Source organism: Amblyomma maculatum, chromosome 6 (assembly GCF_055883805.1).
Source record: "Amblyomma maculatum isolate TAMU_Amacu chromosome 6, ASM5588380v1, whole genome shotgun sequence".
Lineage (NCBI taxonomy): Eukaryota > Metazoa > Arthropoda > Arachnida > Ixodida > Ixodidae > Amblyomma > Amblyomma maculatum.
In genome coordinates, this window is record NC_139349.1 from 28,115,268 (window position 1) to 28,643,693 (window position 528,426).

Sequence of the window (528,426 nt, forward strand, 5' to 3'; positions counted from 1 at the left end):
AACTTAATTTTATTTGGGCGTTTATTTTCACTTCGACAAAACAAAAACAGCGTATGCCTATCACCGTGACATCGTTACTTCTCATTTCAGGCGCGCTAATTATCCGGGGAAGCAGCGGAAAAAATCTTTTTTTACTTTCTCCAGCCTATATTTAGCTAGACCATGCTGCTGGTTCTCCTCTTCATTCTTTCCATTTAGAAGACGGTGTACCCTTAAGTTTCAACATAAGAATATACATAGACGCGATAGCACTTTTAAAACCCCCCTTGTATAAAAGAGTTTTTCTTTTGCTTTCATTTTCAGGAAGGAGGGGGCAGAGCAAGAGGTAATAACTAATATCTGTCTCACTTCTTCATAAATACCTACACTTAAACATAACGGCATACAATTCACGGTATATACTTCACCGGATCGAAAAGCTGTTACAAACTAGCCTCTAAGTTGACTATCATACAAATGGCGAACGAACAATAATTGCGTCACAATTACTAAATGACGTGCGTATTTTCTCTTGAAGCCCAACATGGCCGTCCACGGTCAGCTCTCGAACGAACGAGCTGTATGCGCTATCGAGTAAAGAAGTGCTTGTAATTAGTCTTTTGAGTGGTTGCACAACTTGTCCGGTCCAAAAGGTGTTGCCCTTGCTATCACTATTGTCATAACCCTAATTGAGGGTAACCTGGCGGAAAAACTGCGGACATAATTAGTGGGAGGCTTAGCGCGGAACAGACAAGGACAAGATGAGGCACACAGGACGAGCGCTCGCACTGTGTGCCTCTCTTGTCCTTTTCTGTTCCGCGCTGAGCCTCCCAGTAATCATATCTTACCAACTAGCCCAGAACTCTAACTTGCTCAAGCTCATGCGGACATAATTTCGTACCCCATTTGGGAGGCGTTCAGGGTATTCTGTATAAGCGTGATGGCACCGTACCATCTCGCTTTCCATTTCGCATCCATCTGTTAGTCACATTGTAGGCTACGTTGAAATAGTTATTCGTACCGACGACTTAAGTAATCGCTAAACGTATGCCTTCCACATGAACTATAGGTGCACATAAAAAATTGATATGCAAATGGGAGCGGTGCCTTTGGGTAAGACTGAACGTCCGACCGCACGAGAGAGCTTTGAAGCGACATTGTCGGACAGTAAAGATTTCTATATGGAGTAAAGCGACAAACGAAGCAAAAATTTTGGCTATGGGATTACAGGTTATCAAAGGAAGAGGAAACGCTGTTTGGTTCGTGTTTGCGAAATTCGCAGCCTAGTCTCTCCAAGTGCAAAAAGCCACATCCTCTCTACACAGAGTACCGAGCGAATGACAAGATTACTGTGCTGAAACGTGTTCTCCAAAAACCTCTTGCACTAGCTCAGGCGGTTGGCAGGTATCGATATTCCTCATGGGATAGGCACGCACGCTGCATGTGGAGGTGGCAAACATATAGCTGAGTTTCAGGAAAATACAGGAGAGCAAAAAAGGTACGCGGATATAGGAAGGAAGCATGGGGACCTAGGGCGATTTGCTTTATATATCCGTGTACCATTTCAGTATCTTCCTGAATATCGACCAACACACTGCCTACAAGTTTGTCTAACTTAACTTTTAAACACACTAGCGAGTAGGTTACTGAAGTCCGGAGTTGTCATCGCGTGCATAGCAAGCCATTTTTTTTCCCACACGCGCTCAACATTCAAAAGCGCATTCATGCCTCAAACATCCACGTGACAAGAAGCCTCAATTAACTTAATTTTTACATGTGCTAATGCAGATCCAACCATTTGCCCTGTGGTTAACGGCACAGTGAGAGTTCTCCAGAGTAAGTTCCCTGATGCAAAAGGTTTTTTTCTTACTGTGAGCTTCAAGCGTGATGCTTCGACCGTTGGAAAATGGGGAACTCGGGGTGTGCATCCAATGACAAGCTTGACTTCGCTCATACTGCCTCTGCCTACCTCGCGTATTTTCCTTAGCCTTAATGATTTCAATCTAAGCCACCAGCTCACGTCTGATGAACTCATTTCGCAGATGAATAAAACATTCATAAGGATACAAAATGAGCTGTATGCTTCAAACGACGACAATCTCATAGAGCGCGGCAGGAATGTGCGACTGAAGATTCCTTTGGAGAATAGCTTGCTATGCTATACCTGCGTCGCTTTTCGCTGCGTCATCGCATTAGAATGCAATTTTTGGTGCGAGAAAACGATGGAGCCAGATTAGGAGTGCAGCGCAACTCCAGGATACCCTCTTTTTTTTTTTTTACCAAAATTCGCTATTTGGAATGTGCAACTAAGGACCACCTTTATTGATTGTAATATTAGAACTCATTACCCACCATCTACTGAACACAGTGCTGCAAGAGAATGACCGCAATGTGTCGATACGGATGCCATTCACAATGAGGGTAACGCACGGCCTTAAGGAATGCATTTTACCGAGCGTATAACAGCCATTCATCTACGTAGGAAACGTGCGCTCTACCTGGAAGCAGATTTGTCTCCACAATCTTCCACATGCTGCGGTCGACCTGCGCCAGTCCCGAACGAAGGTCGCTGTTTGATTTTAATTGAAACCACCTTGCGTGCCAGATGGTATCGGCTAGACTAAATTACGCACCTGGCGCTTAATCGCACATTGGTATTCTAAGTTGCGGGAGCACTGCTCTGTCAGTTGATGACTCGATACGTCCTCAAGCTCACGGCCTCCGTTACAATCAAAGACGAATAAAGGAGCGCCGCTCATACAAAGAAATATCGCCGCCTTAAACCAGCTTATAAAATGTAAACTGCAAAAAGGAACCGTTCCACCAATACCGCTCCTAGCCTTTAGTTTAGTTTTTTTTTTTTTTTTACAATACCTCCCGTGTATCCTTTGGTACTACGATAAACCTAAAGGTCAAAACAAAGTTATTGAATAATCATTTATTACCAGATTTTGAAAGCAAGCTTGACTCCGCGGGCTGCAATACATGAGTTCACCTGGTGTAGCAAATGAATTAGAGCTCTTCACGAGGTCCCACCACGAATTCCCGTTAAGCCTCTGAGTGGAAATAAGATCAGTTTCATGGCCTAGAAAGGTTAAGCTAGGACTTTGTAGTTTTGGCGGTTATTTAGCTAGTCGCATGCAGTGCATTTACACTAAAAACGTCGCATGAACGGATTTGAACTGGAGTACTCCTGTTCAAGCTGAGTGTCTCAACCGCAAGGCCAATGCCGCGGCTGCTCTTGAGCTTTATGGCCACTTTTCGGTCTGCTTAAGCCTACAATATTTTTTTACTTAAAACCAAAAGCGGCCTACCGTGTAAGCGTTCCACCGTAGAGCTCTACCAAGCTGGTTACTATAATCGAGGATGGATTACCATATATTCAACATAAACAAGAGACATTCATTGTCGCAGACATGTCCGATGCCTTTCGTAAATACGCGGTCTGTGGCGCATCAAATTAATTTTATGACAATGATTTTTCTAATGTATATAATGAATATTGCAAGTAGTAATGAATAATAACAACACTAATAATATTAGTTAACGAGAAGGAAGATGCTGTGAAAATAAATATTATTGGGCACATTATTCGTTTACCCAGCGCAGGAATGAAATAGGTAGCGAAAGAATAAATGGTCTAAGTTTAGCCTTACGTAAATCTGGCTATAATGAGCGAAAGCACTATTTAGGTGTTCAGCAGCCTTTGTAGCATGGTCGCATTTCAGATGCTTAGCGTGAGGTGCTTCACGACGCCCGACATCCGCTGAGTAGCTGGAGGAGGTGTGTCGCCTCCAACACTCGCTTATGTGCAATAGAAGTCTCAACGACGTTCTGGCGCACTCTTCTTCCCTGGCTAATCAGAAAGCAACCCCACAAACACCCGAGGTTTTATACATGCATCTCTTCAAGTGATATCAAGTTATCGACCTTCGTTGTAGGCCATTTTGTCATCATTGCGTTAGTTACAAGATAATGTTGAAGGTCAGCTCAAGGTGGTGGTACGATGAAGTAGCTATAAATGACATGCATTGCTGGTCTTGGACTGCGCTTGGTTTCACTTCATCTGGTTGTAAAGTCCTTGAGTCAGAGCCACGCGAAACTCTTGGTTGTACGTGGGCAAGTAGAGCTTCCTCCCTAGAAATGAAAAGAGAATCCAAAGGGGCAACTTTGTCTTAATTCCGGTCAGCGGGTCTTCCTTAAGTCTACTGATATAAGATACAAAACGGAAATTGTATTTCATTTCGCTGCGAGCAAAAGCACAGAGACCCAGTTCTGATTTTGTTGCCTCATGATAAGATGTTACCGTAAACAGATTGCTAGGGGGAACGCAGAAATAAGTTAAGAGCTTAAGCTACCAGTGCGAGACGACAGCTGCCACATATGCATTATTTTGTTTTCCTCATGAGACACACCTTCAACACAGCAAATCAGCCCTTCACCTCGCCCTCTTAGTTTCCACTTCAATATAAGTAGTTCCGAGTCTGAGTTTCAAAATCTATTTAGGTCGATCCAGGCCGCAATAGCTCACATTAGTTTGCTACGTGTCTGATGCATCGTATGCTTATACTTACTATTTTCATAACGTGTTTTGTGCTGCAGTGATCTCCATTTATACCAGCAACATTCGTAAACAAATGAATATTACTCGTACAATTTTTTCCAGCAGAACTTAGGAACCTAGATAAGTTTCGCGCCCCTTGAGCAAACCAGCTATATAAATCTTCTTATTCAGCTATTTACTGTTCGGAATCTACCGAGCCTATTAAAGAAGCCGTAAATGAGGGCTCCGGGAATTTCGACCACCTGGGGTTACTTAACGTGCTGTTACGACCAAGCATCCGCATTTGCGCGCTCTATTGTTCGCCTGTGGGCATGGAAAAGTTTTGTGAATATGTGGTGATGGTCCATTGGCTCTAAGTGAGCCTGTTTCCAGGAATCCTGTTTTGTAAGCATGTTTTGCTTTGTGGACAACCTGCAAATGCCAAATTGGCCCTGTCAAGAGAACGTCTGGAAAAACACAAAGAAACGTCCCCCTGCGGGAAATAGCAGGAAGTGCTTTCTTTTGTTCACCCTTCCAGTCGAGAAGTGCTATCCTCCAGTGATGAATGCCTCCTATCCAAAGGAGACGACAGAGTGACATGTCCGCTGACGTGCAGGACAAGAGAAGAGCATGACTCATACGGCCATTAAGTGATTTCCCGGGAATGCAGGAAAGATTTGCAATTGTCGAAAAGGGACCATGTTGGGAGCCCTATGCGGCGCCACGTGCACTCGGGTTTCTGAGAAGTAAAACCCCCAGAACCAGCCTGTGGTTTCTTTGCTGAAGAATAGAAATGTACCTCCTCTCCTCGCCGTTCCCAAGCTTTCCCGCCAACAAGTGATCACGCCCAACGAATGAATGCCGGACCAGTCAGTGCTTCAGACCATCAGTGCAGTGATGTGTTCGATTGGATGCCGATACCTGAGGGGCGTGCCCTGGATTTGGTTGGTCAGCATCTTCAGAGAGGGGCTGGACATAGGGGGTTTTTAAGGACGCTGCAGAGCACGAAATGTCGCTCTGGGCCCTGGGTAAACGGCTCATCCAGTCGCTTCTCGCTATGAACTCTTAACGCTTGTCATTTTGCTGATGTACCCTTCTTCATCGTGTAAATATTGTAAATAAGTTTTCTCAAAGTGCCAGTAAACCTGCTTGTACATATTTTACCAACTTCGAAGATTCAGTCCTTCTTCAACCCGGAGTCTCTGCACGCTACCAAGTGAAGGCCGGGTCGCCATAGCCCCAGCGTCACGACAACTGGTGACCAGCGGTGGGATCTGAATCTACAAGCCACAACATCTGGTGATTGGAGGTGGATCTGAAGCTACAAGCCACAACACCTTGTGATCGGAGGTGGCATCTCAAGCAACAAGCAGGAGCAACAATCGGCCAACAAGAGGGCAGCTCGGAACATCGATCGCATGTGTGGGTGAGTGCTTGGCTTTTCTTCTGATGTGGACCAGGTTCTAGAACAGGGTTAGATTTTAGAACTGGTAAAGAGAGTGTGGAAACGCCTTTAGGTTTGGTAGTTTGCACTGTTGTTTTGGAAGTAGCCGACACTCGGAGCGATCATGGACCTACAAAAGCTGCAGAAACCGGAACTGTTGCAATTGTGTGAGGAATTGGGAATTGATACAAGTGGTTTGGCACGAAAACCTTTGATTATAAAGGCAATCACAGATTTGGGAGCCGATGATGAGGAGCTCAGTGAAGCATGGAACCTCATCGGTCAAAAAAAGGAACAGCTCAGACAGCAGAAGGAGCGGGAAAAAGAGCAGAAAGAGCGGGAAAAAGAGGAAAAGAGGCGTGAGCGTGAACTTGAGAGGGAAAAAGAGGAAAGGGAGCGCGAACGTGAGTGGGAAAAAGAGGAAAAGAAGCGTGAAAGAGAAGCAAAAAAGCTGGACCAAGAAATTGAGCTCCGGAAATTAGAACTAGAGTTGAGCAAGAGGTCGGGCAATTGTCCCCAGCTAGCGGTACCTCTTCTCAACAAGGAGGCAGATTTCAAGATGTCAAAGTACATGCAGCCATATGTGATATCAGGGGATATCGGTCTGTATCTGGCTAACTTTGAGCGAACCTGCGAAAAACTGTCCTTCCAGCGAGACACTTGGTCTCAGAGATTATTGACGGTTCTGCCCTGCGAGGCAGCGGAGGTTGTCGCGCGGCTAAGCAAGGAGGACGCGGACAACTACGAGAAGGTCAAAGCTTGCCTTCTGAGAAAGTATAGGCTTAGCGCCGAGGCGTTCAGACAACGTTTTCGGAAAGCTACTAAGTCCAGGGACGAGAGTTACCCTGAATTCCTGTACAATTTAAGAGTTAATTTGGGCGAGTGGCTAAAGAGCACAGATTCCTACAGTGATAGGGACGCTGTAGTCGAGCAAATTCTTTTGGAGCAGTTTTATAACTGCCTCCCAGAAAAAGAAAGAAATTGGTTACAGGACCGAGGCGAAATTAAGTCGGCAACTGAAGCTGCCGAACTTATTGAGGAGTATGCTTCGCGCCGACAATTCAGCAACCCAGCAGTGGATAGGCCCCGCAATCCCAAGTTCAGTATGAAAAACCGTCAGGAAAGGCACTTTGCTAGAGTTGGAAACGAAGAAATGAAGGTTTCTTCAGGCAAATTCCCTAGAAAGGACGGCAGTGAGAAAAGTGGGGAAGTGACCAACGTGCAGAACACAAAGAATAAGCTTGAGGCTAGGAAGCCGCTCACATGCTTTAGGTGTAATGAGCAGGGTCACATTGCCGTCAACTGCCGGAAAGAAAAGATTGCTTTCTCGTATGTCAGGGACTGCGATGAAAATATGCAGCTTTTAGAACCCTACCTGCATGACCTAGTAGTCAACGGGAAGCCTTGCAAGGTACTGCGCGATTCGGCCGCAACGATGGATGTTGTCCATCCGGCGTATGTATCGCCTTCCGACTATACAGGACAGTGTGCATGGATCCGACAGGTAGTTGAGGAACAGAGTGTGTGCTTGCCGATCGCGAACGTGGTCATCGAGGGCCCTTTCGGCGAATTAACAACCGAGGCTGCCGTTTCAGGAAAGCTTCCTAAGTGCTATCCGTATTTGTTCTCCAACAAATCGGACATGCTGCTGCGAAAGAGGGGCATCCTTTTCGGAGACAGAGTTGTGCAAGCCTTAACACGTTCAAAGGCGCGAGAACTAGCTACACTGCTCATTCCAGAAAAATCCACAGCGGAGGAAACGGCAGTTAAAACAATGGTAAATGCGGAAGATAGCAGGTCAGAAAACTTTGAGAGCGAGGCATCTCAGATAAGTCAACTTGAAAGTGAGCTTGATGAGACGCGGAATGAGGACGTTCTTGAGAGTAACCTCTTGCCGCCAGTGTCTAGTAATCTCACGAGACTTTTAAGTGGAACCCGAGAGGACTTAGCTATAGAGCAAGCCAATGATCCCAATATACAGGAGATAAGGGAGCGCCACCGCGCCACTAAGACAGCAAACAATATTTCTTTCGAGATGAGAAAGGGAGTGCTGTATCGCTTATTCAAGGATAAGCGCGGAGTAGAGCGGGACCAATTAGTCGTTCCCCAAAAGTACCGCGGAGACTTACTGCGACTTTCCCATGGCAGCTCGTGGTCATGTCACCTTGGAATAAAGAAAACAAAGCAGAGGCTGTTGCAAGAATACTATTGGCCTGGATGTTTTAAGGACACGGAAAATTTTGTACGGTCATGCGACACGTGCCAGCGGGTTGGAAAGGCGCAAGATAAGTGGAAAGCTCCGATGGTGTTAGTACCAATCATTACCGAGCCGTTTCACCGGTTAGTAATAGATATAGTTGGGCCACTTCCTGTGACCGAGTCAGGGTACCGTTATATCCTCACTATGTTATGCCCAGCCACAAAGTTTCCAGAGGCTGTTCCGCTGCGCGAGGTGACGTCCGAGAGTGTAGTGGATTCGCTGCTGTCAGTGTTTGCACGAGTTGGATTCCCTTCCGAGGTACAAAGTGATCAGGGTAGCGTTTTCACGAGTGTCCTCACCACCTCATTTCTCGAGCGATGCGGCATTAAGGTAGTGCATAGCTCGATCCATCATCCGCAGAGCAACAGCGTAGAAAGATGGCACTCTGTTCTCAAACGAGTCCTGAGGGGACTGTGCTATGAAAACAAGCGCGAATGGGATACCTGCCTGCCTGCAGCGCTTTTCGCTTTGCGGTCAGTGCCGCACGAATCCACTGGATTTAGCCCAGCCGAGTTGGTGTACGGAAGGTCACTGCGCTCACCTTTGCGAATGGTGCGCGAAGCCTGGAAGGGGCGCGGAGAAGACCCAACAGTAGTAGAATTCATTCTGAACCTCTTGAATCGCTTACATAACACTAAGGAACTCGTTGAGGCCAGCATGAAGTCAGCCCAGGCTCGTTCCAAGGTGTACTATGATAAGTCAGCCCGTCAAAGGACGTTTTGTATCGGGGACCAGGTGATGTTGCTGAGAAGTTCAAGGCAGAATAAGCTCGAAGTACAGTGGGAAGGACCGGCTGAAGTCGTTGCAAAGCTTTCTAACACTAACTACGCAGTGAAAATTCCCGGTAGGCGTAAAGAAGTGCGCATTTATCATTGCAATCTTATGAAGCCTTATGTGCAGAGGGAAGCCGTGGTAAATCTAACGTTAAACCTTCCCGAGGAGATGGGGGACAACTTGATTTGCCTCAGCGGAAAAGGAAGCAACGCTCAGGAGCTTCTCAAAAAGACGGAGCAGAGAGGAGAACTAAAGAAATCCCAGCTGTCCGATCTGGGCGAGATAATAACAGAGTTTGAGGCCTGCTTCGTGGACAGGCCAGGCAGAACTGATTTGACTGAGCACGATATTGAGCTGACTTCAGACGTGCCAGTGCGATCAAGGTGCTACCGATTTTCTCCAAGGCAAAGAGAAATTCTGGATAGGGAAGTAACTCGCATGCTGGAATTGGGAGTAATAAAACCCTCGGAAAGCGATTATGCTTCGCCTATGATCTTAGTAGAAGCTCCAGGTAAAGACCCTAGGCCTGTGGTAGACTACCGAAAGCTAAATTCTCTCACCAGGGATCAAGTGTATCCTATTCCGAATATTGAGGAGAGAGTAGAACAGGTCAGTAGAGCGGCATATGTGACTACGCTGGACCTTACTCGAGGATACTGGCAAGTACCGCTCACTGAACGCGCCAGCAGATACGCGGCTTTCGTCACTCCGACGGGCAGCTACCAGCCAACAATGATGAGTTTCGGGCTCAAAAATGCTCCATTTTGTTTTTCCCGACTCATGGATAGGGTTTTAAAGGGGTGTGAAACATTCGCGGTGCCTTATTTAGACGACATTGCGGTTTTTTCCGACTCATGGGCGGACCATATGGTACATCTAAGAGCTGTACTGAGCCTTTTGCGTCAAGCTGGACTAACCGTAAAGGCCGAGAAATGTTGCCTGGCAAGGGCGACCGTGGACTACTTGGGTCACAATGTAGGTCAAGGTTTCAGGAAACCCAGCGAGATTAAGATTTCTGCGGTAGCAGACTACCCGCGGCCGAGCACGAAGACGGAAATTCGAGCATTCCTGGGTCTGACTGGGTACTACAATCACTACATCCCTAACTATTCAGCTTTGGCTAGCCCTCTGACCGACGCTCTCCGCAAGACAGAACCGACAAATGTAGTCTGGGACGAACAAAAGGAAGCCTCCTTCGTAAACCTGAAGGCTGTGCTGATTAGCCGTCCGGTATTGCGAGCTCCAGACTATGGCCGAGAATTCACGGTCCAGTGTGATGCCAGTGATCGAGGGTTAGGTGCTGTTCTCTGCCAGAGAGATGACGACGGTAATGAGCACCCCGTGCTCTACTTGAGCAGAAAACTGAGTTCTAGAGAGAGGGCTTATTGCGCGTCAGAGAAGGAATGCGCTTGCATTGTATGGGCCATTCAAAAATTGCAGTGCTATCTTGGAGGGGCCAAATTCACCGTAGAGACGGACCATTGTCCCCTGGCTTGGCTGCAAACTGCGACATCGAAGAACAGTCGCCTTCTTAGGTGGAGCTTGATTTTACAGCAGTACAATTTTGAAATAAGATACAAAAAGGGGAAGTTAAATGGGAATGCGGACGCGCTTAGCCGCTCTTTCTAAGCGGTCCGAGATGTTCCTCACCATGTATCCAAATTGATAATCAGGTTTTTTTTTTTTTTTTCGTGCGCTTGAATATAGATGACTATGTAAAGCAGCACGTTTGGTTTTCGAGGCATACGTGGGTCCTGAACGTCTTGAGAGTGGGCTTTTCTCGAACAACAATGGCAGTTTTCTTTTGACCTGGTCTCTTCAGACGGGAGCCGAGTGCTTGCTTCGACATGTGGTTGAGTTTCAGATAGCTCAAGCAATTTGGCCTACAACAATCAAGACAACGCGACATGCAACAGCGAGCTTCAAGCGTTCACGTGCAGGCCATTAAGTCGTCTCTTCATGCAGCAGCTGCGGCTGCTGCCCTCCGAGTCTCTTCTGGCGGGGGAGGAGGCTGTTACGACCAAGCATCCGCATTTGCGCGCTCTATTGTTCGCCTGTGGGCATGGAAAAGTTTTGTGAATATGTGGTGATGGTCCATTGGCTCTAAGTGAGCCTGTTTCCAGGAATCCTGTTTTGTAAGCATGTTTTGCTTTGTGGACAACCTGCAAATGCCAAATTGGCCCTGTCAAGAGAACGTCTGGAAAAACACAAAGAAACGTCCCCCTGCGGGAAATAGCAGGAAGTGCTTTCTTTTGTTCACCCTTCCAGTCGAGAAGTGCTATCCTCCAGTGATGAATGCCTCCTATCCAAAGGAGACGACAGAGTGACATGTCCGCTGACGTGCAGGACAAGAGAAGAGCATGACTCATACGGCCATTAAGTGATTTCCCGGGAATGCAGGAAAGATTTGCAATTGTCGAAAAGGGACCATGTTGGGAGCCCTATGCGGCGCCACGTGCACTCGGGTTTCTGAGAAGTAAAACCCCCAGAACCAGCCTGTGGTTTCTTTGCTGAAGAATAGAAATGTACCTCCTCTCCTCGCCGTTCCCAAGCTTTCCCGCCAACAAGTGATCACGCCCAACGAATGAATGCCGGACCAGTCAGTGCTTCAGACCATCAGTGCAGTGATGTGTTCGATTGGATGCCGATACCTGAGGGGCGTGCCCTGGATTTGGTTGGTCAGCATCTTCAGAGAGGGGCTGGACATAGGGGGTTTTTAAGGACGCTGCAGAGCACGAAATGTCGCTCTGGGCCCTGGGTAAACGGCTCATCCAGTCGCTTCTCGCTATGAACTCTTAACGCTTGTCATTTTGCTGATGTACCCTTCTTCATCGTGTAAATATTGTAAATAAGTTTTCTCAAAGTGCCAGTAAACCTGCTTGTACATATTTTACCAACTTCGAAGATTCAGTCCTTCTTCAACCCGGAGTCTCTGCACGCTACCAAGTGAAGGCCGGGTCGCCATAGCCCCAGCGTCACGACAGTGCACAACATTGCACAGCACATGGTCACCTTGCTTTTTGCCTTCATCGAAAAGAGGCCACCCAGGCCAGAATTCTTTGGGCATCGCAATCGAGCGTCCTACCCCTGCGCAAATATTGCGGTGTGCCGAGAAATAGTAAGGCCAAAGGCTTTATAGCCTCATCAGTTTTAGCAGGATTTATGCATTCCTGACATGTGCCAGCCAGATTCCGCGGGATATTGGCGGTGTTCTGTTTACCCTTTTAGAAAAAAAAAACCATTTCGAGAGTGCACTTTGGACCACTGAAGTGTAGGGTGCCTCGATGAACATCTCCGTTGTAAGGTGGAGACACCACGGCCATGTTGGATCACATCGTACGTAGTCCCTTCCTATGCTCTTTTTTGGCTCGGACGCGGCCTGCGGACGCGGTCTGCGGACAAAAATCTGTGATCATAGCCTAGTACTGCTTCCGCATTAATAAAAAGAAACCCTTAATACTGCCTTGCATTCCAAGCGGACGCTTCCATGTACTCAGTGAAACTGCCGCGAAGAGTAAGCATTTTACATGAGCGTCCGAAGTAATTTACAGGACATTGTCAACACTTCGTAGATTGCGGAGCTGTCAAAAGCGTTCCATCGATCACGCTTTACTTGCGCCTCCCATTTCTTTCTAAATGAATTTCTAAATGAATTTCAAACTCCGCTGATGCCTACTGTAGTAACGCCTCCTAGACAGCTGGGTCTCCTTCTGTTTCTGGGACAGCTAGGTCACCGCCGCTTGCGGCTGGGACTAGCCTGCCAGCGAATTTTTTCTGTTGTAAGCCGTCACTGCAGCCGCCACTGCTTCAGTGATGGACGACGGCTGTTGTTGCGGCGCACGTCTTTCTTTGCCTCTTGTTTTTCTTTCTTCTCTATTTTCTCTTCTGTCCGCACGAGGCAGCGGAGTTGGCTCAGCCACGGAGCCAGTAGCAGGCCCGAGCATTTTCTTTTCCTTCCTCCTACAGCCACAACAACAACAGTAAGTCACCGGCATTCTACAAATCGTTTACAGGAAAGAAAAGGCGCCGTATCTGTCATTCACGGAATCCGCTATCATAATCACGGTTGACAAGGGAAATTATGCAGAGTGTTTCATAGCCTTGTGTGTCTTTTTTCGTGTTTTGATTGGCGTTTCCTTTCGCGTTATGTCGTATACCAAAGCCAAGCAATAAAGCAAAAAGAATCCGGGGCTTGGCGTAGTTGGTAAGGTGCTGCTCTGGTGATTCAAGGGATGGAGGTTCGGCTCCCGGTGGAGACAAGGTTTATTAATTTATTTTTACTCTCGCTTTCGAAAGCGTGACACCTCTTCCGACAGTCTTCGTTTTGGATTAGATTGGTACTGAGGCTTCCCTTTTTTACCAGGTGGACAAGAAAGGTCCTAGCCAAGTCAATTCCCTACTGTGACGAAGTCTGTCCCGCCATGGCGCAACGCCACCAACACTATTTATCTAGTATGCCTTATCCAGTTCTCAAGGTGTCGTTTGGTTGTCTCCACAGCCACAGCCCTCTCATCCCGCTGTTTCGCATCACTGTCCACCGCAGCGTCTCCTTGCGGCTGTCCAGACGTGAACCCCATCACCTGCGGCAAAGTTGGCCCGCTAGTCTTCTGCTGACTACCTACTGTCGACAACGATGAGGCATTAAAGGATTTTGACCTAAAAACCATCTTCCACTGGGAACCGAATCCCTTGCCTTCCGATCACCAGCCAAACGCGTTAACATGCCTGTCACGCGAGAAACATATCTTGGGTCTCCTTAAATATCATTTCTGCCGCCTCCATGGCAAAGTAGGAGTGCGACGACGGCGCTTTCAATCCGGTCTCCATGGGCGTGTGTGGCGCCATCTGCCGCTAGCTACGAACGCCAAGCGCCGCAACGAGCATGCGCTATCTCTGCCGAGTGAAACTGCTCACTTGACACGGAAGAAGTACTGCGTGATTGGCGGGGTTCTGTCAAATAAATACTACCGTAGAATAAGACCCAAAGTCTTCCACCTTATCGCTTTTAAGGGATCTTAAGGGCCTCAAGAATGTTTATGTCACCTAAGAGAGACTTTCAGATTCTTCTCTAACGCCAGCGGTATAGCTTGGTCGCAGCGGGTTTTTGACAGTTCAGAATCCACGTCTTATACAATACAGCGCTGTATTTTTACCAACAAAGTACAATCCGCGTTCTTATACTTTGTCGGGCATACTTGAGTTCCGATGTCTTCCGCGCCGCGTAAGCTATACATTGGGTGCACCTGCAAGCTTTACTAAGACTACTCCACCGCACGTTACACATGACGAATAGCTGATCGAAGTTTCGACTCGAACCATAAGCGGCAAGTGCTACACCACGTCAGCGAGAACTGCTATCATTCTCCAATCGTCTACCGCTCGTTGAAAAGCAATTTTGTAATTGTACAGTAATTTAGCCGCACCAGCCTCTTTTCTTTGGTATTTGTTCCGTTGCATATCATTTTGCAATATGAACTCAAGTGCGCCGATTCCGAGGTTTCACTGACTGCAATTTCTGCAGAATGCGGTAGCCCAGTCACGACAGCTGTGTTTCTGCCGCATAACAGTCCATTTTTGCCTCAAACTCTCCAAGGAAAAGTGGCGGCGGCGCAACCGTTGCAAGAGCACTAAGGAAAGAAAAATAGGTTTTGTTTTTTTTTTTTTAAACGAAGGAGGAATTCGAGAACAATATGCTAGGCACAGTTGAGAGTTAAGGAATCGCACATTCTTGTGAAGCGTGAAGACACTATCAAACTTCGTTCTTGGTGATTTTTTGGGGAAAAGGCGCCGTTTTCGACAAGAAGGCGTCTGAAAAGCACCGCAGCGCGCATCTCAATTCGATGAGAATAACTCTCAATTCGATGAGATGCAGGGAACCAAAACTTGCTTTCTCGCTATTCACGCCACAATTGAGGCTCTTAGGATTGTTTTCTCCTCACAATATTTTCTTGCGCAGTCAGTGCAAAGAACGAAAGCGACAGCAACGCCAGGAAACTTTGAGAGATTCTTTGCTGCTACTGTTGCAACATCCAAACATTTAGAGCGGCCCTCTTATACGGGAAAGCTTTGTCATGTTAATCTTTCCGAGTAACAGCCCTCTATTCCGCAAGTTCGAAGTAAGTTTGCATACGTAAAGGAACACACACACACACACACACACACACACACACACACACACACACACACACACACACACACACACACACACACACACACACACACACACACACACACACACACACACACACACACACACACACACACACACACACACACACACACACACACACACACACACACACACACACACACACACACACACACACACACACACACACACACACACACACACACACACACACACACACACACACACACACACACACACACACACACACACACACACACACACACACACACACACACACACACACACACACACACACACACACACACACACACACACACACACACACACACACACACACACACACACACACACACACACACACACACACACACACACACACACACACACACACACACACACACACACACACACACACACACACACACACACACACACACACACACACACACACACACACACACACACACACACACACACACACACACACACACACACACACACACACACACACACACACACACACACACACACACACACACACACACACACACACACACACACACACACACACACACACACACACACACACACACACACACACACACACACACACACACACACACACACACACACACACACACACACACACACACACACACACACACACACACACACACGCACGCACGCACGCACGCACGCACGCACGCACGCACGCACGCGCGCGCGCGCGGGGGGAAATATATATACACGACGGCATTCGTTGACAACCATCTGCTATTTCATTTCAGTAAATGCAAAGTATTAAATCATCCCAACTTGCCATCGATTTCATGAATATGTACATAGTCTACATTTTTGAAAAGCTATACGATTACCCTGATGTTATTTTTGCTTAACAAACCTGGTTTTGCTAGTGCAAACCATTCAGCAGGAGTAAAACAAATGCAAGGTTCTGAAGAGGTTTTGAAACTTAACCATCAAAATCCGCTAGGTCATGTAGCCTTGACCCACGACTGAATAAAATAAGGCGTAATGTGACGTTACCAAATGCTGCCGCGGTCTGTCTGCGCTGAAGTAGCGCTTAGCGCTGCTAACTGGACACTTGTGTGGCGAATTTCAAGACAATTTTACACATTAAAATCAATATTTGGGGATTCTGTAGGGTTTATTTGGTCGATATCCGAAATTTAGGCTAAGAATTTTAGCCAATATCTTACATAGATATGGCGCTAGTTTGTTGCTGTCGTCGTATGAACTAGTGAACTGACATTGCTAGGCGCATGACGTGACATTCCTGAAGCTAATACGCAGAATTCGCGTTGCTGCCGCGAAGAGGAAGAAGTGTTGAGTCTTTTGACAGCTAAGCCTTTATTTCAACCTTTTATACGACCGCGTCATTGACGTTTCGCTTAACAATAGTACTTTTGTGCAGTGTTCCCGCATATATCAAGTAATCATAAACATATTCCATTAAAATGCGACTATATTATTGCAGTCTTCGATTTGTATTCGACATGTATTCGATTCAGTACAATAGTCATACTACACGCATTCAATGTCGCTCCGAAAAATATTATCCGAACTGTACTATTGACTATGATTGAATGTATAGGTTTAGGTTAAAAGTAAAGTGGAAAGAATTAAGCGCGATTTATTTGATATATAGTGCTTATGAGGTCATTATAGATAATTATTTATTTCGTTACAAATCTTGGCCTATGTTTTATCGCTCTTGTCGATAACTCCGGGTCATCATCTTTGTCGTTCAAGCACGCACTTATAACAAACATTTGAATTCCAGATTTCATAATAAATCATTTTGTCAACACAACACTCAACGCGAAAGAACGAAAATTCAGCAGTATAATTACGAATCTGACCCTGTTCTAATATAGTAAAATTATTTCATTCATTGGGCAAGTTATGTAATCAATCCAAATGATAACGATAAATTTTCTGAAACGTCCTCTTGAAATGATTTCATTATCTAAAAATATTGGACATTTGTGTGCGTAGTTATTCAACCAGCACATTAATTTTAATCCGGCCTGCTCTGAACCGTCAATAGCACTAAATAGCACGGGAAGAATGTGTTCCAAATGTTACATTTAAATTTACTTAGCCAAGCTTTGTGGAAGAAAAAGGAGAAATAGAAGAGTAAAAGCTTTCTGTGAAAAAAACAAAAAGAAAACAGTGCTCATGCGAAGCGTGCTCTTACAACTTAAATAGCCACATTTCTTTCCCACTGCTGATTCCGAACATAGTTTCATTGTAAACCTAAGTCGGAAAAGAACACCGTGTGTGCAGCCATTTAAAATATAAAACAAACAATTTGGAAGGAAACTTAGAATTGCAGTGTTAATGGTCACGAAGGACCGGTATTCCTTAAAGACTGAAACTATTTATTCAGATACCGTGTACACAAACCTTCTCATCAAACCAGAAGCAAATAGGGGTGATTGCAAACCTTGGAAAGGGAGATGAAAATGAGAAGATCGTAGATTTCCATCCGTGCTGGAGTTGGTCTATATACGCGAAGATTACAAGGAGCACGACTGCACAGATAATTCCCGCATAATTGCGAACACTCGTGTGCTCGTGTTTGATTCTCATTATACGTTTGACCTGACAGAAAAAGCTTATAGTGTTCAACATGCTAAACTTGAAAGTTCTTAGACTCCTCGCTCCAACAGTTCACAAGCCCGGCTCTTTATACATTTGAGTACTTGATGCGATTCGAACCTCTGGCGGCGAATTTAACTTGGTAATTGTGCGACGTGTTTCTTATGCGACAATTCTGATTGTTGTGGCTATAAGGTTGGTGATGAACTTGTTTGTTGATAAACTGGTTGCGCAGAAGTATACATTGACGGAACAAACATCTTGCCCCCAAAAGTCAGTCTGCTCGTTTGTAGGCATTATGTCACAAGAGACATAGAGAGAAAACTCTTAATATAGATCACAATTTCTTGAGCTAGTTGGTCGACGCCGCTAGTCCAGACCTCCGCTGGCGGCAGCTAGCTTGCGGACAAGCTGAGCAGTGCACTAGAGCGTTGTTAAAGCTTCTCCTAGTGGGCACTTTTCGGTAGGGTGCCTGAAGCGCAATTCTTCATTGAGGTACACATATTGTGAGATCTAGAGCTTAAACGTAAAGAACAACTGATGCCAGTCCGCATCAACACATTTCCGCTTTCTAAAGGCAAAGACTATCTTCATCGAAAGTGGAACTGTTTGAAGTTCAAAAACGTCCCAGATGTCACCATATGCGGACTTTTTCACGAGCTAAACAAACGCGTGTTTCTCGTTCCTATTCCTAAGGCTAGGCAAGTAGCGTCAATTGCTTTTAAACAAAGACCACGGAAATAGTTCTCGCACGTGATGCCATAAAGTTTAACGTAATGACTGCAACATCGTCACGTCAAACCCTTCGTGTGGAACTGCTCAACCCTGGCTCCTTTGAGAAATTAAAAATAAATAATCGGTAAGGATCCATCCTTTCAGCACGTACAAAACGTTGCACTCTATGTCCCAGTCAGTGTTGGTGGTAATACTACAGTGTTGGTGGTAACTGTACAATTTCGGAACTGTAACGACTAACGTACTTACGTTGAGATATTTTATAAAGTTTAAGTGTCCCGTTAACATTACAGTTCATTTTTATTCGGTTTGTTTCCCCCCTCCGTCGCCATCTTCATAATAAAAAGAGCTCAGAGCATTTAAAGTGATGTTGCCAATAATCAATGTACCCTCATTGCGATGACTCTCTTTACGGCTCGCATGCATGCGATAAAACACCTGCCCTCGACGACGCACCCACTAAAAACAAAATCGACAGAATACCCATAGAACACGAAACATGTGCCCAACAAACATTCGCGCAATTGTCTGTTTCAAACATTCAACACTAAGATGCAGCTATTAGAAAGTTGTCGCTGCAATACTCTAGCGCTGTTGATCAACTCTGCCTTAAAAATAAATTATACTTCTTCCTATTTGCAATTGCGGCTAAGTTTCTGGCTGCTGAATTCATGAAGGAGATAGGCTGACTTTGAACACATTCACATAAATAATCGCATTTTTGCATTATTAATAAAGGTTCAGGCAAATAAAAAATGTTTATGTGAACAAATATAATTTTGCGTAACTCTGCCATTTAAGTATTTCGTCACTGTTACACAATTTGCGCATTATCGTTTTAGTAAAAGCACAATGAACATTTTGGGACATCATATTTTCATAAGTACTGTAATATGTTGAGAGGTAAGCGGTCCCGGCCACGGCGGCCGCGTTTCGATGGAGGCGATGAGTAAGGCGCCATGTGCTGTGCGATGTCATTGCACGTTAAAGAAATCCAGGTGTTCGACAAATTCCGGATTCCTCCATTACGGTGTTCCTTATGGCCTCAATTCCCTTGGGACGTTAAAACTCATAATCTAAAATAAACTCAGCGGTGTTTTCTTTGTGGAGTTAGAATTAATAATGAAGTGTAATTCTGTATTAAATGTCACAATCAAAAATGCCTCCACCATGAGCCACATAGTTGGAAGCCATCACACGTAACTCTACAGGTGACTTTAGGCAACTACAACATATTGCCAAGCTGCTGCAGATTTGTGCGAATTATTCTTGTTAGATCAGGATTTTAGGTCAAATTGTTCTTCGGATTATAAGTGTTATGTAAGCGATGAGCATCATAAAATCTACGAAAATGGAGTAAAGGCAAAGCAACGTTCGAGACCTACTTTTGATAACGTAACGCGTTACTATTTTTGTAATTAACCTAAAGCGTTAAAGAGTTCCTTTTCGTTTTCCGTAACAAGTAACAAATTTAGTTACCTTATTTCAGTAAGCTAACAACGCTGATTTTAGTAACCTGGAAAATGATAGCTGTATCAAATGGAAAATCAGCCGTGGCGTGAGAATGTTCCGGAGCAAGGGAACCGGTGCCACGACGTCTGGAAGCTCGCAGCATGTTGGGACGCCTCAATTGCCCGTGTTTCCTTGCAATGCGCTTCTGTCAGGCTGCGCAGCACTGGACCTTGTCAAAAGGCGTTAGCGAGAGAATTTTGACGTCCAGTTGAATTGGAATTCGGGCACGATGAAAACTAACGGCCAACGAAACCAATTTGCTTTCTTTTTCCTTAATTTCTGATGTTAATCAATGGAAGATTAGTTGTGTAATCTTTTCATAGCTGAAGAAGATCAGCTATTTTAATATGGCAGAAAACAGAACATGTAATTAAGCATAGTTAGTGCAAATTCAAATTAGCTGCAGCACTAAGGTGCGGCAATTAGAGCACTTATGTGCTGACTGCGGTTTACGTTTGGAGCTCGAATTTAACGTCAATAAGGGTTTAGACAAAACAAACACGAAAAAAAAAACAGTGAAAGGTAGTCTCAGCGGTAGATAAGTTTCGGGCTGCTTAAGGTATCCTATGAGGGCATGTGACAGTGGCGTGTCCTCATTGAATACGAAAGCAAGTTGGGGACGACGACAGCGTGTTATAACCACAGCTCGAGGAACTGGAATTTAAAACACGGGGTGTTCGGCTGTGCCGATGGCTTAGGGGTCGATTGAAGTGAAATGTGTTCGCGTCCCAGTGGTTTTGAAACGCATTCGTGGCTTAAAGTTCTCACTTTTCTTGTTTTAGGCTCACTTACGACCTGTGAGCTACCCTTTCTTCTTATCTTCACTTTCAGGAGTATTTACTTTGCGCGTAGCGTCCATCATGAGCGTGTTCACTAATACTAGCTCCACCAACGCAGTGGATACAGCTTGTCCTGTAATACCGCTAGCTCCACTCGTAACGTTATCGACCGACGAGGGCGACAGCTCTACGAGGGTTCTTACGTACGAGCTGCATTCAGTAGATAAAGCTGGAGGAAAGCGCTATCACAAGCGAGACTGTGAGAGCCTCTACTGAAGAGAACAGCCATAAATGTGCGATCGCCTCTCATCGGCACGAGCTCAAGAGTTCCTAATTACAACACCTGCCCCTGTACAGAATAGCATTTACATACGCCTTGGCGAAAGCGCGAGTCAGGTGAACTGAACCGGCACTCATTTGTGTCATGTGATTAGATGTATTCAGACCAAAAACACTCATATAGATTCAATTTTGAAAGTTATAAAGACCTCAATGGCGCGTCCACTGCAGACGACAGGTCTCGTAACGGTTTGCAGAGCTAGGTTTGTTCCTTTTATTCAGGACGTCACGTTAGCATATAAGGTTAAGCATGAACAAAACACAGTTCTAGGTAAGCGACAATTGTATCACCACACTCTAAGGACGACACAGTAAGTTGGGTATATGTTCCGGGAATCTCACACTCTACCTGACTAGAAACTAGAACAAAGAATTCTCTTCGGGGTAGACCTATAGCATTCAGGTAATCGAGTTTTGTGAGGACGTCATAATTTAATAGTTATGCACCTGACAACGTATAGAGCATATTAGCCCGACGCTGTCTACGTTTCGCAAAGAGTTTTCCTGAGTCTGAGCGAGTTTTGATGAGACGGCACTACGCATGCCAAGTGCATAGTAATGCAAGATAGCAAGTGGAACGCATTATTATTATTATTTGCAAACCCGCTAGTGTTTTTAAGACTACAGTAAACAAACTAATCTTTAGAAACACATCCTCAGTAAATAACCGCATAATATGGACACAAAGGGTACAGCAACGAACCGAGTCCAGCTACTGCGGGAACCCCTCCCTGATTGTTAACTAAACCGCTCCGAAATCTCTCTCGCGTCACCAACCCTTAGGAAAGAAGCGATGAGTGGCGGAATATTATTTTGCGTGCAAGTCACGGCGCTTCTCAGTCACCAGAACGAAAGAAAATAATACAGAAGGCACACATACATGAAGAATAGTCAGCTCAGAAGGGCGAATGAGAATGGGGCGTGGTCGAGATTTATTGTTCGCCTTTGATTGGATGGTTTTCATGTAAGAGGCACTTTCATATTTCTTCAGCGCCCGTGTACTTTGGTGATATTTTGCAGTCTCCTAACTGAACTTTAGCTTTACTTTCTTTTTCGCCTGCGTCCAAGTGCTTTTTGAGCATTTTCATTGCCATGCCTAGGCAGCGAGTTGTTGTATTTCGTGATGAGTTTACATAGTTATCGAAATACTTAGCGCGTTACGGCTTCTTATTTTGACAGCCCTGGCATTTCTTTTCACGCGTATTGCTTTTCCTTACTTTTATTTTTTCTAGCCGCATTTCTTTCAAGCAAAGGAAGGGATTGTTGCATTGCTGGATATTTTTCGCTTAACCCAGTTGCCGCGGAGTTCCTGTTTATTGCAGCGACGAATGCCAGGCTTGTCATGTTTGCGAAGCGTCGTCATAAGTCTTGCCCGTTCCTCGCCGCTAAGCATGGCATCCGTATACGACCAAATAATACGCGCCAGCTTCCTTGCGGCGAGAAATAATTTTCTTCTTTTCTTATCGCTCCTTCCTCCACTTAGCTGCCACTTCTCATTCAGAACTTTATTCAATTCCTTTTATGTTCCACAACCCTTGTAAATACATAGTATAAGATTACACTTGTGCACTACTTAATTTGTCCTATAGCCCGGAGTGCGACGGCACAAGTTAACATGAAGTCATGAAAGCCACCTAAAGAAAAAGCTTGAGTCTGTGTAGACGGCTGCTCCTAATAGTGCTTCAATTTTATCTCAGTCTTATGTGTCACTACAATCTTTTAAAAATATGACGTTTGAATATCGTACGACATGGTTACCCTGATCTGCTGCATTTTCGCCTCCCCCCCCCCCCCCCCCTTCACAAAAACACGAGAAAATTTCTAGCTATAACTACTCCGGGAGCATGCTGTGGGTTCCAACTTTATTGGCTTCATTTTCAGCTACGCTTTTCTAATGTTTATATTTTGAACTGCGAAGTTAAGCTTGTTTTCGAAGAAATTGTTCCTGTTATTTACATGTCGGAGCAACTTATTAAGCGCAGAATCTAGTTACGGCTTCCATTTTTGGTGAAAGCTATATGAAGAATTGCGTTACCAACTAGAGGTAGGATAACGACCTAAAAGTCATATACAAATTTATTGAAAGGGACGGTGCAGCATGCTGGATACAAATCATGTTGAAAGTGGCGCATAAGGGCCGACGATGCGAAATGCAGTGTACCCACATACCATTACCGAGGTACAGGGTAAACATATTTCATTATACATTCCTTCCAAAGACAAATCATGGCTGGAACAATATACTAGAATAGACTGTCACCGCACTATCGCACTTTACCTCACTAGCCAGCACCATTTCATACCAGCTATTAATTATTCGTAGTACCTAATGTGTTGTTCTGCTGCGAAGACGTTTGACGCAGCTCGGCCTTATGTTTCTTCTTTTTGTGTTTTGATGTGTTGTCTGATGTAATGTTAGGAGCAAATGTTGGAGACTTCCGCGAGCTTGTGCCGGGATGATGCCGAAAAGCACGCGGATGCTACACAGTGTTCAGTGTAAAGGACATGCAATAAGAAAGACACTGAAGCTCCGGCTTTATGGGTATGACGTGACTACGTTATTGAGTCCCATATGCGGCTCCCCTTGCTGATCTTCGTTCGCGCGTATTTACTTTGCTGCTCGCTTAATTACTATTCCATCAATTTGTTTTGGAATTATTTCAACCATACCAAAAATTATATTAGGTTTAGTTATAATAACTCGCTTTAACAAAGTCACATGAACTATTTGTGTAGCAGAGGAGTAGCGTGTCCTACTCGGCATCCAAGACTCTTGGAGGGTTTGATTCAACCTCAAAGAACCTAGCAGAGATGCAGCTCAAGTCACGTCATTCACGTTGTGTGGTCTTGTGATGCTATACATGCGGCGACCAGTCACTCATTGCCCAGACTCTGCGCTTAATAGATGATGATGATGATGATGGATTTTAATGGCGCAAGGGCGACTCAGGCCAAAGAGCGCCAAACTCAAGGTTAATGGTGCACTCAAGTTTATATGATGGAATAGTTGTGATTTTCATGAAGGGATAAAAAACTGGTGTATAGGGCCTAAAATTCATTTGTGATATATAATGGATGCGCAATGTATAAGTAGATGTATTAAAAGATCTCATCCGTCCTCTCAAGGAGGAGCGGGCTGAGACCCACGTCGATAAGAAATTTCATGTAAAAAGCCTACTTGTGATAAAAATTTACGCACCTGTTTTAAAGGAAACATTGGGTTGTCGCCAATAAAAATGGATGGGTGTGGAGGTATTTGATGAGTGAACAAGGAGGGAAAATGACGTCTTCTTTCTGGTTCCAGTTGTGCACATATGATTAAAACATGTATGACAGTGAGTCGATCACCACATCTCGAGCAGTGTGGTGCAGGAGAGTTGGTTAAAAGATAAGTATGGGTTATGTATGTATGGCCAATTCTCAGCCTGCACAGGGCTACTTCTTTAAATCTGTCTTGTTTTTCTGTGGTGTACCTGCCTATTTTTGCCTTTATTGTGTGTATTTTATTTTCTGATGCTGCGTCCCATTCCCCTTGCCATTGTTGTCGAATTATGTTTTTTATGTGTGGCTTGAGGTCATGATAAGTTATCTTATCAATGTCTGTGTCATTTCGAAGGGCAGCTGAAGCAGCTAGCCTATCAGCTGCTTCATTACCAGGTATACAGCGGTGGCCTGGCACCCAACACAGTGTAATTTTAATTTCTTGTTCATGGGCAAACATAAGGGTGTTATAAAGAGAGTTCAGTACTGGGTTCTTATTTTGCCATTTCCAAAAGGACCCGTAACCACTGTGCCACCTCGAGGGGTTGCGCTTAATAGATTGCGCTTAAGACTAGATTCTGCGCTTAATAAGTTGCTCCGCATGTAAATAACAGGAACAATTTCTTTGAAAACAAGCTTAACTTCGCAGTTCAAAATATAAACATTAGAAAAGCGTAGCTGAAAATGAAGCCAATAAAGTTGGAACCCACAGCATGCTTCCGGAGTATATTATAGCTAGAAATTTTCTTGTCTTTTTGTAAAGGTGGGGGGAGGCGAAAATGCAGCAGATCAGAGTAACCATGTCGTACGATATTCAAACGTCATATTTTTAAAAGATTGTAGTGACACATAAGACTGAGATAAAATTGAAGCACTATTAGGAGCAGCCGTCTACACAGAGTCAAGCTTTTTCTTAAGGTGGCTTTCATGACTTCATGTTAACTTGTGCCGTCGCACTCCGGGCTATAGGACCTATGAACTACAACCTGCCAGAGGCACGCTCGAAATTTTAAAACGAAGCTCTATACTAGCATTCTTCTAGGTCACGTTATTTTGAGATTTGACATTCAGCAATAAATCTCATAGCAACAGCGAATGTCACGTGACCTTCGCTGTAACGAATTGTGCGCCAGCTGTCATGGAGAGCAGAGCGTCCATAGGGTGGCTGAATCCTAGCCCTGATGGGTCTTGGACAGGTAGGTCACCGCCGCTTGCGGCGGGGGCTAGCTTGCCACCGATGTTTACCTGTTGTAGGCCGTCATTGCACCCGCCACTGCTTCGGTGGTGGACGACGGCTATTGTTGCGGCGCGTGTCTTTCTTTCCCGCTTCTTTTATTGCGAAAGCAGTACAATCAGTTTACTCGCACTTTCAAGCCTTCGCGTGACCCGGCCGCAGTTACATCTTACCCACGTGACGCTGTGTCGTCACATCACACGTGACACACCGGCTGGCAGGAGCTGCCAACTTGGGTCTCTCGTTTCACATGGGATGGTTATGTCAGAATCAGCCTGCTAGGACCCTGGCATTCACGTTACCCCTATAAGCCACTGAGGCACATTAATATGGGTTGGTTAAAGCGGGGCTTTATATGTGGCATTGAGGAAGAAGAAAAAGAACGCTCGGTCACCCGCAGCTAATGCTTTCGCTCAATATTTGGTTCAACAGCGTTGAACCCTTGCAATTTTTTTCTTTCTTCTCTATTTTATCTTCTCTCCGCACAAGGCAGAGGAGGTGGCTCAGCGACAGAACCAGTAGCAGGCTCGTGCATTTTCTTTTCGTTCTTCCTACAGCCACAACAACAACATGAGCACTGTACTTAGTGTGTTGAAAAGGAGAAGCGCGGTATTTGTTATACTTTTTTCTGTGGATACCTAGACCGCGCCGTAAAGGAAAGGGTGGCAGGAGATACTGAAAGAATATGATAGAGACAAAGTGCAGGCACGATGGAGGGCTCCACAATAATTTCGACTAACTGGGGATCTTTCACCTACACTGAGATCACATCTTCAGCAACCGCGTTCGAACCATGCAGGGTCGACGCTTTGCCAGCGTCACGACGCTTTAACCCGTCGTTTGCCGGCTCCTTAATAAAGTTATATATATATATATATATATATATATATATATATATATATATATATATATATATATATATATCTATATATATATATATATATATATATATATATATATATATATTCCTGCCAGAGAGTAGACCGTCCTCCCTCTATCCCTTCACTTCTCAAATCGTTCGTCTTCACGTCACTGTCATTTAAAGTTACGTGCAGTGCACCCTCTGTATTTTCCAACCTAATTCCATCTTTTAGGCCCGTACCTGAAATTACACTCTTCTATTCTGCGGAACTCTCGGAAATGTTTGCTTAAAAACGAGTCTATACGCACTGAAAAAGGAAAAAAGTAAAAAGTTAAAAGACTGTCATTGTTTCTGTATATTTAAAATACCTTGAAGTACTTATGTACTTCCGGCTTTACATAAATACCGAAATGGATCTTATGAAAGCTTAGAACTGTTGAATACTAATGCACATAATTAAACAGTCTCCGGTTGTCAGTATTTTCAAAACCATTCGATGTTCAGCGCCCAAGGAAAGGAGCACATTAATTCGAAAGAAGGAACTTATTCTGAATACCGACGTCCTACGGCCGCCCCCAGAATAACGGCGTGCATATTAAGGAAGCAAAAGAGTCAGATTAATTGTCTTCGATAGGATTGAACTAGTGTGTTGTAATGAAGTTTGGTCAGATTAACTACGAGCTCCAAGGAGGATAACGGATGGCATGGCGTAATTCCACTATGAAATAAAACGCTAACATAACAAAATTGGAGTGAACTCTGTAAACAGCTCCATTTATTACAGGGATACATGGCACATTATTGTTCTAAAAGATGTTTACAGATAACTTCTTCATTTTCTTTAGGCACAAGTTCGATTAAGGTGGCAGACAAAAAGAATGATTAATCACGGTGACCTACACCCGAGCCAAGCTTTGTAGAGGAAGACTAAGCAAAGCGAGTTCCACGCGCCCTGCCGGAACAATCTGGTGAAAAATTAATAAATGGGTCCACAGGGAATTTGTTGTGTAAAACGAAGCGCACTGCTCATAAAGATTTCATTCGCGCATATAATTTGAAACGAGGAGGCTAAGTTTTCGCTCTTTCCCTTTCATCGGCTTCAAATGAGTTGAGGAGACAATAACACTAATTCACTGTGTTTTATTCAGAACAGCCTATTATGCATAGTGTTCTATGCATTATGTACACACATTGATTGCACTTTTGTACCGTTTACCTGCAGCTGTTATACGCCGCGCGGTGATTACTTACCCGCACGTAAACTTGGGTTAACAAGACATCTATTATCGGTGTTTCTAAAACGCAATTCTCCTGCAAGTTTCCCCGAAAAGCATTCTGGATCTGTCGATGTTGCAAACCGAAAGTAACCAGCTGGGAATCTCACGAAGTTCCGTCCACGAGCCTAACGGCGTTAATCTTCAGTATGCGAATCACTTTTAGGCGAAGAGTAAGACTCTTTGTATTAAAGATTGCACCAGCAATAATTTCTAATGCTTGATGTCTTTTGTACATGCCTCCGTTATATGCGTAGTCGATTGCACGCTCCTTGCGTTTGACAACAATGGCTGGCTGGGTCAGTTTTTAAAGAAGGTAAAATACAATAACGCTAAAACACAGCCAACAGGCAAGGGAAAGGTAATGGGGAAGACGTATTGCTAATGCCTGCCTTGTGTATTGCGCAATTGTTGCGAATTTTAGTTTCTATGATGACTGCCCGTTACTTTCAAGGGGTTCATCACTACACTACAGCGCATTCTACTCAAACGAACTGCTGGATAGAAAAATGCATCTTCTATTCCTCCGATGTATATCTCGATAAACCCTCAGAAATTCCGTAGAGAGCCTAGAAGTCGCACACACTAGCTCCGCTTTGCAACACAAGCTCAGCGGCACCAATGATGCATAATACGCAGTTCTGAATAAAATACAGTAAATTCGTGCTATTTTCTCCCCAATTCATTTGAAGCCAATGCAAGGTTTATTACTATAACAATCTGCAATGCATATATCTTTACCTTCCCCAAGTTATACGCCTGCCTTTTCTGAAAGAACTGGCCGCAACCTAACGCAACTCCTGTCTCGGACGGTTAGGTAATAACACGCAAACTACATGAAGAGCTACCCATGAACGCGGTTCCCCTGCTTGTTCTTGACTCGTGTCCGATCACACGCCTTCGGAACCCAGGCACGACCACAGACACAATCTATGCCCTGCTGTGCCATCGTCGTTGCCGGCAGACCGCTTCTGCGGTGCTATCTCGAATACTCGGCGTTCCGGGTGGAGCACCGATTGCCACCTTTGGCTTTAGGGCCTCAGACCAAGGCCAGAAAGCAACACTTGCTCTGAGCTTACATTTTTTGAAAGCGACAGGTTTCGCGTGTGGTTAGCGAAGAAATAACTGTTCAGGCGGCCGACTGACACGTTGAGCCCAACTTAACCCGTCTTTTAGATGCGTTTGCTGCAAGACTGCATCCTGTTTTCGCTGCCGCACTCCATGTGGTAGCTCTATAGCTGTGCATAACCTCTAACGAGGGAAACAGACGTACACGGTGGCCACGACTGAAGATAAAATGGGAATCAACATGGACATCAGCTTTCAGAAGCGCAGTGTTCCAACTATTGCGTTTTGCATTAAGAATACAGCTCAGTATTCTCGGAAATTTTGAAATCATGATCAGGTGCGTTCAGAAGAAACTGTCCTCTCAAGGGAAATCTCAGTCACGTTTCAGAAAGAAACTTTCACTGTACATAAAATGAACTTTGTATATCAAGTTTGTATATTTAAAGGGGTAAACTTCCACTTAGGGTTCACATCGGAAAGAAACAAGAACAACAAATAAATATGTAAAATGTGCGAGGACGTCCTATACGAACTTAATATGGCTATAGCGCCGGGCAAGTGATGTTACAAGGATTTTTGTTTTATCAACAGTTATAGAGAAATTTTGATGTATAACATAAGGGGTCAGCGCGCAGTGTTCAGACAGCTGAAACTCACGCTCGACCGCTAGTCAGATACAATGTTTCCCAAGTAGCCCTTGTATACAAAGCCCATATATATTAGGGAACATGCGTGAAGAAACTCTAATTTTTCTTGTAGTTATCCTGGTAGAAATGGGAATGTGTGCACCATATGTCTGACAAACCTCTCATTATGGCCCTTGTTTTCTCTTCTATGACGGGGGAAATGTTCGGAAATTTCTTTATTCATTTTTATGAATGCGGTTATTCAGGATTGTAAGAAAAATCGCCACGCAACGACGCACCTTAGAGCCCATACTGAGGTGTAGCCTGCACCCACTGAGCACGCCTCTTTCTCGCCCTCAGACAATGTGGAGCGTCAGCTAATGCCGGTAGCGGAAACGATGAGGGTTGGCACAATGTTTACGTCAGCATAAATAGAACCTCCAGGGATGTAAATCCGAAGAGGACGCAGATGGCTCAGCCGCGTAATTCATAGGGGATGCTTGTGGAAGAACTGAATAGGGACCTCGGGGAACCAAGAAGGCTGCCTTGGCGAAAGACCGCGAGTGGTCAGATAAACCGAGAGTCACACGAAGAAAGATGTATGTGAGGCCGAGATGTCGCGCTGGTTTTTGCTGCCACTGGTGGTGTGTGCTAAACGAGCGTGCCAGCTGACGGCATTCTTCGGCATACGTGGCGGCTTTATTGAGTTCGAGGGGCTCATAAATGCCGCTGAGGTAGCAAACAAGAGTATTCATCGCGCAGGCTCGCTTGCGCCCGCATACGGGAAAGACCAGCGGGTGTCCAAAGGCAGTTCGCGTTTCGTAATCATTTGCGCAGGACACAACGAAATGGACATCATATTGATTTGAGGGATTGGTGCTCATGAATGTGGCCAGCATTTCATTGCGAATTAGAGTAAAGCGCTTTGCCGTGACAAGTTTCTTAGGCTGGTGCTAAGTCAGAGTAGGTAAATAAGCTCGCACTGCTGCGCTAAATGGCTCTTGTGATGTCATTAAAGAAAACAGAATAATAGCCCAGCCACCGAATGGTGTTCAGAGGGGTCCAGTTTCTTATTCAAAGCGTGGGCATCGTGAGCCCCTACGTGCTGCTGGGGAAGAAGCACGTCATATTTTAAGCATTTTCGAATAAGGATGTTGCATTGCTTACAAGAATGCCCTCGTTGAGAACGTTTTGAACCAAGTACTTGAAGATGTTTTCTGGGGACAGTAATATAGAAAAGGGGGTGAGTTTAAGCGTGCGCCATTAAAATCACTAAACGAGCTGCTTCACTTTGCTTACCTATTTCGGTTCCGTTTGTTTCCGTCGGCAGTAGCTGGTATGATTTAGTTGTTAGATAGCAAGTGCAACGTTTTCTCCCGCCTGTATTAGTTTTAATGCAGTGATATCGAACGCCATTTATACAGAAAATCTGACCTCTACGTTGTTAGTGTTGGCATTGTGAGTGAAGAATTTCGCGTATGGCTTAGGCAGATGATTCCGGGTAGGTAATATGAGCACACGCTGACTGGTAGTTGGGTAGAGTGACGTCACGAGACCACTTGATATGTCGGAATAAGAAGGCGCTACCAACTAGGGCATTGCCTTTCAGATGGGAGGGCGAGATCGAAATCCATCTTACCAAGACCCTTAGGTTCTGAGTTAGACACGCTGCAGCCACGCACACACGTTCGCATGGCTTGGCTATGGCGGGGAGTTATATCTGTGTCGAATTTTCTTTCGAATACCGGCGTATTTTACGACTACATGCTAATGTTGTTTGTGGGCTGGAAGAGGCACAAATAAAAGGTTAGTAATTAGGCGAGCAGCGGAGTGAACTAAACCGAAAAGTATCCGCAGTGTCAGTCTGGAAGCAGAATTACAAACGCTGTCGCGTCCTACCTCCTTTCCTCCCCTCGCCCTCTTTTCCGAATAATTTTTGTTTTAAATGTACCCCTACCACGTTGCCTTTCATATAACTCTGTCACCTACGTTGCACGTAAGAGTGTGATATGAATAACTGTTTCGCACCAAATATATCACTGCACAAAGACATGCACAAATTACTTCTTCCGGAATTTTTACTTCAGATTTTGGATTACCCTGCTCACTACGACCTGGTAAGTGTTCCTACTGTGCCTCTTAAATCGTGGTTTGACTTTAACAGACTGGTGTACGCACTGAAGTTTTGCGTTGCCACTATTTGTTACATGTTTACAGGTAATTAACACTTACATGGCACTGCCTATTGTCCTTTTATTTAGAACTAACCTATATGGCTGAAACCCGTAGCATCCAAATTCCCTTCCTATCTCACTGCACGCACCAAACATTTTGTTTAGCAAAATACGATCCTGATTCAGCAGCAAAAAAAAAAAAAAAAAAAAATCTGAAGTGCACGACTCCGTGCGAACAAGGCTAGATTTTAATGCTGGAACGATCAAGGATAGAATACAAAATATAAATGCACAAACACCCGGACAAGTGCAAGGCAATACCTGATTTTCTTATGTGTATGTCTCGTTTGATTTTACTGTCTTATTGCGGCTCAGTGCAGTATGCTGCGACTTACGATAAGAAGCATCCTTCCCTTTCAAAACAAACTGCGCGCAGGGAATCTCGAGACTAATGGCCATGCCGTATTGTCCTTCTCATGTTAACATTATTCGTGCTTCTCGTGAGGTCGACAACCAGTGGTTATGAAAGGCCTACAAGGAAAAAGAGATGAGTATGATGAGCAAGGCTTAAAACCGGGCTTTCATTTCAACCGTAGTGCACAGTATATTTACACAACAAAAATCACAGGAAAAACGTCCGATTAAATTCAACAATTAAGGGTAAGAAAATATCACCGCAGAATCAAACGACAGGGGCTGCGCTCAAAATAATATGGAAAGAAAACATTTACATACCGCAATAGCTCATGTGCTGCCCTTTTTCTGAAATAGATATCCCATTATCCTTGTATATATAAGAGGTCGCCGCCGTGTATGAATGTGAATGGTACAACAATATGTACCCGTGCTTCCCTGCCCTCCGCTACCCTTAATGTCAGGTGGAATGGATACCCTGAGCTGTCTTAAGGAGGTTTAGCTAGCGTTATTACATTCTACAAAAAAGCGAATGGTTTGTATGTAGTTTAATCTATATCTACAGCGCAAGCTTTCGAACTGCAACCATTGAAGAGGCTCCGAAAGTCGTCTCGAGGTGATTAAATATTACTGGAAGCAGCTATGGAACACGTTATAGCGATCCTGAGTGCTTCGCTAAGCTCTGTGCACATAATAGAATTGTGAATGATGCGTTCATTTATTGCAGCCGTAAAGAACCGCGTGCACTGTTAAAACTGCAGCCGTAAAGAACCGCGTGCTATGTTAAAGCAACTCACTGTGGGCGCCTTTTTTGAGTCGCGCACTTGCATAAATGGAATGTTTCTCTCACAGGCGGCTCTTTTACAAACACCAGCAACTCTTAAGGATTCAGCCAAGTCACATTTCAATGCGAACCATCTTGAAGCGCGCTTCAAACGGTGCGACTCCCTCTCTTAACGCATGGGGCCATTAAATGCGTTGGTAGTGGCAATTCCAGATCCTTTAGCAAGAAAGAATTTGTGTGGGCTTGACTACATTTCGCTTACATCAAAAAGCATCATTAGCGAGCGGTACTGAACCCGCCACCACAGGATCGGTAGCCGAGTGCCCTAACTACTGAATCCCCATGACACTGCACAATGTACGGGCGCTTTTCTTTTCGGCCGCCGCTATTAGGATTCGATCCCGCATCCTCTGGCGCAGAAGTCGAGCGTCCTCGCTACGTCATCGCAACAGCGAAGTTTTAATATAATTTTCTCCGTATATTTTGGAAGCCATGCAGTCATTAATTTATGCAAAGCAATCCAAACAGTCTTAGAGAAAAGATATCGGCCACTCTCGATATTAGTCCTATCTGCTACCTTCACTGCTACGCCGCGGCCGTTCCTCGCGCAGGCAGTCTGCACCAAGGAGGTTATACAAAGCCTGCTGGAGTGAAGGGAGCGCTCGTTGAGTGAAATATCTACCACGAGATCATTTCGAGGGGGGGCAGAAAGCGAGTCAGTTGCCGCAGAGCGCGCCGGCTGAGCGCACGGAGAAATGGAAGTTGTGCAATTGCGCGATATGCAATGCAACCAAGACTAAAATTGTTGGTTCATGCGTGGCGTACGATGGTACGCACATTGTGAAAATGACGTCTGGAGTCATATTTCGTAAGTTGAGCTCGTTAAAACGCATCCCGCACTGGCCATGCTCATTGCATTGCGGCGCGTATGTGTGGGCCTGTAGCAGTTGCTTCTGTTCAACTAGGTTTCCAAAGGATCTTGAGGCTTTGGGATCGAGTTGTTCATAGCAATGACTCGCAAGCAAAAGCCGGAGACCGCTTGTGTTCGGTTCATTTTACTCTAGAATTGTTTGAGTGCACTGGACAGTATACACAGTTGCGCATACGCTCCGTGTCGGCACTGTTACTCCCAGAGTGGCTATAGTCACTGATAATAATTATAAAGACTCAACACAATTTCTTCTCTGTATTAAAGTATACAGGGTGTGTCAACAAAGACTACACAATGTTTAAAAACATAGAGATTACAATTTTGAGCCGATTTTTTTGTAACTGTTGTATTATGCGTTGAGAAAAGACAGGAGTTCTAAAGGGTGCCCATAAACTTAATATCTACAAATAGTAGGCAATTCACTCTTTATTTATTTAAGGTAAGGACGTACTTTGAAACTGCAAATATGAGCTGCCGGGGAGGGTATGCCAAATAGGAGTTTAAAGGACAAGAAAATGACATTTCTCAACCACTGCGACACTGGAAAGAAAAACAAAAAAGCGGCGAATTCCTGAAAGTGGGCAAAAAAGTCCCAGACTTTGAGATTGCAGCTTTACTACAGCGTACTATTGCGTACGCAGCCTTTATGAATTTCTCCATCCAGTTTCGAAATCCAACGAGCTTGCCATAAGGAAGCCGCTCCACTAATGGAAGGTCTGACAGCCGTATTTTCTACTCTATTCATTTTAATATTTTTTTCTAACACAGCTTCTCCAAGAGGTTATCAAAGAGAGGCACCCAAGAGCACGACGAGAAACGCCGTTAAACTCATGCAGATGCCGGAAGCCAGGAGACTTCACGTCTTCATTAATGTGCCTCGATTCCCGTTTTACGTGCGAGCTTCTAAATATATGGGCAGAATTGAGACGGCTCGTTGACGGCACTCACCGATGCATTTCCTGACCGAAATGCGGTTTATGACAGCTAACACGTTTAATGCTAGCGTCTCGGGGCCACATCCCCAGTGGCTCAACACTCGAAAACTTCTCGTTAAGACGTTAAAGTATATTCGATATTGAAGTAGACAGCGTGACATACTAAAAATTCTAAGTGGGGGCGGGAGTGGGACGGAGAGCACACTGTTAATAATATGCTGTCAATCAAGTATGTCTGCAATAGATATATTTGAATGGAGATAAATAAATATAACTACCATTTGATTCAGAAAACATAACTCACTGTCGAAAAAGACTACAAAACCATATAAAACTAGGACCAAATATTTTGCAGCTCTGGAGTAACATCAGACTTTTCTGGAGAACGTTTTGCATATCTGCTGTTTTTCCGCCGCCCATTTCTCTAGTCTCTGACTTTGGAGTACTTTTGGTGCAACTACACAATATTCTGAAGGTATTAGAGAAATGTTGGTTGTCAAAACAGATTCACTGCATAAAAAGAACAAGCATAAATTTGGTTGTGACAAACGATGTTTCATAATTGTTTGTGCTTTTGTGTGAATGGGTTGTAATTTACTCGCGCATTAGCTGCCGCAGTAGCTACCATGCGCTAAACACGTGGACCAGTAGGTTTACGGTCATGTAAAAGGACTGGACAGATTTAACTATGTTGTTTGCTTCAAACATTCGCTCACCCAGAAATTTAGCAACTCTTAGAAAATAAACAAATGAGATCTCAGCTGATCGCAACATCGTGTGAAGACGAATAAGTTCATTGTAAAAAAAGAACGAAAAAGTGAATACTTTTGGGCAGAATTCTAATATTGTGCAGAAGCAGTGCTGCAGGCATTTTCTGCGGCTACAGGCCCAGTGAGCTGCGGTTTAAGTTGCACATGCGAAGCCATCTGGGAGCCGCTGTGTCATGTCGGAGGTTTAATCATGGTTTCCGTGATTAGCTCCGGTACAAATGCGTGTTTATTCGCGGAGGCCACGAATGTAACCCTACTTGTGGTGCAATATCTGAGAGCTAGCGTGTCAAATAGCGGCGGTTAAACACTATACCTAAACGTGGTCATAACAAGTGAACGCACCCGCCTTGGTGGCTCAGTGGTTAACACGTCTGAATGCCAAGTCCAAATACCGAGGATCAAAACCACTGGGTTCAAAGCACTTTCGACTGCTTTTTGTGTGCGAAAGCACTACAAGAGGTCATGTTCTGTCTGTTCCATTACTCCCTCTACTGGGAGGCGAACTTGAAACCCCCGTGAGGCAGTCTCGCGTGTTGGAGCCCCTATACTGGACTCGGTTTGAATTACCCGCGCGATGGCACGTGCTTATGACCTCACGAAACGCTTATGAAATCAGAGCAGGAAAACTGATCAGCCTGGCGGCCGAGGCTGTGACCGACCAACGCTACCGTTCCCGGCCCGGTAGCCGAACCCCCTTCGCCTCGGCTTAGGCTTAGGCCCACGGGGGAGAAAGCTAGCACCCTTTGGCTAAATAACGTTGACCGACCGATCGACCGACCGAGCGACCGATTGACTAACTGATTTACTGAAATCAGAGCGATGACAAAAGCGTTAGGCAATTTCATTAAGGCCCGACGTTTTGGTTTAGTTTTTTTCGTAATAAAAGCAAAATGCTTTATCATTAGTTGTTTTATCTGGTTGTATTATTAGGGCCGCTCCAGGGTTAAATCTGGCGTAGGCGTCGTCGCGACCGGGAATCTTGATTGGCCGAGTTACGTCTTTGGAATTCTTCGATAAATATTGCATAACTTACCATTATCAAGTGATAATAAATAAAGCATCATTATAAAGCTTAATTAAGCGGAGGAAATATAGGTGCTTGAAAGAAAATTGGGTTTTCAAGCAGTAGAATTCCACCCTTGACCTTTGGGCTCTGGTGAGATGCGCTAGTGTTTTCCTACTGGAGCCCATCAGTTTTACCGAATTATGAAGCAGTGTGTCATAGCAACCAGTGTGCTGATTCCGGCTGAATAATGGGAAAAGTGCCGCTAAGAGACTGCTATGACCCTTTAACGCTATCACGTAGTACTCTTAGGGGAAATTTGTATGTCCCGCAAATTTCCCGATCAGCAAAACTTGCGTTCGGCGCAAGTGGTGGGGTTTATTATGCCAGATGTCGATGTCAAATCAGGAACTAAAAGAGGACATCGCTTACAAACAAACAGCTAATTTAAAAGGCCGTGTAGTGACGAAAACAACTTAGCAGAAGCCTTGGGGGTCTATTGATAAACGAGGATGAAGATGCAGGGAGTGTGTGGCTTTTGCGATAGCGCATTAGGTACCCTGGCCATCGAGACCTGAAAATACGTCCTGTCAGGCAGCCGCACGTCAGTGCTCACTTCCAAATGTGTACCTTTGCATGCCACTGACACCAGACTGAGCTGTTTCGTCTATTTTGATTGGCCCCCACGATGCCCCCTCTCTCTCTCTCTCTCTCTCTCTCTCTCTCTCTCTCTCTCTCTCTCTCTCTCTCTCACACAGACACACACACACACACACACACACACGCACACGCACACGCACACACACACGCACACGCACACGCACACGCACACGCACACACACACGCACACGCGCACACACACACACACACACACACACACACACACACACACACACACACACACACACACACACACACACACAAATTGTACAAGGGAAAACACAAACAGGATCTCTGACCAACAACGCAGGTCCCCTCCTGCAGGAGAAGTTTTACATCGAAAGCTTTACTATTCCTTTTCGTAGCTTTGTCAAAAACAGTGTTCGCTTGGTCTTGACGAGGTGGAGCTTCAAAGTCACAGTCACATGAATTCTACTTCACTCTGTCGCACCTGTGCCGGAGTGTGCTCCACCGTTGCTGCGCTTACAGCCACCTTGCCAGGTCTGTCACGGATCTGTCACGGATCTGTCAAATGTTTGCCTTATGGGCTATTCAACATTTAGGAAAAAGATAGTCCTCCACCTGGAATCAAAATCACACCCCCTCTGTTTACCACCAGAACGTGCTAGCCACCTACGTCCGCCGGGCACGTGACAAACATCTTAATTCTCCTTGTCTTGTGTTCCTGCCGTTCCTATGGCGAAGTAAGGAGCGTGGCGACGACTGCTTTACTCGCGTCTACCCGCCATCTGCCGCCAGCGCTCTGAAGACGAAGCGCCGCCGAAGGGGGCTACTGACCTCGAATCGTACACCGAAGAAGCCGCTCTCCCGCCTTGTGTAAACGGCGGAATTCTGTCAAAACTACAGTAGATATACCATAACTCAAAATTCCGTGTCGCGCAAAATCGGATTTTACCAATCCTACATTACCCAGTATAAATATCATGCCATAATAACCAGGCCAGTATGAAGTTTAAACTAAAGGTGCTAATACCAGACCCCCCCCCCCCCCCCCTTTTCGGTATGCACCTGAAACCAGGCAAGCCGGTCCGGTATTGATCCGAAACAGCGGTCTCTTACGTAGCTTATATATTCGGTAGATAATCTCTGGCTTAACTGACACCAAACGAAACCGTTATTTATGGAATCTTTGCCGGACAGAGTATTTCCACTCCTTTCCTTAAGCCCGACCTAGCGTTAAAACTCAACCAGAATGACTATGCCGGAGCAGTAATCGCACAAAGTAAGTGTGAAAACACACTCTATGTACGTTATAATTTTTCTGCATATGTAGTGTACGCGTTTCATTTCACAAGTACATTGAAGATATGAAGCCATCGAAGTGTAAGCTAGCAAGTACATGCGCGCACCACATGGCTTTTGCGCCTGCTCCCATTATTGATGAGTTGTCTTTGCCATCGTTTTAGTGGAGGTGTGTTAAGACAAGTTTCAGTTTCTTGGTTTCGTGTTGTATATTTCAATTGTATTGTTCGGCCACAAACTGATTACTTTGTAAATAATTTATATATAACAGTTTCCTGCATTTAACAGGTGTAATTAATATCACGAAAAAAGAAAGTGTGACCTAAAAAAACATGACGCTGAAAGATACAGGGGTGCCCGTGATAGATCTGGTAAGGATCGTGCTTGCACTGAAAAAATCCTACACGGCAAGCTCTACTTTATGAAACCATTCGCGGTACTGCGAAGCTGATACCGGAAATGATGTCTGATGGCACGCTTGTAACAAAAACGCTTGATAGGATCCCTGTTTTTAGGCTATTACATATCACTGTTCAGTGACGCTCCTGCTATTCATAATTCGGACCTACTAGCTAACCTCACAGCTCTTATAGCACCGTTATCAGATGATGACTGATGTTATCAATGGCCCTGTCACGTTTGAAGAAAGAAGACAACCAATTGACCAGTTATTTTCCACCAAAGCACCTGAGACTGATAGCATGCTATGCGAGTTTTACAAAGCAATTAAATATATGTTGAGCCCTGTCATACCTCACATTTTCATTTTAAGTTTAGATTTAGGGGTCTTTTCACAGTCGTTTTTTTGGATATCACACAGCCTTATTTCCAAAGAGCACGGATAAAGAAAAATTGCACTTAGTCGATGGCCACAGGCGGATTATGTTGGCCAATATGGACTACAGAATTTTTCGCAAATATTCTATCTAATCGTTTACAACAAGCGATGTCGGCTCTCATTGGCCCGAATCAGACATGTGGGTTGAGGCGCCGCTTCATAGAAAGTAACATATATATTGCACGTACAATTCCCGAATCTCGCTCTGTCTTTTATGGGAAGCTTTCTCTAATCCAGATTAACCTTTCCAAGGCATTTGATTGTGTCCGCCGCTATTCGGTTCTGATTTGTTTTTTCGAGCATATCAATGCAACTGTTCCACTCGCTTAATTGTTGGCGCTCACCTCTCCATGCTGAGTAAATTTTGTCTTTCACGAAGCAAGGCAGTCCTATGTCACAACAAGTCTTTGCCCACTACCTAGAGCCAATTTGTGTATGTGTACTGGGAAAGAACACTATCCGTGGTTTTGTTGTCTTTAGCGATGAAGCCAAAGTGATTGCGTACGCCGATGATTTGGCGTTTTTCTGCATTTTTAAACCCAGTATTGGTAAAACTAAAACCACTACTGAGCAACTTGGCATTGTCTCTGGCACTACTATGAATAACTCTAAACGTTGGGGTCCGTGGTTTGGTTCATGGCGATCAATGCCGACCTATTATGCTGGAATTGAATGGTATCGTGTCTCTTTTAAATACCTTGGAGTTCCTCTTCATGCATTCAACTCTAGTGGGCGTTACTGGAGAGAGCGGATCCCGGACCTTCAAAACTGTTCTCATAGTTTTGTTCGTAGCTTCCTATCAATTTTTGTCGAGCGCAGCCCTTCATCATGTTTTTTGCGATAAAACTTTATTATGCTTTACAGGTACTCCATTGGACGAGCCACTACATCAAAAACTTTGACCGAATGTTTGCGAGGTTCATATGGTCCTCCAGTTTTATCCGATGCGGCGCCATGACCTTTTCAGGCTGTTTATGCTGGCGGACTAGGTTTGACACATGTTTATATTAAAGATTTAGTTGCGCGTTTCTACTTTTTTTTTTTTCAGTAATAGCTCCAATCCAATTACCACAGCATCCCTTCTAACTTGCTTTGTGCACCTTCTTCCCAATTTAGCGGTCTCTTCTAATTTTACCGATTGCCCCTTATAATTTAGGTTTATGAAATAAGCTTATGATTCAGTGTGTTTTCTGGCAGTTCACTTTTCTTATGAGTATTTATTCTCTGCTTCACGTAAACAAATTATATACAGAATTCATATCTATGCCGTTAACCTTTACTGTAAATGTATGGGGCATGACGGGTTAGGGCGATTAAGTAAAATGCCAATCGTTCTTGTACTAAACCATTTTTCTTTATTTCATGCCGAAGTTGTACCTGTTAAAGTGCGGCTTCACTAAAAATATTTATATTTTTGTTCCCTCTGACAATTGTCGGCTATGTGTTACATCTGAAATCATCGAACACTGTTTTATTGCCTGCAAAGGTGGGGTATAACTTTGGAAGTTCTATGAAGAACCCTGAACAAGGACTACGCTTTGAGTTCTGAAAGTGTGTGTTACTTAAGCGCCGCCCAACATGACCATGACACTTTGATGATTTTCCTCTTTGGACTGCACAGCCTGTGGAAAATACGCACGTTACAACGGAATGCTGAGTTTCCTGTTTACCCCAGTTCTCATTTCCGCCGGATGGTGCACCAGCTGTGAAACAAGAAGGCAGTGACTATCAACCGGACTGGCTCCCTTTGGCGCCACCGTTTATGGGACTGTATTAAGACGTGCTTTAGTTTTGTAGTATTTTATATTTCAGTTGAGCTTGTTCGGCTACAGGTTGATTGGTTTGTATATAATGTATATGGTCACGTATTTCTAAAAGAAAGTTATGCAATCTTCGAAGAAAAAAGGTGGAATACCTGGATTCAGGCAAGCACAGTCAGCAAGCGCAGCCGCAGAACGCTAGCACGAGTCCGACGTCATCATCTTTTTGGAGAGCCGTGCGCCACCTGGCAACGCTAAGTGGCAATATATATAGGTCTTTTCTGCATTTCAACGCAAGTAATCGATACCAAGGTTTAAAAAACACCCGTCCTGGAGTAGCGGGTAGGGCACACAGGATTGTGGTGCGTGAGGACAAAAGATCACCTGCTGGCTCGTGCTCTCAATTTGTTTCTCAGTTGTCATTTTGTTTTCCTTTTTTTCAAAAGTACTCGCGTTATTTTATTGTTCTGCATATATTTTTCAAGCCTGGCGCTGCTTTTTTATCCAGCGAAGGACAGCGACTATAAAGTAAACTCCTGAATCGGAGCTCGCCCGGTTTTCATTCGGGTCAGCCTGTAGAATAAACCGATATACCAAATCCGGTATGAAATTTATACAGTAGTTTTCAATAGGGTTACTTTCGGCTTGCGGTTCATCACTATTAAGGGGTCTTAAGTACTTCCTGTAATATTTTTTGGGACGCGTTCTGTGGTCCACACTTCTACCTGGGATAACAATGATACCTTTCGGGCATGACGATAGCGAACACTCATGAGAGCACTTAGAGCCTTTTTTTTGACAGAGCGACTTCGTGCCGCGGGAAACACAGACTTCTCCTTATCGTGTCCATGTATGTGACAAAGCCCACCCGTGGAGATAATTAGGACATGCCTCTGAATAGTTCTCAGAGCGCGGGAACCACAAGCTTCCCTGTTCTTCTTCCCTGTTGGCATAACGTCGGTGGGGCCTTATCATTTCCCTGTTGTTGCTGACAAATGACGAGCATGGTTGACGCGCATCAGGGTTAATAGTTTACCCACCAAAGTCAGTTTTTAGCCAAATTCTGCTCGGCTTATGTTACAGTATCAATAAAAAGTTGTGCAGATCTCAAGCTCAGCTTTGTACAATCTCATTCGTTTTACGTTCATTCGCTTTTGGTTCGTGTGTTTTTCGCTCAACAAAGAAGAATGAGGGAGACCAGCGAGGCATTTTACAAGTCTCAAGAGCGTATCGCAGCTGCTTACGTCCACGGGGTCTAAATAAGCGCCGGCCGTGCGATCAATGGTCGAAGCACGGTCCCCGTAAAAAGGCAAAAATGGGTGCGGCTGCGGCTGCAGTATAGGGCGGCAACCGGCTGTTCCATGTTCTCCGCAACGGATACCTCCTCTTCCTCCCGACTGAGGCTACGGAGCAGACGTTACGAGTACGGAGGAATTGTTCAACAGCGCAAAGCTTGCTTTTCGGAAACATTGGGACAGGAAATGTTATTGGGTGCAGTTAGTCGGCTTTATCGTTTAGAGCCTTTCCGCCCTGTTTACACGTTTCAACCAGAGTGGCTAACGGCGGTCTATGCTTGCCCCGCCTTTGGAGAGCAAGTATGTGACGATTCAAAAACAAGCCTTATCATTGTCAAACAACTGCGATTACCTATGAGTCAGTGAAATTTTTCAAAAAGAGCGAGATTCAGCTAGTCGAAGTGGTACTTTGTACCGTTGTAGAAAGTATATTTTCAGAAGAAAATAACTATTAAACAAACCGAGGATTGCGCTCCACGGTCTCGTCTACAACTGGCAAAGATGTGGACGGAAGCGTGACAAAAAACTGCAGTTGAAGTTAGTCTCGAGTGATGGGACACGAATGGCGGCCAGAGTTCTATAATATCGGCATTTAGGGACGCGTTTATTTATTACCGCTTTTCGCTGCCCTCTTCGGATTTGCGAAGAACGAAGAATGCACAACCATTCGATGACTTGGTCAAAAGGAATTCCATTACCGAATAGTTTGTCGAGACTATGGCCCAGCAGCGCGCACAAGAAAGCCATTAGTACAGGCGGCGTAAACTCTTCCAAGTGTACGCCCCAACTGTGTACTGGGGATTTCGAACCTTCAAATCGCTCTCGAACTTCTACACTTCTTCTTTACCAACTTCGTTTCTTCGTACCCGATGGAGGGTTTGTTTCGTGACAGAGTTACATTTCAGGTCACTGGAAAGATGTGATTCCAGCACGCTTAGAATGAAAGACGCCTAGAATTTATTCGTCAGTTCCTCGCAGACTACTGCCCTTAACTTGTGAGGTGTTTGGCGGTCAGGGGTAAATTACGGCGCACAGTGATATAATCAAATCTGGTCTTGATAACCTTCAAATAATGTTTTTTTTGTGTGTGGGGTTCTTCGAGATATTAATAAAAGGTGCTGAATCAACGTTCTGATCATTACCATTCGAATTAACATTGCGCAAAGGGGAAATAGGCATCATACGGAAAGCTAGTGTTGAGCTAAACAAGTCAACGAGAAATGAGACAAGTGAAAAAGCCAAAGGAGCGAAGGAGAAGCCTTTCACCGCATGGTTTATTTGAACACTGAGCCGATGCAACGGCATTATGATGGAAATTAAAAGATATCTCCTCTTATGGATATAGAGATTTATACCATCCAAAATTGCGATCTTATAATTTGAAATTTGGGCGCTGAAAGTTACATCAAAACGCATGTCAGATGTCGCGTCTTGCGGCGAAACGCTGTAATTATGACTGTAGTAAATCCCGTGACCCTATATAAGGAATATATTGCTGGTTTTCGTAGGTGCAGTGTTCTCTATTCGTTAAAGAGTGATCGCGTTGTTTTATTATATTTTTCGTACTTCCCGCTGCGCCCGTCAGCAAAAACCAGCCTCCTTGCGCATCGCCTATAGTGTGCTTATATCTTTTGTCAGTAGATGGAGCCACAGTGCTTTAAATTTTTTTTTTTTTAATGAAGTAGTGAGGATAGTCTACTAAAGCTTCTGCCGATGATGCGTAAATTTCATCGCTGTAACATCCTTGGTGTATGAGCTAAATATGACGCTACTGTTTCTATAAAGTGTCCGATTACTGTCTTGCGGGTGAAATTCTATTATTTTTCAGTACATCACTTTTGCCGACGCGCAATGTGCATCTGGTCGCTACTCATGGTTTCCAGCATCGGACTACATAAAAACTGGTGCATGCACTGATCGAAAAATGCTAGGTAAATTTTTTCTACCGCTTATCTGGCAAAACCGCTACGAAATCGGCCACTCAAGAAGATTTACATTTTTGTCCCCAAAATGACTAATTGGGATATAATCACATGGTCCGCGCGCTTACAGAAACGAGGTTGGCATGAGCGCGGACTCGAATTCGTAGTGTGAACAAAAGTTTGATCTTCGCGCTTTGCTACCTGCAAACGTAGCAATGCACCAGAACTGGTCCTATCCCATTTATACAAAGAAACCTTTCAGCATTCTCTCTCTGTTCTCTATAATGGTTTGCACAGGATAGTGTAGAAGCGAACCTGACAAACAGTAGATCTCCAAACAGTCCAGAACAAATACACAGCGAGCAGTCTGTCTGCCTTCGGAGGTAGATCGAACTCTCGTCAAAGCCAGTGCAGCTAGAAAGATTGCAGCACGTTAACGTGTCGTATAGTGAGTGCGATGAAGTTGAGTAGAGACAGACAGCTACCAAGCTTTCACTACTATCATGTACTTTTTTCCTATCTGAGCATTCAATTCCTGAATTTAAAATAGGCTTGTTGCCGACAAACAGGAAACGATGAAATTAATAATAAGGTGTCCTGTCATGTGCAATGTTATTTTGCGCCTCACTTCAAACGAATAAAAGCTTCTCAGGCCCCCTATAGATCAATTGCGATCAAGGAAAAAGCAAATGATAGACTGGTTTAAGGTACAAAGCTGTATTCATTCTCATATTATCATATATCACTGACCCAACGACGCAGGCCGACGAGCAGTAGTGACCCTTCCAGTGGGTGTAATGGTCGGTTGCGCTAAGGCAGAAAGACCCCTAGTAAGACGTTCCAGAAAATACTCAGCCAGTCGGGCAGGCCTGCCCTCTGATTACCTCCACGTACGCTAGCACTCCTGGCCGTCTTTGATCATTTCGGTTATGGTAGCCGAGTTGGAATCACCGAGTTATTTTTCAGTGTCCGATGGATTCGGGCAAACTTTATATAGCATCCTGTGAACTGCGTCACATCATCCCGAGACAACGTGGCGCTGTATAAACGCTGCTGCCTCGGGTCATTGTAAAACCCGCAACTATTGGAAACAGCTGCACTCTTAGCACAGACCGCCACTCCGGCCTTCACTCTAAAGCTTTAAGCGGATAACGGTTTGCTCAGGGCTAGTAATCCAATTAGACAGGTAAGGGCCTTGCATAGCACGCTGTTTGTAGAGCAAACACGCACTCACTCTGCTGAATTCCTGGAAACCGACAGCTGCTGGCCATGCAAGTAAACGAGCGGAGCCTTAAACTGGCAGCCCTTCTTAGTGCTTTCTCATGCGAAGAAGGGTGTTTCTTCTCCGGACTTGGATAATTAGGCGCGGGCGCCGGTGCGCAGCACGTTTTTCAATCGTACGAAATTGTTAGACCCACGCGGCATGTGGGTCTAACAGAACGACGTACCTACGTAATCCAAGTTTAGAGTTTAGACATGGTAATTAGGAGTATTGGATTCGTATACCTAACGTGAGATAGGTGTTTCACTGCAATTGCGTAGAACCTCAATTTTTAAGAATAGCTGCCTTCCAGCTAGCTCCTTAGTAGCGAAGCGCTTCCAGGGGGTAGACTAGACTGACGCAAGGAAGGAATAGATGGACGGAGAAGGAGTGTCGTGGAGAGAAGCAGCAGCAAGGGTTTACTCCCAGCTCGGCTAGGAAAGAAGGGGCAATTCAGAGATAGTAAGGGAAGAAATAGGGCGTAATTTATTGTGCAGGTACTGCAAAAAGATTACGAAGCATGCTCCTGGCATTTAAACCTTTCTATCAAGTTTGGTAGAGCAGATATCACGGTTAATTTGGTCCTTACGCGAGCATACCAGTGACATGTACTGACTTGTATATAAGATCGTTCCTAATATTCACTTGTTTACGCATGACAAAGTTTTTATGTCGGAGGTCTGCTTCGTATTGTTATGGCCGGGACTGTACATTGGTGATTAGAACCAAACATGTCCTAAATGCACTTAAACTGCTCTGGAGCCGACTTAGCGACTGGACATTAAATTGCATCGTCAGTGAATCATTTTCAAACCCTATGTATGGAAATGATATCAACCCAGACTGGCATTACAAAAACGGTTTGTATAAAGCAACCACGAAATGGGATTGTAGGTAAGGTGACTAGAGCTATCTATTCAGAATCACGGTTATTAATGGCTATGGAGCAGAATGTGTTAAGAGGTTTACGCAAAGGCTGGTACAACAACTGGTTGCCTAGTATTTAGTGTGTCATAGGCAAGCCGCTCAAGACCTGATCTGTGACTAAGCGATGGTAAATGTTGCCAGTGTTATTTCTGCTATTTTTAATTTTGTTTTATCTCATATTTTCCGCGTAACCTCTGGCGCAGTAGCCCTGTGTAGGTTGAAAGAGACCCTGGGGGCATACGCTTCCAGGCCAGTCAAGAGTTAAAAGGGTGATCAAAGGTACCATCCATGAGACAACCGTAAAAGCATATTTTTCTTTGGGCAAATCTCAATGCACAGTGATATATATTTATTTATTTCATTTATTTAATAATACTATAAACCCTCGTGCGAGGGTCCTTACAGAGAGGGCATGAAAATATCATAGAAAAACGGCATTATTCACAATCACTGAATACATCAGCATGAAACGGTACATTCAGTCAAGCATCAAAGGGCACTTTCAATCAGACGGTTGTCCAGAGCTTGTTGGAATTCATGCAGATTACTCTATTCCACAACACACGTTGGCAAATCTTTCCGCATTACAATTACATGGGGGAAGAAGGAATGTCTGAAAGCTTCACCCTGGGCGCAGTATGGCTCAATTATCCGAGTATGATTTGTTCCAGAACTAACTTTGTCTGGGGCTTCTATGTGTGTTTCATTCTGGATATTTATCTGTCCTTGGAACATCTGGAATAATTGGTTCAGCCGAGTTTTTTTTTCTTAGTGTCTCTAATAAATCCAGGTTGCAGGGAGAGAGAATATCTGCAACTGAGTTTCTCCTTTGATATCGGCCGCAAATGCAGTGTACTGCGTACTTCATAACTCTTTCTAATTGTTCTTTTAAATAATTCTGATTAGGACTTAGCTCCCCGAACATGTTATAAAGGACCAGGCCTAGCAGTCTGTTCGCACGTGCTGAGTGGAAGGTGGTGGGCGGCCTTGCATATTCTTGGTCGACCATTCAAAGATCTAAGGCATTTGTGGATAGCTACATGTGCAGAGTAGTGTAAAGCACACGGTTGAGGGTAAGCGCATGAATGTGATTGTGAGGGTCGCTGTAATTATGCCCAAAAGCTATTTATTTATTTGTTATTTATTATAGATACTGCAATCGACAAAACTGCGGATGAGGTGCGATATCGAGCTTGTAACGGGCTGGAGTTTCGTGAGGGCGGTGATGTTCCTACCGTCCGCATAGATGAGCAAGCCCAGTACTCGAGGGTTTCAATTTGCGGTAGTGGGCCCTATTCGGTTAAATGATAATGGAAGAGCATCCGCTATTGGGGCGGATGAAGGGCACTTCAAATTCTCTGGGATTAGGACCGCCTGATACAATAATAATAATAATTGGTTCACAAGAAGGGAAAAGCGCAGTAGCTGTCACAATTGTTTCTGTGGACACCACAACCCGGCTGAATAGAAATGAATAAAGGCTGGAGTGAAAGCGGAAAAAGAGATAAAGAGGAGCCGTTGTGTAGGGCTACGGTTGTTGTTCCGACTGAAGAAAGAAGGAAAAGAAAACGCACGGGCCTGCTACTGGCTCTCAAGCTGAGCCACCTCTGCTGTCTCGTGCGTACAGAGATAAAATAGAGAAGACACGCGTCGCAACAGACGTCGTCCACCACCGAAACAGTAGCGGGTGCAATGACGGCCCACTACAGATAAACATATGGTGACAGGCTATCCCCTGCCGCAAGCGGTAGTAACCTACCAGTCCCAGGAACGTAGAGCCAGGATCAACCACCGACTCTCCTACCCCGACGTGCCGGGCTATGGTGTAATTTCGACCACCTAGGGATCTTGAGCATGCGCTTACATCGCACAGCACATGGACGCCTCTTGGTTTCGCCTCCATCGAAACGCAGCCGCCGGCGGTCGGGCTCGAAGCCGGGTACTCCGGCACAGAAGTCGTGCGTCTTACCAATGCACCACCACGGCAGGGCACAATACGTAATTTTGGTTAGTTGGTTTGTGGCGTTTAACTTCCGAAAGTGACTCAGGCTATGAGGGACGCCGTAGTCTAGAGATCCGCAAATTCCAACCACCTGAGGTTCATTAGCGTGCCGCCGAGGCCGGGATTCAATCCTGCAACCTTGGGCCCCGAAATCGACAGCCCGAACCACTGCACCACCCCGGCGGAGCAGTAATTTTGGGTTAGGGTGGCTGTACCTATGAGATGTCTTCTATATTTAATGTCACTGACGAGGGTGGTCCATGCACAGTAATCATTATATTGGGTGTGCTTGAGATTGCGGACATTTGAGTGATAAGATTTGGGACTTAATGAAGACGACTCTTTATGCGCCATGCGTGTTTCGGTGTCACCACTCAGAAACACATGCTTTGCAGCAAATGTTGCCTTTATCAAGATTCAAATCTTCTTCTTGCCTCCGTACATATGACACGTATCCACAGTGGGGCGTGCCTCAGTTCAAGGTCAAATATTTGGGGCCATATGACAGAGGTGGCACGGGAGAGGTACAGCTTCCGCTCCGAAGCCAAATCAGATGAGTATTTAAAAGGACCTCAGATTATCGATATTATTCCGCAGTCCTCCGCCACAGCACCTCTTTTTTTCTACTTTCACTCCCGCCTTCCACCCTTTTCTTCCGTGAGGTTAAGGTGTCAAAAAAAAAAAAAAAATTAATGATAACTGCTGATTTTCTTTCCTATAAAAATTTACATTTTGTTTGCTAAGAACAATTCACACCTTGCGAAACTCTGGGTGATTTTCTCAATGCCGAAATTTTACTGAATGAAGGTGGTAATAAAAGCGTTACCGCGCCTACTCCTAAGGTGAAGCTCGAGGGTCCCCATAATTTCTTCGTCATTCTTAGTGATTTTCGATGACCGCCGCTTTCGTTTTCCGTTCAATAATCTCACCTTCCCTCTTCTCAAATTAAAACAGAAATTACATGCAATAGAGAACGCCTTGGGGAATATTGGTGGCCCTCGCTTAGCGGAAAACAGCGCACAAAAATACAGCGACATGACATAACACTGAGTAATGTGCTTCCTTTTACAGCAGGAACATGTTTTGGTGGTTTCACCCACGATGGCTTTCGTGTCCCATCATAACCACATTAGAACATGCGAGAAGGAAAGGAGGGTCGTACTGTGCCGCACACCTCTGCACGAGGCCCCTATAACCGCCACGGATGCGCGCGTCCTGTCCCCGCCATGTTGATAACAAGCCCATATACCATCGACAACGAGACCTGAAAACACCTTTGCACTTTTGTAGCTGCCCCCTTTGTGTAATTAACTCATAAAAGCTTTATGCGCACACTAGTCAGCCGACGTCGGCTCGGTGAAGGTGCGGTATCTTTCCATTTGCGTTTCCGTCGTAACCTATTCCTTGCCTCCAGAAATGTTTCATTTGCTCAGGTATTCGCTTCGGGGCACGCACCCTTTTTTCCTTGCCCGCCTCACCTGTAAGTGCTACTTAGCGACGACAGGGCAAGCTCGGCAAGCTGGTGAGAATAACGTTCGCTGGTCTGCAGCAACTATTCTCCCATTAGCGGTTAACTTTCCACGGCTAGATTCATAGAGCACAACGAAGTTCAGGGCTCTTCACCTTTTTGATTTCGTTGTTCATTTTGACTTGTCAGATGACAAGTGCAGTATAGGTACAAGAAAGAAGCTCGATGACACACCGAGAACAGAGAGACTGCGCTTTACATAATATTATAAGAATATGTAAAACAAGTAACGAAGGCTTCACCTAAAAAAATATTTTAACTAAACTTACCCCAACCGCTTGAGCTCACTCGCTCTTCGCTTGTTACTACTTCACTAAAAGCCGAGGCCTACTTACTTTCTCAAAGGAAGCCTGGCCCCTCATTTAGAGCAGGGCATTCTCTGATTTATTTATAGGAAGGGAAAGGCGCGGTAACTGTCTCACTTGTTTTCTGTGGACACCGCAACCGCGCCGTAAGGGAAGGGAGGAAGATGAGAGTGAAAGTGGAAAGAGAGAAAGAGGAGCCGTAGTGGAGGGCTAAAAAGTAATTTAGACCACCTGGGGATCTTTAACGTGCGCTGGCATCGCACAGGTTAAAGATCCCCAGGTGGTCGAAATTACTCCGTAGCCCTCCACTACGGCTCCCCTTTCTCTCTTTCCACTTTCACTCCCACCTTCCTCCCTTCCCTTACGGCGCGGTTGAGGTGTCCACAGAAAACAAGTGAGACAGTTACCGCGCCTTTCCCTTCCTATAAATAAATCAGAGAATGCCCTGCTCTAAATGAGGGGTCTTAGTCAGGCTTCCTTTGAGAAAGTAAGTAGGCCTCGGCTTTTAGTGAAGTAGTAACTCTCAAACAGCCTCCCTCCAATAAGAAAGAGAGAGAAACAGAAGAACGGAAAGGCAAGGGAAAAAACAGTGTTTTCTTCTCTAACGGCGGGGAGCAACGAGAGAAAAAAGGAAAGAAAGAACAGCAACAAAATTAGTTTTTCACGTGTTCACAAACCAGTATAAAAAGGAGACAGAGGGCACGCATTTAAAGTTTATAGTCGGGGACCCAACTTCGACGCCTCTAAGAACTTCAGGAGCGCCTTCGCTGCTTTCCTTTGTGATGAAAGTTGGAAAGTTCCAGGAATTAACGGAGCGTATACGGACAGAGTTTAGCAATCGCCGCTCGTGCGATTGTGTGTCTTTTCGATTTGTGTCCAGTCAGCCTTCCGCGCTCTGCTCTCTTGAAGATCGGAAGGAGAAAAGAGTACCAGGATCGTCCGCAGCTGTGCAGGAGAGAGCGATCGTGGCTCTTGGAGTCTATCCCAGAACCTATTTCTCTCATCTCGTAAGAACTCATCCAGCCATTCTACCGTAAGGAAGATAATTGTCAACAACCTTCTGCCTCAGCCTAATTTCCTTAGCAACAGTGTTTTCCTGGCTTGCCCTACTGGCATTCAGGGGAAAGAAAAAAACTGTCAGTGGATTAGAAAGGAGCAACTATTCGCCGGAAACTAGTGCGCCATTTTTTGCCCTCAATAAATAGAAAACATACACAAAAACCATCAGAAATATTTTGACGGAAGTATACAAAATTATATTAATATAAGGATTTTAATGTTTGAATGTGCGCGAGCCAATTGCTGAATCCACAAGTTTGATAATTTCACAAAATTTTGCAGCGGCTTCCTTAAAGTATGCTCTTACTGATTGTGCGTCAGTGATCAGCGTGATGCACCGCCATCCTATTTCTTTATATACTATGCATTCCCGGTGTCAAAGAAATGTCAAGAATAAGATTCTCGTTTTCAATTGGGAGATACGTGATTCCGTGAAGGGTAAAAAGAAAATCCTTGTTAAGTATCCTTTTGAGGACGTTGCAGAGCAAACCTGTTCCCAGGAGTTCATGAAATCATAAAATGGCTTAATGCTTTCTGCACAGTCGCCCGGTTTTGAAAAAAAAAAAAATATTTTGGCTGTAGTGAAACACGAGGGGTAATCGCCATGGTGATAGCAAAAAAAAAAAAAAATAAACAGGTCGAACTAACCAGTTTTTTAGCTATCACCACAACCGATTTTTCGCGTACTCAGCTGCAATGCACTCTTGAACTAGCATTGCACGTCTCCTTCAGGTAGTGCTCAAAAAGTATGGTGCATCTATAGCCAGTTAAAGTACGTAGAACCCTACCATTTTTCTTTCCTGGCGACGAGCACGCCGACAAAGCCATGTGATAACCGAATCGGGCTTTCAGTGAAAACGGCCAATCTCGAGGGAAGCGCGCTTAGGAAAGACTGCGATCACCCGGAGACTGTGTGCCCTAAGCAGGGCTGCCAAGGAGAATGTGGGTGAGAAGAGTGGCTGCAGCAGCGATAACGTCACGTTGAGCACAGCTTTTCCCTGAATTGTTCTTGTTTGGCTAACCAGTTACCTAATATTTCTACTCCTTTTGCCATTTTCGCCTTTTACGTCGTTAGTAGCTGATAATAAATAAATTTTCAATGCCTTGGAAACATTCTTTATTGTACGCCCTTCGATGCACTTTGCTCTTGGCGGTTTTGTCAGAGCGTTGAAAGAAACGGTGCGGCAATGCTTGGAATTTTATGACAGTATATATACAGTGCAATATAAAAGTATACAATTCGCAGCCAAATGTGCCCTGGTAACTAGTGCCGGTACGGATCTTACCTTATACAGGTTTAAGGATCAGAGTGCACTTGCTGCGTGCTAGTCGTATCTCGCACGCTAGTGAGCAGCTAATAAATAGTGTTGTCACAGAAAAAAAAGAAGCTTCTGCTTTAATAAATTTGTATCTCGCCGTAGGGCAAAATCTTCGTCAAAGAAGAATAAAACACCATATGAAAAAAGGCGCAATCTGTACGCTAGTACCTGCCTTTCTTCTTTCTATGACTTCCTTTTTTATTGGTATAGGTGCATTTGAGCGTTCTTACGCAACTTGGCAAAAGCCAGAATTGCTACTAGGGCGGGGCTTTAGAGGAGAACCCAGGTGTGCTCTGGAATTGAAACGCCGCCTATGGGAAAATATAATGGTGCCCGGTGCGCTCAGGATAAGCAACTTTAAGACGGAGGAAGAGAAAAAGAAGGGAGTGCTACATTAAGTATATCAGCTATATCGAAGGCATTTGATGTTACACGGGGTTCCAATATCCCCTTCCGAGAAGCTCTACAACTGCTTAGAGCAGCGTGCATGGGTAGGTGCTGCTTTTCCAAGCGTCATAAAAAGTTTTAGAAGAAAAACAGTTACACCAAACATGAAAAACTGGGTGCACTGTTTGTTCATCTTGGTAGATCGTATTCTACACCTTCGCTATACTATTAAACTTCGCCGATTCTTCTTTTCGGTTTACACACCACCCGGGGCATCATCTATCTGGTATACAGCCATAGAAAAGTTTAAACAAGAGAAAAGCAGACCAAATTCGTTCAAGAAACTGCTTCAAGACAAGGGCGTTTAAGATTTTTCTTGGCATAAAATGATGAGTGAGTATCGTTTTAGCGTGGCGTTTTCAGTCTCCGGTTTCAAATTACGTCCGTAAAAATCACTGCGTCCTGTTTACCTTTGTGCCCCTCAAAGCTAATTCGATTCGGCCTACTATGAAAATAAAAAAAAAAAACCATAGCGAGTAAAACTAAAAAAAAAATGGCACAATTAAGATATTTACTTTATCTAGTGAACACACGACTGCTCTAAAGGGGGCCAAGTAACCTAAATTGCGTGAATATTGATACGAATGACAACAAATAAGAAGGAGAGTTTATATTAGACTCGAAAGCAAGTAAACATGGTGGGACTTTACGAAATAATAAAGCATGCAGAGGACCAACAAAAACCATAAAAAAATTCCACGACCCGCTGTTGTTGACACACAAAAAAAAAAGCTTTTTTTATTTTTCCTTCACTACTTATTGCCTTTTCCATCGCTCAACATTTTCGGCATTGGCTGGAAACACCACTTATAAGGCTCAAAATGTAAAAGGCCTTCAGAGACCTCTTTATAAATTGTTTTTTATGCTATCTGGGTCGCGTGGCCCTTTTTTGTTTCTTATCGAAGGAAAGACCGCGAAATGCGAAAACAAAAACGTGACGGAGCTCTTCTGAATGGCTCTTGTGCGGCTCTGAAGCGTGCGATGAGGGAACAAGGTGGGCTTTAGCATGACGCTGGCCACGAAGATAGCGGTGGGGTGTTATGCTCGTTGTATGTACGCATATAGGCCTGAGGTTTTCGCCGCATAACTCACAAGTGCACGCCGCTCGTCAAGCGCGTCTTCTAAAAGTGGAATGAAAATGCGGTTAGGGTCTTTTTCTTTTTTAGCAATCTAGCGCAACAGTAACATAAATGCCAGTACAGTGTCTTGTCTGTTTGTCGCGCCTTAAATCTATTTAATTATAAACCGAAACCAACTAGCCCAGCAGCAAGTGCGTAGAAGATGGAGTGGTACACATAAGCTCCGACTTTGATTTTAAGACGCGATAGCGTTAAATAGCTCCCGCTTGCCGCCCCCCCCCCCCCCCCCCCTTTTATTTTTCTTGTGTACGCGCGTTTCGCAATATTCTTAAGCAAACGTGTCTCCATTTACACATTGATTATCTCTCAATAAAATCCCGGCATGTTTCCACCAACCATTCGACGCTTTATTAGTCGTTGTTTTCAACAGCCACCAGCACGCGGCCTTATCCCTGCGATTGTAAAGCATGGAACAACGTTCTTCAGCCCAATGTCGCGAGACAAGACCTTATCATTTTGTATGTAGAGCGAGATACACCAAGGTTATTTCCCAGTAATCGCAGTGAAGCACAACTGCTTTCGTATCGTTCGAGACGTTTCCAGATTTCTTTGACCGGTTATCAAGATGGTGTTTTGTTCACCTTAAATTGAGCGCTCACGAATGCAACGAGCATTCCGAGTTCAACGACAAGCGAGCACGATTGCTGGTATCGCTGCCACCGAGTTGCTTATTTCTTACGCCGGCACCAATCAGTCCGATAAAACGTTTATGCCAGTGCTACTACGCCTGTATTATTCTTTTTGCCTACGGGATTGTCCCTACCACTTAAGAGTATAATTATATACGCTCGGCATAAAATCATCATATAATCCCGGCATATATAGTAACGACGTATAATCCCGTACCTTACACTTGTAAGCTACAGAATTATACGCAACTTCACCAAATACATACTAAATCTCGCTTCTCGAGCCATACGAAAGTGCCTGCATGGTCTAGGGCCTGCATATCTAATTCAAAACGCAAGTGTCTTCGAATTAGGCCGCCTTACGATTATACCTCCCATATCAAAGGCGAAGTTCTATTTCCAACTCTCGAAAAATCGGTGATGTCACGTGGTCGCGTGCCGTCGCACGATGCTGCGACTGATCACTTTTTCGCCCTGTTAGCTTACCAGCTACCACCTACCAGACCCGCGCTCTTGAGTTTTAACCCGCAACGCCGGCGCCTAATTTTCTGGACAACCTGGTGTTTAACACTTTTGCTATAAACCACGCAAAGCGCACGTAACCGTCAAAATTAGACAAAATTTCGGCCGTCCCTTCAGTAAGGAACTTCCGATTGTAAACTGTCACGAAAACTGTGTTGTCAGGACAGGACTTTGAATCTGTTAGGACGTGTGGAAAGGAAACTACGAAAGCAAAGATACGCAATTATCGGTACCTCTTGGCGTTATGCCAGAAGGAAGGTTTAATTGGGAAGACCGCACTCCTGACACCGCTGCACACCGGTTCCCTCGAGTGCCATGCTCCATTTGAAATGATGCAGCCATGTACTCAGAAAATGAAGTCCATATGGTGGGGCAGGACAGGTGGGAAGTTTCCGCGGATATTAAGTCTTTCGATCGTGCCTTGGAAATGAAACGGCTCTTTGCTCTCCGGTAATTGCGAAGCAGCGGAAGCAAACTTCGTGCCCTGGGGTGCACGTTTTCTGCATGTGAAAATGAAAGCCAACTCTCGACTCACTTTTCGTTTCCGCACTCTTTACAGCTGCTCTGCGCTGGCAGGTATTCGCCTGCTGCATTTAGCCTCGAGCGCCGTTCTTCACTTCGCGCTCAGCCTCTTCAACGAGAACTTGCAACTTTCAGCCTGAAAGTAGAGGAAGCGGTGTGCAATAAAACAATTAGGCCTATGCGTCTTCTTTTAAACTGCGCGAACATGGGCTAGCGGTACGTGGTTTAAACAAACTCTCCGCAATAAGAAAACGAACAAATGTGCGATGTAAAACGGAGCTCGTTTTTGAATTAGAACTCTTGGTGTGCATATGAACGAGTGGGTGCATGCGGTGGCCACGGGTCTCCTTCTCTAAACCAGCGCTTAAATGCTGAGTGTGGCAACATTTTTTTGAAAGAGGCATACTTTTGTTTCTTTTGCATCTGTGGAATAAACTGCAAATTTTGTAAGCCAAATGTTCTGGGAAAAGATAGGGTCCCTCAGACGAAGTTCGAGTTCTGTCACATTGTTCGGCTACATTAGAACTAACCTCCATTACGTCCAAGAATATTTTTGGGGTGACACCTTCACTGCACCATGTTTCATAAAGGTCACCGATGGGGATAATTTGACTTTTTTCAACCTGGGTTCTTTGAATGTATGTTATGATGTCACACCATAGATGCCGCCGCCGCGGGCCACCGCCTCTCTAGCTGTGGCCTCTTGATCAACCACGTGACACGCCATTCTCCGAAGTAAGGAGACGAAGTTCGCAGTTTTGCAATGAAAGAAAGCTTCGCGGTGCCGTCTACACGGCCTACATGGAAGAGACAAACTTGTGCAATTTTTTCAAACTGAAATTCAGGACTTTCATCCTTTCATTAACTGTGTGTGAGAGGTCACAGTACTCGAAAGACCACACATCGGTTCCCTTTCACCAATCGCTTCCTGCTTGCTTGCTCTTCTTAATTCGCCCGCTCCCAAGGCCCTCTTCTATCGACGATGTCCTTCGCTTCCTGGTAATATCTTGGTGAGCAGTAATCCCATCAGCATTATACATTAGATCCGCTAACCGATCATTGGGATTCCGTAATGTACGTTAAGCTTCTCGCGTATAAATCACTTATCAGACCACAGCTAGAATATGCATCTGTTATCTGGAGTCCGTCTCAAGCGTATCTCATCACCACACTTGAATCAGTTCAAAATCGCGCCAAGTGGTTTATTTATTCCGCTTATTCATACGACATAAGTGTATCGCCACCTAAAGCACAATCAGGTCTAACAATTCTCTTGCTCATCGTCATCGCTTTGCCATTCTTTGTGCGTTTCACAAGTTTATTTACTGTTCACTTTGCCGCCACCCTACATCACCTCCCCAACCGCATATTTCAGTGCAGCGGCCATTCGCTCCAAGTATTTCGTCAGCTGGCCCGTACCGTCACCTGTTCCGCATTATTTGTTCTTCGCAATACAACTGACTGGAACGGCCTTTCCCGAAACGTAGCTGCCATCACCTGCCCATCAAGCTTCTAAACAATTTATGTAACCATATCAGTGATATCAGGTGAAAACTAAAACCAATCATTTTTGATTTCCCACCCCTTATAGAATACCCCCCCCCCCCCCCCCATGCGGTCTTTAAGGTAATAAAATGAAGTGAAGGACAGGAAGGCAGTCGTTAGGTAACTACCATGGACAATAGAAAGGGCACAAGACCTATTAACAATACAACAATTAGCTACCGCTCAAAACGGGCGTCCAAGGTGTTCCAGCCTAAAGAGCGAGCGTGAGAAATTGGCCACGTGAAAAAGGACCTTAACTGAACTTGATGGATATCAACAAGAGATACTGCGAATACAGCAGCCACAAGCTGGAGTGCCTAAAACGGAAGCCAATGAAAAAGAAACACTATCTGCCGTCCCCTATGTTTGTGCAACGATGAAACATTGTTAAGTATACTGATCATACCTAGGATTATTTAAAAAGCCCGTACTCCTTCTAGCAAAACTAAACAATCGCTTTGAATGGTGAACGGCTCAAAGGAGCTCGACAGGTGCTCTGACGTCACAGATTTCCTGCAACCACTTTAATGCAGCAAATATTGTTTGTTTGTTCATTTGTTTCTTTGTTTTATGAGGTTTAGCTTCCCAAAGCGACTCAGGCTATGAGAGACGCCGTAGAGGAGGACTTCGGGAATTTTGACCACCTGGGTTTCTTTAACGTGCACTGAAATCACACAGCACACGAGTGCCTTGCTTTTCGCTCCAATTGAAAAGCTGCCACCGAAGCCGGTATTCGATCCCGCACCCTTGGGAACAGTATTCGAGAGCCGCGACCACTGCGACACCTCGGCGGGGGCAGCAGAAATTGGTGAGAGGGTAGAGTTGGTTGGTTGGTTGGTTGGTTCATAGGAAGGGAAAGGCGCAGTACCTGTCACACTTGCGCGGTGGACACCTGAACCGCGCCGTAAGGGAAGGGATGAGGGTGGGAGTGAAAGTGGATAGAGAGAAAGGGGGGCCATAGTGGAGGGCTACGGAGTAATTTCGACCACCTGGGGATCTTTAACGTGCGCTGACATCGCACAGCACACGGACGCCACTTCGTTTCGCCTCCATCGAAACGCAGCCGCCGAGGCCGGGATTCGATCCCGGGAACTCCGGCACAGTAGTCGGGCGTCTTACCACTGCACCACCCCGGCGGGGCGAGGGTAGAGTTTGAAAATAAGATTCAGAGAAGGACTTGAAGAGAGCTATTGTAGTTTTCAGCCGTTGTTTCAGGTCATGGGCTATAACATGACTGCGACACTGCGCGAAGTTTATTTATTTTCCTCATTAGAAAAATGTTTTCCAAACGCCTGCTGGTGTAATCCCTCCACATACAAGCGACCATCGCAGAGGTAAATTATTCGTGCAGGAATCTGTCCCAGTGGTACATATGCCCGTGCGCCCCTTTTTCTTTCGTGAGCAGCGGATCAGTCATTTTTACTCTCTCTGTAAACCGGGTACCCGCAACGACTTTGAAAAGATAATTCAACTTATTTCTCTTCGACATTTGCGGAAAGTTGTTCTTTCTAGCCATGATATAGTTATACGTCTCCAGACGGTTGCTAATTAATGCAAATTAATAATAATAAATCATATTAAATTGTATTCTAACAGGCGCGAAGGTACATTTAAGGGCAGTTTTAAACCAAGCAAGATTTTTCCTCTACCTTCCTTTGCGTTTCAGCGAGTGGCTTTACTGAATAAGGGCGCTTCACGAAAGAGCTTGTAACTCCCTTCTGTACTGAGAAATCTATGTACTCTAATCAGTATCGTTTAGCTAAGATGAACCAAAAAGCATTCAAAATATTATCCCATCACATATATTAGAATGATCTACACTGCAGCGTTAAAGCGACTCGGTTTCCTTCGTGTCTGAATCTCCTCTAATGGCTCCTGTTCCCTTCTGTATTGCAAACAGCTTGGCGGAAATCAGCATGCGAACACATCAATATAAGGAACGAAATGCAAGTGCCGCGCGAGCACGCAGTTTTAGTGAAGCAGCGAATAAGTATTATCTTACATGCTCACACTTATTTCGGCTGAAAAAAAAAAAAAAACGGGAAAATATCGACAGTTTAAATTATGTTGTGCCCCCGACCTCCTACTCCTTTCGAAATACTCGTGATGTCCGAGTGCATCTCTCACCGCCACCTTTCTTAAAGCTGCTCCTGGTCCCTTGGTACCGCCGCGTCTTCGTCTAGCCCTGCGCTATAAAAAAATAAAAATGGTTTCCGGCGCCAAATTGGCTTTTTGAGTGTCCTTCCTGTCATCCTCCATTACAGTATATTTACTAACGAGACGCGCTATTGAACACGGCTCTTCGTAGTGAACGGCAATATCTGGATTTGCAGGATACACGGGGTTTCAGAACCATCAAAGCAAACAGCGTTGCCGCTCTTCCTGCAGTGATTAAAGGGACACGGTTGGCCGGCTTTCGCCCTTCCGGGTGTGCTTTCGGCATTGCACAAGTATTAGGAAGGTTATCGAAAGGACGTGACTGCGAGGAAAGCAGGGGTGAAAAGAGCTCTGTGCTCTCTGAACACGCCACGGAGACGCAGTGAAAGGGAAGAGTTCATAAAAAAGATAGTTAAGCTACGAGGGATGCTCTAGACGCGTGCAGTATTATGGCTGAAAATTTGTTATCAAAATAAGTTACCTGTTCTTCAGCTCTTTAACGTGCGCTGACAACGCCAGCACAGAGGCGTCCGTGTGCTGTGCGTTGTCAGCGCACGTTAAAGATCCCCAGGTGGTCGAAATTACTCCGTAGCCCTCCACTACGGCTCCTCTTTCTCTCTATCCACTTTCACTCCCATCTTCCTCCCTTCCCTTACGGCGCGGTTCAGGTGCCCACAGAAACAAGTGTGACAGATACTGCGCCTTTCCGTCCCTGTGAACCAACCAATCAATCATTCTTCAGCTGCGGAAACCGACTAACAGGAAAGAAGGTCAAGCTGTACAGAATAAGCTCACGTTGTCTAGTGAACAAACGGCGAGAAAAAATAGTAACAAGCCTGTTATTTATACATAACCGAACAAGTCGAAACCAACGTTAGAGTCTTCTCAAACACCTGGTCTCACAAGAGGCGTGCTTAAATCTCGCCTTCGAAAGAAATTCGAAAAATGTTTAGATGAAGCAACGTTTTTATTGTGTTGTCTTAGTAGGTGCCTGTTCGCCTAGTTTTGATAATCCGATGCACCGTCTCCAAGAGCGTATACCCGCCAGAGATATCTCGCGAACCATTAGTTAGCTACCGTAAAGTCCGGCTTCCGATGTTAGATGGCAACAAGCTGTTTTAGTCGTGCCTCTTTGCACAGACAGTTTGGCTCCCATGAAACACTGCCCATTAAGGGCATCTTGCAAAGCTTCAACACACTGTCACGGTGTCCAGTAAACTTCATTGTCTGAAGTTGCAACTGGAAACAATTTCGTGGTGTGCACTGAACACCATCGTCTTCATAAAGTTTCATATGCTCCGCTCCTTCATTTAACCTAGGTAAATACGCAATACACGTAAGCCATCTCGCTCAAGTTAGTAGAACGAAAAAGCGTGCACCGTTTTTCATGTACGCGCCTGTACGTGAGCAACTCAGGAGCGATAAGCACCTTTACAAGTTGATTGAAAAGAGGTTGGGAAACAAATATCTTTGTATAAATGCCCCCTAGCTATGCTGTAGTTTTGCTTAAACACACTTGCACATATAAAAAATACAAAGCAATAGTCCACAGAGGTAGCAGTGTAGACAGACTTCAATACCACCCACGGAAGCCCCGAGAACACCTACGCCAATACAAAAGTAAAGATCAGGTTTTTTCTCCATCGTGTTTTCTGCCGGGAGGGCTAGCGCACAATGCATGTTGCAGTATGAATGAAGCACTCTGGGGTACTCCATCGAGCGGATCCAATTGCCCGAAAGACGTGGATTGTATTTCCCCGTTTCTTTATGGAAACGGCCCTTTCATGCTCAGGGAAGCGAGGATAGAGATGCTTTCCGACGGAGACGAGGACGAAGTTTTGTGTACGAGCTCTTTGGCGTGCCTTACACCAATACTCCCATCCTTTTTCTCCCTATTCTGCAGGATGGAAGCGCCCGAGGATCGGTTGTGGCGGAACACGATATCCTCTCGTTCAGCAAAACAGTCGCCTTCAAAAACGGCTGCCCACAGAACATACCCGCGATCTCTTTTTGATTCGCTCTTCGGAACGCGCAGAGAAAAAACCCTGGTTTCTTCTCCACTGATATGCGTTTCCGCTTCCTTGGACAGAAGGTACGGTTTTTTTCTAGAACACGTTCTCGAGCAAACGCTTGCATCTAGCAGGAATGATCGTAACGCGCTACGAGGGGCTGACTGTGCGCATTCTATGCCCTTTAGTTTGCTTCTGCGTACACAAAAAGAAAAGATATATGCCCTATTTTGTTTGGAGTTATCTTTTTTTATGTTTTGATATACTGGAATAATTAATACCACGGCCGCTTACTACCTAGAAGTACCGAAGGTGACAAGATGTGGACAACTTCAAAAGTGTTCAGAGAGCGTGCATGCTTACTCACACTGCGCTCGTTACGGCGAAATAACTTTGTTATGAGTGCTCCTAATGGCTCCTGTAACCTTGAATGATGCTGCGTCATATCGCAAATAATATTGGTCAGAAATAATTTCTCTTTCCCTCTTTCTTCTAGTTTAACTCTGACCCTTTTTTAGCTGGTGCCGAGCCAGTTTATCAGCGGCGCCTTAGAGTGCCATGATGGCTCAGCCCCAGCAGTTGAACCCGTAATGACGTAGTCAACAAAGTGGCGATGTTGCAGAAATAGAGCGTCGGCGCTAGCGAGCAATGAGATCGTTGGTTCCTGAGTGCAGGAATACGCTAATCAAGCCAGCTACGAACAGGCTCGACCACTCATCTCAGTTTCAATCCAGTACCTGCAGCCTTTAGGTCTACCCTCCAAAACCAAAGGTTAATGCGCTAATCTTTTCCCCTCCATCTAACAGGCTTTGCGCCCTGGATGCTAGAGACTGGAGAAAACTACAGACAGACACCTTCCCCAACTTGTATAAATACAACACCATTTCCTCGCAACGCTCAAGCGCCGCACTCACGTGGCTCAACGATAGACTCAGAGCATACTATGCAATGGGGAGGTGCAGCTTCAAAAAACTGGAGCACCTTAGAACACATAATATAAAGGAGCGGTGGCAGAGTAGTCACTCCAACCTGAGCCAAACGATCCAGCGGTACATGGTGTCGCAGGCCTGGAGATAGGAAAAAGAGTTCTACAAAAAGGACACCACCAGCTGCAGACGGCTTAGCTACCAGCTTTATTTTTCAATAAATGTGTCTTACTATAGCGACCATCTCATCTGCCAGTGGCTGCAAGATCTTATAAAATGAAGCAATTAACATTATCCTGTTAAAAAAAGCAAGGGTTGACGAACATAAACAAAGCTTGAAGGGCTCTTTCATCCCAGTAATGACTCCGAGAGCTGCCGCAAACCATAAAACGCGCATCCAATGCATGCCAAATGCAATACTATCATCACTAGAACAGGAGCTGGTTTGGTTTCTTTTTCTTTATAGGACTGGACGTCTCAGTGACTTGGGCCATGACGGACGCCGTAGAAGTGGTGAGAGGCGAGGGGGGAAGAGGTCTGTAAACTTAGTGTAGTGCGAGAGCATGGGCTTTTTTCTCTTAAGTTATTTAACCCGGTGTAATTATTGCTTTTTACAAGATACTTCCTTCATTTTTGAACATTTCCACAACATACCTGACCAACCGGCTAATCATTATGGCTTTTGTGATGACGTCACTTAACGTTGCAATTGTTTTTACCAAACAGCGTGAGTGAAAGCATTTCTGCGGCTATGAGCCTAGTGTGTCCTGCAGTTTCATTTATACATGTGGCGTTATCAGGCAGCAGCCACGTCCTCTGGCACATAATTAACCATACTTAAACTTAACGAGCAAAAGCCCCCGCTGCAGCGGCTCACTGGCTACTGGTTACAATCCTCTCCCATGACTTTACCATTGTTTCTGTTCCTTGGCGAACTTGGAAGATTCTCGTGGAGGCTCGAGCGTTAGAGATGCTATATTGGAGTTAGAATTATCCGCGTGAAGTTACGTACTTGTGACCTCTGAAACAGCCAACACAATCACAGCGATGGCACAAGCGAAGTTGGACATGACTCGTGGTCGCTGGTGGTGAGCGTCTGAACGCTTTCGCGCTAAATGTTTGTTGTTTTCTCTGAAACAAAAAAACCCCACCAAAAATAGCAAAGCACAATAGCAAAACATTAAGATTTTTGACCTGTATTGTCCCGTCCTAAGGCACTACGGTTTTCCACGTTGCATACGGAGGTACCACATTTTTCAGATGAGCTTTGCGCCGTCCTCTGCTCCACTGCAGCACCCTTCGAGGAGAGGACGGAAATATACGTACACGACACATCGCCGCTTTGTCTCCTAAGTAGAACAGAATGGTAAAAAAACAGCTTTATATCAAAAGTTGTGTAGCATAAATTGCTTACATTAGTGTCACGCATTCACCGTTCATCCTGAGTACAGACAACAGCTTTCTATATGCGAGAAATTTTGGTCATGGTAATGCTGTCACTGCGGTAAAATGAGCCTAACTGTAGTGCAGAAGAGCGCACAGTGCGGGCACTAATAATGAGCGTTCTTCGAAACTTCCTCGAATAATTATTGAGTGCAATGCAAGCAGACTAACGCACAAAAATGCGTTCGTTCATTTGAGCAGCCTTGCTCCTGCAAGCGCCAAGTTGAGAACACTGGTCAAACTATGAACGACACGAAATATGAGTTGAAAGAAAGTTGAACAAAACGAACTATATGCGTGCCCTCACAACTTCGCTTTCTAATAATCTGTATATTAATTTTGTTTCAACCCAATCCATAGCGGTTCCATATGAGAACATTATTAGTTATCCTCGCTTTAACTTTCTGCGAAAAAAAAAAAAGAAAACAATTCTCCAGACCAGGCGCTCTGTAATGCGCACACTTTGTCCTGGCATAAAACACGACACAAGCCGGACTCCGCCTAACACGTTTGGGGACACCCCAACTGTGAAATATTTCATAACAAAGACCTTGGGAAATGCTAATGAGTGTTAATGATGCAAGATAAGCATGTACAACCTCGTGCGGCTACATTTATTCTCAATTACATATACGACAGTTTCCTGGAGTCGTTTTCTGAGAACTTGCGACATTCTTCTCCTCTATTATTTATACTTAGACGTGCAATATTCTTTCGGGTCTAGTTCTCATTTTATCGCCTCTCTGTGAACACAGCTGCACAATTTCGTATTTAGAAAGACCGAAAACACGCACGCGATGTTTTTGGTTAACAATGAATTATTGAATGATTCAAAGCGCCGATTTTGCAAGGAGCATACAAGAGGCCGACGATTCCGCGTATTCAGAGAATAGTTTTTCATGCGGGGATTACGTCAGTGTTGCATTGCATTGTGTTCTTCATTGTTAGAAGTCAGGGTGAACAGAATATGACGAAAGCAGAATTCATGCAGGAAATGGTAACGAATGCGCACCCGAAAGAAAGGGTAATAGCGTCCTTGTCTGTGCTAAACTATCTGTAGAAGCCACTACCGCTAACACAGTTCAGCGCCCTGTTGTATTATATTTCCTTCTAATATACTTCTACCTCTTGAACTGGATTTTACTACTTTTATACAAAACAGATTTAGATGAAAAACGATATACTTGATTGGGCAAAAAAGAGATGACCAGAAAATACAGAAATGAGGAAATTATGAAAAATCCCCAATTTGCGTTCCGCCGCGACAGTTCACGTTGTAATAACAAACATTGACGAGAAAACATTCTCTCACTTTTTTTGTCGTCTGCTCTCAAGCAGTCTCTTCTGATGTTTAAAATTTTATTTTTAATAATCTAAAATAGTTTCAGTCACATCAAAGCGTGGTGTGAGAATGCGCCGCTGAGCGTTCACGCCTCCTCCACTTGGCTTTGTTCGCAGGGAAAGGTTGAAGGCTTTGTGACGGCTAGTAAATTTCGCACAATCAATAGAAGGCCATGACTAAGCATTTACATAAATGAATTTGTGTGCACTGGCTGTCATAGCTACGTTTAGAAGCGCTGGACTATGCGCTGTGTTTCCGCAATTCATTTATGATAATATTACCAATAGATTGCATCAGTTATGGTCAAGTTTCCTTCTAACCTGATCCTTAGTATTAAACGTAGTCTAGAAGCCTTCATGCCCCGTTTGCTTCCTTGCCCCGTTTATGCCCCGTTTGCTTCCTTGTTTTATTTCCACCATGAAGACAATAGCAGAGCTGAGTTGTGAGAAATGAAGATATACGAATGCGCGAGATGCAGAGGTTGCCGTTGTTTATACAATATTTAATAATCCAAACAAACAAACAAATACGATTGCGCAAAAAAACATTACTACATGCAAACAAATGTCCACTGTGCACAATTCGAGCTAACGCATTGAGAGAAATATCGGTATCGAAACCAGATACAATTTCACTGGGCAAACTCCTTCTTATCCTTTAGATGTTTGAGAAAGAAATTTGCGGGTGAGACCTCGCAAAGCATACTACTACGCCCGCTTTAATGTAATAGCGACGCGATCTAAAACAAAATGTGTTTCACTAAACTCATTATGTGAAGTATAAATATAAAGTGACATTCGAAATAAGATTACAGGAGACACCTCTGGGCAATAGTCAGTTTTCGTTATTGTTACAAAAGCAACATGAACGCTGTTACTGAAAAAAAAGCGAACAGAGCTGCGGCAAATAGGTTAAAGCGTTGTTAAGTAGAAAGCCTTTCTGCACTCACGGTGAAAATCTCGGGTAAGCGAGATGTGTCAGCGGGATTCCACCAGTGACAGATACAGCGCTTTCCCCTTCCTACAATCCAATTTTAGGACGCCTGAGAACTTTGATGCGTTCAGCAGAAACGCTGGTTATGTTCTACAAGGGACGCGCGATGTACCGTGTGCACCAGCGACGCCCCGACTCTCGCATTTCTCCACTGTAGATTTTGCAGTGCACTCAGAAATGTTTTGATGGCTAGAGTCCAAGGCTGTCATATAATACTGAAATTGAGGAAAAAAACCCCACTTTTATGAAGCACTAATTTTGGGACCGTCATCCATTGCCACATAGCTGTTCTATAGATTGTGCCTCCAAATTATTGTCATCATGATCATCTCTATTGGCCTATAAACTCTAGCAACAGACAGTGAGCAATCTCAGTGAGGTGTCGATCTAATACCACTCAAGCCATGGCCTCTGCTTCACCCTGAAAATTCGACAAATGCCGCATTTCATTTATTCTTCCATATGGCAGCGCTGTGCTTCACTAATATTCCACGCTGGCAGTCAATCTCCATGGGACACCTGGCGCATGTACCAGATTTTTACCTGTTAACTGGTTCCGTAAGGCATTAAGTGTGAAGGTCATAGAAAATTCTTAGCTAAGTTGACATTTGTATATTGTGTATCTGGAGTATGTACTAGATTTTTACCTCTTAGCCATTCCCATGGGGCTTGAAAAGTGAACCTCACAGAAAGTTCATATCTAAGTTGATATTTGCATATGGTCTAAAGTGCATTAATTGTGATTTGGATACGGAACTGGGGGAGGTCTTCTAGGAAGGTTTTCATTTCTTCAAAATTCCACTTCATTGACGGCTCAGCTTACGCAGTCTTCGCCGGATGGAAAGTTTATCTACACCAATTCATTGAAAAGCTCCTAAACAGCTCAGTCAGGCCAGTGCACTTCGTATACGGTAACCACTTACATCGTGTGTTGTAAAACGCACCACACCAACCTGCCTATCACCCCATTGGCCGATTTCAGACTTCGGCATCGTTCCTCAGGGTATAAATGTGTACCACTTACACCACCTATTTAACCAATGCACACAATGTAATTTATAGCATACTAACGCATGCACACAACCAATAATATGCAGCAGATCAGTGATGACTATAGCTAAACTGGACGTACCAAGAATCGGAGCCTAAAGGTTAGCATTCTAGGGACCGAAGTAATAAAAGTATGTAGTTATTATTCATCTTTTCTTATTTCAATGTTTTTCTTTCCCACTTAATAAACCCTAAACTGAAGCTGGTACGTTAATTATGCACGATAGAGCTTCATATCAGCGCCAGCATTTGTAAGCAACATAACGTGTTCTCAAAATTCACAACAGTATCATCTAGAAACCTGTTGAATGATGAAGCAGTTTTCATTATAAGAATCATTATGGTCCAGTGTTGAGTGACAAAAATACATGCGGAAAGAAAAATCACCTTTCTTAAAGGCTAGCTACTCTACTCTTGACATGATCAAGAAGAAAAAAAAAACAGCCATTGACAGCTGGACCAGACTGTCGCTAATACCATAAAGAAGTGCGGCGTTGAATGCATAACAAGGAATGCTTAAGTGCTCAGCACACTCTATCGGGATAGGATTCGGCTCCTGCTTCCCCCAAAACACTCCCGTGCTCAGAAGAATTACCTGCTCCTTGCAACTGTCTTCTTATGCCATTTTACGCAAATCGTATCCGCCCTCCTTCAAGGCGTGGTGAGCCGGTCATTCAAACAGTAGGCCCTAAATAAGCTGCTAGGCATATTTGCCACCTAGTGCTTCTCACCCTACACGAAACAGCATAATTCATGCATCGTGCATCTAGGTACATTCGTCCAAATAGAGTCAGCGAATGTTGCAAGAGTGCATTGTTCGTATAGAATGCCACTTAATGAGGGCGCTGAAAAACCTGTTACGTTCTCGCGAAATTTCATTTCAGTCGTTGTAAAGAAAATGCCTGTTCAGAAAATATTGCCTTACTGCGTGGCCTACAGGTAAAAGAACCTGCTGACGAACTTATATATGGGCGGGAAGCAAGGTAAACAACACAGAGGGATGACGAGTGTATAAAACGTTTAGGGCGAAGGAGAGCTGTTTCTTTTCTGTCAGTAAAGTCGCAAGGAAGAAATTATTAAACGTCTTCTACTTGGACGCCGATCTTGAAATGACCTCGTTATTGCGTTTTCTTTACATATATGCATGCGTTTTCGTTGCATAAAGAAACAACAAAACATCACAGGACACAATAATTCGGCCTTTACTGAGCTACGGTAAAGCACATTGGAATTAGTAGTAGTGGCTAGCCGTACGACATGGGAGCAAATAAATTATGCGCCAAATCTCCGCTGCGCACGTCGCCTAGCTTTGCTTAGAACGTAAGCTTTTCACAGCCAGAGATGATGTCTGCGACCTGGAATTACGTTTCTGTAAATTAGTTGCGCTAATCCCAGCCGCGGAGACTATGCAAGGAATGGGCCTCCTACTACTAACCAAGGTTTCGCGCTTAGTAAAGACTAGTTTTTTGCGCAGTGGACACCGGTGACGTTCATTTGCTAGTAGTTAGGGGAGAAGAGACGGTGCGTTTGCAAGTTAGAAAAGGCTTAACAAAAATTTTAATTTGAGTATACTCACAGAGCTGCCAGATCAGAAGCTTCGAGATTTATTTGTGTCGACTGTGAAATTTCTTGAACATCTTTTCAAATGTGCTTCCCATGCTCGGCATAAGCACAAGCCCTGAGTCCGCTGAGTGTGTAGGCATGCTTTTTGGAGAAATAAGAATGCAAAGAAGAAGTATTATTCAGTACACACGAATATATTTAGTCAGCGAGGCATAAACCAGCAAACAAAGCCTTTGCATGTTACCAGCTAGAAATGACTCAGAACAACGCAACTCCCTTCATCTTCTCTACCACCGCACTGCCAGCGTATCCACAATAAAGTGTAATCTTAACCTGTTAACTCTCGCAACTCGTCGAAAGCTCTCACGTATATGCCTCTTAAGATATTTTATCATGATGACGTACATGATAAATTGCTCATTCTACCTTTTTATATATCATCTCGCCTAGACCACATTCAACTAGTGGGAATTATTCATGTGATAACTCATTCAAGTTTTTCTGACTCATTCATACCCCACACAGCGAAATACTGGAATCACCTATCCACGCCTCTTGCAACCACCACCAATTTTTCATATTCCAGTTTGCCGCGAGCAATCTACACCATGCAACTTTTTGGTAGTACTGTATAAGTTTTGCTTTACTTTTTCTGTCTTCACCTCATACTATCATATATCTAAAACATTTCCGCGAAAATAGTGCTTACGTACTGTTTAATGACACATTGTAATACATTTTTTTGGTCAGAAATAATACTTGTCCAATATTACGCATTTCCTAACTATATTCACCTCTTTTATTGCTTACATATTGCTTGTATGCTTTTTAATGCTGTGCATATTTTGTATTCTTGTACTTCACCCCCTCCCCTCTAAGGTTTCTACCCTGATGGTAACAATAAATCAATAAAAAAAAATAAAAAAGAACGTTTTTGCAAATATGCATTTTTGAAAAGTGAAAGACTAAGTTCAATGCTTACTGCATCCTCCCCACTTTTATTGCTTTTCGCCACTACCACTACAAAAGCTTTCCCCCATTTTATTACCATAAAATTTTATGCAAGATCGGTCTTCAAAACGTCACTCGTTCTCGTGCTCTCAACAGATTATGTTTATAACAAAAATGGCACATTTCAACTTTGTATACTAATACCACAAAAACGGTGATAAATGTTTCTGCATTGAATAATATGGTTGAAGCTAGGCAGTTAAATCAGAAACAATTATTCAATACTCGAAAATAAATATAATGCAAATTTTCGAGGCTATAACTATACACTAATGAATCGTGTTCTTGTTCTCCGTCAAAATTATAATTATGATATTCCGTTAGTAATCTTAATTCGATTATTAGGACAGAGGCAGTACTCTGTAAGAAGAGAAGGGTAGATAAACGAGGTTATCATCATTTTATTATGTTGAAGCAAATAGTCTCCGAAGTGACGGAAATCACAAGAAAATGTTTACTCTGCATGATATTGCCACGAAACCTTCAAAACAGTATTTGTTGTTTTTTAACAGCCGCTGGCATACAGGCTTATTACTCTGATTCTGGACCGCGTATCAGTTCTGTAATCTTTGTTAATGCTCGATGTTGCGAGTCACACCTTTATCAGTTTTGTTGTAGCGCAAGATGCACCGAGATCTGTCTCGAAGGTTGCGGCCACTCGGGTGTCTTTCCACAATGTTCCAGCCCGTATTGGTAGCTGTTTGCGACGTTATCTAGATTGTTTGTGCAGCCTTTAAATTGAGCGTTGCCGAGTGTGACGGGCATTCTTTTCCGACGACCGATGAGCACGTTTGTTGCTATCGCCGCCGCCCAGTTTCTTAGTTCTTTTGCGGGCGCAAGTCAGCCCAATAAAAAGTTTCTTCAGTGCAATCATCGACCCTTCATTTGTGTCGTCGACCTTGTCACCCCTACGTGACAATATAGACTATAAACATATACATACGTTCACACTCATAATGATTAAAATATTCGTTGCCATTCATCATCACAGCAAGAATCATTCTCTTATGCTTTGCTAGGTTTTAGAGAATGTAGTTTTGTTCATGCGTGTAGCATAAATGAGCTTCTCATTTCTTTACTTTTGTTTCCTCAGTATCTTAAATAGGTCCTTTCAGACTTAACATCACTAGTACTATAAAACAGTTCTCGCACAGCTCCAGCCCTGCTGGTGCGATCACACTCCACGCCAAATTATTGGTAATACAAGACCTACTACTTACGTGTGCGATTAAAAAGGAGGGTGACACTGGTGAACACTCCGAAGGTAGCCTACACACAACATGAATACCTCTGAAATTAGCCTACACTGAACATGAATACCTTCTATATTCACCGACACACAACTGGGTTACTAATGAATTTCTTAATTTGGCCTACACGCAAAACGAATACCCCTGAGGTAACTCAGTTGATAAAGCACAGTGGTACAAATTAGGATTTACTGGGTTTCGATTTATTAAATAACTGTATTTTCTACTTTCTAACAAACTGTCATTAGTGCATAAAACTAATAAACTACTTATTTGCCATTCATACAACGCATTCAAAAAAGGAATATTCTCATTTACTTTCCTACGTTTCTGTGACTATTGGTCAGTGTTTTTTTTTCCTTATTGAAGATAAATTAGAGCCTAAAAACACGGCTCATAGCAAAACATACAGTAAAACTCGGTACGATAGCATGTTCCGCAAACATTTTGTTATAGTACGCAATCTCGAATACGGCGAAGATGTACTGCAGTAGTGAAGAATGACGATGCTGATGCTAGGTTCTGTTTGTCTTGGTGAGTGTGTCCCTGACAACGAACTGCTGCAGTGACAGACAGCTTGGTGCTAGCACTATGCTGTCCGACGCAACTCCCTTAACAGCAGCACAGACTCGTGATCCGGACATCTTTTGCGGCACCAATGATGTCGACATCTAAGATAGTTAGCTATGTACGAGGGCGTCAGTAAACATAAAAGATGTAGGGCGACTTTGGTGCTTCCGAACTTCATTTTCTACCTTCCTGGTACGGTGCACGCCTGGTTTCTCTCTGGCTCCCGTCTGGAAAACTGATTAATGCGGCTTCCAGATTTGACGCTGCATTGACGACCTGGTCTGACAATCCTCTGCTGACCCTCGCTAATTGCCGCAACCTTCTAGTTATCTGCGTGTATGGTGCTCTGCTATCGCCCTCGTTAACACTGGTGCCCAATGTTTCGTCCTCAGCTCTTCGTTTCGTGGCCGTCTGAAAACAGTTGCCCTACACACCGCAGCATCAGCCGTTCGTGTCGTCGATAAAAGCATCGCTGCCGACTGTGCACTGCGCTCGTGGGCATTTGCATGCGCACTGCACCGCGATATTTACTGTCATCGACCACTGCCATCACGTTGTGATCCTTGGCATCAACTTTTTAACGGCCCATTCTACCCTGATTGCTCAACTGGCCTTCTTCTCTTTGACCTAGCTTTCTGTCCTGAACATACAGATATCAAGCCCCGCTTCCGATCCATCGAGTTTGTTCATCTACCGTCCTAAGCTCCGTCTATGTTATTTTGGCCCCATTGCCTGTCATTCCTGACGGTACATACCTCACTTGCCCAATCACTGACGCTGTTCTCCACTATGAAGTCATCGCACCTCACACCGTCGTGACCGTCACGGGTAACCGCACCTATCTTCCCGTCCTTACCTTTAGCCACTCCATCCAAGTTTTATCCCATGGCACTCACTGGACGCGATCACCTGTCTCCCGTGTCTGACTGCGAAGTTTCTGCCTTCACACCTGTGCTTCTGTCTTGCTTGTGCTGCGTGGTTTGTGTACCGCCAAGAAAAATATTAGGAAAAAACGGACACGCCAGATACTATAAAGGAGGTGTTAAGGTTTGGCTAGGTTGGGTTAACATACTGTTGAAGAAAAAAACATTACTTGGTGGTATTAGAGATCTGGAAATTACAGAAGCAGTGAGCTAACAGTCCATCTGTCGCCTCCATCTATTCTGCGTCTTCGGGCAAATTTTTCTTTTTTGCCTAGTCGATATATGCGTCTCAGCCAATATGAAGGAGTCTGTCTTGAAGAAAGTACTTTACAATGAGGTAAGAGAATGTCCACTGCACTACACTAAAACGCACCGCAGATGTTACACAAGAGTTCTGAGCATGATGAATCTCGGTAAAACAAATTCACCGCAGCAGTCTGAGAAACTGGCGGTAGGTGGCATGCAAATAGAAATTACTAAAACATGGCAAAGGGACAGTGTGCGCAGAGCAGCCAGTCGTTCTCGCAAACTTAGAAGAACGAAGTGAGGGCCCAAAAAAGCAGCCCAGCAAGTTGCAGCAGCGGCCTGCAATAGCGGCAAAAGCGGCAGGAGAGAAAAACACAGCATAAAGAAGAGGCTTTCTTGTATGATTGATATTCACGTCATTAACAACAAGACAAGTGTTAATGGTCGATGTTCCTGGTTCATGACATGTGTGTAACATTCATTTCATGTCTTGCAGCACTGGTTTTCTTCTGCGCAAAGCGTCAACCTTTTCAAGCTTTCAATTTTCCAACAGAAAGGCGGCACTGCTTCAGGAAAGTTGAAGCTGTCGTCAGCGCGTGCCTCCAAGTTAGCGGAGTGAGTCGCAAATATACGAGTAAGAGCACCTAGTGCGAGACATGCAGTTGGGTGCAAGTCCCCTGTAGTGCTAACTATTTGGCGCTGACAGCTCCGTGAATTCATCCTTTATCAGCTGATTCAGGTACAGTCATTGTGAGACAAATAATAAAGCACCAATTACCTAAAAGCAACAGAAAATCTCTACGTCCGAAGTAGGAAAGCGCTCAGTATTACCTGTTTTAACAGGAGCAAAAATAAATGTCAGCATTTATTGAAGCAACGAACATACGGAGCGCTAAACAATTTCAGCTGCGCCAGGGAACCGCGAATGCCGTAGCGAGGTTTCCCTGATCATAACGCACTTGTGGTGACATTTGTACGAAATGAAGTTCGCTCATGGCGGGCTTGTCTATACTAAACAACCCCTGCTGAACATGCCGAACGCCCGGAATTTCATTTATTCAAAATCTATTAAAATAGCAGCAGCTGATGCTCCCAGAAGGAAGCAAGCGGTGCGCCACGCGCATTATACATGCGGACCTTCCAAACTTTGAGCCCTTTATCATCGGTTCAGTTCAGTTCACTTCAGTCGTTCAGTCGTGTCCGACTCTTCGTGACCCTATTGACCATGTCACGCCACGCTTTCCGGTCTCTCACTATCTTCCTAACATCACATAACTTCATCTGCAGTGCCTCGAGGATGCCATCTAACCATCGCGTTCGCTGCTTACCCCTTCTCCGGCAACCCTCAACCTTTCCCAACATCAAATCTTTCTGCAGCGACTCCTCTCTTCTCATCAGATGACCAAAGTAGCTGAGCTTTAACTTTAGAATTTGACCCTCCAATGAGCAGTCAGGGTTTATGGTCGACAATATTGACTGATTTGATCTTCTGGCAGTCCAAGGAACTCTCAAGAGTCTTCGCCAGCACCACAATTCAAACGCGTCAATTCTTCGGCGGTCAGCCTTTTTCACAGACCAACTCTCGCATCCATACATCTCAACTGGAAAGACCATAGCACGAGTTATACGGATCTTGGTTGGCAGACTAATGTCTCTGCTCTTTACTAGGCGGTCAAGGCTAACCATTTCTCTCTTTCCCAGAAGCAGGCGTCTCCTAATTTCATGGCTGCTGTCTCCGTCCGAGGTAATCTTGGAGCCCAAGAAGAGAAAATCTGTCACAGCTTCCACTTCTTGTCCCTTGATGCTCCAGGACTTGATAGGGCAAGACGCCATGATCTTTGTCTTTTTAATGTTCAGTTTAAGCCCAAACTTCTCACTCTCTTCTTGTACGCGCATCAGAAGTCTCTTGAGTTCCGCTTCACTTTCTGCAGTTAAAGTGGTATCATCCGCATATCTAAGGTTGTTGATACGTTTTCCAGCAATCTTCACTCCAGCTGAAGACTCGTCCAGACCGGCCTTCCTCATGATGCACTCTGCATATAGGTTAAATAGGCAGGGCGACAGTATGCAGCCTTGCCTCACTCCTTTCTCAATCGGAAACCAATCAGTAAGACCATGCCCAGTTCTGACTGTGGCCTCTTGCCCTTCATACAGGTTCCTGAGGAGACAGATGAGGTGAATTGGAACTCCCCTCTCTTGGAGAGCTTGCCACAATCTGCTGTGATCTACGCAGTCAAACGCTTTCGCGTAATCAATAAAGCAGAAGTAGATGAGTTTCTGGAACTCTTTTGCTTTTTCCATGATCCAGCGAAGGTTGGCAACTTGGTCTCTAGTTCCTCTGCCCTTGCGAAACAAAGCTTGCACGTCCGGAAGCTCCCGATCCACATACTGCTGCAGCCTACCTTGGAGGATTTTCAACATCACCTTGCTAGCATGCGAAATAAGCGGGATCGTGCGGTAGTTGGAACAATCCTTGGCACTGCCTTTCTTTGGAATGGGGATGTAAACTGACCTCCTCTAATTCTGTGGCCAGCGCAGGGTTGTACAAATCTTCTGACATAATGTATGCAGAATGTTAACAGTGTCATGGTTGAGGTTTTGAAGCAACTCAGCTGGAATGCTATCAATTCCGCTAGCTTTGTTCTTAGCAAGGCTGGCTAAGGCCCATTCAACTTCACTCTTCAGGATGCCCGGCTCGAGATCAGTGATCACAACCGTCTTATGTTGGGTTTGCACATTCGGGTCCTTCTTGTGCAGTTCTTCTGTGTATTCCTGCCACCTCTTCTTTATCTCTGCGGCTTCAGTGAGGTCCTTGCCTCGTTTGTCCTTTATCATGCCCATCTTAGCACAGAAGCTTCCTTTGATGTCTTTGATTGTCTTATACAGAGCTCTTGTGTTCCTTAATTGGCTGTTGTCCTCAACTGCTTAGCACTGTATGTTCAGGAAGGCATTCTTATCTCTCCTTGCTATTTTCTGAAAATCCGTATTGAGAACCTTGTATCTTTCTCTTTCCCCCATAACTTTTGCCATCCTCCTTTCCTCAGCTATTTGCAAAGCCTCTTCAGATAACGAGTTTGCTTTCTTGCATTTCTTTTGCTTTGGAACTACCTTAGTAGCAACTTCTTGTATTATATCACGAACATCAGACCACATCTCTTCGGGCTCTTTGTCTTCTAGATCTAATTTTTGAAATCGATTCCTCACTTCCACAGCATATTCTAATGGCACTTGATTCAGATTATACCTGAAATGCCTTCTAGCTTTCTGCGTTTTCCTCAATCGAAGCTTAATCTTGGCAACAAGAAGCTGATGATCGGTGCCACAATCGGCCCCAGGCCTTGTTTTTACTGCTTGTATAGCGCTTCTCCATCTCTGCCGGCAAATAATATAATCGATCTGATTCCTGTACAGACCGTCCGGTGAAGTCCATGTGTACAGGCGCCTCTTGTGCTGTTGAAAATGAGTATTCGCTATGGTCAGGTTGTTTTTTTGACAAAACTCTACTAGCCTCTGCCCAGCTTCATTTGGCTCACCAAGACCGAACTTGCCTGTAATTCCAGATATTTCTTCACTCCCTACCTTAGCATTCCAATCTCCTATGAGAAAAACGACGTCTGATGATGGGGTGCGGTCTAAAAGGCATTGTAGGTCCGCATAAAATCTCTCAACGTCAGCTTCTTCAGCAGTAGTGGTCGGTGCATAGACTTGGATAACTGTTATGTTGAAAGGGTGACCTTGGATCCGAAGTGAAATCATTCGGTCGTTTTTGGGGTTGTACCCTAGCACTGCTTTGCCCATTCTTCTGTTTACTATGAGAACGACCCCATTCCTTCTCATTGCTTTATAGTCAAACACTGATAATAAAGCCGATCAAATGAATACTTACCGAGTGGTCAAGTCTTTCGTAATTCGCTGCCCTCAGATGCATCAATTGTCTGCTCTTAGGATAGCGTAACTACGCAACAGTGTGTTATTGAGTCCTCTCTGGAAAAAAAGTTTCTTTTTGGTAACACGGTTCTTTTCTCAGCATTTTCGTTTTGGGGGCTCGGAAGACTCTTCATTGGTTGTCTTTCCACACTGGCGCAAACAGCGTACTAACTTATTTCCGATGAAAACCAGCCTACGACAGCGGACTAACCGAGTGATCAAGTCTATCGTAATGCACGCTATCCTCACATGCATCAAGTGCGACCTCCTAGGATGGCTTAACTGCGCAACAGTGTGTCTCTCCATGTCTCCTCAAAAGGAGCTTCCTCTTAGTAAGCGCGCTTTTATCCTCTGCATTTTTGCTTTGGTGGCTCGGAAGACACTTCATCGGTTGCCTTTCCTCACTTGTGCAAACAGCCTGAAAACGTATTTCGGATGGAAACCAGCCTACGGCACCGGCCGGTGCTGACAAGATTCCCTGATAGCAGGCATCACGTGACGTCTACACTGCTCATAATGGGACCATTTCTCTTGGACGTTATCCTGCGCCCACTCAATAGAGCGCTTCTATTTTTTCCTGTGCGTGCTCTCGTCCTTAGTTGCACCTACAGACGCTCCTTGAGGAGCTCTGCAGATTTACTGATAACGTTACGCAAATCGATTGAATCTTGTGCAAGCGCTGCTGGGAGCTTAAATAGGCAATGGGAAAGTAGGCTTGTGTGCGTCTTCTTTCTGCGTTTTTATTTTCGTAATAACTATAACTAAGGCTCCCCCCGAGAAATTACGACACTAACAACAAAACTGCGCCAATAAGAACATGCGTTAATTAGAAAGATTTGCACCAAAAAGACGAAGCTGCAGAGCGACCTGGTTGCTGTTTTCGCAGCGCCAAGCTCCTAACGCACCTCCATCAAATACTGCCATTTTTTCCATGTCTGATACTGTTTCGCCTCTTCCGGGCTGTACCACTATGCGGTCAACCCTTAGACCACGAACATCCACTTTAGAAAAGAAGCTGAAACACGTGTAACAACATCCCTTAAGGGTATTCGCAAATATGCAAAATTTCTAACCACGCTCCAAATGCATGTCATATTAATGTGGCGCAATTCTCAATTATATAAGGCTCACCTTAGGTACTAGCAGTATTAGATTAAGCACTTATATGTGGTTTTAACTTAGGCTATATTCTCGGTAACAACAAGAACTTGCTATGTTTGTATGGTAATGGGCTTTTGTTGCCGACCATGAATATTCAGTATATTCTCTGGTGAAAATATAAACCGGGGTTTGGAAAAACTATCACCTACGATGGGGTGCTCTAGAGGATATGGTACTTCCTTTTTACTCCCTTACTAGATAACGTGAGCTTACAGTTGAAGGTTGGTTACCCCGCATGGAAGGGGCATTGCGAAAGTTTTATGAGTAGCCGGTGGGTGGATGCCAGATACCAGAAAAGTGGTCATTGTGGAAAAAGTACACTTTGGCATTATAGCGAGAATCCCCGGTCGTTTAAAGGTTGCAATAGGAACACCTGCAGTGTGGTTACATGCGAAGGCAAAGTTGTCATTTTCATTGAAGGCGCCTCTGTATTAAATTGAATTCAGGGTATTTTGGAAACGTAAAAGTCCAGCCTTGAGGTCTGGGTCAGGAAGAAAGAGAAACTCACACATGTGAGAAAAGTGGCGTCTCAACTACGAACAACGTCGTAGTTGAGACGAACAACGCTAAAAGTACGAACAACGCTAAAATGCAAGTGAGGACGGATGACTTTTGGGTCGTCCGCGTAAAAAGTACGAAACGAGGGCTTCGAACTCAATGAAGAATGAACTTGCGAGCATGATATGAATACCTTCGAACATGCACAAGCTCTAAAAAACAGCCTTCCTGCATATTCTGTTTTTCTGTTTATCTTTTACTGCTTGGCCTTACGATTTTGTTTTCTTTTTGTGTTTTCAGTGTTATCTCTATTCCTTCCACAAACAAGTCTGAAGGTCAATAGATGGGGGCGTTGTTGCCTTGAACTGTCCTGCCCTGCAGCCAACATCGTCGTCTTCCTTGTAGCACCCAGACATAATAGCACTATGTTATTGCAGCAGCCTGTCACGCTTCAAATATATCTGCAACGCACTCTCGTGCTGTGCAGTAAACATCGTCGTTTTCACGAAGTTCCATCTGCGAAGCTCCTTCGTTTAACCTAGATAAACTCGCCATAACGCCATCTCGCTAAAGGCACAGACCGCAGCCGTGACAGACAGGCTTGAGACACCGTCGAACAATGAGAAGCGATGTTATCCCGTTGCGAGACTCTTACCAAGTACAGGAGCGAGCCGAGACTGAAGCGGCTGCAGCGACTGTGGTTGCGGGTAATGGCTAACACTCGTGAAGTTTGGTTTAAGGACAGCTGAACCTCTACAGTTCTCTTACAATCGTTCAGCGGTTGCGCACGCGAGTTCTTTTCACACTGTAAAGACGATTTCCGTAGTCGTTTCATACAGTTACTATTGAAGGGCCTATTTTCTCGAATTTTCTTGTCCCGTCTTTACACTACGTTAATGGGCATTCAGTGGTCATCAAGTCCTAAATGAGAACTAAAATAATTCAGCCAGAATCTTTCTATCCTGGGCGGCGCTATAAATATTGTAATATTGATTTCTGTGTAAAACGTACTTTCTTTCATGAGCAAAGGTTTATACAACACGCAGTCGGTAGCAGAACTCGGGAAAACTGTATCTAAACGCAATCTCGAGACATGGACAGCAACAGTTACACATGCCTGTCGATAAAATGCAGCACCGTCATGACTATCTAGATCTCAGGTAGCTTTTGCAAGATGGCGTTGAAATGCAGATTTCCCGAGCTGTGCCACCGGATGCGTGTTGTGTACTTTTGCTCGCGTACTGTATGCGTCCCAGTCATGTCATAGTAAAGGGCCAAGCAATTCGCACCTCTGGTGTCGGTTGTACTTTGTCTGATACGTGTACATAATCTCCCCTAAAACACACTGTTTATGTATTTTTAATACCCAGATTAATACATCTTCTCATTAAATTTGGGCCAGCATGTTTTAGATTATTGCCACTAGAATGCCAAGCCATGCGGGAGGTTATTTGGGGACTCACAGTTGTCGGACATTCTCGACAGCACATGCAGTCTTGCTGGGCAGCCTGGATAACACTCCCAGCAACCAGTAGATAGACGCAGGTGTCTGTTGTTACGAAATTATTTACGAAATACTACCGTCCGAAATTCCTTTGCGCAACATACACCCCTCCCGAGATACTGCTGTCTGGCCTAGGTTTAATAACAAACGCGAACATAGTACCACTCTCCACACATTAATTCTCATTATCGCGACGATACAAGTAAATTTTTAAGTGCCAGTAACTTGGCGCACGATGTGTTAGTCCCCGCCTGTTGAATTCGTAAGTTATGTGCGGATATACTTGCCATAAATATTTTTCCGCGAAAGTTCTGCTCGAAGAGCGTTCTCGTCGCGCAAACCTCTATTTGCTCGTTAGCCAAGGCTGATGGCAGCCCTGTTAGCTCAGTGCGGTATATACAAGTATACATAGCGTATGGCCCTCATGCGCTATAGTGCGGGTAGTTCACAAAGCCCTAATTAAGATAAATGGATCGCCACGATGAAACTGGAGAGAGAGATGTAGGGAGGTTCAAAATGAAGATGCGCACATACGAACTTCTTAAAGAAGCGAGCTCCTTTCATTGAAGCAAAGCAGCAAACAAAAGGAGAGATTCATAGCGAGAAGCAGGTAAGAAGAAAGATCGCACTCCTGGTTCTTGGGGCACAACAAAACGCGCACGAGGACTATCATTGCTACCGCCTGCGGTCTACACTTGGCATTGACGCCATCACGAGGAACAAATATTCAAACTATAACAGATTGTCTTTGCTACTCCGTTTAAAAGAGACCAGCGCTGAAACTCAGAAAATCAGAGAATATGCAGAAAAAGGATGTAATCATTTCGACGCTAGGTCTGCATCAAATTGTGTTATAGGACCTCAATATTGGGCTATTAAATGTTTACTCCCCCCCCCCTCCTAGGAAACAGACGAAAATTCAAAAAGGAATTAACTTTTTGGTCAAACCTAGCCTGAGTGAATCTTAGGAGAGTACCTTTAAGTACCGCTTAATTGGATGCTGGAAGGACACACCAACACGCAATGCGGGGGTTGGACCGTGTAAGCTGGTCCGCCAGCTGCGCATGCGCAACAGAGCGGAGTGGAGGCAAGGTGGTTGCATGAAAGAGGCGCTTGGAGGTGCACCATTTGCCTCTACGTGGGTGGCCGCCAACTGTCATGGAGCAGGGAGGTGCGCTACCTGAGTCTGCGGATCGACGGCCCCTAACCTGGCGGCCGGCTGTCCGCCACTTCCTGGCTAAAGCTGTCAGGATCGAGTGGGCTATCCGGGCCCTCCTGGCAAGAGGACGGGGCATCACCGCCAGACTGGTCCTATGGCTCCCCCATTGCATGGCGGTGTCCAGTTTCTCTACACCTTTCCCCTGCTTCACTTCACATTGGCCCAGCTGCTTGCTATTGAGAGGCGTCAGCGTGCAGCCGACAGGCTCTGCCTGGGGCTGCCCCTGAGTACCGCGGTTGCGGCCAACTGGCCGAGGCCAGGTGCTGGCCGATGGAGCTCATTGCCACGAGGACAGGCAGAGAGGACAGCTGTGGATAGGACCAGGCAGGCCAATGCTGCGGCGTGCCTTCGGCAGGAGATAGCCTGCCCCCTGGAGGAAGACCTCGCTGCGGCGGGCCAATACTTCACCAACTGCTTGGTTTTTTCCTGGGCCCTGTCCGTCGGCGGCGGCTGCCTGCACCATCCCAGCCCTCAACATCTCCACGTAATTAAGCCAGGCTCTCGTCCGTGGCCTCCTCCACAAACCGCCGAACTGGCTGCCTTCCACTTGGCGGCGGACATCATGCCGGAGCGGGCGGACATCCGGAAGGCGGCCATTCTCACTGATTCTCGCTCCGACCTTCAGCTCCTGCAGAAACCGGGCGGTTCCCGCCCTATGGTGCGCGTCTGGCGTCGCCGCTAACCGCCATCGGAAAGGGGGCACTGTCCTCATCCTCTGCAGGGTGTCACACCATACTGGTGTGGCCAGCAACGAGGCAAACGACTGTCTGGCTAGGGCTGCCCATGACTCTGCCACCCCAATCAGCACCACGGTGGGACCTCTAGACGTGGCAAGGGACCTCATCCGCAGCCACCTGCTCCTGGACCACCCGGACTCGAGAGTGGCAAGCTGGTGTCCTCCCCCCCCCCCCCCCCCCCCCCCACCCGCTTCCCACCAAGGGTTTTTTTCTGGCCGGACCTTTTTCCTTCGACTCCGAGTCGGCTCCGCTCAGACGGCCTCCCGACTCTACCGGTTCGGCCTCATCCCCTCACCGACATACCTGCAGTGCGAACACCAAGATGAGACGCTCAAACATCTAGTTTGTGAGTGCCCATCGTAGCGCCGCAGCATGCCACCCTTTCCTCTGGCTATCGCTCCCTCTGCCTTCCCTCTTCCACCTTGGAAGAGTTTCTCTTCCCTCGGGGCCCCGTCTTCTAAAAGACTTTCGACCTACTACTTGCCGCTCTGGAGGACAACAGCCTGGCCGACCTCACGTAGATGCTCTGAGGGGCACGGCACCTCGACATCGGTGTAGCGCATGCGACCTTCTCCCTAATCTTTCCTCCCTTTCTTTTTTTCCAACTATACGCATGCTGGCAGTGGCAGTGTCGGCTCAGCCGGCAGTTAAACAGCCCGTGCACTCTCCCTCCTCCTTTCTTAGACAACCACAAGAAGAAGAGCCCCGGCTAGAAATGAACGAGTCGGCTCGACAGAAAAAAAGCCAGAGACCGCCGTTGTAATGAAGCCATGCGGCGGCGACGCGTAGAAGAGACTGAAAAAGAACGTGCCAAGGGCCCTGAGAATCGTCGCAGGGACGACTCAGCTAGACGAGGCGCTAGACGGGACAGCGACTCGACTATGGCAGGTGGAGATACCGAGTCGAGTTCTGCATCTTTGAAGGAAGCCAGTCTCATCAGGTGGAACGAAACAAAGAATGAAATACGTGCTGAAGAAAAGGAGCAACAACGTGTAGAACGGCTCGAAAAGAGATGGAAGAGCGATGCAGCTAGAAAGACACGCTTAGCCACCGACGCTGAGGTACCCGAAGAAGACACGGGTCGAAGCTATCGTTTTTACCAGTTTTAACCATGCTAAACCATTAGCCAATTTTTTTCTGAAGTGTGTTCTTGCAAACATCTCCCGCAACCATTTTCCGCTGCCGATAATCCAAGAAAGATTTTGGCATTGAAAAAAAAAAAAAAACCTCAGCAAGACTCCGTGGTTGTCGCCGCAAAACGTGTCGACGCCATTTTTACTTCTTTTTTTCGTTTCTGTTGGTAGCCGCGCCAAATGGATAAATATTACAGTGCGAAAGTCTCTGTCGTTTGCGCGTCCAGAGAGATTCCATGGATTTTATCGAGGAGATAAAAGTACAAGTTGCGCAAACGTTGTGGCAAGAGTGCATGGCGGTATACATCCGAGGCGGCCATCGGCGGCGCAGAGCACGAGCAGTGTAATTTATAGCAGCTGTTACGGCTGTCTTTCCTAAGCGATATTTTTATGAGGCTTTTGCCGCAGCAGCGGACGTTAGGCAATCCATTTCACCCCATTTATGCGCTATAAGACGCGCTATTATTGGCTTTTATCCTCGAATATATACACTGTTACGCCAAAGAGTTTCTGAGAGCCTGCCGCATCCGACATGAGAACAAGAACAGGCCTTCAAGCTACTCCGGCCATTATAGAGATTCTGGCAGGGAATGAATCTGAAGGGAAGAGTAAAATTTACAACACCGTTTTGCAATAAACACATTCGCTTACACCGATTTCATGCGCTGATGAACACAGTAAGAATGGTTGGTTGGTTGGTTGGTTGGTTGGTTTGTGGGGTTTAACGTCCCAAAGCGACTCAGGCTATGAGAGACGCCGTAGTGGAGGACCCCGGAAATTTCGACCACCTGGGGTTCTTTAACGTGCACTGACATCGCACAGCACACGGACGCCTTGCTTTTCGCCTCCACCGAAAAGCGGCCGCCGAGGCCGGGATTCGATCCCGCATCCTTGGGCGCAGTAGTCGAGCGCCGTAACCACTGCGCCACCCCGGCGGGGTTCAGTAAGAATAATAAGAAGTGCTTGATATAAATGAAATCTAGGAAACAAAGTTTTCTGCGTTGAAATATTTGACGATAGGCTAGCGTGCACCTCGTAGCGGTCTTAAATTTGTCTTGACTAACTCAAGAAATCCCGAAAAAATTTTATATCACACACTTCTTAGCACGATGTGCTTACTGCAACTTCATAATCATTCGTTTCGTGAGCTGGGCCTCCGTGGCGGTCACGAAGAGAGGGGGAGGCAGGACTTTTCTTTCAGAAGCCTTTGCACAGCTTCCCGAACGGAGCAAACAGAAAACATTTTTCGCAGGCCATTTTTTCCTACGACAAAAAGACCTTTGAAACAGCACACTGGCGGAACCAGCCAGGTCAGTATTGAGCGTTGTTCGTAGTATACGGTATTCCAATATTACCATGCCAATTGTGTCAGCTTAGTGTTCTGTGGTATTTTCTGGTTCCAGATGGCCGTAGAACGCGAAGGACCGTAGTGGAACTCATTTCTTCGGTCGATCTCTAGGAGGGCAGAGATAGGTGTGAAGCACTAGTATTTATGTACACTTAGCAGCTCAAACAATATCTTTCTCAACGTAGCAAGGTGAAAAATTGTTTGATTACAAACAACTGTCCAACATCAAAGCGAAAAAAAAAAAAAGGCGGGAACAAGGAAGGAAGGACGACGTGGTGTCAACACAGACTGACTGACATTAACGCAAGTACATAATAAAGAGAACGCGAAGGATACTTGCAACATGAGATGGTTAATATTCAAAGCATAAGCTATGGCGAAATACCCTCGTCGTTGGCATCTATTTATTGACAGCAAAGGGCTCGAAAATTTCTGTACAAAGAAAGTTAACCAATAAGTCATTGTTTCTCTTAATTCTTTCTTTTTCATAAGAAACACTGCCGTGCTCCGAGAACTAATTCGCAAGACCGCCACTGTCATCATTGCGAGGAGAAAGTTATGAGAGTCAGTCTCCTTGTTGTAGACGCGCTCCCACCAGCGTAGCAAGAAAACGAACAACAGCAAGAAAACGAACAACAAACTGTTCTGAGTGGCACCATGGCTTGGAAACATTTGTCTTTCTCAATCGAACGCAGTAGCTATGAAATTGCGTAATTGTTTTATGAACGTAAAGAAGGATACTGTTTCCAGGTATTTCACGGACATTTTGTGTTGCTGCTGTGACATTCTCAAATGTAAACTTAAAGCAGGCGCCGTCATACACCTGAGTTTCTGAAAGACCATTTCATTTACTATGGTAAATCCGGGAAGCGAAGGGCTTAAATTATGTACGGATAGTAGGAAAACCTATTATCCAAGCTTTATACGTCAGCGAGATGCGGCGTCCTTTAATTCACACCACATGTTAAGTTTTAACCACTTTCGATTCATGGGTGGTGACGTTTAGCAATAGTGTAATTGGGTGTTTGAAATTCTCACGCGAGATCATGTGGCTGCGACGTCATTAGGTTTTCAGTGCCGCTTTTTCCTAGATGCCGAAGACGGCTTTCGTAGCGTACGTGAATCTTAGAAATGCTTTTGCATTTTTTATTCTCTCTCAATCGTGCCGTGAGGCAAGACCCAGAAGACAAAGTGCAGCGCCATTTTGCCAACGCTCTTCTCTTAGTAGTGTAATAGAAATAGAAACGACTAAACATGTTCATCATCGCTACAGAATTAGTCTCAGAACGTTAATAACGTGCGTCTCAATTACAGCAGAGCAGCTTCAATAACATGTCCGTACACCAGATCTATCATTGTCATAGGTGAGAAGCAGATTCGACTGTTGGTACAGCAAAGCTGCAGTGTCAGGTTTCATTAGACAAGGCTCATACAGCGGCATGCAGGCACTTCCGACCGGCACTTGCCCCACGTAGCAGCCTCGCACGTGAGTGTTTAAGAGTGTAAGATGAGAGCGTGGTAGAAAACGCAGCTGTGTAAACTTCGTGGACGCAACTAAAGCTACGATAATTCCTGTCACATGAATGTTTCATACCGTGCCAGAACAGATACCAAGAGTATTGCGCGCATGTGTTTAGGTGGGTGCGTGTGCGTGAGCTTACTCGAACTTGTGCTGGTGAGCCGAAAGTTTTGGGCAAACTATAGGAAGGCGCAAGGTACAAATTCCAGCTTTCGAATGAGAGAGTGTGAAAATAAGTTTGCTTTCTTTGTGCCATGTATGTACAGTGGGATTAGCAAGAGCTCGACATAGTTATAGGGGCGCAGAACGGTTGCGAGTGTACCTGAAGTGTCTACTGGTGAGCGGAGCATGACACGCCAGAGTGTTCGCTCAACGAGCGTTCGCAAGAACAAAAGCCTAATTAGATGCGCAGCCCCTGATTAAGCTGCTTAACTATGGAAGGTTTAGCTGAAGCATTTGTTGTCTTTGTCTTCTTTTGGATGTGGATACCAACTAAGCTAACGATGTTTACACGGGTTTGGGATCAACATGGTGAGTTTGAGCGTCGCGAATTAATACAGAACGAGAAAGCATGAGCCACCAAGGCGAAGCGAAACACTGGGGAAATCACACACGGCCGCCGCAAACTATACATCTCATTACCACAACTCGTATGGATTAAAAACACGAAGCACAAAGACTCTGGTTTCATGCTATCTAGTTAGTTCTCGAAGACAGAATATTGTGAGAAACGAGGATATCTTGTGCTCACTTTGAATATATAGCCATCTGACACACAATCCTCAAAAAAAATTTGCACAACAAGCATTCATTGCAAAATAAAGAACAAATAAAGAAATGTTAGTTGATCATACAAAATAGTGCGGAAAATTTTGCGCCAGCAGGGACGTTTCATCTTGTTTTATTTTTTAAACGCGCATGAGGGAAATATTGGCTTTTTGCCTCTTCTCGTTACTGATGTTCAGGGGATTATAGCGCCGGCCGTTAAAATGCCAAACGATAGAAAGGTCGAGATTGATGAATATTGCGTTCAGTGAATGACGCGAATAGTTTTTAGCCCTCGTACAACATATGAGACTTCGGGACGAATCGGACGAGCTATAACTAATTTTTCGAAACGTGCTTCCTTAGAAACGTAAGCCGATTATTAGGCAGATAGTGTCTGTTATCCCAGGGGTTTTAAACGATATACATCAAGATTTCGGCGATATCATGGTACGCGAGAGGCCTACAAATACAGCGATTTGCTAAAGCTACGGCCGCTATGATTTACAGGCATATTTCTGATAGCGACGACAGTTATTAGTGAATAACATAACTATTTGGTCAAAGCAACCCTAAATTTGAAGAGTTTTGTTTTTGTACCACAATAAATCTTTTCGTGATCGGAATGTAACGACGTTCAGAAAGTTATGTGCGCTCTTTACCTCAACTCACTCTAAATGCCTCGATTTCTTAGGAACCATAAAGTAGCAATTATTTGTAAAGTTTTAAAATCTAAGCAAAACTGATCATGTCGATACTGGAGGTATGTTTTCTATAATTGAGCTTAGCCCCCAGTGTTTGTGCGAGAAAGCAGATTCTCTGCCTGTTCCCATGCACTTCGCCTGGTCACTCCTTTGTAGCTAGGCTAAAGGTTATATCTTTAACGGCGGTAGAAAGGGCAGTTCTCACGGCGATACTGTTCACATAAAACATCGTATCATCCCGAGTGCGAAGAGCGAACTTTGTTTTACCGCTTCGGGCGCAATTCCCATACTACACTCTTTTCAAGCAAAGTTGGGCATTAGCTAAAAACTTAGAAGGCTATTTGGCTCATTGAAAAAAAAAAGAATTAAGTGAGCAACAAGGAAGAAATTTTTTTTTTTCGTTTACGAAGTCAAGAATCCCATTGAAGGAAGGATTAAACAGAGAAGTATGTCGATATCAGCTGATAAACAATGCCCTTCTTCGGACGAAAGACTGGTTTTCGTTTGCTGCGCAGAATAGTTTTCTCATTCATTTTCATCTCTGCGAGGCCGGCACTGTACTTCAGTTATCAAGTGGTATAGCAGTCAAAACACATAGCAAAAAATTCAAATAAGCAGGCCTAAAACTTTTGTGCAAGCTACGCGGTTAAACGCTGTGGAGAGACAATGACGAGCGTGATTCATGGTGGTCTTCAAGAAAAGTGTCGCGCATGGAATAGCTAGAAGCACACATGAAAAAAAAAAAAAAAAAAAAAGGAGTGGTTTCAAAACTGCGCAACGCTTCGCATTGACCTGCTCTCAAAATGGATAGCGAGGGTGACGAGATATTAATTTCTTCTTTCTCAAGTTAACGCCATAAGGAGCCAGCAGTTTGCCCAAAATGTTCGTCAAGTTACTTTCTTCGTGCTTGCAGAAAAGCGTCATAAAAAGCAATGCTTTGAGGTTTCAGTTATCCTCAGTGCCGAGCCTCAATCTCCAGGCTCGTCCGTCATTCAATTTTGTTTTTTTTTTTTTGTTTTTTTTTTTTTTTTGCTTAAGAAGTTGTGATTAAGAAAACACAAATTTAGACTCTTCCGTGAGGATTTATGCACGTGCAGCCTCTCTGCGATGATGACGGGTAGTGATTTATTTTTTTTTTAACAAAAGTGCTTAATTAAAGCAGCCTTGGTGCTTTGCATTTCACGTCGGACAGAGGCTGAAAGCGAATCAGAACAGAGGGTTAAGAGGTTGGCAGATGAGTTTGGAAGAATAAGGAAAGCTAAGGTGCACGTTTATTGGCCCAAATATTACTTATAAAATACTGTGTAGGGCAGTTTCTCCGGCAGCAAAAGTTTGAAGGCAAGTGATGTTTTAAGTTTACCAGGTTAGTGGTGTAGGGCCATGCTCTGCCTCAAACCTCATCCGCTGTTCAAGGCATCGGGACTCAGTTCAGTTCAGGCGTTCAGTCGTGTCCGACTCTTCGTGACCCTATGGACCACGTCACGCCACGCTTTCCGGTCTCTCACTATCTTCTTCGGGCATCGGGACTAAACGGCAGCAAATTGGCGAAAGAATCCAAGAATGGTGGCACTGATATTAAGAAAAGAAAGAAACGGTTCGAGAAGCCCAGTTTACCGCATATTTAGAGCATAAGGAACATTCACTGTTTCTATTGCGTCTAGACGCCGCGTCCTCAGATATTTATTATTTATTTCGTCAGGCAAAATTCGACTAGTTGGCAACAATGACTCCATGTAGCTGAAAATAGCTTCAAAGCAATGCTCCAATCGCTGATAAAACAGAAAGTTTAGAGTAATTTACGGGCTGTCCGATTAACGGGCATTTGCTCAATGCAGCCCCAGTGGGCTCGGCTAGCGTCAGCTGCCGCCACTTTAACTACTACTGAGAAGAAGAAAGAAAGGGAAAATAAGCAGGGAAAAAAATTTCCTGATGAAGAAAAGTTCTGCACGATTAGAACAAGTAACTTGAGTTTGATGTCGCCGCCAGCCAACCGAGCGCTCCTGGCAATTAGCGCCAGACATAGGTAGCTCTATTCGTCGTCAAACTTCGTTTTTGAGCTGCGCCAATAAAGGAAGTTGATCATGCTCAGCTTGTGGTTTTTCTTAATTCGGCTCCAAACTAACCATGGTGATATTTGCTTCCTTTTCACTATTAAGTTACATCCCGCCAACTCCGGCGACTAATTAAGCCCTTTCAGATTATCGGCTTCACGATGACTTTGACGGATTATTTGAGCTTATTGCTTGGCGTGTGCTTATTCCGTGGCGTGCCGCTGATCTACCCTTGCCCCTTCACCCACGTCTTATAACTTTTGGCAGGGTTCACGTGTAAATTAATAAATAAGCTTTCATAAGTGTTTTGGCGTTTATGGTGTCATGTTCGAGCCAAGAGCGACATGCTTGTATTATCGCAAAGCATTTTTTTATGTCCCAGACAATGCCTACCACGAATTTCGAGAAGGAATTGAGCAATGTTAAACTCCATTTTCACATTTTGATCATTTTCGTGGGACACAAACCACAGAGTGTACTCCACTGATACCAATTTCTTTCAGAATGCTGTCTTTTTCTGAACTAATTTCCTGCAGTTTTAGGCGAAGATACATTTCTAGTCATGTGACCGCCCTAGGAATTTCTTTGACAACTTCACAACTTAACCCTGTTTAAAATTTGGAAAGTATAGATTTTTTCAACCCCGAAGTATCTCCAGAGAAAATAAAATCATCGTTATTCGTTATCAAAGAGCAATAAACTGCCGACATGCACTAATGCAAAGTTAACAATTCCTTGGGGGGCGCACATTCATCGCACTTGGCACTGCACAAGTCATATTCTAGCATTCAGTGCCACACAGGACGTGCTATTACCAGCCAGAGCCGCACTGTTCGTTCCAGTCCGCTCTTCTGACAATCGTTGGGCATTTCATATTTGCTGGTTGAACCAGACTTTCCAAACGCCGCGAAGAAGAATGTTTTGATGCAAATGGCTCTTGTTGCAGCAGCTGAGGGTTATGCAGTTATCTTCACAAACCGTATCCATCTCTTAGTCTGTGAAACAGTGTGTCCGTTGTCACCACTTCTGTTTGCACTCTACTTAGAACTGCTATGTATGAGAATCCTGCAGGGTAGTGCCACTCAGAGTTTCCACATCCTAGAGAGTGAGCTCAAAGTACTGGCTTATGTAGATGATCTAGCTTCTTTCTGCGCAGACAAGCTTAGCGTGGAAGAAGTTGTTCATTTAACTCAGAAGTTTGTAACATCTTCAGGAGCCGAGAATAACGTTTTCTAAAAGTTGCAGTTATTGATTTGGGATGTGGAGATCTACACCATCAGAATATATCTGGGCGTGGCGTGTACGTGTGCATCTCCTAAGTACCTCGGCGGGCCATCAAACGCGTAGAGGTGCAATGACACCTATTAGAAATATCGGGTATCGCCTGTACAGCTCTATGCTCAGACGTTTGTCCCACAAGGTCTATGAATATTCAACAATGCTTCCTCATTAACGTGTTTTTAGCGGCAAAAAGTTATTTGTTTTGCGGATTATTCGTTGTGCCAGGACGTTTATCCAGCGCTTTCATAACAGTTTGACAACTTTTGTTTGGGGCTCTTCCATGGAACCCATACGACCTGATTACCCTTTTCGACTTGACAGCACTGGAGGGCTATAGGTTTAGTCCATCTTTATGTGCAGCAGGCTATGGCCTGCTTTAAGTTTTATATCCCACCCAATGCTTCGAACTTTTCTGCAGACAAATTAATTATTGATGTACCCACATTTATTGTGCCCCTAATTTCACAGGCTAGTCTTGTTTATGGGGGTTAATTCAAGACGTATACTTTCCTGTACGTTATCTGACAGTCCCTTTTTTCAATAAAGCTCTAATTTCAGTGTCACGAAAACGCTCGTACAAAGGATTGTTTTCGATGCTTTTCTCTCATCTTCTTTACTACTAAATGTATAGCGAATTCCTAGGAAATGACGTTCTTACGCTGGTTTTTCACCTTGCACTAAGATTCTCTTCTGTGTACAAGTTACACGCGAAAACATTGTCCGTGAGCACTTGGCTTGAAAAAAAAAGAATATTTGTATGTTTATCTGTGAACTGTCGCCTGTGTGCTATTTCTGAAATAATCTAATATTGTGGTATCAGTTGTAAAGATCCAATTTTGTTCTGGGATGTCCTGCAACGAAGCTTGAAAAAGCGAATTTATTTATTTTGCTATTCCATTCGATACCTTTCCGCAACGGAATATGTAGGTGCACCTCTTGATATGTTTTTTTTTAATTGAACTACATAGGATATGGAAAACTAGAATGATGGGTCGGCACTGTGAGTCAGTTGTTTCGACATAATCTCATTTCTGTCAAATGATAGTTCAAGTTAAGGGAGTGCATGAAGAGACCAACTTTGAACCGCAGTGGCACTCTCTCTTGGTGAAATGCTCCGCCTTGCCTCCAATCTAGGCCTTTGTTGTCCTGTATTTTGAGGTGCCTTTTTTTGGCGTTTCATAAAATCTGCGTACATAGTTTGTGTAAATATAGCACAATTTCAGCGTAAAATATATCACGTTTAAGAAAGAATTCCTAGTTTGCATATATGGAAACCTGACTTACTGACGTCCTATGGGCCACAGGCTCTATTCCTTTATAATTACCGCAATTTCCTTCCCTGTTCAAAGATTAACATTCTTATATACTAAGTGCTTTAACTGCTGACTGGGTGTTACTTTAAACCCTCTGAGAGGTAAGTCAGTTGGTCAATACAGGCGGATTACACGCCAAGGTGGACACTATGTACTGGTTACCGCTACATAATAAAAGATATAATGCATCTAAAATTGACTATTGCACGTTTTATTTTTGGTTTTATGGGTCAATGATTTTATGTTAAGAAAATTAAGACCGTCAACATAAAAACTCAGTCCAGTTGTTAATTCTCCTTTGTGGGAAATGTGGTTCGATACTTATACCGTCAAAAATAAACATTTCCTATCTACGAATGCTGGCTTCCCGCAATGCGCATTGCCAAATGCTGACGCTTCGTTTATTTTATACCGTATAAGAAGTGAGCGTGACTTCCGCCACTATACCACGCCCAGCGACATCGTTTTAAAAATGTCCAGCGCGGGAAGCCAGCCAGACGAGTGGTCGTCTCCCAAGAACAGAATATATGGATTGGTAGGTATTTCAGTTGAAATGGTGCGGTACCTACGACGTACGCGTGCGGGGCCAATACGTGTTTGTGTTTTTAGGGTAGCCGCCCTATACCTGACAGCGGCTGAGTGTCGCAGACAAGAAAGAGAGGATAGAAGCGAGGAGTGTATTTAGGCGCATGCGTCGAATAATGCTAGTTGCGTGGCGGCGAGAGATTTGTCCGGAACAGGAAGTGCATAAATAACTTCTGTAATGCTGTCATGGTGGAGGTTTATTCCTCGTTTGCTGTTGAGATCGGTACTTATGTCGATGACTCGGGCCAAAGAATTCCCGGCACCCGATGCACAATTAGCGATTAGTCATGAACCACCCCATTGCCTGAATTTCAAGTGCAACCGCGAATCCACATCAGTGTGACAGACTGGGAGCGTATTTTGGTTGTAGCCTCTTGCAGACTATTCTACGTAGGCCTGTAGGAATCTGGCCCGTATGTATTTCGCGGATAGCCTGAATTAACTTGGTGTATGTTGGCCCATAGTCATGAGGACATTGCGCCACTGATGAAGGAGACGAAGAGCCTTCCGAAGGAGTTCTTTACTTGGCTGCCTTGTACCCAGAAAAAAACCGTGCAGCACGAAACGTGTTGGCGCTCGTCGAACTACAAACTACAAGTAGCGTTCAATTTAAATGCCATAAGGAAACAGCGAGATAAATCGCCGTTTTACCTAAAACTGTATGGTATGATGTATAGCATATTTTGCGTGTAATACATCATTAGAGATAAATTTGGGCGCATCTTGCGCTGCAAGAGATCTCAAGGCAAAGTTTCGTGGCGTCACTGTATATCCTTACGGGGCAAGGACATCCTGGGAGAGGTCCTGGATACTAGGGATTATTCAGGTCTCTAGGGCTAATGTAATAGAGAGATGTCTGTAAGAACCGAGAGTGTGCGTCACAATCTATTTCCGATTCGCAAGGGACTTAGCAGCTTCTCCGGCCTGATTGTCTGATGCAACTGTGCAGAGGATGGTAAAGTTAGTATAGGAAGAATACGATTAATAACGCGAGTAGAACGTCCGCCTTGGTTGGTAAAATCAGGATAAATGCTGCAGATTCCACTTTGTATGCTTCGCCCAGCTCACGACATTTTTATGTGGTGATGAGGGAATACTATCCACTTTCTGAGTTTAGGGTCGGAATCGTTTGCATGAAACGCTCCGCACGAAACCCCTTGGCAGGGCTTCGAGCAGCCTAGCTTTAGTCTTCGCCGTCTCACTTTCTTGAATGATAAAACGCTGCTCTGAATTAAACTGAAAACATAATAGAGTTCCTTTCTAGCTCGGTGGTTTCGCGCGTAATACACATTGTTCCTCAACTTCGAGCAAAGCAGGAGTGAAAGGGCCAAGGCTTCATGAAGTGGTGACGGACAAGCTTGGGCACATTCTTGAAAGTGTTCGAGAGATTTCTGAGATAAAGCTGTGCCCATTGGCCACACGAATAGCCAAAGATCTATTACGTGTCTTCAATAACTCATTCTTTCGATAGTATTTTATCGTATGGACCGACAGCAGCTAAGTAGCGTGGCTGTGTGTAGTGACGCTCAGGAAAGGAATTCTAAACCATTCAGGGAGGCCGCGTCACATGTTTTCGTTTGACCCCTGCAAGTTTACGAAACGTTCTCGCGTATTCTATTTGTATATATAGTTCGTACTTTGTGTCATATACCCTCAGGCTCTTAAATCTAAACGGGCTTTATTCGTGAACATTGGAAAGGCCAGAATGGGGAGCGCTTCTGAAGTCTTCCTAACTTCCTCTCAGCAGCATAGTTTCCCCCGTCTCTTTGTGCATCCCAAAACTTATCTTCGAAAGCATTCAAAAACGTACAACACTAACGTACCTGCTTTCATCTCCAGCTCACGACGAATCTATCCTGTTCTCTTCTTCCAGCACACCGATGTGAAGCTCGCCAGCCGCGGATTTCCAATCATCGTTCCGTTCAAAAAAGCGGCGGTGCCTTTGTGAAGAGCCCGTTGTAGAAACCTTTCAGAGGGCGTACAGTGAAGATAGACGTCAACAACAGAGCTTCGCCCCCCCCCCCCCCTTTTTCTTTCCCCACCACTTCTCCAACCAACTTCCGTTCTGTTTGCTTTTTGTATTGAAATTCTTTGCCCCCTTTTTCAAGAAAGCCAATCCTCGCATTCCTTCAGGTCAGTGCTGCTGTGCGCTTCATGCACCTGTTTTGAACTTGTCGTGATATCGTGGGGGAGCGCTTAGGTATGTGCACACACACGCTCTCATGCTGCACACCTGGAGCCCAATCACAAATGGCTCACACTCGCATTACACTCACAATGCCGACGCTCCTATCGGCCCACGTTAAGATGACGATAGTAGTGTTTTCTGCGTCAGCAACTGCTTCGTTTTACGCCGTGAACGCGCTTCAATGGACGACGTCTGCCGCCTAATTATGGAATTGCGTTTGTTCTCTCGCTGATCGAGTAACAATGTCATCTGAAGTTTTCGTGATTCCCAACCTGCGAGGTGCGTGTAAGTCCACAAAAGGCGAATACCTGTGCGGAACTGCCCAATAACGAACACGAGCGTTGCGCGATTGAAATCTACTGGCAATGCAATCGCGTGTAATAATGACATCACGAATGTGACTCGACTATAACCTGCTGTACCGGTATTTTTTTTCTCTCCCTCCTTTTCCGAATCCTTGCTCCGAGCCCGCTCTTCAGCTAATCAAGCCGAGCCTGCAGCATGAAAGTTATTCGCAGAAAAAAAAAAGAGAGAAAATAGCGCTCCAAGAGGGCTAGTCTTAGCCTAACCCATTACAAAGTAAATAGAAGGATCGCTGTCTATGTTCTCATCTGTGTGCGTTTCATTTGGAATGGGTGTTTAGTAAAAGAATGTTTAGAACTGTAAGCGAGTGCAGACAACTGAAGGCAACGGAGTGATTTAATTGTGCGGGGTTCTTCCTGCCGCTATCTGTGTGTATAATAGGACATTCGCCTATTCAAACACGCCCGGAAAGGTGCTCAAAACTTCACTTTACACATTCTTTTTAAAGAGTAGAAAGAAAAGTGCATAAAAGTCGTTTTTGTAAATTGTTTACGCGACTAGGAGGGTAGAAAGGGTGAAAAAAAGATAGTTCAATGATACAGAGAGAATAACTAAAATTCATAACGTACCGTTTAATACATTGCAGTTAACATGGATATGTATTGAAAAATTGCACACAGTGGAATAAAGACTATTTCATAATATACAGTTTTACTAACACGTCAGTGTCCTGAGAAATCAACGTGCAAACTCAGAGATGCACACGCGAGATCGTGACACTGGACATGAAGCTTGTCTTTAATTTGGCGCACCTTTGGCATATAGCACTTCACATTACAAGGAGTTGAAGGTACAAGAGATGCTGGTAACAATTCGTTCTTGATCCGTGGAGCAAGATAATCACCGAGAGGACGACTGCGCGGAGCTGTTTCTTCAATAAATGGGTCACCTGGTAGGAAACGAAAAGTCATCCCCGTAGCCCGTGATGCCCTTCATGTCGGGAGAAGCACCAAATTCAACAACTGCTTCGCACCAGACTGGAGCTCCTTGCCATGAAAAATTAAAAGTGGATACCTCAGGATACGGAAGAATTACTAAAAGTGCACAAAGGAGAAAAAGTATTTAAGTGCCACTTTAAGTGCTTTTCATTATCGTCGTGTATGCTACTGAAAGAATAAACATTTAAAGGTTAATTAATAAACGAGTTTCCGGTAATTTGCTTCACAGCTTGCATCTGCTGAGTCAAATAACCCATTAACAAAGATGAATTTTTCTGCAAGCCCGTTATTATTTTTTGTGAAAATCTAATAAAATAAATATTTTATACCCTTTTGGGAGAATCAGGAGGAAAGCATCTATGCGTCGGTTTGAAGCAAACGCTGTACTTAATTTTTTTATTTGATACATGGTTTTTATGGTAACTAAACTCTGAATTTCTCATTCAATTCAAGCTTTAGCATTCATCTTGGGCAAGGGTCGATAGAAGCACAGAAGTACTCAATAGTATATTTCACTTTGCCTACAACCGGCCGTTGAAGAAAAATCATGCCTAAATGAAATTGCGACCCATAAAACTCATTTCTTCAGTCTGCTAAAACGCCGTTATCTGTTATATATAAGCAGTAAGGATGAGCGAGAAAATTATCACTAATGGGGGAGATGTAAGGAGCACCGCACTCTACTTGTAAAATCGACCAGTGGTAACGTCACTTATATTCAGTTCGTCGAAGCTTATGTCATAAAATTCCTTTTTCACGTCCGCGTCGTTAGACTGTGGTAATTTCTCGTATAACACCTGCTTAAGTTTCTCTCCAGTATTCGTTAAATACCTTTATTTCATTAAAGTAAACGTTAACAGTTTAAGGACTTCCTTGTTTTCGTTTTTTATGCGAGATGAATATACCACACCGTTTTTATTAAATTCTTGTAGCACCTTTGCGAAATATATAACAGCTCATGGTGCCGTTCCGGTAAAATGATTACTGCGCAAACACATAGATTGCGCAATATTTCATTGTCTTTCCTATCGGTGCTAAGCATGCAATAAATAAAAAGGTGAATCCATTATATTCAAAATGGCCCGCACGAGTTTAATAGCGAAGCGTAACTAAATTGCTGCAGATTCACAGTTCTTGACACAAATATATTAGAGAAACCCGTCGTTCGCGTTTAGCAAAATGACATGTAAATAATTGTAAAGCCGATAAAACACCAAACTTTTTGCTTCATTCTACAGTGGAAATTTTCAAAAGTGCTGTTTTAAAAGAAACTGCGTTGTCTAATGAATGCGATTTTTGTTCGGGGTAAAAAAAAATGTTTATATGGATATTTTGGGCTAGATTGATTGTATGATACCTGACATAATTATTGGTGGGAGACGGAATTTTAAACATTTCGCCGCGATATATTTCAAATTCATGGCATTTATAACAAACCTGATTCTATCATTGCTGCTTTGAGATGAGTGACCTCGGAGACTAGCCTCAAGGATGAGAGAAAGTATTGGCAAGCACCAATGGGAGGAGATATGACGCACACCGATATTTACTTATGAAATCTGCTGGTTGTGACATGATATATATGTCACTTCAGCGCAACATGCAGTTCATAAAATTTCTTTTTCAGGTAATCAGTGCCTGGGGCGTTAGAGGGGAGTAATCTTTCGGATAATAGTTGTTTCTGTTTTTCTCTAATATATGCTAAATAACACTATTTCATTAAAGTTGAGGTTAACACTTGAATGACTTTCTACTGTGTTGGTTTTGTTTTGTGCGAGGTGTATACTTGACACAGTTTCTGAACGAATTCTAGTAGCACATTTCAGATGGATGCAGCCGCTCATTGTGCCTGTCCGGCACGCAGTACCTACCATGGCAACACCTAGATAGTGATTTATTTCATTGCTTTTCATTCGGTTTCAAGCATTAAAGAATGACACGTTGAAACCTTTAAATCCTTCGTGTCCTAAACGTTTCAGTTGTAGAGGTCGCTCTCAAATACAAAGACACAAATATTGTGAACTCCTCCCTGGTACCGGATAGAAATGAAATGGTCAAACTGAGTGAAATTCGGGGCCGTCGGAGAGAGGGGCAGGCGCGGTGCGTTGGATCGCAGGTCTGTCACGATCAAAGAGCTGTTGCCCAGATTTGATGGCAAGCGTTAAGATGAGACTCACAAAGCGGCGAGGCGAGAATGCAATCTGTTTGCTGTCATCAGCTCCCGCCACCACCGCCCGCCGATTCTCTATCCTCCGGTTAACGGACGTGGAATGTATGTACGGGCTTTTGTGTGTGCGATGCGCGAGATCTAGACTGTTCGCTTAGAACGCCACCTCGTCCCCCGCAAAAGAGAGTGGAGTGATTCTGGCGAGTCAGCATCGCCCCCTCACACTCCCCTCAGGGGAGCTTAATCCAGTTTTCGCCTCCTTCGACTCTTTTTCTTCACTCGCGTCCACGTAGGCACCACGGCTGCGGGTCGAGCCTCGCCGCACAGCTATTTCCGAAGACTGGATCGCGCCTCTCTCGATCCACTCGACGAGGTTCGCTAACGTAATAAGGAGTAGCGCGCCGATGGGAATGATTCTTTTGCGACGCCGCAGCAGCTTCGCAGCCTCTGCGGACAGTGCTCCATTTCCGAGAAGGCATTCCATGCGGAGCCTTGTCACTGTGGCTACCATCGGACCGCCGCCTCAGCGCCCGTCTCAAGATGTCTCCATGAAGTGTTAAAGATACCCGGCGGAAAATACTGGATCCCATACTTGGCCTGACATTCCTTCGCTCATGAGCGAGTATATAGTGTGTAATACTTCTGATTTCAATCTGCTCGCTTGATTTATTGTCCTTCTAATGGTTCAGCGCTTTATCCTAGGGGAAAACTAAGAGTGCCAAATAGACTTTTTAGCGCAAAAGAGATGTGCTGGGGCAGAGCATATATATTAACCATGCGCATGCTGCAGTGCGCATGGGCTATCGGATCAAGTTTTACGCACACCAGCCTATTTTACATCGTCAAATAGGGGTCGATTGCTCCTCAGTTTTCCTTTTCTCCCGCGTTCTTGGTTTTGTAGTCTGGTTTAAATATAATTTTGTCTTGCCGCCTCTTCAAGTGATACCATTACACACTCTTTTTCTCGTCAATGCCTTTCCTTCTCCAATTATTTTACTCTCAGCTTCTTATCTCAGCACAGGTTATCCCTTTCGGCAGGTCAGCAATAGTACCAAACGGATGCTTTTAGGCGATCTTATTTTGAGTTGCCCTGAAATTATAGAATTTTCTTCGAGAGTGGACAAGGAGAAAACTAGAGAAAACAGTCAAGAGTTATGTTTTTCTCCAGGAAAGAAAACACTCTTAAGCTCACCGGATGAGCTTCGGTAAACATAGCTTTTAGCTCCGCTTCACTGCTCTCCGTCTACAGCGTCCTTCTACCTCCTACGTCAGTTTCGACTTTGGCTGGCGAGTCGACGCACTCGGTCGAAGTACAAATACATGGCTGTGTTTTAATAACGCCGCTCCTTTTTTTTTTTGCGTTGTTGTCGATGCTGCCTCTAAGAATGGCAATCTGCGGCAGTTGACGAGAATTTTGTCTCCCTTTGTTATCGCCATCTCCATGGTAACGGCGAATGACCACGACCGCGACATGGTTGCGAATAATGGTTTCCATAGCCTAAACAAAGCACTCGTAGGCGTTTGCGACATACATGCTGGGGCATGGAGAAGAAAATATTTGTTCACGCTATCTGTAAAAGCAGCAATGTACAACAGGCTTTACGCCTCTAAATTCTGCAGCTAGGGAACCACGCCATAACTTGCTCTTGCGCGGAGCTCTAGACGAGATTTGAGAGCAACGTCGAAACGCCCACTTAAATCTTGGCGTCCAGTGGTTACTGCTTTGTCCCACGCTGGGTTCAAGCAAGAACTTGATTCCCAGGGGCAATTATGGGAGAGAGAAGCGCCCAAAGCGCGTATGAGCAGCCAGACGTTATCCCTGTTTTCACTCACTTATTTCTTTTTTCCGTACGCTATTATGTATCGATGCTCCATGCGGACTTGCCAAAGAACAAGGGTTTCACATTAGCGGATTCATTACTGCACTCTTGTGTCCGCATTTACGTGCTTGAATCGGTAGTGCGTAGGTGTGTGCGTGCGTGAGTACTAAATACAACGCATATCCTGACCACCGCCCAACTGATGATGGCTATCCCATTATTGTAACGAGAACAGTGAGCCCGGTGAGAGGGATAGGAGAAAGTATAGCAGACTTGAACGAAGCCATAAAATTAATAACGAAATTTATTGTTAAAGGCTCCTGCCATACAAATTAAGGTACACAAGTGCAAACATATGCTGTAATCGTGCAAGCTGCTAATGGGCTCCCATCGCTGTCTCCTCCGGAGAGGTATAAAGATGGTATAGACGAATAGAAGAAATAGAGGAAGTATAGAAGAAACTTTGGCATCTGAGGTGTGCCCTGGAATGGGGAAATAATGTCGAAGCAAATGAGCTTTTAATGTTTCCCACCAAACAGCTTCGTAGTGTCACTTAATTTTGTTGTGAGACCTTTCTTCTTGTTTTTTCTTGTTTTTGCTTTGGTGCGTGCAAAATGGGGATTTATTTTTCGTATTTTGTTTTCATTCTTACCTCGTATTCTGCGTTGCATTGAGTGGCACGAGCTTCTGCTTGTCAAAATCTAATCTCTTCGTTATGTTCTGTTACGTTATTCTGTATGTTTATCACGTTCTCGATTACTTCGTCTCACCACTTTCACCTTGGTTCTAACGGAATTACCTAAACGAAGCTGCACTTTTTCTTGGTGTGACTGCGCTTGTGATGATATGAGCACATGAAAAGCTTACTTTATTTTTCTTAGTACCTTTATTATGCAAAATGTTTTTCATAATAGGTTGTGATTTTTGCAAGTCGTATTGGGAAGTATGTAGAGTCGCGAGCAAAAGGGGTATACAACACTTAGCCGCTGGTAAAGCTCGGCAAAACGGCATCTAAACGCGATCTAGCGGGAGCCATAAGTACAGCGACAACAACATATGCATGCCAATAAAATGAAGCACTGCCATGATTGTCTCGATCTCAGGTAGCTATTGATAGATGGCGTTCCAATGCAGTTTTCCTAAGCTCCGCCATCAGCTAAGTGTTGTATACCACTTTTGCTCATGACTGTACCTAATATGCTAAAACGTAACTGAGCCAAGAGGAACTGTCAACACACGAATGAGGTGATTGTGCACTGAGGGGGAAACTTGGTTACATATTTCACTTCTCTCACGCAGTTTATCACTTTACCTGTAGGGTAATCAATGAATCATGTACATGCCTGCCGTTTTTTCTCATTTACGAGCAGAGATGCTGTACACTGCTTAGCATTTTTCCTAAATGTTTCCTAAAAGGAAAGAAAGCACTTGTTTCTCGTCATTTTCCCTTCCGTACGTCCCCTCGATCAGTCTTCATTGATACGCCGCCGTGCTTACGGAAAGCCAGCATGTATCTGCTCTCAGTTCTTGACGTTTATTTATTGGCTGTGTTTGTGCTCCCTCTTTGATCTCTGTGTTGAGATTATCGGCGTCGGTTCCCTCACTGCTCTGCTTGCTGTCGCCCGTTCACTGACTCTTTGGAGCGCTTCCTCGAGACGGATGAGATTGCAGAAATGAAGCTAAGTGTAACAAAGGACTAAGTGGAACTGCGGCACTTCTTCATTTTAATGCAATAGCGTTAAGGACCCCGTGTCGCAGAAAAGTCGGTGTCGGCATTGTGGTTGTAAGCGAAAATTAGGAGGAAGCAAAGAAGTGATAATTATTTTGCGGAAACCTGGGGAGTGGGACACGGTTCCTTCGCAGAGCGAGGAGAGCTCGAACCACTCTACCACAAAACAGCATTGCTTCTCTCCGAATACAGCTGGAAGTAATGTATACATCGCCTCATGATTATTGTCAGCTAATGTTTAGCTGCTTCATTAGAAAAAAACTAATTGCGTAAGTGAGAGCTAGTTCAGTTCAGTTCAGTCGTTCAGTCGTGTCCGACTCTTCGTGACCCTATGGACCATATCACGCCACGCTTTCCGGTCTCTCACTATCTTCCTAACATCACATAACTTCATCTGCAGCGCCTCGAGGATGCCATCTAACCATCGCGTTCGCTGCCTACCCCTTCTCCGGCGACCCTCAACCTTTCCCAACATCAAATCTTTCTCCAGCGACTCCTCTCTTCTCATCAGATGACCAAAGTAGCTGAGCTTTAAATTTAGAATTTGACCCTCCTAGTGAGTAAGGACAGCGGAGAGAAAGAAAAATGACCACTGACTTAAAGCGGGAACAAATAACCAACCGGTGTTTTCTGAATGGCGGTTAAAATCAAGGTAGGAGTAAAATTTCACCCTGAACTAAATACAAAAAAAAAAGGAGCGATGTGTCATGAGAAGTATGTCTCTGTGGGGCTGAAGTGCATGAGAAGGCGATGTGAACTTGGCCCGATAACGCTATCGCATTGAACTCTTAAAGGCGAAGGTAAAACGTCCTTCAACTTTTTGCAAGCGTTGAAGCAACTCGACTTCTGCGAGAATATTTCTTTAGAAACACACTTGCCTAAGTAAGGTGCAGTTATTTCGTAGACTTTATTTTGTGTTTCGCTTGTAGGGGAGAAGCAGCCGGAGGGATGCTTTTTGACGCTAACCTGATTGTGGCGCCTACGAATATACGAAATCCCCATTTAACGTTCGTAGAGTTAGGGACCACCGTCTTATACAGAAAATGACAAAACATATTCAATAGTAAAGTAAATCATTTTATAGGAGCGTGAATTTACAAATCTCTCCGCTCCGTTGCTGCCTTTTATAATGGTATCATTCTTGTGTTGGCAGGTTCGCCGTTTTGCGATCACCGTCAGCGGGATAACTGTGATCTCAAACAGCGGGCACATTATTGATGCCGGCCTAGTTCCCTTTTAGCAACTCACGTTCTTCATCGTTTATGTTTGGTCTTAAAGAACACTATATTTTTGTACTCAACACACTAGTGTAACGCACAGCAGTGGAATGATACTGAAAGAACTGCGTTCCAGTTGTACTAGCTGCTACTTTTTACCCCTCAATTTCAAAATTTTCTTTCTGTTAAAATTACCGGGAAATGAGTCCCGCAATTAACCAAATGTTTCAGCTTTGTTCCTTCTTGAGACTGCATTTACAATATAACATGAGAGGCATCTGCACGTAAAACAGCCTCACATTGATTTCGGCTTTCATTGCACAGCGATGATACAATCTTCGTAGCTAGCGGGCTGATACTTGTTTACGGCGTAGAACTACCTACAAAGCTAGCGAAATGCTCAGGGACAAGACACCGCTGAAATGATGTTCCCTGTACAAGGCTTGCGGTTGTTGTGGTGCCGACACTTAAAAGGACGCACAGCTCATGTGTACGCCTGCTGTCGGCGAAGAAGGAGCACGCGCACGACAGTGCTCCAGCGTTGCGGGCAGCACGTTTCTGTCGTGTCCGTATTCTGCGCCTTAAAACCAGGACTAGCATGCGGCCGCTACTGGTCGGGCAGAGGGGCGTGGCAGCGTTCCCTTGGACGGGCCTTTATGCCTGGGCAGCCCGAGTGCGTGTGCGTGCACGTGAGTACCACGCTAGACAATGGTGGGCAAAGGATCATCTGTGCCGAGGCGTATGCCCTTGCGGTAGGTGTTTCAAGTGACGCATTTACGTTAGGCTTTCTGCGAGATAGCTTAGCCGTCGCCTTCTGTTGTGTGTTGAAACAAGAGGTCCTGCACTATCGTTCGCTAATTAAAGCGAAGTATATACATTCAGATCTGGCTCACGCAGTCTGTGCTGTGAAGGCTTTCAAGCATGATACGATGATGGAGGAGAAGGATATACAACGAGAAATTATTTGCCACCCCAGAAAGAGAGCAAATACAGGAGCGATTTTTCGGTGAGACATAAACGCAACTTTTCATTCTACGAATTTGTGTCGTTTACTTGCAACGGGTTGTAATTTCCATAATGTATTCACAATGAATGCGACTGTGTTTATCAGAAGTGGGCACCAGAAAAAGCTAAAGCTTCGCTGTCAGTCAGTCGGTTTCAATGCCCCTGATCTGGCTTTCCCTTGCCGAAAGCGTTTTGCTAACAGGGCGATGACAAGGCAGCAAAAGCTCGTGGATAGCAGGATATTCTGCACACAATTTGTTTCCAGTTTTTGGAACCATATTTTAGACGACATGATAACCGGGTCGCAACGGATGTCAATACTGTTAACGTCGCAGACCCGTGTCCGTGCAGGCTCTCAGTGGCTTTATAGCCAGGTTAGTGCGAATAAATATGTAAATGATGTAGGCTAATGAATGCCGAGTTCTCATCCGCTGGAGTACGATATCCAGGTTTAGTAAATGAAGAAGAAAATTAATTTCAAAGTTTAACACTTGAAACCAAAAGGCTATCTTTTCGGCACCCTTAAAATCTTAGTTTAAGAAAGATTCCGGACTTTATGACGAAGGAATAAAAAGGTTGGTCTGCTTGGGAAAACCTAGGCTCGGCGGAGGGCGTCAAGGCTTCGTCATTTTAAAACGATAACTACTTTCGGTTCGCATCTTTTTTTTTTGCTATATTTTGTTACCTATTAAGATAATTTTGTGATCTCAGTGCAATAACTACATAATACATTAAGGTAAGATAATGTAATGTCAGGGACCAATACAGGTAGAAACTAGGTTTACTAACGATGAGGTCGAAGTGTTGCGTAGGAATGCAACGCTATGGGGTATTATGCAGAATATAGAAAGGGTTCTGAGCTTGTTTCCACCAGCTGTCGTTACTTAGCTTTCCTCCTCGACCCGAGCATTCTGACGCATTCACATGTTCCCTTCGCTGAAGTATAACCTCCACGAGTGGAATATAGCAAAGGACATTTATTTTAGCAGCCGAGTGCTATAGCCTCTTAGTCAGTTAGGAAAGTAACCTGTACTTAGCTATATACGGGCGCACAAGCATTTTGTTCAGCTTCGGGAAAAAATTCTGGTTTCTAGTCACAGCAGCAAGGGGGCACAAAGACAAAACTGACAAGGTCCCCCTAAGCAGGAGATTGTTTCGGATATTCACCAGCCAAAACCCACATAGCGGAGTTAGACAAAGCTGGTCGCCGCTTATGTTTTCTCGATCACGAGCGACTTCAAACAAGAGCTTATTAACGACAAGCTCCACATGAGAGGTAACCAATCCCAGGAATACCCACCGAGAGAGCTTGCACGTTAGTTCAATTTCCGTTGGCGCTACGATTGCCGGCGTCCTGACTGGTTGCCAAGAAAAAAAGAATCTCCTTTTCTAATATTTCCCACGTCGCATTGCCGTTCCCTGTCTGCACCGATTAACCCGGCCCGAGAAACGTGACCTCAAGGACTAGGCCCACACTGAAATAAAACGAATGGATAAAACTAACCTCAGAATCGTAGCCAAATACGTCCTCAACTCTGCCCTTTGCTCGTGTTTTCCCCTCTGCAAAACTGATGGTTAGGTTTGATCGGACACCCTTATTCGGATCTACGTTAACCTGCGGCATGGCTTGGGTGATAGTCGAGATCGCGTGTGATCCTGTTCTCTTTTCCAGAGAGGTTCTTCTGCAGATGTAGAGTTCGACTGCCGTGTACGTGGAGGAACGTTCGATTTCCTGCATCAGCAAACCACACACTAGAGTACTGTAAGCGTATAAAGAGGCCATCTACTCTTGTTTCTCTGCACGCTGAGCAACTGTCGACCATTGATGTCCTTGAACTCAATGTTACCGCTTGACGTTTTCTTGACGCGTTTTTGTAATACGTCCCGGCATGTAAAATATTAAATCCCTTAAACTTTCTTTGATGTGGTTTTACTTGCGCTATGCTTTCGGTTCTAATATTTTTTTCTTTTTATGTAAGTATAGAGGCTAAAGTTTTGAGAAACAATATATCCAACTTTGAGATGGCTGGTTCATTAGTCCTCGAAGATAAGTTTTGTACACGAAATAAACAAAACACGTAGCCCTAACTTGTTCTTCAGGTCTGCCATAATGCTGTGCTGCATTTGGAAACCATCTTGTGGGTGAGGTGTGATTTACATCGCTTTTCCGTTGCACACAATGCCACGCGTCGATAAAATAAACGTGCTGGAGCTTTTCTTCTGCTTTTGCGCATGCACGAGTGCTAGAGTCTGCGTCGACATACACATACAATGGTTCATGCTTCGTACATTGCTACATTCGTATGTCCACCTATATGAGTGCTTACTTACCTTTGAGCATGTTTAGTAGGACAGAAAGCTGGTCTAGTTGGAGGTGTTTGTTTATGATAAAGAAGTGTGGGAGCAAACTCAACAGCCATAGAGAAAGAGGCGTACACACGCCGTTCTCACGACTGGTTCATTTGAAACTGAGTCTTTGCTTAGATATGAGCAACACTGACACAACAAGTAAAAAAAAAAGCGTGTTAGCCATTAATTCCAGAGCACAGTCGAGAAAAAAATTAAGATCTCTAGTAATATCCTATTTCATTTGTGGTGGCTATATCGATGGCTTGCTGATGTAATGACCACATGACGCGGTGTGAAACGCTTCTGTCACCTCTCTGGCATGTTGATGTTGGTGACGAAGCAGGACTTGGGCTTCTTTACACAGAGGCCGGCCATTTCTGCTTATTCTGCCGTGCTGAGTCAATTCAGATGAAGTCTCATTTCTTTGCTTTCTAAGGCGTTTGTGAAGACAACGCCCAGTCTAGCCTATGTATACGAGTCTGTACAAGAAGGTATAGTTTTGTACACAACATCCAACTCACATTCACTTTAATCTATATTTGATTCACAGGACCAGAAATCACATTTAACATTTTTTTTAATGAGGAAGCGTAATCTTCTGAATGTCAACGTGGGCTGCCAGAGCTAGAGCAACATCACATCTTCTTGCAACGTACTTTATTCTATGGAGGAAGATGAGGAGGATAATCACTAGATATACGGGATACGTGGATATTTTTTAGTGTTATCCTTGTAGGGAGATTGATGTCTTTTATTTAATTCAATTTTTTTAATGAAATAAGCGAAAGGTCATTCACCTGTCACCAAGATCTTTAAGGGATCCATGAACACACGTTTTGGAGAGCATTGAAACCGTCATCTGTGGTAGCTCAGCAAGGCTGCGGTTGCGGAAATTGCCAACTTTGCTTTGAGCAAAGCCAAGTCCTATTTTGTCACATACGTCAACACACCAGAGAGCTAGAATAGCAGCTTGGGCATGTTGGTTATGCATCTTGAGGTACTAGCGCGGAACGTTGACGGGAGCACAAGATTAGAAGACGACACAACGAGCGTTGAATACAACAGTGCTCGTTGTGTCGTCTTCTAATCTTGTGCTCCCGTCCACGTTCCGCGCTGGTACCTCAAGACACCAGAGAGGTGGCGGAAGCGTTTCTCATCACCTATTGAGATAGTTGCATCAGTACTTCATCATTATCGCTATCAAAATAAAAATAACTGCCTATATTCGCATATGCTTTGCACTGGAGTAGATTACTAAGATATTTTTTGTGCGCGCCTCCGCTGGTTCGTATTTAAACTATACCCTTTTCAATAAGCCAGATGTGAGAACGACACGTGTTCTTTGACCTCCTCCCTGCGCATGTAAGTTTTCTGCGCACAAATTTTCATTATATGAGTATGCTCTCAATGCCGAACACTGGTGGTTGCAAAAATTATTCCCATGAAGTATTATAAATTAAGAATTATTTCCACTTGTTGATTATTTGCACCAATAAAAGATGGGAAATGTTCAAAACTGATGTCTGTGTCTTGCTGGATGATCAGTTGTTCTATTACAAAAGTCCACTTGTTGCAGGTGTAAAATATTGCATAGAGAACAAGAGGGATACTGCATCTCGTTAAAACACTGCTACTCGTTCAATAAATAGTGCCCCAATGGCTTCTTATAGTCTATAGCCCTGACTTAGTTATCTTGGCCACATGTATCAGGTGTGGCCAAGCGACGATGCAGTATCACTCATGGCTTTCAGTAACCTTTCGGCTTCGGTACCGCGTAAACTAACATGAATCGAGAATGCGGTCACATAGAGCGTAGCTATCATACCCGTACACGTCCAGTACTTACGCCCTTCCTTGCCTTCCTGAATTTGTCCGCTTTCTGCTCACCTATGTTGCGCCGAACTCAGACTCTGCAGTTAAAGGAAATTGCCATTTATTATAGCTGTTTTTGTGAAGGTAAGTGCCCTATGAAGTCGCTGTCGCTAAACGAACAAGAAACTTGGCCGAATTTCTTGTTCTCCGGATAGCTGGTGTAAACTAATGCCTGGTGGTCACTGAATGTCACAGTACAGAAACTTGTTAATCTGGGGGCTGCTCTCAACTATCTGAATGAAAATATTCGCATGTACACCATATGCGAAATTATAGCAATGGCGGAAACCTCACACTACTATAAAATATATGGGAATCAATATACTTCTCATGTCTCTTCCCAATGGCTTCCATATTTTTACACAGTTTCCGGATGACATCTGCACGATTTAAATGGCGTCATAAAGAGTTAGTATGAATTTGGACTCCTGCTGTAAAAAGTTTGTATGGTGAACATGCATGTCCATGTAGGCAAAACAAAATGTTTCAATGTAAGCCGTTAATCGTATCAAATATTTCATTTCAAAGACACTTCGAGTCCTAGATTTCTAATTGAACTTTCGTCAATATTTTCGGCACTTGTTCGGGCCCTTGACGGATACCTCGCCTCGACGGAAGCTTGGTTTTCATGCCTTGCTCAATGGCAGGATAGAGGTTCGAGTTATATGCAACTGCTTCGCGTACATCCTATGGGCCTCTTTATTATTTCTGCTAGGTAATTTATGAAGTACCAAATGAAGCAGATCAGTTAATGGAAAGGTATGTCGTGACCGACTGTGTAATGATTTACCACGCGGCCGTGCAACGCACAGCGTTTCGTCAAAAGACCCGAGGCTACAAAGTGCCCATCTAAGCAGAGTAGTCCAACATTTTCGAGCCGCCCGAAACACAAACTATTTGTAGACAACAGTTATTAGTCTTTCTTGTGAGCCCACTGATCGATCTACTGGCATTGCAGGTGTCAATATACAGGAAAATATAAATGAATTTTCGGTCAACCGTATACATATTTCTTAAAACCTGACGTTATCGTGAGCACATGGATGCAACGTGTGCACAGGTGAAAGCTGATGTAGCCACCTTTTAACCTAATCTCTCATTTACTACCTCTATTGGATTCATTCGACACGCTGCCTATGTAAAAAGCATGTTTCACTCAGTTAATTGCAATCCTAATTTCTGTTCATTCAGTATATGCTCAATATTTCACTTCAAATAATTAAACCTCCGAAACGATAGAATATGCTGCCTTAAGCAGTGATTATCGATATAAATAATTACGGCTCACTCTAATGGCCGTTCATTTTTCTAATTTTGGCCTTCTATTGTCGCTAGTTGCTTTTTTTTTCCATAGCTTGGTCAGAATATTTAAATAAAACCTTATATAAGACATGCGTACCTGTTAAGGTGTGAGCGGAAGCGATGTTGAAAATAGAGAAAATCGGTGCGGCTCGGGTTGGGCCAGGTTTTTGTGCAGGACGGCCATGCTAAGTACTTCAAACTTGGTAAAGATTACCTTTGACAAAGTACTCTCGGACTTGAGGCTGCTACAAACTCTTAGGTCGTGCCTGAAAGCCTTCCAGACAAGACATTGCTGGCGCCATTGTATTTCGATGCAGTTTCCCTTCAACGTATTGAAATGAACCACGAGTGCCGACACATGAAATATGAATAAAAAAGCCTATATTTGTACAAAAACAACGCATTTATTAGAAGAAAGTATAAACACTTTGCCGGCCGTGGCGTTCGCTAAAGATGGAGGCGAAAAGCAAGGCGCCCGTGTGCTGTGCAATATCAGAGCTCGTTCAAGAACTCCAGGTGGTCGAAATTTCTGGAGCCCTCCACTACGCATCTCTCATAGCCTGAGTCGCATTCGGACATTAAACGCCACAAAAAAAACCCACAACAACATATAAACACTTTGCCAATATCGTTTTCAAAGAACGCTTATTACATTTCATAGGCGAAAATTGACCACGAGCAAATATTTCTTTTCCTTGAACGCGCAGTTATTATTTTACTGCTGCGTATATTGATTTCCCTGTACCTTATTAATGTTTCGCTGATAGTACAGGTGCGTATATGAGCGAATGAAATATGGTATTTTGTTTTAAGGGCCTTCACATCCTACATTTCGGAAATGAAGGAACGTCGCTTTTTCATGAAGAGGTGCCCGTCATTTGGCGTTTTGATCGCATGCACACACACAAGACAAGAAAATGTTTGTGAGTAAAGAAACGTCAAAAAATGTAATATGGCCAAAAATATTTTCTCTCACAATGCAGCTAATGCCCAATCAATAGCCTACAAACTCCTGGCTATGCAGTAATCAGATATTTGTATTTCACTCACCGCTGTTCTGAGTGAAGCGTTTTATGTGAGGACATCCTGACAAAGGCAAGAACCGACGCTATTCTTGGTGCAAAATTGTTAAGTGATGGTGCAAAGGCCTCATTTAGCAAAACATCTGGTTTGGTATTTGTCGGCGTTGGCAGCTTTGATGGCGAAACTCTTGAGAGCGTGCCAATGTCAGGTAGTTGTTGTAAGGTGCAATGGTCGAGGAATGATTGTTCATCCGGCTGTATGATGTCACGAGATCTAAATACGTGGCTGTGTAGGTAGGAGCTGCGAGCTCTGCAATTTCTTTTAGATGGGAGGTTGAGATGAGAAGCCAACCATACAAAAACCTTAGATCCACACATGCCCGATCGTATGTGGCTGGGTTAAGATGCGTCTTATCTACGTGCGTTGCCTGGTCTTCCAGGTAATGTAGTATTTTAAAACTGCATGCTATAGAGTTTGTGTAGGGTAAAGAGACGCCAATAAAGGGCTTCGTGATGCGATTATGCCAGTGCAGTCTCAATCAGGAGCCCTTAAATCTATTGCGCCATGCATTAAACGGAGGAAATTAGGGTCCCTGAAGTTTTTCGTTAGGTTATAAGTCCGTAACGAGGGCCAGACACTGGCGAAATAGGCTTCAACTTCATGCAAGAGTTAGTAGAGAACATGTTACGTTTCAGCCGCGCGCTGGGCAAGCTACCTCTGCGCAGTGAAGGAGCTTTTGTTACGTGATGACAGAAGGAGGCACTTCACCTCCCTCAGTAATATTAGCATAGGCAAAGATGAGTGAGTCGGCCTCAATAAAAGAAACATGCCGCACCAAAGTCCCAAGAGGACATGTACACTGCGAGATGATTTTAGACAAATAAAGAACCTAAAGTCGAGTCGCTCCGCCTTATTCACAACATACTACACGCGTGTAAATTATGGGGTTAGTACAGGCCAACGGCAGAGAAACTTAGAGGCCCATTACAAAAACGTTCGAAACATATGCTATATGTGATCGCAATTTCTCTTTGAAGTGACTCGCCTTGGTGTCTTACTGGTTAGGGCACTCATGCTTAACTCAAACATGCGGGAATAAATCTCGGCTTTGGTGGCCGCTTTCCAACGGAGACGAAACTGAAGAAGCCATTGCACTGTGTTTTTCAGTGCACGGTAATAAATCTCAGGTGTCTAAAATTCCCTGTGCCCTCCACTACAGCGTCTCTAATAAATAGAGTCCCTTTGGGAAGTTAAACCTTCTAAATCAAAACGAAGAACCAAGGGGCAATGATCGGGCTATCTGTATGCCGGTGCAGCAAAGGCGTCCTAAATGGCCTCGTAATTTTGCTGGGCTATCTTTAATTACAGCAATAGATTTGTCGAAAATGGTTGCTATGAAGTACCTACTTTTTAATCCTTCGTTTCGGACCTCTATTAGGTGCCTTCTTCGCCCATGCACGATCAATAGGACTCATATGCGAATAGCCCTTTTTCTTGTCGTGTGAATAAATGGCCACCCGACACAGTAACATTGTGAGGATAGCCCCATTCGCGTAGATTTAGGTGTATAGGCACAGAAAGCTTTCGCCATGTATATCAAGCTTGTGTAGTCGGTGCATATTACTGTGCTGTCCAGGGTACAGCGCGGGAAATGAGTGTGTTGTTTTCTTCTCTCAAGAAAACAGGAGTCCCACACTGTTCATTTCGGGACATTGTCTACCCGTGCGGAAACCAGACTTATAGAAAGTTTCATGCCTTCTTTAACTTTCCGGCAGGACTCGGATCTAGAATCCAGATGGTGACATAATGTAGCGACTATTATCTGTTACGTGGAATTATGTTAATTACTTGTGAACACTATTCCTTATCTAAGTGGAGCTACGGTGGAGCAACTGCCCCACCTGTAGTTAGCAACAAACTCAACGTCAATCTCTCTAGGAAGGCTTTCTGCTTTCTGCCCTCCCCTTCGTTCTGACGTCGTTCGCACGATTGGTTGATTCGTGACACCGTATTACCATACAAATAGCTGCTTTGACTGAGATCCTCTGAGTATTATTATTTAGGTACAGGCACAGTTGAAAATTCCAGTGGCCTGTAATATTAATATTGAAGAACGCCGGAAATGAGATAGTATTGCACCCCTGGGCTTCACACTAACAGTGCACAACAGCCTGTGCCTTATATTCTCTGTCTAAACAGCGTGCTTCCAGCATTATTCTTACTTTTTGTTATTTTAAGCTGCCAGGTCACCTAACATGCATCCCTCGACATGCTACGGATACATGTTCCCGAGTGCACGTGCTCGGCGCCTGCTTGGGATTTGCCGCCGACACTCCCTCTTCACCGCAATAACGCTCGGTATGAGGAAAAGCATGCAGCCTAGCGTAGGACGTGCAGCAGCACACAGTACGCTTTTTAAGCTGACAGGGGCCCACCCAACTGAAAAAAAAAAAAAGCAACGACAAGACAAAGGATAATTGAAAGTGTCTGGATTAAGCATGGGGTAAACAGTGCTTACAACGCTGCTACAAAGCAGTAAAGAAAAAAAGATTAGCCCCAAAAATTAAACATGGCGCTGCAGCACTCAGTAAATTCATAGCGCTGCTCCAAGCATCGGAACGAAAAGAAAAGCAAGATTGTCTGAGAGAGTGCATAAAGAAACAAACAGGAGCAGAAGAGGTTTAATTATCAACTTACTGCAGGGCGTGGGTGTTTCCATTACGACATGTTTTAATTGCCCTTTTTCTTGTTTTCGCCGTGTCTATCATTACGGTAACTATAACGTCCCCACCCACACAGGAAACATGAAAACTGTGATGTCAGGCATGTGTCTGGAACTCAGGTGCACTGCCATGTTGACGTTAAACGACGAAAGAAAAAAAAGTGCGGTTAATTATTAGGATGGACGCGTCGAGGTGTAGCCGAGGTCATATGAGTGGCTGCCCCTATGCCACAGCTGCGTGCATGCAATTAATGTTAAGGAATCGGGCGCATGAAAGGCAGCGAATAACACTAATTGTGTAGTGGTATTTTCTACTGCTCACGAAAGGGCTGGTAAATAGATAATCTTTTCTTGCTGCCTTTATTTTCAATGCTTAACTTATTATTGGAGCGTTTGAACCGGGAAGAGAGCATTAATAACTTTCACTATGATCACTATTCATTGTATTTAGTGCGTTCGTTCCGTGCGGAAGGTGATACAGCAGGTGCGTAAGCGTGCTCGGTTTGCGCTAGCATTGCGAAGTGCCTGCAAGACCAGGAAGCCTTTAATAGTGGGCTTGACGTCAAAACGCTGCATCAGAATGGTTTCTACAGCTATTTTGTGCTGCCCCAAGGACTGCAAGAATGTGGCAAGACGTAGGGAGGCCGAAGGGAACCGGCAGGACGCCGCATGAAAATGTAGCTGTATGATATCTCTGTGACACCTATTTAAAGAATGCGGCACGCACAATGCTTTATATGTGTCAAGGAAAGTTTTGCAAAAAGAAATTAGGTTTAAACACGCTATAGCTGCAAGATACGCCGCGTATGGGTTTCGCTGTATTTTGTTCTTCATTTTTGCTACAGCTTTAGCCGAAAGCGATAGGTTCTCTCCGTTATTACGGAGTTACTTCAGTTTGGTCTTAGTGAAGTTAGTCTCACATCTCTCCACTTAGGCCTTGCCTGACCTGTGGGAGTCCTGCAAAACGAGGGCGTACAGAGGCATTTATGCTGGTCACAATCTATGAAAGAAGACAAAGAAACAAGCCTGACGTGCGCGGAGGAATACAGGGTGGAGCTCCCTGGAAGTTAGACGGTGCATTTAGTTTACATTCCAGCTGCGGGAGTCAGTTGTAAATGCCTTTCGCACAAAGTTCGCAGAAAACTTATTCGTAAAAGTTAGCTTCAAGATCTGACTGCCGAGAGCAGGTTGGCAATGAGTGTCCTCATCTTGAACACTTGCAGAGAACGCAACATTTTGGTGTCATGTGTGTGTGGATGTGTGCCGTATTGTGATTTCTCTTTTTCTATAGCTGGATAGCCAAAGTTTTCTCGTTTTCTTCAGCGTGTATACTGACAAAAGTTTATACCGGTGACAGAGGTGAGTAAGAAAGAGCTCTCTGGAGACATAGGTATGTCTGTAATTGGGGCAGCAAAAAACAGAGTTCCGCGATTTCTGCAGAGCATATGGTGGACCGTATGTCCGACATGATCTCGAAAATGTTAAAGTGAAATTCTTCCTAAAGGCGGAGTCACACTGCGGAAACACAACAGCGACATCAACCGAACAAGTTCGCCAAACAAGCCGCCAACAAGTTTCCGAACCAACTTGTTGCCCAACAGCTTGTCACACCGCAGAAACAGCAGGGAAGCCGAACAAGTTGCTGCATTGTTGCCTCGGTGTGACAGTGTTCAACCAAACAAGTTTGCCAAACAAGCCGTCAACAAGTTTCCGAACCAACTTGTTCCCCAACAGCATGTCACACCGCACGAACAGTCGGGAAGCCAAACAGGTTGCTGCAGTGTTACCTCGGTGTGACAGTGTTTGGCAACCAAAACAAGCAGGAAACAGTGTCCGTCAACGGTGTTCGGCCTGTTCGCTGGCCGGGCGAATTTCCGGACGACAACAGACCAACCAAAGTACTCATATTTGAGCTGATTGACTCATTCCTGCGAATTTGCTACTTGCAGGTACGGTTTTCTTTTTTTGCAGAGTTTCCATGCAAACCATTTCCCCCGTTGTGGCGTCTTGCAGGCAGCGCATTCACCCGTTGGCAAGGGCGCGGAGCTTCGGCAACGGCGCCTCCCGCGGGTGGCGATGATATGCGCTGCTGCCTGCCAGCCGTAACGTCGCCGGCTGACTTATTGCGCCGGGAATTCCCGCCTTGGCGGCGGCTGTGTGAACCTTGAACCAAACGTGAGCGTCCCGTGTGTGTGCCTGGGAACATGTAAACTGACAACCCTCATCTGCAGCGTCCCTCCGACGATTCGGCGCCGCGGTGGCTGGCGCCGTGCCATTCGTGTTTACCTTGTTTTGGTAGTGGTGTTTTCTTTTTGGAATGGGCTTAGTGCGCAGCAAATACAGCGTCCATGCCTTGATGCGAGAGAGTGCGATCACGGGACACCGAGCAGCAATGCGTGGTGCGTCGACAATGAGAGCGGGCACGTGAAGAAATGGGCGAAGGAGTGAGTGGTGCGTCAGCACGGAGAACGGATGTCTGAAAACTGTGTGCGAACGTGCGTGTGTGAAACGAAGAAGTGTATTTGTAATCGAGTGGTTAATTATTGATAAGGCGTATCACGTGATCGGATCAGCGAAGCTCGCGTGGGCGAGCTGTATGGTTGTGCGGTCAGAACGCCGACTCGACGTCCGGACGAGGAATTCCACTCGTGTTGTGTTGCAAGCCAAGGTGGTGGTCTGTCGGATTCGCGTTCTCACGGTCGAGGCTTCACAAATGCCTCTCATATGGCTTCCCTGTACTCCTGTAAGTATGTAGATAAATCACGGCAGAGATGCCGTAAGCCTCTGCCCATTCCTCCAAACTGCTCATAATTTCTCAGGACGGGACCTGAGGAGATCGACCACAGTGAGAGCCGAACCGAGGGTCCCACAATAACAGTGCCCTCGTTCATCATTAAAGCAAGCTCAGAGTAATTGGGACAGCCTCTTTGTCTATTGAAGTTTTCACAGGCACGTGTATAGCGCATGAATTTGGGCGAAATAGTAGCAAAATGGGCGGCTCCTGACATCAGCGCCTCAACGAGCAGCAAGTTTCCGCGGTGTGACACGGTGTCGCCCAACTGTCGGAGAACAAGTTCGCGGCAGCTGTTTCCGACATGTTTCCCAATAGTTTGTGTTGGCGCGATGTGACAGGGCCGCCAACACTGCGCCAACACGCTGTTGACGGACAGAGTTGACCAACTGTTTTGACCAGTTGACCAACTGGACTACGATATATATGTGGGACAAAAATCACACTAAAGGAACATGTTGAAACCTACATATCTGCGCTTGCGTGTTAATTAATTCTATTAATAATTGGTTGCATTATGAACAAAGCATAAAACTGAAATTAGCAGTATCTGTAGCCCCATTGTGTCGCACGAGGATGACTATTGATCCAACAGTACCAGGACTGTCTCCCACCACACCGACTTCGCTCAACGAGGCTGTCCGAGCTGGGAACTCGATCCAACTCAGTGATACCAGGTAGCTTTTGGAGGGGATTTTCCACTAGCCCGCGTTAGGCCAAGGACATCGGGCATGATCATTTGACCTCAGGTGCGGCGTGAGGAGTCCGCACCGCCGGCTTCATCTTATTGGCGACTGCGATGCGCAAAACAGGCGGCGCTCGCTTCTTGTTTTGCTTTTTCTTCTTCTTCACAAACCTTTCAAACATTATTTGTACCGCTAGGTTTCTCCAACGTGAATATACAACATGACCTGACACAACGCCACACAGCCTTCCGGTCCCCTGCCTACCCTTTCTCTCCATCGACTCCGCTGCCCCTCTGACGCATCTCCTAGGAGCTCTCCCTCAAAAATACATTCGACACTTACGTGTCGTCTAGGCCTGGTTCTGGCGTCTTTGTGGTTCTCAGACTGCAATGGAGGAGTCACGCGCTGGAAATAATATTTTGGCGTTCTTTCCCTGACGTTCACAGACAGCCATAGGGGAGCTAAACACCAGAATACCGTATCTGACGATGCTTATTCAAGCTTGCTTCATCTGAACTAGGTTCAAGCGGGAAGACGAGAAACACATTTTTTTCGCCCTAGTGCAAATCATGTCACCTGCCAAATGCCACCTGCCAGAAATGTACTCGTGTTTTTTACCCCTCAAAACCACAAAGGCGTTATATCTCCCAGGCGGCGTACACTACAGAGAGGGATTTTTGATGCTGATGTTTCAGAAACTCCCTGAATGCTCAAGAGACTGATCCCAAAAGAGGGCTACGTAACATAGCCGAGCAGAGATTGGTCGTTGGGTTGGGTGACGTCACGGGATCAAGCGACATATGGCCGAGTCCGCACATGCGCTTGCAGGTGGAAGTTGACAGATGGCTGGCCGGGCTGGGATTGTTTTCTGGTTGTTTGGCGTCATGAGAAAACGTGACAGGTCCGCGTTATTAAATATGTTTTCAACTGGCGGTTGCTGTTAACTGTAAGCAAATGTTTAAATATAGATCCGCATTTTTTGTTTGATATTGAGCCGCAATTAACGCTTCGTGTGTTTTCCGTAACAGTAAATCTCCGCGAGCTGAAAATGCCGCCAAGAACGTATTTCTCTGGAGCTGGAATACATAGGGTAGCACAGACTCAGTCTATGCGCCCAGTAGCAATAATCTAGGAATCGGAGCAGGCTCAACTATCTTGACTTTGAAGCTATTCTCAGCGCGTCACGGAATTAGATGTCTCCAAGATTTTTTAACATGGGGGCGTTAAAGCGCCCCTGATGGTGTCCGCCTTGTCATCGATAACAGTTATGCGAGCCAAAAAAACACATTTATATTTCTGGAAGGTGGTAATTGGCAGGTGATATGACTGGGAAGTTCGCAGGGGTCAAGTGGATGCAGCTAGCACAGAACCGGGTTAAGTGGAGAAATATATGGGAGAGGCCTTCGCCCTGCAGTGTACCCACTGAGTTAGGATGATGATGATGATGACGACGACGACGACGATGATGATGATGATGATGATGATGATGATGATGACCTGTAATTCATTGGTGCTTGCTTTCTGTCACTCACGAGACAACATGCCACGGCGGACTGACATCTCGAGTTCCCCTTCCAGATCAGAATCGAAGCCGAAGGCGCGCTTGGACTTCGAGTAGGACAGGCTACGTTTAGGCACGCAAGCATATTAGTACGGTTAGTTTAAAGCAGGTCTTATGTCTATGCTGGGTGGCATTTCACATAATGCGTTATCTCACAGCTGTATGCTAATTAGTATGTACAAGATAACGGACACACAAATTAAGAGATTAACGATTTCGCGCGGAGCTAAGCGCACCGAAGGGAAAGGGATCCGCACCCGCAAATGGAGCCGCTAGCGTAAGCGCTGTCACGCTTTACCCTTAGACCTTAAATGCACCCCCCTCCCCCTCTTCGCCGATGTTATTGTTTGAAACTAGGAAATGATCGAAGAAGCATCGTCTACAAACGATTAATGTTGTCTGAATTGTGGTTATTTATTACGTTGTTATTAGATTATTTTAAGGTTTCACGTGAAGGGCCATGGAACAACTGCCTGCAGCTCAGAATACTACGCCGCACTGTGTACGGGCTTCTTTAGTAACAATTTACTCCACGGTGCATTTGATAGAAGGATGATTACATATAGTATACAGTCAAGGAACGAGCTTTACACAACGGCTACTACGTCACCATGCACTAACAGCTGTCTGATATTCACCTGGATAGATAAAGTTTCAGCGACAATAGTATTAACCTGCGCAAGCGAAAACAAACGTTGATAGAGGTTCCGTACGCTGATCGGAGCGGGCAATAGGGTCAATGCCGTCTCAGTCGAAGTTTATGCAGGGGACATGACTAGGTATAGTATTCCATGCTGGTGGCTCGCTAGGTGGGCGAGGGCGTGAGCAGACATGCAGGCCGAAAGTGAAGTGCTTTATAAGCTTTTAGCGCGGAAGTCCAGTGCTGCCGCAAAGAAAACGAATAGAAGTAAGGAAGAGAGAGACAGAGAGAGAGGGGGGTAATAGCGAATGCGAGGAAGAGGCTTGAGGCCCACATGCGGCTTTTAGAGGCTAATATATATGGCTGCCTCGTAACAGGGCATTCCAGAGTCATTGGCGATGTGGCCGCACTTATCTTTTTTTTTTTTTTTTATTCTGGCCCTTCGCGATACCATTCTCAGTGAGGGATATTTATGCTTGGTAGACAGGCCTCCATTAGCTTGGAGCGCCCAAGTGACCGTATTTCGAAAAGGGGCTCTTTGAGGAAAGCGAAATAGAGATATTGCAAAGTGTAGGAATATTGCACGCGCAAAAACAGATAATAGCAGCGAGCGCTGGGTGTGAGAGCACGAGGCGAGCTAATTACCAACCAGTCCTTAAACTCGGAAATCACTATGTGGGTGCTGCCGGGATGATGCGTTCAGTTGTGGGATATGAATGTTTTTCGGATTTATTTTCGAAAGAGGCACTGTTACCACGGGCCTACTCGGCTATACACGAACTCCGCCTGACGTCAGGCGACAAGCTCAGCACCCACATGCACTTACTGTGCCCCGACTGGAGAGATAGATTATGCGTGGTTTCCACAATCTGGCGTATTACGCACGCAGCAGATTGCCTTTCACTACGGTGCTAATAAGCTTGATCTACATTTTGTTTTCACCAAAATGTTGCGCACCCTGTACAGCTTTCTGCGCTATTCTCGGATATGTGCAACGGTCTTGTTTAAAAATCAGGACACGCAGACAAAATTGTTTTAGAGTGTTAGGTCTACTGCGCTCATTGCCGAGTTTCCCTTTATTACGGCCCACAGTACTCATGAGTTGCACAGTTTAATCCAAGTACTCATGCGTCGCATGATGATGATGATGATGTTGTCAGTCACAATGGCACATACCTACGGCGGGGGATTGGCCAGGGTGCGATGCATGTTGTTTTATCTCCCTCTGTGCAGTGAAAATCGTCGTACCTGGGCTCGAGAGCACTAGGCTACCGCCGTAGCCCTTCACGTCTCTTTTAAAATTGCAACAAATTCTTACGCTGCGCGTAAAACACCATCGTCTTTAACAAGTTCCAAGTGCAGAACACTCGTACTGTGCTTGAAGTTCTATGTGCGCTGCTCCTCCATTTGAAAAAGCCAAATACGTCAAGCACATACACCCTTCCGCAAGACACAGAGACCGTGGACGTGCCAGATTGACTGTCGAGACAATCGAACAAAGAAAAGCGATACTAGCCCGTTGACGAGTAGCTTACCAAGCGTGAAAGCGAGTCAAAAGCAAAGCAGCAGCAGTGGCTATGGCCTCGGCCGATTGCTAACGCTGGTAAAACTTGATCCTGCAAGGATAGTTAAACCTCAGCAAGTTTCTTAAGTAGTTGACGCTTTCAAGAGTATCACCGGGGGAACAGTACCAGAAGAGATTCTATGTAGAATTTAATAGCGCATCCAGTGCAAGCAAAAGCTTTCCATCCACCTCGAGCGTCCCCTACAGCGCATTTTAATTTATTGCTTCGGGCCGGCTGCAGGTTACTGGGAATGTTGCCCACCCCCTCGATTAACCTTCCCCACCCTTTGGCATTGAAGGCCTCAAAAATAATAGGAGTGCTGAAGTACTTGTAGCAACATTGATGTTACATGTTTTTCTCACTGCAATCCGCCTTGCTCGTTGTCGTTTTGGTTCTGCCGGTGCTCATACTAGGGCGATATTAGGGCGAAAGCCTTTATAGGTTCATGAGTGCCCGTCCATGCATGTATGCGTGCGCCCGTGAAAAGTGCCACACTTCGCGACACTTCGCAGGGCTCTTTACCTTTTGTCAGAGAATTTTAGTAGTAGATAGTGACTAAAAATGACATTTAGTAGCAGCTGGTGATAGTGACAGTGATGATGACAGTCATAGTTCCTGATGTTGAGAGTGGCAGTTGATGATGACAGCGATAGCGACGTCAGTACTCATGACAGGCTGTGACGTCTCACCTTATGAAATCATCGGCTATGACTGGAGTGACCGGATGTGATGTCATCATGACGTCGCATCAGTCATGTGTAATAACCGGATCTGACGCCATCATCACCGATGGCTTCACGAGCCAGCGGATTCACGCCTATAAGAAGCGGACTCCGCTGGGCATCCGGTCCAGGCGTGCGTGCTGTGCATTTCATTCGGCACTTCCTCGAATGCCACACCACACAGTACACAGAAGTAGAGGCAGTAAAGGAGGAATCAGCGGTGTTTCAAATTAGTTTACAGGAAAGAATTGGCGCTGTATCTATCATAATTCTCCGCGGACACCTGAACCGCTATCTTGAAAGAAAAAAAAAATGCACACCTGAACCGTGCGTAATGAAATAGAGGATGGTGGGAGTGAAAGAAAAGAGAAAGAGGTACCGTAGTGGGAAGCTTCGGACCACCGCACTATAAATGTTTTCGCCTAGTGCTATGTTGAACCGAGCAATTACACGTGACCGCCCTATAAAATGCCGCATTGCAGTAAAACGAATATCGTCAGCTAAAACTAATGACGGAATAGCAATTTATATAGACGGATCCCTAAAGACAACGTGCTAGAAACAGCCGAGATTTGCCCAGAGTAGCCGTCTTTCAACGGTTCTCGCACTCGTCACGTCCCCTGGGTTACTCCAACCGACGGTGAGCTTCTGGAGCTCTGTAATTCGCTAAAATACCTCCAGTTGAAGAACCCTATATTAGCCATGGGTCAAACCTCATTCCGAATCAGGCTCATCACAGACTGCCTTGCCGCGACACTTGAAAAAAATGAACCGGCTACTACCATCGTAATCGCGACCATGTTTCATCACACAGTATCCATGTTCGAAGAGCGTGGCCATTGCATTCGTGTCGTATGGAATCTAGGCCACACTTTTGTTGGCACACGAAATCAGTCTGTTCATTAAGCGGCCATCGAACGTCTACTCACTTCTAATCCTACACAGGGCCGTATTGATGAATACATCATGTGCATGACTCCCGAAGTTCTATGCGATCAGATGAACATTGCCATTCACTATTTTCAATTGAACCACCTCAAGAACGCAAGTCGCTGTCGGCTTCATGACATCACCCCTGAGGGTTTTCTCGCGGACACCTGCAACCTCTGTGGGGCTGAAGAAGTTTTCATTATTAAGAGTTGTGCTAATGCTGCCTAACTCCTTACATTTTTCACAAATGGCTAGCACCGCATCGCCCGCGATTCCTACTGCTGATTTCGCAAGACCGCAGCTTACTGAAATGCCCATACTACCACTTTAATTGCAAGCCAGACCTATTTCATCTAATATGACACTGTCCCTTCTTTGATTGTGCCATGGACCTTTTGGTTACCAAACATGGCATACCCGCAGATGCTCTCGCCTTCAATCAACTTCCTTCTCTCGACCCTCACAGCATTAAGAAGGACCTTGCTGTCTACGGTAGACGAAGTTAGGCTTCTTACTACGCTTAGTAGCTTTCTCTGAACTTCACTGCGACTTTTATCCTTATGTCTTCGAGTTGAATTATTACCTAGCAGACGTTTTTTCTCTTTTTCCTCATCCCCTAACTACTACCTCAGCCCTTCCTCCACTAATAAAAGTTCGTTCATGCACTTATTAAGGTTGCTTTAGGGGTCCAAAGTGCCCCTTAGAATTTTTCTTGGATTTTCTAGTCACTCAGGAGCAGGCAGCGCTGACTCTTAAAGACGTAGGTAATGGCAGATGCGGATATAAGGGTTCTTTAGTATTGTGTAGATGTGTGCCAAGCGCAGCTGCCTTACGCGCGTTCACTATCAACGGCGAGCAATTTCGCACTCATTTTGGCTTCTCTGTGTCCGCGAACATGTTGTAGACTACATAATTATTTACACAATGTGTACTCTCTCCGCAGACATTTCTAACGGATGTATTGACACCTACTTAAGCACAAACTCTGTAGATATTGTATGGAGACATTGTACCGTGTTTTCAGACAGCACTTTAGAAAATTGCTGGATCTATTAAGAAAAAAATCGAAAAAATATTTACAGGAACAAACGCTCTTTCTTGGTTAACAAGATATGCTGGAATTGTTTTCTAATTATCAAGCTAATAGCCTAAAAACAACTAGCAGACTTTTTAATTATCGAATTTGGGGGTAAGTCCCAATGGAGCTTTACAGCGCGATAAATTCTGACGCTCGCTCCTGTTCGAAACATAAACTGAGCACAAAAGACGTGCAGGAAAATCGGTACAGGCGCGACGTCCGGTGATGAGGTGCGCAGGGACTACGGCTCTGAATTAAAACTTCAACTGTATGGTGGCGCGGAATTTAGTACATTTTGCTTCGCGCCTTGATGCAAGGGAAAGGCAACTTACTGCCACCTGTTTTTTATTTATTTTTCACAATGACGGTTCGAAATAAAGTTCATGACACGCCATTGCAGAGCAGCTAGTTCGAGTTTGGTGCCCTAGCCACAGCGTCATGTAATCACCGGACGTCATGTCTGTACCGAGCTCCCTACGCGTCTCTGGCGCTCAGTTGCGGTTTCGTAGTGAAAAATCATCGAATTATCTCGGTTTGTAGGGCTTTTTACAAAATGGCTTTTTCTTCGCTTCACATACTGATAAGGCATCAGCTTGCTGACGACTTCGAGCTCTCCTTTGCGACTAACCACAAAAATGCGGCAACAAGTTACTTAACTGCTGTTTAGGTATTTAGTTATTTAATTAGAGAATTTTGCAGAACATTGTGTACGCACGCCTTTATATGCTCACACCATCGATCGACGAATGGGTGCTCGTCCATGTCGCCTGCCAGCTAACACTAGAGATGGGCAAAGCGGCTCACTTTAGTGCGCCGCTCAGAACAGCTCAGCTCACTGAAGTGAGCCGGCTCATTTGAACGGCTCACCGGCACACTTGAATCTGGGTCGCTCAGGAGCGAGCAGTGGTCCTATTGGAGAGAGAGAGGGAAAGCCGGCACTGTCTCACTACTCTCGTTCACTGATCCGCGCCCGTCCGACCTCCAGAATCTCAACGAAAATGGGGAAATAATTGTGTCTCCGTTTTATCTCCCTTTATGGTGACTACAAAATCCTAGTACAGTGAAACTTCACTTGAACGAATCGAACTTCACGGGACCTTGTGAAAATGTTTTTTGAAGTGAAAGTTCGCTGAACTGAAATAAGTGCGCGGAAGCTTATTCCCATTAGCTCCAAGAAACATGCGGTGTCTGCATCATATCTCGACCCAATTTCAATTTGTCCCTACACTCATTTGCTAGCGAAGAATGCAGTAACCTTTAAAAGAGTGAAATGTTGTACTTGTTCAAGTCTGACATCATGAGTATAATATTTAGCGTAAAACCGAGACGAGAGAAATACAGGACGAACAGCGCTCGTGTTCGCCCTGTATTTCTGTCGTCCTGCCGTTTTGAAATAAATATTATACTCGTAATGCAGTAACCTTTTGCACCACTTTTGAACTTAGGTCTGAAGTTGTCTTCACCTCAGTCACTGTGTGCAAGCTCCCGCGTAAACCTCGTCCGGCACAGCGGTCTGCTGGGCAGCAGAGGCATTCATTTCCTCCAGGCAGATCATTCCTTCAGCAGACCACGATTAACCAGCATGCATACGTACGCCTTTCTTGGAGCTAAGAGGCTTTGCAGGGCTGAAGTATGGGTGACCATGACTGTGGATGTCTGTGACTATGACTGTGGAGCATGTAAAGCTAGCTAGCGATTCCACTGGCTACAAGCTTGTTTATACAGCGAGTTAAGCTTAATGTGTTTCTCAACGTCCAAATAGTCAGCAAAAAGTGCATGTTTTTCTCGTTGAAATGCTCAGTATGAGGTAGGAGACACAGGATGGCGCTATAGAAAATGTTCGTAGGACTGAAATGAGGAACAATTGAATTTCGTTAAAATGAAGGGCGTTTGCCTAGCGTTCAATTGAGCTTCAGCGGGGGGATTTAAAAAAGTTCGTACAACTGAATACTTCGTCTAAATGAAGTTCGTTCAAGTGGTATTTTGCTGTAAACAGCAATATCCGTTTTTTTAATAAACGATTCTTTTTATTTAAATATATGTTTACTGCAGGTGCACTCATTCCCCAAGAAAGGAATTCGTTAATTTCTTGTTCTATCGTTTAAAAATTATCTGAAAAACATTGACCATCATGCAGAATTATCCCTAACAAATACTTGATGCCACCAATCAGACTGTTATATATTGTAAATTATAAATATAAAGAAAGCAGATTAACCGATTCGAGGTCCCTCCTATATTCCCGAAGACCATGAATTCAGGAGAAGCCTGAAGTATTTTTGTTAAGTTTTTTTTTTTTAATGCAGTAAGCTTTGTAGTTCGAGTCCGTGTTAGCCCTTTCTCTTTTCCAAATTGCGCTTTTTGGCCATTCCCCACCTTTTTTTGCTCTCTCTGATTAGTCTTTTTGTATATTCTTAGAAACCATTTGTTCACATTTGTGGCTGTTCTCAAGGCTCACGGCTCTCAGCCCCCCGGTTTCACCCGTTGTTTCCTTACTACCTGGCGACAGGTTTCTTCTCCGGTCCCCTAATTCAAACTTGTTCAACCTTTTTGCTTTCACCGCTACATACACACACCGACCGTAATTGATTGATTGATTGATTGATTGATTGATTGATTGATTGATTGATTGATTGATTGATTGATTGATTCATTCATTCATTCATTCATTCATTCATTCATTCATTCATTTAATTATTTTGTGTCTACTTCAAGCCGCATCGCTCGTCATTCATGCTGTGAGGTGGTGGTTTTAATTTTTCAAGGCATCTGTTTACCGTTTAGAGCACACAACTCGCTGTAGTCGGCTCTGTTCCTACGTGGCCAAACCAGATTCTTTTTCTGCTGGGCTGGCTGAGGAAGGTGCTATGCATTCGACCTTCGCCTTGTTGTAATGCAGCTTGAGAAAACTACGCAAAGCACGCTTGGAAAGCAATACAAAATACGCACAAAACCGGCGGCGATCACCCGGAGCATACATTCAGCATTGTGGTTGCCATATCGCCGGTGCAAAGCCTATAGACACGGCGGCGAAGCAGCCGGCCGCGCCCCAACCGACGGCAGCCGATGACGTACGGAGGATCGTGCAGACGGCCGACTTTTTTCTTTTCTTTGTATGCCGGCTCGATCCACCCCTGCCTTCCCACTGGAGTTGCTTTCGCGCACTCCGAATAAATGGCGCTGAAGTCGCACCAAGCAGAAAACCCGACTCTGACGGAACGGTTCCTGATGGCTCACTGAACGAGATGCTAGAAAGAGAACACCGCTTACAGTTCCTGACGGCTCACTGAACGGGCGGCTCTCCACAGTAACCGTTTTTGACGGCTCACTGACTACGTCACCGCTCATTCCTGCCCTTTAGAAAAAAACGTCTCAAAAGACAGTCGAAGGCGAGGGGATGCGAGCGATGTTTGCGACTCTTGTAAGCATGGGCGGGAGGCATGGCCTCCGAGATCACCGCAGCGCGTGTTTCCTTCAAGCGCGCGGGGGTTATCTTGGAGGCTATGCAGGAGGGCAGTTGCTTTCTCGCAGCGCTAATAGATGGTACCGATGTCACACCAAAAAGAAGATTCAGCCATGATTCGGCCCCCAAGAAACCACTTTGCCCGAATCGGATCACTGAAAGAGAAAGCCGGCTGGTGAAAAAAAAAACACTACTCACTTTTAGTGAGCCGCCGCTCACCCGCTCTTTTGAAAGAGCCTCTCCGAAGATCCGGCTTGATCTTGAGTGACCCATCTCTAGCTAACACTTGCCAAAGCAATTCCCTTGACATGCCACACACATGCCAGGGAGTTACTTTTGCTGTGTGGAGCTACCGGCCTGAAGTAAAAATGACAATAAGAACTTCGCAGAGGAAGATTTTAGGCACATCTCAGCTGATTCATTAAAGGCATGGCACGAGAGAGGAGGCTCCTGTACAAGTTCCTTTCTCTTTGCGGATCTTCTTTCCTACTATTGTCAACCAAATATCACTTGATCTGCAGCCCTTTAATCACGCACAAACTCACTGGGAGAAAATCGTAGGCCTTCAAACTCTACGAAAAGCCACCTGAAAAAGATATCAAGCTCGCTTGCAACAAACCGTAAGCCGTAAAGCAGAGGATAGCTCCTCTCAAAAGAGCTGTCCGAGTTGGAAGCTCTTTCCAACTCGGGAATGCCATGTAGTGCGTGGCACCAGAAAAAATTAAAAACCTACCACGCCTGTTCTCAAAGGCCGCCATCCAGCTGCAGACTCGTGATTTTCCACTCCCATTGCCGATGGATATAACGACAGAATTTCTGGAGAACTTGGGTTTAAAGGTATCGCGTTAAAGTGAATTCTAGTTAGCGTTGATAGAAACGGTATGCGAATATGTTTAGATTAGGAATGGAAGTAGAATTCAAGTGAGTGGACAAGATAAAGTAACTGAATCAAAATTGTAGTTGAGTAGCCTGTCAATAAAAAATGCTGTTACATTTAAACCGCAGCAATACAGTTTACGGCGCCCGCATTTTTTGCAGGCTCATGAGTCGAAAAAGAAGGCAGTTAACATCGTATCCAGCACGCCTCTATAAATATACCGTGCAGTGATAAATGCGTCTTTACAACGGGCGCCAAATGTCATAACAAAACTATATAAGCAATTAGTAGCAGCTTCCCCAAGCAAATTCCCCGCCGTGAGCATTAGCAAAGAATTTTCCTTCGTTACATGCGGGAGCCTGTTTTTCGTTGTTCTAATCTGATTGCCCGAGAGCAGTCGGAGAGCGTCTTGTTGTCTCTAATTCTTCCTAACCGCCACAAATATTTATTATAGGCTTCTTTTATAGTAAAAACAATTTACTCTAATTCTCCTTTGCCTGAAATCTGTACTTCATATGAAAGAGATCCTGGAGAAGTATAGGTTAGGCCGATGGTTAGCCAGACTTACCCTCGCTTGTCTGCCTACAGCTCGGAAAGGAGCTTCAGAATTTGATAAATGGTTATAACGCGGAATGAGGACCCATCTAACCCATCACCACAACAATTGCAAGACACTAGACAACAAGCGCCTGAAAAAGAAATTTCGTCGCATGTCGCGACAGTCTATTAGTAGAACCCTAGTGAGGTTAAGTCAGGAAAGCGCACTGAAATTTATTTTCGGGTCCGCAAACTCCGCCTGAGATATTGAAAGCAAACGACTAAAGAGGTTAATGCGGCGCAAGCGGAACACTTATTATCACGCTGTTCTACAGACCGTGTAACGTATCTTACTGCAAAGAAAATTAAGCGGCTGGCTGGCTAGCTTCGCCTAAAACAGCGATGTCCGCAGAGATGTGAAGGGTATAAAGAGAAAAGTCTGGGTGGTCGCTCTAAAGACCTCTTAAGAGCGATAAGGCAAAAACCTTTGAGGCTTGCTCTACTGCAGTGTTTATTTCTCAGAACTCTTTTTTTAGACTTAACTTGAACAATTCAGTCGTCTTGCCGTTGTTAGGTAGAAAAAGAACTTGGCACCCAAACGTTGCGCGTCCCAAGGTCAAACATAACCCATCAATCTAACTAGGCTTCCTTCCTCTCCGAGGTGAGCAGGAGGGAGGAAAGTGGGGGGGGGGGGGGGGGGGGGGTGCTAGACAACTTTTAGAGCTCATGGATAGTTTTTATCGTGTTGGATGTGCTTTAAGACTTTGTAATTACTATCAAGTAGGATTATAAAAGTAGTTTTCAAGTTTTCTAGCGAGGCGACGATTTGTGGCATCTGATTACACGTGCCATGATTGCTTGAATTTTTAAATTAACTTCCTTTGAATGGCGCATCCAAAAATGGCCCGTGCGCTTTTCTGTTTATTTGTTTTATATTGCATGCAAAAAATGTTATAAATTTATTCAATATTAATCTTCTCGCTTTGTTCTGGAATTCCCTGCTAGACTTTTTTGGGAAAAATATTGGTTCGCCTTGCTTTCAAATGCAGCTAATGACACCCCAGTTATATGGCAGGATGATGTGCTTATATAAGAGCTGCAGGATGTTGACACCTGCGTAGTATAAAAATTTTTTAATAGCGCCACGTTTGGCTGATGGCTCGGTGGAGATTGCGTCATATGTGGTTTTTCCTCCTCGACATATGATTGTGATCCAAGCGCGCGGTGTTCAATTTATTCGGTGTTCAATTTGAAACAGTCGTCCGTTTCAAAGTTTCAGGGAATTCGTAATGCAAGCGACGCCCTTCTAACGTTTTTTTTTTTTCTTTTTTTCTCTCGAAATAAGTACGGCGTACATTGACTCGCGGGGTGTGAATACTCTGCTGCCAAGCGCACGAATAAGAACGCCGGGCAAGCAACCTATTTTGTGACAGACTAAACAGCTGTTAAGTCTGGTCTTTCTTTTGGCTTAGCCGTTTTCTTTACGAGGCGAATGCTACATGTCGTAAGAGTTCTCACGTCATCGACGTAGCCCTTGCATTACTAAAGAGCATATCCAAAGCATAGTTAGGGAGAAAAAAGAGGCCGTAAAAACTTTGGGTTTGTATGCTTTTGCGTGACGCTTTCTACAGACAAGAAAGTAATATAAGCCCTTTTTTACTGCAGCACTCAGCTCAGTGCGTGCTTGATGGGGCACATTCAGTGAAGGGATACCTTTCAGCTTAGTCGTCTTCCCATGATTCAGCCGCAGGTATATATCCCATATGAACTGAGGTGACAGTTGAGACCAGTGTAATTAATAGTTTTACTGAAGTAATACAACAAAAGAGCTAATGCGTTAGATTTTAAAGCGTGCATGCTTGTTAGGCTTAAAAGACGAAAGAAACATGGGCGTGTTCAAGCAGACAGCATCACAGACTAAAGGGAACGGCCTATAAAGGGGATAGACGGCAGCTCCTCCGTAGTCTGCTCCGCCTGTAGGTAACTAGCTGATGCAAAATCTGTGGAGAAACGCAAATCTTTAGCTACAACAAATTGGAGGGACACGGCTTAGTATCTCGGAAAGTGTCATGCGCATGTATCCAAAGGCTGCCAAAGTTGTACCGGTGATAGTAGTGTTACGCTATACGTAACAATATGAAAACAATATCGCCCGGTATTTTATTTCGTGCAGTTGGGTTTCTTTCGATTCATGTTTCGATCGCAAGCGCGGTAATAATTTTGCTGACCATTGTTTCAGTAAGTATAAGATCCTAAGTGTCTAACTTTTGAACAATGTCTGCTGTGTCCTGGCTGAATGAAGGGAAATCTGTCGCGCTAAAGAAGCGGCTCCGATTCTGATTTCTAGCGACTCCACGTCAACGAAAACGCAAAAGAGTAACTTAGCTTAGCTTAGTTTAGTTTAGGGAACAGCGCTTACCTTGTCTTGCCTTTTTGTTTTGCGTGTGTTTGTAGTTCTCTTGACGCTGCCAAAACATGAGCCGACTGCGAAAATATACTGAAGAAGCGAAACAGGAATTCATGGAATGACACGCTGGATATCCGATAGCACGTAATGTGCTGAGTCGCTCAGCTCGTTGTTGACTCAGCATAGAAAGGCCGGATAAGGAGTATCGAAACCTGCGCCATACTCAGATATGACCTCGGTTTCGATGCAAATGCAGGGTCACGCGCCGACTTTCAAAGGGTGGGGAGTTTGCGAAAAGCTGCGCGATAGACGCACACCGATGAATGCAAAGCAGAGCTCTCAGTAGAGAAAACGAGACGACCGGGTCCCAGGCTGCGAAAATCTCACGTGAGGAGAACATCCACGTGAAATACGTCTTGAAAGCTTTGCCGAGTCAGGCAGCTCCGTTCCCCGGAATGCATTCAATTGTGATGAGCGATTCTCTGAGAGCAGCCTTTCTACGGAATTTGAGCTTCGCAGGATCGAACTCTTGCCAAAGAGAGGGAACGGAATATATATTTTAACGATAACAAGGAATGTATGCCTGGTGGTAAGGCTTTTTTCGCCAAGCGCCTTGCTCCTTGAAAGAGGCAGTCTGTTAACGCCGTGTATAGCCCTTTTGGGTATAAATACAAAGCACAGAAGCAGAGCCGAATGCGAGCTGTGCAGTGGGGAGAGTGTTTGGAGCAACTTTCGAGCGTTGATTGTACAACGTAAGGTCTCAAAACCTTGTGAGATTGACTTGAGCACATTAGTGCCTGAAAACCTTGCGAATAATGCTTAGACAAAAACAGTAACCAAATGTGATTAGAATCTGATTCAGTGTAATGTAAACAAGCTTCTCTGCTAGACGTTTTGTGACAAAAACAATTGTAACACTCGACTACTGGGACATATTGTTTCATAAGACTACGACAGTGGTCGTAAGCATTAATTAGATCACTAGTTAGATATATAAGCATTAGTAATAAAGCAAATGATGGGACCTAAGCGTCTATATATAGGAAAACGAATTCAGCAGAGAAACTTATGACCCTCTACATGCAAAAACGCGAAAGCTGGCAGCGCGATAGGCTGCCGCGACGGCTGCTCCCTACGTTTCCTCCTGTGGCTCGCACCACCATGTGACCAGCTGCGCAATGCTCTCTGTACTATTTCAGTTTCTCTAAAGTCACTTCCTCCACTATTCCTCATCCTCTTACTGCGCCCGCTTCGCTGGGGCACGTGGTAGATTGAAATGATTTATGATTCATTGGTGGAATATATGTCCTTGGTGTAGCGTTATGCGAAGAACAGTTACGTTTTAATTTTGATATAAAAAAAGGAAGAATCTGGCTCTATGTGGCAATTCGTTAGTGATGCCGTTGTCACTTATCCATGTTTCCCTGAGTTTGTTAAAAACGCCTTCAAGAGCTACACAAACACCCGACTAATTTTGGCGTAATGCGCCAGCCCATAAGGTGTGGGCCTTAAATCTCGTGTTTCTGGAGGTGGTACATACAGATGTGCGGATCATATAAAATGTGGCGGATACTTCAGCTCCGTTTTTAAGGGTATGGCGCGGCTGCATTAATGCCTTTCGTCTGCGGCTCCCATTCCGGGTCATCATTAGATTCCGTGCATTTTGCTGCTTGCTTAATCAATGATCCAATGATTTCTGTCCCTATAATATTTCTGACATTGTCATTAGCGTACGGTCATCAGCTATTTAATCATGAGAAATACCACCAGACACGCATAAAGTCCGGCTTTAACTAACGCGTACGAATGCTCCTCTTCGGCCTGTGAGTATCGTATCTGACAAGGTATATCTAAGGATCCCGGTGGTTTGAGTTTTCACTGTTTTTCAAAGGAGCGGCCCTAGGTGGCTGTTCCTGTCATACCGACCATGTCATGTGCTTTCGTGACGTCACACAACCCGCCTACAAATCAGTGTCCTGCCCTGTAACCTGCTATCTTCCGCCTGCCACAGGTAAGCTTGTGATATTTCACTGATAAAGCCATGCTGACGACGTCCACGAAGGATTTTCCGTAGAACGACGCCTTTAACGCCCTCGCGTTAAAACTTGTAATTCTAGAGGGGCACTTTCTTCCTTAAATTGTTAAATTGTTATGTCATAATAGTTTTTTTAAGATTATTTTAAGAATTGAGAACAGAGTCCCCTCCCAGCTCATCACTGCTTCACGGCAATCCTCCCATGTTTTCTGCATGCAGGTTGTTGATTCACGTATCTGGTTTTCAATCTCTGGTAACCCTCAGCTACAGCTGGAAGTTTTTACGATTACACCTCTCGTATATGATCTCAGTGTCTCAGAAAAGTTCAACTGTCATTCAGTGCTTATTTTGGCGGAGCTTTAGTTAATGCGCTTGCATTACGGTCAACATGAACAGAGATCGGAGTAAGCAAGTTCCCTGAACTTTCGTCCGACTGATGACGTCACAAATTCAATCAGCATCGTAGAGTACAGAGATGCAACCGGGGTGTGTAATGCCACAAGACAGCCTGACATGGCCGAGTTGACACATGCTCTTACAGATGCAAATTAGCAGCTGAAATGGTCGAGATTCGATTCCTGTTCGGGCTTTGGGACATCAGACAAGTTGACAGGTCTAAGTTTGATTTAGCTCTGGCAGGTCGCAAATACGCTGGTCAGATAAAGTAACCGAGAAAAATGGTGGTGAATTGGATCCGCAACGTGCTCTGAATGCAAAAATAGAGCAAAATTTCAAACTGCTACACCGAAGCTATCGCGCCGCTATGAAAACTGTAGCTCTAGTATTGCTTACAATGCCACCGCATTCCATTGTTAAAAGTCTGCATCGTCAAACCGCTTAAAAAGACAACAGACGAGGAAGAAACCAACCAATCTTGTTGGTTTCTTCCTCGTACCTTGTTTTCAGATACTTGTCAGCGACAAGCCCACTTCTCACTATTCTTCATTGTTAAGGTAACTAAAGCGTCCCTGTAATATTTAGCGAGCTGACACATCCAGCAGTATCGGGATAGCTTTCACCGTTCTGAGCGTAGCTATAATATCAAGTAACTAATAGAGGCAAAGCCTCGATATTATTTTATACAGCAGAATATCACACTCGGCCCGATATTTACGTAATAGAGCGGTTCTGTACCATCACAGAAGCAGTTGAAGTAATTATCGCCTTTAGGGTAACCCTACTAATTTCACAAAACATATTCACTGGCACAGAAGCAAAATTTCATACCCTCTTTGAAGGGATAATTACTCCGCTGGCAGCGGGTAGCTCCGATAACGCCAAGCATATACCGTAAATCTAATATCCACTTTGGCTGCCTGGCCATCAACGCGCTGCCCGAAAGCATACACATGTTTACGACCACGCTCGGTCACACTGAAATTAAACGTTTCGGTGGTAGTTTTACTTTTTGGGCCATTAAATTCTATATCCATTGACGGATTTAGACAGATGGGGAATACTAATATCTACGGTTAGACCCTGCAGATAGAGCCTGGCTCTTGTTCTATTGTTTCTATGGATATAATAGTTTTATTCGCAAATGATAGCCTAGCATGATGGGAGAAAACAATGAAAACAGCACTCGGGAATTGACACCGATCCTTATAACCGCGCAATTTCATTCTTTTTTTGTCTTTTATTCCTCTTACCAGGGAGGCATGAACTTGCCGTGGAGTATCTCTTGCAGAGCTTGCATATTAGGACCCATACCCCACGCGATATTGTTTGCACGTCGGCAAACACTAAAGAAAGAATAAAGTACCCCGCCAAGCTGCTGCGCAAGCAGGTTCGATCAGACACGCCTCGCTGAAATATGCTGGTGATGCACTATGCAAAGCAAAAACGTCTTTTTCGGCACTTTTTGCGTTTCTCGTACCAACGAGATTTTTTTTTTTAATTTCAGGTTTTCGTCCATTTCTACACGCGTGCAATCTCATGGAATTTAAATGCAGGGTCTCGAGTTATGGGATTCGACGCTGCCGACTACGAACTTCGTGGATTATCTGCCGGAAAGGGAATGTTTCGATAAGTAGTTTCTCACAGTGCTGTTGGAACAGCAGCTCAAAGGGATGTTCTGAATGCTAATTCATGGAAAAAAAAATAGCAGATCCTTTTTCTGGGCTCTGATCAGCTGCGTTTTAATACTGGACCATGCTTATCATCAGTTCAGCTCATAATCTGCAGATATGGGTTCCCCGATTTAGACCTACTCATAGAGCGAATACATTATTAACAAAAAATAAGCTGCCCTTCTTTGCCCTTTTATCTCTCTAGCATTACTCTTATAACAGTGCCAACATGGGAAAACTTGGTATGTGTTCCATAGAACAAGCCTGTCTGTTTTACATGAGTTCACAATAAGAACATCAGCTTGTATACAGACTGGTGAAGAAGGAAAATAATATCCAGTGTTATCATTGCGCATTAGCCTAAGGTCGCCTACTGTATTTTCATTTACAATAAAGGCTTTGCCAAGAACCTTGTAACAGCAAAAATGTTGGAAAGTTGCTTAAACCGTCAGCATAGAGCTCTAAAATTATGTCTAACATACATAACTATTTATTCAATAACGTTTCATAGCATGACAACCTTTCTCAAATGTAACAAATTAATAATATTGCATATTGCTTTGTGCCTTTACAGATATTTACAGCAGACCAGAAACCGACAAACCAGCGAACAAGGGACCACAGTTTCTCGTCTTGAGCGAGGGCTGGTAGAGATTTAGTTCTTGTCTCGTGACAATGTATGGGAGTCTCAGAAAACACGTTCACATATTCTAGAAATTGAAAGCTCGAACTGCTTATATTATGGTGAGGCTGTCCAAAAGTAATAAAAAATGCCTCTGGCCGTGCGCCTAAGTATACCGAATATATTTTAAGGAAAACATTCTTTGTGCGGCCGATATAATGTGCAGGTATTTCGAGAAGTATCCTAATTATGTAGACAAATACATACGGCCTACTAATTAGTTTTCTAATTTTCACAGTCGGATGGTTGCAGCAATTGGCCAGTTTGCTGCCGTGGGCATTAAAATTTCAGAAACCACGAAAATATTTATTTCATAAAGCTCAGCAGGGCGAGTAGATTGCATAATTTTTCAGCACAGAAAGCGAAACTGAGCTTATTACACGCACCAGGAGTTCGATGAAAACTCAACATCCGCTCATGACATGTGGCATAAGAGCATGGCGCCGTATTCAAACAGGATGAGGTATTGTGCCATATAATGCACGTTATTTTGTCTCGCCGCTTGCTGAAAGGAAAATAACAGTCATTAGCAAATGTATTTCCTATATTTGAAGCAAGGAAAATAGAAACTGCATAACAGTAGGGCAAACAGTTCGTGTTTGGCGCCATATTCATGACAACACGTCACCAGCGGAAGGTTCATTTGCAACGACCTCTCTGGGTTAGGAACGCACTTTTTTCGGCTTTCTGTGCTTGAAAGGCCGGGATTTCTGACACTGAAAGGCTTGCAAAATCAGATTCGTTTTTTCCCAACAAGGACAAAGATCATTTTCTGAGCAATATAAACTCCAACTGGCAAGAAGACACCCTCTCGGCATATTGAAAACAATCCTTTATATTCCTATTATGAGAATCAGGAAAAAAAGATCCGCGCTTCACAACTCCTGCCCAGTTTTTCTACTCCGTGCCCGGTAAATACCATGAAATGGATCACCATAAGTCGGCTTGAGGCCCATCTTGAGTCTATGGATGTCTTTCCCTCTCAACAATTATACTTCCAGAAAGGTTCATTTACACCGGGTTTCTTTTCCCTCCTCACACAAGAATGCGACCGTCCCCTCTCTATCCAGATCAACACCCGTACTTCATTTGATATGCTTAAGCCTTTTGATAGCCTTGGCCAAGCTCCCCTCCTAAATATCCGTGCCTCCAACGGTTGGGATCCGGAGATGTACGGCTGCCTCATTGCATTTATACGCGACTGCATGGCCAAGTTTCGTCTTCCTGACTCTGTCCCCGATATTTTTGCGCTCATGCGTGGTACTGCCCAGGGCTCTATTCTATCATTCATTCCTTCCTGCCTCGTAATGGCTCCCTATCTCGTCTACCATCTACCTGAAACATAAATCATACGTTCTATGCAGGCGGCTTTACTCTTTGGACCCCTGGGTCTCCACGGACAATGTAGGACACCTTAAAGCGAGATGTCGGTGCTGTCACTAGCTATTTTGGCAAAGTAGGCCTACCTCCCGCTCCGGAAAATTCTGATTTTCTATTCATTGGAAAAATTCACTATCAACGCCAACACAACATTTTAATTATTCTCATAATGGTGGGTCGCCCCATTCCTCGCGTATCCTCCTGCCGGACATATGGACTTCACATCCACGAATCAACTGGGTTCGGTAAGGCAGGTAATAGACATATTAATACTCAGGAAAATTTCCACAATCCTTGCTCCAACCTGTCCATAAAAATCCCGACACTGCTCGAGGTTGTGCTTCGTGCACTGAAGTATCCTTTACATACGTACACTGAACACTTATGCTCTCCGCGACTGTTTTCCTCGGCTGGGAAATTTTTCCCTGTACTTTTATTGCGAGAGCAATACTGCTAGCACTTCGAGCCTTTGGCGTGTCGTGGCGCCTCCATACATGACTTTCACGTCACCGTGTGACGTCCCACCAGACCGAAAGAAGGGGCCCCAGCTCGCGCCATCGGATGGGGGCGGCGAGTCCCTACACGGCGCTGTGTCGCAGCCGAGAGAGGGCGCTCGCTGTTTGTGACGTCGGAGCAGAGATCGGCTGGCGCTTGGCAGGCAGGGCTGTAGCTTTTATAGGGGGTCCGCGAGGACTCCATGCACAGAGGTAGTTAGAAGTGAAGCAGAAGAAAGTGTAATAATGGAGGCTGAGCCCCCAAAAATGGCAAAGAGTAGGTCGAGAAAGAAAAGTACAAAAAGAAATTTAACACTAGGATCAGCTACATAAATGCAAGGAGGTAGAAAAAGAGCGAAATGGCTAGAGATAGAACAGCAGCTGAAGGATGACAAAATAGGTGTGTACGCTCTTTGCGAGACTCATGTCAGGGATCTAGAAGATCCGCCGTTTATAGAAGGCTACGTCTGGGATGGGTGCAACAGAACGAGAACGGAAAGAAAGGGTGGAGGGGTAGGTATGTTGATACACCAGGGAACAAATTGGCAAAGAATTAAATCATCTTGTAAAGAATATATCTGGGTTTCAGGAACCATTGCCCGCATAAGGTCATGGTAGGGGTAGTTTATTTAGGAACAGGACATCAATGCAGGCAAGAAAACAGGGATCGTGTTGAATGTCTCAGTGACGATATAAGCCAGTTTGGAAACGGGGCCAATATTATTCTGCTGGGGGACATGAACGGCCACATCGACGATCTGGATGAATACACGGATTGTAACTTGAAGCTAATGCTAGATTTCTGCGAGCGACACGATCTAGTTATAGTAAATAGAGAAACAAAATGTGAAGGCCAAATCACGTGGGAATTCCGCAACAGGCAGACGACCATTGACTATTGTCTAATGTCGCAGGAAACTTATAGCAAGGTCACAAAAATGGAAATAGACGAAGAAGGGGAGTGTAGTCTGGGAAGTGATCATAAACGTATTAGTCTGCAGATGGGGCCCTTGATGAAAAGAGAAATGGAACTTAGACAAAACGTAAACGCAAAATTAAACGACGATCAAATAGCGCAGATAGCAGCAGACATAGAGGAAGCAATAGGGAAAAGCCCCATGGAAGACTGGGATTATGAACAGGTAGAACTACTCTTAGGAGTAAAATTCAGGAGGTTAAAGTAGCAAACCGCTGGAATGGAAAGAGGAAGCCACGGAGCTGGTGGATTAACGAAATCAGGGAAGCTATTGAACAACGACGGGTTGCTTCAAGGGAACACCGAATGGCAAAGAAAGCACAGGCTTCTCAGGAGGAAATCGACCAAAAATGGGAATCATATCGACAAAAGAAACTTCAAGTGCAGGCCCTCGTCCAAAATAAAATAAGACAGTCCACCGATCGCTGGATGGCTGATATGCACGATGCCTCTAGAGGCGGAGCAAGAAAATTCTGGAACCATATAAGCTGGCTAGGGAAGAAGAATCAAAGAAAGCAAGATCGGATTCAAGATAACGAAGGAAATTGTTTAAAGGGAGACAACGCAGTGAACTACATTACATCAGTTATAGCCGAGTCATTTAAGAGCGACGATAGGGTAATCTCCGCAAATCAGGAAGCAACACAAGGTAGCATAATACAAAGCACCTTAGAACTGACCAATCTAAACTGGAAAAAGGCAGAAAAAAATACTCCTAAAAACACATCTACAGGAATAGATGAAATTCCGATCAAGCTGATTAATGAACTCGGTCCAAAAAGTAAGGAAACGTTGTTAAAAGCTTTGGAAACAGTCATAACGAATAAGCAAATTCCGGACAGCTGGCGGCAGAGTAAAATTAATTTGATTTATAAAGGGAAAGGAGAAAGGATGCACATAAAATCCTACAGGCCGATTACCATAACATCTGTAATGTACAGGTTAGCCATGCAGGCGGTGAAATTAAAGGTGTAAGCATGGGTTGAAAGTAACAAGATACTCGGAGAACTTCAGAACGGCTTTAGAAATGGTAGGCGCTTAGATGATAGCCTGTTCGTGCTTACCCAATGCATCGAAATATCTAGAGTGGAAAATAGACCTATGTATTTGGCCTTCCTGGACATAAACGGGGCGTACGACAACGTAAGCAGGGAACTCCTGTGGAACATATTAAAAGAAGAAGGTATCTGTTATGAGATAATAGAGTTCCTACAGGAAATATACCGGGATAACAAAGTAGAAATTACTGGGGAGGGGTAAGAAGTACGGAGGATGTCAAAGTATGCAAAGGATTAAGACAAGGCTGTCCTCTATCACCGGTGCTGTTCATGCTTTATATGATAAACCTGGAACGGAGGATACAAGACAGTAACCTAGGTTTTCACCTGTTATATAGATTAGGTGGAAAGGCGGTAGAGCAGCGCCTCCCCGGTTTGATGTATGCAGACGATATTGTGCTGCTAGCTGAGAGTCTGGAAGAATTGCAAACTCTAGTTAAGTATTGCGGAGACGAAGGGGACGCTCTAGGCTTCAGTTTCAGCGCAGTTAAGTCGGGTTTGATGATTTTCAACGGCTCAACTGATCAGGGTCTTAAAATACAAGACCTTGAAATACTTAGAGTAGAAGAATATAAATATCTGGGGGTATGGGTAAACGAAGGATTGGTATACATTGGAAAGCATGAGCAATCACTTAAGGCCAAAGGGCGAAGGAATGCCGGGATAATGAAGCATAAGGCATTGTGGGGATACAATAGGTATGAGGTATTGAGGGGTATTTGGAAAGGAATTATGGTGCCCGGACTTACTTTCGGAAATGCGGTTTTCTGCCTAAAATCAGAGGTACAGTCGACATTAGAAACAAATCAGAGATCCGTTGGACGATTAGCACTAAGTGCCCACGGCAAAACTACAAATGAGGCGGTACAGGGAGATATGGGCTGGGCATCTTTCGAAGTACGGGAAGCTCAGAGTAAAATATTATATGAGGAACGCCTGAGGAAGTTGGACAGTAACAGATGGGCAGCTAAGGTAATTAAATACCTGTACCTAAAAATCATTGACTCACAATGGAGGAAACGAACTAGGAAACTAACTAGTAAGTATGCTAGTAACAAGGACGCAGAAATAAAGAGCATTAAGCAACAGGTGAAAAACACAGAAGGTAAAAATTGGATAAATTCGATGGAAAAAAAAAAAAAAGCAGAGTGTGGAATTATATCGAAAGTGGAAAATGCAGATCAGGAAGGAAAATTTCTTTGATAACTCAAGGGGCAGTGCCCTACTTTTTGAAGCTAGATCAGGGTGCCTTAGAACACGCAGCTACAAAAAGAAGTTTAACAATGGAGATGACGCATGTGCTGTATGTGGAAACTTCAGTGAAACAATTGACCATATTATACTAGAATGCAATGGTATCCATCCGGAAGTTGATGCAGGTGCAATCACTGTTCCTGAGGCTCTGGGGTTTGGAGATAACAGTGGCCGGGTGAATAAACCGGCGGTGGAAACTAGCAAAAAACGGCTGGAAGATTGGTGGCTTAAAAGCAGAGAAGTGACAATGTTAGTAATGTAGGAGCAAAATTTAATAAATAGAATGATGGTTTAGTTAACCATTCTAAATCAATATTTAAGATATATGAAGAAAAATGAGCATGATAGCTACTGCTACCACCCCGTTTCAAAGGGGACGCTCCTATATTCCATCCATCCATTCCATCCATCCATCGTCACGCTAGGAGGATAAATTGTGGTGTGGCTCGGCTCCTCGCAGTAGCCGGGGCGCAGTCTTAAGGTATGTAGGATGATGCGTATAAGGTGAAGCTTAAACGATCTGCTGCAGCCAAGCGGCGGCGCCGTGCTGAAGAAACAGAAGAACCACCTGGCTATGCTTGGCTCTACTAGGCGTAGCCTGAATGTTTAGCTTAACTGGTTGGTCTATGTATAAGCAGGACCAACTGCTTTCGCAATTCCCCGGGCTTAACCAAGTTGAGCTACAGCAATCTTGTTTATTTAAAACTGCCTATTTTAGGAAGTTTTTAAAGTTCGCTGCAATTCGCAGCATATACGACCTCGCCACGGTGGTGGTGCTGTTAGGGCGCTCAACTACTGCGCCCAAGAATGCGGGATCAAATCCTGGCCGCGGCGACCGATGAAGACGAAAGACGAGGCGCCCATGTGCTGTGTGTTTTCAGTGGACGTTAAGCAACTCCAGCCGGTTGAAATTTCCAGAGCCCTCCACTTCGGTGTTTCTCATAGCTTGAGTCGCTCTGACAGGTTACACCCAATAAATCAAACCAAACCCAGCATATTGTATGAGCTTTAGTATATTTGCTTCATTTCTCACCGATGCACTTTGATTTTCTGACATTTCAGCCGAGACATTTCAGCCGATAATATAGACCATTAACTCTACAGAAAGAGCTGTCTCTTGGGCAGCTCGGCCAGATGCACAACCGATGCTCGTACTAAATTTGTGATGCCCTCAGCGGGCACAGCGTACACTTTCACCGCCGACACTGCGTACATTGTGTCTGCCTGCCTCAAATTTTTACACGAGTTGAGGCCTCCACCGCGTATCACGTGATGCGTTCATGTATAATGAAATTTGGTTTTAACGAAAAGGAAATGGGCGTAACTTTCTCCCTTCTTGGTCGACTTGACGAGATTGAATAAATTTGAAAGGAAAAAGAGAAACTGGCGTGCTATTCGAAGGCTCCGGATAACTTTCGACACCCTGGAGACCATCGACATTCGCGGATCTCCTCAGTGGATGAATTTCTCTTGCAGTTCGCCTCCGTGAATACAATGCCGCATTGGCCTGGACTTTGTGTCCTCTACTCTTCAGTCTCAGCAGCCTAACGCAGCGACCGCTGACCCACTGCGACGCCAGGGTTACGAGCTGTTACGCGCAATGCTTCACGCTGGTTAAAATGAGGATAAAAAGTAACCTACCATCAGGAAAGGCACTTGTATATGCCACGTTTTTCAAGCGGAGCACGTCGTGGGCAAAATGTAGCGCGCTAACTATTACCAAAGGGATTACAGTCCAGTCGTTACATCACGGAGAGGAAAAGTGAGGAGCCAGACAAGAAAGATAGCTCCAACCACACGTCGTTGCTCAGAATATTATGGATGACGAAAGCGATATATTTAGTAATGTAAATATGATTGCAAGCTCCAGGCGGCTAGGACTGATTTTGAATATTTACGCAGCATACCCTGAACGCGATGTTATTTCAAGCACTAATGTGCTCTAGCAGTGCGGGCGTTGCGTTGGCGATAGTGCAAAGTACCAGCATCACAAACTAGGTGTACAACGCTACAGGCCGGACCATTGAGAAAATACCTGAAAGTTAATGGGGTGTCCTACGGGCAGTGTGTGTGTATATATATATATAAATATCCATCACACATTCATCGAAAATATGTATACGTTGACAACAAAAAACCCTAAAAGCCAACCTCTATTAACCCAGTCAGTCCACGAAGGGAGCAGAAAGCATTTCTTCCAAACTGAATTATGTACCAATAACTAATGTCAAGGGTTCTATAATTCCTTTCACCTCCCTTTCCGTGAAGACATGCCGCCTGTTTTTGTAAAATGTCTTGCTTTCCCAGGTGGCGCAGAACTTCCTGGGCAGGCATATTTAATGGTTGTTTGGTTAAATATACACATTCACTACGCATCATAAAGGATACGTTATGTAAAATGTGTATAGCAATGATCATCATCGAAGCAAGCGTGAAAGCCGATTAACAGTAATTAACCCTTACAAAAGCTTAAATGAGTAAAAGCCACGAAGGACATATGCCCGAAGACCCTTCTTCGGGGCATTTTCAGGCATGTGCGTTACTCTAACAAATGAATTTTTGGCTACAAAGATGCCTTCCTGGCTTCCGACGAAATACCTGCTTCGGTCGTCAGATTACTTCGTGAGACAATAAATTTCGTCCCCGCGGCCGCCAGCACAAAACGAGCAAAAGAAATCAGTAGGAAATGCTGGCGGCCACAAATGGAAACATTCCCGACAATTTTTATTATATGCGCACGGCATTGCGACTTCTTTTCTCCAATTTTACCGCGTTTTATTGTAAACGGGTGGAAGCGTGTGGCTTTGCTGCAGCTGAAAATAGGTCGCCCTGAATGTTGAAAAAACGATTCATCATTTTGCGTGCATAGGTCTATGAATGGCGAAGGGATTTTTCTAACAGAAGAGCGAGCTTCTGGAAAAATGATGTACGAAACGTTATATAATTTAACACAACCAACTCCGATTCACTTCGGTAATATTGTGCGGCATCACCTAGTCTTGGTAGAACATGAACATTTCGGAATTCTCCGCAGCAGCGGCCGCTTAATCGTGCAAACCACCCAACACCGCAATGCGCTCAATGCAGCGGAATGGGAGAGTAGGACCCAACATGCCGCCGGAAAGAGCAACGTCTCCAATCTGAAAGTGGCGTTGGCCATCGATGCACCCGATTACTAAAGGTAGCCACATCAAGTATACATCAACGCCTCCTTCAAGTCTCACTGCCTATCTCAATAGTGTGGATAACGAACTCATTTTAGTGGGCTGACGGCAACTGCCGTCGCAAAGCATAAACTTCCCTTTATTCGACCCAACATCTGTTTTCAGTCCTATTCCTATCTGCCCAACTGTTACGCAGACTACGGTTTTTCATTACTTCTTGTCTTTTTTTTTTTTTTTTAAGCTGCACTTTCATGAAAAATGTACTTCGCTCGTCCGTGCTCCTCTATAAATCAAGCTCTGGCTTTTAAACTTTTCTTGCACACCGTACTTTAGTTTCATTCCTAGCATCGTTTTCACCAAATACCACGAAGCTCCATATGTTATGGAAGCATTACACTCGCGAATGCATGAATAGAAGGGAAGGGTCAATTCCATCGTTCTCTAGCTACTTTACGCGAGAGCATATATAAAGCTCATTCGGTGGAAAAAAAAAACCGTGGCTGTTGCTGTCGCTTTTACCATAACCGAGATTTGAGAAAACCTTGTTTGCCCCGCCGGGGTGGTACAGTGGTAAGACGCCCGACTACTGGTCGCAGTTCCCGGGTTCGAACCCGACCCCGGCGGCTACGTTTCGATGGAGGCGAAACGAAGTGTCATCTGTCTGCTGTGCGATGTCAGCGCACGTTAAAGATCCCCAGGTGGTCGAAATTACCCCGTAGACCTGCACTAAGGCTCCCCTTTCTCTCTCGCCACTTTCACTCCCACCTTCCTCTCTTCCCTTACGGCACGGTTCAGGTGTCCACACAGCAAGTGTGACAGATACTGCGCCTTTCCCTTCCTGTGATCCAGTTAAACAAACAAAAAAAAAACTTTCGAGAAAAAATTCGCGCATAATTTCGCACCAGGATTGTGATGCAACCGTTTTCTGGGCGACGTTGAAAGTGGTATCGTACCATTTCGTATTTCTTAAAGCACCAAACTCCTAGTTAAGCGCTAACTTGCGATACAAAAAGCCGACGAGAGACGTGTCTCCACATGTATGCTGTTCATTGTAGGTGTTGGCGTGCACGCGGATCGATACAGATACTGCGCCTTCCTTTTTTCAAGAAATGAACCATATAACGATGTTGAAGACGCCCGTGTGCCTTCAACATCGTTATATGGTTCATTTCTTGGGAAAAAGCATTCGTGTGCTGTGCGATGTCAGTACACGTTAAAGATCCCCAGGTGGTCGAAATTACTAGGTAGCCCTCCACTACGACTCCTCTTTCTATCTTTACGCTTACACCCCCACCTTCCCCCTCTCTCTTACGACGCGGCTGAGGTGTCCACAGAACAAATGTGACAGATACTGTGCTTTCCCTTTTCTGTGGACCAATAAAAAAAATCGATGTTGAATACTTAGCTATTGATTGTTCCAGTATTATAATTCGTGGTATGAAACACACGCTGGTAAAAGCGCTATAGTGTCTACTCTTAAGAAGAAGCTTAAGCAGCCTCTTTATTTTTGATTGTCTGCTAAAGGGACCAGTGTACGTTGAGAGTCGTCATTTTAGTAAGCTACTTTTCTACAGAATTCTCAAAAATGGGCTGTTTCCCATTGGTCCAAACTTGCCCTAAAATGGCTCCAATGGGCCTTGAGCCATGGCGACCGCATCCAAATTCTAGCGGAGTTATGACACCTGCACCACCAGGCATTACAAGAGGGTCACGAAATAATTTACTAGTGGATACCAGGCCATAGTGGAATTATTAGCAACAACTTTGCTGACGATGACACTCTATCGACTCATGATACAACCACCCCGCCGGGGTGGCACAGTGGTTACGGCGCTCGACTACTGTTCCCAAGAACGCGGGATCGAATCTCGGCCTCGGCGGCAGCTTTTCGATGGAGGCGAAAAACAAGGCGCCCGCGTACTGTTCGTTGTCAGTGCACGTTAAAGAACCCCAGGTGGTCGAAATTTCCGGAGTCCTCCACTACGGCGCCTCTCATAGCCTGAGTTGCTTTGGGACGTTAAACCCCACAAACCAAACCATACCATCATGATACAACCAACATTGGAGAGGGAGGTGGTGAAGGGTGGCAGTTCCTGGCCCTACGGGGCTGGGGCGGTAGGTAAACGCCGCTTGCGGCGTTGGCTAGCCAGCCACCGAATTTTATCTGTTGTAGGCCGTTATTGCACCCGCCACTGCTTCCGTGGTGGACTACGGTTGTTGTTGCGGAGCGCGTCTTTCTCTCCCTCTTCTTTTCTCCTTTCTTCTCTATTTTCTCTTCTGTCCGCACGAAGCAGCGACTTTCACTCCCACCTTCTCCCTTCCCTTAGAAAACAAGTGAGAACAAGTGAGACAGTTACCGCGCGCCCCGCTGGGGTAGTGCAGTGGTAAGACGCCCGACTACTGTGCCGCAGTACCCGAGTTCGAACCCGACCTCGGCGGCTGCGTTTCGATGGAGACGAAACGAAGAGGCGTCGTGTGCTGTGCGATGTCAGCGCACGTTAAAGATCCCCAGGTGGTCGAAATTACTCCGTAGCCCTCCACTACGGCTCCTCTTTCTCCCTTTCCACTTTCACTACCATCCTCCTCCCTTCCCTTACGGCGCGGTTGCGGTGTCCACAGAAATCAAGTGAGACAGTTACCGTGCCTTTCCCTTCCTATAAATAAATCAGGCAGTTACCGCGCCTTTTTCTTCCTACAAATCAATCGGCGGAGGTGGCTCAGCTACAGAGTCAGTTGCAGGCCCGTGCATTTTCTTTTCCTTCTTCCTACAGCCACAGCAACAACAACCAACATTGTCGAGATACCCGACTACTGTGACGGAGTACCCGGGTTCGAACCCAACCTCGGCGGCTGCGTTTCGATGGAGGCGAAACGAAGAGGCGTCCGTGTGCTGTGCGATGTCAGCGCACGTTAGAGGTCCTCAGGTGGTCGAAATTACTCCGTAGTCCGCCACTACGGCTCCTCTTTCTCTCTTTCCACTTTCACTCCCATCTTCCTCCCTTCCCTTACGGCGCGGTTGCGGCGTCCACAGAAAACAAGTGAGACAGTTACCGCGCCTTTCTCTTCCTATAAATAAATCAGTTTTAAATCAGTTGTCGAGATACTGACAAGAGCCGCCGTAGCAAGGCGCCTTCCACTGATCGCCCTAAACGTGACTTGACAATCATGGCCTACGCATGGAGGCTGGACGTGCCGCTCGCACCACTATAACCACTAACTTCCACTCCAGGTGCCATTCGGCCTCCCTCGCTGTGATGCTGCAATGTTGTGTCGCCTATGGCTAGGAGTGGCGTTTACAAACGTCTATTTCCATCTCATCGGTATTGCAGGCTCTCAAACGGGTGAGCAGTGCGGGTGGGTTGAAACTATTGCGTACGTACTTTGTGACTGCCCTCAGTTTGAGCATGTGTGCCTCCCTGGTTGCTCCGCCACTTGGACAGCTCGCGCTCTTACTGAAGCTAAGATTCTGGGACATTCGATGACTCCTTCATGTCAAAGGAAATCAGTGAAGGCGCATCTTAAGTTTTTAAAGGACTCAGGACTGAGTTCAAGACTTTAAGTGTAGGCTCTTTAACCTCTTTCACTATAATTCTCCTGGCATGTTATAGAAACCTTTCCTTGGCGCTTTTTTTTTTCTTTTTTGCCCTTTGTTCCCCTCCCTACGTGTAGGGTAGCCTACTGGGTAGCACTTGGTTAACCTCCCCGCCTTTCTATTCCATTTTTTTTTTCTCTATTTACACCTCGTCGTAGCTTTAGCGCGTAATACAACTGAATGAAAATTAGGACAAGTTCTTATTGCATCTCGGCGATTGGTATTTGGAACAAGGTTGGAGAGGTTTTTTTTTGTTGTTGTTGTTGCGGAGAGGTATTCCTTCATTATTGTTTTCGTATAAAGCTAAAATGTCGCCTGCCGTCAAAGCACTACAAGGATCGACCCGGCAATCCGTTTGACAGGCGGGATATCCGGTGCGATTCAACGCTGACGCCGTGCGCTGAGAAAAATTGTTCACTCATTTCCTATTCGGAAAGGGGCAGGCAGGTCGAAGCAGCACAAAAACGCATTGATTTCTGAGAACGAGGGCAAGCTTGATAGCGCGCTACACGAAAACGCCATTAGAGCACGCCATATGCCATAGCCTTTCGCTTTTTCTTATTTTTGTGATTGATTTTGTAGTTCTTCCGCACCAGTCGCTGTTTCGATGAGAATGATGCTAGATCGAGAAAGTTCCGACGAAGGCTTCCCACGTCGAGTATTTTCCTTTTTTAATGCAGGCTGACGTACTAATGAGCTACGTTTGTGCGTTTAAACTATTCACGAAGAATTGCTCTCTAGCGCTGCTGAAACGTAACCATTAAAAAGGGGCAGAATGTGACAAGGGTTAGAGTAAAATAGCTGAATGTCCGAAATCCCATGTTTAAAAAGAGCTCGTACATCGAAAGCAGTACTGGCATCTCTGCCGCCGGCTTATCCGAGGTGCTCGCACAAAAACCTGTCTCATTTCTGCCTCCCAGATGCTTATGCTTGTGTCGCGCCTAGTCCGCAACAATGTGATAGCAGCCGCATTTAAGCTAGATGCAGAAATAAATGCCTGCTTCAAATGCAGCTGTCCTCAACTGTCTTTTATTCCAGCTTATATTTTTTTCTCAACTGTTCTTATCACGCTGGAGCACGACCGCTTTTTGCGCAGCTGTGGTTACAGCCTAATTTGTCATATCATCTGTTCTCGTTTCTTCTCATCGTCTACGACCCTCTTTCTGTTGATTTCTTGTTAGCAATCACCGTCTGCGCTTCTGTAAGCATAACGTTAACAAAGAGACTTGCGCTCCCTATTAGGAGACCACGCTAAATATGCCCCATCGTCAATTGTTGGCGCCACATTCTTTCATAGCGCCGTCCATAGACGTGTAGCCTCTTTGTTCTCACTTGTAAACCTTGTGCACTATGCCCGTAAGAGGAGCTTACGAGAGAAAACATAACTATAACACGGATCTTTCAACAAACAAACAGCCATAAAAGGCCGCGAATAGATGGCATACAATACGAGCAGAAACCCAGCGCCATTAATTTAAACACGCCTGTCGGGCCAACAATGACAGCTTCCTACCACAAGAGCTGGATCGAAGGCTTTGTGTGAGACCGATTGTTAAGCCAAGCAGGCTGGAGGAATAATTGGCTGGCCAGCCCGAAAACATGATGTTATGTTAAGCCTGATAGAATTCGCTGACGCGTGGCTTGTGGAATGGGGCCAATTTGGGTATAGGCCCTGAGAGAGAGAGATTTGCAAGTAAGATGAGCTCGAAACATGAATGGTGCCTGCTCAGAAAATGGTGTGGCTCGGTGCTAGCGCGTTAAGTTACAGTATGCCTCGATATTTGGCCTCTATTATAGCGCCCAGAACTGGTACGTAAACAGTCGGTTGGGCTCCAACACACTATAGAGAGTAATCTCAAGTGGTTAAATCCGGCCAGCCTAATGCATGCTCAGAGAAGGGCCATTTGCGTATTTGTCTGACAATCTCGTTTTTTTTTTTATTTTGTTTAGTGCTTTGCATAGACGTAAAGTTTTCAACAGAATTCGAAGTACTTTTTATAGCAGTTTTTTCTAAAATGGTGGCTTCCCTTTTCCCGGTTTCATGTTCTGTCCTTATACGAGCAACGTCTTTCGGCCTACGCGGCGCAATAGCAATGCATAGCAAAACGGTAATTAAGGGAGAGATTCCAAGAGTGGGATCGCAAACAGTTACAACAAGCGACGCACCACCTGCTTTGGGCAACACATTAGTACAGATCAGCATATCTTTATCTCTACTAGAATGCGATTGGTGATAACTCTTGTACTTTTTATATATTTTATAGTATCGCCTCGCCCCTTGATCTCATGGCACTTGCGTCTTCACGCTCTCCTGGCCCACGCATCAACAGTCGTTGTTAAAAAATAAATACCTGCATCATCGCGTCTCCATGTGTTGCATGTGGCTCAACCACTGGTATTTGGCGTCCCGTTTCTATCAGTAAGCGAAGTTGCAGCTTATCAAGAGACGCCAGAATTTAAATAAAGCTGTTCTGCTCCAGGACATAAGCAACGTGCGGAGGCGGAGCTATCTACAGAGAGAGGGAATCAGCTGGACTTATGGGCTTTAATAATGTTTGTAAACAAACTTAAAAAAAAATATCGCAGATCATGCTTATGTAAAACAACCACGCGTAAAAGTCATGCTACCAGAGAAGATTCCTGCAGCTAATGAACTATTCCATACACCCCTTTTTGTCAAGGAAGCTGGCCACAAATTTCGACAAAACCGGATCTTTGAGGCATGAACACTGCTTCAGTGGCACCACGATTATTGACGAGAACACCAATGCGGTCGAAATTTTTAAAATGATAAGAATCATTGGTCACGGCCGGCTACAATTTCCCAATTGAAAGCAAGTGCCTAAGTCTAATTGGTAAAAAGTTAACTATGGGAAATTAGTTAACTAGCTCAGAAAATTAGTCGCCGGCTTCCTTGAGCATCTGGTATGCTCCAGAGGAAGAGTCCGGAGGTCAGCAGTGGATGTAATAGGTACAACCTTGATATCGTTTCCAGGAGCTGTATTTTTACCTAATGATTTAGGACGGGAAATTATGTTATTTTCACCGCATGCAGCCAGGAAGAGTGAGTTGAGCGTACCAAAGTTACATATTTACCAAGCCCATCTTTTCTTCCAAACTGCCGTGACGTAACCGCTCAGTCTACAAAATAAAAATTTTAAATTTACCGGCCTAACAAGCATGAAGCATGCATATACTCAACACGATTAATTCCATGAACAATGAAACCATTTGGCTTAATTTTTCACGGGCATCTAAAGTAATTTCATGCGTTGGAAAGATCACTCGAAATCGCTTCGAACTTTTGCGTGCAGTACTGTAACCGTGCTTTCTTCGGGTCAGAATTCATCTTGTTACTGATTTGCTCGCAATCGACTGATCCGGGTACTTTGAATTGAAATTTGTTCGAATATGTCTATGCTGGGGCTCTATTCGCTTAAATAAAATTACTTGGTTATCCAGGATTCTCGCGACTTGTAACCGGCTCGATTTAAATTATCAAACCTTTTCTTTACCTTGCTTATGAATATATAATAGGAGTTACAATAATAGACTCTTTTATCTTTCTCACGAATATAGTATATGATCATAATGCATTGCAGCGTGTCCCAGTTTGTCGTTCCTGACGAAGCGATAAGCGTAGCTATTTCAGAAAAGTGATACGTTGCGTTCAGACGCAGTGGGATGAAGATGAAGAGGTCGAAGAGCGGAAGCACGCGGGTTGATTAGCTGACCGTACGCTGACCGTTCTTCGATGTTCGCATACTGTGTAAATAAATCAGTTTTACCAATCCCTACTTCGTAAAACTTGGTAAAGGTTCTGGGTGTAGATCCTGAACCCATCATTTATTCGAAAAAGCCTACGTTTAGCCGTGCTTTTGCCATTGTTGCCTACTATGAGCACCTCGGAATGAAACGATCAGCCTGCGGTGACGTATTGGACGAATCAACAACATCCTCGGGACTGCCCTGAGCAGGTAAGGTACTGGCCACATCAACGCGAGATGCAACGTTTTCTGGAGCTTCGGACAGAGATGTACAGTGACTCACACATAAACAACCAGTGAGCAAGAATAACTTCTGGGATACGACCATGCAGTGGAGAATGTGGTTTTCTTTCTTGTAGGTAGTGCACTCTTCTGGTTCGAGAACCACGAAGATGCTCTTACTCTGGACAGTTTCATGGAGTAAGTTGAAAAGTGTTTCGGGGAAACCATGTCGCGCAAGAAGTGCTTAAGCTTCGCAGCACTGTCTACCGTGCCTTTTTGAATCAGCCCCTTTCTGGGCCGGATCAAGCTACAATTATCCGCGACTTAGTACCGGTACCGGTCTTGTAGCTGGTCCCCTTAAGGTCGCGTTTACAAACCGTTCCGTAGAAGACAAAGTACCTGGTCACGAAGCCACTACCACCCTTCGAAAGACTTCACCGTTTCTACACCTCACCGTTACTACCATCCCAACAATGACTTTCCCGGCCGCGCAATTGATGGTGCGTCTCCGTTGTGTTACCTTTGCGGTCGCCGTGGGAACATTTCCCAGTACTCTATGTACAAGCGTCGAAAGAAACATGACCAACATGCCCGTTCGTAAGCAAATCCCTCTAGTCCACTTTCGGTGGCAGCCCGTGGCTACTAGCCATGGAAGCAACCTATGTCTTCCTTTTTAATTCTTTCTTTTTTCTTATCTTTGCAGATGATAAGATACAACAGGATGAAATGGTTAGCAACTTAAGATACTAGAATTGACACATCCTTAATATGACTATTTACAAGAATTTCTAGCAAGGTCTCTCGTTTGTGGTGTTATCCTGCTAGGTGCCTTAATAACTTTGGAACAACCGAAGTATTCAATCGAGTCATAAAGCCTATGCATGCAGTGCTCCATGGTAATAATTCAGTTCTGAGGCGGCCAATGAAGCCAATAGGTATGTTTAAAAATTATGAATGCTCAAAAAAATTACAAACATTCTTAAAGAATTCATTAAACTCTGCAAAAGGAGGAGGATAACAGGTGGCGGTTTGTGTACCAACACAAGCCCCTGCTAGACCAAACTAATGGTAATGGTCGCATATAGCAGGAAAGTTCATGGATACTTCCCAATGATGTTCTCTAAAGAGAAGTCTCAAATCTTTTCGAATTTTATTGTAATCCTCTTCTGCTCTATAACCCGAGACCTTAAAGTCGTCTATTTATTCTTAAACCTATATCATAGTGAAAGCCAAGATGTCAAAGTAATGGCTCAAGGTAGTTCGTGATAGCTCAGTCTCGCTCCATGTTATCTTGAAGCTCATGACGTTAACATAAAATAGCAACATATGCCTACTTTCGTGCGAACAGCGGAACAACAATTTGCTAGAGCACTGCAAAATGTGCAGTGAAGAAATGCCAGTGTCTGAGCATCGCTGCTGCACACGGTACATTGCGCGTCCTGTCGGGGGCGAAAAAAAAGAAGAAAGGCCAGAACCAAAGGGCGTGTCAGGATACGGCGCTTTCGTCCCCCTGATCGCTGCCCGAGTGGCCAGTCGAAGGTGTGTGTGTTTGTGCGCACACCCTGTGTGTGCGGGCGTGTGTGTACGCACCGCAGTCCTCTTCAATGGCTTGTGTAGGGTTTTGTTTTCTTGTAAACGGAAATGGCATGACTGGTTCATACTACTGCCGGCCGGCCGAACAGCGCCTTGCTACAGCGGCGCCGTTGAAGACGCAACCAGTGCCATAACTCACGACACTCGGCGGGCCTGGTCGCCACATGTCGGCAAAGGAAGTTCTTGGAAACTCAACGGGCACAACGATGTGCTGAGGCACGTTCGGGTGATAGAGGGTTTCAGGCCTGAACATGTATATGCACCGGCAGTCTAACCACCACGCGGACGCCCGACTACTCAGACATGCGAGCCACAAGGGGGCCGCGAGCCGGCACCGAGGAGGCGTGGAGGATTCCTGTTACCGACACTACCGAGCCATATTGGCGCCGCGAATGCCAGGTTCCAAGAGCCCACGCAATCGGGTGGCCTCCCTAGTACGCGGGAGGCAAAAAGAAAAAGGAAACAAGTAAAGGCCTGGAGAGGCGAACACAGCGGACTATCAGCGTTGACAGTGGCTTGCAAGATGCTGAACGAAAAGGTCATCGGTATTATTCGCCGCAATCCGCCTTTTGCGGGAGGATGTGGTGCCATCATGCGGGAGCGGGCGAGAAACGCATTGGACGGCAGGGTAGCAGACGACGCGAAAGCGCACCATACGAAAAGGCCACGCAAACGCAGGTAGAAAGCGAAAGCTTCCCCCCTTTCTTGGCTTCGGGGCAGAAAGTAGTGACAGTGATTGAAGTATATCATGTTCACGCAGTATGGGGGAAGGTACAGAGTTTTCACAATCCACTCATAACGCACGCATATACTATCTGTGTTTTGTAAGAGCGTGTGCGCGGGCCGTGATCGACGTGACAGAATGAGACTGTGCGCGGGCCGTGATCGACGTGACAGAATGAGACGCTCTCAGCGTGCAGGTTTTCGGCAGGCAGGAGAGCGCGGAGGCAGAGAGACAGGGAGGGGGATCTCAAAGGGCAAAGCAGTCAGGGGTTTTTTGATGCTGCAGAGCTAGGTGGACTCGTCTCCTGTGACTTGGAGCGGCGCATATGCGGGGTGTCTTGAGTTACCGAGCACAATGCGGTCACCGCGGCGCTGGCATGGTGCAATGGGCTTCGCTTCCTCCTCGCGTCATCTACAATCGTGCAGCTATAGAATTTCATCTACGAAGCTCGGCAGAGAGGTACTTATACACACCCCCTGAAAAGGGCATTGTCCCGGCCGGAATGCACACCTGCAGGAAACGTGCGGCATTTTTCTGGCAACGGATGATTCAGCGTTGTAGCCGGATTCTGCCCTCAGGAGTCAGAATGGATATGGTCGCAGTGGTGGAAAGGTTCTCAGTGCACAGCGAATGATCATTCTGTTGTGATAGGAAGGATCCACAACCTTTCTGCCTCCGCCGCGATTTCTGCGGAATCAACGACTTGGTGACAGATGTGCATCTCCTACATATCGGATGCGCATCTCGGTCAGGAACCAACCCTGTTCTACGTCCAGAGCGATCCACTCTGCAAGTGAAAGAGAATGAACCCTCAAGGAGACTTATTTGTGCTGGGCGGTTTCCTTGCCATTGCAAACGGTTGGACAAAGTCGACAATAGCTTCCTAACGAAGTGCATCTGATTGCGTACACGCAAGGAGCAAAATCCGAATGCTTCGGCGTGCACGAAGGCGAGCCTTTAAGGTAAAAAAAAAAAAATACTGTGCGTCGTGCAACAGTGTCGAGTGCATCATATGCTCCGAGCGGCAGAAACACAGATACTACAGGTATATGTATGCATCTAAAGGAAATACACATGATGAAAAGTACCTACTAGAGTTTGCACCCAGCCTGTAACGCACCAGTGATAGCTGCAATGCGGATTTCTTCGGTGCGTGATTGCTTTAGTTGCGCGCGGGGCCTGAAGGCGATGTATTCTGTCGTTTTTTTATGTGGGAAAGGGCTAGGTAGCTTAGATATAACAGGCGGCTGTGTGCGCTAGGCCGTAATATTCAGCATGTTTTATCGTGACTGCCACCTGACTAACAAGAAAAAAAAATACGGCGTTTTAATGCACTGCCGTTCGCGAGCCTCATGACCAGCTCAACCTCTCGGCTCGCTAACGGCGGTGCATCACAACAAACACCCTTTTTTTCTTCTTTTTAGTCAGGCGGCAGTCGCGATAAAACGTGCTAAATATTACGATGTAGCGCACACAGCCACCTGTGATATCTGCGCTACCCGGCCCCTTCGCACATAAAGAAAACAAACGACAAAACCATGAGACGCGCCGAACAAATGCTCATTGCGGCTATCACTGGTGGGTTACAGGCTTGGTGCAAACTCCGGTAGATACTTTTCATCATGCACATTTCCTTTAGATGCATACATACCTGTAACGAAGTGTTTTTCGCACAGTCAAGCGTACACAGTCGGTTGCTAAGGTCGGCCATTCACATCTTGACGCTTGGTGGCCCTGATTCATGCTTCACGTCGTTGTTGGTCGCGGCTCGCCGAAAGAAACCTGAAAAACCGCGTCTTGCATCTCGGCACGCTTTGAGAGTGGCAACCGTACGCGGCGGATATGGTTGGCATCGCTTTGCAAGCCTGTGACGGTCACCATGCCGCCCGGCGCCGCCAGCCCCCGTGCACTGACGGCGCCGAGAAACGCCGTCGACGCCGTCCAATGTGTTTCCATCGGTCACCGCTACGCCTTCGCGCATGCGCATAAAACGCGCAAAAGGCGGATTCCTTTATATTGAGTAGGCATTACACGAGTTAAGCTTTACTGAAGTTTTCTTCTGTGGCCAAAATATCCCAACCCATAAACAACAACGATAAAACACCCCTCACCGACATTGTATAATTTCTTGGAAGAAGGCAGCAGAGCAGGGAACAACACAAAGCATAGGAAGCACACACAAATACAAGGACAACGTTGCAGTGACAACTATATTGACAAGAAACCGCACATCTTCTCTCTTCACTTCACGTCTACAGCCAACTTCTTCCTTGTCTAACATCCTGCCGGTTCGCGCAGAAATTCTAATTCCTTCTTCAATAAACCCACTGAACGCATACTGACACATTAGTCTCCCGAGTCACAGATTTCATATGCTTCATAAATTTTCCTTGCTAACTTATCCTTCATCCTTTTCCTAACCTTAACATTGTGAAGGTCAGCCGGACATTTTTGGTCTCTACAACCAACGCAATCTTTGCAGTGCACCACTTGTCGAAACGTTGGCTCATCTGCGAACTTAGGCGTACCCCATTTACCCTTGTTCAGTTCTTCTTCACACTGATGTGCCGTGTGGCACAAAACTTCTCCACTTCTCCCAGCTCGATTTCATTTCGAGCCACCCCGCCCTGCCGACCCAATGGTCGTCCAAAAGCATTCAGACGCGAATCGAATTCTGGGACAAAAGGAAAATGCTCCGCCACCCATGGTCCACTGCGACGGTTCTATTTCTTTTTAAGATATCGTTGGCGTGTGTGCCGCTCGGGAAATTCAATATTTCAAATGCAGCGCGGAAATGGTAGGAAGAGAAGCAGCCGCCTCATCTACGATCGGCTCGTCCCGTTGACGGTGTCTATTTCCGGAGAGCCATATGAAGTCGTCCACTTTTTTCCGCGCCGCGCACACCCCATTAATCTTCAGATTCCAGTCGGCGACAAGCAGATCATGGTTGCCTTTTTATTTTTAAATTCCGTAGAATTCAAGCCCTCTCTACTTGAAAGTTTCAACATATGCAGCGAGCTTTCGATTTACATATTTATTTCCTCTTCTCTACGGCTGTTTACCCGAGCAGTTTTGTTGCAAACGTGCACCATTTAAAAGTTTTTCCTGTTCTCTCACTGCCTATATAAATAGTTTTCTTATTTCGCTGAGCAGCTACTCCGTTTACAAAAACGCTCGTTCGGAACAGCGACAGGTGGTCGTGCCCTGCTGGCACCAGGTGTCACACCGCATTAAGAAGGTCAACGACAAGTGCAGCATCTGTATTGTATTTGCAGCCCCGGAAAAACTGGGACGCATGTGTGGCGTGGTAAATGATGTCAAGAAGAGACCTATGCGCAAACTTAGGTCTACTAAATCCTCTCATTAAATCTGAAGTTGGAGTGATGTACAGGATCCCCCTCGTCTGTTGCATCGGACAGATGGGGTGGCGTCGGACAGCGCATTGGTCAACTGGCGGAGGTTACCTTGCTGACCACATTAGCCGTTGCTCACACAAGCCAGCATGCAAGGAGCTTTTAAAAACAACACGTGTGATGCTCACGTTTAACTCTAGACTCGAAAGAGCCGAAAAATTTCTGAAGCATTTAGTATATTTATTCAAAACGAGACCTGCGTCAGCGGTGCTTTTGGGACGCTAAGCACAAAAGAAACAGGATGCCTCAAGGCAAACACATTGGTTCAGCCAGGCAGGTGACAGAAGGTGCGCCGATGTAATAAAAGTGATTGGCATGATACTCGTGTCGTCTGTGTGTATTTCTGATATTGTTATTTGCTTGTCGAATAATTGTATGTCCGTGCGCCCCCTTTGCACACAAATGCTTGTTTGCGCTATAAACCTCAGTTGAATTCTGTGTGTTCGTGGTGTTTTCTCTACTTTCGACCATGTGTGTTTTTTTGTGTGTGTATGTATGCGCTGGATTGAAGTCTCAAAATAGTTATCGTTTGCGCTTGCGCCTGCTTGCTGTGTTTTTTCTGTGTGTGACTATTCCTTCATGCTTGGTTGGCTCTCGGCATGCATGAAATATCAATAAGTATGTATGAGCCAGCCCCACAGGATCTTCCCTGCTTGCGTTCGTCGCACCTACATCATGTAGAAATGGTGACATAACGGACCAGTAAACTAACTAAAAACATTTACTGCCTGTATCAAAATGCCAGTAACAGGCGACCATTCTATGTCAAGCAGTCATAAACTAAAGTTCACATAATGCGCATTTGTGAAAAAAAAAAGTGTATGCGTAATCACGTGAAGCAGGTCAGTAAAATACAGATTATCTTTTTAACTGTTTATAGATTGCTGTTTTAAACTATCTGAGAGATATGTAAGTGCGGTCTGTACAGGTGAATCTTACAGCAAGGCGGACAGTATGTGCGTGATAGGGGCCAGTGTGAAATAGATTTTTTAACTTAGATTAGATAATCAACCTTTTATTTTCATTTTTTTTTTCATTTCAAGGCCTGACATAATATTAAGAAACCGATAATTGTGAAAACAAAAGTTAAGAAATCAAAGCGCGCACCCACACACACCCACACACACACACACACACACACACACACACACACACACACACACACACACACACACACACACACACACACACACACACACACACACACACACACACACACACACACACACACACACACACACACACACACACACACACACACACACACACACACACACACACACACACACACACACACACACACACACACACACACACACACACACACACACACACACACACACACACACACACACACACACACACACACACACACACACACACACACACACACACACACACACACACACACACACACACACACACACACACACACACACACACACACACACACACACACACACACACACACACACACACACACACACACACACACACACACACACACACACACGCACGCACGCACGCACGCACGCGCACACACACACACACACACGCACACACACGCACACACGTCCGTCTTCATGTAATTATGATTCAGTAAAAAAATTGTACCGCATGATCAAATTTAAACGCATAGAATAGTTATTTCGGATCAAAAATAGCCTAAACATCTCCAAACTTGTCGCATACCCTGCAAATAAGGCAGAGACGAAATAAATATTGTTACGGGTGGAAATAGAAGAACAGCAACAGTCCCTTCGGCAGCCTCCGATCACTAGCGCACCTCTGCCTCTTCGCCATCCCGCGAGGGAAGACCACACCAGTTCCAAAATACATGGGACATTACGAACATGGCGATCATATCGGTGAGTGTTTTAACGCGGTAGCGTTAAGGAGCTCGTGTCCCAGAAAAGCCGGTGTCGGCGGCGGCGTTGGCCGTGAGCGATAAATCCCGGCATGCAATTCATAAATAAAGGGCAACTTCCAAGATGGGCTGGGTGGGAATCGAACCAGGGTCTCCGGAGTGTGAGACGGAGACGCTACCACTCAGCCACGAGTTTTTTTTTTTCTTTATTGCCTGACTTCAGCACAATACACAAAACCACTTACAGGGCACAACGAGCATTCATTAATACAACAATCATCCAGGTGGTTTGTGGCGTCGTCGTGCTAAAATTCTCTCAGGGTCACTAATGGCTCCAATCTTCCTAGCCACTCGGGAGCTTCAGGAGCAAGTTTCTGAATTTCAATATATCTATTCATGGCTTCCCGAAAATAGATCCGTGCTGGCCGTGCGTCAGGATCGCAATGGTATCCTGCCATTCTCGAGCGCCAAATACAGTGGAGGGCCATTAGCATAATAAGGTCAAATGGCACCCCATCCTCATTCTCTACTGGCAAGTACCTAATACCATGCGAGTCTAATGGAAATTCCTTTTTTAAAGTCCTTTGTAAAATATCCCAAAAGTACACCCCTTCCCAACAATGCAGGAAAACGTGGTCTATAGTTTCTGGCTGTTTACAAATTAAGCAATGCGAACCCCAAGGTAAAAATAAATTCTTCCTTTCCAAGAACTTCTTTACTGGCAGTGTTTCCGTGTGTAACTTAAAGAAAAACGTTTTTGCATTTGACGGGACCTGCATCGCCTTCACCCGCTTAAGTACGTCGCGTCCTGGTCCTCCACTGTATAAGGCCCTGTACATTGGTATGGATAGAACTACGTCGCACAAATCCTTGTACAGCTTCTTCCTGCTAACACAAGATAAATATTCATAAGAAAATCGAACAGACAGGAATCGCACACTAGCGACAACTTATCTAAAATAACCAAAAATGCGTCCCGATACACTTTCGGTCGAGACAACAAAGTCCGGCAGTGCATTTCCGAGCCTTAATTGGCACACAGTAGGCAAAAATGGATCTTTTACATCGCGAAAAAAAAAATTTGCTGACAATCTGTCGTAGAAACAAATGCCCCAAAGCCAGTCCACCGTCCTTCACCCGCCTAAACAAACTTGTACGGCGACATCGTTCCCATTCTGCTGCCCACACAAAAATGGCAAATATCCGATGCAGTCTCTGTACGTTCATCCTTGCACAATGCAACACTTGCATCACGTACCACAGCTTCGACATAAAAAACATATTGCACACTGTGGCCCTGGCGAAAACTGACAATTGTTGCCCTTTCCACCCCGCCACCTTTTCCCGCATGGCTTGAGACTGTGCCCTCAAGTACGATTCGCTATCGCGATAACTATCTAGTGGGACTCCCAAGTACTTTACTGGTGTTGTCACCCAGGACATGTTTGCGAACTTCTCGGGCGTCGTTGGCCATTCTCCGTGCCAAAGCCCCAGGGACTTTCACCAATTTACTTTACTGCCGGAAACCTTTGTGAATTCTTTTACAGACGACACGGCCTCGATTACCCCTTCGCGATTCGCTGCGAATACAGCCACATCGTCCGCATATGCCAGCAGCTTAACCTCTGCAGCTTGCAATTGGAAGTCACGAATTTTGTCGTTTTCTATGATATTTAAACACAGTGTCTCGATGTAAATGCAGAATAGCAGAGGGCTGAGGGGACAACCCTGGCGCACCGATCGCTGCACGTTTGTGGGGGCCCCCAAACTCTTATTTACAATCAATGTTGTTGTGCAGCTTCGGTTCGCCATGGCCACTCCCTCGCGAATGACGGACCCTACATTCACATGGTCGAGTATGCAGAACAGGATTTCATGTGAGACATAATCAAATGCTTTCTCCAGATCAAACTGAAGGATGGCTACACGACTGTTTGTGTGATCACAGCACTCAAGCACACTCCTCACTTTATGCACATTGGAAACAATGGATCTACCTTTGATCCCACACGTCTGGTGTGGTCCAACTAACTGTTGAATTACTGACTGTAGTCTACGGGCTAGAATTTTCATAAACACTTTGTAGTTTACATTCGTGAGTGCGATAGGGCGATATGCTGTAACCTGTTGTAAGTTATCTGCTTCATTATAACTCAGCCACGAGTTCGATGCTTGAAAGCGGTACGAAAGCGCTTCTAGTGAATGCGGTGTTGCCTTAGAAACGTGCCGTAGAACGTTATACTGCGGTGTATATCGGTAATTATGAGCATGTTACTTACAGAAGTCGCAGTTACACGAGTAGCGATGTACGTTTCCGCTACATTTCTTCTGCGCTCTGCGCACATGCAGAGCCATCTTGCGGCAAACACAGAAGAACCCCTCCTCGCAATGTGCGGCGCTGCCCCGACGCGTGCCCGGACACGTGGCGCGCCACTCGCCCCTGACGCTATCGCGTTCCACTCTTAAGGCGAAGCTTAAGCGTCCTCCAAATTTTTTTTCAGGTGTTCCTTCAGTCAGTTTGTCTATGGGGATAGGCGGTACTTCTGCGGTGAGCTGTACAACTGAGCCGCATTAATAATAATAATAATAATAATAATAATAATAATAATAATAATAATAATAATAATAATAATAATAATAATAATAATAATAATTATTATTTATTATTATTATTATTATTATTATTATTATTATTATTATCATTATTATTATTATTATTATTATTATTATTATTATTATTATTATTATTATTATTATTATTATTATTATTATTATTATTATTATTATTATTATTATAAATTTGTTCACAGGAAGGGAAAGGCGCAGTATCTGTTACACTAGCTCTGTTGACACCTGAACCGCGCCGTAAGGGGAGGGATGAAGGTGGGAGTGAAAGTGGAATGAGAGAGAAGGGAGCCGTTGTGGAGGGCTACGGAGTAATTTCGACCACCTGGGTATCCTTAACGTTCGCTGACATCGCACAGCACACTGACGCCAGTTCGTTCCGCCTCCATCGAAGCGAAGCCGCCGTGGTCGGGTTTGAAGCCGGGAACTCCGGCACAGTAGTCGGGCGTCTTACCACTGCACCACCCCGGCGGGGCGATCCGCATTACTTCCTGCAAGTATTAAATGTGGTTCCGTGGCCTGTAATAAGAACAACTGGAGTGTCGTGGCAAAGCGTAATGTTTCAGCGAAAAACTGAGCGTCTTCCGCAGCAGCACCACAGTGGGGGGCTTTTGTCTCGCAATAACGTGATAAATAATCGGTGCCAACAGCAATCCATCTGTGGCCCTGAGATGCCTTAGGAAACAGCTCTAATAAGTAAATACTGATTTGATGAAACGGAGATTTTGGCAGAGGAACAGGTTCGAGCAAGCCGGCAGGCTCAGAGCTGACATTTACGACAAGATCTCACATACTGTCTCACTGTGGTCGCAAGTTTGGGCCAGTAATACTTCTGGCGTATTCGTACCAATGTACGATTGAAGCCAAAATCGTGGCAGACACACACAATTTCAGCGCGAAAATCAACAGGAACGACTAATAGGCACATGGGCTGAAAGGCTGTGAACGTTCGTTTGTACAAGATTTTGTTGCGTAGCGAGAACGAGGCCAGCGCTCGCGAGAAACGGCGAGGTGGTAGCGGCATGCGGCCTTTAAGGTAATCAATGAACGGACAAAGCTCAACGTCTTCACGATGCATTTGAGCAGCGGTTGACGTTGTGACTACTCCAAGCAAGGTCTCATCGTCCAAATCAGCGTCAGCCATGTCGAGCGCTAGTGGTTTGCACAAGAGACAGTCTGCGTCAGTGTGCTTTTGGCCACACTTTTTTTATTACACTAGCTCGCCATGTAGAAAGCCACGTAAATTATTTTCCGCACGAAACCGGAGAAGGCTCCTGCTCTTTTCGCCGTCTTTGAGCCATTTGGATAAGTTCTCTTCCCTAGTTACGGTTAGTCCCACTTCCTGCAGAATCTGTGTCCTTGATGCCCTTGTCCCTGCAAGTGTTCAGAGGACGTGGCGAACATCCACTTCTGCAGCTGGTGTGGAACACTTCGGGCATGTGGTGGGTTCGATGTCTTCTTGAGATTCTCATTGGCATGTTGCCGACGGGGTAAGGGCCTCCCCAGCTCTTATCTTTCTAAGGGAAGCCTCCTCGAATCTCGTTAAGTTCTGAGGGAGGGAAAAGTACACGGGGAAATGAGGGCACGTGTACTTTTCCCGAAAGAGGATGCTAAGATGGGAACAGCGGAGCGGGCATCAAAAGGAAGCCTAGTGAAGGATTGTATTAGTGTTTGAAACTTCATGTGTGAGGTGGTGAACTTTTCTCAGCTCAGCGTTCTCAGCATCGTCTTGTGTCCAATGTATCTGCATGAGCATCTTTGTTGTATTTTATTGAGTGCGTGGATTTGCTGAGTTACGCATAGTCTCTTTTTCACTGTCCAGTTGTTTTATTGCTGCTAAGGAGTCTGTATAGATGTGGGCTTCCGTTATGGAATCTATTTTATTTGTGGCCTCCCTAGCATCGCGGACTGCATAAAATTCCATCACAAGCGCGTCCGAATATTCTGATACATATTCATTATACACTTTTAGTTCACTGTGTGTTGCGCTAGTAGCTGCTGTTCTACCGCCATTTTCTATAATCGATGCGTCCGTATATGCAATACAGATACCTGGAAGTACATCACCCAGAGGTCCAAATGCCAGCTATTCTCTGCGACGAAGCCGAGTGGTCTTGTTTGTCGTAATAGTCGTGAATTCCCACGGAGGGGGGTCAGCCATTGGTGGTGTCTGAACTGCCACTTCGTTGTACAAGGATGCTATGGTTATAACGTACTTTGGCTTCGTATCCCTTGTTGCCTCTCGTTGTTTAATTAATTCTGTCAACGTATTCAGCTGTGCAAATTCTTGGAGAATAGGGATAAGGGTAAATTTTGATGAGGCAGTGATTTTGCGCATTCGTTTCTATTTATTGTTTCCCATTGCACCCACTACCGCCTCGTGAGTCTTTGAAAGTGGGCCTGGTATAGTATCCACCGCTGTAACACCGATTGTACAAGACGTCTTGCCATGTCGGGTCGAGCTCCTGCTCCTTTAGACGAAATGCGTTTTATCAAGTTTATGAAGTCGCAGCTACCTTTTTCACCTTATGGAGCCATTGTGTTTTGCCGGGTTGGTGAATTTCTAGGTCAAGAACTCTCAACTCGTCCACCACTTGCAATGCCCGATTTCCAATCTTTGGAGTGACTCTTTACGTTGCTAATTGTTTTCTTCCATTCTTGTTTCATTCTTGTTTGCAACAAGAATGTAGCAGACTTGCATCTTGGACGTACTCATCTATAGTATTTAAAGCCTCTTGCAGATGCAGATTCTGCCTCTCAAGTTGTTTATGAGCAGACCAAATCGGGACATCATCTGCGTGTGTCATGATGTTTCAGCTACTTTCCATGTCAATGGTACCAGTGAGATATGAAATATCAAATGTGCTAACACTGACCCTTGGGGCACGCCTCCGTTTGAGGTGTAATTGCCAATTTGTTTTCCGTTTATCCGGATATAAAACGCTCGCTCCTTAAGCCGATTATGTACCGCCTTTATGACCTGAATGGGAATGCCCATACATTCCATGTTGCTAAGAATCTTGGCATGTAAAACGTCGTCGTATGCCTTCGCCACGTTGGTAGCCACTACAGTGCGCACAAGGTGGGTATAAGGCAACACGTGCATGACCTTTTCAACCAGCATAGCTAGTCCATTTTCTGTGCCAAGATTTCTTCGGAACCCAATTTGTCGAACATTGTATTTTTGATTATTTTCCAACCACCATGACAGGCGGGTGGCTATCCTCTTTTCATAAGTCTTGCAAATTGTGGGTGTTAGCGAGACAGGCCGCAAATATTCTAGGCTTGTGGGAGGTTTCCCAGCCTTTGGTATTGGGACCACCACCGTGTGTTTCCAGCCGAGTGGAATCTCTCCTCCTTGCCTCTCTCATTGACCACATCCAGCAAGTTGTTAACTGCGGTTCCTGCTAAATTCTTGAAAACTTTATGAGGTAAATCGTCATGTCAAGGCGCAGTTTTACCATTCGCTTTTTCTACAGCAGCCAATCGCCCCAGTTTGGTAAATGGTGATGTTAATCCTGTTTTATCAACCGCATCCACTGTCGGTGAAGGCGCCGGATACTGGGCAAGGTTCAGGAAGAAAAGGGCAGCAGCCTGATCTGCTAACACTTCTAGTGTCAGCTGTAATGCGAGTCTAGTACGTTCCGCATGATCGTTGACCTACCGCCTCTTTTTCATGCCACGAAAGTCCTCCAGAGGGCCTTGTTGGTCGTCCGTGAGCCCAAACGATGGCACCAGTCATCCCATGTCCTATGAGCCAGCTGATTTTCATATCGGCGTGCTTGTGCCGTCACTCTGTTCGCCCCAATTTTTTTTTTTTTTGCATGACTTCAGGATGCTGACCAGCCTGTATCTCGGCCCGTTTTCGGTGTTCCCAAAGGTTTAATATAGGTGAAGGCCGGGAGTGGGCTGATTTTTGTTCACTGCAGTGGTAATTGTATTATCCTTGAGTACCGTTTGAAGGATGGTAACGAGAGTATTCGGGCTCACTGAATGAGTTCGAGTATCCTGCCGTACACCATCCCAATGTGCTCCAGAAGCTTTCTTTCGAATTTTACTCAGATGTCCCAAATTAAGACAAATACTGACGGGGACATGGTAACTACCCCACGCATCTGATTCCGCCTGCCATTGTGGTGCACCAGGGCCCTTCCACAACGTCAAGTCTGGTAAATGTGTTAGTGTTGCAGGTAATGTTGCGACTGCTGGATAATCAAACAACGTAAATTCCATTTTTGTGAAGGCAGCGTGAACATGATCACCCCTTCCCAATCATAATCATTTCTCCATACAGTGTGGTGAGCGTAAAATTTCAACCGACATTTTGGGACTGTATGCATACTACCGGTGCCTTATAGCCGATTTTTCTAAAATCGCAGAGCTCACAGCTCGCCTCACCAAGGATGCCGTTTCTTTTGTCAGGGGTCACGAACAGCAAGCTGTATTCGGCGACCTTCAAAAGAGTCTCCAGTCATACGTTACCGATCTTAGGAAAATTGGGCGAGGACGCCGCCACGGAAGTCCACACAGACGGGAGCGATGTTCTACTTGACGCCGTACTCGTGCGCTGACAGGGCGGCAATGAGCGCGCCATCGCCTACGCTAGCCGCGCACGCTCTCGTTCCGAAAAACACTATACGACAACAAAAAACGAATGTCTTGTGTTTGTGCGGGCGCTCGCTAAATTCATAACGTACCTTAACGGTCGACCGTTCAGGATAGTCAGTGACCATCATTCCCTGTACTGGTTGGAAAACCTGAAGAACCCGTTTAGGCGGCTTGCCCGATGGAGTTTGCGGCTCCAAGTGTTCGATGTTACTGTGATATAAGTGTGGCCAAAATTCCATGATTTGTGAAATCCTGCTAGCATCAAATAACTCAGAAGTATGTTTTCATTAATAGCACATCAGTTCGAATTCAGCAGATTACGCCGCTATCGGCTGAACTGCCTCTGTATAGCATGCATCAGCACACAATGCTCGGGTTAAAAGCAACAGTTGTTAAATCACGTTGCCAGTTTTGAAAATTCGCATGGTGAACTCAATTTTGCAGAAAGCCCGCCTCTTAAAATAGCGAAGCTTTTGACTGGTCAAGCTCCACTAAGGCCAGGAGCCAACAACATACCTAGCTGTGTGGTAAAACGAAAGATTTGCCGAAAGATACATTACTGGACAACATGCCTCGTAATAAACGTAAGCTCTCTAGTCTCTCAACGCGAGCTATAAATGCTACTATGATGCATTACTGTGCCTTTTATGCAACTCTATGACATCCATGTTCGCTTAGAGTGACGAGGCAATCCAATAAGATTTCTTATATACCTCAATCTACGCCAGGGATTTCCCCTTGAGTTATGCGTTCGTGTTCGAGCAGACTACACAAGAGCGACGGCCAGCCCGAACAGCATGTCCGTTTTGTGTGCACCGTGGGCGTCTTTCATTTGAGCATCGCATGGCTTTCGTAGAACGGAACGACTCGCTCTGACCTGAAATAGCGGAGTACACTTCGGACACTCGATCGCCATTCTTATCTTTTTTTCACTCAGAACCTAAGCCAGGAAAGCGGGCGCGCAAGATTAGAATTTGCGGAAACAAGAGTTCCGTAATATATTTGCATGCGATGCGGACGCGATGTCTTAAAATCCACATCTCACTGGCGGCAGCGCTTCGATTGTCGGGTCTCAGAACGAATGGTTTGCTGTCGAATGTCCTCGACAGACGTACAAAGCATTTTTACTGCACGTAGGAAGAATGCAGGCTATAAACAAAGACTGATTTGAATTGTGTAATAAAGAATGAAAGATGCTACACAAAGGTTCCAAGATCTTTCAACAAATCATTTTATTCACGCTTTTATAGCCTAAGCGCATAGAGAACCAATATTGCTGGGTGTATTTGTGTATGCTTATTTCTTTGTTGACTAATCAAGTAACAAAACTTTTACATTTCTTGTAGAATGCTTCTCCTCACACGCAGGACTGCGACCAAATTCGATGCTTTGAAGCTAAAATAATCCTACTGTATCTACTACACAGTTTAGTCCGGCTGCATGGCTGATAGAAAGGGAGATAAAAATATGACAATATATGGGTCCCTAAATACAAGACCTCATCTTCCAGAAGTAAGCGCGGATTTACCCATAATATCTCCATAGAGTTCGTTTTAGTCTAAATGCTTCTCAGGATCACTTGCCTTTCTCTCTTTTTCGCCGTTAGGAAGAGAAGCACACAAAATTACAGACCTTTGCGGCTTTGAGATGAGGAATTTGCCTTTACTGATTCGCCTCGGTACACGGTTCTAGCGTTTGCATTCTTCATGTTCTTCTGGAACAGCAGTCGTTGCGACATTTCCATTTTCCGTTTTCCGCGAGCCACTCGCACTGTACGGCACGCACGGATCATGAAAGGCGTGGCCATCCTCAAGTTCATCGGTGCGACTAAAAGGGCAACTGACAGCCCTGACAGCTTTGAGACAAAAACAAAAGAAAAAAAGACGCAATCCTGAGATTCTTCAAAATTAGACTTTACGATAGGAGTTTCACTACAGCTCAGTAGTGTCGCGTGCAGTCTAGAAGAATTTTTTTATGCCGTGGCTTATCATGCAACGAGCTCAGTCGAACGAGCATGACGTCGGAAGAGCTCTCCACTAATGAAATGCCTGACTGCCTTACCTTCTAATCTCTTAACGTTATTTTTTGCGGAACACCGTCAGCCCTTAGAAAGAGTAATCGAAGCGTGAGAGGCTCAGGAACACGATAGGAAGTGCCCTTGGAAAAACGTTTGGGGATTTTCATCGACGTCCTCGCTTGCAGACACTGGAAGACCGGTCACTTCACCTGTTCATTAACATGCTTCGATTCTTCTTGTGTGTACGACAGTTCTTAGAAAGTTGGGAAGAGTTAAGATGGCTCGTTAAGGGCGCTCACGATGCATTTCCCGATTGAAATGCCGTTAAAAATGATCAACAACATTCTTGCTGGCACCTCGAGGCCACGAACTCAGTGACCTCAACATTTCAAAGCGTCTCGTTATACATACGCTCTTTTCTCCACTACATTATACAGCGTGGCATATAAGAAGAGACTGGAGGGGTCGAAGATAAGGTGTTTAATAATACGCTGCGAATTCATTACTTACAAAGTGTAGCTTATTTTATAATTATCAAATTAAATATGCACTAACGCTTTGTTCAGCAAAGGTGGCCATATTTACTTATATCATGCATAAGGTGCTGCAGCTACCGTGCGCCAAACACCTGGGTTAATAGCCTCATTTTTACGTACTGGATCGGAACGCATTCAAATCTATAGTTTCATTTTTAAACATTCGCTTAGGCAAGAAATATAGAAACTCTTAAAAAATTAACCAGAGATTCCTCACCTGGCGGCCACATTTAGTGAAAGGGATGTGTTTATTGTAAAACAGAGTAAAATTGTTAAGAGGTTAGTACATAACGTGGATCTTATTTAATTTGAAAGAAATGAAAGTTGCTAAGGCGCATCAGATGCTGGGTTCTTTCTCGCTCACCTGCTTCTTTTTCGGCTCTCTCGTGTAGATCCAAAGCACAAGACACTTCTTCCCTTCCTTGGCATACGAAGCCCTAAGAGGAAGTTAAGCAGCATGTCGAGGGTGGAACCTTTTTAGCCGCGCGACCTTCACCAACTCACTCTTGCTCGAGTACCAGCCAAGCCAATGTGGTGTGATGTTACACAGCAAACAAGCGAAAGCTTCACTATAGTAGATAGATCGAGCTGTCGGGAATGCACGCTTTTCACCTTCAGGGAGATTTAGAGGCCAACCTTCTGTATTAAGCCTGGTGGCCACCATGCGACTTTGGGGCACAGTCACGTAGCCACCAAGTAGCCCGGGACCTATGTCAAGGTCAAGGTCACGGGAACTAGTGGTCGCCATGCTACTTGCCCAAGTTACTCGCCATTTTACTCGTGGCACTCCTCAGTCGCCTTCGAGGCGAAACCTTGCATGATTTTTCCCGCCTGGTCGCCCTGTCTGACCTCGGAGCTTATCCCCTGCCCTACCGTGGGCGAACATTCGCCCTCCGCCCTGCTGATGATTCAGACCACCTAGATTCATTAGCAAGTTTTATTGCTAGCTGACGTCGTTAGCGCAGCAATAAATGCCTGTTTGTTGCCAGCATGTGCTCCTTTGTACCCAAGAGCACGGTCCGCAGTGGTAGGCGTGCGTTCGGTAGCGTTAGCGATCATTGGGTGGGGTCGGCAGTTTGTACTGTCAGTCGCGACTATGTGAAGGAAACGAATTTATCCCCCTACTAAAACCCCACATCTGGCACCCAACGTGGAGCTCGAACCCACGACCCTGTGATTAAGACTCTCATGCTCTACCGACTGAGCTAGCCGAGCCTTCTTGCACAGTGACCGCGATCATTGCCGCTCGAGCTTCGTGGTAGGTGTTTGTTTTTCCGCTTACCTTTGCTGACACTGATGTGAGCAGATCGTAGTATGCATAATTATTTGCATTCTCGGTCATTTCAAATTACTGCTCAAGTTGCCTAAGGCAAGCGACAACGCGTACCGTTGCGCGTGGCAGCAGAAATCTTTACTTTCAGACATGGATGCCTTCAGTGAGAAACCATTCGACACCTTCCCACTTTCGGATGAACATTCCTTGCTCTGGGTAGGTAAAGCAAGTTGTTGGGCGAGTAAGGGTCGATCTTCAATAGTTAAAGCGCGAAAGACGGGACAAGAAAGGAGGGCACAATACATAGCGCTGCTTTCCATTTTTTAAACCTCGTCGCGTTTGTCAAACACAGCGATGACATCATCGGAACCTTTCGATACATATTCATCTTTGTCCAAGACAACAAAACGTCCATGTTTATCAACAAGAAGCAAAGATAACGAGTTATCTTTGAGCTAATGAACAGTCCTCTGAAGGGAAACTTCCTCCCTGAAAGTCTTTACCTCGTTAGTAAATCTACACCGCCAGATACGCACCGTCCCGCCTCAGTTTTGCGGCTCTTTTGGAAACATGTTTCACTATGGTCGGTACTCGGTACCGGCGAAGAAGCTAACATATTTTCTATTTCGCCAGCTATCAGGCTTCGTTAGCTTCACAAGGGATAAGCGAGTTCAAGAACATGAGCTTTAATTTGCTCCATTCCTTCGGCTGCAACTCACGGAACTCTCCAACTCCACACAGATGATATCTTGCTCGATACAACAATGCCCACTCGCTTCTTTTCAGTTTGGCAACCCGTTAAACCAACTGCTTCCTTGAGCAAATTTTTCGGCTAGAAATGAAAGCGTGCGCCGGGTTCCGTTGAGTATACAGAGCAGTAACAGACCATGTCAAAAGCTCAAATAAACTAAAGAAACACACGCGATGACGCAAGATGAAAGTGTGTAATAATGGCACGTGTCAGAAAACAAAGCGGCAGTAAAAACCATGACTTTTAGCTTGTGAAACGCACAAGATCAATCCAGCGTCCTGCTTCAGCAGCAGTAAGCGGAGTCACGCAATCCTACTTGCTCCCCTACGCCGACACTATCCGCCCACTCCAGTGGTGGAGGAGCTCGCGCCCAATACTCGACAAAGATACTATCCTTCTCTGCCTTGCAAATGCAGTAGGGAGTTATGCGCCTCTATCTCGGTTACCAAGAAACGCAATAGTTATTACCTCCAATAATTCGGCTTTTTCATATACTTTTTCTCCATCCTATTTGTATGTGCCAAGCAGAGCGACTAATAGCGCTCTCGGCTTGTACTGCCCTTGAGGATCTTAAAGAAAGCCTACAACAACCTTGGTTGGTTTGGTTTGTGGGGTTTAACGTCCCAAAGCAACTCAGGCTATGCGTTGCTGTAGTGGAGGACTCAGGAAATTTCGACCACCTGGGGTTCTTTAACGTGCACTGACATCGCACAGCACACGGGCGCCTTGCTTTTCGCCTCCATCGAAAAGCTGCCGCCGAGGCCGGGATTCGATCCCGCGTCTTTGGGAATAGTAGTCGAGCGCCGTAACCACTGCGCCACCCCGGCGGGATCAACAACCTTGGTTCGCTGTAAAGTAACCGCGTTTTGATAAGCCACTGGAATTCAACAATACCAACAAGGTTCAGCAAGTCAAAGTAACATCTTTTTCCATTATCAAAAGGATATTATTAAAAACAAGTTAGTAAGCAACTCGGAAATTGCTCTCTACCGTCTCGTTTACAATTGTCAAATGTGTGGCACTCGAGTTCCTACTACAAACAACGAAGATTGACACAAAAGTGCTGCTGAAGTACGCATTGCGACCTCGGATACGCATAGCAACCAGAGTTCGAAATATAGACTTAATAGTCCGACTTTATAAACGCTATAAACGCTTTCCGCTGCCCTCATCGGGTTTTCCAAGGACGAAGAATGCCCAGCTATTCTATGACTCGGTCAAAAGGAATGCCATTACAGAATAGTTGGCTCTGCAGCGCACCGCAGAAAGCCATTAGGACAGACGGCCCAAACTGTCACGAACACACGGCCTGTCTATGCATTGATGTTTTCGGCCCTTTCCGCCACGTTAGATCTTAATTGTGTATGTCATTACCAAGTCCATTTCTTTGTACCCCGAGATAGGGTTTTCTTCGTGATAAACGGAAACGTCAGGCGACTGGAAAGCTTTGCTTCGAGAACACTTAGCACACAAAGCGCCTAGAATTCTTTTGAAGCTGGCTCGCGATTGCTTTTCCCAACTTATAAAATGTATTAGCCGTAAAGGATCGATTACAGTGTGCATCATCATCATCATCATCATCATCAGCCTGATTATACCCACTGCAGGGCGAAGGCCTCTCCCATATTTCTCCACTTAACCCGGTTCTGTGCTAGCTGCATCCACGTGACCCCTGCGAACTCCTTAATCTCATCCGCCCACCTAACTTTCTGCCGGCCCCTGCTGCGCTTTCCTTCCCCTGGAATCCAGTTTGTTACCCTCAGCGACCACCGGTTATCCTCTCTTCGCACTACATGTCCTGCCCATGTCCATTTCTTCTTCTTAATTTCCACTAGAATGTCGGTAACTTGAGTTATTTCTCTGACCCACTCCGCACGCTTTCTATCTCTTAATGTTACCCCTACCATTTTTCGTTCCATAGCCCTCTGGGTTGTCCTCAACTTAAGTAGAACTCTCTTGGTTAGCCTCCCCGTTTCAGCCCCATAGGTGAGTACAGGCATTTACAGTGTGCAGGCTATCCCCAAATCTGCGCCTCGAAAACTGCAAGTAATGGTAGCTTTGAAGGGGTTGTCTTGATTACAAGAAGGAAGGAGCCGAGGCGGTGTGCAGGTAGTTATGATTCGAACTGGCATTGGGCAGATGGGAGATAGCCGTCATTTGGCTGTACTGCAATAATAATAATAGTTTCTGTGATGCACAAAATCAAGGAAGAGTGCGACAGGTGAAAATGCAAAGGAAGCGAATGCGAAGCTTTTGTCGCTTAAAGGAACTAGGATGTCAGCCCACATGCTGCGTCGCTTACTAAACGAGCTGGGTATGAGCCCAAACACTAATCCAGAGTAGGATAGAAGCTTGATCTCAGCACTCCGCTCATGCTATGTGCCAACATCAGCTTTGGCGTCAAAATGATCTTGTCACATTTCATTAACAAATCTTTTCGCAATTCGCTATTGGTTCGCACAGCATATCATAGCTGCGCAATTGGCTTGACGTTTATTTGCTAGCAGCCCACAACAAACACATACGGAGCAGTTTCTATGCATGCCGAGGTTGATCAAGCAGGCGCATTGACAGCGTAGCTAGAGAGATTACAACATATTAACGTGTTGTAGAGTGCGCTGAAGTTGGGCAGCGACGAAGGACACGAGGTATTACTGTTACCTCATCCCGGACCTCATATTCCTCATATTCTCTTAGCCAGAAATCATCAAGCCTAAGAAGGCCACTTGCCGGTAGCTGCAAACCAGACTCATGAAGTAGCAACTAGAAACGTAATCTGTCATTTGTCGCGTCAGAGTATGCACAATTTAAAACGAAGAAAACCGTCTACAGTTACTTAATATTTTATGACTAAGTCAACGTAAAAGAAAAGAGTAAACTTAAACACTGAATAATTAATGGTACAGCATGATTCTATTCGCAATATATTATACGTCACATGCCGGTTGATGAAGCCTCCTTTGTAATAGTGACACCCACCCTCCCGCAAGTACGTTGAATGGTGGTTCCGCAAAAAAAAAAAAAGAAAGACACCGGGTGAAACCATTCCGAGCAGACAAAGAGAGTATGCCGGACACGCTTTCTGTCCAAGTAGCCCTAACACCGATACCCTCCTCTCGTCCGGCCCACTTACCTAGTATTCTATTCTACATCATGAAGAAGTAGGGGAGGCGCGCACCGATGTTGAAGAAAATACGTTGGCTTAAAAAAATAATTCCTTAATGTTCGCTTCCCAGACCACCTCGAAATTTCGTAACACTTCTCTGAAAGTTGCATCTTGGATAAACTCCTGCATCCAATTTTAATGAGAATCGTAGTAATACGTTATGCACTGTCAGTCTCACTGACAATGGTTTATTTAATACATTTGAGTTATTCGGCCGCACCTGATGGAATCCTGACAACTTAAAATGGCATAGCGTGCATATCGTCACATCATCCCAAGGATGTGCTGCGCTATAAAAAAAATTTGTCTTGATTGATTATGCGAGCAAGGACTGCAAGAAACAATAAGCTGTGCTATAGCCATAGAGCACCACTCCAGCTATCTGTCTATAGCACTTTAAACGGGTAGCAATGACCTCGGGCTAGGAATATAATTAGGCAGGTAAGTGTCTTGCATAACGCAGTCGTTCTGAGGACGTTCTGGAAACCGACAGCTTTTTAGCACGCGAGTAAACGAATGCAGCCCCAACATGGCTACCCTATATTCAGTGCCATCTCGCGCGAAGGAGGGCGCTTGTGATGACTCTCATGCTCCGGACTTCGAAAATTGAGTGGGAGCGTCACTGTGCAGCGCATTTCCGAATCGTATGAAACGGCAGGTGGAAGTTACCCAAGCGGCACTTTGGTTTGCACAGAATTAATGCTCATTAACAGTACTGAATATGCAAACTTAGCGTGAGATAATAGGCGCCTCACTACAGCTGCCGCATGGAACCTGAAAGCTTCAGGAAATAATTAAAATCCCCAGAAGTGGAAAGGTGCGATGGCGCTTATGCCTAGCTGCCGTGGCACCAAACGCCGCTGTAACGAACCGATTTGAAGAGGTTGGCTAGCATGACTCAGAAAGGCAACACCAGCACAGAAAAGGAATGTCCTAGAGAGAAAGAGCAAAGTTTTATTCCTTCCTCGTTGACGAAATAAAGGGATAATAACAGACAGCTGGTGAAAACAGCGTAATTGGTTGTGCACTAAAGATAGTTGGTTTGGTTTTGTTTTGTGGGGTGTAATGTCTCAAAGCGACTCAGGCTATGCGAGACGTCGTAGGGGAGGGCTCTAGAATTTCGACCACCTGGGATTCTTTAACGTGCACTGATATCGCACAGCACATCAAAGCCTTGCTTTCCGCCCCCACGAAAAACGGCCGGCGTGACCGGGATTTCACCCCCATCTTTAGGCGCTGTATTCCAGCCCCGCCGGGGTGGTGCAGTGGTAAGACGCCCGACTACTGTCCGGAGTTCCCGGGTTCGAACCCGACCTCGGCGGCTGCGTTTCGATGGAGGCGAAACGAAGTGGCGTCCGTGTGCTGTGCGATGTCAGTTCACGTTAAAGAACCCCAGGTGGTCGAAATTTCCGGAGTCCTCCACTACGGCGTCTCTCATAGCCTGAGTCGCTTTGGGACGTTAAACCCCACAAACCAACCAACCAACCAGCGCCGTAACCACTGCATCAGCACGGCGAGGTATACACTAATGATTAGAGTCAAAGATGTCGCAGACGCTGAACAGGAGGAGAAGAAGAAATGCAGGGAGGTTAACCGGTAGACGAAACCGACTTGCTACCCTACACTGAGGGAATGGGGTGAGTGGATACATAAATGATGGGTAAGAGAGTAATGGGTGAAGTGAGTATATTCACATCACAGCGAAATCACAGCCTATCGATCAGTCCCGCGGTTTTCATGAAACGGAGCAGTGGCTGGGAGGCCTTTACCGTCGACGATCGCCGCGGCCAGTGACTTAGAATCTTGATTTCAGTTAGTGGGCGTCCAACACACGGCAGAGACACTGTCTTTCCGCACTGTACATGGGGCACTCAGAACGAATGTGACCTATAGGCTTGTCGCACCCGCCGATGACACATGCAGGGCTATTTGCCATACCTATCACAAACGAATAAGTGTTTGTGAACGCTACACCACCCCATAGGAGGCACAGCAAAATTGCTTCACGTCGGGGTAGACCGGGCGGAAGCCGGAGCTTCAGGTCAGGGTCCAGGGTTCTTAAGCGGGAGTTCGCAGACTGGACAGAATTCCACAAGGCGAGCGTGAGTTGCAAGGGCCCGAAGCCTTCCCGCTGCGTCTGCTCTGGAAAAGGGGATCAACACACAATCGTCATCGTCGTGGTGGGCGGTTCGCGCCACCTCGTCCGCACGAATATTGCTAGCTGTGCTGCTGTGTCCTGGATGCCATTGGTAGATGATGTCATGTCCTTTATTTATGGCATAATGATGAATTTCTCGCATTTCCGCGACGAGTTGCTCATGGGCCCCACGGCGAAGAGCCGCTTGTAATGCAGCAGGGTTTATTTGGAAGTCAAAATAGACCACTGCTGGGGGCTGTGCTAACTGATATGCCTAATTGCGACACGAAGAACTGTTAGCACTGCGGCTGTCGATTAAGTCCGGTGAATTGTCCTAGATTTTATTTTTGCAGTCCTTGCGGGTATGACGATGGAGCCTGAAGAACTCACGGCATTCACTGAGCCTTCGGTGTACACGTTCAAACGGTTTGCATGGTGCTCATGGAAGTATTTGAAAGTGACTTGTTTTAGTTCTGTTGACGATAGCCAGTCTTCCTATTACCAGGCATAGAGATCGTTGATGCATATTTCGCTATTCTGCCGTTCCAGTTTAGACCCGCCTCTAGACCGTCCTCTCCACTATGGAGCCTTTACAACCCCTTGTGCTTCTTTCTATACCCGGCCTCGGGAAGGAGGCCGTGCATATTTGTTCAAGAGCCGGCTTTGAGACATTACATTGAAATTTAATCATCAATTCGTCGTTCTCTATCCTAAGTAGGAGCAACCTAGACCGTCACTGCAAAGCAATTTCACTTCAAGGTACCATGAAATGCGACTAATGGGACGAAATAGATAACGATCTTCCTTGAAGGCTAACGTCCATGAACGATCACGGCGTACTATGGGTTCAGTTCAGTTCAGTCGTTCAGTCGTGTCCGACTCTTCGTGGCCCTATAGACCATGTCACGCCATGCTTTCCGGCCTCTCACTATCTTCCTAACATCACATAACTTCATCTGCAGTAATTCGAGGATGCCATCTAACCATCGCGTTCGCTGCCTACCCCTTCTCCGGCGACCCTCAACCTTTCCCAACATCAAATCTTTCTCCAGCGACTCCTCTCTTCTCATCAGATGACCAAAGTAGCTGAGCTTTAACTTTAGAATTTGAGCCTCCAATGAGCAGTCAGGGTTTATGGTCGACAATATCGACTGATTTGATCTTCTGGCAGTCCAAAGAACTCTCAAGAGTCTTCGCCAGCACCACAATTCAAACGCGTCAATTCTTCGGCGGTCAGCCTTTTTCACAGTCCAACTCTCGCATCCATACATCACAACTCGAAAGACCATAGCACGAGTTATACGGTTGGCAGACTAATGTCTCTGCTCTTTACCAGGCGGTCAAGGCTAACCATTCCTCTTTCCAAGAAGCAGGCGTCTCCTAATTTCATGGCTGCAGTCTCCTTCCGAGGTAATCTTGGAGCCCAAGAAGAGAAAATCTGTCACAGCTTCCACTTCTTGTCCATTGATTCTCCAGGACTTGATAGGGCAAGACGCCATTATCTTCGTCTTTTTAATGTTCAGTTTAAGCCCAAACTTCTCACTCTCTTCTTGTACGCGCATCAAAAGTCTCTTGAGTTCCACTTCACTTTCTACCATTAAAGTGGTATCATCCGCATATCTAAGGTTGTTGATACGTTTTCCAGCAATATTCACTCCAGCTGAAGACTCGTCCAGACCGGCCTTCCTCATGATGCACTCTGCATATAGGTTAAATAGGCAGGGCGACAGTATGCAGCCTTGCCTCACTCCTTTCTCAATCGGAAACCAATCAGTAAGACCATGCCCAGTTCTGACTGTGGCCTCTTGCCCTTCATACAGGTTCCTGAGGAGACAGATGAGGTGAATTGGAACTCCCATCTCTTGGAGAGCTTGCCACAATCTGCTGTGATCTACACAGTCAAACGCTTTCGCATAAGTATGGGTGAGGAGGGGCTTATATCCTAACTAGCCGGAATGCATCGCACGCGTCAGAGCCAAGGAGCTCATGAAGTCGTCTATGAAAAAGCGGCAGGAAATATTGCCTTTGTTATTACTGTTCTTTTTTACATTTCGTTATTTCATCACATTCTTCGTCTAGCTTCTGACGCAGCAGACGTGTATATTTCTAATGGCACCATATGGACCTATGTTTACTGGTCAATGGATAATTCCTCTATCTTCCTCTCCGACGCATAAATTACAAACCGCTTTCTGTAGTTTAGGCACTGCCAAAAGCAGATAGGTATTGCATGTCATTGACTTCAACTTTCAAAATCTTGAACAGCGTTGGAACAGACAAATGGCACAGAGTACTTGGGTACGAACCCGGGTGCGGCGACCGCGTTCTGATTACACACATGGGCCAAGTATCCAAGTGTACCATATGCTGCGCGATTTCTATGCCTAGGTCCCCTGGTAATCGAAATTATTTTTCAGCCTTCCACCAGGCCAGCTCTTTCTCTCGTGTTGCCTCGCGTAAGTTTCTCTTATGTTCTCTTTTGAGAAACCTACGGGAAACAAATTACACACGTTTGCGATTTCACAACATACTTAGAGAATGACCAAAGAGAGATCTTTTTGAAACATTCCAACAATATAGGCTTTTAGGGCCCGCAATGTCTTCCTTATGCACTCGCTGTTGCTATAAGAAACGTTCTTCACGGCCGAAGGGATATGTTTCCATATTTTCATGTCTTAGTTTCGGGCTATCCGCCCTTACGGCCTTCACGCCAGAGCCGAAACAGCGACTTCGGAAAGAGAAGGTAGACTTTGCAAGATTTGGGAAGAGCATCCTGCGTTACCCTTCAGCTGCTACTGGCCTATCATCGGCCTTGCTGACATCGTTCAGCCCGTCTTCAAAGAAGACATTTATCTCCTTTTTTTCTAAGTTCATGTCGGTTTGGCAGAGGACAAGTTGTAGATCAGATGTCGAAGCGCGATGAGACATGAACAACAGAGGAATTGTACGTTACGTATCATTAACAATAATATTTACAAGTAAGTTTCACCGCCACAAAATCTAAGGTACGCTTACTGCGCAGTTACTTAAAAGCTAGCGCGCTGCATATCGATCGAACTCTCCGCTCGCTTCTCATGACTTCTGCAAAATCCGAGACCTGCCTACTTTCAGAAAGGAAGCATGACCAAGTACGCTCGCCTAAATAGCCATCCTCGAAAGTTCCAGGAAGGAATCTGTGCCCGCTTGCCGCCTCGTAAACGATGTAAGGAGAGTGCAGAGCCAGGATCGTGAGCTTAGATGAGGACAAGGACAATTATGAATTTCCGTCTTTTGAAAACCCTTTTCTTGTTTTAGTTCTGAAGAACTCACACAGCCATCTTACCAAGAGACCCAGGGAAAAGCAAAGCTGAAACGATGAAGAATTCCTTGGTTTAAATTCACTGCGTAAGGGAGTACGTAACGTGTCATCTGGCACCACATTTGTCATTGCTCTCAAAACATACGCGCGATAATCGGCGATCGTAATAGCTGTCCCGCTTTATACGCTGTTATCGCCGCAGCCCTTTACACCGCACGTTTAAGTTCAAAACACTCCCACGCTCTGCACTGCACGTCCTCGTCAGGATCAATTATAAGAACTCCCGAGCTCCTGCTCGGTTTAACTACTTAAAAAACCTATCATTTCTCGGTTCCGGTGGCGGGCGCAACAAAAATACCACGTGCCAACTGAAGTGGTCTTACGGTGGAGTTCATAGAACAAACGCCATTCTAGAGAGAAACGCGCTTAGGAAAGACTGCACTACACTGGAGACTGGCCGCGCAAGAATCTGCTGCCCATGATGGTGTAGTGAAAACAAGGGAGCGGTTGCAGCATTGAAAACGCCACCACTTAGACGACTATTACTCAAATGTTTTGTATTAGATTACTGCTTAACTAATATATTATATCTATCGCTTTTGCCATTTTGTCTTTTGGTCTGTTAGTAGCAGATCCCAATTTAATTTTAAGCGACTTGCAGGAACGTATCTCACCTTAAACTGATATAAGTATCCCAGTGCACTTGCTTAATGCGAGTGGCAGCTCACATGAAATTGATCCGTTAAAGAGATTATCTCAGAAAAAAGGCGCTGCTTTCACAATCCTGTTTTCCGCCAAAAGGAAAAAATTCGTGCGTGAAGAAAAAAGGGCTAAACAGCGTCCTATAGGTACCTTGGCCTGTTTCCTTGTCTCTGGGTTTTATTCTTTATGGACCAACGGCATTTGACCTTCTTCCGCATCTTGACAATAGCGAGCTTTGACACCACTTCGGGGCTTTAAAAGACAAGCCAGATGCGATCGCGCGCTTAAACGCAGCTTGCGGCAAAACGGAAAAGTGGCCCGCGGCCTTTAGGATAAGCAGCTTTCACACAGCGCGACGAAAAATGCAGCAAACAGTGTTAAAGTTCATATCACAGCTAGACCCAAGGGGCTTTATAATACTCAGAGCTCCAATCGTCTTTCTCGAGAACCATCACAACCGCTTAGAACAAGTTGAATGGGCAGGTGGGGCTTTCCTAAGCGTCCAAAAATGTTTACAAAAAATATGTTTGGTACAGACAGTATAAAAATGAACCATTACTGTTTTGTTTCAGTTCCAAGATCGCATTATACGTCTTCGCAATAAAATCACAATTTGCGGTTTCTGCTTTTTTTTTCCTTGCGCACCGTCACGAATACTCTAACAAGCGTACTGGTATAAAGGAATTCAAACCATATAATTTAGTACCGCATCCAAAAGAAAAACGAAAAATGAAATTGGTTTCACATCTAGTGTTGAATAAAGAATCCCATTTAGGATTTCTTTTTGCCTTGTATTTGTTAGTATGCATCGTATTACCATAGTTGTTCAGTCCCCAGCTTTATAAAACTTCAGTTAAAACTACTGCGTCCGATAACCTCTGCGATTCTCCCATTTCACTTCGGTACGAATGCGGAAAGCGCACACGCACATAAAATTGGCACTACTGCGCTATTCAAGGACTGCAGTTACACAACACATGATTGCTCAAAATTAGACGAAGAAACGTAATGGGGTTCAGGGAAAAAACGAATGGCATTTTAAGAAAATAGAAAACGTTCCAAAAGTGTAAACAGCTTGACTGATCAGTAGACGTTAAAGGAGGCAACAACTACTTGTTTTTGTTTTTCCTAAAACAATCCTTTGAATATTATTTTTAATACAGAACTAATTGCAGCAGTCGGTTGGTAGTGCTTGCGAATCTTTTAACCAAGTAAAATCGCAGACATCAGCGGGGAGGAAGGCCGTAATCATCGGCATTTGTTTTCTTTTATAAGCCATCCTGTGCTGATCGCCGTCCGGACTTTTAATTGTGATCCACTCACATATGTCTACGGGGGTCATTTTCTTAAGGTCACAGTTTGGTAGTATTTTTTGCAGAATCGGTTCAGCGATTCCACAATGTAGATGTAAAACATAGGTGGTCTCAGACACCAGACTCATACACGACACCATTTAAACAGACGGCGAGAGGCACTCATCAGATGCTCAATCATCTCTTTGCCAAGGTATTCTACATCGTGACGATGTCCCAAGTGGCTCTTCGGGCCAACACGCTGCACATTATATCGAAATCTGGAGTACCGAAACCACCCATTTTTGTTAGCAAGCCGACTAGAGCCCCCAAAACACTCTCAGTCTTCTCGTTTCAAAGGAACACCCCACAAGCAGTAGCTAACCGCTGCAGAACTGTGCAAGGAGGACGGGCCACTCTGGCTGCGTAAAAAAGTGGGCGCCACAATACTGCTCTTGATCAGGTATGCGCACTCAGAAAAAGTAGGTGGAATGCACTGGCTACATCGGTTTGTTTCACAGCTTTGTGTTTTATTTCTTTCCAGGTGGTGCGCGCGACCTCACCAGACGCCAGGAATGTTACACCCAGTACTTTCACACCATCCAGCCAGGCTACGCCATCAGGAAAGTCTTCGTTGAAAGCTCCGAAACGCAGTGGTTTACGTTTTGTTGAATTGAGGCGTGCACATGGCAAGCAGCTATATGTGTGAAAAAGAAGCAATGTGCCCTATAACTGTCAATGTTTCTTATGAACAGAGAAATGTCATCAGTATATGCTGAGACTTTCACCTCACCCTGGTCCGGGAGAAGGAAACCCCGTATAGATCGACCTACAGTTTTAGATCTGCTGCTATAAACGCTCTATGCAAAATACAAAGAAGATAGATGAGAGTCCCCAGATCATTTGGTCTAATACCATAAACGTTTAGTAAAAATTATTTACCGATTAAAGAATAGCAAACTCTGCCGAAATTTGTGTTTTCTGCTCTTCAAAGGTATTGTGTTCGAGGATAACTTGAGCAATCAAAACTTTGATCTTTTAATTATTTTGTAGATTAAACATAATGAACTGCACATCAGGGGGGCAGCTGACGTGGCCCGCGCGGACGTGTGTATTGTTTGTAATAAGCATGCCCTTATAAAGAGCTGTTAGTATGCGTTTCAAAACAACAGATTTATGAAACTTCCAAAAAGAGTACAATTAGCAAATTATGAGATAAACCCTTTTCTGTAGGCACATTTATAGATTCTACTGAGGAATTGTATCATCATCTTTATCATCATCAGCCTGACTATACCCACTGCAGGGCGAAGGCCCCTCCCATATTTCTCCAATTAACCCGGTTCAGTGCTAGCTGGATCCACTTGACCCCTGTGAACTTCTTAGTCTCATCCGCCCACCTAACTTTCTACCACCCCCTGCTACGCTTTTCTTCCCTTGGAATCCAGTTTGTTACCCTAAGCTACCATCGGTTATCCTCTCTTCGCACTACATGTCCTGTCCATGCCCATGTCTTCTTCATTTCCAGTAGAATGTCAATAACTTGAGTTATTTTTCTGACCCTCTCTGCACGCTTCCTATCTCTTAATGCCTATGTCGCTTAATGCCGCTTCCTATATCTTAACTTTATCATATCTATGATAAAATTCATATTGCGCATAACCATCTTAAAAATATGGTGATCTACACGGTTGACCTTAATGTGACTTAAGGGCTCTTTCGCGTAATGTGCTTAATTATTTGTCTATTTTGCTCTAAATTTGTTTTCCTTTTGCTTATGCTGCTCCCGTTTCAAATCCGTGTTTATATACATGCACTTCGCTTGTCTCTTAGTGACTAATTCCTTAATATATGCCGGTGCAACCTTATACATCATCATTAGCATGCAGTCCCGACATACCGCTTTTTTTTAAGAATACCTAAACCGGCATATAACTCCGCCCTAACTAAGTAGGAGGATCATGCCTCTGTTGCCATTAAAATATATATCTCTCTCTCATGCCTCTGTAGCTTGGAGGTAGCCTTTATGACTTAGGATCCAAATGTTCAGTGTTTGAATCCCATCTCACAGAGATTACCCAAGATGACAGCTCCAGCTTACTTCATTTAAATGGTCTTGAGGCATCACACGATCTAAAGGGCAATCAATCCCTAGCTATATCACCTGCCAAAAGCTTATTGCCAGATGATTGACCGTCGTACATAACCGCTTTTACGCCACATTACCCCTCCTGTAATATTCCCCCTGGGAACCGTTGAGGTTGTAATAAAATAAATAAATAAACAATATAAATGGATACAATTAGTTATCACGCACAACAATATTAGGTCGCAACGCTGTACTCACCTACGGGGCTTCAACGTGGAGGCTAACGAAAAGGGTTTATTCTTAAGCTAAGGAATATGCAGAGGGCTATGGAGAGCAAAATAGTAGGTTTAACGTTAAAAATAAAAGAGCGCAGAGTGGTTCAGGGAAATAACTCGAGTTAATAAAATTCTAGTGCCAATGAAGAAGAAATGGGAATGAACAGGATATGTAGTACGTAGAAAGGACAACGAATGGTTACTTAGGGTAACAAATTGAATTCCAAGGGAAGGCGTTGCAGATTCTCACGTAAATCAGCAAGCAGAACGAGGAGGGTGAAGAAGAGGTTTTGGAAGCGGAAGCGCTCGGGATAGAGACAGAGCGCCATGTTGGCACATCGATAGCCAGGAACAGCCGGGAATTAAATGCTGTGTAGAGTCGTCCTGGTGTCTGCCATCCTTCTATATTTTTGGAGCAGAAACCCGGGAACGTATTGTGAGCTCCTCCATCGATACTTCCTGCAGGTTCGAATAAATCCAACGACCCTCCAGGACGATACCACGATCTCCGCCATCGAACTCAATCGGAGAGAGACGAAGAGGGCTTCATCGATACATTATGAACAGCATCCAAAAGAAGCGCGTCATTTAACGAGCGTTTCATACACGGCTCTGCCATGAGGCAAGTAAATTACTGAAATCAAACGACAGGACTATCCTTGACTTAAAGCTCATTCATGCCAGACTGAAAACCTGTAATGACAGTTTACGCGTATTAAATGAGAACATCCAGGATTTTAGACTCTGTCACGTCTGTGCAGAAGACATAACAGCTGTACAAGAGTATGAGGAAAGTGCCACACGAATGATAGGACGCTCCTCCACCAACACATCGAGAGCCTTCAGGCGTCTCCTGCTGTCGATAGCCGTCGTTTTTTGAAGACAGCAGTTGATCAATGAATGACGGCAACAGTAACAGAGTAAAAACATTCCGAAGGGATGTTCCCCGAAGGAAGAGATGCCAGCGGAGCAATAAGTCAGACAGCGCGGAAGGGACAGAGCGCCATGTTGCCGCATTGACAGCTGTTGGGAACAGCGGGGTATTAAACGCAGTGTTGAAGCGTTATGTTGTCTTTCCTTCCATATTTGACTCTTACAAAGAACTTATTCAGCTGTGTAGCAATTTGTGTAATATCAGTGGTTATCCTTCAATGGATTTTGGAACGCTCGTACGAAAGTTCTGTTGACGGATACGAACTGGTTTTGGACAAGAACGACTCCACACTGTTTTTCTTTTGAACACGTGAATGACGTGCTAATAACTTTGAGATGGAGTGCGTGGTTGTGTTATGTCAGTGTGTGTGAGTTTTGTCACAGTGATGACGTCAACGCTGTGCGTCTAGAATCTCGAGATGCAACTGTAACCTTCCAGCGTTTACTCGCCAGTTTATGCAAATGAACAAGATCAACAAAAGAACCAAGCAGCTGAGTAAACCCTTTTCTCTCAACGTATCTCGTCACCTGGAAGCAGAGCGAGTGGTGTCAAAGCCGATACCTGGAGAGATGGTGCTGCGGTCCTCGCCCAAAAGAGCCGGACCCTGTGTACATCATTCAACATTGATGAGGACCCATGGCGGCGATCATGCTTAAGCAGATAAGCGATAAAATTTGAACAGTTACAACCACCAGGTGGACCATGACGCGAAACTGAAGTAGATGCTCGATGAGAGCCAGCAATGATCCCGATGTATACAACTAAATGACGCCATCTTCGACGCCATTGTTCAGTCGTGGGTTGTCATCATAAAAACGCCACAGTCTGGAAGAAAACTACTCAAGTGGTGGCACAGTAGATGACTCCTACACGAACCATGGGTTTGATTTTGAGTTGTGTACTGTGGCCACTGAGCCGACGAATCAGTGCGGCCTGTTGCTGTGAGTACAGCAGAAGAATGCTCAAAAGAACTTGGACAGAGTGTGGGCTACAGTGTGTGATTCGAGTCTATCCTGCCACTCCCCTGCGGATCCAACACTGCTCAACACTGTTGGTGGTCTTCGAGCTACTTCTGACCTCAGGGCACGGAGCGTGTTGGATATTCCCGCGGGAATCAGCGAGCAGAACGAGGAGGGCGAAGAAGAGGTATGGAAGCGGGAGCGCGCGCGGTAGAGACAGAGCGCCATGTTCGCACATCGATAGCCAGGAACAGCCGGGGATTAAATGCAGTATAGAGGCGTCCTGTTGTCCGCCCTCCTCCTTCTACAGAAGGAAAGCGCAGCACGGGCGGAAGAAGGTTGGAGAGGCGGAAAATGTTAAGGAGTTCGCAGGGGTCAAGTGGATGCAGCTAGCACAGGACCGGGTCAATTGGGGAATATAGGCCTTCACCCTGCAGTGGGTATAGTCCAGATGATGATGATGATGCTATTCGCTAGCTTCAGCTGATCTAAATGAAAAGCTACACAGTTATGTTGGTTTTAAACTGAAACTTTTGTACCGCTTAAAAGTAGATCATTTCGGGCGTGCAAAAAGGTATTATCTCGGCCAATTATTCCTATACTACAATATTAGCTGACATAACATGACAAGTTGAATTTCATTCATTTGTGGATAATACCAGTAATCTGCAGCGTCTTCTATAGTCAACGACGCTATTGCAGAGAAAAACGACGTTTTAGGAGCGTTTTCATCTGTTTTCAAGCCTGAATCGTCACGAAAATATTATATTCCTAAAAAGCGAGGAAGCAGTACTCTTGCATAAGTGCAACATTATGGTTAGCCGATTAAGGCTGCACCACCAGTTCCAACCATCGCTAAGAAACATTTCTATATGACGAAAACTGTTTGATATGCTGCTACAATAGCTTATTGACTGCACAAATCATGATATGGAAATTAAAAACATAAAGGCTTCGCATTTGATTTCCCCGTTTGACAGCTAACTATCTTCTTTGTACACTATTGTTAGGGATGGCATTTATGTATCGTTATTTAGCATATGTAAAATTGAATGTGTATATCTCTATACGTTTTGAGTTTAATTATGCTGTAGTGAATACACGATGAAGTTATCCCCATCTTGGCACGCTGTTCTACCGGACTATCAATGGCGCCTGAAGCCGTGTTCTAAAGCTTTCCAATTGGTCGTCTTTCAACTTTGTAGTGAGAAAAGAATGCATGACTTGAGACTGATTTTCATTTACGTAAAGATGCCGGCCTAAGTGCTAACGGATGTAGAACGGAAACAAATACGCTTTGTTTGAAACACGTGAGTATATAGGCGGCATAAATATATATCATATATGCCTCAGTATTCTCCGTGATGTGCACAGACAACATCCACTTGTCCGCGAGAAAGTTAGGGCATGCTAAGGCTGTCATGGCAGTAAAAGGCGCTGAATACCCTAGTGAAACACATATGAGTCACAATAACCTCATACAGATTTCTCATACTAAATTTATACAAATCTCATTAATTCTCATATACTTCTCCTATGATGAATGAGTTTAGTATGAGATCATATGAGATTATATGAGACTTGTATGAGATTAGTATGAGTTTTGTATGAGAATTTGTATGAGGTTATTGTGACTCATAGGGTTTCTCACTAGGGTAGTTCAGGTAACTATACTGTAAAAGAACGCACAGTGTGGTTAGTAAGAAAAACATTCTTTGAAACTCTCCCAAGTTAATATTTTTAGCAGTGCGGCCAGAATATTGTACAAATATGTGTTCATAAATTTTAGCAGCTCTACTCCTGCAAGCGCGTCGTTAAAAACACTGTCCAAAGTTTGAACGGAACCAAATATGAAGTCAAGCTATATACGTGCGCTGAAACTTCGCTTTCGAACAATCTTTACATTAATGTCGTTAGCGATGCAATGCATACCGATCCCACAGGGGAACATCATTAGTTATCCTTACATGACCTTTCGCAACGGAAAGAAGTAAATATCGAGAGAGAACGCCCTGTCATGTACGCGCTTTGTGCTGTCACGAAACACGACACAGGACTGACGCTGTATGACATCTTTGAACACCCCCCCCCCCCCCTCCACCCTGCAATTGACAGGCCTTCCTTTACCGGACGTTAATGAGTGTTAATGATGTAATTTAAGCATGTAAAACCGGATGCGGTTCTAATAAATATTAATTACCTTCGCGAAAGTGTGCTGGAGTCGATTTATTTATCCTTTATTTATCTTACTTTTTCTCGCGCTTCGTCAGTTACTGTCGAGCTAGTTATTACATTCTCGGCTCTCTGTGATCACAGACGTGTATGTCAGGCATTGCAACGGTAGCATTTCATTAATGCACATGTGACATGTTTCGTTAACGGCGCGTCCTATATAATGATTGAAGTAGGTTATTAGAACAGGAGCCCACTAAAAGTCGATGCTTCCGCGGACTAGGGTAGAGCTTTGCACGTGAGAACTGTACAGACGTGTATGTGAGAACTTTGAGAACAAAAACTGTGCGGGTGCCTATGCAACGACTCATAGTTGCCAGAAATTTCTGACAGCCCCTAATGAACAAAATGCGATTTAGTGTGGTCAAGCGAAATTGACATTGCTGCGTTGGTACCTAGATGTTCACTTCAGTTCTAGTTCGAGGCTCGGTTTCCAAAGTCAAGAAGGCTTCAGACAAAGGCCTGCGAAATCGGTGAGTGGAAGCCTCTGTGGTAGCGCAATATATAATTTCTGGGACGCTTAAGTCATCTTAAGAGAGCAATGTGATTGCGGTGTTTTTTTGGTGCCCGAATAGAAATTGATGCATACGACGACATAAGAAACTAATCTGTTCGTGCATCTACGGAAATGAAGCCCACAAGCTGCTAGAAAGTGCCATATTTTAGTTCACTTGAGCTAAAGTATACTACCTGCCTACTGCCATCTTCTAGAGGCCGAAAACCGCTAAAACATCGGCAAAATTGGCGAAATGTGGTCTAGCAAACGCACTAAATATTTAACAGATGCCTCTTTCATTGATTTCAGCAGGCAAGCGATGTGATCTTTTTGTTTCTGCGCTCTGGATTCGTTTGCGTATTTTTAATTACATCGTCAAACACAACTAAAGCATCTCTGTCGAAATCAGTTAACTCTTATAGTAGTCACTTTGGCTTCATTCTATCAAAATCACAAGGATCGTTTGAATTTCCTATAATAGATAACACAATAAATATTCTTAAAGGGGCTCTGTCAACACGTTAAAAACAAACAAAAACTGAATTTTTTATTCCTATTCAACAATAGATAGATGCTTCACATTGATTTCTTTCACAACTGGTGCATAGTTAACACTGTTGCAATAGAAATTCCCGATTGCTGACACTTCCAGTAAGCCGTGGGCATTACACTGAGACAGAAAAAAGTGTGCATATACGTCTCTGTTCCCGCTGATATAACTGTTGTTCTTGTTCGCGAGAATGCTGCCCGAATCGATCGCCACCGACAAGCTCTGTGAGTGTTCACTGTAATGCATCTTGGCGCAACCAACTTTGTCAAAAATAAACAGAGCTTAAAGTTATTGCGCATTCCGACTGTCAAAAACTATTCTCAGTTTCGAAGGAAATCACTTCCAATGTGACACGTATCAGCCCCAAGGCGAGCCTACACAATAGAGAACTCAGCTACTTAGTAGTCGCCCCCTATCAGCTACACTGTAGAGCTAGAACGCGGAGTTATAAAGTAAATAGATCCAACTATGGTACATGCCCCCGGTTTAAGTGGAAACCTGCGGCGAAGTTCGATGTACCGCTAACTGAAGAAAAGCCCTTGCGAGCAGTGAGCTATACTAGCGACCGGCAAGGTAGATGGAATTCACTAGAAGCGCATCAGGTAGAGGCATAGGGTATATATTATTCATTCTTATCGCTATCTATTTTTTTTTAGTTCTACTTTATTCCTTGCTGAAGCGAGTTTTTATTTCGTTGTATGTAAAACCGACTAATATTTGTCAAAATTATGAACACTCAGCAGTCTCAAAGAGTGGCTAGTACGAAAGCATAACATCCCATTTGCTTCTCTTGAGAATGAATTGTGATTTCAGCTCTCTTTGATCATGCGTCGCTTCAATAATAAAGACAAACTACAAGAAAATAAATTACTGGCACTGAATATACTATATCTGTCAACTTGCTGAATGCGCACAATTTAAAAATGGCTGAACGTCGCAAACCTTTCTCGACCAAAATTCCCATCTGAACGTTGAGATTGATTATATTAAACTTACTGTGTAAAAACTCCATTTTTTTATTTCTTGATTTTAACGATGGTCGCTCTTGAGCGACATGCCGGGTTGAGCAGCTGAAGGATAAGATAGTTTGTAGAAGTGCATAGTCATAATAACTAAAAGGTTACATAGTAAGCGACTAGTTTTAGTACAGAGCTAGAGCTCAAAAGCATGGCAGTCCATTTTGACACCTTGCCGCAAAATTCGCTAGCTTAGTTCAGATCTAGGTTATAATTTCGCAGTATTCATTTAGAGCAATTTCCTTTTGTCATGTCGTTTATTCGTCAAGAGCTAAAAATTTTCATTTTTAGCCCATCGCATGTGCTTCTACCAGAAAACTTACAATAAAAATATTCCAACATCATAGCTCCACGCCAAGTTTTGAGGAACACCCTTCTGAAGTTTAGAATCGCACCTGCTGTAACTAGGAACGCGCCTACCATACCAAAATGTATAGCACGAAACTAGCCGCTTTAGTAAGAAAGGTATCAGAAAATAATACATCTTTAAAATCAAAACTCAAGAAAAAAGCTTGTGATTGCGCCGAAACTCAAAAGTATAAGGAGAAATTGCCCAAATTCCAGAAGTAAGCAGCGACTACGTTTTTGTGGCGCAAAATACTATATGCTCAAAAAGGATTCGCGCGGACAAAAACATTGAAAATGATGAAATTAAATGCAATGATAGACTCGAAGTATTGCCCAATGAACATCCTAAGACATTAAGAAAACAAAAGCTATCGACGACTGAGTAAACATGTTTGATGAGCGTTCAAATGAAAATATGTAATTGTGAATTGTAATGCTTTGTACCTCGTGCGTCGTGGAGAACTGCACAAAATATGCTTTCAACTATTATCGTATAGTCGGCAAACAAGCGAGTTCTGGTATTGAGTTTTCATTCCCCGACCGTGCAATCTTTTCTCACGGTGTTTATTGGTCGTTTCCGCTTATTTCGTTTGCGCGAAAAAAAGGCAAGATTTATGCTTTGTCTGCTGAAACATGGCAAATGGCATGGAGCACACGTAATAAATTGTTTGCGGTGCCAATCTATCTTATAACCTGATTTGAACACGGCAGGGAAAATCAACTTGACGCTAAGGAAAATGGCATTGTGTAGTGCTCCATAATACACTAAAACAGACTTTTCGAGGAAAGTTACCATTACATTGTTAAGATGGATGCCGTCTTTGTGTCAGCAAAATAACGAACTTTTTATTTGAAGGATTCTATTTTGCTTTTTGTTCCCAACCCTATTTCCACCTATTTGTGCTGTATAATAATTAATATTTTATGGGATTTTTCAGGCACACTAAGATGGCTTGCTATTGTGTGTTTTCACAGTGAGTTAAATGGTATAATGAGTTATAAGTTCTTGAATCTTAGCTCCTCTTGGAAAGCTAAACTATCCTGATATAACTACATTGACGCTCCTGCTTAACCATGCACGTGAACTAGAAGTGTAGCATGGAAATTTTATGCCAGAATGTACATAAATGCTGCAGTCCTTTCGCTCCCTAATTACCTTGCAATGGTTTAGCAGACGAGGTTGAGTAAATATCGATATCAATTACACAGCAACGCATACGCCTGTATTTAAAGCTCCCTATATAAGGGCGGGGCATAAAGCGGTGCAACTATGCCTGCTATTTTCTTCCATTACTGACAACCTGGGCTTCCCTCACAAGAAGGTAAATGTGATACAACAGTGTCCTTATTCCTATCTCCACCATTTAAATGTGGCCACCCTTCCCGATGAAACCTACAAAAAAGTGCTTAATTCGAGATAATAAGACCCCAAAATGTTATCGCGTCAAAGAGAACGCGGTAGATACCTTTTACTTATTCTTCGCATTATTCTCAGTCCTTATAATAGACTGAACTATAAGCGTTAAGCATTTTTGTCACTTTGATTCTCATCGTTCTCGAAAGTAACGGCAATGGCACTTTTGCCTACATTGGCCTTAAGAACGGGCATACGTGCACATTGCTATATAATATTAGGTAAACCATTATACCATTATATATCTACGTTTGATGCAGGCTTGTAATATTATTCAACCACTTTAGCGGTCTCCGTTTACGCTCCCGTGAGTTTAATGCAAGTTTAACCTGAGCAGGTTGGAACATGTTCGGAGGGCGTCAGCAAGGGAGACAAAGAAGCCCAAACGTAATGCAGCAGGACGGTGACATTATCAACAGGTTTAATGGCAAGGCACAAAACAAGAACCGCAAAACATTCGATGCTCAACTGTTGCCAAGACAGGTTGGTATGCGCACCGTGGTCTACACCCTGACACCTCCATCATTTCGCAAATCTAGATTTTCCGGTAAACAAAAACGCAGCATTCCACTCCTATGTCTGTGTCCCGCTCTCAGACACTATCAAACCGGGAGAGAATGGTAGTGGTGTTTTCTAAGTTCAAAACTCTGTACTAGCGCGAGGCTGAAGCTGATAAAACTTTATTGTGATTAAGGGTGGAGTGAGGGAAGTTTAGCTAGCATGCCACAGGCCGATGAAAAGCAAGAGGCACATCCGAAACTACTCCGGTCACAACACAAGGATAAATGGCGGGCGCATGCAGTTGAGCATGAATCCGGTAAGCGCTCTTAGGGGTATCTTACCTTTGCTCACAAAATAGTACGAGTCTTCACGACTGAGAAGGCAGCAGTTCTTGAGTTCTTTGGTCACGTACTGGCATTAAAACGTTAATACACGCGAGCATGTATGAGTGACTCAGTATATCAATCGATAAAGGAATCAGTTCACTAAACAATAAGTCGTTTCTTTTATTTTCTCCTAAGTTCAACTATTTTAGTTTACTGAATTTTGGTTTCTGCAAGAGGCCGAAAAGCTCGTAAGGCATCGACAGAGGTGGTGCGGAGTTAGCTTCGACACGTCAGCGAAACTGCGTATACTGCTGCGCTCAAACCAAGTCTGTTTGGGAAATACCGAACACTCTAAAACGGAAACTTGTATACTATGAGCAACGATATTGTTCATTTGTTTTGTCTCTATGCTGTCTGCATGCTTAGATTTCCCTGTTTGGGCCTTTACAAAAGAGGACTGGAGTATCACGCGTGACGACAGTGTAGTTTCAGCTTTGGTATTTCTTGTTTTTTTATATAGTTTGCAGTTGCCGAAATTATGCAAGTATAAGCAATCCACGAGTAGTAGGTTCGAAAAAAGAACTACCTGTTTTTATTTATGACCTCTTCCGAACTAGATCTCTGCTTGAAAACACAGTCTCTCGCAATTGAACGCATTGGCAGTAACAATACGTGTTCGTTTGCTGCGCCTGGAAAACGGATATGCGTCTAACACATTTCTCGGACACATTTCTTTGTTGCAGTAACCGTCTCAGTAATAATAACAAAAAAAAAAGTCCTCCATGGTTCGGCGCTGCCGAACGTGAATATCGAGCGCGTTGTTACTTAGCAATGCAGGATGACGAGTGGGTTGCATGGTTGCGTAAATTGAATAATAATTAAGATTTTTACACATAATGTGGCGCCTTTTTTAATGCAAATCAACCGAGGCCAAAATTGTGGATGGACCGGGCCAAATCTGCAGGTCACCACCATGCTCTCTGATAGGGGAATACTGGACATCGATTTTTGCGCAAATCAGCCAAAGTCAAATTTTGGGGGTGTCCAAGGCCAAGCTTGGAGGTCATCATCATGTTAGCCATCGGGTTGGAGCTGGGGCGTAGTGGTAAAACATCCGCCTCAAAATTATCAAAGCATACGCCAGCGCCAGTGTTTCTGAACACGTGTTTCTTCGGAAAGGCAAGTATCCAATTTATCTAAACTTTGGCCAACTGCCTCGAATTAAGAGCGCACAGCTAGTACCACTTATTTATAATGCGTTAAACGCCAAGTAACCATATCGATGACGATGTTGGAGGTTTCTTTTTCTTACGTAACCTTAGCCCATCTGTACTTTTGCGCCGAGGCACATAGGCACTTTGTTCTCATATATTGCACTTATCTTGCCATTCTTTTGTGAGCAGGGATACAAAATGACAGTAGAAAGTAACCCTTCATGCCTATCGCGCCTCCTTTGAAACACACTCACACACAAACATAGTATATATATATACATTCAAGAATGACGTTGAGGGAAGGCTTGCGCAGAGAGGTGTGTCGATATCTTCCGCTGGGTTGATAAATGGTGCCCATCGTCGGAAGAAAGAGTGTGCCTCATTTCATCCACCGAATAGTTCTATCATTCTTTAGCATTTATGCTTTGCCCGCAGCCTACTTCAGGTATTCACCAGTACAGAGGAAAGATACGAAATCATAAACAAAACAAATAAATGAAGGAGACTTAAAATGTCTGCGAAAGGCACGCGTTTTCTGGCTGCCTAGAGATAATGACGTGCGTGATTTATGGTCCTCGACAAAGGAATCACGTATGACAAGTTGGAAAGGTATCTGAAGAAGCCATAATTTCAGAGAATTATTACAAACCTCTGCGTAACACTTCAAAACTGGCCGGTTCTCAAAATGAATATGGGAGGTTGACGAGATATTAATTTGTTCCTTGACACGGTATTGCCACAAAAAGCCAACAGTTTGGCGAAAGTGGCCGTCCGATTACTCCCTGCATGCATAGAGCAAATCTTTGCATCAAGTGAAGCTTTGACGTATAATTACATTATGTGCAAAGTCTTCAGCATTCGGCCTCATCTGTCACCAGCATTTTGTTTTTCGCTTATGAAGCTGCAGTAGTAGGAAATCCCAAAATTAGACTCTCTGAAGAGGGGATCAGTGTGGAGCCTGTTGGCGATGGCGACGGGCAATGTTTTGCCTTTTTTTTTAACAAGAACTTTTAACTAAAACAGTGTTTGTGTTTTGCATTTCACGTAGCGGAGACGCTGAAAGCGAGCACGAATAGAGGATTCTTTAGGAGATGGACACTTGATGCTACGCGAATAATAAAAATAAAGGTGCACATTTGTGAGCCCAGATAGCATTTAGGAAAAATAATGTGCAGCACAGCTACAATACCAGCACAAATTTGAAGGAAAGTGACGCTTTAAACCTAGTGCGTTAGCAGATGACGGCCATGCTACGTTTCAAACGTCAGCGTCTGTGCTGAGCATCGGGACTAAACGACTACATATTGGCGAAAGAAAGAAACGACGGAAGTGATATGAGAAGGATGACGCCATGCGAAAGGCCCAGTTCGCGAAATTTTTACAGCATACGGCTGTTTCTGTTTCTGATGCGTCTCAGTGCTGCATCCTCAGCTAGTTTTAAAATTCTGAAAGTACAGCTTAAGCAGTTAGCATCAATGACTTCACGTAGCCGAGACGTCTCTCATAGCCTCAGTAGGTTTTTGACGTTAAACCCCACAAACCAAACCAAATCATCCTGGTAGCTGAGAATGACTTCACAGAAATGCTCCGATCACTAACAAAATAAAAATAAATCGAGAGTCATTTGACAGCGGACCGAATCGCGGTCAAGTAAGCATGTTAAGGAAAGACTCCGCTGCTCATTGCAGCCCAGTTGACTCAGCGTCAGCTGTCGTCACAAGAACTGCAGCGCTACAGACGAGAGCATTGAGACAAAGGAAGGAAAGAAAACTAGGCAGACAAAATGTGCCCCGTAATGAAACGCTTGTGCATGCTTGGAACAACCGACTAGACTGACATCGGCGTCAACCAACTGAGCGCTTCCAGCAAGTTGCGCCAGGCATAGACAGCTCTATCCATGGCTTTCACTTCGTTGTTGAGCGGCGCCACTTAGCGACGTTGATGGAACTTGACTCGTAACATTTTTAAGCTCACATCCAAAAACAACTTTTGTTTCTTTTACTACTGGCACGTCCCGCCAGCTCCTGTAACTAATTAAACCCTTTCAGGTTTTTAGGCTTCGCGGCTCCCGTGGACTCCCATGACGAATTATTTTAGGTTCCTGCTTGGCGTATGGTTAGCGCAAGACGTGTCGCTTCTCTGCCCTTTTCCCCTCCCCCCCCCCCCCTCTTGTTATAACTCTTGCTAGAGCGTACATGTCAAACTCTCATAAATGCTCTTGGCTGTCATGTTGCTACATGTTCAAGCGTAGAACGACATGGTTATTGTGCCGAGAGGACCCTTAATATTTTATTTTCTAACCGATCATGTCTCCTACGAATTCCGGGAAGGGATAGAACGATTATTGGCGCCATTTCCTCACTTTGTTCATTTTCATTAAATGCGATCCATAGTTTGTGCTGCGCACTTGCCAGTGTCTTCCAGAAAGTTGTCTTTTTCTAAAGTAACATCCCGCACTCAAGGGAAAAACGAATTTCCAGTCATGTGACAGCCCTTTGATTTTCTCACAGAAGTTCCCAATATATATCTATTAAATATTTCCCAAATATATATATATATATATATATATATATATATATATATATATATATATATATATATATATATATATATATATATCAAGGGGAAATGAGGGTGCTCGTTATAATACATGAAGGAAAGAAGCCAACAGTCGGCGAGGCCAAGGAAAGCGTTGGGGATGGTAATTTATGTCTTTTTTTTAATGTTTACTTGGATAATCACAGAAATTAGTAATGTAATCTGTTAGGAGAAAGATAATTAGAAATAAAGTAGAAGAAAAAACAACGTGCCGATGGTGGGATCCGAACCCACGACCTCCGAATAACGCGTCCGGTGCTCTTCCAACTGAGCTACATCGGCCGCTGTCCCCCCTGCTACTTTCTTGGGTATTTATGTTGTCTGTATACGAACCTTGAGAGTGTTCACCAGCGCCACCCTCAGCCATAGCGGCGGACGTGGGACGTCCTTTGTTACCGCCAGCGTCACGTAGAACGTGATCAAGAGCGAGGGCGAAAGCTGTGCTAGAACCCTCTTACGCTACCTATGGCTTCAAGACTGCCAGAACCGAGACCCCCGTAAGCTACAAGCTGATCAATCAAGGGGAAATGAGGGTGCTCGTTATAATACATGAAGGAAAGAAGCCAACAGTCGGCGAGGCCAAGGAAAGCGTTGGGGATGGTAATTTATGTCTTTTTTTTAATGTTTACTTGGATAATCACAGAAATTAGTAATGTAATCTGTTAGGAGAAAGATAATTAGAAATAAAGTAGAAGAAAAAACAACGTGCCGATGGTGGGATCCGAACCCACGACCTCCGAATAACGCGTCCGGTGCTCTTCCAACTGAGCTACATCTCTTGATCACGTTCTACGTGACGCTGGCGGTAACAAAGGACGTCCCACGTCCGCCGCTATGGCTGAGGGTGGCGCTGGTGAACACTCTCAAGGTTCGTATACAGACAACATAAATACCCAAGAAAGTAGCAGGGGGGACAGCGGCCGATGTAGCTCAGTTGGAAGAGCACCGGACGCGTTATTCGGAGGTCGTGGGTTCGGATCCCACCATCGGCACGTTGTTTTTTCTTCTACTTTATTTCTAATTATCTTTCTCCTAACAGATTACATTACTAATTTCTGTGATTATCCAAGTAAACATTAAAAAAAAGACATAAATTACCATCCCCAACGCTTTCCTTGGCCTCGCCTACTGTTGGCTTCTTTCCTTCATGTATTATAACGAGCACCCTCATTTCCCCTTGATTGATCTGCTTGTAGCTTACGGGGGTCTCGGTTCTGGCAGTCTTGAAGCCATAGGTAGCGTAAGAGGGTTCTAGCACAGCTTTCGCCCTCGCTCTTGATCACGTTCTACGTGACGCTGGCGGTAACAAAGGACGTCCCACGTCCGCCGCTATGGCTGAGGGTGGCGCTGGTGAACACTCTCAAGGTTCGTATACAGACAACATAAATACCCAAGAAAGTAGCAGGGGGGACAGCGGCCGATGTAGCTCAGTTGGAAGAGCACCGGACGCGTTATTCGGAGGTCGTGGGTTCGGATCCCACCATCGGCACGTTGTTTTTTCTTCTACTTTATTTCTAATTATCTTTCTCCTAACAGATTACATTACCAATTTCTGTGATTATCCAAGTAAACATTAAAAAAAGACATAAATTACCATCCCCAACGCTTTCCTTGGCCTCGCCGACTGTTGGCTTCTTTCCTTCATATATATATATATATATATATATATATATATATATATATATATATATATATATATATATATATATATATATATATATATATATATAGATATATATATATATATATATATATACACAGACCACATGCTTTTGTCGTTCACACACGTGGCCGTTTTCTGCCGTCTGGCATGCCGCCGCTCGGCCGTTACTTTGTTCACTGCGACACTGCAGAATCTACGCGACCGCGTCTGTAAGGTGGTCGTGTTCGGGCGCTAAAAAATACTCCCAAAGATTTTTCCACCACACGGTTGGGTAGCGGCAAGTTTACTTGCGTGGTTAGAGTTAATAATGAGGTTTAATTTGACATTCACGTTAATTTTGTTGGTATTCAGCTCACAGTTGTGGTATATAGTCAAGAAACTTTTTTAAACGGTTATCATAATTACTCGTATATGTACGGATCACACAGACTTCCAATTCTAATGCCTTCTTTATTCCGCCGGCCAATGATGAAGTAAAATACCGAGCTAAGGTTCACATGAGAGATCATTCCTAAAACCGTGTTGTGAATGATGAAACAAGTTATTAGAGTAAAAAAACCTCGTGGTATTTGTGTAAATGTCACTTTCCATGAGTTTTCAGGACACGCTTATAAGGAAACCGGGACTGTATTTATATGGCTAATCTCTTTTGCCCGAAGACTGGAACCACCTTACCACATTTCCAGTAGTCTCGTAGTCGCCCTGATGACAGTACCTCCAAAAACGTAAGCTTAAAAATTGCGCAAAAATATCCCTGGTATTCTTCAGAAGGTTCCAAATAATATTATGAACATCGGATGAAGAAATACTCAGTTTGTAATAGGGACAAAATACCTGATAACAAGAATACGACAGGTGTCATATCGCCATCTGTTTGTGACTGTACGGGAGAAAGCGGCCTTAAAATTCTCGTTACTAAAGACAGACGCAAAACCAGCACTAAATTGCTGGCACACTTTGAATCAGTGTTGGCGACTCTTGAGTCGTTGGTGAGGGTTATTTCAGTTTCATGATACGGGTTTATAACTTGCCAAACGTTTTTCCGAATACTTCTTAGAAAATTAGGCAATTGGAAACACGTATGCTTGGCTTTACAATTAGCTGAGAGATATAATTTTTCGGCTTCGTGCTATTCTACCTGTGCGCAATGCGTACCGTGGTCTTGGCTGAACGGTAAAGGCACTACTTTTCGTTTCCGAAACTCATAAATGTTTTAGTAAGTGACGGCTTATGGGAATTTTCTTGGAAGTTGATGCTAGAGTGAAATGACTGGTATGTATTTCTAATTTATTCTTGAGTAATATTCAATTTTTTCAGATAGTTTTGAAATTAAATATTGACTCAAAGAGTGGAACAAACACATTAACTTCATCATTATTGAGTTTATGTCAGCATATTGGTTTAAGGACAATGTTACCGTGAATAGCTAAGTGGTACCTAATTTCAAGTAGATATGTAATGTGTTGAAGGCTGTCTGGGCTATTTGTTAATAAGGGATCTAAGATATTTGGGCAATTATCTCCCACGCTTCTCGATTCCAGTAGAACTAGAGTGAGGGCCGTGTTGTTACAGAAATCTAGGAATTCTCTTACTGCGCCATTGTTAGCTAAGGATGCGAATGGTTATGCCAATCGATATTCGCAAAATAAAATCTCCACCAAGAAAGACATTTCAGTTAGGGTGCTTTGTGATCAGTTTGCTTAGTGTGTTATTAATTTGATGCGGAAAAGCAGGGATGCTGTGTGGTGGCCTGTAACAAACGCTCTGTAGGACGTTGTAAGGATCTGCGTGCCAATTTAGCCATAACATTGCGGGTTCACAAGAGTCATGCATGGGTGAACATACAAGATATTGGCTGAGCTATAAGCACGCTCCCTCCTTACCCTTCTCTGCGCTCTTTTCGAAAAATCAGAAACCTTGGCAAGTCAGCCAGCACTCTAATATCTGTGACATCGTCGTTCAGCAAGTTTCGGGTAATATTAGAACATTACTACTTGTTGATCAAACAGGATTAGAAACATGTTCTCGCTTAGAAAGAAAACTGCGGATATTACTGCGTATAACAGAGAACGAGACGCTAGATGCGGGAATGTTCGTGAAATGGTTTGTCGAGGGTGCATCACGGGATGATTGCTAATCTGACTGAGAATGGGCGGCAGCTAATTATTGCACAGGTTCTGAGGATTCATCAAACATGTAGCGCCTGGGACCAATTTGCAAGCCTTTGTAAGTCAACACTAATTTTGCTGACTGTTTTGTTAGCAAACGCGACTAGCTGCCTTTACGCATGTCGAAAATTCAAAAACAAATTTACCGCCGCTGAAGTCAGTTTCTTTGAATCTGTGGCCATTCGAAAGTAAGGTGTCTAACTTTGTGTGAATTGAACTTGACAGTGATTGGTCGAGTGGGGTTAGGTACGTAACGCCCAAGGCTATGAGCGAGTTAAATGTTCTCTGGGCCGATAGTTAAGCTCGTGCTCTTAAAGCAGTGCCGCATTACTATTTCTTCGAAGTCTCAATTTTCGGACAGGTAACTGTAAGGAATACCATAAAGTATGATTTTATTACGATGCAAGCCATTTTCAACGTTGTCGATTCGTGCCTTGAGATGGCCGATTTGGCGGGTCACTGCCGCGTTTTCAGATTTTATCATTTCCAGTTCTCCCTGAAGCCTTGAAAAAGCTTGTATATAGCCCTGCAGATCGGCTATGCGCATATGAGGCCAGCTATGGAATTATGCGTTGAAACAAATTGAAACTGAAGATTCTATATTTTCAAAATTGCCTTAATCTGACCAGCGGATGGATTCTTTAATTCGTCAAGCACAGCTTCAGAGGTGTTAGGACCTAAATTGGTGTTAGTGTTGCCTGTTAAAAGCAAAAAGGCGTGCACGACACTGCTGCCTTCAACAGTAGGGGAAGCGCAACACTGTGGCCCAGCAGCTTATAAAGAAGTAGGCATTAGATTTTTTTATAAGCAAGAAATGCATCTATCTGCATCATGAATGCGAATGTGTTAATAACCCGCGCGGAAGCGTAGCCACTGAGCCTACATTGTATATTGCTTTATATATGCAAGGTGGACTCAGTTTGGGCAGCAAGGTGGGCAGCAATTTGTATACTGCTGGCGGTTGTCAGATGCCGTCGCCTCGAAACAATACCGAGACCTTGGTCCGCGACCAACGAGCTGAAACACACTCCTTGCCCCTACATTCGGGAGCACAGCGCCGCCGCAAAAGAGGCTGCTACTTCGCATAAGGCGACGAAGTACACAAAAGACGCCACTTGCCACACCTATGCAAGGAGAAGACGGCTTCGTATGATGCTCGAAGCTTCGACGTGTCAGCGCAGGTGAGTTTTGTGTGTATCGTTGGACCGTCGTGCATGAAGTATCTAAAGATGTGTTTTTGCCAGCCATACTGTTATTGTATCTTGCACCCGGCAGAACAACCTTACCGGTTGGGAACTCAATCAAAGCGGGGACCACGACAGGGACAAGGCGAGTATGAAAGTCAGTACAGGGGCGTGATAATGTGCTTGTGAGAAGCCAAGAGGAGCTTTCCACTCCAGACCTGTCTTGCACTAAAGAACACCAGCTTTTGCTTGTTAATGCGCTTACCTAGTGATCTCAGCTCAGCCATCTTTTTAATTCAATTCATTTTAATCCGTGACGTCACGCATGAGTTGTTTCTTCGACACGCTGACACAGCCCGAACGACGCCGGGTTTTCCACTCAACAAAAGCCTTGGCACTGTCGCCTAAAATAAAACATTTGGACTCCGCTTTCCCTCGGGATCTAAGAAGTAGCCACTGTTGTCTTGCCATCCTCACCCACGAGCCCTATCTTCAAAGCACAGTTCGCTCTGAGACCGTCATGAACAAACCCCCTCCCTCATGCGGTACATCTGCGTAGTTACGGCATGCTATAAATATAAGAGCGTTTACTGCCATTGGTCTCCCATGCTCGAAGTATTTTTGAAGGTTTGTAGGACGCAATGGAGTCTCTCGAACACAAATAAGGTCTCCGTACCTCGATGAAACAGGAGGCAGACAGATGAAATAAAATTACCAACCAGCAAGAAAGCAACAGCGGGTGGCCTTGTGCAGGCGCTTTCTTCCGAACAAATAGACACAATGAGCATTATTAGACACAAACTCGTGAAGGCTACCGACGCGGCGAGCTAACAGGGTAGTGACAGTCAGACAGGTGAGTGCTCCCAGTGAACCATTCTGTCATGTCTTCGAAAGAAAGCTTTGTTTTGTGGATAACAAAGGCCGAACGAACGAAAAGGCTGCGCTAGGTTGCCATTTATAACGTGACAAAACCGTCGCAAGTATTGTCGCTGATAGACGGCAGCGTGGACATGGACATGAAAAGACAATGGCGTTATATTTCCTGCTGGAAAATATCTGAAGAGAAAAAAAAGATGAGGTTTCGGGCGAAAAAAACATTCTATGTTAACCAGCTGTCTTGCTTAGCAACTGAAAACCATGAAATGCTCTTAACTATGACACATATACGTCAAGAACCGTGCACATTTCTCGCAATTTCGTTTCACAGCTCATTACTGGCAGTTACAAATTTCGTTGGGTGCGACGTGGGCACTCTTTGTGAAAAAGAGAACAGTGTGCCTGTCTTGCACACGTTGGACATATGTCACGTGAGAAAACTTCTATTTAATCTTTTGTCCTAAGCCTTCACTGGACGTGGTACTCAATCCTCAAGAAATGTACAACAAAAGATACAAAAGCGACAAAGAATAAAAGAAGGAAAAAAGATGACACGAAGAAAATTTCTTTTTCGTCCTGTTTGCCGCTTTGACCGCCATTCTGCAATGTTTCTGAGAAGGACTTCATCAAAGAGGGACAATGTGTAATTTTTCAGCTCTGTTCATTGACCGTAATGCATCGAACAGTATATATCCATTATATAAGCACATCTTCCTTTTAATCCTAATATATCCTAGTCTACAAAACTATAGAATCCTGACAGATATGTGCGAGTATTATTCAGCTGCGTCATAGCGCCACAGACATTTCGGTTCTTTTGCAGCTCTTTCTTGTAGTTCTGTATTAATTTTTTGTTGTCTGTAAGCCCAGTGCTTTTCTGTTATATCTACCCAACAGTCCCACGTTATCACAGAATTTCCGTCACAACCAAATTTTCGCTCGAAAAATACACACAGAAATTTTCTTGTGTCAGAAGAAAATTTTATGTTATGTTTTTTCGACAGGGTTGTCATTGGCACTAGGCTGGCCCTTTTCTTTTTTCATTCTTGGATACCTGATCGATTGGAAGAAAATCTGTCGCATTTTTCGTGTTCGTAACTTTTGTCGGCTACATGCTCTCGATATCATAGTGCAGAGCAGTATTGTTGTATACAGCAGCGACACTTTTGTGGATACCGTAGCAAAATTCGCTAGATAGCATTTCCTGTCTTTCAGCTGATCTCCTGGTGTAAACATGCAGTCTAGTAAGTAATACGCTACACAGTATTTTAGCGCAGCAGATTCCATGGAGTCAGCTGGTTCTAACCGCTGCGTTTGAGGAAAGAAGTTTTGTTTCAATTTTCAATGTATCTGAACCATCTTAACTTAAAACGTCTTTTAACCAACGCGTATTCTTCCATGGCAGCTGCTGAGGACGTCAAATGGAAGCTAAAATATTATGCCCAAGTAGGAGATCACATGCGTGTGGGTATTAGTTTGATACAATGCTAAGGGGCTAGCGGCTAAAATACAACGCACTGGAAAAAAAACTATCGGACTGATATGTGCTTATAGTTGACGAAACGTTATAATTGTTCGTTCCACTACGGCCGCTAATATGATGAATTGAAAAAAAAAAAAGAAAGATTGTAAAATGCAGGCAATCAGAAAAAGTGTTGAGTAAATTATGAGCCCAAATAAAGCATTCGGTGCCACAAATACGCCTCTGTAGACGGCCTTTTCGCTGCCCGCGAAAGCTCGAAAAGTGCCTTGCCGTACAGCACGAGCATACTAGTAGCAGCCAGAATAGGAGACGTGTAATGGAAGCGAGATCATGTAATCATGCATATATGGCGGCGCTCATGATTCCGTACTATAAGCCTCCAGTCTTTTAAGCGGCTTCTGTCGGCCCGCTAGAGTGGCTGCATTGACCTAATGGACTTTTTCCCAGGCAAAGAAAGAGTTGTGCTTACACGCAATACAGGTGCGAATATGTCTTAGAAACGTGTCAACAAAGCCAGCTGACCGGCCACCTGATCCCATGCAGATCAAGCCTGACGCGTTTGGGGAAAAAGAATGTGAAATATGAGAGGACTGAATGGCAAAGGGCCATGATAAAAACTGTGTACTGTTGTAGCATATTGTTCGGGATAAGGGGGGCACGCAGGCAGATAGAGACCGAAAAATTGATCGATTAACCGTGGTTTTAGTCGCGCCTCAAGCCCATGAGTTGGGGCATATATAGCGCAACACGTGGTTGATATGGGTAATAATCTGGGGGGCACGTAAATCAACGGAGGGCATCAGGCGATGCCTAGCTTTTCCAGAACTGGATAAGTGAGCTGGTACTAGCGTGTTTTGCAGGTTGTGTAGTAACTGTAATGTATTCATGCATGTAGAATAGGTGCCCGTGTTGTCAGAGTAGCCACCACTTAACTCACAGCGTTGGAGTGCTGAATGTTGCACATAAATGAGATCAGGAGCAAAGAGTGTATATCGAAGCACGCATCGAAACTACGTAGTTGCTTGTAGACTAGACGTTCGTTCGGAAGAGGAAGAGCGCGAATAATACCTGTAATGATTTCAAATGAAGCTTTGGAGGGTACTATTCAAAGTCGATGGATAAGGCCAAGAAATTAGAGGCACCCGGTACAGAATGTCCTTAGCGAGGTCTTACGTCACCTCACTGCCTGGGTTTCAAGTGTAAGCCGGCACCCACCCCCAGTGTGACATACCGGAGATGTAGTATGTTAGCCATATTGGTTCGACGCAGTTGGTGCTGTGAAATATTTGATGGAGACAATTAATTATTCCTTCGGTTCCATAACGAAAACTTCCTTTAGCTTGCTTCTAATGTCCCCATTGCCCCTTTGCAGATTGGTCAAGACTGCAACATAAAACCATTGTAATACATTTTAGGAAATAAATGATAGAAAACTACAAGCATCACAGTACATCATCTTCATACACACAGATGTGTGCGCGCGTGCGCGTTTGTGTGTGTGCGCGTGTGTTTGTGTTTGTGTGTGTGCGCGTGTGTTTGTGTTTGTGTGTGTGCGCGTGTGTTTGTGTTTGTGTGTGTGCGCGCGTGTTTGTGTTTGTGTGTGTGCGCGCGTGTTTGTGTTTGTGTGTGTGCGCGCGTGTGCGCGCGCGTGTGCGCGCGCGTGTGCGCGCGCGTGTGCGCGTGCGCGTGCGCGTGCGCGTGCGCGTGCGCGCGTGCGCGTGCGCGTGCGCGCGTGCGCGTGCGCGCGTGCGCGTGCGCGCGTGCGCGTGCGCGCGTGCGTGCGCGTGCGCGCGTGCGCGTGCGCGCGTGCGTGCGCGTGCGCGCGCGCGCGTGTGTGTGTGTGTGTGTGTGTGTGTGTGTGTGTGTGTGTGTGTGTGTGTGTGTGTGTGTGTGTGTGTGTGTGTGTGTGTGTGTGTGTGTGTGTGTGTGTGTGTGTGTGTGTGTGTGTGTGTGTAAAAGCGAATGCTTAGCCTCCATCCTCCTTTGTATTGGGAAACAGACTCATGGGTGTTCGGGATGAAAATTATGGAAAATGGATTACATTTCTTACGAAAGTTAGCGTATGTATTGAATGAATTTGTTTTGTATGCCAATTTTGTTTAGCGTAAAGAAAAATGTCTAACTTTCAGTAGAAATTAAAACCCTTCACCTTTTATTCACCAGCCAGGCACGCTACCAACAAAAGCACCAAGGCATACGTGTACAGCTTAGATACAAGCCGGGTTTCAGTGCATTGGGAGGTCTTTCGCTTGATGTGGTATCTTACGAATGTATAGTTATGACTATGTCTATCATTAAGAGTTGCAACAGCAGAAGTAGTGATAAAGCAAGAATCAAAGTGCATGTTGGCTATTTTTTCCTCCATTCCTCCAACATGATATAGCCATTCCCATGTTGTTTTCTATCATCTAAGTTTACGTCGTATAGAGGTGCCGGCATAAAAAAAAAAAAAATAACGTTTGTAGCTTCAGCATTCTCTGTTCGAACCTGCTTTCTCAGTACAAATTGTGCTGCTACGTTTGATTTCTCATTATCGAAGACCACACAAACCACAAGCCGCTAACCCGTCGCTTTCTACTGTTAAGACAAGTATAAAATATTGACATATTTATATAGATCTCACCACTTGGCGCCAATAGCTAGGAAGCCACCAATTTGTAATTAAAGTTGGTCATGGCTGTCAGGTCTGAGCAGATAGTGATGTCATGCTGTGTTCGCTCGTTGAGACTCTCTTTCGGCAGATGAGGTTGGCGCGACGCGCCTACTCTTCCAGTTAAATGCTGAGTCAATCTGCGCTGTCCTCATATACATAATAACGGTGGCGCCGCACATTCTACATAAGATGTCGCTTATCCATGGGCTCGGAGCGTGTTCTCCGGGGCATGGCTAAACGTCTTGCTTAAGTTGGCATTGGTACAATCGGGAGCAAACAATATTAGCGCGAACAACTGGCGGCCAGGGCTGTGATATCTCACCACGCGGCGCTGTGATTCGTAGGCAATTCTAGTGGACCGTTCTGACTTTTGCAGCACAAAGGACCGGGGGTGGAGGCTGCTGCAAGAAACCCGTAATAAGCGTGCCACCCGTATAGGGCCGCGCATGTGGTGACATTTCGTTTTATCTCAGTCGGCATGAATAATGATGTCTTGTTGTTTTTTTTTTATGTCAGCAAAACTAAATTTTACTGAACCCCACACATACCGTTCGTTGCGCTCCCCTAATACAGAAGAATGAGGACGGCCTTGTACTCTCGTTATCAGCCACTTTGTCAACCGCTGCTCCACACGTTGTCATTCCAGTGATCCGGTGATCCATGACGTATGCTAATATATTTTACTCGCTACTCTACAACTATATATTCTACCTAGGGGGGGCAAGCGCGGGCATCGGGACAACTATTTCACTCTTCATTCTGGCGTCAAAATCCCTCGCAGCGCTCTGATAGGAAGGTGCCTAAAAGCGTCTCATCCATAGTTCTTCACACGTTCTTTTTCTCTGGTCATCGTCTCCTCTGCTTCTGTCGTTATACAGTTTATATTATAAGTGTTTTATTATGAGTTACGCTAACCGAAGTATGACCCGCACCCTGGTTACCCCTATCTTCGATAGAAAGGTCCTCGCTATCTCTCACGGCATACAAGCACCCGTAATCTTTCGCATAATTTTGTGCATGTTTGAAACGATATCCTTTCTCCTGATAACAGAAAGGGCAATGTAAACACTTTGGGCTGCATGGAAGACAAAGTGTTTCCTTCTTGCTATCTGGAATCGGAACTTCTGCTGAAAATTAAATAGTGCACTCTTCATTCAGAAGCATTCGTTTTATTAACAACAATAAATTTATCGCTCCCCTGGAAGTAGGGCAAGAATGAAGCGCGGGCACCAGCAATTTATACAACGAGTTTCTCCCCTTCCTATAGCTGATTTTAAATCACTGAATCGCAAGTCCAGCTTTCTAGCAAGTTAGTTTTAATTTTTATTCAACTTTAGAATGTTGCAAGTTATTGCTATGCTAATTAACTGGAGTCATCTAACATGCGGCGGTGGCGTAGCGGCAGAACATCCGCCTCGCATGCAAGTGGACCGGGGTTCAAATCCCGGTGCCGCGCAATTCTCCACCGGATGAACAAAAAAAAAAAAAAATCCGAGTGTCGATGGAATTGCATAAACAGGTTTGGAGTGCGACCTGATGTCGGTGAACACCTCCGGCAACGCACTCCCTCACCAGAACAGGAGTTGGCCACCCTGGTGCAGTAATTGGCCACAACCTCCTATGATAAGCTCCATAAAACCCCGGCCCTCAGTCACCAGCGGCTGCGGAACAACTGACCACGGCGGCGGTCAGACCTGTGACGCAGCAGGGGGTGCTAAGAAAGCCTGGCTCCGCTGGACAGGCCGCCATTGGAAACTGACCCTGGCAACGTTTAATGCTAGAACCCTAGCTAGTGAAGCTAGTTTAGCAGTGCTGTTAGAGGAACTAGAGGGCATGAAATGGGATGTCATAGCGCTTAGTGAGGTTAGGAGGCCGAATGAGGCATATACTGTACTGAAGGATGGGCATGTAATGTGTTATCGAGGTTTACCAGAGAGGCGACAACTAGGAGTAGGTTTCCTTGTCAATAAGTATATAGCGGGTAATATAGATGAATTCTATAGTATTAATGAGAGGGTTGCAGGCATCGTAATTAGGCTTAATAAGCGGTATAAACTGAAGGTTGTACAGGCCTATGCACCTACAAGTAGCTATGATGACCAGGCAGTTGAAAGCTTCTATGAAGATGTAGAATCGGCAATGCGAAAAGTAAAGACGCAGTATACTGTACTAATGGGCGACTTCAATGCCAAGGTAGGGAAAAAACAGGCAGGAGACAAGGCAGTAGGTGACTATGGCGTTGGTTCTAGAAATAGCAGGGGGGAGTTACTAGTTGAGTTTGCAGAGCGCAGTAACTTACGAATCATGAATACCTTCTTCAGCAAACGGAAGAACCGGAAATGGACATGGAAAAGTCCTAACGGAGAGACTAAAAATGAAATCGACTTCATAATGTGTTCAACCCCCGCCATTGTGCAGGATGTAGAGGTAATCGGGAAAGTGCGATGCAGTGACCACAGGATGGTGAGGTCCCGAATTAGCCTAAATCTGAAGAAGGAACGCAACAGATTAGTAAGAAAGAAACCCATCAACGAATTAGCGGTGAGGGGGAGGGCAGAAGAGTTCAGGATCTCGCTACAGAATAGGTATTCAGCTCTAACTGAGGATGGCGACATTACCCTAGAGGCAAGGAACAATAATTTCAGAGATATCATTACTGAGTGCGCGGTAGAAGTAGGCGGTAGGATAGTTAGAGAGGATACCGGTAAGCTGTCTAAGGAGACGAAAGATTTGATTAAGAAACGCCAGAGTATGAAAGCTTCCAATCCAACAGACCAGATCGAATTGGCCGAGATATCAAAGCTAATCAATAAGCGCAAGGTGGCCGATATAAGGAAGTATAACATGGAGAAAATTGAGCATGCTGTAAAGAACGGGGGAAGCCTTAAAGCGGTAAAGAAGAAATTGGGCATAGGCAAAAACCAGATGTATGCGATAAGGGACAAGGCGGGCAACGTCATCACTAATATGGACAAGATAGTCAAAGTAGCCGAGGAGTTCTATACAGATCTCTACAGCAGCCAAAGTAGTCAGGACCGTAATGAGATTGGCGGTAGGGAAAAACAGTCAGACGTTCCACCAGTGACGAAAGACGAGGTCAAGAAAGCATTAGAAACTATGAAAAGGGGGAAATCAGCTGGAGAGGATCAGATAACTACAGATTTGCTGAAGGACGGGGGGGATATCGTGCTAGAAAAACTGGCCACCCTGTATACGCAGTGCCTGGTGTCATCGACGGTACCGGAACCATGGAAGAATGCAAACATTATCCTCATTCACAAGAAAGGGGACTCTAAGGACCTTAAAAATTACAGACCAATCAGCTTACTGTCTGTTACGTATAAGGTATTTACTAAGGTAATCGCTAATAGAATCAGAACAACCTTAGACTGCAATCAATCAAAGGATCAAGCAGGGTTTCGGAAACGGTACTCTACTATCGATCATATCCATACCATCAACCAGGTGATAGAAAAATGCTCGGAATATAACCAGCCCTTATACATAGCATTCATTGATTACGAAAAAGCATTTGACTCAGTTGAAACCTCGGCGGTGATGCAGGCATTGCGAAATCAGGGGGTAGACGAGCCGTACGTGAAAGTGCTGGAAGATATATATAGTGGCTGCACAGCAACCATAGTTCTGCATAAAAAAAGTAACAAAATTCCCATAAAGAAAGGTGTTAGGCAAGGAGACACAATCTCCCCAGTACTATTCACAGCTTGTTTAGAGGAAGTATTCAGAGACTTGGAATGGGAGCAGTTAGGGATAAGGGTAGATGGAGAATACCTCAGTAATCTGCGATTTGCTGATGACATTGCCTTGCTAAGCAACTCGGGGGATGAACTGCAAATAATGATTGATGACCTAGACAGAAAAAGTAGAAAGGTAGGCTTGAAAATCAATATGCAGAAGACTAAGGTAATGTTCAACAGCCTCGGGAAGGAACAGCAGTTTACATTAGGTAGCGAAATACTGGAAGTAGTAGGCGAATATGTCTACCTAGGACAGGTAGTAACCGCAGATCCGGACCATGAAAAGGAAATAACAAGAAGAATAAGATTGGGATGGTGCGCATTTGGCAAGCACTCGCAGATTATGACTAGCAGCTTACCGGTATCGCTCAAGAGGAAAGTATACAACAGTTGCATCTTGCCTGTACTCACCTATGGGGCTGAAACGTGGAGGCTAACCAAGAGAGTTCTACTTAAGTTGAGGACAACCCAGAGGGCTATGGAACGAAAAATGGTAGGGGTAACATTAAGAGATAGAAAGCGTGCAGAGTGGGTCAGAGAAATAACTCAAGTTACCGACATTCTAGTGGAAATTAAGAAGAAGAAATGGACATGGGCAGGACATGTAGGGCGAAGAGAGGATAACCGATGGTCGCTGAGGGTAACAAACTGGATTCCAAGGGAAGGAAAGCGTAGCAGGGGGCGGCAGAAAGTTAGGTGGGCGGATGAGATTAAGAAGTTCGCAGGGGTCAAGTGGATGCAGCTAGCACAGAACCGGGTTAGATGGAGAAATATGGGAGAGGCCTTCGCCCTGCAGTGGGTATAATCAGGCTGATGATGATGATGATGATGATGATCTAACATTCCGATGCGCGGCGAAATTTGGCTTTAAAGATTACGAGAGGTTACGACTGCCGCTTAAAACCAAAGGGGTCCGTGTTTCACGATGGAACAAATACTACAAGTGTCCCGAGTGATACTCTGTGGATATATCTGTTGTCATGGGCAATCTTACGACACTCCAAACCAATACACTCAAAAACAACACCTCTAATAAAAAATAAACGCGCTCATCACGGCTGTGTGATTGTATTGAGAAAAAAAAACGTCAGGATGTTCGCTTTTGAATTTGACCCGAAAATGCACCCTCCCCATTCAAAATAATACCGCGGTGTTCGAGTTGTAAAAAGTGCACCAGAGATATCTATCGCTAGATAAAGAGATCCCACTGCACCGCTCCCAGTACAATGGTAGTTTAAAAATAACAATTCCGCTTCTATGTACTTGGAAAGCCCTTTCCCATCCGCATAAAAAGAAAAATAAATTTGTAAAACGTCTACACGCTCTCCGGCTGCTTTCGGAGCAAGAAAAGCAAAAGGACGCGGATGCCTGCCAATAAGACAACTTGCCCTCCTCCCCTCCCCTCGCCCATCATCGCCTCTTTTGCTGCAGCTGACTCGTATTCCGAAACTATATGCCTAAAGGTCCAGAATACAACGCGGCAGCATGTATTGCAGAAGTGTTCGTGTTTGGTGAGCTCCGCTTGTAATCTCTCAAGTGGCACTTTCGAGATATCCGAGCTTTCTGTTGATAAGCAACGCCCTGCGACGACGGAAGCCGACCCATAGATTCAGCTCTTAACCAAAAAATTACAACAGCTGCTTCCAGATTGTAACAGACTGTGTTTAGTTTGAAGTGAGGTGTGCACCGAGAAGCATGAGCTTCGCGAGTTCTTCTGAAAGAAGAGAGAACAACCACCCAGTGCTACCCGTTTCAGGTTCCCACAGGGAAGAAGAAAAAGAGCCACTAGGTGAGACTTTCTCTCTTCTTCCGGTGCGCCAGTTCATTCGCGGTTTTTTACTTGGTTATCTATCATGATTATCATGACCTTTCATGAGTGCGTTGTTCTGCATTGTGAGCAAAACAACGCATTCCTAAAAGCATAAGCTTTCTTTGCTAGCCGAAAAGCCTAGATTGCAGAACTTCTCTGGATAATTTGAAACATAATTCTCCTTTACGCTAAGAATCACATTTCTCTGGGGCACACACTATGGCAGTAAATCTCTTAAAAATGATTGAAAGGTTCATCATGAATTATGATGAATAAGTGGGCGCAAACGCAAATAAACCAGTTGTGAAATGGCGCCTATCCTTTTGTCTCATTTTTTGTGTCTACGTTCTGTTTGCACCCACTTATCATCTTGAACAGCCTTCAACTAGCCCAACTATCTTTCTGCTGTTTGTCGTGAACGTTGAGGTATGCAGTAAGCGCCCGTTACTCATCATTTGCTTAATATCAATATTTGTCTATATAGGAAATTGTGTGCAGCAGGTTCATTTCATCATGTCGGTGGTCTATTTTACTTCTTAATTGCAATTATAAACTGAGAACGCAGACGCATCATTATTGCTAATATTTTACATATGGTTCTCAGTGTTTAGACTTCGCAAGAAAAATGGTGGAAAGTGTTAGGACAGGAGAAATTCGTGTTTACCAAGTCGGCGTTTTTGTCTAAGCTTGGATCACCTATTTGTTGTCGAACTTCCCACTTCGGTCTTGGTGCGGATCTCATTTTTCGTTTAATGCAAAGGATATATCAAATATTATATTTGAATCTTAACAAATCTGTCTCGCTGGTAAAATATTGATTGACTGATTGAGTGAAACATGTCTTTTGTTTTAAGCCTGACGTACGGTTCACTTTGCGCTAGGCATCTATGCAAGCATTTGGCCTTGCCACTGTCATGGTGGTCAAGACGGGTGCTAGTTCATTTGGTGCTGACTGCAGTAAAGCTTGGTTTTGTTGGGCCTGCATCTTCAAAATATCCGACCTTCACCCATACCATGGCGATCACCTTTCTTTCGTGAGACACTGCAAGGACTCAATCGATGTAGTTGGTGAAAGAAAATGATGAAATATATCTAGATTTCCAGAAAGCCTTCGATACTGTACCTCGTAATTTGGCGATTCAAAAAAGGTATGCTTATAATATTAATTTTCAAGTAATATGCTGGGTTAGAGAATACTTAGGGCTAAGAACCCAGTTTGTTGTTGTGAACTGTGCACAATCTAAGGCAGCGGAGGTCACATCCGGTGTCATACAAATATCCATAATGGGGCCACAACTATTTTTGCTTTACGCCAATGACATCACTGCTGGAATTTAATCCCTTATGAGGATGTTTGTACAGGATTGTGTGCTCTACAAGATAATCGATTCTGAAAATGACACCCATACAATACAATGTATTTGGACAAAATACTGTCATGATGCATAATATGGCGTATGAAACTAAATCAGAACAAAACAGCATATCTGGTCTAAACAAAAAAAAAAAAAGACACTTTCAGTTTCGATTCTACACCTTAAATAATTATTTGTTGTGCCGTGTATTTGAGTATAAGTATCTAGGTGTGTATTTTACCCAAGAGTTAAAATGGCATCGCGATGTCGACTATACAGTAGTCAAAGCGGGTCGCGCATTGGGCCTTCTTCGCCGCAAAGCACGAAAGTTCAACTGTGAGACCCATCCTAGAATATGCATGCACTGTTTGAGACTCGCCAACTTTACAAAATAAACAAAAATTAGAGCGTACACAGAACTTGTCTGCACGCTTTATCACTGGAAATACGAGCGGTAGTAGGAATTGGATTGAGAGCTTCTGGACGCTGGACGACGAACATTACGGTTAAAATTATTTCATAGTATATACCATTCATTTGGTAAATATAGAAAGAGATAAGTATATTAAGCGCGTTTGCTATGTCTTCGAATGTACGAACCACCATATAAAAGTTCGAGAAATCCTTTGCGTGTAAACTTATTTCAGGCGTCATTTTTCCCAAAAACGGTTTCAGAGTGGAACCGGTTACCTCGTGATGTTGTCAGCAATATATCAAATGATGTTTTCTTTTCAGTGTTGAGTTGAGCGTTGCCTGTTGCTCTAAGTATTCCTTTTTTTCCAGGGTCATTGTTTTTTTGGGCGTTGTGTGTGTATAATGGGCATTTCATTTGCCTATAACGCTCACGTGTTCTTGGTCTGCTTTTAACTTTGTATAGCCTTTACTCCCTACTGTAATGCCTATGGGCGCTGTGGTTACTTAATAAATAAATTTTTGCGAGCGCCATTGTTCGAAGGTCACAATATTCAAGGCATCCCGACACGAGGTCGGTAGTGGTCACTGGGCTTCCAAAGCGAAACTACATCCCTTCGTCGGAGACGCTGTTGAATAACTTGCATCCTTTACCAGCGTGCTTAGTACACTGATGGTTGTGAGGCAGTGGCATAACACCCTCGCTAGCTCCTCCGGCTCAAGACAAATGGGGCGTGTCTGTTCCTCTGCACGTTTCCTTTTGTTCTTGCGGGGATGCTTAAGAGCATTGCGGCATCTCTTGCTCGCGATTTCTTTGAAGGCTGAGTGTTCGAACAGCAGATTACAGCACCCGCAGAGATGGAAACTGCGTTCGGACTGGTTGATGTTTTGCATACAGCTGCCCGTGCGTCGCTGCTTCCTTACTCGTGTTCGCTTCGATGCAGAAAATCTTCGCTGTGATATTTAACTTGAAACATCCTCTGGTAGGCTGTACAAAATCACCCGAGGCACAATATGCTGCACGTGGTATGGGCATGAACAGAATAAACTTTACAATTGAAGTCTTTGTGATTTGCTAAATACTGCAAGATGCCGTCTGGTCTAGTCACTAGTCGCGGGCGATGAATATGGTTGGTTGGTGATAGCTAAAATATCAGGGGAGTTTGCTAAATACTGCAAGATGCCGTCTGGTATAGTCACCAGTCGCGGCCGATAAATATGGTTGGTGGGTGATAGCTACAATATCAGCGGAGTGTAAAAGTTGCAGCTCGAGCTTCTTGCAGTAAGATTGCAGTGGAGCCGTTCCCACCGGATAACAGAGCAGAAACTCTTCCTTTTTGCTCGGAAAAGAACGGCAGTCCCACTGGACGATCCACATGGCTTCTGTTTGCGGGTTGGACAGTTGGCGGCAGCCCGCCTAGCTGTCTGACGGATAACCATCACACGAGCCATTTAATATGTCCACCCTGTCTACGACTCCCTCACTAGGTCCTCTTTCGCGCGCATGAACTTAATTGCTTTAATTTAGCCCCGGTTATCTCGCACAAAAACTTCAGCATACACTCATGGGCTGCCAAATTATGTCAGAGACCACAATATTTTTGCCTGAATTTCATCTTTAAGCTGAATGAACATGTCTGCGTGGCTTATGGTTAGCATGTCTGACTTTGGATTCGTGATAGCCAGATTCGATTTTCATCTCAACGCTGATACCTGAGTGGCAGTTCCCGCCGTCTCAGCCAGGTTATGTGAGTTCGTGACGTCTCCCAACCTCCACCAGACCAGTATCCGACTATGTCAGTTGCAAACTACTGTCGAACCAGACGCTTGCTCTTGATTATTCTCACAAGGGCGACAATGCTGATGTCAGATATGTGTATAACGGGACCTTCAACGCTATTATGTGGAAAAAGAAATTCTATTCTGGTCACATTAACGCCAATAACACCAACCAACCTTAGTCCCATAGCGGCAATACTAAATCAGGCACTAAATCTCCCAGAAATCTCTCTCATAAATCTGAACCTGGATCCATGACGGAACGCTGCTGTTACAATCGCTAAGAGTTATTGGTCACAATTTGCGACACACAAATTTCAAGTAAAACTACCCAAAGGGGTGCGCTTGTGGTTGAAGCGATAACCGTAGAAAACAAAATTGATGTTGCAGTGTTTTAGAAATTAAAAACAGCATGAGACAGATAAAATTTCAAGTTTAACTGTACTTTCCACAACACTAAACACTGCTCAAATATTCTTTTCAAAATTAAAGCTTAAAAATGTAGTGGTAAGGAAGAGAACGTATAAGATGTTCAGCGACACGTTCATTTCGTAATTTTATTCATGCTCCCACGTACAGGCAGTGCGTGCATTAAATAAAGCCGTAAGACATAACTCGAGTACGTTGCAAACACGTGTTCCGTACTACCTTCTGGCATCTCATGCTGCATCTCTACTAGTTAGCTTTAATGCAACCAATTACAAGGGTTCAACGCTGCTGAACCAATTATTGAGCGAAAGCATTAGCTGCGGGTGACCGAGCGTTCTTCTTCATCTCCTTTTCTTCTTCCTCAACCCACATATAAAGCTCCGCTTAACCAAGCCGTATGAACGTGCCTTAGTGGCCTATAGGAGTAACGTGAATTTGAGGGTCCTAGCAAGCTGATTCTGACATAACCGTCCCATGTGAAAAGAGAGACCCAAGCTGGCAGCTCCTGCCAACCTACATATGAAGCCCCGCTTTATAAAAGCCGTGTGACCGTGCCTGATGTCACGTATCACGTGAGCACCAGCTGCGCCTCTACCATGCCACGCCAACCGCTTTTGTGTCACGTGGGGTGTAAAGTCACGTGCTGCGCCCTGGCTGCGACCACGCTACGCCGACCGCTTGAGTTGGTAGCCCAGCTCTCACCCTAGTGTCACGTGTGGTGTGACGTCACAGCGTCACGTGGGTGCGGACGCGCCATGCTGAAGGCTCGAAACCTAGAGTAGTATTGCTTTCGCAATAAAACAAATCGGTCATATGTATTCGTTTCAGGTGAAACACCGGCTGATAGCAGCATTGAGTCATCCCATGCTCCTGTTGCACCCATCGAGCTTCATTTGCACGATTTCTGGGCCCAGTTGGCTCACGATCTCGTAGAGAGACAGGCATGGAGGGTAGAGGCCTTCGACGACAGCTGCACTCGTGGCCTGGATGATTTCTCCCACGATGTACGCCATTACCCGATTCTGGTGAGCCTCACAAAGCGCTGATGCTTGTTTTGCTTTGAGTTGCTCCATGAGATAAAGATACTATGTTGAAATGCATGAATGAGGGGTGACTTTATGCGTGTAGGAGCTGTGTCATGCTTGATTTTGATGCACAATTAACCTCATGAGTCCCCGCTCTTTCAAATCTCTGAGAGCTATGGAAATATATGCCGCCATTTGTTGTCGAAAAGGATTCTTTCTCTTCAACATGCCTTCGCGTTTTCTCTGCCGATATTTTAACAGCACAGAAATTTGTGTCGTCCTTCAGGCGCGAGCTGCAACTTTTGCGTAACTCATCACGTAGCTGCTAGCTGCTCACATGAGCAACACCAAAAGTATATGACTGGCTTTGGCCGGCGGCTACTTTTCGGGGCCTAACTTTTATGGTTCGAAAAATCAATCGACTGGCAGCAAGCTACCAACTCGGAAAAGAACATTCTCATGAACCTTGGCATACTAGCGAGCAAGGTCTCATGCAAAGGCGTGGTATACCGCCTGGATGGTCCCATACGTTCCTATACCCAATTCTAAACCAGCAATATGCATACTCTGCTTTAACACGGCCGCCGGCAGGCGTGAACTAAATACATATAGAAATCGTACGGGGTCTACTACGTAGGCTTAGTAATGTCATAGGCCCAGTATATACATGTCGGTTGCGATCCTTCAAAAGCAGCTAGGTCAGTTGATGTCTTTACCGTCTGCGAGGACACTTTAGAAACGGCGGAGGAGAGGCCATTGCTTTGGCAGCCACGCATTCCATGCCCCTATTACTCACAGATTCCATTATTGTCTGCCATAACTTTATAGAGGACAAAAATCATGGTCACTTACACACAGAAATTCCTTATCTGGAAAACGGGACAGCAAGGTGTGGAAGTGAGCAAATGCGCCCATGGCGCTGCCCGAACTCTCCAAACCCACGATTCGATCCATCATCTCTCACCCCAACCTACAGCAGCCCCATGACAATGAACATTACCAGTCTAAATCTAATCATTACGTCTACTAATGTAATTACTACCTACGCAGTGAAAGCATTTCGCACAAGACAACTGTGCAGTAATTATTCATTAGTGGATATCATGATCGTTATCCGAGCCTCCTCATAACAAATTTTTGAACACGCACGGCGGATGGATTAGAAAACGCACGACGAACATATCAGGATTAGAAAAATGTGGATCGGACTGTGGAATAGTGAACCTCAGCCCGCTTATCTGAGGGCAAAGTGCAAAAGTCGAAGACACCAAGCATGGCTTGCTCGCAAAGAAAAAATAGCTGAGGTCCTAATGTTGCTTTGTCAAGTATACCGGGCAAATTGGCTCGTTTGTGAAGTTCACTTTGTAGACGGCCCATGCAGATGATGTAGCGGCTGCTTTTTCGCCCGCTGGTGTCCACACTGCTTGGCTCGGAGTATCTCAGCCTTTGGAAACTGCAGCGAAGGACTAGAAATAACGTTTAATTTGGAAGCAGAGTGATGTCATCTGGCTTATTACGAGAGTTTATGCGCCCAGATCACATGACACACAAGTCGCTGCTGATTTCACACACGCACGTTTATGTATACGAACAGAAAGGAAAGTAACTGTAAGACAAATGACGTTATGAAGAAATTTTCCAATCAATGTCCAGCCATGAAACCTACAAACGGAATCACGCTACTGCGGAGGACAACGATGTTGCTGACCATGCTTCTATGCGTGACATAAATATAAAGTCCAGTTAACCATGCCGAAAGAACCTGCCTACTAAACCTCTGTTTTCACTGTGCATCCGAAGGTTCTGGACGACCCCATTCCCAACTCGCCCTCCAAACTTGAAACCTAGTTGGCAGCGACTACCAATTCAGTCATGACTACAGTGAACTAGAATATTGGGTAGTGTTCTCACAGGCACCGCTCGAGGTGTCCCCGTTGGTATCGACAGGGATCGAGTGGCAGCGCGCGGCGGCGCGCGGTGGCGCTGCGCGCGTCTCCAGTAAAATATTATATGAGGAACGCCTGAGGAAATTGGACAGTAACAGATGGGCAGCTAAAGTATTTAAATACCTGTACCTAAAAAGCGTTGACTCACAATGGAGGAAAAGAACTAGGAAACTAACTAGTAAGTATGCTAGTAACAAGGACGGAGAAAAAAAAAAAGCATTAAGCAACAGGTGAAAAACACAGAAGGTAAAAATTGGATAAAATCGATGGAAAAGAAACAGAGTGTGGAATTATACCGAAAGTGGAAAATGCAGATCAGGAAGGAAGATTTTTTGATAACTCAAGAGGCAGTGCCCTACTTTTTGAAGCTAGATCAGGGTGCCTTAGAACACGCAGCTACAAAAAGAAATTTAACAGTGGAGATGACGCATGTGCTGTATGTAGAAACTCCAGTGAAACAATTCACCATATTATACTCGAATGTAATGGTATCCATCCGGAAGTTGGTGCAGGCGCAATCACTGTTCCTGAAGCTCTGGGCTTTAGAGATAACAGTGGCCGGGTGAATAAACCGGCGGTGGAAACTAGCAAAAAACGACTGGAAGATTGGTGGCTTAAAAGCAGAGAAGTGACATAATGTTAGTAATGTAGGAACAAAATTTAATAAATAGAATGGTGGTTTGGTTAACCATTCTAAATCAATAATTAAGATATATGGAGAAAATGAGCATGATAGCTACTGCTACCACCCCGTTTCAAAGGGGACGCTTCTATATCCATCCATCCATCCATCCATCCGTCCGGTAGGTGCCTCGAAGCGCGCGCGCTCCGCGGGTAAAAGCCAGTGCCGTGCTCGGCCGGCGTCGCAGTAGCCGCGCCGACAAATTGAAATATTACCACGACATTTGCGTGGGCTTTGGGGAAATGGCTAGGCGGACCTTGAATTGACCTTTACATTAGCGCTGTGTACATGTTCAAACAACATTAATCAATGCACTTGGCTCGTTGGGACGTTCACGTAGTGTATGTCACTCGTGCTTGCATTGTTTCCCTGGAAAGAAATTACAGTGCACTACATATCCGGGGATTATACAGCTCTTTCCATAAAGGCTTAAAGTCAATAGTAATAGCATGGGATTCATGCCAGGGACAAACGAGGAATGAAGGAGTGTCGGTCGCAACAACTGTTTATTCACAAGCACCCAAGCGGCAGCACACAAAAACAATAGGGGCATGGAGATGACAGGTAGAATGAATGCATGTAATTCTGACAAAGTAAAAGGAAAGATGCATTATTTACATTTCCCGTTTTTCACAGAACAAGGGGCGCACCCCAAGGTTTTCAAACAGCATTACCAGCTACTGCACACTTATTTGGAGAGACATAAGGACACTGCTTTATGAAACATATGAACATATTTGTCACCGCGGCATATATTTATATTCACGCATTTTGCCGCTTATTTCGTTCACTTGCTCCAGCACTTCACAGCAGCGTTAGCAACGGCTAAGTGTGAGGTGTTTCGCCCGTTCTCGTTTTTCTGCCTTTTTTGAATTAACCCCTTTCACATAGAAAGTGCAGTCTGGTGACTAAATAAAACCTTATTACTTCTTCAGATCGGCCTTCTGCGTGAACGGGGCAACCAACTTCTTTATGCAGTCTATTTCTAACCACTTCCAAAATATCAAAAATACTTTCAGAATCAGTTCATCTGGGGCCGATCCCTACTCTTCTGTTGTTACGTGTATATCGGGCAGACTTGAAAATTTTGTTTTCGAGGGCCCATGAGTTTCAACACCAGTGGGTTTTCTCTTTCTTTGTTGTCATTCTTTCGGTATCTTTTTTGAAAGATAGGCCGGCAGATTCGGCACTAGCGTCGGTACGGCATCGGGGGATAATGCTGGCTTCCCACGAGGGATGCGGACTTCTTCCCCGTTCACAATATGAACATAGTCCCGTAGAACGAAACGAGGTTCAAAATGACGCTCACAAACAGCACAGCTCTCATCCAGCCACTTGTCCGAGTGACGGAGGTTGACCTCCCTCTGCTTTCTTAGAGCGTCATCTTTGGGAATGCCGAACAGGGATATTTTTGGGCCACCTTTAGCATGCACATAGCCAGTCTTGCATCTGCGCGTAGCAATGGTTTTGACGACGGGCAGGCATATATTGGTTTGGGCGTATCTGCAGTGACGCGGTAAGTCTGTTGTGTGGTGTCCCGGAAGGGTCTGTTTTATCGCCTTTGTTGTTCAACTTATATGTGAATGATATATGTGACCACGTTAAAGCATCCACCATATTCCTTTACGCCGATGACACTTTACTAGTATCAAGCAATTTTGAGTTTTCATGTGCCCTGACTAACCTTCAGAAGAACGCTATTAAAGTTAGTGATTGGTTTGTCTCAACCTAATTACAAATAAATAGCACCAAGTCCCGACTTGTCTGTTTTCGTAACCCGCATAAACATGTACCAAATGTAGGTTCCATATATTTACACCCCTCGTATTGCTCTCTGTGTTCTTGTCAACCTATAGCTAGCGTCCCGTCGGAATTAAGTATCTTGGTGTGCACGTAGACAGTGATCTGACATGAAATACTCAGTTGACCCACATTTGTAAGAAACTCAGAAGTGTTGCATGTTTGTTGTTTAATTTTAAAACCATGATACCTTTTCCTATCAGAAAACTAATCGCCCATGCTCTGGGGTATAGTGTTTTAAGATACGGTATATGTGTTGTTTTTTTAACGGCTATTTCATATGGAAATGTCGAGTTAATAGGATTTTGAAAAACATCTCTACAAGTGTCCTCTACATGCCACAGGAAAATTTGCCCAGCAGTGTCTTCAGAACAGCCGGTTTGCCTTCTTTTGACAATCTTTTTAAACAAATTGTAGTACTAAAATATTTTTGGAGCAGTGCATACAGGCACATAAACACGAAACCGGTACCGTTGAGACATGTTCCTCGTTATCTTAAACCGAGAGTGCGCACTCATTACGGTAAAGCAACAAGATGCTATTATGTTCCAGCCATCTACAACAAACTACCGGACGATGTATTTTCTTTGACCACCCGCAAAACATTGAGAGTTGCTGTTCAAGGTTTAAAGAACCTATAGTATGTACTGATGTTACCAGTGCATTTTTGATAGTGTGTTGTGCCAAATGTCTTTTTTTGTGCCTCTGACGGAGCTCTGATGTGGCGCGAAGATTGCCGCGGCTGCCGGTTGTCACCGCACAAGCCCACTTGTGGCTTCGGCGCTTCCGTATGTGTATGTTGTTTTAACTATACTAAATAAAGATTGTTATTATGATCATTATTATTAGCAGTCTGTACCAGTGAAACAACCGGTTAGTACAGGCCACATGTCCGCTTACGCCATCATGCGCGAAAGAAAAGAACGAAGAGTTCTCATCTCCAGGCAGAACATGCATACACCGACGCATGTGGTTTAGTCAACACTCACTTTCGACGGGAGCTTAAACAAGAGCCTGAACTGGCCTTTACTAAACAAACGCTTGAAGTGACCTCCGATAAGCGCTAAAAAAACATGCACATAACAGAGCAACAACGAACCCACAAATGCACGCAACGCAGTGACAAATTGAACCGGCTGACAGCGACAGGCGGCGCGAAATCCTACCGTGAAGTCTACCGTGGCGCCACCTGGTGCCGGCGCCGCGATGCAGACGCCTGTCGACGTACGCGGGGCCTCCGCTCCCCGTCAAGCCTCCGCGGAGTGAGCACACTACCCAATATTCTAGTTCACTGTAGTCATGACATTCGACTGCATGACTTCACAGAAAGCGCCAAAATTACCTTGCCATGCTTGTAAGCTCTCAACTTCCACCTGCCGGAGACATCGTCAAAGGTAATATGCTGAGTTCAAAGGTTAAAGCTTCAGTCATACCTCGCATTTTCTGATTTACTCCGAGAAGTAGTGCTTTCGCACTAAAAGCTCGCGTGATATACTGCTTTGCAAAGTTAGAAAAGGTAATGTTAGAAAAGGTAAGAAAAGGCATATGGCTATTAAGGCAGAATTATGTGCTTATATTTCATACGTAACACTTACAATGATCCGGTTCTAGACTAGCGCACACTTTTATCATTGCAAAGTCAGGTAGCAGGCATAATTATGGGAACTTTGTCAGATTCGTTGTTTTTTGTACGCTGCGCGATATTCTTTGTCGCAAATAAGGAGGAAATATACGCTATCGCAACAGCTAAAAGAAAAAGATAGAAAAGTTATGGTATGGTTTCCATACATTTAAAACGATTAGGACGTGCTACATATTTTGCGCACGGGCAAACGTTGATGTATACGATGATATGCAATGCACAGCTCGAGTGCGTCCTGCCGTTTAATCTGCGGGACGATCGGCTGCGGCAAAGTACGTCATCTACATGTCGTTGCCGTTGTAGCTGTCGCGAGTTCGGTGCGTGATGTCTAAACAGAAAGTTTTTCGTTCACTGCAGAAGTATATAGGGTCCAAAGCAAACCCACTCAGTGAGTGAGCATTCTTGACTACTTGGCACGCCTAAGAATTTCCTAACATAAACATGTTTTCTTGTGTGACACTGATTCATTGGTCATAATGATCTGTATTAGTGGGAAAGTGCACATACGCCACCGGCCAGGAATCTCGTTTGATCTTTCTATGTTTAATTGTGCCGTTGTTTTTGCACTAGAAAAGAAAGACTAGTAATAATTTGAACCGGTCGGGTTCAAACCCGCGTACTCGTACCGAGCGTCTTAAACTCTGAGCCACCGCGCCTAATGTTTTCGATCGTTAAAAGCAGCTGTAATTAGGGTTAAGCCTCTGCAATTTTTGTCATGTTTTCTATGGAAGCAATACGGGGAGAAAATCAGCATTAGCAGTGACGTTCCCTACTCGCTTCCCACTAGGAGTTGTAAGGTTCGAATGAATGCGTTTTGACGCTTTTTCGCGTGAGCTTCGAATATGCAAGCAACAACATTGTTCGTTGGGCTTAAAATGTTTAGTAATGCTATCACAATAAATTCATCCAGTGTTTAACCCGTTTAGATCTATGGTAACTCGTAAAAGTATTGGTAGTATTGGCCCGTGCCAGGGCCTGTGAACTGTGACATCACGATATGGCGGGCCTGTCAGGAACCAGGCAGAATCAAGAAGGCTGCTCGAGCCTGATGATCGTATGAGTAACTGCGTAATACAGAAAGGTTCTTGCTATGCTGACTTAAATCGAGTGGCTGTAATCATATATCTCAGTTAAATTATCCAGCATAATTTCGTTATGTTAAACTTCTTGTTAAATGTTTCGTCCGAGATAACGCACAGACTTTTCTTTTTTTTTTTTCCAGGAAGAAAGAATTTTCATGAAAGCACGCAGGGAGGCTTGCTTGAAGCTCAGAGCTAGTCCTGGGCGCTGGTCGCGGCTTGTCTTGGCCGGCCTGAGGGAAATAGCCACAAATGAACCTGGACCCGCGACAGCCACGCTGAGCCGCTCTGGCGTGCTGACTACATTCCGCGACTTCGCCACGCATACTCATTGCTTCCAGGTACGTGGGTGCTGCGCATATGGGAGGGCTTACGTGCATTGTTTATTCTTACATGAGAACGTGTGAGGCATGTACCGAATTCACACAATGATCACATAGGCTCTTTATGAACCAAACTGATATATACGTTTTTCATGAAAACAGCAGGACGAAATTTCGTCTCAGGGCACTCGACCTGGACAGAAACGAAAACACCTAAACCCGCCTCCTACCGTCTCTTTGCAAATTGTCAATTCAAGCAATCGTTTTAATTTCTTCATTTTCTTGCAGTAATTTGTTCTGCTGTCATCTGTAAGGAGGATTTCTTTCTGCCAATGGCTGTTTGCTGTGATAATTGCACCTGTTAGTTGTAGGATTGTGTCTGTTTTGCTCCACAGGCATGAACATTGTTTGTGCGTCTACGCTTAGCTGTACGTGTGTGCAACATTCCAGATTCACTCTGTAACGTCTTTACTCTTACCACTCATCAATATTTTCAGTCGGTCTATTCCCACTGAAGACCAAAAGGCCTCTTAAATATATCTCCATTTGGCTGTGCCCTTTGCCAGATGCGGCTACATTACTCCTGCTAAATTGCCGATCTTTTCTGCCCATCACAGTTCTACAGAGTCACTATGCAACGTTTTTCTCCTATTGGAATCCAGGTCGTAGGGCGCAACGAGAACCGGTTATTTCGCCTCCGCATAGTATACCCTACTTTCGCCGATTTCATCGTAATTTCAACTGCAGTTATATCGAGTTTCTACCCTGACTCATACTTCTTTCTTCCTGTTTCATTGTTTGCTATGTGACCTCGATTTATGCTAAGCTTTTTTTTAGCCTGATAGGATAGTGACTGCCCGTGAGATAGAGCTATTCTATATTTATCTCTCTGGGGAAATAATACAAGCCCATTCCTGATCTGAGAGTATCTAGCAAATCCGGTCCATGTCTTATTCTTGTACTTCGAGATATTCCAGGCTAGTGTTGCGTATCTGTGGTCGATACTTGCCCTATATAGAAGTAATCACTATATCCGGCCAGTATCTCGAAAGATTTATTGAGCTTAATTTGCATTCCAAGTTTCTTGAGCTTACTGTAGATTTTTATTTATCCTATTATCCTGATCTGCCTGTTCAAAACTGCTGAAAAAATTTCTTACGCTTGTTCAGCTGAAAACCCGTCACAGTAAACCAATATTGAGACATATCCCAGAAACGTGTCGATGGAAAACATGCTTAACTAAACTAAATTTGTCGCGTTTAAAGTTAAGGCGTGAATCTATGCACTCTGCACGACAGGCCAAGAAGGATTTTCTGTACATTTTTATTGTATATTTTGAGTGCAATAAAAAAAAGCTTAGTCCACGCGTGCCACGCGTGATATACAGAAATCTAATATTACCAAGACATGCTAGTAAGTCATATGCACCACACCACATTCCCTAGATTTCTGTCTATCACTCGTGGCACGCGTGATACAGAAATCTAGGGTATGTGTTGTGGTGTATATGACTTACTAGCATGTCTTGGTAATGTACTGATGCTATAGTGATAATAAATTTGAGAACTGAAATAGTACATTAAATCAGACAAAATTTAAAGTTATTTTAATGTAAAGAGCGGTATTAAGGCCGCTATTGTGTCTGCTCTTAAGGCTAAGCTTGGACGTGTTCCGAACTTTTGAGGTCGTGCTTTGTAGTTCTTCCCTCGAAATAGCATCTGCGAATCGCATACTGCTAGCTATTCTCCGTTAATTATTAAACCGAAATGGTCATGAAGAAAACTTGCGGTGACCTAATCATAACAGGACCATCTCACATTCTGAAGTTGTCTGAAGCCAGGTAATCGCTGGTGTTATATTAGATATGATGTTTCCCCTGGTCTGGGGCGTTGCTGTTTTGTGGTTAAATGCTTGTGAAAAAGTGTCTCGAACCAAACTGTTGTTCTGACCGGTCAGTTATTGGTTCCGCCACAAAACAAAAAGTTGAATCCGCCTCGTGCGATAAAGCACAAATGGGGCAACCTTTCAAAACTGTAGTTTTAGCAAAGTAACATCATTCATAACTTAATAATTCAACAGCGCTGTCTTCGTCATATTTTTGTAACACTCCATAGCGGACGAATAAGAATTTATCAAGGAACACGACGAGGCGTGGGAACTGTCTAGAATGCGCCACAGTCATTCAGTCATTAGTTTGGCACTGTCCAAAGGAGAACAGGATGCGGTCGAGTTTCCGAGACGGTCTACAGCGTGGGTATGCGAATACACATCACATTTAGTAATGTGTATTCATCGTTTTGTGTCCCTCAGCTGCAGAACTTCGCGAATGAACAAGCCCGCGCCAGTGCCGTGATGGGTCATGTTCCTGCGGCCTTTTTACACACAGGAAGAGGTCGATATTTTCCTCTCCTAGGTGACTGAGTTCCAATCAAATAAGAGTTAAGATTGTTCAAGTGTACTTTTAGGTGCAAATTTCAGCGAAATTAAACGTCATGCTGGTTTTTCATTCGTAGTATCTAAACCTAGATTAGAGACGCGAAACGAACTCAATGAGCCAGCATACCATAACCTCCAGAAAACGCTTTTGTTCGATCGGCTACTTTTAAAGAGTAAAAATAACTGCGCAAAAGTATACAAATTAGGGGACATACGAAAGGTTCTTTGTGCCCGATATTCGTGGATACGTACTTTTTCCTAAATAAAGACGGGCACGTTTCTAGAAATTCGCACAGAGTTGCCGTTTAACGCGACATACAGCATGCTGCTTCTCCATTCTTGAATAGGAAAAAGTTATGGCCATTTAACGAAGCACTGCATTTTTAAATCAGGGACACGTTATGGCATGCGTTTCTCTTCAAGATTCCTAAATCGCAAACGACTTAGTCACTTCAACAAGCGGCACTGTTTGGCAGACGGCAACACATGTTGAAACAAATTTCTCACTAGTTGTATGTTGTTCTAAAACTCTTTGCAACTTGCAGCACAAATTCCTCATTGATGAAGGGCGTTCTTTGGAGGGTATCTTTACTATATTCATACTTTGTACACGTATGCCCGCCATCGTTGTTTGCTAGACGCGATAGCAATGCGATGGCGTAAAGTGCTGGACTGTTATCTTATCTTTCAGATGACACGTGGCATCATGGAGTCGACGGGAGTGACTGTACACATTACAGGTAACGGGTCTTCTTCCGTCCACGACGTGGACAAAGTCGACCCAGTGATGCTCGCTGGGTACGCCGAACGGTGGGAAGACCTCCGTGATACCGCATTGTGGCACGCCTGCCTCGAATCTCATTTCGCCATCAACACACATCACCAGCAGAATGAACTATGGCACTCTGACGAAGATGAAACCAAGTACGTTCAACACTTCTGAGCCATTCGTAGGCATCTGTGTTAGTTTAGAGCAAGCCCCAACCGCTTACTTCAGGCCCTGAAGGCATGTAAATAAAAACGGTGTCGATTACATAGCGGTTACTTCAGTATACCTACAGAAAGCTATTTTTATACAAGGTATATTTGTGCGCTACGATGCAGCTACGAAGTACATTATCCAGTAAAACAGCTACCACGGCGAGGTCCGGCTCTAGTTATAGTCGCTAGTTTACTTTTAAGCCTACCTTTATGAGCTACGTGTACTGGTGAAGGCTAATGAAACCCTACGCTAAGCATCGCCGTGCATTCAGGCAAATAATAGGTGCTGCGTCTGTGTGCTAGCTTCTGGCTGTGGCCTTCAGAGATGAACTGCATGCTTTTTTTTTTCTTCATCTCCCCTCGCCTTAGGGAACGGGAGTGCTCGCGAGCCCTACCGGAGCTGCTGTGCGACAAGGTATCACGAAAGTTGCAGAAAGAGCTTGGCGGCGTGGTTTCCACAGATATGTGGTTCACCGAGCAGCAGTACTATCTGGGGATGCCTGACAAGTGGTTCGACCGTGCCACCAAGCTGGCGGCCACTCTCGCAGAAGCGGAGCGTAGCCAGAGATAATGCGTCTCAGTAATCCCTCAAAGATTCTAGGTTTATTTCGGTTTATGACAAACCTCTCACTGCGACTGCCTCTTGCAGTGGGATGTGCAAAGGTTCAATGATGATAGCATTCAGAAGATGTGACACTGGTGACTGCAGCCTGGCTTCATGAACTTCAGCAAATGCTTCTGAACTATAACCCATTTTCTAGACTGAAGTAGCAGTTGCAATGACTATTTTTTTGGAATGAGCACGTCACAGTAACCCAACAGCGACACCAGAATGACTGAATTCTTTATTCGGTCTTGCAAATAAATCGTTCGCATGAGTAGTAGCTTAAGGTAGTGATCAGTCATACTAAATATACCTTAGAAAATCTTTCGTACCTTTGGAATCGTAGCAAGGGGCCGGCATCACGACTAAATGCCCTTTTTCTTATGTGCACATGCTCGACAAAACCCCCTTAGTCCGTTACAGTATTTCTTGAGTCACTTTGAGATCTTTATTGGTGCTTTAGCCATGTGACTTTTTTATGGTGCCTTAGAAAATGTACCTTCTTTAGCATCTTGCAATAAACGTCTCTGATCAAAATTATTGGCCCTGTGCAGAATTTATTTCCAAGTCACTATTCCGTAATACTTTTTCATTAAATATTTACTAAGCCTCCCATTAGGCACAGCTTCACAGAGCCTGCTGTACAAAGATTATTCTCTTCGATGCCTCCAACGCAACATATAGCGCCGTCCACTCTTATGCTGCACGCGTGGAGGAGGTTATCACTCGCTTTGAAGCACCGTAGTGTCTGGCACGGCCGCACATCGAAGCAAACTGGAGTAGATACATATAGACCTGGAAATGTCACTCGCATGGGCTGTCATTTTGCTTTCTTTCGCAGTCGAGTCCCGCACGCTGAAACTCAGAAGAGAACGGCCACGCGCTCGCGTGTTCAAGGTAAGAGGGGACCACACTGTACATATGCAGTACGCGAATGACAAATGTAATAACTCCTGATAGCTGTGGAACAGCGCTGAATGCGCACGACACATGGTTCAGCGAAAATTTTGATCTACAAATGTATGGCTGATAAGCGTTCTGGAATTTAACATGCCGCCACAGTGGGTCACGGTTCAATGGTTAAGGCGCTAGGCCGCTGATGCCGAGACCTTGGCGACAGTGGTCGCGTTTCGATGGAGGCAAGAAGCCCATGTACAGTGCGATATGCCAGTGTACGATAAATAAACCCAGGTGGTCGAAATTACCGTAACTTCGCGTCCACTACGGCCTTCCTCATAGCCGATGTCGCTTTAGTGCTTTAAACCCTACAAACATAATGAAACTAAGCCCACATTTATGATATTTATGCAATAATTCACCACTGAAGACAGTGTCTCAGCGGGCTGCGTACACGCCGCTACTCAACTTCAGCGGAGGGAGGTAAAACTTCATGTTTATTAGCTATTTATTATGGAAGCGGAACAAGCTTACTAGGGCTAATAGATCACCCACAATAATAGCTGAAAACGCATGCTCCTAAGCCATCCCGAGCCAAATGAACACATCTAAACCAACAGCTAGTTCACCTAGTCCGCGCTTGTTTGTTCTAAGAGATATAGTGACAGCAAAATGACAAGAAAAATGAGATGAAAACAACGTTCCGCAATCAGCAAATACATATTGCTTCAGAAATAATCGTCCTGTTTCAAGAAAGGGGAACATAAAATAAACACAGCTATATTATCTTAAGTGTAACAGAAGCAGTTCGACCAATGCCAAAAAAAGCATACGTGGAACTTTGCGTGCATGAACCAAGCCCGAGTCTCCATTTCCTTTTTTTCATCGATGTATATCCTGAGTAGTAACCACAGCAGGAAGTTGCGCTAATGCGCTCCATTTCTTGCTGCTTTTCTCGAAGAAACACAGGAGCCATCGCGGAAGGCAGGAAGCTAAAGTTGAAGTGCAATGGCCGATCGATTTCCGCTGTCATCACCACATTGATGGCGAATGCGAGAGTGCGCAACGAAGAAAGCAGACGTAAACATCTGGACAAAAAGGAGAGACTATGATCAGAACAACAATGCGCAAACATAATGGCATTATATGCGTAGTAAGAAGTCAGATGCATTTTGTTTTTGTTTTTGTTTTATTATTATTTTTGCTATGCCCGTACTGCGGGGATAACATATGTTAGTGCATCTGCACGACTAGCCGAATGAACTTTGGGTAAGTGGTTTCGCGATGCTGCCGATATATGTACCCACTCGAGATGCTTGTGAGAGGTTTCTTTATTCCATGCCACTAGTGCAGCCGAAGCTCAAGCTGAAGGAATAAGATGATTCATAACCAGCCACGCTAATTATGCTTAAGCCGTTCAGTGACTTAAGCCGTCTCATTTGGCAACAACTTTGGTCGACTTTCACCCTTTGCAATTTGGAGGCAGCTGATATTTCGTTGTACTGGATGTCTTCCGAAACAGTGGCATTTTTCAACTAAATTCTTTCATTTCGTGCACAAGCCTTTGAAAGTGAAAAGATGCCTCAATCTCATCGGCTGTGTCAAATGCCTATAGTTTACCATTAGCACCCCAGTTTCCTTCCTTCCCGACATGCAAACTCATGTTGTCGCGCCAATCGTTATCACCAAACGTCCAATAAAGCATTAAATGGCTATTGCTTAACTTCGCAACACTTTGAAAGTGCGTTTACAAGCGGTAGTCAATACCGGCCTCACTCACCAGCCCTTCAGTAACCTCTATGCCGAGAACACCTCCTAATACTTTCTGCAACCGAGAAGAAGGCTCAGAAGGCAAACAGCGAATTTCTTAGAAAAGGAGACTTTTATTGCATCTCTGCCTCTATGCGAAGGAGATATTACTGCTCTGTGAGAACTTAGCTGAAGTGCTGACCAGGTGTACTGTAGGTTGGCGTACTAGCTCACATTCGGCATGAGTTCCTACTTATATGGAATAGTGGCGAGGATGCTGCATCATCCTCCAGGCCTAGAAACTACAGAATAAACAAACAGATTCTACAAAATATTGTCAGCTGGAAAAGAGGCGGATATCTTTGCGGAGCAATCAGTAAAGTGCATGGACACTTCGTAGAAACTTGTGATGTATGAAAGTACGACCTTCTGATCAGTCAATAGTCCAGCTAGTCCAGCCTTCACACCAGGTCGTCCATTGTAGAAGTTTGTTCACAACCCGGCCGTTCGGGTCCAAGAGTCCTTATTTCTGATGTTAGGAGGTGGATTGGTGAGCGCACAAATTACAAGAATAAAACAGCCCAATTTAGGCATGGCATGTGATGATTTAAAACAGATTTACGATAATGTCTAAGAAAGCGAATATTGCAGACAGGAGTCTCGTCGAGTCAGCAGTCGTGAGAAGGCATCGCGGTAGTGGTATCAAAAGAACGTCACCAGTTTACTATCATAGAGGTAAAAAGGAAGACGGTGAGAGATACTCACTGAGGAGGATGAAAAGCGTTCGTAACATGACGAACAACAAGCTCTAAAGACTAGGACGAAGAGCAAGAAGCAAACAGGACGGCCGCTGACTCTCAACTGAAGCCGCACTAAACCACACATTAACCAAGATGACCCAGCAGGCCAGCACACATACCACGTTCAAGAAACCCAACCTCATTATCTATTAAAGCGATTGACAGTTCATAAACACATTTTTCACTTGATCAGATGATATGTATGGGCTCAATGATTTCTCGGTAAATCTGTGCCGGATGGCCATCCAAAATATCTGTCTATGTTAGAAAAGGATGGCAGCCTTCGAACCCCTTACAAATCATTCAGGAAATTATAAAAAAAAGAACTTTTAAAACGGCTCGCTTCAAAAATTTATAAAAAGAAAAAAAAGATATATAAGAAAACATATGCGGAAAAAAATAACAAAGTCTCTAAGACGCCCCACCTCCGCTAAAAAAAAAAAATTTCCGGAGGCTCTACCCATATGAATTCAAATACAATAAATTTTACAGGATTATAGCGGTGAAATAGATGACATATTGACGCATTTTCTAAAATAATTAATTACAGTTTGAATTTCACGCTATTCTGAGGCTTGTACACCCATGCAAAAGTTTCATAAATGCACACGTTTTATTGTTAAACGAAACTTGTAAAATGCATCTCCCGGTTGTCTAGATTACATGCTCGTGCGGCAGGTATTTATTAGCCCATTTTTAATAAAGCATGTTATGATGAAGTACTTACTTTATTCAATAGCAATTAACTTAAATGTATCATCTTCTGTGGCTAAAGACAATTCAAGCAGCACACGCAGCAGTGGTTTTCATTTCACCTCATTTCATTTAAATGAATGAGCACTCTAACGTTGAAGTGGTGTTGAATTACATTCAGTGTAGCTAATATTTTTTAGGAGGAGGGGAGGGGAGAAAAAAAAGGGGGGGAGGAGGGCAGGGAGGGGAGCAGATGGCCGAAGGAAGTATTGAAGTTTGTGACATGGGAGGCCTTTTCTCTCAGCAGATGGTGCGGGATTTCAACCATTTCGCAATGAATCTGGACAGTGGTATTGTATTAGAGGAAATCGATCATTAAATGTCACCTCATGCGCTGATTACAGCACAAATAGAGAAGCGGTGTAGCGGAGAGAAGAATTTTACATGCTGTATATAGGGAGTGAGACAGAAGATAAACACTTATCACCAACCAAATTATTTATTAGAACCCGACGTTTCGGGACCAACTCGGTCCCTTCCTCAGGGGCCTCTAAAGTTCGAGGCCCGCAGTAACTGGCAGCGGGCTACGCTCCCCCTTTCTCCACATGTGGCGAAGGCCATCTGTGTACGCGGAGGGTAGTGTCCCGCTGACAGCTGCAGCAATGAACAGGAAACCGGGGGCACTACCCTCCGCGTACACAGATGGACTTCGCCACGTGTCGAGAAAGTGAAAGCGTAGGCCGCTGCCAGCTACTGCGGGCCTCGAACTTTAGTCGCCCCTGAGGAAGGGACCGAGTTGGTCCCGAAACGTCGGAAATAAAGTTTTCACTACCACCACCACCACGAGTTCTAATAAATAATTTGGTTAATGATAAGTGTTTCTCTTTTGTTTCCAGTACCCAACCATGAGGAGTTCCGCCGAAGATGTTCTCGTTCGAGTTATAAAGCGATTCCACTAGTTTTCTTATTAACAGCTCGAAACAGAACATGTAGTACGAGATTAACAGATACCACGCTATTTCGCTCCTTCTTGCCATTGTGAGATACAAAGAAGACTTGACGCCTGGAAGTGTCCTCCTTCAATCATCATTCAATCGCCTTCACTAGCTATCTTTATATGTTCTGGCTGCGAGTAACGGTACGCGACAGGTTCCCCATTTCTACGCGGGTTTCACTCTTTTTCCTTCTTCCTGTCGTTCTTGAGTGCTTCCAATAACAGTGCGCCACCTCGTGCGGTCGTGACTAACTGCAATCAGCGAGGCCATAGCGCTGCGAGACCAAGTAGCGCCGCAGCGTGACAATCCGAGAAAATACCAAACGGCGCTCGAGGCTTGAAAGAGACAGTGATAGAGCGCTATAAATTTCCTCGAAGAATAACGAACCAAAGTAGCTAAAGTTCCTGTAAAATTGAAGCTAATTTAATATATTCGACAGCTTTTGCAGTAGATATTGTTGCGCCACTTGTATCAGAGGTCCACAATCAATTGGCTAGAAGGAATCAGGAACATGGCATTATAACTACATCCCAGTACGGTTTCCAAATGAACCGGTCTACAGAATTGTCACTACTGGATAAAAAGGTGTATATTTTGTACAATTACGAGATAAAACAATTCGTTGTAGTTATATTGGTTAACTTCATCCAGGGATTTGATTATATTTATCATGACATTATCTTCGAAAAATTAGAGCGTTATGGCATCCGTGGGCTTTCACTTACTTTGTTGAAAAGCTATCTGTCACATAGGTATCAGTTTGTTTTTGTCGACGTTTTGATATCGAGCAAGGAAACCATACCCGGCGTCCCACAAGGTAGCATTTTGGGCAATTTGCTTTTCATTCTGTATATAAATGACACCAGTATATTTGCTGCCTCCCAAATGTCAATGACGCAATTGTAAAAGCAAATGATATCTTTCGAGCTTTAGTTATCTGGATGAGAAATAACCCCCTAAACATAATTGCGACAAAAACAAAGCAATAATATTTAAACCTAGAGGTAAACAGCTCGCCATGACTACACACCTAGTATTTCAATCTCCAAAGAACGAAATCATGCAGTGCATTAAAATTCTCGGAGTACATTTTTCCGAACACCTGCAGTGGGATGACCATGTAGATTTTGTGTTGACAGACTGAGCAATACGATAGGGATAGCAACAGATGTCTTTTAGCTGATAGCGTGAGGTTAATCATATAGAAACCTCTGTTCGCATCCTACCTAAATAATTCATTTCTAGTATGGGCACAACAGATGGTCATCTAAACAGGTTACTAGTAGCATAAAAGAATTTTCTACGCATTATCGCTAACGTACCATACCTGCAATCTACCTCCCAGCTTTTTAAACAGTTCTATATACTTGGAGTTAGTGAGCTATATAGATTAGGGTATCACGAGACTATTATATTGTCACGTCCTGACACACAGGAATACGACGGAAGCAGAGACCTCGGGTCAACAGGGCAAAGTAACGCAGAAATCTGGGCGAGTTGGTGAACGTTCATGATGTAAAAAATAGTGCGAAGAACACAAGGACAGAAAGGGCGACGCAGATAAGCGCTAACTCGCAACTAAGGTTTATTGCTGATTACACGCAATATATACATAGCACACAGAAAAACACAAATCAAAACAGGCTCCCTCGGGAACTAGTCATGGGTAAAAAACCAACGCAGCAACACGTGCATTATTGACAAATGTTTTCTTCCCGGGCTTTTTTTTTTTTTTTTTTTTGACGAGAGACACGTGTTGCTGCGTTGGTTTTTGCCCATGACTAGTTCTCGGGGAACCCTGTTTTGATTTGTTTTTTCCGTGTGCCATGTATGTATTGCGTGTAGTCAGCACGCCGTTCATAATGCTATACCCAGTCTTCTATGTCATCCAGGCCATCGCCACGGAAAGGGGAGACAGTCCTTGGTGTTACAAGCACGTAGACTATCCGTGTCGCAGTCACACTGTCAGGCTGTTGCGACTGGGAGACCATGGTGACGTTAGCCCGAGACATGTTCGGCTCGATGAGGAGTCCAAATTCCGGCGCTTTGCCTTGCTGACGTCGGCTAGCGCGGATCTCAGGTGCAGCTGCGGACTCCAAGAAAATCCGGCGGCTAGGACTTAAATGTGGGCTCTAATTTCGTGTTGAGGTGTACTGCATAAGAATCCTTAATCATCATCACCACCAATGTCACATCCTGAAACACAGGGAAACGACGGCAGCAGAGACCTCGGGTCAGCAGCACAACTTTACAGGGCAGCACAACAGCCGTGAAACAAGTACGCACGCGAGTCACCGCAGCAGCGTCGTCTTTGTGGAAGCGATCGCGCCTCTTCTTCTTCGGACGCTACCATATTAGTCACAAGCGCGGAGCCAATACCTTACCGACATTCCCAGACTGCCTAGCCGATTCAGTATACACTACCAGGTCTGCCCCATTTTGGAAAATATCTACATGCCGGACTAATTACGGTCGACAAATGCTGCATGATATGTTATCATGGATGTTAAATGACTACATAAATCAAGGTATCGACATTTCTTAACTCCAACTTTCTGATCTTCTTGCACGTTTGACGTCAAAGTTTATTTTACGTGGAACACAATACACCTCCAGCGCGCTCCAACACAGCTGCTAGGAGGTGACTGCTTTGCCAATAGATAGTTTCATCTGCCTTACGCAGCGTTCACCGCAGGCTGCAGGGTAATTCTTAATGCAACGTTCTTATTTTATTACGTAACCTTCCTATGTTTAGATGGCATCCTCGAGGCGCTGCAGATGAACTTATGTGATGTTTTGAAGATAGTGAGAGACCAGAAAGCGTGGCGTGATGTGGTCCACAGGGTCACGAAAAGTCGGACACGACTGAACGACTGAACTGAACTGAACTGAACTGAACCTTCATATGTGCTCCTAATGGCGTGGTACCATCCTTGTCAATTTTGAACGACGGTGGCGGCTCATATGAAATATTTACAACGCGCTTTTATGAACAACTAGCTCATATCTCAGTGATTTAACGTTTCTGCCTCACTCATGACGATGCTCTGTTTGTTTGGTCTGTAGGGTTTAACGTCCCAAGGGCCCGGCGTGGCTAAGTCAGGACGATGCAACCAACCCATCAGCATGCGATATACAATTAAATATTATTCCTAAACTAACATTTTCATGTCACTTTCTGCCATAGATTTTTATGCGCCTATTATTGAAATGTAAGGATATACCGTCAGTGTCCAGAACTCACCTTTGCAATGGCACATGTCGACATTGGCTAGCAGAGGAATAGAAGGCTATGGTCTCGGGATGCGATTATATAGCAGCTCTATCGCTACGGTTGGCGCAGCTGTACTAGTGTATGCTAGAAACCTACATTTAATGTGGAAAGAGCATTTTCAACAGCTGTCCGTGCAAGCAAAAGTGCACAAGTGTGTCAACTGGGCAGGCTACTTTCAACGATCCAGTGTGCCGTGATTGGTAGGCGATGTCGTTCAACGGTCGGTTGGCTTTGGCAACGGGTGGCGCCAGCAGCATCGGCGAGGCCGTCTGCCACATCTTAGCTGCCGAAGGCGCCAGCGTGGTCGTCGCGGACAAAAATTTTGGAGCCGCCCAGAAAGTGGGAGAGTCTCTTCCAGGTCAGAATTTATAAACCCCTCTTATTCAACATACGTTTGTAAGGAATGCCTAAAATGTCAAAGTGCTTTTTTACCATTCATTTTTTTTTTTTTTTCAGAACGTTAGCACTACTCCTCTCATGCACAAACCTCAAGCTCAATGGAAGGTGCAGTTGCGAGTACAGTGAATCTAGTTGCGACTGCGGTGACTACAGTGAAAGCGTTGATAGATTCTAAGGTGTAATTTATGTCAGCTTTAATATCGGCGTCAAAGCAACCGGCTCAGTGGCCTATTTCGTGGGTGCAAAACAATTACGTTTGCTTGCAGATCCTACTAAACGAGATTCCTACAAGTCATGTGCCTATGCAGCATACACACGACGCTACTGAGCACGGACTCCGGACTTTCAGCTGATGAGCTGTGGTACTGGCAAAGTGGATGCCATTTCACCAGCACTCCACGCATTTGAATCTGCTCTCGGGCGGATAACGCTTTTACTGGAACCTTTATTCCGCTAATGATTAACAAAACGTGTCAATACTAAGCGCCGGTGCGAATTTTTTTCATTAATACAGCCTTTTGACGTGCACACATTCTGGCGGCTATCAGAGTGTGCCTGCAGTGAACACGACGGAGCACCGCCATGCACCGCCGCCATTTTGTGACAGCAGCGGCTTCGCGCCAGCCCGGTCAGTGAGCCCACTGCACCAATTCTAATCCAATATATTGTGACCTTGACCTCTAGCGCAGTGCAGCAAGCATCATCGTCTTCTTCGTCGTGCCCAGGCGCAAGACCATCATGCTATCGCCGCAGCTGATTATGGTTATGCCCCTTGCAAAACTGAAATACGCTCTCGCGCTGTACTGAACACTTCCTTGTAAAGTTTCATCTTCGGCACCCCTACACTTATCCGAAGTAAGAAGCCATATTTACGCCACCTCGCTAAAGGAAGATACCGCATCCATGCCAGACAGGCTCCCAAGGACATTAAACAACAAAAGCCAGACCAGCTGACTGCCGAGAAGCTTACCAATAGCGGAAGCGAGCCAAGATTGAAGCGGCAACAGCCATGCGATTGCCAACGACGAGTAACGCTGGTGAAACTTGATTCAAGGATAGTTTAACATCTGCAATTCTTTTTTGTCCCCTGCGAATTCGTTACATGAGCAATGTGAGCAAGCGGTTTCAATTGTCTCTCTTACCGTACACGATTCCTTCATTTATAAAGCATCTCTCCCTTTAGTCATTTTTAGCATTTTTAAGCTTGAGGCGTTGAAGCTGAAAACTAAATTGCTCAAAAGCCAACGAGAAACAATAACACAGGGCGAATACGAGACCACATTGTCCTTAACAACATGGTTCCTGGGCAGTGCCCGTTCAGAAATAGTTCTTTTTTTTCTCGCAAAGCAAATATATTTTTTCACGTAGCAAATCGGTTAGGTACGCCGATTCGCAACAGCATTAGGCAATTAAAGAAGAGAGAGGGCGTGGCACGTATCCTGTTGGTTTCAACAGCAATACACAAAACGTTCACAAGAGGTCAGAAAAAAAAGGCGGAAGTCACAAGGTCCACCACACAGCCTCTTGAATTGTTGTCCTGCACAAGAGGCTTTCGCGTTAATATACCATATTCGTTAAAATGGTTTAGGTATCAGCGCTGCATTTTGCAACCACATTAGACTGCTCAGTGTTTTGTCGCTTTCTATATACATATATTGTTCTCATCTAGCGTTGCATTGATGTTTGCTTACTAAACTAGTACTGTCCTGCTGCCTTGTCTCTCCACATTTGGAGCGAAACCTTTATCAGAAGTGTCCTGAAAGAACGTTAACTTAACAGTGTGGTGCGTAGCAGTTACGCGTCTTTTTTAATAATTTTGCCGCGCTAGGCAGCAGTAAGACGAAAAAAAGCGCACGCTCTTTGCACACATGTTTTTCACCTACCAAATTGGTTGTTACTCGTTCTCCCACCCAAACGGTTCAAGCGTTTTGCGGCCGAAAACCACAGCATGTGTATCGAAAAAAAGTAAAACTGTGGATAAGTAAAACAAAATATAGTTGAAAACGAAAGAGCCAGTGTAAGTGAAGCTTCCTTTGACATGGTTTGGAAACTGACACACACCTGGAAAAATTACGAGTTGTGGAATCAAGGAGAGTATCGACTCATGCACACGTAGAGCGCAAGTCATGTGACTGTGGACGTTGCTAGCTAGCGTGTCGATCGTCCATGAGTGATATATCGACTTCAGTTATCCCCTTGGCGAAGCGCGGCAGTTCTGCAACGGGCGAGGGTCAGGTGCTACCGAAACACTGCGCGGAAACGGACCGTTATACGCACTCACTTTTCCTATCTCTTATTTTGGTATTTGTTAAGTCATATGTTTGCACACCGCCTCTAACAAACCTCCAGCCGCAAGGACCCCTTTTCCTTGGATTCAAAGTCTAAGAGCGCCTGTATCATTCGTAATGACAGATCAGGAAAAGACGCATAAAGCGGCCACTATTACTGTGCATTCATTATTTTGTCTCCCTTTATGTCAACGTGCTTTAAATCTTCTCTTCATCCCCGCCCGCACGACATACGGTGCACTTTTGAGAAAGACCGTGATAGCTTCTTCACAATTTCAATAACGAAACTTTAGTTCTGAAGCTTAGCCTAAATGGAAGTTAAATTGTTTCCTCTGAAAAGGAGATGGGCCTATAAACTCTCGCGCGCTTGAACCTCGAGCTGCCTTGGTCGCACGACCCGATATCGTGCTTCGCAACACAATCGCCTTACGCTACCGGTCGCCGTCTCAATTCCTTCTAGCAACCCAATAAAGCCCTCTTCATTTACATTATGCTGCAACTTACAAACATGTTTAGCCACACTGGTGCTTTGCACGGCATCATGCGCGAAGCAATGAACGCGTTAAATTCATGATAGGATGTAGGCACTACCGAGACCTGCGGACTGACGGACGAAGTGGAATGGAACGAATGCAAGGACTGAAGAAGAGATTGAATAGAGTCAAAGAATAGATACACGGACAAACAGGCGGACGAATAATGGGAGCGTGGGTGATGGCATCTGCCACCATGACCTTTATTTTTCATTTATTTTACATGGAACTCAAATAGTGTGCCAGACGTTGAAGCTCTATATCTAACTTGCCAGGTTTTCATCTCCTTCGAAATAACCGCAAAAGAACTCGAGGTACAGGTTCTTATTGTACCATGACATGTTGTGCTATTGTGATTAACACTCCGACTAGTCTTGAACTGCTATGGTTGGTTCATCATGCCACCCTTGTAACACTTAATTGATGTTTGTTATCCTGCGCGCGACAATAGGCCCAACCTTTCCGATAGCCTTAATGATGTTTTAAACCAACAAACTAGAAAATATCCGCATACCAAATTCTTCTGATTGGACAGATCGACTACACTGGGAGCAACCAAGCTAAACCGACCATCCGACGTGAGGAACTTCGCGCGTTTATAGATTTTTTTTAACTTCAACGTAACTCAGCTTTTAACCCAGCCCACGTGCGTCTAGAAAGAATATACAAATATTCTTGATCTCATCTTACGTTTACATTCTGAGCATTTATTTTCGATTTCATACCTAAAGAAAGTCAGTGAACATAAAATCATCCTTACCGTTTTCAGGTCCAAGCTATTAGTATAGAACACTCAAATGAAAATCGTTACTCTTTATGATAACAACAGTTACCATGCTCTTAATACTGAAATAAGCAAATTCTTCCCTCTCTGCGAATTTTCTTTCATGAGAGCACCATTTACAAAACTGTTCCATTTTTAAGAAAGGATTAGTGAACTAACAAACGGATTCCCATACCCAAATATCATTTCCACTCTAATCAGCGCAACACTGGTATACTAGTGATTTGATAAGGCTGGATAACAAGAAAAAACGCCTGTTTGGCACTGCGAAACGAACTACTAACCATAATATGCGGGCAAAGTACTATGAATCTGAATGTGCATATGTATCTTCAACAAAAAAAGACAGTCTTTTTTTTTTTCATATTGACATTTCAAAACTGCTAACTGCAAGCATAACAAAAGTCTGGCCGACGATAAACCAACATTTCATGCTTACTAGTTTCCTTACAAACTGATATTGAATCTTTGGAGATATTTAGTGCAGCATTTTGTCTGTTTGCACCGCAAAAACTAACGCATCGAATCTCATCCTAAGCCCTAGCACGTTACTGGCTTTGGTTACTTTTACCTTTTTGGTATTGAATATGTCTAATCAAAAACGACAAAGCCATATATATAATCATCAGCCGCACAAGGTGAACTTACTTCGGAGATCCCAAGTAACAATAAACATATTACTACTGTAATGGGCGCGAGGACATACCGTGGCGGCACCTCTCGGAAGTGCCCGCATTACGAAGTGGGATAACGCGCGTTGAACTGCTACTGTAGAATACTTAGCTAGGCAGTTCAGTTGCGCCTTAGCATTACGTTCATTTATTTGTTTAATATACACCTCGGTGCGGGCCTGTATAAGCTTATTTTGAGGTAGGAAACCCACTCATTCGGCGAAAAAGCGCTTCACCGAATCAGAGTTATCGAAGTTGACGAGATTTACTGCTACAATGACGTGCACCGGCTGCTGAATTTCTTTTGTTATGAGAAGAAAAAAACTGAAGCTACCACACAACCAGTCAGATGTAAGCAGTCAGTGCACAGGTAATGGAATTCCTCTGCAAGAGCAGAGAACTGCCAAGAGCCTGACAGATGCTGAGCGCCTTCGCATAGCGCCGGAGAAAGAGGCACCTTTCACCTGCTTCGTTGAATGTAGTAGAGCAAACAAGTTTGACTGTGGGGATGACAGTGATTAACTTTTTAGCAAATGTGAATGCGTGCATTCCACGCAGCGAATTCTTGCGCACTGATTGTCGCCATTGGCACTTTGGTTAGACCGGATATTTGTTTTCCCCGTGTACACTAGCTTTTTTTTTTTTTGCGCATATCTCGATCACCACATCACAACATGCTCTATCGTTCGTTTATCCACGGGCAACGTCATTTGAAATTTCTACAGTACTGTAGATGCTGCGTAAGACAACTAACCATCCATACCGCTGCCCTATAGACGACAGAATCTTCTAGTTCACTTCAGTGGAACTTACGCATCAAGGCGTTCATTTAAAATAATTTGAGACCTGCTGGCCTTCGTACAATCTCTCCTTTCTTTGGTAGCATACGGCTCCATGAGGAAACCAGCCATCTTTTCCATCCTTTCAGTAATAGTATCGTTAGCTTCACAAGCGATAAGCGCAGATTAAAACACGAGCGCCGTTTTTTCTGCCGCTCACCGAACATTTAGCGCAAACTTTATGAACGAAATCTCGCTCGCTGATATCTCAGCTGCACACATCGTGAGAATGATTCCTCCGCTATTTCTCCATTCAAATTTTGATTAAGGGAGGTACCGTGAGCTTATGTTTCGGGTAGCAATGAGAGCTTGCGCCGGGTTCCCTCGCTGACGGCCGGGTACAGCGCAGTAACAGACCGTAGCAACAGCTTGAATAAACTTCAGCGGCCTCAGTAACGATGCAAGATCAAAAGATGCAAGGCTGGCACTCTCTCCCAGACCCAAACTACAGAAGTAAATGCGACTATTAGCTTTTAAAACGCACAAATGCAATTGAGCGTCTGCTTCAGCAGCAGTAAGAGGAGTCACGGGATCCCACTTGCACCCCTAGGTCGACGTTAGCGCCGTTCGCTTCAGTGGTGGCGCTTGCGAAAAATACTTGTTTGCTCTTTACTCGGTTGCATCAGATGGGTTTGCTACCAGATGATTGAAAGATGGGGAAGTGCGTTCGTATACACATATCAGCTAACAAAAATCCCCACCTCGAATACCGCAGTGTGCCCTGCAGGGACATCGACATTGTCATTGATTCTTTGATCATGAATTTTTTGGATGCAAATAAGTCCTTCCCTTCGTCACAAGGGTAATTTCGCAAAACACGGCATGCGAAACTCAGCTGGACATTTATATTCATGATTTCTACACCAACCTCGATATCAGATGCAAACCGTATCATATTTCCGGACTTCGCGAAGACATTCGATAAAGATCCGCATCATCGCTTGTTCTTGAAAGTTTCCAATTTAAGCTTCCACCTAGACGTACATGCCTTGATCATATCATTTCATACTATTCGCTCTCTGTTTCTCTTAATAACGCCAGCTCAAATTCCTTTCCACTAAGGTCGGGCGTTCCCAAAGCATGTTTTTTTTTTGCCTTTAATATGATTAATATACATCAACGGCTTTTCCCTCTAAGTACCATGCCATATTCGTTTGTTTACAGAAGATTATGTAATGCATCAAATTCTCACTAACTCTCTCATCAATAATTTTTACAGACTGACCTGAACAGCATACCACCATAGTGCAATCAGTGGCTAATGGCTCTTAATAGTACTAAAGGTAAAACTTCTCTTTCACTGCCACGCTAACCATCTTTCGTTTTCGAAAACATTTCCGGTGTCCCGGTCGATCTGTACAATTCTATAAGTATTTGAGTATCTCTCTGTCTTATGATTTAACCTGGCATGCACACGTAACGAACTTTATCTCATCTTCTAAGAAATCATTAGGTTTCTTAAACTCTCATTTCCCTATAGTGCCCCTCCCCATGTAACGCTTACATAGCACTGGTTCCATCGAACTTGAAACATTCATCTCCAGTTTGGACTCAACGCACTCTACATCTTGCTAATGCTCTCGAGTGGGATCAAGACAGAGCCATTAGAATCGGACATTCATGCTACTCCCGCGACGTAAGCATTTCATCCCTAAAGTCCATAAAAAACGAACAAATCTACAGCATCTTTCCCTTCGCCTCCGCATCGCCAGCCTCTGTCTTTATTACAAGCTTTACTACACTGCACTTCATCAGGAACCCTACATCTCCAAACCAGTTTGACGCTTTTCTTACCGCACCGGCCAGCCCTTTCAAGATTCACGTCCACTCGAGTACGGCCACCTTTTCAACGTCATTTTTTCTCAGAACAGCCGACATGAACCTTCCACACACCATCGCTGCCATCGCGTGCCCCTTGATGGTCCGCCACATAGTGGTCGGCATCATGTATGAAGAGAAAGTTAATTGCATTTTTGCTCCATCTTTAATTTATTACACCTAACAGGCTATTGAAGGAACGAAAATGAAATGAATTACCCTCATCACTATTTTGGCGCTAACATTTCTTTATTTTGTCGCTGTATATAGATTCTATAAGGGACAAATACATTCGATCAATTTTTAATCCATAACCTACCCGTTTACGTCAACCTCAAGATTTCCAACCCATTATATTTCAATTGTTTTTGCTAATATGCCTACCACTGTTTTGGTCATTTCGAAGGAGCTACAACATCGATATCTGGGTGTATCCACTCGTATTCTAGTATAAGATAAGTAATTGTTTCTACACGCTTCCTTCCCTGTACCCATATTTCCTCTTCTTCGTTATATTCCTTTTGTAGCTCTGTATCCTAAAGCACCCCGATTTCGCTGTAAAAACAAGGATGCATATCTACTAAATTATCAAAAACCGATTTCTTTCTGAACTGCTTTTCTATTTTCTTTCAGCAGTCTAGAGTCTGTCTTTACCCGATTGAATAAAGTCAGTATTATTTCCCTGTGTTCTTGAACAATTATTTAGAGCTTTCTCTCTGCGTCTGCCTTTATACTTACTGGTTAGCTTCATGGCCCCTTTTGCGCACTTTTGATCAACACTCTCTGTATGAATATATCAACGCCGTACCATCCGCCTGTTGTGCCCTTTCGTTAGGTGCTGTTTACATTGTTACGGATGAGGAAAAAGAAATGGGCAGTGATGACGTAAGCAGAAGCGCCCGTGTTAGACCCACCGAAATTCATTAAACTTCATCTCTCATCGCCATTGGTTGGTTTGGTGTGATTTATGGAGTTTAACCTCCCAAAGCTGCTGTTCTGTTCCCGTCATGTCTTCACTGGATTGCTGCCCTTAACAGTTCGGTTAGATGTGCGCGCTACATTCATTTCTTCTCATGTTGGTCCGAAGCTTCGGCGCCCTGCATCTGCTTCCATCCTCAGCAGCGGGTTCATAGAACACATTGCTTGGCTGTTCCCCAGCCTACCTGCTTCGACTTGCGCTTACCGTTCTCCTTGCCCTCTTGAATTTAGGCCCCCTTGCCAGCCTAAAAAGGATCACGCAGCCACGACCGCGTCGGCTCCGCCTGACATGGCCCCTGACAGCAGCCTACCGGCGCCAGTACTTTGCTCACAAAACGAAGATGCAGAATATTTCCTGTAGCTCTTCAAACAGGCACCCGCTACAACGGTTATAACGAAGAGTAACCTAAATAATATGTACTTTGGGCCCGAAGAGTCTAATAGTACACGATTTGAAGAGCACAATCGCACTCTGCCTCCTCGGGAGCCTTTCCACAGTAATTAGATGGCCCGTTGTTCCAACGCCAATCGCCGGGCGAAAGGTGAGGCTGAGCGGCACTTCAGAAACTAACGGATAACTCAGAGGGAACGCATGCATGTTCAAGATGCGAACCAGTCTTTTCAATCTCGCAGACCCCTAATAAGCTTTGTAACCTCATATGTGGGATCAAGCCGGTGCTGTTAGCAGGCCTTGTGCGCAGACCACCGCGCACTGTTGTTTGACTTACTCATGAACAGGATCACCACAAGAAGGACACTCCAACATAAAGTCATTATTGGGACGTAAAGATCTTTTGACCCGATAACATGTGTATACCGCGGGAGAGCCCACTATGAAGAAGTGTGAGCCCTTCGGATGCTATCTAACCAGTTGCCTTTCGCGTTATTGTTGAACGGCACGAGGCCCGCCCTTCAGTGCAACAGCGGCAGCTCTTTGTCTCCCCGCAGTCTTAGCGCAAGGCCCACGGACGTTTACCATGCAGCATACTGGTTAGGACGTAAATGCATTCACTTCAGCACTTCAGTTGCCATGTTATCACCGTGAGGCTGCTCCGCCAGCCTACCAGTGGCCGCGAAAGAGCGAAATTGGACGTGCACAAGACCATTACCACTTTTGCTATGACTCTGGTGAGGCGGGCCATCTCTGCAATGTTGGAGAAAAGGGCGATTGCTTCCCTCGCAGTAAAGAATGGCAACCTGAAATGGAATCACATCTCGATTCTCTGGCATCCCACCACTTCCCGCATGAGCTACTTTCGATATCAGCCGACTCTGTGCTATGCGGCGCCAAGGCGAGCCCTCAAAACGAGGCCACCCTGAGCCAAGTGTATGAAGCGACAGCTTTCCCCTTCGTGGCTCCCTTTGCCGACTATTGCCAGCGTCAATTCACTTTGCAGGTCCCCAACTAAATGAAAATTTTATTATAGATTTAATTTTCACACACATTTATTAGCGTAAAATCGAAAGATATAACATTATACGAAATACCACTCGATATATATACAAATCCTGCTTTGTGGTACGAACGTGCATGAGTGGGCTTGGGGCAATGTGTATAGCCTCGAATCGAGGGTTTTGTAAGCGGCTATATTCCAATCTCACATTTCAATCTCAAAGCCCGAATCCGAGTTGGTACCACCTCCCAACTCGGCATAGGGTATCTTGGCGGTAAACAACTTTGCGACTAGTATTTATAATCTGCTAACCGGGCTGTTTTGTCAGTGCGATGCCCGAGATTTTCCTTCTTAACATCCGATACCGGATTTCCTGGAGAAGGATCGTGACGCCGACGTCAATTCACCTTTGGCGTACGATGAAAAGAATCCGCATTCTGCTCTGCTAACCGACATTGTATATTATTTCGCCACGGACCCCAAAGTCAGGCATACCTCTGTCGCCAAGCGTCGCATCATCGATGCTTTTCCCAAAAACCTGGGACAGCGATTCGTTGTGTAAGACTCAGGCGAGAACGTGGGATTTCGATTACGCGTTCGCCACCGCGAACGCATATCTGAAAAGCTACCACCAAAGCGTTTTGTTCCCCACTTTGCTCTTCACCGCCTTAGCTACGCGACTTGCTTGAGAATGTATAGGAGCATTTGCAGGGAGGTTCGATGATCAGCCATGCACAAAGAATTCTAAAGGACGTGATTTCATGCTGTTTAGTAAATGCGCGCGAAATAAGTAACGTGTTGTCTTCTGGGCTAAGACGCCAGAAGAAAATTAATTTTTCATTTCCTGGTCAACCCGCAGTAAACGTATCTGTGCATGGTCTTCAAGCCTTTTCAGCAATATACGCAGCGTCAGGCGTGACGCTCTCGGTTATTTATACGCAGGGAAGGCAAAGCACTGTGCGACGCAAGTGGATGTTGGCGACTCGTCGTCGGTGGATGAACTATTCCGCAACATCAGAACGACCTTCCCGCAGCTGCTGAGTGTAGTCGTCAACTGCGCGGGCATATTTGGTGAAGCGCTCATCCACGAGTGTACCGACGAGCTTTTCGATGACGTCATCAGAGTCAACCTGAAGGTAACACGGCCGCCAGGTCCGAGAGCATTATTGCCATTTTGGAAATGCTTTGCTGATACTATTGCATTAGACTATCGCTGATTGTAATGCCCTGAATTCTACACCGAACTGCAAACCCCTTCTTGCGGTACAGATTTTGCCCAGGACAACGTGCTGATAACATTATGAAACAGAAATTTTCGTTTCACATATAAAAAAGTGGAATGTGCGAAATGCTTGTGAAATCGAAAAGCAGTCGCTATGAAATCGTTCAAATTCTCTTTCAAATCTTCACTGCAGGGCTAAATCGTTTTCGCAGTCACCTGTAGAAGTATAGTGAACAAATGTGTACATGGAATCAGATCTATCCCAGATTTTTCATGAGTGAACAAAACTTAGTTCTCATGCTGCTTTTCCTTGTACAACGATCATTAAGAATAAAATTGACGAAAGATATTAAAATATGACTTTATAAGCCAATAATAAGCCAATAAAGCGAGATAACAAGTTGCTCATACAGTTTTATTAAAAGCATCATGCAGCAAAAAACAATAGAGAAAAATAAAATCTACATTAAATTGGACACTTAACCTCAGTTTTCAGGGATATATCTCAAAGGCATTAATAGCTCCCATTAAAGGCTTCCATTAATACCGTCGCAGTCGCTCTTGTCTACACTCAATGTACCACATCCTTTTTGCTGCTCGCTGCTCGTTTAAACAGTAATCCCTTAACTTCTACTGATTTTCAACACCTATAAACTTCACGCTATGTGATGACATATCCCTATGTATTTGACTGCATGGCCTAAGGGTAGCTTATCCGATTTGAAATGAGGGGTTTCTGGGAGATTTCATTCCCATCTCGCACTCCCATTTTAGTATGGGAGGTCGAGATGGGAATGGGAGATGAGACCAACCATAGTTGGCAGCTTCTGTCAAATCGCCTTGTTATGTGGTCGCGTCACGTCACCTAATGCGACGAACAATCAGAGCCTGTCAATGTCACCCACCGACTACCACCTGCAAGAGGCTCGCCGGTGACGTTTTTGCTCATAACGCCAATGCCGATAAAGCTAACCGCATATTTCGTGTATAAGCGGTTTGTTAGGGCTCTCTGCTTAAAATAAACTCAACTATGACTTTAATGAAGCTATCCACGTTTTACGAATGCAAATGTGAAAAGTTTGCAGGTAACCCGAATAAAATATAGAAACACTCCAAGAAAATATCTCAGCGTAGGTATCAGGCATGTCAACAAGCTGATTTTAAAATGTTTACTGAACAAGCAGCAGAATTTATTAAATAAATAATTCAATGACCATGTTGTGTACGCAAGACTAGAAATATTGCAAACCTCTTAATCGCCGAAGAGCAACTTTAAATATGTACTGCACTGTCTGAATAACTGAAGAAGGATTTTATTTGCCTTTTCCCCCTGAAGGTGCAGAACATGTTATACACAAACAAACATCTCACACTTTTCCATTCTGAGGAACGTGATTGTTACAAAAATCAGAATGCGCTCTACAAAAAAAAAAAAAAAGGACTGAAATCACCCACGTAAAATTTGAAAATTTATTACATGGATATATTCAAGAGAAACGTATCTTTGATAAAGTGATTTTATATTGGAAATTAAATCTATCAGGCAATCCATCTTCCTAAGGTAACACAAAACGTGTGCAACTGGGGCGTACGGCATATTTTATGCGCGCAGTAAATCTAGTCGTGTTTTTAATTTGTGTCGGTGCGTGCCGTAATTCTGACGCAAAAAATATAAAATACCACACAAAACAAGGATCTTTAATACGTCCGTTGCTTTGTCTTGCCTACATAAACGATGTAGGAAATATTCCGCACTGCATGCTGACAAAAACAAAATCACTTCACCTGTGGTGTAAAGCTTAATATGATGTTTTCAGATTATATCAACTCATATACAAACTTATTTCAGCATACGGGGAAACAAAAAAAAAATTACTCAAGAAAAAACAAAAGCAAAAACAAAGCAATGTTTATACTCTTTGTTCCTACGAACAAGCAAAGATAACACATTAGACCTTGTCAGGTTTTTTTGTTCTTATTTTCGGTGAATGTGGACATTATCATGCATTCTATAATTTGAATTTGATATAAAGCCTTGAACCGGAAAGACCTCATAGGCAAAAGCATTGTTGGGATGGGATGAGCTATGCGAACTTTTTATACTTTGCTATTCTTGCTAAAAAAACTTTGTCATTTTTCTGGTTTCTCTTCTTGCGTTACTTAATGTCTACCTATTTGGGGCACTTTTAACGTACTCAGAGCTGTAAATCACACCAGAAACCTTCGCTTATGAATGTTTTGAATACCTCTCAGGGCACGTTCACTGTGACACGGGCAGCAAGCCGGGAGATGCTCCGTTCAGGGAAAAAGCTACCCGAGGAAGGCGCTGCCATCGTGGACGTCGCCAGCATTACGGCTAAGGGCTGCGTTCCAAATATAGCAGCGTACGCTGCTTCCAAGGCGGGCGCCGTGGCTCTAAGTAAATCGGCAGCGAAGGAGCTTGCTGGTCATGGAATTCGATGCCACTGCGTGCTGCCAGGGTGGGTTGACACGCCCATGACAGCTGATGCATCTGAAGACCGCAAGGCTCAGGCTATGTCCATGAGGCCAATAAAAAAGACCGCGAAGCCGGAGGAAATTGTCTCTGCCATCAAGTTTTTGTGTGCTCCCAAAGCCGGCTCCTGCATCACTGGCGTCGCATTGGAAGTAACCGGCGGCGCTCATATGTGACTGTTCCTATTCTTCTAGGAATGCTCTACGAAAATAAAAGTGTCACGTTCGAAGATTTCACATTCGAAGTACTTCATTATTACGGCGGAAGTTATTTCCTCTGAAATACTTCCTCATATAGGTAAACCTATATTGTCAAACATTCTATGTACTAATGGAAAATATAGGGTCTCGAAATTATATCTGCATTTTGTGGCTGCCTAATCACAGCTGAATTCTAATAACGCTGTTGATACGCAATGTAATGTAAGAGGGTGTGCTTTTTTTTTTCGTTGCCTCACGCAGCGAGCTTGGAAGGTATACACTTTTTATGCGACGCGTAAATAGATGGATTGGCTGTAAGCGAGCATTTTCTTCAACTTCGTCTGCCGGAGAATCTGAATGTCAATGATTCCGGCGGAAAATGAGGTCAAGATTTGCGTCTTTTCGTCCGAAGCGTAAATATAACACACCTGGAGTGTATATGAACACCTCACTGTACGAGTATGGGAAAAGCGTCCCAATAATTTACGGAAGACGATCAGCTTGCGCTCTTCAGGATGCATGCCTAAGTCTGTCGATCAACGCTATCCGGTTTTAAAATGAGCAACTGTACCATAGGACGAATTAGACGAGTCGTCCGAGCCTGGCTGCGCCGCATTATGAGATAACTCTTACGTGTGCAGTATTTATTCCAGCTTTATTAATACAAGAAAGCCAATTTTATGAAATTCGCGGGGCAGCGCAATGCGACCATCGGCGATACGTGCAAACATAGCTACGAGCTTAGCTGTTAGAACGGTACGGGAACCTTAGCCCCTCTGATTCTTCACTGCGGACCAGTTTGAAAGAGAAAAGGCTTCTTGACGTCCTGGCGTTTTTTTTTTTCTTTTTTTGTAGGAGGAGCTTTTTAAATTATAATGTTCATTTGAACCGTATACGCTGAGAGGTAGCGTTAGCAGCAATTAAACATTGCTAATGGACGTGACCACTATCGCACGAAAGTGAAATTAGCTTTCGATGTCAACATTGCGGTGCATTGCCACGTACAATGCAGGCGCTAAGCGTGCTGAACAGGCGCTTTCATGTTTACTTTACTTCTAATAATCTACAATGGGCCAAATAGCTTTATCGGGCAAACCTCTTTCCCCTCGAGTTGCACTTCGTGTTTCGCAAGACTTAACTCCTCTTCCGCAAGGAAAAATGTAAGGAATGGAAGAATCGATTGCATCATGTTGCGTTCGGACTTCTAATGGTTTATAGTCGTGTTTGGCTAGCATGCTCATGGTTTAAATAAGTATTTCTTGTGTAATGACAGCTATAACTGCAGTGAATCATGAATCTTAACGGTGAGCATTGGTGGTACTTCAAGGATATCTATTCGCTCTATTCTGTTCATAAATGGCGGGGATCAGTCCCCGACCAGTAGTGGGAGCGTGGGGCCGCGTAGTATGGTGCTGTTACCTATACTGCTACAGGCAACCTCATTTCCCTTAGATCACGTTTCCCTTTGTAAAGCCAACAGTGAGCAGCATCGATGAATGCAGTTCAATCAGCATTAAGTACAAAAGTGGGTCAGTGGAAACGTAGAACACCAGCTGCTGCGCCCTGTCTACTGAAGACTTCTTCCTTCTCCTACACCCCCCCCCCCCCTCCTATTATCTACTGAGTGACCCGCAACGGCTAAATATTGGAGCATATAATTTTGCGGAGAAAACTGAAAACAAAGGTAATCCTTTCGTATGGGATATTGGCGCGTTAAAGAGACTCTGTGGACAGCTCTATCACAAAGTTCAGGTTCTCAGAATGTAATATCGCTGTATTATTTTTTGCCATTTTTACGCTGTTCGAATGCGAAAGACGCATTCTTTGCTGAGGTGTTTTAATTCGAAGTTGAAGAGGTTTCGTTTCTACCACTGTTGAAGAAAGTCAGGTTTCGCCTTTAAACGCCGTAGGAAAAAAGTGATCCAAATCTTGACATGAACGCAGACTCTGTGATTTATGCCCCAGCAGCCGAAATTGAAGCTACTATACTGGCCTGAAACAGTCGCTTCCTTTTCGGTATCCATGCATCTCCGTCCTCAATGGGGAGGAGGATAAACTTTTATTTTTTGAGGATGAATTCCCATGAAGGGGCTTCAGTGTGGCCCATTGGTCTCTAGAAACGTGAGGTGCAGGCTCGGTGTCCAGGAGTTGTATTCGCGGGCTCGAGCTCAGCATAGCGTCCTTTAACTACTTGTAGGTAGAGAGCTGAAAATCCCGCGGGCTTTCCAACATCAGCGAAACCCTCCTGGGGAGAGCTTTCCTAACTTCAACGACATCAGCCTCATAAAGCATGTAGTGCTTTTAATGGCTGAAGTGGCTCGACAAGTTCGATATCAAAAACGTCAAGCACCGACTAGGTGGCATTGTCTACAACTAGAGAGCCTATTCGTGTGGAATGTGATTTTCCAGGCCACCGCCACCACTCACGAATAAAGAGTACAACGTACCGGCGTTTGTAAATAGTAACAATGGGTCAACTATGCCCTTTGGAAGTAAAAAACACCGGGCTCGTTTTTCGTGATTTCTTCTGCTTTGTTTTCTGTTTTAGCTATTAATATTGTCACGTACACGGTGACTAAGGATACCAATGATAGCAGGGGTAGCCCAGACACAAGAACACAGCAGCACAGACGCAAACGTGTAAGCGACACTTTGTCGTCCTCTTCAACTTTGTCCTCCTTTTCCACCTCAGTCATGCGCCACCTGGCAACGCTAGGTGGCATTACCCCCTCCCTCCGGAAAAAAATGAGAAGGGCCGGTAAAAATGGTGTGAAAAGCAAGAGAGTGGTCACAGCGGGTGGCCATACGCTATCGGTGGTAGTACGGCTTCAGCCGCACAATGTGCACAATGTCCGAGCTGTGCTTTCGACGTTTTGGTTGTGTGGCACCGTCTGGGATAACTTCATAACTAAGGTCACTCACACGGCGCAACACTTTGTACGGCCCGAAGTAGCGGGAAAGGAGTTTCTCTGACAAGCCTGGACGGCGAACTGGTGTCCATACCCAGACTTGATCTCCAGGCTTGTAGTCAACCTGGCGGTGCCGGAGGTTGTAACGGTGCGCGTCAGTGGTCTGCTGCTGCCCAATGTGCACACGGGCGAGCTGGCGGGCTTCCTCAGCGCGGATGGCATATTGCTGGGCATCTGAGGATAGCTGGTCATCATCTGGGCACGGGAGCATGGAATCGAGCATGCTCTGAACTTCGCGTCCGTAAACAAGTCGAAATGGTGTGAAGCGCGTTGTCTCTTGTAAGGCTGTATTATACGCAAATGTAACGTACGGCAGCACCTCGTCCCAGGTCTTGTGCTGCACATCGACGTACATTGCCAACATGTCCGCAATCGTCTTATTCAATCTTTCTGTAAGGCCATTGCTTTGTGGATGGTACTCTGTGGTTTTGCGATGGGTCGTGCAACTCAGCTCAAATATGCGGTCGATCAGCTGTGATGTGAAAGCTGTTCCTCTGTCGGTAATGACGTAGGAAGGGGCGCCATGCCGCAAGACTATGTTGTGCATGAAAAACTCTGCTACTTCGGAAGCTGTGGCATGAGGGATTGTCTTTGTCTCAGCGTATCGAGTCAGGTAGTCAGTAGCGACTACTATCCATTTGTTTCCGGCCTGCGACAAAGGGAAAGGGCCAAGGAGATCCATTCCAATTTGGTCGAACGGAATGCGGGGTACTTTAACGGGCTTGAGAAATCCGGCAGGCTTCTGGGGCGGTGTTTTACGGCGCTGGCATTCGCGACAGCTTCGTACATAGCGTTTCACTGCTGCGGAAAGTCCTGGCCAGTAATACATGTTGCGGACGCGAGCAAGCGTCCGTGAGTAACCCAAATGACCAGACGTTGGTTCATCATGGCAAGCAAGGAGAATATCCTCACGGAGCTCGCATGGCACTACCAGAAGGTAAGTTCTGTCTTGGCTCTGGGAGTTTCTTTTATACAATACGCCTTGCCGTATGCAGAAGGAACCAAGGTGCCGAGATAGGTGTCGAGGCAGAATCGTATCACGCCCTTCCAGATAATCGATGAGTGGAAGGATGTCTGGATCAGCTCTTTGTCGATCCCTGAGCTCAGATGCGCTGAGGGCTCCTAGAAAACCGCTATCGTCATCGGCTGTAGTATCGCCAGTGTCAACGGGTGCTCGTGACAGCGTGTCGGCGTCTTCGTGTTTGCGGCCGGACTTGTAAACAATGGTTATGTCAAACTCCTGAAGACGTAAACTCCAGCGTGCAAGTCGTCCAGATGGGTCTCGCAGATTTGCCAGCCAGCACAAACAATGATGGTCGGTGACGACTTTAAATGGCCGGCCGTAAAGGTAGGGACGAAACTTCATAGTAGCCCATACGACCGCCAGGCATTCCTTTTCTGAGGTGGAATAGTTCATTTCGGCACGAGAGAGAGTGCGGCTGGCATAGGCTATTACTCGCTCAAACCCGTCTTGATGCTGAACAAGGACCGCGCCAAGACCGATACTACTGGCGTCAGTGTGTACCTCAGTGTCAGCCGCTTCATCGAAGTGCGCCAGAACAGGGGATGTTTGAAGGCGCTCACGAAGCAAAGAGAAGGCCATCTGCTGCTCAGCGTTCCACACAAAGGAGGTGTCCTTCCTTGTAAGGCGCGTCAGAGGTTCTGCGATCTGAGAAAAGTCCGCAATGAAACGCTGATAATATGCGCACAGGCCGAGGAAGCGCTGAACAGCCTTCTTATTAGCTGGAACGGGAAATCGTGCGACGGCAGCAGTCTTATCGGGATCCGGGCGCACCCCATCAGCGCTTACAACATGGCCGAGGAACTTGAGTTCTGTATACCCGAAGTGGCATTTCTGGGGCTTCAGCGTGAGATCAGCAGAACGGAGGGCTTCCAGGACAGCTCGAAGGCGTTCGAGGTGTTGATCAAATGTTTCGGAAAAAACAACTACATCGTCCAAGTACACAAGACAGATCTGCCACTTGAGGCCAGTGAGGACGGTGTCCATCATCCTTTGGAATGTAGCTGGGGCAGAGCACAATCCAAATGGGAGTACTTTGAATTCATATAGGCCATCTGGAGTGACAAATGCGGTTTTTTTTCTCGGTCTCTTTCGTCTACTTCGATTTGCCAATAGCCGCTTTTTAAATCAATAGATGAAAAATACTTCGCACGTCGCAATCTGTCCAGTGAGTCATCGATGCGCGGCAACGGGTATACATCTTTCTTTGTCACATTATTCAATTTTCGATAGTCGACGCAAAATCGAAGAGTGCCGTCTTTCTTTTTGACAAGGACAACTGGTGAAGACCACGGACTTTGTGAAGGCTGCACAACACCATCATCCAGCATCTCCTGAACTTGCGTCTGGATCACTTCTCGTTCTTTGGCAGACACACGATAAGGCTGCTGTCGTATTGGGCGAGCGTCGTCATAAGTAATGATGCGATGCTGTGTAATGGGCGTTTGACGAACCTTCGAGGAAGAAGCAAAGCAGTGCTTGAAGTCTAGCAGCAGTTGCTCTAAAGCCCGCCGTTTCTCCTTTGACAAGTGACAGTTAATGTCGATGTTGTCAAGAGATGGCTCGTTAGTTTCTACTGCCGTGGATGCAAAACAGACCGGATCGTGCGCAACATGGTCAGCAAAAGCGATAGCAGTCCCCGGGAACAAGTGTCGGTACTCATTAGAAAAATTTGTGACAAGGAGTGCAGCCCGGCCATTGTGAAACGACAATAAACTTCGGGGAGCGCAAATGCCATGAGCAAGCAGGAGTGTATGGTTCGCCTCCGCTACAGCATCACCGGTACGGAAATCGTCACAGGTAACTTCCACAAGAGCACTGCTTCGCGGCGGCAGCGAGACGCTCTCAGCGGAAACACGAAGTGCGTTATTGCAAGGACTGCTACTATCTTGTTCGGTAGACTGTCCCATCGAAAACGTGACGAGTCTATTTCGCAGGTCGATAACTGCTCCGTACTCCCGCAGAAAGTCAATGCCGAGGATAAGGTCACGGGAGCAGTCACTTAAAACAACGCAACTAACGACGAACGTACGTCCGTTAATCTGAATGCGAGCCGTGCACATCCCCTTTGGAGTAACTATATGACCGCCGGCGGTTCGAAGGCACACACCTGGCCAAGCAGTGAGCACCTTCTTCAAAACAGTCGCCATGCGACCACTCAAAATTGAATAATCGGCACCGGTGTCCACTAAAGCATTGACCGTAGTGCGACCGTCTAAAATAACCGGAAGGTCCAGAGAAACGCTTTTTGCTTCCCTAGGTGACGGTACCAGCAGCTCGCGGTCGGATCGAAGCGGCGACGACGGGAGGTCTTCAACGCAGCGCCTACCAGCGGCCTCGCCCCCGAAGGTCGCTGTTTTCAGTTTTCCCGACCAGGGCTAGACGAGCGGCCTTGGTCCTCTCGCGAGGAACCGTGAGTGAACGAGGAGGAGCGCCTTGGCGAAGGGGAGCGGGGCTGACGCTGCGAACGAGATGAACGCTGCTCCGCCAGGTACTCCTCAATAACTCGGGGCCGTTGACCAAACCGGGGAGGAGGCGAGTCGATGCGGAAGCCGTGGAGACCGAGGCGTCGATACGGACAATCCCGGTAGAGATGTCCTGGTTCACCGCAGTGGAAGCAAAGCGGACGGCGGTCAGGCGTGCGCCAAATGTCGGCTTTGCGTCGGGGCAGCGGACGATTGTCGAAGTTCTGCACTGGCTGCACCGAGGGCAGCGGAACTGTAGGTGACGCGAGAATGGGCGGTGGTGAAGGGGGAGCCTGACTCTGCAGAACTTCCGCATATGTGGGACGATTGTCGGTCCCCGACAGCAATGGCGGGCTCGGAACTACAGGCGAAAGAGGGCTCTTGAGTGCCTGCCGCACCTCCTCCCGCACTATAGCAGAAACGGAAGATGGCGATTGCTGCAGAGGGCTCCAGAACTTGCTTAGTTCTTCGCGCACGACGCTGCGAATCAGTTCGCGCAATGCATCGGGATGCCGCTCTGAAGATGCAAATGATTCCGCGGTTGTGCGTGTATGAAAAGGTCGGTCATAAGCCACGGCACGTTGGTGTAGCACCTTTTCCATTGTGGTGGCCTCCGCAAGGAATCCGTTTACAGTCGAGGGTGGGTTTCGCACAAGGCCTGCGAACAACTGCTCTTTCAAACCCTGCATCAAGTGCCTGACCTTTTTGTCCTCGGACATGGCGGGATCGGCTCGCCTGAAGAGGCGCGTCATGTCCTCGACGTATGCTTGGACACTCTCATTCGGCCTTTGGATGCGAGAGTGAATGGCACGTTCTGCATGCTCGCGACGATCTGCGCTAGTGTAAGCCTCGAGCAGTTGACGACGGAATTCCCGCCACGAAGTTAAGCTTGCTCTCGGTTCTCGTACCAGATACGGGCGCCGTCCTCAAGGCTGAAGTAGACGTTCCTTAGTTTGGCAGCATCGTCCCACTGGTTGAATGCAGCGACACGTTCAAACTGAAGGAACCAATCCTCCACATCCTCAAAGAGGTCCCCATGGAAAGTCTTCGGTACCCGAGGGGCCTGCAAGGTGTAGTTACAGGCCGGTGCGAGGCCCGTCACCTGCTGCGCAGGAGCACTAGATGTCATGGCGGCGGGTGCTGGCTGAAACTCCGGAGACAGTCCCTGGAGCCGTCGACTGGAGCGATGCACGGGGGTGTCCAATGGTACAGGGCTGGCGCGACGTCTTGTAGATGGAGATTCTTGCATAGGCGATCGTTTTACCCAGCAGCTCCACCAGAATGTCACGTACACGGTGACTAAGGATACCAATGATAGCAGGGGTAGCCCAGACACAAGAACACAGCAGCACAGACGCAAACGTGTAAGCGACACTTTGTCGTCCTCTTCAACTTTGTCCTCCTTTTCCACCTCAGTCATGCGCCACCTGGCAACGCTAGGTGGCAATATACTGTAAACACGAAAAACCCTATACGAGCTACAAGAGAGTAACATCTGATGCGGTTGCTATCAGAATGATATGCTGCTTATGCGACATTTTAAATTTCCATCATTAACAATGCGAAACACCTGTAGTCGGCAACGGAAAGAGGTTCTCAATTCAAAGCAGTCGTAGTTACCAAAATTTTAACTGCGGTTTTCCTCGAATCTCTAACCTAATGATTTATATTGCCATGGTTAAATGTCTTTTGCCATTGCTACCGAGGCTCTGAATTGGGCTAGATGGCTGCTAGATTAAGGAATTGTGGCTAGCGCTCAAGAACGACGCACTCATAATGCAGGGGTCCCATACAGGACGCAGGCTAGACTTTCAACTAAATTTTACTCCGAGAAAGAAGTATATATACCAAGTATTTTTTTTGTCTTCTGTTTTTGTCTCCCATTCTCCTCCTTTACTTGCCCCGTAGGGGCCGCCTTCAGTTGCAGTCGTGTGAAGCTTGATAATGAAGTCGCCTAAAAAAAAATACATTTTGAAAAGAGGCACTTAAGTGACTAAATGTGATAGAGGTTGGAATGCAGGTGCAGCTGTGAACATGAGACATTAGTGTAAGAATTAAAACTGACGTAATATAAGAAATGCGTACAAACACAAGAAAAACGACAGTGGGGTCGAAAGAAGCTTACAAAAGCAAGGTTATGGCTAAAAGGGACCTTTCGGATTGCAAACCAAAGTAAAATTTGCCAAAACCGACTATATTACATACGACTATTAAAACCATGAAACAATAGGAGAACTAAAGTCACTGCACACCCATGGAAGGATGAGGGCGATTGTAACAACAAATGTGAAAATTCGTCGGCGATACACGAACCATGAAACAACAAAAAACGACTGGAACCACCAATAAACCCGTTTAGAATGATTACAGCGATTGTGACAACATATAGGAAAACGAAACGGCGATACGCCCTCATTTGATCCTTCCATAGAAGTAAATTAGAGAAAAACATACAACAAAACAATCAGCGAAATTACGCAGGTTGTTTAGATGAAGGATCGCCGAGGAAAAGAAGTTCAAAAGTCGCCAAAAACACAACTAAGAAAAAAGCAGCGCTGTGAGGTTGGGAACAAAAGTAGCGGAAATTCATAATCTGTAGTAGTCTGCGTAGTCTTTTTTAGTGAGAGCGACAGAGGGATTGCTAACTCATTCGTGTTAATTACGTTTTGGCGAGTTTTTGTCTCCCCTTCCACGGCGCATCTGCGTTGTGGCCTGCACCTGTGTAACTGTGTCGATGGTTTTCTCGTATCCTTTCCTCTATAGTGTACTTATATGGAAGGTTCAAATGGGACCGTATCGCCGTTTCTTTTTCGCATATGTTGTCGCTATCGCTGTAATCGTTCCACATGGGATTATTTTTTTTTTCTGGTTTCAGCAGTTTTTATTACTTCATTGATTTTATGGTTTCTGTATCGCCCACTCCTTTTAGAATTTGTTTTGAAATGGCTCCTATATGTTCCACGTGATTGCAGGTGTGTCGCGGTTTTAGTTGTTTTTGTTCGTTCATGTTTTATTAGCTTTACGTGATGCTATCTGTTTTAGCAAATTTTACATTGGTCTGCCTTTACACAGGTTGGTCTCAGCTCTTACCTTGCCTTTTGCAAGTTTCGTTCGCCACCACCGCCATGTTTTCGTGTCTGTACACTCTTTTATCTTGTTATACTATGTCAGGTCTATTTTTTTCACAAATGTTTAGTGTTCTTCGTCAGTTCTGCCTTGCAACCTGTATCAGGTTTGGTCACGTGTCTTTTGGTAAAACTAGACGACTTTAGATTTCGTTTGGTCTGATTTTGGGGGTTTAACGTTTTGGTGGCTTCGTTATTACACTTACCGAACTGCAACTGAAGGCAGCGCGAGAAGGGGCAAGTCAAAGAGGAGAATGGAAGACAAAAATCGGAGAGAACAAAAAAAAAACATATGTTTAAATACTTCTTTTCCTGTGCGAAATTTCGTTGTCCGTCCAGCATGCACTCTCTTCCCTTCCTTCTGTGAGCGTCTTCCTTGTGCACTAGCCCTAATGTCGTAATGCCCTTGCTAATTGCGACCAATTAATTATTTTCTGGAGTTGAATTTTGTCCCTGTCAACTGTACGCATCCCGCATAATTAGTGGCGGAAAGCGACCCCAGAGCATAAAAAGAAAGTTTTATACTAATATGGAATGCTCTAGAGTACCTGACATTTCATTTTTACTCTATCATAGAGTACGTCGTGTTTGTAGTTTATGAACCACCTGAGCTCTCCTTCGTTCAACGCTTTATTGCGAGCTTGACCCGCACACGATTTACTCCGATTTACTCGAAAGCGAATAGCGCGTGTGAAACGAAATTACGCTTTATGGTACTATTTAATGTGTAAGATGATCATAGTAGCAACAATTAGGTGCCTGCTTTTAAAAAGAATGAGAGAACAGTGAGGATTCAAAAATTTAAATAATAACAGCTCTGCCGATACTTCTTGAATGACCGTTGTACCAACAATTAAGTGTCTGCTAAAACCAATGAGAGAACAGTGAGGATAAAAAAAAGTAGGATACGAGACAGCTCTGCCGACACTTCATGAAGGTACGGGTGACGCCTCCTAACAGCGAGTAAAACAATTTAGCATGTTTACAGCGTAATTATTAAGCTACGGCCGCAATTTTAATCTCTGAAGGAAGTCTGACTGAGAACGGAGCTGTTAAGCAGCACAGGTAAAAATATTGCAGACTGTTTCAACGCTCGGCGTGCTGTGACGAGTTAGAGAGTAGATTAGGGCTCCATGCGACAGGGGTGCAAATTCAGCGAGGGATAATTTTAATGAAAATGCATTATTAAAAGAAGCATCAGAATGCAGAATGGCTGCTATGTCGCCCTTTCTTGAAAGGACAACAGCGGATACCTTTCTGGTAACCGATTTCAAGAGCCGAAGTCACTCAGGAGCCCCGGGAAAATAATTCAGTGCACTCCGGTATCCGGAACCAAGTGCGAGTCTACTATTCGAGGCTATATACACGAGCTACGCCGAACGAGTGACTACTGACGAGGAATCCACCCTCAAGTTTATTGCACGCAGGGACTCAAGAACCACGAAGCTGCGAATTCTGTTCGATACATCCTAGCATGAGCAAGGTGCTTCTTCCTTAAAAGAACATCTGGAGAAGACGCCTTGTCTTCTCGCAAATCTGGTCAAACTACTAATACACTTTCGACTGTATCAGATCGCTTTGACTGCTGACATCTGAATACATAGCTACGATCTGCGAGTCCAAACTTGCATTTGCCTACTGTAACTTTACATTGTTCGCCTACCTATACCTGTATTTTATCTGATGCGTTATTTCTCTGCAACATGTGACATTATGTATTGTTATAGTGTGGTGACATTATGCATTCATCTTTCTTTGCTTTAATTCTTGTAAAAGTTCTACGCGCTTTTGTTTGATTTGTGAGGTTTTAGTTTATATTTTCCTGTCTTCATTGGTAGTTTTACGAATGTATAAGCGATAACTAACTTTCTTCATGTTTATTGTAAAGTTCCTGCTTCTGATGTCTCTAACTTTGACGATTGGGTGCCTGCAATCTGTTTACTTTTTCCATTGGACCCTTTACTAGCCGCTGGCTATGGGTCCAAGCAGTGTCTGCCTATTTTCCTGTAGCGCACCAAAAAACAATAAAAAGAAAAGAAAAAAAAAGATCGAGTGGCGCGACGACTACCAGCCGGCCCGACTGACACGCTGCAACGCAGCTTCTCCACAAACTATAGCACAGACAAATTGAGTGGGAACACTCTGAGAGCTTCCTGGCGCCATCTTTTAAAACGGAAAAAAAGAAAAACCTGCGAGATTGCACAAGAAACGACACCACATAAAGCAAGTAGTACGTTAGAAACGGCAGATCGGCACTCGTTAAACGCTGCAACATGCCTCAGTTATCCACACTTATTGTTTTTAATGACTTATCCTGGGAAACCGCATGTACACAAAACGATGCAAGCAGGCTTCAGTAATGCAGCCAGCTTTGCTAGCAGACGTAGCATATGTCGAGCTCCTCGCCCAGGAGTACTGGAAGCTTCGATTCTCACCTTAACAAAGCTTGCTTGCATATATAATGTATATAATTGTGCGGAATGTACTTAACAATATAAAATACTGTTATGAACATGCTCATGATAATGGGCAAATTTAATGCCACTGCGCCCGGGCCTGAGAGCAAACGGGGACGTAGAAAACGAATTGAGTGGGTTTCGGAGAATCCCAGATGGTTACGGGCGCCCCGAGCGAGGACCTGCTCATATTGTGATTGTTACGGCGCAGTCTTAGATAGATAAATAGGGATGAAGATGGAAGGCAGGGAATTTTAACCAGAAAGGCTTCCGGTTGGCTACCCTACACTGGGGAAAAGGGATAAGGGGAAGAGAAAAGGGACTTGGAGCACAGTCAGAGTTTGTTACACAAGCCGGTGGCTGTTAGAAAACTAAACGATGCCTTAAACTAAACTAAACTAAATGGCGCAGTCTTCATACATCCAAAACTTTAGAGTCCGCAATCAACATGAAGTCGCAAAGTTCGACCGTTCATAATTTCTGTGCGCAGTATAGTTTCCACCAACACAATTAGTGGTGTCACACACAACTAAATTTCTGAAACTCAAGCCCGAAATAACCAGGATATAAGTCCTCTCGACCTCTAGCCCCGAAAAGTATGCGCTGTTAAGAATGGCCACAACGGGTCGCGTCTGGAGCCAGCCGTCTTGTCCCACACAGAGAAGAAACTTGTGTCGCCCGGGTTTATGGAGAGCAGCGATCGCGTCAACAACCATCGTCAATCAGACGATGAGCGCCAACAGAGAGAAAAAAACATGAAAATTCGGCGTCGCCACGCGCGTTGAACACGACCACAGCGGTCGAGATAGAATTTTTCTCTTCTGTGGTAACGCGGTGGGGGAAAATGAATGGCTTTCTGCTTGTTCTCCGCCTTGAGTACTGGCCTCGTGCATAGGTTCCTATGAAGCATAGGTGTGGATGATGCACGAAGACCAACGGGAGCCTCTGGAGCCACTAAGGCCGCAACCTCCATCTACGCTGTGTTGGTTGGCAATATTTACCTCACCATCGAGCAAGAACCTGACTGAAACGCATGTGTACAAGTGTGCTAGTGCGGGAAAGTGAGCATATTAGGAAACTTTCGTTAACGGGCCCACCCTTCACCGATCGAAGAGGGAATGCGCATCTTATAAAAACTAGGCAACAATTGCGGCCCAGCAGTTCCCATTCTGCATGCTCTTGCCTCTGTAAAAATATAAATACCGTCGCCAAGCGCTTTCACTAGTCAGCACTCCCTTCGCTGCTGTAACGTGCGCTGTCTTGCGCGAGGATTCGTTAAGCGGCACCCGAACCCCACATCTAACAACACACTGTGAGCTACTTATCTACACTTAGAGCGAGTTTCTCATCTCAAACATATAACATGATACGCACATGCTTTTGGGGCACCCATCTTAGGAGCCGCTGACGCAGCCGAGGAAGCGTGCGCTTCGCATATAAGAATAGAGTTCGGAGAATTGCTTCATGGAGAATATTAATATCACATCTTCCTCTAGCTGTAGTGTTCGTATAAACGCGACCCATATCAGTTAATACATTTTTCACGAATAACACTCTTCACAGCACCATCAAAAGCAGTGTTATTCTTCGACGCTACTAGAGCAGTGTTCGAAAAGTAATGCCTTCAGTTTTTTTTAGAAAAGTTTGTTCAAAATTTGTAAAATGCGCAAATATTACAACCGTTTGTCTACAGGCTCTGCAGTAATTTTCATTTAATTATCCGTCGGTTTCATTCGCTCCATAGATGTACAGGGACATTCATGCTCTCTTTGTATAGTAGCTTCGGTTGTCCTTCACGGTGCCAGCATGAGCGACAAGGTCCACTCTCCCATCAGCCCGAAAACAAAAGAAGCAAATGCCAAATCTTCGCATCCACATCCTACTTGCAGGGCTGGCTTTCCAACGTCTTTCATATTTTTTTTTTCGTGACGGCAACAAAATGCCACCATCGTGAAGGGAACATAATGTACCAGTAACTGAAATTGTACTACCGAGATGGCATGCATGGCTCCGTTAACCAGCGCCGCGTAGCGAACCAATTTCTCTGATATTGCATTAAAAATTAATATAGCTCCATCAGATATGTAGGAGCCTCATTCTGGAATTATGTAAGTATAATTAAACAGTTTCAAAACAAAAAATGAGAGGCATTATTTTTCACATCCCTCGTTTGACACAACAGAACGATTCCGCTTTGCGTTAAAAATATTCACCCAAAAGGGCACCTGTTTGTACCGGGGAGCGATTTGATCGCAGCGATAGCGCTACGGTTGACGCAGCTGTCAATAGAGGTGAGATGTGCTTTCTGGTCTAAATACCGAAAGGTCGCCGTTAGCAACTGCACCAGACGAGCGGAACTGTGTACGTGTTACGTTTGGTAGGCTACGTTTCACGACCCGGAGCACAGAGGTAGGCAATGTCTCATAGCGGTCGGTTGGCTGTCGTGACGGGGGGAGCCAGCGGCATCGGCAGAGCCGCCTCCAGCACCCTGGCTGTCTAGGGTGTGAACCTGGTCGTCACGGACAAAAATCTACAAGCAGCCCAGAAAGTGGCGCAGTCGCTGCCAAGTCAGTATATCATTGAAATATCCTTCTTGCTGAACGTGCTCCTAAGGAGCGCCAGAACTCCAAATACAGAGATGCTCTTGGGCAGCAGCTTTTGTTTTCAGTGTGCCCGTTTACAGCAATACTTGCATATAAAGACAGGTTATTGGCATCTGCTTTCAAACTGGTCCTTGTAAATACCATCTTGCGTATTAAACTGATTCGCCTCTTCTATTTCCGTAGTATTGAAGCCCTCTATCCAACAATAGTAAGCCACCACATTATGCAGACACACCTGACACAGACATAAAGCCCCGCTTTAATCGACCTCTATGAACTTGCTTTCGTGGCCTATGGGCAGCGCGCTTGAATCGGGATCAAAGGGTTCAGGAGGATTCAGTTCCCATTCTCTATACCATGTCAATGAGTTATTGGAGTTGTTGCCTTGTGCCAATTCGGTCATGTCATAGTCTTGTAATGCCACAAAACGCAAAAAAAAAAAAAAAATGTTTGTCCAGTTCACCTGCCGACTAACCCTGCCGGAGGCATTTCAGTGATTTGTTTTTGCTCGCAACACACATGTCGATGCTGCATACTTTGGAGAACGGGGCTTTCAACTCTATCACGTACGAATATAAGTTATGGATGACTTCAGAAGCAAGAGAGTTCCACCTGCATCACAAGAGGGCCCACGTGGTATTTAAAGTCCATATCCGCCCAGACACATGGCCGCTCTGCCCGTTGTGCCACTGAGCTTAGGGACGCCGTTTCCATCCAGAACAGCAGTTCATGAACCGCAGGAAGCCTAACAACCTGGTCGACTTACGCACGCAAGCAAAGTTCAAACGCTATGCAGAACGTGTTAAAAATTGCTCACTTGACAATGATTATACCCTCACTCGGTCCTCGTGCCAGATGTTCAATTCGAGAAGAAAAAAAAAAGAAAGCTGATGGGGTACAATTCTGACAACAATTGCAAAGGACGCACGACGCTGCAGACATGAAAAAAAAAATGAAGGCAGAAAAAAAGAAGATGCAGTTGGGTTTCGCCTGTCGGCTGTTTATTTGCCTTCAGGCAGTCACGATGTTCACCCCCATGTCTACGCCAAAGGGGTGACGTAAAGGTATAGACGACAAAACTGCTCACGTCAGGACTCCTTACTAAAACTCATCACATTAACAAAAAGACCAGAGAAGCAACAGCATAACTTATAAAAGAAAAACGAAAAAAAAAAAGATCACGACGACAAAAGAGCACATGAGTAAACCAGCATGGTTACACAAGGCTAAAGAAAACAAAACACGCAAACAGACCGTCGAAAGACAGAATATGGTGCCGCGAGAGCGAGGGTTGAACTGCCACAGTCATAACCGCAAAAAAGTAAAGAACAACCCACATGGAAAAGGCGTACTTAGGTTCAGTTAAGTCCTGGGGAACAGAAATCAACTACAAAAACATGTTAACGAGATAGGTTTAAGGGCTGATTTAATATTTTGGGGAAACCCGCAACGTAGACCTGATTTAAAATAAAGGAGTAATTACTCATTGACATGCCCCAAGCGCAGCCATATGGCTACAAAGGAAAGCTATACGGCTTTTTTTTTTTTTCAGAAGCTTTGTAGTTAAATAAAATTCGTCCTCTTTCGGGTAATTATTCAGTGGCATCCACTCAAGCGCAGCCATGCGGCTACAAAGGAAATCTGTACAGCTTTCTCAGAAGCTTCGTAGTTAAAGAAAACCGAACCAAGACGTTTTCTTTTTAATTACGAAGCTTCTGAGAAAACTGTATAGCTTTCCTTTGTAGCCGCATGGCTGCGCTTGGGTGGATGTCAATGAATAATTGCTCCCTCATTAGGGTAAGGGCTCCGTTCTCCAAAAATTAAGCATCGGCCTCGGCACTGTGGGCGAACAATAATGAACATCACTCTGGAAGATGGGTTGTAATCGGCAGGCCAGATAGCAGGGCAAAACTCAGTCTGCGGGTTGTGTGATATCACAACACCCCACCCCAATAAGTGGTCAAGTTCGCAGACGCTACCAAGCGGGGGCTGTTCTTTGAGATTATGTGCAGATTGAACCCTTCAAACATCTGGATCCCGCATCAGACGCGCTATTCGTAGGCTCATGCTCATAGAGCTTATTTAAAGCAAGGCATCATATGTGTAGGGTAGATTTTCACACAGCATTGTATCTTTGGACAGTACCATGAGTATGTGTGCAATGACATATACTCAAATAAATCAATTAATGATTAAGAGAGTACCAAAGTGCTCTTACGCGAAATAGGGTCCGCAAAGAAAACTTACAGCTGGAAGCCATTTGTGCTGTCACGTAACAGCTTCAAAGGAGGAGCTATAAGTGCGCTAAAACTTCGATCTCTGTCACTTAATTGACCTATACCTTTTGACATAGTGCACGAATGCTAAACGTGCAGTCCTCGGCTTCTGTATAGCCGCCATCTGCTGAAGAGGAAGTCACTCCTCTTTCTTGGTTTCGCTTTGATGACTATTAACCGCATATATTCCACATCTCACTGCCCTGGATGCAGCAGCCACAGCGTCCTCTATTCATGTAGCCGACGTGCGGAATCACCAGTGCGTTGTCTGAAAACAGTGCGCGCTGGAGGCTAGCTACAACTAGTCGCACTAAATATGGCGCTAAGTTGCGGAAACTCTTTCTCCCTGCTCCTCTTAGTCCCTCCATCATTTATGCGCTCACGGTAGGATTCAGGCATTTATCGAAAATTAATATTTTCATTTAATTTCGGCCTATTGTAAAACATACCTATTTCTAGTTTGTGCAATTGAACGTGTTATCAGCAGCCTTCAAACGCGGCAGATAAAGCAACTGTGCTGTGCATTTGGCTCCGTTAGGGCATCAGATATGACTCACGAAGACAGTAGTGGTTTTCTTCGAATAAAAAGTTTGAGACTATTAACCTCAAGGCTCCAATTAATAAAACCCAAGCGTTGTTTTCAGTGCCGTTGTATCGAGAAAAAAGCCGTATAAGTTATCATTTCCTCCAAACTTGAAATAATGTTGCTAATTGGTCACTGTGCTTCTTAGGCAATTCTACTTTGTGGACGGGCCGCCACACAATAGCCCAGACGTATCTGATAAACGTAATAATTTACTATGTTTACCTAGATTTACCTAGATAATTCACCTTGATTTGTGAGGACCTGGGCCAATAGGGCCTCGGTCCAAACACCTCCTTGTGCAAAGAGTAAATAAATGTTTGTCACCACTAAAACCACCACCACAGCCAGTGTTTCTTTATTTCATAAGTTCTTTTACAGTCATCTAGGACTTCTTTTACAGTCATCTAGGTGGTACCCTACATGGTACCATCGGCCCATGTGTCTCACCGCATTCCTCATAAGCTCCAGATCAGCCGTCCGAGTGCTCGCACCACCCTTTTTCTAGTTTTCTTCCCTCGCACCGCCGCCGACTGGAATGGCCTTCCATACGACATTGAAAAGATATGTCCTGTAAGCTTCGCGCAGAGCCATGATCATAACACATAACTACCAAGTTATGTGGATGCAGCTAGCACAGAACCGGGTTAAGTGGAGAAATATGGGAGAGGCCTTCGCCCTGCAGTGGGTATAATCAGGCTGATGATGATGATGACCAAGTTGGACGAGCTACCCTCTATCCAGCCCATGCGCAATGCCCCTGGAAAGAGGTTTCTAAAGAGTAAAAAGGAACTGAAATGAAATAAACCAGTTGGCGGAGATCGCCGTGATGCACCGCGTAACTAAAAAGACATTACTGAGTCATCAGAAGTTGTAATTAAATAATCGCAAGTTTAAAGCATTGTAAAGCCAAACACGCCTTGAAAATATCGATGTCTGAACCATCTCTCCAGATTACCGCGAAGCGAAAGTACGTGGGCTTCGTCTGCTGCGTGCACTCGCGGCTTCTCAACGCTTTCACAATACGCTTCTTTTGACAACGTACGTAGCGGGTTATATTCATTAACTGTGAATTTACATTCGCTTATGCCTTTAGTGGCGTAAACAAACCTCATTTCAGCTTCGTTGGTGGCTCGAAAACTATTTTCAACAAAATACGGAACGGAAACTGAAACCGTGAGGCCAGATGTGCAACAATTACATGGTGTAATAACGTGAGGAAAGCCCTTGCCCTCTTAGGCTTGGATGCATAACCACAGAAGGTTGCCATCGAGTATATGATTCTAGACGTCCCCTCAACCCTTTCGAGAAGACTCACGAAATATGTCGCATTGATATTCATTTTATCACGTCATCGTTAGATTTATTTAATTTCTCTTACATTCATTAAACTTTTCCGGTAGGTTCTGGTCTCATCTTTTGAACATTAATCAAGGTTTTCAGGCGCCCTGGTACGATAAAGCCACGGAAATCAGCTACTCTCAACTTAATTTCATTTATTAAGGGACCTGTGCGATGCTACTACGGTGCATCTGCAAAATCTTTTTCTTCTTCGCTGACTGTGATAGAGCATTATAGTTTAACGGCGTGTGATAAACCGGTACGCCCCTCTGGCATTGTTAAAATAAGGAGACTGGCATCTGATAATTTTGCTATATCAGTACCAGAAGAGGCCCAGCGATACTAGAATTGTGTAAAGAGCACCGCCCGGTGCAAGTCAACGCAGGAGTATCAAATGAATTGCCACTTACGCCGCTCTGAATGCTCTATGCCCTTGCATTATCATCACCGGCATCCGTACGGCCGCTTGTCGCGTTTTACCCAATACCCACGATCAAGACTGTTTTACCGGACGTGTTGTGACGTGAGACGGAGTGCGCAATTCGGATATTGAGTACTAGGTGGGTTTATAATTCATTTATGATAAATGTTTATGTGTAACATTGTGCTCTGTAGTTGTTGCTTGGTTTATAGGCTTTAATTTCCCAAAGTGACTCAGGCTGTAAGAGACGCCATAACAAAGGACTCCTGTAATTTAGACTACCTGGGGTTCTTCAACATGTACTGATATCGAACAGCACACATGCATCTTGCTTTTCGCCTCCATCAAATAACGGCCGTAGCGGCCGTGATTCGATCCCTCATCTTTGGGCACAGCAGTCGAGCGCCCTAACCACTGCACTACCGCATGCGTGTAATTTGTGGTTGTCTTGCCGATGTGCTACTTCCAGCCTGAGGTGTCAGTTAACGCTCGTACCATGCGCTTTGATGCGTTTTGTGAGATTCCAAGGGCAACGTCTAGAATTTGATCCCTTCGAACGTCAGCCTCTTAGTTACTCGCAGAGGGCTTCTTTTACGACTCCCGTGCATGAATTCATTCCCATTTGCGCTCCCTCCTCATTTTATTTATTTATTTACTACAAGTTCCTGCAGCGCCCGAAGGCATTATTGCAGGGGGAGAGATGACAAGTAATCTTGCTGGGAGCGCCAGTGATAAAATACATAAAAATGAAGAAAATAACAGGACACAAGTGATAATGCGGAATCAAAAACATGCATCTAAAGGGGGCAACTGCGCGACGAACAAAGTGATGAAAACAATCAAAAACAAAGTAATGAAGGAAACACACGCAAGCGAACTGGGCGCCACGTCACACATCCGATAAAAAAGCCCGAAATAAATTTTCAGTGCAACACTCAGTGATGCCAGCTGGCAGCCGGTTCCACTCATTGATCATCAGTGGAAAAAACGAGGTTTTATACACATCTGTCCGGCATTTTATTTCGCGGATCTTCCACTGATGATCAAGTCGTCTAGACAAAAAGTGAGGTTGAAGCAGGTACCGGTCTTTGTCAATGCTGAACTTTCCAAAATAAATGCGATACATGATCTGCAGTCTGAAATGTTTTCTGCGGTGAGCTAAAGATTCCCAACCAAGATGATGTTTAATAGACGTGACACTAGATGAAAAATTATAATTATTAGACACAAATCTGGCAGCATTATTTTGGACGCGTTCGAGCATGTCTGATAAGTAAATAAACTGGGGATCCCATACAGGGCATGCATATTCAAGAATTGGCCTTATGTAAGTGAAATACAGGAGCTGCTTGACATTTGACTGCGCTTTGCTGAAATTACGCTTTAAAAAATTAAACATTCTGCAGGCTTTCGATGTAATATGCTCAACTTGTCTCGTCCACGTAAGGTTAGAGGTGAAATATACGCCGAGATACTTATATTCAGAAACTTTTTGCAGGGGAACATTATTTATTGAGTAGCAGGTCGGTAGAGGGGAACGCTTACGAGTGAACGAGACAAGCTTGCATTTTGAAATGTTCAAAGACATTTGCCATTTTGAGCACCAGTGCTGGATAAAATTTAAGTCTCGCTGAAGTTTTAATGCGTCAGAAGAACTTTCCACGACATGATAAAGCACACAGTCGTCAGCATATAGCCGAACTTGACAGGTGAGGTCAAGAACAATATCATTAATAAAAATGAGAAAAAGAAGGGGTCTAAGGACAGATCCCTGGGGCACACCTGAGGAGACGTTTACGGAATCGGAGTTACAACCGTTAATTACAACACGCTGCATGCGGTCCTGGAGATATGAATGAAGCCAGTCGAGGATATTGGGATGCAGACCAAGGCAACGTAACTTATGTAATAATAGCACATGAGGTACAGAATCAAAGGCTTTTTTAAAATCCAGAAATACCCAATCAATTTGATATCCGTGGTCAAAAGAGGAAAACAGATCATTACTGAACTCAAGTAACTGGGTGGTACAGGAAAAACCCATTCTAAAGCCATGCTGAACTGGCGTAAAGAAGTCATGAGAGTCAAGGTGTTTCATGACTGCACTGTAAATTATATGTTCCAATGTTTTACAACACACGCTAGTTGCATTACATGCGACCTGATACTTACCTCAAGTGAACATTAAACAGAAATCTGGTTTTATATTTCCAACTTATTGTTATTCTCTGCAAAAGGATGCCGCTCCTCGATTCACAATTTTGGAAAGTGTGTTTGCACGGCTGCACTGAAAACGCCAGTTAAGTTCTCTATCTACATTGTTTCTCTAGCATCTGCTTCTTCACAATGCTGAAATGAATATTGAAATCGGGCCTTCAACTGACATTTCACACGATGTATATGATACCTGTTGAAACATTCGTTCAAAAGTTTCGTATCACTGGCATATTGCTGACATTATGGAATTCCAGGTGGTTGAACTTTCCGGAATACCCGCTAAAGAACCCCAGATGGGTGATATTTCTGGAGCACTCCATTACGGCGTCGCCATAGCGTGAGCCTCTTTGCGATGTTACAGCCCAAAAACCACAAACTTCCTGGTCGTGAGATCTTAAACGAATACAGACACCAAATTTCAGTTACACATTTCTTCTTATAATGCGTATAAGACATCAGTGCACATGGTTTGATTTGATTTATGGAGTTTAACGTTACAAAGCGTATTAGAGGCGCCGTAAAGGAGGGGTGCGGAACTTTTTACTACCTGGGGTTCTTTAAGGGGCACTGATATCGCGCAGCCCAAGGGCGCCTTGCTTTTTGCCCGCGGAAATGCGGCCGCCGCGGCCAGTCATAGAACGATTTTCTGCGAAAAATCAGTGTTTACTACGTCACCTATGAATATCGCTTTCAACCTTACACTTACAGCTGCTTGCATTTTCTTTTCATATGTTTATGCTGAAAAAAACCATTAGACAGAGATATTTAAATTGGTGGGCATTCTATCTCTTATTTCACATTTTGCACATCATGCTAGTCAAAATGTGCACCACCAGTGTCCGCATTTTGCATAACGCATCCATCTACAGGTAATCGGAGTAAGCGGGACAAGAACAAGCACCCGAAATGATAAAACTAGAACGAACAAGCCCTACCTGCGTTTCAGATTATTAGAAAAGGTCCACATATACTCCACAAAAGTAGAGGTTGACTGCGGCAACTTTTTGTGCACAGACGCGTTTCAATGTCCTTGATCGCTATTATGTAACATCCTAACGCCTAATGAATATTTTTTTATATCGCTGCAACTTGAACGTCACAGCTCTGTCACAGCCAGCTGTGACCAGACTTATTTTACAGCAAGTATACGCCATTTTTACAGACTTTTTATTATCGTATAGTGCAGCAGTTGCCTCATCCGGTATTGAGAAGCTCATCACAAATTAGAAGGAATTCAGTGCGCATTGAGGCTGTACGCAGAAAGATGGCTTGTTCCGGAGGATCGTTTCGTGGACGACTCGCCTTGGTGACGGGAGGCGCCAGCGGCATCGGGGAACGCGTCTGCCGCGTCCTCGCCGCCGAAGGAGCCACTCTTGTTGTCGCCGACAAGCAGCTTCAAGGGGCCCAAAAAGTTGTTCAGTCGCTACCAGGTTAGTCGAGTATAACGCATGCTTTCTAACAGCAGGTCTGGTGTATTTCAGGACGCCTCTGACTTCGTTTCCTAAGAAGTGCTTCCAAATGACATTCGTGATGTGGGGAGAATGTTTGAGAGTGATGTATGACCATTATCTATTGAAGTTGTTTTACCCACTAGTGGAAAGATCGGTGTCTTACTTTCTAACGATGTTTGCGTTCAGTGTGAGGTGCAAGCTGTTTCCTCTAAAGCAGAGAAGCTTGGTTTGAAGTGGAGACACTTACAATAACAGAAATAAAATTATTGTTGCGCTGAATCTTATCTCGTGCATCTTTGTTTTTGCATTTCGATGCCTGAGTAGCATTCTATTCCATCAGGTCTTCTTTATCCTAAACCCTGATTTTTTTTATCTTCCGTTAATGCAAAGTGGATATAGCTCTTCTGGTCGTCTTTTCAATGCAACTAGAACATTATCCCTGTGGAAACAAAATGTCCCTAAATCATTAGCAACGAATGATGCTCACGTGATCTTATGTTACCTGCAGTTCACCTCCCTTGAATCAACATAGCAGCACATCGACATTCAAGTCTATTAAAGATGCATCAATTGTGTCTAGTTAGTGACATGAATCATACCTGAAGGCAATCATATATCACCTCATTCCCGTTAGACGTACAACGCCACCACTGATACTGTGCCAGATTATGAAAAGGAACTTTTATCCGACACAACAGCTGGCACATCACAGAAAAATAACATGTCACCGGATGTAGGGCCAACTTAACTCTGCAATGTTCTCATCTGGTATATGTGCCAGATGAGAGAGACATATATTATGTTGAGGCAGAAAAGGAAAGAAAAATAAAGAGCCTCGGCCCGTGCCACTTAGTATAATGGGCTTAGATGAGAGAGACAGATGACAACTTAGGCAGGTTGCCAAATGTGTTAGAGACTGACTGGGCGTTGGCTGGAAAAGCTCTTGAAAATGAAGTCTTGCGCTGCCTTAAGAAGCACGTATCGGTCAGCGTATGTTAAGGAAGGCAGAATATCACAGCCGGACTTCAGCAGCGGCTGTACAGCTATGATGTTTCTTTTCATCAGTAGAAAACCGACGTTGCTAACCGAGGAACTCTTCACCTGAAACATTTAAGAAATTCTTTCCTCGCCTTCAGCAAATTAAATTTATGCCCTCAGTCCTACTCTTTTCTAGTGACATATAACGTTCAAATATTCAAAACAATTTATACAGTGTGGTTCATGCATGTGTCATGTTTTTGTTCTGCTTGCCTTATATTGTTCCCCTTTCTTCGGTGTAATTTTTTCTAAGCACAAAGACCACGACATATGTATATAAAGTGCTTTGTGGTTTGCACTTTTCATCGCACCTCCCCTTTCACTAATTCTACTCACTTTATGTGGAAAGAGTGCAAATCTTCTGATTGAGCTCTGCCTAACCTGAATCCACGTTACTGAGCACAAAAGACGCAACACAAGCTCGGCAAACATAATGAGAGTAGACTAATATAAAGCCTAGACCATCCGTATAGCGACGTTCAAGATACGTCTACCCACCGCCCGACTTAAAGGGTGCGCACTTTCAACGGACCGATACTGCACATGGTGTCACGTGTCGACATACAGATCGGTATTTACGAACAACTTCCGAAGTCATTCGTCAAGTTCGAGACAGTGAATAATAAACCAAAATCTCTATCTTCCTAATAGTATACGGAGATGCAATGCCTGAAGTTACTGATTACTTTACGAAGCAAGTGTCACAGAAGAAACGCTGAAAAGCTATATTTTTTATCAAAAGCAACAAATACGGATCGCCCTCACAAATTTATAAGGACACTAATCGCACAGCGTGACTGAACTCTGTAGGAGCGTCAAGTAGGACTACACATAACTTCAAACTCATCCGGCAAACTAGGGATGCAGCAAGCATCAGGGAACACTGGTCACCAAAACTAGCACCAATTTCTCCTTTTATTTTTTTTATTTTTCGGCGCAATAAGACACTTAGCACTTTAGGCCATAAACGGGCCCCCTTTGACTGAGAAATATGTGCTAGTTGGTGAATGATCCTAATATATCACTAACCAAAATTATTGGACAGTGGGATTACTCAAAAATATATAGGAGGTAACCTCAGCTAATGTATTGAACTGAAGTGTTTACTCTTGATTCATATGTCTAGCGTAGAGAGACGTGTTTTGCCGCTTGCAACAATTCGTTCCATGCTCATTTGAACAATGCTGCTGTATAAAAATAACAGGAGCGGTTTATGCCTTGTTATGATTATCTAAGTTAAGAATAGCTGATTTTCACCAGGATTAAAAAGTGTATTGTGGGAATTTCTCTAAATATTCTCCTTTTTATCCAAAGAAGGAGCTCATATTTGGAAGCATTATTAGGTGTACATATTTAATGCATTAGAAGAATCAAAACTGTACAGAGCATGTTACTTAGAGATTTGAAATAGGAACTGAATTACCTAACCACTCAGATAGAAATGTAAGCCTACAAGTTGGATAGGAAAACAAATGTGCTCACTTCCTTTACTCGTATTGCAAAAGCACTCTATAAAATGGCGTTCACCCGTCCAAATATTTAATTTTAAAATACTGAAACAAAATTCATTACCGCTTAATTTGAGTTTTCATTATTTTAGTTTCTGTTGCCCAGTACCGGTATTGCATATTTGTGCTGTATACATGCTCGCCCACGTAAGACTAGCCGAGTTTCCAACTTCAAAGGAACATCGCACGCGAAATAAGCCTTATAGAAGATGTTTGCATTCGCCTAAATTAACAGGAAGGTTTTCTCCCTTAACAAATTATCTGCGGGAAAAAAATGCATGTCACGGGGAGCTGCTCTGAAACGTGCGGTGGATGAACGAGATTGACGTTGGCCACGGAAAAGCGACAGGTTGCGACAGTAGCTACACTAGGCTAGTCGCGGAGCGTTTGGGATAAGCGTCGATAGTCGCTACTGCGCATGCGCCGTAACCATGGCAACAAGTTGCTCCAAGCCGCTGAAGAAGGGAACAGATAAGAGGCGGGAAAAAAGAAGACGCCTCTCAAATGGAGCAAGAAGATCCGGAACACTCTGAGAAGACGCGCCGAATCGCCGATCACACCATCGAATCCCGGCCTCGGCGGCCGCTTTTCGATGGTGGCGAGAAGCTAGGCGCCCGTGTGCTGTGTGATGTCAGTGCACGTTAAAGAACCCCAAGTGGTCGAAATTTCCGGAGTCCTCCACTACGGCGTCTCTCATAGCCTGAGTCGCTTTGGGACGTTAAACCCCACAAACCAACCAAACCAACCAGTTTGCAGCCAGTGCATCGGTGACGAGAACGTTCAAGTCGGACTTTGAACAATCCAGTTTGTAGCTTTTGCTTCTCATATTCAGGCTTAACCGAGTTGAGCCGCCATCTGTTCTTTTTCTTTTTGCAGTGTCGCTTCGGCAACGCTCGGACAGCAGCATGTATTTGCGCCGTCTAAATCGGAGGCACAAGTACCTGCAACTGCTATAATACCCCGTCTTATCGCCGTGGCCGCAGTTACACTGTAGCCGGCCTTCTTCATCCACCGCACGCTTGAGAGCAGCGCAATAGCAGTGTGCGAGCGGCTCGTAAATAGATATGTTAACAGTTGGGGGATCTTCATAGAAAACTGTCCTGGGATGTGAAGGCCACAGGGAAATTGAGGGTGCTTGGAAACATTATGTATATTTCAAAGCAAAAAATAGTTTTTATAAACGACTGACATACAATAACCATTTTTCCAATCTTTACTTTTGAAAAGAAATAAACTTTTTGATACGGTCCATATGTTGGCTGCCAACCTCTACATATTGTCTGCAGCCAAATATACCATGTAGTCCCCTTACACTGTAGTTCTTTGTCATAAGGTTGAAAGCAGAACATGAAGTCAAGGTGCCACAACCAATTGTGCTAAATTTCGATGCCAGCGGATGGACAAAATGTCTAGATGCTGATATACATTTTCATCCTTAAAGTAAATTACAATGTAGCGACATTTTGAGAAATTAGCAGCACTTCACCCTTCAGTCCAGTACCCCACATAAAATCTGGATTTTTATCCATAATATACAAAACGTCAACACCATATGTCGAGCATTCTATTCATTTCTATATAATGTGTATACATTTATAATTTACTAAAAAGATTGAGGTGCGCTGTGTACATCTAGGATACAACGTTGCTTTTCAGCTGCTTTTGATTCTTTTCCAGGAAACTCAAGAGCGGTAGATATCACAAGCGAAGCATTAAGGCTACAACCCTGCGCTAATAATAAAGCAACTGAGCCGAACTTGTTTTTCTTCCCGCTGCACTCCAATCCACTGTTCTACAGAAGTTTGCTTAGGCAACTAAACTCCAGCACACAGCGACGGAGAACACTAAGAAGCGACTCATTTTGATTCAGTAAACACAAAAATCGTTACAGTATCATTGCTGCGCAATGCATGCCGACGCATACAACGCGCTTAGTATTGGGTAACGTCTTAGACGTCTTAGCTGATGAATGAAGAATCCATGCACAGTGGCATTGGCTTATCTTCCAGTTCACATCAATTACGTGCTCTGGTGTTGGAAGTTAAGCACGTCGAGATGAAAAGCCGCTGTGTTGTAAGTAGGAAGTATGTTAGTCAATGTCCCTAAGCAGCAGATCTGACTTACGCATTCGGTCACACTTCTGTAAGTGCTCTGATGGCTGCCGAAGCTCCGTCTGCATCCCACGGCGTCAGTAAGTAGGTTGGTGATCTGTTTGACAAGAGATTCACCACTGTAGGCTCTCCGGAATCTGTGGCCGACAGACGTACCTGCCTGTGGAATTTCCGGGTCGTGAGCACTGGGGCCGCTTTCCATAAGCTTCTATTTTCCTATTCACTTGACGGAATGTCAACACGACAACAGCACTAGAGGAAAGCAGTCAGCGGCTATTCACAGAAATCACAAGAAAGGGGTGTCGCCGTCGTCGCTCGCAGCACTCACCTGCTAGCTACTGGCTACGTCACGAGGCTGCAGTGCTCAGGGGCACTCTCAAAAAGGTCTTTGGTCTTCTCGCTTCCGATGGACCCGTGAAAGCCGCGGCTTCTTCACCCAACTAGTACACGAGTACCAAATGGATCCGAAACAAAAAAATATAAAATGCATTGTCATGGAATACGGCCCCAATTATCTCAGCTGGGCGGCGAACATGACAGTGAGGCGCCACAGTCCTCGCTGCGCGCCTTATCTTGCATTATGCGATAGCGACAGCAACTTCCGTGCGTGCTTTGTAATGCGCATTCGCGCCAAACCTTGGCGCCCAGTTCAGCTGCCATGAAAGTGCTTTTTACTTCGGATACAGGCATTTTTCTTTTTCTCCCCGATTCATATTGTAAGACCTAGAGTCGTGCTTTGTTTGGTTTTGTTTGTGGATTTAACGCCCCGAAGCGTCTCAGGCTATGAGAAACGCCGTAGTAGAAAGCTCCGAAAATTTCGACCACCTGGGGTTCTTTAACGTGCACTGACATCGCACAGCACAGTGGCACCTTGCCTTTGGCCTGCATCGAAAAGCGGCCGCAGCGGCCGGGATTCGATCCCGCATCACTGGGCGCAGTAGTTAGCGCCCTAACCACTGCACAACCTCGACGGGTCTGTCGTGGTTTGTAGTTGTGTGGATGTGAAAGGCGTTATCAAACATGATGTTTATCGATTAGGCTCTTTTTCGTAGTTCGCGTGCTTCGCTTACATAAACGTTGTTCTTGTCGCAAACGCACGGGACGTTTAATGTGTTGGACACGCGGCGTGCGTTGAGAGTTATCTCCTTGTAAGAGAGATCAGCGTACATAAGCTTGTTCGGTGTCCTTTTCGTTGTCTGCTATGCATCGTTCACTTAGTACATTATCTGTTTGCTTATGGCTCGGTGTAGCGCTCCTAAGGATTAAAAATGCGCATGCTTACAGCGCACTGATAGTTTTGTAGTGAATTTGTGCTTGTCTTTTTTTGAACTAATAGCCCCTTTAGGTCTTTAAACACATGACTCATGTTTTATTTCGTTACATGCACATATCACACGGCATTCTTGCAAACTGGTGTTCTCCGTTACTAATAATCTCTCTCGGGAGCTTTCTCTTACCACCTCAGCACTTGAACACAAACTGGTTCGGCGCAGGTGGCGACAAGCACCAGGCTGTGTACGTGGACGTCGGCGACACAGCATCGGTCGAGCAGCTCTTCAAACACATCAGAGAATCTTTCACGCAGCCGCTTAGCGTGGTCGTCAACAGCGCCGGCATACTTCGTTCATCTCGTCTCATCGACTGCAGTGAAGAGCTGTTTGACGACGTGATCAGGGTTAACCTCAAGGTGAGCCGTCTACAGCTGAGCATTAGGGACCTCCGCTCCTCGCTCGCTTCATATTGCAACGACATGTCACGATAACGCAACAAATTGCAGTTGAGGTCTACAGTATCTATGACTTGCAGTCTTTTACAGCGTTCTACTACAAGATCACCAAAATGAGCACGTCACAGATAATATTCTGACTCCCTATCAGCTACGCTTAGCAGTACGGTATTTTATTATTTTATAAGCTTTTACTATTACGGTAGCACTACAGTTTTTAAACACATTATCTTGGACGAAGAAGTTAATTCAATTATATTTGAGGTGAATGAAGCTATGAAAGCAAGGCTCAATTTTTGGCAAAAATAATCATCTATTTTTGTTCTTAAAGTTAACGTCAAAAAAGTACCATTTTTCGTGATAGCCTCGCCGTAACCAGGTTGCCATAACATTTTGTGCCATCCCATTCTCGAGGTCTCGAAAGTGCTCTTTCACACCTGCTAGCGTCAAGATAACTTTAGAAAAATTTGCCCGTGCCCTCCATGCCCTCTAATGGTCTTTCCAATTTCCTCATCCCTTTTTGCACTGTCGGGTAACCAACCACAACAGTCTTCTGCTTAATCGCCCTTCCTCCATCTACATCTCTCTCACTCACTCTAGTAAAAACGTGAAAGCATTGCCGCTGAGAATCGGTGTACAACAGCAGGTATAGTGTTGCGTTTGTTTTCAGGGCACCTTCCTTGTGACTCGCGCCGCCAGCCGAGACATGCTTCGATCAGGGATAACATTGTCAGAGGGTGGAGCAGCCATTGTGAACATAGGCAGTGTTGCGGCCAACGCCTGGGGCACTGCGACTCCGGCGTACGCCTCTTCCAAGGCCGGCGTCATAGCCCTCACCAAGACGGCAGCCAAGGAACTAGCGCCGCACGGGATCCGCTGCAACACCGTGCTACCCGGCTGGACAGAGACCCCCATGGCAGCTGCAGCTGACCAAGCGCGCAAAGAGGCATCAGTCTCGCAGGTGCCTCTAAAAAGGGCCGCTCAACCTCTGGAGGTCGCAGAAGCAATCAAGTTCCTCTGCTCAACTGCCAGCTCTTATGTCACGGGCGCAGCACTCGAAATCACTGGAGGGCTCTGCATGTGAATGGACATAGCAGGATTACTACGCTCAGCATGTGTCACTAACTGCAGTGTGAGCACGCGTATTGCACAGGTGCAGTCTATCGTTACGGTTGCTTCACTAGGGAACAAGCATGAGCCAATGTGCTGTTTGGTGGACGAACTCTGTGGAGGTTATTATCACTCTTTTTTGCATTTAGGTGGAATTGTCGAGCACTTGTTTGCAGTTAATGCAGGAAACACCGTTTGATACCGAAATCGGAAGGGCGAATGTCTGCGTCAATAAAATGGCACGTGAACGAAAAAAAGATCTTTCGACCTGACCTCTGCTTAAGTTACATTCATAATTGCTCAGTAACAACACAGATGCGGAGCTGCTAACGTCGAGGTTGGTTTGCATTAAAAACTGCACTCTTTCTTTAACTGCGTGGCTGTCAAGAGTCGTTTGCTAGCTAGAGCGACGTCCAATGGAGGTCAGACGTCACGTCATCGATTATCACGTCACGTCCAGTGACCCTCAAGTCACCTGAAAATTACCTGTCGAATGGGAACGTGTGCCCATGTCGTCACCATCACGTCAACGCGACGGCCCAAGGCCACCAAGTTCAGTTCAGTCGTTCAGTCGTGTCCGACTCTTCGTGACCCTATTGACCATGTCACGCCACGCTTTCCGGTCTCTCACTATCTTCCTAACATCACATAACTTCATCTGCAGTGCCTCGAGGATGCCATCTAACCATCGCGTTAGATGGCACCAAGACCACTCCGCTAATTCATTATTAACGAGTGCAAATACGCGACGACCGAAGAAAAGACTGCCCTAGACAATGCTTTGTGCTGTAAAAACACAAATATCAAAATCATGCTAAATCTGAGCTGGTCGAACGTGTCACTGGCAACACTTAACTGAAGCCTTTTTCTTTTCTCCGGCTGATTAGGCTCACCAAAAACAGTTGTGATTTATTGCTATTAACACTGCAGCTTTGGTTTCGTTTGTTGAAAATTATGTGACAAAGTGCAACTTATCATTTTACGTTGTAGCCGCTTTTTTTGGACTTTCTTTGGGCAGTGAGGAGGAGGAAGATGAGGAGGAAAGGCAGGGAGGTTAACTAGTAAAAGCAACCAGTTTACTACCCTGCACTGGGGGAAGGGGATGCGTGGATATAAAAGTTATGAGAGAGGGATAGTCGAAGTTAGTACAGTCGCATACCAGACACGCCACATCACATCACGTCACAGTCATGTCATAGCAAACTCATAGTCTTTCGATTAGGCCTGTGCTTCTCATAAAGCGGCAGTGAACTGTCTGACTAGAGTGCATATAAAACAAGGAATTGCACATTCAGTAGAGAGTTGTACTGCTTTTTATTTAAATGAGAGAAACAGTGTTCCTCCTGTTTTCTAATTATTTTCCCTGTTGGTGTATAATATACCAAACTCATTTTCTACTCCACTAGAGAATTTCAAGAATGAAAAAAACTGACAGTTCTCAAACATAATGAAGGTTGGAACGTCTATATTTTGCGCGATAACGTATACAGCTCATTCGAACGAAAAGGCACCACCGCCGCTCTAACCGATAGTTAAGAACATGTCGAGAAAAATGCGCACGTGATTTCCTATCAGATGTGTGACGCAAGTCATTTGTGCAGCATGAGAATGGTGTCATACCATTTTCCTTCTCAATTTTATACCTATCTTCTAGTCAAGTGGATATTACTTTGCGGTAAGGACCCAAGCCGACGGCGTATGCACCTTCAGACATATCCCGTTCATTGTAAATTTGGCTGTTCGCCGATAAGTGAGACCGATGCGGTGCCTTCCTTTCCCTTCAAACCAAACCAAATTCAGACGTTTAACACCTTGCCTAAGTTTGTGCCAATCTCTCACTGCCAACAATTCGCAAGAGGAAAAGGTGATGTCAAAGGCGCTACTGCGTCCGCTGTCAATGCGAAGCTCAGGCGCCCTCTTAAATTTATCTGCATAGCAGGTCAGTGGAGCAAACAGATCAACCAGTTCACCGAAATAAACGCTATTTGTGCCAAATGACCCATTTGCTTCTCCTTTCATAGTATTTTTTTTTTATAGTATTTTGTACTGATCTTACCAACCTGGCATAGCAACAGCATACTAATTATAAAAAAGTTCCTACGACAAAACGTCGCAATGGACTAGAACCCACGAATTTCTGAGTATGTAGTCTCATAACCACCGACGCTATATATGACCTAATTACTTTTATGTCACAAAAACTACGGGCTGGCTGATTTTTCAAAAGTGGCTCGGTCTGAATGCAGTATGTAATATTGAAAAAACATTCAAGTTCGTCACTTTTTCTAGTGCATTAATATACTCAGGTAACCATGACTGAGTTTTCAAAACATCAATTATCTGTAGGAAAGGAATCCCCAAAATACTCTCGGATAGGTCTAATCAGAATATCAGCTTGGCGAACAGCCATTTCGGCATTTCTACAGGCTGTGCAAACCAAAAAGCATTGTCATATCATACGGAACACCGTTATTTTTTCTACTGCTAGGAACCGAATTACATGAGGCTTTAAAGGGAAATTTGCGCAAAGTCCGCTGTAGGACATCCAAAAAGAAATCTCATCACAGCGCTCTATAAAGACATGTTCAGGAGTCTCCGATTTCCTACTCAAAATACAGTTCACATCCCATGACACAAAGATTTCTTTGTGTCAGAGGAGAGCCGATCACTCGCGTGCTTCAGGGTCACGTACCGGGCTATGCATTGAATGTAGTTGTTTTATCAAATAATAAACACAAAGCAAAATTATGAGTCAACCAGGCTGAAGGCATGCTTTCGCGTATCTATACTCAGTTTAACTTCTCTAAACAGTGCCACTTTTGTTTTCTTGTTTTCGAATTTTTCTTGCTGGCTCCGCTCGATAACTTTTTCCATTTATATGCCTGCCCTGCTGCCTTAATCAACTTGCAGATTCTAGTTGGCTTCTGGCTTTTCGGTTGTGTTTCCTGCCTTCATATGAAAGAGATTTGCTAGTTTCATTTGTCCCCTGTGCTTATAGGACAAGCTGTAGATATGTGGTCCCAGTTTTTTCTGAAATAAAACGTGAAAACAACACGCAAACCAAGTTTTGTCCTTGTCGCCTTCTTTTTGTCTCGTGCGTTGTGTTCTTTGTACTTCTTCATAAAAGGGCACGTGGACAATTACCGAACGAAGAAAAATGGTGACTAAACAAGCTAAAATTCTTGAACAGCGACCGAGAAAACGGCGAATGACTTGTATAGTTTTTGGACTAACCAGCATCGCCGTGAGAATTTTTCAAAGATGGAAAGCAAGCGCCGTTATCCGCAACCATTCTTATTCTCTCTACTCCATCTTTCATATGAAACATCGTGATAAACGGCATAAAAAATTGAAATATCCACAAAAAGAACAATAAAATTGTGCATGCCCTATTACGCAGAAAAACAAACTACACAAACGCATAAATATTGCGCCTTCATGGGCAAGACGTACCACTCTACCCATTGACTCTACTTTGTGGTGAAAGCTGACTGGCGACAGAATTCAAAATGAAGGCCTTAACCGAGACAGTGACGCAGAGTATACATACTGTATCTAAGCTACGTACCCGGTCACTCATAGGGTATTGCCGATGTTTGGGTCTGTTCTGTAGTATAGGCACGAGTAGGGATTGTAATTCGGGGCATTAACACTATGTTATTCCTTTAGAGAAGCCAGCTGGCGCTAAGAACTCATCGTAGCTTCAGGGTGAGCCGAAAGAATATTTTCCCTCTTTCGTTTGGCTGAAATCTCTGGAAGCACTTTTACCAGGCAAAACACTAGTCTCTTTCTATTAACCTTGGCTTGCAATGGTAGCGCTTTCTTATATGTTTCTAGCCTCGGAGGCCCATGAGGAGCAAAATTAAAATGACTCCACAAGGAAGCGCTGACTGCGCGTGTCAAGTGCGCGGTCGAAGCGAGAATGGCGGAGACGGCGCTCTCTTCAGCCGAATTTGAAATGTTTCCTTTAGCAGAAGAATTAGCTATGTAGCAGCAAATTCACCCGACCAAAGGCAAGAGATCTCACTTAACATCCAGAAGCTGAAGCCAGTGCGCAGGTGGTTTGGTGTAAAGCTGGACAGAAGTCCGGGTGTTCATTAACTATGGGCTGCAGTTTATGCATGTGCTAAGTTTCTCCCGCTACACTCATACATATTAGTCTGGGCAATTTATCTGATTCTTGTTCGTATTCTGATTAATGTCATAGCAACCTATCGCTTTGGCAATAATAAAAATGGCAGGTTGATCATCCGCTGTGAAAGAAAGCGCAGCACGTTTTTGATGACATGGGGAGAGGTAGGTGCTATTTATCACTCAAATAATCTGTTTTTTATATCCTAGATATTTAGGGTTTCCACAGCTCTCTTAAAGAGTCTTTAAAGGGTGGTTCCAAATAAAGATAGACTAATAAGCAGCCGTCGCGGGCTGGAAACTAGGTCACTTTCTGAACAAAAAACAATCTATGGCGATCCTGTGCGGACTGCTGCAGCAGCTCCGAGAGCCGACCTCGTAAGCTAAATTGGCCTGTAAAAAAGGCGCACTTGATAAGCCAGTACCCCATGACCTGCAGAAGACGTGGGAAGGGGCGACCCGTCGGCATCGGTACGCATCCTGCCGAAAGGGATTCGGCTCGTCTCAACACCGCGGCTCTCGTTTTTCTTGGACCTGTGAGAGGCTTTGCATTGCTGCACAGTCTAGCAGTGCAGCCAAATCTCGAATTTCTCCGATGCAGGCATCAACAGACTCCCTAGATGTTCTCTCCCTTCCCCCTCTCTCGCGCCTTCTTCGTTTCTGCACTAATAGCGTTTCTTTCGTTTTCAGAAACTAAAGTCGGCGTTGAACCACAGTGCTTTTAACCCTGCCAAACTGTGCATAGCTCAAGCCAGAGCTTTCGCGCGACCTTTTTCCTTTTGTTGTGGGCATAGGTTTTGCGGACTTCCAAAATCGATTCGTGAGAAGGGAGCGCAAACGCACTAATAACGTGTAACGCCTCGTCATAGATTAAGGAGTATTCAAATAGGGAGAGGAGATCCATCTGTCATGGTATTTCAAACAAATAAAAGGTAAAAGTACGAATGGGTAATTGTTGAGATATATACAAAACGATGTGAAAATTTTCAGCCATTCTTTAACGTAGTTTTTACCTTCTGCAGAAGGAAGTTATATCAAGCGGGCAGTACAATCGTTAGTATATCGGGGAGAAAGGCCCTTAGCATGAGTTGGCGATGTCAAGTATTGGAAAATAAAACGCCGATATTATAAAGAAATGATATCGGTAGATTGTTTAGCTTAACAAACAGAACAAGTGACGCTTCCTGCCTTAGGGAAAGATGTGATGATGCGTACAACTTGCTTTTTGAGCCTCAGTAAATGCTGCAAGTGAGTATTGCCGGTGTATCCGCACGACGAGATACCATAACTTACGTGCATTCCATGAATAAATTCTCTCATCTATCCATTGCTGTACTTCGATAAATCTGCTCAGAGGGCGAAAAAAGAAAATGAAACATCTTGAAAATGAAAATTTAGCCGAAACGCACACGTGTGGATTTCACAAATTTTTCTCTAGTTTCCACGACGCCAAATCTCTATACACAGCACGAAATAGAGCCTTCGCGTTTTGGTGCTCATCCTGGATATGCACGCTCTAAAGTACTGGATATTGGGAGAACAGAGTTCACGAGCACGTCATTGTTCTCAGAAGGGATAATTGTTTGTCCGGGGAGATTCAAGCAAATTAGAGATGAACGTTTTCTGAAAATATGGTGTTAAGAAGACACAAAAAACACTCAGGCAACAGCAAGCAAATGGGCGGAGATAGCTTCCCTGTCACCGGAAGAGGCACGGCACGATACAGCCTGACTGGAGAGTCTCCTGAGGATGTACCGCGTAATAAGGGCCTAAACCCTCACAAAAAGCGAAATCAAGAATGAAATGCATAAAATTCTCGTCCATCGTTGTCTTGAAAGCAGAAACTGCTCTAAGAAAGGGTTTCAAGGCAATCTGCATCATTTTATTCCAAAAATGGTTTCTAAGATATCTTTCAGCAATTCCTGTATCGGTGATTTAGTTGGGGGTTAGTATTTTTGCATAAAAGTGCTCTCTAGTTTTCCTGCCCGCGATGTTATCGTCAGCAACGTTAACAATACTGTTTCCTCACCGGTACGGATGAATATTATTAACAGTGCATGTTTTTTGTTAAGAATTCATACTAACGTGGTAATCAGGAATAACAATAAGTGTTGGGTTCCCCTTTAATAATGCCCATAGAGGACTGTCCAATAGTGCAATTTAAAAGTGTTCCTCGTGGTTTTCTTGTCTTGTTTTATTTCCTTTATTTTTATCTTCTCTTACGTTATAGAAGTTCCTACTTCTAAAGAACTTTGAGGTATACACACTGACTCTCTTTTAAGAAATGACGCTAAAGCATAACGGCTCTCGTCTGTGATAGCCTCGCTGATATCGCCCGCGCAAAAAAAAAAAAAAAATCTTACAACTGGCTTAATATCTAATCCTTTCACTTTTGTGCCTCTTTTATCTCATGTGTAATATTTATCGTGCAGTCGTAACATGCTACATTATGTGAAAGATCCCCTGACATAGATTTAAAACTACGCTTCAACCAAGCCCTACAAATGTGGCTGCTGGCCTAGGGGTAGTGTCTGACTCGGTGCACAACAGTTCCAGGTTTGAACCTCACCCTCCTCATTCCACCCTGCCATATCAATGTAGCAAACTGAGTTGGCAGATTTTGCTAACTCCGCCATGTCATGTGCTCTAGTGACGTCACACCGCTCGCCAATCAATCAGTGGCCGGCTATATTGCCTGCGACTTGCCAGAGGCATGCCCGTGAATATCCTCTAACAACAGCAACAACGTCACCGCTGTCGAAATTTTTGAAGAACAGCGCGATTAACTATACCACATAAATTCAAGCGTCCACCAAACTATTCAACTCTGGCATTAGTATCCAATATCACCTCTCACAGCGCTCATAAACCATACATCGGCACACATTAATCTAGTTTTATAACTCCTTGAAGTTTACAAGAGACTTCTGTAGTCTCACTCCAAAACACGCTGCTCAGAGACGCAGCTGTGTCTTCAAGGAAGCTTCTTTGCTATTTTGTTGATTGTAACACCCAGTGTAGTGATAATGCGGGAAACGCGTCGTTCATAATTGCAAGCGTGAGACGGCGCCCCCCTGCGATAACAGCTCCTGAAGAAAGGTAACCTTACTGTGGTGACACCGAAAGTCTCGCCTTGCTCATGTAGACGCCGATGTTTCGCAAGGGCCAGAGTCCTCTGCTCTGCGATCTCTTTAACACACTTGGAAACTGGGCTTTGCAGACCGTGAAAAGGGCTTCTGCTCCTGTTGGATACGCGCGTGGACTCTTCAACCGGCTCTTTTTTCTGTCTATTTTGCTATGGAAACCAGTGCGCATAATATGGAGGGTAAGTATAGTTGTTTCCGTAATTGATTAGAGGGGGACTTTTGCGTAAATAACGCTCCATCTGAAGAGGTTTTACCACCGATGTAAGGTTCAGTGGAACACTGTGCCAATGACTGTTGTGGAAGAGGAGTCAACACTGTTTTAGTGCGACCGGAGTATGGGGTGGCTGTTGTATCCTTAAACATTTTACTGCAAAATGAGTTTTGTCTTTCGGAAATTATGGAAACGTATTTTTTATTGATATCCCTTTGTTCATCGACTAGCATTCCTCTCGTTCTATTTGAACTCATGCACTCTTCGGTGCACTATTTTCTCGGCTGCTCTCGAAAGCTGGAAGTGATATATAAGAGCCTATCTGTCGAATGTCAAGATAAGTATGACTCACAAAAAAGGAGGAACAGTCAATAAAAATCTTCTGCAAAGAATTGGAGAACCGTAATAAGCCATCCCTCGTGCCAACGGTTCCTATGTGTGATCATGCATATCGATGGCTGCAAAAACTTGAGCTTGCCTTCGCGCTCAATGGGAGAGTGGGATGAGCAACCCTTGTTCACTGTTTAGGGGAACACAACCCTAAATAAAAAAATTCAACTACTTGCTTTACATCATTTTTTTCGGGACGCTGTTATTTTATTTTTTATCTTTCTGGACTGTGGGGCTACATATCCCGAATTTCGATGTTCTAAATTGTGTGAGCAAGATATATGACAATCAAATAAAGAATATACTTGCTCGAAAAAAATACTGCTCACAAAAGACAGGAATTTTTCAGCTTTTCTTCCTGTATGGCGTTAGAACTGTCCACGGAGCACAACTGCGGAATTTTTTCTTAGATTTCCTGCATTTTATAGGAATGCCATCATATATCAAATGACACCGGCTTTTCATTTCCGTCAATATTTTCACCTCGACTAAACATATTTCTCTTTACAATGTTTACAGGCACGTTTTTGCACACTGCGTTTATGCATCATGTTGAGGAGAGCTGAAGCGCTAATGGTGGCAGCTTCCGCCCATCTGCTTTTCATGACAATGTCACAGCTTGCGAAATGCTGAAGTAGTTTGCCAACTTGCACTTTTCTCCATCAACTTATGGTAAGGGGGCAGCTTAGAAAAACACATGATTCCAATAATAATTAGTAATAATTGCAGCAGACGTTCTGGTGCTGCATTTTATGAAAAACAAAACACGATCTTTGTTATGCCTGTAACTATTTTATATCAAAACAATTGAGATGAAAAATGGTGGAAATGCAGCTGTGTTTAACTTCATGTGGCGGCGCTCTCATGAGAAAGGGGGATAGTAAGCAAAATAATGGCACAGTTTTCTGCGCTGTAGATCCCGAAGTGCAGGGACTGCAAGAAATTTGAGAAATTGCATTTTTTTTCTAACTACAATTTTCCTAATTAGGCCTAGACATCCTCAGCTCATCGGCGAAACAACAATCTTCACAGCTGCTCAAGAACAATGATACTTGACACATATTAATGCGTCAGCAGTGACATAAACCAGGTTCGCGAAAATTCCGAACAAATCGAGCAAGGGGGTTCAAAAGTTCATTTGATATTGTTGTCTCCCTCTTTTCCACAGCCGTGTGCGTCCACACGGAAATAATTCTTGGGGAATGAAGACAAAAACTGGCAAAGCTCAGCTATGCCAAGATATACGTAGCTAAAAGTACAGTCACTCATTCTAATCACGTGATCGGTTACACAGCGGGCTTTCACGTCGTCCTCCACTGCCGCATCGCCTTCTAGCGAGGCCAGGGCACGCCGTTCCGCGTCCCGACGCCATCTCTTGGCCAGGCGCTCTATTGTCTGTTCCGGCGTCTCCACCTCTCTCTTGGCCTGACGGCTGACCACCGGGTCAGCCGTCAGGCCGCAACCTGGGGTCGGACGAGTTGAAATTCTCGGCTCCAGCGCCGCGCGGCAGCGACCCGACTCTCCTTCTTTATGGCAAGCGGCTATAGGGGGTACTCACGTGACGTCACAGCTGGCGTCAGTATGCAGCCGACGTCATCTTTGCGTCCTGTTCTGACTAGTACTAGTACGGGGCGGCGGTTAGCTTAGCTGTTCGTGTGCGTCCGCTTGCTCTGTCACTCCGCCTCATGCCAGCACCGTTGTTATGAAAACTCAATCGGTATCATGAGTGACAGTTTGATTTATCGGCAAAGTGTGCGCGATGCGGACAGAGACCTGTACGAAACAAAACTTTGGTACCGACCTCTGTGCAGTCGATATGCGCAGCTGCACGGTAAGCGTCGGCCTATGCCCACGCATAAATATGTGCGGCATTCATGAATTCCTTGTCCTACGGACACGCTTTGTCACAATAAACCAATCGCAAGCCTACTGACCACTCGAAAAACGCAACTACGTTACAAGCGGCTGGGTTAAGAGCAGCAGTTGAAGCAGACGAACTCGCTCTTTGTGCAATTACGTGCGTGCCATCCAACGTTTGTAGCTGATATTCTGTATAGAAATGGCATTTGGTAGTCAATATTTTTTATACAAAACGTGCTTGGTGTACTTGCCTCAATCGATCAGAAGAAGTCGGATGATTGTATTGTCTGTGGCGGTAAGGAAGCAAAAGAAACCGCTGCCACAGGCCACAGCAATGACACCGGTGATGCCACCTTGTTGCCTTCCGGGCTCGAAATAACTTTTTTCAACAAAACTCTTGAACTCTTCAAATACAGCGCAGTTTTGACCAAGCTAAACTTTATTTGTTATTAGAGATAAATAAGTTATAAAGTTCTTCAAACCTTCTGCGAAACAACTCTGCCCGCCTACGTTCCTTCGCCGAATCTGCATGCGGCCTGCTTTGATTAGCAGCCGACACAGACGATGCGAACATCCGACATCTTCTTATCAAATGAGGCAAGTAGGGCAAACACAAAGTTGGGCCAGAGCCCTTTTTGAAGGATTTTATTGTAGCAAAACACGACGCGGAGATGTTGGCGGCGCACTGCATGCATGCACATGACTGGAAGCGATACATTGCCGCGCTGCTCTTTTACCGGGAATGTGTCTTCCGAGTGCGTGAAGAACAGTCGTGCACGGATAGGGACAAGAGCTGGCTGCTAGGGCACGTCAGGAAGATTCCAGTCCAGCCCATATTGACATACATTTCACATATTCCATGATACTTGTGCGGTTGAGCAGTGCCAGCCATACGTGACGTTGCATCTCTGTGAGGCGTCGCGTTCGAGTGGAGTTGTTCGTATGTACCTCCGGAACCTTAAAATGCCGGGGTCGTTCGCGCAGCTCTTCAGCTTCCGTTGCTTACACTGTGCACGCGTCTATCACAATCTACGATAGCTCAATAAACGACATATAGCTGCGGATGCCGCTGCTTGTAGAACCGCACGACAGCACTTGATACGTACGTTCACCCTGTTCGTTCCGTGGACACAAAAATGGCCGACTGCGCACCTCAATTACCCACAATGCACCACGCACAGCGCTTCAGTGAATACCCCCTATAACTCGCGGCTGTATCACGCAGCCTCCCGGCGCATGCGCAGTTGCGCGTGCCGTGCTGACGTCAGTCGGCACCTCGCGCATTCGCGCAGCTGGCGAAGCGAAGTGGTCGCAGCGGCGGCGAGGCGAACAGCGAGGCGCGCGCCATCTGTGCGCTGTGACGTCACTCGGCTTACGCATGCGCAGAACTGCACCTGTTGGAGGTACGCGAAACGGCGAAACTGTGGCCAGTGTAGCTCTCGCTACAAAAATTCACTTGTGCCCTGCATTACACAATCCATTCTGAAGAGCGAATTTATTTTAAGTCGTAAGCCATTAATTGCTTTATTGTCGCGCTTACGATCGTGTCCGTTCATTCTTCTGTCCGTCCGTAGTGCTTTCCTTTGATGACATCATCAGTGGTATAGTATGTCCTACCTTGAAATTAATAATGGCGTCATTAGTGGTGTAGTATTTCGTACCCTGAAGTTAATGATGACGTCATCAGTACTGTAGCATGTCGTACCTTGAAATAAATGATGATGTCATCATTGGTGTAGCATATCGTGCCTTGAAATGAGCGCGACTATCACTTCATGACAGGGTGATGTCATCGACCGTGACGCCATGACCGGTTGTAAGGTGATTATGACGCCACATCAGGTCATGAAGTCACGACTAGTGATCACCGGGTAATTCAGGACCCCGCCAGGCTTTCGATCAGGGCATCCGTGCGGCGCCTTTCATTTTGTGCTTCGTCGAACGCCGCACCACAGAGCATGTAGAAGCAGACGCAGTACAGCAGGCATCAGCTGCGTTTAATAATAATAATAATAATAATAATAATAATAATAATAATAATAATAATAATAATAATAATAATAATAATAATAATAATAATAATAATAATAATAATAATAATAATAATAATAATAATAATAATAATAATAATAATAATATAATAATAAAATTAATAATAATAATAATGATAACAATAATGATAATATTGGATTCACAGGAAGAGAAAGGCGTGTATCTGCCACACTTTTTCGTGGTCCGATTTTGCATAAGTCATCTAGAAGATATCTAATCACAAAAATTTAGTATATCTCCATTATTTTTGTAATGATAGCTTTACTAAGATGACACACATGATTGCTTTTTATGACAGCTATAACTGTAACTTCGTTTCTGTTCGAGCTATGGTGCTGAAATTTTCACTGCAGTGTACTAAGACAAATGTACCTAAAAATTTCATTAAAATCGGTGCAGCAGTTCAAAAATTCACTCTTCAGCCTAGCATCCCCCCTTAAGTTTGCTTTCTATTGCAGCAGCGTTCAAGGACTTGAATGCTAGCCACTTCGCCTCTACTTACGGTGCCTCGATAGCAACGCCGCCGTTTGGAGGGAGGAGGCACTTCGAGGCATTGTAACCTCTTCTGCTTGTGTGGTGCCAGTTACTGGTTTTGATCGTTCTCGGTTGAAGTCACAATATTTCTTCCATTTATGTACCATTTGCTAGCGCCTGTCGTCATCTCGTAATGACGTTGCGCGCGACTTATCGCCATTTATCACCAATTATTTCATGTTATTGGTTACTTTTTCTCACGTGTTATGTTCCCTATGCATGCGCACGTCTCTTGCCAAACCACAGCTGCAATCGTAGATTGCGACACCACTGCCCTTGGAAAGCATATCTGCGCCGAAGCGATGAGCGCATGTCGCACAAACAAGTGGTGCTTCGTATAGAAAGTGTGCAAGTTCGATCTGCTACGCAAGCATCTCTCTACAACGGTAGAGTGTTAAGTCGCTCTAGGCTTTGTGGTACATCTTGATGTCTCCGGAGACCCCCACAGCGGCCGGAAAGTTTTATTATGGAGCCTTTTCAGGTGATATGGGGGTAAAGTTGGCAGTTTGGAAAATTTTTCTTCAAAACGCGGTCACAGCATCCGGGAGTGACGTAACGTTGCATGTTGGTGAAGTGTAGGATGCGGGTGGAAAGCTTTCTGCACGACGAAACACGCAGGCCTTTTTTCATAGCGTTGTTCTATGTGCTGTTGACCATCTCCTCTTGCAGATTTAGGCGAAGCGAGAACCCGCCGCGGTGCCTCAGTAGTTTAGACTCTTGGCTACAAAAACAGAGTGTCCGCGTTCGATCGCGACCGCACCGGCCTTTTTAGATGCAGGTGAAGGCAAAAGGAACGCGTCCGTGTGCAGTGCGATGTAAGTGCATATTAAAGATCACCACAATTATTCCGCGTTCCTCAACTACGACACTTATTTCTCTCTTCTTGCTCTCCCACCTTCGTCCCTTTCTTACGGAGCGGCTCACGTGTCCATCGGGAAGTATGACAGTACTAGACCATTTTTCCTAAGACCTAAAATAAAACTCCAAACCATAATCGTAGGATAGTCAGTTTGTTTTTATTTAACAGCGCAGGAATTACTTTATCTGAAGTTGAAGCCCTCTAGTTTTGTGCGCACTGAAACAGGAGGAATGAAGATGGCCACTTTGGCGAAACCATTTCTTGGAAGTCTGGCCTTGGTGACGGGAGGCGCCAGCGGCATCGGTGAGGCAGTATGCCAAGTCCTCGCCGCGGAAGGTGCCACACTGGTTGTCGCCGACAAGCAGCTTGAAGCAGCCCAGAAAGTGGCGCAGTCACTACCAGGTCAGTGCAGAACAAATTACGTTTTCTGCAATACTTCTTGTTGACCTAGTGAATACCTTAATTATTTTAAGCACCCAACATATTTAGGCATTCAGATGTTCCTATTGTCTCATAAAAATTATTAATGGTTTGTAGAATTTTGCGGCAGGAAGCGACGCATTAGCAAAGAACGAAGCCAAATTGGAAGGGTACCTATCTGATTCCTATCCGTACAGCTAAACGGGCTGCAGTTGTTGACTCTAGGCCTGTCAAACATGTCAACACCTAAAACCAAAAGCTGCTAAAATGCTGACTATTCATTCTGTCCTGGTAATATAACAGCAGGGAAGGCGGTATGGAGGCAAAACGTCCGTAAGGGTTGTACATTTAACTTGCGCCAAATACACAAGAAATATTTTAAAATTTTTCCTCTCAGCATAATGCCACTCGGGACATGAGGAGAGCTCATTTCGCTCAGGACGGAAGGTTCTGTAGAAGTTTTTGTAATATGTTTAGTATATATTCGACCTTTAATATATATATAACTATATATGTTTTTGGAGCAAATGTTCAGTATATAATTTGTGTCTATATTTCTTTGTTATATGCTTCATTTCTTTAGAACAGCTTTTCTTTAGTTTGACGCTCTATCAGGCCAAAATCTGATAATTTCTAAGCATGCGAAATGCCCTTTAACAGCACCTGCGCCTCGTTAAGCAATGGTTATCTCGTTTCGCTATTATATGTGAGATAAAACAGCCCTACTTCTCTGTAAACGAATGCGCCCTGGAGAAGCCTGCCGACAGAACTATGCGCATGCGTTGCTGTTCAAGCGTCCTAGATCTCTTGACTCACTACGACACGTTTTTTTTTTTTTTTTTTTTTTTTCATTTGAAGCTGGAAGTTGCGTTGCTGGTACGTTTTTCAGTTATGCGATGTTAATTAACCCACGCAATAATGTGTCACGGTATTGCAGGGCGAGTGCCGAGATTTCTAGTGCCGGGATTCACTAGGGGAAAACAGTAATTATATATGCACTTCTCTATTTACGAAAGGCTGCAGCCTCAAAGATAATTTTTTGTTTCAAGTAGCAGCTACTTGATCCCATTGTGTCGGACATTCAACTTTCTTGTGACAACTATTTGTCACTTGCGAATATTCGGTTACACATGTAAATCCGAGCATATTGTTTTCCATGGCACATAGATCACGCATCGGGGTGCTCATATGCCTGTTATAAATAGCAGCTCTGCCGCTATGTCGGATTATAGATCCCGTTTTTTTTCTTACATCACAGTCGGAAAATAACGGGATACCACTATGCACCTAAGCTGAGGACAGTTGAATATGGCTGTTCCCTTGGTTAGGCCGTGTGTTTGGAACATAAAAATGCTAGGGCATCGCAGCTGAAAAATGCCGCGGACGAAACCTGGGTTCTGACACCGTGTGGCAGTACATTCCTGCATAGTCGGTTGTGGCCTTTACAACCATGTCGTGCATCCGGAGTGACGCAGATTTCATTAAGGTCTTACGCATGGATACTATAAGAACATACTTTTAAACTTTGCTGGGGCCTTAAGTTAACCTTTCACGAAACCGGCGTTCTTTATGCGACTAGCACAAAGTGGTGATTGCCCGAGTCCATGATGTTTTTGATGGACAAGGCTGAAAATCTACCGCGCAAACTTCTCGAATGCTATAAAAACGTTTATCATGATTTCTTTGTCGATAAGCGTATCTTGAAAAAAGCAAAAACTAAAGGTATGTCTGATTAGTAATGCATAGTTTTTCGGAATAGCACATTCAAAGTTTTGCAGCAGCACATTTAAAGAATTTCTGGTCATAGTACACAAAGCTTTCACCAAATTATGATACAGCAAGGAAATAAGTGCAAAATAAAGAGATTAAAGAGCAAAATGTTTCAATACAAAAATAAAGAAAAGCAGCAGACTTGTTGCTAACTCCAATAGCGTCCACCAATATTTCACAAGAAACGTTTCAACTAAGGTAAAATTCCCATGCATGTGCTATATGCCTTGGCACACAAACCTAAATTTAGCGCCGCAGGAGAGTATAGGCAACCTGCTTTTAGAGCTGGATCAGAGACAGTCTACTAAATCAAGATTATATCACATAATTTAAAAACGCACTACGGACGAGTACGAAGATAGAAAACACACAGCTCTTTCAGATTTTTGGTTGGTTGCTTTGTGGGGTTTAACGTCCCAAAGCAACTCAGGCTATGAGAGACGCCGTAGTGGAGGACTCCGGAAATTTCGACCACATGGGGTTCTTTAACGTGCACTGACATCGCACAGCACACGGGCGCCTTGCTTTTCGCCTCCATCGAAAAGTGGCCGCCGAGGCCGGGATTCGATCCCGCGTCCTTGGGAACAGTAGTCGAGCGCCGTAACCACTGCGCCACCCCGGCGGGGTCTCTTTCAGATTTTTATTAATTATAGTCCGCTCCCTTTCTACTAAACGTTGTGGCGGCTTTCATGCAGCTGCCATGCAGGAAACAGGTGGCTAAACCGACTCCGGCGAACAGCCTCCAAATTTGGTCAAGTCCTCCTGGGTTTATTGAGGTCCTCCTACTTCCACATAATATGTGTGAAAACGAACGAAAGAAATTTGCTGTGACGCAGCCGTAAGCGACGAGAATACATTGCACCAGCATCAGCTGGGCTAGCTGGTTCGCCAGCTTGCTCAATGTCAGCCAAGCCCGCTTCGCTCCGGCAGAGTGTTATTTACATCAGCTTATAGCAGCGGTGTAGAATTTTGAGCACGTTAGAGAAAACAAGAAACCAATTAGTACAATTAAATCACACTACATTTCAAATGTCTCTGATAAAATCGGTCATGTATATACAGCCCCAGAAAAGTAGCTGATAATTACATATCAGTATTTGACATTTGCGCTACTTTTATTTTTTAAAACATTTCGAAGTTTATTGCCATAGCACAAACTTTCTCAAACAGCGATAAACACTTACACGTACCTCGAAATGTTTTGCACACAAATAATTGTCAACAGCAGCTATTTTTCACAGTTGTCGTCACTAATTTTGCAACATTTCAATGCGAAGACATTAGCCGTTGCAATGAGAACTCTTTCAATGTAATCGCCAGAATGTAGGGTTGTGCTATACCGTATACCAACACCTTGATCACCCGCTCATAGTTGCACAAAGCTCTGATGGCAGTTTCTTCATACTGTACGACTCGCCACGGTGCTACACTGGTTAGGGTGTCTGAATAGCAAACCCAAATGACACGGGATTGAATCCCTGCCGCGGCGGCCGCTTTTCCATGACGGCAAAAAGCAAGGCACCCGTGAAATATGCGGTGTCACTGCACGTCAAAGAACACCAGGTGGTTGAAATTTCCGGAGCACTCTACAACGGAGCCTTTCGTAACCTCAGTTGCTTTGCGACAATAAACTCCCTACAAACCAAACAAATACAAGCATCCTCTATGAAGTTCCGTACTTCCTTTCTGGCGCTGTAAAAGAACACCACAGGTAGGTGGTTAAACAGCTGTGGAAATCATATCGGTGTTTTATTCGGAACATCAGAGGCAGCTTCTCCTGTGAAAACATAGCAAGTTTCGGCAGAATACTTCGGCCAAAATCTAGTGGAAATCCTGCGTCGTGCTTCCCTAGACACCCAGTTCTCCTTAAATCAACAATTTGCAACTGATGCCAGCAGAAGCAGCAGCAAGAATGAAGATGGCAGCCAGCGCAACATACCAGAAAGCCATATGCACCTTCACGCCGGTGAAAATTTGACGCAACCACATCGTCACGGATGCTTCGCACCTGTAACATCTTCACGAAAGTATTTGTCAACTGGTAACCAATTGGCGAAAAAATAACCTCATTCTCGAAGAGTCACTGTTTGAAAAAATAATAAATTTATTAATCAGTTACCCGAACATTATTTCACTGTAAGTAAGCAGTTACGTACAGCTTTGCAGACAATCATGTTCCTTGTTAGCATGGGGTGCGGAGCAGTATGTGCATATAAGAACTGGGCTGAGACGGTGAAAGGTAGGGACGGGGGAGAACTGCATTGAAGCAGATGCGGCGGAAAACACGTGGCCGAGGATGATGTGCCATTTGCCAGAAATAGGAAAAGAAGAGATTCTCCATTGCCACAGTGCCAAGTAATTTTATCATTGTAATGGGTTGTGACGTGCCAAGTTCGTTCACAAAGTCATGATATCCCCAGACATGGTGCTGAATTTTTGCGGGTGGACCAGTGTACTACCTAATTATCATCATCATCATCATCATCAGCCTGATTATACCCACTGCAGGGCGAAGGCCTCTCCCATATTTCTCCACTTAACCCGGTTCTGTGCTAGCTGCATCCACTTGACCCCTGCGAACTTCTTAATCTCATCCGCCCACCTAACTTTCTGCCGCCCCCTGCTACGCTTTCCTTCCCTTGGAATCCAGTTTGTTACCCTCAGCGACCATCGGTTATCCTCTCTTCGCACTACATGTCCTGCCCATGTCCATTTCTTCTTCTTAATTTCTACTAGAATGTCGGTAACTTGAGTTATTTCTCTGACCCACTCTGCACGCTTTCTATCTCTTAATGTTACCCCTACCATTTTTCGTTCCATAGCCCTCTGGGTTGTCCTCAACTTAAGTAGGACTCTCTTGGTTAGCCTCCACGTTTCAGCCCCATAGGTGAGTACAGGCAAGATGCAACTGTTGTATACTTTCCTCTTGAGCGATACCGGTAAGCTGCTAGTCATAATCTGCGAGTGCTTGCCAAATGCGCTCCATCCCAATCGTATTCTTCTTGTTATTTCCTTTTCGTGGTCCGGATCTGCGGTTACTACCTGTCCTAAGTAGACATATTCGCCTACTACTTCCAGTATTTCGCTACCTAATGTAAACTGCTGTTCCTTCCCGAGGCTGTTGAACCTTACCTTAGTCTTCTGCATATTGATTTTCAAGCCTACCTTTCTACTTTTCCTGTCTAGGTCATCAATCATTATTTGCAGTTCATCCCCCGAGTTGCTTAGCAAGGCAATGTCATCAGCAAATCGCAGATTACTGAGGTATTCTCCATCTACCCTTATCCCGAACTGCTCCCATTCCAAGTCTCTGAATACTTCCTCTAAACAAGCTGTGAATAGTACTGGGGAGATTGTGTCTCCTTGCCTAACACCTTTCTTTATGGGAATTTTGTTACTTTCTTTATGCAGAACTATGGTTGCTGTGCAGCCACTATATATATCTTCCAGCACTTTCACGTACGGCTCGTCTACCCCCTGATTTCGCAATGCCTGCATCACCGCCGAGGTTTCAACTGAGTCAAATGCTTTTTCGTAATCAATGAATGCTATGTATAAGGGCTGGTTATATTCCGCGCATTTTTCTATCACCTGATTGATGGTATGGATATGATCGATAGTAGAGTACCGTTTCCGAAACCCTGCTTGATCCTTTATCTAATTACCTAATTATCTGCCTTCCAAACGTGACTGAGAAAGACGTTCCTCTATGGCTGGAATAATGTAGTTGTGTTTTGCGAAACACCCTTGAGTGCATGAACGCAGAAATTCTGCCCATGTGAACAGTGCGATGAGAACAGTGCGATGCGAACAATGAATTGGTGTACCTATCATAGACGCGTTACGATGCAGCATGTTGTGTTTACACAATCGTCACAGGTCTTCTCTTCCCTGGTAATTCTGCTCTTTTTGTATTATTTCGTGTTTGTTTTCTTTCCTTTGCTTCCTGTTGACAGTAATAAACAGAAACCTTTCCAGGCGCCCTCCTTGTCTCCCCATTTTCAGTGTACTCCTGGCCTTAAATATACCATGGCACAATCTACAAGTGCATTAAACTGCCCTAATCTGGCCTCCCTGCTTGCAGAGGATAACAAAATCTTCATGCGTGTACTTTCTGACAGTTTTTCCTTGAATGATGCGCGATTCCTCACCAACTTTCTTCCATATAATTTGGTGTCTAGGCTTCACTTCATTTCCTATATTGCGTCAGAGTGCTGCTCATGCGAATGTAACCTGTAACTTAAGAGCCTTGTTCCTGAGTTGCACTGCTCTCATCGCGGCCATAACGTTTAATTGAGGCTTTCTGGCAAACATATCAATGGCCGTTTCGGCTAAACATGGGGACATTGAATCACCGAGTGGTGTTCACGATCACACTTTAGCAATTTCTTCTATACACGTTAAGATTGATGACGAACTACTCTCGTGCAGGGGACAGCAAACACCTAGCTGTCTACGTAGACGTGGGTGACTCAGAGTCTGTCGAGAACCTGTTCAGCGTTGTCAGAGGACTCTTCACCTCACCGCTCAACATTGTTGTCAACTGCGCCGGCATACTCCGTTTCTCTTCTGTCATAGACTGCAGCGATGAACTATTTGACGACGTGATGAGAGTAAACCTCAAGGTACGATGGCAGCAGAATTTCAAGTATAAAAATTTGTTGTTGAGCAAAGAAACATTCTGAAAGAATGCAGCTGTGTTAAAGGACATATTCTTGTCCTTCAATACATAACACACGGAAATGCGAAGAGGTTTAATTGGTTAAGTCATAAACATTGACCAATATTTGACCAAACTGTCCTGACCATGAACGAAAAAATCCTTTCTAATTAATCATTTGCTGACCTGCAATTCCGTCGCTGGGCGGGAATGGCAGGCACCAGTGAATATTTAGCACTTCAACAGAAGACTGTCATTGCCTGGCTGCCGACAGAGCACACGCAGCTCCACTAAATGGACCACACTTAATTTTATTCTTATTAACAATGTGGCCGAACACTCATTATGGATTGACTATTTTTTATTGATTTACGTCCTTTTAGTTGAGCCCTTGCAGCATTTTGCTTCGCAAGTTTCTTTTGCAATCCTTCCCACAGATCGAGCATGAAAAAAAAAAGCAAACAGCAAAGTCAGTTAACTGGCTCCACTTCCTTCTGTCAGGCTGAGCGCTACAATATTTTCCCCTAAGAGCAAACGAGAAAATTATTCTACTTCCTAAAGTGGTCCATCAAAACAATGGTCGCTGTCATCTGACTACTCTCTGGTCAATCAAACTTTTTTGCGGCCGCTACTGTTAACAAACAACCCCTGGGCCTACATGGTTAATAAATATATATCGTAACCCCCGAGGCATGAAAGTTTCTTGGTCAGTAAAATAGCAGTGTCTAAGTGACAACCCTTAAACATTATCTTGTACCATCATCTTTGTGAAAATGTAGTTATATTTTCGAGACCAATATTGAGCAATAGAATAACCATTGAGAACCCCTTGTCATACAGTTGGAAGAAGGCAACAAGGCAGCATAGAAAATAATTAAATGTTCTATATATTGTCACGCTAATGACGACGATGAGGGATGGTGATGGTGAGGCAGAAGAAGAAGACGAAGCGTTGGTGCCTGGGGCTAGTAGGCTTCACCTTATCCCACTGCCATATCACTGTAAATAAACACCCCTTTGCTATTTCATCGTAACAACTTGGTGGAAGGTGCTCCGTTCGATCCCCAAGTACGGCGCAGCAAGAACCACTGGAGTTTCGACGTAGTCGCCGCCTTGCTGGACTGCCACCGCTTCCAAACATCATGGACCACAGCGATTCTAACCGCGCCGGCCGCGACGCTGCAAGCCAGGCTGGTGACAGGCCTGCCCCCTCCAGCTCTATTCCCTGCCAGCCTTACCGGGAACCACGACCTTTTGCAGGAGAGGAAGGTGAGGACGTTGAGAAGTGGCTACTTCATTATGAACGAGTTAGTCGGTACAACCGGTGGGACCCTATCACCATGCTCACAAATGTCGTCTTCTTTCTAACTCACACGGCGATGACATGGTTCGAGAATAACGAGGACAATTTGACAACTTGGGAACGGTTTGCCACCGAGATCAAACAGCGTTTTGGTGACTCTGTACCGAGCAAAAAACGGGCTGAGCAGACCCTTGCCCAAAGAGCTCAGTTGCCGGATGAAACTTGTACCACTTATACAGAAGAGATCCTCCGATTGTGCAGATGTGTCAATTCCAACATGCCCGAAGAAGATAGAGTCGGCCACATTTTGAAGGGTATCGCGGCTGACGTATACAACTTTTTAATCGCCAAAGACACCCTTGAAACCGTCTCCGATGTCATTAAACACATCCGCGCTTTTCAAGCTCTGAGAACGCGTCGTATTGTGCCAAAATTTGGGCGGCTGGCCAACGTGCCTACCGTGGCCAGCCTTGATGACCACGCCCAACTAGATCTTCCGTCGACGATCCGGCAAATCGTGCGGGAAGAACTCCTGCGGCTCAACCCACTTCCCCTGCACGAATCTGCTGAGGTCTCTGTCCAGAGGGTATCTAGACGGCCGGCTTCACCACCACAAGCGATTACCGTTCAGCCTTTCCCACAAGCTCCTGAAGTTGCAGCTTCCATTGACTATCCTCCTATGCATTTCGCCAACCGGAATGCGTCGGTGCCTGACGCCCCAAGGTATGACGTCGCCTCAAGTGCCCATAGATCTTCCATTCGATCTACCAGGATTCCTGAGCAGTATGAGCATTCAGACAGACCTACGACGCACCCAGCTGTTCCCTGCTCTTATTCGCAACAGCATTTTCTACCTTCTCCGCCGATATGCTACCGCTGCGGCGTCGAAGGTCACATCGCCAGATACTGCCGCAGTAGGTTCCCACCTCGCTATAACCGTCCGGCGCTTCCAACAGTACCCAACAATCGGCAATACAATCCCGTTTTTCAACAATCAAATACTCAGCGTGGGTATTACCGCAACATCCATAACCAGAATATCCGCGACCACTCCCCTGCATCTGATAGAAGTGTTACTCCACCACCCGCCTTCCGTGCGCGTCGTTCTCCATCACCACGACGGCGCCCCATGTCGCCTCAGCATCATCAGCAGGAAAACTAACCAGCGCGACCAATGGGGGTGAGGCCGCTGGAAATGTGCTGTGTGCCAACATCCCTCCAACTATAATGCTCAAAAACAAAATTCGTGTGTTTATTGATGGTGTGTATACATTAGCTTTGGTGGATACGGGTGCGACTGTGTCTGTGATGAGTAATCAGTTTAGGCGCTTGTTGGGACGCAAAGTGATGTTTGAATATGACCGTGCTTCAACGTTTTGTGGTGTGAGTGGAGAGGCGTTGCGGCCACTGGGTGTGTGTAGTGCGCAAGTGTCTGTGGGTGGCGCAATTTTTCAAGCCGAATTCGTAGTCTTACCCCACTCTACGCATGACATCATTTTAGGAATGGACTTCTTGAAGTTTTGTGGCGCTACCGTGGACTGCCGAAGTCAAGAGGTTCATTTTGATGGCTCGCATCTGCCGACACTTTTTGAAAGTGGCCGTGATGAAGAAACAGTTTTTAGTATTACCGAAGACACAGTAGTTCCACCCTTGTCTGCCATGTTCGTCCCCGTGTCCGTTCCACTTCTTGAGAAGGTTTCATTCCAGGCCATGGTGCACCCAGTTCACTCAGCATGCCTGAAGAAAAATGTAATTATCCCTCACTGTATGATATCCGTGCATCATGGTAGTGCCTCGTTATGGACCATCAACCCATCGTCCGAGCCCGCAGTTTTACCAACGGGATTGAAGCTTGCCTCTTGTGGACCCGATGCGCCCCACGTCGTTGCTTTGGTCACAGATGCTACGTGTGCCATCGTACCTTTGCCTGCTGATGAAACTTCAATCTCCCGCATGATCAGCGCCGATCTCAGCTCACCTCAACGCCGTACTCTTGTGGATATTCTTCTACCTTTTTCGCCTATGTTTGACTTTTCTGAAACAGATGGACCAACCTCTCGCCCTGCACATCGGACCCATCATAGCATCGACACTGGTTCGGCTCGTCCCATTCGTCAAAAGCCATATCGCGTGTCCCCATCTGAGCGCAAAGTCATTCATGAGCAAGTGGAGGACATGCTACAGAAAAAGGTGATACAGGAGTCATCTAGCCCCTGGGCTGCCCCTGTTATTCTTGTACGCAAGAAAGACGGTTCGTGGCGATTCTGCGTCGATTATCGGCGTTTAAATTCTGTTACGAAAAAGGACGTCTATCCTCTTCCTCGCATAGACGATGCCCTCGACTGCCTCTCTGGTGCGTCCTATTTTTCTTGTCTTGATCTCAGATCTGGCTACTGGCAAATTCCAATGGACCCTGCAGATAAGAAAAAAACAGCCTTCGTAACGCCAGATGGCCTTTATGAGTTTAATGTTATGCCATTCGGGCTGTGTAATGCGCCAGCTACATTCGAACGCTTTATGGACACAGTTTTGCGCGGCTTAAAATGGGACATTTGTCTTTGCTATCTGGACGATGTCGTGATATTTGGGAAATCCTTCCAAGAACACAATGACCGTCTAGTACGTGTCTTGAATTGCCTGCACAACGCCGCCCTAATTCTGAACTCCAAAAAATGCCGCTTTGGAGAGCGCCAAGCGCTGGTGCTAGGACACCTTGTCAATGGTGATGGTGTAATGCCGGATCCCCAGAAAACTGCCGCTGTTGAGTCTTTTAAACCCCCGCAGACAGTGAAGGAGTTGCGCAGTTTTCTAGGGTTGTGCTCGTATTTTAGACGCTTTATACATCGCTTTGCTGACGTTGCTTACCCATTGACGTGCCTTCTCCACAAAAACTCTACTTTTAACTGGACACCAGACTGCGACGCGTCATTCCGTCAACTGAAGTTTCTTTTAATATCGAAACCCATCTTACGTCACTTCGATCCTACTGCAATGACAGAAGTACATACGGACGCTAGTGGAATCGGTCTTGGTGCAGTCCTTGTCCAACGGCACAATGAACGAGAGCATGTTATCGCGTACGCAAGTCGTACCCTGAGCAAGCCGGAGCGTAACTACACAGTCACCGAACAGGAATGCCTAGCTGTAGTTTTCGCTGTGCAGCGTTTCCGTTCATATTTGTACGGACGTTCGTTTACTATCGTAACTGACCATCATTCACTCTGTTGGTTGCGGAACCTTCGAGACCCATGTGGTCGCCTCGCACGCTGGGCCCTCCGGTTACAGGAATATGACTTTGCCGTGGTTTACAAAAGCGGGAGGCGTCATGCAGACGCAGATTGTCTTTCTAGGATGCCAATGGCCACGACTGGACCTGAAAGCGACGATTTCGACAATTATATATCGACCCTCGAGCCAGCGTTCCCCGACACGAATGTTTTCAAAACGGAACAGCAAAATGATACCAGTCTGCAGCCTCTCTTTGCCCAAGCCAACGTACCTACAAGCCGTTTTTGTGTGCATGATGGCCTCCTATGGAAAAAGAGTTATTCGCCTGTCGGCCAGCGATACCTACTCGTAGTTCCCAAGACGTTGTGCACGGACGTATTGCGTGTTATGCATGATAATCCAACTTCTGGGCATTTGGGATCGGTTAGAACACTCCACCGTGCTCAAGAAAGATTTTACTGGCCCAGAATGCGCTCGGCGGTTGAACAATACGTTGCCAGTTGCAAGCAATGTCAACGCCACAAACGTCCAACTGCAACTCCGTCTGGCTTGCTGCACCCTGTGAAGACCCCGACAGCACCGTTTGATCAAGTAGGCATTGACCTCGTAGGTCCGTTTCCGAAGTCCGTGGATGGAAATCGCTGGATTGTAATCTGCGTGGACTATCTCACACGTTACTGTGAAACCGCCGCTCTTCCATCTGCTACGGCGCATCAGGTGTCGCTTTTCTTGCTGCACTCAGTCATCTTACGACACGGGCCGCCACGAATTGTCATCACTGACCGGGGCCGACAATTCACTGCTGATGTTGTTGAAGAGCTCATGCGTTTATGCGCCGTAACTTTCCGACACTCGACGCCATACCATCCCCAGACAAATGGCTTGACTGAGCGCGTCAACAGAACGCTTATCAACATGCTAGCCATGTATGTGGACGCAGGGCATAAGAACTGGGACACCATACTGCCCTTCATCACGTATGCGTTTAATACCGCCAGGCATGAGACGACTGGATACAGTCCATTTTTTCTGCTTTACGCCAGACCGCCACGCTACTCTCTGGATACTATCCTGCCCTTCACAAGCCGTGAAGACCCCTGCCTGGCTGAGACCCTCTGTCTCGCCGAAGAAGCTCGGAGAATCGCCCGATTACGGTCTGGTGCTTCACAAGAACGTTCCAAAGTGCGATACGATTCCAGTCACCGGCGGGTCACGTACTCTGTAGGTGATTTAGTCTGGCTATGGCGTCCAATTCGGCGCCGTGGCCTACATCAAAAACTCTTGGCCCATTATGACGGCCCATATGTGGTTATCAAACGCCTTAGTGATTTAACTTATGGGATAGCCCGCCTGACAGCATCGGGTCGCCGGTCTGCCAAAACCGAACTGTGTCATGTTGCCCGCTTGAAGCCGTGTCAGCCTCGCACGACTCACGAACACGCCCAGAGGGCTTCGTCTGAGTAGGGGGGAAATGTCACGCTAATGACGACGATGAGGGATGGTGATGGTGAGGCAGAAGAAGAAGACGAAGCGTTGGTGCCTGGGGCTAGTAGGCTTCACCTTATCCCACTGCCATATCACTGTAAATAAACACCCCTTTGCTATTTCATCGTAACAATATAACTGTACGATCACCTCTCCGTCCATTCAGTAATAGTCAATTTGCATACACATGTAGTAGTTCTAAATTCATTGTAAATAAGTAAATATTATAAAAGCTATCACAATCCATCTTTCCAAAGCATTCCAAAGGCAAATTATCAAGCGTTATTAAAACAAACAAATGGGGAGACGAACTAGATATCAAGAAAGAAAAAGGGTTGATACACAAGACAAATGAAAATAAATTGTTATCACTGTCTTCAAACACCTCCGTTGCTTGAGCGGTAACTCGCCGCCCCGCCCCCCCCCCCCCCCCCCTCCTCGCGCACCCTAAGCATTTTGTTTTTATTTTATTATGTTTCTTTTTCATTCCTGCAGTGCAAAAGTTTCTTTTTGCCAATCTTTTCTTTCTATTTCTTTAAGCCCGTTGTGCTTTTGGGGGTGCGGGCTGGGCAAAATTATTTTTATCTCTTTTTAATGGCACACATTAACTTCAGTCGAGTCCCCTCAAGGATTTCAGCTAATAATTTTATATCGTCCGGAGTTATCGCGGCAATGCTGCACGTTTGAGTTACAGTGTCCAATTTTCGCCAATTTCCCACAATTCTATCAATGCGAAATGAAAGACATGTCTATCTATTCACCAGTTTTCAGACACTCGATCTATTGTGCTGTCTTTGAGTGTGTAAGGTTGTGAGTGTGAGAGGCTTGGAGCAGTATTTCCTTTCGCATTTCATTGCGCATGAGACTAGCAGACTTGTTCCAAAGCTGACTTTAAATGGCCTGTCTAACAAAAATGCATTTTGGAAACGAATATCAATCAGCTACATGCTTAAATGTGATTGTCACTGTAGTCGTTTCCTACATGAGCTGGCTTGACATCAAATGGTGCGTCATCCGAAAATATCAATTCCCGCAATGAAGACTCACAGATTGCTATGAAGGTATGCTATGTGCAGTGTCTCCTGTTTTAAACCGCGTACGTATTCAGTTTTGGTCATTTTTTATCCCACATGTCACTGTTTAATGTCTAATAAAACTACTTCTAAACACTCATTTCTGTTTTCAGGGCACCTTCCTTGTTAATCGCGCCGCCAGCCAGGATATGCTGCGCCCTGGTGTAACATTGCCTGAGGGTGGAGCAGCAATCGTGAACATAGCGAGCATTGGAGCCAGGGGATGTGCTCCTGAGTACGCCGCATACGCTGCTTCCAAAGCCGGCGTCGTAGCTCTCACCAAGACTCTGGCAAAGGAACTCGCTTCGCACGGCATCCGCTGCAACGCCGTACTTCCCGGCTGGACCACCACTCCTATGATAGCTCGGGCGCCACCAGGCCGCGGAGAAGTTACTATCTCCAATACGCCTCTCAAGAGGGCCGCTGAGCCTCGGGAGATCGCAGAGGCAGTCAAATTCCTCTGCTGCCCGACAGCCAGCTCTTATGTGACGGGTGCAACGCTCGATGTCACCGGAGGTCTCCATATGTGAATGGCCTGGACAGTACTGGGGCCTTTACGAAGTAGTAGTTTTACTACGGCCTCACCAAACATAAAGACCGTCTCTGCAGATGTATTACCCGCTTTACCAATGCAGGAATGGAGACCAGGGTTCTGTTGTTTAAGGAGGGCAGGCTTCAAAACTGTATATTAGGTTGTTGTTCGCAGTTTAAAACGCCAGCATTGTTGCGGCACGGCAGTAAACCGCATTACTGCCGAATCAAGCCACTCATATAACGCAAATGTCTAATTTCTTCGCACTATATTCGTCGCACTGTTTTAGTAATGGGATTCATAAAAAAGCTCATCATGAAAATGATGTTAATCTTTTGTTTCTATTCTGGCAGCGTGGTTTCTCCCGTGAACGTCATCACAGGTGAGCTTCTACAATAGCTTTTTGCTATAAAAAAAACAAAAACTTCACAAAGGATTTAGCATCACACTAAGATCACACCAGTCACCAGCACAAAACAATCAAGCAAGATTGCTTGTTACAAACAAAGATAATATCCCAACAAAGAAATACATTGCCCTGCGATGTTTTCTTCTATTAGTACCTTCTGTGTCATAAAATTTTACTACAAAACACATTGCACTATCAGAAAGAAAGTGGTATACAACGCACAACCGCCGCAACGTATAAAAAGTATAACAAATGCATTGCAATGTAATGTAACGTGTGCATTTGAAAGCGACGTCGCCATTTTGAAGTTTTTCATTGACATGCACCTCACTATGAATTGCTTGTCGTGCAAAGATGGCGTATGACTTCACTCCACAACTTTGTTGCTTATGCAACTCTGGCAAAGCCTATAAGCTCAACTCTGACAAAGCCTATATAGTGACTGTTTTCGCCACCCGACTTTTCGCTATGGTGCTTCGATGCGCGCGCGGCGGAGAGGCGCGTGCGCATCGAGGCACCATAGTTTTCGCGAGCTCTGCCACATTCTGAACGCTGTATACACCAATTTTTACTCCCGACAGTCCGTAAATGTGAACGCTTCAGGCAGCGTTGGATGATTGACAGCTCGGCTCGTGTATTGCAACAAACATATTGTAATAAAATATTTTAAAAGGCTAGAAAAACGCAGGATAGAGTATCATACAAGCGCCGTATGCTCTTTTACACACTATAATAAGGTGGGTTGTTCCTTTCTATGATTCATTCATTTTGCACGCTCTTTCTACTTAGCCGGTATGGGGTCAGGAATTGCTACATCTAGGCCTGGTTTGAAGCTGGCGGTTAAGCCAACAGCAAGCCCATTTTTGGATTGTCTCTGCGTTTCAGCACCGTCAAGTATTTGTTTCATGTTTCTGATGATAACCAGCACTATTCAATTCACTTTTCCTCTACCTTTTGTTGATATGCGGATGGACGTGCTACGTCTATCGCGCTTGATAAAAACGATTAAATGGCCTATCTAAACGTTTTATATAGCAGTTCACTACTTTATTTTCTGTCAATCTGCAAAATGAGTTCGAATACCCCACTGTTTACTTGCAGAACATTCCACATTCCACATTTGTCTTACATCTATGCTCATAATTTCCGGAGTGCAAGCTATACTTCCGCAATCATACTGCGACCATGGTTTTCCTAATGCGCATCCAACAGAATGTTCCAGCGCCGTCAGCGATGCCAGTGCCACATCCAGCATCGTAAACAAAATTCCAGCATTTACCACCACCGCGGGAACGCAAAACACTGTCTTCCCATCGCAGCTCTAGTGCCTCTCGGGGACACCATTTACAACGCTAGAATTCGGCACAAAAGACATACTGATTTCGCGTTAAAGGAAGATGGTGTACGCTGGTTTTTGAAATACCAGATGCGTAGTGACTGCGAGGCAGCAACATACCTCAAACGATCGTTATGACATGTAAAAATGCAAAATCTGCTTATACTCTATAAAGCTTTTTCGCTATTAATACGACATCGAAAGTATGATCCCTGGATCCGGAGTCAGACGCGCTATCTATATGCCATCAAGGCACACTTTTTCAACCAGATATTTATTACAGGCGTCTGTGTACAGGAACGAAATACATAACTCAATTATTCACAAACGAGCTGGCCGAGTGGCCGTGCTGCAGCAGTTTGGTCATAACTGAACCATTTAACGCCCTCTTTTTCAACCAGATATTTATTACAGGCGTCTGTGTACAGGAACGAAATACATAACTCAATTATTCACAAACGAGCTGGCCGAGTGGCCGTGCTGCAGCAGTTTGGTCATAACTGAACCATTTAACGAAAAAACAACTCATCAAACACAGAAAGCAGTCTGGTGGAACCTGACTGGTAGGCCCCTGAAGTACGTTCGTTCGACTTCGTTAAAAGTAGGTCTTCAATTTTATCTTGTAAAAAACATTTTAAGAAATAAAACAACAATGTTCCTGTCTCTGAGGTGGTACGCAGACAAAAGCCCATGCCGACACCCAATAAAGTGGTCGCGTCCTACCTCCAAGGCGGAGCTGAAGCGCGCGCTGTATTTTAACGCTACAACGACAAACGGCCATTTTTCACCAAATCTTGTGTTGTCGATGTTATGAGCGAAAAAACACGGGGTATTGGCCTGGAGGGGGGCAATTGGCAGGTGACATGGCACTGATTCTTCGCTAGGCTGTGCCATATAACGAATGCGCATCATATCACAAACTTGGCAGGGCCTTCCAACGATGGTTGCTGAAATGAAGTTCAAGTATATATATATAATGAATGCGAAGATTGGATGAATGCTTGCCCCGGAGCGTCAGGCCGTCCAATCTTCACTGTTTGCCGAAGGCCAAGGCTCATGGACACGCCTAACGGCTTGGGCGGGTTGCTGTCTTCGCTCGAGTGGTCGTGAGGTCGCTTCGTCGTGGGGTCGGTCGGGTCGGCTTTGGGCTCTTCCTGGTCGTCATGTGTTGTGGTCAGGGCTGGGGACGGGGCTGGGGAGAGCGGCTGGTCAGGTCTGAGCATAAAGGGCTGGGGTAAAGCTGGGCGGCGATCTCCACGGGCTTTCAGCAGATGGACCCGATGTACGGTTGGCTTCGACGGGGCAAGGCGAGGATGGGGATGAAGCGCACCTCCACCAAATGTTACGTGGTGGCATGACAAGCGATGGAACACGGCGACACAACAGAAACAGAACGACGTGATGACATGACGATGAAATATGCTTTAAATGGCCAGCGGGCCTGGCGCGAGCGCTCCGCCCCGCGCCACTGCCCGCTGTCGTGCCGGTGGGGTTATCACACAGTAGCCCACCGTCAACAGGGTTGTGCCAGTGGATCCTGCAACTGCCACCAATGTTGTGCCGGTGGGGTTATCACACAGTAGCCCACCGTCAACAGGGTTGTGCCAAGGAGTTGGTAACGCAGCGCTCGTCACCCGTTTCGTGAACGAGGGCTGTCAGCTCCCTGGGCGGTAGCGATGAATCCGAGTCGGCGTTGGTGAGATGAAGAAAAGGCTTTATACACTATTTACATGCATTTACACAACAAGATCGGCTCTGGGGCCGAAAGCTAACATAGCCATGTGCGACTGTTCTCGCGCAGCGACGGCCGGGGAGTTTCCGCCGCGTCCGCACTGTCAGGGGGCGAACTGCTCCCGATGGACGCTCGTGACGAACTCACACTCGGAGTCTCGAATGGAAGCACTTGAGACTCCGTTGCCGAGAACCGTTGACGCTCAAAATGGTCCAATCCGACGGCAGCACTTTCGCAGGGCCAATGGGAGAGCTTGCTGCGCTCTCGCTTCAAATATGCCGCGGGGCGAGAAGGGGTTCACCGTCAGGGCCACGGCGCGCCGTGCTGTCTGGACGTTCAGCGCATGTTGAAACACGTCGCTTCTGTCCCTTTGGTACGGCTCGCCTCCAGTGCATTGGTGCTTTGCAGAGAAGTATCCAAAGTTTGTGAAGGAGGCGTTCGCCGAAGAAGTTTGGTGTCCGGCTGAATTTCTAGGCGGCTTTGGCCAGGCACAACACCGCTTTGTCATCTTCGTAGCAATGTATATATATATATACACCAGTGCAAGGCAAACGTTGGCTTTATTTTTATTTATTTTTCCTTTGTTATTTTTTTATATACTGTTGACATTTAGAGGAATTTGTCTTATGGTGATTATTGGAATAAAGAACATTAAATGCAAAGTGGAAGGAAATACAACGCGCCGATGGCCTATATATTAGCTATATCAAACGTTTTCAAGGCAACTGATTAAACGTGGTATGTTCAAAGAGTCACAGTGAAAAATTTAATATATATATATTTCTACGTTTCGCTCGTAGTACATTTTTCAAGAATATATATATATATATATATATATATATATATATATATATATATATATATATATATATATATATATATATACATATATATATATATATATATGTCGAGTGGCAGCTTATGACGACGCGGATACGGTGATAGCGTAACACTATGTTTGATGCATTACTGGCACAAATTAAGCAATAAGTAAATACGCGAGCAGAGTCTACATGTAAGGGAACTCGGAACCACAAGGAGAGCCGCAGAGGGGAACCATTAAAGCGATTTTGTCATGTCTTCAAAGCTTAAAGATCACCATAATTTTTTTACTATCCTAATCATAAAATTTCTCCGCCTTCCTTTTTCTTAAAGCAAGAATAACGTTGCTGCCGCGTGTGGAGCCTGACGTTGGGTAGCGGTGCCGCAGATCTCCAGATCTAACGTACGTGAGGTTCCTTTTGTGCCCTTATATCGCGCAGCAGAAAGGCGTTGTCGTATTCCATCCATCAAAACCTTGAGCCGACTCCCAAAGCCTCTGAGATGCTGCATTCAGCCCATTCGTCAAAAGCAGTGAGTAAGAAAACACGGGCAGCGCATAAATTGCGTCAGAGGAAGCGATAAGCCGGGGTCATTTTCTACAGAAGCGTACAATGCCGCATCTATTGTTATCTGAAAAGCGTACGCCCCACGTATCCCGGATACCTTATCTGGGAGGCAGCGTCGCACTTTGCTACCAGCCTACGGCCTTGGCCTATATACTTTTGTTTTTTTTTCTATGTCTTTGATAGCTCTATTATCAAGCTCATAATAACCTCCGACCCGTATGCAAGGAGTACTTCAAATAACAAAGGCTGCATTCATACATCAGTACGCCAGCACAAAAAAAAAATGTCTCAGCGAGACGGGCTTTTTATTTCATTTTGTCGGGACTACCATATGGCGGTTGAAGCAGGCGGACACGCGTCACTTCGGCTCCGCAAATTTTGACCGATTTCACCGGACCAACGCTTTTTCGCCACCGGATTTCATTCGGAACTGGAAGATATCAAGTGCTGGATCCCCTAGATGCAATATTTCAAGCGGTAGGACCATTTTTTCGGATCTTTACCGGACTTGAAAGTTCCAAAGCGGGCACCAGCCCGCTAACCCTGACGGGACGCCCAGCACGACATCGGGAGAGCATGAGACGCTAGGCTTATTGACGACGGCGGCGCCTAGCAGCGACGCTTCTTCAAAGAGAGACCATATGGCAGGGCCAAGCCAAGCCCCAAGTGCGTCGCCACAACCACCAAATTTCCTCCTTGACGAATTCCAAGGAATGGATGAAGACGACTCTGGAGACGCCGAGTCAGGAAGCGAAGACGGAATCCCGTCAGATTCCTCATCGGAGTGCGTCGGGTACAACAACGATGCCAGTTGGGAGCTTGTTCAATCCAAGCGCCAGAAAAAAAAACTTCAACAAGGACAACGGAAAGGCACGGGAACCGGCCCGGACGCCCAACCTCATGATGGAAAATCACTGGGTAATGCGACCGGCTGCAACAAGACCGGACAGGTGGAGCAGAGGAGGCCTAGGCGAAGACTGCCGCCACTCCCCAAAAATGACATCAAAATAATTTTTCGACCCAAGAAAGGACTCATGGTGAAATCACTCACCACACACCAAGTAGCGCGCGCCGTTAACTATCATGGCGTGCGGCCAACAATGCAAGGACGAGGACATACTTGTAAGGCTTCGTACAGGATCAAATATCATTATCGTTAGCACCCCACATGAAGAAACGGCTCACCTAGTGCGGCGCATTAACCACCTTAAATTCGCCGGAAAGTCGTACGAGGTCAACGCTTACGTGGCAGCTCCGGAGGACGTCTTTCGCGGCGTAATACACGGTGTTGACCCAGGTACGTCTCCCGAAGAGCTGAAAGCACACCTACGAGTCAGAACTCAAGGAGTAACCATTCTCCAGGCAAGGATGCTTGGAAAATCCAAGACCGCAGTGATCACGTTCGACGGCCCGATCTTGCCGAAATTCGTAATATACTACGGAGGTGAACTACCGTGCTACCAGTACCGCCCCACGAGGCAAGTGTGCTACGTCTGTTTCCAACAAGGACACCGCTCCGACGTGTGCCCCACACCGGACATTATTGTGTGCGGACTGTGCGGAGATAAAAATCCGACGAAAGACCATGTGTGCGAGCTCAAGTGCCTAATATGCGGTGAGGCACATCGCACCGGATCCAAAGAGTGCCCCGAGAGACTGAAAAAAGCAAGACCAAATCCCAGCGGGGAAAGAGGGCGCAGTGGCCAACGCGGGCGACCGCGCAAGCGATGGTTCAGCTCAGAAGGAGAGACCTCGAGGAGCCGATCAAGGTCCAATTCCTTCCCACCTCTGTCGCCGGCCGGTTCACAGGAGGGGAACAAACAAGAAAAGCAGAAAAAGAAGCTTTCCCAGAAAGGCGGCAGCAAGGTAAGCTGGACATCTACCATTAATCCGCACTCGGTAGAAAATAGTAACACAAACAATACAAACAACAAAAATATTCCTGTCAAAGAAGCTAAAAACGTGAGCAGTGATGCACTCAGACGCGAGCTTGAACTCGCTCGACTCAAACAAAATGACCTCGAACGCAAGGTCGAGGAACTAACAAAAACACTAAAGGCACAACAGCGGGAGCTTGAAATCACTAGAGCCTTTCCAAAACAGCCACAAGCATCCAACAATGGAGAACTTGAAACACGAATGCAACAGATGATGCAGCAGATGATGCAGGATATGATGCGGCAAATCCAATCTCAAATGCAACAGATGCAAGCACAATTTCAGGGGCAGATCTCAGAAATCAAAAGTGCTTTTCGAAAACAAAGACATAACGAAAATATTCGGGAAAGAGCGTACAGCCGTCCAGCGTTAACGGCGTTCGTTGTCGAACAAGGCAACAGCACGAACACGTAAACATGACCAAGACGCGTCAGCACGACCAAGAAAACTTAGAAATTTGGCAATGGAACTGCAGAGGCTACCGCAAAAAACAGGCCCTACTAAAACAATACATAAACACACAGCTTACACCCCCCGATGTCATTGCGCTCCAAGAGACTGGAACCAGGCCCTCTTTACAGGGGTACGATGTTTACGAGAGCCAAAACGGAGGTAAAGCAGCCGTTCTAGTCATCAAAGCCATCCCCGCAATCAGGCACGATACCATCGCCGACACGGACATCGAGCACGCGCTTGTCGAAATCATTCCGAAAAGGCGAAAGGGAAGGAGCACATTCGTACTGAACGTGTACAGCCCGCCAAGACAAAGAAAAGCCAAATTCTTCGAACTCTTCCACGGAGCGCACAAGCTGGCCAAAGAAAATGCACTCATTATCGTGGGAGATTTCAACGCCATGGACACGAGTTGGGGATACCGGAAACAAGATATCAAGGGAAGAACATTAGCGGACGTAGCCGAATATTTTGGCTGCAATCTAATCACAGATCCCGCGACCCCCACGAGAATCGGTAATAGTGTGAGCACGGACACTTGCCCGGACCTCACGTTCGTAAGGAAGAGCAAGGAGTCACAATGGGAAAACATGATGGAAAACCTAGGTAGCGATCACTTTATTCTCCGGACGCGAATATCATCGGAAAGGGTAAGATGCCGGATCGGACAAGCAAAACTCACGGACTGGAACGCATTCCGCGGGGCTTGCAAAAAATCTGAAGGCGGCATTCAATCGCTAGAAGACTGGAGTGGCATGTTGACAGAAACGCGAGACAAATGTACAAAAAGTGTAAGACGAACAACAACAACGCCCGAAGTAGACGGGCACCTTCTGCGACTATGGGAAGCCAGACGCAGTCTCACCAAAAGATGGCGGAAGCAAAAACACAACAGGAAACTAAAACTAAAGATAGCAGAAGTTACGGCAAAAGCTGAAGAATACGCAGCGCAACTCGCGAGACAAAATTGGGAACAATTCAGCGACTCGCTTAAGGGAACCTTAGGTACGGCCAGAACCTGGAATCTCTTAAGAGCACTAATCGATCCGACCAAAACAAAATCAGAAAACAATAAAAGCATCCACAGATTTATCCACTCCTTCAAGGGTTCGGACACCGACCTTTTAGAGAAGGCACGAAAAAAATGTTTCGGTGATCGCAACCCCTCACGATACCAAGGAACCTATCGCGGAGCCGAAAACGAGAAACTCGACCGCCCAATAACTGTGGAAGAAGTTTATGCGGCCATAAGGAATACGACCAGAAACACGGCAGCAGGAGCCGACAGAATCGACAATGCCCTGATCCGAAACCTGAGTGACGACCTCATACAAGAGCTCGTAAGCTTTCTAAACAAACACTGGGAGGCGGAGACGGTTCTCGAAGACTGGAAACACGCCGAAGTAATTATGATACCTAAACCTGGAAAACAGCTCCAAATTGAAAATCTCAGGCCCATCTCGCTCACGTCGTGCCTCGGCAAGCTTTACGAGCGGGTGGTGATGCTCAGACTGCAAAATTTCATGGAAGATAATGAACATGTACCCCATACCATGTTCGGCTTCAGAGCAAAACTCTCTACGCAGGACGTGCTGCTTCAAATACAAGAAGATGTGCTGTGCAACGTACCCCGAACAGGTGAAAATGTCATAATGGCCCTTGACATCAAGGGAGCATTTGATAACGTCAGTCACGAAGCAATCCTTAGAGGCCTAGACGACCTGGACTGCGGACGCAGAATCTACGGGTACGTCAAAGCCTTCCTGTCAGATAGAACTGCCACCATCGGCATGGGAGACCTTCGATCAAACAAAATTCACGCGCCAAACAAAGGAACACCACAAGGATCAGTCATCTCACCTATCCTCTTCAATATAGCTATGATAGGTCTGGCACGAAAACTAGCGAAGATCGAAGGCATCAGGCACGCCATGTATGCAGACGACATAACAGTCTGGACGAACACCGGTTCCCTCGGGGAGAAGGAAAAAAAACTACAGGAAGCGGCCTCCTGTGTACAGAAATATCTCGGAGAAAGAGGACTCGCATGCTCGACCGAGAAATCGGAACTGCTTCGAGTGTGGAGAGGCAAACAAAACCGGACCATCCCAACCAGTAATAACCTGAAACTCAACATCTACCTGGAAGGAATGCCCATCCCTGAAAAGACAACAATAAGAATATTAGGTATGTGGGTACAATCGAACCAACGCAGTAGTCACACTTTTACCATGCTCAAAACAACAACGCTACAAGTGACACGCATGATCACCCGCATCACCAACAGGCGGCATGGCATGCGCGAAGAGGACACACTAAAACTAGTTAGAAACCTGGTAGTGAGCCGAATTATGTACAGCCTGCCCTACCAGTGCCTCAACAAGAGTGAAATACAACAAGCGGATGCCCTGCTACGCAAAGCGTATAAGACAGCGCTCCGATTACCGCGCAACACGTCTACAGAAAAGCTCATGGCGCTTGGATTGCAAAACACATTCGAAGAACTACGCGAGGCGCAGCTTGAGTCGCAAAAACTCAGGCTGCTGCAGACAACGACTGGAAGAGCGCTCTTACAGAGACTCGGATACTGTGAGCAGATGCGAGAAATAGCGAGGACGGTAACGATCCCCGACGAACTTCGCAAGTCCCTCAAGGTAGCTCCAATCCCGAGAAACATGGACCCTAACCTCCACCAAGGTAGAAGAGAAGCAAGGGCCGATTTTATTCAAAAAACATACGCTCCTCAAGACACGACTGTGTATGCAGACGCGTCCTCGAGAGGACACAACAAAATTGCAGTGGCCACGGTGGTCAATTCGTCTCTACGCGAAGTGACCAGCGCCTCTATCCGACACTGCACAGTAGCAGAGGCCGAGGAAATAGCCATTTCTCTAGCGGTGGCGGAGGGCTATAGAGCTGGGCGGTCGCTAACGATACTCACGGACTCTCAAACAGCCTGTCGAAATTTCATGAATGGTAGGATTGGTCGTCACGCGCTCCGTATACTCCTCAAAGCGAGCGACAGAATTAAAAACCACGAAGAAAACAAGACCAGACACATAATTATATGGGTACCGGGGCACATGGGGGTGGCAGGGAACCAAGAGGCTGACAGGATAGCTCGAGCATACACTACTTTCCGAGCATCCGACGGGTCCGCGGAACTTTTGCCAGCACCCAAGGCATACTCGGCCATACTAGAAAACTATAGAGGAAGAAGAATGCGATATCCCCCACCACACAGTTCTCTCACCAGAGAGGAAACTGTCATATGGAGACAATTACAGACGGGTTCATACCCAAACCTACACATACTAAACAAAATGCACCCTACCATATACGCTGACAGATGTCCGTGGTGCGATGAAAAACCAACACTATATCACATCACATGGGCATGTCAAAACATAGATGTGGTCCCCAAAATTCGAAACCCGAGTGCGGAGCAATGGGAGACTCTGCTGTCCAGCGACCGCTGCGAAGACCAGCAAGGTCTGGTACAGCGAGCCCAACGGGCGGCAGCAGCCAGCGGAGCCCTGGACTGAGGGCAACCGACCATTGTGAAAAAGTGAACGAAGTCGACGGAGAAGACTCTTGTGGATACAACAAGCAGACATCTCTGAAGACGTCCAAAAACCGCCAAATAATATAGGGCTAAATAAAGTTTTTCCTCCTCCTCCTCCTCCTCAGCGAGACGCTTTTAAACAAACAGTACTACTACGATAACTCTTCATGTCCAAAGAGATGACAGTGCCTTCTAGTTGAAGGTATTTTTTTGAGAAGGCAGCAAACCAGATGCTTCGCACATCTTCTCTCTGCACGCATAAAAAAATTCAGCGGTCGTGCGCACCAAGTAGTTCACGTTGAAGAATTGGTTGAAGGGAAAGGCGCAGTATCTGTCACACTTGTTTCTGTGGACACCTGAACCGCGCCGTAAGGGAAGGGAGGAAGGTGGCAGTGAAAGTGGATAGAGGGGAAGAGGAGCCGTAGTGGAGGGCTACGGAGTAATTTCGACCACCTGGGGATCTTTAACGTGCGCTGACATCGCACAGTACACGGACGCCTCTTCGTTTCGCCTCCATCGAAACGCAGCCGCCGCGGTCGGGATCGAGTCCGGGTACTCCGGCGCAGTAGTCGGGCGTCTGGCCACTGCACTACCCCGGCGGGGCCCACGTTGAAGAAAATGCACAAAATTTGCAGCCTCCGAAACAAATGTAACGTGAAAGAACATGCTGACCAGTTAGCTCATACATTGTAACCACCATATGACATGCGCTATACAACAAAATAACGAATGAAAGGGTCAGACGGCACCAGCACAGCTTCCTACAGCCTTCTAGTTTCCTTAGAGTTGTTAGCACTTATGAAATGAGCATCGGGTAAAACCAGCATGTTTTTTACCTTACGTAGAAGCACATGAACAAACTAAAACTACATATCCTGCGTTGCCTACATTAACGTCCCATTTCGCTTTCGTCTACTTCCTGGCCGAAGGCCGTCCGATTGACTGCATTTGCAATTCTCCAGTCCCTGTCACACAACGTACTTGAATAGTCCTTACGGGAATACTTGTCTAGTGTCCATTTCCCTCTTTGCTTTGCGATCCTACGCGCAGATAATAATGCGGAGAGGGGGTAAGACTCCCATGCGGAGACTGGTTCCAGTGCACCACAGCTGTTGTTTCCCTTCGAAGGCAGTCGTCTTGAAAACTGCCGGCGTCGTTGTAAGGTGGACATAGCACTATCTCAGGCAGGCTTGGTGAACGCAATGCGGCTGGGCAAGCCACCGTGATCGCCGCTTGGGAGGCCGCCAGCTGTACACATCGTGAAGAACATGAAGAGTATCAAATTTTCAAAGTGCCAATGGTTGAGGATACGAAAGAGCCGAAAGTGTAGAGATGCGTGCTTGATCCGTTAAACGTTATGAAAACCCAATTTTTACATCTGCAGCTTTATTTCATACGTTATACACGGCGGGTTGCTAGGTAGATATGATTAGGGTAGCTTTAGTAAAAAGTATCTGCTTATTCTCTTCTTTCAATCATCTTTCCACCCCTAACGTTCGCAGTTTCTTTGTGGCCAACAACTCTAAAGTGTCCTTAAAGCTTTGCAGTTTATAGGAAAACAAGAGTCACCTTACAGTGGAACATCAGAACATAGCAGCTTCTAGGGATTTAGGACTTCTAAATGCACATACTCTACCTATTGATTGCAAGAAAAGGGGAGCGTAAGCTGTGCATTGCTGCAGGGTCGGACAGGTGCAGAATGACTTTTATCTCACACCAGGAAGTAGCTTTTCTACACATTTTTGCTTTAACTAGCCTGCGAAGAGTGAATTTACATGATTTTTAGCACATGCAGCTTGAGATGTATCAAATGTCATGCCCTTCTGTAGGAGTAGAAACCCTGTCGTCCAGAGTGCTGTTTTCTAAAAAAAAGTGAAACAAAGACATTTCACGTACCTGAGGTGGCAGTCCCTCGCGGCGCCTCGCGCAAAGGCATATGATCATCGACACAGCCAACCCTGTCGCAAGAGCGGCAGCGAGGAGCAGGTAGGGCAGGTTGTGCATGTCCATGGCATAGAATCCAGGCCGCGACAGGTACTCGGGGTACTGAGAGTGCAGGTCAAACGCTGCGGCCGTGTCACAGCCTCGTCAGAAAAGTAATGGCAGTAGCTCATCAGTTCAGAAGCGTTCAATTACTTCATAACAAACCGCGAATTAAGTGTATGCTTTATCACCGTCAATGACCATGTAACCGACATCACGCGGAATGCACTGCAAATGCTTGTTTACATTAAGTGGCTGCTTAATAAAATGTGTACAAAGGGTGCATGCAAAAATGTATTAAGTTTAGACGTTCGTACAATGCGCACAATTGTGACAAAGTTGGGAGACTCAGAGCGTGCGGCTTCTATAACCATTCTGCTTCAAACTGTACGAAGCTGCAATGACTGCACCTTGCTTGAGCCCAGAAACACCGGCCTTGACACGGTATCCATGCTCATCCTGTTTGTGCGATATTATATGAGTACAGCTGCGCTGCGGCCTGGCAACGGAGCTTGTGTGATGGGGTTTAACGTCCTAAAGCGGCTGTAGAGAAATCCTGTTGCAGGCGGTTCAGGTTATATGTCACCAGCTGGCGTTCTTTACGTGAATTTACATCGTACAACACACGGCTACCTTGTGTATCACCTTCATCGAAACGCTGCTGGTGCAGTGGGGTTTGAAGCCGCATCTCAGACTCAAAAGCCGAGTGATCGCACCTATAGAAGCCACCACAGAGGACAAGTGCGAGAATAGTCAGCCGTCGCTTTTTCGCAAGTACCAACCCTAGGGCAAATTACGGCCAATTATCGGCTACCTCACAATGGTATAAATTATGCATAAGCTTTATGAAAAATCCAGAGTGCAGTATATCTGTCGAAGCACTGTCCGTTTTCATAGCGACTACAATCTGATGAGCTCAGTTCATTGGTAGCTCAAAAAAGTCACATTTGTAGGAACTATATTTAAAAGGAGTTATCTACTACAAATGGTGTTGGCGTCTTTGTGCATCTCAACCAAGAAAGGATAAATTTTAAAGTTATTTTCATCCTTCTGGTAATATTCAGAGTTGGACGATTACGCCCTACACGACACTGAAGTAGGATAGCACTGAACCCCTCTGCAGAAGAAACCTTACTGCTTAAAACCAATGGAAACGACAAATTTTCCTGGTCTTCTGCCATCTTGCATATATCATGGCTGCTAGTCAGTTGGCTCCATCAGCTATGACGAGCATTTCTGCTACGTTGAGCTGTAAACAACTACACCACATCACCACTCGTTCAGCTGGGTAAGAAACATTCTTAGCAATCGTGTTTTCTGGGGACTTTCTTCTTTGAGAAAAAGAACTAAACCTCGAACTCTGCGACTACGTCCATGCCGTGAGCTCACTAAGACTCGTTATAATGCCCCGAAAAAGCTTGATAGGAATTTCTTCTACGTTTTTTAGCTATTGTCGTGTGGCCTAGAACCTTTCAGCAGCGAGACTTTTTCCAACAATGGTAAATTTGGTTCTTCTCCGCAACATATAGTTTGCAGTGCAAAGGCAATAACGTGCGCTTTTCAGCACTTGGTCATACAGTTCCGCTCAGCAACTCAGTGCAGTGCTCATGTTTTGAGACAAAGGAAAATTCCCTTGCGATTTGCTAAATGCGAAGCCTTGCTTTCAGGCACACCGCTCAGAGTAAATGCTCTGAAAACATCATTATGTTGTAGCAAATATAACTCATATCGAAGACGTAATTGGGCACATGATTTGCTTTTTAGTCGTGTTGCGGATCTCTTGTGCCACCACTGCTCAAGATCTAAATCTCTTACAGCGTGAGTGGTGCACAACTTACAGCGCCAGTGGTGCGCAAGAGCCCTATCATATACAACTGAGAAGTCAACCATGTAGGCCGATTACATTTGCTAAAGACGGCGTGACTACTGTATCATTAGCAAACTACAGGGAAAACAATATCCATTATACATCAAAAATTATGGAAATGCCTACGTCCAACATCTGTCAGTGGTTGCCTCGCTTCACTGCCCCACATTATAGTATGCCAGTCTAACCTTCCACTAAAAATGCGTGGTGTCTGGGCACCCGCAAACAAGGCAAACACCTAATTTAGTTTCCGGTGCCCCCTTCAATAGTACGTGTGCATTGTATGCTTACCCATTGTCTTATGTCAGATCACTGTTCGGAAGCAGCAGAACGGCTAGGAAACCCCACACGGAGAACAGCTGCACGGGAGAGTAAGCACAGAGTTAATAACCTTTAAACTAGTTACGACCAATAATTAGTTTTATTGAAACTTGAAGACACCTGGCATAATTTTCTGGCCGATTGTTTTACTGTTCTGCAAATACTGGCAATCTGACTGACAATCAAATCAAATTTTTATTGGAAAATTGAAGTATGAGGTAATGGCGAAGGAGGCTCAATTGTTCAATTGTTTTCTCCTGCGGCGCACTTCGTCACTGCCCCTTACATAATTCTTATATTCTTTGCCGTTGCGCATTTGATTGCAAACTCGCGCATTCTGCTAAGATCTGCGAAAATGTCTCTGCATCGCCTCTGCGTTGAATCGCGCTTAATCTGAACAAACCTAAACTGTTTAAAATACAGCCTTCCGAGAGCTAAAATAGGACGTCAAGAAAAATACCTGGAAGGTAACGATCCCCGAGAGGTGCCACATAAAAGTTCGTCCTGCCCAAATCCAGATCATTCTGCTGCCCTAGCGACCCGAGTGTTCGTCGCAGCGCAGCTGTTGTTTTCGGCTCCCAACTCCGCTCAGAGAGGCGGTTCAAGCCACAGGTTCTGAGTTGAGTGACCATTTCGAACAGAACCATTACGCATCTATAGTATAAACAATCTGGCCTTATATCTAGATCCGTCTCTTCCAAGCCAAACACTCCCGGCGAAAGGTTCATTTTTACATGTTTGTAGCTTTCTTGGCGCAGCAGTGTGCGATGGCAGCTATTTGGCAAAGCTGACATGCTCACTCCGTGCGTCGATATGCGTTTGGTTGGTGGGCACTATTTTTCCAACTTGATGAACTGAAACGGAAATTTCGTTTTATGTATATGCCGTCAAACCTGTTTATTTCATTACTCTTTGACGTGCCAGTTAGCTTACTATTTATTACAAAGACCCTTTTTAGGCTGACATGAGTAAGGAAGGACTTCAGTACTGTGCGTGTGCATGCCGGGGGAGGAGTGGTCATTTCTCCTTCTTTTCCTTCCCGGCATATGGCACATGGTGCCACGGTGCCATGCCGATGGCTGAAAATCATTTCGCTGCAGACGAGGGCTTTAGTATATGGCGCAATGGCTGAGGAGCATGAAGAAATTTCGCTCGTTGTTTCAACTTAATTAGAAATGCCGACAGGATGCTCGGCAGGTCGAATTGAGAGTCAAAACTATCGATAAAGAAGGCGGTTGCTATTACCGAAAATCCGATATTCTGCACGATTATTTCAGCGAACCTCTGCTTACTAGATATTGATCGCTCAGGACGGATTATTTTAGTCGATGTAAGCCGCCAATGTCGCACCAATTATCAACTACTTTCACGCAGCCAATACAATTAATATGCGTTTGACTGTTTCTACAGGGCCGTATTTTTGCAATCAAAACATGTTCAGCAAGGAGCTAAAAGGGAGTACAAGGCAAAGTAATATTTGTGGCTTTATAATATTTAGTAGCACAGTACAAGCCGCACTCAAACTAACAGAAATTAAAAGCTGTTGAATATTTCAGCGGTGTCGTCTATTTGTCGGTACTCGTGTGAAGCTGGTCAGACATTTTGTCTTCAGTGCACAGATTGAAATCGTCATGCATTCAGATATTTTAGCTTGGCATATCAAAGAATCTTCTCTACCTGCCCATGACAAAGACGTTTAATTTGCAGTGATAAAAATTTTCACTCGGCAGGTTCATTAGTAAATAAATGAAGACATGTACATACATAGCAGACAAGGACCGAGGAACAAGCACCATCAACTCCGAAGTTTTCCGGGTTCTCTTTTCTCCCAGTGGTTGCAAGATTGATCAATGCTTACGAACGAACGCACCTGGCTGCACACCTCAGTGGTATTGCAGACAATGCTAGATGGCCAGTCCTGACAATTATTTAAGACAACCCCGTTTAAATCCAAAAACAAAACAAGCGGTGCCTAGTTGCACCTTTCTTTCTGCTTATTCAAGCCTTTTCCCCTTTTTTCAATCACAAATATTTAATTAAAAAGAAACTGAAAAGCCTTAGAATAATCTGTGGTCAATTGCGAAGAACTCGTCAATGAGTCACGCAAGTTCCACACACAAGCGCCTTGACGGAGAGCAAGGCTCCCGTTGGAGAGGTGAAGCGTCTTTACTCTTACGTTTCAAGCCGGGCCTTCACTTTCGTCGTGTTAATCGCTACTGACGGTATTCCGCCAAATCACTAACATCAAGAGTGCTCGCGCCAGGCATACGGCCAACCCATGATCACTGACAATGGGAACATTAGGGCTCAAGGGTGTTCCGGTACTTTGTTCCATCTTCCTTCTTTTTGTAGCGAAATTTACTTATGTCGTGTGCCAGCCGGTCAGACGGGATTTCGCCATCTGCGTGACTTCAATCTCACACGGTCGCGAACACCTGCCCATTCGATGCGCGATAGACTTGCATGCAGCCGTATCCCCACAGCAGATTCATATCATTGTAATCTATCTCTCCGTGCGATAACTGCTGGGCTCCGGGTGTATCTCGAAGCACTTCGCTTCTAGCGAGAACCCAGCGAACATGGCTCTCTGCGGACGGCTGGCCTTGGTGACGGGAGGAGCGAGCGGCATAGGCGAGGCCGTTTGCCGCACCCTCGCTGCCGATGGTGCAACCGTAGTGGTCGCCGACAAGCAACTTGAAGCCGCACGGAAAGTGGCCGGATCTTTGACAGGTAGGAGAAAGTGTTGCGTACGTCCTCGTTTCCGCAGCACAGATCACAGCTTAGCAAGTTCGAGCATAATATGCTATCCTTTTTTTTTTAGTGCGTAGCACTACTAGCCGCAATCACGGATTTCGCCGATGTCTGTTCGAAGCCGCGAGTCCACTGTCGCGGGGGGGATTCCGAAGGGGCGGAATTTATGCAAGTTTATGACAGTCGCGCAGGCGGCCGCACTTCAGAAGTGATATAGGAGCACATGGAAACGGGCGACGCCGCCGGTTCGATCCGTTCCGATTCTCGGAAAAGTCGCGCTTCGGTCGTTCCGCGAAAGAGGCAAACCAGAACAGTTAAAAAGCACAGCGTAAGCGCAGTGGTCGTGGGTTCGGCGCTAACAGCTTTGTCTCTCGGTTGGGAAGGGGGGGGGGGGGGGGGGGGAAGGGCGCGGAGGCCATAAATCGCGGCAAAACATGGGTTGGGGAGAAGGCGCGGCAGAGGGAGCTGCTGTCGGTGTCTTCTCGAGAAGACGCCTGGACATACGTCCCTTTGAAACCGCCCCCCGCGCGCAACCGACAAAGTTCAGCAATCAGAATGTTTTGGGCCTTAGGTTTGTGTGTTGTTTGTTTTGAAAGCGCAACCGTCGGCGCTGTTTGTCTTTGTGACTGCTGGCCACCTCTTGCGTGAGCTGAGGGAAAATATTGGGAGAGGGTGTAAATCGTAGATGTGTGTGGTAAAATGCATGAAAAGTATAACGGTGATAAGCGATGCTACGCATCTAATTCGTACTTAACTATTCAAATCGGCCATATTTTTTATCGACGAGCTTTGATGATGCGACCACAACCAAAATGCCTTCTACCTCTCACTCAGAAGAGCGCATATTTTTGTTGTGTTAGCAGTACTGCGCCAGGTTTCAGTCCGTCGCGTCGTCCCGGAAAGAGCCACGTTTGACCTTGAGCCGCAGCCGAGCCGAATACGGCTTTCACCAAGCCCTATGAACGTGCCTTAGTGGCCTATGGGGGTAACATGAACGCCACGGTCCTCGCAGGCTAATTCTGACATAACCATCCCATGTGAAACGAGAGACCCAAATTGGCGGCTCCTGCCAGCCCACATATGAAGCCCCGCTTTAACGTCTCAAGCTACACCATGAGGTACACTATATGTGCTGAACCACGAACGCAGCCATGGAGGTATTGCTAACGCAATTCAACCCAGTTTAACCAGAGCTAAACCACAGCCAATTTTTTTGCCAATATGCAGGTGTCCACATTGAAGCATTATTTATTGTATATGGGATGCTGTATTCTGAAGAGTCAAGCTTTAAATAAATATTCTAATTACATCTGTAAAGTGTAGTCGCGGTTCGTGCTTAGAAAGCAGCATTTTCGTAACATTTCTCAAGCTTTCACTTGATTTGTTGGTCTTCCCTTCCTCGTCCATAGCGCCCCTCCGGGGTGGCGCAGTGGTTACGGCGCCCGACTACTGTGCCCAAGGAAGAGGGATCGAATCCCGGCCCCGGCGGCTCCGTTTCGATGGAGGCGAAACGGAGTGGCGTCCGTGTGCTGTGCGATTTCAGTGCACGTTAAAGAACCCAAGGTGGTAGAAATTTCCGGAGTCCTCCACTACGGCGTCTCTCATAGCCTGAGTTGCTTTGGGACGTTAAACCCCACAAACCAACCAATCCTCGTCCATAGCGAAAATACACCTCACAAGCAGGTAATATATCGTCCCGATAAGCAAAAATAGACACAAAAGTATTGTCTACATTTTCTGAAGCTTCTGGCCACAACGGGTTTCCGGTAAAAACGTCCGCGGAAAATAATGTCTCCATAGTAAACGTCCCCGGATGAAGTGGCCCAGGAAAAAAAGTGCCGGATCAAATGTAGAAAAAGTTGAAAAGTTCAAAAAACGTTCCCCAAAAGATGCAATCAAACGTACTGCAGAACCAAACTTTCGCCGTGTCTGGTTTTCGGCATATCAGTGGTGAATTGCGTTCATTGTCGCCAACTTTTTACTGTTATACATTACATCTTCGTTTATAGTTTTAGCTTGAACGTTATGTGTGTTCTTGAACCTCGCCGTTTTTGTTTTTTTGTTTTGTTTTTTTTACTAAAGGCGTAGACTGAGTTTCCTCGTGGTTTTCTCGGTAATGTACGCTACAGCGCTTCTTTATAACCGTCTGCTTGCAAGTTGCAAAACATAGAACTGATGCCGCGCGTTCGTAATAAAGGTAAAAGATCATGGCGCCGAAAGCCGTATGGTCGTGGAAAAGTGCGTCTCTCGATCGCTGCTCGCTTCAAGGACATCACTGATCGAAATGCTAGATATAGTCATTTTTCTTGGCAAGAACTACGCGCCATGATCCCAGTGTGATCGGGTATTCTAAAATCAGCCCTGTCGCTTCTTTGGGGGGGGGGGGGGGGGGGGGAGCGCTTTCGATGCACAGGAGGGGTAGTTACGTGTGGCCAAGATGAAAGATCGGTCAAGGCTAGGCCTGCATTTTGTGCATTCCCACCGGAAGTGTAGCGCGAATTTCGCGCTATCGCCGCAGATATGATTGATCCGCGTCATCGGAAGATCCTCGTGGATCTCCATGGGCGCCTTTGTTGTGGGTTGCTCTCGAGGATACCTGTGAGTAGAGCCGGTTGTATCTTCCTTAGATGTGTAATATTAGCGGGGTGATTAGAGATGTCTTAAAGAGTGATATTTCTGAGCTGGGGAACTGGGAACTGCACTGTATAGTACTCGCTAAATGTTATGTTCTGGTGGGTTTCTTTACCATGCTTTCTCGCCAAGCCTCTCCAGTTCCTGTAAACATGCAAGGCACCCAGCGGACCCAGTTTCCAAACATTGGTTAAAATTATTCTCAAAATAAAAAACATAATCTAATAAAATGTCCAATTTTTGGTGAAGTGTGTTCCGGACATATTTACTCTTAGAGTGAATGTCCGCCTAGGGGACATTTTTTCCTATTGCTTTCTGGTGGACCTTTCCTTACGGCGATGTCTTTTCCAGGGTATGGTACACCTACAACCGAAACCTATTCGGTCGGTGTTTTCTTTATTTTATTTCTTTGTGCGAGTCACCTTGTTCAGTATCCTTATTTATTTTGTTGGATGGGGGTTTATTTGATGTTACTGCGTCTGGGAAGATCAGCGGCGAACACAGCCCGTAGACAGTCAGTTTGAACACGCTCAGCGATAACCATGTCACTGACTGAAATGTTCCCCACGTACTTCTTCCTCTTCCCAATTTATTGATTTATAAACTGAAAAAAAAAAAAGATATTGGTAGGTATATAGATATTATTTCACCAGCAACCGTGTTGAGTAAATGTTCGTTTTTCTTTAAGTCACTACAGGATGCATGAGCTTCCCGCGAATGTCTTTCCACAGAGAAGTGGTGTTGTGTTCAACTTTTTCTAAAAAGAGAACAATCCAAATAAAGCCGCGTTTAAGAATACCCATGTATAAAAAGTTGACTCCAAAGTAAAGAGCTCTAGCTCACCGAAATATAAAAAAAAAAGCTCTAGCTCACCGAAATAAAAAAAAAACACACCAAACAGGGACAGTAGCTCAGAATGTGTAATAAAAAAATACCGCCAGTATGCCTCGTCTGTGCCGACTAGTGAGGATTGACATCGTTTCCTTGAACTGCCATACCTTTACGATAGTCGAAGGAAAAAGCGGATATATTTCACTACCTTTAAGACTGACTCTTCTGAAAGAGCAACAAGAAAAAAATCTGTGGGTATTATACTGCGGCTCATATAAAATAAAACCAGGCTCAGCAGCATTCTGTTTCGGCTCAGGACGAAGGTAAACAAGCCATATCTCATTCAATGCTCAAAATGTACAGTTCTTATCGCTGTTTCGATGACTTGCTTCTCCCAGAGCGCTGCAGATGGGGGACTTCCGCGTTGCAGGCTTACTCCCCCCAACTGTTGGGGAGATAGTATTCGCATTACTTGGACAATTTCATTTTTTTTTTTTTGCCTTTTACATGCTTACTCTAGTACACTGTAACGATCACTGACTTTTCAATCACTTGCACGAGCCGGGTTCTGGAGCCTTCAGCCTTCAATGTATTTTATGAACTGGCTTCTATTTGTGATAACATTCTAGCATTCCTAGTCTGTAATAATATAGAGATAAAGCTTGCCTGAGGATCACACCGCCATGATACAAAGCGTAATAAGAGCGGCTGCTTACGGGCATCAGCTTGAGCTGCCTTCCGAAGCCACACGTTTAGTGCGTCAGCTAAATGGGCTACGTCAACCGCGCTTATACTCCGTTTCATAAGCGACTTGCCGCACCAAGTAAGCTGAAGAGTATCTGGATCAATCGACACGGCGCACAGGCACAGAACGGTTAGAGCATAAACATGTTCGCGCTGTCCGACTGAAGAAGATCATCCTCACCTGCCGTATCGCTGCAAACAGCAGGGAGAAGTGTACAGGAGGAATGCTATCAGCGTCTTCTAATTATTCAGAATATGACAACACGCCGAAGCGGCTGATGTCAGCAGTCGTCGGTGTGCACTGGAACAGTTGTTGAGGCAACCGGGCAGTGCGGGCTTCTTATTGTGAAGCAACTTTGTCGTTAATCAGGAACACAGCCAGAGCTTGAAAACTGCGCACTCATCATTGTGCCGGAATACAAAACTTCGGCAGGGTTGCCGACGAAGGTTAGGATGCCCGTCAGTACCGGCCGCGCTCAATTTGTAGATGGAGATACACTTTCTAAATAATGCGCTTTAAGTGATGGCAGTAATCTGAAAATCAATAAATAGAGCCAAATGAGATTGCTTTCATTTCATTTATTAATACTGTCAGCCACCATAAGGGGCTGTAACAGGAGTGGAAAACACAAAACGAAAAATGAGCAATATAGAACACGATGAAAATCAATAGTCAATCAAAAATTGTCTCTGAATGCACACGCAAACAAAACAAAAATGAATTACACAGAAATCGGAACAACAGCCATCCTACACAACAGCAATAGAACCTCATCACCCTATGGTAGTGCCATAGATGAAATTTTCTAAATGGCGTACAAATTCAGATAATGATGATGATCGAACAGCAGAATCTGGAAGAGAGTTCCAGTCCTTACAAGTTCGCGGGAAATAACTAAACTTGAAGCAATTATTTTTTATAGCCGGCAACGGAATGAACCTACTATGACGATGCCTTGATGTCTCATTAGTTTTGATCTCAAAGTAGTCTGATTTTTTAATTTTTAGATAATTATTGATAATGAGGTAAAGAGTTTTTAGTATTTCATACCTGGTTCTCTTACCGCTCTTGCCGCTTACATCTGCCGGTTTCTCGTCCGTTTTTCCGTAGCTCTCAGATTCAAAATGTCGGCGAAGTCACATGGTCATACTGAAGCATTGCAAACAATTTTTTAGCTACGAAGTGACCACCCATACAATGCAGTCCACCACCTGGTTCACCATATTTGACGTCATGAAATCTCAAAGCCCCGTGACGTGCCGCCTCCCATCCCCCCCCCCCCCCCTCCCCACTGCGCTGCATTACCTACTATAGCATCGACTGGCCCATATACATTATTACGGAATGGGTGTGCGTCGCCACTTACAATCACCATTGGTGGCTACATTGTGCCACTCGTTCAAGGTACAGGGTTCTGTGGGTACAGGGTGTCAAACAAATTGGCACCAAATGATGTACATAATTGTTTTTCAAGCTGAACCTTAACACGTGCGAATGATTCGCACAGACGACCTCTGATCCTCGAAACCGTGATGGGGTGCGACCTTCGGTGACCATGGCGGGCGAAGCAGTGGTCGTGTAGAGGTGAAGCTGGTACTAAACGAATCGTGTTTCGTGACTTACGCATTGGTACTGGAATTAAGGACCCACGGTTAAATTTTGGGAAACTTGAGCTAACGCTCTTAATCGCCTGCGGTGGTCGAGCTCTTTTTTTTTTTTTTTTTTTTTTTTTTTTTTGCAGGAGAGTCTGGCGTCGTCTCTCGTAGGGAAAAGAGATGAGGCCGAAAGCTGTTGGCGATCAACGAAAAACATAAGAAAAGCATACAGAGAAATCAACTGTTCTGGCTGCAGTACCTTTCTGATAAGCTACCATTTTTCATTCTATGGCATGACAGATTGTGTGTGACTGTTGAATTTACTTTTCCAGTCACTATCTAAGTACGAATTCAGTCTGCTTTCACACGAGAGCGTCAGGGCATCCGTGCCTCTTATAAAGTTAAACACGGTATTTTATTATTTCTTTTCCCGAAAACGAGCTTTCCTATTCATACAGATATGCGCTACAAAATTCGCCAGTGCAACGACGTAAAACATTTCTTTATAACTTTGTACAAAGAAGGTAAAGAAGAGATTTTCACAGTACGCTGCATAACGTTTCTGAGGATACTCTGATGACTACGTCTAGAACTATCAGTATGAAGACCTGCCTAGAATTCGGAAGCGCAGAATGGTGCAAAACTTCCATGCTTAAAGGTTCGCCGAATAGTGAGCAACTTGAGCTTAGCATGCCAGATCAACGCAACCTTAAAGCATAAGGCGAAATACCTTAGACAGTGAAAAAAAAAAAAAAAACAACAAATATGCCTAGTTATTGATGTGCGTTTTTCTCGGCAGACACGAAACATTCAAATAGAACACATGCACCCACTGTCAGGAACAGTGTAAAGCAGACCTAAAACATCTTATATGACAATGCGCATCTTTTTCACGAGAAGAAACATAATTAAGCATATTCCACTTGACGACATGCCCCCTAGCACATCAGATACTACCAAGCTCCACAATACAGCATACCATTACCATCGGTGGCAGTGAGAGCACCTGCTTCGAGAAGTCGAAGAGAGGTCGACTTACAGCGCTCAGATCGACAGTATAGCGAGCGTGTTTCATGCCCACCCCTCTTAATTCTATAATTACGTAGAAGCGGTCGAGAGCAATCTCTCCAATCAAATAAAGGCTTCAATAATTCATTTTTTGCTTTCTGATGCGCTGTTATCAAGGAAAAAATGGGATAGATGGTGCTTAAGCAGGTTTATGATTTTTTAAAGGTAAATAGCCTTGGTAAACATGCCTTGTGCAATCCATCATTCTAGCCAGCAGATAAAAAAACCTTAGTAACGATAAAGAGGAAACGATAAAAGGCTACTTAGAAAAAATTCTCCCCTTGGGAGCCAGACGGCAAAATTGTAATTATAATCGCCGCCTCCACCCTGCCACAGTTAGCGTGCAAAGGCGCATATTGCAATAAAAACACGGCACATGTATTTGTTGCATTGCATATTCGACTACCAACCTTCGTGGGCCCCTAAAAACAAGCTATACTGAATACTGCAGAACAAACTGTGGTGATCGTGGTGCATTGAGCAAGGGCTGCTGTAAGAGAAATTAGCACTTTGCCATAAAAGCGTGCGAAAGTTAAATTGGAGCTCTAGTATTGAAAATGCAGGAGCAAAAGTATCACCAGCCGCCATTTTCTTTATATTCAGTGGCATCGCAACCTACGTGAGAGGAATATAATGAACCAGTTGCGCAAAGAAACGTTGGGTCTGAGGAGAGGGAGCCGCCGTTTACATGACTTACCGCTAAGCGTGTTTATATACCAGTACAGCTCTGTGCACGCTCTTGCGCGTTCAATGAGATTAATTTTATTTTTAACAATGAAGGAAGCGGCAAGCCTTTAAAAACTAAATATTTCAACTAACTGCCTTCAGGTTAGACCAGTTCCTTCGCTCCTTGCATATGACAGGACACGAACCAAATTTTTAATTTAGCTTCCAAAGCCAGTGGTCTTGTAAACTAAATGCTAAACAGAGGAGGGAGAAATTAAGCACTATTTAACAATACACTAAAGCTGAACCAAAATATAGCGAGAACAACAAGACAGTAGATGTCGCACAGGGGGCAATGCGCTATGTAAAATGCTGAAGAAAGGAAAAAAGCGGGAACGGAGAACTAAAGGAGATTCTCAAAAGTACTGGTCGTAGTACGATTCAAGCTGCAATATTTTTTAAATCCTCACTTTTTTTTTATTTGTGTGTGGGCAGGAAGTTTAGGCAAGCGAGAAACATGTGGAAATATACGTCTTAGTGAAGCCATAACATATTCCTGTGAAAGAAATCAGTCGGCATAACCTTAATCCCATAGTCGCCACTTTCAAGACGGGCACAATCAGGCTGGCGAAGCAAGGTCACCGCTGCATTCTGTCTGTGCCGAATTTCACTCATATCTGCAGTATTAACGGTTTCTGTGCGGTTGTTGACCTTTTTTTTCCACAAATGCTAATTCCCAACTCTCAAATGAAGAAATTTACCTAACATATGTTGACTTGACTGAATATTGCATATAAGTAAGCCGTCACTTGAATTGTATGCTTTGTGGGACAGCTAATACTGGTGCCGTGTAAGCCTTGTGCATGAGATATCCGACGTGGTTTAGTGGACAGGGCCAGAATAAACTGGACAAATTGGGGTTCTTTAGCACACTCGAGCATGACAAAGCACTATGCGCTTTGTTATTTTGTCCGCAGTGAAACGCTTCCGCTCCAGCCTCGATTCCATCAGGCAACCTTCGGCTTCGGCTCAGCTAGTTGAAGCGACCGCCTCTAATCCAGCGTGGCAGGTGCATGCTCATAACAGTATCGAGCTGTTGTGCTATGCACTCCCTGGTGTATACATCGGAGTTTTCCGCTTTTAATTGTGCCGCTGCTCCTGAACAGGGGATTCCGAGCATCAAGCCCTGTACGTGGACGTGGGCGACTCGTCATCTGTGGAGCAGCTCTTCACCAGCATCAGATGCAATTGCGCACTGCCGCTCAGCATTGTCGTCAACTGCGCCGGCATCCTCCGGTCATGTGCGCTCGTCGAGTGTACCGACGAGCACTTCGATGAAATCATCAGGGTCAATCTCAAGGTGAGTTTGCGACAGCCAAACAAGTTGATTGAGGTAGGACACTTTACCCGCTGACGTCCGGTTTGGATGCTCGCAACTCAAGGTACTTTATTGCGAGATGATGCAAAAAAGACGCTCAATACGGGATAACAATGACACGTGTAAGAGTTTATACAGCAACATAACATGTTTCTGTGCAGCCTTTGTTCAGGCGAGCTGAGAAGAGGGCGTTTGACTCGGCAGAAATATAATGATCTCCTCAGCGTATGACACATAACACAACTCACCTTGAGAAGAGCCTAATTTCTATATAACGAAAGCAGGCAGGATTTTGAGCCGTTGGTGAGGACCTGGTAAAGGAGACTATTTAAATTGCAAATTCCCTATTTATTTATTTATTTATTTATTTATTTATTTATTTATTTATTTATTTATTTATTTATTTATTTATTTATTTATTTATTTATTTATTTATTTATTTATTTATTTATTTATTTATTTATTTCGAGATATTATAATATTGGCCTACTATCACGCTCTGAAGACAGCCTAAAATTTGAATACATTAAACTAGAATCATTCCAGCATGCGCAAAGCAATCACTTTCATAAAATCGCGGATCTTTCTCAACCTTTTGAACACAGCCACTGTGGACGGCATCCGACTATCGGCCGTAATATTACCAAGCGAAGGGAATAATTACTGAGAGCACTACTATGCGTGAAAGATGGCCACGAATACATGTTGTCCTCCGCAACGCTGTGCGGAAACACACCATAAGAACAATGGTCAGAAGGCCTAACGAATGGAGCTAACTGTTAAAATGCAACTACACTTCTCTATGTAACGCGCCCATTTGAAAACCAGCGGCTCACTGTCAGGCTGCCCTGGCTGGCAATTCATTCCCCACTAATCTCTGCATGTACTACAGGTACTCGCATGCACGTATAGAGAATTCACAGATTGGCAACGCGGTGATGTTCACCATTACTGTCTCGTAGGTTTTATTTTAACAAATACTCGCTTCATTATTATTCCGTACACATTTATTTGAAATTAATAAGCCCATATCGCTCATAAGACATTTGGGTGTGGCGTGCCACAACGAAGCATTCTGGGTCCAGTCCTGTATTATTTTTATGTGAATGATTTGATACAAAATTGAATACGCGCCCAAATTCGTCATGTACGCTGACGACCATATCATGTTTTTACTGCGAAATATTGGAGCACAATTTGACCACGCGCAAGCTCTACTTGTTTCATGCTACAGGAGTGAACAGAGAGTAATAACTTAGTGTTAAACAAATCTAAAAAAAAATGTGTTCTCCTACTTGCCTCTGGCAAGCCAGTGGAGTATGCTGACACTCTCCACTTTTTTTAACGCGAAAACATTACTTTGCTATGTTCACAGATTTCTGTCAGCAGACTGCGTCACCAAAATCGTCTCCGCAGCACTTGTGAGTAATTGGGAAGTGTTAGATGTTAATGAGTGGTGTCAATCAACAGAGGACGACGTAATGTTGTGTGCGGAAAAATAATTAGGCCAATAAGTTAATTAGGTAATTATTTAGAGGCAAAAATGTAAACGTTGTTCATAGCAGGTGTGAGTAATCGAGTAGTAGAGCTTAATGAGGAGTGTCAATCAATAGAGGGTGACGTAATGTTGTGTCCGAAAAATAATTAGGCCAATAAGTAACTACGTAATTCATTAGAGGCAGAAATTTAAACGCAAAGGCGACAATGTTATAATTAGCCAATGGCTTGCACCACATTTGAATGTATCAAATACTAAATAGTTAATTAATCAGTTAGGATGACGCCACAATGTATCAAATAATAAATAGTTATTTAAATGAGTTAATTAAAGTGACGTCAAGGATGTGACGTCACGCAACCTGGAGTCGAGCCAAAAAAGGGCATAGGAAGGTATTGGCGCGCAACTTGAAAGTACCAAAGAGTGAAATATTTAAGTCAGTCAGTTAGGGTGACGTCACGCAACCGGAAGTAGACCCGAAAAAAGACGTAGGAAGGGTTTGGCACGCAATTTGAAAGTGCCAAAAACTAAAATGGGTAAACAAGAAGTGAATTATTAGGCAACTAGAAGCAACTAGAAGCGACCAAAAGCAACCAACAGCAGCATCCGTGCTTTCGCATTACTCCAATGCAGATTCTGCAGTCCTTTTTAATTTGATTATCTACGTTTAGGAGAAAAACCTGCCAAAGCACTTGGAGTCTTTTTCACTGAGCATATGCTTCGGAATGACCATGTCGACCATCTCTGCTCACGAGCATCAAAGGTAGTAGGCATGCTTAATAGAAATTGCGGCTTTTTGCCCTGCCAGTGTTAAAAGCTACTATATACCTCTTTGTTCCATACCCGGCTCACTTATTGTGCACTGATATGGGGAAATACTATACGCAAAAGCTTAATCAAACTTACATTGCTACTGAAGAAAGTAGTTCGGGCTGTGGAAAATGTTTCGTGTGTTGAACACACCGAAAGAAAAGCATAACTACAAAAGCTACTAATAACTATAACACGAGTCTAATAATAAGTTACACAACGGCGGTAATGAGGAAGTTAGATTCTTTTCTATCATTAGCTACACTTCGCGAACAAGGACAATTTACGTTCGTCCCTTGCGACTACCATGGAAAATTTCTTTCACACGCACAAATTGCTGTTGCCATCGCATTTCGCACACGCTTCCCAACACTTCAAACGATTTCGCAACAAAACGCATTGACGTGATGTAACTGAGCATGAGTGACCTGATGGAGTTGTTTACAGAGCCTTATTTAAACGTTCAGCTTCTTTTGTTTTGAATTTGTATTGCCCATTTGTTTATATGTTACTGCATTGTAATTTAGAATGCAAGGTTTAAGCCCACAGAGGCCTGTCACTGTTGTCGTGGTGATCTGCTACTGTGCCAGGTTTTTCTTCACTTACATCTCCCCCTCCCCCCCCCCCCCCCCCCAATCATGCCTTGTGTATATGTAGTTAAAGTGCCGCACTTTCTCTCTTAGCAGAAACAAGAGGGCTTCTTAGCTGAAGTACAAGCCTAATCAAACTCACACTTTTCCTTTACTTTGTTTTTTCTTTTATAGGGCATAACGGGTCCCGAAGCCAGTCTTAGTCCTTGTCGATAAAGCTGAGAAGACTCTATAAACCCTAAACCAACCCTGTGTTTCTTTAATTGCGCACTGTGAGGCGCCAGTAGCTATAATTCGACGTTTGAACCCAAGGATACCAGAATTATTACAGCGCGCTGCTCCATATTTTGCAGGGGTTGAAACAAAAAGCACCGGAATACTCTTCGTTCTTAGCGTAGAAATTACTCCGGAGCTCCTAATTACTGTGATTATCATAACCTGCGTAGAGTTGTGGGGCGTTAAGCCCTGCCTCGTAATATTGTTCTTTGTTGTTGTTTTTTTAGTTTTAAGAGCGCGCCCATGTTCAAAACTCAGTTCCCTATAACCCCGAGCTGCGCAAGTTGCTGATAAATAATAATATAATTTGGTGTACTCACTTTACCAGGGAACATTCTTGGTGACCCGAGCAGCTTGTCGAGATATGTGTGACGCCGGCAAAACCCTGCCTGATGGAGGTGGAGCCATCGTGAACATCGCCAGTATCTTGGGCAAGACTGGCTGGCCAGAAGGAGCCGCCTATACCGCATCTAAAGGTGGCGTCATAGCATTTACCAAGACGGTAGCGCAGGAAATGGCGGCCCACGGCATTCGCTGTAACGCCGTGCTGCCAGGAATGACAGACACACCGCTGTCAGCTCCGGTTCCCGAAGAAATCAAGGCAAGGGTGCGCGCGATGACTCCGCTCAAGAGGTCCGGCAAGCCGTACGAGATTGCTGAAGCCATCAAATTCCTGTGCTCGCCTACTGCCAGCTCCTTCGTTACGGGCGCAGCACTGGAAGTAACCGGAGGCTGCTTTATGTGACATTTCATCGGCGACCGGCGCAAAGAACAGAAGCGCAGTTTTCATGTTATTGTTGGCAAGGTTTCCGGCCACTTACTTCTCTTGTGCAGTGAAATTATATCGAAGACATAAAAATTATTACTCTCAATGTGACGTCCTCTTTTAAGTCATGTTATGAGCAATATATATGCTAGCAATACGTGTGCTAGTGTAATGACTGGAAAATTTTGAAAACATTAACGCTCTTCAATGCTGTTAAAGAGTTTTAGGACCTAATGTGTCCAGGACAATTTCTGTTTCCTTTGACTTATTAATTCGCAGTTTCACGTTGTCGGACAATATAAAAACAAGACACTCTAAGAATCTCTTAATAATGGCGAACACGAAACGCCAGATTTCGTTGTTCGAAATGCAACTCCTAATAGGAGTATACACTAAGACGATATCTTGCAAGCGCAGTTCCACGGTTTCGAACCACAGAGGGTCAGTGGACCATCAATGAATCATACATAAAAGCGTTAGCGGTACCGAAGGGAGATCACGATGGCGTGCTTAATTAATGCAAATAAAATTGCAGAAAACCTGCCTTCATGCTTTTTCCCTCACCTGCTTAGCTGCCCCCGTGGGACCAGTTTGTTGCATAAACGGCTGTTTTGCCTTCGCAATAGGGAACCTGCAGTGCATAGGTGGGGCTGCAACTGTACCGTATCGTGACTCAAAAATGCTGCTGTTAGCAGCTTGGTTTGCGATAAACGACCGAGCACACTCAGCAGCATTACAGATACGCGTGTGACAGATAACGTCCTTGCCCAGGCGTTCTCGACGTAGCTTAGTTATCTGACACATGCCCTGCAAAGCTTCAACAGAGCGTGCAATTTGATCCCTCCAAGCTCATGCAGGTGGCGTGTGAACGCCCCAAAAAGCCGCCTCAGAAGTGTTTGCTCTTCTCGCTAGAATATGTGTTACGGCGCGACGATCGACACAGCAAACTTTATTGCAGGTTGCCTATGAGGAGACACGCATTCCACAGAAGTTCCAACGCGCCAAGGTCGCACGTCGTCTGACTACGTCTCTTTATCTCGGTCGGAACACGGGTCGAACCTGCAGTCCCAAATGACTAAGTGAACCCACGAGCGCATTGCACAGTCCGTGATGAAGCAGTATGCGAACTAGATACGCCAAAGTTATCAATTACGCAGCGCTACGACTACATGGGTGCCCTCTAGGTGCTCGATAACACTGGCTTACTTATAGGGGGTTACATTTGGAAAGCGACGTAGCTTGCGAAAGTGTGCAGCAGACATGTCTCTCAACGGGCGGCTGGCTCTAGTGACAGGAGGGGCCGGAGGCATTGGTGCAGCTGTTTGCAACACTCTGGCTACTGAAGGGGCCACTGTGGTCGTCGCTGACAAGGAGCTTGAAACTGCGAAGACCGTGGCCAATTCGCTGCCAGGTAAGCTATTGAAAAATCCCAATATTCGTGGACTGAGGTCAGTCACACAGCTTATAATCGGTTACTACTCAATTTCAAATTTAAGTTCTAGTAAAGTTTTATTTATATTGAAGGGTATGGTGCCCGCTTACGGCACTCCGGCTGGTTTTGCGTAAAATGTTTTGAGTCGCAAGAACCGAGCAAACGTACGAGGGATGTAAAAAAAAAAAAAAAATAATAACGCACCGGTTTTTCTGCTATTTTGGCAGTGTGCATTAAAGCTGATGCAGTTCAAAAATGTTTTATACGGGTATATGAGCGCAGCATATGTACATATTACTTTTCAAAGCGATTTTGGGCATTCAGTGTAGATTTTGCGCCCCCGGTGAAGAAAGGCGGGCATACTGAGTTTTCACCACTTTTTCCACTTACGCCGCCGATACTGGCTACAACGCTCGCGCTCACACCAGCCCGAAAAAATTTGTCTGGACCACGGTGCGCTGTCATGGCTGAAGGCTTGGCTTCTCAATGTCAGGTTTTAATCTTTTCACTTCACAGATCCACATTAGAGAGCGAACAGAGCGTCCTCCCCTCCGTGAGGACAGGGCTATGCAAGAAAGAAAAACGACGCATAGTATGCACAAGTGCACCCTCACAATATAGCGTAATAGTATTAAAGGTTAAGTGCAACAGCCGGGGCATCCATTGACGCAACCTATCGCCGACATCGGCACGCTTATTTCTTAAAAATACTACTTTTTACCTTGCCGAAAGAACCTACATCGGCTGCGTATGTACACCCTCCCACTTTTTTTACCTGAATGCACGAGCGTCGAGTCGATAAGCGCCGTATGACGAAACACAGAGGCGAAATGAGCCAGAATACGCGTGTACGCGCAATGAGCACTCCGGTGCAGCTGTCCTCTTCCAGACTGCTCTGATAATAGGAACTCACCCCTGCTTCTTTTTAGCACCGTTACCGTCGTCATCCTCTTTCTTTTCTGAACGCCTCCATAAAGTTATAAATAAGCGTTCAGGTGGTAGAGCTGGATGGAATGCGATGAACGCCCGTTGATGATACTACATGCGTATTAGCATTTTGTTCCTTTTTGCTTATTAATTCACATCTTCGGAGCACTAATAATATACTGCGATAATTGATATCTATAGCTGCTTATGTTTCCAGGCCGTAATTATACGTTCACGCTTTCTGGATTGATGCATTGCAGGCGACAGAAAACACTGTGCTGTACAAGTGGACGTAAGCGATTCCCGATCCGTAAAGCAGCTCTTCAGCATCGTCATCAGCGAGATTCCTTTGCCGCTAAGCATCCTCGTTAACTGCGCCGGCATCATGCGTACGGCCAGTATCGTCGACACTAGCGATGAGCTCTTCGACGAAGTGGTTGGAGTCAACCTCAGGGTGAGACATCGAACTATTGAATTCTATGGTGTGCTCTCAAAACACTATTTCGCTGTGTCAAGTTATTGTCTAAGTATGTTTCTTTTATCAACAAAAGCCATCGGATTCAAGAGGACAAGAACTAAAATACTTCATTTTGATTCCACGAAACTTGTTGGTCATGCGTAGCTTTTTTAAGACTATAATTCTGACTTGTTGCCCATTTCAAGAACTGGCGTTTAACTGGCATTTATGGTGGCTGGATCTTCGCAGCCTTAATACCACCTGCGTGGCTAGCGCCAGAGGAAATGTAGCATTCGGCAGATCGAATAAATCTGCTTAGACAGCACCCACATTTACAGAGAAAACATTTTCAAGAATTTCAACGCTTAAAAGAAACTCTAAACAATTAGCTCGATCGTAGTACTGTCGCGTTTATGCCGTTTGACCAGCTGGGTAATCGCTAACGCTCACCATATCACATTGCAGGGAACCTTCCTGGTGACACGAGAAGCCAGCCGTGAGATGACCAAGCCATTTACAGTGTTGCCAAAAGGGGGTGCGGCCATCGTAAACGTAGCCAGCATTGTGGCCAAGACCGGTGCTTGCAATAGCGGTGCGTACGCAGCTTCTAAGGCTGGCGTAGTGGCCCTCACCAAGACAGTGGCCCAGGAGCTGGCTCCGCATGGCATTCGCTGCAACGCCGTGCTGCCCGCCTGGACGGATACCCCTATGACTGCCATCTTGCCCGCAGAAATCAAAGTCCTTTGTGACGGCATGACGCCTCTTAAGAGATCCGCCCAGCCCTGCGAGATTGCTGAGGCGATCAAGTTTCTGTGCTCACCCACCGCCAGTTCTTTCGTCACAGGTGCAGCGCTAGAGGTTACCGGAGGATTCAGCATGTGATATATAACCAAGGAGGAGTTCATTAAAGTGTGAATTCAGCGCTGTTGAATAAATGGTCAACATAATATTGCTGTGGTCTGTGTTACTTGAGCAGTGGTGTTATATTAAGGTGCGTCCGCCATGTTATGAAATGCGTACCACAGCGAACTTGCCTCTGAACATTTGTGGGGTCATGGCGAGCATCTCTTCTAGTGAGCTTTTCCCAAAGCGGCTACTATGCGTGCAACTCTTTACGATGTGGTATTACAAGCGCAGCACTTCCAGGGGTGCCTCTAAATTTATAGTTCTCGATATGTTACCCGAGTATAGGAAGACAAAGTTGAAAGGGAGTACTACATATGGGAGACTCGGTGGTGAAAAGTCGCGAAAAGGAAACTCTGACGACAGCAAGAACAACACGGACACACGGTAACGCGCAACTGAAGTTTACTCAAGAAAGGCGCATTAGTATGCAAGAACGCAAATGAAAAAAAAAAATACAAAGACAAAGCAAGCAACTAAAGCCACCAACCAAACGCAGCCATCATATCAGGGTGAGGACTCAGGCGATGGGTATGGTTTCTGGTCCATAACGCAACAAAACGAAGGTCCGACAAAAGTACTAGTTCTTTTTTTTGTGCTTTTGCTTGTTCCTCGTCTTCCTGTTCCGCTATAAAATATAGGGCGGCAATCTTCTGACACCGACGCAAAATAATTAAAGGTGCAAATTCAAATTATCTTTCAGGTGCAAGAGATGCGGCCGAAAACTTCATCGGCCAAACAATGAAATTTGAATAATTCTAAATTCTGTGTCGTTCTTTCTGTTCTTCGCTTTCCCTTTCACGTTTCTTTAGGCCTGCATCTCAACTAACTTGACCAACTTTGTAACCTCTATCGAGGGGACTGCCTATTCTATTCCGGGTCCGTAAAGCCAATTGCAATGGGGTACAATTGAGTGCTGAATGGAGACAAATGAATCGGAACAAAATACAAAGAAGGTAGTAGTGATAAACGACTGCTTTCTTTCTAAGTTTCTATACATGCATTTTAAATCTAGGTAACATCTGCTGTCTTTTGATTTAAAGTGTTTTTCTTTTTAAAAATAAAAATATACTTACTTGTGCTTGTGTGACACCTATGCCTTGGTCCGACAGTGAATCTTACCTCAAGCCATAAGGAGAAATTAATGTATACAGAGTAATCGCAAGGAAAATCCTAGCTGTAGGCAACAGCTCTATTTCTTAAAAGCTATCCCAGAGGCTCCAAATACTGGGTTCATCTTGCTATACCTATCTACTGTTCCTATGCAAAAATAAAAAAGTACAACAGGACGTTAGAAGTTGTTAAATAAGCACCTCTTCTTTTTTTTCTTTTTCTTTTTTTTTTTTTTACAACCTTTGGTGGGAGGTTTATTTTCGATATTGCCGGGAATTTGCTTTCGATCTGACCAATAACGACAAGCCTTAAATGCAAAATTTTGTTCCAATATTGAGGTTTTAAAATGGGCACTCAATATATTGAAGAAATTATGAAGATGAAACTACGGTAAGCGTAGGCTGCAAACAGTGCTTTCAATAAGAAAACGTACTACAATTTAAAAAGAAAGATGCAAATGAAGGACTAGCTTTTCCCCTGCCATATCGCGCGTCCTATGTCTTCCGCTTGAAACGTAGCGAGAAACGCGTTTTCAAAACAAATTCCGCTTGTTATGAAGGTGCGTGAGACGGGCAGAGCGAACAGGATTGGACCATGCTGTTAGGCTGTTTGTTAGGTATAGTCTAGAATGCAGCCCTAAGGTGCGCAAAGCGAATGCAGAGTCGCGATCAAAAGTACACAAGATTCCCCCCCCCCCCCCCCCACCCCCCCCCCCCCCCCCCCAGTGTGAGAAAAATATAATTCGGCACGAGCACATAAAATAGCACGCCTAAATTTTAATTTGTGTGAGAGGAGGCTTCAACTGCGGGCAGTACAATGTGGCTGATTCTCGCGGCAGTGCTGCAACATTTTGTTTTTCTCATGCCCTTTGAAATGCGTGAATATTAAATGGGATTATTAAGAAATATTGTCACGTAGTAGTGATAAGCCTGGTATCCGGAAACGAAGACACTGGTGTTGCACCTGAATAAAACTCTTTATTGGGCTGACTTGCGCCCGCAAAAAGAACTAAGCGAACTAAGACGCGGTCGACGCTCGTCGAACTAAGAATCCCAGTTTCGCGCTTCAGCGCTCGTTTTAAAGGCTGAGATGAAATATCGAGATAAAAGCGCAACCCGTGACAAGCATACACTGGAACATTGTAAAAAAAAACAAACGAAGGGCTAGAAGGTTCGAGATGCATGTCGGCGGATCTTGCGCGAAAAAGAAAATAAGGATACGTCACGCGACAAAAGAAATGAACAAACGAAGAATACATAATCGATTCGCTGGAATCGCAGTGATAAAGCCGCATGCCGGCGGCTGTTCAAAAAGAAGAAATACAGTATTGAAAGGTTCGTGGTAATATTTTCTCCTCAGGTCAGTGAGGGGCGCTTTCTGTTATCAGCATCTCTCACGTTATCAATAACGCCTAAGAGAGAAGGTGGTGAAGGGTGGGAAGGGTGGCTGTTACTGGCCCTACGGGGGTAGGTTTATCTGTTTATAGGCCGTCATTGCACCCGTCACCGCTTAGATGGTGGACGACGGCTGTTGCGGCGCGCGTCCTTCTCTACTTTCTCTCTTCTGTCCGCACGAAGCAGCGGAGGTGGCTCAGCTACAGAGCCAGTAGCAGGCCCATGCATTTTCTTTTCCTTCTTCCTACAGCCACAACAACTATAACGCCTGTTACACACAAAAAAGAGCGTGCACTGAACGTCGAGTTCTATTTTCTACTTTTTATCGCACAATTAATATGATGCATCCTCAAAAAAAAAAAAAAAAGATACAATGGTTGATGGAGTTGAACGTTCCAAAGCGACTAAGTCACGCCGTGATTGAGGACTCCGGGAACCACCTTCTTCTACGCGCCTAACGACTGCACAGAACAGGGACGTCTTGCCTTTCGCCTCCACCGAAAAGCGGACGCAGAGGCCGGAATGCCATCCCGCATCTTTGGGCTGAGTGGTTGAACGCCCTAACCACTTCGCCACAGCTGTCGGGGTTTTCATCTCAAGAATTTGGCTATCGAGCTCCTCACGAAAATTCCAGGCAAAAAAAAAAACTGGACAAAAGCGTCGCATCCGCTGAAATAACCATTACGATTTTTCATCTCCCTTTGATGACGAGCCACATGTCATAGGGGGAAGCAGTTTACGCATTAGTAACAAACAAAAATACTACGCATGTCCGCATTGATATATAGTTAATTTTAAATGTGTTTGTTTCTGGATGCCTATATTTCATAACAGCGCGTTTACATCAACAATCAAAACTCCTACGCAGCTACCTCAACGCAAGTATACACACACTTTAAGCAGTTCGGACGATGGCAAAGAGAAGTATAATATTGGCTGGACAAACGCTTATCTGCATTCGTCCGTAGTAAAAACTTCCGTGGGTTATAATAATCGCCTTCTAGACTTATGCAAGGGTAGTAACGCTCCTTTGCAGTAAACACCAAATGCCTATAGACAATACTTTGACGCTGAGCTTTCATGGCAGCGACATGTCCACTCTCATGCAGTTTAATTCCTTGTGCATGCCTCCTAGTCGAAAGAGGCTGCGGAGCCATGTCAAAATGCATAATATATTGTAGTTCTGTCCCGAACAGCAAATTTTTCTGTAGTTTTGTAGTACTTGTTACCTGTATGTCACCTTTCTTTCTGTATTTGTGTTGTACACTTCTGTTGTAAGCACATATTCTGACGTTATCCTATAGAAGTTTCCCCGGTCTCAACAAGTTGAATGTCAAGAAGCGCACAGAAATTCTGTCACGACAACAGAACATTTCCTGTAGTTTTTACCGACTGTGTTTTGCCGTTAAAGCAGGTGTCCGGAAGCCTACCAGCAGAAACCTAGACGCGCGTACCTCAGTCATGCTTGAAGAGTCACCGGGAAGCAGTAGTGATCGGGGACCCGCCTACGGTGCCGAAAACTGTGTTTGGCGGCTTTCAATGGCTTCCAGTAGGCGGTAGCAGGTTGTAGACGTTTACCCTTGATTGCATGATTACGAAAATCAAACCAAAAAAATGATCTGATCGTCTTACCTCTCCCATGTTTGGCAATGATGGCAGATATTCGTCATAAACATCAAAGAAATTTAATTTTGTGCCAGGGCCATAAGGAGCGGGATTCGTCTATAATTTTTGTGTGCAACACATCTGCAAAAGGTCGTTTTAAACACTTCTGGCACATATTTAGGTGTTATATTTGACCACGCTACATGCGTTGGGATACAAATGTTTGGAAAATTGGTACTAATTCCGAGTTGGCTGTTTTATTAGCGGCGTCTTCCTTAACGAATGTGCAAGCATGTGCTTCTCGACAAGTCTGCTTGCACACTGAAACTAATGTACTGGAATTGATGACGTCAGGAATTAGGAGCTCTGAGTATGTTTTCTGGAGAAATTAGAAATATGTGCGATAAAATGCTTTTTCTGTTGAACGATATTTTTCTCATTGGCCGAAATTGATGGAATACGGTCTTAAAAATTACCCCTTGACTCATATTTGTGATTACGGTTAGGTTTGGTTTATGGCCTTTGCCGTCTCAAAGTGACTAAGGCTTTGAGAGACACCTTATTGAAAGGGTCCGGAAATTTTGACTACCTGGTGCTCCATAACGAGCGCTTAAGCCGCACAGAACACGGGCGCCTTGGCTATTGCCTCCATGAAAAAGCGACCACAGAGTCCTGCATTCGATCCTCCATCCATGGGCACAGCAGTCGAGCGCCCTAACATCTGCACCACCGCGGCGAGGCTTTTTTTTTTGTAATTTTAAAAGTAGTATCAAAACACACAGTCTAGGTATTTTGCGTCACATGAGTCGTCCCAAACGGCCTTTAAGATCAAGACACGTTTTTGTTCTGTACAGAGAACAGATGACGTCACAGAACAACACCATCGTTAACAAGCAAATGCTAAAGGCACGATGACCACAATGCGCTGCGATCAAAAAGCCCCCAACTTTCAACGCACACACCATTAGTCTGAATTTCAAATTGGTATGGGCCACAGCACACACACACCAAAAAAAAAAGCAAATTGACTTCCCGGGAGAAAATGGTTAACATCTGCGCAATGAAGGACAAGTCGTATACAAAGAAAAAGCATAAGGAAATTTCACGTTGCATCACGTAGTAAAAACACATAATTTGGTTATTAAATGTCGTACAGACGGTCTAAAACTTTCGACTCATAACTAAAAACTGCTGTCGAAATCTATTGCTATGGATAAAAATTTCTTTCCTGCATAGTCGCACACATGATATTGAAGCAGGGCATTCTGTGCAGATACTGGTAGCGCTTATAGCACCGGCATCGTTGTAATGAAAATTGACTGCCAATCAGGAGATTGTATATACAAGCTTCCCACGGTAACAGCTACCGGTCCAAAAAATGAAAGTTGAATAAAGGTGCTACTCTAAAGAAAAAACATGCACTCGCAGGTAAAAATATTCATTCGTCGTCTCGTATAACCTTTATCACTAGCCTTTGAAACAGTCTATAACACTGCCCATCTACAGAAGAAAAACTAAACGTAATCCAACGCGACCCATAAAGATGCGGATGCTCAATACTACGTAGTGAAAGCGTGGAAATGTGAAATTATGATCGAATGAGGACTACGTCACACAAAATTGCACCGCTTAACGAAGTGTATAACCCAACCGAAAACGAATGAAAATAACACGAAAAGAAGGCCATAAAATTAGCACATAAAATTCTACTGCTGAGTTTTTATTAGCGGTAAAAATACGCTAGTTATGTGATATCAAGAAACCAAAATGTAATACTAAATATATCGTAAAGAGACAATTTCATGGTTCGTTTGCCTTTCATATAAAAGTCCAAAATGAAAAAGCAAGCATCCAGCTGCTCAGTTCCTCTACTTATTTCGAACAGCCCGTGAGCTATCACAAGCACGACGATGTCATTTTTCGACCCCAAAAATTTATTCACATAATCGCGCAGTTCCGGCCACTGTACATCGCTGCGCCTTGCTCGCAGCCAAAGGCGTGCGCAAAATCACTGATCACGGTGACAGGGTCGTTGCACAGACGCCTCCCTTCCTGGCTGCCACAGTGCAAGATGCACCAGAAGATGAAGAGCGTCTGCGCGTCTGTAAGCGCTTCATAGCCAGGCAGCCTGGCTGGCCTCAACTTCCGCGTCGGATTTGCCAGCGCCTTCAGTAGGATGCGGAGTGACGTCACAGTTCTGACCAACTGCATCTGCTGCGGCTGGATCTGGCTGAGAAGCAACTGTCGGTTGAAGAAGCAGGCGAGCTTGAGAGTAAAGGTCAGTTGTAGCCTGCTGCTGAAAGCACTGACGTCCTGGAAGACTACATTCGTCAAAGCCTCCGCAACTTGGGCTCCGAGGATGCCAAACTTCACTGCAGGCAGTGCATCTACGCTATAGAATGATTTCTCCAGCGCTAAGGGCAGCAGCATAAAATGGCCTTCATTCGTCAAGGACACCTGTGAAGTGCCGGCCTCCTCGAAGTAACCGAAGCTCTTGTTGCCTTCCTTCGATCGACTGCGCTCAGTGACCAGACGTATGTTTTCAAAAATGTTGTCCCCCATGTCGGGAAGTCCTTGCTCGAATTTATCTGGCGCTTCCGCGCCGGTGGACTGCAGAAGTTCCAAAGATTGCTTCAGCCAGCCTTCTTCAAGCAGGCTCTTCGGCAAGGTATCGGCCAACGCATTGCCCTGAAGACGTTCTCTAAATGCGTTCTGCACGGCAGATTGCACTTCTAAGACATCACCGAGCATCTCGTCGTTTACTTCATGTCTGATATCCTCCACATAGAAAGGGAAGCCCAGGTATCTGAGAGCAATGCTCGCGCAGAATAACTTATGATCTCTGTCTGCTAATATGTCGCTCAAGTAGAAGCGCGATATCAATTCACGATTAGTCAGCAAAGAGAGTGCCTGGGCAACACTCCAGCCGAGGTAGTAGGTCATGGCGCTCTCGGTCTGTGACGCTACCAGAACAAAGAAGTGTTTGAAGAAGTCAGGGGCGCTGATGGTGAAGGTGAACTTTGTCCCCTCTGAACTATTGAAGACGGCCCTGAGCTGCTCTTCCCATTCGGTCTTCGGGATGTAACTGGATGTCAGACTAGCTATGGTATCCAGGCTGACGTCCTTCATTAAGCTTAAATCGGGACTTCTCAGGGTGTCAGTTAGGCTTGGTACTATTCTCTCCTCGAGCTCTATCAGTTGACCATACGAGGGCGTCTCGGTTCCTTCTCGTTGGAACGTGGTCACCATACTGTCGAAATACTTTCTGTAGAGATCCTGCTTGACGTCGGTTTCTAGCATTAGCTTCCTCTGTCGCAGGAGCAAATCGAAAAAGGATGACGGCCTCACCGCAACGTGTCCATTGCGTGGCGAGACAAACTGTAGCACACCGGCCCATCCCCAGCCGGTCGACATAGAGAGGAATATACGAAGCACACGGGTGTCGTTGTTGCGATGGGGCCAATGGATGCCCAAGCTGTCTAACAGGTGTCGCGTCTCATCAATATGATTGGCTTTCATACTGTAGACAGCTGCGCAGGACTGGAAAAGCCCAGCGGCTTTTTCTACACCTGTCTGCCCTTTGGCTGGAACAGTAAGGTGGAGTGCTCTCATCGCCACTTTGGTCATGAACCTGCGACATACAGAAAGAACTGAGAAAACACTTACGAGAATGTCATGCAAGCACGCGATAAAAGTGCAGTACATTAGGTGTGGACTCACTGTACTCCTTTAAGTTATGCAAAATTACTATAGTCACCTATCACACCATACATCAAATTTCCAGTATCCGGTGTTGTCGAAGATGCAAACTGAGCCAGCTCAGATTCAGAAAGTAATGTTGCCGTGGTTAGCGAGCTGAGCCAAGTAAAATTGAATTCGTAAAAATCCTTTGCAGTGCGCTGTTTTTCAATCTAAAATGTGTGTGTGTGTGTGTGTGTGTGTGTGTGTGTGTGTGTGTGTGTGTGTGTGTGTGTGTGTGTGTGTGTGTGTGTGTGTGTGTGTGTGTGTGTGTGTGTGTGTGTGTGTGTGTGTGTGTGTGTGTGTGTGTGTGTGTGTGTGTGTGTGTGTGTGTGTGTGTGTGTGTGTGTGTGTGTGTGTGTGTGTGTGTGTGTGTGTGTGTGTGTGTGTGTGTGTGTGTGTGTGTGTGTGTGTGTGTGTGTGTGTGTGTGTGTGTGTGTGTGTGTGTGTGTGTGTGTGTGTGTGTGTGTGTGTGTGTGTGTGTGTGTGTGTGTGTGTGTGTGTGTGTGTGTGTGTGTGTGTGTGTGTGTGTGTGTGTGTGTGTGTGTGTGTGTGTGTGTGTGTGTGTCTACGCGTGCACCACGATTTCAACCATAAGGTTTAGGAAGCGGAGGCCATCATGATCTTGGCGGCCGCCGCTTTTTGACTCTTGTGGTCCTAATACATCGCTCGGTAAAGTCAACCGCACAAGGTTCTTACGTTACAAGACGAATGTGGAGGACTTAGTTCCAGAAGGGTCTATTCCAACCCACTCACTGCTGGTGGACGTAATCCTTGAGCGGACCGTTGCCCGCAGCGTCCCAACGAGAACACACGTGCCCGTAGAAGTCGCTGCACGGGTGCACTGATTCGTTGAGGCAGTCGGAGAGCATTTTTCTCTGGCGTTCGCACGCGGAACTCGTGCACAACCTCGTCGTCAAGCCACGCGCGCCCACAGACGCGATGAAGGCGGCTCCGATAAGCACCGTCATCACCACCGTGACGGCGGCGAGCAACGCTATCTGGGCGCGGTTTATGTCGGAGCTTGCAGCGGGTGCCCAGGGGCCCGTGGGCAAAGCCGACGAAATATCCACGGCTGGTGGTGTCGGCACATGGCACACATCTTTGTGCTGCTTGCTCTCATGAAGCTCGTCGAGCTCGAGGCGCTGGTGGTAGCCATGGTACTCGTCAACGTCGTTGCCGCCTTCTCCGGCTCGTGGCTACGGAATTTAGCGATCATGAATTGTCAATGGTGAGCTTCGAAAACGTTAAAGGGTAGAAAACATCCCTGTAAAAATATTCTATCACTTCTTTAGTCAAGCTGAAGTGAGCGATGAAGTTCGTTAAGGCGGAAGCCTTTAATGGCTCATCGTTATCAGCAGGAATGTGTCGCCAAAAATGTCCCGCTTTCCACGTTTTTCAGTTGATCAATCAAGGTATGACGTCACAGGCCGTAAATTTCAAACGAGACCAATTGTACTTAGGCGAGTAATCGCCTAATTAGAGGGTTGGTGTGGTAGTACCCAAAGTGAGTCTGTGTTGACTTAGTTAATTACTCAATCAGGCTAATTTCCTAGCCAGTACTAATGACTAACTAGTCACTAGCCAGTACTAACTAATGATTAACTAGTCATTAACTACTTTTAATTAGTCATTAGTCATCACTAAATAGTCATGAGAAATGACATGACTATGGCACCATCACGGCGACGTCATCGGCAGTGGCGTCATCATGACGTCTAATAACCATGTCATGTATAATAACCAGAAGATATGACCACATCCAGTTATGACGTCATGACTGGTGATGACGTCACCAGGAGATTCACGCATATACGAAGCTGACCACGCCGATCGTTCGATCCAGGCGTCCGTGCGGCGCCTTTCATTTGGCGCTTCCTCGAACGCCGCACCACAGAGCATATAAAAATAGACGCAGTACTGCAGGCATCAACGGCGTTTAAAATTGGTTGACAGCAAAGAAAAGGCGCCGTATCTGTAAATTCTGCGCGGACACCTTAACCGAGGAGAGGGCAACGAACGTACCGACGAGCTCGCGACAGCAGCACTTGAACTCCCTCCTAGCGACGAGCAACTCGCTTTGAAGGATGTGCGTGCAGGGACTGACGACCACCACCAGACGCAGCACCCCGACCCACGCATCGCGAGAGGTGAGCACATTCAGTGTCAGCGGCCGCTCGCTGACGGCTGCAACGCGCAATGATCCTCCGTGCACGCATTGGATGTGTGTGGCCTGGGAAACAACGGATGCGCCACGGACTTGCCCCCCGTGCGTGTGTGACGGCTGTGGCGTGGTAGAAACTCTCGAACTTCTTGTACTGCACTGTGCAGCACTAGCCAAACCCCGACGTGAGTTTCTGGCGGCTTACAGAGCGCAGGGGGTAATCCCGGACAGCGTAGCTGTGCTCCTGTGGCTGCCGGGCAGTGCGCGCGTCCGCGAGCGAACACACGTGAGCCTGTGTGAATATATCAAACAAGCGGGCTTTATGACCAGCCTATTTCACCTCGCAAGATTGTGCGCGCTGTAACCGAACGCTCCGCGTGTGCTATTTCGGAGAGTAACGGCCGATCGCCCCACGATGACCGTCGGTGTTTTGTACAGTGTGCACGTGCATGTGTAGTGAACAGTTACCTGGACGCAGAGCTATTGCGGAGGCCTGCCCAATGTGCCGAGCGCTCAGTGACCCAAGACATTTGCGGGTGGTCTTCAAGCAAACTACTGTATGCTGTACCATATTGTATATATCTTTTATTTTTACCTACCCTTTTCTTTCTCCCTATCGCTCACCTTTGATTTCGTTTACCTCTTCCTCTCCATCCCTTTATATCCGCCGCCCCAGCTCAGGTGCTTCAGATATCAGATAGCAGATACCAGGGCTGGCAAACATCTTTTCCTTCCGTTTGTATATACAATAAATAACCACTACTACACCTTAACCGAGCTGTTGTTGTGGCTGTAGGAAGCAAGGAAAAGAAAATGCACGGGCCTGCTACTGACTCTGTAGCTGAGCCACCTCCGCTGCCTCAAGGGGGCGATGAAAGGTGGCTGATCCTGACCCTGATGTGGCTGGGACAGGTAGGTCACTGCCGCTTGCGGCGGGGGCTAGCCTGCCAGCGAAGTTGTATCTGTTGTAGGCCATCATTGCACCCGCCACCGCTTCGGTGATGGACGACGGCTATTGCGGAGCGCGTCTTTCTCTCCTTCTTCTTTTTTCTTTCTTCTCTATTTTCTCTTCTGTCCGCACGAGGCACCACCCCGGCGGGGCAAACGATTGATTTCGAAAGGTGGGAGTGAAAGCCGGAAGAGAGAAAGAGGAGCCGTGGTGGAGAGCTACGGTGTAAGGTGGCAGAATACTTCGTTAGCTTAAGAATGAGCAGCCGAAAAGATAAGGATGCACCGGCAATTGTGCATAGTTTTTCTTCGGAGTTATCGGGCAAGTGAAGGTCGGAAAAAGAACTAAATATAACTAAAATTCACATAGTCAGCTGAAGTATACTTGAAGCCATCGTCCACTGCGGGGAGAGGGGGAGGAGCAGCATAAAAGTGAAACTGCTCAGTTTTTGAATTGGGGGTTTGTTGTTCATCTAGCAGATTCCTACCACGCAGCCCGACGGATTGTCTCACCGATGGTTCATGTGCCGGTCCCTTCGGTGGTCCTTTTGGCAGTCCCTTTGGCGCTTCTGTCGATGGTTCCTTCGGTTTTTTCGCCTTCTTTCGTTGGGTTTGGCTTTTGGACAGCATTGGCCCTGAAGAAAATCCTCCCGTGTCCACGACATTGGTGCTGACACTCAACTGGAAAGACCATAAAGGGCAATACTTTGTGTATTAAGAACACTGCAAGCAAGCTCCGAGCTGCTTGATAACATATCTATTATTAAGGTACCCCACTCAGCATTTGTATGTTCTCTGTTTGGATCTTGCGGTACTTCTTAACATGTTTGATTCTGTAAAGCACGACATTTTATGCACCAACTTATCTCATTATGGCATAAGAGGGCTTCCACTTCAACTGATATGGAGTTACTTATCAAATCGTAAGCAATATGTCACAATACACAGCGTCGAAAGCTCCATTCTAGATCATATAATTTTTCTCATATAAGTGACATGGGCTCACTTTCCAACACCCAATATACTATTTTCTACGCGGATGATACATGTTTTCCCTTTTACTGATGATTTAACATTCCTTTGCTCCATCGCAAACTTATGGCTTCAAAATCTATCTCAATGACCTCATGATAATCGAGCTAATTTAAATGTGAAAAAAATCAAAATTCATATTATTTGGTCCTAGAAATAAGCGGGCCCACATTGCGTTACTCTAAAATTTAACCTTCAGACATTAAGAGCATCCGAGCATAAATTGTTGGGGGTAATTTCGTGATAACTTTCGCGTTTCAGAACATGTGAATTCGGTAAAAAGTAGTAGTGCTCAAATGTTAGGGCTGCTGAACAGTACTCAAGCTTACCTTCCAAACAACTTAAATCGTCAGCTATATTTCGCCTTAATTCATTTCCAATTGGCTTACTATCTACTCGTTTGGCGCGTTACTTCAATATCAAACTTTAATAAGTTAGATATTGTAAAGCCATCAAGGCTATGCTCAAAAAAGGACAACACAAAAAACAGAGGCAAAGAGTCTTATCGTTGACTCAGTATTTTGGGTTGTCCTTTTTTGCACATAGCCTTGACGGCTTTACATGATCCAAGCCAACTAGCCCAACAACAACTCCTGCTGAAGTTAGATCTCATGCAAACAAAGGTTAAAGACTCATTCGTGGCCTATTGTATTGTGAACACGTCTCCTAACGCTTTGTAAAAGATGGTATGCTCAACATTGAAGCCTTGTATTACCAACAGTTCTCCGAAAATATATATCTAGAGGTAAAACTAAAGAGCTAACTTTTCTACCTACGCTAAGAATTCCCCCTATAACACGTTAAGATACCATTTCTTTTTGAAACCTTTCACTAGAACGCATTACGGTACGAAACTGCTGAAGTGGCAAATTCCTAACTGCTTCAATCTTCCCGCCGTTAATCGAAATCATTCATTGTTCTTCTTCCCCTTGAGGAAGACGGTCAAAACATATTTTGTGTTTAATATGTAAGCATAATTACAGGCTTTAGTCATTGACGCTCCTCATCAATACCATATAATTATCCAGTGTCGTCCGGTAATTTTATCATTTTCTAGTGTGAATATGCCTACGTATTCGTTTTGTATTTAATTATTCAACTCATACTGTTAATCTCTGTTCTTTACCTGTGTCGTTACATAATTGTATAGTTTAATTACCTAGTACTGCTTTCAACGTTACTCTTCTTTATTTTCCTCTGTAATCAATAGGTTCCCTCTGTTCAGTGCAAGTTCGCTTTATATTCTCTCATTTCTATGTTTTGGGCTGTTATGCTACAAGTTTTTTCAGGGACATTTGTCTAAAAAGGCGATCATAAGAAACCCTCAGGCTACCTAGGCTACAGCATAGATGCGAAAATAACGATTATTTTCATGAGAATACGGAACAAAGACGATTATGAAATTTCTGACGTCCTGTTGCCCCTGGGAAGAGAGATGCGACCAGCCAATTTCACTGCATCATGGTGTTAAAATGGTCCTGAAATGGAGCTACTAGCACTACTGGCGCAGCCAAAAGTGCTCATCTCAGGGCATCGCGCAACAATAATTGCATCTAAAGCGTATATGCGGCTTTTGAGTCAAGTGTTCATGAATTATGCAGTGTCAGCTATAGACTCCTTCGTGGCTCTCTCCTGAAATATAGACAGTCCTGTAGAAGAGATTTCTTACCGGTGATAGGGGCCCCGAAGGCTGCGACTGCGGTGATAGGGGTCCCGAAGGCAGCGACTGCGGTGATAGGGGAAGCCCATCGATTGGCGAACAACACCTAGGGTCGTTAGCTTGCTGCATTTCACGGAATGCAACATTTACAAAGAATGAAGTTAAGACTGACGACTTCGTGCTTTTACGAGCGTCCTACAATTCTAGATTCCTTACTACTCTATACGAGCAGGGTCGGATTTTGTAGCGGCAGCTTTTCTTAATGTTACTGAAAATAAGTAGCATGAAAATAAAAAACAAACACGTTTTCATATCTTTTATGACTTCATCGCGGATTGTGGGGCTACATTTTGTGCAATGCGGCAATCACGATGTGTTTATTTGTATTTGCTACTTTTCCTACGCGGGAGCTGAGTGCATTGCGTGGGGACTTTTCTTCGAATCGCCTGCCTAAACTTGTTTCACGTTGCGTGTGAAGCGAAACCAAATAGCTTTAAAGTCAGACAGCCTTTAGTCAACAAAAATAATGACAAGTCTATAATTTGTGTATGATATTTCGATGATTTACATTTCTTGTAATGCCGCATGCAGCGAGCGAAATACGGGTGCTACATCAGGGCAGCTTCAAAATCCCCTTACATACAAAGCAAAGCCGTCCGCGGAGGCAACACGCAAATCTTTCAAACGAGAAATAGCACCATTCCACACCGGGCATTTACAGAGGAGATAACCAAGCTGCGGCACTGCATAGGCCCATCATTTTTAATTTACAAACAATAGCGATGTGGCAGCGTCCTGTTGTCATGTGCCTTAGTCACAATAGGATGAAGGAGGCCTGAAGTGATGAGGTGTATTAGAAATTAACCAGCCTGTGAGGTTTAACCCTGCTGCCGTGTCGTGTTGCTTAATGTGACGTAACAGCAAATGTCGCAGACTTTTTCACTCAAACTGTGCGCTAGGTTGCAACACAATCTAGGTTCTAACTTCACTGGATGACAATAAAGAATGACCATGCCTTTTAAAAATCTACTCTGCGTGCATGGCCAGGCCCAGCGTGTGTCTGCTTGCTAGGACGAGAAGGTGGAAGGCCATAATATTCTGGCCACCTTAGCCTAAAATTAAATAAACATAGAAAGAACATGCTGGGCGAAAATTAATAGAACTCCAATTATCATATATAAGGTTGTCATAAAGCTATTGGAGGGAACATATATTTTCAATAATCGCACTCCTCTTCTCCCCTAACTACGCATAGGTGGCCAGTGTTGTCCATATGTTTCTTTGACTTGAAGCGTAGGCACTGCTTTGTATAGAGATTAAAGAAATAAAGCTGTAATAAAATCACACCTAAAGTGAATACGGGAACCGAACTTCTCACTCATCGCATACGAAGCGCGCACCCATGATCTATCCGACGCCAGCACACGAGCAGTTCTCATACCACTGCCTCATGTGAAGTCTCTCAAAACGCCGCCACACAAAACCGTGCCCTCTGGCGTTGGGGAAGAGAAAAGCCCTCACAGGAATAATAAAAAAAAACACAATCGCTAACACTATAGACACCTTGGTCACAGCTTCAGTAGCTGAAAACAGTTTCAGGGCTTCAAGTGCCAAACGATGTGGATGAAACTGAGCTAAATGCAAGCTTCATCAGCCAGGAGAAGGATTTAAATCGGTGATGGCGTGAACAGGTCATTTGCGCTGACCGATGTATCGGACCACTATGCCACTATGGCAGCGAAACGTGCTACGTCTCGAACAGCCTGGTGTTCGTCCTTAAGTCTGGGCGCAGTCTGCAGCCTCCTGCCGTCTCACGTATAAAACTACCCCTTGCTCTATGCTACGACGCCGTCGCCAAAATGCCACATTAAGTTATCTGCGATATCCCAAGCTAGACCACGTATTGCTTAGGTGATCGCTAGTTTTTAAACCTAATACGGCCAGCTTTGCCAAAAATTGCCAAGGAATTATGTTGAGGACTACCGTGACAGTAGCGCAGTTATCTCATATACTGTTGCCCAATTAAATTGTGTTTCAGCCTGCAAAGCAAAATGGCACCTCGGGAGTAAAACTTCTTTCGGCTGCAAAGTTTTCCTCCACCCTGCAGTCTCCACTTGTTGGGAAACAAGCGCCAGCTGCATAGCGCCCACCTGAGTCGCTGCGGCGGCGGAACAAGCCCTTTACGGAGTGTTCAAAGAAGAAGAAAAAAAAACCGCAGCACTTACAGGATGTCCAAGGACCTTCGAGTATGCTTTCGACGCTTTTCTCTTGCTGTGCTTTGACTTTTTCCGGGTGCTATGCTGGCCCTTGCTGGCGTCCTCATCCATGACGGCTGGTTGGACCTACACTTTTCTTCCTCTTCATTTCCCGGTTCCTCGTTCCGCACGTGCGCACGTCGAATGTGAATAGCGGCAATAATGATAAACTGTCTTTTTTTCAGACCCAGAAAATAAGTATTCGTATATTACTCAGTTTCCATCAATAATATAACGGTACGCAAAGCCATTAAAACGGGAAGCCAAAACAGACAAAACATGACGGATGACGATGAGACGAATTTGATGAATACCGGCGAGCCTAGAGCCAGCGCTCTTGCCCTCGCCACTGTTCGCTTTTTCTTCCGCGTCTGTGACGCTACCCGGAGCCATCGAGGGATCGTCCCGATCTTGGACAAAGAAGAACGACAAAGATAAAAAGAAAAGGAACATAAGGGCTTGCCGCCACGATCAGGACTGAGTGAAACCTAGTCCAGGAGGCTATTGAGCACACAGATCTCCAAGCTCCGATGGCTGGGATTCAGGCACACACCGCATGGCGTGGGCAGGGGTGATGTTCTTATGTGTAGCGGCGTCTTGTGCCGATGGGGTCTTCTGGCAGGCATTTTGATCAATGCGGTCATCTTGTTGGGTCTGTTGGGATTATTAAATCTGTAACAACGCACGGAATCTTGCTCGTATGCTGGCATCAAGAATAATTAAGCGTTTTAGCAGTAACTCTTAAATATGACATCACAAAGGGATTTCGCTCAATAACAAAGTTATACTGAATAAGGATATAGAAGAGAGATTACTGGGACTAGTTGTTATATTATATCCTACATTTTAGAAAGCGTTACCTTGTCACGTACGCCTAAGTGCGTGTGTTTTGCCTTCTTTTCTTAGCAAGCTAGCGCTTTCAAACCCTTACAATTATAAGTTGCTCCTAGCTGCGTAAACTCATTTCTCAATGCGTGTTATTCCTAAAATTATTACATCTATAACTCATTTCATTCTTCTCACTCGCATTCACCACTGCCAATTCTAAGAGCGTAATAGCTCAACAGAATGTCTTAAGCTCCAAAATGAAAGGAATTATAAAGGAGCGGAATTAAGAGAAAAATTCTTATTTGTGATTTGCCATGGAAAGTCACAATAAAAAATCACAAAGGAAGTAGTAGGCGATTATGTCTACTTAGGACAGGCAGTAACCGCAGAACCGGACCATGAAAAGGAAATCACAAGAAGAATAAGATTGGGATGGAGCGCATTTGGCAAGCACTCGCAGATTATGACTAGCAGCTTACCGGTATCACTCAAGGGGAAAGTATACAACAGTTGCATCTTACCTGTACTCACCTATGGGGCTGAAGCGTGGAGGCTAACCAAGAGAGTTCTACTTAAGTTGATGACAACCCAGAGGGCTATGGAACGAAAAATGGTAGAGGTAACATTAAGAGATAGGAAGCGGGCAGAGTGGGTCAGAGAAATAACTCAAGTTACCGACATTCTAGTGGAAATTAAGAAGAAGAAATGGGCATGGGCAGGACATATAGTGCGAAGAGAGGATAACTGATGGTCGCTTAGGGTAACAAACTGGATTCCAAGAGAAGGAAAGCGTAGCAGGGGGCGGCAAAAAGTTAGGTAGGCGGATAAGGTTAAGAAGTTCGCGGGGGTCAAGTGGATGCAGCTAGCACAGAACCGGGTTAAGTGGAGAAATATGGGAGAGGCCTTCGAACTGCAGTGGGTATAGTCAGGCTGATGACGATGATGATGCTGCGGCTGCTGCTGCTTATTATTATTATTATTATTATTATTATTATTATTATTATTATTATTATTATTATTATTATTATTATTATTATTATTATTATTATTATTATTATTATTATTATTATTATTATTATTATTATTATTGAAAATCAATAAGCAGACTTGTGACAGATGCTCGACTGCATGGCGACATGGGAGAACGGTAGCCGAATTCAGGACAACAACCGATGGAGTCTCTGATAACCGGTGTGGCTGTAAAAATTCTATGAATTTGAAAAGAAAGAAATTAAGCCCAGACAGCCTTTACGCGCTTCATATTGTTACGTCAATTACGCTGCGCCGTGCGGTGTTGCGCATGTGCAAGAGAAGGACGAAGTGGACGGTTGCGCACGTGAAAAGAAGTGAACGAAGTGATTGCGCGTGGACTCGTTCGGGGACATGCTTTACTGAGACTGTGCTTTAGACTTACTGTGCGTAGCTTTGATGCATTCCCCGTATATTTCGTAAATATTAAGCCCATTTCCCAGTACCAATATGTATGCATGTGTTTCAAAAGCAACAGATATGGCAGGCATGATTTTTGTTCCTTTCAAGTTCTATTATTTCTGTGCTCTCGAAATTAGATAAACAGTTGTCATAACCCCGCTGATGCATGCACCTATTGTTTCGCCACGTGACTTGTTGACAAAAATTGACACTAAACTAAAATAATATTTCCTTTATTCTGTGTAAGACCGCAGTGGGGAAAAAGCCGACGAACTTCAGATCTCCGAAACCGAGACCCAGGTAACAAAGAGGCTGTGTTCAATGCGGGGAATGTGCACACGGCCTAACCGCAACAAAACTTTCTGATTGAGTCCCAACATTTGACCTTCATATTTAGCCCAAAAATGTGGTAGCCACACAAATATAAGGTCAGCGAGATCTTAAGCAATTGAAATGCGGAAATAAAGACCCGAACGAGAAGAGCACAAGGGCGGGCGCTGGCTCATCTGACCAGGTAGCTTTAAAAAACGTGTCCTAATCCTTTTTGTCGATGCCGTGGCGCGTTCTATGGCGCATTGGACACAGAGAGCTCTATGATGAGCTCAGCTCTCTCTCCCAGTCCTTTCCAAGATGAAAAGCTGCTAAGTATTTGCTTTCTTTTATGGCATGCAATTTTAGCGCAGTTTCGTCATGGGAAATTTTATTACGATGCCACATATGTATCCTTCGTTAAGCATAAATTTAGCGGGAACAAAAATATCATGAATTCCACGCTTATTTTTAGCCCATTGCCCTTTCCCAAATATTTTACTTATAAGTGAGCCAGCTGTGCCTTTTCACCGTCGCCCACATACTGGCTCGAAGGGGCACCGAGTAGACGGAAAGCAAGTGCATCCAGTTACTCTTCTCAACAATAATCGGAAAGCCTGGGGATAGGCTCACAATTATCCAGTCACCAGATAATGTTGGGAACACGCAAACTCAAAATGGTTTTGTGCACTCGAATCACACGTACGACGTCTACACCGGAAAAGGCTCTTTTTTTACCGTTTTGACGGGAACAGCGTTGTAGAGATTACCTGCTGTGATCCGCACCCAGATATCTAATCGACGCCCATAGTTCACTTGCCAAAACAGCTGATGAGATTCTTCCCTTGTTATCCAAGCTTGAGTCGAAACCGACGATGCAGATGACACCATACATTACCCTGCCTTAGAGAAAAGATAGCATTAAGGAAGCTGAACAAGAAAAAACTAAGGAAAGCGGGTGCCTGGAGCCATATTTGGCACAATGGGGCAAACGCATTCCCGCGATCAACGATTAAAAAAATTGCCGTGTGCTTAAGCTCCGGCTCAAGGCTATGACGTGACAGCGCTAATGGCTCCTGTCTGTGGATATTTTTACGAATACGCAATCGCATGTATGAACTGAGTTACTCCACCGTCTATCACGTTATGTGAAAGACCATCAGACATAAACCCCGCTTAAAGCAAGCCTTCTGGATGCCTTGCGCGGCCTAGGGGTAGCTTGTCTGATTCAGGATTCAAGAGCTCCGGTGGATTGAATGCTCACCTCACCCTCTCATCTCGAAGGAGAAACACCTATTGGCAGCGCCTGTCGACTCGGCCATGTCACATCTCGTGATTTATCCTAACCCGGGGGCAATCAATGTCCCATGATGGCAATTACCATCTTCCGCCTCCCGGCTGTATGATTGTGATTTCTTTAACTACGTCCACAAGCCATGCGCCGGCAACGAATAAAGGGGCCATTAACGATGTCGCGTTAAGAGAATCAGATGAAAGCAGGCAGAGTTACGTGATGCAGGAGTATTCACGTTGCCGATAATAATGTTGAGAGGAGCAGGTGCTTGCGGCCGCGAGTGCGTTAACTACTGTTCTTCTGGTACTATGGCCGAAGAAGGAGACGTTATTAATACATAAGTTTCATATGCCCTCATGAATTTGCCTCGAACCCAGTAGTAAACGCTTTGATGCGCTATCCCGAAAACTACACTCTGCCTTCAAAAGATGATACGCCCGACCTCACGTGGGAAGCCTACTTATGGACCACAAATCCCCACCTGCTAACACAGCCGCCTCTCCCTGCCGCCACCTTGGCTCCTACTAGATTCATAATAAAATTATTTGTGGCGACAAATTCAACCTGTTACTTCTCACCTTCATCCTTGTCATCTCACCTTGGCCCTCCTACTCTGTTCGACATGTGGGGTGGCAAAGCAACCCTCATGGAATGTCTGCGAGAATGCTCCCAACAATATATCGCACTGCCACCCCGTACTCAACATTCATCCCCTTACGCGCCAAAGGTCACTCTGCATGCTACTCAGCTGACTGGCCAAACATGTCTAGTGGATGCATGGAGCCTAGTCAGCCTACATTCTTTATTCTTTCAAATACGAGCCGTTGCCATCGCCCCACCACCAGAAAGAGGCCGAGGGGAGTAATTTATACTTTCGGCTCAGCAGCGAGAAAGCCACCGTCCGCGTAGAGTTCACGAAGCAATAAAGACAATAGATAAGTTGGACAGTATTACCTGTGTTTATTGTACGTACTTAGTACATCCTCAGTCTACTGCAGATCCTCTGCACTATGTAAGCAAATCAGGAAAGCAGCACAGCGGGGACATTTTTAGTACCGCCTCCAAAATTCCACAAAAAAAAAAAGTGCTATGCAGTTAAGCATAGGCCTGCCTTGTTTTTTTTATTATTTGTAGATTTAAAACCCCATTTTCGGCGAGAATAGCTGTAGTGTGAAGGAATGTACATGCAAAGGCTTTCACAAACTCAGTGAACTTTCATAATATTTGACCTCTAAAAATATAAAGCCACATACACATTCACCGCACGCCGCATGCGTACAAAAGTCTCCAAAGTCATTCCCGTGTTATGAAACTGCGCACAATAATTAGAGTGCTGAGCTGGTTGCTATCCAAGACATGTTTCTTTCTGTGGCCGCTATTTCCTTGCTTCCTACGGCCCACACTGTCATCCGCACAGAGGCCCCTCAAGCAACACGGCTACTCCGACGCGTCAGTCGCAACCCAGAAATATCCCAGAAAATACATAGTCTGGCTGCTCTCATCCGCACACCTAATTGAATTCAGTGGATACCACGTGACCTGCTGAATTCACAAAGCTCTGCAGATTCTGTAACCCACCGCGAGACCCTACCCTCATCAATACCTCAGTTTCTTGGCATGCATAATGCTATCCAATACGAAAGCAACACTTTGGCGCCACAAACGTGCTTTCGTCCCTCCGTGTGCGGTAATTATCCCCTACGGTCAAACCCGCATAGAGGTTGCGTTCCGGAGGATCCGGGGCGGGGTTGCCCACGCTACTGCCGTCACTAGTACATGGGCTAAATTTCGGCACATATATCCCCGTCCAGGGGGTCATGTCTGTCATTGAAAACAATGAGGCAGATATTTCCCACTTGTTGTGGGTTTCCTCGGCACTAAAGCCAACAAGAATTTGGCACCTGGCAGCAACTGGTCTCCTGCCAAACAAACCATCCTGCACGGACCTCATCACTGCTCCCTCCTCGACTATTCGATCGGCTAATATTTTCTCATTGATTTAATGACCCCCATTTTCTTCTTTCTTAACTCAATGTATACATTGAGGTAATGCACAACGTCATTAAAAAATTATAGTGAGGTTACAACACCCAACCATACGTGCGGGGGGTGAAACTGGCCCACTTTGGTTGTTCTGAGCCCTGGCATTTGCTCACCAGAGCACGAATTGTAGCCCAAGCCGTTGGGATACTGAACTAAGGTCAATCTCTCGAGCCAGAAAAATTAATAAAATTCAGTCGCTATCTTTTCGCTCTCTCTCTCTCTCTCTACATGACTGCCTGCTTACGTGAAAGTGGCACGGGCAGATGAATTTTTCTTGTTCTTTTAAGTCTTACTATACTTACTCGCTCATCCCCTTCATTAATGCAACTCGCTAGGTGCTTTATTCCTAGAGACCAAATTCATTTTATGATAAAGTTTCTTTAAGGTGTCTAGCGCTACATGACGGGAAAACATCGCACATCAAAAAAAAAAAAATCTCTGAAACTGATATGGATATTATTAATGGTGTGCAGAACATCTCTCAATGATTGAAGCACTCAATAAGAAAACTTGGTTTTTGTTAGTCGTTTTGCTGTTTAAATACCCGCCCTGTTATCTGATGTGCACCAAGAAAAGAAAACGCCCGTTAAGCCAAAGCAATTCCTAAAAATGTTTTACATTTTCGGTGAACGTGCTGTACGTCCTTCCCTTCCTCGCCCATTCATCTGCAGTGGGCACTTTTTTTCAGCGTCAAATATCCTTCATTGAACCTTAAGGTGCCTTTAAGCGGAGCATTTTTTTGCTGGAACGATCAGACGCTAAACGATGGCACCTCGCGTTACTTTGCAAAATGTATTCCTGACATTTATCGCGTTTCATGCAGAGAACACAGCAAGCAAAGCGTGTTTCCATTCTCCGAGAACTGCAGCAATGAAAGTGCCAGGTGCATCGCTAAAAAATAAAACACAACAAAAAGCAAGTCAATAAAGCCATATGTTTTGTTGTGTATACAATGCAGTACATAAGCTAAAATGTATACGCAATAAAACAGTTTGCCGGATTAAAATTGTTTGTAGTAATACGCTGATCATGCCAGTTGCGTCCATCGTGCCACCTTTAGTACAAATGACGAAAATATTATGAAAACTAATAAGAGCCCATTTAAAGCCCTGAATTACCGTCATCTATGTGGTGCTGATAAATAAAAAAAAAAGCTTATCTGGTGCAATGAATTAACATTACTGATCTCAGCACTAAAACATGTGTTCGAACCCTGTGAGTGCAATTTATTGCTTTTTTTTTTAAATTCGCCATTGTTTTTTAAATTCACAACATGCAACTAAATTACGAACATCTTTCCTGGGGTGTGTTTCAGTTTAGGCCGTATGATGTGATGATTCTGACATTAATAGCCGTGAACATAGCCAGGAGGTGGTGGTGTGACAACGGTTATACTATGCAATTAACTTCACAGTAATTAATTCTTGTTTTCAGTAAGTGTATGTTACCTTTAGGTCGCGTTAAGCGACACCACTAAGCAACTATCGCCGTTTAACTCGCTGAAAAACGACCAGTGAGGAGGAAGAAGTTAAGGGACTCTACCGTTGAGGAAACGGAATTACGTGCGCCGATATCCAAGGTAACTTCTTCAACGCAGCAAAGATGACGCGACGGCCGCAACCGATGTATTAAGCTCTATACTGCAAGTCATTTTAACCCAGAAAGCAGTTTTATTAATACAGCATTTCAGCCTCTTCATCCGCTGGAATAAATAAAAAATTCTGCTCTCTCTCTCTCTCTCTCTCTCTCTCTCTCTCTCTCTCTCTCTCTCTCTCTCTCTCAGTTTTACGTACTGCGATCTATGCTTGAACAAAGCGTAAGGCTTTATTGACGTATGGATTTGTTGTGTTTTATTTATTAGTGACATTTCTGATGCTGGAGTTTTGGGGGAACGGCAATACGCTCCAGCGAAATCTATTAACAATTCAGAGCAACGACATCAAAAAGGACGACGCGCATTCCCTCTCGCGGGCGCGTGGCAGAGACGGATTAGAAGAAGGCCGCCAGTATGGCTGATTGTGGACACGCTGAAGGCGAGATCAAAGGGCCGGTCATAAAATGCAGCGGGCGTGTCATCACGAACGCGATTGCTCTATTCCTGTTCGTCAGCGCCAGCGGCAAAGCAGGTAAGCATTAACGGTCAGCGACGGTGCAGTTCTCTCAGCTAACGCTGTCGCAACCCAGAGCCCGACGTACCGACACATGCTGCCATGTGTTTTGATTAACCGGCCCTTTAGTGTTAGTTGAAGTATCCAGCAGAAGCTATAGTTATCAGCTATAAAAGCTGCTATCAAAGCGTCTCTATGGCACTGCTGGCGGCGGAATTTATTTTAGTTATCTCTTTGCCATTCTGGAGCGAGCGCGCAGGGTGGGTTAAGGATGAGGCTGATTTTCACTGGATAAGTTCATACTGTTTTAGCTGTAACACTGAGGCCCTCTCCGGGTAAAGTACCCAGTTATTTCAGACATTAATGCAAATGCGCCGGCACTCTTTTGGTTAACGGCTGATTACCGGCCCTTCCGCCGGTAGAAAACCACTCTGTATTATAATCAAGCTCTCCACCGAACAGAAGGCTGCAAATTGAGCCGGCAGAGCGGGCCTCGTTAGGTAATGCCGAATATCAACGGTAACGTAATCGCTACCCTAACAGCCTCGATGGCAATGAGCCGTATGAACGCAACTCACCGTTGTCCACGTTTAAGGAGTACGGCTAATAAAATACATGCTTGGTCAGTTTTCTAAATTAAGCAAGGATCGTCGTGCCGTGTTCTGGTAAGCACGTGACAGTAATCTCATTTCTTCATACCGTAAGGATGTTGCTTGGCAGCGTCACCTCGTCGGCAGTTTAGCCGCCCAGCGTTAATTCGTCGGCAACGGTGTGTCTTCGATGTTATTCACCCACGTTGCACGCAGACGAGAAGCTGAGTCCGTTTTTGGACCACTACGAGGTGCTGTCATACATGGCGGGCCAACAGAATTTCAACACCAGCGTGCACCGGTACAAGCGCTCCGCGGAGTATTCGGCCGATGCCACACACGTCCGTTTCAAGGCACTGGGGAGGTACTGATACTGCACATGACGAATGTTGTTGGGCACATCGCCAGCCTCAGATCATGGTGCCCTAAACGCGATTTTTTTTTTCTATACCCGTTAAAGCGAAGGGCCTGAGAAAGGAATCATTCCAATGAGACTAAGCAAGGTGAATAGGTTAGATAATATCTGTTTCCACTTATCAGGGAACCAGAAGCAGTAGTGATAGTGAAAATTGAAATTGCAGCTTTGAAGTATTTAATTAGGGATCGCCTGACAATTTAGGGAACTATTTTCTTCAGCTTTAGAGCTTCATCTCCCCTGTCTGTTTGAAACAAGAAAAACAAGAACTCGACTGCAGAAGGAATTGATGCTTATGTATTTTTTAGAGCTGATGGATGGAAGCAAAGAGCTCAGAACTTAGGCCTGATGGAAGCACAGAACTCTGAATCCTATAAATAGTTCTTATAGAAATTACCCTGAATCCTATAAATAGTTCTTATAAAAATTACCTCATAGATAGTAATTTGCAATAACTTCAGACTTTTGGTGGGCGTTGAAGGCAAAGACGTGTCCATATTTTTCAGAAACCTCAGAACGCCTATTGTTTTAGACGTCGTCCTCAGTTCGCATGAAAGACCCCTGCAAAACCTGCCGTCGCTTTTTACGCCCGCTGAGTCTACGCCCGCCTTTGGTTGGCCAAAAAATAGATTTACTTGCCGCAGTAACTACTACAAGATGTGTTGGCGACACCTGCGCTTTACGAATATGGTCATATGTTGAGAATACACTGCAAAGTAGGATTTTGCGAGCTAATAGGCTTCTTTAATGCTAATTCTTGATTACAAAAAAGTGCCACCACTTCTTGGTGAAACTGGCATATTAAACAGGCGATTGCTTAGTAACACCTATAAAATAAGCCACATAGTAGCTGGCCCAGTATTGCATGTTAGCGCTAACGCTTGCCAGCACATTTTCGTTTCTAATTTCATCACTTCCAGTGAAAAGGCCGTTTACATCACCGGAACGAAATTAAAGAGAGAAATGCGATATTTATACCGTGAAATATTTTTAAGCACTTTCGTCTCATATATCGACACCCGTTAACCATCAATGCCGGAATTGAAACTGGCTTCGAGATATAGGAGCAATTCTTCCATAAACGTTCAGCGTTCGAATTAATGATTGAAGCCTTTCAGGAATCGGTCGGGGAAAACAACTTCATTAGTTTTTCCGACACAGTGACTCCATCACGTATGCACTGCAGCTCAATCTCCCACATACCCGCGACTTACAGCTGCGTAGCCTGATTTGCGTATGCTGTCACTCAGGGTGACTTCGCGCCACTGCGAAAGCCAGCATAAACAGAACAGCATAGTGCTTGAAAACTAATGTGGAACTAAGCTTCTTTTAAATAATCTCCATTCACTCATCTTTGTATTTTCAATATCTACGTAAGCTTGGCCATAATAGTGCAATGTCATTACTTCCAGAGATTTTCACCTTGTACTCCGAAGAGACATGTCTGCTTTTGCCGACAATTTCGTCGTGACAACCTCACAGGGGCCCGTTGATGTCGACATTTCGCACATCTACTCAGGTTATGTTGCAGGTGGGCACAGCTTCTTCGTGCAATACTTCTTTAGAGAATATTTCTGAATATTGCACTATTTTCTATCAAACTCGCCCACCTTAATCGAAAGCTTAACCCACTGAATGACAATAACCTTTCAGCACTCTCCAGCCCGTTTGAATACACTGCCCTCAAGGCATTCCTGTATCTATTTCATCGGCTATCAATGAAACACATCGCAATGTGGGAGTTCTCTCACCCAAAACTATAGTAAACCCCGCACCATTTTGCCTAAACTCTTACACATTACTGCTTAAAAGAACCACGCCTTTCCCCGAGCAAAGGAACTGCGACGCATCTTACATGCCTTTTGTAACTGAACGCCTTTCCGATTTGCCAAAAAAAGGTATGGTACAAACGCTGCTAGAGCACCTGATAGAGCGTGTGAATTTCTCTCTCTCTTTATAGCAGTACAGGACCACGAAAATCAACTGATTGGGGGTTGGTCGGTGGCAGTTCCTGGCCCTACGGGGCTGGGACGGTAGGTCAACGCCGCGTGCGGTGGGGGCTAGCCAGCCACCGAATTTTTATCTGTTGTAGGCCGTCATTGCACCCGCCACTGCTTAGGTTGTGGACGATGGCTGTTGTTGCGGCGCGCGTCTTTATCTCCCTCTTCTATTTCTTTCTTCTCTATTTTATCTTCTGTCCGCACGAGGCAGCGGAGGTGGCTCAGCTACAGAGCCAGTAGCAGGCCCGTGCATTTTCTTTTCCTTCTTCCTACAGCCACAACAACAAAATCAACTGATATACATATACGGTATAGTGCCATCAACTCCGGTACGGATGATAACAGCAGGGCGTTGCATACCTATCGCTTCAGGTGATGCTGGCAGTCACGTCTATGGGTCCGTGGTGGATGGCGTTTTCGAAGGACGCATCTCCACGGGCGACGGACGACTATTCTACGCAGAGCCGTCCTGGAAGTACTCAGGGCAGCTGGCGAAGCCTGGCCACACGGTCTTCTACGCGGCCGAAGACGTGCGCCTGCCGTCTGAGTTGGCGGCACATGGTGGCTGTGGTTTGGACAGGCTGCAGACACACTTGACAGCGCAGGGCGTCGACCTACGTACTCGCCCGGTAAGACCCTTGCCGGGGAGCATTATGCGGTTAACTTCCACCCTCCAGTAAGTGGAATCTCGCCATAAGCTTATTTGTTGCGTAGACGGTGCTGTTTAGTCTATATATGAATAGATGAGATTTTCGCCACAATATTATTCAGTTACTGATGTTTCGGTTCTTTCTTTTCAGAACCATGCAAGCAAAATTAGAGCAATGCTAAGACATCCCTCACCTCTCGGAGCCAACACGTAGCTTCGACATCTTAAACTACAGATACCACTGCTATCACGTTTTATTAAAATTGCCTGGTTCTCTGGTTCTTGAACTCCTTCTTGAATGAAACAGAGTTCTTGAATTGAACTCTGGTTCTCCCCACAACCACTGCCTCGTGCTGACTGGGAAAGAAAGAAAGAAAGAAAGAAACCGTAGTGTTTACATGAACTCGTGCTTAATATTTCATGAACCAGTGAACTGTATGAATTCTGCTTCAATATATGAATTCATTGCTAGGATTATACATGCGCATTCAGTGATTCTCATTGCATGATACGTCTGTGTTGCTTGCTTGCGTGCCCTAAGCTTGAATTTCCTTATGTTATTCGGAACTCCAACGGCAATGTTCTCACATACAGAATCAAGAAGGTTCAACGCCATTTCGTACGCATATACTATGAGAGGTATCTCGGGCGGCACTTTTATTACAAGTACACAAGAATGCTTGAAAAGTGAAACTTCTAAGACCTCTCGGCTAAGAGAGAGAAACAAGATGTCATATTTTTTATAGGTGCATAAACACCCTATTATATTTCTCGCATATCCTGAAAAAAAAATATGTTTCAGAGCACCAGCAAGAAAGCTTCTCTATCAAAATGTTTTTTTTCTGCCAGAACAGTTCGTCGGACTAACTTAATGCGCGTACAATTGTTGTATAAAATTTAAACGAACCGAGCTGGTGATAATATTGTTGATATTTTTGTACCCCCTCTAGGTGAATTGAAAATCATTATAGTTTGAGTGTATGTTGTGTGTACCATAGCCAATGCATTTGCTGTTCATGTGCATGGTAAATAAATGAAGGAAAGAATAGACGCGCGTCACAACAGCTATCACACGCCACAGAAGCAGTGCCCAGTGCAATGACGGCATTCACAGCAGATAGACACAAATGACAGAGGCCCTCCACCGCAAAGGGCGCCGGCTCCAAAGTTCCCAGTCCAGCAGGACCGAGCTGCCACCCGCCCCTTCCCGCGAGATGCAGATATCGTCGGTTGGAAGTCTCTTCGCAAACTAGCCTCAAAATTGGCGAGAAGGTCGATGCTGAAGAAGAGAACTGGTATGACACCCCCCTCCGCTGCACAATGTAGGGCTGCGACGTAATTCTGATGTCAAATAATGTGCCCATTTTCCGTGACACAATTTTTCTCAATTTGTATTACTCTTATGACGACGGCTGATCAACCAAACATGTTGTACATGCTTCCCGTAATAAAGGGCAATCACAGTACAATTATTACATGCACCTGGTCTTACTGTTCAGCCCTCTTTATAGCATGCTGCACGAATTCCACTTGGCATACCGCTCTCTTCATACTACTCGCGTAAGGTAAAAAAAGTGCCTCGAAGCTCAGGTCTAGATGGCTTTACCGGGATTAAATCCAATACAAGAAATGAACATCCTTCTGCCGGTAACTCAGGGGGCTGGCCGGAGCACTACTATTAAACGCAGACGGGTCGGGGCTCGTGGACATTCTCGTGTTCGGCGGTCGCCCGACATTGCCGAGGTGCCGGGAACGTGGACTCGCGGGTCAAATCACCATCCTGAAAAGAAACCTCGCGGCGACGATGAAAATCGCCGCGTTTGCCATCTACAGGTGGGTTACGCCATGGTTCTTTCGTGTAAACGAGATAAATGAGAACAAGCTATATAGACATTCCTAATATAAGATTATGCTGCAGTGTTCAGAATAACAGATTTCGTCCTTGCTGACACGTAGCATCATACTGATCCCATTATTGCTGTATTGATCATTTCTTTATTTAGAGAGATGGTGTTTTATAGCACGCTGGCATCGAAGTGTGCATCGCAGTTCGCGGCAGTCAGGCTTTATTACAGCAGCCCTGTTCTGTTCACATCTAGTTTCCGGCATTAAAGTAGGCAGTAGAGACACCTCGAAAATGTATCTCAGCGCAGCTCGCAAAACAAAAAGGCCTGTCACTAAAGTCATTGGGCGCATCGCTCATCATTCCTTCACAATTATTGTCTAATGCAGGAAGATCAAACCCGGATGCAGCTTCTCATTCATCGAAGTGGTATGCTCATAATTCCTGCAGACAGATAATTAAATGAACTAGCTTTCCCTTATACAATTCGAGGCACTATTGTTGCCTTAATGGAGTAATCTTCATTTTCATATTCACAAATTCGCATTTAATAGCCCCGTGAAAAAAAAAGCATGAAATCGTGTAAAACTATGGTAATATATTACTTAGCACAGTCGTAACGTCACACTTTTCTGTACTGCTGCAATACTTTTTAGTGGTTCTGAAGATTTTTTTTTCTACAGTAATTTTTGTTGTTACCATACAAAATTCAGATGTTACTGTAGGAATTTGCTGTCAAAGCATGTTCACTGTCAAAGCTTCGCGGCAATTCCTTTTGTGAGAACAGAAAATTTTCTGTATTACTTTTTTCGACTGGAATGCGCCTTATAGGGCCGTACTTACTGTCTTGGTTCGCACTGATCATCATTTTTGCCGTACTGAAGTCTTTCGTTTCTGTATCCTCCACGCCATTTCCGCTGCCCCTTAGAACTTGTTACAAGCCTAGCTGTTACGGCATCTAGCTCACGTCGAATGCACGGTGATAGCCACCATGCACAAACAATGCAAGGTATTGACAAGCGCTATAGTTTCTCGCTCTCCCACTAGTCCAAATCCTCATTCACACTCGGCAAAACGTCACTTGTATTGGCGACGTTGAAGAAATTGTTCACAGCATCATGTGGCATGCAATTCGCGGGTCATACGTGCTTAAATATGAATTCTGTTAAAGGCTCCGTTCTCCAATCCGGCAACGGCGGCCGTCGTTCGCGCTGTGAGCGAAACATTACGGGAATGGCGCTGGCAGTTTGACATGGCCGAGCACTAACTGGACGCAGGATTTCCTGATATTACGTTTGAAATTAGGGGCCGATTCAGACCTCTCCTTCTATGTGGGAGTAATGTACCAGAATCAGCCTGCCAGGACCCTTGCATTCACGTTACCCATAGGCCATTCATGAGGCTTGGTTTGAGCGGGGCTTAATATGTGGGGTGGTTGCCTACGCTATCGCACCATACCTTTAAAGACGGAGCTTAGGTGCTCCCACAGTTTTTCATTTCAGAGCATTAGTATATATGCTTGCCAGCTCCCTGCCTAAATAATGCTACAGTAGTACGATCAGGTGTTGGGGTATTGTACCTCAGCACTTGACCTACCGCTGCCATAGAGTACTACTCATGATTTCAAATAAAAACAGTAAATACAATTGAAGCAATGGGTTGCAGTTCTGAACCTTGCACGCAGTGTGAATAGACACTTGACGAACAAACGCAAGAGATGTCTTTTTTCGTTTCAAGAATACTCGAGAGCTCGGGCACAAGCAGTTGGGCACAGTGAGATGTAGCTGCCAAAGCAATGAGCAGCACAGAAAAAGGAAAAAAACACGTAACTTTGCTCCTCGTAAGAGCCTCGAGAAGGCAGATCCAGGCACTACATATCTGAAAGTCTACCAAGTGTATAGCGGAGGCTGACCCTATCTTTCGTTGCCTTTTCTCAGATCGTGACTGATCATCTGCTGTATGAATACTTCGCAACGGGAACGGATGACAAGACAGCCCGGGAGCGCATCGCTTCCTTGGTGGGCAACCACATCACAGCCGTCAACCTCATGTACACACCTGTCGACTTCGACGGCATCGTTGGCATGAACTTCGTGCTCCAGGACCTCAGGGTGATTGAATGTATCACGCATCCGGCGCTTATGCGTAGTCAGAGTGCCTGATAGCCACAATGTACTCGAAGGACACTCACAGAAAACAGATGTTCCTCGAACCGTCGTGGGCCGCTTTATAACGCCAGCATTCAACGCCAATACGACTATTTAGACCTCATAGAGATAGCTACTGCAGCGTTTCGGCTAACATTGCCTTGTCAAATTACTAAACAGCATGTGCATCTCGGTTGTGGTAATGCAATGAAAGTCTAGCTTTGTGGAACACATCAGAATTCTCAGACAAATGTGAGATATCGCATGATACTGTTAAGCGCTTGTTGATATAGGAATGGTTATGCTTGCAGCCCCTGGAAAAGAAAGAGCTTCTGAAACTTTTCGTCTGGTCGCTAGTAGCAGTTAATTGTTAAAACTGCGATGCAGAACCAATGGCTGGAGATTCCGAAGATAATGTTTAGGTAGTTATGAAATATGTTACAGCTAATTTATGAATTATTTGAAAGAAATGGTTGAAGCTTCTGATCTCTACCAAACTTCTTGATCTGAAGCTGTTGTGAAGTTTTGATCTGTGATCCCAACAAGTAAGACTACGTAAGAAACCAACGGATGAATTTGTTACGCGTTGTTGCAGCAAGTGTGGAATATTGTTCCTTTATTTTTGTGCATATGGTAATAGAAATTTTTTAAGCACCCCACGAGTAGAAAACCTCTACTTCCGATGTTCGTACTGCGCTCACAACGAATAATTAGGACTGCCATAAAAACTAATGGAGTATATTTTCAAAATATAAATAGAAATTAACTACAAGGCTACGCAAGGGGGATCTATTTATGGTGCCGTCATACAGAATGTGAAAGAATATCTTTCAAAAGCTCTTAGAATTTCACTAAAATAGCCAATGTCTAAAACAGACTCAACGTAATTATTTCAAGCACTGTTTGTGACAATACTGCTCGTGGGAGTGTATGTATGTATGTATGTATGTATGTATGTATGTATGTATGTATGTATGTATGTATGTATGTATGTATGTATGTATGTATGTATGTATGTATGTATGTATGTATGTATGTATGTATGTATGTATGTATGTATGTATGTATGTATGTATGTATGTATGTATGTATGTATGTATGTATGTATGTATGTATGTATGAATACATGCATGCATGCATGCACGAACGCATGCAAATAGGATTTTATCCTCGAGCGCTGTTATAATGCCCACGCCGATATAATTTAATATAACTCTCCGTCCTGTAAAACTTTAGCGCTCAATCTTTATTATTGATGATAACACCAAGTCTAGCCATGGTTTCACCGCAGTAAATATAAGTTAATCGGAGCAGTACAGCCTCTTTCACAGTTAGAGGAAACCTGTGAGAGCGTGGCCTCACTGCGCTTTCAGAACCTCTGCTATAGTGCTCTAGAAGATTTCTAGAGCACTATACCTCTGCGTCCTTGAGCAGGCGAAAATGGGCGGCCCAGGTATACATGCGCAGGAAGAGCAGCCAAGCGTGCTTGTTGCGCATTCGCCTTTGCCGCCAATTTTCACAATTTTCCCAGGCTTTAGGAGGCAGCTCGGCAGAAAGAGCGACGGGCATGTATACAACTGTATCAACTGTATGCAACGATTGTCTAAAATAAATGATGTCCAGGCGCAGGGGGTGCGAACCCATAGCTGAGCAGTATGGAATTTGTATGTCATCCTATCAACATTTATAATTATAATTATGCTAGACTTGGTCTTTACACCTTGAAAATTTTAATACAACGGTCAAATCCGTAAGACTTGTGAAATCTGTAAGCGCGCCAGAGCGATTTTGCTGAATTTCGAAAATGAGAATAAAAATTGTCCATGCACATAAATGGAGTCTCTTGCGTTCTCTGCCTACAAACTTGACGAAAAAAGGCTAATGTCAAAAATAGATTACAAAGTCGCTTTTTGAACCATCGTCAAAAGGGAACATTGCTGGAACACATTGAAATCGGGCTTTTCCAGATTTTCGCTATATTTCCTCAGTCTTCTTTTTGCGGTAACCTCAGTGCCCAGTAAATTTGGGCTACGCTCTCCAGCCTTCTAGACATGCGTTGCCATGCCAATTTCGGACTACTACTCACAGCCTTACGCGTTCTCGCTTGGATATATTTCCCTTCCTCCTCCCTGTACCTTTGGTGCGGAAATATGATAGTATGATGTGATTCAGGTAATTTCATACCTGATTACGCAACTGCAATGCGCAGATCAATGATACGTCATCGTGCACGGGGTACGCCAGCTCTAGCAACCGGTTCTGTCGGAACGACCTGGATGCCAACTTGATGCTCCAATTCTTCGCCTTGGAGGAACGCAACGACTTCTGCCTATCGCACGTCTGGACTAACCGCGACTTGGGAGAAGGCACTCTGGGTCTTGCCTACTTGGGCTACCCAAACGGTAGGAGGCGCGGCACCTCAACTAACCGCCGTTTTTCCGCTAGAGGCATTCGCTAAATAAGCTACAAACGAGCCAGGAGCGCCAACCTAAAAAGGAAATAATCAGTTTATACTAATTTCCCGTCTCCTTCTTAGGACTTCTCATTACTGCACTAACTGGAATGTTTTTCCTTCTTTTGTGATTTCTTGTTCTAACTGTAAAGACACCTCAGAATAGTTTGTTAACGCTGCCCCAAAACGCCGCTGGTTTTTTAGAGGCACCGTTCAAAGGCTTGCTATGGTAGGGCCATCTAAAAGCAGACCTATGACCCACTTTCTCCTATAATATCTTTAATGTGCGTCTGTACTGCCTTACTTTAATTCTAAATTTACTGTTCGGAATGGTATGTCTAAGAGTTTTCGCTACTGCATTTTTCCAACTGATCGATTTGAGATGGTGAGGGTGGGGGGGGGGGGGGGATGCATTAACCAACAAACAACTTGCTTCTTGAATTCAGTTTACCGTAATGACCGCGGGACAATCGAGACCAGAATTTCGGCCACCTTGGTGCGTCCTTTTTTGGCTCGTGGTATGGAATTCTTTCCCCAATCCCCAATTAGATTATTCCGTATTGGGATAATCTAAATAGTTGTAGTGAATCCTTATTCGGCAATGCTAGCCATTAGGGGGGGGGGGGGGGGGGGGGAGAAGGGCCGGGATGCGGAGCGGCAGGACACGTAGCTTCTGTCTTATTTTTCTGAACATACAAGCGGACACCAGCGACATCTTATTCGCTGCAAATATCCAAACGCAAAGACGTGTCAACGTGCTGAAAACGGTGTGTGCAAGGGGGGAAGCAAGCTCGAGGGTATACAAAGGTCGCATCCTTGAGACTACCTTTCTACTTTCAGCTTTTTAACATTTATTTCTTTATTTTATGCCTTCTATTTTATTCTATGTTATTTAAGTTTTATTTCTTCAGATAACCTACCAGGACACCTTCTTCACAAAAACTACGCGTTGCACATGGACGCACTTCTAACTTAGATGTTCTAAGGCGCTGTCATGTTTGCCATTCAAAACAGTTTTCAATGTTTCTGCTTCATGGTGACTAATCACCTGCATCTGCTGTTCTTCTTTCTGGCTTTCTTTTTTTTCCAGGAACAATTACTACGTATAATTTTCTTCAGGCGTTCTTAAGTTTGAGCTGATGAAAAGCCAGGTTCTCTTATTTTCCTTCTCTTCTGCCCGGCGTTGTTTCACGCTTGCGTTTCGCAGTAGTTATGATTAAGTATGATGGTTATCTACCACTAATCTTCTCCATTGCGCCAAGAATGGTCAGAAGCGCTCCGCTTGCTCCTCTGATTGCGTGCAGATAAGCTCGGTGGCGTGTGCGAGAAGTTCAAGGCTCTCAACACACGCAGCGGTATCCAACAAATGGCTCTCAACACTGGCGTGGTGACCTTCCTCTTGCACGGCGGACCTGTAGCACAGGCCGTCAGTGAGGTTACAGTGGCGCACGAGATCGGACATAGCTTCGGAGCCTTGGTGAGTGTGCTAGTCAACTCACGACGCTGCGCTGTCAAGCCTTTCATATAAGCATAACGCACGTAGCTTGAATGGAGCTTATCTCGCGGTTTTAGCACAGAAGCGTTCAAGGCATTTTTCTGCAGAAATACCTGCATCGACATTGCCAGTGTCGTGGGCGAAAAATCATGAGCCTACATGAAGCACAGGATTGGCCAGGCATTGGTTGATCAGAAGGTTGTGTGACATAATGAGACCGCACGTCAATGAATCAATCAGTATTAACGAATAATTACTTAGCAATCACCAAGTACTAATCACTAGGTAATTACTAATTAATTACCAATTATTACCTACTAATTACCGCGTACTAATTAGTGACAGTTTCGTAATTACTTAATTACATATCAATGCCGCGTACCCGGTAAAATCAACCACACAACAGTAAAGGTAGAACAACTGCGAAGATACAAGGAGCGCGATCTCGTCGCTGCCAAGAAGAATTCACTAAATAAATGCACTCGCAGAATGTGAAAGAGTAGTCGCTCGCTTACTCGTAGCAGCATTCATCGCTACATGCGCAACAGCCGCGTAGCAGAATGCAGCACTCATGCGTTCGCCATTCTTCGCTTTCGTCGCCAAAGTGTCTCGAATTTTTTATTTTCGCCGGAAAGGAAGGCAGAGAACGCCAGAAAAAAATAATAATAATAAAGCTCCAACGATCTTTACGAGCTTCTTGGCCCTATTTGCACAGCGACAAAGTAGCGGCCTAAACGATACTGAGGAAAAAGGCAAAGTTATTTACGGGTATTGAAGGAAAAAAAAAACTGCGTAATTAAGGCAACTTCTTGTTACAGCAAAAATGACACAAAGTCCTCAAGTCGACCGAGCTGAAAAAAAAAACAAAAAGAGCTGCACTATAGAGCAAAGAAAATTAGCAGTGTGGGTAATACAATACTAACTGAAAACAAAGGTGTATAACTCATGTCAATCGCACATTGTACAAAGCAAACACATCACATATAGAAGCGACAGTAAATGCGTAACAAGCAAAGTAGGAAAGGTAATATCTGAAAAAGGTACTTAAATATGCTTCAGACATGGATCTTAGTTGAAGGTCGCTGCCATCATAGTCTATAGTTATGGAACCATATGAAACAGCATCTGAGCCCCATAGTGTTTATTCTTGTTTTTTATTTTTGTATAATGCCGAGCTGGCAGCAACTACCCACACGGGCAGCTTACTTTGGGTTGGTTGTTTGTTGCGTTTAACACCTCGAAGCCATGTCAGTTATGAAGACGCTGTAGGGGAGGCCTCGGCAAACTTTGGCCAACTGGGATTATTTAACCAGCATTTAAATAGCATTATATACTGGTGACTAGCGTTTCGCCTCCACCAAAACAAGGATGCCGTGGCCAGAATTAAGCCAGTGCTCTCGGGATCAGCAGTCGAACGCGCTAACCACTGTGCCACAGCGGCAAACAGAAGCACCTCCTTTGAGATGGGAGGGTGAGGTTGGAATCGAACATGGAGTCTATGGACAGCAAGGCCATGCTGCCACATTTTAATGTGATGATTAGATTACAGCGGAGCTTCACATTTATCTCTTTCACAGTATAATGAGCGGACGACTGCGCATGCTAGTGAGTACGAGGGAAACAACAGAAGCACAAATAAAAGGAGTAGTGATTAAGCGATTTCCGAAGCTCATGAACACGAACGAGGGTCCGCAGGTGTTGAGATCAATCTTTCCCAACTAGCCCAACTAGCCCAACTAGCCGTTCTAATGACACATTTTAACCCTGTTGCAACCTTCAATGACGGAGCATTAGTGCCCGCCAAACCCTTAACCGTTTTAGCAAATCTACAAGGCCATTGAATTCGCCGCATTTTGACGCTAACTGCATCGAGCAGTTCACTTTCTCCGTCCTGAGACAAAATCATGGGTGATACAATATAACAACGTCCCCTGATACTCAACAGTCACAACTTTAGCCATCACACAAATGTTAATAATATCATTCTTAGGCTCATTTTAAACAAGTCTCTGTAGCCTGCATGATGTAAGCAACATCCGTATCAGTTTGTAGAATTTATCAAAATGCCTTCCTCGCCACCTCTTTAGCCCAAGGAATTTTTAGACCCTCCTGGATACGATTGATTGAAACCGCGCGGCCGGCACCTGTTCTAAACCTGTCTGCGAGCTTGCATCGCACAGTGGCAGCCAGCCGCGGGCTCCCTGCCCTCTTGCAGGGCGCTGTGCCTTCAGCGCATGACACCCGCCACGTTCGGTTTCACTTTCGCCTGTGGGCGGCCCACAAACTGATTATGCTGCATAAGCGGCGAGAATACAATTTCCGAAGTTTCATAAATCAGTGTGGATATTACAGCGCGCTGCAACTAACTAAGCGATAAGGAGGTTTAAGGTACCAGTGCTAAAATTCAACCATTCATTGTAGTTAACCAGTCTACTAGTTATAAACTCTTACCTGGGTCCTAATGCACTTCACTACGGCCTATGGTATGCCAAAAATCTGCAGTTCGAATTCAAAGACCCCATTTTAAATATTTCTTTCCTAGGTGGCACATCAGGTAAAATGAATTCATATGACCGAAATTATTCCGCACCTTTCACTGCGACGTCTCTCAGAGCCGATGCTTAGCTTCAGGATGTTACATCCCTTGCCGTGAAAGATTATGGGTTGTGGACTTTACGATCACGAGAAATTGTCACTTGCGATTGACGTTGTCAAGTAACAAATGCTAGCAGTTTCTTGGCCTATAATATATCGTGCGCCATTCTCCATGCGCGAAGATGGCAACTAATGTAGGGCCCCTTTCATTGCTTCAGAAGCTGAATTTTCTGCATAACAATAATGACGACGTGATTATGAGAGCATCCTTCCCGAGGTTAAATTCTATCCTGCTGCTTCTGGTGCAGCACGACGAGACAAAAGAATGCGCCCCAGGCGGAAGCAACGGCAACTACATCATGTTTGCTCGGGCCACAACGGGACTGGATCCATTCAACAGGCGCTTCTCTCCGTGCAGTCTTCGGCAAATGGGCGCAGTCCTAAAAACAGTACTCGCGTCCAAGTTTGACAAGGAAAACTGCTTTCTTTGTACGTTTCTGAAGTTTAATATGTGCTGTTCATTAGTGCCTCTTTATCATGACGAACGCTAAAGATGGTTACGTTGATTATCAAGTATCTGTAGCGTTTATGTTTTGTTATTTCCTTCTTTCTTTCTTTCTTTCTTCCTTTTTTCTTTCTTTCTTTCTTTCTTTCTTTCTTTCTTTCTTTCTTTCTTTCTTTCTTTCTTTCTTTCTTTCTTTCTTTCTTTCTTTCTTTCTTTCAAGTACGAGCCGTTGCGTAAGTTGTGAATGCGGGGTTAGACAAGATGAGAGACGCAGACGCAGAAACGAGGCAAGCACAAGAGCCGTCAATAGTTAGGCTTCGTTCCATCGATGCATCAGGAAACCTAACAGGCTATCTTGGCCCTCAAGGTTAAATGGCCATTTCATGACGAAGCTTTGCAATCATATCACCCATAATTTCTTCAGACGGTTTTAGCAAATATAGAAGTAAGGTATTCGCTTTTTATCAGGGGCCCATAATTGAACGTTTCTATCTCAGGTAGGCCAGCTTCTCTCAAAGGCAACACGCAAGTCTCGGGATGTGAATGACATTTGCCGTAAGGGCGTATGTTTGCGGGTGCCCAGAGCGCCCTGTAAACAAAATCGCAACCTTTCCGTGTTTATAACTCGCACGTTCCAGAAAGGGTACATCGAGGTACTGATAGTATGTGCAGTGCAGCTGCAGCCCCCTTTAAAAGGGTGCGTCACTACCTCAATTCACCCTTTCTGGAAGGTGTGTGTTAACGACGCACAATTTCAACATTAAGGGCGCGACCTTGTTTACAGTCTGCTCCTCACAGGATAGGCGCGTTGCTTTGAACCAATATCTCTACAGAGGAGGAAAGGGCTATCATTCTGACGTTGCTGTGACTTGCCCATGGCGTGACCTCGCAGTGAGCCAGGCGTCCTTTTGCGGTAACAGCGTGCGCGAAGAAAACGAGCAGTGCGACTGCGGCTACAAGGAGCAAGACTGCCGCGACGTGTGCTGCTACTCGCGCAAGAACAGCCAAAGCAAAGACGGTTGCACGCTACGCCCCGACAAGGAGTGCAGGTGAGTATGGTTCGGGAAAGAAGAGGTTGGGCCGGACAGGGTGCTTTACGCCGAACACGCACTCGCCGCTTGTCCACGCAGCCGCGACTAGAGTTGCATAGTCAGCAATGCCGTCTCGGGATAGAAATTAACGCAATAGCGTAAGGACTCCTTTCTGCAAGAAATATGCGGCGTTGTGGGCGAAGAATCGTGGGAATGGCTGTGGCAAATGGTAACTAGTAGGCGGCATGGCCGGACCATGATTGGTCTGCAGGTTCTGCAACGTCACGAGGACGTATAACATGGCAGCAGCTGCCAATTCAGGCTTTTTGCTTGATATGGGTGAGTGAAATGGGAAGCAAACCTTTCAGGACCCTTGGGTGATGAGCCACACACGCTAATCCTAAGCCACACAGGCACGTCCCTACGACTTCGTTACAGTGCGGCTTTAGTATTATATATTTCGAGAGAAGTTTCACGTAACTGAGACCTCGCGACTGTCTTTTAATGAATAGTGCGGGATAAAAGAGGCAGAAAATAAGGGAGTAGTGCTTCGGAGAGTGGCGAAGTGCATGCTAGCAAAGAGGATCCGCAGGGGAAGCTACATACGACAGCCGCTAACGCAGAAGTGTCATGTCCCTAAAGGCGGAGTTTGAGTGATTTTTGCTTTGTCATATTTAATAAATACATGAGCTGCAACACTTTTCGGCGCGTATTTTAAGCTGCTTGCTGTAGGTGGCAACGTAGATAGTTACATATATCCGCATTTTGCGCAGTCTCTGATACAGATAGTTCCATGAGATAATTGAGATTCATTTGTGCTTTTTTTTTTTAATTTCTGTTCTTTCTGGTAGCCTACACTTTATGACCCGTCTACTCCTAATAGCCTGAGATTTGCACTTTTGACCCTTTGAGAAATTGACCTTCGTTCTGCATGCAACCGCTAAGAGCAAATTACCGAATTTCGGTGTGGAGTAAAAGCGTTAGTGTCTGAGTGTTTTAAAAGTTCACTGAAACTCTAAAAGAACTGCCTTTAATTGTGGTTGCTGAAATTTAAGAAAGTGAATGTCTGTGCCCAAATAGGCACAACTATGCCATGCGTGCTCAACGACACAGAATGCATCAGTTACACGTCGTTTGGTCCGCCTGTATTGGCTTTTTGTTTTTAGTAAATAACTAGCACAGAAGCTCGTTCCGGAAAATGTTAAGCATTGTGTTCAGGCACACAATAGCCGTGTATTTGAAACAAGACACAGGGCAAACATATTGTAGACTGGGCAGCGAAAGAAGGGATGACAAAATGTTTAGGCATGAGGCTTAGGTCACCCTTTTCACCGCACTGAAGTTAAATGTGTTATCTGCTTCGACACATCATACTAGGAATGTGTCAAGAGTGGTAGCTTTCTAATGATTCTTGAATTTGTATCATTTAACGGTCTTCTTCTTTCTTCTTTTTTTTACGTCATTCTTCCCTTTCCTGCACAGCCCGTCTGCTGGTAGCTGCTGCACGGAGGACTGCCATTTTCACAACACAGCCCATCGTTGTGCTACAGAGACCGAATGCGCACACGAATCTCACTGCGAATATCCTTTGTTCAAATCGCGTTGACCGAGCATGCCGTGTTGGCATTTTTAATCAGCCTCAGTTTTCTGAAAATTTCTCAACAGGAGTTCCACACCAGCGAAATAAACCGCCAAACAGCGTCACGATTCGTTGTTTGGAGCTGAATCATATGAAGAAAGTTGACTTTTATAGGTGTTCTCGGCAGTAATATACCGAATGTCTGAGCTAAGAACTCCAAACATTCCTAAAACTGAAGGTTTTAAAATAGAAAAAAATATTTGCAGAGCCAGAAGTTCAGTCGCGGCGCACAAAGTCTGGTTTAACAATGTTTTAATTATGCGGGCAATTAAGTAAACCTTACTAATAAACTTTTTTACTTATCGCACATGGATGGTTAATCCCAATGTGGAGTTATAAGCCGTGAGGAAGAGTTTTTGAAATGAAGAAAAACTCATTTTCTAAAGCTTTGCAGTGCAAGAAAATCCGAAGCTTTTCTCCGTACAAGAACCCAAACTGAGTGCCAGTGAGGCGCAGGAAGTTCGGCACAGACGCATTGTCCGATGATGACGTGTGCAGTGGCTAGGATGCCAGATTTGAATAGCTTGCTCTATACTACGACGTGTCATGCTCTTTATTTAGCTCATGCCCTGTCAAATTACTACGCAATTAGTAATGACTTGCCGTTATCTTACACCAATCTGCGAGGCAAAAGATTGCAACATTACATGGTGCTATACCTTTTGCAGTTCGAACTGGGCGCCGTAAACACTGCAAACTTTTATCACTATATGTCGCGTCCGTACAGAACTAGTTGCGGATATCTTTCGCTCAGTTTTGATTTCGTACAAAAGAAAAAACGTCAAAATTCTTCGCGCTGCAGGTTTTAAAAAATGACTTTCTTAGTTTCAAAAACTCATGTCATCGTCTTGTTCCCGAGTTCAAGCTTCCATTTCATAATTAACAAGTTAATTAGCGGGGTTTTGTTAATTCTCTGAATAACTAGAAGAGTGTTGCTGTATATTGTCTCCGCCGCTGCTGCCAGTTTGTTCTAGCAAATGTTTTTTTTTTTTTCGATTTGAACTTAGCAATTTGAGGAATTCTTTAAAGTGTTCGCTAAAACACACCTGTTATATACGTAATAGCATCAAACGCTTTATATTAAGCAACGCACATGATATCAACCGTACTTATCTGCTATACATCCAATACGTTTACCGAAGCGATCCAACGCAGTAAAACCAGCAAAACAGTAATTGCAAAACCACCAGGAATTTACTAATGACGAAGACTCTGACGTGGTACTTCATGACTTTTGTTCATCTTCTATGTAAAAAAACCGTCGTTGTTATCCAAAACCTAGTTCCTTGCCCAAGAGGTATCGAATTAGCACGCTTGATACACTATTGCTTCAAATACATAAGTATAATATGTGAGTACAAAAGACCTCATGTTAGGCTCGTGGCTTGATGGTTGATGGGCTCAACGACGCTTGGTTTTAGTTTATTTTTACGAGGTTTAATATTCCAAAGCGACTAAGGCAATTATTAGAGGCGTCGTAGTGAAGGGTTTCGGAAATTTAGGGCACCTGGGTCTCTTTAACGTGCACTGACACAGCACTGCACACGGGCGCTTTTCTTGTCGTCTCGATTTCAAAGCCGCCACCGCGGCCGGAGGAGCACATAAGTGGAACGCCTTAAACACTGCACCACCGTGGCATGGTTTCAGGGAATTATTTAGAGATTATTTTGAAGCGGACTTATTGAACCATGTAGATGCTTGTGCGAGGACTCCTTCCTTTTCTTGCCTTGAAAACCTTTCCGAACTCTGAATGAATCAATTCATTACTTATATCATGGCACGAATTGAGAACAAAATGGGGCAACAGGAATACTAGAGGCATGCCGGAAGCGCCGCCAACTAGGTGAGAGATTAAAGTAGAAACTTTTACAGCCTCAGCAGATGGCTGGGAGCAACAATTACAGACCAATGGCAGAAACTTTTAACGCACAGAAGCAGAAGCCTGCATGGGTCACAAACTGCGCACGTAAATACAGTCACGGACAGATTTAAAGGGCCCCTGAAATACTACATACCGTAATATCTAATGCTAGGAATCCGTAGAGGTGGTGTTTTATAGTAAAACTTGAAAAGCTTTTTCTAAAGTGTGTACTTTACAAATAATTTTTAAATGTTCTCCTGGCGACCGCTCGCGACCTATAGGGACGATACAATCTCCCATGTGACGTAACATGGCCTTGCTGGGTGCGCCCGCTCATTGGACATTCCCAGGTTACGTGGGCAGTAGGGAGCGTAATAGAGGGTCGTCGTGACTCATCTGCTTCTTTTTTTCTTGCGCTCCGGCATGAGCTGAGTTGAGGGGGGAGAAGAGGAACATCGATTTTGATCGCCTATATCTTCAATCTTCAGTGCTAATAAAGATAGCTTAAAAACGTTTTCTTAGCCGTGATGAAAGGTGGGATACCTATTTTTCGTGCGCATTTTTATGGGTTTCTCAAATATCTTTTCATAGGCCCCTTAATGCACTTTATTTTGCACTAATCGCAGTAGCCTTGACCTGTCTGAGATTCTAACTAGACACGCAAATGCCTTCTCTTTATAGGAAGTGCTCAAGGCAAATGCAACGAGTTCTCGGCACAAATATAGTTGTTGAACACGTAGCTAAGGGACAGGCACCTAATTCAGAATGGAGGCGTTCACTCGTTGCTCGCGTTGTTCTTTACCTGGTGAGATAGAAATTGCGCGACGGTAGCGGTGACCTCCCTTGACGAACTCTCGTGTGCACCGGGACTGCGGCGCGGTGCCCAGATCCTCTGCCCAAGGCCGATTTGACCGAATGCAACAGCGGAACGCAGGTCTGCAAAGGTGGGCGATGCGAGGGCTCCATCTGCGAGAAGTTCGGCTACGAGGACTGCCAGCGCGTCAGCACGGGGCCTTCCAGCCACATTGAAATGTGCCTAATCGACTGCAAGCACAAAGGTACTACGCGAAGCGTCTACAGCTCTTTCGGTCGAAAGGGCGTCGTTGCACCAACGTATTGGCGAAGCTCTGTAGTTTAGAATTGTCGGAAGTGTTTGGAAAGTAGCAGGGAAATTGAAGGCCTGCAGGGTACGTGGTCAGTGTAAAAACCATAACTTTATTCATTCATTTTACTGTCAATCCCTTTTTAGGGATTATTATGGGAGTGGGCTTATTTTTGGCTGCAGACACGCTTTTTGTACGACAAAGGCGGAAACTTTCCTTCATTCATTTAGTCGACAGGTCATAATACTTTTGCAAGGACAATGGTACATATTTGGCCAATGTTACAATGCATTGGAAAGTAAATATAAAACAGACGCATCAATCAGCATCAATTTGTCACATTGTACACGATAACGAAACTACAAAATGCATGGAAAGCCCACAAGAACGAAGAACGCAATGAAGGTCATCCCGTTTTGTTGTCTAGTAATACACTTTAGCCATCTATTTCTAAGAATTTCTCAATGATTGGCTGGGGAATAGCCGTAGCGTCTAGCGAGTTCCACTCCCGCACAGCCCGCGGGGGGGGGGGGGGGGGGGGGGGGCGAAGAAGAGAACATAAACGTATTATTTGAGCAAAAATGTTCTTGTGACGCGTTTCCCTGGATATGTTGAAGGTAATGCATGTCGCAGAATCCACTTCAAGCTCTTTATGCAAGAACATATACAGATGTTTCAGCCGTGAAGCGTCTCACGACTAGCTAGCGTAACCCGATCTCAGACACCATTTGCATCAGGGAGTTGGTGAGCCTATATCTCTTAAAAATAAAGAGCATATCTTTTTTCTGAACGTCGCCAGGAATGGTCATGTGAGCTTGCGTATAACGAAACTAGGCGACGTTTGCGTATTCTAAAATTGGACGTATGATAGTTTTATACAGCAGAAACTTCGCTTCCTTAGTGAAATGCCGCTGGGCTCGTTTCAGAAACATCCTTTCACATCACTTTATTTGTTATGTGCTCTACATGAGGGGTCTACTTCAGATCGGATGATATAAGACGCCTAAGTATTTATATTGTTGGAAGTTTTTAAAGCAAAGCTGCAATAGCCTTAAAATTGATAAGCTTAGGTTTATCTTCTATTAGAGTCATTGAAGCTCTATTGTCAAAGTTGTGTCAATTGCTACTTCTCACAACAATCAGCTATCTTTCCTTTACCATTGTTTAGGCTTATTTTATCTTCTCGGCTTTTTATTTTTTTGTGCAGAACACACTAACCTGCGAAAAAGCCGAATCAGTGATTAGTAGGAACAAAAATAATTTATTACAAATATCTGAATATAAGGCTAAAAAATAAATTGCAAATTGATTTCGTTTGGCTTGTAGGATTTAATGCCCAAAAGCGACTCGGGCTATGAGAGACGCCGCAATGGAGGACTTCGGAAATTCCGACCACCTAGAGTTCTTTAGCGTGCATTGAAAAAAAAAAAAAAAAGACACCCATGCCTTTAATTCTATCCACATAGGCTATGCTGTCACACAGTTCACGGATTTTGAAGGAAAAAAAGGTTGCATGATTTAGAAATAAAATACGTATAAGGCCCGTGACACCTTATTTTATTTGCATCGCAAACATACGCTCAGATTTCTTGCCTCCCGCTCGTCTCCAAAGAGACATATTAGTCTCAGACGTTTTCGTTTTGACAGTAAAGCCAAGACATCCCCCCCCTCCCCCAATGCGCGCGCACACACATGCACACACACACACACACACACACACACACACACACACACACACACACACACACACACACGCACACACACACACACACACACACACACACACACACTTTCGAACCGCACTATGGCTCTTGAAGGCAAGGACACTTCGGATAGCAGTACCCTTCAATGCAAGTTTTATGTTGACCACGTCCGAATCTCCAAACAGTCCTACTTAGCAATTTTTTATTAGTCGCCTGCCTACAATGATACTTTGGCACCAGCAAGCACAGGTCCACCTAAATCGTGACGGTTGTAGCGCCCTATATCCAGAGATGGACGGGGGTTTCATGAGTACTTGTTTTTAACTATTTGTTGCCTCTCGTATTGCTCACATCTCGGTTTTCGTTTTTGAAGTTCTCTGGCTGAGAAGTTATGCACAATTTGCTATCCATCGAGAGGGATGGGGGTTCGCACTAGTGGGTGCCTGTATACATCGTCCTTGTGTTCATAAGCTTCTGTGCAGCGATCACTCCGCCGCTCACAAACCTGTTCAATGCACGACGCGTCATCGCCAGCACCGCCTTTTACTGTAGTGAGACGTGTTGTTCTTTTAGAAAACGTGCTTTTCGGTCAGAAAATATAGTGTTAGCCTTTTTTTTCTACGCCCGCTTCGTATACGCCTCTCAGCAAGACAATTATCTCCCAAAATTATCTCCTGAAATTACTTTGTAGCAAGTTTCTGTGCTGCCAGCATGTTCACACACTGAATAGAGGAGGGCGAGAACACAGCGAAGGGTTTCGTTTTGTCTCTTCGCCCTCCCCTTATGTAGTGAGCGAACTTCTTAGCACCACAAAAGCTTTCTTCCAAGTATAATGCGACACCAACTAGCTCTCGTACAACCTTTTAAAATTTCTACGCTTCGCAGGCTAGTGGTCAGAATTTATATAGCGGGAAGTATTTTCTTCCAGAACGATACTGCTTTGACAGAACTGGCCTTCTGTCTTTATATCGCACATAAGTCTCTACCTTTAACGTAATGTTAGAAATAAGAGCACCTTATGCGGGCGTACTAAAGAACATCGCAATAGACGGGCGCCTCTACAAAGTCATGAGACCCGATTTGTGCCATAGAGAACAGTTAACTACCCTTACGGTCCCTCCCATATTTGTTCCTCGGATCCTGCTAAACTCTTAGCCCCCATCCGTACATTCTAGACAATGAGGGAGTAATTACTCATTGGCATTCACCCAAACGCAGTCATACGGCTACAAAGGAAAGCTTCTTTATACAAAAGTATGCTGCGAATAAAGCCTGACGCCGGTGCAGGCACGGACGGTCCCTGTCTGGGCACGTGCAATACAACCGGCCTGGAACACCTTTGCAAGCGAAGACGCGAGCGTGGAGCCGCGTGCAATCGGAACCGCGGCTACTGCGACGTGTTCCGTCGCTGCCGCACTGTGGATGAAGGGGGTGCCTTGTCGCGTCTCGAGCAACTGCTCATACCCAACAAAGTACGCGAGTGGGTAAAGGTAAGCCAACCGAGGCCGCGCACAGCGGCTGGGTCATGCTGAGCCAAGTGTGTGAAGCTTGTAACAACCCTACGATTAGTTATTGACAAATGTAAAGCCTTGCAATTTACAGGGTGCATATTTTAACCGGGCATACATGGTCACTTACTACACGTCCAAAGTTGAAAATGTTCCGTAGAGGAGGAAAGATCTTGAAAGCGTCTTTGCAACCTTACAAAATGCAACTGTACCGCAACGATCTTCAAAAGCGAAGCGTTGGTCATGAGGACATTTGAATGAAGGCCGCATAATTCCGTCATAATCACTGTAGCTTTAAACATCTCTGGAACGAATCATCATCATCATCAGCCTGACTATGCCCACTGCAGGGCGAAGGCCTCTCCATATTTCTCCACTTAACCCGGTTCTGTGCTAGCTGGATCCACTTGACCCCTGCGAACCTCTTAACCTCATCCGCCCACCTAACTTTCTGCCGCCCCCTGCTACGCTTTTCTTCTCTTGGAATCCAGTTTGTTACCCTAAGCGACCATCGGTTATCCTCTCTTCGCACTACATGTCCTGCCCATGCCCATTTCTTCTTCTTAAGTTCCTCTAGAGTGTCGCTAACTTGAGTTATTTCTCTGACCCACTCTGCACGCTTCCTATCTCTTAATGTTACCCCTACCATTTTTGGTTCCATAGCCCTCTGGGTTGTCCTCAACTCAAGTAGCGGAACGAATACCGCTGCTAAACTCGGCAGATCGATCCCTACATTACATCCCCATAGCTACGAGAACGGTGACCACCCTGCCTATTTATACACTGTGGCCATCTGTGTCACTTGTTTTAGATCTTCTGCAAGACCCGCATACCCATTGCGCCAACAGAAGTTGTTCGTGTGGACACAAAATAAAAAACCAGCAGCCCCTTATTCACCCTTTTGTGGTTTCGTATCGATTTAATACTTCGTTACTTCGTCTTTTTTTGTTGCCATACACGTCTATACCACAGTCGGTGAATCACATTTTTTTACTATGAATTTTTATGTGAACTCATCGGCTGCCAATATTAAATAATTGGGGGCACACCTAAAGGACCAATGAAAAGCTATTTACTACAACTAGAAAATGCGCCCGCAAAAGGTATCCCATCAATCGTCTCCGCAACGCAAAAAATACTGACCTTCATTAGCGCCGGACATAGGGGCAATCAATGATTATGCTCCTTTTCTTTCCCCTCCACTCAGCCAACGCCGGCGCCTAAGCAATAACAAAGAACAAAAAAAAAAAAAGAAACAGTCGCCACGGCGCCCCACCTAGCCCCATCCCATTTGCTTAACTTCGGGGCGTCCAATGAGCGGGCGCGCCCAGCAAGGCCCAATGACGTCATAGAGAAGGTTTTCACGTGGTTGACTCTGCCCCCCCCCCCCCCTTTAGGCCAGCGTGCCGGGGGTGGGGAGTAGGGGGCCTTCATTTCCGGTGGACAATAAACGTGTCTGAATGGCTTAGTACAATCCTAATGGCTAAACCTGAATGGCTTAGGGCAGGGTGTCTTAACCCGCGCTACAAAAATACTGCAAGGCTGGGTTCTCATTTTTTCCTTCCATTTCAATAGCGAAGCCCGAGTTGGCCACGCCTCTCATTTTGGCTACGACATTGGTCTCGTGACATCCTAAAACAGGAAACCATCTACCACCTGACAGTCGCAATTTGATGAGGGGAAACTCTATGTATGCAGCAGCAACATATATAGGGTCTCGTTTTAACAAAACTGTACGAACGTGCATGCCTGGCCGAGAAGTAGCGCACCTTACTTAGAATCTAGGAGTCCCGGAAAGTCGCATTTCGACCTCTTCCTCTCATTTCACTTCTGAAGACCAAGTTGGCAGAGATTGCAGAATCAGCAGGCGCTCAAAGTTCAAAGGTCTAACTCCGGGTTAGACCTTGGGATTGAGTGCTTTCGCTGTAGAATGCGAGTAGAGTTGTCGAGGAACTAGTCTAATATGCAGTATCTTTATATAATTATTTTATTTAGCGCCCTTTAAATCATTTCGTAGTTCAACTATCGTACTTCAGCGTCAGAAATCACCTCCCCCTCGAGGGAGAGACCTGAAGATGGTAACAGTCACTTTTCTCACTGTTTCATGCACTTTTTAGTCATAGCTATAGTGCTGCTTTGGACTAAACGATGCGTTTGTCGCTACCGTTTGTCATCGCTAGTCTATGCGGGGCGGTATCAGATGCACCGTAGCCATCGCTCATGTTTTTTTCACGCTGAATTTTTTTTTCTTGCCATTTAATGCGCGGGCTCTGCGCAGACCTACAGGTGGCTGGTCGTGCTGGCAGTCTTCTTTTTCCTGGCCTGCCTTCTGCTCTTCATCCGATGCTGCGCAGTGCTTACGCCCACAAATAACCCGAGGCTACCCAAGGCCAAGACCTTCCGAGACACCGTACGCAATCCAATGAAGGCCCTTAAGGTAAATGCGGCCCTAGTCGAAGAGCTTTGAGGCCGTTGATATTGCTCTACTTTAGAGCTTGTCGATGTGAGCATTCTTTGCAAGGCGACATGGTCGACCGCTTAAACGCGCTGGAAAGAAAATCATTTACCAGGGACTTCTGTCGGTGTCGATCTGCCTTCAACCCGGTTGGAACGCTTACAGCCAAGTATTTTAGTTGCGTAACGTTGCATGTGTACTTGAGGGACGTTAGCGCACATAATAGCGAGATCCTCCCGGAAATATGCTGACATAGACGCGCACCGGTTTTCCGGAACCCCGCGGCGCATGCGCAGTGCTGCAGAAGAGGGACAAGCTGTGGCCACTGCACTTGCGCAGGGAGCGTCCCCTAAACATGCATACGTCAACCCTATAGTATATCTCAGCTCTGCTAAACCTCTCTAATGTTTACCCAAAGCTCCGCTTGTAGCAAGCAGCGTACCTCCATGGCTTTGTTATTTATTGTACACTGTATAACGCAGGCACTAAATGAGGTATTTAAAAAACGTCATCAGCGCTGCTCTGGCTTTAGTATCGGATCCGGTCCATGCGTTCATTAAGAAATTCTACCTCATAATCTATGCTGCCGCCTGTTTACGTATTCCATGCATGCTCTTTTCGAAAAGAAATTACAACCCAATTGCACATTTATAGATTTCGCAAAGACGCTCGGTAATTCAAATTAAAAACAAATTATGTCTAAACTTTCTTCCCCAAACCTGTATAATAATGTTTTAGCCTATGTTGAGTATTTTATTGCTAACCGTTCGGAAAATTTAACGCTTACTGGTTACAATTCGCCATTAACCGAAAAACATCAGGTGCCCACCAAAGATCTGTCTGTGTTCCTTCTAGCATGTGCTTAAAAGCGAGTAACTATGGTTTCATAGTGCGAAATTAAAGCCGAATACGAAATACACTCTATTTAGTCTGACCTGCAAAACATTACTCATTGGCGCATTAAACGGCAAATGAAACTAAATGCTCGCAAATGCACTTTAATAGAAATTTCCAGAAAAAACATTTACTCCATCCGCGTGCACCTTGGAAAGTATTCAAATTTAATCCGCAACATCGTACCCGCGCACTGGTGTCCGTATAGTCTCGTCATTGACCTGTAAATCACACATCAAACTAGTTAATAGTAGTTCTAATCACAAGCTATAGGTTTATTTACGACGAACATTTGGAAAAGCTTCAGTCTCTTAATTATTACTTTATAAAACACTTGTCCTTGCTAACTGGAAGATACGGCTCCTATAAGGAACCATCGCCATCTGCGCTACGCTAGAGTTTGTTCAGAATAGCGCTGTTCGCTTAATCCTTCCTCATTTTAAACTAGGCCCAAGCGTTACAGCATTGCAATCTAACCTTTCCTTAGCTTCTCCTAGACAAAGAAAATAATTTTTGCGCTTATGCCTTCTTCATAAACGTTGTTACCACTATTCACTGCACACGTGTCTTATCCCTGCACCTACGTATAAATATTTCCGTGTCAATCATCAACGTGGGATTGGATCTATTTTTTCTACGAGAACCTGTTATTGTGTTCTTTTATTCGTCGCTCGCTGAAAGATTGGAACCACCTTCCAACGGGCGTGACCTGCATAGCTAATCATGCACTCTATCGTGAGCCTTTGAGAAGGCTCACTTTATGCGGCACCACGAGTTAGGTATTCTTGCTCCATCGCTGTCTTCATTTCTTGGTGTTGTTTTCTGTTTTATGCTGTTCATTACTGCTGTTTATGCACAATGTTTTTGTTCGCTTAGTGAATATTGTATTCTCTCAAATGTTAACTAAGTAGTTTTAAAGCATTTTATTGATTTCCTTTCCCTCTGTAATGCCATGGGTCATGCGGGTCCGTAAAGTAAATAAAATTTGCAGGTGCCCTGTGATAACAGACATCCTGATCTTGTCGTTAGCAGCAGTTCACTTCAAATTAAATAAATTTTGTCGTCCGCGTGATATACACAGTATGATGTCTCTGTTCCAAGAGAGTTCTTCCTATGTTCAGAAGAGCGTGTTGTCGGGCTGGTTGGTTCTGCATAGTATATAAGAGAAATGCGCAACAACTTCAACAACAGGACACAGGAAGAAACACACAAAACAGATCACGAGCGCACGTGATCTGTTTTGTGTGTTTCTTCCTGTGTCCTGTTGAAGTTGTTGCGCATTTCTCTTATATACTGTATACTTCTTCCTATGTACTGTCGCAATGCTGAGTTTGGTACTTTCCCTATTTTTGCAGGGTGACAAGTCGCCGTGATGAAGTGACTAACTCCACATTTTATTCATTATCTTGAAACCGTGTTTCCACTCAAGCTTCATCCTGAAGTAATCATCGCGCAAAATAACTTTCTAACTACTGTGGACTTATTTGTTATTCTTAGCGTGTATCGCAAGATCTACTACGTGGAACGTCAAACATGAAGGCCGGGCAATGGTTGCTAAATCGTTCATTATGTGACAACCATAAGAGGCTTATTTGCACTCCACATTGTCTCCTTCCTTCTTCCAGTGTATAGAAAGCATATCGCAGTGAAAGCAATTCTTCACGGCGCAGCTCATACCATTCATTCTTGCGAATTGTACTTATGCGTCTTTCGCACCCTTCTACACTTGTGAATAAAATTACTCATCACTGAGAAAAAAAATCTGTTAGACATCGTGATTTCTGCACCACTTGGCTTTATTACATAAAACAGAAATCGGGATGTGAACAAGAAATACATTGCAACGATTTTATAACTTTCTATTTACGTTGCCATGAACTACCAGAAAGAAAAGATATGCGGGAGGAAAAAGAAGATTGAAACGGAAGTAACTTAACGTTCTTTACGGCCCTGCATTTCTGAACGAAGGAGCGGTTTTATTCGGCTGAAATTGACGATGCTGCCCGAAGGCTCGGATACAACGAGAGTCTCACTGGATGCAACGTGCACGTAACATCTGCACACTCTGTTGGTGTAGGTCAATAAAATGAATCGACGAAGTGGGTGCTGAAAACTTTTAATATAGGCAGTGGCCGTGAAAGCATCCATGTATTCGCGTTTTCACAAAGCAAGTAAAAGGGCGTTCTGTACCTGGCTTTTTGTTGTCTATAAAGGAGTCCTAAAAATGTTTGAGATCGTTTATATCCGCGCTGTGGACTGTTAAAGAGATAATCAAAGGGTTGGATGCACCAAGTACATGGTTTGTGCATTCTTTGTTTCAAATGAACCATGAGACATGAAACACCCTCTGGGATTCATATGTGTCCCGTCGATGATTTAATATCTCATTATTCATGTGAATAGTTTTCGGTTTCGATACCTGGGCCCCTTGTTGGAAGGTGACGGCACTGAGTAGAAAGCTTGACATCGGCCCGGTCACTTGGAGTCAAATATGTGACGCCACACTTCTGCAGCGTATGCTTAGAGCTCTCACACACGGGCTGTCCGAGAATAGGCAAAACAAGCAACTCCCGGTGTGGTTAGCTACAGCAACTATGAATCCGACCATTACACGTCTTCATTCTAGAACAGGAAGGACATCTCCTCCATTATTTTATGACAACAGCGAGGATGACGAAAGGTGGATTAACATCGGCTCGCCTTGTGCTAGTCAGAGCCGAAGTGCAGCGAGAAAAGCGTGCTATTTTCCTCGGCGTCCAGCAGCGCCGCCAGGTCACCTGATTAAAGTTAATCCAGTCTTCTTTCTTTTTTCTTTTTTTTTTGCGTGTGGGTGCAGCATTCCGAAGAATTGTATCGAGACTTCGAATCTGCTAGTAAAGAAGTTCATCGCACGGTGTTAAAAAGCAGCTTCGCGTCACGATTCAAACGCCTTTGCGGAATGCCAGAAGGATTCCCTATAGTTAGGCAATAGGCTGAGAAAGACGAAGTAAAGAGGGTGCACAACCGATGCGGCTTACTGCTGCATCGACTGCACTCTGGGTTGTCTCTGGCAAGCCCAGGCTTGCTTGTCCAGGCTTGCCGTTGTTCTTATGTTACTTTTAGTGGTATAACGTGACGAAACCTTTGGTTCCGCTCCCACCACAGTGACGTCTATGTCAATCGTCCCCGGATGGGTCTCGATAAGGAGAACGAGCCTTTATACACTCTCTCATAGCGACTCGAAATGTACTTAAAACTCTTGTTGTGCCCAACACTTGGTTGTCAATGTCCCTGCCCTGCATACAAAGGAAGCCCATAGCAGGTTTCTTATAGGCTCATATTTTGGTGTCTCAACCATTTAAAATGCATATACCGATTGTGAAAGTTGCACTTACGTATGACGCGAGCTAAAACGCACACCCTTAAAGTGAAAAACAGAAAACTGCGCATATATCTCGGATAGGTTTAGCATGTGTTAATCCCATATTGTGGGTTGTGATTGTCTCGCCGACGTATACCCATTTGCTGCTCTTCACAAGATACGCATGCGCTCCCGAACACGACAGCAGAGCAGTTTGAAGGCTAGTTTAAAATATCAGCCGTGGCCCACCCTGCATTTTTTGTGCTGTCGAGCGACATTTGCATCCACTCGCGTTCTAGCAAAATGTAGCGGTAGCAACCAGCAGTTGCTATTGGAACACGAAACATTAAACGGCCATCCTTCAAAGCAACAGCTTTTTAACAGATTCTCAGTTTCACGAGGCATCCTGAACGGTGGAGCTTTTCATCATCTTACCTAGTGCCCTCCTTGCCCCTTCTACCATCAGTACTTTGGACAAACCTCTTTGGCGATGCATCCAACAATGCAGAGCAGAGCAGACATGCACCAGCGCAATGCGCAGCAGGATACATATAGTCCCTCCAGGATTTTCACGAATCGTGCTGTGAAGTGTTATACCATTCCGGAATTAGGGGCATTTTCATTGCATCAGGATTATACTAAAACAGCAACCAATACAGCATTATATTAGCGTTAGTACAATATGCCGTCCACGCGCGGATGGCCCCACTGCCTGTCGGGAATTCCGAGAAGCGTACGTGTAAGGGTAGGCACACACTAGCGGGAAGACGCGCGCGGCATGCCGCTGGCGGCAAGCAGCTTGCCGCAAAACCTGCCGCGGCGGCGGGTAGACCTGCCGCGCGCCGAATGGGTCGAGGAGCCATTTCCGGCGGCTTGCCGCGTGCCGCGAATCAGAAGAGCCAATGAGAGACGTACGGCTCAGCGACGTGCGCGTAAGTGTCGCCATCTCGTGCCTGCTACCGAAGTTAACTCAAGCGCTCCGTGCAATAAACGACGAAGTGAGCATTCTCCTTTTGTGCCTCGGTGTTGAAAACTTCGCCTCAGTGAGAGAATAATGGAACACTTTCTTGAGGCTGCTCGGTTATTCCCCTTTTACGCGAAAGGTCACGTAGAACGTGACCCTTTCACGTTCTACGTGACCCTGGCGGTAACAAAGGACGTTCCACGTCCGCCGCTATGGCTGAGGGTGGCGCTGGTGAACACTCTCAAGGTTCGTATACCGACAACATAAATACCCAAGCAAGTAGCAGGGGGGGCAGCGGCCGATGTAGCTCAGTTGGAAGAGCACCGGACGCGATATTCAGAGGTCGTGGGTTCGGTTCCCACCATCGGCACGTTGTTTTTTCTTCTACTTTGTGTTTAATTATCTTTCCCCTAAACAGATTACATTACTAATTTCCGTCATTATCCAAGTAAACAATAAAAAAAAAGACAAAGTATCATCCCCAACGCTTTCCTTGGCCTCGCCAACTGTTGGCTTCTTTCCTTCATATATATATATATATATATATATATATATATATATATATATATATATATATATATATATATATATATATATATATATATATATATATATTTATATATATATGTGTGTGTGTGTGTGTGTGTGTGTGTGTGTGTGTGTGTGTGTGTGTGTGTGTGTGTGTGTTTGTGTGTGTGTGTGTGTGTGTGTGTGTGTGTGTGTGTGTGTGTGTGTGTGTGTGTGTGTGTGTGTGTGTGTAGCTTTTCTCAAACTTACTCCTTTCACATGCATCGCAATTCAGCAGACATAGCCTGGTATCTCCAGCTCCCCATAGGCAGATGTGATCATTGTCTCGGCGGCAGTTCAGCGCCGGTCCAAACACGACATCTCAGATATACCTCGACCCTTCCCGACGAGTGTGTTGAGGAGCGCGTGCAACATGGATATATGCTTGAGGCAACAAGCCGTACGGTCGGCGATATTGCGCGCGCCAATTTGAAATGTGTGGCATATTGCATCAAGCTGGTCAATGCAAGCCACACGCAGTAGGGTCATGTGAATGCTGTGAGTACGTTCTTGTACACTCGTGTAAAATTTCTACCAACTTTAAATCGTTATTAACAAAGGTACCATAAGTAAGTTCCTCGTGCGTCTCTCATTTTGTCAAAGCATTGTTGGAATAAATAATTTATTTGTAACCTCAAATGTCTATTTCATAACGGAAACGAAATAATATTGTGGGAAGGAGAATTATTTCTTCCCGGAAAGAAACGTCTCAACGCATTAATATTTTCCAGCTAGCCTATTGAAGCCGAAGAAACAGAATTGAGTATTTAAACATGTCAGATACCTGCCTGATATGATTAAATTATTAATACTAGCTTTTAAAAGAAAGTGAAAACGGCATCTACATCTCCTTACCTGCAATGAGCTAAATGTGCTACCCTCTATCTCCATCACTAAAAGGCTTCATCCACCCTAATAGCATAAAGGAGGTACAACCTCGCAGATGTTTCTTCCCAAACATGATTTATGCCTTAGGTACCCTGCTATATATTGTAAAAGACATGAATACGAGCGAAATCCTGACGTTTTCCTTGATGCTTGTGGACGCACAGCGCACGCTATTAAGATTCCTTTGAGCACCGATGAAGGTATTGCTTTCAGTCGTGCTGCTCTCTGACGGAGATCATATATACTAGGCTGGTGGTGGCGGTACTGGTGGTTGGTACGAAGATGAAGGGGGAGTGCACTGGCCGGTTGACTGCCGACGGGGTAGACACCGCCACTGCCGAGGTGCAGACAGTTGGAGAAGGGGAGGGGAGGAAAGATGAGGGAGAAAGGTACTAGGCTACGGACCACCTGGTCAGTTTATTAACAGATGGCGCTAGTCCTCCACAAAACCTAGGGAGCCTATATGTTTCGCCGCGGCCGGGCACCGCGGCGAAACATGTAGGGTCCCTAGCCCGGCCGCGGCGAAACATGCAGGCTCGCTAACACCACGCTCCACATATCAGAAGCATTCTTACAGGACGACATTCATGACGAGATTGCCACTTTACCGCTGCAGATAGTACGTAGGAAAGCATTAAGATCCAGTAATAAGGGGATTCCATGCCTGGATCGTAAGGAAAAGTCTAACACTACTGAGCAAGTGGTAATATTTTAACGTGCGCTTTCGATGGAGGACGCAAACGTAGCTGACGAACATGTGTGATCTCTCCCTAGAGAATTCCCGAGTTACCCGTTGTGTTCCGCGAGGTGAGCTCCATGAAATCGTAGGTAAACGCCCAACCGCGCTTCACCGCATTCAAGCGCCAGCGAAGTTCACAAGAGCACGCACTACCTTTTTCTTGGGCATATCACATGCCACGGAAGGGAAGAAAATAGCGGACGTCCTAGCGTCACGGTGGTGTGCGGCTTGAACCTCTACTGCCTACTGTGTGCGAACTGCGCAATGCGGGGACACCACTGAAAACAACTCGCGCTCAGAGAGCACTTGAGAGAGTATTTTCAAGGCACGCCATCTATGCCAGAATGTTGAAAACGCACGAACTTGACAGCCAAGGAAGATCAACGCCTTCATTCAAGGCAGCATATCGAACAGGAACTTGCTCCCCTCGCGCAGCTGCAATAAGTTAGCAGTTTCTCAGCTGAGTGCGACACGCGAAGGTCGGTGACTGAACATCTCCCTCTCTTTTGCGGAAAGAGATATAAGCGCGCGTTTGCGGTGATCTGTTTCTGCCCAGAGCAGACCCAAATCAACCCACCGGACATCTACATCCGGTCGCGGGTGCATCTGTTTGGCACCGATAACGACCATGGGTTGCTTCCTGCCTCACGCGCTTCCGAGACCTTACCGAGGATGTAAGGCGGGCTTCGATGCTCGCTTGCGTAACACTATAGGCGGTACTCGGCGGCTTTAATTGGGTACTTACGTTTTAAGGGCCATTCAAAGAGCGGTGATTCAGTAAATATCGCGCCCTTACTTGCCACTTTTGTCCGCAGACCAAGAGTTTGAGCAACGCAAACAAAGAGCTAAGAAGATAGGAGGCTTGTTTCGGGCCTTGGATGGCCTTGAGGCTCGTTGAGAGTGACACCACGTGCCCCCTCATCGGGACCTTGGCAGGGCACGCTGCGTGTTTATTCTTGCTGCCCGGCCTCTGCGAGGTTTGTGCTGTACCCGTCTTCAAACCAAAGGCTTACTGTTCATGTTTGTCGCTTCGCACTACGGCCGGAAATTGAATAATCCGACTGGAGCTTAACCAGTGTTGTGCGTTATTTCACGATGCATCGGCGTATACTGTCGGCATTTCTGCTGCTTGCCCTGACCGCCCCTCCGTCCAGTACAACAACTCCAGGATCGATCAGATGCAAAGACCAATCAGGAAGGAATGTTGACTGGTAAGTGTTCACGCTGCGAAGCATATCGGCATTGCGAATTTCGTCACTTCGAATTGACGTGTGTGCCGAAGACTTCATAGCATTCGCTCAAATTTAGAGGTTGAAATTTTTAAATGAAAGGAACGAAATTTTGGATCAAAAGAACTTTCGGCGTGTTAAAGGATTGAGTTATTACCAAGCATGGCGCTACATATTGTTGAAATCACCGGTAATTAACGAGCGCAAGTTTAGCAGACAACACATAACCGAATGTTAGCTTCGTTCCCAATGAACACGATTGTACTTGAAATAAACTAAGCAATTTCTTAACCATGATTCCTTTGTGCCGAGGCAGAAAGTAATGTTGCCTCGGCAGAAAGTCGTTTCATGATTTCTGTTTCTTAAAGGGTGAACGCCAAAATCCCTGTAAGACTTCATTGTCTCTGCAGATCTAATAAAGTTCTTCGTAATTGTTATCTGTACGTACCATGTCACTATTAAGATGAAACATATTATTCATAGTAACGACGATTACGACAAAATACCAAATGCTTCAATGTTATCCTCAACAGTATTCGTTCCCTTTTCTTGATATTCGACTGCACGTGCTGTATTCTTCTCACACGGCTTGAAAATAGACTGACTTATGGCAACGCTGGCCCACCAAACGCAACATGAACGTCACGCACATTTGAAACTTTGCAACGCGAAGGACGTATTCTGGGTATTTATGTTAAATGTTTTCGAGAAGGAACAACTGACTCTGGCAAAAGCTGGTCGCGAATACGTTGCGCATTGTGGTTTTTTTTTTTCTTTTTTTTTTTTTTTTTTAATGTGGGGTGCCCGAAAAATCACTTCTCCGGGCCGCCCTGAAAAAGTCGTCACTTTCAAATGCATGAGTTATTCATGTTGACAGTTTTTTCTTGTTGCTTTTTTTTTACTTGACACTGCATCATTTACTTCCTCCTCTTCAAAAAGCAGCTGCTTCCAGATGCTCGAAATCTATCTGGAGATCTCCAGTACGACGGCTTTCATCGCCCATATGGCTCAATTTCAGAATTTATAATCACACTTTTTGGGAATCATTGCTCACAATGCTACGTTTTCCCTTTGAAATTTCTCTGCAGACATTAAAGAAACTTCAAACAAGCAGTGTTTTGTTTTCTTGATTGGGCTGATTGATTTTCTTGATTGATATTGTGGGTTGTGATTGTCTCGCCGACGTATACCCATTTGCTGCTCTTCACAAGATACGCATGCGCTCCCGAACACGACAGCAGAGCAGTTTGAAGGCTAGTTTAAAATATCAGCCGTGGCCCACCCTCCATTTTTTGTGCTGTCGAGCAACACTTGCATCCACTCGCGTTCTAGCAAAATGTAGCGGTAGCAACCAGCAGTTGCTATTGGAACACGAAACATTAAACGGCCATCCTTCAAAGCAACAGCTTTTTAACAGATTCTCAGCTTCACGAGGCATCCTGAACGGTGGAGCTTTTCATCATCTTACCTAGTGCCCTCCTTGCCCCTTCTACCATCAGTACTTTGGACAAACCTCTTTGGCGATGCATCCAACAATGCAGAGCAGAGCAGACATGCACCAGCGCACTGCGCAGCAGGATACATATAGTCCCTCCAGGATTTTCACGAATCGTGCTGTGAAGTGTTATACCATTCCGGAATTAGGGGCATTTTCATTGCATCAGGATTATACTAAAACAGCAACCAGTACAGCATTATATTAGCGTTAGTACAATATGCCGTCCACGCGCGGATGGCCCCGCTGCCTGTCGGGAATTCCGAGAAGCGTACGTGTAAGGGTAGGGACACACTAGCGGGAAGACGCGCGCGGCATGCCGCCGGCGGCAAGCAGCTTGCCGCAAAACCTGCCGCGGCGGCGGGTAGACCTGTCGCGCGCCGAATGGATCGAGGAGCCATTTTCGGCGGCTTGCCGCGTGCCGCGAATCAGAAGAGCCAATCAGAGACGTCCGGCTCAGCGACGTGCGCGTCAGTGTCGCCATCTCGTGCCTACTACCGAAGTTAACTTCCAGCGGCTCAAGCGCGATCAAGCGCTCCGTGCCATCAACGACGAAGCGAGCATTCTCCTTTTGTGCCTCCGTGTTGAAAACTTAGCCTCAGTGAGAGAATAATGGAACACTTTCTTGAGACTGCTCGGTTATTCCCCTTTTACGCTAAAATCAACCGATGAGCGATCATCGGCAAAGCGTTCGATCTCGCAGGCGAGTTGTTTTCATACTTGAGTGCCCGCTGAACATTCACGTCGGGTAAAATGTGAACAGGACAGTAAACTTGTTTAGAATGCTCGAGCGGTGTGCTGCGGAGCAAACACGATCGTCGCGGTAGATGACGAGGGACAAGAAGAAGATGGAATGAGGTCTGCTGGCCGAAAAAAAGAATCGTAGATCAGCTCACGCAGTCGGACACAAGGCGAGATCAGCGCTGTCACGTGACCTCCGCGGCGACCGCCGCGCGAAACCGATGTGGCCTCTCTGCCGCGCGGGCGTCCTGCCGCTGGCGGCACGCCGCGCGCGTTCTCCCGCCAGTGTGTCCGTACCCTAAGGGTAGGGACACACTAGCGGGAAGACGCGCGCGGCATGCCGCCGGCGGCAAGCAGCTTGCCGCAAAACCTGCCGCGGCGGCGGGTAGACCTGCCGCGCGCCGAATGGGTCGAGGAGCCATTTCCGGCGGCTTGCCGCGTGCCGCGAATCAGAAGAGCCAATGAGAGACGTACGGCTCAGCGACGTGGCGTAAGTGTCGCCATCTCGTGCCTGCTACCGAAGTTAACTCAAGCGCTCCGTGCAATAAACGACGAAGTGAGCATTCTCCTTTTGTGCCTCGGTGTTGAAAACTTCGCCTCAGTGAGAGAATAATGGAACACTTTCTTGAGGCTGCTCGGTTATTCCCCTTTTACGCGAAAGGTCACGTAGAACGTGACCCTTTCACGTTCTACGTGACCCTGGCGGTAACAAAGGACGTTCCACGTCCGCCGCTATGGCTGAGGGTGGCGCTGGTGAACACTCTCAAGGTTCGTATACCGACAACATAAATACCCAAGCAAGTAGCAGGGGGGGCAGCGGCCGATGTAGCTCAGTTGGAAGAGCACCGGACGCGATATTCAGAGGTCGTGGGTTCGGTTCCCACCATCGGCACGTTGTTTTTTCTTCTACTTTGTGTTTAATTATCTTTCCCCTAAACAGATTACATTACTAATTTCCGTCATTATCCAAGTAAACAATAAAAAAAAAAGACAAAGTATCATCCCCAACGCTTTCCTTGGCCTCGCCAACTGTTGGCTTCTTTCCTTCATATATATATATATATATATATATATATATATATATATATATATATATATATATATATGTGTGTGTGTGTGTGTGTGTGTGTGTGTGTGTGTGTGTGTGTGTGTGTGTGTGTGTAGCTTTTCTCAAACTTACTCCTTTCACATGCATCGCAATTCAGCAGACATAGCCTGGTATCTCCAGCTCCCCATAGGCAGATGTGATCATTGTCTCGGCGGCAGTTCAGCGCCGGTCCAAACACGACATCTCAGATATACCTCGACCCTTCCCGACGAGTGTGTTGAGGAGCGCGTGCAACATGGATATATGCTTGAGGCAACAAGCCGTACGGTCGGCGATATTGCGCGCGCCAATTTGAAATGTGTGGCATATTGCATCAATCTGGTCAATGCAAGCCACACGCAGTAGGGTCATGTGAATGCTGTGAGTACGTTCTTGTACACTCGTGTAAAATTTCTACCAACTTTAAATCGTTATTAACAAAGGTACCATAAGTAAGTTCCTCGTGCGTCTCTCATTTTGTCAAAGCATTGTTGGAATAAATAATTTATTTGTAACCTCAAATGTCTATTTCATAACGGAAACGAAATAATATTGTGGGAAGGAGAATTATTTCTTCCCGGAAAGAAACGTCTCAACGCATTAATATTTTCCAGCTAGCCTATTGAAGCCGAAGAAACAGAATTGAGTATTTAAACATGTCAGATACCTGCCTGATATGATTAAATTATTAATACTAGCTTTTAAAAGAAAGTGAAAACGGCATCTACATCTCCTTACCTGCAATGAGCTAAATGTGCTACCCTCTATCTCCATCACTAAAAGGCTTCATCCACTCTAATAGCATAAAGGAGGTACAACCTCGCAGATGTTTCTTCCCAAACATGATTTATGCCTTAGGTACCCTGCTATATATTGTAAAAGACATGAATACGAGCGAAATCCTGACGTTTTCCTTGATGCTTGTGGACGCACAGCGCACGCTATTAAGATTCCTTTGAGCACCGATGAAGGTATTGCTTTCAGTCGTGCTGCTCTCTGACGGAGATCATATATACTAGGCTGGTGGTGGCGGTACTGGTGGTTGGTACGAAGATGAAGGGGGAGTGCACTGGCCGGTTGACTGCCGACGGGGTAGACACCGCCACTGCCGAGGTGCAGACAGTTGGAGAAGGGGAGGGGAGGAAAGATGAGGGAGAAAGGTACTAGGCTACGGACCACCTGGTCAGTTTATTAACAGATGGCGCTAGTCCTCCACAAAACCTAGGGAGCCCATATGTTTCGCCGCGGCCGGGCACCGCGGCGAAACATGTAGGGTCCCTAGCCCGGCCGCGGCGAAACATGCAGGCTCGCTAACACCACGCTCCACATATCAGAGGCATTCTTACAGGACGACATTCATGACTAGATTGCCACTTTACCACTGCAGATAGTACGTAGGAAAGCATTAAGATCCTGTAATGAGGGGATTCCATGCCTGGATCGTAAGGAAAAGTCTAACACTACTGAGCAAGTGGTAATATTTTAACGTGCGCTTTCGATGGAGGACGCAAACGTAGCTGACTAACATGTGTGAATCTCTCCCTAGCGAATTCGCGAATTACCCGTTGTGTTCCGCGAGGTGAGCTCCATGAAATCGTAGGTAAACGCCCAACCGCGCTTCACCGCATTCAAGCGCCAGCTAAGTTCACAAGAGCACGCACTACCTTTTTCTTGGGCATATCACATGCCACGGAAGGGAAGAAAATAGCGGACGTCCTAGAGTCACGGGGGTGTGCGGCTTGAATTTCTACTGCCTACTGTGTGCTAACTGCACAATGCGGAGACACCACTGAAAACAACTCGAGCTCAGAGAGCACTTAGGAGAGTATTTTCAAGGCACGCCAACTATGCCAGAATGTTGAAAACGCACAAACTTGACAGCCAAGGAAGATCAACGCCTTCATTCAAGGCAGCATATCGAACAGGAACTTGCTCCCCTCGCGCAGCTGCAATAAGTTAGCAGTTCCTCAGCTGAGTGCGACACGCGAAGGTCGGTGACTGAACATCCCTCTGTTTCGCGGAAAGAGATATAAGCGCGCGTTTGCGGTGATCTGTTTCTGCCCAGAGCAGACCCAAATCAACCCACCGGACATCTACATCCGGTTGCGGGTGCATCTGTTTGGCACCGATAACGACCATGGGTTGCTTCCTGCCTCACGCGCTTCCGAGACCTTACCGAGGATGTAAGGCGGGCTTCGATGCTCGCTTGCGTAACACTATAGGCGGTACTCGGCGGCTTTAATTGGGTACTTACGTTTTAAGGGCCATTCAAAGAGCGGTGATTCAGTAAATATCGCGCCCTTACTCGCCACTTTTGTCCGCAGACCAAGAGTTTGAGCAACGCAAACAAAGAGCTAAGAAGATAGGAGGCTTGTTTCGGGCCTTGGATGGCCTTGAGGCTCGTTGAGAGTGACACCACGTGCCCTCTCATCGGGACCTTGGCAGGGCACGCTGCGTGTTTATTCTTGCTGCCCGGCCTCTGCGAGGTTTGTGCTGTACCCGTCTTCAAACCAAAGGCTTACTGTTCATGTTTGTCGCTTCGCACTGCGGCCGGAAATTGAATAATTCGACTGGAGCTTAACCAGTGTTGTGCGTTATTTCACGATGCATCGGTGTCTACTATCGGCATTTCTGCTGCTTGCCCTGACCGCCCCTCCGTCCAGTACAACAACTCCAGGATCGACCAGATGCAAAGACCAATCAGGAAGGAATGTTGACTGGTAAGTGTTCACGCTGCGAAGCATATCGGCATTGCGAATTTCGTCACTTGGAATTGACGTTTGTGCCGAAGACTTCATAGCATTCGCTCAAATTTAGAGGTTGAAATTTTTAAGTGAAAGGAACAAAATTTCTGATCAAAAGAACTTTCGCCATGTTAAAGGATTGAGTTATTACCAACCATGGCGCTACATATTGTTGAAATCTCCGGTAATTAACGAGCGCAAGTTTAGCAGACAACACATAACCGAATGTTAGCTTCGTTCACAATGAACACGATTGTACTTGAAATAAACTAAGCAATTTCTTAACCATGATTCCTTTGTGCCGAGGCAGAAAGTAATGTTGCCTCGGCAGAAAGTCGTTTCATGATTTCTGTTTCTTAAGGGGTGAGAGCCAAAATCCCTGTAAGACTTCATTGTCTCTGCAGATCTAATAAAGTTCTTCGTAATTGTTATCTGTACGTACCATGTCACTATTAAGATGAAACATATTATCCATACTAACGACGATTACGACAAAATACCAAATGCTTCAATGTTATCATCAACAGTATTCGTTCCCTTTTCTTGATATTCGACTGCACGTGCTGTATTCTTCTCACACGGCTTGAAAATAGACTGACTTATGGCAACGCTGGCCCACCAAACGCAACATGAACGTCACGCACATTTGACACTTTGCAACGCGAAGGACGTATTCTGGGTATTTATGTTAAATGTTTTCGAGAAGGAACAACTGACTCTGGCAAAAGCTGGTCGCGAATACGTTGCGCATTGTGGGTGTTTTTTTTTTGTTTTTTTTTTTTATGTGGGGTGCCCGAAAAATCACTTCTCCGGGCCGCCCTGAAAAAGTCGTCACTTTCAAATGCATGAGTTATTCATGTTGACAGTTTTTTCTTGTTGCTTTTTTTTTTACTTGACACTGCATCATTTACTTCCTCCTCTTCAAAAAGCAGCTGCTTCCAGATGCTCGAAATCTATCTGGAGATCTCCAGTACGACGGCTTTCATCGCCCATATGGCTCAATTTCAGAATTTATAATCACACTTTTTGGGAATCATTGCTCACAATGCTACGTTTTCCCTTTGAAATTTCTCTGCAGACATTAAAGAAGCTTCAAACAAGCAGTGTTTTCTTTCAGACCGGGATTCCACCTCTGTTACCGCCTAATTTGAGTGCAGTGCGAAGCGGCCATGGCCGGAATACATCACAAGAGTATGAAATGTTTCACAGTGACTTCTTAAATGAAAAGGTGTAATTATCGTGCATCGAGTCCTTCTTCATGCGTAATTTCTAATTGGTACTAGCCTTCTTGTAGCTTTGAAGCAAATTAATATGCGTTTGCCCAATCAAGAAAACAATAACTTAAAGCTTCGTCACAATTCCGTAAATTGTCCTTCTTTAGCGTGATTTCTTTATATGATCGCTTAATGTACGAACGCGATTAATCTTCCCATTGTCTGAGTGTTGTTGTTTTTTTCAGACATTTTGTAGCACTCAAGACTAGCATAGACACTTCAGTAGGTGTTGATTTCAAGAACTGAGTCCAGGAGCCGTATTTTAGGATGGTTCGCTTCCATTGCTTTTGGTACTCTTTGATTGGTCGCAATTTCTTTTGTGGCCTTGGCTATGGTGAAAGACCCCAATCAGAGAGGGGTAATCGTTAAAGGCCGATCATTCGAACAACCGTTGTTTATATACCTAATACAATCTTTTTTTTTTCCTTTTATCGCCTTAAAGTTTTGTGACGCAATATATATTGGTAAGAACCGTGATTATGGTTTAGGTATGATCATCACCTGTTCTCTGTGTTCTGTGTGTTCAAGGTTTGTCATGTACAAGCTTCCCAAGATGCAGGCATCCAGAGACAACTTCCTGACGCCAAAAGGTGACGAATTCGTCTACATCGACTCCAACACTCCGAAGACGGCTCAGACGTGGACGCTTTCCAATCAGAACGTCTTTGACGAGGATAACCCTGCAGCTAAAACGCTGAGGCCTTTGCTGCGCCCGGCAGAGGCAAGACTATATATTGTATCGCGTTCAAGTGCTCTTCTTTTCTTCGTTTTTCTGGAATTTAAGGAATAGCTGGTGACTGTTGTATTAAGGCGAAAATCATGATGTAGTTAGTGAAAAAAGTCGCGAAAAGTGGCTTTCGCCATTTCCGCTCTTAAGCAGACTTAAGCGCAGTCCTGTACGTTCATTTTTTTTTTTTTTTTTAGTTAGAGCTCGCGCAAAAAGCGAGAAAAAAAGCGATAGGGCAAACTTCAATTGTTTAATGTTTAGCACGAAAAACAGAAAAGAACGAATACGGAGTCGAGAGTTCTCATATGCCCCTACCTGAAAATGTGTCTCCGTACAAAAGAAAACAAACGCAGCCGCGCTGCAGACCGAACCTCATTTATAAGTTATGATTAAATTCAACAAGGAAGTACATCAGGGCACATATAATATGAACATAAAGTTGAAAGTTAAAAATCTGAGTCGTCCATATGGTTCATAAAAAAAACGCGAATATAGAGCAATGAAAGCCTAAGAGAGATTACCATGCTATCCGAGGTATTAGGCATTCCTCGCCAAGACTGCCTTACTGCCAAACGTCTTTGCAAATATCGACTGACACATTAAGTACCTGCAGAATCATTTCATCGTGTTTTGATGAGGGTTAAATCAGAAATAAATAATGAGATATTGACAAAGAAAGGTGTCTTCAACTTCGAATTTCGCGCTAAAGCTTAGTACGTGGACCTAACGAGGAATCAGGGTATATAGCGCTTCTTCAGTGCTTAGATGCCAAATAATTTTGCTTTTCCGCGAAGCTTACCACTGCAGTACACTTTATTCAGATAATGATAAAAGGTGGTTGAAATCACCGCGTATTATTATTTCCAAGAGCTTGAGCGCTCGTCATTCATTAATACCGTATTATATGTCAGTCCTTATGAAGGTTATATTTTTTTCTAAATTTTGGTGACTGTTTAGATTGCGCGCGATGAAGGGCTGAAAAGCTTGGAACGTGAAAGACTTATGCCGACCAGCTTACCCATGGGGGTTCTATTAAGCTAATCATTGGAGTCACGTTCCCTGACGAGGACGCACATATGCATCCCGTGGTCACGCAAAATGCCCCCGAAAATGCATGCGATTATGCCTTCCTTCATAGTGAAGCGTAAGCTGAATGAAGTATCTGGAACACGGGCATTTAATATTTACAGGACATTCTCTACGTGGCTTACAATGACCAACCGCCTCCAGGATACAATGGGACTCGGAGTGGCCATTGCAAAGGTACGTTGAAAACTTACAATGCCGTAGCTACAGCTTCCTTTTTATGAATTATATGCTTATCAAGCTGTCTATAATTAGATCAAGCAAGATCCCTCGTTGAGATTCATTCATATCTAGTTAAGCCAAAGCGCGTGCTGCACAAAATTTCAGGCTTCGTTCTGAGGGTTCTTATATATGGTAGTCATCGCCAGTAACCGATGCAAGTGTGAAGAAATGTATTGCCTCTCTGCAAGATTTTGTGTAGTCTTCTTTCAAAAAATCACGCAAATGGTGGTCGTTGCTCATGTGAACATAAAGATTTGTTCTTTCGTACACTGGCGTCCTAACTATTGAGCCCCTAAAAGTGATTCATAGCGTCTTTTTTCTCGCACTACGCATAAGCATATTCTCACTAGCAGTCATCCTGAGCGGGAGGCCTTTTTGTATTCCATGCGATCAGTTACGCTTATGTAGGTCCGGCCCGGCAGCTCAACGAAGCCATGATTGCCTCGAAACGAAAGGGCAGAAGAAATGTTAGATAACAGATATTGCGCGATAGCTTGTGCAGCTTGTTTTTTCGAAAAGAGGTCGCCGGAACCCGAAATGGAGAAACATGTCGAGAAAATTTAGAAAAAATACGCATGACTTCGTACCAAACTTTTGATGCAACCGTAATTTGCTCCTTGTTCAGTGTGGTGTCATGCCATTTTTTAGCTTCCTATTTAACGTCAGGCTGCTAGTCAACTAGCAGGGTAGTTTGTAATAAGGATTCGAACCAACGCCATATATGTTCCTCCATTTGTCTGCATTTTATTCAGTGTTGGGGTCAGCCTAGGAGAGAGACAGATACCACGACTTCCTTTTTCCAAAAGCCAATCCATCTAAAGACAAATTACCCTCTTCCAAACCATGTGCCAGTCACTCCATACCGAGAATTTCCGGAGTGGAAAGCTTATGTTGAGTGCGCTGTCACCTCTTCTTTTACGGCAAAGCTTAGGCGTCCTAATTTTTTGTATACGTCATGACTGGTTGATATGGTGTTCTCTAGAGTCACCAAAGCTCTTTCTTTGCGTTCGGGATAAACATAAACTATATGTTGCATGGAAGTGTGTTAGAGCTTGGCCTACGGTGGAGATCCTAAATGAAAATTGGTTTGGTTTGGTTTGTAGGGTTTAACGTCCCAAAGCGATTGAGATTATAAGAAACGCCGTAGTGGAAGCCTCCTGAAATTTCGACCACCTAGGGCTCTTTAACGTGCACTGACATCGCTCAGCATGCAGGCGCCTTGCTTTTCGCTTCCATCGAAAAGCGGCCGCCGCGGCCACGATTCGATCCCGCACCTTTGGGCACAGAACTCGAGCGCCCGAACCACTGCATAACCGCAGCGGGGCGAAATTAGAATTGGGTTCTACCCACTCAGCAAAGAGTGCAAGTTGAGCTTACGTGCCTGCTCCATAAATATAGAATTAACTCTGTTCCAAATTCCATGGAGTATTTCGTTTAGCAAAGTGCGCGTCGGCGCGGCGCTGCCTATGAAGCGCTCGAACACGGACACAGTGCACCTGCTTACCTTTACTAACTAGCAGGTCGTACTTCACACTTGATATCTATTTAAGACTTCCGAGTTCTATCCAAGATTCCTTTTTTTTTTTTTTTTTTTTTTTTGTCTCTTGATGCGTCAGAATGCTTTCGAGGCAAAAAATGCTCACTTCGTTCGAGCGGCAACCGAAGCGCACAGCAGTGTTATTTACTGGTTGTTTCAGAAAAACACTGTAGAGGTGAAAGCTAGATTTCGGTTATCTGATATGTAGTAAAAAGTTACGAAGGGCATTTAAGATTGCTTACGTGCTGTTAATGGAAACGCCTAAGGTGAATTAAAATGTTGAGTAGCGTGGATTACGACTTCCTATAAGGTATAATAAGGTAGATTGGTAGTATTTTCATGTATACATGGTGTTCAAAATTATATTTTAAATTATATCCGCATTTTTAATGCAGGGATTAAGAGCAGTACACAAAAGTCGTATGTGTGTCTGGTTATACTACCAGAATGGCAAAAACAGCGACAAGAGTTGTTAGAATAAACGTAGCAACTACCTAAAAATTAAATATTTTCAATCCCTGTAGAAAATATATGCATACTTATATTGAGTATTTAGGCGACTTCCTTCGAGTACTGATCGTTTGTGAACGAATTAGCTACGTGCATGTGTCCTGAGATACGCACATCTCAACTTTCAATCCTAATCTTTCTATGTATGCATGCGAGACCGCAGGATTGTATGAAAATAATTCGCATTGTTACGCAGGCGTTGAGGCTAGGGCTTTGCTTGACATGAATGTGGAGATGCAGGAGGCGCTGATAACAGATTGCTTTTGGGCAGCGTTTTCTATTTGTGCCCGCGAAGGCGATGTATTAGTGTGCTGTTGGGCAGTATCTTGGGCTATTTCTTGAAGCGATTGGCTGCCTGGACAAGAGCGATAAGTTATCACCGTCGCCTGTAATCTGTCGCTCATGTCATGCAGAGAGCCATACGCAACAAATGCGGCACACCAAGGAGAAGCTTCTTGTGAGCTGCGCCTCGCATGCGTGATTAGAGGCGCTGAGCTGAAAAGTTGGGTGGGCCTACCTCAGGACGCAGGCGTGTTATTAAAGCTTCGAAGAGAATCATAATCTTTAATAGTCACTGCCTACATATATTCTACATATATACATGTATGCTAACCACTAATTAATAAACTTTAGTCATTTCTGAGTTTACACTGGGATCTTCTTTGAGAGCATGCTCATCCCAACGGCCATCGTCCTTGTCAGCCATTGCTCTTTCGGATGACGCACACGTGAGGTCATGTCATATTAATTATCAATTCAGCGTGAGCCACACACTGAGAAAGGGCAGATGCATACTTAACAGTTCCAACTGATTTATTCTTCGTTGCTTTGCCGAGATTTCCCCCAGGACCTGTTTTAATAAGGCTAGCCGATCCAACATACCGTACCTGCTGTTTGTAATACTGGGCGCAGCTCTTCAGTCATTATCAACTGTTTGTTTCAGGGGTGGTTGTCTTCGACAGCTCAACAGGCATATGGCTGCTACACAGTGTCCCTCGGTTCCTGGAAGGCATCGGCACCGGTCGATACAACTTTCCTGATAGCGGCAAGGAGAATGCGCAGCTCCTCATGTGCATCACCTTTCCTTCGTCCGAACTCGACTCGATTGGTACGCATGAAGGGGAAAGTGTGGGTTGAGCTAGCTTACTTTGCCAGAAATATGTTCTGGAATCCGTCATTGCACTCAGCAGAGCTAACTGGCTTATTTTGATTTATGAGATTTAACGTCTGTAAGACCCTGCCTGTAAGGGCGGCTTAGTGTACACCTCCAGGAGGTTCTTTAACCTGCGATGGCATTGTACTTTACACGAGCTCCTTGGTTTTCGTGTCCATCAAAAAGCGGCCGCCGCGGTCAGGATTTGACCCTGCGTCCTTAGATTAAGCGGTTGAGCGCCCTAATCACCGAGCCATCGCCGCGGGGCTTTGCCAAGTAAGCTTTAAAAAGCTGCAGCAACTCAGGCTATGAGAGACGCCGTAGTGGAGGACTCCGGAAATTTCGACCATCTGGGGTTCTTTAACGTACACTGACATCGCACAGCACACGGGCGCCTTGCTTTTCGCCTCCATCGAAAAGCGGCCGCCGAAGCCGGGATTCGATCCCGCGTCATTGGGAACAGTAGTCGAGCGCCGTAACCACTGCGCCACCCCGGCGAGGTCTTAGAAAGTGGTTTGCATGAACATTTCAGTAAAAATATACCTTCGCACACTCCTTCATTACGAGCCAGTGTACGTTTTTGCCACCCTAGTTCCAAATACAGGACTTATTTGTAGATTTTTGCTTAACAAGTTGTTATTTATGAGACAGTTCTGCGTTTTCTAAGTAGCGTCCAGTACCCGTGCACGTGTACTTTGTTAAAGCCGTTCATCGGAGTGGTAGACATTGCTGATTTGCTTGTGCAGGTAAGCACCTGCGCATGGAGTACGCCAACGTGTATGCCAAGGGAAGCCCACAGAGCCTTCTGGACCGGTATCCTCAAATGGGGCTCCTCTTCAAGGACAGCTTCATTCGTGGTCGTGGACAGGACCTGCTTGTTCGGAATATTACCGGTGCTGGAAGTCGCCGCTTCCTCAGCGTTGCTAAGAGAGCCACGTTTGAACAAGGTGATGCAGTAAAGTGTATTGTCTTGAAAGCGGTAAAGCTGCACTGAGCTGTTTTTTATTGGGTACGGCCCGTCTACGAGAATGCAAATTGTAGTTCTTATATACTACCAGGCAATACGAATTCGGATACTTCATTCGCAATGGTCTGTATATAGTTTTCTCTGACTTTCTCGCTACTCGCACTATAATGAGATGGAACTAGAACACTCTATAGAACGCCAAAAATACTGGAAATCAGGGCGGCAAGATTCATTGCCGCCATATTTCTCTTTAGCATGTGGCACTGGCTTCTCCCGAGGATCGCGTCGGGTGAATGGTAAACGGAGGGCCTTTAGTTTCGTTTCATATTAGTTTCTTAATATCTTATATTAATATTTCTTTCCACTAACAAAACTATAAAATAGCAAAGTGGTACCTCGCTTGGATGAGATCTTGTAGAACAGGTACTTTTTTATCGCTGTACATATCTGACCCTTATATATACAGCTTGAAACTGGTGTCCTTTTAGCATTTTTGAAAATGATTTAACAACTGGTTCACCTCTAAAGTTTACGCCAGCTGCAAGATAAACCAAACTGTAGTCTTTGACGTTACTCTTGACCAGACCATTTCTGCAAGTGGCATTACAAAGTCAACGTCTCATGAATCTTCGCTCATTGCAGGTAGCATACAATCTTAGCATGCCACTGCAAAGATACATTCTGGCCGAAGTAAATTAATCGGCTACACTGGGAGAGAAACCAAAAGCATGACATTTCGCTTTTTGCTGCTCATGTTCCAAGTGCGCTGTATACTATAACCGATCAAAGTTGGTGGGTTTGGTGGATGGCCCTCTTTTGTGGATGTGCAGTTGATATGCGTGAAACTATTCTTCTTGCCCCCTCATGGCATCTGTCTTCAGCGCGTACAGAAGACATAACAATGTTACCAAAATATCAGCCTTGCTCAATAATGACATTTTGTTCTTTGCAGACATCTATGCGGCCGTACTAACAGGTCTAGTACGCGATGACTTGGTCGTTCAGTCCTGGAGGAACGGAGCGGGAGACAAGCTACCTGCGAACTGTAGTCGTTCTTATACAGTGACCCATGCAGACTTGGTGAAGCTTTCTTTGCCTGAACGGCGATCAATCACGTTCAAAACCGAGGAAGACCACAGCAAGTGGGCTGTGGCTATAGACAGACCGGTATTCTGCATCGCCTCCATGAACCGAATGGTGAGTCGACGCCACTAATTGTTGCCTGCACATCTGCTGTGCACAGATTATGCAAGTGATCGGAATTTCTTTCTTAAGTGATTCTGTGGATCTTTGGGGAAGAACTGCGGTTTAAAAGCTGCTCAAACATTGTTTCTATTTCTTTTACCTAGCCAAATGTTATACATTTATAAGATGTGGAAGTGGTGAGACACAAAATTCATTAGCATATTTCATCACTGATGTCTAGTCTAATACTGGAAAAAGTTGAAGATAATAGGGAACAACTATATCCAGGAATGATGCCTAAACATATGTGTACTGAGAATTTTCTATTCACACAGGAATCGCAACTCAGACGTGGCGGGGAAGCACTCTGCATAGAGGACAGTCTTCTGGGAAAGCTATTTCGGAAGAGTGCTATTGTCAACACGGGCTGCTCACTTAATGGGGCCGGTCAGGTAGCCGCATCCACTCCTGCTTCCTCTGCGGCGACAAGAAGGCAACGTAACGCACAACCTCGGAAGAAAAGAACTCGTGCAACGACTTCATTGCCCACCAGCGCTGGCGCCAGCAAACCGAGCCTGCGACAGTTCTTAATGGACGTTGCTGTATCTACGCTGTCGCAGCTGACTCATCCACAGGAGCGCAAGCCCTCCAGGCGGTCAAGGAAGCAGCACACGACGACGGAGCTCCCCCTGATTGTTCAATTTCGCAACATCCTCAGGTCATAAATGTCGCCGCCGTTGTTCCAATCTTGCCTGAAAGCATACTTTGTGCTCAGTGCTTACAGGAAAGAAATCTCATTTTCGTGTGTAAAGAAAACAGTGGGAAGGTTATAAATCCTCGCAAATTTTACAGTGCCAATTTAGCAAGAACTGTCATTATGGGCGAGCTTAAACTGTATACGAGCCCTTGCAATACGTCATCAGATGTACCCGCACAACCAGATGGAACATTTCTGGCTACCAACTCTATCCAGCGGCATAGCATTTGTCTATTGCTTTCTTTCGGGCTGCTGCTATATTTTGCTGCCTAGAGCTGATGATAGCTCTTTGCTGCATTTCAAAGATATCTGCCTTAAACGCTGTAAATAACTTACCTGCTACTAGTCACTGGTGCTTCATATTTACGATGATACATTTTAATCAAGTAAGAAATTCTCAAAACCATGCATTCAGTGTTTGTGTCGGTTAAAGAACTCTCAAGTCGCACTACCCTTGGTTACAAAACGGTTGCTCCATCTCGTTTTGCATGCCCACTTCGACCATTTTTGCGGTTGATTCCAAGCATTGGCTTCTTGACTAGACGTCATCAAAAATCAAAAATCAGTACTGCGTTCCGGGCTATTTTGTCAATGTGTCATGATCATTCTTCCTTGTGTTCTGAAAAATGTATCTTGAGAAATTTGACGTCTAGTTTAACAGCATTGCTTTAAAGCACGGTGAAACCTGAAGGAAACTCTCAAGAAAACTTTTTGATAATTTCCGAATACTCTGTGGCTCTAACTGTGATGGGTTTGCAGTCTTATTTCTTAGTTAAGTGCCACGGCGAGCTCGATGAGTAGTCGGCTTTTTGTAATGTGGCCGATGCGTGTACTTCGCTTCTCAGGGAAAGCAAGTATGTTTTGGGTGTAACCACTAATTTAATCGCCTGAATATCCCCCTGCGGGCCGTAGTTGCTATGGCGTGGCCCCAATGTGCAGTTCTTCCATCGAACGGATATTGTTCGAAAGAAGTGTATTAAATCAGGAACAAAGAGCTGTTTATATTCACGCAGCTGTCCTCCCATCACACACATTGGGATAAGCGCCTTATCTCCTCTATTCTTGTATGCTCGTTAAACGAGGCTGTGTGAGATACCTTTCCCTTGCACTTGTTTTGTGTGTCGTCATACCCAAATATTGGAACATGGTGTGTTTAAAACCTTCCATGTTTGTTTTCATGGTAATGTCCTTTGCTCCTCGCATTTGATTTTTTTTTTTCGTTTGCTGGCTTTACAGTATGATTGCATACATTGTTTTGTGTTTCAGAAGAGATTCGAGATCGGACAATAAACAAACAGTTCAATGTATTTTATCCCTCTTAAAAGAGGGCGTTGCATCGTCTATCGCTTGCACCAGTTTTCACGAGCTGCAAAAGCAAGAATGTAAGGAAATCTAGTGACGGAAGGCTCCTCGCTGATGTTTCGCAGCTCTAACTGTATATCAGGTAAATAAAAACCCAACGACGGTATAGGACAATATTCGCTTGCTGCACAATGGGCCGCTGATATTTTCATAAGTGTTTCTAAACGTGAATGGGAACTAGGTAAAAAATCACAACGCATTCAAGATTGCTCCTGTATAGCTGAAGTTCCGCAATGTATTACTGCAAAAGAAATGCTTTCTATATTCCACATCGAACATTGACGTGAAATTGTGTCACTTCCTTCTACGAGGGCGTGGCAAAATTAGCGAAAACACTAAGTGCCTGCGGACTAACGGCGAATTTAACGCCGACATCAACACAGTATCGATGAAAAACCTTGGCTCCTTGCCGCGCCGTCGGCGCGACCACAGCGAGGCCGGCTGAAGGTCACTGGCCGCCGGTTTAACAGTTTCGCTGCGTCCGTTCCTCGAGGGGAGAAAGAGAGGACGCGAGCTTGCTTCGGCGGCTGCTAAATAACTTTGGTGGCCGCCATCGTAATAGCGCTTCGCCATACTTGCCCAACTCCCTCACTCTGTGACGCTGTGGAGAGGAAACCGAGTGTGTCCTTCCTGGAAATAACTGGCCGACTGCCCGGAAGGAACCTGCTGGGACCCAAACAAACCGCTTATTGTTACCGGTGCGCATTCGGGCTTTCGAAGGAGGCGGAAGCGCTCCTAAGACAGTGAGGTAAACTTCCGTACCCGTTGAGGGTTCGATCCGCGCGCGCAAGGCTTAGACGACTACAATTTTCCGCTCCTGACGTTTACCATGGCCCCGACTCGATGGGGAATCGTTGCAGCCGGTCGCGTTTGCAACGATTTCGTCGACTGCCTCAACAACTTGCCGCACGAAGAGCACCAGGTAAGTGGATCATTCTGGACGTTGTATTTCTTTATTACATACTCATGGCTATTGTTTATTTTAAAGAGTAGAACAGATTACTCTCTTTATATTTCTGAACTTCTAACATGCTTTAGATTCGGTGCATGGTGATGAAACAAACTGTCGTTACTCCTGAGCAATCAGAACGTAATCGCTGGAACTGAAAAAGGGCTATGGTAATATTCGAAGGTGTTTCGACACTGATCGCAGCAGCCTTGCATGGACGAATTACGGTGCTGAATTAGCCGGTAAAACACGGATCAGTTTTGTATTCTCCAAATTCATCTTCAACTTGCGCGGCATTTTACGCATTCAGCGCTGCTATTGGTGTCGTGCGGCGGCCGTTCTTTCTTTGTGCACGAGACTTTCATGAAATTGGAGTGCAGAGAAGTAGCACGGTGTGCAAGCAATGCTTTGTTACTTTTCCAATTACTATTGCAATAGCCCCAATTTCACCTCTATTGAAGTAATTCGCCGAAGATTAACTTGCAGCTCTATAACGTCGGTTTCATCGGAACCGAAATGAAACCGGAGGTGGGAGAGAACTAATGTAAGATATGAAGGATAACAAGCCCTAAGAGACAGGGGATCAATGTGATCGACTGAACGCCTAGTATATGGTACATAGTAGTTAACGTCCCATAGCGACGTCAGTTACCACTCATGCCACAGATGGCGGCTTTGAACAGATTTTGACCATCTAAGGTTCTATAACTTGCAGAGACATCGCACAGTACAGGGGTGCCATGCATTTAACCTCCATCAAAACGCGGCTGCCATGGCCGCGTTTCCTTAGGTGCGAAATTCCAAGACCGAGTCAAAACCTAGCCATTGGCTCAGCAGTCAAATCGAATTTAAATAAGTTTATTTGCCATCTAAAAACACAAATGTAGGGGTTGTCGAGTGTCCTAACCACAGGGTCACTGCTGCGGAGTACTTGTCACATTCTGCAAATCTACTTTAAGAGCACTACACAACAAATCGAATGTAAGAAATGCGAAGATATTTTGATCAAGACATCAAAGGGAGATTGAAAGGACGCTCATTAACCCGAGACAAAAGAACTTTCTTTGCGTCGTTTTTCCATGTTGAATAGATTTCGGCATCATAACTCTTGTTTCTGAACATTCATTAGCATGAACAGCTTTCGCAAGGAGAGCACTCTTCGGCGATCGCGCCAAATAATCCTAATTCACTTTAAAACTTGCAAGCCTTTTAAACTGCTTAGATCATATGTGCTTCTTGCTTATTCGCGCGTAGGTTGTAGCCGTGGCTGGACGGAATTATGAGAATGCCACGAAGTTCGCACAAAGGCACGGAATCTCCAAAATATATCCAACATACGAGCAACTCGCCCGAGACGCAGATGTAGGTAAGCGGTGGTATCTGTTCATATTGAAATTATCAGAGCATCGTAATCGGCAACCTCATTCCATGCACGTATCCTTTACGTTCCCATGGCAACACAGCATAGGCCTTATAAATCATAGGAAACAGTGCTTGTGTAATTTGAGACTTGAAATAATAAATGCAGCCTTCAGAATCCTATACTCATCAACGCGCTGACGTCGGTTAGTCGTCATTTAGTTACTAAACGTAGCGCTGGTTCTCTACTCTTGAAATAAATAATTATTAACATTTTTTTTTTTTTAAGAAACCGGCATTCCACTAAAGACGACAGTTTATGAGAAGGCCTATCGGCTGTGTATTTCTCAAACTTTTATACCTTTGTTTCTCTGCCATCTTCCACTGCAAAACATTTCTCTAATCCACAATGAAATTTGGTGTATGTAATTCATATTTGATTAGCTAGAGGGAAACAAAAGGACCATCAGCTCCAGCCCGTGCATAGGTTAGCATGTTTATGCCTTAAACTCTTTCGTTCAAGAAACCTGTTATGACTGCACATGAGAAACAAACAGGGCAAACAGATTATGGATAACGCGCAGGTCGTGACCATCACAAGTATTCCTTTGTGAGTTAGTCTACGTTTGTGGCAATCTACCTTCGTATTGTGACTTCTTCCTATTTATTGCTTAGCGCATGGCTTTTTTTATTTGTTATATGCTTAAACCAGCTCAGATACGGACCATCCTCAGCGAAATGTGCATGTGTGCAATAGACTCTCTTGTAACTTATTTTATGCCGTAACATTCCGCGAAATTCACACAGGCCCTTCGTGTTTTCCAGGCCACATATTGGAGTTTTGCAAACGTGAAGGTTCCGCTACTGTTTCTAATTTTCTACAATATATCAACCTTGGTTTCAAAACATTTAGGGAAAGAATCCTGAGTGGCCGCGTGTCTGTTTTTGTCTCTTGGCATAAGCATAATAATCGAAGCATAATAGTCGTCATCAAGAACCCTTCTTTCCCAGCAGCCATGTGCAGGAGGAGGAAGGCGGTGGGGAGACAAAAGTTTATACGCCTCAGTGGCAACAGAAGACCATTACTGTATTATTAGTCGCCAGGTAAATACCATACCTGTAGAAGTAGGTGTCAAACTCGCGCTCGTATATCTGCGATACAGAGAAGATCAAATCGCTGAACGGCATATAGCGCCAATAGTTCTAAACGTCTTTTAAAAGATACTTTTGTCCCCGATAGTAGTGTGATGGTAATAGACACGTGGCATTACTCTGTGACAACACGAGTTTTGTAGGACGCGTTTTTCTTTCGAGAGTTAGGCCTAGCCTCTAAGGAACCCTTTTCCTGTCCATCCCCCTTTCAGTCTTATCGTGCTTCACGGCTCAGGAGTGCCAACGTAACGCTGGCATTGGCCAGCAGTACCATGCGGCAGTGACAAATGGCAAAAAGTAACACTGAAGCCATGTACGCCGAAGATTCTCGCTTGGACGCAAAATGCAATGTCCATACCTTATATTCCTTATGTCTGTTATATTCGGGCTCACGTTCTTTGCCTCCTCTTAAATGCTCTGCGCGCAGAGGTTGCCTACGTGGGCTCCCTCCACCCTGACCACTACCCGACGATGAAGATGCTACTGGAGCACGGCAAGCACATCCTCTGCGAGAAACCACTCACCATGAACCGCAGGGACACGGAGGACATCTGCCGTTTGGCCAAGGCGAAGAGGCTCTTCCTCATGGAGGTGCGGGCGCTAGAACCAGTCATATAATCAGGCTGGGAATGAGATGAATGAACAAAACCTCCTAGATAATTTACGTAAAGCTCCGGCCTAAACTTTACTCAGCAGTTCAACGAGAAAGGAAAGGGAGAAGGAAACAGAGGATAAGTTCAGAAATAAATGAGCCAAAATTGAAAGAAAAGGAACAACTTTTTTGCACGTGCGTAGCCCCTTACGCCTACTAAATATGACTTTTCATGCGTACGTGAGTTGTTCTATTCGCAGCGATAGTTTCTAGTGACAGCACTACGACATTTTACACGCGATAATTAAGAGAAAGGCTCATCTGATCCTAAGGGAAGAAATTATTGTTAGTCGTTTCTAGACGTGACACGGTTACAGGAAACGCTGCGAGTTTGCGACGTCTTCGTGTGACATAATTTCGTACAGGACGTCCAAAGCAATTACATTGAAAGGATGAAGCATCAGTAAGGCGCGTTTGTTGCAGAGTATTGCCTTCCCGTGTGGCGCAGGCTCTGTGGAGCCGTTTCCTGCCGTCGTACAAGCACATGGAAGAAGTTATTAAGAAAGGCACCATCGGGGAAGCGCGTTACGTGCACTCCTCATACGGCTACCCCATGCCCCGCCAGAGCCGCTTCTTTCGCAAGGAGCTTGGAGGATCGGTGCTGCTCACCCTGGGCAACTACTGCATCAGCCTCGCCCTCCAGGTGTTCGGCGCCGAGCGGCCGGTCAAGATCAGCGCATGTGGAGAACTCGCTCCCGAAGGTGTGTGTTTTTTAACCTCTATGGGCATTCCGTTGAAGGGATTAACACAACAGCATATAGACTGCCTGCGCTGAGGCCAAATCTAAGTTGGCCAACCTTGATAGTCTGCTGCGTTCGAATAACTAAGGCCAATTTCATCAAAGACAGATATAGGAATAAAATACTCGTGTCTCCTCCAGCAGTCGTTTTCACAAGGCCGTCGTTGTGACGCTGGTGCAGTCTCTTTATTTTAACGCGGTAGCGTTAAGGAGCTCGTGTCGCAGAAAAGCCGGTGTCGTCGGCGTCGTTGGCCGTGAGCGATAAATCCCGGCATGCACTTCATAAATAAAAAGCAACTTCCAAGATGGGCTGGGTGGGAATCGAACTAGGGTCTCCGGAGTGTGAGACGGAGACGCTACCACTCAGCCACGAGTCTTTTTTTTTTTCTTTATTGCCTGACTTCAGCACAATACACAAAACACCTACAGGGCACAACGAGCATTCATTAATACAACAATCATCCAGGTGGGTTGTGGCGTCGTCGTGCTAAAATTCTCTTAGGGTCACTAATGGCTCCAATCTTCCGAGCCACTCGGGAGCTTCAGGAGCAAGTTTCTGAATTTCAATATATCTATTCATGGCTTCCCAAAAATAGATCCGTGCTGGCCGTGCGTCAGGATCGCAATGGTATTCTGCCATTCTCGAGCGCCAAATACAGTGGAGGGCCATTAGCATAATAAGGTCAAATGGCACCCCATCCTCATTCTCTACTGGCAAGTACCTAATACCATGCGAGTCTAATGGAAATTCCTTTTTTAAAGTCCTTTGTAAAATATCCCAAAAGTACACCCCTTCCCAACAATGCAGGAAAACGTGGTCTATAGTTTCTGGCTGTTTACAAATTAAGCAATGCGAACCCCAAGGTAAAAATAAATTCTTCATTTCCAAGAACTTCTTTGCTGGCAGTGTTTCCGTGTGTAGCTTAAAGAAAAACGTTTTTGCATTTGACGGGACCTGCATCGCCTTCACCCTCTTAAGTACGTCGCGTCCTGGTCCTCCACTGTATAACGCCCTGTACATTGGTATGGGTAGAACTACGTCGCACAAATCCTTGTACAGCTTCTTCCTGCTAACACAAGATAAATATTCATAAGAAAATCGAACAGACAGGAATCGCACACTAGCGACAACTTCTCTAAAATAACCAAAAATACGTCCCGATACACTTTCGGTCGAGACAACAAAGTCCGACAGTGCATTTCCGAGCCTTAATTGGCACACAGTACGCAAAAATGGATCTTTTACATCGCGAACAAAAAAAAAGGTGTTTATGAAAATTCTAGCCCGTAGACTACAGTCAGTAATTCAACAGTTAGTTGGACCACACCAGACATGTGGGATCAAAGGTAGATCCATTGTTTCCAATGTGCATAAAGTGAGGAGTGTGCTTGAGTGTTGTGATCACACAAACAGTCGTGTAGCCATCCTTCAGTTTGATCTGGAGAAAGCATTTGATTGTGCCTCACATGAAATCCTGTTTTGCATACTCGACCATGTGAATGTATGGTCAGTCATTCGCGAGGGAGTGGCCATGGCGTACCGAAGCTGCACAACAAGATTGATTGTAAATAAGAGTTTGGGAGCCCTCATAAACGTGCAGCGATCGGTGCGCCAAGGTTGTCCCCTCAGCCCTCTGCTATTCTGCATTTACATCGAGACACTGTGTTTAAATATCATAGAAAACGACAAAATTCGTGGCTTCCAATTGCAAGCTGCAGAGGTTAAGCTGCTGGCATATGCGGACGATGTGGCTGTATTCGCAGTAAATCGCGAAGGGGTAATCGAGGCCGTGTCGTCTGTAAAAGAATTCACAAAGGTTTCCGGCAGTAAAGTAAATTGGTCCAAGTCCCTGGGGCTTTGGCACGGAGAATGGCCAACGGCGCCCGAGAAGTTCGCAAACATGTCCTGGGTGACAACACTAGTAAAGTACTTGGGAGTCCCACTAGATAGTTATCGCGATAGCGAATCGTACTGGAAGGCACAGACTCAAGCCATGCGGGAAAAGGTGGAGGGGTGGAAAGGCCAACAATTGTCAGTTTTCGCCAGGGCCACAGTGTGCAATATGTTTTTTATGTCGAAGCTGTGGTACGTGATGCAAGTGTTGCATTGTGCAAGGATGAACGTACAGAGACTGCATCGGATATTTGCCATTTTTGTGTGGGCAGCAGAATGGGAACGATGTAGCCGTACAAGTTTGTTTAGGCGGGTGAAGGACGGTGGACTGGGTTTGGGGCATTTGTTTCTACGACAGATTGTCAGCAGATTTCTTTTTTTTGTTCGCTCAGCCACGAGTTCGATGCTTGAAAGCGGTACAAAAGCGCTTCTAGTGAATGCGGTGTTGCCTTAGAAACGTGCCGTAGAACGTTATACTGCGGTGTATATCGGTAATTATGAGCATGTTACTTACAGAAGTCGCAGTTACACGAGTAGCGAAGTACGTTTCCGCTACATTTCTTCTGCGCACATGCAGAGCCATCTTGCGGCAAACACAGAAGAACCCCTCCTCGCAATGTGCGGCGCTGCCCCGACACGTGGCGCGCCACTCGCCCCCGACGCTATCGCGTTCCACTCTTGAAGGCGAAGCTTAAGCGTCCTCCAAATTTTTTCTTCTCATTTTGTGGTTCTCTCGGCATAAGCTACGCCGTCATTATTCCTAAGCGAAGATCACGATGTTTTTTTCGCTTTTGAATGAGTTCTTGGAGCGAGAAATATATACCTTTGTTTCAAATCAAACTTGCATAGCGTTTACTGAGTATTTTACTGCTGGAGAAAAAAAACTAGCACCACTAGCAAGAACGATGGAATCACCCGTTCTAAGCCCATCATAATCATGCAGTATTCGGACGCAGTTGTTTAAAGTTATTTTGTATTTTAATGCATTGATATCGTTGCTCTTACAGAGCAAAACGGTAGCTGCAGTCCATAGCGGGCTCGGAACGCAGCTATTCGTTTTTCGCGAATTATTAGTTAGAAGAATTGAACTCTTCTAAGAACTGAGAAGTAAAAAAATATAGCCCCCCCCCCCCCCCCCCCAATCCAGGAACTCTAAAAATAAAAAAGGGTGCCAAAGCAGACAGTCTACGGGCGCCCTGACGCGAGTTTTATTGAATTTTGTTGTCGTTTATGTGACCATTATTTGCAGGTGTCGACCAAGCGGTGTGTGTAGTGATGGAGTTCAGCGGAGGCCGGTTCGCAACGTTCGCGCTGTCGGGCATGGTGAAGATGCCGGGCAGAGGCGAGATAGCCGGCACAAAGGGCGCCATCACGGTGAGATAACGACTTGCCAGTATCACACAAACGGCGCTTGTATAGGCGGCTAAGCCTAAACGTATAACCAGTGATTTTCGAATCAAAGTGTTTTGCGTGTACTTGCGGCCTGCAACTTCGCTGGCCAATATGTGACTCCCATCGGACGCAAGGTATTGGTTTTGTCGTTTAGACTCCAGTATTTGTTTGTAAGCCATGCCGGTTTTAGATATTGCAGCTTTAATATGCGTCGCAACCAAAATTTTCTCATCAACTGCGAATAGTAAAATTTTTAAATAAATGAACCTGGCTTGGAATTAGTAAGGGAAAGTTATTTTTAGTTACCAAAACTGATAAGTAGTTCGGTCTTCTTTATCGAAATGAATTGATCATCATGCTTTTTAGAGAAAACAACGTTCTGAAGTTACAAATTACGTTGACGGCCAGGAATTTAGAAGCTTTAGATGCTCTTACCCGTGGTAGGTATCTTAGAATAGGCATAGCTCACAACAGTGGTGATTACTCTAAAGTAATTTATCACAACGTCAATAGATTTTGGTTCTATATTTTTGCTAACAAGTTGGACTGAAAACAATATCCTCAATAACTACTCTATGGTATCATCGGCCGGCGACGGAAATTAAGGAATCAGGATCAGCGAGACATTCGTGTTCTGAAATAACCGTTGCTAATGAGATGTCTTTGGTTACTCGTATTAGAAGAGCCCCAGAAATATTACCCCAAAACCACATCACATTTGAAATGTACGTTCCGTACAAATAGCTTCATCGTGTTGAGTTCATCTCCGGATTGTTTAGTGAGCAATCGCTCGCTGATATACCCGCACTGGCGGGGAGCTTTTGCACAGGTACTTTGATTCGTGTCTTCCGTACTGGACAAGATGCACCTATGAATCTACTAATGCAAAGCGTGAAAGTTCTGATTAAACCTCTGATTTTTTTCGCCGTCAAGACTTCAAAAGATAGCATCACGATCACTAAGTGTACAAGTTGTTTGGTTTTATAGAAACTCAACTGTGCTGTACAGAAGACACTCCAAGGGACATGTGTTTTATTTTCCTTTCCCTGTCTTTAGCTGCAAGCCCCATTTGTAGCGTCGACTCGCATCGAGACACCAGACGGAGGTTTCGAGATGCCGCTTCCACCGACGACTGTGCCGCACAACTTCCCAAACACAGCTGGTATGCGCTACGAAGCGGAAGAAGTTCGGCGTTGTTTGAGAGAAGGTGAGGAAGGAGTCGATTGCAGATGTAGACGTGCAGACGATATATGCGCACAAATTTGCTATAATAGCCAAAATTGTTCATTAAGGACATGTAATGAATGAATGTAGTATGAGTACAATGTCGGATCTTCATAAAGAAATGTCCACTAAACCGTGAAACAGATTGCAAAATCATGAAACATAATTTCGAAAGCGTTGCGTGCGTGCGGGAGTCATACGCCGGTCGGCACTGGACGTTAGGCCAATTCACACAGACGCTCACTGAAAAAAAAATTAAAATCTGCCCAGTTTCGACGACCATAGTATGGACCAGTAGAGCGCACGAAACAGCCTGTAATCGGACTCCCGCAGAAGCTTGGGCGATTAGAAAAATCACCAGCTCACAGAGCGATAGTCAAACTACGTCTGGCTTCACAGCACACTGTTATCGGTACTATTAAAAATATAGCTTCTAAATATCGATGCATATTCCGTCACAGTGCTCTTCAAAGCATACGCCATCTGGGTCCGTTCTCCGAGTTTGCGTCGTTATATCGAAAATGTCGCCATCTCCTCGACCTCGATTCTTGTAATAAAACACCGGAAGCGGATGTCGCTGCCAACTCGTGTTGCGGTGTTTCCGCCAATCAGACGACTCGAGGTCGAGGAGATAGTGACGCATTGGATAGCGACGCAGACTCAGAATAGGGACCCTGTAAACGAATGGCTGCCTACATCAATGGTTTCTGCGGGTCACGCTCTCGTGCGGGGCCAGTAGCCAGTGGCGACACCCACGAGCAAGTATCTTGGCGTTTTAAATATATTGCTCACGAAATAAGGTTTCATGATTATGCAACCTGTTTTAGAGTACATTATTCTTTTCTTCATGAAGGGCCGACATCGGACTTGCAGATGGAATCGTCAAAATCCTTTCAAACATTTTGTTTACATATATTACTACGTGGGCGATTCCGACTATGGGAGCCGAGGGGGCTGCTGGTGGCGCACACGTCGCACCGGAGATATACGTGCACGTAGCGTATTGTGGGAACAAATTTCACAGGGAAGTAAGTGGAGAATGAAAGGGAAGGATTTGGTTCCATGAAGAATAGTGATTTTCCTGCGTTCATGTCGATATCGAATGCAGTAGGTCTTCCTGCGAATTACAAGGCAGTGGCAAGGTAGTCGGAGGGCCTAATAGAATTAGCCCATTAGCCAGCGCTTGGACAAGCTCATTCTGATATCTTAGCATCCGAGAATTGGCTTAAGGAAGACATTGAACGTTGGGTGGGTAGAGTAATATAACGACTTGAATCTTGTTAAATTTTTTTTGGCACCTAGAGAAATCACTGGTCTATGCTTCAAGTATATCAATCAGGTTTTATTTCATGATCAACCTGTCACCATGATTTATTATATTTGTTGTACGAATGATGACCTACCATCCATTTTATTTGTATAGCAAACCATTTACCTCACAAATATTTGTGTGTACCTTCACCTATTCTATTGGCTGCTTTGCTTGAAATAAGGACTATTATAAGTTGTGGCACTTTCATATAAAGAAAATAGTCAAAACTTTTATACGATCTTGATAGATTGAGGAGGAAAAGTTGTATTTGGCTAAGACGGTAGAGAGAACCGCCTCTACCAAACTAAAAACAAAATACCTTGCTGAAATTCCATGTTCTTTTTAAAAGTGTTGGAAGAAAAAAGCCTTGTTTTTATTTTATGAGAAACGGCAAATCCCAATGGTGCACGAATTGAGTTATGAAGTGGGACCAATGTTGGCAATCCGGGCAGGCCGGGTGGGCTGTATGCGGGTTCTGCAATGTATGCAGGCGTAGACATCAAGCGGGCTGTGATAAAACTCCTTTGGGTTCCGCTTGCGACGAATGCGGGCAGCCCTTTTGAGGCTGCCCACGTTCCTTTCTTATTGCCCACGTCCTGCCAATTTGCGCTGATGATCCTACTTCGCATCGATTAAGTCAGCCCCTCTGGATGAAATTTCACTTCTGATTTCGGTTGGGCTCTCTCATAATGACATGAGACTAATACGAGTTCTATAGGGGAAAGCCCAGTTTATGCTTCTCCACATTATTCCCATGAAGAGTCGTCTAGATAATTGATGGGCAGCCTTAGTCCAAGTTCTCCCACTCAACATTTGTGGCCATAGTTGTGCTTTTAGTTTTATGTGTGTGCCCTTTCTAAGCTGACTAAAGAAATTTGGAAATTTAATAGGAACAATGTAGTGCTCCTAATCCAGGCAGTTGCGTGTTTCAAACTTTAATTTACGGACAGTCCCACAGGAGCCACAATTACGTGTTAGTAATCTGTTACTTAAGTGCAAATGAGGTGAGCACGTGAACCAAACCCACAAAACTTTTCTAACCGACTAAATGTGCTAAATGTCCTTGCAGTTAAACAAATAGTCTATAATGATAATTTATGGCGACGACTAATACAAATACAAGATAGAACGAACGTGTGCAAAATAGTATGCAGGCACTCCGGTTGTGTTCAGCCCCTCTATGACCAAAGTAGAATTTACAAGGGCATTCAATTGGCAACCTTGTCTTGGCCAGCGGTATGTTGTCGCCATGAAAACCTGCAGCGGTTTTGTTTGGGCAACCCCAAAAGAGCTATTGTTTCTCTCGCGTAAAGTCAGCCTTGCTCTTGTACATGCTTTCAAATTCCCTACATGAACCTATTCGAGCAACATACGGGCACGCACGTGCTACAGCTCAATTATGGCCGATATGGGAACTAAGGCAGTTTTGTGCGGGCTGCCCCAGTTGGGCTCGGTTTTCATTTTTACACCCAGAGCACAGCATAGTATTGCACGCGCCGCGGCATTACATTTTCTACAAGGGAGAGATTTGGCTATGAGCGCGCGTATCTTCCAGCCTCATTATGGCCGATGTGAGGCTGGAAGTGGTTTTACGTGGGCGGCCTCATTTGAGCTAAAAGATGGCTTGTCAATATTGAGCTCTAATATTGCCCCATTGGTGTCCCTGTTCTGGCGCCACCATGTGGCCGAACCATATCATGGCACGTGGCCGAGCGTCTTCCTTCTCCAGCTTCGCCTCATTAAAGAAAGCTGGGCTATCTTGCTTCTTGCAACGTTTATCAGAGGCAATATTCTGTCTGCCCGAAAGTAACCTACTATGCAACGAGTTGGGCAGCATGCGGGCAAAAGCGTTTTCTTTTTTTTTTTTTTTTTTGCCCCGGAAGGTTTATATACGACCCATGACAATTTAACGTTGGCGGCTCCATTTCTGCTGGACGAGGTTTTTCCTCACAGAGCCCACATTTAGGTTCGTTCCGCCCTCGAATGTCCGACAATTAAGGGACCATTGAGGTCTGAACGCAGAAATATGGTCTGCATTAGTCCGAGTAACGCCAATATACGGCCCATGTAGCATGAAGAGCGGTAAGCCCAAATGGGTCTTGCCCACTTCTGCCCCTTCGGGGATCAATGCAGGTATTATGATGGTTGCCACAGCCCCACTTCTTTACATGAGACCATTGGGGCCCTGTGTACCGCTCTACTTGAGATGTCGCAGTTAAGATTGCAAAAGTGATCTTTTCTGTCTCTTACAACAAAGTGGTCTGAAAATGTTTCTTTCCATGTATATATATTTTCGGCCTCGTGTGCAGTTTATGTAGTATGTTTCCTGAGTTTTTTTCTACATATGACATCCGTCTCTTTTCGTCACACTTTTCATGCAGGACTTCTTGAAAGCCCGTCGATGACCCACAAGGATTCAGCGCTGATTGCGGATATTCTGGACGAAATTCTCAAGCAACTTGGTGTCAAATACTAGGAACCTGCCACCTTTGAGGCTCTGAATCGGTTTATGCGATAAACGTTCATTCCATAAGAGCATCGATAAAAGGTTGTTGAGTTCAGCCAAGCGCTGTGTCTACTATAACGAAAAACTATTTTTTCGTTGGATTCTCAGTCCTTCGGTTGATTCGTATTTTATTTTAGTGGTGATACCTAAAGTGATTGCGCACAACAAATTCAGTTTGGATGTTTTTAAGAAACACCTAATTGACCAAAGAAAGGCTGACTGCAACGCTCGAAGTGGGAATTCAGTATTGGTGTGGTAAATGACAGATTGACGAAAACTAAGATTTGCACATTCCTGAGACCAGGGCACGGAATATATATTGTGGTATCACTCAGTTTCTGTTCTTACTGTTGTTGTTGGTCAGAGTTTGTAGCAGCAACAAGTGATCGAGATTCTAGGAGAAATGTGACACCTATGTTCTTTAAATACAAATCCGTAATAAAACAGCTGTTAACAGCAGCTATGTTTGACAAGCGCGGAAAGCAGTTGTGTGAAAACTTCATAACAAAAAACTGCGAAAAGTTATTCTCTAAAATTTCACCTTCAAAAATTTTGTCAAAAGCCACTGTATCAAAACGCCGGAGTCAATATGTATTTTTTTTTCTTAGAAATCTCTTCTAGTAATTTAGTAAAGACACGTAAATTCTTTCCGGTGAACTGGGCGTATATGCCCAATTCTCTAGAGCGTCCAGCATGGCATGGGGTCGCCGCTCGTCGTTTTTGGTGGCAAGATCACCAGAGGGTGGTAGGTTTTGTTTTTTCCAACAACTCAGGAAGCAAAAATAATTATTTACGTATAAGTAAGCAAAAGGTAGCATAGATGCGCAATACATCGCACTTAAAATGCGGACGGGTGCTTTAAATAAATCCTAGATCTGCCATTATGTCACTTGTCGCTGACAAAACCCTAAAGTGAAGCACTAAAACCGAAAGCGCCACATGCTTTTCTTGACTAAGTCACCATTATGCGGTGCAGAGTTTTGGCGAATAGCATGTCTATAGCAAGGCCGACCAGTGCATCTAGCCTTTTTGTTGCGATGCTTAAGATAACGTAGACAATTTATCTTGCATTCAAATGCTTCGAGCTGTAGAGCTATTATTACATGCAGATAGGTCGTTGAACAGTTCAAGACTGCAGGTAAACTGCTCTCCCTTAGACACTAGTCGTTTAATAAGCACTGTCACTTGAAGACTCGATGGGTGCATGTACCGCCGCTGAGGTTTGTGATATTCTTAGCAAATATCCTGAAGGGCGTGCTTAAATACACCGCTCACACATGAATGCTTGCCGAAGAAAATTCACAGCATCTTAAGTTGTCTTGCTAGGCCCTGTAGTTTTACTTATTTGGTACATGTTACCGATGTGAGTCAGTGCGAGTAATTTCCAGCGTGAATAATGTACTTTATTTAAAACGAAACGTAGACGAAGAACTGGTACCAATTGGTTTTTGTTCGCTTACTGCTACAAGGGCCTCTCTGGCGGGAAGACCAGGATAAAGCTTATTAAACCAAATATTGTTTTGAAGTAGACTGCTTATTTCAGAGAATATATAACACTAGCACCAATCATTCATTACTAAATTGACACAACGTAATAGCTAGCATGCTTCGCATTACTGAAGCGTTTTAAATGAGGCCGATTTAAGTGTAAAGATTGAACACACTTAAATGAACAAATTGGCTTTCTGGGTAACAATATCAACATACATGGCCAAACAATATATCTAGCACGTGCCGTGAATCATGCACTAACACGAAACGGGGTCTCACGGACCACGGCATATATCATTAGGATGCTGAGCACGTAGAATATCGCAGCTTTCAAGTTAGCCGTTGTAGCTGCACAAATAGCACATGCCCCTTCGCTTTGGGGGGTTAAAACCCTCTACTACTTTAACGGAGTACCTGGGTTTGAACCCGACCGCAGGTTGCTGCTTTTCAAAGGAGGCAAAATAGAGAAGCATCAATGTGCTGTTCGAAATCAGTGCGCGTTAAAGATCCCCATGTGCTTGAAATTACTCCAAAGCCCTCCACTACCGGCACCACTTGATCTCTTTTTTCGCTCCCATTCCCATCTTCCTTCGCTTACGCTATGGTTTAGGTGTGCACGGAAAAGGTATAAGAGAAACTGCGCATTCCCTTTCCTATTAAGCCAATTAATATAGCCGCGCAAGCATTAAAATCCGGCGAATATTGACGACATTCGCCGGATGGTCGAAATTAATCAGAAATCCTAAAAACGACATAGCTCACAACGTAGTGTTGCTTTATTACGTAGAGGTCGCAATTAGGTCACATTGCGTACCAAATGCACAAAAGCGCAAGCGTGACAGTCTCGTTGAATCTGTGCTTGACCCTTTGGTGAGAATGTTCTGAAAAGAGAATCAAGACATTTCCCAAGAACTATCCCCGAATACGTGGGGCTTTTTAAGCCTAAAGCGTGGTGCTTTAGGCTTCATACAAAAGCAGAGTGTGCGAGGAACAACACATTCCTGCGCAGAAAAGCGCAGCTGTTTTCCGCTAGCAGTTATGTTTCAAAGCAAGGTTGATGCGGGAGAGAATATAGGTTGATATTCGCGCTGCAAACAACATTCCGGGGAGCTTATCGCAGTGTACTGTGAGTGAAGACAGCCTGAACGAGGAAATGCCGCTTAGACAATAGGCTGAAGCGGAGCTTGTTGTTTTAAATCTTCATGAACGAATGGAAAGATGAGCCGCGGGGTGATAACGCCTTTCAAGGCTGCGCGAAACATGGCCACGCCTGAAAGAATTGGCTGGCTTTCGAGAAGCAACATGCCAAAAACAAGGCGACTGTTAGCTGCGCTTATTTTGGGGTCCGTTTCGTCCACGGTGGTGGTGGTGGTGGTGGTGGTGAAAAACTCTATTTGGGAGCTTTAAGGGAATACATGCTAATGATGGGTCGGCTCTTGGCTGCGTGTTGTGGCCGGAAGCTGGTGCTTCCCAGCGACATCCAAAGCCCAGTCTGTCAGCCGCTTTTGAACGGCCGGGTCAGAGCTGGACACCGCAGCCTCCCATCGCTCGAGGTCGGAGAGTTGCCAAGTGGCTGGAGGGTGGAATTCCGAGCATTTGATCATAATGTGCTCAAAATCAGCTTTAGGTGCCCCACACAGGGTGCACTGCGGCGAGAACAGTCCTGGATGGATCAAAGATAAGAAAGCAGGGGATGGGAATGTACGGGGCTGAAGCTGGCGCCACGTCACCTGTTGTAGCTTAGTCATAGATTTATGAGGAGGAGGGTAGATGGTTCGTTGATCACGGTAATGGAGAGGGATTTCGTGATAGGATACCATGCGCTCGCGAGCATCTCCCCAGGCAGTGGCAGTCCCTGCTCGGCTGACGTATCCTCGAGCAAAAGAGTGAGCTGCTTCGTTGCCTGGGTGACCCGTGTGAGCGGGCACCCATATTAGTTGAATAGGGTGTTCGGGTGGGGAGAGGGAGGCGAGGAACCGGAAGGCTGGGGTAGAGATCCGACCGCGGGCGAAGTTCCGTACGGCGGATTTAGAATCGCTAAAGATGGTTGTGGCTCGGGTGGTAGCTATGGCGAGGGCAACAGCCGCCTCCTCCGCCTCCAGGGAAGTGGAGGCAAAAGTTGTACCGGCCGCGACCAGTTGCAAAGAGTTTGAAACAGCGCTGAGGGCGAACGCTGGGCGGGAGGGGTATGAGGCAGCGTCTACGTAAACGGTCTCTGGCTGGAAGACATAGTGCTTGCGAAGAGCTTCTGCGCGTGCCTTGCGGCGAGTGACATGGTGCTCTGGGTGCATATTCTTTGGCAGGAGATGCACCTTAAGAACGCGGTGTATCGCAGGGGGAAGTGTATGTTGTGTAGAGCAATGACCGGGAGGTGAGAGATGGATGCGAGCAAGGATGTTCCGGCCGGTGAGGGTAGATGATAATCGCTCCAACTGGGCTGAGCGGTGGGCTTCCGTGAGCTCAGTTAGGAAGATATGGATGCCCATGTGAAGAAAGCGTTCATTGGAAGTGTAGCGGGGTAAGTTGAGGGCGGCCTTGTACGCCTGTCGGATAAGGGCGTTAGCCTTTTCTTCCTCCACTCGCGTGAGGAAAAGGTAGGGGAGCGAGTACACAACACGGCTCAGGACAAATGCCTGTACCAGGCGTCTGAGGTCATGCTCACGCATGCCGCGATGGCGATTGGCTATGCGGCGAATGAGGCGGATTGTTTGATGAACCATCACCGTCAGCTTAGTGATGGTTGCGGTATTCTTGCCATTGTTTTGTATCAGAATACCAAGAATCCTGATGTTGTCCACTTCTGGTATCCGGGTGTTGTCAATTGTCAAGAAGATGGGGGGAGGAGGGCCTTTGTCTGTACGACACATAAGAGGTCGGAGTATGAGAAGCTCCGATTTGGTAGGGGAACAAGCCAAGCCGACATTTGCGGTAAAAGATACTACAATGTCTGCTCCTGCCTGTAATGTATCTTCCATGGCGCCAATGCTACCTGTGGTGGTCCACAGTGTAATATCATCGGCGTATAAGGAGTGGGACAGGGCAGGGAGTTTGTTGAGGGCGTGTGCCATGGGGATAAGGGTAATATTAAAAAGCAGTGGAGAGAGGACAGAACCTTGTGGTGTGCCAATGCTACCGAGTTTGAAAGATGAAGATGAGAGCGAGCCGATGGTGATTTCTGCTGTGCGATGACTAAGAAAGGCGGATATGTACTGGTGGACACGCGAGCCGACTTGAAGCGATGAGAGAGCATCTAAAATGGCAGCGTGACGGACATTATCAAAGGCCTTTGGTGAGATCTAGGGCGAGAATTGCTCGGGTGCGCTTTGCGTGGCGGGGGTGAAGGACATCTTCTGACAGTTGCAGCATAACATCCTGCGTGGAGAGATGTGGCCGGAAGCCGACAATTGTGTCAGGGAAGAGGTTGTGGTCGTCTATGTGGTTCTGGAGGCGTGCCAGCACATGTTCAAAGAGTTTGCCAAGACAGGAAGTTAGAGATATGGGTCGGAGATTCTTGATGTCGAGTGGTTTGCCGGGTTTAGGGATAAATGTGATACGGGCGTGTGTCCACTGGGCCGGAAGGGTTCCCATGCGCCAGCATTGGTTGAAGAGGTCCGTGACCGCATCGACAGACGGGTCATCCAAGTTACGAAGCATCTTATTTGTGACTCGGTCCGTCCCCGGAGCTGATGTCGTCCTGAGGCGGTGCAGCGCCGCCCTGACTTCAGCTGAAGAGATTTCCTCATCAAGGGTAGGGTTGGGAGAACCGATGTAGGAAGGGAGGGGGGTATAGGGGGTTGTAGTGACGTACTGATCTTTTAAGGTCTGAAGGAGGGCGTCATCGTCTAGGGGAAGCTGATGAATAATGCGGGTAATATTCTTACGCTGCGTGGCCTTGGTGTGCCCAGGATCAAGGAGGTAGCGTAAAAGTGACCAGGTGTTTTTAAGGCCTAGATTACCGCTCATGCGGTCACAGACCTGCCCCCACTGCTGGGGAGCGAGGTCCCTTGTATAAGCTTCAATTTCTTTCACAAGGCGGGAAATTCGCCGTTTGAGGGTGCGATTATGCTTTTGGGACAGCCAGCGTTTCTGAAGGCTGGCGTGTGCCTCCCACATGTGGAGAAGGCGACTATCCGCAGCCGAAGTGTCCTCTGGTTCCGGGATAGTGGATGTCGCCGACTCCACATCCTGTGTGAAAGAAGCCACCCAGGCCTCTAAGTCCACAATGGTGTCCGGTGCGTTTTGCCGGATGCGGCGAAATCGATCCCAATCGACCACGCAGGACCGATTGCGTTTGGGTGGGGTGAGGGAAGAGATGGAGAGCTCAGTGCATAAAATGTAGTGATCACTGCCTAATGAGTGAGTGGTCCAGCGGCTTTCTCGAACGCCTTTTGAGAGAGTCAAGTCTGTGAAGGCGTGTGGACGGCAAAGAAGAACCTGCACGTGCTCGAGGACATTTCTGAAGCACAGCTTCGTACCGTTCGCCATGGCTCCGACGCGATGGGGAATAGTGGCTGCCGGCCGCATTTCCAGCGACTTCACGGACTGCATCAACAATATGCCGCGCGAAGAGCACCAGGTGGGTTTAATATGGGCAGAACTGCCTGTAACACTGAATGACTCTGCCAGTAAAACTGAATGTTTTTTAGCAAAACTTTTCAAATCTGGCATAAAAGGTGAACCGAAAATATTAAATTTACTTGCTCGATAGATTAATTTTCAGTCTTAAAAAACTGTAGAAGCGTGTCAAGAACACGGCAGAAAATTCTGCACTTGTATCATAGTATCAGTCTTCTGTTGTGTAGTACTTTTCTTTTGTAACTGCAGAAAATTCTGATGTTACTAGTGAAATGTCTGTTGTCACAACGGATTCACGGGCAAACGCCGCACAAACCTTCTGTTGCGACTATATACACTTTTCTGTAATTTCTTGGACTGTGATTAAATTAACCCATCATTTTTCGATCACTGATTCCTTTCTCATTTCTGTTCGTCTTCATCAGTACCACGGGCTTCCATTCTATGCGTGTTTAAGGGGGGTTATACAGCATGCTTAGCCCTATGTGAGCAAAAGATTGCCGGCAAAGCTATACCTCGTTGCTCCCGGAGCTCACCTACTTCTGTTGGATTGTTACCAGGCTACAAGAGTAAAAAGAGCGTTATGGTTGGTTGATTTCTCATCGGCTTCAAGCACAACGTAGTAACAGAAGTACGATACACAATGAAGTTCAAGAGATCGTATATCCCTCTTGTATTGTCGTGCATCTTAATCACTTCCTTACCGTATCCTCAAACTTATCCCTCCTGCCCCTCACATAATCACGAACCTATGTGTTCCAGCGCACTGTGGACATCCCGGGAACACAGCCGCCCATGAACACGCCCGGAAACTCGTCAGCCGGGTAGTGAAGGGTCTGCCTTGCTCTCGCAGCGTGCGGAAATGCCTTACTCACCTATCACCAAAGTACCTTAAACTACCGCAATTCGCGTCTGAGCTACCCTCCACATCATAAATCCCTGTCCCAGGCCGAGCAAGTTGTTCGGTGCTGACTATAAGCTCTTTGCAGTCCCATTATCTAAATTATTTAATTCATTCAGGGGACAATTCACTCGATTCTCGTCAGTGATCGAGTCCGCAGACAGGCTTTGTCACATGTATCGGAACTTTCCAAACACACCTATCCCCCCCCCCCCCCCCCTACCCCCCTTTTGATAGGGCTGAGCAACAGAAGCGATATGGGAGGCTGCTCTGCGCAGCTCGCGACCGAAAGACCAACATCGGATCGTGCGATGCGAAATGGGGGTCGTCGAAGACCAAAGATTTTCGGCCACCTAGAGCGGCTTGAGAGCCCACCACCTTCCACTTTCCCAAATCCGGGCCTCCCCCCCCCCCCCCCTTCTCCCTTCACCTGACCCAGACAGTAAAGTTGTTTCCTCCTCCTCCTCTTTTGACATGAAACCAAGGACATTAGGGTCCGTTGCTTTGGAATGTTCGCCTCTTGAGGTTGCGGGTGCACAAAACATGAATATGTGTTATTCAGCGATGACCGGCTGAAAAACAAACAAATGAGTCTAAACTCGAAACAATATGCTTTACTCGGCGGTATCTGCAGGCAACCTTAATCATTCTGGTGTCCAATGACGAAACCGAGCCAACTACAACATATCATGAAAGCTTGGAAAAATAAACACAACCTTCTGCATAGGTTTCCGACTTTGTCCTCACTATAGCGCTCGGGTATCATTATTGAACAAACCGCAATTTTTTTTTTTTTGTATAGGCAGGCGCGACGCTAACGAATTTAGAGCACACAAATGAGATGCGCTTCATTTCAGAGTTTGGCACTGTTAAAAGCAGCCGGCAGCACTATGCATCTCAATTGGTAAGAATTACAAGGGACATGCAGTGGCGCGAAACAGAATAAAATCGAAAAAACAAATATCAACTACTATTTTCAGTCAATTATCGGTATCCTAAACCTCGCTGATGCACTTGCTCGTCTTTATTTTCGGAGTAAGCTCCATTTTTCCTTCAGTCTAATCGTAACGACCAGACTGGGACCTGATTAGATGCATCGCGAAATGTGTTACGGACGCGGTGTATTGCCGGAGTAACGAACTGATGGGCAAGGCAGAGCTGAGCTGGCTAAACAGCTCCGCTTGCCGGCACGAGAGTCTTTCTAACGTCGTTTTCATTTTCCTCTCATCGTTTTACCGCTTCGTCTTTAGAGTTGTTACAACATGTGTATAAGCAATGTTGTATTAAAGCTGCGGTAATATAAATAGCTCTGAGGTGGAGCTTCTTATATTGATATCAGCCCCATAAAATGCAGGAATGTGAGTAAAGGAAGCAACACTGAGATTTTAATTCGAGAGTTGTCTTGCACGTATATAATTTCCATAACACCACCTATTATAATGCGTAAGCATGAGCGTTCCCTCTGGCCATGAATAATTAGTGTTGCTATAAGACGCGTCTGACCTACTAAACGCCTAATATTTGTCCTCAAGAAAGGTTTTTACTCCTTAGCCCTTACTCGCGATCTGCCCAAACACACAGGCCTAGCCCGATATAAAGCGACTTGGCCAAACTGAGCCAATAAATATAAGGGATGCGGAGATCAGAGACTCTCGTTGTCTGCTTTATTGTTTTCGTCTATGACAGGTGCCCATTTCCTGGCGTCTTTAGTAAGTAGTACACTAAAACCGTCGGAATTGAGAGTGGGCTTCATAAAGCATACCCGAAGGCGAGAATATAGATTAAGAATTAAGCTCATAACCATACATATACAATTAACTAAAATTCTCATCGTGGAAATACAGTTTTCGCGAATGCTATAAACAATCAAATAAGAAATATTTCATTAGCAGCCGTTTGCTGGGTTTACCACGTAGTCACTGCTATTGTACATTATATAACTTGCAGTTGATAACCAAAAACAGACTTACACAACACAGAATGCTAAAAATCACAGTTATTACGTTTATTTAACTTCTAGTTAACGTTGTTCTCTGATTTACCAAATACCGTCGGTGCAAAAACATTATTCTAGGCTTGGTGCACTGCTCTGCCCCACAGCATCTCCCGACCTCATTTGTTTTCTGGCTTCTGTGCACATCTAGACCGCATGATTCCAGCCTGCACGCTGCCCTAAGCTCCAGTTTCCGACTCACTTGCTTTTTATTATTCATGTCCACATTTCCTTCAATGTGTTTCGAAGAGTTTTCGACTACTACCATAATTCGGCACCAATGCGCAAGAGTTAGCGCGTTAGGGTGTTCCTTTTTGCGCTCTGGTGCATATAACGCTTTGATTAAAACTGTTGTACGAAAACTCCCCCTTTGACACAGTACTTTAAAGCAGAAAATGGTTCAAAAAGAAGGCGTGCTTGCACATGCTTTCTTCTCAATACATTTACTTCCAGGCAGCGTAGTTTAGCTGTGCAAAAACACGTGGCCACAGGGTCTAATACGCAAGCTACGCTGGCAGCGATGAGCTGTGGGAAAATAACGGATACGAGTTTTATTTGGCGCTTAATTTTTATACTCTTCCTTAATAATGGTTTTCTATCTCACCATGTTTGATCTAAATACTCTTCACCTCGGACCTCAAATCATCGACTTTCAACTTCGACTCCCTGAGTGGCCACAGTCAGACATGAGGAAGCGTGCTCACTTATTACATCCATATTTTGATAGACAGTCATATTATACAATTTTTCTGTACGTAAGTCGACTATGCAATCAATTTGTCAAACTGTGGCCATTCACCGAGTTTCTGCTTGAATGTTTGCATCTAGCAGCACTGGATCTGTTTATTAACTTCTTTCAGGTTGTGGCTGTGGCTGGAAGGGACTTCGATAACGCCAAACAGTTCGCTGAAGTGCACCACATCGCCAAGATTTACCCTACATATGAGGAGCTAGCGCTGGATCCAGACGTCGGTAAGAAAGAGGAAGCGGGTTATAGAGATTAAGAAAGTGAAACAGCCCTCTTTGAAGCTGAAAATTTCTGCCTAGTGATTCTCCTTCTAGGCAACCTTAGATAAGCATCGTAAGGATAGAGTGATAAACGCGCGCTAAGCTAAAAAATCCCGCGCACACATTTACACTGTTACCGCATGCATATGAGTTATGCCGCTCTGAGAAATTTTACCTCCCCCCCCCCCCCTCACCTCCATCGCTCTCGGCGATGGAGAAACACTGCTCCGGCATTCAGGTTAGCAACCTGGTTGAGGTTGATGTTCATAAATCGTTTATTGAGTCATATTACCCCATCAGTTGTGTTCATTTATTAGATGAACTTTTAATAGTAAATACTGCTAGCCCGTCACATCATGTTGGCCAGCTCGTTGAGAAGCTTGATCAATGAGTTCGCTTTTTGTACAGAGTGCGTCGGGAAGAGCATGTGGATCTGTCTTGCGAACAGCCGAAATTAAGACGCGTGCATAGAGTCGAGTTAGCGGAAGCAAGAATTTCACCTATATTCAAATATAAGTGTTTCGTCTTGACCTGCATTTATTTGCATTGCCCTTAATGTAGCCGAACAATCCGATCTTGGAGAAAGTCTATTCTTATTACCAACAAAAATATTTTGTAAGCGCTATATATTGCCATACGTAACCATCACATTAACAATCCCCGTTACTTTTCGCAAGTTTTACTCCTCTGCTCTGAATTTTTCAGGTAGATAGATGGTCAGGCAATTGTATCAAATGTCATAGTATTTCCGAAAGAGGTTTATGATGCACGTAGGAATTAAAAAGAACTGTAGTGTTTTCTAAGAGAATTTTACTTCAGTAATTTAAACAAACCACGCGCACACGTACAGTGTCAGGTACAAATAATCGAAGGCACGGAGCGTTTGAGCAACGTTTCGAAACTGATCTCTGAGAAGATAAAGATTGAATGCCGGAAAATTGGCCGGTGTCATCATGAAAATCTTGGATTAAAGACTCTGACAGTTACAACCACGGTGTTCCTGCTTTTTTTTTTTTCAATTAGAAATAAAGAAGTGAGAGTGCTGGGTTTAAACACTGTGACGTTCTTATGTAAATGCGACCTAAAATATAGCAAATCAATTTAAATTAAACTTTTTGATCCCATAATATGAATGGCTCACGACGCAAATACCAATAATCCTTAGTCCAAACCAATCTCACAGCAAACATCGTGCTGAAGGCGAGTGGGCGAAATGTGTAAAACGAGAGTAGCCTGTCACGATAGGCAGTAAGGTAGCAGCCTAGGGCCTAGATGAGAATAGCCGTAACTTGGCCTGCCACGATAGCCGATCCGACAATACTAAATGACGCAGGCGTCAATAATCAGCTCATATAAATGCTCAGAAATATAAGAATGTCGCTCATAGCTGTGTCTGTGGTATACAATCTTTCGTGTATCTGCTGAGGTCGTACTTAGCGACAACCTGTTTCGTACAGATGTTGCGTACGTGGGCTCCCTCTACCCGGACCACTACCGTACGACGAAAATGATGCTGGAGCATGGCAAGCATATTCTCTGCGAAAAACCACTCACCATGAACCGTGTAGACACGGAGGACATCTGCCGGTTGGCCAAAGAGAAGAAGCTCTTCCTCATGGAGGTGCGCTCGCTAAAACCAATCAAATAATGACGCTTTGAATGAGAGGAATTAACACGACTTTGTCCTTGCACCGTGGGAATTTTTAAATAATTTTTAAAAAGATGAAAGTGGAAATAAGATAACCAAAAGAAAAAAAGCTTTTTTTTTTCTTTTTACCTGTGAGCGTCTCCTTACGCGCACTACAAGTGAACATGTGTGAGTGTGTGAATTTTTGTGTTCGCGATGACGAGGCGCACTGCAGCTCCAGAAAGCGAAGGAAACTAACATGCGCCTCTCTCTAAGCCATTGAGCCTCATCGTTTCAGTGGTCGCTTATCTTTTTAGTTCAAAATAAATTTCTTTTCGCCGAAATACTGCAGCCCACACTAACGGAAGGGCTTGTTTATGGGCTTCTCTTAGGCTAAGTTTGTGAGCCGATAATTGTGAAAAAGCAAATCTTCACAAAGCGAAAATGTTCCGCGTCTGAATTAATTTCCCTGCTCGGCATAGTTCACACGCAGTCGCCAAGTGATGACGGCTGCCGGCTCATATCATCATTACCACAATTCTACATTCCTCGCTCGGCAGCTTTTACCATAAAGAGCAGAGCTAAAATGCCTCCGCTCGAAATGAATACCGGCGGCTAAATCCCCTGATGCCTGTTTCAGGCTAAGAGAAGCAAGTCAGCTCTGACGATTTCATATTTTTATTCTGTGGCTTTGGGTGTGCCCGGATATTGTTAAAAACTTAAGACCACGGCAGATCATGCACAGGGGAAATGAAAAAGTCTCAGCTTTGCTGCTGTTGAGACATTACACGCGTGGGCGCTTTGCTTTTTTTTTCTGTCACGCCGCGAGTGGACTCACCTAAAACTACACTCGCAGACCTCCCTCGCATTGACCCATATGGCATATATGTACGGCGTATTTACCGATTGGTTGAGTGAAGCAGTGGTGCAGATTGATGTTCACGAAGACAACGGTGATCACTGTACAGCAAGAGGTCGCTTTGGAGTTAGAGCTTGATGAAGACGGCGATGTCGTCTACTTCACAGAGTGAGAGCGTGTTACGGTTTTAAAAAAGGCGTCAGCGGCTGCGGGGATAGCATAGTGATTTCCTGTATTGGCCACGGAAACTCTCTGTCTCTGTTTTTTCTGACTCGGGTCTAAAGCCCAATCATAGCAATGTTTCTTTTTTAAGTATTAGTTGGTGTGAACACGCTCTGCTGATGACATTCTGATGGCAGGCTCTGTTCACTCCCTCATGACGTCACTCATCAGACAAGCAAGGCTTTTGCCATGAAATTTTAAAGCTACAGGAACCTAGAATGTGACAGATTCTATCGAAGATTCATTTTAAGAAGAGTGGAAAGAGCCCGGTTCAGGGAACAGCAGTAGCAATAGCGATTGGTGACATTGTTCCTATCTCCACCAAGGTTCTAGATAAAGCGCAATACTTTAAGTGGCTGCAAAGAGATTTTCCTAGAATAAAGTAAAAAAAAGTCACCGATAACTGCTGGTTTTGCGTGAGGGCTGGGCCTATAAAGAGAGGAAAAAAATATGGACACTTAAGCACCGCCTTTAAGAGTGATGCAATAGCGTAGGCTACCACCCGACACATAAAGCCTCACTTTAACTAAGCTTTATATATGAACGGGCCTGCGTGGCTAGGGGTAAAGTGAACGCAAGAGCCCTGGCAGGCTGATTCTGATATGATCCTCCGATGTGAAATGAGAGACCCCAGTTGGCAACTCCTGCTAAACGTAATGTCAGGCAACCCTATATCCAATTAGTGTTCGGCCATGTCAGCTACCAGCTACCGCCTGCCTGCCCAATGTTCATGATAGTTGCACAAACGATGATACGCGGATTTACCTTGCAGATTGACGCTTCCGCATCAAGAAGTGCGCCATAGTCGAGGTTATATTGCAGCTTATTCAAGCCTGAAGAAAGCAAAGTTTTACAATAAAACGTATTGAATGCTCGCTTTTGCAGGCGTGGTAAAAAGTTTATAGCACGCTGAGAAATATTGCTTGGTTAAAGGAGAAAAAGATATTGCCACTTAACGGCCCCAACTATTGAGTAAACATGTGTATGGTCTGAGAGTCCCAGCACTGTACAAAAGTGAAAGGTAATGTCAAATCTCAATTATCCGCATCCCACATAAAATTCGTAAAATTTCGCGTTCTTTCTTTATAAATTTGTATCATTAAATTGTTCTGCCTTTGATATGGCGCGTAACACTAAAAAACAAGAAAAAATTGAGCGTCACAGGTTTCAATTCTCTTTATGTGGGTACGTCTACCAATGCCTTGTGTGTGTTTGTGTTGTCTTGCAAAAGTAAGGCAATAAAGAAAACAAAAAGAAAAAAAGTACCTCGCGGAGGTCGCCCATGTCTAAACGATTATAACCTGCATTTCCTAGGTAACGCAGTAAATCATTTACCACGCGATAAAATAGTGCTAAGCTCGTTAGAAATAAATAAATTATTGCTAGCCGTTGCTAAATGTAACCCGATTACACGAAACGCTGTGAGTTTTCGACGCCTTTAGATGTGCGCGTTTCAGCCTTATTGTGCACAAACTGTTGCCGATCATTTCATACGGTGCGGCCGAAGCAGTTGACAGTGCGGCACTAATAAGGCGTATTTCTTGCTGAGTATTGCATTCCCGTGTGGCGTAGGCTCTGTGGAGTCGTTTCCTGCCTTCGTACAAACACATGGAAGAAGCTATCAAGAATTGCGTCGTCGGGGAAGCGCGTTACGTGCACACCACTTTCGGCTGCTTCGTGCCCCGGCCGAAGCGCTTCCTTCGCAAGGAGCTTGGAGGATCGGTGCTGCTCACCCTGGGCAACTATTGCGTCAGCCTCGCCCTCCAGGTGTTCGGCTTCGAGCGGCCGGTTACGATCAGCGCATGCGGAGAACTCACTCCCGACGGTTTGCGTTTTCAACCTCTATTTCCGTCCAAGAGATTAACACAACAGAATATAGACGGTCTTCAGGGGGCGCTGAGAACAAGTTTAAGTTGGCCTGTGTCGATATACTACAGCGTTCGTATAACTGGATCTACTTTAACCAAAAACAGATATGAAAGCAAATTACATGTGTGTTTTCGGGCAGTCGTTTTCAGAAGGCCGCCGCTGTGATAGCAGTGCAATCTCTTTTCTTGTATCATTTTTTTTTTTTTTTTTGCGAAAGCAAAAAAAAAACTGGTAGCCAAAGCGAGACCTCGGGTGGCCGCCGTGAAGAGGCGTAGCTACGCCGTGAACAGGCGTAGCTACGGTCTCCTCATAAAAAAAATCAGCCTGCCATGACATTTGAATACACGTTACTCCTATGTCACGGGCAAGAGCTGCCAACTCAGGTCGCTACTTTCATATGTAAGGGTGATATCAGAATGAACCTGCCACAACCGTTTGAATTCTCGTTGATAAGCTATCCTCTACAGATAACACCTTCTAAAACAGCATCCAAGGCAACTGCATGAGAACGCTGGCGCCAGCATGTTTTTTCCCCTAACATTTTGCTCTGGCACTAAAAGACGCGTGACTCACTTCTGGTGAACTGGGCCTACAAGCGCAATACTCTGACGAACGGAGTAAAGCACGGTCTCTCCTTTCGTTGTTTTTAGTAGAACGATTGCGAGAGGACGGCGGGCTTTATTTTCACCGACAACTCAACACGCAGAAATATGTACCTATATCTAATTAAAAAATAAGGCTGGTGTAGTTGAGCATTACTCCGCACGTAAATTGCGAGCAGACTCTTTAAATGAATCCGCGGTTCGCTATTATGTCACTTGTCACGGATGAAAAAAGTATATATAATGAAGTGCAGGAACCGAAAGCGCTCCATGCTTTTATTAGACTTCGCTGTCTAAAAAGTCGTTAACGTTATGTGCAAGTTATTGGCGACTGAGCTTTGTATATTAAGGCCGGCCCCCGTTTCCTCCATTTTTATTGTGGTGTTTAAGATGACGGGCACAACTGACCTCGCATTAGAGTGTTGCGAGCTGTGACGTTATTTATAGATGCAGATAAGTCGTTGAGCAATCTAAGACTGCTGCTTTATACCTGCCCTTAAAGCAATAGTCGTTTATTAGGGACATGTACCGGCGATAAGGTTCGTGATATCCATAACAATGCCGCCTATAATTGTCCTTGAATATACTGCTTGGTGCACCGCTGATTCTTGCAAGCGAACGCCTGTCGGAGAAAAATTCACAGCATTAGAGTCTTGTGCTAGGTCCTGTAGGATAGAATAGAATAAGAAATACGTTAGTTTCTCTAGGAAGGTCTTGTGCTAGTAGCAGAAGAGGTCCATCTTCCGTCTTCTCACAGGTTCGGTGCCCCTATTCCAGGGCTCCGCTGAGCTTCGCTGCTCGCTGGGCGTGCTGGATTAGACCTAGTTGGCAACCCAGATCGCCGCTGGAGAGCCCGCTCTCCCACTGTCCCGCACTCTGGTCTTTACGAAAGCTATCGTCATTTCTACATTCCCACGTGATGTGGTATAGCGAAGGTTTGCTACCACACCATGGGCAGGTAGGTGTCCCGACATTGTGACGGGCAAATGTTTTCTTGGGACATGCAGGTTAGGGAATGTTCCTGTTTGCAGTCTTCGCCAGTACACTGCCTCTTGTTGTTTTAGATCCCGATGAGGCGGCGGATAGCGGTTCCTCCTCCAGAGGTTCAGGCTCCTCCAGAGCGTCGCGCTCTGGAGGAGCCTGAGCGCGGCGCGACCTATGTGGCCGTTCATGTAGTTACGGCACGCTTCTCTCGAATCTGTCCTGTAGATTAACGTTTCGGTACATGCTACAAATGTGACCCACTGAACATTATCTACTTTTCGCAGGACTCGTTTACTTATTTCCAACGAGATATGCACAAAGAAACAATACATGTTTATTTTATTTTTTTTATTTTTTTTTCATTCCCTGCTATGTGGACCCTCTTTTGTTGTTGAGACCAGGATCGTGCTTATTAGAAAAAGATTGCTATTGCCTAAACTGCTTAGTTAAGAAAACGTTTTATACTTGCCACTATCATAAAAAAAGTAAATTCACATAGTAATGTAATAGCTAGCTTTCTTCGCTTTCCTGAATATTTCCAAGTAGTGCAAATAATGGACATATATAATGGACATATATAAATGAAAGCAAAAAGAATGTCACGGCTCCTTAGTATGACCTATTTAACAAAGCCAAGCTACGGGTTCAGAAGTTGTTCCCAGCAACTCCCATGAATTAGGATCTAACCAAAAACAGGAAAAACAGCGCAAAAGGATGAAGGACAAAATAACAAGAGCACACAGACGAGCGCTGACTCGCAACATGTGATGCTATATATACATGTTTTTGCTTTCTGAATAAAAAAAAATTTAGTTGCGAGTGAGCGCTCGTCTGTGTGCTCTTGTTACTCTGTCCTTCGTCCTTCTGCACTGTTTTCCCATCCAAAATGAACTTCGACCAACTCGCCCAACTCAGCGTCCTAGGGACAAAACAGGGTGTCACAGCATATAGCTATTAGATGCTGAGCACGATTTCACAGGCTTGAACTTGGCCCTAGTAGCTGCGCAATCACGCAAGCACGAACAATTCGGCTAATGTAAAATATCCAGGTTGATCAAAATTAACAGCGTAGTGTTGCTCATAACAATACCACCGCAAAACACGGCGACAAAGCAACAGAAAACGACAGGACGAGCGCCCATCCTGTCGTTTTCTGTTCCTTTGTCCCCGTGTTTTGCGCTGGTCTTTTTATGAGCTAGTATGAACCAACTGGCCCAAAGAGTGATTTTGATCAAACGTAGTGTTGCGTTGACACATATAGGTCAGTATTACGACACGCTTCATACGAAATGTATAAAACCGCTAGCGTCAAAAGAACGCTGCGTCAGTGCAGCACCCTTTGGTGAGAGTTTTTTGAAAACCGACGTAGAGAGATTTCCCTCAACGCAAACGGCGAACAGGCGGTGCACTAACCCAGGATCTTGCGACTTGCAAATGCAGAGCATTCGATTAGCAACAGTATTCCCGCACACAAAAAGGCAGCCTTTTTCCACTGACATAGGCGTTCCGAAAGAAAGCTGTTGCGGAAGTGAACATCAGTTGGCCTGCGTTCCAAAACAACATTCCCGGGGTCGTATCACAGTGCATTGTGAGTGAGAAACCTGAACGAGGAAATGCCGGTTTGACAATAGGCTGATGCCGAGCCTGCTATTTTAAATCTACATGAGCAAACGGAAATTAGTGCCACTGCCTGCACAACTCCTCTCAGGGCCACCGCTTCGAGCGGGACGAGCGCCGCCGATGGAACTCCCGACTAGGGGGGAGGGTGGCCGTGACGGCAGTGGGTGGGATCTGCAGAAGCAAAATACCTGCAACAGCTGCCAAGAACGGACTCACCGGCGTGTTTACCTTGTCGCACTCTGCTTCCACACCAGAGAGAGAGAAGGGAGAGGGGGGAGGGGAAATGGGGGAGAGCGAAACGCTGGCAACGGGCTCGCACTAGCAACAACTGGCCGGCTTTCCGGAAGCAACGTGACATAAACAAGCCGCCGACTCTTATCTGCGCTTATAGTAGCGTCCCTTTTGTCGACGGTGTGGGAGCGTGCGGCCGTGCTCTAACAGATTTCCGAAGCCAAGCTTCGTGCCGTTCACCATGGCTCCGACTCGATGGGGAATAGTGGCTGCCGGCCGCATTTCCAACGATTTCGCCGACTGTATCAACAACATGCCGCGCGAAGAACACCAGGTGAGTTTAGTATGGGCAGAGTAGCCTTTACACCAAATGAATCTGCAAATAGAGACATTTTTGAACACAAAATTCTCCAGCCTAGTGTAAAAGGTCAGGCGGAAAGGTAAAATACATGTGTTCAATAGTGCATGTGCTCAATAAATGAAATTCAGTAGAAAGAAACTGCAAAGCCATGTCAAGAATACTACACAATATTCCGTAGAACTTTCGAAGCATATCAGTTTCCTGTAGTAGTGTCGTACTCTTCTGCTGCAACTACAGAGATTTCTGACGTTACTACAGAACTATCTGTTCTCACAATAGATTTACTTTGTTAGAAAATTTTCTGTAGTTTCTTCGACTCGGGTTATATCAATCTATCAGGTTTCGCTAATTGAATCCTGGTTGATTTCTGTTTGCCCCTGGTACTTCCATTCTGTGCGTGTTCTAGAAGGGCTAGCTACTTATAAGAGCAAGAAATCAAAAGGAAAACGATCCCTCGTTGGGTATCGGCCCACACCTGTTTTAGTTGCATTGCTACGCCTGGCTGCTAGAGTACAAGCAGTGTAGATTTAGTCCATTTCACATCGGCTTCAAGTAGCAGGAAATAACAAAGTACGATATGCGATAAAGCTGAAGTGGTGTATCATTCTTGTGTCGTCGTGCAACTTCCTCGCGTTGCATTTCAGATACATGAAGTCAAGGACATCGGAGTCCGTTTGTTTCGAATGTTCGTCGCTTTTGGTTATGGGTGTACTTAACGTGAAGATAAAAAGATAAAAAAGTATTCTACACTAACAGTGCTTACAAACAAATAAAAAAATGATCAAATGAGCTGAAACGTAATAAAAAAGAAAAAGTCGTCCCTCGGCGCTATCTGCAGTTCTCGTCAGGTATTCTATTGTCTAATGAAGACACCAAGTGAACTACAACATATCGTGAAAGCTTGGAAAAGTAAATACAACCTTCTTCGCAGGTTTCCGATTTTATCCCCCTTTTTGCGCATTAGCGCATTCTTAAAAAATAGCAGTAATTGTTTTTACGTAGGCAGGTGGAGCAGTCGGCAGGGCTATGCATTTCACTTGGGAAGAATCATAAATGTTACTGGCGTGAAACTGAACAAGGGTGACAAAATACCGACTAGAATAGGGACGACGCAGCTAGAATGCGTCGTGGAGAACGCCGAAGGATAAAAAGAGTGCACGCCGGCCAAAGGAGGGCGGAAGGGCACTGCGGTCTTGACCCACGCAACTGCGCTGCAGGGATGCAAGGAGAGGGGCCTTTACCCCTAAGCGGCGTCGGGCTTCCCAGAAAGACAGGGGTTTGGCCCTCCAGAGCTGCCGAGGCTTGGGTTTTGGGTTTCTCACGCGGGGAAGACTGTCTGCTGGAAAACCAGATTTTACCTGAAGCATGCTATTGAGTCCGTTGTACCTGCTCTAAATTAACAGCTGGTAAAGTTTTGGGGTACTCTGGGAAATTTCGAAAAAAAAAAAAGAATTAGTTTACGAACATTTTCTCAGTATACCAGCTTACTTCACCTTGTTTAAAAGAGCATAGCTATTTTATCTACTAAAAGATAATTACAGATCTTGTCCCAAAGGATATCACTCGTCTTCTCAAAGGTGAAAATATCTTCAGTTCTGGAAGCGTGAAAGAAAATTATTATAACCGCTGGAATCAGCTGAGCGCCTGCTTGGAATATTTTATTTCGCCTGAGCCAGAGGTTATTTAGCAGCTGCTTCTTCTTTTTTATGTCCAAAAATCCCACGATGAACATTTTCTATATCAGCATAAACGCGATAGACTCGGTTGGTTCGTGATCAAAATTTCGTGTCTAGTATGAATAGCAGGACAGCTAATGATGTTAATATTTTTAGTGCACAATAATCACCACAGTCAAATCCAACCATGAATTTTGCGTGAAGCCTCTGCACACAGAGCACACGGTTTAAGAAGCTGTCCGAACTGAGCGGATTCTAACCCAGGAATGTCTCGTGGGTAGCGGACGAAGTCCAGCAGCTATCTCCGCAGCCGATTATCCCACGTACAGAGTATCAACTCTAGCGCTCTTCATTGCATGTCGTCGTCTACATCAACTTTCATCTTTGAGGAAATGCTTCCGCCAGTGCTACTCGATCAGTTTAACTACGTTAAACTCGTGCAATGTTTTGTTTTGTACGGCAGTCAGTCTCAAGACGTCGAGAGTTGTGGTGTCGTCAAAGTGTCCTAGAATTTTCGTGCTATAAATGTGCTGAATAGGCGTCATCAACTCATTAGTACCATACCAGAGCTTCCTACTCAGGAGAAACACAGTTTAGGCATCATTGAGATACATGTTTCAGTCAAAATCACTGTTTGAAATGCGAACAGATGGCCGTGCATATGCAGATGTTCGGATACCATACCGTTGAAACATCGAATTATGCCGCGTCGCTATGCGATAACAACTGACACGCGTTCACGGCGCTGGCCGTGCTAGCCGCGCGCTAACACTCCCTAAAAATAGCCAGAACTGCCAGTCACCTAATGCTGGCTTTAATAGGAGGAGGTGCAGCTACGCGTTGATCGTGCATTTTGCTGTTTCCCGATGAGCCGTACATCACCGATCGGTCAGTTCATACGTGAGGTCTGCTTCAAAAAAGCGCGCTTCATATTTAAATTGCCTCTTCAAAATAAAACAAGTGACAATTGAAACACCTAAAAAGTAGTCGCCGCCAGTCGCTGCCCGAGCTTTCTTTTTTTCTTCTTTCTTCTTTCGAGCTTTCTTTCGATGTCGCGCCATGCTACTCAGTCCGAATGTCCATTGCCTATAGATAAACTCAACGCTCTTTTGGCACTCCGTCGGGTGTCAGGGCGGCTGGGGTATGGCACTCCTTGCGTGCACATTCAGTTACCCCCAGAACAAACTCACTAAACAATGCTGCCTTGCTTCACCTGAATATATTTTTAATTTGTCGCTGTTTTTGGTTTCGTCGCCTTGTAACAGCAGACAACGGCTGTAGTTGCCCGAATGTGTGCTTGCTAGCACATGGCGGGGAATGGTAGATAAGCGACGCCGCCATTTTTCGATGCTCTTGAGGAATGAGTCTAATAACGCTGCCTACAGTCACGCATAAACACCATCATTCACGCTGGCCGTGACTATTTCATCTTGATGTAACAAGCTTTTGAACTTTTGGACGCCTAATTTTTGTTCTAAATAAATGTTTTCACTTCTCAACACTAACTCTCGCTCTGCTGAAGCTCATATAGCCCTAAGCCACTGTTCACGTGGCCTGGGCAAGCTGATCCAATTAAGATCAGAGGTGCTGAGAATGACTCTCGAAACCTGCTATATTGTTTCCATCCATTACTGAATATCAATTCCAGGTGTCTTCATTGCGAGTAGTACACTGCAGCCGTGGGAAGGGAAGGTGGATTTCGTGAAGCCTACTAGGAGACGAGATCAGAAATGCAGAATTAAGCTCATAACCATGCATATACATTCGTCAAATATTGTCATCGCGGATGCACAGTTTATGCGAATGTTTCAAACAATCAAAGGATTAAGGTGACAGAAGCCGTCGTTTGCTACAACTATGATTACTGCAGATTGTAGCACATTTCACTTGCCGTTAATAACACAAATCTGTATGTCGGAGGACAGTGTGCTAAATATCACAGTTTTTCACCTTTCTTTAACGTTTCGTTAACATTGGTCTCTACGAAAGAGCGTATGTACCAATTACCATCGACGCAAGAAACGTCATCCCAGACTTTCTGCGCTCCTCCACCGAAAAAAAACAGACTTGTACGCCATACCACCTGTCGACTTCATAAGTTCTCTCGCTCCTGTGTACATACAGACCCCGTAATTCTAGTCTGGCAGCAGTGTCCTACTCACTTGCTCCTCATTTCTCACGTCCCTATTTCCTTCAGGTAGCTGAGCAGAGTTTTCGGTTACTGCATAATTCGACAGGAATGCGAAAAAAAAAAAAAAAAAGAGAGTTCCGCTGCTCGCATTACGCTGTAGTGTACATAACTCCGTGATCCATACTGTTGTTATCAACATGATTTTTTGTGGCCAACGTAATTTAGCTGGGCACAAACTCATGACAATTGGCTTCAATTTGCAAGCTACGCTGACGCCGTTGAGCTGTGGGGAAATACCGACTACGAGTCTTATTTTCCGCCTAATTTCTATACTCCTCGTTCGGAACTGTTTCCTTTCTCATCAAGTTCGATCTGAGCGGCAAACGCATTATTTACCTCGGACACTAAAATCATCGAATTTCAACTTCTACGCCCTAAGCGGCCAGTCAGGCACGTGAAAGCATACTCAGTAATGACATTTTTCTAAGCAGTCATATGACGCAATTTCACTATACATAAGGTGGCATGCAATATGTTTGTCAAATGGCAGTTTTCCAACAGAGTTTCTAAGGAGAAACTCGGAGGTGTGCGTCCAGCCGCACTACAACTGCTTATTAACCTCTTTCAGGTTGTGGCTGTGGCTGGAAGGGACTTCGAGAATGCCAAGAAGTTCGCCGAACTGCACCGCATCCCCAAAGTTTATCCGGCGTATGAAGAGCTGGCGCGGGACCCAGACGTTGGTAAGAAAAAGAGAACAGGTTGCTGAAATCAGAACAGCGAAACAGCAGTCTTTGACAACTGAAATACTCAGCCTGGTAATTCATCTGCAAGGCTACTTCATATAATTAAGCATTGACAGAGGGTTGCACACATGATCAAAAATCGCGCGCGCACATTATTACGTACCGGACCGTTACCGCGTACATATGAGTTCTGTTTTTCGGAGCTGTTTTGAAACGTCCTCCATCGCACACAGCCCCCGAGGAACATTTTTCTGGCGTTCAAGTACATCAGATGGGCAGAGGTTGAAGTCGATACGTCAGAAACGATCAATCAGTTATGCCTCCACATAAGTTGGGTGCATGTATTAGGCGAACATTTAATAATAAGTGCTGCTGGCTGGTCACATGACGTCGTCCTGTTCGTTAAGAATCCTGATCAGTATATGAGTTGGCTTTGTACAAGGTGAGCCATGAATAAATGGTTGTTCTCTTTTTAAAACAGAAAAGAAGATACAGTCGTGTGAGGAGAGGTAAAATGTTGCCTATAATGGACAGACGTAGCGTTTTGCCGTCACCTGCGTTTGCTAGCGCTGTCCGTAATGGTGCCAAAGAATTCAATCTTTGAGAACGTCTGTTCACACTACCATATCAAAATGTCTTGTTCAACATAATATATTACCATATCTAACGTCCACATTGACAACATTCGTATGTTCTGCAGGGTTTTACTCATGTGTAAAGAATTATTGGGATTGTCTGTCGCCTATTTGCTTCAGACGTGATATTTCCGGAAGGAGGTTACTTTATGCGTAAGAAAAGAAATTTTAAGCCCTTGTAAGGCAAGTTCACTCCAGTAAACGCGCGCATATACTTAGAACGCCAATTGCAACAAGACGCTGACGCAACTTGCAACAAAAGGTGACTACTGTCCATCTGCTCGTATTTCATGAGAGTTAAAGAAGCGAGAGTTGGACTTGAAAACTAAGATGTGTTTGTGGAAAATGCTCTCTAGTGCTCAGTAAATCACTTTGACCTTTTTCTGGACCCTTGACCTTTCTTCATCACATCTTATAAATGGCTGAGAAGACAAAAAGCACCTCAAGGAAACCCACAGCACGTTTTAAAATGCAAACACCATGCTGAAGGCGACTTGACGACAGGTATCGAAACATGGTAGTAGCCTGTCGCGATAGGCAGGAAGGTAAGGACTCGGATGTGATTATTCGTAACCTGGCCTGCCGCGATAGCTGAACCCACGATACTTAGCGATGCAGGCAACGAGAATCATGTTTTAATGCGTAGAAAAATATAAATATTTTCCATAGATGTGCCTGCATTCATTTGTGCATCTCTCTAGACCTTGTTCCGCGGCAACCTGTTTCGTACAGATGTTGCGTACGTGGGCTCGCTCCACCCTGACCACTACCCTACGATGAAGATGCTGCTGGAACATGGCAAGCATATCCTCTGCGAAAAACCCCTCACCATGAACCGGCGGGACACGGAGGACATCTGCCGGCTGGCCAAGGAAAAGAAGCTTTTCCTCATGGAGGTGTGTGAGGGAGTCATGTGCCAGTGATTTTGTCTAAAAGCTTTGGAAGCTTATGGGCCACTGGCGGCCATTATAAGTTAGTCATTGTCGACAGAGAGCAGAGTTCTGACCGCAAAAGACCATCGTCTTAAATTTACAATTTCTCTATGCTCAATAAGGGCTGCCACCATGCACACATCAATTTCGCAAGTTAAATGTGTTTGTCAGCAGATTTTTTTTTCCATGGATATCAAATTCTATGCTACAGCGCCGTTCCCTCCAACGCTCCCGTAAACCATCGTTTTCATTCCGGACGTCTCGAGCTTAAATCGACCGGAGGGAAGATTTTGAAATCTGAACTTCTGGGTGGCAAATTCGTACTCCTCTGCTGGGCAAACGTCAACATTGCCGGCAACATTTTTTTTTTGTTTTACTGACACAGTATTCGTCCAGATCTGTAATTAGAAGCAATTGAAGGGTGATGGACAGGTTTGTAGATGTACCTGTCATAGGTGGTCCTGATTTAAAGCTGTAATTTCGTAACAGTGACGCATCCGGCTTCAGCACCAGGTGGCATTTTTATTAAAATTTGACGGCGAAAAGGAGACAGGCGAGAAGCATTGCCTTTACAAGTTTGCCTAAAGTTTAGAACTAAATGGTTTTTATATTAAGCGTCTGGCTCGTAATGAATACCAAGTGCTCCAAATTTCTTGAAAGTAAAATGTTTTGGGGCTGCCGTTTGCGATGGGTGTAGGGCTTCCAGAAGTGCTAAATCAGCCCTATTACGCGGCTTAGAACAGCACCCCCCCCCCCCCCCAACTCCCGGCCACCTCTTTTGGAAGAGAGGACGGGAGGGGAGGCTGGAACTTCGACAAATTGTGTACAAAAGGTGTACAACAATTATGTACAACATGATAACGCAGGCTTTGTGGAGTCGTTTCCTGCCATCGTACAAGCACATGGAAGAAGCTATCAAGAAAGGTGTCATTGGGGATGTGCGCTACGTGCACTCAACCTTTGGCTACTCGATGGGCAGCTTGAGCCGTGTCTTCCTAAAGGAGTATGGAGGGTCTGTGCTCCTCACGCTGGGAAACTACACTGCCAACCTCGTCCTGCAAGTGTTCGGTGGAGAAAGACCATTGAAGATCAGCGCGTACGGTGAACTTGCGCCAGACGGTGTGTGTTTGGGGAGGGGTCTGTATGTGTTGCCTTTTTGGTTGAAGCTTGAGCATAAATGCGGCAAGTGAACAGCATGCTTCTTTCAGTTTGATAACGAATGAATTCCATGGCGTTTTAATGCTAAAGTGGCAGCGTCCCGTGTCTGAAGTTTCTTGAAAGCTGCTGTGGACAGCATTTGTAAGTGCCTATAAGCAAGATGTGACTCGAAGCTATAGCTTAAAATTTAAGCTTCGTGGCGTCTTTCAGAAAAGCTTGGGAAGGGACGGAAGCATTGCCCAGAATGGAAATAGTCCCTGTTATAGCCCAGTGAGACTGCACTAAGGGCAACATTCATTCCGATTGCGTATGTAGAGGGACTCGCCAAGCATGTGTTTAATACACCTTGGTGTTTAGTTTCACTTGTTTACAATATAGCACTGGCCTTTATGAAGCAAAATAATAAGAATTTAAGTCTTTCTGTACAAGGTTATTTCTAGAGGCATACAGTCTGCTCTTGTTTGCATTTGTCACCATGTGTTGAATTCCCCTAAACGGCATGTCATGACGAAATTACCCAAGTTTAAAAAAGGCATAGAATAGTTATCATGAATCATTGGTGGGAAAAAAGCTTACGGCGTAGCTCGCCTAAGCACGGCCATACTAGATCCTTGGTTATTCTCTACGGCTGTGCCAGGTTAGCCTAGCATAATCTGAACCTAGTTTAGAACCCGATTGAGCGTGAGCGGACATGGTTTTCACTGGTTTAACTCATTAATGGCGGTCTACGAACGTCAAGGAAAACCCAGCCGAAGCACTGGTTCCAGAGCGCGAAAAGGTATAGGTATTCTTTTTGAAAGAGCCCTTAGAAGATTCAGCAGCTGATATATCTCGTTACAACTAAGTAAAACTCTTCCATTGTGGAATAGAGCAAGCAGCCCTCTAGGTGAGCCCGGTCCGCTACTCCTCGCTCGCTCATTGCTCGCTGTGTCTCCGCACATTTGTCTAGGCCACTGAAATTTCGGTTTACAACCGGACGACTGCACATGGTCCAATACAAGTATGCTCTTTTCTGTTCTGCGGGCGTTTTATTTACCGAATTATAAGCAGGATCTCATGATAAAATGGCATGGCCGGGTGGCGCAGCGCTTGGTGCGCTGAACGGTATCGTAGTTCTGCTGATATCGATGGATAACAAAAGCGCTAAATCATCACTAAAAGCGCGAATAGTTTACTAAACGATGGCCCTGATTAAAGTCATCGGCCTAGCGTATTGCTGGTCGTACGGCGATGCTGCTATGCGGCGAAGTCTTTATTTGTGCGTTGTGGTCTCTGCAGCAATGCCAGCAAGAACAGATACTCGCGTCGAACTCATCGAGGGCCGCCTCAAGAAAGCCCACTTTCACAGCGACCTGAATTGGGTCCAGTACACTGAAAATGAAGCTAAGTTTTTTAAGCAGGTCGGCCTTCCTTTCTACAAATGTTTGCCCTCACTAGTTTTGTAAACATTCTAGACCATGCCGAGGCTGACATATTTTCTGATTGCGTAAAGATATTCAGCCTTATAGCGGTGCATTAAACGCAAGCTATATTGTCCTCGGTGTACAATGTGGCAAGTAATTATTAGAACCTCACAGTTGCAACCTAAGTCGCGCTCATATGATGCTTCGCCATGTACAAGTCTCTACTGTATTTTAGTCCATCTTGCATTAGCAAAAAAGGCGTTAATGTTAACGATAGGATGGTAGATTACGCAGTAATTAGCTTGTATTCGCACATTAGTAAGGATCACAGAAGGTAGGTATTTAGAAACGAACAGCTGCGACTAGAGCACCCTTTGGTACTTCGGAAACAGGCGGGGTCTAAGAAGAGGAATGTCTGGAAGCTATGAACTTCCCAATTCATGAAGATGCCAAGAGAAAAAAACGAGCGCTAAGCATTAGCCTTACCAATATCGCAAGCAGCAACACCCGACAATACGCAAATATCATCAATTATGAAAGGTGCCTAAATATGCACAATAAGAGAAAAGAAAGCGCAGATCTTTAAGTGTTTTTATACATAAATTAGAGATGAAAAAGTAAGGTGAACGCTGTATCTGTCTTCAAATAATTAACAGTGCACTTTTCTGAACGACTCTTCATTATCTCCCCCCCCCCCCTTTTTTTTTTTTTCAGGCGTTGACCAGGCAGTCGCTGTGGTAATGGAGTTCAGTGGAGGCCGTCTAGCCACGTTTGCTCTGTCGGGCATCGTGAAGTTACCGTGCAGAGGCGAGATCATCGGCACGAAAGGCACCATCTTGGTGAGAGAACCGCATATCAAGGATCCAAAGAGCTTATACGTGCACTATGGGAACCCACTGAATTGTCACCACACAAATTCGGCGAAACGCTAGACACCTATGTGTGTTGCTATGACATTGAGGTGTCTATTTTAACGACTGATAACTCGTCGTTATAACAGCGCCCACCGATTGACATGTGTAATGTGCAGATGCGATGTATAATGCATAAGTCTGCTATTGCAAGCAGTGCAGTAACTTCAGCTAATTATTTTGCGCTGCCGAGATTCTTCTGCGTCTTCATAGATAGGAGAAAACCAAATTTAAAATACTGTGGTAATCTTGAATGAGTTGATGCAAAACCTGCTGCATTGACATCTAAAACCGCATGGACAGGCTGTGCCTGGGAAGTGCCGACTTTGCGAGTCAGCACGACTCAATAAATGCGAGCAGTGAGCATACTGCAGAGCGCATGTCGAAGCCATTTTGATTGGGCTTCGTTTCTAAACACTCACCTCTCCCCACAGCTGCATCCTCCGTTTCACGCCACCACATGTGTGGAGACTCCAGCAGGAAAATATGAGATGAAGCTTCCGCCTACCAGCGTGCCGCACAACTTTCCGAACACAGCCGCTATGCGGTACGAAGCCGAAGAAGTTCGGCGCTGTCTGCGTGAAGGTAAACGTATAGTGCCTCCGCTTTGCGTGTACGCGCAAATTTATAAAATGAAAAGACCAACGCCGTCTAAAATTCTCGAGGAGGTTACACCCATGGGGCCGTATCTCATAAGCTGTCATTTTCCATTTCATAGGGTATCAAGCATGACGGCAGTATATCAGATAAAAGCATCCAGCGGCCGTAAGCGAACTAGAACCGCCGTCGGCGACAGCCATCGCCGCTCGCCGCTGGTATCGGCGAACTATATTGGCAGCGTCATGCAGCCGAGCCAATGGTTCGGTAGGTACCAGCGGACGCTTTAAAGCTGCGGATATTTCAGGCAATAATAACCTATTCCAGAAAGATCAATAGATCATGAATTGGAAACAATCCTTATGAAGTATGGTTCCTGGCAGCACTTTCTCTTTTTGTCGCAATAAAGCTATGCAGGAATTTTTTCGTTGAAGTAAATGCATATATAAACAACATAAACTAAAAGAGCAGTGCTATATCTGCAACCTAGGCCAAACGAGTAGCACCTGCCCAGTACTACCCGCATGTAATTTTGAAACCAGAGAAAGCTAGTTCCTAGAAGAGCCTGCACACGATATTCCATGCCTGGAAGTTATAGGCAGACACATTTTTCATCGTAGAGTTGTTTATGAGCGCAGTTATTTTGCATATCATGAAATTCTACTAAAACAATCGATGTGCGGGTCCTCGGCCTATGAACCCTCAGGAGGATCGTAGAGCTTTAGTATTTACGTTTTTGCAATGACCAAACATTCGCCGTTGGGTTTCTACGACAGTGTTAACTACTAATTGCGAACAAAGTACAAAATTTCAAATATGCATTTTTGTATGCGTCAATAGACTGGACAATTCAGTTAAATATTGTCACGCTACTGACGACGATGAAGGATTGGATGGCAGAAGAGGAGGCAGGGGAGTTGGTTTTTTGGGGAGCTTGTAGGCCTGATCTTGTCTCGCTGCCATAGCACTGCAAAATAAGCACCCACATTCCTATTTCACCTTAACAACATATTTATAAATATAGCGTTAATATTCCACATTTTCATGAAAGCTAGACATGTGACAAGCAACAAGGCTCTGATGAACTCACTCTTGAACTAAGCAACTATCCTTTACTGAGCCTACATACAGAATTCAACGTGAAATGCTTTAATTTTTGGACTAATTGTTGGGCAATTCTGAAACCGCAATATACTTACAACTGGTAATAGTTACGTTCTGAGCAGTATTTGGCAGCTGCCATGTTTGTAACTGGCCGTTATTCATGATTGCAAGTTAAGTTTTACAGTTGAATAGCAGCATTATAGGAGGATTTGTTCTGAACAATCATTTATGGGAAGTCTGCAATGACACCTTTTATTTATTTTTTTTTTGTCGATGACGAAACCCAAACGTAAGTATCATGCAAATAAAAGCCCTCCATTTTGCCAGCTTTAACCAAACCATATCCATCCATCCATCAGTTCATTTTTGGGAAACTTTATACGTTTCCCTACTATGGTATCAATGCCAGCCTTGCAAATGATGACAGAAAGGATGCGTGAAAAGATAAATGTGAGCCCAAGATGCATTTTACCAAATGTTTTGTAGAACACATTCGCCATTCACTCACTGAAGATCTCATCTGAGGAAGTGCATTTACCATCCTACCAGCTGTTGATAAATCAATAGACTAACTTTCTTTATTTCATTTGTGTATTTTCTTAGTTATTCCAAACTTTTAGCCTTCTATAATCTACATATACTGCAAGGTTATCTCGAATTCACGTAGGATTGTCCAAATTATAAAAATATGCAACTAAAACATGTGTTTCCCTTGGAGAAAAGCACGACGTTGCTTAATTTGCACCGATAGCAACAAGGTATCATACCAGGTGCACACAAACAAAAGCAAAGATCCATAAATTCAGAAAAACTTCCAAACTAGATGTGCGTTAATTTTCAAACATTTACGCATCAGTACTACTATGTCATTCTTATCAGAATGGCCCTTCCATAGAACACCTATGAACTTTACAAACTTCTAGCTTTATCGCGCAAAAGCTTCCTCACTTCGTTCGTTATGAAAGTTAGCAAGACCTGAACAATAGCCAACATCAAAGCGCAGTTTCCAGAAAGAGGCGCTTGTGAGCAGCCAGCGTACACCGAGGCTAGTGGGTGATCGTATGCTAGAGTAATAACTTTATTAAAGGTTGTTATTTTCATATATTATCTACTGTTCGTTATTGTACAGTGAAGCTGCTGCGATTAGCCGTAATAGAGCTTTAGGTGATGAGCCCTGTGCAATATCTGATCACAGCAAGTTGTCTAATTTTAGCATATCGCCAGATATTTCTCCCTACCCCACTTCATTCTCTACTTCGTTTGTAAAGTCAGTTATGTGGCTCAGGGCATCGTTTACGGTTTCAGTTTGACTTTGGTTTTGCACCCAATCACCAATTTCGGTCAATAAATATATCCACGTGGTGTTTTCCCCCTTCATCGTCCTTATATTTGCACAGGTAGCCAACGGTTCAGTATGAGAGTTTCATTTACTGTCATCAGTGATGGATCTCTTGCACTAAATTTGCTGCTAATAAAACATTGAGTACATATCTTCCCCTCTCTTGACTCTCCAAGTTAACGGGTAAATAATTGCATCGTTCATGAACTTGCAGTTTTCCCTAGAAATTCTCTATCAGGAAGATAGCTTCCTTGAGAGGTGACACTAAATGCGTTTTTGAAACCTGCGAAATATACTCAACCAAGCGAACATGTAAAGCCAAAAAATATGCATGACAAACCTTCGCACGTTGCTTTAAAAATTATATTCAAAACAAAACAGTTAATTTTGGTTATTTCTTTTGCGCACAATGCGCATAAAAAGTGTCGTAGCGCACGTTTACTTCTGCTTTTATGTTTCTCTTTGTCTTTCAGGTCTCCTTGAAAGTCCGGCGATGACACACAAGGATTCTGCGCTTCTTGCTGAAATGCTTGACGAAATACTGAAACAAGTAGGCGTAAAGTACTAAGCAGCTGCAGTCTTCTGACAAGAGCCATTACATTCCATGGAGTTTTTTATAAATTGCAATTATAGCCGAGTCCGCTAGAGAGAAGCGCGATATATTCTCCAAAAGCTTTTTTTTTTTCTCCAAATTTTTCAAGTTTTAACATTTTTGCGCTCAGTAACTGCGTTGTGAAAACAACCTATGACGCAATGTATGCTATTCACCAAGTCACAGCAATACCCGCAAAATCTGAACAGCAAAGTAAATAGATTTGCCACATAATTTCGTGTTTGAGCCAGTGGCACGAAATTTCCATAGAAGCTCACTATCAACAGCCGAACTGTACCCACTGTAGGGCGAAGGTCTCTCCCATATTCCTCCAATAAGCCCGGTTCTGTGCTAGCTGCATGTACTTGATACTTGTGAGATTCTTAACCTCATCCGCCCATCTGACTTTCTGCCGCCCCCTGCTACATTTTCCTTCCCTTAGTATCCAATTTTTTACCCTTCTCGACCATCAATGATCCTCTCTTCGCACTATATGCCCTGCTCATTTCTTCTCGATTTTCACTAGAATGCCATTACTTCGAGTTATTTCTCTGACCCAGTAGCACGCTACCTATCTCTTAAAGTTACACCTACTATTTTGCGTTCCATAGCTCTCTGAGTTGTCCTCAGCATATGTAGAGCCTTTTTCTTTAGCCTCCACATTTCAGCCCTATAGGTGAGTACAGGTAACATACAACAGTTATATATATATATATTTCCTTTGAGCGATAATAAACACTGCTGGTCGTAATCGGCGGGTACTTGCCAAATGCGCTCCACCACAATCTTATACTTCTAGCTATCTCACTTTCACGGTCCGGATCTGCGGTTACTACCTGTCCTATGTAGATATTCGCCTATCAAGTGAGAGTGTTACTGTTGCATAAACATGTTATACACTGCCAGTGCTGCATATGTATACTGCTTACAAACATGACCAATTTACCTGGAGCATGTCAGGAACATAAATATGATGGTTGGTATCTGCTCCTCTTTATATTTTTGCATTGAACTTTATTGTAATCTTAGTGTACGCGAAGCTGCCTGCTTGTTGATAATTAAGTACTTAATATCTTCCTGCAAAATAAAATACCGTTTCTTACCCAACATGTTCTGCGATTGAAAACTATATTTTACATCCAAATAATACAGCTAAAATATATTCTAACCCTCATTCCGCTTATTTTATTCCAATGAGTTCATTTCTACCTGCTCGCAGTTCAAAGGAGAATACAGACGATTTGAAAACAACAAGATAACACTTTCCCTGTCACCCTGAACAGTGAGCAGGCAGAATATTTTCCTTTGAGAACGCAAGGAGAGGTTGAGAACGTTATTCTTGGCTTGACAACTTTTGTTGTGAATAAGAAGCAATAGAGAATTACTATTTGTGTAGGGGCGTGCGAATATTCCAAAACATTTAACTGCGAATCGAGTACCGATTCCCTTGATGGATGAAAGAGTAGATATTTTATATCATTTAAAATGAAGCGAATTCGTTGCTAGGCTTTCTATTAATTCGGAAATAGATGATTGAATAGGGTAAGCAGTAGCTTTCCTTGAATTCTGTTGGAGAATTCGAGAATAGAGAATTCACGGTATTCACAGCATTTTCACAGTATTCAGTTAGCGCTACGTGAATTCATAGCCTCCCGTCGCAGTGGAGCTCATATTTATAGATCGGGTGAACATTTACTATGTTTAAGGCTTTTCAACCTGGTTCCATGTAGCACCCTGACAGCTATACTTTCGTTAAATGCCGCGTAGCGTGCTCCGCCAATGTGCTCGCACTGGATGCGTTGCCAGATTTTGAGTGCCATCATTCTCTTTGTGGTGTCATTTGGACTTTAAAATGTTGTTATTTTAGGCGGCATCGTAAAGCATTGCCTAAATGGCGCAGCTCAAAGCGATGATACTGCGAATTAGAATTTACTAGACATGGGAAGGAAACCTTTATGATGCCATTTGGGAGATACCTTAAAAAGGTACCTTAAAAAGTAAGGCGCTGAACGAAAATCAAATAGCCACCCTTTAACTAATATAGATAGCCACCTTGTTGCAATTATACAGTTGCGTGTGACCATTAGTGGTAGCCATAATGTTTTGAGAATTACGATCGCGCCGCACTTTTGAAGTTATGGCTGAATAACTTTTGTTCACATCTCGAGTGACTCGAAGGAGGAAGATGAGGAGGACGAAAGGCAAGGAGGTTAACCGGTAAAAAAATAAACCGGTTTGCTACCCTGCACTGCGGGAAGGGGGAGAGTGGATATAAGTGGTGGGTAAGAGAGGGATGGGTGAAGTCAGTATAGTCATATCAAAGCTTTATAACGTCACATCACATCACGCCACAGACACATCACGTCATATAACAGCAAACTCCCAGCCTATCGATCAGGCCCGTGGTTTTCATGAAGCGGAGCAGTGCCTGGGAGGCCTTCACCGCCGACGATCGCCGCGGCCAGGGACCTAGATTTTTGATATCAGTCAGTGGGCATTCATCTAGACGCTCCAGCACACGGCAAAGACACTGTCTTTCCGCACTTTATGCGGGGCACTCTCAACAAATGTGGCCTATAGTCTCGTCGCAGCCACAGGTTGCACATGCACGGCTATTTGTCATGCCTATCACAAACGAATAAGAGTTTGTGAACGCTACACAAACCTACAGGCGGCACAGCAAAGTTTCTTCACGTCGGGGTAGTCCGGGTGGAAGCTGGAGCTTCAGGTCCGGGTTACGGAATTTTAAGGGGGAGTTCGCGAACTGACCAGAATTCCAACAGGCGAGCGCGTGCTCCCGCGCAAATGCGCAAAGCCTGCCCGCTGCATCTGCCTTGAAAAAGGGAATCAACACACAATCGCCGTTGCGTATTGGCATTCCCCGAAAACTCTAGCAACGGAAGTTCCGGGTGCGTCACTAAAAAATAAAACACAACAAAATGGAAGTCAATAAAGCTATATGTTTTGTTCAGTATACAATGCAGCACATAAACTAAAATGCATGCGCAATAAAATAATTTGCTGGATTAAAACTGCTTGCATTAATCCTCTGATTATTACAGTTGCGTCCGTCGCGCCATCTTCAGTACGTTGAATCAAAACGAATAAGAGCATATTTAAAGCCCGCACTTCGTGTCGCTTCTGTGGCGCAATTTTACGCACCCTCTTTAACACATCATGGCCCTTACGACCAAAGTATAAAGAACGATACAGTGGTGGCGGAAAAAGCATTGCTATCAATTCCTTGTATAGTATCTTGCGCGAAACAGAATACAAGTATTCATTTGAGAATCGTACTGTGAGAAACCTCACCAAAGTAAAAACTTCCTGCATACCTCCTAGTAACTGTGGGCGATCAGTAAAATCTGAAGAAACCACTAAGTCCGGACGCAGATTCATGAAATTAACTTGTAGGAATGCTCTAATAATCGGATGTGAACAATCACGAAAAAATAAGAAACGGGAAACTAACTGCCTTACATACAGAGGCACTAAGCCGAGCCCCCAGCACAAATAGGTCTTAATAGGCTATCACGTCGAATCGGTTCAGAATTTGATGACCAAATAAAAGTCGCAAATATTCGGTGAACACGCTGGATGTAATGTCTAGCACAGTGGAGGACCTGAAGCACGTAATAAATTTTTGTCACCAAAAACATGTTGCAGGCCTGAGCCCTACGAAAATTCAGAGCCGATAGCGGACAAATGTATTAGCATAACTCTCAGATTTCTCCTTGCAGGAAAAAATTTTTCTTTAAATTACATACCGAAGCTCTATCTGTTAACACATGGCTCCCTAGGAAAAAATATTTTTGTATCTTCTGTAAACTGCCGTTTGTGTGATGTGCCTGAAACAATTGAGCACTGTTTCATTAATTGCAAAGACGCAATTCTCTTTTGGCACGGGCTGCAAAGAATTCTAAAAAAAGACTTTGTTCTAAATTCGTACAGTGTGCGGTATCTTGCTGTTACACAGTCTGATTACAAACCATATGACATGTTTTTACTTATTGGACTTCATAGCTTGTGGAAGACACGCATGTTGGATCGCAACGCTGAACCCGTTGTTCCATCTAGACTCCATTTTAGCAGAATGATGGTGCAACTGAAGGACATTTATGATGACAATCACTTTCAACCTGATTGGTTTCCGCTTTTGACACGGTGTTTATCGTTGCCTGCCTTTTAGTTGTGTTTTCTGTTGTGCAGCTCAGCAACGGCTGAGTGCTTTTTAAATAGTCTATGTACATAACATTTTCTGTACATAACCACGTGTAATAAATACCATATCGGAAAAAAAAAAAGCTTCTGTGACGCAATAGATTAACAACACGTACCTGATTCTCAAACATGTGTTCGATTTCTGTATGTGCAATTTTTAATTTCTTTTTTTTTTAAATCACAATGTTCAAATAAATTACGAACATATTTCCTGGAGTGGTTTCCACTTTAGGTTGCATAATGCGATGTTTTTTTTTTTCTTTTTAATATCAGTAAAACCAGCCGCGCACACAGCCAGGATGTGACTGTATGACAACGGTTACATTGTACAATTACCTTCACCGTAATCAATCCCTGCCTTCACTGAGTGTATGTTACCTTTAGATTGCTTTCAGCCACCTCTCAGCAACAATCGCCGTTTAACACGGTTTAAACTCTTTTATCGAAATTACGCCGCACCGATATTCGAGTTAATTTATTCAACGTAGCATTGATGGCGCGACGAACGCCACCGATGTATTAAGCTCTTCACTGTAAGTAATTTTATTCCAGAAAACTATATTATTATTACAGCACTTCAGTTTCCGTACTGCGCTATATGCCCGAACAAAACGTAAGGTTGTGTTTCATTTTAGTGACGCACCCGGCACTTCCGTTGCTGGAGTTATCGGGGAACGGCAATACGCCCCGGGTAGTGTTACGACCGAGGAAGAAGCAGGCAGTGGTGCGGGCAGGAGCGCTGGTGCTAGTCCCACCGCGATTCATTAAAATCACCTCATGGTCATCAGAAATCCTGTCTCTGTTCTCCGTTCTTTTTGTTCATTGGCTTGCCGGCTCGTAACTATATTATTCCTATTATTTATGTGGTAAACAAAATTCATATCAGACGAATTTTTAGCTGTTAGTGGCAAGGCTTGGGTTGCAATTATACAGGTGTACCTGATCTTTAGTAGCAGCCATTACCTGCTATTGGAAACAATCGGCGTTAAATACGAAAGTTCGAGGCAACTTAACTTTTCAACACACTCCCACACCTTTTCTCAACTAGCAACGAATTTAAAGCCTTGTTGAAAAATGACGAGCTAATATGCGTTGTGTTCCATTCGACTTCATAAATTGTCGACAAGCCTTCGTCCACAAGGCGTTTGTCCGCTTAGCTTCGTCGCATACGGAAAAATGTTTCGGAAAAGGGGCCCGGAGTGAAAGACCACCCTGAGTAGATTGCTGTATTCAACTATACGCACCGAAGAGGAATTCTGCGCAGACGATGCGATAGGCGCTTTCACTTCGTACAAAACACGCCAAGCAAGACGTATTGCTCACCGCTCACACGTATCCGATGGGTGACTACAAAGCTCAGCTTTCGCAGGTATCTGACGTTTTTATGCGACTATAGCAAATGTATTCAAAGCATCATCGTAATCTTGTTCGCATTAGCCTATTTCAAAGCAGAATGTTAATTATATAGTACTTATGCAAGCAAAAAGACAACCGATGCAGAACTCGAGTGTGACTCTAAAATAAAATTGGTCTTTATTCCTATGTTTAATTCCCTGGCCAGAATGATGATTATGTTCAAAGCTTGTACACTCCATCTAAAGAGCCAGAACTTTCAGAGTGACCATGATTGCGATGGTTATTAACTACTGCCTTATTTGTGAGTCTAGAAAGCACTTTTAAGAATCTTTCAGAGCCGATTCCTTCACATCTTCGCCAAATGTCCAAGTCGGTTTCTGTTTTAATCTTGTGCACTCCCCATTCAAGCACACCTGCAAGAAATTATATACGTGACAAATAGTTTATTGCAAAGTGAATCAGGAAATTGGAAAAAAAAAAATCGGCAAAGACGCTTAAGATGGCTGGTGTGTGAGAATTCGAAACGTTTCATTGCTCTTTAAAAACACTGAGTGACTGTACGGTGCACAATGACTGTGGTGCATGGCTAGACTCAGTACGTAATATTTGTACAATATCTGTGCTTTGCACTGCTTTGTAAAGCGCCGAATCATGATATGACTGACCAGTAAGTGCCTGAAGTTGTCACGTCACTTCTGAATAGAAACAATTTCCGATGAATGGCCTACATCAATAGCCTGAAGTCCAACTTATCACGGCTGCCATTGCAGTATTTAAAACTTGGTTCTATTTTGGTTGAAACGCACCCTGTACTATTCTCTTTTCGGTTTAAGAGTAATCGGTAGTATACAATAAACATACACCACTTAGTGAAATGTATCCAGTGTGTGAGCACTGAACTGCCGCAGGAATGCGCCGATTAGCGGATTACGACTGCGCCCGCAGCGTTTGTTTACATAGCTTTTGTATAACTGGATGTGTGCTGGTTGTCCACACGGCATAAAATGCAAGCTGAGATAGCAATACCAAAAATATTCTCTTTTCACACCAGCTGCCCCCTCATTTGTTTACCAACTACAACAGCGCTGCAAGAAGCGCTGAAGATGCTACGTCCCTTACCTACACCCGGTACCCACAAGCGGCGCCGACAGCTGCCGGCTGCCCTCAGTATTGCTCGTCATACAGGGACGCTTCCCGCTCAATGTGCACGCGCTTTGTGATGTAAGCAGTCGTCAATTTGGGGTCCCTACTGCCAGAACCACAATGCAACCGCTAAAGCTCTCTCTAGAAACTCTAGACTGGAAGTGCGCGTACTCACGCTACAGGCCTATTCGTAGCGGAATAGGCCGGCAGTTCGTAGCCGACTGACATTTCTGGCCAAGTCGATTGTTGATGAGAAGTGGGAACATATAAAGTGTAGCTGCTTGTTTTCCTTTTCCCAATACGGTTAAGCTGCAGATAAGCGCAGCTAATCAAGCTTTAACCGATCGGGCGTCAAGTTATCGCTCGGCCTGATATCTGACCAAAATAGATCCGGCGACCGTCCGCTGATCAGTTCCGTTGGCGTCGCGGGGCCAAGAAGCTCACACTACGGCGATGGGCGTGGTCGTACTGGCGTTATCGCCGGTGTAATGCAAGAGATCAGTGCGTCGATAAGCTATATAAGGAACTTAACCGCGCAGCCCAATGACAGTGATGGCGTCTTAACTATGCCGAAAAAAACATACCTTACTCCATATAGTTTTTGTTTAGTAACATTTTCATCAAGCATTCTGCGTGAGGGATGAGCACTGAGTCAATCGTCCACGAAAGAAAAAGAGGACTGTCCTTTGATACTGCAGCCTGCATTGCAGACGACGCTCCGCCGTTTGTTGATTGGTTGCACAACTTTTATTTTCCATCGGAAATGGGCGACCTCTTTCCCGCCCCCGGCACGCGTGCCGGGGAAGACGGGGAGTCGTGTATTCTCTTGTGACGTCACAGGAGCATTTCAAAATGGCGGTCGCTCTCGGTGGCAGGAGTTTCCCGATTCCGATTTCTATCGCGTTTTCTTTTTTTTTTTCATATGCGCCTCGCGCTAGGCACTAAAATAGTGCCAGTAGAATCACATACTTGTATATATTGTTACAGACGACAAGGAAGAAGAAGCGGGAAGTGGCGCGGGCAGGAACGCTCGCGCTAGGCCAGCGAACATTCATTAAACGTCATCTACCATCGTCATCGGTCATGTTCTGTCTTCTGTCTTCATCGGCTTGCCGCTTCATAACATTCGGTTGGGGTGCGGCGTACGGCATCCCCATCCTCGCCTTGGAGCATCGACGCCATCTTCAAGCCGGGACCATCACCGAGGGCTCAGGGGCATCGCCGAGCAGCTTCACCCCAGCCCTTAAAGCCCAGACCTGAACAACTACCACCGCCCAGCCCCCAGCCCGGACCTGAAGACAAGGAGAACAGACCAATCAGAACCGAGATGAAGGACCCGAATGACCCGAAGGAACCGATGGACACGAACACGCAACCCCCCGCCCAAACTGCCCGACGTGACCTCGAGCCATCGGTCCCATGGACTCTGGTGACGGATGGTTGACAGCTCCAAGGAAGGTGGATCACCCACGCATCAGACATCGTACCGGCAAGCCGTTCTATTCCTCCTTCTTCCTCTTCTTCTTCAAGCATCCAGACACGCCCATCATCATGCCATAAAATCATTAACATCGCTAAACTTCCTCGTCCACGATCGGGACGATCGCTCGGTGGCCCCGGGTCATGTTACAGACGACAAGGAAGAAGAAGCGGGCAGTGGCGCGGGCAGGAACGCTCGCGCTAGGCCAGCGAACATTCATTAAACGTCATCTACCATCGTCATCGGTCATGTTCTGTCTCCTGTCTTCATCGGCTTGCCGCTTCATAACAATATATTCACAGAAGTATAAAACGGCAATACACCGAACAACACTGTCATCGCCCCTTGAAGTTTCAAAAATCAGGCTGCTTATGAATGGAAAGTTTCTACGCATACGCGGTTCTCCTACTCTGGACGTACTGTTTCAATAAACTATTTTTCGAGTACCCTCGTCTCACCTACTTTGTTACATACGAATGGAGCTAATTGCCACCGACACTAAGGAAAACCTAGGTACTTTTGTTTTTATTTTTGATTGACGTAAAATAATTATGAAATCGCCGGCAAAACTGTTTCAATTTAGAGCGCACACATGCTTTTTCTTCTACTTTCTAAGAAATGTTCTGCACGGTTACATTATTATTTCACATCGATCAACAGAAAACAATTCCTTGGGCTTTATTTGCTGTTACCGGCTGCTGGCTGCATTCCTATGTATATCAGAGCGAGCTCCTCATTTCCTAGCATTTCTTTGCTGTTACTTCCCTGCTGTCCTTTATATTCGTTCGTACTTCGCATTCTCATCATTAAAATCTGGGATCGCCCACCTTACGCCTCCCTGCCGTGCACAGCATGCCATCGGGAGCGTCGTGGACAGCCACATAGTTTGGCCTTTTGGGATCTCTGCATGTTACCATACACTTTTCCAGGAGGTGTTCCGGGGCAGTTTCATCGGCCTGCAATGAAACGTGGTAACATCTTTACAAATAAGAGTCAACACAATCTCAGAGCACGTGCAGGTTACATACGCAATATGTAAAATCATTTTCATTAAAACTGCATACTCAAGACAATTTTAATTCACCCAAGCGAGGGACCATCTAATAGCCGCTAACAAGGCCACCTCAATTCTGACTTTGTTCAACCTATACAACGGTCGCCAACAAACCCATGCCACCATAGAGCGGAACTCGACTTTTGGAGCGGTGTGAAGGTGCGATGCGCAGCTCACCCGCTCAAATGTGCCTAGGGCGCTAGGCCACAGATGTCGCTGGTGCCTAAGGGTTCGCGGTGATCTAGTGCGACCGCGAAGGCCCACCTACTCTCTCCTCATTGCACCTTATACCCCCTTTCCTCGCCCCACACCTATTTCGGGGACAACAATAGTTTTCATCGTCACCAACAAAACGATTTTTGCGGTAATGTGCTTACTTCAGGAAGGCTTCCAATTCACGAAAAATGCATGCAGCACTTCGTGAGGACCGACCTTAAGAAAGTGTTCACTCCTCGCTGCACTGAGTTGCTCATGGGAACAGGAATTCGCAGTTGCCCCCGTCGCGCGGACGGAGTCATCGCCCTATCATGATGCCGCTTCTGAATTCATAACAGGGACACACCTCTACTGCAGCCAAGGAAATGCAGCAATATAGCGAAGACCTGAGTTGTAGTTGAATGTTTCTTTCGGTCTTACATCGAAAATGAACGTTCTCTGTCGATTTATTGTAAAAGGCTGGTACACGGCAAAATTTTTCCATTGGCATAAGTTTTATCAAAGCGACTAACTGCAAATCGCCTCTTTCTAGCGGCAAAAGAAGCAAAATATGTACAGTTTCAGCTGCTTCAGCTACCTTTCGCATGAGCCGCAGCGAGCGCAGGTGTTCATGAATTTCAAAAAAATAAAAAAGACTCCTAATCTTGGAGATTCATGTTAGCTCACATGCCGAGCTCCTTAGCATCTGCCATTTTCTCAGCAGTGGAGATGAAAAAAAGAGTGTTACTCCTAAAACTAATTTCTCTTGTTTTGTACCGAACATTTCATCCAATGGCGGGAAGCGTGCATACTTCGCGTTGTTTGCACCCGGCTTGAAGTCATCAACGAAAACTTCGCACTAAGCGCAATTTGTGGTGAACTTCGGCGTGTATCTGCAAACTACGCGTTTTTAAATACATGTTGCTAGTGCCCTTAAAATGCAGCTGGTTTTTATGCAAGTGCAGATCAAATGCCAATTGTGTGCGACGAGGCTCGTTGGACGAATTGGTTGAGCATTAGTTTAAAACAGAGTTAGAACAGATATAGAAAAACAGATGACAGACAGATCAATAGTACAGATATATAGACAGACAGAAGACAGATAGAAAGTGTGTGTTTCAATCTGGCCGTGTTCTGGCGCTGCTTTAAAATAAATATATGTGCGAGGGCATGTCACGCTTAATTGCAGTTCCGTTTCGAGGCTAGGTAGGGCTTTAAGAAACCTTATTTACTCAAACGAAACTTAAATGTCGGATTAAGTTGGTGGATTTGGCTCCGTTATCGCCGTCAGAGCAACTACTCCGCAATGCATCAGGCACCTACGTCATGCATGCGTTGCCAGATCAGGGTTTACTTCGGCAGGCCTGTGGCTATCGTGGCTAGGCCATCTCTCAGAGCGGCTCATATGAATGCTTTGGAATGCTCGAACTTGCAACGAAGCGGCGCCGACCACTAAGCGATGCCATTACATCACCGCTCTCAAGCGGAAAGCTGGGCTTGCAGCGGACGGCTCGTCACGTTTCGATTCGCACCGAGAGTACAGTATGTACGAAGCAAATATTCGCCGCTGGCAAAAACAGCGAAACTAGCTGTTCCACTGTGTTGCAACTCGAATAGCGTTTTGCGGTCCGCGCAGAGCATAGAGTTCCTTCTCTATGGCGCAGAGGCCGTCGCCGTGCTGTGGAAGAGGAAGTTTTTAAGTTCATTGGGACGCGGAGAGCCGGAGCACTTCCTGTTACCACAAACGTAACTCAAACGCGAAAGCACGAGTTGACCCTCGACTGAGTTCTAATCAAGCAGAGAATTCGATCAAAAATTTACGAAGCAGCTGTGTTTTAGCGTTCGAGGTTAATGTGCTAAGAGCTGCCTGTCATTTTGAAGGAAAAATCATTGTTGTCCAAAGATACATGCCTTCGTTGCTCGGGGTGGTCTTTTAAGCCGAAAGCTTTTCAAGGTTCATGAGCTGCGGAAAACTTCTCAAGAAATGTGCGCACGAAATGAAACTAAGAAAAAATATCTATCTCCACCGGGAATCCCCAACCGAGAGCGCAAACCACTTGACCACAAAGTTTCTTTTTCTTTTTTTTTATGAAATATCTTCTGAGGAATAGAAACTAAAACAGATCATGCCTCAAATCACCGGGCTGCATAATACAAGCCCGCTAAAACCCACTAATTCCCCACCATAACCCATGTCAAAATTCAGGGAGGCACATATAAGCATCGAGATGTGGTAGCCAACTAGGCGGCTCTTGAAATGCAGCGTAAACTCCCCGCACCAAAGCGCACTGCTCTCGGAATAAAGACTGCTATGATCATGGCGTTTCAGCACGACGGCTCATCATACGGCTTTTACATTAACTAAATAGCCTGATCAATATAAACAAATCATGAACGGGCGCAACACGAATACTATATAGCATGATTTCAGGGTCGTATAACGTCCGCTGCATTATGTCCCAGAAAAACACAGCTGTGAATAAAGCAATGGTCAATGATGCCTGGCGTGTTGCACAGGCGGAAAATCACCGGCCCTGTTACAAACATCTGCTTGGCATGAAGCCATGCCTTAACAGGGAGTGTTGACGTGTGCAGTTTAAAAAAGGATGGTTTCACAACAGCCTGAATGCTCATGAAATCAACACGCTTTAAAACTATATTGTCAAGAAACCACTGAGAAGATTGCCGATACAAAGGTAAGTGAACAAATAGTCAGTAAGAACGTTGGTCATCTGCCTTCTGGATAGGCTATAACGTAGTCAATAGAAAAGCGCGCAGTGAGGAAATTGAAGTTGTTCGCAACCTCCTTAAGGCATCCTCGTAAAGCCCTTTCATGCATCTGTCGAGTCGGTGCGAATAGATAAGGGAAGAGAGATCCAAGACGCCTAAGAAGCACAGATGCTAAAAAGTTATTGTTTGCCAATTTGGAAAAGAAAAAAATGTGGAATTAGTTGGTGTTCCAGCAAATGAACAAGACCTAATCCACTAGCTCTATTGGAAGAAACAGGCTATCACGACGCATGGGTTCCCACTGAGAACACCATACGAAAGTTGCGAATATTTTGTGTATTGTTTGGACTGGTCGTTCTCGCATAATGTAATATTTGCATGCTGCGAGATCGGGAACAAGAAATCATGACGGATTTATCAAACGCTTTTGCAAGGTCAATCTGAATCGGGGCTACCTGGTCAGTCTCACTGATACTGTCTCCAATACCGAAAGTGCAATGCGGATATGGGTTTGTATGCTGCGGCCGCTAATGCCACCGATCTGGCGCATTTCTATTAAATGTGTTACTACCAGCTGTATACGGCCATAAAAAACCTTAGCGAACACTTTGTAATCTGCATTGCAAAGAGAAATTGAACGATACCCTTCAATAGCAATCAAGCGACTGCTATCTTTGCTTTTTGGTATGAATATATAGTACGCACAGAATACAAAGTGAGATGTAGAAAAACTAGCATCGTGCGAAGCTTGGAAAACGTCCAGCAAAACTGATGCAGGACAAGACCAAAATGTATTTTTTAACTCGCTAGTATTGTCATCAGAACCAGGGGATTTCTGACCTTACATGCAACTCAAAAATAGGAGATTTAACCACGTCTAAAGTGATAGGTCCCTTATTCTAGTGCGCTGCTTAGCACGCTGCTTACGGATAAAGAAGAAGCGGGTAGTGGTGCGGGCAGGAGTTCTCGCTTTAGGCGCGCCGTCATTTACTGAAGCCATCACACCATGATCGGTCATCTACGCTCCGTTCTGCGGCTTGCCGCACCGTAACATCTATATGTTAACCATGCCTGTATATAATTACATGTCTCCTCCTAGCGTATCTTCTACATCTTAACCTTTCCAAGCAGTAAGCTTATTTCTAATTCAGAGCTAGAGTGTCTTCTACAAAAGCGCAATACGGACGGTCCTGCGTAGGACTTCAAAACAAATGCTCATTAAGTTTGAGGTCATGATCTGCCTGTTTGGCGCTCGTTCAAAGCATATTTTCGAAAATAGGAAACAACTGTGGTCAATTCATTTATGTTTTAGCGTTCTGAAAGCTCGCTGTAATTACATTTAAAAACGCCGAAATCATGGCGTTCTTCACGTCGATAAGAACCACTTGAAAGATTTCAGGTACGTGACATCCCTATGTTTGGTAAAAAATGAAAGTTTCGTCGATGAAACTAGGTGTAAAAACGCGTAACTGCAACTTAAGAAGTTAAGAGTTCGCGAGAAGCGCCTGCACTCATATCTAGAACATTATGTGAAAAGAAAACCAAATCAGTCAATTTTTTAAGAAATACCGCATGTTACAACTTTGACATGATGCCTGGCTTCGGAGATAGGTTCCATCAGATCTCCGTTCTTATATTTTATACATGCAATGTGAATGTGAAAAAGCGACCTGACAGAATTTTACTCTTCATCGAGCGAAATGACCTTAAAATCTACTGAACTGGGCATGATAACCATTTACTGCACTAATGACCCTATCCGCAAATACTACTTTGTGTGAACATTAATTTCTGCTTAACTTACTTTGTCGTGATAAACGCCTTGAGTTTCGGGATGCTGGCGTTCACAAAACAACTCCGGTGAGGATCGAGTGCTGTTAATCTCGTCGAAAGTGAGGTTTCTAACATTTTTTGAAGCATCATTCGTCAAGCATATTCCTTCTGGACTCCTAGCATTGCAGAAGAAGAAGCAACGTGATGTGAGGCAATGTTTTCTTCATAACAGATGTTGCAGGAAGGCGCTGTTCAAATATACATAAAATGTCAATATACCGTAAATTTGTATTGGAATAAAGATACGGTTGTATGCATTCTGTTTTTTTTTTTAGTGATAAGGCAGTAAAGATTACGAGGTTATTAAAATGTAGTCATTTACTGAGATAAACTGCTGTCTAAAATAGACTTCGATTTCAGTACATTATGAGGCGTATATTTTTCTATATACGTGAAATATTTTCTGTACTTCCGAAAATATGGCGGGGAAATAGAGAACGAAGTTCCCCTCCGCGCCTTCCGACATCAACTATAGCTGCCACCTACATAGGACTAGGGAAGCTTCAAAGCACGTGTTCAAGACCTTAAGGGGATAACCACTACACAGGGCCTTCTTTTTTCTTTTCGCCACTTTCTTAGCTTGCTCAGCTGCATAAAAATTGACTGCCGCCAATTTTTTCAGTCGGTCATCAGCTATCGAAAGATTATCACTTCCTGAATAATTCCTAATGTGAGTTGTCTCATTCTAATGTTGATATCACTGACATTCAAAATTGCGGTTCAAATTAAAGAGCACTTTTGTGCTCGCACGGCCCTGATACAAGACTAACTGTTTTGTAGCAGTTTGACAACGCTCACACGCTTATGTGCCGCCACTTTCCATACCGGTACACGATCAACTTCCTCGTTCCTGACACACTGCTAAAGTAACGTTTCGGCGACCAAGTGCCCTCCAAGAGTCGTCCTCAGCAAATGCGGGTATAGTGTCGGAGCATTTCTACAAATAGTTTCCGCTCAGTGGTATTTGTTACTGAAGTGCGCAAATTTTCCTTGTCAGTGCAAAGAGCTTGTAGAAGACTGACGGCAAATCGCTCTATCCTGCCTCTTAGTGAGGAAATGTCGGGAACATCCGTACAGCTGGGCGTGAACACACTAACCGTGCTTCGCTTTTGAGGAAGGTGCTGCTAAAAATTCAATCTTTATTCATCTTTATTTACAGTGAGAAACTGGTCCGGGAGGAAGTGATATGAACAACATGGCAAAAAGAGAGAGAGAGAACTTAGCCAGTGTTTTTCCTGATTTGCTACTTAGTAGGAGAGGGGGGGGGGGGGGGGGGTGAGGGAAACAGGTGCAGATAACTGTAAATGTTTCGGTCTGATGCATCAAAGCTTCATGTCATCAAACAATAAGAGTTTAGGAGCAATGACCATCAAATGGGCGATAAAATTGAGAGCATGGAGAGTGCGTAGCCTAAAGAAACGAGGAAGAGGACAATGTAGCCTGAATCGGCAGTTAAAGGCTACGAACCTTAACATATAGCCCCCCGTTAGGGGTCCTTACGCAAACGAGTCCATGGATTAATCATAAGTAACTCTTTTGTTAGCCTGCTCAGGGCAGAATATGCGGCACCGTTTCGACTGAGCTGCAACTTATGCAGTGCGTACTGTTCACCTCTGATAAACGAAGCCGCAAGCCGCTTCTGAACACCCCGTCTTTAGGAACTCAGTAAAGTCTTCATAGAGATAGAAATACTGGGTGATAATCTATATCCAAGTTATGGGTAGATGGAAAAGTTGTGATGCGTCGCTAAGCTCCAGAGGCCTTTCTGTTTTTTCGTAAGCATACCTTTTTTTCCACTAAGGGCTCAACAGGTTTCTTAGTTTCTTAGTCAAAGCCCGCTTGTATTTCCAATGCAGATCACTTCAGGGCCACTGCGCCTGACATTCGTGGACCAGTATGTCTCAATGATCTTGTATCCAGTAAATTGTTATAGAACAACGTCCAGCAATCGCCATTTGGTGTAGGTCACCAATACCCAAGCAAACTGCCTGGTGGTCGGGTTTCTTCAACAGCTTTAACAGTGAATGCAGCGTTGCTGGGCAGTTAGAAATAGCCGACGACCAGGAATTTGCTTTGGGATATAGAAGGCACCTTCTATTATATAGCCATGAAGGTCTAGCATCGTGAAGGATGCCTTCTGCTCCAGGCGATAGGCAAGTTTTTGACCTTGGGATCAAAAGACAAGGGGGTTCTGAGAATAATTATCCGCTAGCTACGAGCAGTTCGTAGTAACGCTGCTTCTGGCATGCGGCTATTCACTCTTCTAACGTGTACACACTGCTCCATGTTAAGAGTCAAGAATGTCTAGGGACGAAAGACAGCAGTCAGTAAGAGCAGGAGTTGAACAGCTTGGCTAAAGCCAATTTAGTGATGGTTCTGTAGGCCAGGTGCAGGAAGCGCTTCTCTCTTTGGAGTACATGCTGAAGAAGGGCTCGCATAGATTCCTTGCAGACGATGACATATATCCGAAGGCATCCCGCTCAGGCAGTCAATCCCGAGACAAAGGATCATTTTGGAAAGAAAGTACAAATTCAAAGGCAATTGTGTAGCGCGATTTATAGGGACCTTACACTTGTTGGAGATAATCTGTGAAAGTATAATCAACAATATCTAGATTTTCCTTTAACATAGGCTTCTCGAAGCGCAACGTAACACTTACCTAAGCAGTGGTATCCTACCAATGAAACAGTCGTTATTATTGCCGGAACACTTTCCTCACGGGCTCGCTTTCTTCCCCAGAATTCATCAGAGGGACATCGACGATTTCTCATCATTGTAGCAAGTGTGCTTTTCGCAGGCGGCTGGCATATAAATCGTCATGCGAATATATATCTCAATACACTAGCGTGCGCACCATCTCGGTTATCAACTCGTTTCCTGTGATGACGGTTGTGATACCGCAGCGTAAATGAATCAGCTACACAATGATTATATGTGCAACCGTTCCTTTTGAGGCAGCCTATAGAAGAAGCTATTTACAGGCATTGAATGCCAGCGGTGACTATATTCTGAAAACTTCTCAACTTTTTAGCACTGCAATTTTTCGGTAGGAAGGCTGTAACAAAAAACTTCTTTCTGTCTTCGTCTCGCGCTCACTGCTTCAACATCTTCGCGAAAAAAAAAAAGATATGGAAGACCAGCTCTGATTTCTTCAATAAATGACTTATAGCTTTTTCGCGAAATATTTATGACGTGGATCATGGATACAATGTTCTCCAAACCTCTGAAACTGTTCTGAGAAGACCCGGAAGCAGAACGTTTTGACGGACCCTTGTCTCTATATGAGCATAAGGTCTTATACAAGATTTCATCCACAAACGAGGGCTGTGTGACTTGAAATTTTATCACAAGCTGCCTTCCTTGCATTCTGAAGGTTGTATGCCACCTTGTTGTCTGATGGTTTCTGACATTTGCTTATGAGAAACAAAATAGAGTTACCGACCAAAATATCCGTCATCGAACCCCGACGACACACTCCTGACCTTCGGTCGAATCCAAAGTAATTCTCAATTTCAGCTTTTCTCGTGGCCACTGCACCAGCGCTTCTGCTCTTGACCATTTTACCAACCACATAAAAAACATTTTTACACCACTTACAGAGGAAGGCATTTTACCTGACAGCAGGGCCTCAGAGCGTTGGCAAAACAGACTCCTAAATCCTGCACGAAAGCCGTAGTCATTTGCTTCTTTACAGACTACACACTGTGAAACAGAATTAGAACCTGTACAACCTGTATGCAAAAGCTATTCAGCAAAATGTTTGCCTTCAGATTCGTTATCCAGAGCACCAGGCCTTTGCAACAGGGTACTCAATTAAACTTCGGTGCATTCCATCTGGAATCTGGTCCTCAGGAGTCATCAGAACATAATTACGAGAGGGCATACTTCGCGAAGTATGAGGTGTCCCTAATGGTTAAAAAATGTTCTCACGAAGAAAACAAGAAACCGCTCAAGAGCTTGCCGGCAGATCATCACCAATTTACACACTCCATCGACCCACATCTGATATCGAGACTGTCAACTAGCCTTCCTTGCTAACTGGAACTTTCTTTATCATGGACTTAGTCTAGACGCCGCGTTCACAAACTGCTTATATTTCGTTATGGACAAGTCAAAAGCGAGCATTGCTACAACTGCAGTTTATCGAAACAGCGGAACATATTTTTTTTTTAGAATGTACAGTGTACACTGAGAAACGTGCTAATTATGAACATCTCGTGCAATCATTTACTCAAGTATTAATCTAACACTCGACTGTAAATTAGAATCCTTAGCCTGCCACATGGCAACGTAGACTGGCGATTAACTTTCTTTATGTGGTTATCTGGAGGACACTGGGTTTGGAATAAACCCTCAATCCCTTCGTGTTCTTTACCACTGCGCACTCTCTATGCAGTGAACTTTCTCAGTCTACTGTAGGACACTGCACGTCCCTTTTAACGCGAAGGAGTAAGAGCCCACATGTGGAAAAAGCGGTCTGTCGGCGTCGACCGTCTGAAGCCTTGCAGCATCAAAATATCGCTAGCATGCCGCCTTATATCACAGTCATGCTGCATAGGACTCTGTTCGTATTCTTATGCCAGAAATGCGAATCTCCTTCTGGTAGGTGGTAGTTCCCATAAATGTGGCGCAACAAACACAAACACAAGCGAACACAAGCACCAACTAGCCCCTCAAGCCGTTATTTTGAGGTGGTAGTTGGTAAGCGCAAAACAGCGGGAGTCTCCCCCCCCCCCCCCTCCCATTTGAATACTCCCAGCTTCAAACAATCACAATCATCCCAAAATAACAGCTTGAGGGGCAAGTTGGGGCTGCATAATACCCAGAAATGCGGCGCAACAAACACAATCATTGTTGTGTTGTGTCTCTTCGCATGTGATTGTGTTTGTTGCGCCACATTTCTGGGTATAATCACAAGAATGACTGCGACAGGGGATATTTGACACTTAATAAAAAATCACTAGACGCCCAATAGCACGTGTCGCAGCCGTGAACATGGCTGCGACACGTGGTATTGGGCGTCTAGTAGGCATAACCGGAACCCTTGCCTTCTTTCCGTCTGAAGCTTCACAGTCTACCAACTCCAGGATCATGCTCTTGACAAGTGGTGTTTGGTAGGTGCCATGGCACGGTAGCAATTTCTCTGGAATGCGTTTGCGCGCCGGCACTCCAACATTAAATTTGTCGGATGTATATAGACGGGTCCCTCCCTGTGTATGGAGCAAATGTAACTGTGTGCGAGAGCTGTCAATTGTACAAAACCACCAGGCTAATTGAAAAGCTCCAGTAAACAATCCGCAAAAGACCATCAATGCTTCCGTAGAATATATTTTTTTTTTCATACATGGGGGGAAGGAGGGGGGGGGGGGGGGGGTTAAAAGCATGCTGCACGCTGTAGGAATTATCTGCTCGCGCGTATTTGCCGCTTGATTACCACTGACCAGCAGATTTTTTTTCTTTACCATGCATTTTTGATGTGTGTTGCCTAAAATTCGTGCATGGTCGCGTTTGCTTACCCGGTACTGGGGAAATCGGGTCTCCCCAGTACTAGTCACAGCATGCTTAGAGAAAGTATTCAGAGACTTGGAATGGGAGCAGTTAGGGATAAGGGTAGGTGGAGAATACCTCAGTAATCTGCGATTTGCTGATGACATTGCCTTGCTAAGCAACTCGGGGGATGAACTACGAATAATGATTGATGCCCTTGCCTAACACCTTTCCTTATGGGAATTTTGTTACTTTCTTTATGCAGAACTATGGTTGGTGTACAGCCACTATATATATCTTCCAACACTTTCACGTACGGCTCGTCTACCCCTTGATTTCACAATGTCTGCCTTACCGCCGAGGTTTCTACTAAGTCAAATGCTTTTTAAGGGTAGGTGGAGAATATCTCAGTAATCTGCGATTTGCTGATGACATTGCCTTGCTAAGCAACTCGGGGGATGAACTACGAATAATGATTAATGTCCTTGCCTAACGCCTTTCCTTATAGGAATTTTGTTACTTTCTTTATGCAGAACTATGGTTGGTGTACAGCCACTATATATATCTTCCAACACTTTCACGTACGGCTCGTCTACCCCTTGATTTCGCAATGTCTGCCTTACCGCCGAGGTTTCTACTAAGTCAAATGCTTTTTCGTAATCAATGAATGCTATGTATAAGGGCTGGTTATATTTCGAGCATTTTTCTATCACCTGGTTGATGGTATGGATATGATCGATAGCAGAGTACCGTTTCCGAAAACCTGCTTGATCCTTTGCTTGATTGCAGTCTAAGGTTGTCCTGATTCTATTAGCGATTACCTTAGTAAATACCTTATACGTAACAGACAGTAAGCTGATTGGTCTGTAACTTTTAAGGTCCTTAGCGTCCCCTTTCTTATGAATGAGGATAATGTTTGCATTCTTCCATGGTTCGGTACCATCGGTGACACCAGGCAGTGCGTATACAGGGTGGCCAGTTTTTCTAGCACGATATCCCCCCCGTTCTTCAACAAATCTGTAGTTATCTGATCCTCTGCAGCTGATATCCCCCTTTTCATAGCGTATTTATACGCTGGCTTAATTGTTTGTTATTGCTTTAAAGGTCTACTTTCTAGCTCTTTAATTATCGACGCTTACATTGCAAATGTAGCCACTTGAACGGCACTGCAGTAGGAGAAATCAGGCTTCATTCTTGAACCCAATTCTGGTGTCATAATGTGCTTCAGGTCGGCTGCGCATATGCTCGGGTCAATTTCATGGGGTTTCTTATCTGGAACCACAGCGCCATCATGGTACGAGCCAAGCCTATAGGAGAAACACAACAGTTAGGTGACTATATATGTCATTCAACTTAGCACGCCATGCGCTTGATACGATAGGCCGCATGGTTTGTAGAGGATTGCTGACCGTTCCACTGAAGTTGTAGGAAAGGCCTATCAACCGCGAAGCTATACGGTTTGGTTTATAGAGTGTAATTTCCGCAAGTCACCCATGCTAAGAGGTACGCCGTAGTGGACTCCGGAAATTTCTACCACTTGAAGTTCGTTCACATGTACTGTTATCCCACAGTACATGTGCGCCTTGCTTGTCGCATTCATCTAAATGAGGTTAGGATTGAACAAGTGTCATTGGGTTCGCCAGTCGAGCACCGTATCCACTGTTAGAAGGCCCGCGAAGCTATCCGTAGGCGCCCGAGTACGTACGGGCGTACGAACATTATGTATGTATGTATGTATGTATGTATGTATGTATGTATGTATGTATGTATGTATGTATGTATGTATGTATGTATGTATGTATGTATGTATGTATGTATGTATGTATGTATGTATGTATGTGTGCGTGCGTGCGTGCGTGCATGCATGTATGCATGTATGTATGTATGTATGTATGTATGTATGTATGTATGTATGTATGTATGTATGTATGTATGTATGTATGTATGTATGTGTGTGTGTGCGTGCGTGCGTGCGTGCGTGCGTGCATGTATGTATGTATGTATGTATGTATGTATGTATGTATGTATGTATGTATGTATGTATGTATGTATGTATGTATGTATGTATGTATGTATGTATGTATGTATGTATGTATGTATGTATGTATGTATGTATGTATGTATGTATGTATGTATGTATGTGCGTCTTCGTTTTTCCTCTTGCATGCGACGAACTTCAGCGCCGTAAACGGAGCCATTAAAAACAGAGAGGCGATATTTCTGCATCCCTGCATCCCATTGTACGCAAGAATCATATTGCGTGTTGAGAACGACGGAGACTGCAGGGGATCCTAACTAGGTGCTACAACTGCGCAATTGACTTGATTTAATCATTAACGGGAAAGTATAGGCTTCCAAAGCACCGTCGAGCGGCGCTGCTGCTCCTGACAGGGAGCGCCATCTCTGGCAGAAAAATAGAAACTGGGGATGGATGGATGGATGGACTAAACTTTAATGTCCAACAGATAAGGTGATCTACCCACCCCCCGACACGCAGGTCAAGGGGCGGGTGCCGCCGCCTCAGAGGCAGGCCGGGAGGTCTTGGGTCCCAGCAGCCTCTTCAGCCAGTTGGACGAGTAGGAGCTGGAGCTCAGGGTCCGAGCTGCACAGCAGGGTCTCCCAGGTGTCTCTACAGCCTATATTGTTCGTCCTCCTGGGAGAATACGGGCATTCCCATATTATGTGGTCGAGGGTCCCTCTCGCCCCACAAAGATTGCACTTATCACTCCTAGCCTCAGGGAACATGTGGTTCGCCATAACCGGGTGCGGATATGTATAAGTTTGCAGTCGCCTCCACGCCACTGCTTGTCTGCTGTTTAATTTCGGGTCTGGTGGGGGTACCAGTCTACGATCCAATCTGTAGTGCTGCGTGATCTCCCCATATTTTAGCAAGCGCTCTCCGCTTCCTCGGTCATCAAGTGGCCCTGTAGCGGCTCGGCGGTAGAGATCTCGAGCCAGCTTGTGGGCCGCCTCGTTGCCGGGGACGGCTTCGTGCGCAGGAGTCCAAATTATTTGAATTTTCCTATCCAACTTTTACTGGCCTAGGATTCTGGCTGCTAAGGGCGAGATCCTGCCCTTGCTAAAATTTTGTATGGCAGTTTTGCTGTCACTTATGACAAACTTCGCTTCCGTTCCGACGCAAGCTAACGCGATCGCAGTTTCCTCGGCTATTTCTATGCTCCGCCCGCGCAAAGTGGCAGCTGTCACGGGATTGCCCCGGCCGCTGACGACCGTTGCTACCGTGAAACTGCCACCACCTCCCGCCGCGTCTACATAGGCCACTTCATGTTCCGAAATTTTGCCGAATCTAAGTTCTAATGCTTCGGCTCGTTTTTTCCTCCTGTCTTTGTTATATTCCGGGTGCATGTTTTTTGGCAGCGGGGGAATCACCAAATTTTGTCTGACTTCTCCAGCTACCTCCACCTTGACTGTGGGACCCCTATCCGGATTTATTCCAACTTTCGTCAAAATGACTCTTCCTGTCTTCGTGGTGCTAAGTCTCTCAATTTGAGAGGTTCGCACCGCTTCCACAAGTTCTGCCCATGTGTTGTGTACCCCTAGAGCCATCAGTCTCTCTGTGGATGTGCATATGGGCAGTCCCAGCGCTCTTTTTACGCATTTTCTCATTAGAGACTCAATTTTTTCTTTTTCCACCGCTTTCAAATCTAGATACGGCGTTGCGTAGCTCACTCGGCTGAAGATGTAGGCCTGTATCAGTTTCATCAATTTTTTTTCCTTTAACCCTCGGCCTCTGTTGGCCACCCGCCTAATTAGGCTCAGGGTCTGCATCGCGTGATTCTCCAGCCTCTTGATGGTCTCGCCATTATGTCCGTGTGACTGGAGAATGAAGCCCAAGATTTTGATTTGCTCGACTATTGGTACCTCGTTACCAGCCACTTTAATTTTGATCTCCGACGGTGCCTTGCACCTTAAGTGCTTCGGATTGTATATAAACAATTCTGATTTCTGCGGCGAGCACGCTAGGCCTCTCTCTGCCGCGTAATCGACTATAATGTCGGTGGCGGCTTGGAGCAGGTTTTCGACGTACGAATCACTTCCCCGGTTGACCCAAAGGGTGATATCATCCGCATATATACTAAATTTTAATCCTTCGAGCTTTGCCAATTGCTCGGGGAGTTCCCTCATAGCCACGTTGAACTGGGGATAAACGCGGCGGCACCACCTAGGCATCCCGTGCAAGTTTTCTCCTTTCGCTCGCTCGCTTCTGCGCACGTGCCGACGTCTTGCGCTGCTTTGTCGCGCGGACACTCACTGGACCAACACCTACTGGACGTCGCCGGCTCGCTCGCTGCCTTCACGGCGTGCGCCGTGCGCTTTCTCTCGCACGAGCACGCGCATTGACGCGCCCCCGCAGGTGCACCGCGACATGCAAACCGCATTCCGTCTTGATTGGGCAACCTGACGCGTACTTCCATGAAGGATACTTTAATATAAGCGGGAAACTTTTTATTCACGTCTGCACTGTAGAGCAGACGACAGACGGGGATGAGTAAATATTGATTGTGAATGCGTCCCACGTTAGCAAAAGGGTAGGAATGCATCTCGAGGTAAGTCCGCTATGTAACTATATTGTCGTACATAATATCTTTAAAAACTGCTAAAGTATCATCAGTACTGTGGAATAAAGTGGCCCGCTCGTTGACCATCGTCTTGGCCTGTAGCATGCGACCTATATACGGATTTGTTTTTTTATTATTACGACGTTAGCAAAGGAAATTTCGCAGTAGAAGAATAACTATATAGTTCGAAGGAGGTGTTTCATCAAAGACAAGAACGCTAGCAATCTCATAAGCACATGCGTGCTCCGTGCGCTACACGCGATATAACCGGCTTGCTGGCTCGGAAGGCAGGTGAAATCCAAGCTTGTACTACACAGTGTTTTATTTCGGTTCTTATTAAATGGTTGCGCTTCATTTATGATAATATTTGGTTTGCACTCACGAACTTTGTGACGCGAACGGGATGCTCCGTGCGAGTAGTGTTAGTCGAGCCATAGCTAGGATCACTTTTGTACTGCACTTCCGACATATCTTCGTTAATAATAATAATAATAATAATAATAATAATAATAATAATAATAATAATAATAATAATAATAATAATAATAATAATAATAATAATAATAATAATAATAATAATAATAATAATAACAATAATAACTGGTTCACTTATTGGCCAATTTGCGAAAATCTGTAAAAGCGTCTCAGCAAGGCATGTTTTCCAACGCCGCCCCCACCCCCGAAAAAAAAAAAAAAAAAGGCCTCGTTCCTAGATATTTTCTTGGTCAATCTAAAAATGAAAAGGCAGCTGTGGACACTTAGGGCACATTCACACATCAGTCTCGGTTGTGGACGTCACATCTGTTGATTTGGTTGCTCTCAGAGCACTCACAAAGCAGGGAGAGAGCACAAAAAATCGGCAAAACTAGACACGCGGGGAGCGACGAGCAGAATAATCTTCCATCCTCTTCACTTTTTATGCATGCTGTTTAACCACTGTTCTTTTTTGATGGCTCTCCAAGCCGTCTTTGTCAACTGTCAACATTTGTGAGTTTACGAAGAAAGGGGAAATTGGCTCTTTTCGTTTCCACAAAGAACGCGAGACTTCTCAGAACGCTGTCATGGTGTTGGAAAACAGGTCTTGCGGACACGCTTCCACAGGAATCTGCAAAGTTTCACACGTGAGCCCCGAATTTTGGTGCTTCGCCTACTATTGTGGCTTCCCGTGACACAATGCTAGTTAGTACATCCGTTCCGCATCAGCGGAAGCGTTTTTGTATCGCCAAATAACCGCCAGACGCAACGCGATTGCCGCGCGTGCACAGGAATCTAGCGGAGCGTCTGCTCAGGCGAAACCCCATCGTTTCACAATTCGCCACCATGCCAGGAATGCGGCGCTGCCATCGCGCGGCGAAACTTGAGCTTGGGCTCCCTATAGGCGGGTGTCATTTGTCTACTAATTGGTTGATGCGGCTTAACGCCCCTAGTCGAGCGTTCCGGTAACTTCGACCACCTGGGGTTCTTTGACATCACACAGAACCGGAAATTAATGTACGGACTCAAGATATCACGAGTTCTTTCGGGATGCCTAATATAAGCCATCGCGCAGATCAGCGATAAAGGGACGAAAGAGAACTCAACGAAAATATAAGTTGTAACTTTAAGCAGTAAAACAGGAACAGGGCGTACTACTACCAAATGTTGCCCATTTTTTTAGAAGATAATCTCTCTTTCTTGAGATGTCGGGTGAGCGCTAAAGGTACATGTTTAAGCATATCGTGGCAACAGCTACCGGGAAAGCTGCGAAATAAATTTCAATAAAAAGATAGAGAGCTTAGGTTTATATTTCTAGAAATATTTGTTAACTTTACAGTGATAAATACATACGCGCGAGTGGAGTACACGCTTCAAGCGCAAACCACTAAATTATAGAATCCTACAAGTTTTCTCCATCTCAAAGATATTTAGCTGCCTTTTATCGCAAACGCGCTGCATACGAAAGACGAGGTTCAGCTTGATGGCTGATACTTATCGAGCTTCATAAGCACCAGCAAAAGAGCGAGGGTGAATTTTCCTTTGAGGCAAGGCACACCAGCAGCTGACGCGTGCTGCTAGAAAGCAGTTGACTTCATGCATAACAGCGCCGGGGTATGGCCACGTAGCCGCCTCATCCACAGGTGACATCGTCTCTACTTTTTTTTTTTTTTCACGACTGTATACATACAGGTCGAATGGAGCAATGTGCAGGCATAGTTGAACCGGTCTTACAGTTTCAATACCCAAAATAAAGAAAGACCTAAAAGGTTAGGGGAGGAAGTTTGGGTGTTGAGAGGGATATTGATTAATCATTCCCAACGATGATATGTAGCGTAATGCAGACGATGAGAACAAAGTGATTTCTTTCGCTGATCGCAATCTTGCAAAAGATAGTAGGTAGTTTTTTTTCCATGCCGCTGCATGCAAAAAGAAGTTGAAAAGATATGGCCCAAAACTCACAAGTGGCCTATCTCATGCGCAACACTGTGACAACTGCTGAAGGTTCTCGAAAGGTCTTCCACGATTGCCGTCTTGTGAAATCCGCAGGCTCCTTTTGCTGTAGAAAATCCTGAAAATTTGGGTGAAAAGCATACACGGCAAGGTTCGGTGCTATAGTATGATTAAAATCCACAGATGTTGAAACTGGTAACTGTACTAAATAACAGCATAGGAAGAATTATTTCTTCTTTTTCCATGCAATCTGTGAGTGTTTCGTAAAGACCTTCGTGTTAAACAGCGGGAAAAATTCTCACTTTATGCGCAAGAAACTACATTAATGTAACGAGTCACTGAGCTACGTTGTATCTCATTTCGCGTAAGCTATACCGTTTCTTAAGGCTATGTAGTTTCTTTCTTCATCATATCAAGTTTTTCATCTATGTGTGTGATTTGACTTCAAAAATCGTAATTGCAGAAAACGTCACGGTGGATTGAAGCTGCTCACTAATTGCATAGAAACTAGCCGTCTTCAGCTTGCCTTATGCAACGTGGCACATGTAAGGTATGTAAGGTAAATATTCATAGCAGGCTGCAGCAGAGACCTACATTTTTCCTGTCATAGAAAGAATTGTTTTTCAGTACTTTGAAGCGCAATACGTCAACGGCCCTATTTTCATGAAGCCTTGAAGGATATATGCGGCGTAACTGCACAGTGCGCCAATCAATCTCGACCATTCTGCTGTGTACTAAAAAAAAAAAAAAAAAAAAAAAAAAAAAAAAACTTTTTTTCGGCACAGCCATCCCTTATTTACCTTTGACAGCACCTATACACTATGTTTGATGACCAAGTCTCTAGCTTTTCAATTAAACATTGCCTACTGTAATAACAAACCGTGTAAATGAGATCACAGCTTTCAGTTCGCGTCGCTTCTTGCATAAACAAACTGACCTAGCTCATTTAAGTATGGTTCCTGCTTACCGACTGAGTCCCTATAGACTCTGCTACCAGTAGCTGACCCCAATGCAAAGTCAAGTCTGGAATAGAAGGACGATAGTTAACAAGAAAATGGAACCACACCGAAAGCAAACAATTATTCTACTGAACGCAACATGTTCCAGCTTTGACCTTCATTATCAACATCGCAGAGATATGATTTTTTCAAGCAGTATTGAGCAAACAAGACCGAAGAGTTGCGATGTAACTTGTGGCGGATAATATAGATTGCTTTATCAAGCTTATTTTTATCCCACCTTTTATATATTACCTTGAATGTGGAACTGTATTCAACATAAGGGTCCCATGCAGCAGAGACGGCGGTGCCGCCGCTGTCGGCGTTTGCGTCCGTGAGCGAATAATCCTGACTGGTCATACGCTCAGAACAACATGACCTCGCGCGGAAACTTAAACACCCCACAAAGCTCGGGTTAAACATGACATATCACGCATATAATGCAACTGTAAAAATATGGCATCTACTGCGAATTCCAATTGGCTCCAAGCCACATATCAAATTTATCCACAATTATCTTGAATAAACACTTCAAGAAATTGCCTTGTTTTTAATCCATGCCTCGTGTTATGAGCCAGACACGCTCGCCACGTATTTTAAAGTTTTCGAATCTAGACACTCCTCCTCAACTCTGCGAGTGTGAAAAAAAAAAAAAAAAAAAGAAAAGAGGGCGGGAGGAGGGGTGGGATTCTAATGAGCAAATAAGGCAAATTGCGCCGCTTTGAAGTCTTAGCAAACAGCCCGGATCACTATGGTGTCAGCCTTGAGGCGCAGCCTTCCCCCCCCCCCCCCTCTTATTGTCCCAACAATTTTTAAGCCATGCTCTTGGCTACGCAGTGATGTAATAAACATGTACAGGCTTGGCCAAATAACCTGAAGCCAAATTATTTATATATTAGCCGCAAAATGAAGCCGCTACGACGCAATCAAAGATTAAAGGGCTGTGAAATGCTAACAGATAGTTTCTTCCTGTGATAATAAATTATTTCCCAAGCCTTTTAAATGCTATTTGGTCTTTAATGATAGCGTGATGGCTCCATTTATAGGATGAGTCGAAAATCCTTTGGCTTCACAACTTTTGACAAAGACTGTACCTATAAAGAAAGTCAAAAAAAAAAAGAAGACTAAGTGATCACCAGATAGTTAATGAGATTTAATAAGAAACATTTTTTCTTCCCTTTCCAGAGAAGGAATGTAAATTTCTAGCTCTGCCGTATATTTTGAACTAAATCGATTCGAATTTCAAGTATCGCGTTCCCGCGTGAATGCTTCTACGAAGTAAAGAAGTACCTGCGATGATGTAGTCCAAATATGTGCTAGACCGTGACCACTTATAGCACTGCTGAGAGTGCTGGTAATTATGGGCCATCATACCCGCTGTGAATTTGTTTCTATCACCATCCTCTGATGCCTTACTGCTGCTCGCAGGCAAAATATACCCTGCGAACAAATAATCATAGTTACAAGATGCCCTGTCTATCAGTCTTCTAAGCCTGCTTTCGCTCCTGTCATTTGCTGCCGCAATACGTAGGGGCCATGGCTCGGCGGTTTGTGCGGAAATCAAGTTGCCCGGCAGGGTTTCGGGTTCTAGTCTTAATTCAAATGCACCGTGTCTTCAAATTAAATGAAAGCACACTATTTCTCATGATATTCCATGTAAACAATTCCACCTGATCCTTGTTTTCGACCACTATATTGGAACTGTGCTCAACCACACCTTCCATGCAGTCTGGCTTCAGTAACTTATTCATTCGCTATTTCAAGCGATGCTCATTGGGCCGGAGGCACACGGGGGGCATGTATGGCCAACAGTTGAAGAATATTTCCTCTTTTTTTGGTATGCGTCATCACGACCGCTAGAGGGCGTTTCAGTCTTTGTTCAGAATTGGAACACATTTAAAAGCGTCAGCAATCACTTAGGGCAAAAGGGCGAAAAAATGCCGGGATAATGAAGCATAGAAATTTGTGATGACACAACAGGTACTAGGTGCTGAGGGGTATTTGGAAAGGAATTATGGTGTCTGGGCTTACTTTCGGAAATGCGATTTTCTGCCTAAAAGCAGAGGTACAGTCGACATTAGACATAAAACAGAGAGCCGTCGGACGATTTGCACTGGGTGCCCACGGCAAAATCACAAACGAGGCGGTACAGGGAGATATGGGCTGGACATTTTTCGAAGTACGGGAAGCTCAGAGTAATATATTATATGAGGAACGCCTGAGGAAATTGGACAGTAACTGGTGTGCAGCGAAAGTACTTAAATACCTATACTTAAAAAGCGTTGACTCACAATGGAAGAAAAGAACTTCATGTATAATTTTTGCACACTTCTAAAATAATAAAAGTAGGAAACAAATAAATCTTATAAAAGAATTTGTGCAAAGCATTAACAATCTGCTTCCTGAATAGGCTACACACCATACTTCACTGGCACCTGAAATAATGCCACTCGCAGATGGTGTGCGCCTTTCTTATTTCTGTGTCAACGTTTTCTGTCCAGAGCAGCCTGCTTTGCATTCTACGCAGATGCCGTTCCCAACAGTGGCATTTCCTTATAACATGTGGTGACGAGGGAAATCGTGGCTAACTTACCCAGTGATCAGCAAAATAATGTCGTACGGGACAAACTTTTCGTTGCCTCTAGCCAGCAAATTTAGGTTGTACATTGTTTTCTCAACCATGACTAAATCACTCTGCTGCCATTTTTCGATAAATGTTTCTTGAGCTGCCTGTAAAACAAAATATGAAACCTTGAAGTTTCAACTTTCCGTTTTACAGTGTAGATGTTTTATTTCCTTTTTTGATGTGACATCAAAACGATGCTCGCAGGAAAGCGTGATCATAGTCTACTTCGCGCCACCTAACGTGCCCTCGTTTTCCGTCCCATGTAAGAACCTGTGAGGTCCTGTTACTACGTCACCTTTTTCATATTTATTAATGTAGAAATGCATTTAACAGCTACATTTTCAGCTCTCATTATCCGTCATTAGTTCCGTCCATCAAGGCACATCGACCTCGCCATGTCGACCTGTTGCTATCAAAGAATTCCCAGAAACCCTTGTGCGTAGTTATAGCAAGTGATATTTCAGAACACTGTGCGTGAATAAGTAATAACTGTGAGTAGTCTTTTCAATTTACTAACTCTAATAATAAGGTAAAATATTATTAGTCTGGGAAAAATTCTGGCCCTGTGCCAAGGATGGGCTATTGGCGCACCTGTCGCAGTTATTGAGCACCGTTGTTTTTTGTTGTTTTTTTTTTGTTTTTAATCGCGGTAATGATGCCAGATTGTGTCACTTGTCCAGAAAGGAGCCGTTTACTCGTGTATAAACTGTCATTTTGAATGTTACGAATTCCACCTAATTTGTTAACATGCTAAGAGCTCACATTATCGAGTTGTAATCGGCGGAACCTTCCACGAGGGCAAGCTGTCGACCGCCGAGAAAGTTTTCGACGAGAACTCGACGCCCTTCGGTAGCGGCAGGCCAGGACGGTAACCGCGGAAGAAGGCCGGACGCAGCTTCATCATCTGCGGCGACTTTAATGTCGGCGCTAAGAAATCACGGTGGTTGCTAGTCTTCCTGCGCGAACTACTTTGTGTCACAACCGTTAATAACCCAGTTGAAGCAATTACCAGAAGTGTATCTTGTATTGATTATATCTTTCCATGACAAGTCGATGCAACCAGCACGAACTATGTGTGTTTCCTCAGTTATCACATGCCGCTACTCGCCATCCTGCGCGATAGCACAGCAGCCCATATGTAAATAAAACTAAGTTTCCTCCCAATTTGTACCTTGTTTATATCAACAAAACACTGGCCAGCATGCATGCATTCCTGCAGTGGAATAATCTTGCCTGAGCATGGATTAGACAGCTAATTTTTATTTATATTTAAGTACCCTCAGGGCACAAAGGCATTGTGGACAGGAACTGGCGTAGATGCCACTTCGATATCCAGCTAGACCCAGATCCGTGTGCACAGGCTCAGCAGTCGAGCGTCCTTACCATTGAGCCACCATGACTATGCACAAGATATTTTCATTTACTGTACTATATTTGAAGAATGTATTATCATGACATCATTACTTTCTTGTGACTTCTGCAGCAATTAAACGGAGGAAGTATATTTTATATGGAAGCTACTGCCGTGAGTGAGAGCATCACTTCGCTCTTTCGGCCAGTGCAATAGAATCTAGCGAAACCGTGTGTATTTGCTGCGACTCAGATACCATGAGCAGCAAAGTATTACCTCCAGCCATTTTCCTCGCCGTCTTCCCTCTCGCATATGAAAATACCTAGTTCCGATTAATTGTAAACAATCGTGCCTACATTCCCGAACACCAAATGTGGTAAATAATAGCGGTATGAAGCTCACTACATGAGCGCCGAGGACAAACCACTGGCGACCAAAGCATGCGTTTGGCTTGAACAGCCTTCCCTACCCAAAACGGACTCGCTCGCTACTTTCCACGCGTTAGAAGACTGCGTGCTTTCCCAGCAATGGTAAATTAATTTGATGATACCGCATGTAATTAGCAGGATACGATTTTAGCTAATTTGTTTTGACCTATTCCGAAGTAGAAGAACGCAAAATATAGGCTTACAAGCTGCACGCTTCCGGCACTTGTGTGAATTGTTTCTCGTGCTTTTCCCTGTGTTTTCCAACTCACTAAGGCATTTGGCGACAGTTTTCGGCTCTAATTAAAGATCGTAATATTACTGGATTGCTGGCTTTGCCTGAGAATTTCACAGACGAAACATAATTCTTACGCAAACTATTGCAACGTTTGCACCTGCGAAGATTCAGAAATTTACAATTTACCATTTAGTGCATTTAATCTATATTTCACATTTGAAAAATAAATTTCACTTGACGGGCGTTTATAGAAGCTCGCAAGTGTACTCGCGCAAGCAAAAACAGAACAGAGTCTTCATACCTAGGTGGTATGTTCATGCGTATTCGCTCTGAGGGATGATATCTTTGATGTTACAACGCGTGCACACATGAACGCGTGAGCTACAATACCGCAATGAGCTGAACCGCGCTTATATGCTCAATGGACAAATGTAAACGCATGTGATAATTCTTTAACCACGTGGCGAGAAACAGGGAGTTGGCGAATAATACCCATGCCAAGCATGCAAAACATGAGGCAGCATCGTGCGGAGAAACCCGAACAGTTTCCCCATTCGCAGTGCGTATCTGTTTAAACGTCAGAAAAGCTGAGAAATTGTATACTGACCTGGAAGAGTATATTGTAGGTGACGCTGTCGCTCACCTGCGACAAACACTTCCCTTGCTCAGAAACACTGTTTTCTTGTATGACTTGTTCTGCACTGTATAGGCCTACACGTTAGAAAGCAGTCTTTCTCCTTTCCTAAGGTTTCCATATCGAAAATATCCTTCAATTTTGCATATTTTTATAGAAAAAACGCCCTTTAGGTGGCACATTGCGAAATGAAGTGCCTCAACCGTCCGCCTCACGTGTTATGAAATTCCCGCCGAAAAGGGTGATTATCGCTTGCTCTTGGAGCGCCACATAGCCCAGGTTGGGATTCCTATTGGTATCCTGTCCGTTGTACATAAATGTCATTCTCTACCTATGAAAGCCATCATTGTTGGAATCTTATACAATACGGTGCAGAACAAAATTAATGAAGCAGATAGTACTTTCCGTGTGGACGAGGCTTATAATTACTTCGCCCTGCAAAAGTTCGCGTTTCAAGTAAAAAAATCTGCTGTTACTTTATTTAAATACAGTGACTCTTACATGAAACATAAGTTATGTAGCAAAGTGCCAGGACACATTTTGTGTTACTGCAACTGCTGCCCTGTATTCAAAAGAAATATACAAATATACCTCAATGAATGCAATTAACATAATTATTCAAAGGGACTTACGGAATAAAAAGTGAGATGCTTGACTAAAACCTCAACCTTCACTATATTGCTTGCAAATGTTGCAAACTTGAGGTTCGCCTGTAAATAAATAATAAAACCTTATACCTTGTTTCTTCTTTTCCGTTTCTTATACAGCGAATTAAATACAACCAGGTACACAATTCTGCACGGATAACCTTGGTCGTTATTATCCTTTAATATAATTGTTATTTCATAAGTAATGGTGAGTGAATTTTAAAAAATATTTCAGTTTGGAAACGAAATCGTTCTCGTCTTGACACATCCTCGACTGAAAAGTAACATCTAACACGATGATAAGAGATATTTATGCTCTTATGCAATAATTACAAGATACATTTATAGTATTTAAGGAATAAACAAACAGATATCCTTACACTGTTGTCACAAAATTTTGATTTGTCAAGACCAGAAATACTCCTGCACAAAGAGAGCTGCACAAGCTGCTCAGGTATTCCACTTCCATAAAGCTCCTCTGTAAAAAATTTCGGAACTAATCTGAATTCTATAGCATGCAACAAGTTTAGAAATAGAATGTAAAAACGAAAGGCACTTGACTGCACAGCTGCATCACATTAGGTTGTGTACGACTCTTAAACTGAGGAAAATAGCTTATGAAGCAGTAGGCGAACTGACATTAAGATCCGAGAAGATACGGAGAACGCTACGGAAATAAATTAGCAAGTCAGTAATGAAATGCGCACAATGTATTGGCCACAGTGTGTGTTGCAACCTTACACTACGAGGAGTGCTATTTTAAAGGAATGTAGATAGTATGAGTGTGAACACATACGATATTATGCAATGTTCATGTTAACATTGTTATGAACCTCGATTCAGAAGATAATTCAAGCTGAAGACTCAATTGCATGGACTTAAGCAAATATTTAACATATAGCCGTACCACGTATTTACAACAACAATGAACAGAAATATCGCCAGTATTATGTCCCTTCACTTCTCAATAAATAAGCCACGATACGCTTAAATTTAGCTCCCTAAAATTGTTAAAGAATAAATAAAAGTGAACGCTTATAACATTGTAACGCTTGAAATTTGCTATGTCCAATAAAACACATTTGCCGTTTTTGTTATTCTCTATTTCAAAGTTTTTATCTATTCTTCTAGCCCACTGTGTAGAACTGCCGGTTCATTTTTAGTAATAAGGTTGGGACCACGTATGCATGTCCTAATCGTATATCGTATGTATATCTGCATGTGTGGTGTACAATGACTCGTGTGTCTTCGGAGTACCGTGGCTCACTGGATGCCTATGCCGGCGCAGGGTATATGTACAAGTGAAACCGGAAAGACAAACTTTAATTTTATATTATTTTGCTGTGGTAATCGGCACGATTTTTCAGTCCGATTATCGGAAGATGTGGTTGCTCCAATAATCCGCTTGCTCGAGTCAAAACACCGAGGCATCACAACACATTCGAGTGTTAGGAAAAGATTTATTAGACATTAGAGATTCACATCAGCGGCGACAAATGACCGAAACAGAATATTATACATGAATAAGGACAACGGAAAGTGAACATAACATACATCCTAAATAACAAATACATCACAAATCAGTATTTACAAAGAGAATAAAATTTGGCTATCCATGCTGATGATATATACAATTTTGAATGGAAATGTACATGAAGGTTTGACAGCGAGTGAGAGTGCCGACGCGAACTATGCATAATACGACATCCTTATTTGTTTGTTCCGGGAAGGGCTTAGAGACACACAACTTTTCGCACAGCTCATACCGCCCCGCGTCTCATCACCTTGCCTGCGTTCAATAACTGTTACGTCTATAGACCGTTTAAGAGAGTAGTTTCGCTATCCCTAACAGGTGGCGCCACTAGGACGGCCGTCATTGCTGGCCTTCGGAACGCATCGGAGCGCAGTGCGGACTGCTGCTGTGCTCCCAGCGATAGCGGGTACGCCACACAGTGCAGCCGAGTACCAGCGCGCCGAAAGCCGTCACACGAGAAGGCCCGAAGGCCGGCGATGGCGGAGGGGTCACATGATCAACTATGGCAGCGCCTATGCGCTCGTGCTGTAAAGGGTCTATAACGCCGGAATTCTTAAGGTGGAACAAAACAAGCAGATTTTTATTAGATTGTGCTTTTAAATATTCTGCCTTGTTACCCAAAGCACGAGGAGGGTCTGTGCTTATTTGGCCCAGTAGCTTGCGATTCTGAACGTGAGAAACATGGCTGAACAAAGTTGTGTACACATCGGATAATTAATAGCTTTTCTGAATACCATTCTGAATACCATTGTTTCAACAATGGCGACGTTTTGAGCAAATGATGAACATAAATTAAATATGCACTTTGGTACGTTACTGCGCAGGCAGCGGGTAGCATAGCATTTGTGATAAGACTTCTTACGGCCGCCATTTTTTGTATGGATGCTCTTCAGTAACATATACAGGCAGTCGCATTTTATTTGACAAGTTTTTGAAACAAGCAGGAACTCAGATCATTTGTCTTCTAATTCAAAACTGATCTGCGGAATTATATACGCGCTAGCGCAACCATCGCTGCAAAATTTCTCACTCCAGTGACGCATCATCTGCAGAAAGCTTTCTGTCTGACGTTGGCGTAGAGCTAAATATGGAGCTGACAACGTTTACAACAAGGCAGCAGTCGAATGAGAAACAGCGCAGAGGAAGGAGATGCGACACGAGGCTGAACTTTCCCTCTAACCTTTGGATGGGTAAATTGAATAAACGACGGATGAAACAGCTGCATTCCACAACCGAAGATATTCGTGCGCATGTTCTTTGTCTTGCATGCAAAATAACTTCAGTTCAGCCGCAATTGGGAGACGGACTTTCCGGAATATGGGTCCGCTACGAAGACGCTGTCGCATGGAAAAGTAAAACAAAACTCGATTTAACTGCAGAACCTACACCGGATACATGGGAAAGCATGAGCGTTGTTGCTGCTGTTATTGCCACACTTGACGCGTGGTCATGTTTTAGTTCATTCAAAATTGGATATGTCATCATGACTAGTAGCCAATTTTTTTTTTTTTAGTGTAAATATTGAACTTTGATGTATTTCCTCGACAAGAGGTATGTTATATGCAGTGTTGCCTGTTCTTAACCATGCACGTTTTCCGTTTTGGTCATTTGTCATCACGCATGTTAATGTATAATGTCTAATAAAACTTTTTGCAAACATCTTCATTTCATTTTCTTTTATAATTTTGCGTTTTTAATTGTTTTATTTGATTATTCCCCTCATGTCACTGGCACCCCTACGCCAAATAAGAAAAATTATGGACACGCTCGACGAACGTCGGCTAGAATAATGTTTACCGCGCTATTATAATAATAATAATAATAATAATAATAATAATAATAATAATAATAATTATTATTATTATTATTATTATTATTATTATTATTATTATTATTATTATTATTATTATTATTATTATTATTATTATTATTATTATTATTATTATTATTATTATTATTATTGTCATCGTCATCATCATCATGTTGGTATTAGTAATACCCTTAAAACGCAACGTAACAACTTCGGCCGAATATAAATGACTTTACTCACAAATGCCATGAGCACGGCAAAATACAGAACAGCGTCTTTCTTGCTTCCATGAAAAGCCCGTAAAAATGCCGAAGTGCGTGGGAAAGGTCCTCGAGCACGTTCTCATGAACAGGTGGCAGCGTTACCTGGAAGAATCGGAGTTTTACCCAAATTCCATCATCGGGTTTCGGAACAAACTCGGGACGCAAGACGCCATGATCTTACTGAAGAACGAGATCATCGACGATACGACGGGCACCAAGGACAACAGAGCCGTACTCGGGCTGGACTTGCAGAGCGCCTTTGATAAAGTGAGGCACTCGGCTATCCTGGCCCAAGTATCCAGGCTAAACATGGGCAGGAGGACATACCAGTACATAAAAGACTTCCTGACGGAACGGACCACCGAAATCTGTGCGGGAGACCTGCAGCTCGAAGAGAAGAAGCTGGGCAGCGTCGGAACTCCGCAGGGGTCGGTAATCTCCCCGCTACTCTTCAACCTCGTGATGATCGGGGTGGCCACCCGGCTAGAAAGAGTAGCGGGAGTCCGGCACACCATCTACGCCGACGACGTTACGCTATGGGTACCGGGAGGAAGCGACGGACACATCGAGACAACGCTGCAAGAAGCGGTCAACGCCATCGAGGAGCAGCTGGACGGGTCTGGACTCGTTTGCTCTCCGGCCAAGTCAGAACTGCTGGTGATTCCCCCGAAAGGATCGGGCAGGAAAAGAAAAAATATGGAAGTCAAGTACGAGCGTCCCAAGATCACGGTCAAGACGGCAGGAGGACAAGTAATACCGGAGGTCGAGAAGATTCGAGTACTCGGGCTGCTCATCCAGCGAAACCGAGCCAACGGTGAAACGGTCAACAAGCTCGCGGGCAAAGCGGCTGCGGCAATGAGACTCATCAAGAGGGTGTCCAACAGAAAAGCGGGGATGAAGGAGGAGAGCCTGACTAGGCTCGTTCAATCCTTCGCAGTTAGCCACATAACGTACGTGGCCGCCTTCCACAACTGGAGGCCGAGTGAACGTAACAAGATAGACGCCACCATACGCAAGGCATATAAGGCGGCACTCGGTCTCCTCGGGAGCACGAGCACCGAAAAATTCATGGCGCTGGGAGTCCACAACACGCTGGACGAAATAGCCGAAGCACAGAGAACGGCGCAACTCGAGCGTCTCTCTGAAACGAGAACCGGAAGACAGATACTGCGGGACCTTGGCCTCGAACCGAGGGAAGGCAAGCAGCAGAAAGACGCACCTATACCAGATAGCATCAACAGAAAGCTCAGGGTCTTCCCGATCCCGAAGAACGTGAACCCCGAGCACAACAGGGAGCGGAGGTTGGCGAGGGCCAGGGCTCTCGTAGACCTCCACGCCAGAGAAGAAGGCGCCGCCTACGTGGACGCGGCGGAGTATCGAGGGAACACCGACGCATACGCGGCGGTGGTTGTCGGGGCATCGACGGGTGCAACGAAGACCGCGGTGAGCGTCCGGACTCGAGAAGCGCACCGGGCGGAGGAGGTGGCCATCGCCTTGGCCGTTTCCGACCCCGGATGCACTACAGTGTTGTGTGACTCTAGAACGGCAGTGAAGAACTACGCCAAGGGTAGGGTATGTAGTGAGGCCGCGCGCATACTGCGCAAGGCCGAAGACATCGAACGCAAAAGTCCTGTGGTGATCAAGTGGTTTCCGGCCCACATGGGCAGTGACGTGTCGGAACGCGGAAACGTGAACCACAACGAGACGGCCAACTCGGCCGCGCGAGGACTAACCAACCGCGCGGCTGCAAGCACGGCCGACTCGGAGTCTTGGTCGCGGCGCAGTGCCAAGGACAAGATGACCACCTTCAACGAAATAGTGAAATGGTACAGACTGAACAGACAGACTATGCCGCCACCTCACCCGGGGCTTACCCGGAAGGAGGCAGTGTTATACAGACAGTTACAGACAGGGTCCCTGCTTACCCCGGTGCTAGCTAAGCACATGTGTCCGAGTGTGCACGCGAGCGACATGTGTAGACTATGCGCGAAGGAGAGAGCCACCGCGGCTCACATCCTTTGGGACTGTAGAGTAAATCCGCGCGAAGCCAGCGAGAAGACGACGATCCCGCCGCAGCTAGAGGCTGCAACGAGGAGCTGTGATCAAGAGACACAACTCAAGGCCGTCCAGCAGGTCTCGGCAGCTCTAGAGAGGCAGCGACCGAGCGAAACCGAGGAGAGGGGGGGCAGCACCCCCAAGAAGGGGGCGGCGGCCCTCTCGAACCCGCGGAAGTAGCGAGGGACGTAACAAGACCTCAAGGAGCACAACGCACGAGACTGACGTAGTGGCCGCGTCGCGGTAAAAGCTTGTCCTCCCTGCGTGGAGGGAGCCTAACCGATTCTGCAGGCATTTTAAATAAAAGTTGTTCTCTCTCTCTCTCAGCTATAACGAGAGCTTCACAGACGACTTTCACGGGATCTGTGAACATAAATAGACATTCTGTAAGATTGTAAGCGTGCTGGCGTGTGCTTTTGTGTGTGCGCGTGCATGCGTTCACCGAGTACTTGATGAAGCGTCCCGACCGACTACATATGCCTAGGCACGTTTTCATGATTACGTTGAAAGAAGAGTTTTAATGTGGCACGTAAATGTTCCTTTAAATGTGTACGTCGAAGCTTCCGGATATTATATAGTCCGTGCATGCATTCAGCCATCATCAGATCATCTCCTACAATTTGTATTTGCGTTCACTGGACAAGTTTATTGCGAAGATAAACTACAATACTTAAGACAATGAACAGCCAAAGAAAAACACCACTGCTATAAGTCGACTGGTAGACCTAAGGCTTTCTACGTTATAGCTGTCTGAGCCAGCCATGACGACCTGTTTTATTCTCATCACATTGCCTAGTTTCAAGCAACCCCAGCGGAGGAAGGCTTTCATGGGAGACCCAATTAGAACCATACGCTCTATCACAAGGGTTCAGAGAAAAGAGCGCTTAAAAAATAACCGCCACCACTAAAAAAAATGGCTTATTAACGGCGATTATCAAGACCTACAATTATTCTAGTGCACTCATCATCGACATAAACTATCAAATGATACGACTTGATGAGGCGCAAACTTCAACTTTTTCACAATTTTTGAATTAAGTGCAATTCATTAGGATGCGTAATTAATCAACCTGAATAAAACTCTGCATAAGATAAGCAACGATATAATACTTGTCTTGGTATTATATTGCAGATAAGATACTGAATAATATAGCTGTTGTTTTGCTATGACTTGGCTCGAAGGTTTGACCTTGAGTTTGAGATGAAGGTTAAACGGAAGCAGTCCGCCAGTGCTCGAATTTTACATCGGGTGGAGCTGCCGATCTGAAACACAGCTATGTAGTCGATGCACGGCTTCGAGAGGACTAAAGTGGCACAAGAATTTCATAGCCACAAAAAGTGAAGCAGTGTCCATACGATCGGCAGTCAAGGGGACTGCCGACGCCGTGTCCGGCATCGTTGTAACTGCAAGTAAGAAGAAAGATAGGGCAACCCGTCCTAAGAGGCGATATAGGATTAATAAATGTAATTGCTTAATGTCAAACGCTGTGCACCTCCGTGGCCTGCTAAAAAAAAAAACAGCGTTTGCTGATTACGCGCTAAGCCGGTATGCTTTTTACAAATATAGATTTTGTTTACGCATGACGTTTTGTCAAGTGCTCGTCTCTAATGTCACAGGTCTTACAGATCTTATTGTCGCCTCATCAGTGGCACCGAAGTCTGTAGGTTATGCAATACGTACAACGTCAGAGTGGTCAAATTATGCATAAATGACGAACAGAAGTTTTAACGCGATATGAATAAAGGCTCCGTTCTCCTGAAACCCTGGCGCAAAACCAGACTTTTGTTGATGGAGTCGTGAAAAGAGTATCCTGGTTGCTCAAGATAGGTCGGGACATAGTCAAGATGCTACATGTGGTACCAGCGCTTCAAAAAAAGAAATGGGTGGTCAATTCACAGAATCGAACATCGGTCCCTTGGATCCCGAATCAGACACTATACCCAGACCCAAGAGAGGCATCTTCATTCGGTCTAGTTAAAATGTAGTATGCAATGGCAACAAGCATGTCGGTACCTGAGAAACGCTACGCCATGGCATTCTTCAAGTCTGTTGAGACCCTTTAATACTATCGTGTCATATCGTTAAAGCGAACTTACGTTTGTGCTGGCATGCTTTCAAAATTACAGTTAAAGTAAGGAATGTTGGACTGACATCGCAGTAGTCAGTCTCAATTGCAGTAGCACCAACCGCATATACTTTAGGAAATCACCTTGCTTTTATTCTCCTTATAGTTGCAGAAAACTTACATGGGCTTTCCCCAGACCTTGCTTCCGTCTCTCTCAGCACGTGCTTTTCAGAATCATCACGGGAAGCCGCATTTGAACGAATATCGGCTCCTTCAAAGCGTCAAAAAGAGAGAGAGAGAGAAGTGTTTATGCACAAAGAGATATGAACTTTGTATCCAAATATCCGTGATGCTTCGCAAGTACACCGACTGTCAAAATATTGTGAAAGGCAAGCATGGCGAACAATTTGGATCTCTTTGTATTCAGGGTCAACTGCTTAAGAGTAACTGATGCATAGTGCATTTACCTGCTGAGAATGTATGCATGTGTTTACTCTAGGCTGCGAGCTAGGGAAGTCAGGAATTTTATCTTTTTTTATTCAGAAATATCCCATTGCATATAGTTTTGCTTTAAGCAATGCAAGGCCGAAAATTGCGTCCATTATGTCTTGACTCATTTGTAAGAGATATAGTATTTAAGCATATGCTATAGTGATGAAAGATACGCACAGAAAAATTACATATTCCAGGCGAAGCTTACAAATTCTCCGCCACGGTGGCTCAGTGGTTAGGGCGCTCGAGTGCTGAACACAAGGACATGAAATAAATCCCGCCGGCGAAAGCCACTTTGCGATGAAGACAAAAAGCAAGGCGCCCGGGTACTGTGCGGTCCAAGTTCAGTCAACGAACGCCAGGTAATCGAAAGTTTTGGAGCCCTCCACTACGATGTATCTCATAGCCTGAGTCAGTTTAGGAGGTTAAATCCTGCAAACCAAACCTAATCAATTTTCCCAGCAGCATGATCAGAATGATTGTCGCAAGATCCCATGCAAGAGCCCACGAAAGCTCGGAAATATACTTCTCGGCAGTAAAAGCTACACTGTAGCATATATATCATGTAGGATATGAGCACTTCATCATCCAAAATCATAGTGAGGGGCATGTAATTAAGATACCGCAGGAGAATCAAAAGTTGATTTAGAATTTAGATCAGCTGCATCCTTTTCCCATATATCTTTTAGAATTTTGCATGTATGAAAATACGAGCCTGGCTCATAGGGCCTGGCCCTGCGGCTTTATACTCATTGGATCAGCACAGCAACTGACTCTTTTGTGACAGATCACAGCTAGAGGCAATCGATAGGTGAGTGGGAAGTGGCTAATAAATCAGTCCCTTTGTTAAAATATGTGCGCTTCAGACTCATTGTGATGCGTCCCTCCCCTGCTTTGGACAATTTGATAACAAAATTAATACATGTACAGGGTGATCCACTTTGAGCTATAACAAGGACGCTGCTTTCAAAGCAATATTGCGTCGCACACAGACGTATGTCTATGCAAAACTATGCAAGCACAGAGGGAGTCGGGCGTGCTTCTTCACATGGCCTGCCACTTAACTTTATTGCGCGGCCGCGTCAGACGCAATGAAGATTTGAAAGCAGGGACCTTGTTATAGCTAGAAGTGGACGGGGCTGTACATGGATGTCTTTATCGCAGCCCCTACTCTCGTTCTTACGCTCTTGCTTCGGAGTACCAGCAACTAAATATTATGCTTGTAAACAGCCAATATCTGGCTCGGGGGTCAAACTAAACTTCTCGAAGAGTGTGGCAGCTAGGACAAAAATAATGAACGCAAGTACGAAACAGTGGAGTTCCTTACCTATAATGCGTGCTTTAGAGGTATTTCTAACTCCAAAAGATATCTCATCAAAAGGCGTAATTTCATGTGTAACTACACCATCTGCATCAACTTCCACAGCAGCTGATGGCTGTATACGTTCAGTACCACCAAGAATTCCAACCTTCGCACAAAATAGAACAACAGTGGTTAGTATCTTTCGGCACTGTCACGTAATACTTTTTAATGGAATCAGGTGCACTGGCAAAAAAAAAAAGTATATAGATAAGACCGCCTTCATCTATCTATTACAAATATAGAAAGATTATTTCCAATGTCCTGAGACTTAGGAATGAATAACAGGTATTGCACTGTCAGTGTTTTTGCGGCTACGTTTATTTACCTCATGAACAAAATAGTCTTGCTCGCTGTGTACAGCGAAGCAGTACTATAGCGCAAAGAAAAAAAAAAGCTTACTCAAGTGGGCTATCGCATAAATGGTCTGTAAAATCAAAAGAACCTCAACACACGTCATTCAGTAAACGCATTTTTGCTGAAAATGGTGAATTCAAAATTTGTGAGCATTATGGAGTCGTAAGTAGAAAAGAAGTTACAGTGGCGTTATTACTAAAAAAAAAAAAAAAAAAAAAAAAAAAAGCACGCAGAAACTTCCCAGGATGTTTTGCTTGAGGGAGCTTGTTTCAACATAAATTTTAGGCGTTTTTTTTATTATTTAAGTTTTTTTTATTATTATTAAAGCTTTGCAAGCAAAGCCTTTTATCTGTAAAATTAGTTCTGCGCTCCAAATTCACTTAATTGGTCCGAAGCAAACATTCATCTGGGCAACCGGAGGAAATATGGAGAGACGAAGTGTTCGTCTGCACTGCTGTTGTTGCATTGCTTCTACGTTTTTTTAATCTTGTCAGACCCAATATGGCGAAAACATATCACAACAGTTTTCTTTCCAGAAGGAGATATACAAAACATTTTAAATTTGATGCACTTTTCAGTATCACACGGTGCTTTAATTTTTTTCCTACAATTTAAAGTCTAACCTGTGCAGGAATGTCGTTTGGTACGCGATATTAATTCTCCTCAACGAAGTCACAGCAATTTTGCGCCGACTTCCAAATAGCGCTTAGTAAAATTCTTTCGCAAATTTCAATCCCATTATCACGATACAAGCTACGTAAATTTGATGTATTACGATAATCTATTTGATATTTACAGGCACTAGAGAAATAACTGCCGGCCCACTATGATGTGGTAGTACGTACAAGTCGCAGCCCCTTGCTGCGAGTAAGTATGACGACAGACATTGTGTTCGAGTCGTGGTAGAGATGCTGCTCCATTCTTTTTCCATTCATCTGTAAGAAAAATGATCGCAATTAGTCCCACATCAAGAAAGCTTCAGTTGCAAACCATAAATTATCGACCATATCAAATTATTTTAGACTATTTCTGCCAGCAAAACTTGCTATTTCGCGTTAGTTCCTTGCATTGTGTCATCTTTTAACAGAAAAAAAAACTATTACGGCTTGCACTGCGGCAACCACCTATACATGGTTTCTCGTTCTAACTGAAAAAGTCTTGTTTCTGTCCAAAGCCGGCATAATGACAGGAACTGAGGGTCGCAGTCCTAAGCTTCAGTAATTAGCGACACTTTGCAAGTTTACCTACGAGCATAATAGGCGTACAGATTAATCGCATTTTTCACACCGCTTTACACCCAGAGCTTCAGTAAAGTTGCCCACAATTATTTTAAATACGCTTTCTGAGATAGAACAATGACTTCTACAGCACAAATATGATATTTTTTGCTGACTTAATAAAACAAAGGAGTTAATGAGCTGGTTCTCTCATTTCTATTGACAATCTAACTGCAGTTAGGCATCCATACGCACTTTGTGATTCATGGCTGGTCATTGCTATTGCACATGTCAGCATCTAACATTTTTAGAAATAAAATAAGCCGCCATGCCATGGCTCAACAAATTTTGGGTATTTTGAGGCATGAAGAGGCGTTTTCAAAAATACTGGTCAGTAAGTAGTGCCCAATAATCAAGGGTACAAATTCCACGTAACTTCCTCTTTCCCGAGTGGACTGGCGCTGCAAGCAGGGCAGGCGGGGCAACGAAAGTGACGATTTGCGCCATTTATTGGCGATCCTGACAGCAGTAATTAGAGCGCAGATTTTTCAATGCCAGATGGGCAAATTTGTTGAGTCATGCGTGGAGGCTGGTCTCATGTTCGAAATATTTTTAATTTTTGTATGGTTATTGCAAGTCGCTTACTACAAATACCTGATTGCAACTGGATGCCTAGCTGTAATAACCCAATAGTTATTACACGGAATAAGTACATCATTAATTTAGAAACGATTAATCTGTTTTCGGTTGCCCGCCAATAATGGTACAGTTGTGCCTCATAATCGGCCTTCAGATCTCGTAAATAATGACTGATAATAATAATAATAATTGGTTCATACAAAAGGAAAGGCGCAGTACTAGTCAAACTTGTTTCTGTGGGCACCTGAACCGCGCCGTAAGGGAAGGGAGGAAGGTGGGAGCGAAAGTGGATAGAGAGAAAGAGGATCCGTAGTGGAGGGCTACGAAGTAATTTCGACCACCTGGGGATCTTTAACGTGCGCTGACATCGCACAGCACACGGACGCCTCTTCGTTTCGCCTCCATCGAAATGCAGCCGCCATGGTCGGGATCAAACCCCAGCGGCTGCGTTTTGATAGAGGCGAAACGAAGAGGCGTCCGTGTGCTGTGCGATGTCAGACTATTTCAGAAGTCTACTCAGTAAAATCCACCCCACTACATATGAAAATAAAGGCCCACTATGCGGAGAACCCCCTACACTCTACAATGTTACATGGGCCTGTCAAGAAACACAGGTAGCACCAATAAACACCACAGCAACACCGGAGCAGTGGGAGGCTGCGCTGTCCTGCTCGACGCCTGACGACCAGCTCAAGCTGATTGACAGAGCGCGCAGGACGGCAAAGGCCACTGGGGCCCTGGACTGAGGGCCCCACCAACGCCGGGAGAATTCCCTTTGTGTAAATAAAGTTTTTCATTCATTCATTCAGAAAATGCGTAACTGATTTACTTGAAACACCTGGCATACTACAAGTCATAATTCAAATCATGACAGCTTACATGGATTTAATTTTGTAATAAGCAGAGAATAGATTTTCCTACAAGCATCTGCTGCTCAGATACTGACATCATTCCAAAGATCCTTTCTTTAATTTTGCGAGATGGCAGACTTTGCAATATAAAATAGGGCTTAGTAAATAATTATAGACAGCAGCATTAAAACCAGCTTGTTCAGTTCCTCTTTGCATCAGGAATAATCTGTTTTGAATTCATTATTCATGCCAGTGAAGTATAAATTTAAAAAGCTATTTTTATACGTGACGCATAGGTTCACTGTAACCTTCTTACTAGTGAATTTTCATAGCGTCCTAGTTTTAATGTTGGATTCATCTTTTTCAGGCGGAACAATGACGTACAAAGTGTGAAACGCATATGACACGTTATTGAAAAGGTGGCCTATCCTAAGACACCTTGGATGCTGCTTCTATGGGCTATTCACATATATATATATATATATATATATATATATATATATATATATATATATATATATATATATATATATATATATATATATATATATATATATATATATATATATATATATATATATATATATATATATATATATATATATATATATAGTCAGGTTGAACAGATTCAAAAACACGAAGACCATTTGACTTCCAATTTTCATTCGATTTCCTCCTCACTTAGATTCATCTTTTTATCTTTCTCCTTTTTTCACGTTTTTGTGTGCCATAGAAACGAAGTGAAGCGACAGGTCCACGAGCCTCGATCCTGTCGCCTTTTTATGCCCGCAGTTGGGACTGCAGAAAGAAATCCAGAGCTTAACCAGTGTCAGATTTAGACGTCTGTTTACATGCCAGAAATATTTGCACTTGGTGTCCATACGCACACTTTTACTAGGCTCAAAGTTGAACAACGTGTCCGATCCACTTTTCACAAGCCACACCTCATCACTGTGACTGACGCAAACAGGAGGTCATGAGGACACCAGGCGCGATGTTCTCATTGCTTATACACTGCTGCGTCGTTTTCTTAGTTGGCTTTGCTGCCAGCGCCAATAGCTGCTGCTGGCGAAAACAGATAAGCAAAATGCAGTAAGGACACACCATATTCCCTCTATAGTCCTCGCTCAATTGCTTCATTCCTGAAACAAACAAGACGCTTTCCATGAATGGCTATTATATTCTCACAAAATTTGACCATGTATGAACGAGATATATCAATTCAGCTAGTCAAATATCGCTCGTGATTTCAGAGAACCGCCTTACGTGATGAACCAATTGCTCGTCTTCTCTGAACGTTGTTACGAGCACGTCTTCATGCAACACCGAAGTCCTTTTTAAAATCAATGTTATATTGTCCCGAGTGGTCACAATTAGCTCCCCGCTGTCGCTTCGTTCTTCCAGAAGTTTGGGAAAGACAACGCTTCCCGATCTATCAGTACCTGTGTTTGTGACATAGAAAACAAATATAATGATTTTTTTTTTGCGGGTAATTGGATTCATCACGTAGTAAACATGCATTTTGTAAGCAGCAATTGCAATAATTAGCGATCAATCAAAAGGAAGAGATGGCCTAACGGCGGCCAGCGGCATGAAACAAGAACCTCCCAAAAAAGCAACCTGCGTCAAAAAGCACACAAGAAACAGTGCAATGACACAATTGAATATTGAAACCAGCACAGCGTCAAAATAATCAAAACAACCGCACAGCAACATAACTTAGAACGGATAAAATAAACACTGTGACAAAGCAACACACTGAAAATACAGCAAGACGACAGAACAGCGCCGCGCAGTACGATGCAACACTGTCTTTTCGTTATGCCGAAACGAAAACAGCAATTTCTAACTGAAGAAGCCGCTGCTGTATGGATTGTTTTTCACCGTTCAGTGTTATGACTAGGATATATCATATAGGTAGGCCGTGTACGTTTTTGTTTCAGCCGAAAAACTGCAATAAATATCCGCCGAAAGAAAAAAATATATAATATGCGTTATCGGTTAACACTGCAATATCACCGGCTTTTGGTATGTTCATGCTAACCTAGGACCCCCTCTTGGCAAAAAACTTTCCATTTTCGTAACTCTCTTCCGAGTTCAGAGTTGCGGAGCGGGATGGCAGGTGCTCACAAAATCAGTCAAAGGGAAAAGACGCTCGATGCTGTTCCGAGGCACGGGCTGAACCGCTCCCGTGGTCAAAACGCACCTGCTAGCATCTTCGTTGCTGCAGCAATGGACCATTTGCGGAAATCTGTAAGTCAGCTTCCCCCAAGGCTTGTTTCCCAAACGAAATATATAATTCCTAGATGACACTCCAGCATTATTTGTGGAATTAGCCTGAAGGTGCCTGCTGGGAAAGCTACCGGATAAATTCAGTCGATAAAAACAGATCTACAGGCTCGCAGTGCGTGACGAGTGAAATATGAAGGCGTTTGAGGCAGAGCTTCCCAGCTGTCGCCAGTACTCAGTGAGAGGTGCCTCCTTTGTTTTAGAGACTGCATGCGACTGGCCAGAATCAGCTTAAGCGTCTCTACACCTCTTAGAATCCAGGCTAGAACGAGAGAAAGAAGATGGCTACACGGTATGAAAGAGGCACTGAACAAGGGTAGAGCCTCAGTTTGCAAATCGAGACTTGCAAACTGAGGCTGCCCCCCTCAACCCTTTTCAGTGCCTCTTGTTGAGTGAGCATTCTCAGAATTGCCTGCTGTCAACACAAAGAAACACACTCGAATCACTGATTACAGTCTTGGTAGGCTTGCATTTATTACAATCAACTCTAAATAAAGTTTGGTTTAAGGTGAATAAAAGTTTTTATAATGTTGTGTACTTCAAGAACCATGCCACTAGCTGAAAAATGGCAATTTTAAAACCGTATTAAAAAAAGCCGAAAAAGCTCCGCCGAATTTTCGAAAAATAAACAGCGGTAAGTGCGCAGCCTAAATATAAGTACACAAAATTCACAGATTCCACACTGCGACACCATACTGCGCTGTACTGTTCTGTCATCTAGATGTTGTTTTCTATTTTATTTTTGTGTGCTGTTTTGTCGCTGTCGCTGTGCCGCTGGACGTACGTGCGTGCGTGCGTGCGTGCGCGAGTGAAGCCTCTGCCCCTTACTGCCCTTGGTGAGCCAGAGCAGACTGGGGGGTACTTTTCGGCTTCTGGGCCCGCGAGATTCTTTTTGTGAAGAACTCTGCGGTATTGATGCGAGTTTCGCACAATATATTTCAGTAAGTATTGGCTAATCTGAGCAAATGCCTCATAAAACCACCAGCCTGAGCCGGACGCTTAACTGCGATAGCAGCCTCATCGCATTGACACTTCCTACGCATCCGACCAGCTCAGCCTTCCAAGGTCACGAACTTCTTCCGAAACGGCAGTTCCTAAAGTTAAAGGTCCAGCCTCTATGCGGTGTTACGGGCACCGCTCTCGCTGGTGCGAAGATTTCATCACCCGCAGCACCTCACTCTTGTCCGGCCAAGCACAACGCTGCGAGTGCGCTGTCCACGCGCACTGGTTTTTCGGCTAGTTGTTATGTTTCCTTGGGCATCGAAATACTGGCCGAGCATTTACGCTCCCGAGATTCAGCCACTCACCTAGACGATGTAGAGATTATGAGATGAAGCTGATAGAGGGAAGGTCTGGTAGGAGTTGTCAGCGATAACATTCCCATAAAAGCTTAATGCAGCGCCAGTAGCGACAGGCGATAAGTGTAAGAAGGAAAGCCACTAACTGCGTTTTCAATATCTCCGCCTTGTTTTCCTTTCTGCTATATCTATGCTCGTGACAGCCCGTCCACCATTTCCCTGTTTCGTCACTTCTTCCTCTAAGCCCTACCCATCACCGTACTGTTATATTTCATTCCTGGCTGCTGCAATGAGTGATCTTAGACGAATTTCATCCACGCGATGACTCAGGGTGTGTGTGCTCTGTATAACGGCTCCTTCAAACGAAGAAAAAACGTTTCTCTGATATATTCGAATCCCTCATAAAATAATGAAATTCAAACTGTGCAGGTAATTTATGTTCAAATATGTCCGAAATTTTATATCGAATATACTTTTCAGGTATTCTTGTTCACACGTATACTTTACTGATTTCGGCTTCCCGCAGGCCACACCTTCCGCCGCGTGGTATTGATGAGGGATGCTCGTCTACACTCACATTCAAGGTGAGACAAGAAAGGCTCACATGAGTAAAACTCAAGGGGCTCAACAAGTTACAATCGAAAAATCATCTGTTCAGTCTCTGCATTTGTGTTTCAAAAATGTTGTCTCGTTTTACCATCTCTCCTTAAGCCAAACTTATGCATTTGCGATATTGGTGAAACTAGAGAATATGCTGTCGAAGGCTGACAGCACCAAGGAAACTAACACACGAGCCCAACAGGTTGGCTTTTAGAAACATACGCTGAGCATATTGTACCAGAATGCTACAAGACATTCCATGAGGCGCTGGCACAAACGATACGCACTTGCGGGCCAGCTTTGTTTCTAATATCTCACATTGGTTTAAAAATTGGTACTTCGATGGCCCGCATTATGCCTGCCGTCGATTGCACTTGCAAAGCGGGCAAGTTTTTGTGGTTTAGTTTGAGAGGATGAGGGCAAAAATGGTAATAGAAAAATCAGGTGTTATGTAGTGCCTCCGCATGCTAAAATACAGGAGACCATTGTGAACAGTTTCTATCTCCGCATTTTTCCTCAAGAATGGGAGACAAAGGTTTATGCAACTTTACCAAGGCTGAGAAGGTATGCAAGGTATTTTTTTTTTTTCTAGAAAAAGCAGTTTCTTCAGAGAATGGAGCGAAACATAAAAACGAAATATCTGCTGGTTTAAATAAGGCCGATTTTAAATTTCATCCCATGCATCCGCATTCTCATGTAGAACAAAACCAAGAGGCATTTCCTTTTAATTGTTTCTCGTCAAATGAGATGTCGGCATAACGAAGTAATATTCCAACATATCAATATTTTAAAGCCGGTGAATAAAAAATAAGTGAAGCATACTCTTTCATGCTTTTTTTTTTTTACACACCAATGCATCACGGCTTGAAAGTTCACTGGAGAAATTGTTCAGTGCCTGATTTTCAGGACCCTCTAGATCATGGCTTTTTTTTTTGTCCTGTTTTATTCCTTGGAGAAATATTCTGAAACATGTTTATTTTCAACAAATGTTTGTTTTTCTTAAAGCCCTAACATTCTTGCCCTGTGGTGGATGAACTTCTGGCCTCTCACTGGTAAAAGGCATCTCCTAGCTTATGGCCTCCCCTATCACACCGGCATCCTCCAGGAGCTAAATCCACCCACATCCACCTTACATCCTCCTGCAACCTCCAGAATCTTGCCCCCCCCCCCCCCCCCCCTCTGCACTTGCCCAAGGCGAACTGTAATCTAAGAAAGTACTGGGTGCAATGAATGTAATAGCGAACTGTACAACCAGTACTCCTAAGGCAGATTCGCCTAGTTACATCCTATGATGACCTATTTCGTTTTAAATGGACAAACGAGCGAGTAAAGCGCTCTACTTTATTAGGAAAATAAACGCGTCTATAAATCCGCATCTTAAGTAAACTTTCTTCATAATATGCGCGCTAAAATAACCAAAGTAATTCATTGCTACCTATGTTGTGTTCAATTTATCATTCCTAACACATATGCTCAAGGACCTCGATTGAACACTGGAACTTCCTCTCATTGCCCGGACCATTACCTTTTGCTGGTGCGCTGTAAGCGAGAAATTGCAGGAATCATGAACTAAGAGAATAGCCCATTACCTCATATATTTTATTTCAATTTGTTTTTCTTCAATATCAAAGTGATCTCTTCCTTACTCATGGAGAGACAAAGAGAAAAATTGCATTCATCAGCACGCGAAACCAAAACAGCAGCGCCTAAATGGTGAAAGCCCCCATGCCTTGCTAAATGTGGCACTCACGCAATGAAACCAAAGTCGAAGTTTAATGTTTAAATTGGCGTTCGAAGTATACCCCAAAATCAGAAACTAAGCGTTGGAGCCTTATGTCAATTGCCTAGCTTGGGATCCTCTAAGTGCGCGAGAGGGCCCGTGTTCACATTATAGAGAAATATGTCACTGTTCTTCGCGTTAATACGCTCTCGAGTACATCTGCTAAGCGAGGGCATTTTTTTAAAGAGCCGATAGTTAGGTGCTTTTTTTCAAAGCCAAAAGCTATGCACAGTAATTATGATACGGCATATGAAGTACCAAGACAGATTTTTTTTTACTGCAGCCGAGTCAGGCGTTTAGTCTATACGATGTATATTCCACACTAGACCTTTGTTTCGGTGGCATTTCTCATCCACGTGTCACAGAAGAATACACTGTTCTCCATATTTTCATATTGTATATGTACCGGGGATATACAGTAAAGTTTAGTGCTGATATTAAAGCGCTTAACCGTCCCTTCAACAGCCATTATAAATTCCATTCACAGCGTTAAGAATTGCCAGCCACCTTTATCATTTTTCAAAGGAATTTCCTGCTGCCAGCAATCATTGGTCACAGGCACTTCTCACGCTGTTTTCATTGTGCTACTTGCTTTTTTTTTTTTTCAGATTGCATTTGACTCATTTGACTTGTTGAGCACGCTGCACTTCAAGTTTAGCATCGCACGTTATAGTATTACAATCTTGTTCCCCTCCTCCACGACCGGTGCAAGCCTGCTTACGCCAGCCACACACGAAATGGCCAATTCCTTGTAATTTCTTAACCGTCACCACTGCATATAATAACCTTCACCACTGCATATGCTTTGCGGTATCCTACATATGTTTTCATTCCCTCGAAACTGCTGACTCAATTTTCTTTTCTTCTTCCTGTCTGCCAATCACAGCCCGCACAGATATGTGCACGTTAAACCAAAGTCAACTCTTAAGGGAGGATTCGCTATGATCACCACAGTTAGGTTATTCCCCGTCGTAGTAGTACTGCGCAGTCCTTCAGCTTCTATTCGCCTTTACGGCCATCCCACTACCCCAGAATCTCGAATTCGCTCTCCCACGCCTCTCAAGTCACAACAAATGTGCTATTTGTGAGGGTACCATGCAGTTGGCAGCAGCTACTCCTTTCTTTCCCTTTCCCAACATTCATTTTGTATGACATCAGCATCACTTCGCTAACACCAAGTGTTGTAAAGGGGCTCATAATGCAAAGGCACTAGTGGCAGGAAGGCGCTCTCAATTGGGAGCCTTTAGCAAAGTATTCACATCAAATTTTGGCCAAATTTGTTTTGTTTTGTTCTTTTCGAAGAGTTTGCCACAAGGTATAAGTTGAGAAAGGGGGAATGGGATGCAGGAGATAGAAAGTTAAAAGAAGGAGAGAAGTCCAGTTGCGCTTATGTATTCGAGAAGGTTGGCAGCATAGCGATTGTCCATTGTCCATTTCTCATATTCACTATCGCGATTCCACCGCAGGCCCACCTTCATGATTATCCGTTGCCTAATGTGAGTCGTTGATGGACACGTCCACAACAAGTGACGCACATCGCAGACGTCAGGTGGAGTGTCACAGTGAGGGCACCTGTCAGTCGCTGGTAGATCTTTTTCCCGCCATCGATGTCGAACAGATGGGGTCAGAGCCGCCCCTGCCCGGATCCGGCGCATTGCCACCTCCTCTTGCCGAGTAAGACTACGGAGGAGAGGGTGCGAACGCGGAGGAATGAGAGCGCGTGTTCGCTGGCGCAGAACTTGCGAATCGGAAACGTGGGACAGGAACGGATCTGGGGGAAGAGGGGAAGGTAGTGGATCGCCTGATGTGTTTATATGCGTCATAGCATCCGCTTGATTATTATGTGGATCGCGAGCATGGCCGCGAATCCAGTGTATGCGCACAGGACATGGGTACTTTGAACAGAGCAAATGTATGGACTGTGTTATTTGGAATGTGCGTCTTGTATGGCATTACTGTGCATGGATTATCACATGGTTTCCCGCCAGTTTAGATTTCAGCGAAGGGCCGAACGATTGCAATGATATTAAAGCTTATAGCCACGTGATGTGGGATGAAACACTATAATATAATCGCAGATTACTGGCTGATTGTGATTCCTGCTCTTAAGCCAGGCTGGCTTCAACGTTGTATTGCGTTAATACGATAAACTAGCAATTATGTTGCAATTTTTTCATCCTTCACGTGACCTAAACTTTAATTTGGCGTCAAAGTCATCACTAGGCTGTTGAAAAAAGGATGAAAAAAAAATTCCTATAAGTTATATAGCACTCGTAAGCAAATAGTATGTGGAGTAATGTGTACAACAATGGTTTGAACATCACTGTAAGAATTAAAACACGCAACAAAAATTTGGCATGTACCCTCTTTTTTTAACCGACCGTGTTGAAACAGAGTAAGGTTTACATTCTGAGGCGGAGAGACGACTTATTCCCGACAACGATAGTGGTAACTTATAGCTGTTGAAGGCATCTCGGTGCCAGCCGCCCACACAAGTTTGCTGGCAAAGTGAGAACTGCAGAGGCATTTCCGTCCATCAGCCGATAAGCAATGGAACCGCACTGGCATTGATCGTACTGTCAATTTGGCACACGAAGATCATGTCTAACATTCTGTTCTGCATGCTGTATAAAATCCACGGCTCGTTTCCTACCGCTTTTGTCTTTCGATATTGAATGCTGCCAGTTTATTTAACCCTGCTCCTGACGCGAACGATGCCTGTTGGAGAAGGGACAGTTCATGTCATTCTTACACTTTAGCGGTGCGTTGATTTCTGCAGGCTGACAGAATTCGATCAATGCCGGCTAACTTTCGCGTTTTCGAAAATTCGACTCGAGCTTTCTTCTTTCTAAGTGGCAATCACGAAAGCAAAACGCTGCATTTTGCACTACACATGCAACGGATCTCACATGGCAAAACGCGGGCATGGCGAAAGCACTATGGCGAACGATTACTCGCATGTGAACATTATACATAATATGTTTGTGAATATTAACACACGCACTTGTCGCACTACAACGTTAAACCAACCAACACAGCTTCTCTTGAATGCAGTAGGAAACGTGCTCGGGAAACCAGCTGCAGATATAATCGCGATTTTAGATATTAATGGCATTTTATAGTTTGAAACCTCCTCATAAGCACTTCGGCTCTGCTTCCAGTGCACACATTTGACCGACAACAAAGAGCATGTCATCATCACCGTCACCATAAGATGGAATACATTCAATGCAGGGCAAATGCATCTTCAGTAATCGTCCAATTAGCTCGGTCGTGTGCCACCTGCATACATTCGACTCCAACACACTTCCTGATCTCATCCTTCCATCCAATTTTCTGCCGCCTCCTGTTAAGTTTTTCTTCTATTGGAATCTGATTTGTTACCCTTAGAGACCATCGGTTATCCTCTCTTCGTACCATGTCCTGCCATGCTTATTTCTGCGTCTTTATTTGGACTAGAATGTCATTAACTCCCGTTTGTCCCGAGACCCACTCTGCCCGCTTCCTATGTCTTAATATTACTCTTACTCTGTTTCGTTCCATAGCTCCCTGCGTTGTCCTAAACTTAAGCAGTTCCATTTTTATAAGCATCCACCTTCTGTGCTATAGGTGACTGCCGGTAAGATACAACAGCAGTTATATACTTTCCTCTTTAACGATACTAGTAAGCTGCTATTTATGACCCCTGAATACGTCCCAAATGTATTCTATACCAATCAGATTTTCCAGCTATTCCTCACTCGTATTTAGGATCTGGGCCCATACCTGTCTTAAGTACACAAGACCCCTTACTGCTTCCAGCCCGCAGGTACCTATCGCAAAATGCTACCCCTTATTCTGGCTTTTTAACAGTAATTTAGTCTTCTGCATATTAATTTTTCGACCTATAGTCCAGTTTCGCCTAATAACCAATCATTTTTCGCAATCCGTTCCCTGAGTTTCTTATCAAGGCGATGTTGTCAGTGAACCGTTGATATTTGAGGTACTCTCCATTAATCCTTACCCCTAACTGCTCCTGTACAAGGTATTACTTTCCTAAGCAAGTGGTAAATAGTACGTGAGAGATCGTGTCTCCTTGCTCGGCACACTTCGGTAAGGGAATTTTATAGCATTCTTTACTGAGCACTATATATATGATTCTGTTTACATCCCCATTCCAAAGAAAGGCAGTGCCAAAGATTGTTCCAACTACCGCACGATCACGCTTATTTCGCGTGCTAGCAAGGTGATGCTGAAAATCCTTCTAGGTAGGCTGCAGCAGTATGTGGATCGGGAGCTTCCGGACGTGCAAGCTGGGTTTCGCAAGGGCAGAGGAACTAGAGACCAGATTGCCAACCTTCGCTGGATCATGGAAAAGGCAAGAGAGTTCCAAAAACCAATCTACTTCTGCTTTATTGATTATGCGAAAGCGTTTGACTGCGTAGATCGCAGTAGATTGTGGCAAGCTCTCCAAGAGATGGGAGTTCCAATTCACCTCATCTGTCTCCTCAGGAACCTGTATGAAGGGCAAGAGGCCACACTCAGAACGGGGCATGGTCTTACTGATTGGTTTCCGATTGAGAAAGGAGTGAGACAAGGCTGCATACTGTCGCCCTGCCTATTTAACCTATATGCAGAGTGCATCATGAGGAAAGCCGGTCTGGACGAGTCTTCAGCTGGAGTGAAGATTGCAGGAAAATGTATCAACAACCTTAGATATGCGGATGATACCACTTTAATGGCAGAAAGTGAAGTGGAACTCAAGAGACTTCTGATGCGCGTACAAGAAGAGAGTGAGAAGTTTGGGCTTAAACTGAACATTAAAAAGACAAAGATCATGGCGTCTTGCCCTATCAAGTCCTGGAGCATCAATGGACAAGAAGTGGAAGCTGTGACAGATTTTCACTTCTTGGGCTCCAAGATTACCTCAGAAGGAGACTGCAGACATGAAATTAGGAGACACCTGCTTCTGGGAAAGAGAGCCATGGCTAGCCTTGACCGCCTTGTAAAGAGCAGATACATTAGTCTGCCAACCAAGATCCGTATAACTCATGCTATGGTCTTTCCAGCTGTGATGTATGGATGCGAGAGTTGGACTGTGAAGAATGCTGACCGCCGAAGAATTGACGCGTTTGAATTGTAGTGCTGGCGGAGACTCTTGAGAGTTTCTTGGACTGCCAGAAGATGAAATCAGTCGATATCGTCGACCATAAACCCTGACTGCTCATTGAAGGGTCAAATTCTAAAGTTAAAGCTCAGCTACTTTGGTCATCTGATGAGAAGAGAGGAGTCGCTGGAGAAAGATTTGATGTTAGGAAAGGTTGAGGGTCACCGGAGAAATGGCAGGCAACGAACGCGATGGTTAGATGGCATCCTCGAGGCGCTGCAGATGAAGTTATGTGATGTTAGGAAGTTAGTGAGAGACCGGAAAACGCGGCGTGATATGGTCCGTAGGTCCTCGAAGAGTCGGACACGACTTAGCGATTGAACTGAACTAATATGTATGATAATAATAATCTTTATTGCCCTTCTGATGCTTAGTACAAATTTATGTCCCACCTAAGCATACCATGTGCGTGGGTGGGAGGCAGATCGGCAGATGCATACTGGACAAATACAGATATATCACAAAATACAACAAGATTTGATGGGGAAAACAAAAATACAATACTTGCATGCAGCATGACACATACAATAATTGGTGTAGACCTATGTTCAGAATAACGTGATTAATTTATTTTTAATTCAAGGCATAGAGCAAAAGTAGACAACTTTACATACCCTATGAAATGAACAGGCACCACTTTCTTTGCATTCTTTTCATCTCTTTGATACTGGTGTGCCCCGTGTATTCTTTCACTAGCTTGTTAAAAATATATGACACAAAGTAATTTCTCATCCTTCTCCCTTAATTTGTATACACTATTGATATATTGTATCTCTCTGCTTCCCTCAACGTTCGTTCTTTTTTAAACGGCACTCTGTAATCATTGCTTTAGTATCTGAGGGTTAATACTAGGAAGTATGTAGTTCGTGGAAATTAACCATGCATATTTCTTTCATTACCTCTACATAATAAGCTTCATGAAAGTTTCTTCTACACGCTATGTTTTGTATTTTGTAAAGAAGTCTGTTAGTTGTGGACTCAGGGAACAATTCTCATATACAGCTATGCCATAACGAATGAGGCTCTCTCTCAAAGATTCATATACCTTATAACTCAGCACTGACGTCTACTTGATCATCAAGCATCTATTAGAAATTGAAGAATTACGAGCCCGACTACCAAAAAAAAAAAAGCAGAACTCAGAACAATCGTAACGCGTGCCACGTCTTTTTTCACGTCCTCATTTGACTGCTGTTTGCTGTTGCACCGCAGTAATGTTGACTTGAGCGGTCATGAAAAGCGCAATTATTCTTGGATACAGCCAAAACTGTGAGAGACAATAGCTGTACACACGTTTGACTTTTAGCACTTTTCTTCTAGTCAAGTTCTGGTTTAGTTCAGCCACGATCGTGTTTTTTGTGTTACGTGCATATTTAACTAATACATGTTCATGTAATATGGCACACAGCATCTTGCTATCTTTCTTCATTAAAAAATTGTAAGTAATTAGCAACAACTTCATTCGTGGCGATATACGATGCGTTTAACCTTTTTTTTTTAATGGTTTGGTTTGGTTCGTGGTTTCTGGGATTTAACGTCCCAAAGTGACTCAGACTATGTGAGAGACCTTAGTGACAGACTGCGAAAAATTTCAACACCTTGGGGTTCTTTATTGTGCATTGACATCGCACAGCACACGGGTGCTTGCTTCTCGCCGTCACCGAAACGCGGCCGCCGAGGCCGTGATTCGATCCCGCATCCTTAAGCAGAGTAGTCAAGCGCCCTAACCACAGCGCCACCCCGGCGTGGTGGCGCAGTGGTTGTGGGGCTCGACTCTAAAATTAAGCCACTTTTCGCTGCTGCGAACTAGTTAGACATTTATCCTTAACAACGTTTTATAAAGATCAAGTAAGTAGCCTTATTGAGCAAGACATTTACGAATATACTTACCCTGATGTAAGGGATGAGAAAATACAACCATCAGGCATGCGAACAAGCTCACTATGCTTTTGTTTTCTCTTGCCATGTCGTGTGTTGACCGCTTCAGATGAAGGAGATGCGGAAATAAAGAGACACTTCGCGGATCAAACCGCCGGAGAACGCATAAGTGTTTGAAATCTTTCTTTGCTCCGCGTGATCTTTTATCTGCCTGTCATCCTTGGCTGACGATTTCCTAAGCTCTGATTAGACACACTTTAATAAACTTAATGTTGCAGTTTTTACATTGCCTGCGTTCTGGTGAGAAGATTGACGAGTTTTGCTTGAATACGCCTATAGTGTGCGTATGAACACTTCAATTTCAAAGAAACTGATAGTCCATAAGCAAAGCAATAAACTATAAAACTAATTTTATCAGTGGTAACGTATATTTTTGCGGGAAATGAATTTTCTAACTGCCTTACTTAGTTTACAATTTCTTGGAAAATAGAAGATAACCGGTCGCTACTGGTAGGATTCGATCATATGAAGCTTAGACGTTTCAAGACTTATCGGACCAAAACAGCCACCTTTCAACCCTTGTCCCATCTAATTCGTATATAACAAAGAATGAGTGTCGTTTTTTTTTTTTTTTTAAATATAGAGTTATACAGAAAAATAGAAATAAGGATTTCTATTAAGTTGTCAGCGTAATGGTTCCAGTTTCTTTCCAAAGGTCATTTAAAACCCCTATCTTCGCAACAAAACCGATTTCGTGGATCAGCGCGAGCGTTTTCGGATGTTTCTAAACCACCAATAAATATTTTTAATCAGCCATTTCTTGTGTTGATATTCGACCAGCTTTCTTGACTTTTTTTCTGTCTTGATCGTCGTCGCTATATTAGTGGGTACAAAAACAAACCATCAGGGATCGATTCCCACGCAGAAAGAAAAAACGCTATTTGAGGTTTAATGAAAAAAAAAATATAGAAGATTAAATATTGTTGTGGGGCGGCAAGCCGATAAAGACAGGAGACAGAACATGATCGATGGCGATGGTAGATGACGTTTTAATGAATGGTGACGGACCTAGCGCGAGCGCGCCTGCCCACGCCATTGTCCGCTTCTTCTTCTTCCTCCGTAACAATATTTTAATTGTGATGTGCGTAGCCATAATGCAGGATAAAATGTTTCAACAAATTTAACGTAACTAATGCAAAACTGGATGGAGAAACCAAACAGCTTTTGGTTGACAGCCAATGTTTCGGATCTTGGGCCACGTCGACTGATTCTTTGCTCTTCCTTTTCAGTGGTTTGCTATATTAGGCATCGAGTACAACAGCGACAGCGTTAGGGCTCCTGTTTATCGTAAAACACGTCACAGGAATTTGAAGCAACAAATTTCAAGCGCGGTAACACAGCTTGCTCAAAGCGAGACTTTACTCGAAGACGGGTGGTCTTTTACATAACATGGCACCTTAAGACTCTATGATAATGAGTACGCGCAAAGTATTAAGAGAACGAATTTAAGGATTAGTAATTAACTGATTAATAAAGTGCATGCGCGTGAACGAGAACCAGCAAGGGGAGCTGATAGACGGAAGCTGTTAGCGCGGCGCTGTCGTGCTCTTGAAAGTGGAGCCTAAGTGTCCTACTTATTTTTCCTCCACTAGTCCAAAAAGTAACATGTGTAAGGTTGACCTCTCCCATTAAAGACGACAATTACAGTATTGGCAATATCGACTCACATAAAATCATTTAGCCGTGTACTAATTGTTTCGTACATATAGCCCCTAGAGTTAATTAAACGCGTCAAATTGACGCCAACGCCAACGCAGAGGCGTTGGAGCCTGAAGCGTCAACGTGGGTTTCCAAGTGGCATTGTTTTAAATGTCGTATCTTACATCTGGGGACAAAATGCATTTTAAATTTTTAATTGCGTCTTCCGCCGAACGAAGCTTTTCTAATGCAGGAGTGGCTCCCTAGTGTTTTCTTGGAGACGGCGGAGAATACCCTCTATAGAACTCAAAAACAGTGAGAGTCACTTTGTTGCGTTTGTCTCTTACTTTTTACGGAAACATTACACGTGTCATGTGTAGAAACCACTGCGGTTTAATATGCATACATAATGGAATTTGCAGCCAGCGTTGACGTCAATGTGCTTTAAAGCAATGGGAGTAAACAAAAGACATGGCATAATGCAGAACTCTCATTATGAGGATCAAGCGTTGAGTTTAATACATGCGAGCGCTGCAGTCAAAATGGGATCAAAAGAAAAGATATAGCAAGCTTTGAAAGGGCAGGTAGCAGCTTAGAGACGTTAAGCAGCGGTATGACATAGCAGGCGGTACCTGATAAGCCTCTCGAAAAATCCCTATAATATCTGCTGATTTCTGCTGTAATAGTGCTTTTGATAATGACGACTAAATTACATCACCTTTTTGCACGACCTTTCTCTCCCCTCAGCAACAATGCTTTCTAGAAGCAGAGAAGTAAGGCGTATTGGGAACTTGCAAGACTATACACCACAGTTGTGTTTTCGTCAGCTCTTTGTGTTGCACGCATTGCTAATTCACAGGACGAGCAAGATGACAAAGCTGCCATTGATGCAAGCCAACCTTAATAAAACTACAAAGTTGGAAGCACGGGTAGCAGTGGTAATTTTCTGTGCGCACAGAACAGAGCATAGGCGGGGGAAAATCTCCAAGTGTTGGCATTAACTTTCCTCTGAACGAAAGCCTTCAAGTGTATCCTGTTCTCCTTACTTCTTTCGCTAATATATGCAGCGGATATACTAGTGCCTGCGATGATTTCTCATCCTCTAGCCACCAGCTCTTGCATCTTGCGTAGGATTTGAAAAAAAAAAAATGTTTAGCCTTAATTTTCCAGCATGTAGACTGAGTTGAAGCAGCTTTAATTGATCGTACATTATGCGACATTAATGATAGGTTTTATCAGCCTTGTGGGTATGCATCTGAATTAGTGCTCATCAATATGTTACAAAGAGCACGTACAGCGCGCTCCCTTAGGAAACAGGTGCGACAACTGCTGTGCTGCCACACGTGGAATTCTCGCACAAAGCGCCTAAGTACCTCATTGCATGTCAAATCGTTTGGGAACCCAGTGACAAGTGAAGCGCAGACTCAAAGTGCCTACGAAGCATGAAATGGGAGAACTAAATATCGCTTCGGAGCTGCACACTCTTCATCTGGCTCACTGGACAGGCGTCAGTTTATCGGAAATGTTAAGACTCTGCTTTTTAAAGCAAGGAAAAAAAAAAAAACACAATACGCATCCGCATCGGCGGACAAGGAAAAGGCGGAAGATGCCCGGACGTCCTGAAATGATCCTCTGTGCAGCCGAAACCGGGTTGACAGCAATAAATAGTGGACAAAATCGGTCACTCAAATCTTTCTTTGTTGTTTGACACACATTCGATTTTATCACCGCTGTGCTCTGCATTATCTTTGATAGCAGCAAAACTATTGTTATGCTCTCCATTCAGTCACGGCGTATAAAGCACAACATAGAGTGTTGCAGGTTTAAGAACGCAATCTACATTCATTCACCTGCTGTACGCTTGACACTTACTAGTCTTTATCAATCAAATTATAGTCTTAAGCGCCCACAGAAACTGCTAGGCTGCACAAAGCATTCAGTCCAATTATGTAGTGAATATGGCTTAGCAATAATTTTGACGAAGTGCGCACAAATTAAGGACAGTACCATCTTCATATTTGCCGTTCCAATCAATGTGCTTCATATAGAACGATTGTTGTTCAGTGCGCCGATATCTATCAAGTGATTGAAGCTGAGACCGCTGAGCTCCTTAGATCGACAGCCCTCGTGTTGAAATACTTGGTGACGTCACAAACCGACATCGGCCGCCGCGTCGTCTGCTGCTGTGCCGGCTTGGGTAAGCTTTCGATACATCGCACCGTGTTTGCACATGCTTACAGAGCAGCATGATTCACAATAATGGTGCTGAGCATATCTTTGAAAACATACGACACATTTTAGTGAAACGCGATCTAGTTTTTGCCAACATATTCAACTGTCATCGCCTGATGGCAGCACTGCCCCACCACCGTATATAAACATCGGCGCGCCGGCCGTGCCGTCGATACGTCGGATCCTTTGCTCCACTGTTAAAAAATCATGCTAAAAATTGTTGTTCTTATAATAATAATAATAATAATAATAATAATAATAATAATAATAATAATAATAATAATAATAATAATAATAATAATAATAATAATAATAATAATAATAATAATAATAATAATATAATAATAATAATAATAATAATAATAATAATAATAATAATAATAATAATAATAATAATAATAATAATAATAATAATAATAGTTCTTGCGAAAACGAATTTGAAATATCAATGCTCCTTGAGAAATTCTGTCAAGTACAGAGAAGTTTATGCTCACAGCCCCACAGCAACTGCCGCCGGTGCGACGCCAATACCAGGAGTTCTTGTATACTACCTTGGTTGTTGAAACGTCGTCGAAAATAATATATTCCTTTTACTACAAAGTAGTGGGTCTGAGAACAAAAAACTTTCATGAGTAGCTAATTCAGTATAACCCATTGATTATCAGCTCCAAAGTGCCGTCCGGTGTGGCTTTGATGCGAAGCTATCAAGGCCCAGCCACGATCAAGGAGAAGCACACGGCGAGACCACCGTTTCCACCACGCTCGTGGGCGGCACCGTTGCGGTAAGCTCGCAGTATCCGGGGCTTTGCCTTATGAGCTTATTGTCTATTTTCTCTATGCGCCCAGATCTAGACCTAACAGCAAGCAGCGCAATCATACCGATTCAACGGGCAAGTACAGCAGTGCTCACTGCTGCTGAGTGCCTCCTTATGTAGCACGCCGCACTCTGCATGCAGTACGCTGCTGCTACGCCGTCGGGCCGTACTCGATGATTGTATCAAAATGCTTTCACACATCACTTTATATAGTTCCTTATATAAGCGAGCCAGTTCCTGCGCCTTTCGTACTGGGGTGCCGACGTGCACCTTTCGATCGTCACAGACGCTGTGATTTCCTATGTTAAAAGCGTTAATTAAGGTCCAAAATCTCAGTGCGCGGTAACCCGCATGACAGCGGTTTGGTCCGCCGCATCGTCTTGCCGAGAGTTCACGTAACCGCGGTTGACGCTGCTTGTGAACAAAACATGCAGCAGACACGTGACATCGGTTTGGGTCGTCAGCGGCTCCGCCTATTGCCATATCAGCAAGATTTTCACAAAGAAACGAAAATACTAGATTTAAAAATATCTGCCGCTCCGATGAGTTTATTACTTTGATGCGGAGTACCTAAGCACGTCAGGTATATGATGCAATAAACACTTTGTATTCTAAAACTGTGCTCATGACCCCGCTTAAAAGCTTACGAGGATCTCGGTTCTGACAGTCTTGAAAGCAGAGGCAGCGAGAGTTCTCGCACAGCTTCCGCCCTTCCTATCGATCACGTTCCACGGGACACTCGCGGTAACACCGTTCCACATCCGCCACTATGGATGAGAGTGGCACTAATGAACACTCCAGTTTCAGTACAGGTAGCATTACTGCCCAAGAAGGTAAAAGGTTGGAAGCCGTCGCTGTTGGTTACATGGTGAGAGCACCGGGTGCGATTTGCGGAGATATCGGGTTCGGTTAGCACCAGCAGAGCGTTGTTCTCCCTTCTACTTTGTAGTTTGTTACCTTTCTCCCGAAAATCTTTCTACCTTCAAGTCAATGTGACGGGGATTTTCTGTCAGGCTGACGCCGCCCGAACGACGCCCGCTGATTTTTGAAGATGGGAAATTTTATCCATATTAAAAAGCGAGGTGGGAAGCACAGGAGCAGTGGTCTGTTTCTGTGTACACAACAGGCAGAACAAAGATAAAAATAAAAAGAGCGAGCGACAACATTATGTTGCCTTTGTATGCAGTCGAACATGTTCAGTGCTTTTGGTTTCTTTCGTGGCGAGAGCATACAGATGTATCGCTACGTATGTATCGTTAGCCAGTCTGTTTAACAATTATTTCATAAATGTCGGAGCTCCAATGATCGTGCCAGGTAACCAACCAGAGTGCAACCCTTTAAGTTATATTAATAATGTCGTAAAGGACAGTCTATTTCTTGTTCCTACATCTGAGGATGAAGTTATTTCTATTTTGAATTCCCTTGGCAACAAATCGGCTGCTGGTGAAGATGATATTAAAGCCCCACCGATTAAGGCAGTTGCAGATGACATAGCAAAGCCCTTATCTCATATTTTTAATCAAATGCTAGCCCTTGGTATCTTCCCACAACGACTGAAAATTGCTCGCGTTACTCTAATACACAAAGGTGGTAAATACAATCAGTTAAACAATTACAAGCCAATCTCAGTGTTGTCACTGTTCTCCATAGTTGCAGAGCGAATCCTATATAAACAATTTAGCACTTTTTTATCGTCAAGGAAAGTGATAGTTGAACAGCAGTACGGATTTCAGAAGGGGAAATCGAC

General features: G+C 44.8%; 14 protein-coding genes, 1 long non-coding RNA gene and 1 other non-coding gene across 18 annotated transcripts; 11 read left to right on the forward strand and 5 right to left on the reverse strand.

Annotated features, from left to right (window-relative positions):
* Positions 1-3,884: 3,884 nt before the first annotated feature.
* LOC146185303 (uncharacterized) lies at positions 3,885-278,370 on the reverse strand. Its single transcript, XR_014707791.1, has 5 exons — positions 278,273-278,370; positions 278,101-278,196; positions 277,958-278,041; positions 55,886-56,008; positions 3,885-4,116 (listed from the first exon to the last, which is right to left on the reverse strand). It is a non-coding gene; the product is annotated as an uncharacterized LOC146185303 (long non-coding RNA).
* TRNAK-CUU (transfer RNA lysine (anticodon CUU)) lies at positions 169,816-169,888 on the reverse strand. The gene has a single exon. It is a non-coding gene; the product is annotated as a tRNA-Lys (tRNA).
* Positions 211,519-228,868, forward strand: LOC146185305 (uncharacterized). The gene is made up of 5 exons (XM_084605503.1): positions 211,519-211,818; positions 216,642-216,838; positions 224,131-224,328; positions 227,438-227,670; positions 228,097-228,868. The coding sequence occupies exons 1-5, from the start codon at positions 211,725-211,727 to the stop codon at positions 228,296-228,298; spliced, it is 924 nt and encodes a 307-aa protein (XP_084461629.1). The 5' UTR covers positions 211,519-211,724; the 3' UTR covers positions 228,299-228,868.
* LOC146185306 ((3R)-3-hydroxyacyl-CoA dehydrogenase-like) lies at positions 236,947-250,335 on the forward strand. The gene is made up of 3 exons (XM_084605504.1): positions 236,947-237,097; positions 247,386-247,579; positions 249,919-250,335. Exons 1-3 carry the CDS (start codon positions 236,947-236,949, stop codon positions 250,333-250,335), a joined length of 762 nt encoding a protein of 253 aa, XP_084461630.1.
* LOC146185307 ((3R)-3-hydroxyacyl-CoA dehydrogenase-like) lies at positions 269,621-281,151 on the forward strand. Its single transcript, XM_084605505.1, has 4 exons — positions 269,621-269,758; positions 273,097-273,266; positions 279,438-279,631; positions 280,341-281,151. Exons 2-4 carry the CDS (start codon positions 273,101-273,103, stop codon positions 280,752-280,754), a joined length of 774 nt encoding a protein of 257 aa, XP_084461631.1. The 5' UTR covers positions 269,621-269,758; positions 273,097-273,100; the 3' UTR covers positions 280,755-281,151.
* A 6,852-nt stretch (positions 281,152-288,003) lies between these two features.
* Positions 288,004-308,759, forward strand: LOC146185308 ((3R)-3-hydroxyacyl-CoA dehydrogenase-like). Its single transcript, XM_084606251.1, has 4 exons — positions 288,004-288,236; positions 294,189-294,365; positions 300,585-300,778; positions 308,016-308,759. Exons 1-4 carry the CDS (start codon positions 288,209-288,211, stop codon positions 308,430-308,432), a joined length of 816 nt encoding a protein of 271 aa, XP_084462377.1. The 5' UTR covers positions 288,004-288,208; the 3' UTR covers positions 308,433-308,759.
* A 4,860-nt stretch (positions 308,760-313,619) lies between these two features.
* Positions 313,620-339,137, forward strand: LOC146185309 ((3R)-3-hydroxyacyl-CoA dehydrogenase-like). 3 transcript variants are annotated; one of them, XM_084606255.1, is made up of 5 exons: positions 313,620-315,165; positions 325,976-326,156; positions 334,880-335,073; positions 336,467-336,512; positions 338,594-338,772. In XM_084606255.1, exons 1-5 carry the CDS (start codon positions 314,383-314,385, stop codon positions 338,635-338,637), a joined length of 1,248 nt encoding a protein of 415 aa, XP_084462381.1. In that variant the 5' UTR covers positions 313,620-314,382; the 3' UTR covers positions 338,638-338,772. The 3 variants fall into 3 exon arrangements, with proteins under 3 accessions (XP_084462381.1, XP_084462378.1, XP_084462380.1); XM_084606252.1 differs by lacking the exon at positions 336,467-336,512 and having other exon boundaries at positions 314,387-315,165; positions 338,594-339,137; XM_084606254.1 differs by lacking the exon at positions 325,976-326,156 and having other exon boundaries at positions 314,391-315,165; positions 338,594-339,137.
* On the reverse strand, positions 319,606-323,464 carry LOC146185310 (uncharacterized). Its single transcript, XM_084606257.1, has 3 exons — positions 323,397-323,464; positions 321,152-321,321; positions 319,606-320,503 (listed from the first exon to the last, which is right to left on the reverse strand). Exons 1-3 carry the CDS (start codon positions 323,398-323,400, stop codon positions 320,264-320,266), a joined length of 414 nt encoding a protein of 137 aa, XP_084462383.1. The 5' UTR covers positions 323,401-323,464; the 3' UTR covers positions 319,606-320,263.
* Positions 339,138-340,031: 894 nt separating the features above from the next.
* Positions 340,032-342,810, forward strand: LOC146185311 ((3R)-3-hydroxyacyl-CoA dehydrogenase-like). Its single transcript, XM_084606256.1, has 3 exons — positions 340,032-340,442; positions 341,651-341,844; positions 342,313-342,810. The coding sequence occupies exons 1-3, from the start codon at positions 340,292-340,294 to the stop codon at positions 342,727-342,729; spliced, it is 762 nt and encodes a 253-aa protein (XP_084462382.1). The 5' UTR covers positions 340,032-340,291; the 3' UTR covers positions 342,730-342,810.
* A 5,990-nt stretch (positions 342,811-348,800) lies between these two features.
* On the reverse strand, positions 348,801-358,731 carry LOC146185312 (neprilysin-1-like). Its single transcript, XM_084607797.1, has 4 exons — positions 358,630-358,731; positions 354,226-354,393; positions 351,357-351,799; positions 348,801-350,493 (listed from the first exon to the last, which is right to left on the reverse strand). Exons 1-4 carry the CDS (start codon positions 358,729-358,731, stop codon positions 348,801-348,803), a joined length of 2,406 nt encoding a protein of 801 aa, XP_084463923.1.
* Positions 358,732-366,572: 7,841 nt separating this feature from the next.
* On the forward strand, positions 366,573-395,282 carry LOC146185313 (disintegrin and metalloproteinase domain-containing protein 10-like). Its single transcript, XM_084607798.1, has 15 exons — positions 366,573-366,690; positions 367,479-367,626; positions 369,090-369,208; positions 370,050-370,306; positions 371,983-372,159; positions 374,107-374,280; positions 376,526-376,718; positions 378,073-378,245; positions 381,167-381,347; positions 382,256-382,412; positions 383,877-383,975; positions 386,759-386,952; positions 389,988-390,190; positions 392,487-392,645; positions 394,913-395,282. Exons 1-15 carry the CDS (start codon positions 366,573-366,575, stop codon positions 394,928-394,930), a joined length of 2,370 nt encoding a protein of 789 aa, XP_084463924.1. The 3' UTR covers positions 394,931-395,282.
* An 11,501-nt stretch (positions 395,283-406,783) lies between these two features.
* Positions 406,784-418,087, forward strand: LOC146185314 (deoxyribonuclease-2-alpha-like). The gene is made up of 7 exons (XM_084606258.1): positions 406,784-407,327; positions 409,154-409,346; positions 410,543-410,615; positions 413,651-413,815; positions 414,607-414,807; positions 415,780-416,024; positions 416,348-418,087. The coding sequence occupies exons 1-7, from the start codon at positions 407,212-407,214 to the stop codon at positions 416,735-416,737; spliced, it is 1,383 nt and encodes a 460-aa protein (XP_084462384.1). The 5' UTR covers positions 406,784-407,211; the 3' UTR covers positions 416,738-418,087.
* Positions 418,088-418,960: 873 nt separating this feature from the next.
* On the forward strand, positions 418,961-431,368 carry LOC146185315 (trans-1,2-dihydrobenzene-1,2-diol dehydrogenase-like). Its single transcript, XM_084605506.1, has 7 exons — positions 418,961-419,053; positions 420,335-420,446; positions 422,019-422,182; positions 422,692-422,944; positions 426,126-426,250; positions 427,325-427,475; positions 431,186-431,368. The coding sequence occupies exons 1-7, from the start codon at positions 418,961-418,963 to the stop codon at positions 431,278-431,280; spliced, it is 993 nt and encodes a 330-aa protein (XP_084461632.1). The 3' UTR covers positions 431,281-431,368.
* Positions 431,369-437,284: 5,916 nt separating this feature from the next.
* LOC146185316 (trans-1,2-dihydrobenzene-1,2-diol dehydrogenase-like) lies at positions 437,285-446,864 on the forward strand. The gene is made up of 5 exons (XM_084607799.1): positions 437,285-437,377; positions 441,131-441,242; positions 442,736-442,899; positions 445,559-445,811; positions 446,848-446,864. Exons 1-5 carry the CDS (start codon positions 437,285-437,287, stop codon positions 446,862-446,864), a joined length of 639 nt encoding a protein of 212 aa, XP_084463925.1.
* Positions 446,865-449,412: 2,548 nt separating this feature from the next.
* On the forward strand, positions 449,413-462,974 carry LOC146185317 (trans-1,2-dihydrobenzene-1,2-diol dehydrogenase-like). Its single transcript, XM_084605507.1, has 7 exons — positions 449,413-449,626; positions 454,089-454,200; positions 455,571-455,734; positions 456,637-456,889; positions 459,046-459,170; positions 459,677-459,827; positions 462,756-462,974. The coding sequence occupies exons 1-7, from the start codon at positions 449,534-449,536 to the stop codon at positions 462,848-462,850; spliced, it is 993 nt and encodes a 330-aa protein (XP_084461633.1). The 5' UTR covers positions 449,413-449,533; the 3' UTR covers positions 462,851-462,974.
* A 5,797-nt stretch (positions 462,975-468,771) lies between these two features.
* LOC146185318 (A disintegrin and metalloproteinase with thrombospondin motifs like) lies at positions 468,772-502,457 on the reverse strand. Its single transcript, XM_084607800.1, has 10 exons — positions 502,411-502,457; positions 499,884-499,926; positions 496,285-496,362; positions 492,972-493,108; positions 490,348-490,403; positions 489,390-489,498; positions 483,513-483,680; positions 476,858-477,002; positions 471,902-472,030; positions 468,772-468,864 (listed from the first exon to the last, which is right to left on the reverse strand). Exons 1-10 carry the CDS (start codon positions 502,455-502,457, stop codon positions 468,772-468,774), a joined length of 1,005 nt encoding a protein of 334 aa, XP_084463926.1.
* Between the last annotated feature and the right edge of the window lie 25,969 nt (positions 502,458-528,426).

What these genes read in the sequence shown, in the direction of transcription:
- LOC146185315 (XM_084605506.1), top strand. Translation starts at nt 418,961, where the DNA reads ATGGCCCCGACTCGATGGGGAATCGTTGCAGCCGGTCGCGTTTGCAAC. An exon ending in AGAGGCTCTTCCTCATGGAG is followed by an intron (nt 422,183 to 422,691) that starts GTGCGGGCGCTA and finishes CGTGTGGCGCAG; the next exon opens with GCTCTGTGGAGCCGTTTCCT. An exon ending in TCGGCGTTGTTTGAGAGAAG is followed by an intron (nt 427,476 to 431,185) that starts GTGAGGAAGGAG and finishes CTTTTCATGCAG; the next exon opens with GACTTCTTGAAAGCCCGTCG.
- LOC146185311 (XM_084606256.1), top strand. Translation starts at nt 340,292, where the DNA reads ATGTCTCTCAACGGGCGGCTGGCTCTAGTGACAGGAGGGGCCGGAGGC. An exon ending in CGTGGCCAATTCGCTGCCAG is followed by an intron (nt 340,443 to 341,650) that starts GTAAGCTATTGA and finishes GATGCATTGCAG; the next exon opens with GCGACAGAAAACACTGTGCT. An exon ending in TGGTTGGAGTCAACCTCAGG is followed by an intron (nt 341,845 to 342,312) that starts GTGAGACATCGA and finishes ATCACATTGCAG; the next exon opens with GGAACCTTCCTGGTGACACG.
- LOC146185312 (XM_084607797.1), bottom strand. Translation starts at nt 358,731, where the DNA reads ATGGATGAGGACGCCAGCAAGGGCCAGCATAGCACCCGGAAAAAGTCA. An exon ending in CGAAGGTCCTTGGACATCCT is followed by an intron (nt 354,394 to 358,629) that starts GTAAGTGCTGCG and finishes TGGTCTTTCCAG; the next exon opens with TTGAGTGTCAGCACCAATGT. An exon ending in AAGGATTACGTCCACCAGCA is followed by an intron (nt 350,494 to 351,356) that starts GTGAGTGGGTTG and finishes TGTATGTCGCAG; the next exon opens with GTTCATGACCAAAGTGGCGA.
- LOC146185308 (XM_084606251.1), top strand. Translation starts at nt 288,209, where the DNA reads ATGGAAACCAGTGCGCATAATATGGAGG. An exon ending in CAGTGCGCATAATATGGAGG is followed by an intron (nt 288,237 to 294,188) that starts GTAAGTATAGTT and finishes GCACTGAAACAG; the next exon opens with GAGGAATGAAGATGGCCACT. An exon ending in TGATGAGAGTAAACCTCAAG is followed by an intron (nt 300,779 to 308,015) that starts GTACGATGGCAG and finishes TTCTGTTTTCAG; the next exon opens with GGCACCTTCCTTGTTAATCG.
- LOC146185316 (XM_084607799.1), top strand. Translation starts at nt 437,285, where the DNA reads ATGGCTCCGACGCGATGGGGAATAGTGGCTGCCGGCCGCATTTCCAGC. An exon ending in TGCCGCGCGAAGAGCACCAG is followed by an intron (nt 437,378 to 441,130) that starts GTGGGTTTAATA and finishes AACTTCTTTCAG; the next exon opens with GTTGTGGCTGTGGCTGGAAG. An exon ending in AGCGCTGGATCCAGACGTCG is followed by an intron (nt 441,243 to 442,735) that starts GTAAGAAAGAGG and finishes TGTTTCGTACAG; the next exon opens with ATGTTGCGTACGTGGGCTCC.
- LOC146185309 (XM_084606252.1), top strand. Translation starts at nt 314,668, where the DNA reads ATGCTTGGAAAATCCAAGACCGCAGTGATCACGTTCGACGGCCCGATC. An exon ending in CCCAGAAAGGCGGCAGCAAG is followed by an intron (nt 315,166 to 325,975) that starts GTAAGCTGGACA and finishes TGTATCTCGAAG; the next exon opens with CACTTCGCTTCTAGCGAGAA. An exon ending in TCATCAGGGTCAATCTCAAG is followed by an intron (nt 335,074 to 338,593) that starts GTGAGTTTGCGA and finishes TCACTTTACCAG; the next exon opens with GGAACATTCTTGGTGACCCG.
- LOC146185314 (XM_084606258.1), top strand. Translation starts at nt 407,212, where the DNA reads ATGCATCGGTGTCTACTATCGGCATTTCTGCTGCTTGCCCTGACCGCC. An exon ending in TCGGAGTGGCCATTGCAAAG is followed by an intron (nt 410,616 to 413,650) that starts GTACGTTGAAAA and finishes TGTTTGTTTCAG; the next exon opens with GGGTGGTTGTCTTCGACAGC. An exon ending in TCGCCTCCATGAACCGAATG is followed by an intron (nt 416,025 to 416,347) that starts GTGAGTCGACGC and finishes CTATTCACACAG; the next exon opens with GAATCGCAACTCAGACGTGG.
- LOC146185306 (XM_084605504.1), top strand. Translation starts at nt 236,947, where the DNA reads ATGTCGTTCAACGGTCGGTTGGCTTTGGCAACGGGTGGCGCCAGCAGC. An exon ending in AGTGGGAGAGTCTCTTCCAG is followed by an intron (nt 237,098 to 247,385) that starts GTCAGAATTTAT and finishes ATTTATACGCAG; the next exon opens with GGAAGGCAAAGCACTGTGCG. An exon ending in TCATCAGAGTCAACCTGAAG is followed by an intron (nt 247,580 to 249,918) that starts GTAACACGGCCG and finishes AATACCTCTCAG; the next exon opens with GGCACGTTCACTGTGACACG.
- LOC146185310 (XM_084606257.1), bottom strand. An exon ending in GCGAGGGACTGCCACCTCAG is followed by an intron (nt 320,504 to 321,151) that starts GTACGTGAAATG and finishes CGATGTGTACAG; the next exon opens with CTGGCGGCCTCCCAAGCGGC.
- LOC146185317 (XM_084605507.1), top strand. Translation starts at nt 449,534, where the DNA reads ATGGCTCCGACTCGATGGGGAATAGTGGCTGCCGGCCGCATTTCCAAC. An exon ending in GCACGAAAGGCACCATCTTG is followed by an intron (nt 459,171 to 459,676) that starts GTGAGAGAACCG and finishes CTCTCCCCACAG; the next exon opens with CTGCATCCTCCGTTTCACGC. An exon ending in TCGGCGCTGTCTGCGTGAAG is followed by an intron (nt 459,828 to 462,755) that starts GTAAACGTATAG and finishes TTTGTCTTTCAG; the next exon opens with GTCTCCTTGAAAGTCCGGCG.
- LOC146185307 (XM_084605505.1), top strand. Translation starts at nt 273,101, where the DNA reads ATGGCTTGTTCCGGAGGATCGTTTCGTGGACGACTCGCCTTGGTGACG. An exon ending in AGTTGTTCAGTCGCTACCAG is followed by an intron (nt 273,267 to 279,437) that starts GTTAGTCGAGTA and finishes GGTTCGGCGCAG; the next exon opens with GTGGCGACAAGCACCAGGCT. An exon ending in TGATCAGGGTTAACCTCAAG is followed by an intron (nt 279,632 to 280,340) that starts GTGAGCCGTCTA and finishes GTTTGTTTTCAG; the next exon opens with GGCACCTTCCTTGTGACTCG.
- LOC146185305 (XM_084605503.1), top strand. Translation starts at nt 211,725, where the DNA reads ATGAGCTTCGCGAGTTCTTCTGAAAGAAGAGAGAACAACCACCCAGTG. An exon ending in AGAAGAAAAAGAGCCACTAG is followed by an intron (nt 211,819 to 216,641) that starts GTGAGACTTTCT and finishes TATTCGTTTCAG; the next exon opens with GTGAAACACCGGCTGATAGC. An exon ending in TCTGACGAAGATGAAACCAA is followed by an intron (nt 227,671 to 228,096) that starts GTACGTTCAACA and finishes CCCTCGCCTTAG; the next exon opens with GGAACGGGAGTGCTCGCGAG.
- LOC146185313 (XM_084607798.1), top strand. Translation starts at nt 366,573, where the DNA reads ATGGCTGATTGTGGACACGCTGAAGGCGAGATCAAAGGGCCGGTCATA. An exon ending in CAGCGCCAGCGGCAAAGCAG is followed by an intron (nt 366,691 to 367,478) that starts GTAAGCATTAAC and finishes CGTTGCACGCAG; the next exon opens with ACGAGAAGCTGAGTCCGTTT. An exon ending in TCGTGCTCCAGGACCTCAGG is followed by an intron (nt 374,281 to 376,525) that starts GTGATTGAATGT and finishes TGCAATGCGCAG; the next exon opens with ATCAATGATACGTCATCGTG.
- LOC146185318 (XM_084607800.1), bottom strand. Translation starts at nt 502,457, where the DNA reads ATGAAAACGTGCCTAGGCATATGTAGTCGGTCGGGACGCTTCATCAA. An exon ending in TTGCCGTGCTCATGGCATTT is followed by an intron (nt 496,363 to 499,883) that starts GTGAGTAAAGTC and finishes ATTTATTTACAG; the next exon opens with GCGAACCTCAAGTTTGCAAC. An exon ending in AAGGCGTTTATCACGACAAA is followed by an intron (nt 472,031 to 476,857) that starts GTAAGTTAAGCA and finishes GTTTCATTGCAG; the next exon opens with GCCGATGAAACTGCCCCGGA.